Source organism: Drosophila obscura, unplaced genomic scaffold, assembly GCF_018151105.1.
Source record: "Drosophila obscura isolate BZ-5 IFL unplaced genomic scaffold, ASM1815110v1 contig_186, whole genome shotgun sequence".
Taxonomy (NCBI): domain Eukaryota; kingdom Metazoa; phylum Arthropoda; class Insecta; order Diptera; family Drosophilidae; genus Drosophila; species Drosophila obscura.
Window position 1 is genome coordinate 5,623,208 of NW_024542774.1, and position 552,458 is coordinate 6,175,665.

General features: G+C 44.3%; 76 protein-coding genes, 2 long non-coding RNA genes and 2 other non-coding genes across 129 annotated transcripts; 46 read left to right on the plus strand and 34 right to left on the minus strand.

The window, feature by feature from the left end:
- Nucleotides 1–7,184: 7,184 nt before the first annotated feature.
- LOC111079521 (probable cytochrome P450 6a14) lies at nt 7,185–8,866 on the plus strand. The gene is made up of 2 exons (XM_022374727.2): nt 7,185–8,342; nt 8,407–8,866. The coding sequence occupies exons 1-2, from the start codon at nt 7,229–7,231 to the stop codon at nt 8,823–8,825; spliced, it is 1,533 nt and encodes a 510-aa protein (XP_022230419.2). The 5' UTR covers nt 7,185–7,228; the 3' UTR covers nt 8,826–8,866.
- A 76-nt stretch (nt 8,867–8,942) lies between these two features.
- LOC111079523 (probable cytochrome P450 6a13) lies at nt 8,943–10,815 on the plus strand. Its single transcript, XM_022374729.2, has one exon. It carries the CDS (start codon nt 9,062–9,064, stop codon nt 10,541–10,543), a length of 1,482 nt encoding a protein of 493 aa, XP_022230421.2. The 5' UTR covers nt 8,943–9,061; the 3' UTR covers nt 10,544–10,815.
- Nucleotides 10,816–11,165: 350 nt separating this feature from the next.
- On the plus strand, nt 11,166–13,059 carry LOC111079522 (cytochrome P450 6a22). Its single transcript, XM_022374728.2, has 2 exons — nt 11,166–12,355; nt 12,419–13,059. Exons 1-2 carry the CDS (start codon nt 11,290–11,292, stop codon nt 12,847–12,849), a joined length of 1,497 nt encoding a protein of 498 aa, XP_022230420.2. The 5' UTR covers nt 11,166–11,289; the 3' UTR covers nt 12,850–13,059.
- A 429-nt stretch (nt 13,060–13,488) lies between these two features.
- LOC111079519 (probable cytochrome P450 6a23) lies at nt 13,489–15,169 on the plus strand. The gene is made up of 2 exons (XM_022374726.2): nt 13,489–14,602; nt 14,664–15,169. Exons 1-2 carry the CDS (start codon nt 13,522–13,524, stop codon nt 15,083–15,085), a joined length of 1,503 nt encoding a protein of 500 aa, XP_022230418.1. The 5' UTR covers nt 13,489–13,521; the 3' UTR covers nt 15,086–15,169.
- Nucleotides 15,170–15,604: 435 nt separating this feature from the next.
- On the plus strand, nt 15,605–17,717 carry LOC111079518 (probable cytochrome P450 6a20). The gene is given in 3 exon segments (XM_022374725.2): nt 15,605–16,665; nt 16,668–16,694; nt 16,757–17,717. Coding segments are annotated over 3 exon segments (1,488 nt in total). The 5' UTR covers nt 15,605–15,629; the 3' UTR covers nt 17,182–17,717.
- Nucleotides 17,718–18,347: 630 nt separating this feature from the next.
- LOC111079515 (probable cytochrome P450 6a21) lies at nt 18,348–20,175 on the minus strand. The gene is made up of 2 exons (XM_022374722.2): nt 18,959–20,175; nt 18,348–18,895 (listed from the first exon to the last, which is right to left on the minus strand). The coding sequence occupies exons 1-2, from the start codon at nt 20,052–20,054 to the stop codon at nt 18,477–18,479; spliced, it is 1,515 nt and encodes a 504-aa protein (XP_022230414.2). The 5' UTR covers nt 20,055–20,175; the 3' UTR covers nt 18,348–18,476.
- A 274-nt stretch (nt 20,176–20,449) lies between these two features.
- LOC111079513 (cytochrome P450 6a8) lies at nt 20,450–22,130 on the minus strand. The gene is made up of 2 exons (XM_022374723.2): nt 20,987–22,130; nt 20,450–20,920 (listed from the first exon to the last, which is right to left on the minus strand). The coding sequence occupies exons 1-2, from the start codon at nt 22,083–22,085 to the stop codon at nt 20,505–20,507; spliced, it is 1,515 nt and encodes a 504-aa protein (XP_022230415.2). The 5' UTR covers nt 22,086–22,130; the 3' UTR covers nt 20,450–20,504.
- A 1,785-nt stretch (nt 22,131–23,915) lies between these two features.
- On the plus strand, nt 23,916–26,318 carry LOC111079514 (probable cytochrome P450 317a1). The gene has a single exon (XM_022374721.2). It carries the CDS (start codon nt 24,192–24,194, stop codon nt 25,755–25,757), a length of 1,566 nt encoding a protein of 521 aa, XP_022230413.2. The 5' UTR covers nt 23,916–24,191; the 3' UTR covers nt 25,758–26,318.
- LOC111079509 (KN motif and ankyrin repeat domain-containing protein 1) lies at nt 25,942–50,245 on the minus strand. Of its 8 annotated transcripts, none has more exons than XM_041593056.1 (11): nt 40,909–41,024; nt 39,208–39,251; nt 35,333–35,619; nt 34,735–35,239; nt 30,060–30,472; nt 28,592–29,994; nt 27,647–28,108; nt 27,339–27,585; nt 27,061–27,273; nt 26,764–26,964; nt 25,942–26,701 (listed from the first exon to the last, which is right to left on the minus strand). In XM_041593056.1, the coding sequence occupies exons 1-11, from the start codon at nt 41,007–41,009 to the stop codon at nt 26,534–26,536; spliced, it is 4,044 nt and encodes a 1,347-aa protein (XP_041448990.1). In that variant the 5' UTR covers nt 41,010–41,024; the 3' UTR covers nt 25,942–26,533. The 8 variants fall into 8 exon arrangements, with proteins under 8 accessions (XP_041448990.1, XP_022230407.2, XP_041448991.1 ...); XM_041593057.1 differs by lacking the exon at nt 40,909–41,024 and adding an exon at nt 49,988–50,245 and having other exon boundaries at nt 25,943–26,701; XM_022374715.2 differs by lacking the exons at nt 39,208–39,251; nt 40,909–41,024 and adding an exon at nt 36,279–36,424.
- A 3,155-nt stretch (nt 50,246–53,400) lies between these two features.
- On the minus strand, nt 53,401–57,417 carry LOC111078829 (alkyldihydroxyacetonephosphate synthase). Of its 3 annotated transcripts, none has more exons than XM_022373712.2 (6): nt 57,314–57,417; nt 55,598–55,906; nt 55,433–55,519; nt 54,177–55,365; nt 53,994–54,098; nt 53,401–53,926 (listed from the first exon to the last, which is right to left on the minus strand). In XM_022373712.2, exons 2-6 carry the CDS (start codon nt 55,723–55,725, stop codon nt 53,549–53,551), a joined length of 1,887 nt encoding a protein of 628 aa, XP_022229404.2. In that variant the 5' UTR covers nt 55,726–55,906; nt 57,314–57,417; the 3' UTR covers nt 53,401–53,548. The 3 variants fall into 3 exon arrangements, with proteins under 3 accessions (XP_022229404.2, XP_022229405.2, XP_041448859.1); XM_022373713.2 differs by lacking the exon at nt 57,314–57,417 and adding an exon at nt 56,899–57,064; XM_041592925.1 differs by lacking the exon at nt 57,314–57,417 and having other exon boundaries at nt 55,598–56,091.
- Nucleotides 56,320–56,822, plus strand: LOC111078831. Its single transcript, XM_022373715.2, has 2 exons — nt 56,320–56,431; nt 56,505–56,822. The coding sequence occupies exon 2, from the start codon at nt 56,521–56,523 to the stop codon at nt 56,683–56,685; it is 165 nt and encodes a 54-aa protein (XP_022229407.2). The 5' UTR covers nt 56,320–56,431; nt 56,505–56,520; the 3' UTR covers nt 56,686–56,822.
- Nucleotides 57,418–58,612: 1,195 nt separating the features above from the next.
- Nucleotides 58,613–63,789, plus strand: LOC111078828 (protein lap1). The gene is made up of 6 exons (XM_022373711.2): nt 58,613–58,917; nt 59,045–59,255; nt 59,317–59,452; nt 59,516–59,805; nt 59,866–61,665; nt 61,728–63,789. The coding sequence occupies exons 2-6, from the start codon at nt 59,103–59,105 to the stop codon at nt 61,902–61,904; spliced, it is 2,556 nt and encodes an 851-aa protein (XP_022229403.2). The 5' UTR covers nt 58,613–58,917; nt 59,045–59,102; the 3' UTR covers nt 61,905–63,789.
- A 1,011-nt stretch (nt 63,790–64,800) lies between these two features.
- LOC111078830 (fas apoptotic inhibitory molecule 1) lies at nt 64,801–67,119 on the plus strand. Of its 3 annotated transcripts, none has more exons than XM_041592858.1 (5): nt 64,801–65,159; nt 65,359–65,526; nt 65,587–65,652; nt 65,826–66,122; nt 66,202–67,119. In XM_041592858.1, exons 2-5 carry the CDS (start codon nt 65,389–65,391, stop codon nt 66,391–66,393), a joined length of 693 nt encoding a protein of 230 aa, XP_041448792.1. In that variant the 5' UTR covers nt 64,801–65,159; nt 65,359–65,388; the 3' UTR covers nt 66,394–67,119. The 3 variants fall into 3 exon arrangements, with proteins under 3 accessions (XP_041448792.1, XP_041448791.1, XP_022229406.2); XM_041592857.1 differs by having other exon boundaries at nt 64,801–65,135; nt 65,364–65,526; XM_022373714.2 differs by having other exon boundaries at nt 64,801–65,526.
- An 843-nt stretch (nt 67,120–67,962) lies between these two features.
- LOC111078826 (atypical protein kinase C) lies at nt 67,963–84,898 on the minus strand. 11 transcript variants are annotated; one of them, XR_005967707.1, is made up of 11 exons: nt 80,378–80,468; nt 75,200–75,913; nt 73,872–74,874; nt 71,765–71,815; nt 71,621–71,706; nt 70,587–71,543; nt 70,326–70,520; nt 69,714–69,835; nt 68,903–69,029; nt 68,542–68,839; nt 67,963–68,482 (listed from the first exon to the last, which is right to left on the minus strand). XR_005967707.1 is itself a non-coding variant. In XM_022373702.2 (10 exons), exons 2-9 carry the CDS (start codon nt 83,907–83,909, stop codon nt 68,942–68,944), a joined length of 1,824 nt encoding a protein of 607 aa, XP_022229394.2. In that variant the 5' UTR covers nt 83,910–84,022; nt 84,633–84,898; the 3' UTR covers nt 67,963–68,839; nt 68,903–68,941. The 11 variants fall into 11 exon arrangements, 10 of the variants coding, with proteins under 10 accessions (XP_022229394.2, XP_022229393.2, XP_022229391.2 ...); XM_022373702.2 differs by lacking the exons at nt 69,714–69,835; nt 73,872–74,874; nt 75,200–75,913; nt 80,378–80,468 and adding exons at nt 69,147–69,262; nt 83,518–83,638; nt 83,700–84,022; nt 84,633–84,898 and having other exon boundaries at nt 67,963–68,839; XM_022373701.2 differs by lacking the exons at nt 73,872–74,874; nt 75,200–75,913; nt 80,378–80,468 and adding exons at nt 83,518–83,638; nt 83,700–84,022; nt 84,633–84,898 and having other exon boundaries at nt 67,963–68,839.
- A 1,498-nt stretch (nt 84,899–86,396) lies between these two features.
- On the plus strand, nt 86,397–102,245 carry LOC111078816 (caskin-2). Of its 3 annotated transcripts, none has more exons than XM_022373681.2 (6): nt 86,397–86,971; nt 93,949–94,945; nt 98,927–99,160; nt 99,337–99,606; nt 99,706–100,173; nt 100,230–102,245. In XM_022373681.2, exons 2-6 carry the CDS (start codon nt 93,992–93,994, stop codon nt 101,100–101,102), a joined length of 2,799 nt encoding a protein of 932 aa, XP_022229373.2. In that variant the 5' UTR covers nt 86,397–86,971; nt 93,949–93,991; the 3' UTR covers nt 101,103–102,245. The 3 variants fall into 3 exon arrangements, with proteins under 3 accessions (XP_022229373.2, XP_022229375.2, XP_022229374.2); XM_022373682.2 differs by lacking the exon at nt 86,397–86,971 and adding an exon at nt 88,574–88,898; XM_022373683.2 differs by lacking the exon at nt 99,337–99,606.
- A 365-nt stretch (nt 102,246–102,610) lies between these two features.
- LOC111078837 lies at nt 102,611–115,155 on the plus strand. The gene is made up of 4 exons (XM_022373723.2): nt 102,611–103,256; nt 103,912–104,353; nt 111,405–112,278; nt 114,280–115,155. The coding sequence occupies exons 2-4, from the start codon at nt 104,210–104,212 to the stop codon at nt 114,531–114,533; spliced, it is 1,272 nt and encodes a 423-aa protein (XP_022229415.1). The 5' UTR covers nt 102,611–103,256; nt 103,912–104,209; the 3' UTR covers nt 114,534–115,155.
- On the minus strand, nt 107,551–108,169 carry LOC111078842 (neo-calmodulin-like). The gene has a single exon (XM_041593100.1). The coding sequence runs from the start codon at nt 108,029–108,031 to the stop codon at nt 107,585–107,587; it is 447 nt and encodes a 148-aa protein (XP_041449034.1). The 5' UTR covers nt 108,032–108,169; the 3' UTR covers nt 107,551–107,584.
- On the minus strand, nt 108,766–109,443 carry LOC111078841 (calmodulin-A-like). Its single transcript, XM_041593099.1, has one exon. The coding sequence runs from the start codon at nt 109,309–109,311 to the stop codon at nt 108,865–108,867; it is 447 nt and encodes a 148-aa protein (XP_041449033.1). The 5' UTR covers nt 109,312–109,443; the 3' UTR covers nt 108,766–108,864.
- Nucleotides 109,319–110,135, minus strand: LOC111078840 (neo-calmodulin). Its single transcript, XM_022373727.2, has 2 exons — nt 109,572–110,135; nt 109,319–109,487 (listed from the first exon to the last, which is right to left on the minus strand). Exon 1 carries the CDS (start codon nt 110,028–110,030, stop codon nt 109,584–109,586), a length of 447 nt encoding a protein of 148 aa, XP_022229419.1. The 5' UTR covers nt 110,031–110,135; the 3' UTR covers nt 109,319–109,487; nt 109,572–109,583.
- LOC111078839 lies at nt 113,134–114,894 on the minus strand. Its single transcript, XM_022373726.2, has 3 exons — nt 113,969–114,894; nt 113,674–113,910; nt 113,134–113,623 (listed from the first exon to the last, which is right to left on the minus strand). Exons 1-3 carry the CDS (start codon nt 114,128–114,130, stop codon nt 113,225–113,227), a joined length of 798 nt encoding a protein of 265 aa, XP_022229418.1. The 5' UTR covers nt 114,131–114,894; the 3' UTR covers nt 113,134–113,224.
- Nucleotides 115,072–116,799, minus strand: LOC111078838 (protein lifeguard 4). Its single transcript, XM_022373725.2, has 3 exons — nt 116,635–116,799; nt 116,119–116,345; nt 115,072–116,054 (listed from the first exon to the last, which is right to left on the minus strand). Exons 1-3 carry the CDS (start codon nt 116,639–116,641, stop codon nt 115,449–115,451), a joined length of 840 nt encoding a protein of 279 aa, XP_022229417.2. The 5' UTR covers nt 116,642–116,799; the 3' UTR covers nt 115,072–115,448.
- Nucleotides 116,800–116,902: 103 nt separating this feature from the next.
- Nucleotides 116,903–117,392, plus strand: LOC111078825. The gene has a single exon (XM_022373697.2). It carries the CDS (start codon nt 117,053–117,055, stop codon nt 117,353–117,355), a length of 303 nt encoding a protein of 100 aa, XP_022229389.2. The 5' UTR covers nt 116,903–117,052; the 3' UTR covers nt 117,356–117,392.
- A 368-nt stretch (nt 117,393–117,760) lies between these two features.
- Nucleotides 117,761–120,015, plus strand: LOC111078833 (mitochondrial-processing peptidase subunit alpha). Its single transcript, XM_022373718.2, has 6 exons — nt 117,761–117,942; nt 118,055–118,433; nt 118,497–118,913; nt 118,971–119,111; nt 119,167–119,671; nt 119,731–120,015. The coding sequence occupies exons 1-6, from the start codon at nt 117,890–117,892 to the stop codon at nt 119,901–119,903; spliced, it is 1,668 nt and encodes a 555-aa protein (XP_022229410.1). The 5' UTR covers nt 117,761–117,889; the 3' UTR covers nt 119,904–120,015.
- On the minus strand, nt 120,001–124,245 carry LOC111078832 (ribonuclease 3). 2 transcript variants are annotated; one of them, XM_041593274.1, is made up of 3 exons: nt 122,735–124,245; nt 120,349–122,670; nt 120,001–120,288 (listed from the first exon to the last, which is right to left on the minus strand). In XM_041593274.1, exons 1-3 carry the CDS (start codon nt 124,155–124,157, stop codon nt 120,131–120,133), a joined length of 3,903 nt encoding a protein of 1,300 aa, XP_041449208.1. In that variant the 5' UTR covers nt 124,158–124,245; the 3' UTR covers nt 120,001–120,130. The 2 variants fall into 2 exon arrangements, with proteins under 2 accessions (XP_041449208.1, XP_041449207.1); XM_041593273.1 differs by having other exon boundaries at nt 120,001–120,291.
- A 20-nt stretch (nt 124,246–124,265) lies between these two features.
- Nucleotides 124,266–125,635, plus strand: LOC111078835 (ribonuclease H1). Its single transcript, XM_022373721.2, has 5 exons — nt 124,266–124,634; nt 124,695–124,751; nt 124,809–125,044; nt 125,109–125,379; nt 125,435–125,635. The coding sequence occupies exons 1-5, from the start codon at nt 124,308–124,310 to the stop codon at nt 125,531–125,533; spliced, it is 990 nt and encodes a 329-aa protein (XP_022229413.2). The 5' UTR covers nt 124,266–124,307; the 3' UTR covers nt 125,534–125,635.
- A 30-nt stretch (nt 125,636–125,665) lies between these two features.
- LOC111078836 (phosphatidylinositol-glycan biosynthesis class X protein) lies at nt 125,666–127,038 on the plus strand. The gene is made up of 4 exons (XM_022373722.2): nt 125,666–125,817; nt 125,885–126,017; nt 126,079–126,227; nt 126,296–127,038. Exons 1-4 carry the CDS (start codon nt 125,693–125,695, stop codon nt 126,702–126,704), a joined length of 816 nt encoding a protein of 271 aa, XP_022229414.1. The 5' UTR covers nt 125,666–125,692; the 3' UTR covers nt 126,705–127,038.
- On the minus strand, nt 126,951–129,908 carry LOC111078834 (putative inorganic phosphate cotransporter). 2 transcript variants are annotated; one of them, XM_022373720.2, is made up of 3 exons: nt 129,769–129,908; nt 128,011–128,675; nt 126,951–127,933 (listed from the first exon to the last, which is right to left on the minus strand). In XM_022373720.2, exons 1-3 carry the CDS (start codon nt 129,800–129,802, stop codon nt 127,199–127,201), a joined length of 1,434 nt encoding a protein of 477 aa, XP_022229412.2. In that variant the 5' UTR covers nt 129,803–129,908; the 3' UTR covers nt 126,951–127,198. The 2 variants fall into 2 exon arrangements, with proteins under 2 accessions (XP_022229412.2, XP_022229411.2); XM_022373719.2 differs by lacking the exon at nt 129,769–129,908 and adding an exon at nt 128,758–128,882.
- A 1,064-nt stretch (nt 129,909–130,972) lies between these two features.
- LOC111078823 (probable lysine-specific demethylase 4A) lies at nt 130,973–133,420 on the plus strand. 2 transcript variants are annotated; one of them, XM_022373695.2, is made up of 5 exons: nt 130,978–131,421; nt 131,485–131,576; nt 131,644–132,507; nt 132,566–132,769; nt 132,841–133,420. In XM_022373695.2, exons 1-5 carry the CDS (start codon nt 131,266–131,268, stop codon nt 132,854–132,856), a joined length of 1,332 nt encoding a protein of 443 aa, XP_022229387.2. In that variant the 5' UTR covers nt 130,978–131,265; the 3' UTR covers nt 132,857–133,420. The 2 variants fall into 2 exon arrangements, with proteins under 2 accessions (XP_022229386.2, XP_022229387.2); XM_022373694.2 differs by having other exon boundaries at nt 130,973–131,421; nt 132,566–133,420.
- A 308-nt stretch (nt 133,421–133,728) lies between these two features.
- Nucleotides 133,729–135,173, plus strand: LOC111078819 (odorant receptor 43b). The gene is made up of 3 exons (XM_022373690.2): nt 133,729–134,498; nt 134,552–134,909; nt 134,965–135,173. Exons 1-3 carry the CDS (start codon nt 133,729–133,731, stop codon nt 135,058–135,060), a joined length of 1,224 nt encoding a protein of 407 aa, XP_022229382.1. The 3' UTR covers nt 135,061–135,173.
- A 10-nt stretch (nt 135,174–135,183) lies between these two features.
- Nucleotides 135,184–138,974, minus strand: LOC111078818 (cullin homolog 1). The gene is made up of 4 exons (XM_022373689.2): nt 138,854–138,974; nt 137,014–138,121; nt 135,888–136,937; nt 135,184–135,819 (listed from the first exon to the last, which is right to left on the minus strand). Exons 2-4 carry the CDS (start codon nt 137,884–137,886, stop codon nt 135,418–135,420), a joined length of 2,325 nt encoding a protein of 774 aa, XP_022229381.1. The 5' UTR covers nt 137,887–138,121; nt 138,854–138,974; the 3' UTR covers nt 135,184–135,417.
- Nucleotides 138,975–139,650: 676 nt separating this feature from the next.
- Nucleotides 139,651–140,784, plus strand: LOC111078820. Of its 2 annotated transcripts, none has more exons than XM_022373691.2 (3): nt 139,651–140,195; nt 140,277–140,403; nt 140,629–140,784. In XM_022373691.2, the coding sequence occupies exons 1-3, from the start codon at nt 139,753–139,755 to the stop codon at nt 140,641–140,643; spliced, it is 585 nt and encodes a 194-aa protein (XP_022229383.2). In that variant the 5' UTR covers nt 139,651–139,752; the 3' UTR covers nt 140,644–140,784. The 2 variants fall into 2 exon arrangements, 1 of the variants encoding a protein (XP_022229383.2); XR_002608283.2 differs by having other exon boundaries at nt 139,653–140,195; nt 140,277–140,509.
- Nucleotides 140,768–164,743, minus strand: LOC111078817. Of its 4 annotated transcripts, none has more exons than XM_022373685.2 (5): nt 164,645–164,743; nt 163,776–163,877; nt 153,695–154,179; nt 147,768–149,874; nt 140,768–141,355 (listed from the first exon to the last, which is right to left on the minus strand). In XM_022373685.2, exons 3-5 carry the CDS (start codon nt 154,132–154,134, stop codon nt 141,152–141,154), a joined length of 2,751 nt encoding a protein of 916 aa, XP_022229377.2. In that variant the 5' UTR covers nt 154,135–154,179; nt 163,776–163,877; nt 164,645–164,743; the 3' UTR covers nt 140,768–141,151. The 4 variants fall into 4 exon arrangements, with proteins under 4 accessions (XP_022229377.2, XP_022229378.2, XP_022229380.2 ...); XM_022373686.2 differs by having other exon boundaries at nt 164,309–164,736; XM_022373688.2 differs by having other exon boundaries at nt 164,688–164,705.
- LOC111076998 lies at nt 154,133–166,127 on the plus strand. The gene is made up of 6 exons (XM_041593174.1): nt 154,133–154,201; nt 154,286–154,376; nt 162,744–162,762; nt 165,339–165,549; nt 165,604–165,771; nt 165,837–166,127. The coding sequence occupies exons 1-6, from the start codon at nt 154,133–154,135 to the stop codon at nt 165,990–165,992; spliced, it is 714 nt and encodes a 237-aa protein (XP_041449108.1). The 3' UTR covers nt 165,993–166,127.
- A 4,412-nt stretch (nt 166,128–170,539) lies between these two features.
- Nucleotides 170,540–206,966, plus strand: LOC111077022 (diacylglycerol kinase 1). The gene is made up of 22 exons (XM_041593080.1): nt 170,540–171,023; nt 174,429–174,557; nt 185,384–185,467; nt 187,183–187,268; nt 190,933–191,131; nt 191,284–191,478; nt 191,548–191,733; nt 194,196–194,321; nt 194,397–194,521; nt 195,919–196,027; nt 196,294–196,425; nt 196,950–197,161; nt 198,453–198,584; nt 198,786–198,975; nt 199,037–199,123; nt 199,190–199,401; nt 199,838–200,709; nt 200,741–200,885; nt 205,205–205,360; nt 205,485–205,713; nt 205,772–205,953; nt 206,010–206,966. The coding sequence occupies exons 3-22, from the start codon at nt 185,389–185,391 to the stop codon at nt 206,097–206,099; spliced, it is 3,744 nt and encodes a 1,247-aa protein (XP_041449014.1). The 5' UTR covers nt 170,540–171,023; nt 174,429–174,557; nt 185,384–185,388; the 3' UTR covers nt 206,100–206,966.
- A 607-nt stretch (nt 206,967–207,573) lies between these two features.
- Nucleotides 207,574–211,090, minus strand: LOC111077027 (ubiquitin-like-conjugating enzyme ATG10). The gene is made up of 4 exons (XM_022371139.2): nt 210,875–211,090; nt 209,086–209,188; nt 208,871–209,027; nt 207,574–208,818 (listed from the first exon to the last, which is right to left on the minus strand). Exons 1-4 carry the CDS (start codon nt 210,889–210,891, stop codon nt 208,562–208,564), a joined length of 534 nt encoding a protein of 177 aa, XP_022226831.2. The 5' UTR covers nt 210,892–211,090; the 3' UTR covers nt 207,574–208,561.
- Nucleotides 209,297–210,891, minus strand: LOC111077023 (tRNA (adenine(37)-N6)-methyltransferase). 2 transcript variants are annotated; one of them, XM_022371133.2, is made up of 4 exons: nt 210,715–210,890; nt 210,477–210,642; nt 209,943–210,417; nt 209,297–209,885 (listed from the first exon to the last, which is right to left on the minus strand). In XM_022371133.2, exons 1-4 carry the CDS (start codon nt 210,774–210,776, stop codon nt 209,428–209,430), a joined length of 1,161 nt encoding a protein of 386 aa, XP_022226825.2. In that variant the 5' UTR covers nt 210,777–210,890; the 3' UTR covers nt 209,297–209,427. The 2 variants fall into 2 exon arrangements, with proteins under 2 accessions (XP_022226825.2, XP_022226824.2); XM_022371132.2 differs by having other exon boundaries at nt 209,297–210,417; nt 210,715–210,891.
- A 96-nt stretch (nt 211,091–211,186) lies between the features above and the next one.
- LOC111077025 (NF-kappa-B inhibitor-interacting Ras-like protein) lies at nt 211,187–212,368 on the plus strand. Its single transcript, XM_022371136.2, has 2 exons — nt 211,187–211,371; nt 211,523–212,368. The coding sequence occupies exons 1-2, from the start codon at nt 211,258–211,260 to the stop codon at nt 212,036–212,038; spliced, it is 630 nt and encodes a 209-aa protein (XP_022226828.1). The 5' UTR covers nt 211,187–211,257; the 3' UTR covers nt 212,039–212,368.
- Nucleotides 212,369–222,243: 9,875 nt separating this feature from the next.
- LOC111077026 (60S ribosomal protein L11) lies at nt 222,244–223,429 on the plus strand. Its single transcript, XM_022371138.2, has 4 exons — nt 222,244–222,340; nt 222,515–222,646; nt 222,719–223,016; nt 223,234–223,429. Exons 1-4 carry the CDS (start codon nt 222,335–222,337, stop codon nt 223,362–223,364), a joined length of 567 nt encoding a protein of 188 aa, XP_022226830.1. The 5' UTR covers nt 222,244–222,334; the 3' UTR covers nt 223,365–223,429.
- A 102-nt stretch (nt 223,430–223,531) lies between these two features.
- LOC111077024 (ADP-ribosylation factor-like protein 6) lies at nt 223,532–225,006 on the plus strand. Of its 2 annotated transcripts, XM_022371135.2 has the most exons (4): nt 223,532–223,997; nt 224,070–224,201; nt 224,266–224,394; nt 224,461–225,002. In XM_022371135.2, exons 1-4 carry the CDS (start codon nt 223,820–223,822, stop codon nt 224,622–224,624), a joined length of 603 nt encoding a protein of 200 aa, XP_022226827.1. In that variant the 5' UTR covers nt 223,532–223,819; the 3' UTR covers nt 224,625–225,002. The 2 variants fall into 2 exon arrangements, with proteins under 2 accessions (XP_022226827.1, XP_022226826.1); XM_022371134.2 differs by having other exon boundaries at nt 223,532–224,201; nt 224,461–225,006.
- On the minus strand, nt 224,701–225,587 carry LOC111077028 (elongin-C). 2 transcript variants are annotated; one of them, XM_022371140.2, is made up of 3 exons: nt 225,548–225,587; nt 225,269–225,480; nt 224,701–224,994 (listed from the first exon to the last, which is right to left on the minus strand). In XM_022371140.2, the coding sequence occupies exons 2-3, from the start codon at nt 225,478–225,480 to the stop codon at nt 224,853–224,855; spliced, it is 354 nt and encodes a 117-aa protein (XP_022226832.1). In that variant the 5' UTR covers nt 225,548–225,587; the 3' UTR covers nt 224,701–224,852. The 2 variants fall into 2 exon arrangements, with proteins under 2 accessions (XP_022226832.1, XP_022226833.1); XM_022371141.2 differs by lacking the exon at nt 225,548–225,587 and having other exon boundaries at nt 225,269–225,541.
- A 1,010-nt stretch (nt 225,588–226,597) lies between these two features.
- Nucleotides 226,598–230,295, minus strand: LOC111076997 (tubulin beta-1 chain). Its single transcript, XM_022371084.2, has 2 exons — nt 230,140–230,295; nt 226,598–227,991 (listed from the first exon to the last, which is right to left on the minus strand). The coding sequence occupies exons 1-2, from the start codon at nt 230,194–230,196 to the stop codon at nt 226,705–226,707; spliced, it is 1,344 nt and encodes a 447-aa protein (XP_022226776.1). The 5' UTR covers nt 230,197–230,295; the 3' UTR covers nt 226,598–226,704.
- An 847-nt stretch (nt 230,296–231,142) lies between these two features.
- Nucleotides 231,143–231,629, minus strand: LOC111076996. The gene is made up of 2 exons (XR_002608098.2): nt 231,494–231,629; nt 231,143–231,433 (listed from the first exon to the last, which is right to left on the minus strand). It is a non-coding gene; the product is annotated as an uncharacterized LOC111076996 (long non-coding RNA).
- Nucleotides 231,630–233,083: 1,454 nt separating this feature from the next.
- Nucleotides 233,084–234,662, plus strand: LOC111076995 (diacylglycerol O-acyltransferase 2-like). The gene is made up of 6 exons (XM_022371083.2): nt 233,084–233,297; nt 233,354–233,451; nt 233,510–233,641; nt 233,736–234,077; nt 234,143–234,342; nt 234,413–234,662. The coding sequence occupies exons 1-6, from the start codon at nt 233,169–233,171 to the stop codon at nt 234,568–234,570; spliced, it is 1,059 nt and encodes a 352-aa protein (XP_022226775.2). The 5' UTR covers nt 233,084–233,168; the 3' UTR covers nt 234,571–234,662.
- Nucleotides 234,663–236,926: 2,264 nt separating this feature from the next.
- LOC111076994 (protein GDAP2 homolog) lies at nt 236,927–250,831 on the minus strand. The gene is given in 13 exon segments (XM_041592825.1): nt 236,927–237,241; nt 237,310–237,508; nt 237,567–237,706; nt 237,771–237,924; nt 242,264–242,364; nt 242,436–242,563; nt 243,955–244,209; nt 244,260–244,384; nt 244,456–244,588; nt 244,658–244,800; nt 244,870–245,021; nt 245,084–245,160; nt 250,635–250,831. Coding segments are annotated over 12 exon segments (1,644 nt in total). The 5' UTR covers nt 245,153–245,160; nt 250,635–250,831; the 3' UTR covers nt 236,927–237,196.
- Nucleotides 250,832–253,859: 3,028 nt separating this feature from the next.
- LOC111077019 (terminal nucleotidyltransferase 5C) lies at nt 253,860–300,231 on the minus strand. 3 transcript variants are annotated; one of them, XM_022371123.2, is made up of 3 exons: nt 299,895–300,231; nt 295,973–297,540; nt 253,860–256,947 (listed from the first exon to the last, which is right to left on the minus strand). In XM_022371123.2, the coding sequence occupies exons 2-3, from the start codon at nt 296,921–296,923 to the stop codon at nt 255,373–255,375; spliced, it is 2,526 nt and encodes an 841-aa protein (XP_022226815.2). In that variant the 5' UTR covers nt 296,924–297,540; nt 299,895–300,231; the 3' UTR covers nt 253,860–255,372. The 3 variants fall into 3 exon arrangements, with proteins under 3 accessions (XP_022226815.2, XP_022226816.1, XP_022226818.1); XM_022371124.2 differs by lacking the exons at nt 295,973–297,540; nt 299,895–300,231 and adding an exon at nt 274,990–275,929; XM_022371126.2 differs by lacking the exons at nt 295,973–297,540; nt 299,895–300,231 and adding an exon at nt 260,019–260,564.
- A 1,520-nt stretch (nt 300,232–301,751) lies between these two features.
- Nucleotides 301,752–303,588, minus strand: LOC111077001 (kynurenine 3-monooxygenase). Its single transcript, XM_022371092.2, has 4 exons — nt 303,512–303,588; nt 303,277–303,423; nt 302,102–303,148; nt 301,752–302,028 (listed from the first exon to the last, which is right to left on the minus strand). The coding sequence occupies exons 2-4, from the start codon at nt 303,379–303,381 to the stop codon at nt 301,789–301,791; spliced, it is 1,392 nt and encodes a 463-aa protein (XP_022226784.2). The 5' UTR covers nt 303,382–303,423; nt 303,512–303,588; the 3' UTR covers nt 301,752–301,788.
- A 462-nt stretch (nt 303,589–304,050) lies between these two features.
- On the plus strand, nt 304,051–306,782 carry LOC111077002 (calcineurin subunit B type 2). The gene is made up of 4 exons (XM_022371093.2): nt 304,051–304,305; nt 304,458–304,497; nt 305,032–305,330; nt 305,417–306,782. Exons 1-4 carry the CDS (start codon nt 304,303–304,305, stop codon nt 305,585–305,587), a joined length of 513 nt encoding a protein of 170 aa, XP_022226785.1. The 5' UTR covers nt 304,051–304,302; the 3' UTR covers nt 305,588–306,782.
- An 892-nt stretch (nt 306,783–307,674) lies between these two features.
- Nucleotides 307,675–309,493, plus strand: LOC111077007. 3 transcript variants are annotated; one of them, XM_041592906.1, is made up of 5 exons: nt 307,675–307,846; nt 307,907–307,986; nt 308,056–308,191; nt 308,265–308,411; nt 309,439–309,493. In XM_041592906.1, the coding sequence occupies exons 1-4, from the start codon at nt 307,744–307,746 to the stop codon at nt 308,378–308,380; spliced, it is 435 nt and encodes a 144-aa protein (XP_041448840.1). In that variant the 5' UTR covers nt 307,675–307,743; the 3' UTR covers nt 308,381–308,411; nt 309,439–309,493. The 3 variants fall into 3 exon arrangements, with proteins under 3 accessions (XP_041448840.1, XP_041448841.1, XP_022226794.2); XM_041592907.1 differs by having other exon boundaries at nt 308,265–308,403; nt 309,431–309,493; XM_022371102.2 differs by lacking the exon at nt 309,439–309,493 and having other exon boundaries at nt 308,265–308,532.
- Nucleotides 308,708–309,493, plus strand: LOC111077003. The gene is made up of 4 exons (XM_022371095.2): nt 308,708–308,883; nt 308,940–309,019; nt 309,081–309,222; nt 309,292–309,493. Exons 1-4 carry the CDS (start codon nt 308,781–308,783, stop codon nt 309,405–309,407), a joined length of 441 nt encoding a protein of 146 aa, XP_022226787.2. The 5' UTR covers nt 308,708–308,780; the 3' UTR covers nt 309,408–309,493.
- A 275-nt stretch (nt 309,494–309,768) lies between these two features.
- LOC111077006 lies at nt 309,769–310,595 on the plus strand. The gene is made up of 4 exons (XM_022371101.2): nt 309,769–309,941; nt 309,998–310,077; nt 310,139–310,280; nt 310,350–310,595. The coding sequence occupies exons 1-4, from the start codon at nt 309,839–309,841 to the stop codon at nt 310,463–310,465; spliced, it is 441 nt and encodes a 146-aa protein (XP_022226793.2). The 5' UTR covers nt 309,769–309,838; the 3' UTR covers nt 310,466–310,595.
- A 421-nt stretch (nt 310,596–311,016) lies between these two features.
- LOC111077010 (DNA polymerase zeta catalytic subunit) lies at nt 311,017–318,363 on the plus strand. 2 transcript variants are annotated; one of them, XM_022371106.2, is made up of 12 exons: nt 311,017–311,208; nt 311,284–311,513; nt 311,577–311,821; nt 311,886–312,133; nt 312,200–312,653; nt 312,715–312,834; nt 312,893–313,315; nt 313,371–313,449; nt 313,506–313,601; nt 313,666–316,125; nt 316,183–317,277; nt 317,342–318,363. In XM_022371106.2, the coding sequence occupies exons 1-12, from the start codon at nt 311,080–311,082 to the stop codon at nt 317,955–317,957; spliced, it is 6,195 nt and encodes a 2,064-aa protein (XP_022226798.2). In that variant the 5' UTR covers nt 311,017–311,079; the 3' UTR covers nt 317,958–318,363. The 2 variants fall into 2 exon arrangements, with proteins under 2 accessions (XP_022226798.2, XP_022226799.2); XM_022371107.2 differs by lacking the exons at nt 311,017–311,208; nt 311,284–311,513; nt 311,577–311,821; nt 311,886–312,133 and having other exon boundaries at nt 312,530–312,657.
- On the minus strand, nt 318,308–323,467 carry LOC111077011 (protein kintoun). 3 transcript variants are annotated; one of them, XM_022371108.2, is made up of 5 exons: nt 323,333–323,467; nt 320,624–322,073; nt 319,562–320,567; nt 319,362–319,494; nt 318,308–319,138 (listed from the first exon to the last, which is right to left on the minus strand). In XM_022371108.2, the coding sequence occupies exons 2-5, from the start codon at nt 321,840–321,842 to the stop codon at nt 318,938–318,940; spliced, it is 2,559 nt and encodes an 852-aa protein (XP_022226800.2). In that variant the 5' UTR covers nt 321,843–322,073; nt 323,333–323,467; the 3' UTR covers nt 318,308–318,937. The 3 variants fall into 3 exon arrangements, with proteins under 3 accessions (XP_022226800.2, XP_022226802.2, XP_022226801.2); XM_022371110.2 differs by having other exon boundaries at nt 318,308–319,135; nt 323,333–323,466; XM_022371109.2 differs by lacking the exon at nt 323,333–323,467 and adding an exon at nt 322,555–322,629.
- Nucleotides 323,468–323,929: 462 nt separating this feature from the next.
- On the plus strand, nt 323,930–327,338 carry LOC111077014 (activin receptor type-1). Of its 2 annotated transcripts, XM_022371112.2 has the most exons (7): nt 323,930–324,035; nt 324,513–324,630; nt 324,774–324,809; nt 324,914–324,989; nt 325,055–325,713; nt 325,782–326,418; nt 326,475–327,338. In XM_022371112.2, exons 1-7 carry the CDS (start codon nt 323,975–323,977, stop codon nt 326,622–326,624), a joined length of 1,737 nt encoding a protein of 578 aa, XP_022226804.2. In that variant the 5' UTR covers nt 323,930–323,974; the 3' UTR covers nt 326,625–327,338. The 2 variants fall into 2 exon arrangements, with proteins under 2 accessions (XP_022226804.2, XP_022226805.2); XM_022371113.2 differs by lacking the exon at nt 324,774–324,809.
- Nucleotides 327,270–329,467, minus strand: LOC111077013 (tubulin--tyrosine ligase-like protein 12). The gene has a single exon (XM_022371111.2). The coding sequence runs from the start codon at nt 329,199–329,201 to the stop codon at nt 327,321–327,323; it is 1,881 nt and encodes a 626-aa protein (XP_022226803.2). The 5' UTR covers nt 329,202–329,467; the 3' UTR covers nt 327,270–327,320.
- Nucleotides 329,468–329,763: 296 nt separating this feature from the next.
- Nucleotides 329,764–331,796, plus strand: LOC111077015 ((Lyso)-N-acylphosphatidylethanolamine lipase). 3 transcript variants are annotated; one of them, XM_022371116.2, is made up of 2 exons: nt 329,764–329,899; nt 330,426–331,796. In XM_022371116.2, the coding sequence occupies exon 2, from the start codon at nt 330,492–330,494 to the stop codon at nt 331,662–331,664; it is 1,173 nt and encodes a 390-aa protein (XP_022226808.2). In that variant the 5' UTR covers nt 329,764–329,899; nt 330,426–330,491; the 3' UTR covers nt 331,665–331,796. The 3 variants fall into 3 exon arrangements, with proteins under 3 accessions (XP_022226808.2, XP_022226809.2, XP_022226806.2); XM_022371117.2 differs by having other exon boundaries at nt 329,765–329,876; XM_022371114.2 differs by lacking the exon at nt 329,764–329,899 and adding an exon at nt 329,909–330,179.
- Nucleotides 331,797–332,851: 1,055 nt separating this feature from the next.
- LOC111077016 (lysosomal aspartic protease) lies at nt 332,852–334,293 on the minus strand. The gene is made up of 2 exons (XM_022371118.2): nt 333,275–334,293; nt 332,852–333,214 (listed from the first exon to the last, which is right to left on the minus strand). Exons 1-2 carry the CDS (start codon nt 334,178–334,180, stop codon nt 332,954–332,956), a joined length of 1,167 nt encoding a protein of 388 aa, XP_022226810.1. The 5' UTR covers nt 334,181–334,293; the 3' UTR covers nt 332,852–332,953.
- Nucleotides 334,294–337,032: 2,739 nt separating this feature from the next.
- On the minus strand, nt 337,033–343,796 carry LOC111077000 (sodium channel protein Nach). 4 transcript variants are annotated; one of them, XM_041593017.1, is made up of 9 exons: nt 343,188–343,603; nt 339,521–339,718; nt 339,159–339,443; nt 338,838–339,074; nt 338,586–338,768; nt 338,253–338,320; nt 337,765–337,856; nt 337,204–337,309; nt 337,033–337,147 (listed from the first exon to the last, which is right to left on the minus strand). In XM_041593017.1, exons 1-9 carry the CDS (start codon nt 343,589–343,591, stop codon nt 337,038–337,040), a joined length of 1,683 nt encoding a protein of 560 aa, XP_041448951.1. In that variant the 5' UTR covers nt 343,592–343,603; the 3' UTR covers nt 337,033–337,037. The 4 variants fall into 4 exon arrangements, with proteins under 4 accessions (XP_041448951.1, XP_022226781.2, XP_022226780.2 ...); XM_022371089.2 differs by lacking the exons at nt 337,033–337,147; nt 337,204–337,309; nt 337,765–337,856; nt 338,253–338,320 and adding an exon at nt 343,613–343,796 and having other exon boundaries at nt 338,540–338,768; nt 343,188–343,426; XM_022371088.2 differs by lacking the exons at nt 337,033–337,147; nt 337,204–337,309; nt 337,765–337,856; nt 338,253–338,320 and adding an exon at nt 343,613–343,796 and having other exon boundaries at nt 338,540–338,768; nt 343,188–343,429.
- An 891-nt stretch (nt 343,797–344,687) lies between these two features.
- Nucleotides 344,688–345,171, plus strand: LOC111077017 (protein FAM76B). The gene has a single exon (XM_022371119.2). It carries the CDS (start codon nt 344,754–344,756, stop codon nt 345,138–345,140), a length of 387 nt encoding a protein of 128 aa, XP_022226811.1. The 5' UTR covers nt 344,688–344,753; the 3' UTR covers nt 345,141–345,171.
- A 10,434-nt stretch (nt 345,172–355,605) lies between these two features.
- On the minus strand, nt 355,606–356,905 carry LOC111077018 (serine protease inhibitor 42Dd-like). Of its 3 annotated transcripts, none has more exons than XM_022371121.2 (2): nt 356,811–356,905; nt 355,606–356,759 (listed from the first exon to the last, which is right to left on the minus strand). In XM_022371121.2, exons 1-2 carry the CDS (start codon nt 356,830–356,832, stop codon nt 355,675–355,677), a joined length of 1,107 nt encoding a protein of 368 aa, XP_022226813.2. In that variant the 5' UTR covers nt 356,833–356,905; the 3' UTR covers nt 355,606–355,674. The 3 variants fall into 3 exon arrangements, with proteins under 3 accessions (XP_022226813.2, XP_022226814.2, XP_022226812.2); XM_022371122.2 differs by having other exon boundaries at nt 355,606–356,750; nt 356,811–356,873; XM_022371120.2 differs by having other exon boundaries at nt 355,606–356,762; nt 356,811–356,856.
- Nucleotides 356,906–357,955: 1,050 nt separating this feature from the next.
- On the minus strand, nt 357,956–358,862 carry LOC111077009. The gene is made up of 2 exons (XM_022371105.2): nt 358,793–358,862; nt 357,956–358,728 (listed from the first exon to the last, which is right to left on the minus strand). The coding sequence occupies exons 1-2, from the start codon at nt 358,844–358,846 to the stop codon at nt 358,165–358,167; spliced, it is 618 nt and encodes a 205-aa protein (XP_022226797.2). The 5' UTR covers nt 358,847–358,862; the 3' UTR covers nt 357,956–358,164.
- Nucleotides 358,863–364,852: 5,990 nt separating this feature from the next.
- Nucleotides 364,853–455,014, minus strand: LOC111079830 (leucine-rich repeats and immunoglobulin-like domains protein 1). The gene is given in 6 exon segments (XM_022375143.2): nt 364,853–366,885; nt 366,888–367,845; nt 376,295–376,455; nt 380,981–381,971; nt 392,528–392,602; nt 454,367–455,014. Coding segments are annotated over 4 exon segments (2,277 nt in total). The 5' UTR covers nt 381,839–381,971; nt 392,528–392,602; nt 454,367–455,014; the 3' UTR covers nt 364,853–366,585.
- LOC111079831 (serine/threonine-protein phosphatase alpha-3 isoform-like) lies at nt 441,671–442,992 on the plus strand. The gene has a single exon (XM_022375144.2). The coding sequence runs from the start codon at nt 441,778–441,780 to the stop codon at nt 442,843–442,845; it is 1,068 nt and encodes a 355-aa protein (XP_022230836.1). The 5' UTR covers nt 441,671–441,777; the 3' UTR covers nt 442,846–442,992.
- A 6,071-nt stretch (nt 455,015–461,085) lies between the features above and the next one.
- Nucleotides 461,086–463,193, plus strand: LOC111079832. The gene has a single exon (XM_022375145.2). The coding sequence runs from the start codon at nt 461,211–461,213 to the stop codon at nt 463,122–463,124; it is 1,914 nt and encodes a 637-aa protein (XP_022230837.2). The 5' UTR covers nt 461,086–461,210; the 3' UTR covers nt 463,125–463,193.
- Nucleotides 463,194–466,823: 3,630 nt separating this feature from the next.
- LOC111079833 (transmembrane protease serine 6) lies at nt 466,824–468,127 on the minus strand. The gene is made up of 3 exons (XM_022376721.2): nt 468,004–468,127; nt 467,324–467,940; nt 466,824–467,264 (listed from the first exon to the last, which is right to left on the minus strand). Exons 1-3 carry the CDS (start codon nt 468,125–468,127, stop codon nt 466,935–466,937), a joined length of 1,071 nt encoding a protein of 356 aa, XP_022232413.2. The 3' UTR covers nt 466,824–466,934.
- Nucleotides 468,128–470,095: 1,968 nt separating this feature from the next.
- Nucleotides 470,096–470,636, minus strand: LOC111080879. Of its 2 annotated transcripts, none has more exons than XR_002608544.2 (3): nt 470,529–470,636; nt 470,274–470,429; nt 470,096–470,205 (listed from the first exon to the last, which is right to left on the minus strand). It is a non-coding gene; the product is annotated as an uncharacterized LOC111080879 (long non-coding RNA). The 2 variants fall into 2 exon arrangements; XR_005967766.1 differs by having other exon boundaries at nt 470,274–470,467; nt 470,529–470,629.
- An 11,012-nt stretch (nt 470,637–481,648) lies between these two features.
- Trnag-ucc lies at nt 481,649–481,720 on the plus strand. The gene has a single exon. It is a non-coding gene; the product is annotated as a tRNA-Gly (tRNA).
- A 6,202-nt stretch (nt 481,721–487,922) lies between these two features.
- Trnag-ucc lies at nt 487,923–487,994 on the plus strand. Its single transcript has one exon. It is a non-coding gene; the product is annotated as a tRNA-Gly (tRNA).
- A 4,360-nt stretch (nt 487,995–492,354) lies between these two features.
- On the plus strand, nt 492,355–494,599 carry LOC111080884 (L-asparaginase-like protein GA18140). Its single transcript, XM_022376726.2, has one exon. The coding sequence runs from the start codon at nt 492,443–492,445 to the stop codon at nt 493,727–493,729; it is 1,287 nt and encodes a 428-aa protein (XP_022232418.2). The 5' UTR covers nt 492,355–492,442; the 3' UTR covers nt 493,730–494,599.
- A 765-nt stretch (nt 494,600–495,364) lies between these two features.
- On the plus strand, nt 495,365–496,310 carry LOC111080873. Its single transcript, XM_022376717.2, has 3 exons — nt 495,365–495,643; nt 495,703–495,857; nt 495,931–496,310. Exons 1-3 carry the CDS (start codon nt 495,430–495,432, stop codon nt 496,246–496,248), a joined length of 687 nt encoding a protein of 228 aa, XP_022232409.2. The 5' UTR covers nt 495,365–495,429; the 3' UTR covers nt 496,249–496,310.
- A 724-nt stretch (nt 496,311–497,034) lies between these two features.
- On the plus strand, nt 497,035–497,827 carry LOC111080874. Its single transcript, XM_022376718.2, has 3 exons — nt 497,035–497,241; nt 497,302–497,453; nt 497,511–497,827. Exons 1-3 carry the CDS (start codon nt 497,064–497,066, stop codon nt 497,769–497,771), a joined length of 591 nt encoding a protein of 196 aa, XP_022232410.1. The 5' UTR covers nt 497,035–497,063; the 3' UTR covers nt 497,772–497,827.
- Nucleotides 497,828–498,673: 846 nt separating this feature from the next.
- On the plus strand, nt 498,674–499,917 carry LOC111080876 (protein psiD). The gene is made up of 2 exons (XM_022376720.2): nt 498,674–499,051; nt 499,107–499,917. The coding sequence occupies exons 1-2, from the start codon at nt 498,686–498,688 to the stop codon at nt 499,614–499,616; spliced, it is 876 nt and encodes a 291-aa protein (XP_022232412.2). The 5' UTR covers nt 498,674–498,685; the 3' UTR covers nt 499,617–499,917.
- Nucleotides 499,918–501,534: 1,617 nt separating this feature from the next.
- On the plus strand, nt 501,535–512,562 carry LOC111080875 (G surface protein, allelic form 156). The gene is made up of 7 exons (XM_022376719.2): nt 501,535–501,705; nt 503,158–504,170; nt 504,239–505,382; nt 505,463–506,725; nt 506,782–510,585; nt 510,651–510,766; nt 510,825–512,562. The coding sequence occupies exons 1-7, from the start codon at nt 501,636–501,638 to the stop codon at nt 512,397–512,399; spliced, it is 8,985 nt and encodes a 2,994-aa protein (XP_022232411.2). The 5' UTR covers nt 501,535–501,635; the 3' UTR covers nt 512,400–512,562.
- Nucleotides 512,563–514,789: 2,227 nt separating this feature from the next.
- Nucleotides 514,790–515,962, minus strand: LOC111080883 (serine/threonine-protein phosphatase alpha-2 isoform-like). The gene has a single exon (XM_022376725.2). It carries the CDS (start codon nt 515,854–515,856, stop codon nt 514,900–514,902), a length of 957 nt encoding a protein of 318 aa, XP_022232417.2. The 5' UTR covers nt 515,857–515,962; the 3' UTR covers nt 514,790–514,899.
- A 21-nt stretch (nt 515,963–515,983) lies between these two features.
- Nucleotides 515,984–517,123, minus strand: LOC111080880 (serine/threonine-protein phosphatase alpha-2 isoform-like). The gene has a single exon (XM_022376722.2). The coding sequence runs from the start codon at nt 517,058–517,060 to the stop codon at nt 515,993–515,995; it is 1,068 nt and encodes a 355-aa protein (XP_022232414.2). The 5' UTR covers nt 517,061–517,123; the 3' UTR covers nt 515,984–515,992.
- Nucleotides 517,124–517,413: 290 nt separating this feature from the next.
- On the plus strand, nt 517,414–518,583 carry LOC111074493 (serine/threonine-protein phosphatase PP1-like). The gene has a single exon (XM_022367293.2). It carries the CDS (start codon nt 517,539–517,541, stop codon nt 518,496–518,498), a length of 960 nt encoding a protein of 319 aa, XP_022222985.1. The 5' UTR covers nt 517,414–517,538; the 3' UTR covers nt 518,499–518,583.
- Nucleotides 518,541–519,962, plus strand: LOC111074492 (serine/threonine-protein phosphatase PP1-like). Its single transcript, XM_022367292.2, has 2 exons — nt 518,541–519,694; nt 519,813–519,962. Exon 1 carries the CDS (start codon nt 518,644–518,646, stop codon nt 519,691–519,693), a length of 1,050 nt encoding a protein of 349 aa, XP_022222984.2. The 5' UTR covers nt 518,541–518,643; the 3' UTR covers nt 519,694; nt 519,813–519,962.
- An 8,056-nt stretch (nt 519,963–528,018) lies between these two features.
- Nucleotides 528,019–529,934, plus strand: LOC111074491 (trypsin-1). Its single transcript, XM_022367291.2, has 2 exons — nt 528,019–529,213; nt 529,285–529,934. Exons 1-2 carry the CDS (start codon nt 528,392–528,394, stop codon nt 529,600–529,602), a joined length of 1,140 nt encoding a protein of 379 aa, XP_022222983.2. The 5' UTR covers nt 528,019–528,391; the 3' UTR covers nt 529,603–529,934.
- A 123-nt stretch (nt 529,935–530,057) lies between these two features.
- Nucleotides 530,058–531,275, plus strand: LOC111074495 (trypsin-1). Its single transcript, XM_022367294.2, has one exon. It carries the CDS (start codon nt 530,098–530,100, stop codon nt 531,196–531,198), a length of 1,101 nt encoding a protein of 366 aa, XP_022222986.2. The 5' UTR covers nt 530,058–530,097; the 3' UTR covers nt 531,199–531,275.
- Nucleotides 531,276–532,317: 1,042 nt separating this feature from the next.
- On the minus strand, nt 532,318–532,808 carry LOC111074496. Its single transcript, XM_022367295.2, has 2 exons — nt 532,584–532,808; nt 532,318–532,530 (listed from the first exon to the last, which is right to left on the minus strand). The coding sequence occupies exons 1-2, from the start codon at nt 532,707–532,709 to the stop codon at nt 532,405–532,407; spliced, it is 252 nt and encodes an 83-aa protein (XP_022222987.1). The 5' UTR covers nt 532,710–532,808; the 3' UTR covers nt 532,318–532,404.
- A 5,543-nt stretch (nt 532,809–538,351) lies between these two features.
- LOC111074490 (lysyl oxidase homolog 3B) lies at nt 538,352–540,299 on the plus strand. Its single transcript, XM_022367290.2, has 4 exons — nt 538,352–538,606; nt 538,657–539,596; nt 539,675–539,832; nt 539,889–540,299. Exons 1-4 carry the CDS (start codon nt 538,426–538,428, stop codon nt 540,104–540,106), a joined length of 1,497 nt encoding a protein of 498 aa, XP_022222982.2. The 5' UTR covers nt 538,352–538,425; the 3' UTR covers nt 540,107–540,299.
- The last annotated feature ends 12,159 nt before the right edge of the window (nt 540,300–552,458 follow it).

Sequence of the window (552,458 nt, forward strand, 5' to 3'; positions counted from 1 at the left end):
TGTATGCTAATTGAGTTCTGATAAAGGGTACCCACATATATTTTACAACAATTTCGAACAATTCACAGGATGCTCAATGTTTCATGTAACAGTAACCGTAACAAAAATCGAATAACAAGCGTATTTAACGGAATGCAAGCAAATTTTTAACTGAAATCAATTCCGTGGCGGGCACCAGCAAATTGCAATTACAGATGTATGTACGGCATTGGCAACTGGCAAATTGCTCCACCTTAATTACTTAATGGCTTTAAAATAAGCTGAAGCCATGTCAATTTAACTTGTTCCAGTTCCGCTGCCATCCCTGGAACCACAACCGCCCACATTCTGCAGCATTGCGTTCCATTCATAATTGTCTTTTGTAAATAAACCTGACTGCTGGACGATGGTATGGCAGTGGCCCAGTGGCCAGAGCAGTAGCATCGCGAAACGCATGTCGTGAACAGAATTTAATTTTTAATTTACATGTTTCTCCAAGAGAGAAATGCAAAAGTGTATATACGTATACATACATACATATATAACGAACAGAACTGAATGGAACGGAACGATTTAAATATGCACTCGTTTGTATGTGTGAGTTTGTGTGCTTTTGTTGTAATGAAATCGCTTTAAATGTTTATGAAAAATTCATGACGCGTGCAAATGGCGCGAAAACAAGTTACTCCTGTGCCTGCGTCTGTGGGCTGTGGGATTGGATCCCAAGCCCGGACAGGCTTATTGCAGGGAGTGTGAGTGGGTGTGGTAGTGGGAATCCATGCATGGGTGAAAATGATGGCGCCAAGCTTTGCCGGACATGCAGCGTTGCATGCAAAATATGCTACGAAAAGAATTCGGACGGTTGTACTCGTATTGTGTGTGTGTGTATTACTCTACTGGCTGTTGCTGTTGTTTCTGTTTGTGGTTGAACACGTGCAAGCTGCACGACGTGTATCCAATGGGTGACCATGGAGCATGGACGCCTCGGCTCGCACGTGATTGCAAAAGCGATTATATTTGCTGGTTAACTCATTTTACATCAAATTTGTGCAAACAATGGGATCAAAAAAAAAACCAAACAAATAAGTATTTATTTATATCATTATGTACATTATGCACATATGTATATATTTACGTAAATGCATTCAAACTTTGCAGTAACATTGACACAAACATTGCAAAGCTTAAAGCAGGGTCTACACACAGAAGGTGAGGTATTTTCAGGTAGCATAAATATGTACATATGTATTTATTTTGATTGACCTGCTTCTGCATGTTTTTGCATGTGGGAGACTGGGCCCAGCCCAGCCCCATGAGATTGGTTGTGCAATTGGATTATTTAATTTGCATATTAATATTGTCAAAGAGAGCGAGAGAATGTGAACAAACAATGCCAGCTGGAAAGCCATACCTTATGTACATACATATGGCCATATGTACGCCCGCCGCGTGACGTAAAGCGAACTAATATTAAAGGCGACTGGCCCCTCATAGTAGAGTTTGTGCCTTACCCTGCATAAGTACACCTTGGCCATAATCGTTTCGTTCGCTTTTCTACCCATTGCCTACTTATGTGCGAGCGCGTTAAAGCGCGAACAGAAAAGAGAGCAAAGCACCACTCTGACCGGTTCGACAGAGAGAGAGAGAGAGAGAGAGAGAGAGACCGTTGACCGTTGACCGTTTCAATACTAATGAGGCTGTCAAGTATTTTGCATATAAAAAACCAAACTAGGGAAGAAAGCACTTTCAGTTTGGTCGCTTTTTTATGTTAATGGTTAAGCACACGCAGCCAACACAAGCACAGACACACACACACACACCCACACTCACGCAAGCAAGCAAGCACGTGAACGTGTATATATGTATGGCCCACACGAACACACAAGTAAATTAAAACTAGGCTGGTAGCTGGTAGCCGGTGAGAGTCGACAGTGCGGCGCTTGTAGTAGTAGTGCAAGTCAATTTTTCGATAATTTGAAAAGTTTATTTAATACAAAACGTGATTCAATTACACAACTGACCGAAAAATACACACGCACTGGAGATTGCTGGACTCACAGTGTGTGGGGTGTGAGGGGGGGCAGGCAGAGGTCTGATGATGTGGGGTGGTGTTGTGTTGTGTCCGGCTCTACCCTATAATGACCCTTGTCGGTGTCCAGGTCTTGGACCGAAACTAGTTTTCGCTTGTAAAGCGCAGCGTGTGCGCCATTTTTGCTGTTGCTGTCCCCTTGCTTGACCATTATTGTTGTTCTCCCGTTCGTGCCACACAATGGCGCTTTGTTAATGTAACGGAAATGTAGCAGCATCAGCGGTAGCAGTGGGGCTGGGATGGGCAGTGGGGGGATATTCTAAGAGCAGAAATAGGAAACTGACAGCACATGTTGTGAACCGGGTCGCCGCCATTAACAGTTTCGTCTAGCGCTGGTTTTACAGTGTGTTTGTAATATCTGAATCCTGCTGCCGAATATAATTGAAAATTGATATTTAAATAATGGTTTCTCATTCAGCTTTTTGCTCTTGTTTATTCAAATGCATGCAAAGGAAAATATTTCCAATTTTCCAACCTCTTTTTATTCGGATGTGAGCATATCCCTTACATTGAGGGTTGCCATAATTTCTATTCAATTCCAGTAAGATTTAACGTGAATAGTGCACATCCATATCCATTATTAAACTTTCTTTTGAATCAATTATTTCTGTTCACATTTTTTGATTCTAAAATAACATAAATATAAATTTGCCTTCAGAGCATTGCGTATTCGTTAACCCAGAGATATGAGTGCGTATATTGTTCAGTACTTGGTTATTCGTTCCCAAAAGGTTTTATTTGTCAACTTGCCACAAAGCCAATGAATTTTTATGCAAATTGCAGCTGCCTTGCAGTCAACGTCAGCACCAAGCCAAGATGCCGACGCACTCGCAAAACTTTTTTGCCACCACTCACCCCACACTAAGCCACTCAGCCACCCCAGACACTTGAGGCAGTCGCCATAAATCTTTGAGCAGCCGCTACCTACCACCCCACCCAGGAGAAGGTGAGATAGGGGAGTCGCCGTACCCGTCCCCGTCCCTGTCCCCTCATCCTTGTTCACCTTGTTAGCTTTGGCCGATGGGGGACTGGTGGCAAAAATACTCGAGGCAATCAGACGGCATTTGCATAATTTGACAATTGTTTTCAAATTGCAATAACAATTTTAGCTTAATTGTTTTGCACACGGTCGCGACAGTCTCTCGCCGCCCACGTTCCCCCTTCGTCCCGTCTGTCCGCGTCGCTGGGTTAATTTCCATTCATTTGATTAGTGGTCGAAAGTTGCTCCTCTCTGGCACAGTTTTGGGGGAAATGCCACACACAGAAACTTTTTCAATTCAATTGTAAAATAAATATTTTACAAATAATTGCTGGAGCTCTCTCCCTCCCTGTTGCACATCTCCGAATAAAAATATCTGGAAAAGTTTCTATTTTATGCGCCATTTTTTTAATGGCCTCACAATTTGCTGCGTTTAGCAGTGGCATGGCGGCAGGGTTGCAGCGTGGCAGGGTGGCATGGGGTGTAATGGAAACAACGGGGGAAAGGGAACAAGATGAACCGCAGCTGCTGCACAATTAAAATGCATGACTATTGTCAAGGCAAATTGCTCGTGGAGTGGACTACGAGCAGCAGGGACAGCGCAGGAACAATGGCAGAACAATTGAGTCAGGGTGATGGGTGGGGGGGTAAAATGGAACCCGGGGAACTGCTGGTAATGGCCGATGTGATTGAGCCCTACATGTTTATGCAAACTTGTGTTGGGCTTTAAGTTATCCACTCAATACTCAAACTTTTAGCCCAGCACCAGATGCGCTTTCCGAATTTCATTGTTATTTTAGGCGGGTCGAACTGTTGAAAGTTTTCGGGGATACAAGACAGAGCCGCAGATATAGCAGCAGCAAGGATGTCAGTGTGCAATCGGAACAAAAAAAATGATTATGGAATGGGAAAAGTGAGATTTATTTCTACTTCAAATTTATATACAAGATGAGCTATTCCACAAGATATGTAGCATACATTTTGGGGCACTACAACACAAAATCTCCGCTCTCTTTATTCAAAAGGAACTATTACAGTGAGTTCTCATCATAACAAAGTCAAGTGCCTGCACCCTAACCATAATTCGAAAATTTGCATAGCCACATGTCAAAAGCAGCCCAGCCTAGCCACCAGGAACTGAATGGTAGAACACAGTCAAGCAGTCGGTGGCAAGTAATTAAAATGCTGCGAAATTATACATTAGATTTCAAAACTTGGCTACATCCGATTACTAAACAATGGCCACAAACAGCTGCCAGAGCGATGCACCTGAACAAGGGAGCAAACAAAACGAAAACAGAACTGGAACAAGACCAACAACTGGCACTCCGAGAGCAGACAGCAGTGCTAAGGGGTCGCATGGCTGGGCTTGTTTAGCCAAGCCAACCCAGCCATTTCCTGTTGCACATAGAGACGAGTCCATATGCATATTCGAGCCATGATTTTCCATGTGCACTCTAGAGATGAGAAGGCGATGAACCGAGATATGAAATTATTTTCCAAGTAATGTGAAACTCAAGTGGCAAGTGAGTTTGAGGCAAAATTAAATTGTACTGAACTGGCAATTTAAAGTCATTTTTCGTAGGCAATTCAAGGGAAATCCTTTCAATTTACCAATTAATCTGAAACTGCATGCATGAGTGAATGACTGTGTGATTTTTCGAAAACAGATCCTCTTGAGAATCGAACTCGTTGCAGCTGCATTTATTTGGAATCACTTTCTACTGAAAGCTTATAGAAATCCTTCCGCTATCACCGTAGCTGGTTACTACAGTTACTACATATCTGTGCATATATTTACATCTCCCTTTAGATCACGCACTCATCCCTAATCGAGGTTGGCCTTTAATGGAGTTTGCATAAATTTGCGCAGCCCTGGCTGGCTACCGAACGGCTGGTATATTGTTGGATGGCGGCAACAAACACCACCGACACACACCGCAAAATAAGGTTTTTGGGTTAAACTGCAAGTTTTTGTTGACATTTAAATTTGCATGGCAACATTTTGGCTGCAGCCAGGGCTCTCCAGAGTCAGAGCCAGACCGACCACGGCCAGCCTGTCATATTTGATGTGCTCCCAAGCCAGAGGCGGAAGTCCGCTGCCAACTGTCAAGCGGCAGCCACTGCCTGTGTACATATGTGGGCGTGAGTGTGCGTTAACTGGTTTTAAATTTGTTTTAATTAAGGCAGAGCCGCCCATTGCAATGCATTGTTGCAGCTACAACCCCACCCACTCTCACTCTGGTCTTTATAAAATATGCAGTATATTTTTAAGTGCTTGGGCGCGGAAAAATTCCTGATCCTAAAAGTATGCAATACGAAGAGCAAATTGCAATGCCATCCAACTTTTTTTCACCGGTCACTGCTGCTGCTAAACTGGGGAAATGGGGCAAAAACCCTCTGCATTTTCTTTCCTGCCGGGGCCCATCAGCATAAACAGCTGCTTGCCGCTAAGTGTACGAATACCTGGGAAGCGACCACGGAAACGACAAAAACATTGCAAAACATGGAATGGACATGGGCAAATGGACAACTGAATAACTGGCTAACAGCTGGACACCCACTGGTGATGTCGTCAAGGCGACACGGAAATGCCAACGTTAGCTGGCCCCGATGGAATTTTTCTCTACCGCCAGATGCTCCAGACTCTGCTTTCAGCATTTCTGAGACACAAAAGACACCAAGATTGGTAAGTAGCTTAGTGGCTTTTACAAGCACAAAACAGTAAAGTTGTATTTGGCGGTGCTTTAGCACATCTACAGGTAAGGAAAAAAGGTGGCTAGAAGATCGATAAAAACGAGAATAATGAGGGTACTTTCCTCTTAGCCTTAGCAAGCCTTATAGATGCCGATGAGCATCACATCGATGCCACTGATAAGATCGACGAGTGCTGTTCATGATTGTCGAAGAAATATTTGAAATATTTTAATTTTGACTAAAAAATCACCTATCTATCAGCTTCTGCCCTACCCAATTCATCCAATCATACATATTAGTTCTTCAACAGTGTGCCACTGACAGAACTGCATTGAATGATATTACTTTTAGTTGATAACTAGTTAACACATCCACCACTAAAGCTCGCCTCTGCACAAAGTTCCCTATATTTTGTGCTTTGAAAGTTGTCGGAAAGCTTTCCCCATATTTATATGTACATATGTACATATTTGTGTACATGTCAAGCAGTGACGACCTTGTGGGCTGCTCTATTAATGCTGCAGTAGCAACGAGACCAGCTCTTTTCGGCATCCGTTGCATACTTTGGGGCGGGGTAAAACTCTCTGGACATCATTATCATCAGCGCAATATATTTTATTTCTTTATTTGTATAATATAAATATTTAATTGTAACTGAATACTTGTGAAAACTTTTCCCTTCGACACCAAAGAGGAGCTAGTAGGAAAGTTATGTTGTGATTATATTCACTAGACAATATACATAATTTATATTTATAAATATATTTTTATTTCATTTTTTTTTTATTTTTATTTTTATTTATATAATATTTAGTGAGACAAACAGTGAGTAATCATTAGCAGGTTTTACTGTGCTCTGCTACAGCTACATTTTTTCGCAAAGTGTGTTCATTTCGTGTAGACTTTTCTAAAGCATTTTGTGAGTGATCATTTTTCAGATTTATCTCACCTTTTCTCTTTCTCTTTGACCTTGCTCTTGGAAGAAAGTGGCGACCAAAACAAAAACCGATACATAAAAAAAGCACAATACGTATTTATGATGGCGAACTGTGTTTGGAATCGGGAGAGGGAGAATAACTTGTTTTGGGTTATAAGCTTTGTGTTTTGTTGTTTCATTTTATTTTAGAAGAGCAGAGAACGTATTTGGCAAAGAGCAAAAAGCGAAGCACAGAGAGGAAGGTGATTAAAAAAGCTGCCAAACAAATTAAGGAACGCTACGCTTCGCTGATAGATTATCATATTTTTTGGTGGAGTCGGCAATTGATGTTTGCGAACCTATTTCATGAATTTAAAATGGTTTACACGTAGGTGTAAAGATCAAGTATAATCTTTTGTTTAGTCTCTCTTTGGGAATTTCTTTTGTGAGAGCTTTCGCCAACGACATCAACAGGCTGCTAGTGTAATATAATGTTCTCCAGAAACGTACACTCGGCGGCAGACTGGACAGTCTTGTCTACGAGTCGGACAAGTGAAGTTCGATCACGATGCTGTTAACATTTACTTTGCTGGGCGTGGCACTGGCGCTAGCCTACAATTTCTACCGGAATACCTATAGCTACTGGGAAAGAAAAGGAGTGCCAAGTGAACGCCCACTCCCGCTGTTAGGCAACGTGAAAGGAATTGGAACCAAGTACCATTTTCGGGATATTAACCAAAGGATCTACGATAAGTTCAAGGGATGCGCACCTCTTGCGGGAATGTTCACATTCTTTAAGCGGACCGCTCTCATCATTGATCTGGATTTGATCAAGCAAGTGCTGATCAAAGATTTCAATTACTTTCAAGATCGCGGAGTGTTCCATAATGTGCGAGATGATCCGTTGACGGGTCACCTGCTGACCCTGGAGGGCGACGAGTGGCGTTCAATGAGGCAGAAGCTGACGCCTGTTTTCACCTCTGGCAAGATCAAGCATATGTCTGGTGTGGTCGTTGAGGTTGGCCATCGTCTGGCCGAAGCCATGGACAAGGCCGTGAGTGCTGCCGTTGTGGATGATGGCGATGTGGAGATCAAGGATATTTGTGCTAGATTTACGACCGATGTCATTGGCACATGTGCATTTGGACTGGAGTGCCACAGTCTGAGCGATCCCAATGCCGAATTCCGCTCAAAGGGCAGAATGATCTTTGAGAAGCCTCGCCATCCACCAATAGTGCAATTTTTTATCTTTACAAATGCCAAATTGGCCAGAAAATTGCGCATGAAACTGTTACCCGACGATCTATCGGAGTTTTTTATGAATGCGGTAAGAAACACCGTCGACCATCGCATAAAGAACGGCATCAAGCGAAACGATTTTCTCGATGAGTTGATTGAGTTGCGTGCCGAGAACGAAGAGGCCGCCAAGCAAGGCATGGCAATTGATCTGTCCACGGGCCTGACTATCGAGCAGATGGCTGCCCAGGCTTTTGTGTTCTTCGTAGCTGGATTCGAGACATCTTCGAGCACAATGGCCTACTGTTTGTATGAGCTGGCGCTGCAGCCCGATATTCAGCGGCGTGTCCGAGAGGAAATCGAGACTGTTCTCAGGAATATGGAAGATGGCAAGCTAACATACGATGCATTAGCAGAGATGAACTATCTGGACAAAGTCTTAGCAGGTGCATAAATACCATAGCCATACAAGTAATAGCCACAGCTCTAACCAGTATTTATTCCTTACAGAAACACTTCGGAAACATCCCATTATTCCACAACTGATACGAGAGGCAAATCAGAACTATAAAGTCCCCAACACGGACATCACCATTGACAAGGGCACAACCATATTAATACCTGTCCACAATATTCATCACGATCCGGAAATATATCCGGCACCCGATCGTTTCGATCCGAGTCGCTTCGAGGCGGATCAGGTGAAGTCTCGCCATCCGATGGCCTACTTGCCCTTTGGGGACGGACAGCGTAACTGCATAGGACTGCGATTTGGCAAGCTACAGGCTAAGATTGGCCTGGTGTCACTGCTGCGACGCTTCAGGTTCGGCATCTCCAAACGTACCGAAACTCCACTGATTCTAGATACCAAAGCGTTTACTTTAACCACGAAGCATGGAATTCACCTGAAAGTGGAGCGTATCCAATAGCTGATAGCTTTCTAACAAATAAATAAAGCCTTCTGTTTATGATAAATGCGCAGTATTTGAACGCAACCGAGTAGGCGGAGATATACACCACAATACCCAAACAAAACATCTGAGCGATACTATTTTAGCAAGAGAGAACTTATGGAAAGCTTTTCTCACTGCCCACAAAGGCAGTCGCGGTAGTAGGTAGTCTCGGGTTCGAGAGTCAGTTGCATTTCAATCGAGTGGACGGTAGCATGTGGACTCTGTTGACTCTCGTTTTTGTTGCCGGCGCTCTGATTTATGCCCGGCTGCGACGGCACTATGACTACTGGCGTCGCAGAGGCGTGGCTGGGGAGAAGCCAGAACTTTTCCTGGGCAATATGCGTGGCTTTGGCAAGAAGCTGCACTGGACAGACATCAATCGTCGAATCTATCAAAAGTTCCGACAAACCGAACGCTACTGCGGCTACTTCACCTTCCTGAACAAAGCGCTCTTTGTGATGGATCTGGAACTGATAAGGAAAATAACGATAAGTGATTTCAGCAGCTTTGCGGACCGTGGCCTCTTTCACAATGTCAGGGACGATCCGTTGACCGGAAACCTTCTATTTCTGGACGGGCCCGAGTGGCGCTGGCTGCGACAAAACCTGACGCAGGTTTTCACCTCCGGCAAGATGAAGTTTATGTTCCCCACCATGCTGAGCGTGGGCGAAAAGCTCACCCAGGCCTGCCAGCTGCAAGTGGGTGAGATAGAGGCCAAGGACTTGTGCGCCCGCTTCAGTACGGATGTCATTGGTAGCTGTGCCTTTGGCCTGGAGTGCAACAGCCTCAACGATCCCAATTCGGAGTTCCGTCGCATGGGTCGCTCAGTGACAACCAATCCGCTCCACTCGGGCTTGGTGCAGGCCTTCATGTTTGCCCAGCCCAACTTGGCGCGGCTGCTGCGAATGCGACTCTTCCGGCCCGAGGTGAGCGAGTTCTTCCTGGACACAGTCCGCCAGACACTGGCCTACAGGAAGCGCGAGAATGTGCAGCGCAACGATTTGATCCAGCTGCTAATGGAACTGGGTGCAGAGGGGACCAAGGATGGGCTCTCCTTGGAGCAGATTGCCGCTCAAGCCTTGGTGTTCTTTCTGGCCGGCTTCGATACTTCCTCGACAACGATGTCCTTCTGCCTATATGAATTGGCTTTGAACCCCGATGTACAGGACAGATTACGCAGTGAAGTCCTCGAGCTTCTGGGCCGTAACAATCACCAGCTGACGTATGAGTCCATTCAGGAGATGCCGTACCTGGATCAGGTGGTGGCAGAGACGCTACGAAAGTACCCCATACTGCCGCATCTTGTGCGCCAAACAACCAAGGAGTATCGTGTGCCGGACAGCAAACTTACTTTGGAGGCAGGCACGAGAGTGATGATACCAGTGCACAGCATACAGAATGACCCAGAGCTGTATCCACAGCCCGAAAACTTTGACCCCAGTCGCTTCGAGCCGGATCAAGTGAAGGCCCGTCACCCGATGGCCTATTTGCCCTTTGGCGAAGGTCCGCGCAACTGCATTGGGGAGCGCTTCGGCAAAATCCAGGTGAAAATTGGAATTACCTATCTGCTACGCGATTTCAAATTCAGCCCAAACGAGCATACGCAGATCCCATTGAAGTTCTCCAGTCGGACTTTTCTTATAGGCAGCCAAGCAGGCATTCACCTTAAAATGGAAAAACTGGCCACACCCTAACCACTGATAGTGACTGCCAAAAAAAAACACATATACAATGTATATATATATCTACATATAATTATGTGTGTAAGCAGAACACCTAAGACCCGTAATCTGACTGCTAAAAAGCTTCACACACAAAGAGAAGAGAAGCGAAATATGAAATGTGGTGAGCGGAGAGCGGAGAACAAATGTAACTGCACTTTAAACAGTGCACAGTGGCTGTATGCAAAACTTATGGTATTAAAATAATAAAATAATAATCAAAATAAATAAAATAAATAAAAATACAACATAAATACAACACTCTCAAATTAAAAGTCTCCTCATGTCATATAGAAATGCAGAAATTTAGAGTAACCAATCAGCTGTTCTACATAATTTAATTAATTGTTTAGACTTGCGATGCCATGCACACTTTCCATACAGTAGCTAGAAGAGAGTGGGCGCACATCTTCTCTCCTTATCACCCAGTCAGCCAGCGGACGTAAACAATTTTGTCCCCCCTCCCCGTCCCTTTGCATTGCATTTTTCAAGATCAACGATAGGCATACATATTTCAGTGCCGTTTGTTCACCTCTCTTGTCGCCGCTTCTCTCATCACATTCGCTTTTGCATCGCTCAAAGCTCGGAGAACTTTGCCAGAGTTGTTTCCATTCGATTGCAATTGTGCTCGAGGTTAGCTCAGCTCGGTTTTGCTTGTTTACATTGCCAGCGGACATTGCTGCTCCAATCACCATTTGAAAGTGAAACGCTGCTGGAGAATGCTGGATGTGATGGCACTGCTGTTCAGTAGCCTGGCCGTTGGCTTCTGGTATGTGCGCCACAGGCTGAGCTACTGGGCCAGGCGGGCGATCGGGCATGTGAGCCCCAGCTTTCCCATGGGTAACATGGATGGGCTACGCCGGACAAAGCATTTCAAGGACATTGTAACGCCGCTGTACGAACTGTTCAAGGACAGCGGAGCACCCTTTGCCGGCATCTACATGATGCTGCGACCGGTGGTTTTGGTGCTCGATTTGGATCTGGCCAAGGAGGTGTTGATCAGGGACTTTGCGAACTTTGAGGATCGCGGCATGTACCACAATGAGCGGGACGATCCTCTCACCGGGCATCTCTTTCGCATCGATGGACCCAAGTGGCGGCCGCTGCGCCACAAGATGTCGCCCACATTCACCTCGGGCAAGATGAAGCTGATGTTCCCCACCATGTGCGAGGTGGGCGTGGAGTTGGGCGAGGTGTGCGGCGAGCTGGCAGCGAATGCCATGTGCGGCATCCTGGAGATCAGTGATCTGATGGCCAGATACACCTCCGACGTGATTGGCCGCTGTGTGTTCGGACTGGAGTGCAACGGATTGCGTAATCCGGAGGCCGAGTTTGCCGTGATGGGTCGACGGGCCTTCACCGAACGTCGCCACAGCCAGCTGATCGATGGCTTCATCGAAAACTTCCCAGACCTGGCCCGCCTTCTGCGACTGTGCCAGATACATCAGGACATCACCGACTTCTATCTACGCATTGTAAAGGACACCGTGAAGATGAGGGAGGAGCAGGGAATTGTGAGGAACGATTTCATGAATCTCCTCATCGAAATGAAGCGGCGCGGCGAGCTCAGCGTGGAGGAGATGGCTGCCCAGGCCTTCATCTTTTTTGCGGCCGGCTTCGACACCTCGGCCTCGACATTGGGATTCGCCCTCTATGAGTTGGCCCGCCAGCCACAGCTGCAGGACAAGTTAAGGCAGGAAATCAACGCTGCCCTGGAGCTGCATCAGGGCCAATTCACATACGACTCCATGCAGGAGCTGCGCTACATGGAGCTGGTCATAGCAGGTAATGTACTGAGCGTTTGTCTCTGACAGCCGTGTAATATGATCTAATGATCCCCGCCCACAGAGACGCTGCGAAAGTATCCACCATTGCCGCACCTCACGCGCATATCCAAGAACTTTTATGCCGCCAAGGGCAATCGACACTTCTACATTGAGCCCGGACAGATGCTGCTAATACCGGTGTATGGCATTCACCACGATCCAGCCATATACGCAGAGCCGCACAAATTTATACCCGAGCGATTCATGGCCGATCAGCTGGCCCAGCGACCCACCGCTGCCTGGCTGCCCTTCGGCGATGGACCCCGAAACTGCATCGGTATGCGCTTCGGCAAGATGCAGACCAGCATTGCCCTGGTCCATCTACTCAAACGGTTCCACTTCAGTGTTTGTCCACGCACGGTGCCCAAAATTGAGTTTGTCAAATCGAACATACTGCTGTGTCCAGCGAATGGCATCTACTTGAAGGTGCAAGAGATAAGCAGCCTCAAATGATAGCGATAGGCATGCCAATAGTCGTGTAAGAGATACCATACCCTACCCACTGTGTTCACAAGCGAAAATACTATATTTTTTTATCGTACATAAATGCATACATGCATACATACATACAAACATACTACATGCATAGATATACTCAAATATTACCGAATGTCTAATCGAATAAACTTCGTGGCCCTCAAATAATTTCACTATCTGCTGCTACTACGATTAATAGTTAATTGATTCATTTGTGTTTTAGGTGCAAACATTATCAATACGTTTATCGGTGCTAGTATAACTTTATTATCGTTACTAGGCGAATAATTTTGGTATTTCACATTAATTAGTACTGTTTCAGCAGATTATTTAAATTCAAAATTATATATCAAAATATAATATAGACGTTTGATTTGGTTCCACGATTTTAAATAAAACATACCTTGGAGTATGCCGCCATGAGTTGCTTAAATCGAACCAAAGTTATCACTAAGTTATCACTAAGGTGTATTATTTCGACCAGAGTGAGGAGCATTTCAGCATTGTACATATCAGACTCAGACAGTTTTGAGAGTTTACAGTAGTCAGCAATCAAAAGCTTTCTGGAGAGTGAGAGCGAGAGAGAGCTTTTACCCATAAAACGTAGTGGATATGGCGAGCTGGGACCAGTGTCAAACGGAAAGTAAAATGTCGTTGGTGGTGGCGCTAATTGCTATTGTGGTGTCGCTGATTCTGTTCGCGGCCCGACGACGTCATGGCTACTGGCAGCGTCGTGGTATCCCGCACGATGTGCCTCACCCACTGTTCGGTAACATTGCGGACTGGCCAAAGAAGCGGCATATAGCAGTGATCTTCAAGGATTACTATCGGAAGTACAAGAGTGCGAACTACCCGTTTGCTGGGTTCTACTTCTTTTTTACCAGAATGGCTGTGTTAACCGACCTGGATCTGGTGAAGCGTGTGCTCATCAAAGACTTCAATCATTTCGAGAACCGCGGCATATTCTACAATGAGATTGATGATCCCCTCTCGGCGACTGTGTTCAGCATCGAAGGCCAGAAGTGGCGTCATCTGAGGCACAAGCTGACGCCCACATTTACATCGGGCAAAATGAAGCACATGTTCCCCATTGTGGTGCAGGTGGGTGAGGAGATGAACAAAATCTTCAGCAACAGAGTCGGCGATGGAAAGGTTCTGGAAATTGTTGATCTGGTGGCTCGCTACACCGCTGATGTGATAGGAAATTGCGCCTTTGGTCTCAATTGCAATAGTCAGCAGAATCCGGAGGCGGATTTTGTCTCATTTGGCAAGCGAGCCATCACCGAACATCGTTATTGGGGTCTTTTGGATTTCCTTATTTTCGGCTTTCCGAAGCTTTCGCGTAGCCTCCGCCTCAAGTTGAATGTGCAGGAAGTTGAGGACTTCTACACAAAAATTGTGAGAGACACAATCGACTACCGCTTGAAGACCAAGGAAAAGCGTAATGACTTCATGGACAGTCTCATTGAAATGTACAAGAAGGATCAGGAGGGCAACACGGATGAGGGACTTACCTTCAACGAGCTTCTAGCCCAGGCATTCATTTTCTTCGTGGCAGGCTTCGAGACAAGCTCCACAACCATGGGATTTGCTCTCTATGAGCTGGCCCAGAACCAGGACACTCAAAATAAGCTGCGGAAGGAGATCAACGATGTTCTGGCCAAGCACAACAATGAGTTCACCTACGAGGGCGTCAAGGAAATGAAATTCCTAGAGCAGGTGGTAATGGGTAAGTGCTCATGTGAATTACAGTCAGTATCTGCTATATTATATAAATTATTGTCTTCCAGAAACACTTCGGAAGTTCCCGGTTCTTGCACATCTAACGCGACAGGCGAAGTCGGATTTTTCGCCCGAAGATCCCAAAAATTTCATTGCCAAAGGAACTGTTGTCGTCATCCCCGCTCTGGGTATTCACTACGATCCTGATATTTACCCCGAGCCCGAGAAATTCAAGCCAGAGCGCTTCACGGAGGAGGCCATCGCCTCCAGACCCGCCTGCACCTGGCTGCCCTTCGGTGAGGGTCCACGCAACTGCATCGGCCTGCGGTTTGGCATCATGCAAACCTGTGTGGGCTTGGCTTACCTGATCAAGGGGTACAAATTCAGTGTCGCTCCGGAGACACAAATACCCATGAAGTTGGTCGTCAAAAATATTTTACTCTCCGCCGAAAATGGAATCCATCTTAAAGTCGAAAAGGTTTCCAAATAAAGCCTATGGCTGTCAATATTTGTATGAATTTTTATGTTAGGTTTTAACCAGAACTCAGCACCCATAATAAACCTCAAAATACTAGCACGCGCCTTATAACTTGAGTAACCTTTACAGGTGATATGATTAGATTGCAGACTTTGGTCTGATCGGCACCAATCATGGTTAGTTTTTACAGAGTTGATAGCTACATATAAGCCGGGTATAGCCGAGTCGGCTCTGTTTTCTCATATGCATCGACGGGTTCTCTATAATTACATATGTATATGATAGAACAAACAACAGAATACGAAACCTGTTTGCGGCAATTTGTTTACTCATTTGGAGACTCAAACATTTTGGCGAGCGCAAAAGAGAACATGTGAGAGAGCTTTGATGCTTTTAGCTTTTAACGATGACTGTCACTTTATTTGTTTTATTTGATTCCATGCTTCCTTCAGCTGTCGTCTCTTGATTGGATAGAAGAAAGAGCGCCGAGCCGTAGTAAAGAGAGAATTGGCTATAAAATGGAAGGCACATTACGGCATTGTTTAGTTTGTTCGCTATGGCAATCTTAATCGTATTGCTGGTCGGTGTTATTACACTCGCCGTCTGGTGGGTTCATCAAAACTTTTCGTACTGGAAACGTCGCGGCATTCCCCATGATCCGCCCCGTATTCCGACCGGGAATACTGGCGAGCTAATGAAGACAAGGCAAATGTCGGATCTCTTTCGGGAAACCTACTTTAAATACAAGAACAAGACCGATGGACCATTTGTTGGATTTTACCTCTATCTGAAGAAAATTGCGATTGTTACCGACATTGATTTTGTGAAAACCATATTGATCCGCGAGTTTGACAAGTTTCACGATCGGGGAATATTCCATAATGAAAAGGACGATCCCCTGACCAATCATCTGGTGGCCATCGAAGGAAAAAAGTGGCGGCAGCTCCGCCAAAAGATGACGCCCACATTCACCTCGGGCAAGATGAAGAATATGTTCCCCACAGTGCTGGTAGTTGGCGATGAGATGGTTCGGGTGTTCGCTGAGAAAACTCCCCGAGATGGTCCACAGTCCCTGAATGTGGCCGATCTGGTGTCCCGCTTCACCGCAGATGTGATCGGAAGCTGTGCCTTCGGGCTGGAGTGCAACAGTTTGCGGAATCCGAATGCTGAATTTGTCACCATGGGCACGGCTGCACTCAAGGAGCGTCGTTATGGCAAAATAGTGGACCTGTTCCTCTTCGGGGCACCCAAACTGGCGGCTAAACTGCGAATGAAGGCCACTGTCCAGAAAGTTGAGGATTTCTATATGAAAATTGTTGGTGATACTGTCGACTATCGGGTAAAGAATAATGTCAAACGAAACGATTTCATGGACATGCTGATCGCCATGAAGATCCAGTACGATGAGGGTGACAAGCAGAATGGCATCAGTTTTAACGAGCTGGCTGCCCAGGCCTTTATCTTCTTCTTGGCTGGCTTCGAAACCTCCTCGACCGCGATGGGCTTTGCTCTCCATGAACTGGCCGTGAATCAGGACATTCAGGATAAGCTGAGGCAGGAGATCGACACGGTGATGGCGAAATGCAATGGAAAATTACGTATCTGGATAAGGTCATCGATGGTGAGACATAGATCCATTTTAATTGAATTTTTCACAATATTCTCTTTAACTTCAATCCCCAGAAACAATGCGAAAAAATCCCGTTGTGGCTCATTTGATTCGCAGCTGCACTCAGCGGTACGAGCATGCCAATGGAAAGTATTTCATTGAGCCAGGCACTGGCGTTGTTATCCCCACCTGGGGTATTCATCACGATCCCGAGTTCTATCCGCAGCCGGAGAAGTTCATGCCCGAGCGTTTCGACGAGGATCAAGTGCAGCAGCGACCGCCTTGCACTTTCCTGCCCTTCGGAGACGGCCCGCGAAACTGCATCGGCCTACGCTTTGGCCGCATGCAGATCGTGATCGGACTGGCCCTGCTCATTCACAATTTTAAGTTTGAGGTCCACCCCACAGAGACGACAGTGCCGCTTAAGTTCAGGGTCGACGGTATTCTGTTAAGTTCCGAGGGGGGAGTCCATTTAAATGTTAGCAAGGTAACGCGCTAGCATGTTAATATGCAATTTTGGTATCAATATTTACTTAAGCTTTCAAGCAAATAAATATCACTTGAAGTTGTAGCAAATATGCGCTTCAATAGTGGGAATTTCTCCACAAAAACTGATGACTTGTCGAGGGAACAAACACACAAGCGAAAGCCCATAAAAGGCAGTTGCCTCTGTTTCACAACAAGTGAATTAAGTTACATCAGACTTTCCACACATTTTTCGCTTCGTAGACAGCACAATTTAGATTCCGTTATTAATTTAGCTATTTAGAGAGCATTGAGAGAGCAATCTCTCAGAACCTGCTACAAACCGCATACACATGTACATATTTAGATATATATATATCATACTCATACTACTCAGAAGTACGTCGTAATTGAAAAAAATAGTAAATAGTTCTTACAGATTTTTTACTTGAGCTTTATTACTAGAGATTATTAACAATGCGAACACAGACTTAGATTATCATTACCATTAAATGCAATACGCAATCCGCGATATGGTTACTGTTAAATATATAATCTTTAGTGCAAGATGTTTTTCCAAACTGTTTCTAGGGTAAAAGATAAGAAATAGATATTTGAATTCCATTTTATCATTTTCAGCCAATTGTTTCAAGCGAGCATGACGCATGTAACTATAAAAAAACGAGAAGGAACGTGTGAGTCGCTTCTGGGGACGCGACTCTACTTTTATACCCGTACTCAGTCAGTGTATACATTTTTAGAGCTTATGATTTATGTAGAATTTTACAACATTTTACAATTTTTTTGCTACATCTGTTACCTAAATGTACATCTAAAATGTATATTATACATATAAAATGTATATTCTACATCTAAAATGTATATTCTACATCTAACATGTAGATTATACATGTATCAATTAGATTCTACATCTTCTCTAGGCGCTCATCAAGACGGACAGATGGACGGACGGACAGACGGACATGATTATATCGTATATATGCTCTATGGGGTCGGAAACGTTTCCTTCTCTGCGTTGCACACATCCACGTTAACCACAAATACAATATACCCCTTAACTCTTTTTGAGTACGGGTATAAAAATAGTTGGACTTGTGCTTCATGCTTGTTCATGTAGAATTAAATATATATGTCTATATAACGCCCGGACAATGCCCCAATTAACCTCAGACCTTCATATTACGCTCGATCAAGCATGATGTAATATCAAGCAATTTTATATAGATTAACAACATATTAGGATAGATACAAGTTGAGGTACACGTTGTTCAATGTGAGTACGAGAGTTTACATATATGTGTGTACTTGTTAAACACGTTCCACTCGCAGTGAGATGCCAGATTTACTGGCTATCAAGAAGCTTTCCAAATTGTAGGTCATGGGAATAGTCGTTTCGTCGCACACGGCGAATTTGAAATCCTTGAGCAGCATGGCCATGCCAATGCGGGCCTGCATCTGGCCAAAACGCATTCCGATACAGTTGCGGGGACCATCTCCAAAGGGCAGCCACTCCACAGAGTCGCGATTCTTAACGCGCTCCGCCGAAAAGTTATCCGGGTTGAAGGCATCAGGATTGGGATAGAACCTCTCATCGCGATGCATGGGGCCGGCTGGTATCAGAATGGGCATACCCTTCTTGATCACGTACTTTGGATTGTCCGGCACCACATAGTCCTCCAAGCATTCGCGATTCAAGACGGGCAGCACCGTGTACAAGCGAAGGGTTTCTAAAGTAAAGAAAAAGTAAAGTTCGTTAAGAACTTTTATAGATTAGGTTCTTTTGCACTCACCAGATATCACCTGATCGAGGTAGACCAGATCCTTCATGCTCTCGTAGGTCAACTCGCCGTTATACTTCTGTACAACCGCCTGGCACTCCTCTCTCACGCGCTGCTGGATTTCCGGGTGCTGTGCCAATTCGTACAGAGCAAAGCCCATTGTGGTCGACGAGGTCTCAAATCCAGCGGCAAAGAACACAAACGCCTGGGCGGCAATCTCCTCAATCGTGAGGTTAATGTTGTCACCCGACTCGGACTTAATTAATTGATTATTTTTCAGATCGATCAACTGATCCATAAAGTCGTTGCGTCGTATCTGGTTCTGTTCCCTGAACTTCACCGTCTCCCTGACGATGCGCATGAAAAACTTCTCAATGGGTTCTGCTGTCATCTTCAGGTGTAGCTTGCGGGACAGTTCGGGAAAGCTATTCAGGAAGCCAACGCCAAAGGCACCATGACGCTGCTCGGTCAAAGCTCGACGGCCCATCACACGGAACTCGGCTTCCGGATCCTTGAGACTGCTGCAATCGATGCCAAAGGCACATGTGCCTATCACGTCTGTGGTGAATCTGGCCAGCAGTTCCCTGACCTCAACGATGGGTGACTTGTCCACCATCTGACCAAACACGTCCGAGAACTCATGACTCACCCGGATGACAGTGGGAAACATGTACCGCATTTTGCCGGAGGTGAAGGTGGACGACAGCTTGTTCCTCATCGACCGCCACTTGTGGCCATCCAGCAGAAACAGCTGCCCCGACAATGGATCATCCTCGGGATTGTGAAAGAAGCCGCGATCCGTGAACTTGTTGAATTCCTTGATCAATATGAGCTTGGCCAGTGAGGGCTCCAGCACAAAAACAGCAGGCCGCTGGAACCAATAGAATCCGGCAAAGGGTCCGCTCAGCCGGAACTTTTTGTAGTATTGCACCCAGACATCGTTGAACGATCGCTTGGTGCGCAATCCGCCCAGGCTACCCAACAGCAAATGCGGTTCCTCGCACGGAATGCCCAGATTCTGCCAGTAGTGCCTGGTGCGATGCCATAGCAGTAGCAGATATCCAACCAGCGCCACCAGCGCCGCCAGCAGCAGTGTACTCACGCCCATAACGATAGCGAAAAAAAATATATATATATATATACAACGAATATAACTAACTACGTTTGTTTAACTGCCCGTCCGCGGCAAGCAATCAAGTGTGCGAACCTGTTCAGCTTCGGGAACTCACTGAGAGCCGCATTGTTCTCCGCCTGCTTAAAAAGCCCACACGCAAAACACTATTGTGGCCGAAGAATTTCCGGGAATTAAAGCTGATATGAGGGTACGAGAGTACGTTATAAAGATTGTGATAGGGTGTCGCTCTATGCAAGCACAGACGAACGATCGCCCCTACGATTGGCGGGCAGCTTTTAGCTGCTGATTCATACAAGCAGCCCAGTGCAGCGTTAGACAATCCAGCCAGCCCCAACAGAGAGCCCTGTGACAGCTAGATTATGATATTTGTGATGTACTTTGGCATCGTTTTAATGGCTGATGGTTAATACTATTCTTTCGTGGTCACACTGCCTCCACTTTGAGCTGAATGCCGTCCACGGCAAGTACAAAACTTTTGGGATTGTAGACCAAAGGGTCCGCTGTTTTCGGGCAGGTGGAAAATTTGAAATTTCTTATGAGCAACGCCAGGCCAATGAGCGCCTGCATCTTGCCAAAGCGAAGTCCAATGCAGTTGCGGGGACCATCGCCAAATGGAAGCCAGGCCACCGAGGATCGCTTAGCCGATTCCTCGGCGGAGAAACGCTCGGGCTGGAACTCGCTCGGCTCCGGATAGATGTTGGGATCATGGTGTATGGCCGATGACGGTATGATGATCGATTGCCCGGCTTCAATCACGAAATTTGGATGGCCCGGCACAACGAATCGCTTATTAGCCTTGCGATCCAAATGCGGTACAATGGTGTAGAGCCGCAGAGTTTCTGCATCAGAGCAAGGGAAACAAGCGTTAGTGATTGTGCTGTTCAAATTCGTTTTAGTTTACTCACCACAGATAACCTGATTGAGGTACTTGAGATCCTTGGTGGACTCGTAGGTGAACTGCTGGTCGTGCTGCTCCAGCACTTCCTCCAGCTCCGCTCTGACCTTGTCTTGTATATGCGGATGCCTGGCCAGCTCATACAGAGCATAGCCCATGGTGGAGGAGGATGTCTCGAAGCCAGCAATAAAGAATATAAAGGCCTGGGCAAGTATCTCCTCTATGCTCAAACCGCTGACCACATCACCATTGTCCAGTGTAACTTTTTGGTTCTTCATCTCAATGAGCAAATCCATGAAATCATTTCTTCGGATGTTTTCCTTCTCCCGCAGCGCCACGGTCTCATACACAATACGCTTGTAGAAGGCCTGAATGTGCGAGGGCGTTCGCACCAGACCCAGACGCCTCGCCAACTTCGGGTAGCTCTGCATGACGCCGCTCATGAAGGAGCCATGACGTTTGTCCAGGAAGACACGCTTACCAACTGTCAGAAATTCGGCGCTCTCATCGCGCAGACTGTTGCACTTAATGCCGAAGGCACAGGTGCCGATCACGTCCACTGTGAACCGGGACACCAGATCGCGAATTTCCAGAACAGAATTCTGCTTCACCTTCTCATGCATGACGGCGATGAGCTCGTCGGCCACAGACACCAGCGTGGGATACATGAACTTCATTTTGCCAGCGGTGAATGTCGACGATAATTTGTTTCGCAGGACACGCCACTGCGGTCCGTCCAGATTGAAGAGATGAGCGGAGATGGGATCATCCTTTTCGTTGTAGAAAATACCCTTGTCGCTGAAGTTGGAGAAGTCCTTGATCAGGATGTGCTTGGCCAGCTCCAGATCCAAAATGAAAGCCGACGGCTTTTGGAAGAAGTAGAACCCAACAAAGGGCAACTTGCTCTCTTGATATTTGTCGTAGTAATCTCCTATGATCTCGTGCATATGCCGTTTAGTTAATATGCCCTGCAGATTGCCCTGAAACAAATGTGGAGGATCGTGCGGAATACCCCGACGCTTGAAGTACGACAATCTGCGGTAGACATGGTAGGCCACGATCGCCAGCAGTGCCACTGCCACCTGGAACAGTATATAAGTGAGTTCCATGTTGAGAGGGATGAGGTTCTGACCGGACTGATGTTGGCACGGCCAAACGCTCGGCTTATAAATGCTGAGAAAAAAAATACGCTCAGCATGACGGGGTAAAATCTCGACAAGATAGAGACAGTTGAGCTGAGACGGAGAGCGTGATTCTTAATCTCAACGTATTGTTTATCTTTCAAGCTGTAGCAGATGCAAGCAAACATGTATGTGGCTACTATTGACGGGCACTGTACTGTAGGGAAAGCATGTTGAAATGGAAAGTTCTCATATTTACATTGATTTTTCCATTATTAAATATTTAAAATTCATCATGATTATTGGAAGTGCTTTTATTCTATAGTCATACTATAGACATGAAACTGTAGTGAGACACAACCATGAAGACCCCCTCACTTATCAGACATCACGCTATGCCAGTCCAAGTCCAATATGTTCTTCAAAGACTAATAGATAATATAAAAGAAACAACGTGAACAGGGACAAAAGTCTAGATCTTAGTTACAGATGCTTGTTCAAGTTTGACTACTAGGAAGATAATGATACTTAGATTATACCTTAGCGTTATCATACATGTAAGTCCAAAGAGCAATGGTGTCTGTGAAATATACAATCTTTAGTGCCAGACAATTAATGCTTATTGCTGCAAGCAAGCTAGCCAGACTCATGTACTTTGGATGTATGTAAATAGATTTGTAGATTTGTAGTGATTTATATCCCAGGATGGTGTAACATAATCCTGCCTAACCCAACATAACTTTTTGAGAATCAAGCTATAAGGGGCACTTAATTTTTTAATAATATGCTGTCCGCTGTTTGTCGGGCAGTAGTCAAGCTCTACTGTACTATGACGAGCCCTCTCTTTGTCAGCTGTGCCAGGCAAGCCCTTATCGAGTACGGCGTCATATCAGTGCCTGTCAGTTCATCATTACCCACCAGTTCTTGTGTGTCCATCAATGGGACATGATGTTCGGCTGTTGACTCAATACAGAATATTTTGGCAACAACCCTGGCCACGATACCTGTATAGTAGTTTTGTAGTTTCAGTCGCATTTCTGTTTGACAATTGATTAGATTTCAAGTGCGGATATGGGCCGCAACAACAAATAATTAAACCTGTCAGCTTTTTGTTTGTGTGTGCCTGTTTTGTTCGTTTGTTTTTTGGCTTTGTGGGTGAGCTTTTCCTTTGTTAGTATGTATTTTATTTTTTTGTTATGCCATTTAATCGCTAATTGAGCGTAACACTCGTCGAGCAGGAGAAATGCCAAGCAGCGAATATCATTAGTTCTCACATGCAAATTGTTAACGATTATTTGGCACAGTGTAGCCAGGTAAAAATACATACGTAACGAAAAAGGTTTAATAAAATACAGTCGCAAGCTGATAAGAAACCAAAAAGAACTTCCAAGAACGCTCTGAACGATAACAGATTGGGGATCTACCAAGGTGAACTCTAAATCGCCCTGCAATATAAAATTCAATCAAGTAAATAATAGCTTTAAATATTTATAACCTTCAAAAGGTAGTAGAAGCTTACATACAAACCAAATGAATTGGTTTCCCTAGATGTAATATTCCTACCAAATAATAAATATATTTTTCAGACCAGATCAAGACATTTTACATGGCATAAACGAGAATATCATCTCATTGCGCCACCAACATTGAAAATAAAGAAATAATAATGCGAGTATCCATCTCGTATGTCTGGCCTCAGTCAGACGCCCACGAACCGTCTGCGTCAGTCCATAAGCTTCAGTGTAGCGCAGCACTCCAAAAAGCAACAAATTAAAAGCTCCCCACCGGGTCTCGAGAGCGCGTAGAGTATCTATCGTAAATAGTTACTTTTCTCCAACGCACTCAGTCGAACAACGCGATCCGGTAATGAACGTAACGAACGTAAGAACGCTCCGATAAATGCATTAGATCATAGTCGGGGTGACACTACGACTGCCGTGACCGGAAAGAGACGAAAACAAAGAGAGTGTCAGCCCGTGTGCGCGCGAGTGGGTTAGAAAGTGAGTGTGGCAAGGAAGTGGACGGACTCCCAGAAACCAGGGACCTGTACCTGTGATTCACTATACAATACACAAACAGTGGAAAGCGCTCATTATGCAGAATATGTGGATAATTTTTCTGATTATTGGGCTGGTGGTGCTGGGACTAGTGATTCTGTTAATTATGGCAGCGCGTTATCAGCGTGACTATTGGCGCTATCTGAACATTCCCCATGAGAGGCCGAAAAAGTTATGGCCCATCGTTAGGCAAATAGTGACACAGAGTCTCAGTACCGAGGCGATGAAGACGGCTCATTACTCGGCACTCTACACCAAGTTCAAGGGCGGCGGACCGTTCTGCGGCTTCTATGCCCTGCTGCAGCCGCGAGCACTGATCCTCGACCGCGAACTGATCAGGCAGATAATGATCAAGGACTTCTGGAACTTCAATGATCGCGGCATGTACTGCAATCAGAAAACGGATCCACTTTCGGGGGATCTGTACGCGATGCGCGGCCAGAGTTGGAAGGAGATGCGCCAGAAGCTGGACCCTAGTCTCGAGAGCGATCGCATGTCCTGGCTGTATGGCAGTCTGTACGAGGAGGCGGAAAATCTGCTGCTTACCGTCAGCTCTACGCTGATGAAGCAGCCGCACTCCACGCTCCACATACAGAAACTGATGCGGCGGTATGTCCTCTCGGCCCTGGCCAAGTGCGTCTTTGGCCTGGATGCCCAGCAACGGCTGAAGTATTCCCTGGAGGACTTTGAGCAAATGACAGAGATGGCCGTGAGCAGCCACAAGCACGGCTATTTAATGAATCTGATGATGATCAGGTTTCCCAACTTCTGCCGCATTCTGCGTATGCGCCGGACCCCCAAGCAGGCGGAGACCTACTTCCTCACCTTACTCTCGGACATCGTGGAACAGCGCGAAGCCTCTGGCGTCCGCCACCAGGATTACCTGCAGCTGCTGGTGGAGATCAAGGCACTGGAGCTAATCACCCATCAGTATGAGTCGGACAAGGAGCTGAAGACGCATCTGCAGAACGAGCTGGCTGCGCATGCCGTCGTTTTCCTGAAGGCTGGCTACGAGCAAACAGCCAATACCTTGTCCTATATCCTCTACGAGCTAGCACTCCACACACACGTGCAGGCCAGGGTACGGGAAGAGATCAAGAAGGCCATGGAGCGCCATGACAATAACCTGAACTTTGAGTGCGTCCAATCTTTGGCATATCTGGGCCAGGTCATCAACGAGACCCTCAGGATGCATCCCATCACGCCCTACATACTCCGCCGCACCCTCACCGACTACCAGGTGCCCGATCATCCCCAATATATGCTGGTCAAGGAGCTGTTCCTCATCATTCCCACACATGCCATACACCACGATCCTGATATCTATCCAGAGCCCGAGGAATTCAAGCCGGATCGATGGAGCGGCCCCAGGGACTCGCTGCAGGAGCAGGGCACCTGGTTTGGCTTTGGCGTGGGCGCACGCTCCTGCATAGGCATACAGTTTGCCCAGCTGCAGCTGCGTCTGGCTCTGGCCCTGCTGCTCATGGAGTACGAATTTACTCTCAACTCGAGGAAGCCGCTGGTCAGCCTGGAGGATGGCATTGCCCTGCAGCTGACGCCTTTGGGCGTCATTGAGCCGGGCACCGAGGAGAGGGCTGTCTGAGCGAATTAGGTATCTTATTTAGAAAGTACGGACACAGAATTTAAACCATGAACAAAGTATAGAAAGCAATTTAAAACTATTTACTAACTACCAAATATCTAGGCATAGGACTAGAGAGACGGAAACCCCACACACACAAATGGCATTCTTACTTAATTTACTACTACTCGTACGAGCATATTGTTTTAATTATTCATTTATTTATTATCGAAAGAGCAAATACTTTGCTTTTAAATAACTTTGCCGTCTTACATACAATAGAAGTATAGATGTACTTGATTTATTAAAATATTTGTCCATTTGATTCGTAGTTACTCGCAAGTATTTGTTAGTTAAATATCGTTTGTTGCATTGTCGTTTGCTGATATGGTTGGTTGGTGGCTCAGGTGGCTCAGGTGTCTGAGGTGGCCTGTGCAGAATTGAGCTTATTAGCGTAGATAAAAGACATTATTTTAAAAATAGCTGGCCGCTTTCGTTGGTTAATCGAAATTAGAGTTACGGGCTAGAATCCGTTTTAAATGTTAGCACTAAAATTAAATTTAATAATAATAAATAAAACATATTTCAAAGTACACGAAACTAAAGTCTATAATTCTAAGTTAAGTTTCATTTCCGTTTTCCGTTTTCCGTTTTCTGTATTCTGTAAGTTTCGATATGGAATGTGTGTTGCTTTGCCACTTCTACGGTTTGTCCGGGCCGCTCTACGAAAATGCTAATTAAAAGCCTATAAACTAACTTGTTTGTTCGACGAATTTGGCCGCTAATACGAGATGGCTTTACTCCGGGGACTGGCGGCTGTGCAGCGCCAATGAGAGCAGCGAACTCCTGGCAGCCTCACCGCGATTGGGCAGCTTGCTGCGCAGCATTTGCTCGTGAACATAGAGCAGCAGGCCCACATCCCGGTGTCCGGCCTGCCAGGCAATCTTAAAGGCCGTGCTGCCATCCTGTGGAGTAGTTTAAACATTTAAAACCAAATGTATAGCATGACTTGAGATCTTTCGCATACCACATCTTGTATGAGGGAGTCGCATTCTGGACTGGACAGCAAATGCTTGACCACATCCACACGCCCGTGCTCGGCGGCGCACATTAGAGCCGTGCTGCCATCCTCGTCCTGGATATTGATATCTGCTCCGGCTTCCAGCAGCATGGCGACCATGTCGCCATTACCATGCGACACAGCGAGCATCAGCGCGGTCTGGCAGTGCTGCAAGCAAAAGGGGAGGGTATACGGTTAGTAGGGGAACAACGATCAGATGTCTGGATATGTGGTCTCTGGGCGTTTGTGCGGCCCCTTACCTACCTTCTTGGCGCGTATGTTGACATCGGCCATCTTGAACAGTCGCTCCACGACTGTCCGATGGGACGGTTGCTTTAGCTTGGCCAACGATACGAGCATCACGCACGTGTATCCGGCGTTATTCGTTTGGTTTACGTTGCAAACCTTCGAATCCAGCAGAATGGATACCACGTCAAAGTTGCCGTGCGAGACCGCATAATGCATGGCTGTGTTGCCCTACAAAATCGCAATGAAACAGACATTTATTCCTAATTCTTACTTAATTAATGTACAAAACTTACATTGTTGTCGGAGAGATTAACGCAATACTCCAGCAAGGGCACCGACAGCGACTCAAAGTAGTCCAAGTGATCCTCCACCTCATGAGCATCGGCCTTGCCAGTGCTGGAGTTTCGGAACCAATGCTCCTGTATCGTTGTCTTCGCTGACTTGAGGCTCTGCGAGGAGATGGGCTTGGCCCCGAGCCTCTTTAGCAGCGAATCATTGATGACTTTGAGCGCATCCTCCAGGCTCTTGGATATCTCGGTTCTGGAAACGAAATACTTGGATTATCTCAACCGGAAAAGGGGCGCTTTATCCTCCAACTCACTTCTTGCGGGGCTCTGACTCCGCCTGGGCCAGCTGATGGAGCTGCGCCTTTGTGGCCGGTCGCTCGATGACAGTCACCTGGGACTCCTCGCTTTGACTAGATTTTAGCGGTGTGCTGGATTTCTTGCGTGCTCCCTGAGCAATCTGCACATCCAAGGGCGGTGAGGAGTCCCTGGAAATGCTCATCGCTTGCTCCGGCTCCTGCTCCTGCTCCGGCGAGGCCGACTTCGTTGTGCCTGATGTAGTGGCCGAGGAGGACATCAGTGGTGCGGGGGAATTATCGCGTGACCAGCTGATGCTCACGCGCTTCTCCTCGCGCACAATCAGCTCATCGTCACCCACCTGGCTGAGGTCCAATGAAGGGTTCTGCTTGCTGGACGGCTGTCTGATGAAACTTTGCGATTCTTTCGATGAATCTGGCGACTGGAAGCTCGACATAGTCGGTGGCTTCTCCTGCAGCGAGCTGTAATGAAATAATTGCGTTATTAAACAGGTGATAAACAGAGTAGGAGACAGGAAGAGAGAGTGACCCACGTTAGCAGCAATGCTGAGCACCCGCTGACCAGCAGCGGGTAGCACGTGAAACTGCTCAGGCTGGAGAACATTGGCAAAACCATTCACGAAAATCAAAATCCAAAACAAAAACCAAAATAAGCGATAAAAGAAGCGAGGCCACGAAAATGTGCCAAAGCGAAAACTAAAGCCCGACTGAAGGTCATCCTACGGAGATGTTCCCACTACCCGGGTAAGCCCACAATGCGCAAGTCCATTTATTGTTTACATTTGGGTCCATCTCTCACAGAGCACTGCGACATCATTCGGACCCAGCGGGTAGTGAGTGTCTGGGCTAAAAGCCCGCGGTGCCTGTCCGGGCTAAAAGCTCGCAGTGAAACTTTGCCCTAAAAGCTTTTAGCGTGAGTCACAGACAGCAGAAAGGAGAACTCACCTGAGTCGCGCTTTCCGCTCCACCTGGGGACTGGGCGGTTTTGAGGGCGTGGCCAAAGTGTAGGTGTTCTGCCGCTTCAACTGCCTGCGCACCGGACTGGGACTAGTGATGTGTTTGAGTCGAGGTATGCGCGAGTCCGCCGACGTGGAGCGACGCACTGTGCCCGGCTTGGCTGGGCTCAGTGCGGGCGTTGCGGCTGGGCTGACCTTGGAGAAGCCCTTGGCCAGATCTTGTATGGCTTCCTTGCAGGAATCACAGTAGTTGGCCGCACAGGCAATCGAGATGTGTGGCTTGACAATTTCGCCGCAGCCCACATCCCGTTTGCGAATTTCATCCGTGTTGCAGGCGGAGTGGGTGGTGGCGGCAGGTACCTTGATTTGTTCCGGCTTCTGCTGCTCCTGCTCCGTGTTGCAGGCTGTGTGACGTGTTCGAGGGCGTGGCGCAGACTCGGCCACCTGTTCCGTCTTTGTGGCGCTCCTCGAGAGGCGCTGCAGGCCGTCGGTGTCTGTTTGCCGAGTGCTCTGCTCTGCCCCACACTGCACCACCGCGTGCTGCTGCTGCGGCGACACCTGAGCACCGGTGGAGCGAACCGTGGTCATCGCCGTCTGACTCGCAGCACTGTGCACCATGGTAATTGGCGTCTGACAGCCCACTGCCTTTCGAATGATTGTTAGCGATTCGTTCTCGCCGAGGCTGAAGGTGTTGCTGCGTCCCGGCATCTGTGGCGGTGGCTTCGGTTTCTCCGGGGGCACTTCCGGACCGCAGCCCACTGATCGCTTGCTGATGGCACACTTCTCGCAGAGCTCTTGGTCGATGCGGTGCTCGGAGCTGCCCACAGTGCGCACATCTGGCTTGCAACTGGTGAAGTTCTCCCTCGTCGCGGGCTTGGCACTGACTCCCACATTGTACTTGAGCTTCGGCCGCTCCGCTATCGTCTGCATGCCCGATTCGCGCTGCTCCCGCTTCGGCACGTACATCTGTGTGCCCACTGTGATGAGCTTCTTCAGCTGCTTCTGCTGGTGGCTGCTCAGGGCCAGATCGATTTTCTCCTCCAGTTCCGCTTGGGAGTAAATGGCCGCCGCCTGTTGCGTGGCCACGTGACGGGTGCTCAGGGTAGAGCCAACGGCCACATCTCGGGTGGCTGTCACCCGTGTGGCCGCCTGGGTGGACACATCGCGTCGAATGATGCTGGGCGAGGGTGACGCCGAGATCGAGCTGCTGCGCATGCGCGACCCCAGGCTCTCCAGCGAGACGGGACTTATGCGCTGTGGCGTAAACTGCACTGGCGAAGCGTTCTTCAGGCCCGGACTGGGCGGTGATGGTGTCTGTCTTTGTCCCCGCACTAGCTCCTCGTTCTTGCGCAGCAGACGCTGCTTCTCCGAGCGCAGTGAACTGAGTTCCAACTAAGAGAGGGAGTCGGTGATAAGAGTTCATGAATGTGCATCGAGATGCATAGCTAGCTACTCACCTCCATGTCGGGTATGGCTTTGACCTGCTCCTCCAGATCCTTCAGACGCTTCAGGCTCAGGGCCATCTGCTCGCGGATCTGGAACAGAGCCTGGGCATCCGCCGTCGTCTGACCCGTTTCCGAATTCACTGGCGACTGCATGGAGCTGCTCAAGGTCCCATTCTCCTTCTCCCCCTCCTTGGGTGTGGCCAGGAGGTGATGGCGACGTGGTGGGGGCGGCGGTGCACTCCCCGCAGTCTTGGCCGATTCCAGTTGCTCCACTGGCGACTTGGCATTGGCGGCCACCGCGGCCTGCACATAGCTCTCATACTGCAACTCCGCGGGGCTGGGCCGCTGCTGCAGAGGAAGGGTGTTGGAGCGCAGGAAGAGGTGCGGCGTGCTCGTCGGCGATCGATTTCCGGCTATGCAGGAGTCTGTGAGGTGCAAGAAATCGTGGATAAATTTCAGTTGACACTCGATTCAGGCTCTGCTGATTACTTGGTCTGCCATTTGCCCTGGTCAACACGATTTTAATTTGCAAACTTGCCATGAGCGCTGCCCGTTGGCCACTGGACGGAGTTACGCCCACGGCTCGCAAAATAATAATGCAAAAAGCTCATGCTGAAAGCCAAGCCAATCGCTGATAAAAAAAACATTTTGCTCTTCAAATCTAATTTTAATAATTGTGCCAAAGTTCGCATAATTTTCGCACAGACAACACAACAAAGCAAAGACAACGCAACAAAAGCCCAAAGTGACTCGACGAACATTTTTATGGGTTTTGGTGTGAGAGAGAGAGAGAGAGCGAACAAATGCGCCGTGATAAGGAAAGCGAAGCAGGCATTATACAATATTAGTTTGTGTACCCGGTACCCTTAAGCTAGCAGGGTATATTGTGTTCGATCAAGGTTCAATATATCTGTCTGTCTGCATAAGTACCTGAGACTCGGCGGACCTCAGGCAGATCGAGGAAATTAGTAATTTTTTAGAGAAATATAACCATCCATATTCGAGTGATTTAAAAGAGGTATGCTTAGATAGACATCTAGGGTATCTTAAAGTGTTGACTGGCTATGAATTTAATTGCTGCTTATCGCCACAATATCACAGATGCACTTGCTTTTATACAGCCGAGTATTTGCAGAAGAGACAAGGCTGCTATAGCTATACTTATCATCGCTGATTATTTGTAAAGAAGCCAAGAGAAAAGTTCTATGCCCATCTATTTGTATTTCTTATTTTTGTATTCTTTATTTTCGTTACCGGGCCTACCCAATATCGCTCATACGCACTGTGCCCCCGCTGCAACAACAAGTTGTTACTCATCTCGAGCTGTCAGCCTTGCCAAGTATTTTACGTAGCTCTGCCCCTGCCTCCCCCTGCCCACGGCTACTCGTGTTTTTTTTCGCCCACTTTGTTGCTATTACTTAATTTATTTATATGCTGGCTGTGCAGTGAACTTTTAGGCTAAGAGAATTCTATTTTCTGTGCTCGGTGCCAGATTGGCTGAACGACTTTGGTCAAGGCGAAATGGGGTGCAAACTAGAGGAGGTGGGGAGGGCCTACGCGTGACGCTTGGTAGCATTGACCGGGAACATAATTAATCAGTTTTTATGGCCCAACAAATTAGTCTAAATGGAGTCCGAAATGTGAGGAGCTCAACCCTAATGGGCAGCTCTTTCCGCTAATGAACCTACAGTCGCTCCACCAGCTCTTTTCCGATCGGGTCTTTGGTTCCGTTTTGTGTTTGGCGTTCTTGTGGGCCTGCCGCCGGCGTCTCTGTGGCAGGGCATCATCGGCTGTGGCATACATTTTTATTGATTTGCTATTTTTTTTTTAGTTCAGTTTGTTAGCACAACATTTGGCATATGGGCCAAGGCATTAAGCATTGCACTTGCGCTGGCTGTCCGCAAAATATTTTGTTAATTAAAGACTGTTTTTAGTGTTATTTTTAATCTCCGTTGGCGTTAATTAAGGCGCTGTGTTAGAGACAATATTATATTATTTGATTTGCCAGATTCTCGTATCGAGGCAAACGTAGACAGATCAAAGCGAAAAGCTCATCACATGCTATCTGCTGTACTGTGTACAGTGGCGGCCACAAAAGCAGGCGCGGCGCACTCATCCACACTCACTGTGCACTAATTCGTGTTTGATTTTTCTTAGAATCGTTAGCATTATATTGAAAATGGAATACACCATTAAATGTATGCAGTCTTTAACATATACTGGGGAATCTATTAATGTGATTTATGCTTTTCGGTATAATTTATTTCATTATCTTTCGTTTTCGCTGCTTTCGAATTTTAGTAACATTTTTTCATGTATTTCGCATAAATTTTAATTGCACTTCTATCGTATTTTTATAGTGGAACTCGTTTTGTTTAGTTGCTTCGTAACAAGCATTTCAAATAATTTTTGTATTTTATTTCGCGGCTAGACAGACACATTTTTTTATGCTATTCGTTCGAAAGTCGTCGACCAACTGCTGTCAGATTTTTTCGCTCATTCGACCATCGACAAACAAGAGCGACAAAAAAAAAGCATTTAGCAGCAGAGATTTCTGTGTTATTATTTAACACAACTCTTGTGAAAAACTAATGTTATGTCCGTACTAACAACAATATAAAATAGAAACCAATTTGTCGAGAGAGAGAGAGAGAAAAATCACGAGAGCGTGGAGACAGCCCGGCGATAAGGTTCCCGCTCAGCAAATACAAATTAAATAATCAAAATAAAAGGCAGAAAAGGGAAAAAAGCAAGAAAAACATGGGCAACAGTTTGTATTGCTGTTGTTGTTGTTTTTTGTGGCTGATAAGCTAAAAGCACAATTACCAGCACAAGCTGATAATGATTATTGCAGTGACGTGTGGTAATACATAATAGTAGAAACGAAGCTTTGAATACCCTTGAAGTATATTTTGTCCATCATTTAGACTTGGTTGGGCAAGCCATATACCTGCTACTGCAACTGGGCAAAATCAAACTACCTTTTACAAGGGTATCAACAGATACTCACAAAGTTTGTTTATATATATATATGTTTGTTTTTATATATATGTATAGGCAAATAATATTGATTTTTGATTGTCCATTTGCATATCATTTGCATTCAGCGTTTGCCTGGCTTTGCTGCCAATGTGGTCTCTGAGTCAAGGCCATGTAGATCTATGGTCTATTGATTTATGATTAATGTTGAATAAATCATCATCAAACACATACATAATGCATCGCATATGGTTTCTATTGGTATTCAATGGGGGAATATTTCATATCTTATCTGTTTGCAATTAATTATATAGCGAATTTTAAATCTGATTGATTTTCAAAAGCCCAACCAATTGAATTCCCTATAAATAGCCAGCATATATATACACATATACTAATTGTGATTCTAGACCTTTATTTTTATCTTATGATAAATGTCTTCCCGTAGTTTTGGGGTTGGGAATGGCCTCCGATCTCTCAAGGTTGCCAAATGCCGCTGCCGCTTTAGCCTGGCGAATTTTACACGCATTTTCGGCTGTAAGAAATGTTTATTGGCAAACATTAAGACATTTTTGTTGTTGTTTTTGTTATTTTTTGGCCATGTTTTTATTTCAATTTGAAAGCCATTTATTAAAGGCACATACTCCGGCAATTACCAAGGCTCTATGGCCATTTGGCCATTAATCAATGACAACTGTTTGCTCCAGGTCCAGGTCCTCTGGCACAGACATACTCGAACTACGAGTACAACAGCGCAGCAAAATAACTAAAATGCGACAATTTGATTTGTTTATTTGCATTGATTTTTTGTTGGTTGTTTTTGTTTTGTTGCACACTCTATCGCAAATTTATGGCATGAAAAAATACAAGAAAAACGAGACGGAGCGACATTTGCATGCAAATTGAGCGCCAAATGCGCATTTCAAATTGATTTAAGATACGAACGCCTCAAAAATTGCCTTGAAGTTGTTGCCCCATGCGGCACGTTGCAAGCGCCCAGGCCAATTGAGTCTCAAATGCCAAAGATGAAAAGCGACTGTTACTGTTACTGTATCTGTATCTGCATTTGCATCTGAATCTGAATCTGCATATATCTATGTCTGTGGACTGGCTGCAACTGTAACGGCATTTTATGCAATACATTTCTGATTTCAGAGTTACTGTGAGATCTTGTTCATGGAGTCCACGGAAATTGAAATATTCTTTGATCTAATACAGCTGCGGAGGTGACAACTTGGCTGGCAAAAAAATGGGATCAAGTTGTTAAATTTGCTGACATTATTGTGAAATCGATTGGCAGATGTACATACCTATATGGGTGATATTCTTAGAAGATTTATCTGTCAGATTGCTTAGAAAATAACTATCAGTATACAACCGAAACGAAAGAGATCCCTATCATCTTTTCCTGCAAATTAGTTTTTGGCTTTCACTTTTCATTGCACTGTACAGCACTGTCCCTCGCCCCGCCCCAGCAACAGTTGTGCGAAATTTTTCACACTTTCGTGCGTAGAAATGTCACATGTGCCGCAGCAGCAGCAGCAGAGCAGCGCTAATTGCCAAGAAAAGAAAGCAAAAGTATCTGACAGAGCAGATGGAGACCATGATGGTCTATGAATCATCGTCTGAAGTGGCAGTTCAGCAACCAGAAGAGCGAAAAGCTGATAGATTGAGTTCTTTTTGGGGGCTATTTTTGCCGCCCACTCACCTGCCACATCAAAGTACCGATCCCACGTGCTGTTGCCCAGGCGCCGATCGCGGGCCTCCTTCTGGCCATAGCCGTTGCGCGGACTGAGGTTCAGCATCAACTTATTGTTGTTCCGATCCATGGAAAGGGAACCTCCCGCATAGGGGACGCCCGCTTTGCGCCGCTTGACCGATGTCCGTTCGAGAGTGCGCTCAAAATCGCTGCAGACCTCATCGAGGGCGTCGTGGAGGAAGGCCCGCGTCTCCGGCGGACTGATCGCCGGCCGACCGTAGCTCTGATGGCGCTGTTGATAGATCCCCGCGTCACTCTCGACGCCGCCGCGCACGGAGGAGCACGTGGAGGAGGCGGTGCCAAATGGTGATTCGGCTCTCGGCGGGATGCTGCCGTAAGTGAAGCGTGGCACAGACGATGAGCGGGGCCGATAGCACGGCGTTGTGGTATAGGACTGCGACAGACCGGCTCCTACGACTCCGCGTGGCGAATCTGGTTCGCTTTCATGTGCGGCCTGCAAGCGGAACGGGAAAGGTGACAAGTTAATTGAGTGTGAAGCTGGCCAAGATCAAAGCGACATCTGGGCCACCCAGGAGCCGGCACTCACCTCCGCCAGCCGTCCCTGGACACGTGTCTCCGCCTGCCAGTCGCTGCCGAAGAGGCTCTCGAAGCCGAGCATAACCTCCATGGACTTCCGCGAACGACGGCGATCCCTACGCCGCTGTTCCTCCTCGCTGGGCTTGGCCTGGGCGAGCGCCTCGCAGTAGCGCACAAAGTCCAGGTCAATGTGGTAGCCATAGGGACAGCAGTTGCAGCTGCGGACCGATCGGTTCATTCCAGACGACTCCGGGCTGGAGACGGAACTGTTGGTGCTGCCGCCAGGCACTTGACGAGCTGCAGCAAAACATATAGAAGGGGAGGGAGAGAGAGAGATGAGAATCAAAGGCATTCAAGATGTATCCAAATGTCACTATCAAGGTCAAGTCAGCAAAGTCGATGCTCGGTATTTGCCGGCTACATTCGAACAAAAGGTGTATCTGCGTCGCTGGCAGAGCCCCACCTGCCGCTCCGCGCGCCAAACATGTTTCGGGTTTGGTAAGAGGCGCTCTTCTCTTCTCGGAACGCAGTCGTCTCGGCTGTGTATCCGTCAGATAAATGCGCGCCTTATTTATGTTTAATTGCGGCATATAATAACTAATTTTGGTTAATTTAGATAAACCACATTTGGCCAGCTGAATCACTTTTAATGGCCTATGCAGCCCGGAGCACTCTCAGATATAATACATACATACATATGTATCTACTCTGGCACTGATTAAAACAATTTAGTAATCAAGGCAAATAATAATTAAATAATGATTGCATCTAGCACAAGTTGAAGGTAAAATTACATGGTGGAGGTAATTGAGATGCAATCAATCGCTGCGATTTATATGTTTCAGATACGTTGAATGAATCGTTTCACCGCTACATAAGTTTGCCATGATATATTTATAAAATTTTATCTACAAGGTCTTTCCCATTAGGTCTCTCCTCTCCCACTTTTCACTCACTTTCTTGGTCAACAAGCGCCTCCGGCTGTGGTTGAGGCTGCGGGCTTTTAGCCTCATACCAAAGCCATATGAACCCACACCAGAATAGATTCCACAACATGTTAATGGTTACTCGAGTTTGCACTTAAAACATTTGAAATTCTTGCACAGCACAGCGGCTGACCTCCGGATACCGATTCCGATTCCGATCAACCAACGAAAGCGGGCTAAGGAAATATAACAAAAATTCGTACTACTCCCACTGCACGTCCACACCCAACTGGACGTTTAGGTGGTGTCATATTCCCACTCTATTCATCATCATGCAGCAAATTAGACCCGATAAGATACGCGGCCATTTAGCATTGCTTATCAGGTCGGAGAGAGCGCCAACAGTACGAGGTTTTACGGCAGCGCCATCTCTTGGCGAACTACAAATAGTTCCAATCGAATCTCTCTGCCACTTTTCACTTTTCATTCATAAAAACACAAACCAGAGGACGGTGTGGAACGTTAGGCAATGGACGTGGGTGTGTGTGGCTGTGGGTGTGGGCGTGTCTTGTGAAAGTGTGTGCTGTGGCTGCTGCTGCACCACACGACTTAGACGTGTTGGACCACGTTAAGAGGCCGCATATTGATGAGCTTCAGCAGCCGTAATTAGCAGGCAGCTACAGGGCCATGGCCAAAGCTGTTCACCAGCTTAATTGAGGCACTCAAACATCCACATCCACCCACTCAATAACTCAATCAGTGACGCATTTTTGGCATTCGATGGGATTTTGGCCTGGGTGGGCGTGCCGAGAATGCAGTTCGCCTAATGCTTCCATATTCGAGGGGTACTACTACTACCATCGATTTGGCTTAAACATTTGTTTAGCGCAAAGCTTAACTTTCACTTTCCGCGTGTAATTGCAACGGCAAGTCTTTGAACTCAATCCGCAATCATTTAAAGTTAAAGTGAACAACTTTATTTGCACACAATCGCTATCCATGTAAGGGCGCCTACATAAATCGTATTCCGGCACCCGACACACATATAAATTAAGAAATTAGCCCAGCAGTCGCATTACGATCATGCTCAGGCGTAGCACGTAGCCGATGTTGGCTCTACATGCCCCAGTCCCAGTTCCATGCCAGTCGCAGTCTCTGTCCCCGTTCCAATCATCATTATCATGATCGCTCTCATGCGGATCGGTCTGTCTTCTGTAATGACTACATTTTCGCGTAGGCGTGCTGCTGAATGATGCACGGATGCTGTCCGGCATACCAAATGAACTCGACTTGTGAATGAAATTCGTAAAAAGCCCACAAAACCAACAAGCAAAATGTTTCTATCGAAGTAGGAATACACTGCAAAAAAAACTGTTAAAAATGTATTTATTCCCCTACCGTCACTTCCCTCCCACGTGCCTAACTTCCACCGCCAATCTTTGAAACGAATCTTATGTACATTTCCATAAAGTTAAAGATAAAAGTTTCGCAAACATTTTTCCCAAGCAGGCATACCCTTTGGGTCAAAGGGTATGAAAACACCGAAACCAAACTGGTTGTCCGACTGACATGTTTACAATTTGCTCATATGGGGGCTGAGGCTGGGTCTGGGGCTGGGGGCTGAGGTAGGCGGCCGTGTCAATGTAAGTTGCAGTGGCAGGCGCAGCTGCAACAGCTAATGAAGCTAACGGTTCCAGAGTTGCAGCAGCCACACAAATTACCGTAAAGCGCAAAAATTTAATTATGCAAAACACGCGCAACGCTGTTCGATCTAATTGCATGACCGAACCAAAAACATAACCAAAAATATTGTAAAATAAATGAATAATGGCTATATTCATATGTGGAGAGACACAATCAGTACATAGATACTAATTAAAGAGGGCTATACTTATATTAATTATTCTACAATAAGCTCGCAATTTGTTTGTAATTCAATATTTATCAATTAAGACAATAATTTATGTGGCTATGGACTTTATGAACTTTCGTTGCCTAATTACCAAAAGTTTTCCTCTATTACTTCGTTTTATTTTCTTTTCAGACATTAAGTTTTTCGTTTGAATTTCTTTAGAGTGCTCCCCAGACGCGTCGCTGCCGTATGCATTTCTTGATTTTTAATTATCCAATTAATGTTGGCCCCACTCGACTGACTGCCTCCTGTGGCTATTGTAGCGGCACTTTCGGGCTCTTTCCTTTTTTTTTATGATTTCTGAACGTGTCATAAAGTTTCTCGTTGCTGAACTCAGAATCAGGGCTAGCACTTCGTGTGTGGCTAATGAGTGGATTTCGGCGTTCACCAGGTGACATTTACATTTCCCATTTTAATTGCCGCAATTAACGCCAGAGCCGAATGAGCGAGTGAAACATGAGCCTATCATGACGTGCCACGCCCACAGCGTAAGCTGTCACCTCACATCCGCCTGTCATAAATTGGCAAACGAGAAAGAGACCAAAATTATTTGATATCGCGGTAAATATTTCGTTTAAGCCCGAAACCAGTTTGGGTCTTGCCTTCTGGCTTTTGGGGCTTAATTAAAACTCGCATAGTTGAGGCTGCTGCATTGGCAGGAGGATCAATCGATCGATCGGGTGGTGGAGCGTGGGTCTTGCCAAAAGTGATTTCCATAAAGGAGTCGAACAGATATTTTCCTAACCGCGGGCGTGGGTCTGTGAGATGTGGACGCTGGAGAAGTGCGTTGCGGCGCCCAGTTCGAGTGCTGGGCTGCAGTGACAAATTTGCCTTTTCGGCCAAGTTAAGTGTATCGTTAACACTGCATCTGCGACACAGAGCACAATTGTGGGTGTTGGCCTGGCCCGGACTGGCGGCTCTGTGCGGGCGTCACGTTGACCCACATTCGATGTGGTTGTTATTGTTGCCTGTAGAATATCAGCCATGTGGGGGTCTGAGACACGTTTCTAGTTTTATAGCCGGGGCCCACGCCAGGTCTTAACTTACCATTTTCCTCAATGAAGGCGCGTTGACTTCGCAAAACCAGCGACCTGGAAAGACACAAAACGGACAAAAGAAATTCTTGTTAGGAAATTGGCAAATGGAAAAACAAATAGTAATATCTAGAGCCAAAGAAAACGCATACACATGGAATCTATTGAGCTTATAGCTATCCAAACAACCAGCGACGAGTAAAGTCGCTTGCGAAACTCTAGGGAAACGCCCGCTGTTTGCCTTGAGTCCCAGGGCTTTGGCCGAGACAATAGTCGGTATTTCGTTTGGCTATCACATTTAAAAATAATTCAGTGCAGCACAGCACATACACGACACAGAATGTGGCAAATGCACAGAGATACCAGAGATACACGAACAGATATAGACAAAAATACCCGAGTAGATGGATGGACAGGAGCCACACTTGCCGGAGGGAGGAAATTATAATAAAATATATCAAGCTGTCAGCATTTTGAGTTCTTGTTGTCGCCCCCTTTGTTCGGTATTTGGAAACATCTCTTTGGAAATATGCGCGCGCCACAAAATCCACAATAATCTGTTTGCCATGCCATCGGTGCAGAGGAGAGGAACCAACGACGACGACTCCACGGTATGGCCATGCCATCATCCACAGAACTCATTAGTGAACTTTGCTGCTGCTGCTGGCTCATTCTTTCCTGGAAAATGTAACATGCGTGCTGCATTTTTCATTTTTCCACTTTGTTGGAAACGGAAACTGCAATTATTTATAATTTGTTTTGGGTCCACACGGAATGGGGATTCAATCCAAAAATCCGAATGCAATTAGCCAATCCACACAAAAACAGGAGAATGCCAAATGCATTGCCTTTAATTCTCATGTACATAATATTAAATTAATTACCTGTCATGTAGTGCTAATACAAAAATAATACAACTATAAATATATACGGGGGGATATACTCGTGTTCGTATACAATATTGTATATGAAGAATATCGAATGGAAAGCCGTCTTGCAATTTGCTGCCATATTTTTGAGTCATTTTTCATGTTTCCATCTTTTGGCCGATTTGAAAATTTATGTAAAATGAAAATTTATGCGTCAACTGATTTATGCGGCTTGTATGTTGTTGCATGAATGGAAAAGGCCTGACATGGACACACTCCCCCAACTCCAGATCCCCCACACCCCCAAAATGGGGTGCCCTGTTGCATTCATGTGGAACGCGTTGCGGCATCGCGTATTTTTGGATTGCAGACCAAATTAATATGCGTGTTTATGATTATGATACACCCATCTTGTTGGTTTTTGGTTGTAGCATTCCCCTCCCTGGATCTGCTGTGTGCTGCTGTCTAGCCACAATTTGTTGTGACTGTTCCTGGTTGAGCGTGGAGCGTTGTCATAATTAGAAATTATGATAATTGGCTTCGGTTTTGTGGCCAGACAAAGTTGTGGGGTTGGCTGCCAAATAATAAAAGTTCCATCTCTTACATATATACATAGCTCTCGCATTAGTCGCATATATTTAAGCATTGCCTCGTCAACAAGACATAACTCGCACCAAAGATCACACCCTACACACCTCCAAAAGCCAAAACCATAATCGTTAAACCTTTTTCAGACATCGCTACCAAAATTCCCCCGCCCTCCACATACACTGTGTGTGAGTTCCTTCCCTTTTTTGGAGCTCTGCTGATATTAATCTGAGCGGATCAGGCCGCATTATCATTACCTCCAGAAGCGCTTGACTGCTTCCTGCTCGGTGGGCGTCAGGTGTCTTATCTTTTCGGCAAACTCTGACTCATTGTATTGCGGCTGGCTGGAGAGAATCATATCGGCGTAGCGGCGGCCACTGCATACGTAATATACTAATGGTATTTATCGGATGGCTTTCTGGGCTTTCTGGGCTGGCATTTAATTAGCATTTGGCTTCGCGTTTTGCGTTTTTTATGCACCTATTTTTAGCTAATGGAAATTCTATGCCGAAATTAATTAACTTTGAAGGCGACAAAAACGACACACACTCCGAAGAAGTTTGCAAACCGCTGCAACGCACCGCACCGCTTTAGTTCAGTTTAGTTTTTCGGCTGACTCAGAGCTGGTCATTTTTAGTTACTTGTAGTTTTTACAGATTTCTTTTTGTTGTTTTTTGTTTTGTTTCTGTGCGAGTTGGGCGCTCCGCGCTCGAAAATCGCCCGAATCAAACTGAATGCGCCGGGAGGAAAAAAAACTTCACGAGTGTGTTGCCGTTGACGTTGCCGCCTGAACTTTATGCTCTGTAACCGTGCCTGTCCGTGTGTTTGTGTATCACATTGTTGTGTAGGTCTCTCGTTGCATGGGTGTGTATGTGTGTGTTGCCGTATCTTTTGTATTTGTTTTGGTTGTCGACCATAAAAGAGCGGCGCACTGACAATCACAGAACCCCAGCGAACCGATACCCAAAAAGCACAATGCCAAGTGGATTTCAGCTGTTGCTAGACTCAGGCCTGGGGCTAAGCTCGAGCTCGAGTTCGAGTTCGGGCGCGAGAGCTATCGATACGATAATTAATAAATATAAGTAAGTGACTGCTTAGCAGCCAGCCCCCCCGAAACCAGTTCGTCCGAGTATCGTAACGAGTTCGCTACAACACCCAAACAAACCCGATTCCACACATGCCCGATAAGCGAGCCGAACCTACTTGTATCTCTTGTATGGAGGAGGGGTGGCTGGGGCTCAGATTCTGGCAGCGGAAGCATTTGCAATGATTGATGAAGTTCGAAAGGTGTCGCCTCAGTGTCGCCTGCTGCCTGCCCGCCCGCCTGCCTGCCTTCCGGACTGACTCCTCATCTGTTTGATCTTCTAGCGATGGCATCATTATGGTGCACAGAAGCTGGCCGGGAAAACATAACATTGCCATAGCTGAGCAACTGAGAGAGACATCTCTGTGACATGTCAGCCATTAGGCAGGAAATTGTGGATAGAATAATGGTGCGTAATAGCCAGGAAACTACTCGTAGCACAAACTCGTCGCGAATGCCGAAACAAAACCAGTAGTTGATCACTCAACGGGCAGCCCAAGCCCTTGGGCTAGTCGAGAGAAAACATCATTCGTTAGAGAGCCCATCAATATAGCATTAGCTGATAAATTCCATTGAGAGAGAAGCGTGGGCCGTGGAGACCCTCCGGCAAGTAGAAATCTATTGGGTGTGACGCATAAATAATTGCAGCAATTTATTTCGACATTTGAGCAATGAGAGAATCGACTAACGCTTAATTAAAAGCCGTGAAGACCACTGGCTTCATCCGCTGGCTAAAACAGAAAACTTGTTTATGAATTCGTAGATGCGAGTATGAATGGCAACAAAAAAAAAAAACAAAAAAAAAGAGTTCGCCAGAAACCGAAACCGGCTCACTAAACGTTGGTTTGAAAAGCCCCAAAACGAAGACGCCTCTGCCCCTGAGATCCGTGACAGTTTTATAGAACTTCTCGGTCCACTCATAGAGCATGAAATTTTTGTTAGTGATCCGCTCATTACTGACACAAAAACTTAAACTTAAAAACTTATTCATAATTCCATAGAAAAAAAAAAGATAGACGAATCAGCATAAATTACAAAATCAATGCTCAGAGATGCTCAGAGGGAATACTAATTATGAAATAAAAATATCATTTCATGGACTGGCACTCGGAGTTCAATAGACGACCGCCTGATAGGCAGCCAGAGGCAGGCAGCTTGACATCGATTGCCTACCCCATATGGCGGCAATTGTGTAAATAATAATCAGTTGATAATTGTTTTCAACGGAATAAACATTTAATTAAGCTTACAATTTGAATAAACAATTTGATTATAGAATAGGAAAGGCATCATCGGTGCCTCATCATTAGTATGCGTGTGCATATGTATGTGTGTGTATGTGTGTGCGATGCAGCAGTTCATGTAATGATGACAGAACTTTCTTGATGCCTATTCCACTCATTTCTGCTGATCTCTACTCTCTATGCATTTGGCTCTTTTTTATTTCTAGGGTTCATTGATTGCCCTTGCATCTTGAGCACTTGAGAGTATCCACACTTTTCCGCATTAATCTCTTAGCTGCTCGATATTGTGTGTCTGATGAGTGTCGGTAAATAGATGTGAAGTGTCGTACATCAACAGACTTGCATGACACGCAGTTTGACATGCGTTGCAATGACTCTCAACTGCATGAATGTGTATGAGTGCGTGACTTATCTAATCGCTGGATCTGTCAATGTGTGCGAGTGCGTCAGAGTTGTCAGCATGTTCATTCATTTATAAACGTATTCCCCATTTGCTGTTAATACATTTGAGCACTGACATTGTTAACCTGTCTGTCGGTGCTTTTTCTTGTGGGGTTTTTTTCTAGTTTACTTGTTCCAATTGGGTTTACGAGTACCACCACCACTAAGTGGGTGAACAAGAAAGTTCTTTGCCTTTCGGAAGCTCTCCGCATAAAGTATTCTCTCCACTAAATGCTTTAAATCAAATGCTACATGTACCATTTGTTTTCCCCTTGCCAGTTATTTGATATTTTTGTTTCCTTCTGAGCGCGTATCCCTTCAACTTGATTGAGTTCTTTTTTCCCGGCAATGTTTTACCCAGCTGTTTATAAACATAGTAAAAGTGGGAGACGCATGTCTCCATCTTCAACGTATTGTATTTTTTCCCATCTTCTTGTTTTGTTTTTTTTTTTTTTTTGGGTCATTTCAATCAACACCTGTCAACCGGGACGCCGCATCTTGTGCGTTGGCGTTGACTCTCTGTCTAGACAAGAGGTTGCAAGTGGGGTAAAAAACCTCACACGGCTGTTGAAAATCAATTAAAAGAAATTGCTTAGCCAGAAGGCACACGAAACGGTTCTCAGGCATCGAAGGCATCGACACTTTCGCTCCGCGCAAGACGGTAAAAATTGGATATAATTTTTTTTGTTTTTTTTTGCATATCGATAAACGGTCTATGGCGGCCGTAATTTATGAGATTTGGCGCAGTTTATGACAGGCTAACAAATTTTGTTGCAACCGCCCCATGTGGTCGTGGTGCGGCAGGAACAGATACAAGATGCAAGCGCAAGATACAAAACGCCGCCAGGGGCAAGCCATCAAGGCCAGAGATGGAGTTGGAGTTGGAGTCGGAGTCGGAGTCGGGCAGGGGAGATAGAGCTGGACTAGGAGGTTGGTGGCGAGGAAGAGGGAGATATAGCTAGAGATGAAGTCTTACGACTGCCGGGAGCCATGAGCCGCATAATCGAAAACAGAATTGCGGTGAACGCGTGCGCTGAAGCCTGACTCTGACTCTGACGCCGGCAGAAACGTCAAAGTTGTAAATTATGATATAGCATTTTATGGCCACGGATCGGGGCAGTAGACGGGGCTGCCTGTTTTCTGCCTGTAAATATAGTACTTGAGTTAATTGCTAGCGTTTGTAATCGTTAAGAGAAAAGGTGATCGACTTTGACGATCACATCTCCCGGGCCGGGCCCCAGCCAACACCCACCCACATCCACACGACTCAGAGATCATGCCTCACACTATTCACAGCGATCCTAATGCAATTTCAATGTGAGGTTATCGCACGGATCTTGACTGTAAATCAGAGCCAAGTCGCAGTATTGCATCACTACGAAAATATTTCCACACCGGACAGCGCTCGTTAAGCGGGCAGCTATAAATGAAGAGAAAGAGAGACAGAGAGAGAGAGAGACGCAGAGAGAAAGAAAGAGAAGATAGATACATATAAGCGACAAGTCAGTGACAGATTCACAGATTTCGCTTGACATTTGGCTGGCAATAGTGAGTGTTTGTCGCCCCACCCCAGACATCGGGGCGTATACGTCATTTGCATACGACAATCTACAGAACAACTCAAAATGATGACGCTAACGATGCCCCCGATAAATAAACTAGCCCCCGCCTCTTAATTGGCTTAAATATTTTGTTGTACACGAGGACATATGGCTAGCTATTATCTGATATCGGATGAATCAACCTCATTAATTTACTTGGCTTTAACGATGCCGATCATGGGAGATCGCACGGATAGATTCATTTTATTTTTCAATATTTATCATAGTCTGCTGATAAGAAATGTGTAATTAATTAGCTAAAAACCAAATCAAAGCGCAGAGAAAACTATGAAAGGCGAAAATGATTCCCACGAAGAGCATTCAAATATCGGGTATCCGATATCGGTGAGTGTGCCCTAAGGTTAGCTTTGCCACTCCTTCAATTAATAAATATTAACGCTTTTCGCATTGATTTCCCCCTTTAGCGACGGGTTTGACTACCACTTGGAGTGGAGCTGGGCGTATTGGGTTTCATAATTGAATTTCAATTTGAAATGTGTGCGGCGGTGAAAGTACGAGCAACTGGCTATTCGGCCAACCACTTTATGGCCAAATCGTGAGCATATAGACAAAAGTTGAGAATAAGTTTTCAGCCCGGTTCGAACTGCGCATTTGGCCCCTAGTTTGGCGAGCAGGTGGAGGAGTAACGATTCTACGAAAATTATGCAAATATTTGGAGGCCAAAACGGATCAACAACGCAACGCGAAATGGTGACAACATTTTTCAAAACGGCATCGTTAGAAGTTGCCTTTGTTTATATGTGTGTGTGTGTGTGTGTATGTATGTGTGTGTCATATGCAAACGAAGCAGAAATATTGAGAAACTGTAATCCGATAGCCCCGAAAAAATAGCATAGAAAATGCCTGGGTGTTAAAAGACAAGCCATGCTGTTGACAGTCGCAACCCCGTGGGCTGTCCAAGGGATAGATATTAATTTGTGACCACAAATCACAGATCTGTGATCTCCAAGTGTCTCGAGTTGCCGGCAGTCATTAGCCCACTTGACCGCCGACACAATGGGAAAGGAAACCACATCAAACATCATCCACAATGGAAATGAAGTAATTTTTATGTATTTTAACACTTGAAGTCCAGTCCAATTGCCCCTGGAGCCAAATGATTCGCACAAATTTCAGCCTTCGGAGGGGCTTGCTCCATTGAAGTGCCTTCGTTTTGCTGTTGTACAAATTATTGTATAATTGGACAACGGACAGAGACACATAATAGACACAGACTCCGTCAATTGTCTGCCACAGAGCGGAAGCTCTGCGGTGTATTCGCAAGGTTGGCGCTCAGTTGAGAGCTGATTTCATTCATCGCCTCGCCGAAAATACGAAACACACAAAAGGCCACTCGTTGCGGCTTGAATTACTTGCAAATTGCAGGCACACACAAATCTCCGTGACGTTGCCTGCATGCATAACGAGCTTTTGACTTACTTTTTAGTCAAAACAAAACGAGCGATGAATAATTCGATACTGGGGAGAGTCACCCCAAAGCAGCTGCCAGAAGATTCTTTGGCCAACCAATTTAGCAAAGTTTTCCCACAACAAAAATATCAGAATTCAACAAGTGCGGGGCATTGTGTGGAGCCAAAAACAAAACAAAAAAAAAACTGCATTCAGTATTTTGAAGAAAAATCTCAAGGTAAGAGTAAGGTATGGCAACGGGTCGAAAGGAGAATCTCAAATGCTCTTCATCTTTAATTTCGATAAATGAATAAATGATTTGTTCTGAAAGTTTGACCAGCTAAAACCGATGCCTGTAACTCTCATGATCTGCAGTTTCACCTGCCAAACTCCTCTCTCCTATGTAATACCCTCTCAAAAGAGTAGAATCTCAAAAATACTCGTACTGAGACTGCCACAGTTTACGTAGCCAACTGCATAAATCAGAAGGCTCAGAGCTCGGATTACCAAACAAAAACTGCAGACCCAAGACGTTTTCATTTCGGATTCTTTCCTTTTTGTCTTAGTTTTGTATACCCTTGCAGAGGGTATAAAGATTTTAACTAGAAATCTAGAGGTGGATTAAATCTAGAACTCTATGATCTTCTACTTATGTATATCCAACAAAAAGCTTCCTTAGAAACAATGAATCTTTGAGGGTATCTGGCGCTTCGGACCCCTACAGCTAGTCTCTCTTTCTTTTTCCCCCCTTCTTTTGAGGCTCTTTATGACGATGAAACCGGCTGGCATAATAACAGAGAAGACAGAACTTGGTCCCTGCACGACCTGAGACCAGAGACGGCGCAAATAACTTGCAGCGTGACTGGGATAAAATGCCAAGCCACACACAGCTCGAAAAAAAATGTTGAAAAAAAATACCCCAAAAAGCTGGCGAGGCATCTTCTGCAAGACTTCCAGCCAGACTTTGTCGGGCGGCGAAATTCAAACAAATCGCTCAAACAATGCCACAAAAATGAGAAACCAAAAAACACGAAAAAAAACACAACAACAACAACAAAACACAATGAAAATGAGAAACCAATTCTCTTTCGCCTGTGACACGACTCTTGCAACTTTGTGGTCTGACAATTGGTGTTGTTTAGAAAACCCAAAAACCCCACAGCGAGCCGAGATCAGATTAGATCAGATTTCATTTAATTGATTTGGGGAGAACGTGTGTTTGTGCGTCATGGGATACACTCGATTGGGTGGGGTGGGCCATGGGAACGGGGCTGGGCAGGGCTGCAAAACAAACGCTATAAAAACGCATCAAATTTCAGTTACACTGCGTGCGAAAAGTTGTCTTACAAAGGAATGAGGAAAACTGGCATACATGCGAGTACTTTTGGCCGGCAGTGTGCAAGCTGCATTCGGCTTAAAACGCTTTAACCATATTTCGCTGTGCTCGTATCTTTAGTTGTTTGTTTTTGCAGCTACTGTGTAGCCGCTGCCTGGTGTTCATAACTTGGCTAATGAGTGCCACTAAAACAAAGCAAAAACTTGGCCAACTTGTTGCTGCTGTTGCTGTTGTTGCTGCTGCTGTTGTTGCCTCAAATTTGTTAGCATTAAGTTGGTAGCTTTTTTGTGTGTCTATTTAAGCTGGTTATTATGGCCTTTTTGCACTGTCGGACATTTATTGGCTGTCTTGTTGAGTGCGTGTTGTTTTTTCCAACTCGGTTTTATTTGTTTGCTTATTTTATTAACCAAGTTCATGTGTCTGAGGGTCGCCACAACGAGGCGTGGCCAATGGCTTATGAATGGACATCAAGCGGCTGCATTTCCCAACCACTTTAAGCCTATTACGAGCCGCATTCAATCGATCTTAAGCAATGTGCCGCGCTGCAACTGTTGCCCGGCCTACGGATAAAATATACTTGGCCACTTACGAGTATGCCTGGCATCTCAGTCCGTCCGTCCGACACTCCAACGAACACTTGCCGTATCTCAACGACAAATTGCCAAATAGCAAATACGAATGCCCCAAGCGGGAGTCGGAACAACCACAAGCTTTATTCCATGGATCTTAACTTCAAAGGCTGCCGCCGCACAATGGCCAGAAAAATGGAAATGGAAATTGTTGCTGCTGGACAATAAAAGTTTTCCCATTGTTTCCATTGCGCTGGCTGATCGATCTACGGATACAGCGATTATTGTATTATGCCGACCTAATGATGGCCTAAAAAGGTTTCATTAATCCATCAGCAAAATATTTATGGATACCCGATTTTGTAGAATTATTATTCAAAGCTATTAATATATTTATATTTTTATCAGTATTATTAATTACGCAATCGTAATTAATTTTATGTGTGTGTAATTGATTCATAGCTGGAACGTTATTAAAGTATTTTCACAGAATAGAAAACAAAAACATTCCTGGTAGATAGTTAGATCTGAAAGAACCAACCATAACTGTTCTAGGTAACTTCAAGTTCATTTCACAAGAGATTGGAAGTATTCATTAAGTTCGCCTCGAGTCCGTTGAAAGAAAAAAAGACAATCGAAAAGAGATTTTTGGAGGCAGATATCTTTGATAGCCTGGGGGCCAACATGAGCAACTTTAACCCATGGTGACCCACCGTTTATTTGCCTGCAATGGCACGCGAGTTAAATACCCCAGACCCGTGGCATAGTTTGCGTGCTCTTGTCGCTGCCTGATTATTGGTTCTTCGGGGGTCTGCTGAGCGGCTACTTTAAGCAAACATGCAACAACATTTGCTCCCGGACCAATCGCTGAAAACTATCTCTGGGCTACACTCCGCCGCGGCTTATTAAAACGCAATAAGCAGAGTCACAGGAAGCAGCCGGCACACAGATACACACCACCAGACACAGTCAGACACTTCTTGTTTGCACAAGTCAACGGTGGTTTTGACCATAAGTCGCAGTGAGGCCAAACCGCCTTCAAAACTATTCGCGGCATTTGTGTCAAACACGCGACCCAGTCTTCGACTTCGACGTGGACCCGGGGACTGTAAGTGCGACTGCGATTGGGACTGCGTCTTTGTCTGCCGTCTGCAATCTTTGGTCTGCAGTCGTCTTCCCAGTGGCGGGGACACGGTAAACAATTGACGACAGCCACTGTCACCGGCTGTTTGCACCGCCAGTTGCCAGTTGCCTGTTGCCTGTTTTAGTTTTGGCCAGTTTTCCTGACTCTTGCCAAAACGGCAAAATGCACCAAATTGGCAACTGGCTTAGAAAGTCGATGGGGAGGCTGCTACTGTTGCTGTTGCTGCTGCTGCTTTTGTCACAGCCTCCTGCTATGGCAGCAGCCTGAAAGAAAGTCCAGAGGCAGCAGCACTCAGAGGCACTCAGGAAAAGGGGGTGGCTTAACCTATTCAGTGGAGTTTAAGAAGAAAAGCGAAGATTTGAGTGCGAAACCAATCAATTTTGGACACATACAAAAATAATGGAAGCTCCATTTTAAAGCCGAGATAAGAGGAGATTTTGAAAAATCAAACAAATTTCTATCTGATCTAGGAATCATAGCTCTCATAATTATTTTGTGTGTACTCACATTTTGCTTTATTTGTTGCTGTTTCTGTTGCGTCTGCCGTTGATGCTGCGTTGTTGTTTCTACTGTCTCTGGCTCTGCTCCCGTAATGGCTTTTGGCTGCTGCAGTTCTTCCTCCTCTTTGTCTTCCCCTCTGTTGCCGTTGCAGTTTAATTAACAGCTGCAGGGCGCAGGCCTTGCATGCGGCAGCGGCAGCCCCAGCATCATTAGTCTTGTGATGGGCGAAACTTAGACTGCTCGACGTCTTCGACACCTTCTGGCCAAAACGCAGCTTTTTGATAGCTTGGAATTGCACTTTTTTCCAACGTATTGTTGTCGTTATGTTGCTGTTGACGGGAACGTTGCCAGTTGCATGTTAATTAAGCCCGCCTTGACTGCACTTGCCTCTGATTGTTGTTGGTTGCTGCTTCTACTGTTGGGGTTCACTGGCAATTGCGGCTTAATGCCTCATTTATGCTGAACGTGCAGGCTTCTGGCTAACATTTTTTTAACGTCAAGCTGATGAGCAGTTCAAACATCTATTGGATAAATTAAAGGCACGTTTCTATAATCCCTGTCCAGAGTTGTCATGACGCGTACAAGTATGCATAAAAAAAGGTGAATGGAATGAGCAGATTTGATGAATTATCGCCTGACACTGCCCGCTCACGGATGGGTACGAGTATTCTTGGAATTTCTAGAGTTACAAAGCAGTTGGGGGATATATACGAGAATGTACATATATACGAAGGTGTAATATAGCCAATGGTCTTCTCTGAGCATGGGAATTCTGCTGTGTGGAATATTTTAAATACAGCTTTGAAGGCAAGTACTTATGTTCTATCTAAATTGCTAAAATTAGCATTAAAAATTCTTCAATTTACGAATAAAACTCCACCAAAAAAGGGTGACTTCCTCCAAGACATTCCAAGGCCAGGACTAACGCCAAATTTAAAGCCATACCCGAGAAACCCACACAAACCGACAGAACTCATAAACCAAATATCGCAACTGAGAATTTTGCGTTGGCGTTGCAGCCACGAAAACTTAAATTGGTCAAAAGCCAAGCCACAGCGCCAAATGCCTTTTGCCTGATTTTATTATTATTATTATCATACATACGTCGAGTATGTATGCTCTTTTTGAGAACGGTTTATGGTTAGCTGCTCTTATAAAACACTCGAGACGAGAGACCCGATGTGGGTTGATTTTTTTTTAATGCGAAATTGTTTATTTTCTTAATATGACTCCAAAGGCCGGTTCGCTCGAGAGTTCGAGACGCATTAAGGGGCATCTCTGGCTTATGACGGGGTAGCAATTTTTTTTCAGCGAGTCATGGCAGGTGCATTAAAACTGACAAAGTGAATGAGTGACTGTCTGATGGGTTGACTGATGAAAGGCCGCTAGAATGGCTGTCTCTCTCTCTATGTCTGTTTCTTTGGAGATGGACTTTGGTGAAAAGGTTGATCATGTTTCTAATGCACTTTTAATGGATTTATTTGCCATGATTGTTGGTTGTGTTTTTGTTTTGTTTGGTTTTGGTGAGTTGCTTTAGCGTAGACTCGTTTTGGTGGATGCTCACGCACCTGTTTCACTGTTTTTGCGGCTCATTAGGGGCTCAATTACAAGCGACAAAACGTTTTTAATTAACAAAAAACACGAAAACACAAAAACCAGCAGCCGTATAATTTGTTGCATTTTTCCCACAAAAACACAAACACACACACACACACACATAAACACGTACGCACGTTTAGAAACGAATGCAACAGCAGAAACAGTAATAGGAAATCGAAAGCCGCGACACGATGTGGCAGGCAACACGAACGAAGAGCAAATGCAGCACGAATGTGAGAGATTGTGCCACCAAGCTGAAGCTGGCAGGAGAGATCTCTTTCTTTCGGAGTTGCTGCTCAACCACTTACGCTGCACGCTCTCCCGCTCTCTCAGCTTTATTTGTGTTGCCGCAGAAAAGTTCTAATAAAAACTACAATATCTGTGGTGTTGTCACGCGAGTGTTTCGTTTGCTTGCGATGTTGTTACTTGGTCGCCAAAGTTGCGACTGAGCGCCAGGTGCGACTCGGTGCGCTGCCAAGGCAACGGAAAACAAGGCAGCAGCAGCAACAGCAGCAGCGACGGCGACGTCAGCCGAGCGTGGGCAGACGGCTTCAATGGGTTAACTGGGCTTAAATGCTGTTATTGTTATTGTTGTTGGTAAGAGCAAATCAAATAGGGGAACATTTCGTTCTCTTTGGAATTTCTTCATTGCATGCGAAGTGTGTAAATATAAGGTGCGGCATGCCTAGCGACTGCTCTCACGAATTACAATTTTTGTTGTAAAATAATCCTAAATCTGTTATGTTGTTTGTCTTTTCTTTGAGTGTAGCTGTATTTGTGTGTGTGTGCGTCGCATAACAAATACAAGAGCGAGGGAGAGGAGAAATTAATGTGAAACAAGGTCTGGAAAATCTCACCTGTTCTAAATACACCTTGGATGCAACATGATTCTGCTGCCAGAACTGAACTCTCTGTCTCTCTCTCTCTCCACGCAAATGAGCTATGCAGATCTCCCCATCCATTTGCTCTATGGTAGCAGATCCATCAAGCCTCATTCGACTTTGTTTTATTCTCTGAGAACGTGCCAGGATGGCATTTATCTTCTCTCTCTCTCTCTCTTTCTCTCTGTCCTACTCTCTTTTGGCCTCTGCCTTGATTGTGTGTGACTTTAAGGCTGTTTTGGAGGCATAAATCACGGCGGGAAGGACTGCGAATGCGACTTCAACTGCGACGGCGACTGACCCGCGGGTTAATTGCTGACAATTTCCAGGCGGCAGTCCCGTGGCTTAGACGGGACTCCTTTTGCCCAACTTTTGGTTGATTGTAATCTTTATTTATAGTCCTCACATGTATGTGTGTGTTCTGTGTGTGTGTTTGCGTGTCCAAAAGGCGCTTAGGGGGCATGCACATGGACATGGATACCCACTGACCAGGGTAACAAGCCAAGACAGTCGACGACGACGACTCCTCTCCGACCATCAATAAGCAGCTGCCTGCCTGCCTGCCACATTCCCATTAGCCAGATTCCAAGGAGTGGGCCAAGAGAGAGATACAGCATGCTGCTTGTTGCTTGTTGCCTGCTGCCTGCTTTCTGCTGCCTTGTGGCATGCTAACGAAGTTGACAACTTGATGACATTTGATCTCCTGGCGCGGACGCTGCTCCGTCAGCCGCAAATGACTTCGATGAGCAGATGAGAAGACAATGATCGACAATTTGAATTTGGTCTGCAGTTCCAACACGCACACAAGCACACACATGGAGATTGGCCATGTCTGGAACTGGCTTAAGTGAGCCTCTCCTGAGCTCCTGCACTGGGGGAAATGGCAATCTCTTATGAAAAGCGATTTCGTGGTTTCTCTCAGTGCATTTCGATCTACATATATAGTTACAAATATTCCATTTATTTATAAAAACCCATTGAAAACATGAGCCCCTTACAAAAATAACACAAACCACAAAAGCTAATAGGAAATCAGTAATGGGACTTAGAATACACAACTCTACGGACAATCTCTACGGACAATCCTCTAAAGTTTGGCTTTCGGTGGTGCTGCTTCTATCTTCGGTATATCCTCCTGCAGCGGCAGGAGATTGCCCAGAGCAAAGATATTCTTTGGATCTAGATGCCGCTTGGTCGCCGAGTACAGGGAACTGCCCGTCTCGGTGACCGCGTTGCGATACCAATTACTGCGGATCTTGCCCACACCGTGATGGTGGGACAGCGAGCCGCCACAGGAGAGGATCTCATCGCGGGCACTGTGCTCGATGGCCTCGAACAGCTCCACGGGATTGGCCACGTCGATGCAGCGAAAGCCAAAGTAGAAGTAGATGCAGGCACCGGCATCGTAGGTCTGGGTCACCCGACACGATATCGTGTAGAACGTAATGCGACGCTTGTAGCATTCCTGGATGGGAATTAAGAGAATAGTGTGTCTACATAAGAGATATGACTTAGGTATCTTAGGTACTTACCGATACCACACGCTGCTTGACAGATCGACAGAGCAGACTGCAGCGATCCCAAGGCACCGACGTCTCAAATGATTCCGCCACAATGCCCTGATGCAGTCCGAAATCCTAGGCAGGGAACGGGAAACTGTTTTAGTCTTTTGCGAACTAAGATTAAATGGGGGACTGACTGAGACTGAGACTCACCCTGATATAGGCAATCACAAAGGTCAGTATGTAGCCACGTTCGCCATTCTGTCCGCCGGCAGGAAAGCCCTTGAACTTGCCTGCGATCTCGTAAATGATGGACTCCTGCCGCTGCACATCCTTGAGGTCACCCTCGAAGAGCAGTGTGGCGGCACAGATCTCGCTGAGGTCAATGCCCTTCCAGGCGGTGACATAGCGCTGCTTCAGTCCATCCACCAGACTGGCCCACCAGCTCTTCTCCGGCTTGAGGGCCTGGCCGAACATGAACTGTTCGTTGTCCATCAAACGGACGGAGGCGGGCTGGCAGCGACGACGGGCCACCTCACGCATGAAGAGCACTCCCTGCTCGAAGTTGGGAAAGGCGAGGGAGCCGTAACGTTTGACCGCTGGCAGGGGACGCACCTTCAACACCACCTCCGTGATCACGCCCAGCGTTCCCTCCGAGCCGAGGATGACGTGATTAAAGTCCGGCCCGCAGCTCACGCGCGGAGCACTGCACTCACGCTCCAGGGTTCCGGTCGGGGTCACCATGCGCACCCGCACCACGAGATCTTCGATGTTGCCGTAGACGTTCTTCTTCATGCCCGAGGCCCGGGTGGCCACCCAGCCGCCGAGGGTGCTGAACTCGTAGGAGTCGGGCTCGTGACCAACCGTGAGTCCCTGCTCGCGCAGTACACGCTCCAGATCCTGCCCCACAATGCCCGCCTCAAAGCAGACGGTTAGATTTTCCCGGTTGAGCCACAGCAGCCGATTCATCTGGGACGTATCCAACGCACAAATCGTTCGCTTCTCCGCCTGCGGACAGGTGATTGCCCCAGATACACTCGTGCCGCCGCCGTAGGGCACCATCATCACATTGTGCTTGTGGGCCAGCCGCACCAGCTGGACAACATCGTCGTGGCTTCGCGGCCACACCACCACGTCGGGTATGCGTTGAAATTTATTGTGCCACAGGCTGTAGATGTCGTTCAGTGTCTGCCCGTGGCAACGAATCAGTCGGTCGATCCCCTCCAGCGAGTGCTCCACTTTGGTGCTGTCCCGCAGCTCGCACAGAAAGGGCGCATTCTCCACGGGCCTTGGATACGTCTGCGGCAGCTGGGGAAACGGCTTTCTGGGGTCCACAGTAAGCTCGAATTTTTTCTCCACCCATTTGGTAAAGCTCGGCAGTTCGCATCCACCCAAGGGGTATCTATTGGAGGGAGAGAAAAATGCGGTTTAAAATCGAAGGTAGCACACCTTTCCCATGGGATACTCACTTGTCACCACGGAAACAGATGATGCCATCCTGGCCATAGAACTGGGAGTCGTTGTAGCCCCAGCCAAACCACTTCAATGCCTCATGGCTGTTATAGGAAGAAGAAAAAAAAAAAGGAGGATATTAAGTATACACAGTGTCGAAAGCAAGCACTGTACCCACTCACCGCTTTTTGGGTATGACACTATCCACGCGGAGCGACAGGCGCGTGTCCAGGGTGAGGGCGGTTCCTTCGGCCGGCGCCACAGATGATTCCGGCACGTCTGTGGTTACAGTATTCCGTTTGGCTGCCATTATTTGCTTCCCTTTTTAGGTTTATTGCACTAGTCGCAGTTTATTTATAATACTTTCAGACACAAATGGCACAGCCCGTCGGAGTTTTGAAAACACTTTCCGGGAGTCTCAAAATCGATAATTTGTGTTATTTGACGTATGTATGTTGCTTGATGTTGGGAAAAGCGTCGCCTGCTTGCACCTTTGTAAAATTATTTATCTATTATGGATTGTGTGGTTGCTTAATTTGGGGTTCCTTAGCTATCCAAATTAGTTGTACTTTTGCGCTAATAACTAAAATTACTTAAAACGAAATTGCACTAGAAAACTTTGGCGGCCCTTGGGTCTGGGTGCGCACTCTTTGGCTTCGTTTTCACAAATGCAGGGAAATGGACGCATTGAGTTGCTCGGACACGGAAACACAGAGAGAGAGAGATAGGAAGAGCAAAAGTTCCACTGCGCAGGGCGGGAGAGTAGCAGCCACAAAATGAGGGCGGTGGCGGTTGAAATTGAAATTGAAACCGATTCACGAAACGGTTCAAATTCAAAACAAAATCAAAATCAAAAACATAAAGCAAGCCTTGACTTCATATGTTTTGAAGAGGCTTACGCCAACATTTGTAAAAATCAGTTCTTGCCTAAATTTCGAGAGCTACGCATCCAATTTTTTGTGCTATCGGCTTTCGTAGAAAAAAAGTTGCTTTGCATTTTTCAAAATTTAATCAAGGTATAGAAAATATATGGAAATATATTGTGTTACAGCTAAAAAATATAATATGTGAATTATCTTCCGTTTTAAGATCTATCCACTACAGCATGCCGTCCAAGAAGAAGGATACGGGCAAAGCCTCAAAAAAGAGTGCCTCAGAGAAGGCCCCAGCTACCGAGCCGGCAGGAGCAACCTCCACTGCATCAACAGCAGAGCCGGCAACAGTGAAGGCGGCCAAGGGCTCCAAGAAGGGCAAGGGCAAGAAGAAATAATGTTGTTCCAGATATTCAAAATCTTGCAACAAAATCTAAATTAATCGAACACTTTCCAACAAGAAGTCCTCGAAGACGATAATTCCGAGGACTCATTAGAATTACAGTTAACATTCAATAAAACCGTTTCGCTCCCACTCACTGCTCTCTTTTTTTTGTTATTGGGAATGAACCTGCCTGATAAGCGAGAGCGTGATATATGTACATACATACATATGTCTGCCCAAGTGGGGGTGTGTTCGGCCTGGGGGTTGTACTACCCGCTTCCATTTCTCTCTGCCCAGTTGGTGCGTGTGCCAGTGTGGTTCATGGAATAGTTTCTTCAATGAAAATCAGTCCGACAGGTGGTTATAATTATACATAGGTGTCGTCGTACGAGAACTGTGTTAGATATAGTTTCGAGTCTACTTATTTATACAGAATGCCGTGCACTGGTGATAATTGGTTGTGAAAGCCATAACAGATGTTTGTTAATTTTTAATGTAAATCGAACCCAAGTGGGGGATCAACTAAAAGGGCGCATCACCTAGGTAAACTATGGGAAAAACAGCAGTCGACAGAGGGCTCAAATAAAGCAATAAAGCATTATTATAGCAGATATATTTTTAGAAATCTTAGTGGGACGCACTTTACGGTATCATAATCCATTCACAACAAGTTATCCGGCGGAAAGGGAATCAACTGCAGCGTACAGCATTTAAACCGAAACTGAGATCTCCACCTTCGTTTACCGACCCACACCGTCTGGCACAAAGTTTTCTCTTGCAAATAGCTGCCAGTGGTTTATTACGTACTTATTTGCACTATGCTGTATAGTTTAACAATTGTTTGAAGTGTAAATTCGTCAATGCTGACTGACACAAAAAAAAAAAAACACAAAAATGAACAACAAAAGTGGCCGTTATTTGTATAATTTTCACACGACGACACACGAAAACCTGACGACACTGACCGGTCAAAGTATAGGATGGGTTGGGGCATCGAGCAGGGCTTTAATTGGTGGCCGTTCGGGCATTCGCATTAACCCATTTGAACTTTGAAACTTCGAAAACGACTTATTTCCTTGATTGGTTGCAAAGTTTACACACCTTCGTTATCAACAGTGAGCACACGCGCACGTCGCCTGGAAATGGAAAACAAATATTAAATCAGCAAAAACACTGCATTTTTTAAGAAATGTATTTGTTTTTCCTTGTTTTTATTTTGAATCCAAACGGCTACTTTCTGGCGCCATCTGTTTGTCACTTGCTAAACTAAGCCAGTGAATTTATCGATAAGAAAATTATTATCAAATCACTTTGATCATTGGCCATCACTAGCTCCAGTACTTACAACTGCAATTCGAACTATATACTTTAAAGGATGTGTAAAGGACATCGAAATTGAGTTCAAGGTGGAAAGGTACATTTACTCTATTTCATTAATTTATAAAATTCCATTTTAAAGGTATATTAAAATATATAGAGTATCAAAACTGCCATACGCAGGTGATTTCAATTTTTCCTCCGGGGGAATTTCTATCATTTGAGTGAGAATTTTCTATCTTGTTTGGGGTGGGATATTCACAATTAGGGTATGGTGCCCAAACTACCGGGTGACAAGCAAAAAGTAGTAAAATTATGTAAAATCCATATCTACTAATGTTTTATGCTTTATATTTTTCGTTGGGTCCACAAAGTTAGCCAATCTCGTATAATTGTAATTGTAAGTAATGGATCTACAAGGAGTTTTACAAAAATTAATATTTTTAGCGGTTGAACTCGAGATGTTCACATGTTTAAATAAACGCGGGCTAAGTGGGTTAAGTACGTTTTTTTCCTCGGTATATTTTGAAAATGATAAGGTATTTTTCAGTATATTTCTGAGAGTGGGACCAGATAAAAATACCTCCTCCAAATTGTGTGAGAAGTGTGACCAGATACAAAAGATCCAACTTTATAATATATCATTAAATGGTTTAAATAATATCAATATTAATATTAATAATATTAATTAGAATAAGAGTTTATGGGAAACCACAAGCAATACCAAGTGCCTGCACAAGAGCAGCGAAGAGAGGCTTAGGAAGTCTCTTTTGTGTATGCCAGTGTGGGTGTGTGTGCATACATGCTTGTTAGTGTTGGTGGACAGAACAATAACAAGCCAAAAAATAAAAGAGAAGAATGTCAATGGCTTTGGAATGTAATGGAGCAGGACCCACAGTAATGCTCCAACTTCTGCGATGAATCATAGGTGAGCTATGCGGCAAGCCCTCGGCTCGACCCCATTAAGCCAGCCTGCTTTACCGCACCGCACCATATATGCATGCGGTATGTATATGTATATGGCTGACAGTTGAGTGCTCTTCTTTCTTCTGCAGCAACCCGAACCGTGCCTTAATATCGAACGACTAGCAGTATATGTACATATAAATAAAGATGCCGCTCCTGAGCAAATGCTTTCCCTGCTTCAAATTCAAGCACGAGGAGGTGATTGACAAGCTGGACTATAGCAATACACCGCTCACCGACTTCCCCGAGGTCTGGCAGCACGAGCGGACGCTGGAGGAGCTCTACCTGAGCACCACACGGGTAAGTCCGCAGCAGCCCCTTTGTTGGAGTTTCCTGCTAACATCCCCTTTGTCTCCTTCAGCTGCAATCGTTGCCCCCGCAGTTGTTTTACTGCCAGGGCCTACGTGTGCTCCACGTGAACAGCAACAATCTGGAGAGCATACCCCAGGCCATTGGCAGTCTGCGCCAGCTACAGAATTTGGATCTCAATCGGAATCGTGAGTGAGAATAATGACTTTCTATCCCCCTACAGATTCTCATACAGATTTGTTTTCTTTCAGTTATTGTCAATGTGCCCGATGAAATCAAAGCCTGCAAGCATTTAACCCGTCTGGATCTAAGTTGCAACAGCCTACAACGTCTTCCAGATGCAATTACCTCGCTCATATCCCTGCAGGAGCTGCTGTTGAACGAGACCTACCTGGAGTTTCTCCCAGCCAACTTTGGACGGCTGGTCAATTTGAGGATACTCGAGCTGCGTCTCAACAATCTTATTACGCTGCCCAAGTCGATGGTGCGGCTGGTGAATCTACAGCGTCTGGACATTGGTGGCAATGAGTTCACAGAGCTTGTGAGTGATATATCAAGAGCCACATAATTAAGAAATACATAAATTTCAATTAATTTGCAGCCCGAAGTAGTTGGAGAGCTGAAATCTTTGCGAGAGCTGTGGATCGACTTCAATCAAATACGCCGAGTGTCCGCCAACATTGGTAAACTGCGCGAACTGCAGCACTTTGAGGCCAATGGCAATCTTCTGGATACACTGCCCAGCGAGCTGAGCAACTGGCGGAATGTGGAGGTTCTATCCATTTGCTCCAACAACCTGGAAGCATTCCCCTTCAGCGTGGGCATGCTTAAGTCTCTGGTGACTTTTAAGTGCGAGTCGAACGGACTGACAGAGCTTCCCGATAGCATCAGCTACCTGGAGCAGCTGGAGGAGCTGGTCCTCAGCCACAACAAGTTGATCCGCCTGCCCAGCACCATTGGAATGCTGCGAAGCCTGCGGTTTCTCTTCGCCGATGAGAATCAGCTCCGCCAGTTGCCCGACGAGCTTTGCAGCTGCCAGCAGCTGAGTGTGTTGAGTGTGGCCAACAATCAGTTGTCCGCGCTGCCCCACAACATTGGAAACCTGGGCAAGCTGAAGGTCATCAACGTGGTCAACAACTATATCAATGCGCTGCCCGTCTCCATGCTGAACCTAGTGAATCTCACCTCACTGTGGCTAAGCGACAATCAGTCGCAGCCCCTGGTGCCGCTGCAATACTTGGATGCCAGTACAAAGACACAGCTGACCTGCTTCATGCTGCCCCAGGTCACCTTCAAGATGAACAGTATGCAGGCCCAACAGCAGGCCCAAGAGCAGTACGAGTTTGTGTACGCCAATCAGCAGCATCCGCATGCGAGTCCCTCGCGGCGCATCTGCTTTGCCGAGGAGGCCACCATCTTGAGCAATGCCAAAACGCAGCCGGCTCCCAGCTATCCCAACTATGTAGCTGCACCGCCAACACCAACGCCGGACCAGATGGCAGGATCCGTTCGGCTGATGCGGTCACCCACTCCGTATCCCAAGGAGCTGCGCCAAATGGCGAAATACGTTCGGCAAGCCCAGGCAGCAGCGACGTCGGCAAACGCCAACGAAGTGAGGGAGGCCCGCGTGGTGCCCAATGGCCAAGTTCACTGTGATAGCAGCAATGCCGACCAAGATGTTGTGGATCAGGCCACAGCAAGTGCAATATACGGCGTTGCACCAGAGAACGCTCACATCTACGGTGTCTATCAGCAGCCGGCGACGACGCAGCAGCTACCGGTTCCTCCACAAGAGTACTACGGCCTGCCCCTGGTCAACTACGAGGCGCACTATCAGCAGCTGTATGTCGAGGCGAATACCTTACCCACCACACATCTGAACGGTGAGCAGGACTATGAATTGCAGCCCTTGCAGCACCAGGAGCAGCAGCTGCCTCAACATCAGCAGCAGGCCGTGCCGCCATCTCGATTAGAGCCGCCACCCTACCACATAGCTAGAGTATATACCAAGAAAACGCCAGAGGACCTTAATCTGTACGAGTCCATGAGACAGCGCAAGCAACAGCAGCAGCAGCAGTTAGAGCAAACGATCTATCAGGATGCTCTGAATAGCAACTTTAAGACCACGGCGATTGGTGCTCAGGAGGAGGAGTCCATCGAACAGCTGGACTACCAAAACAACGTCAGCACTCTGGAGCAAAGTCCCGAGGATGAGGAAGAAGAGCTAGATGATAGCTTGTCGCAGCACTCGATGAACTCCACGGCCACCAATAACACCTCCAGGGCAAGTCACAAAAAGTCCACCTGGATCTTTGGCGTCCACAAGAATCCTACAGTCAAGCAGGTTACCCTCAAATGGGAGCACAGCATGGGCTTTGACGTTGCCGAGCTGCTCAATCACGTGAGTATTTTTGCTTATCATATTTAAACTTCAAAATGGACACCTAATTGTTTGCTCTTTAGGTGGGCATCTTTGTGAGTGCCATTACGCCCAATACAAACGCCGCTCGCCTGCTGAGCCTCAACGACAAGCTGCTTGAGATAGATGGCTACGACCTGACCAATGCCAATCTAAAGGATGCCAAACGGGTGCTGCTTAACTGTGGCACTGTCATGACCATAATGTTCTCAAGAAAATGATGGACCATTTGTTTCTAAACCCAAACCGATTCCCATCACGAGACCGAAGACTATTTGTGCATTTTTCTACAGCATTTTTCCAATGAGCTATAGCCTATAGCCTATATCGGATCAAACCGCTTGGATTTACCAATAATGTTAGTTGATAAATCGCGTCCTCTTCCGCCCTGGCGATCCATAGATCAGTCATAGAAAACTATTGCCAGCTAACAGAGCCTATGCTTTTCATATTTGATATATACATAGGTGCATCCAAACTGCCATTTTCCATATACCTAGATGAAGTAACTACTCGCTAAATAGATGAACAACCTCATGATATGGATGATATTTGTATTTATAGTCTGTAACATGCGGTACCCATCATATTAATATTTTTATTTTTATGCTTGATTCCGAATGTGTTTCTATTGTATTTCTTACCTTAAATGACTGTATTTGCTTAGACTTATCCAAAATTAATTTGCTTACTCAGTATTCTTTGTACATAGTTATGTAAGCGATCAGCAAAGGCAATATTTAGTTGTGTCGATTATGAATTATAGACATGTAGAACTTCTTCGATCCCATAATGGAAATAATTAGCTTAAATGTATAACGCATTTGTATCTCAAGTTGGGAGGCACTCATTCTGACAGCAAGATGTACTCGTACTCGTATTTATTTAAATAGTGCAATTAGCGTTGGTTATAAGTATAAATATATACGCACACTAACAAGTATATATAGACACGATAATCAGACAAAAAAATACCTACATCTAGCGCCTACTCTACGCCCAGCGTTGTTCAAATTTGTGCCCCAAAATTAAGGATATGTATAGACGAATTACTCGATTACAAAGGATAGTTGCTGTTTATGTTAGTTGTTATGGTGCAGCAATATAAATTCATATATATATATATATATATTTACACATACTTACGCATACTACATATTTATTGTCCAATTGAAGAATGTATCCAATCATTATTTTCCCTGGAAAATTGTTAACGAAACGTATGTAGGAGAGGGAGAGAATTCCTTCTTGTTCTATTCTATTGGCGTTGTGATCAGTATTATGTTCTATTTTAGCTGGTTATTCAAAGTTGAGCACTGCTATATCCATTCACTTTATCTAGTATATAGAACACCACACACACACACCCATACATACATACATACATGCATACAAATCTAGCTAACTTAAGCCAGCGCACACATTTTGCCAATTCAATTTGATTTAAGAGCGTTACAACAAATCACTGAAATACAACTTTCACTTTGTCATTTCGCCATAGTTTTGATTAAATCTTATCGAGCCACCACCAGTAGACAAAAGAGACGGAAAAGACAAAGAGCACAACCAGCTACTCAACAGACGGGCTTAATGATTAATGTCCCTGGGGCTGCCGCTGTCGCTGTCGTTATCGACAGGCAATTATCTATGGAAATTAATTGTCGGCGACATTTGTAGTGTGCCAGCCAGCCGACACCCAGCGAAGCACGCAATGCGGCAGTGGACTCTGGGTGTATGGGGGGTATGGAGACCACAACTCTCCACATGCCCACAACAACATCATCAGCGTCAACGAATTTTGTTTGCGGCGGCACTTTCGGCAAATATATTTGCATAAAAAGTGTACAAACAGCGCTCGGTGTGTAAATTCAACTGGAAAGTAGGCAACGAAAAAGCGCAACCGAATACAGTGTGATCGAGCGGATGAATAAATGAGTGTACATTTAGCATCCGATGCGCATCTTTCAAGGAGAGCATTAAGCAAACCTTATTGAATGGTTCTTTTGTATGCCCCTCTTCATATTTCACCCTGTAAACAATATTTTCCATGGAAGATGCTTGCTATCTAATCTAATCTATTAATAAAGCAAATCTTTATACGAAAAATATTTACCAACCCTTCACCTTCCTATTATTAAATTTATCTAATATATCCTCTTTTTATCCCCGTAAAACTCTGTTAGCACCCACTGTGCATCGAGTCGAAGAAGCCGCGAGCGGGCGTCAGGAAAAAGGATGACTGTGTGCACACATACACATTTCTTTTTTATATAGCACTAATAATAATAATTACACACACACACAGAGAGGCACAGGCACACACGGACACTTTGAGCACTGGTGGGTGTCAGGCCTTGTCCTTGTCAAATGTTTTGTTATCTGTGTGGGTTGGTGTCTGTTTGTGCCCCACCTACAACACTGCGAGCGACTCCAAACGGCGCTTTGTCAGTGACCTTCGCGTGTTGCGACTCTGACGGAGAGATGGCATATATTCTTGTACCCCACTCTAATCCAAGAGGTTCCGATTTGAGCTCGATTTGACGTATGATGTGCTGCCTATTTCTTGTTCGGTTCCTTACCCAATCTGGCCCCAAAATCCATTTATCAATATCGGATCTGATCGATTGAGGCAGCAACTCTTCCTTACATTCTTGTGCAGCTGCTGCTGTTGCCACGGAATGTGGCAGTTCATCCTCCCCTGTCCTGATCCTACCCACCCCATACCATCAGTCATTAGCATTTCCGGCGTGTATTTATGGCCAGAAAATGTTGCGCCATAAACATGAGAACAAAACAAAATGCGACAAATTTGCGACGATTGCCCCCAGCCCAGGGCTGTTATACGGATGGAGGAAGGGCTTGGTGGATATGTATCCCCATGGGCCATATAATTGTCATGTAGAATAAAATATGTACATACATAAGGGTATATTCGCTCAATTGGAGCTTCTCCAAAAACACCGACACCGACACAGGCATGGGCATGGCAATTGCAATGCAAAAACCATTGCATACTTGGCGCAGAGTTTATTTTTATGTGAACAACGACGCAAGTGGGGGGTATTAGGGAGTGGATAAACGCACACACACACACACACCCAGGGCTAGTGGCAACAAATCAACTCTGTTTTGGCGCCATGCGGCGTCGTCTGCTGACTCTCCTGTACTCTCTGCTCTCTGCACTTTTCTTTTGCTTTTCCAGCAGCAGAGGCAGCAAAGGCCGACAAACGCGACCGCCGCGACGCGTCGCGATTCGACTCGACCAAAAGCCAAAAGGCAGGCAGGCGGCCAACTAGTTTTTTCTCAGTTCCTCCTTTTGGTTTATATTGTATGTTGTTTAGTGTGCCATTGGCGCTAACAACGTGCGGTTCGTTCTTGCGGTTATTGTGGCAGTTTGGGGCTTTATTCAAAAGCTAACCAAATCGCGTCTGCTTCGTCGACCACAGAAGAAGGCAAGGAGCGATTGCTGTTGACCCGTAAAGTGAAACCAGCTAGATCTAGATTTTGTCTAGTTCAATTCCGCACTTTGCACCTTAAAGTTCTTTGAACTTTCGAAAGAAACAAAGTACCTAGCGGTTGTATAACCCCTCCATTTTGATTTGTTGCATTTTTAATGCAATATTTACTTGAATTTTAATGGGTACTATTGATTTGTTTACTTGTTCGGCGGCTTAGAGCAGGGGGGCAAAGAGTTGTATCGAGTCAATGTCTTTTCTTTCGCCCACACTGCGCTTGGAAAATCTGTCAACGGAGCCCATCATGACGCAGGATCATGTGCCCGAGGACCAGCGCTACAACAAACTGAATATAGTGGCCCAATGGTGTGTGCCCATCAATGGAAAAGTACTACCCAAAACCACCACAAGTTAAACATATGAATAATAGTATTGTATTTTTCCCTAGATGTACCGCATTGAGCTGGAACATGGCACAACTAGTGGGCGGCGTATGATTTGGGTCAATGGTCGGGTAAGTTTTCCCAACCCACGAGTGGGTTGAAGTATTTGCATAGTGTAAGGCCAAGTAATTACTGTTGTACGCGTATTTGTATCTCGGAAAATGGAATTAAACTTGTTATTTTCATTATTTTTAAGTGGATTACATTTGAAACCCCCACTGTGCACTGCCATAACTCATTGCAGGAGGTCCTGCGACGCGACTGGATGTTTAAGCTTGTCGGTGAGGACACCTTTCACATCGATCAGTCCCGCTGTATTATACGCGTTGATCCGGCACCTGGCTTCAAATACGAGTACTCGCTGTACATCGACGGAAAGTCACATGACCAGTACACAGAGGACGTGGCACGTCAGTACCGGCTGTGGCTTAGCACCTGTCATTCTGCGAGCAGCTCCGAAACACCTTCCCAGGAGTATCGAATAATGCTCAAGCTGGACACGCTGAGTCTCTACGTTAACGATGACCTGCGCCAGGAGGAGGTAAGTAAAACATGTGGCAAAATAAAAGGAGTTCCGCTTAGCTTTCCACATCCCCCATCCACCATCCACCATTTTGCAGTCCGTTTTCGTTCACGGCGGCACGGACACCAAGTTCATGCTGCAGGACACGGAATTCGTGCTACAGGCACGCTCAAGTGGCAATAAACATGATGGCATTGTTCACACTCTGCTGGCCAACGGTGTGCCCGTACCAGAGGCAAAGATTCAAGAGATTATGCAAGAGCCCGTATCCATACTGCAGACTTATTGACCAACGAATCGATATGATACGATAATTTTTTGTGCATTTGTTGTCCCACTGTCAATTGTTAATAAAATTTGAATATTAAAAACAGATTTGTTGCTAAACGAAAGGTATGGGAAAAAAAAGAACCATGAATATACGTGTATACCCTCCATACAAGAGTATTAATCAAGAGAGAAATGTGTGAATGTACAGCTGAAACGATTAAGAATCAAGACCATTTCTGTTTCTTATACAATACTTTATTCGTTTTGTGTTTATATGGATAATTGTTACGCAAATAATGCTTACGTTCTCAATTTCGTTTTGACATTTTGCTAGCATCAATATTGAATGCCAAAAGTGCATCAAGTATGTACGTAAATAAAAGAAAACTAGTCGAAAAGAAAACATCAGTTAAATGAGATACACAAATACATATACTATAAGCGCAATTAAAAAAGATTTAAACCTAAGTCAACTTACTCGTAGAACTTGGTTATTAAACACAACAGTGAAATTAAAGGGATACCTGATGGAAGGGCTCTCTCACTTTTTTAAAAGGGGGTTTGGTTTCGTTAACATTAAAGTGCAATTTGTTAGTGGCTTAGTGTTTGTTGTCGATTTGTTGCATTTGAGTGGATTGCATTGCTTGCTATTATCGATAATTGCTGAATCAAAAACTTGGTTTGATCAATATTATTTGCTTTAGATTGCATTGTATCTGGAAATATAACAATATATGTGTAATATCTTTACTTTTCCATACATTAACAAGTAACATTGAAATTTATTTAATTTCTTGCCATTAAAAACTCAGTTTTTACTCTTGCAACACAATGATATTTGTTTGTTTTGGATACGTATTAATTTGAATAAATTTCTCAATATTTATGTGGTTTATCAAAACATAATATACAATTTTTATTTAATATCTACTAATGTATATATTTAGGCTTAAGTTTTAAAAAACGTACGCAATGATTGACGCAACAGATTGAACAAAAAGTATTTGCATTTGGATTTTGTTTCGCGACAAAATTTTATCGCCACCTAAAAAAATTTTACCTCTTAAGTGGCTCAATAGATTAACAAAAATATACATATGTATATATATGTATACATAGATATTGGTTTTTTGTTGTTGTAAGTACAGTGGAATGCATTGAAAAAACATAAAAGAATTTTTTTAATACCTAACAAAGAAATATTGCCAGTAGACGGATTTTGTTTTGTTTGTTATAAATATAAATAATACAAGGAATACAATAAATAAATATATTTTGTTCGTGTGGTATGAGAATACTACCTGCCACCCCATGGGGTTGGGGTATTAGGGGTGAGTATTCTCTGTGCGGAATCAAAATGTTCTTGTTGCTTTCGGTTAACTATTTCTGTTCACAAGACTCGTACATATTTATGTCGCTTTTAAAAACCATGCTCTGCTCTCTAAGGCTAGACACACACACATTTTACATTAGAGTTATATACTTCTTATACGTTATACATAGATTGATTCATTTGAAGTGTATGCATATCCCTCCTCTCCGCACACTTCCTAGTAAAAATTAACATTGAAATGTCTTTTGTTGCTGTTAAACGTTTAAAAATTAAATTATTTATATGTTTGATGTAGCTTAAAAATGGTTTCTTGGGATACTCTTAGGAGTCTCCTCCACAGGGTTTCTGGCTGAAAAGTCTTGCATTGAGTTATGAAAGTGTTTTTTTTTGTTTTTTTTTTTTGCATAGAGTCGGGTCTGCCTAGGTGCTTAAGTAGTAAAGTAATCGTTTCTCTCATACTTAATGTTGTTTAGTGTGTTAATACTCGCAACTTGTGACTTTCTTTTGCTTTGCTTTGATTTTGCTTTGTTTCATGTATATAATATATAGAGGTTTTTACGAAAAATGGTATCTGCTTTTAAGAAGATTATATAATTTTGGTAGTTGTGCCATTTTCGTTTAATTTGTATTAACTTTAAATTTGTTTTTCTTTTTTTGTTTGTTTGTTTTTTTTTTGTTGCTCTGCTAGTTGTTGTTGCGGTGCTGCTTATTGTTGTTGCATGTTGCTTTATCTAATTCGTTATTTTAATTAGTTCAATGGAAGGCAAAACATGTGCTGCAGTAGACTTTTATTATTATTTGCTTGCATTTGATTATTATGATTGATATTATTACCATTATGATGATGATGTTGTTGCTGTTGCTGTTGCTGCTGCTGTTGCTGCTGTTGTAGTTGCAGCATCTGCTGCTGTTGCTGCTGTGAGTATACTGAATGAGGATGATATTGCTGTTGTTTCTGTTGTTGTATCTGCTGCTGCTGGCGATAATGTTGCTGCTGGCTTAGATTGTTATTGGCATTGACTGGCCCAGCGCCAGAGCCAGTCACAGCCACTGCCCCTCCTGCGCTGTTCAAATGCAGGAGACTCAAATCATCTGCCACAGAATCGTAATCACTGGAGTCTTCGCCATATAGCTACAGGTGGAGTAACATTATTCATTATTCAAATTCAGTAAATGGTTAGTCAATGATACTCACCCTTACATTATACGGATGTAAGTCACACGTTTCGTGGTGTCAGACGCAATCCTCCAAGGACATTAGCAACGGATTCACATACTCAAAGCCCTCGAACTCCGACTGATCAATGTTGTCAATGACATGACTGTGAAATGGATTGAATATATATTACACATTAGATATAATCATCCAAAAGAATGGTGTAATAAGCTAATAAAGTAACCAAAGAGGAGGGGGAGATCTCATATATGTATTAACTTACTCATCATCCGGGGTTAGCTGCACGGCCTCGCCAGTGAACTCGGGCGGGAAGTTGGCCAAGTCGCGATCTGAGTCTAAGCGTGGCTTGAATGGTGGCGTGACCTGTTTGCGCTCAAGCTGCATGGATGGAGGATGGTTCGCATGAGGATAGTAGAAAATCATAATGAATGTTTGTTTGGTAAAACCATGATGAAAAATTCTCAGCCAATTGGCAAAACATAAAATCGAGTTTTTCTCATTCATGTCCGTGTCGTTTGAGCATGATCATGACGATGACAAATAAGATCATTGTATACGGAAAATGTAAACGAGGTCTGTTCGTCTGTTATTAGAAGTAATAGCGGGCAGCGGGCAGCGGGCAGGCGGGGTCGATGGCAGGGACATGGTCTAAATGTGGCTGATTGATTGACGCACAATTACCTGCTGTGTTAGTCTGGATGCTAAAAACGATCTTTCAAGGACAGTATCTCATGCAAAGAACAAACAAAAACTAACAAAAAGAACAAAACGCTGAAGAACTATGTATACCATCTTGTCTTTTTGGGGTTTTTCTCGGGGTTTCACTTACGGATCGTCGGGCGTTAGTTCGGGCGGTTCTCGCGTAAATTGATCATCAAAATTTGTTGTCACATAGGGATCACCAGGATCCAGATTTGGTATATAAGGCGGTTGCACCTCCTTCTGTGCAATCTTCAATAACGCCATTTAATGCGTGTGTAATAAATAAAGAAATGCTTGTACATACAGAGTTATCTATCATCAGTGAACCGAAGATAATACAAAAGAAAAAAGCTCTATAATGATTTCATTCGCGTTTGTTGGCTATCTGCCGATAGCCAGGCTTATCTCAGACTTGATTTGGCCATTGATTCAATGCCAGCTGGAGGTGGAGTCATATATGATCGACTGTGTTACGTTTTACTTGGCCTAGACCTACCGTCCAGGGTCAATCAAGGAGTCTATTATAGTTGGAAATCGTTCATGTGGCAAGGGATTGTGCTACATCAGTTAATCTTGGCATTATTTCGTAATTACTGCCACCATCTGCCTCCAGTACGTCTATATGCTGGTCCTCTAAAAATCTCATTTAACCCATTCCCCTCAGACATTTTATCATCATCATAAACAGTTCCAACAGACACGGCAAGAAAAAGAAAGGAATAAAATTCGTTGGACTTACCAATTCCCAATCCATATTCTTGAAGAACGGATGGCTGACGATATCCATGAAGGCGGACTCCCGATGGCAGCCCAAACGATCAGCGGGATTCTTGTTGAGGAAACCTTTCAGGACTGAGGCGGCCCGAACGCTCAGGGAGCGCGGTATACGAATGGTCTTCTCCAGAATCACTTGGAACAGATAATCCTCCGTGTTCTAAACAATAAACAAACATTTGTCATATTTTTTGTTGCAGTTTAATTTTGTTGCAGAAACACTCACCTGATCGGGATTCTCAGAGGCACCGGCCAAGTCGAAGGGACTGCGTCCGGCTAGCATCTCATAGAGCAAGACGCCCAATGCCCACCAGTCCACGGAGAAGCCGTAGTCCTCGCCTCGTAGGATCTCTGGGGCAATGTAGTTGGGTGTGCCGCAGAACGTGGAGGTTGTGTCGCCCGAGCGAATGCCCTCCTTGCACATGCCGTAGTCGGTAAGCTTGATGTGCCCCTCGTGGTCGAGCAGCACATTGTCCAGCTTCAGATCGCGATAGATGATTCCCTTTTCGTGGAGGAAGTTCAGCGCCAGACTTATCTCCGCCGCATAGAAGCGGGCGTGCTCCTCGGGCAGCCGCCGCTGGCGCTGCATGTGGTACATCAGATCGCCGCCCCGAACGAACTCAATGACAAAGAAGAGACGCGACGGCGTCTGGAAGCACGAATGCAGTCCCACCAAGAACGGGTGGTTGGACGCCGTCTCGAACACATGCTTCTCCGTCTGCACCCAGTCGATATCCTCGTCGTCGGTGACCAGCGCCTTCTTGATCACCTTCATGGCGTAGATGCGACGCGTGCGCCGCAACTCCACCATTAGCACCTTGGCATAGCTTCCACGACCGATAACGCGTATCAGCTCAAAGTCGTTCAGCGAGTACTGGCGCTGGGTGCCCGGCTCCAGGGGATCATCGGGCGGTGGCGGGGCCACGATGTGCGCATGATCGTGCGTCTCGCAGGCATCGGAGCTGCCGCCCATGGCCTCATATGGCAACGGGGGCAATGGCACCGGCATCGGATCGCTGGACTCCTCGGCCCGCTCCTTGACCAATGGCTCTGGCTGGTCGGTGCAGTGCTTCTGCACCAGCTTGTGGCACTTTTTGTGCACCAGCAGCTTGCATTGTATGCACTTGAAACCCTGTCGCCCCAGGCCCCAGATACGATCCTGGCAATAGGCACAGAAAGCACGCTGCAATCGAGTTGGGAAACGAAATACGTTTAGATGGGTATTTTGGGTGGTGCGTCTCTTATGTGGTGGATACTCACGCGATTGAAACGCTTGGCCTGGAAAATGTGTCCGTTGACGCGATACAGCTTACGCCAGCGTCGAGCACCACGTCGATAGATGCTGCCTATGAAGAGAGATTTTCATTTAAAATAATATGATGTGTTTAAGCCAGACAAACTTACGATCTTCGCCATCGCAGGACAATCCCGGCGCTTGAGGAACATTGGGAAATACTGCAAGAATAAAGGAAAAAGTTTGTTTGGTGAGAATTCTGGTGTATAAAGCGGATTGGTCACGTCACTGATTTTTGTTATGGCTGGGGGCATGCTTACGGAAAGCTAGTTTGCCCATTGTGCGGGTTGGTCTTTTATTACCACTCCCTGGGGTGGTCGCTTATCAATTTAATGGGATTTTATTCAGCGATTTTTACTTATAAACGGATTCCGTCCCAGCCACATGTATTGCTGTCTGTCGGTGGCCTGTTAACCAGCCAGCACCCGTTCCACGACTGAGCTACTCAGACAGACAATCCATTTGCCAACCAAGTGCTCCTTATCTCTGCGCTACGCACCATGTGGAGAATACAGACGGCGAGAGAGATACAGATACAGATACAGAATGAGCCATGGAATGGGGGGGAGTATGTGCGATAGATAGGAGTGCTCTCGCACACTTCTCTTGCTCCCGCTCTCTCCATCACTCTCTCCCTTTTCCAAGTAATATTAATTAAGCTTTTCCGGGGGACTTGTCCATCAATTGAGACCACTTGTTCGGCTGTCAGGGATTCTGCTTGTGCTCATCATTCATTCATAATTCAATTAAAGTGTCCCAAGTGTATGCACTGCCCTGGGTTCAATAATTCTGCCTGTCTACAAGGTTATAATAGTGATAGATTCTACATATTGCCCCATGCCTTGCATTGACCTAGAATTAAATATTTCACAAACACTACCATGTACATACATACATACATACATATGTATGTATATGGGTACAAGTGTGGGTTGGGGTGGTCTTATCAATTCTGATATGAACGACAAAATTTGTTTGGTCTCTGTTGTTGTTGTTTTTTTTTTTTTTTTTTTTGCTGTTTTTGCCGGTTACTGTATATTTTTTTTTCATACCTCGCAAATGCCTGGCCCCAGGAGATAACGTGCGAGTAAGCAATGTTTATGACTAGGAGGCCCTGGGGAAATACACATTGGAAAACAGTTAGACGCGATGTGTGGCTAAAAAGGTGCGATATGCAATCATATTACTCATAACGGACTAGAGTTAATCAGCCCGAAGGTCGGAGTCACGAAAGGAAAGGCAGCAAGTACTTTCTTCGATTAAAAGTTACTAAAAAAAAATGCCCAAACTAATTACGTTCCACATACAATCCACATTCTGTGAATGCAAATTTGTCCTATTTTAACTTCTTTAAACATTCTGTACGGTGGGTTTAACACACTTTCAATACTAACACGATGGCCCACCAGTCATAAACGTCGCCGTCTGAGTGCTATATATTTGAGCCGCCTCGCAGAAGCCGCTCCAGATGATCATTGTGGTCGTTCGGTTCGGTTCGGTTCGGGTATGTGTGTGTGTCTGCTCAGTTCGGGGCTGTGGCCGGTTCATAGGTCACTGGAGCCGAGTAAAACACATTGACCAATTGGCTGGCAAAAGAGAGAATTGGGTGATGTTCCAGTTAAAAGATGTTAAGGCGCTTTTGGCACGCGCGGGGCGTCATCACCGCGCGACTTTCAACAGTAAACTGAGCTCCCCACAACGGAACAGAAGGAATGGGCAGCGGCAGAGGCAGAGAGAACCCAAAAGCATAACAAAAGAACAATAAACTCAAGTGCGAAACAAAACAGAATCAGCCTCAAGTGCTCAAGTGGTCGATTGAATTGTCACAAGAACCGAACGCCAGCCAGACCGTCCCTCTAATTGGGAGCAAGTGAGAGCGCAACAAATGGGGGGCTTCCACGATAAGCTCAGGGATGGGGGGAAACTGTATCAAATGATGTAAAACCAGGGCTACTGTTTGTGCCAATAATAAATCGAAATATCCGCACATAAAATAAGCAATCAAGCAATCAGACAATTCAATAAAAAGTATAATACTCTGCATGCAAATTGTGAAAAATTATCATTTGTGTTTTTTTTCAAGAAATTAAAATATTTATTAGCAAACCAAATATTTAGTACTAGATATAACAGAAATAAACTCAAAACTAAAATTATGGTTTAATTTTAATTCGCAGTGTCAAAAACGGAAAACGAAAATTTTCGCGTTCCATTTACCTGTCGCATAGGCCGGCTCGATCTCCTCCTCCGACTGCAGTTGATGCTGCGGGGGCATCTGAGGCGGCATCTGCTGCTGCTGCTGCTGTGGCAGTGCCACGCCCATGGGCACTGTGGGAATGGGCACGGGAATGGGCAGACGCTCATAGTGAATGCACTCGTGATGATATTGCTGATGATGATGGCCGTGGCCGTTGTGTATGGTGCCCAGGACACTGTTGCGCCCTCCCATGCTGCCGCCGGCGATGCTGCCCGATCCACAGCCGTTGAGGCCGCTGCCGGCGCTGCCACTGTGGTGGCCATGATGGTAGTCAATCAGCATGCCCGGCATACCCACGGCGATCGAGGCATTGCCACCGACGACGCCTCCACCGCCGCCACCACTGCTGCCGCCGCCCGAGTCATCGGTGGTTGTGGTGTTCGTATTGTGGCAGCGACTGGAGCACCGTCCCAGGGAGCCGCTGCCCGCACTGTGGTGCCCCAGGCTGCCCATGTGGCCGGGATGGCCCATGACGAGCATTCCTCCCATAATGGAGCCGCCACAGCCCTGACTCGAGTCCGATCCGGAGTCGTGGCCAGCACACACGGCTCCCGCCGATCCCGGCCGACTCAGGCTGCCACGTGGCGGTGTCACCGATGCCGTTGTCTGCATATAGTGGTGCGTGTACGGGTGCGGATGCGGCACATCATAGTCGCCCGTATCGATGTGACCCGCCGACATCATTCCAATGCTGCCAGTGCTTCCTGTTCCGACGCCCACACCCACACCCACACTTACGCCCGCCTGGAGGCAGCCCAACGATCCGTGGGCACTCCCGTGATGGCTGTGGCTGTGGTGACTCCCATGGTGACTTCCATGGTGGCTTCCATGCGCACTGCCGCTGCGACTGTGCAGCGAGACGCCGCGGGTTAGCGTATTGTTGGCCGATTGTATGGAGCTGACCACTGCACCGCGGCACATGATGTCCGACAGCTGATTGGCCTGGATGTCGAAGTACTTGGACTTTGGGAGGGAGAGAGATATGGTAGAAACAGAGATCAGGGAGGGTCAGAGTGGTATAGATTTTGACTCGCTTTGTAGAGCTCTGCTTGAGATTGAAATTGAGCAAGGGGGCATTCCTCCAAATGATTCAGATGAATCTAACGCGACAACTGATTCAACAATGACAAATGAGTGACTGATACTGACTGACTGTAGTAAGTGGTAAGTGGTAACCAATCCCTTTTTTGTTTTATAAACCAGTGGATGGAATTAATCATCAATGACTTATCCCACCCTTCAAGCAGAGCTCTTTGCAAGGGCATATCTTATATCTCTGCTGTAGTACCTGCGGACTATCCAGCTGATCCAACGACTGCCTTCTGGCCGCATAGTCCAGATGTGTCATCAGCTGCTGGGCAGCGGGACAGTTCTTGTTCGAGTGGAGATGCTGCTGCGAGGACGTCAGCAGTGGCGGTGGCGGCGGTGTTATGGAACCGCAGGGGGAACCCGGACACGGACTCGAGCAGCGGGAGCGACACGATGGACTGTAGCAGAGGTTGCCGCTTCCCTGTTGATTGGCTGACGGCGTGCTGGGGCAGGTTTGCGATTGTTGTTGTTGTTGCTGGTGCTGGTGCTGATGCTGATGCGGTTGCGGCTGCTGCTGCTGGGGTATGCATGATGCCGGCAACGGCTGCTGCTGCTGCTGCTCCTCCTCTTCCTCCTGCTGCACTATATTCACGGGCAGCGGGGTGCACTGTGTCAGGCGGCGCGGCGAGCGTCCGCGATCCACAGTCGTGGCAGACCAGTATCCCCAGGCCATCTTCTAATTCCTCTGGTTGATTCCGTGGATAGTCGTATTTCCGACGAATTACGATTTGCTTTCGGTATCCGCTTTAATCGGTTTTCGCACTTGACTTGAAATCACGATTATTTTCCGCACAAATTTGCATAGGCTGGCAGCGGCAGCGTCCTCAAAGGACGTTCGAGTTGGGGGCACGCACACAACAACAAGTCGAAGACGGGGGCATGTAATATGCCTGTGAGGCACATGCACAGTGGCCTGAAAGTGGGCAACAACTTGTTGTGCAAACAAAATCGTAGCTCAATTTGAAAGTTGCTTTTTCTGCACTTGATCCAAATCTAGTTTGGGCCTTGTGCAGAGAAAGTGTCAGAAGTTCTTTCAACTTGAGCTAAAGATTCCATAGCAGACAAAATCAAACACATATGCACATCTCTTTGGGGATGTTACACACTACTCGAGAGGTTTTACACTCGCTAGTAGTCTTTCTTTTGCACTGTATTATTTTTCGCCTCAAATATCCACACTCCCGCTTTGTCCCTCAGGGTCCCACTGTGCCACAAATGGAGCGCATAACAAAATAAACGAAGAACAAGCTTCGGCGGCAGGGGAAGAAGAGGTGGTGCCGGTGCCAAAGCGGAACAAGGTCCCAACTGCAATTACAGTTACATGGCAAAAGCGCCACAGGCCGACTAGAAACTATGCAAACTTTGAAGCCCATCCACCGCACCACCCACCCATCTCCTCGGGGGACCACCCACCCCACCCCTTCCACGCCGATCAACTACCACAAACAGCGTACAGTTTTGTAAAAAATGATTGATTAAAACAAAAGCAACAAAAACTTTGTTTTTTTTTTTTTTTGCAAGGATACCCGACCATGATTGTGCTAAAGGGCGTGGCCGGTGTGTGGGCGTCACATGCAGACGCCGATGCCGCAGAAACCACACCTAAAAAAAAAAATATATAAATTGTGTAATAATGGGCCAAGAGCGAAAGAGAGAGGCTGGGCAAGAGAGAATGCGAGCGGGAAGAAATGCAAGTGAAACAGCTGACAACTCTGTCAAGGCACACACACACACACACACACTGGCCTCCTGGCACAAACTTTTGCAGAGACAGTTGCTGCGACGACAATCACAAACAATTTAACCCAAGTCAAACGAGCGCACAAGTTGCTGCAAATTGACAAAGGCGTGAAAGAGGCAGAAGCAGAAGGAGAAGAGCAAAGGCAGAGCAGCAGCCGAAAGATGGAGAGACCCAGAGAGAGCAGGAGCAAGGTGTATTCGTAGAGGGTGAGGAGTACTGTCAGAACTTGCGCTCCCAATATCGCGCTGTTCAGATTCTTTTGCTGTGTCTCACTCTTCCGCCCTATAAAGTCTGAAACTGACACGAAATGACAAATGCAGTTCGATTATTTGCACTTGTTAAATATACCAAAGTCTTATATTTTGTTTCTAGACAGACGGCGAAAGAGAAGAGAGAGTGGCAAGGAAATCTCTGCCAATGGTTCACCTCGTAATAAATACACCTTGAACAAAAGTACCGCTTTCTCTCTGTCTCTCTCTCTGGGGCGCCTGGTTTCTCTCCCTGTAAGACGCGCGCAGGGAAATTCGCTCAGTCGCCCTCATAAGTATGCAATCCGCTTTACACCCACCAATGCAGTCAAGTGTAAATAGAAAATTTTCTTCAAGTGTATTGGTAGGTCACATCGAAATCGCTTGTCGCTGACGTTGTTGTTTAGACAATTGAAATTAAGTACTCCACTTTCATGCATAATTCGCATCATTAACGAGGGTCCAAAGTGGGTCGAAAGCTGATGCTGTGCACTGGGGAAGGACTAAGCGCTGATGCCAGGACCGATACGAAGGCTGGGACCAAAATCCAAGGGCTGTTTAGGTGGACAGACAGCCGCCACTTGACTCAAGAGCTTTCTCGTGACAAGGCAAGCAGATCCTTTTGTTTGGTCCTCATTTCACATCTCCCTGCTACCCCCCGCCGCCTTCTTCTGGTTTATCTGCTGATGATGCACTCTCGAGGGGCAGGCAAGACCCCAAAGTGATGCATCTCAGAACTTGGCTTACTCTTCTCTCCTTCCAAAGCAATCTGAGTATATATGTATCTATCTCTCACCCTTTCTCCTCCTCATTCGTTTGCTAAATATAAACACTTGGGTCCTGGCCCCGGCCGGCATTGTTTTTCCTGTTATTGGAGCATGAATATTGGTTGCCTGCTTGTTTGCCCAGTAGGGGAAAACATCCCACACAAAACCACCCACCAGAGTTACTCTTCTCCGACCACTACCAGGAGGATGGGAACATCTCCAGAGGCGAAGAGAATTGACTGGGTAGCCCTTAAGATGATAATTATATTATCAGCCAGCTCTCTGATAGATATTTCGAAACGATGGCAATTTAATACAGCAATTCTTTTCATGGGTATCGTATCGAATAATTCAGAAATTATAAAATCATAAAATTTTTATTCGTCTTTCCTAGCCACCCAATAAATATTATTTAATTCTAATCTAATTTTTACATTTTCCATGCAATTTAATTAAACTGCATGTTATTTATGCATATAATTTTATAGTTAATCAAATTTAATTATAGAGCCATATCGACTGCCTTTTAATCCCATTATTTATGATGTTTGTTCTTGGCATTTATATCCCATTTAAATATTCCCAAAACATATTTCAATATCAGGCTTAAATGAACAATAGCAACCAGCAAAGCGCAGCTGCTTACATCACTGAACCAATAAACTTTCATATTTAGCTACACACGCCCCAATATATATGTATGTAGCTCCAACCCATCCGCACGGAAAACCAATGTTTGAAAGCAGTTCATTTCTAGCTCGGCCATGCCGGAATGCCGTGCCATGCAACGATAAACATAAGCAGGCAATGGCCATCTGGAGAGATGCGAAACAATCTCCTGGATGGCAGCTACAAGCCGCGTCGGGCATCAATAGTTAAACATCAATTTGGTTGGGCCGAGTGACGTCAAGAGGCCACGTCCAAGGACTAAGCCGGGCCACCTGCTCCCACTTCGCCTCCTACACAGCTATAAAATTTCAAACCCAACACGGGGGTAGGCTGGAGGATGGGAAATGGTTATACGAAGGAGGATGGATGCTGTGTGGCAGTATAAAGTTTCCACGAAAAATACCGGGCGTTATGGCGTAGGCGAACCAAAGCGACGTCGTGTGCATATTGAATGGAGGACCCTATAAAATTCTCTCCCACTCTCTACTTTTGCATCAAAGTGGACTTCTTGTTTGCTGAACTAACAATAATTTCATTAAGCCCAATGGCATCATTAAAATTTGCCAAACAATCATAATGGGGCGCAGGCCTGGCCAGACCAGACCAGGACAGGCCGTGCCGTACCGGCAAGCCAATTGAATATCCCAAAAGGTTACAGAAACAACAAAAAAAAATGTGGATTCCGAAAACCAATTCAGAGAGAAGTGGAAATTTGCTGATTTAACTTTTTGCGGAGCAAGCTGAACACCTGGTTGCGGGGGTGGCCGCTAAACAAAAGCCTTCAGGGACGAAGGACGAAGCCAAGCGAAACAAGAAAAAGAAACGAAAAAGTTTAAATGGCATTGCGACAGCCTGGCCAACAAAATGTCTTGCCAAAAAGGAAAATTCCATTGCCCTGCAGCTTCTGGCTGACACACCAACACTCTGGTGGTGTACATATGTATATCATTTGTATATGCATGCCTATACTGGCATGATATATCCATTTGTTCGAACAAGTTTCTGGCGATTCTGGTGTGGCACAGAGACATGTTCGGTGGTGCAAGCAACGCTTGATGAAGTGCAAATGCCTGGGGTCAAGTTTAGGGTGGGGATTCTCGCACACACACACACACACTCGTCCAGCCTTATGTGTCGCCTGTCTATGTGTGTGTCTGGTCTGGCACCAAAAGTGTGCTAAAGGAAAATGCGAATGCGAACAAAAACTAAAAACAACATGGAAATCAATGGTTCCATTTTAGAAGGTCCTGTTTCTCTAGATATTAAGCGCTTCTTCTTCGTTTTGGAAACGATTCTAAGTTTACCCATAAAATCGTAGGGCAGGTGGAGTCAGATATCTTTTACCTGAACACTTTGTTTATGGTTTTATGAATTTAAGGAGCGCGGTCCTGCGTAACACACTCCCTTAAAAATTTAAAGAAACTAATTTGATGAATTCCAAAAATGCTTTGGACTTAACGCCTCAATGTATGCTATACTTTTTACGAATTGAAAAACAAAATATCCTGAAATTGTTGCAAGTTATTTCTCGCACTGTAGAATAAATAAAGATGCAAATTTCCAGAAATTCAAGTCATAAATTCATGTTTTCCTTGTCCGATTCCCTGCTCTGAGTTAACACATTCCGAAAGTTTCCACTTCATTAGCAGCTCAAAAATCTACATGAATTTATGTTAATCATTCTCGTTTCAGCCAGCCCTTTTTCCACCGACGCATTCGTTACCAAAAAGGAAATTGTATGGCAACTAATCAGAAATACGACGACTACCACGCCGGCGAAGCCGTCAAAAAATGTTGCCCAGGGGCAATTGATTTTTTTCGTACGATTTTCAGGATTACCAGTGTATGCGAGAAGACAGAGACGGGCTGGGGTGGGTGCGGGTTGGGGGACTTGCAGAAGTTCTTATAATTATATAAAATTATGTTGTTTGGCACTTTTTTTTGTGTGTTACTTTTTCGGCTTCGTCTATGATTTTGTTTCGACTTTACACCGCAAACTCGTTATCCCGTTAATATGTGCACAAATACATGTACATTATTATATATACATACATATATGTACGTATATAGATGTATATATATAATTATATATGTATGTACTGCGGTAACGGGGTGTGTGTGTGTATGTGTGTGTGCGAGACGCGAGGCTAAAAACGATTTGGGGGCCCGGAGTCGGGTTCGATCCGCACGGCACTTCCACACAGGCAAACAGCCAACGCGCGAGTGAATGCCGAAGCAGTCCCGTCCGTTATGCTGGGGATATTTTTCTCGCATCGGCTGAGGACCAAAGTTGCCAGAGAGCAATAGCTAAAGAGAGAGTTCAATGTCAGGTGATGCGGACGGGCTGCTCTCCCGCGCCTGGGCTCCTCCGCTGCGGAGTTGTTTTTTTGCAGGACAAATAAAAGCCGCAGACCGGCGCTTTGGGCATTGCCAGCCAGCTTAAAACACGCCGAGCTGGCAATGCCGGGCCTCAGCATCGGCTCAGCTGTTTTTTGTTACGTTTGGGGAAATGCTCTCTCTCTCTCTCTCTCTTTCTCACACACTTTCTGGCTATCTCCATCACCGTCTCGTGTCTCGCTCTGGTGTAACGGCATCTTGTGTATCGACCGACCTTATGTGCTCCAAAGTTATTTGGACCTGGATAAAGTTTTTCTCTGACTCGACGCGACCCTGTGTGTGTGGTGTGTCTGTGTCCCTGTGTGTGGCTGGGGCAGCGTTGCCATATTGCAGGCGTATAAATTATAACGGTACTTTCTGTTTCTCTGTTCCGTTTTGGGGTGGACAGGAGGGTGGTCCCAGCATTGTTGTTTGGCCGGAGATGAAGCCGGAAGGTAAGCCGGTAACATACAAAAATAACCCCCCACCCCACACACATACACTGGATCCAAAACAAGGGCTTCTAAAACACACACACGCACACGCACAAGCGCACGCTTACATACCAACACTGCCATTTACTAATCAACACTGGCTCAGGGACAGTGTAACCACACCAACAACAGACAACAACAGGCAAGGGCAGCAGGGAGTAGCAGGGGAAGCAGCAAGTCTTGTCGTGTAATGCCTTTACTACACAGGTACAGGTACAGGTACATATGTGTGTGTGTGTGTCGGCCCGTTCTAGTTGTTGTAACGGTAACATAATACCCACACAATACGCACACACACGCACAGGCAGAATGCTTTTAATCCGCTTTTTTCACACGTGGCCACAAAACAAAACAAAAAAACATGCAAAGAAGTCTAACTGCGAAGGCCAAAGCTCCTTATACCCTTACAAGTTGATAGTTTATTGTGATTCCATGGCTCCACTCCACTAACCAACTGACAGAAATGAATTATCTCTAAATAAGTGCAACACTTCCGTTCACCCAAGTTCTTTCTTTGTGTCACTTGGCGACAGAGCGATTTAAGACCTAGGCAGTAGCAATTTTTTCACTGTTTTTCGCCATCCCTTTTTGTCCCCAATATTCGCAATCTTTTTAGTTAACTCCTCTAAATTGTCTCCGAAAGAGAAATCCAATCAAATAACTCGATAACAATAGTGCGATCGTTGCTACCTCATAACGATGGTTATTCCTTGCGTCGGAATACTCTTTGCAAGGGTATAACAATGGGGTCCATAATTTCCTTTTTTTTTTTGAGGAGGAGAGTAGTGCATGCAAATAGCCACAACATATCAGGAAGCCTGGGCGCACCAGCACACAAAAACAATGGCACAAAAAGGAAGCTTCTGCCCATCCTGTGCGACCCTTTCCCAACTTTGTTTAGTGCTGCTGGTAGTTATCATATCTGTCCTGCAGTTAGTTCTCCTTTTTCCGGGTATATGCTCGGAATACGGAATGGCCAAAGGTACGCTGGGATGGGAAACATATGGGTTGGTCGGAGTAATCTGGTGAAGCTGAGTAGTGAACACTCTACAGAAAATGCCACATATCGGGTTAATTTAACTTGGGTAATGAACTTCTTGAGACTTTTTTATAATGTAATTAATATTGTTACTTTAATATTAATTAAATATTATTTTTGAAAAGTATTTAAAGCGTATTTCTTCTGCTACCTATTTTATTAGTTTAGTAATTTTTGTTTTTGTTTTCCAGAAAAGGGTTCCCTCCCTGTTTGTCATTTGCCAAACGAAGACCCTTCTTTTTGTGGCAAACCAAATAAAGAACAAAAACGTTTAACAAAAAGTGAGTTCTCTCATACAATGTGTGTTCTCATATCGTAGTGCAAATTAAAATCCCAAAAAAGAGGAGCCAAAAAACCGAAACCCACACTGAGCAAACAATTTAATTATAATGAATTATAAACGAGGCCGACAAGCCAAGAGCCAACAGAATTTATATGGAAAAATGGAGAAAAACGTTGTATGCTTTAGGCCATGCCACAAGACATGTTCTCTGGCAATTGAGCGTGTGTGACTCTGTGTGTGTGTGTGTGTGTGTGTAAAAGTTAATTAATATTTTATGTTATTAAGTCGCAGAGATGCTTTTGCCTTTCGGCAATGACTGGGTTCAGAGGGGTAGGCTGCATGTGAGCCAGAAAATGCCCAACTTTATTGGATTAATAAAGCCCTCTGTGCCCTCTCTCATCCCGTCTAATCAAGCTTAAATGTTTTTAAGCAGGCTCAAACAGGGCCCTTGATGGTGTTGCTTATTGGCTAATGGATTTATTGCAGTCTACTTTTCGGAGATTATTCAATCAAAATTGAGGGATACAACTTTGGTTTGAATAATTAGCAAAGAAAACTTCCGCCAAATGCAAAAGAGGTCACAGATAGAAGATTACGAATATAAAGACATAACTAGAATGAAAATTGAACAAATTTTCTACTATCTTACGTAAATATATTGAAAGTTTGTATGGTTTTGCGTTGTATAGTATATGTATATATACACATGTACATATAATATGACTCAGTTAAGTGAGTAGTTTTCAAACGATAAGTGAAGTAACCTCATTTGATAAGTATAAGTATACGTACTTGTTCCACATCCAACCACAGTTGACTTTATGGGGACTTACGTACTAAATGTTCATCATGGGAATCTTTTAGATTCTATATCTTACATTAAATGGCTTAAGAACTCACCATGAATGACCAATTGGGAATCGTAGTTCATCTCGTACAATCGTATGGCTTCGTCCAGTTCCATTTTGGTGGATATCGTACATGGATCGTTTTCCTCGTCCACCCACTTGATGGTAAAGGGCTGCAAGAGGGAATTAAACTTTGTTTATGCAGGTATAACAGGGTCAATCTGCAAAACCTACCTGATCTATGGGAAATCGGCATATGTTGCGTATTTCATAGCAGAGCTCCTCGTAGGAGACATTCTTGTTGATGGTCGTGATGATGACCTGGCCATTGTAGGCGGTCTTCACCGTAATGCTGTTGGGAGTGCTGGCCAGCGGATTGGCGCTGTTCAGGCTGCCGGCGCCACTGCTGCCGTCGTTTAAGATTTGCGATGGCATTTTCTGCATTTGCTTTACCGTTCTTTTATAGATTTGTTTTTGCTAAAACACGCACGTACTCACACACACACACCACACACGCGAAAACGCACAAACGAAAACACGAAAAGATAACAGCAAAACTGCAAAAGAACAAGATAAAAGATTAATCAAGATAGCGCCCACATACTACATAAATACTAGTTCACTTCTAATTTGAACTGGCGCCAAAACAGCTGTTGTCAACTTTGACATTTGGAAGGCATTCCACAGGTAGCTATTGTTGCTGCTGTTGCGCAAAATGGAGACAAATCCAAAACAAACCAAAATGAATCATGCCCCAAAGAAGAAGAACAAACGCCCCTCAAAAGCAGGGCAGAAGAAGAGGAAGCAGCAGCAAGCATGATAGAAGGAAAATAAGTTTAGTTGTCTTTTTGTTATGTTTTACTTGGTATCTTTTACTTGGGGTATAATTAATGCCGTGCATTGACTTGCACAAGCTCTCCTTCTCTCTCTCTCTCACACAGTTGGCAACAAATGCCGCAACAAATACCAAAGCGTACGATTAGCAGACAGACAGAGAGAGAGAGGAGAGGTATAGTAGGGGCAGGGAGTGAGAAGGAGAAAGAGTCTCAACAACCTGTTTTTATAAATTTGCATTTTTCAATTGTGCCGCTGTCTATTTACAATTACAAATTGCCCATTTAATACCATTCTTAACTCTAAGCAATTTTCATTAGATCAAATGCTTACACCACACACAGAAAACGCAATTTGTTTAACCAAAAATAAGCGACGAACGAACAAACGCCGCAAAGGAATGACAAATCAAACACAAAACGAAACACGCACACACACCCGAGAACAGAAACGAAAGCCAATTAGAATGTCACACACATTTTAATTGAAGGCACTCGAATGAGTTTAATTTAAAGTCTCTTTGCTGGCTTTGGCATGCAGTTTAATTTGTTTAAATAAATTAAATCTAACATCGCTGGGGAGCGAGGACGGGGACCAACAGTGTGACCGCAAAATATACTGAAATATACCTTCTCATTTTCATAATATACCGTAAATATACTTCAAAATATCCCAAAGGTATTTTTGCATACTATTTAAAACTCACGTTTGCCAGCACTGCGAGAAAATGAACCCATGGTATAACCCTTTTAGGTAGGGTAAGGTTATTTATGTTTCCAGGTAAAATGTTTGTCAGTAAGAAAAAAAGTCTTTAGGACTAAAGTTTATTTATAACAATTAGGTATTCAACGTGCCATTCTCCACAAATAGGTCGTTGATATGTATAAATGTGTAGTTAAGATGTGCAAATTGATTCATTGGTTTAATCGAATATCAAAATTTTTAATATAATTTTCCTCTGTATATTTACGTTCTTTTTGATTAACAGATGGTATATTTTTGAGGTTCCAGTCACACTGAACAGCACCGACAAAACAAATCAAATATTTATTTTTCAATATATTAAGATACTTTTCAAAATGACCGCCAAACTGCATTTATCGTACAAAAATATCGATATTATTCGTTGTCATATCGTGGTGGTTTTTCAAAATTTGCTCTCTTCTCCGAGGTGAAGAGAGAGTTTTCGTTGGTGACATTACCTTCCATACCAATGGTGTAGAATAAAGATTCATTGTTCCATTCCAACGGGTACCCGTATGGAATGTAGAAAATTTCAGCAATGGAAAAAGAATGTCTGAAAACTAGCACGATCCTGAACAAAATGTGAATTAATGCAAAACTATTCTATCTCGTTCTAAAGATATAAAAAATTATTTAGTATTAGGACTGGGAAGAAAAAACACAAAAAATAAGAGGATAAACCAATCTAGGATAAAATCTATTAATATTTCACTGGAACATAATATTCACAAAAGGAAATAAGGTATGGCAAAAGCCCGCAGCAACTACGAATTGCACGAGTCTGGCAGCGCCACACAAACGACGACAACATTTACGTTTTATGCTTTGTTTTTGTTTGAACCTTAATATGTAAATAATCCAATAAAAAGGACTTCTAAAAACTAACCAATCTCTAAAAAAATGTATGTATCTATCGGATAAAATTATTTGTTTACGGGGAGGGCCAACTATCTAGAATTAAGCATAGCTAGAATTGACGAATTTTATCACAGAATATCACGAAATGGCAGCAGGAATATCAACGTTGAATGTTTTGAAAACGAGACACATTCGATACTATGTCGTTTTAGTTTGAACCTTAATTATGTAAAAAAACCATTGAAACCTTTGGAACTTGTCCATTTTGAAAAAATTATTATCCACCTGTATTTGTTTACAAATTTGTCTTCGTATTTAGTAGCTAGCCAATCCAAACATATTGAGAAGCATCAACGTTGAAGTTTCGAAAAAAAATCATGATAGTCGCAAAACCAATAATTTAAAAAATAGCCTGGACTAGCAGTAATTTTATCGATAGGGCTCATCGATATATTGCCATCGATGGTCACACTGCCAACCACTTTTGTTTTTGTTTCTACGCGGAACGGAAGCGAATCCACGCTCCGCTGTGCAATGTTTGAAAAGCGATTGAAATTTGAAAATGCTTAGCACAAAAATTATCTGAAAGCTATTTAAATCACAGCAGTACTGCGTTTAAGTGTAAAGTGATGGACGGGCTCTTCCAAAGCCACGAAAAGTGAAGCCCAAATGGTGGGAAAGAAAATGGCGGAGTAAACAACTACAAAAGCTACAACGTAAGCAGCGCGCAGCTTAAAACCAAAAAGAAGAAACATTTTCGGCTGCTCGAAATTAATCTGGTTTTTATGTTTTACTTTGTGGCGCGCGCGTCGCAGACATAAAATAAAAGACGTCGGACCGTATCAGTGTATGTGCATGTGTGTGTGAGCGCGAGTGTTTGTTTGACCCCCCCTCTCCCTATTTCACCCGGTTTGTGTTTGTAGAAAATGTCATAAAAACGTGAAATTCATTAGGCGACAAACAACAGCAACAACAATTGTTTACATTTTCGCTGCGCCTGTAATTTATGACAAAAAAGAGAGATAATTAAAAGCTGGAAAAGAGTCTACTCTACGTTTGATTTGTTAAAAGTAAGTACTAGTATTTAAAGTCCCATTAACCAAAACTGTGCGTCGGCAACTCTGGCAGTGTTTACGTTTTGAAGCCGGGACACCTCGTCCTGCGCTGCCAGCGTCTGCGTCGACACCGCCATCTGTCATTTCCAGTTTTAGGGGTTGCCAGCTGTTCTCACCGTTTGATTGTGCGGCATCTTCCAGCATCTGCAGGAAATTGGGTTTCCGAAAAGAAAGGGAATAAATAAAACACGAAAACTGCAGCTGCAGCTGGTGTGCGGCTTATGTAATTAATAAACCAACACGTGTCTGCTGGCAGGGGTTGGGGTAGAGCTCTTCAGCGTCATGCTCGAGCGCCGCCGTCGTCTGGCGCGTGACAACTCTGGTTAACAATGGAATCGGGGGAGGAGTAGAACTTGACTGATTTGTAAAGTTTTCATTTAAATTTGCATAATTTATGTTAGTTTTTGAACAAAGCGCAATTAAATGTAAAATGCAGAGAGCGTTTTCGATGTCTTCTAAGCGGTCGTCGGACTTGAAGTCTTTTTTGTATGGCTCAGATTGCGCCATAAAACTCATATAAATCAATAGAAAGCGCAGTCCACTCACACTCACACAGAGACACATACCAGATCCCATAACTCACTTGCCATAATGAAACGAGTGAGAGCGAGAAAAAGCGAGGGATAGGAGGAGAGTCGCGCTCAACATGCAGAGATTTGTGTGGGAATCAAATGACTTGATGTCGTTGTCGCAACGAGCTCCAATGAAGTGTTAGAACTGTTGTTGGGAGAGGGGCAGCGCTAGTAACAGATTAACCAGAGAGAGAGAATACCAGAAAGAGAGCTAGAGAGGGCACTGCGCGCACGTCAAATGAATAAAGTTGCCGCTGGAGCCTTTTTTCAGCTTGAAGCTTAGCATAACTCTCACTCGCTCTGGCTCTCTGGTTATGGTTCTCTCTTTCTCTTATTGGCTTATGCAGCATGAAAAGTGGTTGACGAGCAGTCGGTGTGTGTGTGTTCGGTCCTATGTCTGTGTTTGTGTGTGGAGTTTTGTTTGCCTTTTTGTTGCTTCGTGTGGCACAGTGGGACGGACACATTTCGAAGATAATGGATTGGTAGTACCAACTTCAACTGGCATTTCTTGTCTTGTTAAATTCGCTCAAATTAATAATGGTCTATTCTAGCCTCTCTTCATTATTTGCCTCATTTTGACTCGACTTGTCCCACTGTGCCCACCGAATGAATGCATTTTCACCGTTTCCAATGGCAACCACAAAACCGCTTTGTAGCTCGTACTTTAGGGAATAAAACTCTTTGCTTCCCTTTCCCTTCTTTCTCTCCTTCTTCGCTGATATCTTTCATTCATTTATTAACAAACTAATTTGCCAGGCAACAACAAATTGCCTTGTGGAATTGTTATTGTTTCAATTGCAACAAATTGCCCCGTCAAGCCGCACATGAGAGAGTCCATAGCCGGAGAGGGAGAGAGAGAGAAGTTGCGCACAACCTGGCGCTCTCCCGCTCCGGTGCAACTTCGAGGACTCTAGCTCCAACTTGGCTTTTGGCCTGGCTTTGAATGCTGTTGGAGCCGCGTTTCAATACGCTTTGGCTTGCGGTCGTCGTCGGTCCCGTGCCGTGCCGCCTCCTCGGAACCTAAAATCTAAAAGCCAGCTAAATATTTTCCTGCTGCCTGCCGCTGTTTGATGCTACTGCTTTTTGGCCACACTTCGGTATACGCTCGCAGCTCTCGTTCGCGCGTGTGGTTGTGTATGTGTGTGTGTGTGTACATATACGTTTTCGTGTTGGCGTGAAAGAGATTTTTGCACAGAATTTTCTAGCGGAAAATCAATTGCAATTTAATTGAATTTGATGTTTAATGTGCATTTCCAGTGTCTTTTGTGTTAATCAATAAAAATTTTCAGCAAATTCAGCTTTTAACAATGGTAATTTCCCTGTTTTTTGCACAGTTGTTTTTGCGAACGAGCCCACGCATGTGTATGCATGTATGTATGTGCAATGGCGTAAAAGTGTGTGTGTGCGTAGTAGCCGCATTCGGTTTTTCGGCATAGTAATGGTGAGGAATTAGGGATGGTGAGCGGGGGGCCAAGGCGAGGCAAGTGCTTCAAAAGTCTCTAAAGTTCAATGTAGCTGTAAACGCTCAGCGGCTGCCCTCCATTATTCATTTCTCCTCCACCTACTCCTCCTCCTCCTCTTTCCCCCCCACCTTTCCTTATCTTCTTATGGCACTGCTTCTTCTCCGTCAATGTCTTGTAACTGCTTTTGTCTGCACTCATTGCTCGCCTTACAACTTGTTCGCGTTCCGTTTGCGCCTTCTTTGACCAAAAAAAAAAGAAGGAATTGATGGCCGCTTTTGGCTTGGTGTCTCTCTTTCTTTGGTTATACTCGTATTTCTTTTTCTCTTGTGTACGTGCTGTCAGCCTTATTTGGTCCGTCTCGTCTCTGCTGTCCGGGGACTCGGGACGGGACAGCCGGACAGTCCGACTGTGGGGCTGTGCCATATGCGCAACGCATTCGTTTGTCGTCTTCGTTTGCATTAACCGTTAAACTGCACGTAAGTTATCCGTGCACCCCTCCGCCCGTCCGCCCACACCTTCGACACATCTTCAGCGCTGCATTTTACTCCTACGAGCTTTTTCTTGTGTGTTGCTGTTTCTTTCATGCCCAAACAGACATAGCAGGGTAAGCCAGGGGTATATTTGATATGTGTGGAATCCAGAATGTGATTACTGGGGAAAGAGATGGACGAGCTATTTGAGAGTTCTATTCAAGAAGAAAATATTGCAAAGAGTAATATTTTCAACATTCAGAATGAGCTTCTCTTAAGGAAATATCTCTCCTGGTCGGACACATGGATTACTACCAATTTTTGTACTTCATTTCTTTGACTATATTCGTTAGCAACTAGCGTGGAGGCAGGGCTCTATTAAAAGGTGGCGACGACAAAACAAAAACTAATATTTTTTGAGAGTCCTTCAGAATGCAGAATAGATTATTGCAGGGTATTCTCGGTGCAGGAACTCGTGTTGTTAATGCATTTTGCCTCATATATGTATGTAGCTGTCATGGTACTGTTTTTGCCTGTTCTTGGCGTTTTCTGAAACCTGAAACAAAACGCAGAGACAGAGACAATGCACAGCCGACAACAGCAGCAGCAGCAACGACAACTCCCTTTTACAGGCAAAACAAGTTTGGGCTGCCTCTGGCCATGTATTGTTGCTGTTGTTGTTGCAGTTGCAAGATCAACATCTCTCGAGAGCTATCGACAGACTGTGGCAGCAAGAGGCACAGGGGGGGCACAGCACAGGGACAGAGGAAGGGGGCAAGTAAGCAGCATCATCGACACCATCTTTTGTGCAGTTCTGCTTTTTCTTCGGTTTTTTTTTATTTGACAAAATATTCTACTAAGTACGCTGCCTCTGCTTTCCCACAGACTGGGGCGTGGTAGACACGAAAAAACTTTGTCCATTGCATTTTTGGGACAAAATGAAGAAAATGAAGAGGGAAATATGGGAAACAGAGATAGGGATAGAGAGTGCGAGTGAGAGAAACAAAAGGCTTCAGCATGAACATGTCATATGCAAAGCACCCGCACCAGATGATAACGAAGAAGAGGCACAGAGTCGAACCAGCTTTTGTTGTCGATAATGAAGTGCTGGCCCAAAGGGCGGGGGGAAGTGTGGGGTGTAGGATGAAAGAGCCCTCCTTTATCTAACTGGCTGAATGACACCAGCACCAATACACACTCACATTTGCCCACCCACCCATACACACATGCATGCATGTATCTACACAGACAGTTGAGCACCGTTAATAAACATGAGATTGAGATGCGCCTCATTTGATTCCAGCCTGTGTCCCATCCGGTGGGAGGGAGGGAGGTTGGGTGGTCGTTGACTGGGCAACGAAACCAAGTCGATGATGATATGGTGGGTGCCCCCCTCTGGTGATGGTGATGGTGTGGTAGTGCTGGTGCTGGTGCCGGTCCGCCTCTTGTGATAGATTGGCCGTGTTACCGTTTGCCATTTTATTGCGCTCCATTTGGCCGATTACTCATGCCAGTAAACTTTAACGGTTCTCCCTGATACAATAGATGGGGAAAAAGGGGGAGAATGAGCAACTAAATGGGAAAATTAACGAAGATTAAATACGCTTTCGTCAGCTGTGTGTATAGAAGTTATTTTTAGTGTGCGTGATGTATTGATGAGTGTATGAATATTGCGTTGATGCGTACAATGATATCACTCTCTCGCTGCTTAGTGGTCAATTTGATCGATACACAGTGCGTGGATGTCTAACATATACTCAATTTATGTAAAGTTATGTAGATTAATACTTTGGTGAAATATAAGGTTACGTTTACTCTCTTTAGCTCAGCACTTAGAAGATATAGTATACATATTGTGGACCGCTTTTTTACTCTGCGTCCAGAATAAAATCCATGATATTATAGTAAAAATAATTTTAAATACGACAATAATAGTTTTATGCATATGATCTGCTCAAATGTAAGTGTATACAAATTGCTGTCACTCTGCTCTATCAGTTTATCTATCCCTTTTACAACCTCCCACCGCTCGCTTGCTCTCCTCTATCTCTATCTCGTTCTCTCTAAGTGGAGAGCATTGGCAGCCATAATTATTTTTAGTTGCTCAGCGTTTTTTGCTGCCAACTTCAAAACCGCAACTCCGCTTCATTGTACATTTATCAATACATAAATGTGTATGTATGTATGCACATATTTATGTATGTATGTACATATGGGTGGGAGCGAGTGTGACGACAACGACAATCAATAAATCTTTCAGCCGCTGCCCAATCCTCTACCGCTCCCTTACTCCCTCTCCTCCCCCGTTCTCTTAATATTTCCCTTTCTGTACGAGTATTTATGTATCGTACGTATATATTTATGTATGTATGGATGTATGTACATATTTCCCAACACCCAAAAAGGTCCCAAGCCTCCAATTGCATTTCCAATCAGTTTTTATGCTGCACACAGACAAAATTGTATACCATGTACGATGGGTACATTCGCTAAAGGGAAACTGTCCAAATGGAATCGATTTCGATAGCGACCATTCACTGTAGTATTTGTGAGCAAGTGTTATGCTCATTACAGGATTACTCACCCACCCACAAGAATGGCAATGTGGTGGGGAGCGACAACCCTGCTGTGTGTACAGTGGGCCATGTTCGCAATTAAACTTACAATCCAAACGACACAACAATGGCAACTCATAAAAATGTGGTTACAGGAGGGGGCTAAAGACAACATTTGAAAGAAAAATGCAGGAAAGCCGGCCACATGAAACGGTTCAACAACATCTGGCAGGGGAGTGTGGAACGATTGGTGCGGGCATGGAGTGTGGGTGGTAACAACAGAGACCGCATGCAACCCACATTCGTTGATATACTACCCTACTACGCCAACAACAGCAACAACAAGCACTCCAATGCAAGCGGCACTGCTCTGCTCTGCACTGCCACTGCCACTGCCCCTCTCTCTCTCTCTCCTGTGCGCGCTCTCACTTGCTCTCTTCGCGTGTCCTCGCTGGGGTTTCGGCTTTACTCTGACTGCAGTTTTTTTTTTCGGCACGTCGCATACATAAAAATTCATTAAAAGGCGGTGCCACCGGCTGCGGCGGAGCAGAGGTAAAGCTTGTAAATGAGATTTACTACTGCCACCGTTATTTGTTTTATCCGCTACGTTTTCTGCCTGCATTTCGCCTCCCACACACTCCCACGCAAAAAGAGCGGATTATGACACCTGCTTTTGTGCACTGCTTTCCGTACCAAGCAGGGCCGGGCCGGGCCGGGCCGTTCATCAGGCGGCACTTGATCGAACAGGTGGCTGCTGCTGTTATCGGCTCGGAATGTGTGTGTTGCCAGTGCACTTCTGATTACTTTGTAGTTGTTTCATTGTTTCGCAGGAAATTGCTGCTGCAGGAAGGCTTGTGTGCTGCTGTTGTTTATTATTTCCAAGTACTGGAAGTATTGTGGCTTTATGTCTCGCTCTTGCTGTTAATGACATGCTGAGGAGGAGAGATTGTTCGTGACTTTTTGCCAGATTTTACGGACGGAGGCTGCCCGGACCGTGCCCGTGCATTTTTCAAGTGTATTATGACGTTGCCGACTAGACAAGCAGCTGCCATGTCTGTACCATACCATACCCGCCCTGCCCCAAACCGCAAAGCGCAGTCAACGAACTTTGACACAGCTCGTGCCGGCCGCCTGCCCGAGCCCGAGCCCTTACCCTCGCCATCAGCCTCTCTCTCTCTCTCTCTGTCTCCCTAGGTGCATTTCTCTCTCAGTCTCTCTCTCTCTCTTCATCTTTTCTGCTTATTTCCTCGGCTATGTGTGTGTGTTTGTTTTTGGTGGTATCAAGGGCGTATTAGCTGCTTGCATTAAGAGAGAAGAGATTTTACCGCAAGATAGCAAGCAGTGCAGTGCAGTGCTCTAAGATCCCGAGTCTATTAAGCAGTGTTAGAACAGCTTGCCAAAAGAGAGTGCTGGGAAGAACACCACGTAGAGAGAGAACTCTAAGTTAAATTAACAGTTCTTTAGAATTAATTGGTAAAAATCTGACCTAGACAGGGTACTCTACATTCGAATACCTACTTTGTTGACATTTTTTTGTGAATGAAACTGGTAATACGATGCTGCGGCGTCTGCTACTTTCCCCCCTCGTGGGGCACAGAGTCGATAAATGTGGCGGCGGGGGGACTAGAAACTGGAGACTGCCCCAGTCTCATACGCAGACCCTGCCTCATCCCCATCGCCATCCCGACGAGAGCGGTTTATTGACTTGTGCCGCATCGCGTAAACACAGTGTGAGCCCTATTTTTAGAGATGCTGCCAGCACATCAAAATTTCTATGACCAATTATGCAGATTTCCTCATTTCTGGCACACACATCTGGCGGACACATTTTCTAACTGCAGTCTCCCTCTCTTTCTCTCGCTTTTTCCACAGGAGTCGGACAAAGTACGGCCCCGGGGGCCAGTAGAGGCCCATCATGCATCGTTCCCTCAAGCCGCATGCGTCCACGGCACAAGCTAAGAAGGTTCAACCGCCAACAATTCCTGGGGATCCGCTGCAGCAGCATCAGCAGCAGCATCACCAGCACTACCACCCACTCCAGCAGTTGCCTTCATCGCCCAGTGGAGGCAACCACCAGCCGCTGATACCGCTGTACCGGCTTAGCGGACCACTCCGCCACCACCACCAACAGCAGCAGCAGGCGGACGATGGGATCAGCATGAGTGGCAGCAGCATTGTCTCGTCGCCCTCGCTGGAAGAGGGCGGCTTCAATCTGCCGCGCGAGACGAGCGTGGCCCTGCGTATGAAGGATGAGGCGGGTGGTGCGCCCACAGCGGCCGTGACTCCGGCTCCACCGGCCGCCGGGAAAACCTCCGCCCCGCTGCCCAGCATTGTGCCATGCCCGCCGCCCGTTTTTTGTGCCACGTTGCGAGAACCGCTGACCCACAAGGCGGCGGTCTACTACCACCAGCAGCTAGCTCTGCAGGAGGATCAGGGCATCGATCTGACCCAGTCTCCGGGACGCGACTCGCCCGGCTCCTCGTCGGGATCGGCGGGCTCCGGTTCGCGGCACAGCACCGCCAGCCTGGACTCCGGTCGTGCCTCTTCCTACCTGACGGGAGTCTCCTCGTCGGGCGCCTCCATACGGGCCCCGCTTTCCTCACCCCGTTGCAGCTCCGTCAGCTCCTGCTCCATCGGCAGCGTGGACCGGCAGCGCAACGATGAGCTGATCATCGACTGGCTGATGGAGATGAAGCACGAGGAGTACGCCCAGCTGTTCATTGCCGCCGGCTACGACTTGCCCACGATCGCCCGCATGACCCCGGAGGATCTCACCGCCATTGGTATCAAGAATCCGCACCATCGCGAACGCATCAAGCAGCGCATCGACAAGCTGCAAGTGCTCGACAATCTGCCCCACTTTGTGCCGGTGAGTAGGAGGGAAATACATAAAATACGCCTATCTAATCGTTCGAACCAGTCCCTGGACTCGTGATGCCTGGAGAGAGTACAGAGATTCTCTGAATGTAAGGGGGTGTTGAATCAAGGTGATAGGCAGGGGAAATATGGATGGAATATTATGTCGTTACGTGCTTTAATCATTTGCATAGCAGACAGAGAGAACTGTCCACTGATTTTATCAACAATATCTGAATATAATACGTTCCGGTGTAGCTCTTACCAGTCACCTTGAGGAGAGCCACTGTCTTAGTCATATGATAATTTTTGCCACTATTGGCACTAATTGTGGATAGCTACGCCCTGCCCTGCCATAATCTGGCCTGCACGCCACTCCGCTCCAGACGGGCTCCCCTTCCGCTGATTGCTTGTTTAGTTGCCGGCTTATCTGAAATATTTCATTAAAAAAGCATTTGCAAAAAGCGAAAGAAACTTGTTTCCCACATGCGGTCCACACACCGCACCACTGCGATAAACTGAGGTAGAGACGGAGAGCGAAAAAGAGATGAAAAAGCACCGTCAGCGTTTATTTTTTCGTAGTTTTATTGTTAATGAAAGAATTTCATTTATTATGCGCACATTAATTCACATCAACAATTCATTAAAAACACGGCGAGCGAAGTATATAAATATACAAATTTTCTAATCCGCTCGTGTGGATTTCATTGTGGAATCTGGCGCCCATACCGGGTTGACATTAAGGTGAACTTGAAGTCGCAGCAGGTTGTGGATAATTGTTCGACGGATCGAAGCTGTTCATTAGCCCATAGATCTGACGGATCAAGGTTCCATTCGAGTGGCTACAATAATTGCCCACAAAGCCCATTTCCATTCAAAGCTGAATCTAAGCTAAATGTATGTAGAAATAATATATCTGAATGCCAATGCCAGGGGGTTAACACACTTTCAAGTGCACCAGAGGTGTCCAGATAAAACGATTGTGCATAGAATTGGCATGGCATGATATATCTTGTCGAACTAGGACTTTGGAATCCCATTTTTTTTTTTCCTATTGGAAACATATAGTTCCACACCGAAATAACAGCCACACCACAATAATAGTTGTTCGTACGTGACTTGAGTAGGGGCAAGCCATGGAGTCTTATCAGTATGCATTCCACATAGCACGGCGGGTATCAAGTCTATTTGCAAACCCTAAATGCACATAATATAACCGTGTTAACATCGCTCTTCAATACTAGATCCGAAACAGCTATTAAAACAGATCCAAGGCAATGTTAGGTCTCTCTGAAGAAGGTTGCCATTAATTAACAATGCACTCCACATGGCATCCACATGAGTCTGCCTGAGTTCCACATTAACACGGTGCATTCCAAGCGTGATTAACACCCATCGGCCATAATCTTCAACTTCAACTTCAACTGCATATTGTGTTGCGTTGGGTGTGCAGCCTCGACTGATTCACAGATTTCATCAGATTGCATGCAATGCTGCCCCTGCCCCTGCCCCTGCCCCTGCCCACTTGCTGCTAGTTGCAGCAGCAGCCCACCTGCAACCGCAAAACTGTTACAAATACCATTTATCGCATTTATCGATCCTTTATCCGAGCTCAAACTTGAGCCGCATTCCAGTCGATTCCAACTAATTACTCCTTTCTGCTATGCAATAACCTCCAGCATGGTTTTTCATTATCGCAGCAGTGCCTCCAATCTCTTAGGGGCAAATGATATGCTATGCTGATGCAATTTTCAAATAGAAATGACCTCAGCTTTTGTTTTGTTAACTCGCTGTTCGCTGTGTTTCTTTTATGACCGTTTTTTTGTATTTCAGTTGAAAAATGCTCCATGCCATAATATTTTACTATCCATGTAGAATTTTGCGCTGTTTTTTCTGTTTTGTTGTTTTTCTCGCTCTGGCTCTCTGGCACGGCTGTTTATATAACGCGCCGTGACTGTTTTCGCAAGTTTGCCAAGTTTCTGGTCGAGTTACCAACTGGCGTCGTCGTCTGAGTCTGCGTCTGCGTCCCCTGTTGACGTTGTTGTAGATACTTTATCGCCCCATTCCGATATTCGTTATTTGCTGATCTCGAAGCTCGGTGCTCGGTGCTCTGTGCTCGACTCTCTTTGTCTTTGGGGTGTGGTTGGTTGGGGAGTGAGGTGCGAGTACCTGTACCTGTACTTACATCATCATCCTACAACGACGGCGCACTGGAAATGAAAGTCGTCACTTATTTTTTGCAAAAAGTCACTACTCACAACCCTCGAGATGTGCCTGCTGCCCCTCATTAGCCGACATTCTACCAGCTTCTTCGCTTTCTTTTCACACACACACTTATTTTTATCTGTTGGCGAAAAAGGAAATAAAACGGAATACCTGAGAGAGATATACATAGCAGCGGGAAGGAACAAAGTTATTAAACGGTCGCCCCAATCTCCGTTTTGTTCAGAGAAACAGAAACCGCAATCAACGAACGACCTTGAGGGTCATAGAGGGGCTCTCTCGTTTCTTCTTTGGGGTCTGGGGTACCCGTTATTAGACACTCAAAATGGTATTTAGTTTTCGGCCTGACGTACTCTTTGCCTTAACTTTGCTTCTTTTTTTTCGCCCCGGTACGTACAGTTTGTTGTTGTTGTTGTTGTTGTTGTGGTTGGAAAACCTGTTTTTCGCCTGCGCTAATGATGGCCGACAGTCGGTCGGCTGCTGTTGTTGTTGTTGTTGGTGTTGCTGCTTTCTGGTATTGACGCTGGTGACGCTCCGGTGTTGCTGTGCTGTGCTGCGGGTCTCTCTGTGTGTCTGTTTAGTGTCATACCATATGCTACCTGCTAATGGATTTCGAAGAAGCCCCGCCACTGAACCAACCGAAAAAAAATACCCAAAAACCAAAAACCAAAATTGTAATTTAGATAAATATTTTGTTAAAGTCTTATAAAAATATTTGTTGGGAGATCTTCACTCAATTGGAATGGGGATAGGGGATTTCGATTAGCATATGAATAAACATGCATACATGCATATTTCTGGTAAAGTTTTGGTAGAAACATACATACAATACATAGATAAGTATGTTGCTTTACTATGTGCAGGGTTTTCTATGGTTTCTTTGGGGCTACAGAGAGTAGTACAGTACAGTACACAACTCAACTAAAATTGCTAAATACTCCCATTAAACGTCTTAAGTTCCTTTACATTTCCAAAACTGTTTCCAAACCCTTTCTATTCAAATATCCACAACCAAACGGCGACTCGCAGAATTCTTTCAATGGAAAGTACCCCAGACTCCTACCCTAGACCCCACCACCACGAAATCACACCATACTAGAGCAGCATCACAGAGAAACAAGAAAACATTTAATTAAATCGAAATCAACAGCAATTTAGCCGAAAGACCAAAAGAGCAGAGAGCTTGAAAAAGTTATTAACACATCATAGCGTTCGTGTACATATCGTATATCGTCGTATAAAGCAACAAAAATATCATATGTAGCTTTCCACGCATCAATGTTGATGATTTTCGACTGCTGCATTGGTGCTTCTTGGGGCATGTGTGTGCGTCTCTACGAGTCGCGACCCGTCTCGTCCATTGGAGCTGGCTCTCCTACTCGCTTGGCTACCGTTTAATGACGACAGCAACGAGTTTTGGCTTTTATTCATTTCTTTATGCCTGTGCTTTGACTCGATTTATGTCATATCTTATCAATTACAACTGATTAGAGCTGGAACGGCAACGACGACGCCGACGACGACGACGAACGCGATGGGGAACACATCATGGTAGACACCAGCAAAACACATAACCCATCCAATCCCCGCATCGTATCAGTGGGGTCTGAACTAGTTCATGGACAATTTGTAGCCGGGCTGATCTGTGTTCCCTTTCCTGACATGAATCAAATGTGATTAGCTCTGACAGAGGCGTGCGTTTGATTTGGAAAATTCATAAACCATAATGATTATGACCCTCCCTCCCATCTCCTCCCATTCCCCATTTCAGGGTTCTATCGAGGAATGGCTGCAGCTGTTGCGGCTGGAGGAGTACATACAGCCCCTGTTGGAGCAGAACTACAAGACGGTGCGCGATGTGACCCAAGTGACATGGGAGGATCTCGAGGATATTGGCATCGTCAAGCTGGGCCACCAGAAGAAGATCCTGCTGGCCATCAAGCGGGTCAAGGACATCATTAGCGGCAAATGGAATCCAGGCGGTGCCAATGCATACCAACAGCAGGTGAGACGCGTATACAGTGAATGGAAGGGGGGGCCGGTGTTCCACCTTAAAGGCAGAGCTGTCACGTCCTTTTCAGTATTTAATTTGATTATTGCTTAATTTAATTATTCTTTTATAATTTTACCTAATTTGATTTTCCATTTTGTATGATTTTGCCCTTGGTATCCGACGATCAGGAGTACCAGCGGAAGCCATGGCAATTTAATGTGCCCATACCAAGTACGCCATCCTATGTGCCAACCACTCGCGTCTCCTGGGACGACACGAAAATCTATGCCACCAGCAATGTGCTGAATGCCACTGCCCCTGCGGGCAGCCTGTGCCTGGGGCAGGGGAGCAGCAGTAGCGGCAGCGGCAGCTGCAGCAGCAGCAACAACGGAGATGCCTACTACTGCACGGGCAGCAATCACGAGTGTTGCTCGGGCAACGATGTGGTGCTCATTAAGGTGGGACCGACTGGGGTTTCTTTTGACAAACGCATGGCCTTGACCTTTCGAGTGCAACGTGAAACTAATTCCCCTTCGTCTCCTTCCGTCCTTCTGCAGGTACGTCAGCCACGTGGCAAGAGCCTGGAATCGCTGGAGGACATACACGACAACAGCACCCGCAGCCATTTGACCTTTAGCCATTACACGACCACGGACTACGGCCACTTTGGGCCACCCACAACGGCAGCGGCTGCCGCAGCCATGGCCGCTGCAGCCACGCTCCAGCAGCAGCACCACCATCAGCAACTGTTGCAACAGCAGCAGGCGGCGGCAGCCCGTTTACTGGGGAGCAATGCGGCAGCCATGGCCTGGCGGCGCTCCTACGACGACGGCGACATTACACCCACCAATGATGCCACACGGGAGCTGCTCTACGAGGAAGGTGGTGGCACATTGCCGCGGCAGCAGCGTGGAATCCTGCAGAGAGCCGTGCTGAACACGATGCCACCCTTGGAGCATCATCACTATATGAATGCGGCGGCGGCAGCCGAGTACGGGGCAGCCAGCGGCGGCGAAGGAGGAGCGGTAAGTGGGCATTGGAACATCCCGACCAGATGATTGTTACATGTTGTTTCTTGCAGAACTATCTAAGTGGCAGCCCGTTGAGTGGAAAGAAGATTGCACCAGAGCCGCCCCGACGGCACTGCAGCATACGCAACTCCCGCACGCTGAGCGGAGAGGGAGGTGCAGCCGGCTCAGTCCAACAGCCCCAGCAACAGGCAGTGGGCTCCCAACAGCAGCAGCAGCAGCAGGCGCAACAAATGTTCTACTGGCAGCAACAGCAGGCAGCGGCCGCAGCAGCCGCGGCAGCGGGCAGCCAACAGCCGATCTATGCGAACTATGCCACCATACAGCAGACCACGGCGGAGATACACTGCGAGAAATACCACGACAATAAGTCCACTTCCAGTATCGATTCGATTGACACGATACCGTTTGCCAACGAGAACACGGGCACGATCAAGCAGCGGCAGTTGAACCGGCAAGAGTTGGGACAGGCCAGTGCAGGCGCCACAACCCTTCCCGGCAGCCATCCACCCCACCTGCACTCCTCCAGCTCCAGTTCCAGCTCCTCCTCAACCAACACTATTGCCAACATTGCGCACTCGTTCCACTCGCTCAAATCTTCGAGTTCGCTACACGACGCTACTCTGGCGCGGAGCGAGAGCATGGGCAGCACGGCCAGCGGAGGCAGTGCCCTGCATCTGCGCTCCCCCACCCTGGACGCAGGCGCAGGAGGGGGATCGTCAGCGTCAATGCCAGCGTGCGGCGGCGGTGGCGGCGGCGATGCAATGGCTTCGCCCGAGACAGCTGCCCCAGTGACGAGTGTGCCGCCGAAGGTGTCGGTGAATGTGCTGAACGATATTGGCAACATGCTGGCCAATCTCACGGACGAGCTGGACGCCATGCTCGAGGAGGAGAAGCGTGTGGGCCTCAACATTGACAGTGAATGAGCGGAGCGAATAAATATAATTAGCAGTTTCCTTATGATTCAACACAATCAACACTCCAATCAAACATCAACAAATCGTAGTGTAGCTGAATTTTTGGGTAGAACTTGTGACGTGTTGTGTCCCTTTGATGTGTTTTATGTACTTTAAGTTTAAATTGTTTTACACAATTTTCATTGTTTTTTTTTTTTTATACAAATCTGCGTATGAAGAAGGATCGTACCCCATTGTGGGGCGGGGAATAAGAAAAACTAAAACTTATGGATGAGATATGTATACTTTTGTACTTTCCCCTTTCTATGAATGTTGTTAACAAAAACGAAATAATGGATATATCTAGACGGAACGATGAATCAAGCGCAAAATGCATATATGCAGACCTTGCATAGTTAATATCTAGCGTAAAATATATAAATCGATATATAAATAAATATTTAAACGAAAACATTTATATGGGCAAGTATTTAGTGGTTTTGATACTATATACTGCAGCAAAGGCAACAAATGAACCACAAGGCACACACTTAAACACACACAAATCATAGAAAAGAAAGAACTACTACTACGAAATCCCCTTCAGACAATTACAAATTGCATTTATCAGTCATTTTTTTAAATTTAATTATTGACATAACGAGTATGTTCAATTTTTGTTGAAAACAGCAGCCCGCACAGACATTCTTCTGTTTCGTTATGATTACAACTGAAATCAAACTATATAAAGTGAATGTATAATTAAGTGTTATTCCATACAAAGTAAAAAGATGCATTATATAAAATATAAATCTTATATTAGCGTTATATTAAGCAAAAGAATGAGACAAACCCCAAGCGAAAAGGTTTGGAAGAAGAGCAGAGAAATTGGGGAAGACGAATTGATCTTTATAAATTATGTTTACTGCGGGCATGAGTGCTGAATAGCATTTAGAATTCCAATGAATCGCCTTCTTTTCATCATTATAATTTACTTAAATAAAAATGTTGTAGCAAACAAATCTATCTTTTGAGTTGTATTCTTATACGTTTTCGGTTTTCTATTTTCTGTTAATGGCGCGGAGTGAAAAATTAGTTGTGTGCGCATATCATTAGTAAATGGAAATTGAGTATTCGACTTATAAACGCATATAAAGAAACGTAAACGAAATACAAAAAAAAAAAATACAAATCACAAACATGTAAAGCACATAATGGGCTAAAGAAAAACAAAATATGATGAAAGTCAAGAAATAAAGTAACATTTCATAGTAAACTAATCCAGGAGGTGTCTATTTTTTTTTTAAATGTTTCGGTCCTTTGGCAAGGGAAGCTAACAAAATCGGCTCTAACAAGTGTGGAGATGGATACAGAGCACCACCTGTCGTCGATTTTTGTAGCAACATTTAAAAAAGTTGCGCAACAATCATTAACAAAAAGCGGAAGAGGAAGATCATAATATCGCACAAAAATATCGATACTGTTTTGCAAAGATACATATCGATATGCTGATGTATCAATAGACTCACATCCCTACTCCAGCTGTTCACCGCGTCCGCTGAGTGCTTTCGCGGAAAAAAAGTAATTGCACAAACGACCGAGCCGAGCCGGAAAATAGAATGTCCAACGATACGACGGGCTGTGTAGTTTTAGCTTCAGCGTGTTGATTGATTCCCCTTCAATGGCTGCACTACTGCCACAGATGCGCACACACACGCCCTGTGCATTTTGATGCATTCATATATGTATAACAGTTGATAACGACAACTACAGCAACAGAGCCGCAGGCCAATCGCATCGCGTCCCATCGCGTCGCGTCGTATTGAACCGCATTCAAGTGTTTTGTTATTTAGTCTTTCAACGTGCTTCGAATAATTCATACTTCACAATTTCAAACGCGGAACGAAAGTGAATGTCGGTGAACACACAATAAAATTATGTAAAGACAATAGCAACAACAACTCTCTGCCTTTTTGTGTGCGTAAGTGTGGCATTCGCTTATCAGAGTGTCTGCCCATTTAATGGAAGCTGCGCCGGCAAAATGTGCTACCTGCCGCAATCAGTGCTAAACCTCCTTCACACACAACAGCATCAGCAGCAGCAGAAACGCGACAGACAACGACAGCGGCACATCAAGCAGAAACTTAAAATAGCCGGAGCCCCTTGTTGAGCGCCACTCGAATCGTAAGTTGAGCGCCAGTCAATGCCCATCATTGTCATCGCCCCAATCATCTTCTGCTCATTGAGCCATTGCCCTCACCTTGTGCACATTTTGCTTTGTCTTTGGCTCGACGCCATAAACGCCCACCAGGGGCGGCCGTCACGCATCATATGTACATATCTACGAATGCGATTGAGGGCGTTAACAGATGCAGTGCAATAGATTAGATCAGTGTGACATTTTATTGTTAGCCACAAACAGAATCATTACGCTACAGATATTCCTGACCAACATCAACATCCGAATCGATCGAGGCATCTCATCTGATAGATAAGTGTCTGGTACAGATATCCGTAAATATTCATATTGCAATCTACAAAGTGATGTACTAGTAATTCTGTTTCGTGTTTCTAATTAGTGTACATAAATGATTCCAAGTAGTGGGCATTCTATGGTCGACTATAGTAGCGCAAATATTTACCCAAAAAAAAAGCCGCTGAAATAAAAATTGATTTTTTCAGAAAAACAGATGAAGAAAATGTTAAATTTATTCGCATTCTGTGTACAATTTATGGTACAATCTGCAATCCAAAAGTCTGGGCTAAAGCTATTCGCGGAAACAAATCTGCTTGGCAATGAGTATAATATTTGTTCTTTGCTTTCGTTTTTTATTAACAGGCCCGCAAATAAACTACAGACAATACAGACAACACCCACTACAAGAGAATAAGCTGCTTCAGCGACGATTATGTATAATGAAGGAAACCAATTAGGCAAATATATGCTCAAATAATTGGATAATTCGCCATGCAAAAAGACACCTAGAGGGAGAAATTGAACAGGATTGCCGTGACAATACTCAAATACTACACCGGCCATAGGAAAAAATATCATACTGGAGGCCTCACTTACTTTGAAGCGCATTTTTGCCCGCAAAATTGGCTACAACACGAAATCAAAGTCAATTTTAGCGGCCATGCGCACAAAACACTTGATCCTGATACTAATCGGGGTGATATTCGCAACGATTGTGTTCATCGCCGTTGGGCCAGCCGGCGAGCCGAACGATTCATTCAAGAACATCGTCGTCCAGACGCACCAGCAGTTGAAAGAGTTTCAGGTGAGTCAGGGAACAACCATGGCGGCAATGGGGCTCTAAGTCTGGTGAACAGATAGCAATTGAAGCACGGCACCACACTAGTCCCAAAACTCGCACCAATGGCCCAGATAAGGGTATTAAATAACAATTATATATCTATATCTGACGGCTTTGTTGTTGAAGCTTTCGTCGATAAGCAAACGAGCAAGTCCCCGCCCCCAAGGGGATCCCACTGAAATTTTCGTCCATAATTTGTCTTAATAAATGACGGTTTAGGTTTTCCCACAAATGAGATTTTTTTTTTCCGCAAAATGTGACTCAAGGAACAAATATTTTTCTCTGATTTGGCATGTCTGAAGTTCTGAACGTGTCACATGAGAAATGAAATTGATATTTTACCCCCGCGACCTTTTGAGGATTCACACCTGCCACGCATCATATCAGATGGAACATGGAACGTACTCCAACTTTATATAAAGTGCAGATACTTTAATGTTGATAGAGAAATATTAAAGATAGTTCTGGTAGGGATACTTGGCTGAGATTGGCTGGCAATCATCACTTTTGGCAGGAACACGTTAGATGTTTGCCAACTTTTTGGCAACAGACATGCCCTTGAACTGTGCTCACACATGCCACGATGCCTACACTAAGCTTATTTTCCGCTCAGTTTATGCTTTTAGCCAAATTGAAGCACGTCCTATTGGGTGGGCGGCACTCACAGAGTCACTCCAAGACACGCCACGCGGCCAGTCTGCCAGGCTGTCTGCCAAGTGAGCAAACAACCCAAAAGTCATCAGCATGATGTATGTGGTAGTACGCGTAGTACATCCCACAGAGTGGACCGTTGGTCATTGTGTGAGGTCAGCTACCGCTGGAAGTTATCTCCAGTGTGGGCTCTGCCCAGCCCTTTTTTGTTTGCCTACAGACCCACATATGGAACTCATTTTGGGGCACAAATTCAGGCAACCTGACGGTTCGTTGTTTACCCAATTTTTGTGTTTACATTAATTAAATTGCGGCCACGGCTGCCACAACCAGGCTAGACCCTCTGGAGGCTACCAATGGCAGCGAATTTAAGAGGCGAGTAAGTCATCCTGTGATCCGATATCAGGCAGGTCTCCACATCATTACACAGCAGATTGCACGACTGAATTATGGTGTTTCAAAGCACCGATTTGTGCGGCTGTATTTCGGTTCTTTGCTCGACACGTTCGCGCATAAAAAATAAAATATAATTGGGTCATAAAAAAGAAGAGTCTTTGGCACAAAGTTTACAACATTTTCTGTTATCTCTGGACCCGCCCCGCCCTGCCCCGGCCGGCCCGGCCCGGCCTTGCCCGGAAAATAAGAACGTTTCTGTACGATTTGGGCATTCCGGTATCAGTGCAAACAAAGATAGCGAAAGCATAAATGGATTTTCTGTGGCGCACTGACATGGCATGGATCATCCAACTATCTATGGCATGGCGCAGTTCCCCGCTGTTATAAAAAATGTACGCGAATTCCCTACAACTGCAGTGCAGTCTGAACAAATTATAGCCGACTGATTTTGTAATTTGGATTGGTTTTTGCAGCCGCTTCTTAAACCCGTTCTCGCAGCCGCAATCAACAGAAACAATAAAAGCGACTCGTAGCAACAAGCTGATTGTATTCCACCAGTAGCAATGCACTAAACTGGTTTGCCACAAGTACAGACAGTTTATAACGCTACAGCTTACTTACAGCTATGCGTTCAATTCAATTTTCATTATAATGCGATGTAAGCTACCATACATGACACATGTGACGCATAACGACGGCTTCCATCAATTTCACAAGGGAAGAACAGGGCAGGTGGTGTCAGTGACCAGTGACCAGTGTCTCTAATGCATCAGCTTGATGCCTTCCCTCGATTTGAGTGCTTTGCCACATCCTCTCGGATATGCACAGCAAACGAATTGAAAAGCTAGAATAGGGTATTGCGATCAGATCGATTGCTAAAGAGTTACAGAAGTTGCTGCAGCGTGTAAGAGTTCTTGGTGCTTGCCAGGGTATTCAAAGCTTCGGCTGCCAAGCTGCCATGGCTTGCCATGTTTTTATTGCTGAGCGCTCTACAGCGATGAATGTGATAAATTGTACCTTAGAATTAATTCTACAATTTTCATACGGTTAAGTGCTCGTTGAGTGGGAATACGCCCAGCTGTTCTGCCGCCCGTATATATGTGCATATAAGGTTTATTTAAGTTTACGACCATCGGATAGATACACTACACACTACATATGATAACTAGTATCATAACAAGAGTTTCCCCAATTCGATTATATGCACATACATATATGTATGTATGTATGTATGGATATCCCTCATTCGAGTGCTGACTGAGTGCTTTGCAGCTGATAAGGCGGGGGGGCCTTAAGCCTTTCGCCAAGAGCTGACCGCATTTAAAGACCGTGCACTCAATGCAAAAGCTACCAAAAGACTCTCCAAAGTACTGGAACAGTTGCTACCACTCGGAATGGAGATATTGTACGCGTAATACCGCCCGAAGCAGGTGAGAGAATAGTTTTTAATAACTGTAGAGCCCGACATGACGGCTCTGAGAATTTTATTTTCAGTCAGCATGAAATATTGATATCCCCAGCTATTTATAAGGCTATTGAGGTAATCAAAAATGTAACTTAACAATGAACCTGTATGGCGCCTGTCCTATGGCCCTATCCATGGATAGAACCGACCGCTGGATGAATTATCGAGAATTCTGACAGCCATCATCATCATCAGATCAATGTCAGTCCTCTGCTGTGTTGTCCACCCACTGAAGCACAATTAGACGGCTGGGGGGCTGGCTGGTAGATAATCTATTTAAATTGCACTTGGAAAGGGGTGGGGTGGGGTGGGGCGTAGGTCTCATGGCCTGACCAATGATGGAGACCGGCTGACCCCGTGACATTTGATTAACATGAATAAATTGCAGAGTTGTTGCTGTAATTCGACTAATTTACTTGCACTTCTAGTGGCAGAATGAAATAGTTCTCCCAGAGAGGGGGAAAGGCAGAGGCGGCAGAGTCAGTCGACAGTTGACAGTTGCGTCGCGAATTCACTCGATAGTCTTTAATAATTGAATGGGAAACAAATGAGCCATGTCCCAGCAATCCTTGGGCTCTGCTAAAGCCGGCAAGTCTCCATTTTCAAGGTTGGGTCCCTGTCCCACTGCGGCAGAAGCAAAAGTCAAATATAAAGTGAAACAAAATATGTAATTCGATCAGGGACTAGGATCGATAGGCATGAAGGAACTCATCGTAGCTCAGTTGCCCATCATTATCCAAATCGGCCTCGCGGAACATCTCATCGAACTCCTGATCGGTGAGCTTCTCCCCCAGACTGGCAATAACGTAGCGCATCTCCTGCGCTGATATAAACCCATCGGTATCGCGATCGAACACCTCGAACGCGGCCTTCACAGACTCGTCCTTGTTGAGCACCTGATAGTTCTTGGCCATCATCTGAAGGAACTCGACAAACTCAATTGTACCGCTGTTATCCGCATCGATCTCCTCGATCATGTCGTACAGCTCGGCCTCAGTGGGCGTCTGTCCCAGGGAGCGCAGCACGACGCCCAGTTCCTGGCAGGTGATCGAGCCAGTGTTGTCTCTGTCGTAAACGGAAAAAGCGTCCCGTATCTCCTTGATTTGTTCGGGAGTCAGATTGCCATCCATTCTTATTGTATCTTCATGTATTTTAGATCTAGCAAATGTATAATTCTTTTTTTTGCTGCTGGGAATTTCCCAAAAAAGAAAATTATTTATTTTTGTTTACTCGGATTCACCTTTTGTGTGTTACTGAATGAATGAATGAATAGTTTACTACAATTGGTTTCTAGACATCTTACACATCGATCCAAGGAATGCTGTTTACCAAAAAAAACCAGAGCTAAGGGGAGTCCAACAAGACTTCTTAGTGCTCGGAACCCCACTTCACATATGAAATGGCCTGACCACTGACCACTGGACCTTGTGGCATATGTGAGAATGCTTATGTACAAATATGTAGTATGATGGTGACACATCACCTTCGAGTATTGAACTATGCTCTCCCATTAATGCCCCTAACTGGGGCCAGACAAAGGGGTAAACAGCCAGCCAGCCAGCCAGCCAATGCTTGGTGCTTGGTCAAATATTTAAATTGCCTCGTAATCAGAATGTGGCTCGTTCTTGGCTCTGGTTGTTTACGCTGCTGCTAGGCCCAGTCCTAGTCCAAAGGGGCACTCCCCCAAAAAGGGCCATTAGGCACATGCAACCATTTCGGAGTCACGCGCCCCCAAGCCCCAAAGGAAGGGTGCTCCAGCCTTCTTCACGTGCCGCGTGTGGCCGACTCTCAGGCGCTGACCAGCAAGAATGCCTTAGAAACTTTAAGTGGACCCCAGAAAAACTACAAAAAACAAAAAAAAAGATTTCCTCGGAATGGGGTTGATACTTCCCTTCATGTGATTGTATTTGTTGCTTTGAATTTTGTAGAGTATTTGGGGTTATGTTCTGGGTTATTTTCCTGCTTAGCTCCGCATGGCACTGAGATACTCAGCGTAGCTGATCCTGCCATCGCGATCCTGATCGATTTCGGCCATAATTTCGCGCACCTCCTCGTCCGTCACCTTCTCGCCCAGCATCATCATTGTGGTCTTCAGTTCGAGTGTGGATATATAGCCATTGCCGTCACGATCGAAGATTTTGAAGCCCTGCAGCAGGGACTCCTCACTGCCGATATCCTGCATTCGATGCGACATCATATGCAAAAACTCGGAGAAGTCAATCGTGCCATCCCCATCCAGATCAATCTCGTCAATCAAGTCGTAGAGCTCCGCTTCGGTGGGATTCTGGCCCAGCGAACGCATCACAGTGCCCAGCTCCTTGCAGGTGATGCATCCTTTGTTCTCGCGATCAAACACCTGGAAGGCCTCGCGAATCTCTTCGATCTGATCTGGTGTTAAGTTTGAAGACATTTGAAGATTGGTTGGTTGTTGTGTTTACTGGCTTGCCAAAATGTGTGGTTTATTCTTTGTGTGTGTGTTTTTTTTGTCTTTTACTATGTTTCGTTTTTGTTTGTCGAAGTGTAAATAAGTCTGAATTAATCTTAAACTAAACTTTGTGACAGATATGTCAACGATAGAGCCTCGTCCTGCAAAGCACAACAAAAAGCGGGAATATGAACAGGATGGTGATGAGAGAAAGATAGAGAAAGTACACCCAACCCAGCACTCACATAAAGACGACGCTAGCGGGACGTCATCATGTTGACGAACTCCTCAAAGTCGAGATGGCCATCCTGGTCAATGTCATACTCCCGTATCATCTCCTCTATCTCGTCGTCGGGCAACTTCTCGCCCAGGGCTGTTAGGACCACCTTTAGTTCCGCAGAGGTGATGTAGCCATTGTTCTCCTTGTCGAAGACGCGAAAGGCGTCGCGCAGCTCGTCCTCGTGGTTGGTGTCGTGCATCTTGCGTAGAATCATGCTGCAGAACTCCTCCAGCTCGATGGAGCCGTTGCCATCCGCATCCACCTCATTGATCATAGACTGCAGCTCGTTGTCGGTGGGTGCGCGGCCCAGGGCACGCATTACGATTGCCAATTCTTTGGCGGTGACGGAACCATCTTGCTCTCTGTCCATTATAGCGAAAGCATCCTCGATGCATTTTCGTTCGTCATCCGGTAGATCCTCCATTGTGGCTTCAGCTGCTGCCGCTGTAGTTCGACAAATTACTCTCCCGTGCGGACTAACAATATTCTCGATTGAGTGAGTGGAACGTTTACCCAATGCTCACTTGGTTGTTGCCCCAAACAATTTTGCCATGTTGTTGAAATCGATTCCCCACGATTGCCTCCTTCTTGCGGCGCCACACAGCAAATGGACACAAACAGCGGCAAATGAAATGAAAAATAAAATTCGATTTCGCCAGGGAACATCCCATAACAACGGCCAGGGCGACCGTTTCTAGCCAGTTCCTATAAAATCAATAAACTAGTTATGCAAGGGGTTTTGGGCGGACATGTGGCGAATAACCCCAAGGAATAGCCAAGGGGAGGAGGCTTACGATCATTTTCTATCCTGCTTTTATTTCCATCATTTTGGGCAGGGCAGGTGTGCTTTGAATAAAGGCGTAGGCTTTCGCTCTGTTCAATCAAGGTCCTTGACACGCGGGCCGCCATTGGCGACATAGGCGACAGGCGACAGGTTGTCATGCGATTTGTGCTTGGCGACGACAAGCCTGGCCCGGCCCGGCCTGGCCCTTTGTCAGTTGGCTATTGGCGCGGGTTAATTAAATACCCTGCTCTGCCTATGTACATAAAGTCGAACTGCTGGTGGAAAAGGGTATATACAGCATATATATATATATATATATGTCACATTCGGAAACGCGAAAAAGCCGTTCTCCAGTGAAACATTTGCACCCATTAAAATTACACAAAAATCCAATTAGAATTACTATACCAGATACCAGATAATCAGCATATCCTTGTGTGCAGTTTATTTCCGTGTCTTCTGGGGTATCTTTCTGTACGACTATCGACTGTGGAATTCCTTCTGGGTTTTATTATGCCACAAACCGAACACCTGACACCAGCAAAGCAGCGACGACGGGAATCGCTTTTAAGGGCATTGTGGCACGCTCACCCGTGGCCATAATAGACAAGAATTTGACATCAACACAAAAATTTTCCATTGTGCGGCACACGCGGCCGAGTTTGAGTTATTTGTTTTTTGGGGAGTTTGTGGGCTGGCCGCTCTGAGAGGCCCAATAAAAAGATTTCCCACACTAGTTACCGGCAGTGGCGAATGTGTCCCTTTTATATTGCTCCCATGACGAGGCGGATTCCGTTGCTACTGGCACTACTGCCTCTGTCTCTGTGTCTCTTCCTGCCTCTGTTTCTGTTTGTGGCATTGATTGCACTGCACTGGGGCTTGCACCGTGGGGTAGCAGCCTGAAAGGAGTCCTATACGAACGCTATCTGGGTCAGCACTCTGTCCTTGATTGAAACTTAATTTGCGAGAAGCAATCCCATTTACATAATCTCATTTGCTTTGCGCTTCTTGCAGGAGAATCTGCGCGTGGGGCTGGAGCGGAAGAAGCTCGAAATAGATGCCAAGTATCTGGTGCTGCTCGGTTTCACCACCGCCAAGGATGGCTCGCAACAGCAGATGCAGCAGCAGCAGCAAAAGGAGCTGCAGCAGGACCATCAGCAGCTGCCACAGACAGACCCAGGACCTGCTACCAAGGCGGAGCTGGAGCTTGGCGATCTGCGTCGCCAGCAGGCACAGGAAGCGGGCGCCAACGCTGGGAAGCCGGAGAAGGAGGTGGGGCAGCGCAAGCGGATCACCACGCCGTACAATGGCACCAAGAGCAACTTCACCATTGTCACGTACGTGCAGGAGGGTCAGGCACCATCGGCCATTCTGCTGGCCCAGAACATCGCCGTCAAACTGCCCGGCGAGCACCTGCTCATCTACGACCTGGGCGTGTCGGAGGAGCAACTGAAGGCCCTCAACGCCTACTGCAACATTAGTCGTTGCGCCGTCATCACCTACGACCTGTCCGAGTTCCCCTCGTTCGTCGGCGACCAGCGGACGCACGCCTATCGGCCCATTGTGATAAAGGACGCCCTGCTGCGTGCCCGGTCAGTGCTGTTCGTGGAGAACTACATGCGGATGCGTGGCGGCTACCACGAGCTGCAGGAGCTGCAGAGTCGCGGCATGGTGGCCGGTGTCCTCGGCTGGAGTACGCCCACGGCGGTCTCCTCGCTCACCCATCCCAAGATGTTCGACTTCTTCGAGTCGAATGCCGAGGACTTTATATTCCTCCGGATGGTCGATCTCGATGTGGTCTTCTTCGTGGACAATCTGTTTGTCACCGAGAAGATCCTGCTGCCGTGGCTCAAGTGCTGCCTCACCCAGGAGTGCATCGATCCAATTGGTGAGTGGAATAGACAGCGAAGCGATATGGAAAACTGTCATTAGGGACTGCCGCCTTCACTGCCCTTTCCTTTGCCCCCAACCGATTGGGGGAATCAATCAAAATTACCTTCATATCACATACCCCGCTCCAAACTACAATACCATCCATCCATCCACCAGCCCCCTGGAGGACTAATGACCGCCATTTGCACGACATTTGTGTGATGGCCCTCATATCGGGGTAAATTTGTGTGATTACTTCCACCTGATTTGGGATTTATGGCCAAATGATGACATGTATGTCATTTCTTAGAAAAATTCCGCTGTGTAATTCAGGCAATTCAAACATATTGCCAGCCGTCCGGCCATGCCTTTAACGATATTATGTACAAACATAATGCCATAACCGAGTAAAGATATTCACTAAGGGAGCCCACAAAGTGAATGCATATGCATTCACCCGAAGAAGAGCAGTTCAGAGCACTGGATTGTTTGTTTCCGATTCAGTTTGACGCGTTGTAAATCAATCCGATCGGAAGCCAAGCAAAAGCACTTCTGCGAGAGCATGTACGATACATCGGGAGCTTCGTACACTTCGAATTGGAAACAGTTTTGGGATCCATCATGTGCACATTTCCCCCCACATTGATGACTCGCGTACGAGTCAGAAATTCCCATTTCTTGGTGTTTGTATCGATTTCGAATGAAGTCGCATGGCAGTGGCAGCACAGGTCGGGTTTATCATCCCGTTTGACCCTGAATCTCTTATTTTGCAGATTATTTCTATGGTATTGTTTTTGCTGCTGATTATTTGTTGGTCCAGCGTTTCTTTAATCAGTGGGGGCGTTTCCCAGGAGTTGAAAAATGTCACAGCAACACGGTGGCACTGCTTTATTACGAAATTTTGAATGACGAAATTAATTTAAAAATAACATTTATTTTGGGGACAGCTGGGAGCTGCCAGACTAGCAGACCTCCGTTCTGAAGCATTCCTGTATCCAGCGGAAAGCCTCAACGAACTTGCTTAGGATCAATATCTTCAGCAACCTCCATATGCACCTGGGGAGATCGAAGTGAATGCTACCGGCGGCATAGACATATTCCCCAGCGCCAATCTGGTAGCCATGGCGTCCGCAGAGCATGCAGTGGGTGTCGTAGACCACATACCAGGCCTCGAATGTGCAGGCCATGCTGTAGACTATCTGAAACAGCAGGTTCAGCCTGTAGGCCATCAGGGAAAACATGCCAAAGACAAGAAATATGATGAGAATGCCCCGAGCCTGGGTGAATCTGAAGCGCTCCTGTGCCGAGTACAGCATCAGCGCCAAAAGCTCCGCCATTAGAATGATGGGGTAGGCGTAGATCTGAAAGTAAACCATTTAATCGCTGCCTTGCCACAGTGGTAGCCACTCACCCAATGCGACTTGGCCATGTATATCAGATAGAAGCTGCGGTTCAGCGAGCTAATCGCCGTGCTGAGGAGCAGGACGAGGTAGTTGTAGGGTGCCGGTCGGCGCCAATCGCGCCACACGTAGAGGCACGTGTACAGGAACAGGGTCATCAGATAGAAAAACGAAACCATCGCTCCGGGATAGGGCGGTGGGTAGTCCAACATCACCCTCAGACAGGGCAGGGTGCAGGCCACCTGAAGCTGTAATGGTTATGGGAATGTTGTAATGTTGCAGTTGTTCGGATTCGGCGTGGCCTACGACTAGCAATCCATAGAAGCGGCGCACTAGACGGCGTCTGAGGCAAATGTCTGCTATGTCGAATACGTAGGTCCTCCGGCGGTGTCCTTGTGGGAGAAGCAGCTCGCATTGGATAGCCGTGTCCTGGATGGCTGATTTATCCGCTATTATTGCCGTGTCCATTTTACCATTCGACCAACGAATAATATTTGATATCTGATATTTGGCTAATTGGCACTGTGGTAGATGATAATTCGTTGATAGTTGATAAGCACAGCTTTTTCCAGTTAATCGTTTATCTAATTTGTATGTATCCCGGTATGTGTCCCCAGGTGCCCAATCGAACGGCTGCAAATTCAACAAGAAGCCGCTGTATCGGTACTCTGGCTGCCATGGCTACGATGCATCCGCTTTCAATATTGTCCTGGGTCTGACTTGGCGCTGGGACAACTCAAAGTACTCGCTGCCCAGCGACGATGCCAAGAACATGTTCTACAAGGAGACACTGGAGCAGGCAACCCGAATACTGGAGAGTCGACGACGCAACAGCAGCGAGACATCCGATCATCCGTTCACGGAGGACTGAGCGCAGGCAGGATCAGTGGGATCAGCATTTGATATAACATTTTATACGAGCATCCGCACACAGACACACACGACACACTCAGGAGCCGGTAGATCAAAGCAAGCTTGATGCCAATTTGCAAAAACTTGAAACCGAATAAAAGTCTTTAATCTAGTTTAGCTAGCACGCATGCTATTCTTAGCTTGTCGATGATGGGGTCATCGTGATCTGGAGTGGCGTTTACATGGCAGCTTCTACGCTTGAGATGATGAGATGACGGAGACCAAGATCAGGACCAGATCAAAGCAGCAGACTAATACGTGTAGCTTATCGATACAACCAACCCCTTAGTCAAGCCCTAGTTACTTACTATACTTGTTTAACTTACTCGTTTTTCGCTTCGCGGATCGTTGAACTACCCTGTTTAGTTATTTTCTACCGCGTAAATACCCTGTAAATACATAAGTATATCAAATGGCATACATTTTGTGATTGTATTTTATAGTTACATCCATACCAATAACCATAACTATACACGTACTCGTACACGTACACTCAGATATCCATATATATATATAAATATAATAAAAACTTATTGTAACTATCGTAGGACAGGATGAGCCAAAAACAATTAAGTTTATAAAATATTGAATTACCAATAATGCAAGAATATTATTTCATTTTTGGATACAACATTTTGGCATGTAGTGTGCCACTCGTAGGTGGTACTTGGCACAGAAGCACATTAGTTGGTAGCTCTCCAGAGTTAATTCCGGTATATGGCACTGCTTTTCGCTTTGGCTAACCATCAAATGGTTATGTTAATCATCTTAACAACAAACATACATGCATAAGTAAGTTCCTTGAATTGAGAGCTAAATTGGGAAAAGATCCGCGGCTGCTTTCAAAGTTTTCTCCCTGTAAGTACTCTGTCCCCTAGTTGATCCTCTGAAGAATCCGTAGGATATAAACGAAAATGCGAACCACATCGACGTACAGTGTGAGAGCCGCAAATACGTATTCTTCCGGATTGAACTGGTATTCGTGATGGCCGCCGATGATCTGTTGTGTATCGTAGATGAGGAAAAAGCAGGAAATTATGGCCATTAAAGAGGACACGACTATGTTTCCGCTGAGGCTCGGCACGACCATAACGCTCACGCCAACGACGATAGAAAACATCACAAATGTGACCAGGGCCCCGCCCATGGCAGTGTAATCAACTTTAGTTTGAATGGCGTACACGGAGAGGGCTGTGACCAGCAGCGCTGTTACTCCAATAGCGATAAGCACCAAGTTTTCATCCATCACGCTGGAAACACAACCCAGCATCAGAGACATGGTGACGGTGAAGATGCCAAGACAAACAAGGTTAGTGGGATGAGTGCGTCGGACGCTTTCTATACAGGATATCATGATCAGAACTATGATATTAACGACTGCGGCCACAACGATCACAACGGGATTCACTTGCACAAAGAATTTTGTGGGCTCGTGGTACAAAAAAAGGGCGATAATAGCACAGGTGAAAAGCAATTGTACCTGTAAATTTGTAAACTAACGTTAGTCCCATTATGGATATCTTTTGGCATTGGATAATACTTACCAGCAGAATGGAATAAACCTTACGAATGAAGCCTTTGCGTATGGTCTGGTCATTGAAGAGGACGTTCTTCACCTCACCATAGACTTCCTCATAACCATGGGTAGGTGCTCGTATTATGATTAGTCCAGACTCCAAGGTATCCGCAGCCTCAAACGCCCGAGATGTTGACGGATTTTCAGGCGGCGGCAGGGGAATAGGTGGGTAGCGTTCATGATTATTAAGGGGCACTGGAATTAGCGATTATCAGCAAAAAATTAGATATTCCTATGCAAATGTACAAGCTAGTATGTACATATGTGTGTATGCATACAAAATTCTGGGAATTGCCATCAATGGTTTATCTCTATTTGAAAGCGCTTGTTGCCAATCCTTATTTTGCTTACATATACACAGATCCATACATACATGTACATATATTTATACTCGTTTCTTGGAAATGTATATTCGTTTGCTACGTCGGCAAAATTCTTCCACACATTTGAATATTTCTGACTCCGGACGAAACAGAAAACTTACCGTTCATTGTTGGTTACTAATTATTATTTTTATTAAAAGGAATTCTCTTTATCAATATTATTTAGGAACTTTGTGTCCTGTCTGTGCCCGGCCTTTATGGTACAAAGCAATATTATGGGCGGAGGATGGATGGATTAGCCGGATTCAAAGTTTGTCAGACGGGGGAAAAAAGCTTATTTGGGCAGCCCTGCCAACCCGGTTTAATCAAACAGCATTCAACAGCTGTCTGTACCAACAATAACAAAATACATATATGTACAAGCAACGCAACGCAATAATTCGAGTTTGCTAACATTTTTACTTGGTCCACAGCTTGCAGCGGTCAGGCTTAAACGGGTTCGGTGGTTCTGTCTTGTCTTGTAGCCGAAAAGTAAAAGTCAACAAACAGCTCGCGTGCGTGTGTAATTGATAAATAATAATGAGTGTTATTATGAAACTATTCAAAATATTGGCCGTTTTCTTGTTGGCACGAACGCCTCTGATGAATGCCAAAGCTTATGATCCCAATGATCCTAAGATAGCAGAGTGCTGCCTGCCACCTGAGGGCATGTTCGAGGCTTTCTATCCGCGTGAAGTTGAAGGAGTCCCGAATAGCGCCTCTCGCCCCGCTCATGGTCATGGCAGTTTCTTTAAACATCGCAATCCTGCGCTGGTGGACACGAAAAATGCAGCAGCCTATGGGTATCGTTTCGATGGAAAGCGCCGATTCAATTTCGATTAGATTATTAAGAGAATAAATGAAAAATGGATTTGAAAAATAAATGTTTACATTTTAACGGAAAAACGCTCGGAACTTCGTAGGGGGTTGGCAGCGCTGGTCGTTTGTGCAACTCTAGCCCGTTTAAAATAAAATAGAACGTTATCCCATTGTCGACCAGGGGGGTATTTAATATTTCCACGAAATTTATGTGACTTTAACATATTTCACGAATTACAGGTGAAAGATGTCGGTGGTCATTTTTGTTTTGTAAGTAAAGAGGAGGATGGAGCTACAAAGAGCCTTTACAAATAGTATTATTTTCCGCGGTTTAACAAAGGGTGCTAAACTTTTTAAATAGATGGGTGTTAAGTGGGTTAAGTCTCGTTTGATCGACGGATTTCCCTGGTTTTTTTATGGTCACACTGACTACATTTCTTTTTCCATCGAAGTTTTTTTGTTTCGGTTCCGAAAAAATAGAATATGTTTCTGAATCAAATTCAACTATAAATAAAACAAATTTGTAAATATCGGCTACAACACCAAACCTGCAGCAACATGAACGCGCGTGGCATCGGCATGATGAAAACGCTCAAGCACTCCTGGCGCACGTAAGAACCGTGTGGGATGGTTTTTGGTTGTGGTTTGGGGGGGGGTGTGGGTGTGTGGGTGCATGTCAAACCCGGCTAATGTAATCATGATCATTTCACGATTATTTCGCAGATTTCCACGTCGTTTCGCCACGAAGGTAACGCAAATCGGGAGCGATGAAATAGGCAGTGGTACAGGCATAGGGAAAATCACCGGCGGAGTGCGAGACAACGATGGCCACAACAAGGTTAATACGCCGTCGAGGGAAATCGTTACGCATCTTCCGCCACTAACAGAACCACTGCCCAACATGCCGGAGGCTGTATACGCGGCGCCATTGGCGGAGAGTGCCATCACAAAGGTGACGACCCTTGTTAATGGACTGCGCATTGCCTCGGAGCCGCGCTACGGACAATTCTGTACTGTCGGCCTGGTTATAGATTCGGGCCCACGTTATGAGGTGGCCTACCCCGGCGGTGTGTCGCACTTTCTCGAAAAGCTAGCCTTCAATGTAAGTCTGGTTTGAAATATGTACATATGTCGGATAATCCCTAATTTTCGTTATATTCCAAAGTCCACAGTTAATTTTCCCAACAGAGATGCCATACTGAAAGAGCTGGAGAAGAACGGTGGCATCTGCGACTGTCAGAGCTCGCGCGATACCCTCATCTATGCTGCCAGCATTGACAGCAGGGCCATTGACTCTGTTACGCGTCTCTTGGCGGATGTCACTCTGCGGCCCACGATAAGCGAGCAGGAGGTGAATCAAGCAGCGCGTGCCGTAAACTTTGAGCTAGAGACGCTGGGCATGCGCCCCGAGCAGGAACCGATACTTATGGACATGATACACGCGGCTGCCTACAGGGACAATACTCTGGGCCTGCCAAAGCTCTGCCCGCCAGAGACTCTGGAAAGCATAGATCGGTCTGTTCTAATGAACTACCTGAAGCATCATCACTCTCCCAGCCGCATGGTTATTGCGGGCGTTGGTGTAAGTTGATTTTCTCATTAGTTTTTCTCGTTACATAACGATCGTGGATCGTTGCAGGTGGATCACGATGAATTGGTGGAACACGTTAGGAAGTATTTTGTAGAAGAGGAGGCCATCTGGGAGAACGAGCCAGAGAGCAAAGTAGGACCTAAGCAAGTAGACACATCTATCGCCCAGTACACTGGCGGAATTGTGAAGGTAAGAGTTGCAATAAAATAATTACCCAAGAAAAAACTATTTAAATGATTTCTAGGAGCATTGCGAAATTCCCATTTATGCGGCGGCTGGTCTGCCAGAGCTGGCTCATGTCGTTCTTGGCTTTGAGGGATGCTCCCACCAGGATCCGGACTTTGTGGCTTTATGCGTACTCAACATCATGATGGGCGGCGGGGGCTCCTTCTCTGCCGGCGGTCCTGGCAAGGGCATGTACTCGCGGCTCTACACAAAAGTCCTAAATCGCTACCATTGGATGTACAGTGCCACAGCATACAATCATGCCTATACCGACACCGGCTTGTTCTGCATACACGGCAGTGCGCCGCCGCAGCACTTGAACGACATGGTCGAGGTGATTATCCGTGAAATGTTGAGCATGGCAGCCGAACCGGGCCGCGAGGAGTTGATGCGCTCAAAAATACAGTTGCAATCGATGCTACTGATGAACCTGGAATCACGACCTGTTGTGTTCGAAGACGTTGGGCGTCAGGTGCTCGTGACGGGACATCGTAAGCGGCCAGAGCATTTCATTAAGGAGATCGGTAAGAATATCGGTACCCTGAGAAAGTTAAACTGTCTTCGTAAATGCTATCTTTTACAGAGAAAGTGTCCGCCGCTGATATTCAACGCGTGGCCACACGACTGCTCAGCTCCCCACCATCATTGGCCGCGCGCGGGGACATCACCGGCCTGCCCGAAATGAGCCATGTAACCAACGCCCTTGGCGGTGCTGGACGCTCCGGTCTGGGGCGACGATTGTCCCTCTTCAAATAGCACTGGACCTGAGACTTCCATGAAATGAGAAATCATTTCACATTGTTGGGCTCGTAATTCGAAGAGCATTCATGTTTTGTTTGAATTGGCTATAATATTTACCAAAATTCAATTTGACTTCGTTTCAATTTATTTTATTTTGGCAGAGCTACATTTTAGTTAAAGTACTTTTTGGAAATGCAAGCGACTTTGTAAGAAGTTAAGTACACATTCAGTCGACTTCCCTTCTAAGATAATGGCGAAGAGGACGATGGCGAGGACAGGGATGATGACGCTGACAAGCTCTTTCGCATGCGACGCCGCCGCTTGGGAGTTATTTTGGAGTCGTCGCTGTCGCTGGCACTGCTGCTGTCGCTGTCGACACCACTCCGTGGCAAGCGATGGGCTGCTGTAAATAGGCGATTACCAACTGTTGCAGCAACCGAAAATGATTGTGAGTACTCACCAGTCGGACTCCTGGCAGTGCCATTGTCAAGTTCATCATCCTCCGGTAACTCGTCGCTGGAGATGTTTTCGTGCATGCGATACTGCTTGGGCAAGTGAGATTCGTCCTGCAGGAGCGCCGTGTATTTGGGCTTCTTGGCCCTGTCCTCGTCCTGCTGCTTGTCGGCATCGTTGTCCACCTCGCTGCCCGTCTGCTTCTTAATGCTTTTGGCAATCACCCGCTTCTGGTGATCCAACTGCGGAAAGAGGTCCCGCGAGTTCTCCAAGGCCTGCTTTGCTGCGTTCATCTCGGCCTGCTGAATGGAGGCGCCACTGGAGGTGGCCAAACGCTTTGATCGGAAGTAGACGGCCACCTTGTAGACACGCGTGTTGGTCGGACCGCTGGCCTCGACCACCTTGTAGTAGGGTATGTCCGGCTCCCCGCCATCCATGGTGCGGAGTGTGAGGCAACATTGCTGCAGCTTGGACTTTGGATCGTTCCAGTCCTGATTCATGATAAACAACTGGAGGCGCGGAAACAGGCATACATGGCAAAACTGCTCGCAGAACAGGAGACCCTTGTCGACATAAAGCGAACCCAGAAATGCCTCCAGCAGATCAGCGCGGTCTTTGGTCTTCAGGTCCGCTTTGGGATTAGCGTAGACGGCAAACTTGGTCATGCCCAGGTCATCGCACACCACGGCCTGAGTGCGATTATTCACCAGGGAAGAGCGTAGAAGCGACAAATGACCCTCGTGATGCTCGGGGAAGTGACGGTACAGGTATTCCGAGCTGATCAACTGCAGGACAGTGTCGCCCAAGAACTCTAAGCGCTGATTGGAGCCGAGCGTGAGATGGGTGAAGCCGATAGAGCGGTCGGTGAAGGCGCGGGCCAAAAGGCGGATGTGCTTGAACTTCAGCCCAATCGAGTCCTCGAACCTAGTGAGGTCCTTTAGCACGCGATAGGAGTCAATGCAACGTCGATCGCCCAACGGTTCCTGTTCCTGCAGCGGATGCTCCGGCAGGTTCTTCCAAATGTTCAAAAGTTTTCCCTCCTTCCTGAACAATGCCTCCGTGAAGACTTCGTCAGCCACCTTGATGCCGCCGTCCAGCAAGAGGGCACCCATCAGAGCCTCAAAGCAATTGGCCATGGCATGACGCAGCTCTAGTTCGTGGCACAAATCGGAACCATGGGCATACAGCATAAACTCCTCGAGCTGCAGCTTCTTCGCCAGCAGAGCCAAATGTTGATTCTGCACAATGGCAGCCCGGTAGGTGGCCAGGCCGCCCTCCTCCAGCTCTGGGAACATGAAGAACAAATGAATCGAACTGAGGAATTCGACGACAGCATCGCCCAGGAACTCCAGGCGTTCGTTGTGGGTGATATTTGAAACGGTCTCCTGATCCTTGCCAAAGCGCGACATAATGCTGACCAGGGTGTTGATGCCCCGCTTCCGTGTGTTCATGTAGTGGATCTTGCGGTCCCCGTACTCCGGCTGCCGGATGCCACAGTTGGTGAGCGAGTTGCGAGCATGGTCCGGATTGGTGCCATAGTTCTCCTTGTACGAGGGATGCGTCAGCGCCAGCTGCAGAAGATAGCGATTCTTGAACTGGTAGCCAATGCTCTCCTCGAGCAGATCCAGCGACTTGTGGAAGCGCAAATGACACGTCAGCACGGGTATCAACATGGCATGCTGCACAATGTCGCACATGATGCCAGTACGATAGAAACCCTCCGAGCTGATGGCCACCGTGATGTTGCGCTTCATCCGTCCCTGGGTGCGCATCTCCTGCAGCCGCTGCTCCTTGTCCTCCAGCTTGCGTTTGTCCTTGAACGAGGGCTTTGACATGTTCGCCATTAAATGCCGGAACTTGACGTAATCCCGCCAGGCCTTCTGGTACTCCGGATTGCCCGCATAGCTCAACTGGGGTGGACGTATGCCAAAGTGGACAATGGCCGGATGCGAGATACCCGATTCCTGGTGCACGCACTCGGGCAAGTCCGAGTTGTTCCTGTCCAACTGGTCCACACGCAACGAGCACGGCTTATGGCCCGGCTTGGTCACCAGCATGCCCTTTATAAAGTCTACATAGTTCTGCCATTCGTTCTGACTGATCTGGTTCAAGTGCAGCAACTGCTGCCGCTCCACCAGTTCGGCCGAGTTGTCCAGCAGATACTTCAGTACCTCACACATCGCCAGCACCTCTTTGCCATTGTCGGGCAGGTCACGCACGAACCGGGGCAGGAAATGAAACGCTGGGCAGGACTTAACACCATCAGATCCAGCATTGGGCTCCAGGTTAAAGTCAACCAGCTCCAGCAGCTCGTGGAACAGGTATTTGACTGAGATGCAAGGTGGAGAGAATAGTCAATAAAGATTCTAAAAATATGGCTCATGCATTCTTACAGAAAAGGTCCAACTCGTGAATGGTGAAGTTGTCGGGCATCTTCTCCTCGTCGTACTCAATGGTGTACTCAATGTTGAAGCGAATCACTTTGCAGACCGGCAGATCGGTGAGGCGCACATGGGACAGCAGCGAGAATCCCTCGAAGAGAAACTCGTGCTCATCGTGCTTGATAATAGTTGGCGTCTTGGTCAGAAAGTTTGTGGGCGGCGAAATAGTAATGCGATAATGGAATAGACGGCTGGCATTGTTTGTGGCCTTGTCGCACAACTTGTAGCCGGTCTCTCCGGGATAGATGCCATGCCGGATGCCACTGCGGCGCGACTTTGCAGAGCAGCGACATAGGGGACCGTCGTTCATCTCGCCCGCATCGTTGTGCCAGAGATCGGCATGTACACGCTGCGGATGCTGCACCTTGCGCGACAATTCCTCCATGCAGCAGTCCTGCTCGACCTTGAAGCCGTCTTCGTCCGAGTCGTCATCGGACGACGAGGAGCAGGCCTCGGACTTGTGTTTGTGCTTGCAGATGCGACGTCGCGCCTTCCTCGGTGGCGGCGCATAGGCAGGCAATGTCTTACGCACTCGATCTGCTCGCTTAAGTAGCTCGTCCTCAAAGAGATCGCACAGCTTCTGCAAACGCTTTTTGCTCCTAACTTCGTTCTCGTTATTGGTGCGTTCGTAATATGGCTCCGCTGGCGAGGATCGTACCCAAGACTCGACTGTCGCTGCCGTCTCGTTGAGGGCATTCATTTTCTCAATGTAATCCTCTGGCTTCTCGCAATAGTTGGAGCACCATTGGCGGAGCAAACGATCTCGCTCCGTTTCCACTTTGGGCTTGGCCTTGGATTGCGTCGCTTTCCCATCAGCTGGCTCACATCTTTCTCGATAGCTTCGCGGGGCGTACTCCTCGCCAGGGGCACCTCTTGGAGTGTAATAGGTATGCTGCGATGGGCGCGGTTCCCTCTGCGGGTAGTACGCATGTCGTGGATCATATCGCTTGGAGTAGTTGTATCCCGAGTGGTTGCTGTAGGCTGGATTCACATTATACGAATGGGGTCTTGGGTTAGCCGGGCGAAAGTTTGGCGTGTACGAGTACCGATCCTGATATTTGTAGCCTTCATATGAATACGCGCCTTGGTCGTATTGGGCGTATGGTGGCCCTTGGTACTGATAACCCTCATACCCGTACGCTCCTTGATGGTAGGCATCATAAGTTGGCGCTGCAGAAGCGTTGAAAGAGGCGTCCGGATACCTATAATAAGGTGTGGAGCCCCCCTGAGTATACTCGTTCACCGGGGGCGTAGCATTCTGGCTGTAGTTGTAGGAAGATGTGCTGAGATCCTTCACCCCAGGTGGCGGTGGGTCATCAGCGGGCGGCGGTAGAAGTGGCACTTGCTGCAGTGCTGCAGGCGGAGGCTGATACATTTCCAATCAAGAAATATTTTTTTTCAATCCAATCCACTGTCTGCACAATGCTTGAGGGCACCTGGGCACTCTCGCTGTTTGTTTATGTTGTGCTGGCAGATCTGGCAAGGCCTTGACAAAACTATCGATACTTTCTCCTCCCTAATTAACATGTTTTTACTCCGTTCTTTGCGTATCCAGCGGACAATGGCGTATTATGCTGTTGCGAGTGGGCGAAAGGCGGGAATCTACGACACTTGGGCCCAATGTGAGCAGCAAGTGAAGGGCTTCAAGAATGCAGTCTACAAGAAGTTCAACACACGCCAGGAGGCGGAGCAATTTATCAACATTAAAAGTTCCTATGCACCCCATGAAGTAGCAGTGCCGCTGGGACAAAGGCAGCCTCCGCCAGCAAACTGGGGCACTGTCAAGCAACAGGAGCCTCAATATACAGAAGCATGGCCAGACGAAGATCACGACCTGGTGGAGGACGAGCTGGTAGGCAAAAATAATTATTCGGCTGCGATTGAGGCTTCATGTTCTCTGTTTACCTTCCAGAATGCAGCCATGAATGAAGTGGAGGGAGATCCCAAACCAACCAGCAGTAGTAGTCTGGTAACCACGAAAACTAGTTTGTAATGATGTCCATAATGTACAGGACTCTCTTTTTAGATGTATGGGGCGACAAAAAAACGCAAAGTGGACGCTAGCGACGATCGGCAAAAGAAAGTACCTCGGCATGTGTCCCGAGTTGCGGAAGCAGCTGGTATCAAGCACATCGGCGAATTAGAGTTTGAAATCGACACCGACGGCTATGTCATTGTGTACACAGATGGCTCTTGCATAGGAAATGGTCGCAAAGGAGCATGTGCCGGCTATGGAGTCTATTTTGGCGACAATCACTTGCTGTAAGGAAGTGCGTGCAAACCACTGTCGGAAAGCTATTTAATTGTTTGTTAAATGCACATGTAGAAATGCAGCCAAGCCAGTGAGCGGACGCGTCACAAATAATGTGGGTGAGATACAGGCAGCGATTCATGCTATCAAGACAGCGCTGGATTTGGGCATTGGAAAGCTTTGCATTTACACAGACTCTCAGTTCCTGATCAACTCCATAACCTTGTGGGTGCAAGGCTGGAAGAGAAAGGGCTGGATGTTGGCAAACAATCAGCCGGTGAAGAATGTAGTCGATTTCAAGGAGCTGGATGAACTACTCCAAAAAGGGGACATCAAAGTAAAATGGGTTTGTATTTCGTTTCAACTTATCTTTATTGTTTACTATTGATTGTTTCCGTTAGAACTATGTGGAGGCCCACAAGGGCATTAAAGGCAACGAAATGGCTGATAAATTGGCGCGAGAAGGATCCGCTTTGTACAAAGAACTGAATTTAAAATAATCTTCAATTAGACATTAGTTTTTGAATTCCGCGCTCAAACCAAAGTGTGGAATTCAACCGATATGGCAACCCCGAATAAAATTACAGACAGTGAAAACCCTAGGAGGAATGTTTTTATTTACAAATTTGTTAGAGAATTTTGTGTTTCATTAGCTAAAAATGCTTTCAAATCGTAATTGGAAGAGTGCAATATGTGTGCTTACCCTACTGGCAAGTGCGGCACGCAGCTATCTTCTGCAACAGCCTGTAGTTCATGTGGATATGGAAAAGGCCGGCATGCACAGGTCGGTACAAGAAATCACCTCTGTCTATCTAATAAATATTATGAATTGTATTCTTTGTATAAGTCAGAACACTAACGTACAAAGTGCAGTTCGATTATCCGCTGGCGGGCAAGGATTGTGACTATGTGCTGCTGCAACCGCTGCCAGCGGCCGTTTACATAAGCACCGACGAGCTAGATGATTTGCAGCGACTAAAAAGAGTATGTTCGTATGCAGTTAATTCAAAAGGACTTATAATAGGCTTATTACATTAATTTCTAGCTAAGTGCCGTCTACCCGAATTTTGTGAACATTGAAGAGGCCACTGAGAGGGCCCAGCCGTTCTCTGTATTGTTGCGTGGCGTGCCGAAACTGATGGAAGTTGTAAAGCTTCCAATTCATTTTCGCTATCATTCACCCAGCGATAAGAGGTTTGAGTGTTCTTGACTATTGTCAACCAGACGCGATTGTATATATATTAACCGCATACACCTTACAGATCCACTAGCATTGTAGCTATAGCTACGCCAGAACTCTATCTGAACTGTCCGATCGCCGATAATGAGCTGGTTGACAATGAATTGGTTGCTCGACCCGATAAGCTGTACTGCCTGAATGCGCACAAAAGCAGATTCGATGAAAACATCGTCACGGATAGAGAGCCGACAACCATCCATAATCTGGAGCGTTGCAACTGGAAGCAAATACATGTGGACTATCAGCTGAGGGCGCCTCTGAGAGCCGAAATACCCGTTGGCAATACGAATGCCTATGCTCCCGTTCTGTATGGCACAATTATACTCACCTGGACGATGGCCATTTGGACAATGCTACGCACACTATCATCATCGCGCCGCATCAACCAGCGACTGAACGAGCAACGGCAGCTGCAGCGAAAGGTCAAGTAACATGCAACGAAATCGGTACGATTCCATTCCAATATCGAGACGGTTCTGAACGATGCTGAAAACAGTGGATAATGATAATCAAACGAACGATCCATAAAAGTAACTAGGTTCCTTTAACTCTCGTCAGACGCACAAAGAATTTAGTATTGTAAATATTTATTAGTACGCTCGGAGCAAGCAGAGGCAGACGTTGATAAGACAATTCAAATATTTAAACATATTCCCAGACTTAATACATATGAAACGTGCCACACATCATAAACTTATATTAAGCTTATCACAAATTGACGGCACATTAAGCTTACAATAAAACATAAAATAATTTATTTAATTATACCTAAGCATATTTCAAATATGTATCGCTGATTTGGGACACTCGTGCGCCGAGTTATATATACAGAAGATCTATGTAGATATGTATATTATGGGTAACGTAACTCATAGAGCCATGGTGGTATAAACGAGATTGTGGATGAGGGTCGAGGTATAGCAGATCAGAAGCGATTGTCCTTGTCCGTCGTGGGCGCAATGGTTCTGGAATCGTTTTCAAAGTTGTTGCGCAGGGCTATCGTGCTGGACATGTTCGTTGGCTCGTTCCAGGACTGCACAGTGGCCTTGCCGAATATCACAAACAAGGTGTTGCATACCAAGTAAACTGCTCCGGTGATGAAGAAGACCAAACGCCATTGGCTCGGATCCTCCTCGTCGGTTAGAATGGCCCCCACCACCAATGGAGCAACAATGGATGTCACACCGGCAATTCCATTGGTGACGCCCATCATGGGACCAGCAAAGTTGGGCGACAAATCAATGTGGTTAATGAGGTAACCACAAGAGCAGCCCGCATTGATGCCCACTGCAAGCGTCAGCAGTAAAATGGCCCAGGTCTTCTCGTCGGCGGACATGTAGCCCAGTCCAATCAGGCAGGCCATCGGTCCCCACTGTCCTATCGAGTTGAAGAGCTTGCGAGCAGTTGTAATTGAAATGGTTCCTCGGTTTATGAGGAGATCCGATATGGGACTGACCACCAGGCACAGCACTCCCATGGCAAAGTACGGCAGGGAGGAGAGGAATGCATTCGACTTGACATCTAACTGCAGAACCTTGCTCATATACGTGGGCATCTCGGTAAGCAGCGTGTAGAATCCCCAGGTGAAGCCGCAATGAGCGGCCAAAAGACCGTAAAAGGCTGGCGATTTAAAGATCGAAGTCCAGGGCACTGGAATGGACTGGAGTGGGTGGAGGGGACAACGAAATCAGACTACTGCTTACTCTGGAACAAAATCAAATGGTGTGTGGTACATACCTGACTGCTACTATTGCTGCCTGTGAGGCTCTCGATGTACTCTCGTTCCGTCTTCGTGATTTTGCGTGCTGTGGCTGGCTCGTTGGCAGCCTGCCAGAAGAATAGGAGCGCCCAGGCCATGCTTAGGACACCAGACAAGTAGAACAGGCCGGGCCAGCCCAGGCTCGACTCGAAAATGAATCCACTCGTGACCAGAATAACAGCCGTCCCGAACTGGGCGCCCGAATAGATGCCGGTGGTGAGGAAGCCTCTCTCGGTGCGCGGCACCCATTTGGCCAACAAGGTGTGAACACAGGGGTAGACAGTGCCTTGAACCAGACCGGTGAGGACCCGCAATACGCAGACACTCTCCCAGCCATTGGCCGCCGCCATGGGATGGAAGAACGACAAGACTCCGCCGATGGCGGTAGCTGTGCCCAGAACTATCTTGGCCCCGAAACGTTTGGCTAACAGACCTGATGGCACCTGGGAGACGACATAGCCCCAGAAGAAGCTGCTCAGTATCAGGGACTTATCCGACATGTCCCAGCTGTAGGAGGGGGCCCCGGCAGTGGATTGGGTCATCGGTACGATGGCGGCCGAGATGTCGACGCGCTGAAAGTAATTGATCATCATGCCGACGAACAGGAGGATCGCTTGCCAGTGGCGGGCTCCAAAGCCACTTGCTATCGGTAGAACAAAAGAAAAGAATTGATTAAAATCCTGAAAATGTTCCCTAGTGTTAATTAGCAATGATAATTTTTTTACAGGCTAATGTCTTGAGATTGTTTGGCACCACACGGAGCAGCAGAGGTGTCCTCTCCCCGTTCCCGTTCACTAAGTAGACCATGTTGGAGCGGATCGTCGTCTGGCAAAGTAATCAGCCGATTGCCCCATTATATAAATTGACTGTGGGATTTGTTTGTCAATTGCCTGATTATTTCTAGGACCTTTTTTATTCAATTTACGTTTTATGACCGTTTAACAATGTTCTGATAGTGCGTGCTGATGCCATTAATTAACGACTCCGACTGAATGCTTTGTCTTTTATTATTTTCATTATCATTACCGCATGCAAATGAGGAAAAACAAAACAAAACAAAACCCGTCGCGTTCTCAATGGAAAAGTTGCTGCCGACCCAGCACAGGGGGGGAGTAGTCAAGGGAGGGGGCCGCCCCGAAAAGTGTGAATCAAGTCATAATTCTTAATTGCTCTTAATAGATCTCGAGATTTACTTTTATTCCCCAAAAAGTTGTTTACCCTGCAGATGGGAAGTGACCTTAAGAATAATGTAAATATTTTTATTGTCCCAAACGAAATTATCTTCTGTTGATTTGTATAAAGATATATGTACATATGTACATATAAGATACGGCATGATATGTGCCAGCAAATGTCTGATATGCGATCACGATATGATTTGCAAATACAATCAGACATCCAGGAAAGCAACGACGATAGGATTATAGGGTAGGTCTGGAAAACAGACTGGAAAAGCACCATGTATTATGGGTATAAGAGCGAGTCGATCACTGCAACACTGGGATTATCGACATCAATTCAGTCGGGTTCTCAACCGGCAAACTCGTATCAATAACCTATTAATAGTTGCCTGAGAAAAACAATTCTTAGTTCGGCCACAACGATTGAATACGAGCACACGGAAACACTTCAGATGGTATCTTTCGATCAATACAACAAACATATATGTTTTTATTCTCCATGTTCCTTTATATTCGGTTATTCGCACAAGTGAAACTCTGCTTGGATTTACTCACGCTTTGCCATATCCAAAGAGGTATCGAAACCCATATCTATTTGATTGTCGTATATTAATTACACTCGGGATAACACCTTGATTTAAAATTGGTCGGCCTTCTTGGGCGCAATACGAATAGGCGACGCGACGACGACTGTTTCTGGGTTTGAGTGCACCTTTTGCTTTTATACTGATACCACAAAGAACGGAACCCATTTTTCCTGATTACAGCTGGGCCGGTTTCGAAGTGCCTGCGAATGACTTTACGCAGATTGCTCGTGATTATCTCGACCATAATCATAAAATAACAACAATAAACCTAGACGGGAACAAACTCTCGGCTTTTCTCCAGGCTCAATGCAAATCACATATTGTATGAATTATGATGCCCATTGCTTTTGACACACTTTCACAAAGAAATTTGTATTCATTCGATCAATCTGTATGCTCACGATTCCTTATCGCAGTCAGTTCCTACTGCTGATTCGTTTCGGCTCTTCCAGAATGTTATCTAAGACGAAGGATTATCTCACATCTTCAGTGTTGCTGGGTTGCATTTAAAAGCCCTTTTAATTTCGTTGGCAAAAGTGTAATCTCTTGTTTTGTGCACTTTTCACAGAATTTCGCCGGTTATTTACCCAAGGGATAATTGTTATATGGCACCGACACGATTTGTCGGTACTCTGAATTCCGCGAATTAAGATATAAGATATATCAGGTGGTCATAATTATTATTTGAACGGTGGCTTAAATTTATTTGATATTATCCGAATTGAAAATGATTGAAATTATGTACCATAAAGGACAGATACGGTTTTTTTTATGATCAGATCAGATGCGAATAAAAATATATGAAAACAAATAAACTGTAAAGTTGTTGGGAAAATTTGAATCAAGCGCGCAGGTTCGCGGGCATCCGGGTTGCATTTTGCGAAGAGTGGCCAGACCACACCAGTTTTCGAGCTGCCATTAATGACTTTACACTTTTCGTTGCATTCTCCGTTGCAGTGTCAGTGGCAGTAGTGGCTGCTGCAATCAGTTGAGTTTTATTTATTGCTTAGTGCGATAGATGGACGTTTTTTCAATATGTTTCCTGTTTAGGTCCACACACCTTGCATACATATACTTTTTTTTTATATTTTCTAGAATTTTCAATATTTTCTAGTATTTTACAGTATGTAGCAACTGTGAAGTTACCATGAAAAAACATTTATTTTGTGTAATTCGTTGATAAACTTTTTTGTTAAACAACAATTTTTAAACAATCTAATAATAATGAGTACTTAAAGCTGACCAATCTTGAAGAAAATGTATTAGTTTATCAAATAAAATTAAATAGGCACCGTTGAAGGCTCTAGCTAGCCAGTAATATCAAACCGAATATTAAAATCGAGAAATATGATTTCCGATCATTGACAGAGTGCAAACGTCAAGCTGTTTTGCCTTGCGTTGCCACCCAATTCACTTCTGTGTTTTGCGGCTAAAAAATAATAATTAATAACTAACGCGGCTAAAAATGTCTGCACAGTCTTCATATCTAGATGGGGAACTAAATACAGTTCCTCGCATCATGACCTTTCGTCCCAGCTACGAAGAGTTCAAAAACTTTTCGTCCTACGTTGAGTATATGGAGAGTCGCGGAGCCCACAGGGCTGGCCTGGTAAAAATTCAGGTAAATCGAAAAAAACATGAATGTGGATATGTTTGTTGACAACGTGCTCCTTAACTAATGCAGCCACCGCCAGAGTGGGTCCCCAGGAAGTCGGGGTACGACATTGAGAACATCAACATGACGATTCCTCCACCGATTTCTCAGTTGGTCCAGGGGTAAGGAATTGCGTTTTTCAGTAAATGGATATTATACAGTAAAAACTTTTCTGGACTTGGTTTTTAGAGCACAAGGAGTGTACCAGCAATTCAACGTGCAACAGCGCAAGCAGATGACACTGCGTCAGTTCATGGAGAAGGCCAACTCCGAGCTGCACAGTACACCGCGCCACACCGACTACGACGATCTAGAGCGGAAATATTGGAAGAATGTTACATATGTGTCTCCGCTGTATGCAGCTGATGTCCAGGGCACGCTTAGCGACGACGATCTGGATGTGTGGAACATCGGGAGGCTAGACACCGTACTGAACCTGGTTAACACCGATTATAACATAACCATAGACGGGGTGAATACAGCTTACCTCTACTTCGGCATGTGGAAGAGTTCCTTTGCTTGGCACACAGAAGATATGGATCTGTATTCCATAAACTATCTTCATTTTGGTGCTCCCAAAACATGGTACGCCATCCCACCGGCCTACGGAAGGCGCTTGGAGAAGCTGGCCAATGAATTATTCCCTGAAACCTATCAAGAATGCAATGCGTACCTCCGTCACAAGATGACCATGATAAGTCCCAAAGTTTTGCGCCAGCATAATATACCATACAACAAGATTACCCAAGAGGCGGGTGAAATTATGATAACCTTTCCGTTTGGTTACCATTCTGGCTTCAACCACGGCTTCAATGGTGCAGAGTCGACCAACTTTGCGTCAAAGCGCTGGATAGAGTATGGCAAGCGCGCAAGCATTTGCAGGTGCCGTAGCGATATGGTTAAAATCTCAATGGAGACATTTGTGCGCCACTTTCAGCCGGACCGCTATGATAACTGGTTGGAGGGAAAGGACTTTGGGTATCATCCGGAGGAGCCAGGCAAGTTATGTCCTGCTAATCCGCCAACAATCAATGTGTACGACAAGAAAGGAAGGTAATAAATTGGGATATTCTACTCCTGATAGCTATAATAATTTATTTCAATGTTTAAGTCTGTCTTTGGCCAAGTCCAAGGGCTCTTCGCCGCAGAAGCGAGGCTGTTCCATGGCCACCAACGCAGATACAAATGGAGCAGATGATGGCGACGAGAAGGCTAGCGTAAGCAGCAACAACAGCTTGCGCCTCAAGCAGGCGGTCGTCAAGCTTCGCAAACTGCCACGCGAACTTGTACCTGAACCGCCTTCCGCACCAGAGAGGTATGACTTTAACTCGATTGTCGAGAAAGGTGTTAAGCGCTTGTGGAATAATCTGCCCAATCCAAATCCAGGAGTCAATTTGCTTAACAACGGTGTGGTGAAGAACACAAAGAGAATGCGCTTTCACACAAAGGTCCTCACACTTGAGGACGAGGATTGAACACTGTCGGTTGTTCCCACTGGATCTCCTTGTTAATAACTTTGTGTATAACTGAAACCTATTTTAGGTAGTATTAAATGTATGTTTAGTTAAGTGACGCCATATTTAAAGTAACTTGTATATACATATACAATATGTAGAATATGATATAGCCTTTAATCCAAATGAATTAATAGGCTGAGAAAAACGTGTGTACCGAAGTAGGAGGCTTGAGTATATGTCTGTAAATATTTTTAACGTCTGTTGTCGGCCAAAGAAGTCTCAAGTTATAAATGTTTAATTCGGGATCTGTAACAGATTTTATTTGTTTAAATTATTCCCAAGTCACCAAGTTTGGTTCCCATCGAAAGAATCGTTTGCAAAATTGCAAATAATATATTAAATTCTATTGCACGTAACGCCCAAAAAAAAAATACAACAAAAATGTAAATATACATAAATAATAAATCATATCTAAGGCGAAGAAGCCGCTCATAAGATACCCCTTAAAATATCAAATAATGTTTATTTTATTGGGTATATCGGTTGAAATTATATTTTGTCCTGGGGACAGCAATATGATGATAGTTATCCTCCTTGTCGGTGATGCATCGCACACTTTAAATAATATTATGACAGCTTAGGAATCCTCCATATGTGCGCAAATACTTGTAAAATATTTCGGGCAACGCCCCAGCAGTAGTTGTATAACCATTAATTAAAAGTTGCGACGGAGGAAACGCAATATGGTCAACAATTGGCAGGCTATAAAGGGCTCGCGGTACTCTTGGTGATCCAGAAACAGCTAAAACATTGAAAAATGTTCTTCAAATTTGTTAACCCGGCTCCGTTGTCGGAGCCAATCGGGACGAGGGACTCTAATATTTACTTGCTCAAAACACTTCATATTTCTGGCTTAGATTTTTACAACGATTTTGGAATTGGTCGCAAGATTTGGCGGGTGATCTCCTTCAGCTACAACATTCTTTACCTGCCGCTTAGCTTTCCGATTAACTACAAGATACACTTTTCCCAGTTTCCACCCGATCTGCTGCTGCAGTCGCTTCAACTATGCCTAAACACCTGGTGCTTTTCGATCAAGTTCTTCACCCTGGCCATCTTTACGGAACGCTTGGAAATGGCAAACAAATGCTTCGATGAGTTGGACGTGTACTGTGTCACCCCGGAGGAGAAGCGCAAGGTCCGCGTTGCAGTGGCCACCATCAACAAACTGTACCTGATCTTTGGGATTGTCTACTTTCTCTACGCAACCTCCACTCTTATGGATGGACTTTTCCACGACCGCGTACCGTATAACACCTATTATCCGTTCATTGACTGGCGTCTCGACAGACGCCAATTGTACATACAGAGTTTTGTCGAGTACTTCACTGTGGGCTACGCCATATTCGTGGCTACAGCCACGGACTCGTACCCCGTGATCTACATAGCAGCTTTGCGAACTCACATTCTGTTGCTGAAGGAACGCATCGTTCGCCTGGGCGAGGCCAACAACGAGGGGAGTGCTGATCCAGATAGCATCTTCAAATCGCTGGTCGAGTGCATCAAGGCTCACAGGACGATGCTGAAGTAAGTCTCCTCTGGGGTTTTAAAGTAGGATCAATGTAACATTTCTCCTTAAGCTTCTGCGACACCATTCGACCCATCATCTCGGGCACAATATTTGCCCAGTTCATCATCTGCGGCTCCATTCTGGGCGTCGTCATGATAAACATGGTGCTATTCGCTGATCAATCGACCCGCTTTGGAATCGTTACCTACGTAATGGCTGTGCTTCTGCAGACCTTTCCGCTCTGTTTCTACTGCAACGCCATTGTGGACGACTGCAATGAACTGGCCGATGCCCTGTTCCACTCGGCGTGGTGGATGCAGGACAGGCGCTACCGAAGCACGGCCCTTCAGTTTCTACAAAAGCTGCAGCAGCCCATAACGTTCTCGGCCATGAACATATTCACAATCAATCTGGCCACCAACATCAATGTGAGTAAATGCGCGTCGACTGCGGGAAGATAACTGAACTGTGGTTCTTTTGCAGGTGGCCAAGTTTGCGTTCACAGTGTACGCTATAGCGAGCGGAATGAACCTGGACCAGAGGCTGCAGCAGCAGGACTCTGATGTTGCCTCTCCGTGAGCCACCGAGCATTCAGCACAAAGGTAAACACTGGTTTGCATCGAAGTATTATAATTAATGAATGAAAATATGAATACATCGAACTATGAGTAACGTAAACGTAAATTAAAACAAAACGATATGTTTAAGAAAGGAAAACGCCATCAGGAAGCCCGTTGATCAGACACACTAGCCGCACATCCAAGTCGATTCGATGGAGTATTTTTCATCTCGCTAGTAGTTCGATTATTTAGGCGGCAGTTTATTTGGGTGTTCATTAGGGTGGGAGGGATCGGAGCGGGTACTACAGCGATAATTATATATTTTTTTATGATTGACGTTGATGAAACAGCGTACAGTTTTAAATTTAAAATAACCTTAGGCAAGATAACTATATGTGTCTTTGTGTCCCTCCATGCGCTCCAGATACTCCTTCTCAATCAGAATGTCGATGCATTTCTTAATGACGGGCACGTTGGGCTTGAAGCGCGCCGACAGCTGATTGATCACCTCCGAGATTAGATTAGTGTGATTGAGGCGCTTGCGCATCTTCATAATCCGAACAATAGCAGCCTGTATCAACAGCTTACGGTCCTCCTCAATGTGTTTATGTACAGTCTCCTGCTCCACTTTAAGCTCAGTCTTCAGCGGTTGATTGATGTTAATGCGCCGCTTCTTGTTCTTGTAGTCCAGGAACAGCTCCACAGACGACTCGGTTGTCAATGAGTTCTCATTGTCGCTGGACGTCAAAACCTTTGCCTTGAGCAGTATTTGCAGAACCTGAGTGTGGAGCCATCAAATGCATTTGGTTGGTTATATTCCTCAGTATTATATAGTTATACGTTTACCTGTATCAAGCTTTCCAGCTGTGTCTGTGTGTTTTCCAGCAGCTGTTGGACTGTAAAGCTGAGCTGGTCGTTGAACTGTAAGAGCACCGACATTTGAAAGGTACTGGCTTGCAGGGTGTACACTGTCGACGTGTTGTTCCGATTCACGTTCATGATTAGCTCTCCCTTGCACATTTGATACAGCCAGTTCAGCTTGCGGCCGGAATGACGGGCCGCATAGAACTCGTTGAACTGACGAACGGAGCGCTCCAGCTCTGACGGCAGCAGGAAGTTGTTGTTTAGCTGGAATGGCCACGAGCCAGAGGAGAGGACCTCAATGCCGAAATCAATTTCGGACAAAACATTATTTGTGAGCTGGTGCTCCTTGAAATATGTGTTGAGGTCCTTGGATACGCCAATGTCCTGGAACATGCGCTGAAGCTTGACCGTGTACTCATAGCCACAGGTCTGCTTCAGCTTCGAGATCATCATGGCCTCGGCATCGTCGGATGCTGATGTGTGGTTTACCAAACGCTTTGCGAGCATTTTAGAATAGTATTTCTGGAAGACGTCCTTATCCTCTATGTACTTAAATACGACCATCACCTGGTTCAGGTTGTCTTCGAGCTCCTTATCCTCGGGATTCTTGGAGGATTTCTTAAGCAAAAGATCGCAGTACTTGGCAAGCAGCTCGGGCGATTTGCTGGCGCTGTTCGCAGCCGTTACCACGTTCGAATTGATAAACTTGCCGCATGCCTTGTCCAATGCGGCCACAAATCCGTTGTCATTGTTAAATGCCGTCAGCACGAGGGCATTATATTTTTTATGTACATCTAGTATGGTTTGGACATATGTCTTGGGATCGTTTGCCGCATCGGTGGTGCAACACTTAACAATGGCTTCGGTGCCCTGATGCAGTATGTGCTGCTCGAGGATAGTCTTCAAATCCGTCAGGTTTTTCGGTGAAAGAGCAACCAAAGAGTACATGCGCTTAAGATCTTCATTTCGATCTGCATTCAACAGATTTTGGAACTCGGCGTGGAGTATTTTAAGATGCTTCTCAATGAGAACCTGGGAGAACAGTGACACAAGGGGATATTATTTAGTAAATTCAATCAAAAGGAAAAAACGACTGCGGCAGTCATACCTGCTCGCATGTTGACTTAAGAGTCTCTGCTGTGGTCTCGTGCAGGTACGAAAGGCCGTTCTTCGAGTTCTGGCCACGGACGCGTTGTTTCTCCTCCTCCAGGCGATTCTCAACGTGCTTGAGATATTCAGTCACCGTGTTGGTTGATAGGAACGCATCCGACTCTTTCTCGTAGAAAGCGGCTGTGTCGGCTATGAATTTGCTCTCAAAGTTATCCTTGTAGACGGAGAGCTTCTGTTGATCCGAGTCGGAGTCGTCCTCATTAAAGCTTAATTCCACATAGGACTCGATCACATCGCGCACCAGCGAACGGTTGATCAGCTTGCCCTGGCGCTCCTCTTCAATGGACTTGAGGACGGCCTTGGTGACGGGCTCGTTCAGCACCAGAAACAGGTGTCCCTTCCAGGCGACCAGAGCCAGACGGTAGATCTTGTAGATACCCTTCTGGCCCTCCTCGCACTCGCGCTTCACCCAGTTGCGGTTCAAGTAGTTGCAGATGCCATCCAATACAACACTGGAGAACTGATACGAGTTCCACTGCTTGGTGTAGCGCGACAGAAGCACTTCCTCGCCGCTAATTGCCCTGAACTTGGTCAGCAGCTCGCTCAGATAGGTCTTGAGGAACTGCTCCAGCCGATCGTAGAGCTTTTTGCCCACCAGCTGGGCTCCGCCAGTCTTTCCATTGCTGCGGCCGCTTGGAGCTGCGTTCACACTGGTGCAGTAGTCATAGACGTGTGTGTAAAAGCGCATGTACTGGATGCGGGTCAGCGACTTTTCCTGCTCAAAGACCTGGCGTATGCCTTCGACCAGCTCACTCCAGATGTCATCCAGATTGACTGGCTTCTGTGTGGTCTGTGCGCCCGAACGATTCATTGCTGTGGCAGGTGGCAAGTGCTCTTTTTGTGGAGACTGCCGCTGTTGCTCTTGCGGCTTTGGAGGATTTTCTCTGGCTGCTGTTGTTGTAGAGGACGCGGACGACGACAACGACAACAGCGGGGGCGAGGGATTGCTATCCTGATGGCGTCGTTTGGCGGCTCTCGTCCTCGGTGCTTTGGTCGGAATTTTGACAAATTGGGTGATCGTAATTTAGAGATTCAAGAAATTTGATCTGAAAGGAAACAAAACGAACATGTACTGTAGTAGACCTCGCTCCACCATGCAAGCCACGTAAATAAATCAAACCGAAGGTCGACCGTTTTGATCCAATGTCACATTCATAAAGCCACAAAAAAATGTAGCCAAAAGAGAGACTTGGCGTGTATGTACGTTCAAGTGTATTTGTGCGTGCGTGCGTTTGTGCATGTGTTGCCCCCGCATACATTATGCTCAAGGTGTAATCCGACACAAAGAAAAGCATTCCCTGAAAAGCATACACGGCCGACCTTGAGTCACGTCGCGGTAGAGTATCTACTATCGGATAAACAAGTGGGCGGCGAACACGACTCTGCCTATTGCAATAGGGTAGCGTTCACGTTCACGCGTCTTAAAATTCAGTAAACTTCCTGGTTAAAAACACTCGCACACATATATGTAAGTACATGACCACCTCACACACACTGATACAAAGCAAACCAATGCACATAACCAATATTGGCATTTAACGAACAATGCACCCAAAAAACAAAAAAAACAAGCACTGAAACCACCAACAAGTCTTGTAGAACCTAATAGTAACTGTAATTTTGAGTAGAAAGACTCGGGCATTGCCCGTTTTTCGTTTTCTTTTTGTGACGTCGTGATTTCCCTTAGAGCACACACTTTTTCACTTGTTCGCCATTTTCGCATTTCACAATACGGTTTGCGCTAGACCCCAAAAGCACCAATTGGTGGACATATTTACCTGTCGCCAGATATCAAGTAATTCTAAGTAAAACTAAATTATTTGTACACTTAATATTCCAAATATACGGATTTCAGCTAAAAAGCAAGTTTTTTTTTTGTTTCCTGAACTACTAGAGGTGTCAAACCAAAGAGGGCACTATCGATAGTATCGATAGCCTCTACATCAATGGTTTTGAGACTATCATGTTAGTATCGAGCTACAGTCGTTGCGCTTTTGATATGTTTGGATTGGCTGCTATAAAATACGAAGACAAATTTGTAAACATTTGTAATTTTTACAATGGACAAGATCCTAAAAGGTTTCAATGGTTTTTTTTAAATAATTATTTGTTTTTTCAAAAGATTCAAAACTATCGATTGCTCAACGTTTGACAGCTCTAGTTTCTGAAGGACAGACAGACCCACAAGATTTATCAATAAAATATACCGCCTGACCCACAGAAATATACCCAAATATACCATGCCAATATCAAAATAAGCCGTAAATACATGACGGCACGACATACGTTGTATCCGTTTGTATCCGTTAGTTTACTAGCTAGTTGGCCCCTCAGCCTAAACAAATAATTTTATCCGATAGATACATAATTTTTCTATAAGATTGGCTAGTCTTCCGAAGTCCTTTTTATTGAATTGTATACATAAATAGGTTCAAAGAACCGAACAATTCTGGTATTTTTTGTGCGCTGAATTGAGTTTGGCGGTAATTTTAAAATTGCTTTGATAAACCTATATATACCTACCATTAATATACCTTGAGCTGCCAGATCGGGAGGTATTTTTTTTTGTGTGTGTCTGGTAGCACTGACAAGTTACAGCAAAGCAAATCAAAACATCAGAAATTTTAAAACGTCATAGTTGCTTGTATATTGGATATAATAAGTAAAATAAGAACAAATGTACTTCCGTGGATCTTCCATCGCGGTCACAGCCATCTGGCTGTTTGTGCTGGCGTTGGAGCAACAGCAGAGTGACGCAGCAGTGTCGGCAGCATCCACGAATGGCACAAAGGCCATTGAAATATCAGAGCTTAGTGCACCGGCTGCAATCCAGGAAGCGGTAAAGTCGGATGATCGTAAAACCGTTAAGAAGGCTTTATCCATAGATGCAGTGCCCAATCGAAAGGATAGCGATGTCGTCATTGCTGAAAAGCCTGCGCTAGCGTTAAAGGAACAAGCCCAGGAGTCAGCATCGCCACCCTCCAGTCTGCCTGTAGAGGATGTTCGCATCGAGCACTCTAGCATGGGCAATGAAGTGGACTTTCCGGGACAAGCCGTCGTCTACGTTCTGGTGGCAATAACAAGTTCCGCCATTTTGCTGCTTGTCTTGCGTGTCTATCGGTAAGTAGTGAGACTGTGAGAAAAGAGGGCTTATCAGCGCATATGATAGTATTAAACTGAACTCAAATCTTCCCTATATAGAATGCGATTAACACGGGCAGAGCGCAAATATGGGGTGCAAGGCGACAGGGCCAATCAGGAGCTAACACCGCTGCCCATGGCCATCGAGGACGTCAACAGCGACGAGGAGGACCACACCGTGTTCGAGGTCAATCGCCAGAATATACGCATATTATGAAACAGCTAACACAACAGCACGCCAAAGAGATATTTGGTCGCCACACCATTCTCAACACTTCTCAGCAACTTGCCTGGTTAGCTGGTCTCCGTAACTATCTAATCCTTGTAGAATTACGTCTTAACCGCTATCTAACTATGCGAATTGCCTGATTCCCTACTTGGTAACTGAGTTCTGTGTTACTTTCTCCCACAGTTGGTTCCCGTTTAACGAATCAAAAGAAAACAAAACCATTTGTGATAACTTTAACGATATATGAATATGTCTGTAAGAATATATTGTTGAAGGCATGCCAATCTCGGTCTACGGATGCTTTCACAATAAATGTTATATTAAATGTACTGCACAAAGATCGGTTGTGGTATTCTGTTTATTCTCGATGCTCTCATAAGACTTGTGGACGTAGAATTAGACTTAAAACTTTAACGAATTCTATAAGCTTAATGGTAAATTTGACAAACGCTAGGTTGGGATAGTACATTAACACATACACGCAGTTGACAGCTCTGTTTACTTACAGAAAGAAATGCACTCGCGGCTTAAACAACTAAGATCACATAAATAATTTATTAACAATACTGCGGCTGTCCTGGCCAGACGAGGAAGGAAGCTTATTACTAACATTAAATTTGAGTTTCGCTAACATTTGTTACATTTGTTTTTGTTTTTTGTTGGCACTGTAATTAGTTCGTTTACAATATACATATGTACATCATCTTTAGATCATGCTACCGAACATGCGTTTGCCGCGGGTCAACACCAAGCTGACTACCATAACGGTCAAAAAAAAGAAGACCAGACTTAAAAATGTGGTGATGAAGCGACATCTTTGGCGGAATTTCTTCTCCTTTTCCATTTTCAATCGCAGTTGCTCAGCGCGCGGCAGATCGAGCGTAAAGTCCGATTCGGGTCGTGAGGATGGCTGTAAATACAAAAGAAATATGTTTTTGGTGATGATTTGGTAGAGTTATATTAAAGTAGATCTGGCCGTGGCACTCTCTGCCCTTTGACGTTCCCGTTGCCTTTTCCGCATTCCTCGCATCCTCTGCTTTTTTTTTCTCATTTAATTATGTAAAAAATTAGTTTTGCTTGTAATTAAGATCATTAATTTTTGACGTTATGAACGTTTCGGGTTTTGGTATATGTATATTTATGTAAATCGTCGACCATCACCATCATCGGGCCCTGAATGATTGTTTTGACATTGATCATGATCATATTCGTTGACTGCATTGGATCCTACACTTATGTATGTATGTACATATGTGCGTATGTAAATTGGAATGGGGGCTCATCTGATTTATTTTTGTGATTTTTCAGGTCATTGGATAAGTATGGCCGCAAAACGCTTAGCCATAAATCATGGCATAAGCATCTCCGCTCGCAAATATTTGCAGTGGAACAAGGCGTGGTCCCCCCAAGCCAACACATAGAGTAGTCGTACAACAAAAAGGGCTTCAACGCACAAAACTCTGACCCACTGAGGTTTTTGTTTTCTTCGCATCTCCATTTTCTCGCTCCCTCTCTGTATTGCCGCCGTCTTGCATCTTACTTTTAGCGACACAACCTTGAAATCTTTTCAGTATCAGCAAAACAAAAAGAGCAAAGCACTGATGAAACACAGCGTTAACAGTTTTTGTTGCTGGCGTCGTTTTTGTTTCTCTTTGCTGATTCTCGCTAAACACGTTAAAAGTTACGAAACACTTTTGGAAATTTCACTTAGTCAGGTGCAATCATAATTGGTGGAGGAGGGGAATGAGAATCCGGTATCCTTTTCTGCGGCACATGGCGACTTCCACTGTGAAGTGTATAGCAGGATAAAAGCCCGCAAGATGTGCGTCACTTGTAGGAGTTTCTGGCATTAAGAAACTTCCGGAGGATTTTCCACTGTATGTACTGTAAAAGTTACATCAGAAGTTTCCATGGGCAGGCATGGGTTTTCATGCAGCATCCTGCATTTACATACCAAATATATTCATACAGCAGTACATTTACACCTTGGTTTTGAGCCGCATATCGAATTCCAAAGATATTCCGCCTCTGAGTGAAAGCTGCGCATACGCAATGCGGTCATTAAAAGGGCATTCAAGTGTAATTTTGTGTGTGTTTAAAGTGCTTTCGACACTAACACCATTCACACTCAGGGCCTGCCTCTGTGTGTGTGTGTGTGTGTATGTAATTGAGCCGTAGCTTGCCTGCAAAATCTTTGCAAACTTTTTTTTTTCTGTGTGTTGTTTGCATTTGATTGTGATTGCGACTGGTTTTTTTGTGCTTCACTACACGACTGCATTGTTTTCGGTTTCGGGTGATCATTTCTTTTTCGAGCGAACACACACACACACACATACACACAACACACACGGCAGGCGGTTGGAAAGGAGAAATTTAAATGAAACAACTTTGCGGTAAATTTGGTTGCCTTCCGGCTTCTTTGCTCTCCCTTTTGATGCTTGTCTGAGGTTAGTGATGCTGTTCAAAGTCGTTTTGTTGCTGATACACACACACACACACTCCCCCACACATACACAGGTATTGTTACCGCTGCTGTTTATCGGGCAAAGTACTTTGAAAAGGCACAGACGTAATCGGTAAACAAGAGGGGCAGACATGCTGCGAAGACCGAAGCATTTAATACCCTTGCTATTCCATCGTTCCCATGGCAGCTGAAGTTTGGTTTAATGATTTGCAAAGAATGGTAATTGAAGATTTTAAAAAATCAAAAAGACAAGAGAGACAGTGGACTGACGGCAACTAGAGCCATTGCCTACATAATTCGTTCCCTGTAAATACATATATGTATGCTCAAAATCATAATATCCCCGTACCATTATAGACGCTGATGAAGTGTCGGTGGATGTTACCGCATTCCAACATTTGCATCTCTCTCCCTCTCTCTCTCTCTCTCACTCTTTCTGTTGCTCTGTGTGCGTGTTCGTGTGTAACGGCTTTATGAAGTGCAATTGTTACGAAGAAGAAAAAGTGATGAAGAAGGAGAAGAGTGGGGGGAGAAGGTTGGATTTGGATTTGGATGAATGAATGAATGAATATTGAATAAATTGATGGCTTTTTACACCCGCCCCATACCAAAACACAGTTGAAGCTAATTTGCAAATGATGCCAGACGCACACACACACACACGCGGATGCACACGCAATAAATAATAAATTAAATAATAAAATAAATAAAAAATGCCAAACTCAAAATTCGCTTAACATATGCAAAGCGATGAGAAATCTTACGCTGATGGCTACTAGGTGTAAATTCCCGCTTAGCCCGGCCTTGAAATTTGGGGCCGCCCCATGTTTGGGGCCAAGATTTTGGGTGTGCGCTAATTTCGAAAAGAAAATTCATCGTTTAATGTGCCGCACACGTTTTTCACTGACATTGAAAACGCCCGTCTTGCCCCGACCAACTCATTTCGCCCATTTGCTGTCTCTGGCTGTGGCTCTGTGGCTCTGTCTCTGGCTGGAAGTTGGCCAAGTTTCATGCTGTGCTACCAACGCGACGCGATAGAGATAGAGTACATCAGGTTTGACAAATTACTCCGAGAGAAAACTGCATTTTGACACGTCCGCAAACAGATCGCCCCTGCACTCTGTCTTTCAATGAGGGTGATTGTGGGGGAATCCATATTACTTCTCACGTTTCTACCATGAAGAGATCTTCGATGCCGATGCTATAATTAGCTATCTGGTGTTATCAACTCTGAAAGACACTACAAATAATATTTCTGTCACTTTTTCCAGCATTCCCCAAGAATACTTATGGGATCTTGCACTAGAAATACTCAACAGATGAATCACGAATTGTCTCTCCCTATAAATCCCAATTCACAGGGATTGTTTTCCAGAAAGAATAGATCACTAACTCCATTTGATTTCCACAGATCACAATTGTATTTTTTAGCATTTCAGTGTTATTGTTTGGGTATTAATAATATTCACTGTATATCATTCTATCATGAAAAAGGAGTTTCCTCTTCCAGAGCCTGCTCACCATCTTTGAGCCAATGTCTCACTGATCCACGCTTTATGCTGCTAGCAGCGAACCGAACTGAACTGATCTGATCGAATCGGAGATCCATCCCCAGGTGAATGTCTCCATAGTGGGTATTTCTGTACGGGTTTTGTTTTGTTTCCCCCACTTAGCAGATCTACGCTAACTCGGCTTAAGTGTGGCAATACGTCCACGAGACGGGATTTAATTCAATTTGTTTTTATGCAGAGCATGAGCGGAACATTTATGCAATTGCAAATGAATTTTCTTCTGCCATTCTGCTTTGGAGTGCATTGGAAAAGCGTTGCAGTGGATAGTGGATGCCTGGTAGATAGTTGTCCGCCAGTTGAGTCACTCCACAGGGGCTGTGGCTGCGGCTGCTGTTGCTGCTGTAACTATTGTTTGGGGCGTGGCAGAATTGCAAAATTCCAGTGGCTGCCTAATTATCTCAGACATTTGTGGCAGTCACTTCGACTAATGTCTGCCTTTTCTCAATGGTTGAACACGGCGTATGAGTAATGGGAGGAAATTTGATCACATAATTGGAGCTGCCACAGCTACAGCTTCAGCTTCCGTGGAAGTAATGCCCTGCCGGGGCCATGATAGCCCCCACTTACGTTTATATAAGCATCGGCACCCCGTGGCTGCCAATGAAAAAGTCAGCTCGAATTTCTGGCCAAAAGGCTGCCCGTGGACAAATGCAAATGGCAATCGGAGCAAGGCGTCGCACCCGGCCAAAGAAGGTTGACAAAATCCATGACCAAACGTTTTGGCCTGCTCTTGAGACCAGCGACAGGCTGCGTTCGCAGCCTGCAACAAATGGAAATTGCCATAACCCAGTTTGGGACAGCCTGCCGCCCACCGGCCAGGGGCTGTGCAGCAACAGCAGCAGCAACAGCAGCAGCAGCAAATGCGATGCCGATGGCGATTGCAACACTTTGTGGCAGGCACTTCTATGCTCGCATAAACGCGTGCAGCGTCCACTTTGGGACGCAGTCGCCTTACATTTTGCTCTGGTTTGTTTTCGGTTTTCGTTTTTCGCTTTGCAGTTTCATTTTCATTTTGGCATTCATGGCTGTAAACTTGTTTTCGTTTTCGCTGCCGGCCATTTGCCGTGGGACGAGTTTCGAGCTGCCACCCCAGGGAGGCAGGGAGAGAGTGTCCGCAAGTGGAGGGGCAGCTGCTTCTGTTTGCGAAAAGCTCGTTTCGGCATCTTCCTTCCCTGCTCCATTAAGTCAAGCAAACGTCCTTAAAGGTCACCGGAGTTGTAGGGCAACTGTGCGACTGGCACCGGTTTCAAGTTTGGGCCTGGCTATGATGATGCGATACGTGGCTGCTGCCGCGGCCGCGGCCGCTGCCTCTTGCAACTTGTTGCATGCCTTTTTCTGGTTATCGCGGACACAATCGATGGCCAATTAAGTGGCCAGTCAGTTGGCAAGATGCGGCCGCTTAACGGAATTTAAAGGTTAACTGGTACAGTGGTCGAGTCGCTTAACTGTTTGATTCGCACTATGGCCCAATAATACGAGTAATATGGCTCCAAGTTCAAATCGGCCGTGCGCTGCCTGCACTCACATTATAGATCGGATCGATCAGTGAATGCAAAAACGCTGTTAAGGTGAATAAACCCTAGTTGAGTGATCGATTCGCCCCCCAGCCCTGCCCCGAGCGGCCAAGCTATTGAAAGTGAAAACTCATTTGGATTCGCGTCGCGCATTTCGCGTTTCGAGTGCGTTTGAATGGCGCACAAAAGCTGAACTGGCCAGAGATTCATTCGATTCACGGCTACGGATATTGCATCATTCACTTGGCCGTAGAACGGAAACCAAAATTGGTAGCGGTATTTTCGAGGTCTGTGTATTGACTTGACTATAAGAAACTTTAGTTTCTTCTCTCGATTTTTCCCTAAGCCTGCATGAATATTATGGCTAAGTGAAGGAACCTATTGGGATCGCTTTTTTATTTACAGTGTACAAGACTTGGCATTAAACAAAGCTAGATCTTTGCTTTCAATTTTCATTCAGCTTTGACTGAGCATCATCGAGATTTACGACTTAATCGGGCATTAACTGAAGAGCCATAGAATCAGAAGCAAGGCAACAGCTTAGCTTCGAGTGGTGCATCCAACATTAGATGTAATTATGGAGCTATCAGAACAGCCAGAACCCCCCCCCCCACCCCCCCCCTCCACTCGCTCTGTGGAACAGTAGCCTCCGTGGCACGCAACACAATTAATCATATTGCCATATGGAAGGGGGCACCCGACTATGGTGATCTTATCGCGCATGTCGCCTGCCGCATAATAAAGCCCCCAGTGACTGCCTGTGCTGGTGATGAGTATGCGAGTGGCGTCAATGCTGCGACATCCGCCGGGGGCCGCTTGCTTGATGTTCTTGTTGCCTGGCACTGCCACCGGCTAGTGCGGGGGTGTTGAGAGCTCGAGACGCTCACGAAGCACTACCAAAATGGCTCGGATCGCGGCCAAGGATGAGGTTGAACAACTGTTTGCACGAACGGCGGCAGCCGGGGCTCCCAGCTGAATTGCACTTGGCTCAGAATTGGAATCGGAATCGGTATAGGAATTGGGGGCTTAATGAGCAACGCATCTTGGCTCATGCAAATCGCTGGTCGATCGGCTATGAATTATTGTGATAGTTTGTCCAATTTTCATGGGGCTGGCCGACCTTGCGTTGCAGCTCCGCTTGGCTGCAATTAGTTAGGGCATTAATCATACGCCCTGTTGGCCGACCAGCTCATAATTATCTCTGCAATCCAGTCGGTCGGGGCGTCGGTCGGGTGATCTACATTTGCCTATTATTTCGAAACGCACTTGACCCAAGTCGACTCTAATGATATATATACGTGTCTGCATGATGAAGAAATGGAAACAAAACTCATTCAGCGAAAGGCATAGAGAGAGATACCCAAACATTTGCTATAGAAAGAAGTATATCAGAAGTATTCCGTCTCCTTATGAATTATTCAGTGAACCGAAGTTGGAAACAAATTCCATTTCAATAAAATTCAAATTAAATTCTTATTAATTATTTCACACGATTCGGAGTGGAGTGCATTTTTCGTGGAATTGTAATGAGATCTCATGATCAAATAAATATTGATTGGGGCAACTGCAGATGTAGCTGTTAGATCTGTACTTAATTGCTGCAACCTTCAGTTCAAAGTGTTTTTGTTTCTTTTGAATGAAATTTGCTATGAAATATTCGTGGAACTTTGATTAGATCGCTGATTAGATCTCTCTCTCTACTCTTTAAGCATTAGTTAGTGGACTCCCACTAAAATATTCGTGGGAAATTCTTGGATGGAGTGAGATACTCACGTAGGACAGCGTGGGCTGGGGACTGCTGATGACTAGTTCGCTGCCGCTCCGCTGTTTGCCGAGCAGCGACTGATGCAGGCGGTTGGTGCCATAGTACATCTCCCAGATGCTCGGCTTCTTGCGGTGCCACTCGGCGAAACTGTCCCGCTCGCCCTTGCCGGCGCCAGAGCCACCTCCCAGGGCCTCCTCCTGACTGGCACCTCTGCTGGAGCCGGCTCCGGATAGGATGGGCTTATGGAAGGTCAGATTGCGCTGCATCTGGGTAACCACCATGGTGCCTGGCAGCGACGGGGGATGCAGGGCCTCCAGCTCCAGCTGCGGCGTCGAGGCGGGCGTGGGCGTGGCACTGCGAGAGAGGGATGCGGTCTCGATGTAGCACTCGGCTGCGGGGAAGATCTCGGTGATGGACTTTCGCTTCATTTTGAAGTTGGGGTCGCTGGCACAGCGGATGGTCATGATCTGCTCGCGGACGCTGAGCGGCCGGCCGCTGGTCGAGAGCAGGACCCCGTCGTGCACGGCCTCGTAGGTGTTCAGGTGCAGCAGGTCCGCGCAGCTGCGCCTCCGCTCCAGGGCGTTCTGTAGGCGGACGACGTGCTGCTGCCGGCCCAGGCCGCTGCACAGCTGGCGCAGATCCTGCTCGCTGTGCTGGTTCATGCGCTGCAGGTAGGACTCCAGCTCCTGCTTCAGCGTGTGGATCATGCCCTCCAGCTCCTTGGGTATGTCCGGCGGGGGTGTGCGGGTGGGTGCAGGCGTGGCCGTGGGCGAGGGCGTGGCCCGGGACAGGAGGCGTATCTTGTCGCGAACGTCTTCGAGGAGTTCACGGGTGCTCTGGAAATGGAGCTGATCCTCGTAGCGCTTCACAAACCGCTCCTCGATGGCGGGGGCGTGGCCAGCCGCTGCCTCGCTCTCCACGCGGTACGCGTCCTCCGGGCAGGAGTTGATGTATTTGGCACACTTGTAGTTGTTCTCCTCCAGCTGCTCGTCGCTGAGGAAGCTCGGATTGTCGATTCCCCTACCCGACTTGGTCTTGGCCTTGGATTGGGATTGGGACTGCGACTGGGGCTTCGGATCGAGCAGAAAGGCATCCAGATCGATGTCCAGCAGAGAGTCGTCCACCAGTTGCTGCTGCTGCTGCTCCATGATGGTCGGCAGCTGGTTGTAGACCCTCAGCTTTTCGCTAATGTCCATTGGGAGTGGTGGCAGAGCCAGGGGTGGGGCATCGGTCGCCTGCATGAAGGACACAATCTGCTCCTGGGCGAACAGGCGGGGAAAGGTCTTCAGGTGGCGATCCAGGTTCTCGATGCTCGTCTCCAGGATACGCAACTTATCGCTATACTGCGGCAGCATATGCTCCAGCGTGTGTCCCTCCTCCTCCGTCGCCTCCAGGTCGTTGACTCCGTTGCCTGAATGAAACTCTTCGATGGCAGCTCCGGTGGCTGCATCTTGCATGTCCAAGCGCTGACTCTCCACTGTGGACAGCTTATCCAATGCTGCAGTGGCAGCAGCAGCAACTGGTGGCAGTGGCAGTGACAATGGGGCTGCTGCTGTTTCTTTGGCGGCCACTTTCCTCGGCAGCTGGAGCTGCGGCCGCAGCCGCTGCCTGGCGGCCACAGACTTGATCTTCTCCTGCTCCTCTCCGGCGGCGTCTAGGATGTCTATGACCGGTTCGCAATAGATGTGCTCGTCCAGCGAGTAAGTGGAGCACACATTGGAGCTGTAATAACCGGATGAGCCGCTTTTGTCCGTCGAATAATGTGAGCCACCGCCGCCTCCTCCTCCTCCGGCTCCGACTCCACTCCCAACAGCTGTGGCTGGTGCTTTGGCTGCTGTGGATTTTGCAGATGTCGCTGATGTTGCCCCCGCTGCAGCTGCTGCTGCAGAGGCTGGGAGTCCAGAGGCCGTGGAATGCGTGCTGCTGACATTGGAGGCAATCGAGCACTTCTTGCTACGCTCCACTCCCGCCGCGGACACTGCCATGTCATGGGACTTGTCGTGGCCGATTCCTTTTCCCATTCCATGGGCCATTCCGCTGCCATTCCCATTCCCACTCCCATTCCCAATCCCATTCTTCGAGAGCGTCGTCAATGGCATTGAAGTTGTCGCCGCACTGCAAAGAGTGACAGAGAGAGAGAGAGAGAGACAGGAAAACAAAATCAGTAAAAATGCTTCAATGAAAGGGAAAACTCGCGTTGGAAAGTGGTTTCGCTCGCTGTTGGTTTTTCGCAATTGGAGTTTTGTTTACGTTTTGTCAAAGCTGCCAAACAGAAAGCGAAAACTGGTTAACTAGGTTAGTGGCTCTGCCTAAGTTTTCCATTTTCTGGCAGTTTTTCAGCTGTCGCTTTTGGTTTTGGGGCCATGCAAATGACGAGTGGCAGATCGCAAGAGGGAAGAGAACGAAAATCTACCATAAAAATACCCTAGAATAATCAGCGAAGAGTTTGTTTAAGCCCGATAAGAAGTAACTGATGAAAATCCACATATACTGGGTTAAATTTAAAGAGAATCAGAGCGTGTATATCCTATAAGATAAGATATCCTAGAGATCCCATATTGACAGTTTCGACTTGATACAGTCAGACTATATTTTGAAATGTTTCTGGAAAATCTCTAGAAAGGACCAAGGAACCCCTAGAGTTTCATTGGCCAGAGATCTACCGAAAACTCGGGAGATATCGCAGGCAGTCGCTGCAAGTTCTACCCGCTCTACCCAGCAACAGCAGCGCGACACACAGCACCGAAAAACAAACATTTGCCATTAAATTTAGAAATTCCACATACTAATTCGATTTCAATTCAAATAAACTCGTTCTAAACAGGATTTCGGCTTCAGTTACTGTTGCAAATCGCATTCGCATTCGCGTTCGCTCTTTTTTTTCTGCCTAACTGTAAACTTACTGCTTCGAACTACTTCTCGGATTGTTCAAGAGTTTCTTCTGAAACATATATGTCTGTGTGAGTGTGTGTCTAAGTTTTTGAACAAACTTTTCGGTGCACCACGAAATGCGGCTGATGACGTGGTGGAACCGCGACAGGAGTAGTGGAAAAACAGAGAAAAATGCAGCGAGAATAAGCGGAAACTCGAACTGAATGGCGCGACTGGAAAGGAACTTATTTGGTTGGGTCTGTATACATATACAGATGGAAAACAGACACATTGCAGAGATATGAAATGCGTAGAAAAACTAATTCACTGAGAGCTTAACATCATCTTCCTTGGATCAATTCTAGTCTTGAAAGACCTTTAAATGTTAATAGATTTAATAGCTCTGTACTCTATATAGTTTATTCCTGATACTGATCGCACTGCATTTGCATTTTTTCTTGGGGCATTTGCATATGCTCGAATGGTGGCCTGGCGCCAGTGGCAATGCTTTAATAACTCACTTACGATCGCTAACAAGCCCCCAGTATCGGTTCTGCACACATACACACATACATTGTGCGATCGGCACTAGGTCAGTGGCTGGCTTTTGGCCATGCTCAAGCGTTGCGTAATAACGGTTTTTGGTTTTGGCCGTGTTGCCGTGCCGCTGCTGGTTATTGGTGTTTGTTCTTGAATGGTTTTGGTCTCGGTGCGTTACGCACCCAAAACACTGATAGGTTTCGTCGGTCAGTTGCTCTTTTTTGGGTTTTCTTTATACATTCGTCTGATATTTGGTTGCATGTTAACCGATGCGTTGCAAATTTGCAGGCAACAGCAGCAGCAGCAGCAGCAGAAGGCGGCAGGCAGGCGCAAGGTTAGCCTTAACTTGGGTTCCATCGAATCGGGCCCGGCAAGAGCATGAAATATTTTGCAATCTTTGGATACTACGGGTAGTATATGTTTATTTTGTTTGTTCGAACTGTGTTAATTAAAATGTTCAGCCTCGTTTGCATGCACGGAACCCACTGGACGGACAGACAGACAGACAGACAGACAGACATACGGAGCAGCCGTTAGTAAATAATTTTGTGTGGCCGCTAATTGTTGTTGACTTGTTGCCAAGACAAATTACACTTGCCTCAAGTTTGGGGCCCGACCTGGCTTTAATGCAGTGCCCGAATCTACCCACCAATCCATCCAACAACTTCTTACACGAGTATATCGCATATATATATCTGGTTATCAATTGCACATCAATCAAAGCAATTTAATCGCTGATTGGTTGAGATGGATGTTTGCTATGCGAGTGGATGGATGAATGGTTGGATTGAATTGGATGGATTGGCTAAACGCTGACCTTGGCATAGCTAGTGCTGGTGTTGGTGCTGGTGCTGGTGTTAGGGCCATAAACTACAGATATAATTATGGCCTAGACGGTCTGCGGCTCAAATATTGAATACAAATTAGCGACGATCAGTGTAGCCACAATTGATGGCTAACTATGATCTAACTGCAGCGATGATGGCCGATCGGACAATGGAATCGCATTTGGAGAAGGTCAGATTGGAGGAGCTACTGTGCGAAACTCGTGCCGTGCCTCTCCCTAGGCCTGTGGCCTGCCTTCATACTACGTGAGTTGTTGATCAAAATAGTTATAGCACCACCAACGTGGCCTGCCTGTCAATTGGCTTCTCGGCTCGAATTTTGGATTGGGAAAGGGCTCAGAGAGTGACGAATTTGGGTTAAACCCCGAAGCATATCGGCCAGCATATAATTGCATTGAACTTGGTGGAAACACTCTTGGCATTTGCTTGGCTCTTTTCTTGACTTGCTGGACTACGAGCATCTTATCATGATTACCATATTCTGAGACAGCCACTGACCGAAATGGCCACAAGCCAACCAGTTGCAAATGCGAATATCTGCCAATTAATGGAAATTGCTGTCAGTGCGCGGCACGACTCTAGACATCGATGCCTGCACAGATTTCTATATATTGTGGGTATGACTGTACATATAAGCTCAAGTATTTATTGTATATTTTTGAGAGATATTTCAAACCCAAACTGGCTTCAAGCGCTGACCTTCAGCGAATCGAAGATCTTGAGCCGGTGGCTTCTTTAGTTTCAATTAATAAACGTAATTGTTGCAGCTGTCTGCAGTTGTTGCCCACGCTGTGGCGATACTGCTGCTGATGCGGCTGACCGCCAACAAGTGGCAGCTCCTCCAAAAACAACAAAAACCACATGCATACTGCTGCAGAGAGAGAAAAGAGGTGAAGGCTGACAACAGGCGCCAAAAACCGCATTGCTCGATGCTGCTGCAGTTGCAGCAGCAGCAGCAGCAACCACTTGAACTTCAGACATAATTTACATAGCTGCTGCTGGTGCTGCCGCTGCTGCCTGCCTCTGCGGCAACTGCTGGTTGCCTCATTTGTCCGAGAACCATCTCTGGCAATCATAATCCCCATTTAGGACCACACTCTGCCGCTGATTGTAATCGCCGCCTTAATGCCCTGCTAATTGCCGTGGAAAAACATCATTACAAAATATCTGTGGCTGCTGCTTGTGCTGCTGTTGCAGCTTCATTGCACTTCAGTGAAGTGTTGCTTGAAGTCCGAGCTGTTGCATGCACAACAAATACGATTTGGGATACGCTCTTGACGGGTCTTGGCTTTTCTCTGGGCATCTCCGTCCCTCCTCACAAGGTTGTTGTCGGAATGCTGAAGGTCGCTGCATTATGCAGCATATTTGGGGCTAATTGAGCATACACAGAGATAAATTATGGACTGAGCTGTTCTTGAGGAGAACCAATTCAAAAAAGGAAAAATTATGAAACTTGAGCAGTTCTAGAGAAGTTCTTGAAAGATCAAAATGAAAAAGGAGATATAAAGAGGCGAAAGAACGGATGCTGCCGTGAGTAATTATAAGCGGCTAAAATATTTCTTTGTTTGGTGGTTTCAGGCTGGGAAACCAGACAGTTTTCTTTGCGTGTACATAATCCTATTACTCCAGTATTTATTCTTGTCTTTTGCAGCTAATATTTTCTTTTCCCCAGTACTCACCTCTGGTACTTGAGCATGGCGCGCGGCAGGAGAAAATTCTCGTTGCTAGCGGATGCCACTAATCCGGCGGCAACTCCGCCAGAAGCTGCAGTCGTTCCCTCGGCTACTGCTCCAGCTGCTCCTGCGACTGTCGCTGCAGCGCCGGGCCGTCCAAAGAATGCCCCCAGGCGGTGCAGATAGGCAAACTTGGTTGCTCCAAGGGGATCATGTGGCACCGAGTAGCGGCCGCTGCTGCTGCTGCTTCTGCTCCTACTCCTGCCAGCCGTCTCGCCATCGTCCTCGTCGTAGGGCAGCACCTCGATTGCATCAAAGTCGTAGGAGTTGAAGTATGCCTGCTCCCGGGTGCGCTTCACCTGGGCCGCCTCCGTCACATGGTCGGCGGATATGTCTGTGGGGGCCTTCTTGCTAGCCGTCGCCCCCGAACTCTTGCAGATGGGCATGGCTGTAGCTGTGGCTGTGGCTGCCTCTCAGAGTCCCAGCCCTGGCTGCAACAGAAATGGGAGTAAAGTAAGCAAACGAATTCAATTATCATTCATGTACGTTCCGTCCACCAGCTTACACAATTTTATGTTTATGACTTTTTACTATTAGCGACTCGAATGCATCCGCTCGGCACTACCAAAGCTGGAACTGGAGCTGGAGCTGAGGGTGGGCCTGGGACTGAGACTGAAACTGGTTTCCTGTTGGCACAGAATCCATTTGATTTTGTTGCCTTTTGGATGGATGAAAAAGTGTTTTTGCCCGACTCATGACTATGCATTAATTAGTCGAAAAGGGTTTTCGCAATTGCATAATTTTCCAGCGTAGTGCAAGGCAGATGGCCAGAGTCCCGGGGGGAGTGCCGGGTCTCGTCTAATAATAATTTATGAGGCAACATTTCCAAATGCCAACAAATGCTGGTCCCATCCCACCATCCCAGTGAATAGCCAACGGATTTCGCACTCTCTCCCAGAGTTTCGCACAGAAAGTCTGGGCGCTGGGACTGGATGGTCGGTGGGGTCGTTATGTCCATGATAGATCGATGAGTGTTGTTGGACTTAAACCAGACACAGCGCCGACAGCTTCATCATCCCCGGGGGTTGGGGGATGGGGGTGGAGGTGGGCAAGGGGACTACTGGTACTGCGACTGGGACTCTACTCTAGTGTTAGCTCATCGGCGTGCATAATGTTCCGCGTTATCGCCAAATAGCGCCAAAGTGCAGGCTGCAGATTGGAGTGGGATTGCAGTTGTTGGAGTGGCAATCATCTGTTTTCATGCCACTCACGGATATCAGTTAATGGAGAAAATAATACATGGCTCAGACTCCCACGAGTAATCCCTGGAACCTCCTCTTCCAGTAGAAGTACGAGCTATGTATATTCCATTAGACTGTCTGAAATAATCCACCTGCACTTGCATAAGTTTCCCCAGCTCTGAGTTGTTTACCCCATCATCCCTTCATATTGTATAGGCAATTCCCTGAGGTCAGTTCGCTTTTTAAACTGGCATTTTCTTGCACAACATATCTGAGGAGTTTTCTCTTCAGCTCTGCGGTTAGCGGTCCCACAAATGAGGCGCCTCATTTGATGGATTTCTGTGGCAGCTGCAGCCTTAATCATACTCATAATACGTAGTAATGTCGGATTATTCGCTGATCGTGTTACCATATGCTGCTGCTGGCTGCTGTTGGCTGCTGATGACATGCCAGGCCAGGCCGTGCCGTGCACATGTGTGCCATGGTCAAACCGACAAACGAGCGTTGAGTTTTTCTAGTTCTGTTGGCCACAGTGACAACTTTAAGCTATATTTGTCGTCTTCTGTCTTCTGTCCTCTGTCGTCTGTCAGAGAGAAACGGAGAAGCAAGGCAGTGAAGAATTGCAGTGTAAAACCATTAATGACAGTTGGCAAACATCAAACGCTCAGATGGTTTCCGTTGCCGTTGCCACCAACCGGCAGGCAGCATGAAAGGTCTGCTGATTGCAGCCACAGACACAGAATATCAAATTGGAGCATTCCATCATCAAGTCGGATTGGTGGGAGGCGGGGGGACAAGTGCGATGACTGCCACACAAACAATGATCCATCTCTCGTACGTACAGCAATCAAAATACGAGCACGAGCAATGTCGTTGTTGAGGCCACAGATTCGATTTCCCTTTCATCGTATTTCAGATGATACCATGATAATAAATGCAAATGCTGCATACATTTGCACAAAGAATAGATTTAGATATGTATATGGAAGCTACAGAGGTGCTGATGCTGAATGCTGTTGACTGGAAATCGATGGCCGGCAGCTGGCCAAAAACAATTGAGTGCTCGAGTGGCCCGCAGCACTTGAGTTATGGAAATACGAATAAAAATACGAGTATATTGTAGACAATGCGGACTGGTAGACTCGGAGACTCGGAGACGTGAGGGTTTTATTTATAGTTTCAGCTCTTCAATCAGAATGCCTGCGGTGGCTTTTGATATTTTAATGAGTCAATTGCCTGGCACTAAATGCTGAAGACGAATTGGGATCAGAATTGGAATTTGAATCGGAATCGGAATGGGAATCGCAAGGGGACTCCGAATCTGAATCTGGTGCTGGTGTCTGAATTTATATGCCGCTCTTGGCGCGTTGCCATGTGCCAGGTCTGCCTTGACGGATTTGCCATGAATACATCATCGCCGATGGCCGGACAAAAGACTCGAGCGACAAACGCGGATTGCCCAAGGCGGGGCCCAGCAGATCCGAAAAGAAATCTTCATAAATGAAGCAGCGCAGCGGCAGCCGAGCAGCAACCGCAGAAATCGCGAATCTGCATTGTTTTCAAGCCGCATGGCGAAATCACGTTTGCCAACGACAGCATGATGCTAATTTACACTGCCCTACGCTGCCACACTACCACACAAAAAAACACCAGTGTCGGAGGCGGGCGACGCCTCCGCCCGACATGCGGCATGCGGCAACTTCAAACTGCATTTGCCGTGTGCCACGTAAGTGGAAAACAACAGGCAGAAGGCTGAAAATATGGCCCTAACACAATGACTTGGCCAAAATGTGGCTGCAGCTGCATCTTTAAGCCGCAAGTTTAGCGGAAAATAAGCGAGGATGCCCCCCGCCCCACCGAAGCTTTGAATACCCTTTGGCGAATGACTTCGAATCAGCCTGATGTTTGGGGAAATTTTCTCACTGAAAAGTGCAGTGAAGAGATTCCGCGTTCTCCGCCTTTCTGTCAGTATACTCTCAGGCAGGGTATAAACCGCACAAAATCTCAAGCAGTGAGGGAAGAAAAAATGAAAATAAAGCCACAATACTTTTTCTTACTGTTCAGGCTGTCTTTCAATCGATTGCCCAACAAAACAGTCTCTGGATATCTGAGTGATCTACTCCAAGAAGACGAGCCCCAGCCTCTTGGAAAACCTGAACAAAGAGCCTACTTAGTGTACATCCAAAATCCTAGAGTAGTTTAAGTAGCTCTGACTTGTGGAAAAGGTCATGTCATAGAGGCCACAAGTCGAGATGTTGATGCAATAGTTGAGTTCCTCTCGCTTTTAGAGTGGCATCCCCACACCCTAGTTATAGTTTTTTAACGCGTTTTTCCCTTAACTCTTCATTAAATGAGAGGTTGTGAAGTGTTTGGGCCCTCCATGGCCAGGGGATGGTTGCTTTTGGAGAGTTTACGGCTCGTTGCACCCATGCTACCTGCCACAAATCCATTCCATTGAGGCTGCTGCCCCTCGTCTGTGGTGGTCGCTGTCGCAAAGTCTCTAATTAGTTGGTAGTCACTCTCAAAGAGTCATTTTGCAACAAAGATTACGACGGGTTGGCGCAAATTAATGCAATTAATGCCTGCTCTGGCCGCTGCACTGAGCTCCACTAAAGTCACGTCATAATTGCAATTCAGGGCAGTGAAAAAACGCACTGGGCTAATGCTAATTGCAGACGCATTACCCTGTACCTACGTGGGCTATCTAATTAAGGTCTTTGCCGCTCGCGGCCTTGTATACGTAGAAAGCATTCAACTGGAACTAAAATCAGTGCAAAAAGGGAGACTTTGTTGGTATAATTTCCAATTTGTTGAGAGCAAATCACGTTAGCTGTCTTTTGAAGAGGGAGGGAGGAGCTTTCTGGTCATACCTGTCCGAGCATGGATGTTTAATTTTTCTTTTTTACAGTTGTTAATTGCATCGAAAGGTTCTTCTTCTCGCGGAGAGTGGCTTTGCTTATAGAACATCTACATATCTCTTATGCAACGGCACGTGCTGATTGATAAATAATTCCACCACCCTCCCCAGCCATTCAACGAATCTCCACAGCAGCCGAGTGCTGCGAGTACTATTAAATTGTGATTTAGCCAAGTGTGAGCCATCAAATGAATGCGCATAAATTAGGTAACCAGTGAGCAGGAGGGCAGCAGGTGAGCATGAGCGAGGCGAGCAGTCCAGCTCCCTCCGCCACACTCCTCACTGTCCAGCTCGAATAAGTTGTAAAATTTAACGAGCATAATTAAGTGCAGGCCACAGGAGGTGGGGGGTAGGTGGGAGGCGTTACCTACTCTTTTGGCCAATAAATCACAGCTGGCGAGCACTGGCGAGTGGCGGTCGAAGCAGTCAGAGATTATGTAAATGGCCCAAAGGCATGGAACATTGGAGCACACAGTCCACTGTCTGTGGATATTTCTTGGCACAGCTCTGGGAAGTGAACTCTGCTTATTAGAATGGGTTCTTTCCTGTTGACAATAGATAACGCTGAGAGCTGTAAATTTATGCTAAGCCGAACTCTGACCTTGAGCCCCAGAGACAACACTTGAGTTTTGCTCTTCTTCTGTGCATTCCCTCATTGATTACAGTAATCAGCCATTGGCTGTTTGCTGTTTGCTGTTTTTTGTTTGTTTGTTCGTTTGTTTGATTATTCGGAGGAGAACGTTAGATTTCGATTAACCTTGTCTGGCTCTTGCCACATTGAACATCAGCGACCGTCAAGCGGCGAGACGCTCTAAAATACGTCGAGTAACAAGCAGAAGCGCTCTGGCTCCAAAAATAGAATGGAATGGAATGGTCAGGGCATTGAGCAGTTGCCCAAGAAACAAACAAATATCCACACAGAGATACAACATACATATATACATATGAGAGTGCCTGATGTGTGTGTGCGGTGTAATTACGGATGCATATGAAGAGGAACTCCGCTTTTTCGAGTGCTCCACTGCCAGCTTTAGCTCCAGTTGAAGCCTTAGTTAATCCCGCCATGCGGTGCAGTCGAGCGGCAAACACTTGACTTACCCACTCCCGCCCCACCCACTCTCGCTCTCGCTCTCATACTCCCACTAAGCCACACATCCATCCATTCACTCACACTTTTTCACATTTCCCCCCTTTTGGCCGCAGTTTTCCTCTGCACTTTTGCTTTGACTTATTTAAAGCAGAGCTATAGTTAATCTGTTGGTTTTCTTTCCTGCCTGCTGCCGTTTTTTTCAGCTTTTCCAATTTCACAACTTTCGCTCTCTTCAAGCGACTATCTGCCGAGAGCTTTTCTCTTGCATCCAAAATTATTTCAGCTTAAATTGTCAATCCATATGCATATTTGAGGATGAAAATAAAAAAAAAAACTGTAGCGAAAAAGTATTTATTTCGCATTTTTTCGAGTATTTTTAGAAGGCTCTTCTATGCGATTTCTGTCTTTATGATTGCTATTAAATGCTATGGTTATGGATTCCTCTCCACAAAAATTACATGCTTCCGCTCCTTGTTTACTAAATATAACATTTCTATCGCAACGATCGCAAATACCTAACTTTCGCTCTCTTCGAGCTCTCTTTTCTCTCGTCATCTTTCTGGTACACTTTTTTTTTAGTTTAAATTAAAAAGTATCTGCTTAAAATGTTATAAGGCCAAAGAAGGATAGTAAGTACTCAGACAAAGATGAGTACTTTATTCTAAAATGAGAAACATTTACAGCTTTATCCTTATTCGCCCGTTCGTTGCTGTGGAAAAAATGAATTTCTGAGGAACATTGAGGACGTGTAGTGGCAGCTTAAACTAGTTTTTCCTCTAGGTTTTCCCTCCAAGTGCCATTGAAACGGATGTTCAGCAGCCCAAATTCGTCCCGAGATGAATGTTGCCTGTTGAGGCGACTTTGCGGCATGTGTACTCTGATAAATTCATACGAGTATGCTTCCACATGTACATGCCACACATGCCGCCCACGCCACTTGACACATGGCAATTGTAATGCGAAGGGGAAGGGGTAGAGGTGAGGATTGTGGCAAGTGTGCAAACAGAACGAACAAAACTGCCAAAACATGTTGAGACCTCATCTCCGTGCACAAAAGCTCAAACCAGACATGCAATCATGGCTAGGGGCTTAAAGAACTTGGGGCTGTTAAGCCCCAAGTATAACAGATTAGTTCCCATCGTTTCTTGATAGCTTCTTGATATTACAATTTGAAATTAATCATAATTTCTTGGTCTTAAGTTGTCTTGCTTTGGGAGCGAAGACTTAGCTGAGTGTCTCCCAAAACGTATGGTCTAGTATCTGTTCGTTCGTTTTCGTTCCCTCTTTGTATTAGCTATGTGAACTTTCTAGTAAACTGTTACAACTGAAGACTAACTTACATTAAAACTTGTCAATGTCTTGGATACTTGTGGATACTTTACATATTTATTAGGTCTAAAATGCTTTTATCTTCACCCCAACTATTACAATACCCTCTGGAACGTGCTTCCCATAAATCTGTTGGCATTGTCCATCGCTGAATCAAAGAAGCTGCTGACGCTGCCGCTGCTACTGCTTTTGAAGGCAAAACAAAAACGCTTGAAGATGTGCCAGTGCCAGCACTATCCATTTGAATACACTCATATGCATAATCCCATTCGTGCTCGCATCCATCTCTCGTCAGCAGTCAAGGTCAATGATGGTTCGTGGCAGACTGACCGTTTGACATTTTGACACAAATAAGCTGTCAAAACGGAATCACAGCAGAGCCAGAGCCAGAGGTAGAGGTAGTGGCAGTCAGTGGCAGAGAGAAACAGCGGCAGCAACAAGTGTGGCAGCAACAAGTGCAATTCGTTGACTCTGAACTTGAAATGTTGTGCAAGGCAATCCATCGGTGTGTGGTGGGGGCGGTGGCGGTGAGGCCGGACATCCGTGACTTTTTGGGAGGGGGGGGCAAGCGAGAAATTACATATTAAATGCAGACAATGGAAATCGGGAAACCCGAATATTGGACAAGAGAAAATCAGTCGGCTGCCAATTAGTGTTGCATTTGTTCCGCCTGCATGTTGATGCGGCGCCCCCCCCACACAAGTGTAAATCTTGCAACAATTAACAGCAAAGCAAATGCCTCAAAATATGCATTTTCATTTTCATTTACATTTCCATTGGCATTTGCATGATTTACTTTTGCAGTTCGTGTATTCGTATTCATTCGTTGGGCTTGTGGCATTAACATGTGCTCGAAAACGGGTTTATGGCACTTGGCCAGAAAGCGCCATTATGATGGAAATTAGACCCATAATCGTAATAGTGGGTTTTGGGTTCAAGTCTGTCCGCTGTTCGTTGTTCGTCCATTGTGCGGCGTCGTGGTCCAAATTGAAACAATTAAGACAATTTAAATCAATTGAAATCTGATATGTATATCGATGTCACCGGATGCCATGAACTTGAAAAATTACCATTTAATTTGCCAACTCAATGCGTTTGTTTTTTTTTTTCTCTTTCTCTTATGCGAGTATTATTAATACGATTTTAATAGCTCCCCGTCTGGGTTGTGCGAGTGTTTGGTTTCAATTCTGGCATTTTTTTTTCTTAATTGGTTGAAAGCTCGATAAAAGTAAAAGGAAAAAAAAACACTAATAAATTAGGCCTGGCGCATATCTGTCCTGCTCCGCTAAATTCTTTATAAATTTGTACAATCTCCAAAGAGGCAAGAGAGTCGCAGATTACACATTTAAATACATGATCAGACATGATATAAACGCGATCATTAACAGTATCATCAGATACATCAGACCCGTACTTGGGCTGATATATTTGCCGGATTTAAGGCATTAATTGGCTGGAGACAAGAATCCGCACGGATACTTATTTATCTTATTTTTTTTTTGGACTTAAAATATTTCTTTCATGTTTGAATTTTGTTGGGAAACATGTTTTGGAACCAGGTTCTATCCATGCTTATCACTCCTGACTCTGACTGGTTTATCACTCTGTTGTGGCCAAGTGTGTGCTTTATTAATATACAAAATTGGCTTGCTGGCAATTCCGGTTCGTCGAACCTTTCACTTATGGATGCTCTGCGAATTCCACAAACTGTTAAATAATCTTGACATCGTGACGAAGATGAGTTCGAGTCTAGATCTAATCAATTGTCTACAGCTGTCTATAAATGTTCTCCCACACCAGCAACAGTAGCAGCTGCAGCAGCAATAGTCAAGTGGTGTCCATGGTACCCGACAATTGGTCAACTCATGGCACATCTCATTTATCTGTGGTTTCCATTGAGCAATAAAACACTTTAACCGCATCATGAAATGGAAATGTTTATTTGCCTACTGTTAATAATGTGTGATGGTCGGTTTTGAATAAAATATTAATTACAGATTTTCAAACAGAGAAAGAGCGGAGGTGGCGGATGGGTTGGGTGTCTGTATCTGTGCATTGTCAATGACCGCATTTGTATATTAATTATTTGAGTTTGTTGCCTCATTAATTTGGCCAAAGTAACACCCACCCACAACTGTTGCCTGTTTGCTGTAAGCCATCTGGTTTTTCTCTCTCTCTCTCTCTCTCTATTGGTCGCTCTCTCTATCTTCGTCTCTCTTTTCTATTTATAGATGCTTATAATTGCCAGAGATGCGCATTGTGTCGTAATATTCATGCATCCAACATGAAATGCGATGATTGATTGTCAGCCATCGTTTGGAGGAGGTTCAGCCGTATATGGAACAGATGGAAAACCATTTAAAAAACAGCCAAACAAATTTCCAACCAAAGTTGTAAATGGTGCATCTGTTACCCACCCTCTACACTCTACGAGTATATGCAAGATGTATCTATAAATAGCTGCAAGAATAAGATGAGACAGCGCAGCTGTATTTACGTATGTATTTAGCATTATTTGTTAATATTTACTTTTCAGGTTTCGCTAAAGAGACAGACTTGTTAGGGGCTTTCGATGACGCTAAACCGAACAATTAATTCAGAAAACTTAGTGGGAGGGCAGGCCGAAGAATAAACCTGGTCTAACAGAACCATGTGATGAATCAATTTACAGCCAATTTGGTTTTGAGCTAATGAATTACTGCCACCTGACGTGCCACTACCAATTGGGTTAGATGTCTCTTCAGAGAGATCCCCAATTTGGTGGCTGGCCGGCAGAATTTGCTTGAATATTTGGTGTGACAGGAATTTCTATTTGTGATTAGGCGAAAACCCGAAACAAACCAGACCAACATACAAATTAAAGGCTTCACGAAATTAAGTCATCATTTGAATGTTTGGGTTTCCTGTGAAAAATGAAATCTACGAGCACGTAATTCAGACCAATTTAATTTCAATTAAATTGCCATTGAAATTGTGGAAATTGTTGTATATGTATTTTGTTTGTTGAAATGCTTTGCAATTAAGAAATTAAAGTGGTTTGGCGCCCTAAAAATTGAGACTTCGTAGAGCTGATGCGTCTGTGAAGGTATCTCTGTGTATTAACATGGATGCTGTACCCTAGAAAAGTAAAGCCTATGCAGATTCGTAGGGTATTCTAGAGCTGCGGTTAAGTCGCACTCAGTTGGTCTTCTCTCCATTTACGGGTGCCATTAAAGGCCAGGACAATATAAAATTGGTTGGTGATTTCGGTCTGTGTCTGGTTCTGTGTCTCTGCTCTGTATTTTCTGTTCTATGTTCTATTTGCTGGTAATCCTTATCTAATTTATGCAAATTCCGTATCGGTTTAATGACACAATGGACGCCGTGGGGCGCACGATTTGCGGCGACTAATTCGTTTGATTGTAATTAGTTGTAATTGGTTTATGTTAATTGCTTTGCGTCCGTTCGACCGTCCCTCCGTTCATACATATATATGTACATATGTATGTATGTACATTAAATACAACTTACCTCGCCCGAGCACTTTAAACTGTGACACAAGTTGATTCCTTTCCCGATGATATTGTTTCTGCTGGCGTTGCATAAATGTTTGGCGGCTTTGCACATAAAAAGCTAACAATCAGAGAGACAGAAATTGGTAAGCAACAATTGCATTAGTACTTGGGTTTTTAATTGCCAAATACACAGAGAGAAACGCACACACACACACACACACATATGTACCACACTGGACGGACACTCGGAGAAAACTTGAATGCAAAACAAGCGGCGGCGGCGGCGACAACTTGTTCGAAAAAAGTCAAATGGTCAAGCAGCCGCTGCCGTCGATTGGAGTTGATTAAAAAATTGTGTAAAATACCGCCAGACGACGTGTCGTCGCGCCAGGCCCCGGACAAAAGTTAGTTTAAAGTTGTTTAATTTCTGTCTCTTCTTCGGAAGCGTTTTGTTTTATCATCTCTGGCCTTTTTTTGGGAGGGTAAAATAAAACCAAAAACCCACTCCAGACAAAATAAAACGAAAATGAAACGAAACGAAAAGCTCACAAATACAATATTGCAGCAGAAGATGAGCAAAGCGCACGCCAAAAAGCAAACTTATGCAATTTCTTTTTGTTTATGTATTTTCAATTTCTGCTTCTGCACTTCTCCCTCTCCGCCTTTTTTCGCTTCTCTCTTTCTTCGTGCGGCTCGGCTCTCACACAATCTTTCTGGCTTCGCCTTTTGTTATTGCTATTTAATGCACTTTTTATTCACACACACACAACATGGCAGTTTTGCAGCTCTGGAGATCTGCACGAAATCGTGTCAGAATTTCATTTGGGTTGCTCTGTTATTCCTATATTATCTCCCAATGTCCCAATGTGGGACCGAGCGAACCACCTTCTTATAGCGACGATGCGCGGCTGCGTGGAACACCACATACAAAAAGCACAAGCGACAGCCGACCGACAACCAACGACGTGAACGAGTTAAAAGAAACTGGCAACGCTAGCTGGCTGCCAGCGCAAAGACAAGACTCGGCGGAGTCGGTCACTTGGTTGATGTTTATTCGCCGCTGCTGCTGCTGTTGCTGCTGCTGTTGCTGCTGATCTTACGATATACCCTAATCGTATCAATGGGTGGCGTCACTTTTCAGAAAAGTTTGCCAAGCGGGAAGCAAAAAAATATAATTTTACAAAAAAAAAAAAGGATATTAATGTTACATGTTTGATTGTACTTCAGTAAAAACATATTGATGATAAAATAACACTTGATCTTCCATTCACAATTTTCTTTTAGCTCTGATAAAGATAAATTAGTTTGATGATAGTGTAGAGTGTTAATGGACCATGAAATGAAAAGGGCTAAAAGGTATTACGGGTAGTTCTTTATGCAAAGCTTATATCCAGAGTTGACACTTGACCAATAGACCTCAACTAAATGCTGCAATTAAATTTTAATATGAGGAAATGGTTTTGTTGAATCTGCATGCTGTGGTATACTCTCAATTAGTTCGCGTACCTCATTGTTGAATGTGCGTGATGTGGTCTACATACAATATTTTCGTGTACCTAATGGTCATATTTTGTTGCAGAGGTAAGGGATACCAATTGTCAACTATTTATACTAACAATTACAACACCTGGAAGAACGCTTGTCGAGTGGAGTTCACCAACATAAAGTGCAATTCTACGGATTTGGATTTCTCTGATTTTGAATATTGCTATCTAAAGTCTGTAAACCGAAGCTACAAATACGCATCGCTGAAAGTCAAACTATTTCAAATTCCCATTACCAAGGTCTCGGTGCGTATGTAAAATGAAGCTCGGAGAATTTGTTTGTCAATTTCGAAATTTCAGATGCGTTTCGGACTGTACAAACGATTCAGTGGATACAGGCCATTCCTTTACAATTTTACTGTGGATTGCTGCAAATTTAAAAAAAATAAAAAATCGCTACCCATCGTAAGATTTTTTCATGATATTATTAACGAGTATTCCAACATGAATCACTCATGTCCCTACAATGTGAGTGAACAGTTAATGCTTTCATTTTGAATATAAGTATTTCATAACATTATTCTTATATGTAGCATGATATAGTTCTGGAAAAGCTTACCATCGCGCATGTAAATGACCGATTTGTGAATGTTCTACAGTTTCCCGAGGGCGATTACATGTTCGAGATGCACTGGTTGGTCTACGACATCAATCGTGCAGTGGTCGAATTATATTTTACTTTTTCTTGAATGGTCTAAGGATATTCCTGTCAAATTTCCCGGATAAATTATTGTATTTACACCAAACCGTTGATCAAAAGACCACGACTAAATGCACAATTACTTAAATCTTACATGCACTTTATATATATTATTTGTAGCATACTTTAAATGAAAAAAACTATCGAACCTTTTTCAAATTCTAATAAAATCATTTGTCAAATATGTCGGTAATGTATGTAGGTCAGGGCTAAGTACTCCCTATGATGTCGGAGATAAAAACAAATTCCATTTTTACTTAAATCTTACATGCACTTTATATATTTTATTTGTAGCATACTTTTTGGCTGGATGTGTGGAAAAACTAGAATATATGTTCATATGAATGTATGTATGTGCAAATATTAAATGCATACTACATTTTTTTTGTAATGCATGTATATTAATGTAAAATTGAATATTTAATATACATTGTACATACTATATGCACAAGAAATTGTTTGCAGATAGTCCTACCCAATTATTTTCCTGATCAAATCTAGGCTGATCTAAAGGTGTCGTACCTTTTTTCCATGAGCATCACTGGCCACTTGGTATTGATTCCCAGCCAAAGGACATGTTTTTGTACTTTTGGAAGAATTTTGGCAACCGTTAGCCCTTAGATCGACCTTGAATTATTTAACGCACACAGACTGTGAAAATTATAAAAAGTGGTCTATCAAGCCAGAGCCATGCCCCTCAGTCATTGACGTCACACAATTATGGCTTGGTTGGGGGGGGGAATACGCAGAGAGTAGCTGCACCATTCGCCCAGTATCCAACATTAAAGCGAGCGTAATGGCGCGTAAAACAATAGCACAAAAAATGGGCAAACATTAAGGTTTCATCTCCTTCTCCGGTTATTTTTAATGAAGATTATTGAAAAAACCACTGCAGCTGTCGTCAATGGGCGGATGGTGCTGCACGGGCTTATGATTCAATTAGGCTGCCGCCCCAACCATCGAAATTGTCTTTGGTGGCGGTGGCGGTGACGGTGATCCTAGCAGCCCTAGACCTAGACCCTGCACCTCTACAGGATTTCGCTGGGAGTGTTGCTCGTCTTATGTCATCCTGGTCTGCGCAAGGCTTCCTTTCATGCTACAACAAAGAGTAGGAGGGAGGGTGTGGCGTGGCGTGCGGCGTGCAACAAACACTTCAAGTGAAATCCTATTTATTTGCCAATTTTACATTCGAGTGCACAGTCGTGTCGTGTCGGGTCGGGTTGGTGACGTCAGCACAAGGGCTAGGCGCCACAGCAGTAGCCAAAAACTATTCACCCATTCCACCCTCACACACACAAACACAGAGTAGCTGCAGAAAAAACGCATAATTTCATTACCAAAGCTCGAGGTTTGTTTTCAATGATGTCATATGGTCGCTGCTCTGGCCGGAAGTCCGGCGAGTCCTGGCCAACGCAGGCGCACTTCCGCCTAATCTTTCCATCTCTCTTTGCCTTGGTTTGTGACGTCATGGTTCTCTTAGCAGACTGTCCTCTCTTTAGTGTGTGCTTGTGTGTGTCTCTATTCGGGTGTTGGTGTGAGTCCAGCAGCTGTTGTTATGGACATCGTCGTCTTTGCCTGTTAATTTTGGCTGCCTGCTGCCCCACTATGAACGCTTATCTTATCCCTAAAGCCGCGTGGCTTGGCTGACAGGACATTGATGTGGCAGGACATTAACCTCAAGGCACCCTGATTGAAATATTAAATTACGGAGCAGCAGCGCTTTCATTTTTGATAACATTTTCCAGTAATTTGTTGGGATGGATACTCGTGTGTTTGTGTTTGATTTTGCCCAAAGGCTGTACGCACACACACGCACAAATACGAATGTAATGTAATGCAAACAGTGTGCAAATTTTCTTTGTCAATACTTGTAGGCCATTTGCTGCGCACCCCCTTTTAAGCCATTAGTGCAGAGGCACAACGAAAGCCAAACAAACAAATTCGAGTCAAACAAGCACTTCATGCGCCCCGCTGTTCTGCTATTCCGGTATGCCGCTCTTCCGCTCAATCCTCAAGCTGAAACTCGATTGACATTGACGCAAACGTAAAATAAATCAAAACACAAAAGTATTCTTGTAAAAACATGAAAAAGTTTCCTTCTGCATGGGGGGAAGTTGGCGAAAGTCAAAGGGAGAGGCAACGAAAAGCCGATGGCTGCATAACAAATTTATGGCCGGAAGTGATTTTCGCTGAAATCCAATCAATAAAAAATTATGCTACTGCTAAAAATAAAAGCAAAACCAGAGCAGACCCACGGCCGAGCCAAAACAGACGGAGGAATAGCAGTAGAGCCGGGTTTCGGATGAGTTGAGATCCAATTTCTGGCCCAGCGGGAAGATGGCGGCTGCCTAAAGTAGGAAACGATAAAATGGCAACGACTCCTGCATGGCTGTTGCTGTGTTAGTGTGCGTTTGCGTGTGCAAGTGTCTGTGAGTGTGTTTGTAGATTCACAGTGTGAATATCTCCATGGTAGAAGAGAGAAAGAGAGAGAGGGAAGGGTGAAAAGAGGCTCGGGCTGAAGTGGCAATCTGCTGTAAAGCGCTGAAAAATTGCCGCAAATTTAAGGCGTAGTATGGGAATGGGGAGTAGAAGTAACAGAGTGTATATGTAAGTACATAAAACAAGAGAGAACACCATAGCTGATAATCCGACTACAAAATACCCGCTTCCAAAATTTAACAATAGAAAATAGAAAAAGTTAAATTTTAATCTCAAAGGCTAGCAATAATGCCAAAGAAAAGTTCGATGGCAATGTTTGCAACAGCATTAAGTACTTATAAAATACAGAATATTTATGTATTAGTTATTTCCATTATGATTAAGTATGTATAATGGTGCAACTCTTTATAAAATTTACTTAAATGTACATATATATGAATGTACGTATGTATGTATGTATGAGCTCGAACATACTTTCATGCGCTGCTAATATACACGGCAGTATACGAGTACTGGGTATAAAAGCGCTATGGTTGTTCTGCCTTAATCTATGCTCCCCTCATGCCCCTCTCGACCTCCTTCACAGAGCCATACATTTTAATGCTGGAAAATGTTTGAAATAAATGAATACTAAGGAGGAGCTTCCTTCTATAGGTGCGTACTTCGATTAAATGTAAATTCGATTAGTGATTTTTGATAAAGTCAAGATGGTAACCAGAGCTTTGAACAAACGTTTTTTATTTGATGTTGTCTTATTTTAATATAATCCGTCAGTTGACGAAACGCTAAAAAAAAACACTGAATATACATTTCTGATGAAATTAATTTTAAGCGAAACACACAGAAAAATATAATCTACAGGGAGTTTATTTTATATTCCCAGATTTCCTTAAATTGCCGTGGGTTGCGTCGTCCATACTAGATAATCGGCTTCGCAGCATCATTATAAACTAATATTCATAGTGGCAATAGTTAAAAAAAAAAGTAAAACTCTTTAAAGCCACAGTAAAGAACATAGCTGAATGCGTAGAAAGTTGTTCTGCAAATATTTATTAATATTAAATTTCAGAGCAGAGCTGAGCCATAACCCGGTTGGAGTTCAAGTTATGCGCCATTTGAGATAAATCAACAGAAAGCTAAATGCAAACGCGCGCAACACCAACACCAACACAAATAAAAGAACAAATATATATACAAAGTTACAAAAAACAATAGGAAAAGCAGCAGTAAAATGAACAGCAACAAAAAGTAACAATGCGAATCTAGAAAAAGGGATATCATCGCTGACCGGGGAATTTGATACCCTCGCGGATGCATGCTTCCTATTAAAGCTACAGTAAAATTCTATCTGGTGTCGCGAAGATATTTGTACTGACTATTTTACTTCCAAATCGACAGATGGACAACTAACGGTTGATAGGCTATGGATACATCAACTCGATTTTCATGTTATAAATGCAAGAGGGTGACCCTCTGCGTGAAGGGTATAACAATAACAAAGACAATCAGCAAGAACAAGCAGCGGCAATGGCAATGGCAGCGGCAGCGGCCGACAAAGGTAGAACCCATTCCCAAAGCAAAAAGCGTTTCTGAGAGCAATGTGAAAATAAACATAGAGCGGAAAGTGGGAAAGAAGCGGGAGGACAAAAGTTCAAGACGAAATCTGGAAAAGCACAAACTGTTTATTGGCTAATTTATGGCCACAACTCACACAAAGAAACCCAAACACACACAGTGACAGAATTTAACACGTGCAATTTGACCAAAATGGGAATTCAAGTCCGATGCCTCCTCAGTGACGTCATTAGCAGCCGGAGCTGGTGATAAGAAAACTGCAGTCCATTTCAATGCAAGACAGCCCACAGACAGCATCCACAAAGAGAGTCACAGCTATCTACGCAGCTGGGGCAGCGAAAGAGAGCGAGTGGGAGACAGCAAAAGCAACCTGATAATGGTGGGACGCCTGCTCTCCCGCACACCCAAAACGAAATCCACAAAGTAAAAGAGAGCCAAAGTGAGCATAAAGCGAGAGCGAGACCTCGGCTGACTATAAAAGCAGCCGCGGTGGCGTCCACACGCTCGGTTCGTAAGTGGAACTGCCGGCGAAAGCAACCCAGAGAAAGCTCCCGCCCCAAAAAGCCTCATTTCTCCCCCGAGCCAACAACAAAAACACACCAACAAAAGAGTTAATAAAACAATAATAATACACAAGAAACATATATATTTTTGTAGTAAATGTAGAAATGTAAAAAAAAACAGAGAAAATGAAATGTAACAAATGTAATAAAAAGTGCGCGAGTGCTTGATAAAGAACAACTGATTTAAATGTTTAAAAGTAATGCCATAAATTACAGGCCAGAAATTAGTTCAAACAAAATCTGTTAAACATTTGCCATGTGCCATAAATTGGCGTAAATAAATTGCTCTTACACGAAAGGAACTGCGCAGCAAAATATGCTAGAAAAACGTATGAAAAGAGCTACAGTAGCAGCCATAAGTGTAAGCAGCATGCTGCAATAATAATTTAAATAAAAACACCAATAACAGCGGCAGCAACAAGAGGAAAAGCCAACAGCCAGAGGTAAGAAAATTAACCCCCAGACAGAGGGGGAGGACCCCGAATATGTAAATTTTGTGCCGTAGCAATACCCCACACGTATCCCCATTTCTTCAGACTGTGAACAGCCAAAAGAGCATTAAGCAACAGAGTAAACATTGGGCCAGAAAAGCCATTGGAAAAGCCAGGAAAATTATGACATAAAGTACAGCACAACAGAGGAAAAGCAAAACAGAAATGAGTGGTGGGGGGGAATGGGGGAAATTTCAATAAATATTCAGGGGCCGCGGCAAGCCATTTTATTAACCTGGCCAGTGCATTCCGTTAAGCAGAAAATAAATTTCCACAGTCCCATGCAGATCTCTGTGGTCCGAGTGCGGCGAAATTTTCAACAATTTTCTGAAAAACACAGACAGCCGACAGTCAGTCCGCCGGATAGTCAGTCAATCAGTCGGAAAGACAGCAACAGATTCGTGTGCCGCCAAATATTTGATTTGATGTTGCTGTTCATTTTCGATGGCCAGCGGGAAAAACTGCTTTCCAATTAAACGCCTTTCGTGGAAATTCCGATTGCGTCTTTGGGCTTTGTCCATCCCAAATCACCAGCACCCGTTCCGTCCCGGCCAGATGCCCATTCCCAGTAAATTTATGATGCTTGCTCCCCTGTCGGGATTATATTCGTTTTCTATACGCCTTAAATCGTTTTAGATGTGTTTATTTCCCATAGTGAACAGTTTCATTGGGCTAATTATTCACATTTTTTGATGGGAAGATGGATGGAAATCTGCCCAAAAATATATTTCCATGGTGATCTGTTCGTTGGGGTGTGTCCATCCCGGGGGAAGGCGCGTGGTGTAGTCAATTCATATTAAAAGTGTCAAGCATCCGAACGCCTGGTAACGGTCGGGCGCGGGAGGGTTGCGGAAGGAGGGAATTGGACCCGACAGTGCCGGGCGGCGGCGGTGCCGTCCGCTTTGCGCTGTCAATTATCCCCCCGTGGCACCCCCCCATTGCCACCTGCCACCCCCCTTGGCACCCAACGCACCCATAACCACCGGCATTAAAAGGTAAAAGCAAAAAAAGAAATGCAGACTCGACGGCGTATTCATTGTGATGGAAATATAAAAAAAAAGCTACCGCCATGGTATGCTGGATTTTAAAGTTTGCCTTTGGTTAATGGGCACTTTTCCATGGGAAATCAAGTTATATTGTTACCTTTAGGTTCCTTAAAGATCACAGCATACATATGTCAGGTAATGGTTTGTTTACGTTCACATTTGCCCACCACTACACTCAGCAAAATCTCAGCTTAGCATTTGCCGAGTTTTCATAATATTCTTTCGGTTTCGGTGAACTTTTCCACGAAAAATTAAATATTTAAGACTCAATGGTATATACAGAGGTTGAGTTTCTTTTAACCTTTCCTTGGAAAATCAAATTAAATTGACGTAAATCTCAGCTAAATTTGCAGACACCATCACGTATGCTTGATATTCATGAAACATTAAAAGTTGTCTTTCGGTTAGAGACCACTACAAATTTGTACTCTCGTGGCAAATCCAATTACATTCCACAAAATCTCCAGCTATACATTCAGTTTTCCCCCCCTTTGGGGCACTTTGCTAGTGCGGCTGCTGCTACTGATTTTGATGTGTTTATCTGAATCGCTGTTCGTTGTCGGTCTAATTTGCGATAAACTGACACAAGATTGCAGCTACTTTATTCAAATTATGTGATAAGCCGCAGCGCAGCCCGCTAAGCAAACAAAGCGGCAACGAAAATAGCCGCACGAAGAGCTCGACGGAAAAAATGTGACACAGATCCCAAGAATCCGAATCCCAAATATCCAAAAAGGCAGAACAGAACCTTCACTGTATTGGAAAGAGGGTGCGTGCGAGTTTGTGTTCGTGGCACGCAAATCAGTAAGTGAGGCAAGAACTTTGCCCAGGGGCGTGGCATTGTATCGTGCTTTGCTTTGCTTTGCCTGCGGTGTGGAAAGATATGCGAAAATGTCACAAAAAACCCTCCAATAAACAAGAAAAATCAAGAAAACGCCACTGCCTGTGTCGTTTTCGTTCCCTGTAAATTTCATTCATGTCAGTTTTTTGTTTGCCGTGTGTTGATTAGAGGAGCGCCGTCTGATAATTTGCATTGCTCAGAGCGGCCACAGATAGAGATGGGTAGAGAGTGGGACTATGTACGAGTACTAACGAGCATTTAATGGGAGTGACTTATCTGCTGCTCGTGGTGGAAGTGTATGTGAATGTGGAGGGTTCCACCATCGATCAATATTTATGTTTCAGCAAAAGCATGTTTCGCAGCTCAACTACACGCTTCTCCCTCCCCACCCGAATTGGAGCCACCCAATGTGCTGCAAATGAACATCTTGTTTAATTTAATAAAAAGTTCGCTTTGTTGGGGGAATCGGAAACCCAAACTGAATTCAATTTAAGACTTTAAAAGACAAGCAACTTAAGTTATTATTTCTACAAACTTGTATTTATGCACACATATGTGTAGGTACATGCATATGTATGTATGTATGTGTATAGTTTGAGGACAGTTTTTCCCATGCTAAAACATATGTTCTCCAAGGGTGGCCAAGCGCCAAAAGTTGATCCTCCAACTACGGTACATAGTAATGTACGTGCTGACTGGAAAGATGTACACTGAAATAAAAGTGGGACAAATATATTTGATCTGAGAGGCGTAAAGGCATACAATTTATAATTATTACCCATGAATCGAGAATTAAAGTTTCACTCTGAAATGTTTCTAAAACTGAGGACTCCATTCTATGGGAAAGACTCTTATTGTTTATTTTTCCTGCAAACCTTGCACCCCATTTTTCCAAGTGCCCGTTCATATTTTACCTATTCACAATGCACAATGCGGTTGATATTGTTTCCCTTTGCCGGAGAAAAAGTTTTCCTTTCCCGTTGTGAAAGTCACTCCATGACAGTGTGAAATGCGATGAGGTGGAAGCTGTACAAAGAACCAGATATTAAGATAAATATATTGGACAAATGGGGAATCAGGACTAACAGAAATGAAATCGTAACAATGCAAGGAGATGGCTTAAATTATTGTGTATGTTTTCTAGCCTTTTACCTCATGTAAACCAATTGTGTTAATCCATTCGTTTTCAAAATTAAACTCATTGCTCACCTCAATTTTAAGCCTCATTTCATAAGTGGCTTACCTCTAATTCCAGCAGCAAAAGTCAAGAGTTTGAAGAACAATATTTACGGGCTTTTGTTTGCTGCACAAGCAGATAGAGCACAATATTTGGCCAGCCCCAAGAAGGTCGGAGCATTATCTTATGAGTACATACATATGTACATGAATATGTACGCGTATTTGCTAAGCAGATTTCCCCACGACTTCCGTTCAAAGTGAATGAGTTTCTCCGCTTTAATCTCTTTGCAGAATGCACTAGACCCGGTCGACGAGTGGACCCTGCTGATCCCCCCAACTGACTCGGAGGAGCTCCTCTTCTGCTCCTCTGGCTTCTATCCTTCCTCTACCACGGAGCCCCGCAGAAGAAGCAACCGAAAGGTATGTAAACAAACTCGTACTCGTAAAAATAGCCAAATAATTTTTCTGGTTCTTTTGGGGAATATATTCGGGGCTCATCACGGCAGTGTAAACAGTCCCCCAGTCTGTCTGGGACGGGCCTAACCCGCTCGAACCCCAGTGCCTGTTTGCCGCGGGCCCCCAAAAGGTTACGCACAGCACATAAATTATTTTCTGTACAACAGAACACTGAACACTGAATGCTGAATGTTGAATGTTGAATAAATACGAGTGTGGGGCTTGTTTGCGCTGTCGTAAAACGTAAGGCTCTCAGGAATATGTCGTCTAAATAATTTAATTCAATTTTGTTGCCACTTCTATCAACTATCAGCATAATGATGAATGTTGTGTCTGCACTGAGAAAAACTTGTTCAATTCCGAGTACATATGTGCCACTGGGAATCCTTTAAAAGAAGCAACAACTTATGGTATTTTTTTTGTGTATTAATTACTTTATATTATAGGGAAACTCTGAACCGTTCGCGTTGTTCATTATTGGGTCGGATTTGTATTAATTCTCAAGCCAGTTTTCGAAACACTTTTCGGTGTGGTCAACTTTTCTCTGAGTGCATGTGTTTGGCTACTTTTACGGCACATAAAACACTAATAGGAAAGCCATCACAAAAATGGCGATAAAAGTTGCACAAATTATGGTCGTAAAACAATTTATCAAATTTTTGTGACATTTACTGCCCAATACATGCACACACACACACACACACACACACACACACACACACACACATGTGTCAATCATTGTATGGACATGCTCATTAGGCGTGCCCTGGGGCGTGGCAGCCCATACCCACCCACCCACACACACACAGAAGCATACAATTTGTAGTGCAATAATTATCTCACTGTTGGCATATTGAAAAACGTAAATAGAAATGACACGGACACACAGAAGGAGCTGACCTGTATTGGTGACGCCATTTTGTGTGAGTGCGTGAGTGTTTGTGTGTGTGTGAGTGTCAGCGTGGCAAAAGTGTCTATTATTTGCTGTCCGCTTTTCAGAGCACCGGCCCGTCCCCCCACCTTGTTAATGAGATGCAAATAAGGCTCATGTGCGAAAACGATTTGACCGCCTTGGCATTTGCTTTTCGCCATTTGCCATTTGGCCATTTGGCCATTGGGACATTTGCATATGTCCGGATAGGATGCGGATATGCGTGTGTACATATATACGAATAAGGACTCGGCAAAGGGACCTTTGGCATATCTTTGCATTACGAACACAACAACCACGACATCGACATCAGAAACGACAACGACAACGACGCTCGCAAAGTGACGGGAACATGTGATAATGGCGCCTGACAGCCAAAAAGCAGGGAACGAGCCGGGTGCGAATGGAGCGAATGGTTGTCCTTTGTGTGTGGCAATAACATTCACATATCTGCATCGTTTCTATCGGTTCTTGCACTGACAAAAAAATTAGCCAATACGTATAGACACTGAGAAAGAAGAAAAAGAGTCAGATTCCAAATTCTCAGTTGAAGATTTTTCGTTGAAGATTTTTCGTTCAAGATTTTTAGAGTAGATTCAAAAATGTTTAACTGCACCACGTTACTTTTTATCAGTGTATCCTACGACGTATCATACTGGGGGCAGATTCATAAAGAATCGATTCTCAATATAATATGAACGCTCGACTGAGATTACGTCTGATTATGTTCGGGATATCTTTGTTAATGCTATTATATAAAAGAACAATGTTACAGGCTTTTAGGTGCCCCTTTAATATTCTATTGAAATCGTAAACATTCACTGTATTGGATCCTGTGGCCAGGTACCGAGCAGTCAATTCTTTGCTTCCCAGAATAAATGCCGATTCATCTACACACATAAGTATATTCGCTGTACATACATGCCCCAATGGACGTACCATCGTATACATATGGCCTGTCGGTTGTGTGTCAAATGTGCCAGTCAAGGTTTACTCCCCTCTTCCCTCTTTCTGGTTTCGGTTTGGATTCGGTTCTATCTCTGACGGCGCGTGGCACTCCAATTAGGCGACAAAATACCTTCAATATTTTGTCATTTCTTTGATTTATTTGATTTTCGAGTGCTGTCGAAATATGTTACATATGTACATGCATACATATGTCTCTGCCATTCATTCATTCATTTCCCTCTCATATGACCCAAAATGAAAAGCAAGTGAGAAATATACTTGCATTCTTTTGGGCGTTGCCAATGATGATGATGATACGGGTGTGTGGTGCAATGTGCAGTCTTTAAGGGTATTTTATTGGCGCGTATGTATGAATGATGATCCGAGAGTTTTTCCAGGCTTCCAAAAATATTGAGGTGAAGAACCATCAATTGTTCATTTATTCCACTCGGCCTCCCGCCTGCCCAAAAGCAAATACAAAAACCCGCCGTTGAATGTCAATAAACTGAACCACTACCCAAACATTACTCACATTTACACCACACACTCACACTCACACCAAACCACTCACTCGTATATTCTCAGCACTCATTCACATACTCCCATACATACATATGTACATACATACAGGAGACAAATCGACGTCAACGTCAGCGGCGACGTAACATTTCAATGGCCATTTTCGTTGCGGTCGAAACTGGCTCTGACGTCAGAGAGCGACCAGACCCCGTACCGAACCCCAAACCGGGGGTGATGAGTGCTATACACTCCACACCCGGTTACGAGATACTTGTGCCACACAGATTTATACGCCTTTTCTGTGAGTATATCTCTCTCTCTGTGTGCGTCTGTAATTTGGGGCAGCCAAAAAGCTTTTGCTATTTCAATTTGTTAGTTGTAGTCGTCGTAGCTGCAGGCCACAGCCCAAATCCAAACCCAAACACAAACACGAATCCTAATCGATAGGAAATGATTCTATATCACAGTGTCTGGCGACGGATGTTGAGAGCAGCTCAAGTCATGCCTTAAGAAACCGCTTTAAGGAGAATAATACAACTACTCTTTAGTTTCCCCGCAATGAAATTAATCAAATATTTGGCATTCGAAAGGAGGAACATCCGTGGAGGAAGGCGGAAACATGTGGACATGACAGCCACTGAGGAAATCGTAACAGAAACAAAGCCAAACAAATCTTGAAGAAATCTTTCTAATTGTGGCAATTCAATCAAGTTGCCTGCCTCCGATTGGCGATGCGCCTTCCTTCCCTGCCCCAACACTTCCACCTTCAGGCTGCATGGGGCTTCGAGCTACGGTGGCAGTGCCGGTCTGGCAGGTGTTGCCAATGTCTAAGGTTAGCCATAAGATCATTTTGTATTTTTATATGCGCCGAAAGATGCGGACGCCTCTCCGTGGCCCATCCATCTGTCTGTCCGTTCGTCCAACCCAACTATTTGTTTGTTTGTCCGTCTGCCTATTTTTATATTCGTGGGCCTCCAGCATACGGCATACGGCATATGCGTACCCGGCCACGCTTTCTGTTTATTGAAGACAAAACCGTTTTTATTGTTTTAAAAATTATTTTCGGCACCCCATGAACATGAACATGAAGATGGAACCCACCCACCTCCCCGTGCATACTCCTAGGAAGTGGGGGCAGTCGTCATCAATTTCAATTTGAAAGCTGTCTGCCGTCGATCAAAGTGAAAAGTCAAATGGCGAACGGCGAAAGGAGGGGCAGAAATCTCTAAAGAAAACCCAAGCGGAAATATATTTTCGCACAGGGCCTCTATCAAAAACAGATGAAGCACCAGTTCCAGAATGGATCGCTCAGGAGGAGGGTTACAGTTCCCGACCTGGGTTACGTGGTCCACGTTTATGGTTATGGGCCTGGGCCGACATTGCAGGGGACTTTTCCACAAAGGCGAGCTACGCTTTTCCTTTGGCCCGTGGCATCGCTGTTGAGTGAGGACTTTGTAGCGAGGTTTATTTTTGGAATAAAAGCGTTTTGCAAGCATTAATTACGCATTCATGGCACGTTCTCGGCGCGGTCTGAGCGTAAATCAAATTAAAAGTTCGCCCCATGGCCTGCACCATGTTCCTGTCCGCACTTCTCTCCGATTCCCAATCCCCCTCCTCCTCCTCCTCCTGAACCATACGTAACAAAGCAAGTTCAACTGTTTAGTCGCCCAATTAACAACAATTAAATCCAGCAAAAAAAAATTCAGAAGAGAAAGAAACTGTCTGAATCAGTTGCTGGTGCTCCCGCTCTGGATATCCCCGTTTGAAGTGGGGCCAAGTGAAAAACCATTTCTCATGGCCAGCCCCATGGAAAGCCGAAAGCAAACAAAAGCAAATTGAGCGAAACGTTTGCCCCCACTCAAGGCCATCCACTTTCAGAGGTACACATGTATGTGTCTCTGTTATGGGCTGCAACTGGGTATCTCTTCGAGAAGGGTATCCAGCGAGGGGAACTCACTTTCATTCTGCGAACACTCCAGTAAACGCATCCACTCCAGTGCCATTTTCTGTTAATTCAAAATCTGATCTTCAATCCACGGTAGCGAGTGGGTTGTTAGATTTTCCTGAACAATCTCCTTAACTGTTCGCCAAGGGTAAACAGTCTTTCATCATTGGAGTGGGCAATCATATACGTTTCAGTTTTTACTCTAAGCTCCATTATTTCTATTTCCGTGACTGCCATTTTCCGACAATTGAATGTTTGTATCTTTGGAGAGAGGGTCCCAAGCTTGTAGCGGAATCCACGCGCAAATCTCATTTGTATTTAATTTGGAAATTTTTCTATTTTTCCATTTGGAAGCGATTGGCCGTCATAGAGTGTGCACTTGATCCTCGTAAAGACAGGACGTGACATTACATGCCAGGCTCACAAAAGAGTTGGGACCTCGCACAGGGCGCCGGATTCCGAGGATGGGTGCAAACTGCATGGCGTCGGATGCAGACAATAAATTTGATTCAATTGCTGTCAAGTGGACGGCAGGAGGCTGTCGGAGACGGCAAGTGAAAGCAATGCGTTGGGGTCCTTTCTTGTTCAAAAATAGTTGTCATGTTCCTTTGTCAGAGCTCCCAGTTGCCGTCGCCGTCGCCATCGCTGTCGCGGTCGCCATTGCCATTTCCATCATGTCTTTATGTGTCTTCGAGTCCGTGTCGCCCCCACCGTTTGCGGCAGCTGATTGTGCATGACCACTATTTGATAAAGGAGCTCTATACACACTCGTACAGCTCCAGCGCTTGCTAAAGAACTGAAGCGAAATAACAATGACAGAGAGCTTTTCCACGCTCTGGTCTCCGTCTTTGTGCCATGTCACTTTCCCACTCCTGTTCTTTCTCTCGCTTTTCCTTTTGGAACTGACAGGCGGAAGTGGGCCGCACAAAGCGAGAAGCGATAGGAGCAGAGGCGACGCTTAAGAAGCGTTTCCTGTGCGGGAGGAGGCCTCGTCGCCAGTTCTGTCAAAGTGAGGGAAAATACAATTGCATTTTATTCCGGTCGGTGCCACGCCCACACCGAGTCGATGCACACTTTTAATTGCTCCGGGGCTGTGTCCAGTTGTGTCCTGTCTCGGTGCCTGTTGTGACATTTGCTGCCATGGTCATCGACGACGATGTGGGCGTGGGTGTGGGCGTGCTAAGCTGACACTTTATGACAGAGTTTAAGCCGTAGCTTACCACAGGCTGTCTCCCATGTCCATGCCCATGCCCAAGCCCAGGGCCATATGCAACGTGCAACATGCCCTAAACCCCCCGTTGGGCTGTAACCACATTTCATGCCCCCAAAAATGGAAGTTGCACTCTAGTACGACTTGTATCCTTAAGAGTAGAGTTTCATAACCACTGTAAGCGTTTTCATACACAAAATTTATTTGAATTAATCTGAAATTTTATTCTTGATTACACAATAGGTCATTCATTTTTTATATTGGATATGTATTTGAATATTGGTAATGTTTTTTGCAAAGTAGTCTCGGATTAGGTGGTTAGGCGGCTGGTAGCCATAGGATAATGCGAGCATTTAATTGAAGAATTACAAGTCTTGATTAAATATATTAAACTACTTTTGAATTCAATTAATTGATTATTTCTTCATATTTTTATATTGTAATTTGATATGTTTGCGATTATATATCCATGCAAAGTCCAGATTATATGTTCAATTGATACAACGGGAAATTGCATTAAGTTTTATTTGATCATCTTTAAGTTGCTCGAGCCGGTATGTAACTTTGCCTTATGACGAACTCGGAAGCAGTCACCCAAAATGGCCAGAAATCACGTTGGGAAACGGCATCATATACATAAGAAGGAACTCCAAGCTTAAAGTTGACATGCCCAAAATGTGAACGATTGGAATAGCGCCTGGTCAGTTTCTTGCAATAAAAATCCTTCGGCGACATATTCAGCTTGTAGGAGACATATTTCAGCAACGCCTTCTCATTTGTAGAAGCTGAGAATCTACCGACATGGAGATATTTTCTTGTGTCCACTGTTAATGTAGATGGCCCGACAATAGGCGTTTGAAAAGTTTCCAATTCCATGCCCCCAGAGGCAGCTCCTCCAGCAGCAGTCCCCCGAGCACCGAAGACCAACTTAATCTCATTGCACAGACTTTCAAAACAAAGAATTTTCTCGTAAAGCTCGTACATTTTCGAAGGAAAATTAACACAATCATCGCACTGCCAATTTACGTTTGGAATCTCCGTTAATAGCTTAACGTCGTTGGGTAGCAAGCCGACGCAAGCCACATGAAATGCCCGCCGGCACACAGAAGCGCAGCGAAAAGCGCCTCCGTTCTGGAGCTGGGCTGCGAATACTCCCAAAGAACATTTGATGCAAAGATTATGGGACATCGCGTTAGATGGAGAACGTCCGAAAGGCTTGAGAGCTGTAGAATGACTGATAGCTGGACACTTAGTGCAGTGCAAATATATCCTGAAAATCGAATCCTGTTTATGAAAAATATCCCTGGTTGCCTACCGCGTCTTTTTAATAAGCATTGTACTGGAAACCTATGGACAAGACTGCTTTTTCTTGTTCAGCAATTCGTTCCAGGCATACAGTAGTGCGTCGCCATAGCAACTGCTCCCGGGTCCTGGAAGTGTACCAGTGTACTCTCACATTTGAAAAGCAATAATGCCAAAGGAAAGCATTCCTTTTGACACTCGGACTTCTACTCCAATTCCTACTCTTTGTCGCTTGTACATTTCTTATTTTCATTGAAGACAAACACTGTATGTATGTATGTACATATATATGCACATTTCCATTTACAGATGTTGATTCAGCGGGATGAATCACAAAGGGACGAGCGCACCCGATTCGCTTATTGGCATTTATGCATGGATTCTGATTTTCAGTTTGCCAAACAAAACTGCGGGATGACAAAAACTTTGTTAATAAAAGCCGGATTCGACGTGAACTTTTTTCGTTTATCGATATGCATATGTACATATTTACATACATTTTTTTTCTCGCACAATACTCGTATCCCCGTATCCCCTCCATGAACATACAGAAACTGAACTGAAAAGGCAATTGAGCTGGCTCTGCAGACAAATAATTTATTTATGCGCCTTCTGTGTCCTTTTTGACAGCAATTGATTTGCAATCATTCATACAATTCCTCTCGCAAAGCTCTTCAATCATTTATATTTAAAAAGAGCATACTTCGAGGGGGAATTTCATTGTTAAATATTGGTAATACTTACTTGCAATATTTGGCCAAATGAAGTGTTAATAATTATAAGAGGCCTCCAACAGGCCCTCAGAGAAATGAATGTTCCATTGATCCATTCTGATAAGCGAAAATCATTCACTGAGTAAACAAATTTCAGTTTACCTTTGATTAATATTCATGGAATTCAGTGGCAATATTTTCCCGATTAATATGCATACAAACTCGTAATCGTACTTTGCGGATATGAATGGATGGTCTGCTGCATATGGGACACTACATGAAATCATAAATCATGTTTTAACAACTAATTACAATTCAAGGGGGGTTTTGAAAAACAAAAATTCGTTATTGATGTGCTGGGATAAAATGATTTTCTTTTTTTTTTTGTTGGTCAGCCATCAGTGAGCGGTAGAAGGGAGAGGGCCCATTAAACAGGGGAAACCACAAGGCCAAAGGCCATAAAAAATCACAATATGCTGCTGTTTTATTTGATTTACTTTTATTATTGCTATGCCACAGAGACAAGGGAGCATCCCTCCTCAAGTATAATCATTTGGCGAGCAAATTTTAAGCATAAAAAGAAAGGAAAATGGCTCTGCGTTGGACATTTATGTGCTAGATTTTATGGCCATTTTGTTTCGGCTAAAACAATGAGAGCAGCAAACCATATAAATGTATATTCGTATATATTCAATCTCATAAAAGGACAAACTGAATCGGAGCTGGATCTGATGCCCATTGTATGCGATTTACATGGCCCGAAGTGAGAGGAGAGCAGCGGTCGCATAATCTAATAATATTTTATGTGGTGAGCATAAAAATCACAGCACGCCACTTGAGAGTCCGTTGAACTTGGTCCCTGTTGGAAGGACTCTCCTTCATTCTCCCTAAGTAGCCAACGATGGATGGATGGATGAAAGGAAAGAAAGAAAAGAAAAGGAAAGAACATATCCATTGACCAACAAAGACGGACCAAAAATCCATGGCAATTTATTGAAGTTCTCTTGTCCGTTGTCCAAGGACCATTAAGAGCAGAAAGCGAGTCACATCCAAGGGAGATTTTATGATGATGACTTCAAAAAAAAACGCACACATCCATTGCCCCATGCTTCGCCATTAACAAGGAAATTAACATTCAGATTGCGCATACGCCATGTAAGCTGTGTGCACTCTTGAATTTGTGTACCCTGTATGTATGTTTGTACATAAGTACCTATGAGACAGGAAGACTATTAGAAATAGAACAGATTGAGGAGAGTCTTCTCTCCTTTAAAGAGGATTGTTTCCGAGAGATTCCATGTAACAGGTATCTTTTAGTCGAGATATATACTCAATCCTTATTTCATTCGTACGTACATACATATGTAGAATGTATATCCATTGGTATTTTCATTTATATTTTTTCATTTGCATTTTCATTAGTTTATTATCCAAGCATTGTAAAAACTTTTAGCGTGCTCCAGGCATAAATGCCAAATGAGTTGTGAATAATGGCATCGGGCGGGCGCAGGGAATGCCTCGGAGTGGAATGGGGATGATGCTGGGGTGGCAACTATTGTGTATTGCTTCCTGCTTAAGTATCTGTTAACAGTTCTATTCGAAGATTCAAACTATTTCTGCAATGAGCGGGAAATCGCTCGTGAATTATGACTTTTCTGGGGGGCATGTGCAGAAATTTTCCGCTTGGAGCATGGAGCATGGCATGGACATGAAACTGTGAAGCATTGAGTGGATAAAATGATAAGCTAGTCCAATCAGTTGATTATAGCAATCTAAATATAAAAGCAATAGCATCAGACAAAAGCTTTGCACAAAGATTCCATGTGAAATGAATAAATAAAAACGTTAAATGGCAAGAGAGTAAAAATAAACGCTCCGCAAATTGGGCAGGCCAAAAAAACAAAAGCAAAAGCCAACAAATACACATACATATGTATTTATATACGAATGTACATATTGTACATCTGCATATATCAAATACGATTCCCGTCAGTTCCACCTCTGTTATTTCTGTCCATCACTTTGCTCTTATATTATTCCTATTCCTGTATCCATGCCCTATACCTCTACCTCTACCTCTAGATATTCCCTACACCCATACGTATATAAGTATGTGTGTATGGATGACCTATAGCCATACCTATACCTGTTTTTCTATTCCTAAGTGTTCATGTGTGGGCGTTTGATTGTCCTATATGTGGATTTGCTTTCAGCCAGCTACAAAATCCCATCAAATGGTGGACGACAAGCGACATTCGCCAATTTTGTGCCGTCACAATTATGACAGAGCTGGTGGATGGGTGTGTGAAATGACGGGAGGGGCATAGAATATCGTTCGGCAGATCAAGCCAAAACATGATAATTGCTCTGCTAATCATGACGAAGCTCCCGAAGCTCCCCGGATGATGATAATGAAGATAATGATGGGGCAAATAGTGACGTGTCATGTGTGGCAAATGACACACCCCCACACAGGGAGAGAGAGAGAGAGAGATAGGCAGATAGACAAACAAACATCTGGCAGAACTGCGAGAAAACTAAAATTGTCCAATGGACATTTCAGATTCCATGTAGTCGGCACAGTGGGCCAATATCATCTCATTTGTGAAACAATGAAAAGAGGGTACCCGGTATTCCCGGTATCACACTTTTACACTTTTGAAGATAATCCATCCAATGATAATTATTAATATAGATTTTTAGATCGATTTAATACACTGTGCCATGCTCTTTGGGGCATTGGTTAAACATCAAATGGCTCTCGGCGACAAGGCCACTATGTTGTGGCTAAAACTAACAATCCGTGGATGCTGCCAGGCCAAGTGAAAGTGTGGAAAGAGCGTTGTGGAGCTGTGGTTGGTAGCGAATGGCCGGAAAGGCGGGATGGGGGGCTGTGGGAAGATAACATTTTTCAGCAATTTGGTTTTCAACGCACACAAAATGTATTGATTCCACCCGATTCCCACAGGCACGTCCGCAGCCAAAGCGAGCGACGTGACCGCACAGATACACACACACACACACAAACACAGTCATTCGGAGTCGTGTGAGAGCTCTAGTGTATGATTTAAGCGAGTGTGTATGAATATATAGTTTTGAATGTAAATGCAAATGCGAAATGCAAATGCAATAAATAATGCGTGTGCTCTGGCTGATTGCCGGCACATTTTATGATGGAAATTACAATTTGTCACCACTTGTTATTTATTCGCATACTTTCAGGCAACATGAATATTGGCGTGGCACCAACGAGATGGGATAAACTGTCGCCGCGCGAGTTTCTGCAGCTGCAGGAGTTAGCCTCATGTAAGTGCCGGCAGCCAATCAATTGGCCATTGCCACCATGACCATCCCACCCCCCATATGCCCGACCCCGACTCCGACACAATGCCAATTAAAATGCATTTCCTTCCGGCGAAACGTCCCCTCATCAGTGCACATCTCGATAGCTTTGACCCGTTTTTAATTGGAAGCCATAAGCCATTCCCTACAACATTTAATTTATTTCGCCGCTGGCAAACAGCAGATTACAATACATACAATTGCCTTGATTGCATGACAATTTTTTTTGTTGCATTGACTTTTAACTGATAGGCGTACAAATTAGTTTTACTTTATGTTTTCTCACCATTTAGCATTCATTTATTTAGTTAATTTCTTTAATTAAACAATCATTACAATTTGCCGAAGCAGATTTAAAACTCAGGAAACAAAATATTAAGCTATCCTTGATTGAATTAACAACAATTTAATGCGAAAATTGAACAAAGATTACTTACCTTGAGCACCTATTCGAAAAGAGTGCAAAGTAGTCTTAAATGGTTTTATACCTGTGTGTAAGCATAGTGCAGGAAAAAAGGAAGCCACACTGTGTTCTTATGCTTGCTGCATATATCATTCCTACTCATTCATGTATGTTTTCTGAAGCACATATGTACCTACCCACTCTCATTCGCATCCCACTTTCAGTTCACTGAGTTATGGCTGGCACTGTTTGATGCCCGCCCGAAAGGACTGCATCAGAGCTGTTTGACATGGCAAAGTAGTTTACCTCTGGGGGATCCGCTTCCCTGCGCTGTCCGTCTGGGGGAATTAAACGAAATGGCAAATGCGAGCGTTGAGCTTATAGATTATAGAATGTTACACAAAGAACACACGGACAGTGGGGGGGGGGTGGGTGGGGTTCTGGGAAATGCATTGCATTGTTTGTGCATGTGCTGTTTACTTGCGTTCTTGGAACGGCAATCTCTTAGTAGTAGTAGTCCTGGCGCACAGTAATCCCTGCCCGCTGCAGGAAGCTCCGCCAGACCACTGACAGTAATAAGCATCTTGGAAAAACCCATTTCAAGGAAAAACCGAAGTGGATGCCACGTGCAAGTGCGAGTGGGCGTTGCCAGCGTTAACAGCGCGTACCGCTGGGTATAGCTGCAGGTGCACATTGGTGTGCGGTTCAAGGAATGAGGCAGATGGTGGCCATCAAAAGTGTCAGCAGCAGCTGGTGTTGCTGGGAGGCAGGTATCAGGCAGCTGGCAGCTGGCAGCTGGGAGGCCGGTGAGTGTAGTTCTCCGGTGTAGACACATTTTGCGGCTATCCGCAACACAACTCCCTCATTAAGTTAATAAAACCCTGAGTGCAACATTTGGGCCACCCCGTGGCTGCGGCTTCTCAGGCAACTCAAACGCATTCAGCCACCAGACCACATGTACACCCACTCTAACATGCATACAGCAACACGCCTCCTACACCCACCTTGTTTTCCATTAGTTAATTATACTTGCCACGCGCTACATTCCCATCACCTCTGTCCCGCCATTGGAAAGCCACCCAGCCACCCCACTTAAGACGTCGATTCCACTGGCGCCAGTTGACCAATTGACGAGAGTCTATATGGCCATGGAATATTTCACTTGCCACTCGCTCAGTTTCAGTTGCAGTTGCACTTGGGCGGGGACTGCGACTGAGACTGGAACTTTGCATAATCCTTGGCTTACACAATTTTCTCTTGTTTGTTTCTCTTGCAGATTCCACACGCAAGCTGCAGGATGTGCTGCGAGAGTTTTGCTCGCCCAGTGGGCCCTCGGGCACGCCCAAGTGCATACCAGATGGGGTAAGTGGCGTACCCCAAAACTGAAATTAATTCAACACCGATGAGGTGCGCATACCCATTCTCAAGGCAGCACAAGTCAGGGATTTAGCTCGGGCTACATAATAATCCCCAACCTGAGAAGCTACTCCAATGGCCCACATACGGAGAATATGGAGACCGGAGACACACGCACAGAGAGACGGAAAGACAGACGGACAGACTGACAAGGAGCACATCGAATTGAGTGTCGGGTGTGGAGAGGATTTGGGCTTGGGGATGGTTCGACAGGGACACGGGCCAAGGTAGGGGCTGACAGAGTGAAAGATTGAAAGTAAATCTCCTCATACGTACAATAAATCACAGACTTTTCAAGTTTACGGCTGAATGCCGACTGGAAATTGAATCCCAACTGAGCTGGACTTCAGCTCCTACCTGCACCAGGACCACCAGTGACTGACTGACTACTCAGAAGCATTTGTACATACATACTAAATTAATTTGAAAATGCATGCAAGTCCATCAATTTGCAGAGGGTTTCTGGGAAGAGCAGCCTGAGTAGGAGGAGACGTAAAGACAGACATCCTCGATTTCCATTGTAGTTTTGTCTGGGAACGAGAATGGCCAGATATCCGATACCCTTATGATACTCAAGACTATAAAAAGAGCTGCAGCTTCAACAGGGCACCAACTTGACTGGGTTACTGCAACCCTTTTTCAAAATTCAATTTGGAATCTTCAGGAAGGCCCCTGGGGTACTTCATACTTGCGATATTCGCATTCAGTGGAAGAGGAAACACTTTTTACTTATTCAATAGCTTTAAATAAGCTACCGAATCTGATTTGTTCCATTTAAAAAAACATATGCAAACTCGAACGGCAATTGAAATCACAAATTCGGGGTATTTTAGCTGCGCTATCTCCTCTGGTATATCGTTGTTTTTGTTTTCTCATTCCGAAGCGTAACGAATTGGAAAAAGTATAATTAAGTTTTCATCTCCCTAAAGCTCCCATCCGATCCACATCGAATGCTGTCATTGAAGCGGAAGGAATAGTTTTGCTTGGCAGTCCCGTTGAATTCACTTCACATTGCTGGTGCTGCTGCAGCTGTACATGTACTCTCATCGCTCACTGTATGTTCTTTCGCCCTCTGCTCTTGCCATGAATTTCTGTAAATATTTCAGCGAATGAAATGAATTGAGCTGTCAGTACGGTACAGGAAAAGCAGCTCACGAGTATGTGTCCCAGTATTTTTTCGCCCTCAACTTTGGGCTTAGGTCAACGTCGGTGTCGCGTCTCTGGTATTGGGTATCGAAGGGCGGGGTTGGCCTTCAATTAAGTTAATTAAGAGTACTTTCTCAGGTTGGAGCGATTGCTCTTGCACTCTGTCATTAGTTCCTTTGCTATAAGAATGCTTTCTATAAAAATGTAACTTAATACTTCGAATGGGGGAACTTGTTTCCGTCTCTGCGTCCCATGGGGCGTATACATCATTTATGCTGGAAAGTGTGCAATGCATAATGAATGCAGAGCACAGATTAGATTCCCTGCCCGCCCCCATCCACTGGTGTTGAGTGTGCCAAATGGCCTGAACATCCGAACATCTCCCATGTAGTACATGTGCCCGTGTGTGCGTATGTGCGATTAGGGAATGTAATGAATATCACGCATTCGCACCGAACGCCCCAAAATGGTCTTGAATATTTATTCATTAGGCCACGCGCTCACGCATAGCGACGCACAATCGCATCCATGGAGATAGCAGCGATGGGAATAGAGCGGGAGCGAACGAGAGAGAGTAAGACAAAGACAAAGACAGAGAGAGAGTGATAGAGAGGAATACAGTGTAAAGGGCGTGAGAGAAAGGGAGCCCTGTTCGCTGGCTAAATAAATTTTGCTAACGCAATTCGCGCCATTATTATAGTGCTTGTATGTGAGAGTGTTGTAATTTATGTGTATCTGTGTGTGTGTGTGTGTGTCGCTACGAACATACGTACATATGTACATATTGTAGTATGCCGATGTAACTTCACTCGGGCATGTCGTTCCTATTTGCGCTCGACTGCTTTAAGCAGTTTGCTGTTGGACGTATTGTGGCTATTGCCATAGCAGCTAGTGCTGCTCCTGCTGTATGCCACCACCGACATGAGTGTAAATTTCCATTTTCTTGTATTTTGTCTCATTATCGCCACGCAGCGCAGCAGCAGGACAACAGAGTGCTGGAGTAAACCAAAACCTCGACTCACATTTGTTTTCAGTGTTGCCTCTCTCATCCGTCGTTGATGTTATTTTATATTTCTTAATTTAAAACGATGCAAACACGAAGCCGTAGCTGGATAAATTTGCTGTATAGCTACTACTACTGCTGCTCTTGCTGCTGCTATTCCCTAACCTGATTATAGTATTACGCAATTAATTCCCCTGTCTGTGGGTCTTCTCATGATTAGCTGTTATCCCCGGAACAGACTGTAAACTGTAAAATCCGGCAAGCGTCTTTGTGCGTGTGCAAGCTGCTAATGAAACGTCTATCAATGTCAGTGCCAGTCTTCGTCTATCAATGTCATCCCTATGTCCAAGCCCATTCCAATGGCATTGTTGATTCCAGCATCGCGCCGATGCTGTCAATGTATTGACATTACACGTGGTGTTGACACGTAATTTTCCCCGATCCCCACATTTGGCCAGGTTCCGTTCTGCATTCATAAAAAATTGCCCCATGCCCAGAGTCTGGGGACTGGAACTGGAGACTGTCCCACCCTTCGCCGGATGGCAAATAAAGGAGAGGCGACAGATCCTTTGGGGACATTCGTCGGCACGTACGGCCGCAACAGACGGACGGAGCTCGGATTTATGGGAACTTTTCTTTTTCAGTGTGTATGAGTGCGTGCCGGACAAATGTACATAAAATGCTTGCCGAAGAATTATGAATTCCAAGTGCATAAATTGGGACATTTTTTTACACGTTGTAGGGAAATTATTACTGTTCAAATTAAAGATTATTATGGGCATCAAAGGAAAGATAATAGAGTGGTAACTGGCATCAAATTTCAATCTTTTCTGAAGAAAAATCTGCTAAATGACCGAGAAGATCCTCCCCGTGAATCAGTCAGAAAGGGAATATTAATCATACGCTCCGTTACCAGCAACAGCCTTGCGCTCCTGCGGCTCCTACCACTCCTTCTCTTGACAATAAAACAAGATGAGAAATGGAAGGCTTTCATTGGAGCCAACTGCAAAGTGTTCCTCGCCTTAACAACGTCAACATATTATGTTGCATAAGCAGCCCCGCCTTCGCCACTGCCTCCTCCCTATCCCTGAGACTCACACCAACAATCACTCCCACACATTTTCAACCCGATACCGCTCGTAAAAGTTGGCTAAAAGAAGATGCTGGCAAACATTTTCCAGGGAGTAAGGAAGAGCGATGAAGAACTATCCCTGACTGGAGGGTTTTGCACACACTTTAGCTTGTCACTTGTGAATGGCTTGGCGAAGATATACACACATATACGAGCTTAACGTTGCTGTTGTTGGTGAAGAGTGGGTGGGGAAAACTCCCATAAAAAATCGAAAAATCGTGTACTATAATGGCTTATTAAAGCTGCCAAAACAAAGCAGAGAGAGGGACTTAGCAGGAATCGCCATAAATCATTGGATGAGCCAAACTTATTTTTCAACTCTTTCGCAGGACATTGATTTCGATGGGTTCCGGCGCTTCCTGGACGCATTCCTCGACTGCGAGGCACCGCTGGACCTGGCCAAGCATTTGTTTGTTTCCTTCCTCAAACCGACTGTCACCCAGGCCCAGCTGCATGGGAAGGCCCTCAATCAAATGGCCGCCATCAGCAGTACGGCTGCCTGTGCACCCGTCACGTCCCACACGAAGGGTAAGAGATTCTTCCCCGCATCCGCATTCACATCCGCATCCACATCCATTCCCATTACCATCTTCAGTCTCATGTGTGTCTGTGAATAATTGCGCAACATTTCTCTCGGCTTCCCATTCTTCCCGTCTCTGGCATATCCTGGTCGTAATTAGGCTCCATTCCGAACATCAATAGCATTGCGGAGCTGATGCCGCAGTGCAGCGGTGGACCAGGCGGGAGTGGAGGTGGTGGTGGAGGCGAAGTCCAGACCCAGGCACGCATCAGCTTCGTGGATAAAATTCACGGCATCACGGACAAATTACAGCACTCACTGGGCGGACATCTCTCGCACGATCCCAGCAAGACGGGTGAGTAGGGCCTGGCCTTCGGGCGACTACGATGTGAGTGACTCTCCATTGTGTTGACTCGTCCAACAGGCAGCGTTCATCCGATGCTTACGGTGACGCCCAGCCCCTTGGCCAGCGGTCCCAGCATGTTCCAGGCGAGCAATCCGTCCCGCCGCTCCGTGGACTCGAGTCCCTCGCACTCCCAGACGAACCACTCGCAAATGTCGCGCAATTCCTCGAAGAAGAGCAGCAATTCAGTTAATTGCAAAATTGATAGTGAGTATTAATTAGGTTTCTCCCCTCCCGAATGCCGCTCCTTTTGTCCTCCGAAATTTTGATTACCATGTGCAGGCGGGCGATGTGAGTCGCTTTCCAATTAGGACGCTCATTGTGCAATCAGCATGTGATGTGTGGATGCAATGGCAGCGACACTTTGCCGCTTGATTGCTTGAATTAAAGTGCAGAAGCATTGGTCAGGCACTGACTGTAGTCACGTTGCTATACGTTTGCCTAGTTATCTTTTTCGCGAACTTGCTAATTAGGCGACCGAGGGAGGGACCCTAAGAGCAGACATCCGCGCGAAAGGAAGCCAGCGCGCGGACTTTTCGCTAATTCAGGAGTTCATAAATTATGGAGAAGGGAGCAGCGAGCAGAGAGCAAGAGAACTTGGCGGAAGTCAGACCCTCATCCGGTTTCAGCTTCAACCCAATACAATGAAGCCAAGGAACTTCTCTTGTCTCAGGGATCGTGTCGTAAATCAACGCCCAATTAGAAACATTTTTGCATTTCACAAACTGGCGCTGTAGCTGGCGCGACTCGTAAAATTCGAAGCGCGGGCCTGCGTTAAATTAACATTTATTGCGAGACACTCGCACCCACACTACCCCTCCAGCACACACTCAAACAACGAACACACACAAAGACAGAGCGCGGGCTCTTTGGGCGCAATTGCGGCTTGAAAGTATGCAGCGGAATTTTTCGTTTTTCGTTTTTCATTTGGCATTTTGTAACCTTGCCGCAGAGGGGTATTATAATTTTAACTAAGAGCTTGCAAGCAAGAATATCCAGTGCCATTAAGTGCTATACGCTGTATATAAATAAGTTAATCTCATTATTACTATCTGAATACTACATATACGAGTATTTGGATACACAAACTACTGGCAGAGTTCATTAGAATCAGAGGACTATATCATATAGCTGCCATAGAAACTCTATATCTTTAAGGGTATCATAGACTTCGGTCTTCAGAGTCAGGCCTCTCCTCACTTGTTCAGTACGGTGTCTGGCCTCGTTTTGTTTCCCTTTTTGCTTTCATTCATTTCACTTCGTTTGAAATGTGCACAAGAATGATTAATGAACGTAAATTTTATTTTTTTTTGCCTCTCTTTTTTTTTTCTTTTTGCCTTCCTTTTTATTTTTGTCCTTTTGTCGCTGTTGGCCAACAGTTTCACGCATTTTTCCAGGCATTTTGGCTGGCATTGTACGGGCCGAAAATTGGGTTTGGGGCAGAAGGCAAAAGGCAAACGCCAGCCCAAATAAGTGGAGCAGCGGCAGGAATTTCCTATTAGCATTATATATTAAGTACAACATGGGCTTCACTTCGCCGCTCTGTCTGTATGTCTGTATGTGTGTATGTGGGTCAGCCTAAAGCGCTAATTGGATTAGTTTTGCTTAGCTTTTTGTCTGTCAGTGTGTTCGTTCTCGTGTCTGTGTGCGGGGGAATTAAATTTATTAGTTCGAATGTATCCCGGCAAATAAGTTGACATTAGCCCTCGTTCTGGCCAAGAGAAATTCTCATCTCGGGTCACATTTAGTTATTAATATCAAAGACAAATATTAACATTGTTGCTGTATATGTATGTGGATCCCAATATTTTAATTTATTGCCAGCAAACGTTTCGCCATTAAGCAAACATAATTAGCTAAAGATACTCGTCGTATTCCCTTATTCGCACTCGGATCTGCTTGGGTGTTTGTCTAGCTTATGAGGAATTATGGAGAATTTCTTCGTCTTTCTGCCTTCCTCCATTAGCATTATCATATATATTACAACATCAACAGCAGCAGCAGCAGCACACACTCTCACAAATAGCCTGTCAAAATCATAAAAGATGGAAGCCATTCATTTACAGACTCAAACAAAGACAAAGATAGAGAGAGAGGGAGAGGGAGAGATGGAGAGTCGGAACTTCCTGCCTTACAGAGTTTCCAAGTAATTTCCCTTTGATTTTCATACATTTTGAAATTGTAAAGTCTTTAATTTTATAACAACAAAATCGATATTGAACTTTGATTAGAAAAAGAGTAAATTCGCGATAATGATGATTGAGAAACAAAGTTCAGAGCTTCGAAAGTATTTGGGGCATGAGATGGGAAAACTTTTTGGAGACCAGGCTCAAAATATTAGGGAGAAACTTTCCGCATTATATTGCAAAACAAATTGAAACACTGGCATCTGCTCGCAAATTTTATTAAGAGCTGGGCTGGCCTTTGCCATTACTATTCCCATTATTGTTATTCCTCTGGTCAAGTGCTGGCAATTAACATTTAGCATAATGAGGTCCGGCATCAGCTTATTGTCAGCTGTCAATTGCACAAGGGACGGGACGAGACTGGACAGTACACTACAGGACAGGACAGGCACTTCATCACTCAGTGTTTAATGAATGCACTTTGCACACACTTTTGCCGCACACTGTATGCGACACTCATTCGATTCTCCCCTACTTTTGCAGCGGACATTAAGCTCTTGGCGCGCAAACTTTCCCATTTTGATCCACTGACCCTTAAGGTTGCGCTCAAGGATGTCGTCTGCTATTTATCACTGCTCGAAGCTGGACGGCCGGAGGACAAGCTGGAATGTGAGTGAGACCTTGGACACTGCCCTTCGAACTGATACTCATTTATTCATTGCGTTGCATGGCATTTCATTTCAGTCATGTTCCGGCTGTACGATACGGACAGCAACGGCGTCCTGGACACCGCCGAAATGGACGCCATTGTCAATCAGATGATGGCAGTAGCCGAATACCTCGGCTGGGATGTCAGCGAGCTGCGGCCGGTAAGTTGACTCTCATTTCCCAGACGTATTTCGATTCCCAGTCATCCGATTCACCACCATTCCGGTTCAGTTTCCGCACTGGAGCGCCTTTTAAATCCGCTTTACATTAAAAATGCATTACCTGCAGACAACTGCAATCAATGCAGTGCAAAATCCACTTACACGAACATAGACCACACCGCTCCTTGCTCGATCCTATCCACCAATGCGATAAGCTCTTTTGTGGTCACGATTTACAAAACCCACTGCTCAATGGCCGCCCAATCCATTCCAATAAAACTTTTTCAATTACTTACCAACATATTCAGCTGCAACAGAACCGAAACAGAAGCAACAAACCCCTTGAAATTAATTTCGTTTTATTGTTGGACAGTCAACTTTGTGTTGCTCCGACTCGGTTTCCATTTCAACCGCAAATTTGTGGTGCTGCCACAACTGACAGCACACATAGGCGACTTAATAGTTTTCCACCAACAACGGCAAAGGGAACACGCTCTAAGCCGGCAAAGCCAGGAAACACAGCAAGAATATACGAAGAAAAAAAAATGAAAGGGAGAACTGCGACCGCAAATAAAGTCAAAGCGCCACAAAACTCAATTAACAAACTACCCCTGGCTATGGCCGAATGATTCCAGCACAATTCCCATTCCCATTCCCTATCCACTTTCCACTTGCTGTTTCTTGCCGTTCCTTTGGGTGCTCGTACTCGTGGCCCCGTGGCCCCGTTGAAGTTCCAGTCTCGTTTCCATCATGACTTCACGACTGGGCTGCCGACGCATACTTTAAATTCTAAGCAGACACAGAAAATATTTTAATCAAAATATTTTTGCCTGCGTCCGGCTGAAAGGAAAGTCGGGTTGAGCAAGTCGAGCAAGTTGAGCCCTTTTCCCATTTCCCCATAATAGGAGGGACTTTCCTTCGTCTGGGCCACAAAATAATCAAAGCACTTAATGAGTTGCATAATTCTGAAATTCATTTCCGGGCTGAATATGAAATTCCCCAAGAAACAGCAAATGGACTCGGAGGTGGAATACCATTCTGTGTAAAAGTCGGCCAACCTTCATCGCCCCTTCCCACCCCTACCCGGAATCTTAAATGGTAAAAGGCTAGGAAATCGATCTGACAATGCTCTTCCGTACGAGTATATGTACATTTGTATGTACGAGTATGTGCATTAGGCGATGAAGATAAGAAATTTGATGGCGGATCCTTTTTTTGTAAATGTACTCGTATTTTATTTTGCTTGGAAGAGTATACTCCAAACAGAATGTTTTCTTTCCTTCTCTCCCACTTGAAATCTTTTATATTTTACTTACAAATTAGCTTCTTTAGCATAGCTTCTCTCTCCACTTTACGAGTCACTGCAATCCGGAACATCCTCTTGTCTCTACTTACAGATACTGCAAGATATGATGGTTGAAATTGACTACGACGCCGATGGCACAGTGTCCCTGGATGAGTGGCAGCGCGGTGGCATGACAACCATTCCACTCCTCGTGCTCTTAGGTGGGTAATCTGCCAGTTGCTACTCCCAAGTGTCATCCTCCTCCTCCCTCCTCCTCCTCCTGTGATCCTGTGACTGGTTGGCTGCTGCTACTGCTGCCGTAATAATCAAGTCATTTGCAGAGCTACCAGCCCAACGAAAACGAAAAAAAAACGAGAAGATAAAAACCATCATCTGCCACTCGTGCCTCCTACTGCGTTGCTACACAACGCCCATGCAAAGTGACAACATTTCACCTCTCTCTCTCTGTGTCTCCATCCCGATGTAGGTGTCGACAGCACCACACTCAAGGAGGATGGCATCCACGTGTGGCGCTTGAAGCACTTCAGCAAGCCGGCTTACTGCAACCTGTGCCTCAACATGCTGGTGGGCCTGGGAAAGAAGGGTCTCTGCTGTGTGTGTAAGTATCCCTCCCTCTCACCACCCCACCCCTCCTACACCGCGCCTGTTCTGCATCTGCCAGCAGGAAATTGTCTACTCCAGTGCAGTGCAAAATCTCCATCGACAACATACCTGGGTTGGTTCCATCTGATAGCTTGTTCATTTCAAATGGCACTCGGCCATTTAAAGTTCAGCGACGGGTTTGCATACATTTGATTCAGCCTGGTCCTCCGACTGACCCTGACAGTCCGCGACTGTCCGATGGTCTGAGAGCTGCCGCAAGTCATTGTAGCAAAAACTTTTGAATTGCTGCGGATAAATGCTTCAGATAAGCAGACAGCTATCTTCATGGTAACTTAGAAGAAAGCCCGCGTATTGGTAGCAGAATCCTGCAACATCAGGATTCACATATCGAACAGCCGGGACCTTAGTTCTGATATGAAAATGCTGGTGTCCACGGTCTCCCGTGGACTGCCAGAAATTGTATTTACTCATAGCTACTTATTGCCGTTGATGGAATTTATAACCTCTCTCTATCCACAGTGTGCAAGTACACGGTCCACGAGCGATGCGTGCAGCATGCCCCAGCTTCCTGCATCAACACATATGTGAAGTCAAAAAAGCCTAAGTGCGGCGGAGACCTGCTGCACCACTGGGTGGAGGGCAACTGCTACGGACGCTGCTCTAAGTGCCGCAAGCGAATTAAGGCCTACCACGGCATCACGGGCCTCACCTGCCGCTGGTGCCACATGATGGTGAGTATGGTGCCACGTAGATTGAGTTTGCTTTCAGCTGCCCTTTGACTTTGGTGCACACGATAGAGATATTGCATTCAGAGTGCGTGCTAATCGGATTTGTGTGGGTCAGAACAAGAGTAAATCAGAGCTAAAGCGAGTTACCGTACCCTGAACACGAGAGTGCCTGCATTGTTTTGGGATTCCGGGATTGTAAAAACTAGAAATTCCACTTATTTCGATCAACAAGGCAGCCTTTGCCACAGCACTCTGTCTTTCTTTATGGGAGCTGTGATTCCAGCCAGAAGGAGACATACACACACGCAGACTGCAGACCGCATCCAGACCCGGAACCACATCCAGAGAGTCACACACACACACATGAGCTGCTAGCTTCGTTATGGCTGGCAAATTGTCACGTATCGGGCAAATTGTTCTACTGCCTCTGCTGCATGCCACACTTTTGCCATACGCTCTATGGGAGCGGTGTTCTGCCAACTATATTTTGTGTCATTGACAACTACAGCGGAGAAAATGCAGAATTTGTTGGTTGCACAGCGACGGAAGCAGGACAAGCAAGAACAGCAACCCAAACGAATGCCGAAAAACTTCCTCCTCAGATGCTGCTGCTGCATCTGCAAATTCGTCGTAAGCCAAACAGTTGCCAAACCTTTTGACAGTCAATATCCAAGAATGTTATAGGGATTCAGGAGTAGAGATAGTACGTGTGATGGGCTTAAAGACTTCAGAAGTTTGTCTACAATTTAGTGCAAGCGAGTGAGATGAGTCCAAGGCATTCGTTGGACTAAATTTTGTGGAGGAAGTTTCAATGGAAATTCCACATCCATCGTCTGTATGGATGATTTGATTGTATGTAAATGAATAACTCGAATTAATTCATTTGAAAAGGGCAGCCAATGGTCCAGCAACTAAAAGGCAACTCCCAAATTGCTGCCAGAAAATTGGCATTTAAATGGAAATCCGCGCTAAATCTCATTCGAGGCGAAATTAACCATTTTTTTTCGTTGGTTCGCGCTAACAAACTTTTAATTGCATTCATTAGGGGGGAAAATGAACACTTAAGAGCAGCCACACTCCACGCCATTCTGCTCGGAAAAGCCCTTGGCCAGCAATGAAGTGAAAATTGAATTAGAGCTTACCATTTCTGGCCGCGACAGTCTCCCCTGCTAGGCTCTGGATTTTTTCGCCATTTTCAGGCTTTTTTGCACTTTGGCTAATTTGATTTTTGTCCATCCACTCTGACACCTTGGTCTCTCTCTCTCTCTCTCTTCTCTCATTCTCTCAACGGCAGCTCCACAACCGCTGCGCCTCGTCGGTGAAGAAGGAATGCACGCTGGGGGAGAACGCGGAGCTGGTTGTACCCCCCACGGCCATCTGTCCGGCCGTCCTTGATCGTCAGCGCTCGGTCAATCAAGCGCACAAGGTAAGCTGATTGATTACCCCATTAGAAATCATACAGAGAAATTGGCTGTCGCTGAAATCCCAAAAATTGGCTAATAATAATCCATAAAACATTAAAATTTGCATTCCCCCATTAAAATTGCACAAATTTATTGGAACTGCTGCTTCGACCCTTGTCCCCTTTACTGCCTTCTGTTGCTTGTTAAATTGCGATCGTAACCAGAAATCCCAACTGCATCATCACCAGGCCACGCATTTCCAAATAACGCCGCCGGACGAGCTGAGCTGCCCTCTTCTGGTGTTCGTCAATCCCAAGAGCGGCGGTCGCCAGGGGGATCGCATCTTGCGGAAGTTCCAGTACATGCTCAATCCCCGCCAGGTGTACGACCTGTCCAAGGGGGGACCCAAAGAGGGTGCGTATCCGGTCGGAAGTGATCCATCTGATGCTGATTTTTCGCCATTTCTCGTTGCCAGGCCTCACGCTCTTCAAGGATCTGCCCAACTTCAAGGTGATCTGCTGCGGCGGCGATGGCACCGTTGGCTGGGTGCTCGAGGCCATGGGTGAGTAGTGGTGGATACATCTGGGTCCGTCTTGCATGGTTATATATGGGCCCCAATCTCCTACAGATTCCATTGAACTGGCCACTCAACCCGCCATCGGCGTCATTCCGTTGGGAACGGGCAACGATTTGGCCCGCTGCCTACGCTGGGGCGGTGGCTACGAGGGCGAGAACATCCCCAAGCTGATGGAGAAGATCAAGCGTGCCTCCACCGTGATGCTGGATCGCTGGAGCATCGAGGTGACCAACACACCGGCAACGGATGAGCTCCGACCCAAGGTAAGCTAAGGTCTACCATCCACATCCAGAGGAAGTGCTCCTTCCGCAGGAGCATGGTTGTAAATCGATCTGCGAATTCCCAGAAGTATGCCCCCCTCATATACCGCACATGTGGCAGACGGCAGAGAATCCAATTATCAACCACAAAGCGCTTACCACGCACACCTAACCGCAAGAATTCGATTGGGTTTGCAATCCCCAAAGCGATTACGCAAACTAATTTCGTCCTGATTAAAGGGTGTGGAGTGGGCGTGGAGTGGGCGTGAACCTGGTACTGGTCCTGTCCCTGGTCAAATGCTGATGCTGGCAGCCCTAAACATGTTTTGTGAGCGGTGGGGGTGGGCAGGGGGACCATTTGGGTGCTGGGGCAATGGGATGTTACGTGATATGGTCTGCCGATTGCTAACTGAAGTTTCCACCATCCGATTTCCCGCAGGTGACGCTGCACTCCAACATGCAGAAGGTGATTGAGCTGTCGCAAAGTGTTGTGGTTGACAAATCGCTGATCGAACGCTTTGAGGAGATTCAGGAGACTCAGCGCCAGAGCAGCAGCAGCAGCGACATCGCTGGCAAGCAGCCAACGGCGGCCACATCTGCCACATCGATTATGATGGCAACAGCGACCGAGTTCCGGCTGGAGGAGGAGGAGCAGAAGTACCTTCAGCAGGAGCAGGAGCAGGATGCAGGTGGAGACAGCACCACAACCACAACGAAAACGACAACCACCAAGAGCATTTCAATGTCCACGTTCGAATCGAAGCGCATGAGGACAACATTGAGGGGCACGCTGAGCAGCAGGAGCAGCAGCAGCAACACCAGCAGCGGTGGAAATACACAGCCACAGCCATCGATGGAAGGGGAGGAGTCGGATGCTGAAAGGGATGCGAATAGAGATGGAGATGGAGAGGTGAGGCCTGGGGCTGGAGATGAAGCGGAAACCCTGCAAATACCATCCAGAAGGACAGATGAAACAGAAAAGCAATCACTCGAGACGTTGCTGTTGCAACACAAGCAGCAACAACAGAAGCAGCAGCACCAGCACCAGCACCAGCAGCATCAGCAGCAGCTGCAGCAACCACTTCAACAGGAATTCGCAGCGGATGCTGGAGAGGAAGTTGCAACAGCAGCACCATCGTTTGGGAATAATCAAAGCGATAATAACAGTCAGCGCAATAAGCAAAACAACATCCTTAAACAGCAAATTACATTGTCATTGGATTTGTCCGACCATGACGACAACAACGAAGAGGAGGAGGACGGGGACGGGGACGATGTGCAGCAGAAGCCGCTATCGAGCAACAGCAACAGGCAATGGCAATAGCAATGCCAAAGTGCCCAGCACACCACAAACACCCATCACACCCATCACACCAACAACACCGAACGCCCCATGCAGCATGCCACAGAAGCCCATCAAAGTTCAGTCGGACAAGGACTGCACAGTGCCGTATAATATTATCAACAATTATTTCTCCGTCGGCGTGGTAAGTTCCATTTTGCGTTTGAATGAATTGCACTCCCAGTCGGGGGACATATGAGAGCTGCGAGTCCGATATCCAGCTTTGAATTATGCCTACGTACATGCGTGGACAATGTCGCTGTCATCTGTCTCTGTTAGTGTCAGCTCTATTTGGGTCACATTTCAGATGCTTCGCCAAGCGCTTCCATTCACATTTTCCGTTCACATGTTCCATTTTGCGGCAGATTAGATTAGAGGGCTGTCCATTAAAGTGTCAATTATTGTGCAACTAGGACCATAGTTACAACTCTCTAACTAAAAGCACAAGAATCATGTTTCGAAGCAGAAAATGTGGAAGAAAACATAGGCTTGGCAATCCCTTCATGTTTGTCAATGAGGTGTTGAAATAATTTGTGGAGATTTGAGCATTAAACACCTTCTGAATGGGCTAGCAAAGGTCTCAAACATCACGGTCCTTGCAATAAGATTAACAGAAAATCTACAGACGGCTCGCGGAACGCAAAAGAGGGAACATACGACTCGGCGCTGCTCAATAATTCATATAAATTGACTTAATCATTTATTCAGCATTCTGGCCAAGAGACCGCATATTTCCGGCTTACCCGGGGCGACCGTTCCGTTCCATCGGGTGGGTGTGGGTGGTATGGGAGTGGTAGTGGTAGTGGTACAGGGAAAATTGTGAAATCAAACCGCAGACCTAAAAGGCAACAAAATGAAACCATAAAGAAAAGGCAAGCTCTTTGGCATGTAAATTTCCTGGGAATACGCTTCAGTTCCATTCATACCCAAAAAACGAACCAGAAACGAACGAAAGGAAAATCAACTCAAACAATGGCGTTTCAATAAAGCGTACGCAAAGAGGGGATGGGGATGGGAATGGGGCTATGGCTAGAAGGCGGCACAGGGTGCGAATGAATTGAACAAGGCTGAATAACGATTACCATATACCCCAGAGCGACAGAGTTAGAGCTATGCCCGGCGATTAGTCAAGGAGAGTGTGCCAGTACCACATTGCAACACATTTTGCATGCAAAGTGGCCAGGTGCCGGTGCAATTTTAGTTGCCAGGCCCAGAGGCAGGTGGCAGCTACAGATACGGATTCTCGTACGAACAGAGACCCAGATAAGAACAGTCAGAGGCAGAGTCAGAGACAGAGACAGAAACAGAACGGAGGCAGGGAGTAGAGTCAGTAGCAGAGCCAGCAGCATCAGCGTATGCAAACGAGGTGGCAAGAGTTAAGCACACAATCATCAGCTGCGCATTTGCATCATTGATGCATCGCTGTGTTCGATTGCCAGTTGCCCTGATATCGGAGTGAGCAGAGGTGGAGGCAGATGCGGACCCGGACCCGGATGAGGTGCAATTTGTGCTGTTTGCTTGCTCCATGGCATGATTCATTTGGCTAGCTTTGCCAATTGAAAATTCCGACTCCCAAAAGGATGCTTAGCTATATTCCGATATTAGATTTTCCTTTCCTATTACAGTGGCTCCCCAAATGACGGAAAACGTTTAAATTAATAGGTAGCCAAGCTGCGACCTGGTCACAGCCGGACGAAACTTGTCTCATTATAATTTCCAGCAAGTGTTAAATTAGTGACTGCCCAAGTCAACGGCAGGCACCGCAAAGTCGGGAAAAAGTAACAGACTGTGCCCCAGGGACAAACATGCCCGCCCTTCCGCTCTTCCGCACGCCCACACGCACACACACTCGCAGATATACTCCGGGAAGGCAATAAATAGAAATGAGAGGAAAGAAAAGAAAAAAGGATAAAAGTTTGCAAAGTTTCACATCAGGGGCAGGTCTTTGAATAATTTAGTATGATACGAGAAATGAAAGGGCAGGAATAGGAGCAGGAAAGAGCATTCCACAAAATCAGAGATACTCGCCTGCAGTTCGTTTATCAGGGGAGGATTTAAGGCGGCCATAAAGCAGCGTTAAGTGACAAATTTAGAGCCAGAGAAGCCTGTCCGCAAAACGACGGCAAAAATGAAATGAAATGAACGGCAAATAAGGCGGAAATGTGTGTACAAATCGGCCAAGACGTGGTCCCGCCTGTGTACCCGTATTTGGCGAGTGTGTAAATACGTTCAATCCCCATATGGTTCGGTGGGTTCTGTCTGTTCTGTGTGTGTGTGTGTGTATGTGTATGCTCAGTAAGGTCACACCATTTGTCAAGTGGCGGCTAAGGCTGAAATCCTTTTTGTGCAAACATTTTGCGCTCCCTTGCGCAACTGAAATCAGCCTAATGCTCCCCCACAATTGCGTGCCTTGTCCTGTCCTGTCCTGTCCTGTGCTATCCTGTCCTGACTGTCTCCGGGCTGTGCCGTGCCATGTCGTGAAGATCCCACAAAATCCGCACCAAAAACCGAAATAAAAACCCCATCAAAGTGTGGGTGTTAGTTTATTTATGACTTGATGTGCGTCTGTTTAAACAGTAGGCGTCTACAGCAAACTGTCGGCAATGATGTTATTGCTGGTGCTGTAGTGCCTGTTGGGATCTCACTTGTCAGACCCGACCAGATAGTCAGCCCGCTCCCATCACGAAATCCATTTAACACTTATGTATCTGTGCGGGTACATGTGTCTGTCTCGTCTAGGAGGAGTGTTGTGTGCCCCACACAAGTGGCCAAAGTCGCACAGGGAGAGCTTCCTTGGGGGAGTGGAATCCCTCCCATACATCATCCTCTTACTTCCTGCCATGGGGTAATACAGAATGAAAAGTATTTCACGCTGACTCTTTGGTTTAACGTCAAACAATTGACGTTGAGCGCAGACTTGTGCGTTGAGTTGATGATAAAAGCGGGCAAAAGAACGTGGAAGGATGGTGTGGAATGGGAACGAAATGAAGCTGACAGCGCTGCAGAAGCCTCCTGGAACAGTCCCCAAGGCAGGCAGAATGCAGAATACAACACAGCATATGTAATGGCTGTGACTTTGACTTGAGCCCGAGTTTTATGTCTCCCGGTTAGAGATAACGGGCTTGATGTGCATTTTATGGGGCACTATGCTCACCTCCCTGTATATCTTTTAAGTAGCGGCGCCATCCCAAGGCTTTGGGGGGATTTTAGGGCCCCTGCCTTAGCTGCAAGATATTCCAGTTTGAGTTTACAAATTATTTCATTATCACACGCCACCCCGCCCCACCACGCCCTCGAACTCAGCTCACTTAGAGCCAATCAAAATTTGTGCCAAACTTTGCCGAAGGCGACCCCCAAATGCAAACAAGCTGTCATTGCCTGCCCGTTGCGTCCACCCCACCCGCCTTCTCCTCTTGCCTTGGCTCTTGCCTGACTAATAGGTATAGTGCGGTCGAGGCATGCTAATAAGCTGGGGCTGTCACTAAATTAGTTTACCACCCTGGCCGTGCATGAAGCGGAAAGTGACAGTTTTGGAGGGAGGGGGGTGGCTGTGCAAGCTAATTAAAAAGTTTTCGTCGATTTTTCAGTTTGCAGCGTGTCCGGACAGGCAGACGCGTGCCCGCTCATGTTGACAATTTAATTTGCACTGGAGCGGTAATAAATCTTATTTGCTGTGAAAGCAACAGACCATAATTGAAAGCCAGGCTCCACCAAGGCCCTGAACAGAGAGCCCTGTGTACTCGTACTTTGACATGAATAAAAAATGGGCCTACCGAAGGTGCAACGTGACGTATGCGTAACCGGGCGTAAGTCGGACACGCAACGGAATATATGCAATTAAAATGCTGAAACCCTTTTTGGATGCTGTCCGATAAGAGGCAGACCTGCATCTCCATGAAGCTCCCGTTTGCAGCATGCCACCTGCTGTTGCGTAAAGTAAACATCCACCTTTTGCACCCCTTCACGTGGCTCAGCATGAAGTACGCTCGTACACGCTCTGCTGTCGCTAGTGATGCCTTGAGCAAACTTACCTTCAACCATCTCTGTTCGAACTTTAAGCTTCTCAAATACATATATATTCGATTTGTGAAGCCTGATCCGGCCCTTTTATATCTATCCCTTTTCCCATAAATGTTTTGCTTTTCTACGGGAGAAATTATTAGCATTTTTCTTGTCAGCTTGTTTCCTTGAGCTGAAATTCGCCAGATTCCTTAGCGGAAATTTCTAATACCTAGAGGAAGATGCATCGACGTACATTTTGCTACTATTTTGGGGAGGAAATATTTATATTTTATTGAATAGATGGCCCCTGCACTTGGTTGTCGTTGAAGATGCGTCCATCTAATTGGTTCTGCGGGAAAGATTGCGAACTTTGCCTATGCAATCGCAGAACGTGACCATGAATATCGATTCGATGCTGACCTTTTGGCTGAGCCCATTCCAATGCTGATTGTATTTCCACAGGATGCCGCCATCTGCGTCAAGTTTCATTTGGAGCGGGAGAAGAATCCGCACAAATTCAACAGCCGGATGAAGAACAAACTTTGGTACTTCGAATATGCAACGTCCGAGACGTTTGCAGCATCCTGCAAGAATCTCCACGAGAGCATCGAGATTGTGGTGAGTGGCGGGGAGCATTGGCAGGGGATATCTGAAGGGTTGTTCGATTGAATTTTCCTCCTTCTGAATTATAAATGGATTACCAGTGAAAAGGAAGCGCTCAACATTCACTCAATATTTACAGTGTGACGGTGTGGCCTTGGACCTTGCCAACGGCCCCCACCTGCAGGGAGTGGCCCTGCTCAATATCCCCTACACCCATGGTGGCTCCAACCTATGGGGCGAGCACCTGTCCCAGAAGCGGATGCGCAAGAGCGCCGGTCCCTTTGGCAAAAGCAAGAAGCTCAAGTCCAGCGACAAAGAGTTCTCTGCCACCAGCTTCAACTCCGTGGATCTCTCGGTGGCTATTCAGGGTGAGTGGGCATATTCGATACCATTGTTTCGAGCATCTCTAGCGCGTGTCTACTGCAGATATCGGTGATCGCCTGATCGAAGTGATCGGCCTGGAGAACTGCCTGCATATGGGCCAGGTGCGGACGGGTCTGCGCGCCTCCGGTCGCCGTCTGGCGCAGTGCAGTGAGGTCATAATCAAGACGAAAAAGACCTTTCCTATGCAGATCGACGGCGAGCCCTGGATGCAGATGCCCTGCACGGTAAGAGCGGACGTTGAACCCAGATCCCAATGATATTGATCTTTCTTTCCTCGTAGATCAAGGTGACCCACAAGAACCAGGTGCCCATGCTGATGGCCCCCAGATCGGAGAAAGGACGCGGCTTCTTCAATATGCTGTGCAGCTGATTCAGGCGCAGCGCATCGACCGACTTTATGGGCCGACAGGCCACCGAGTCAGCCGATGAGCTGGATGACGATGAATTTCGGATCGTTACTAGGAGCACCACCGTCCATAACATAGCCTAGCATACATAGCTTTAGCCCCCAGATAGCAACGGCTCGTCTCGATGAGGTTTACTTGAATTTTGTTTCATTCTATATACAGATAGATGTGCTTATGATGTATTGTATTTATATGTCGAGTGAGTTGCAGAGCTTTACAACTAGTCTTAGTGTAGCCAAATATACAAAACGAGTCGAATCCATTCCACTCCGATGGGATCCGTGTAAATACCAGACGGGGATCGGAAGAGCCCCCAACCCCAAAACCCCAATATACATAAATACGCGTCAGTGTTAACCATGTGAAGGCTTTAGATGTATAATGCATACACATGCTTTACATACATACATATACTATACATATACATATTTATTACACCATATTTTAAGACCACTTTAAAAAACGATTACGAAAACTTGTCCAATAACGCAACTGAAATGAGACCAACAACCAACAACAAAACAGAACAAAACAAAACAAAACAAACTGCAAGTAGAACAAAGAGAAACAGCAAGAAGCAGCAGTGTAGTGCGAATTTTAAGCCTAGACTAGGCAGATACATATATCGTATACCTAGACTTAAGTAATTTATTCCGTCATCATTAGAGGACTGCCCCTGCAGAGGGTGGGTGTTGGATCGGATTACGATCCGCAAAATGAAACATATCATGATCTGTCGCGTATTTCCGCATCCACCACTGTGGGGCAAATTTCTGAATTTTACTTTATCTTGTTTTACTGTATATAGAACTATATTAAAGAAATGTAATTTGATATACAAATATCAATTAAATGGTGAAGCTTTAAATGAATTTTTATATAAGAGTATATATATCGAGATGAGAACAAAGAACAGACGAGATATAATACTTCATATAATCATATATACTACATGTGCTAATGCTAAATACAATACTCTTAGATAAGTCAGAAATAGGCCAACAACATCCACAATTGTATCCCAATAAATTCAGAACAGAAAACATTCCAAGTATGCATAGTTATCGCAGAAATATACGAATATACACATGTACTCGTAGTAAATGAATATAGAAGCACCTCAGTAAATATTGCAAGCCCAGATTAGATTCTGAAAATTTTAAGTTGTAAAAATATTTGATGCGGCACGAAATAGATATAGATATTCTATATTCCATAGATTAAGGTGCTGGGGATCAATTTAAGGCACTCGGCGAGAGAGGATCAGCAGTCCAATAGGCCCTAAAAAAGTATGTAACATATATGTAAATAATTTTGAGAACTATATCTAATATTTATATTTTATTTTTTTTTCAACTAGCTAAATGCTGATACCGTGAGGAGAATTGTATAGCGTTGACAGCGGTAACTCTTCCACTCGAAAGGTTTTGATGCGATGCCCTTGATCACTCCTCTCTCTCCCGAAACATGCCTGTCCACAGCTTCCAACTGTCTTCGAATCTTTTGTTGCAAGTGCCGCACTAAACAGACCCGCAATCAGTCAATAGCAGTTATACTCTTATCAATGTATGTATGTGTACGTGTACGTGTATTGCATGTATTTCGTTGGATTACAAGTGCAGAAACAAAGTAAATATATGCATATAAATCTATTTAATTTTGCAAAAAAAACATTTTCAATGCGATGCCCTCGCGCCCATGGAGCCGAAGTCGCGTCGAAAGACGTGGCCTCTCGTGCTTTGGCGTTGAGGATCAGCAAATGCCACACAGTAGCCAGTTAACATTAATTATAAATGAAAAACCTAACATTAGGGAACCGAAGCATAGCCTCTCCACAGCGAGTATGGTCTAGCTTGTGTACAGTACAATTAGACCTAAGGATATATACATACATACACATATACATACCTATCTATGCTTAGCTCTAGATATACATACAGATCGAAATGATCGAAAATATGCAACATTTATCTGATATTACGAATGAAAATAACCGAATGGACAAGTGGAACTTGTTAACTACATAGTACGCTACATATTATCTTTGTTCCGTTTTGCAGTGCTTGATTTAAGCTTGACAAATGTAGATGTATCAGTGCAACATACATACATATGTATATGTACAACTTTAACCCGAGATATAGTTAGTTGTTCCCCCCTATTTACTTTACAATTTGGATGTTCACTTGTGCCAAGTTCTAGTAGGGAAGCGGCACTGGAATGCCCTCTAATATATGTAGCATATTCAATGAAAAGGTCAAACCGTATAAAATGTAGCGAATCGAATGTAAAACTGTAACATAGAGGTCCCCTCTCCCCAAAAGCATCTTAATATCCACATATGTATACTCCTGTAATCAATGTTTAAAACAACCACAAATAAATACGAATTATCCACACATGTATGTAGTTCCGGGCATTCTTTTCATTTGTTCAGTCCATAGGCATTCGCCAGTAGCAGCTGCACGTGCGGTCCGTAGAGGCTGATGAAGGTGAGCACACGGTTGGCACTCGGCTGTCCAAACTGATCGAGCACTTGCGCTGTGCGACACGGATGCAGGGCCATGAACGGACGAGACAGCACAGGATGGTCCGCTTGGGTGAGCATCTGATAGAGATCTTTGGAAGCCGTCTCTGGCATAAAGACACGCCAAGTGGCCTCCAAGTCCAGAAGACTTCCGTCTGGAATTAGATCTTGAAGTGGATACATCATTTGATTATTTGATCATAATACCTGATCGATGTGCCTGGAAGAATAGCATGGGCACTTGGTACGACACACTATAGACTATGTGATACTCCACATTGATGAGACTCAAATCCCCATCTTTGGACTCTTTACATTTAATCTTGTGGCTGTACTTGAGGAACGTGTTGGGCTCACTGGCGTCCTAAAAGGGAGATCATTTTTAATATTTAATGATACAATAATGTGAGATTTCGAAATACCTTCTCATGTAGGACCCAGCCATCACCCAACTGCTCGGACATTTTGAGAAACTCTTGGGCCTGGCTCAAGAAGTCCTTCCAGGACATTTCGCTCATTTTTGTGCTGAAAGAAAGTTATTTTTAATTATGCATAATACTCAAAAGTACAGTGGACTGCCTCCGCCCTTAATGAATAATATTAAAAAGCAAATGTTTTTTCTTCAGAAACAAGCAGCATAAATATATTTTAGAATGTCTTGAGTCCTACAGCAAAATCGAAACGTCAAAGCTCCTAAACACGGAATACTTAAGCTAAACACATATCTCCTGCCCTGCAAAGCCATCCGAGAAAACAACTATAAATTAAGCACTGCGCTGATCGCCGTCCAGTGCGACCACTTGCACATTCTCATTGCGTCGAACCTGCACAACAGTCACCGTGGCGGCCTTGTCATCGAACTTGCACGTCACGGTGACCTCACTTAGCTGGAAAGTGAAGATCTGAGAGCCGTATTTTGTGCGCAGGTACACTGAACGCGGATCCGCCTCCAAGATTTCCACGATGCACTGTTTTTCGACCTGCAACTCTTTTAGCTGGGCCTCGGCGTTCTCGTTAAAACAAACGCTCAGCCGATGGCTGGCCACCACCCAGTTGGGGACGCGTACGGCGCTCGGTGGTGGCAAAATCGCATCGGCGCTGATGTTGTTGACCGCATATCCGGCGGCACCGTATAGCTCCAGATCGGACTCCTCTCCGTCGGGCTCCTGACGGGAGTCGTAAAAGTCCAGGCTGGTTTCATTCGGACCAGCAGAGGCTCGACCTGCCACGAGGCCAAAATCTTTGATTGACTGTACAGGTTCGCATGCGCCACACATACCTGAGTCGGTGCTCAAGGCTGGCGCATCGTAGTATGGAATGTACGGTTTGATGTCCAGCACAGGTGTTCCATCCACCATGTCCGTACCAAAGAAACTGATGGTAGCATTTTCAATTTTCTCAATTTCCACCAACGACAGGCCGATGGGACACGGCCGATGGGGCGAGCGGGTGGAGAAAACTCCAACTCGTTCCCCGCATAGTCGCGGGGGTGCCACTTTGGCCTTTGGATGGGCATTGTTCCGATGGAAGTGGTAAATCAGCCACAGGTGTGAGAAGTCAGACAGTCCCTCCAGCGAGTGCTCCGGGTTGGTAAAGACTCCATCGTTTAGCTGTATAAGGCTACGTAGGCGGCTGCCCACAATCGATTGCCTCGGCACGGCGCGCTTCTCCGGAAAGGCTGTTCGTATTATGCCAATCGGACGAAAGTGAGCAGACTCCTCGTTGCTGTTGCTGGTGCCACTGCCATTCACGTCCTACGGTTTAGCATTGGTTTAAATTGTGTGTGTATTATGTGTTTGATGGTCAGACGCACCTGACCCTGAAGCCCGGGCGCCGCCTCCGCCTTGTCATTGGCAGTGACGTCCTTGGCCTTGGCATTCTGCTTGCTCGAACAGCCTTCGCATCGAAAGTCCTCTAGCAGGCGGGTTATTGTTTCGATGTCCTTGCGCTGCACATGCTGTAGATTCCGCACTTGCTGCCTGCGTATTCAAGTTAATCAATCGCTGATAAACTCGATTTTTAACAACAAGAATAGGAAGACTTGCACGCACCTCAAATTGTTAATCTCATTCCGCGCAATCGTTAATTGATTTTTCAAGTCATCCTCATGCATGGTTTCTCGCTCTGCAGGGCCGACTGCCCCAACAACTCACGTTTAAAATACAAATTCGCAAATACAGCGAATTGAGGCTGCAATAAATATTTATTTACCTTTGTACAATGTACATCCAATTAGGTGTATCGATATTACTGATGGTACGATGAACGCGACTTTACTATACACAAAAGTATTCGTGATTTATGTCAGGGCTGCAGCACAGTTTCAAATCAAACGTACACAATGGTACAAAACTAAATAAACGCTTCCATTGTTAAAGCAGATCCAATGTTTCAAGGATTGCATTGCTCATTATAATTATCATCATAAAATACAGTCACACTCGGCTACTATATTGATATTTTCGAAATCAAACGCCGATAGCTTCCGAAAAACTATCACCTTCAAATATATTGTCAACAAAACAATACATATCGATATTTGATATAAACAAGACGACGACAACAATCCAAAAAGAAAAAACTAAAAAAAAGAAATGCTCAATGCGAAAATTGGTAAAGTGGGCAAAGTGTTGGTATGTGGCATGAAAGGCGTGGGGAAGACGACAGTAATTGAGCAGTTGGTTTATGGCAACCTGAATCCGGACACAGTGAGTAAACAAAACAAGATTTATCACAGCCTAAGTGGGGCAGCATACAAACCATTTACGGCTGCCACACCCCCTACCACGCTAAATACCTAAACCACATACATATTTACATTCGAAGGCGTTCATTTAAGCATAATTTTGTTCGCTTCAGGAACTCCATCCTACCATTGAGGACATCTATGTTGCCAGTGTCGACACTGGTCGTGGAGGCGCTCGGGAGACGCTACGCATCTACGACACGGCTGGACTGCAGGGCGAGCAGGCGGCCCAATTGCCTCGGCACTACTTACAATTCCCTGACGCATTCGTATTGGTCTATGACCCCATCGATCCACGAAGCCTAGATATGCTGGCGGACATTAAGACAGACATTGACAAGCATAAGGAAAAGAAGGAAATCCCCGTCATTGTACTGGCCAATGTGCGGGCCCGGGGTAAAAGGGACACGACACCAGCAATGCCCAATCCCGTCGAAAAGATTATGGACCGGGCAAACATCTGGTGCCAGCGGGAGCGGATCAAGCACTACACAGTCAATGGTATGGAGCGTCCTTCACTGTACGAGCCATTCACATCTCTGTGTGCTCGTCTTCATCCAGCACAGACGAAGAGCACGTTCCCGCAACTGCGCCAGGTCATGCAGAATCGACAAAAGAGCGAGGCGTAGCCGTAGCCTTCGACTATACATTTTTAGCCTAAAGCCGCGAAGTACTACGTTTTGGGTATGGGGGTATTATTTATGTGTTATTATGCATTGTATTTATTATGGTACTTTTGTGTGGGCCAAAGCCCGGCTGAGATTTACTAATATTTATGTTTGTGAGTGTCCAATTAAATATTTAGTATTTATTGCAAAGATTCCAAGTAGGAATTTACTTCTGTTAATCCTCCAAACTGGCTAGTATGAAATAGCTGGTTTGTATGAAACTCCCAGTTGGCTGATGTGAAATTGTGACATAACCTTCACTTTAGAAAGGAAACAATGAAATCAGCAGAAGTTCGCTGTTTTTTTTTTTTTTAATTATTCCTCTTTTCTTGTTTCTTTTTGTATTTTGTTGCTCTCTTTTTTCGATCTAATTTCTCTCATTTTCTGCCTCCACTTTCCAACGCTCAAATGGCAGAAAACCGTTAAATTCAAATCTGAGATACCAGAAGATACCACAACAGAAATCAGCAGAAGGTCGCTGGTTTTTTTAATTTCTGGTCTTTTCTTGTTTCTCTTTGTATTTCGTTGCTCTCTTTTTTCGATCTAATTTCTCTCATTTTCTGCCTCCACTTTCCACCGCTCAAATGGCAGAAAACCGTTAAATTCAAATCTGAGATACCAAGCGAACAGATATCAGCAGAAGGTCGCTGGTTTTTTTAATTTCTCGTTTTTTCTTGGTTCTCTTTGTATTTCGTTGCTCTCTCCTTTCGCTACAATTTTTCTAATTTTCTGCCTCCACTTTCCACCGCTCAAATGGCAGAAAGCCGTTAAATTCAAATCTGAGATACCAGGCACACAGAAATCAGCAGAAGGTCGCTGGTTTTTTTAAATTCTCCTTTTTCTTGTTTCTCTTTGTATTTCATTGCTCTCTCCTTTCGCTACAATTTTTCTCATTTTCTGCCTCCACTTTCCACCGCTCAAATGGCAGAAAACCGTTAAATTCAAATCTGAGATACCAGGCGCACAGAAATCAGCAGAAGGTCGCTGTTTTTTTAATTTCTCGTTTTTTCTTGGTTCTCTTTTATTTCGTTGCTCTCTTTTTTCGATCTAATTTCTCTCATTTTCTGCCTCCACTTTCCAACGCTCAAATGGCAGAAAACCGTTAAATTCAAATCTGAGATACCAGGCGCACAGAAATCAGCAGAAGGTCGCTGGTTTTTTTAAATTCTCGTTTTTCTTGTTTCTCTTTGTATTTCATTGCTCTCTCTTTTCGCTCTAATTTTTCTCATTTTCTGCCTCCACTTTCCACCGCTCAAATGGCAGAAAACCGTTAAATTCAAATCTGAGATACCAGGCGTACAGAAATCAGCAGAAGGTCGCTGCTTTTTTTAAATTCTCGTTTTTTCTTGTTTCTCTTTGTTTCTCGTTGCTCTCTCTTTTCGCTACAATTTTTCTCATTTTCTGCCTCCACTTTCCACCGCTCAAATGGCAGAAAACCGTTAAATTCAAATCTGAGATACCAGGCGTACAGAAATCAGCAGAAGGTCGCTGCTTTTTTTAAATTCTCGTTTTTTCTTGTTTCTCTTTGTATTTCATTGCTCTCTCCTTTCGCTCTAATTTTTCTAATTTTCTGCCTCCACTTTCCACCGCTCAAATGGCAGAAAACCGTTAAATTCAAATCTGAGATACCAGGCGCACAGAAATCAGCAGAAGGTCGCTGGTTTTTTTTAAATTCTCGTTTTTCTTGTTTCTCTTTGTATTTCATTGCTCTCTCCTTTCGCTCTAATTTTTCTCATTTTCTGCCTCCACTTTCCACCGCTCAAATGACAGAAAACCGTTAAATTCAAATCTGAGATACCAGGCGCACAGAAATCAGCAGAAGGTCGCTGCTTTTTTTAAATTCTCGTTTTTTCTTGTTTCTCTTTGTATTTCATTGCTCTCTCCTTTCGCTCTAATTTTTCTAATTTTCTGCCTCCACTTTCCACCGCTCAAATGGCAGAAAACCGTTGAATTCAAATCTGAGATACCAGGCGCACAGAAATCAGCAGAAGGTCGCTGCTTTTTTTAAATTCTCGTTTTTTCTTGTTTCTCTTTGTTTCTCGTTGCTCTCTCTTTTCGCTACAATTTTTCTCATTTTCTGCCTCCACTTTCCACCGCTCAAATGGCAGAAAACCGTTAAATTCAAATCTGAGATACCAGGCGTACAGAAATCAGCAGAAGGTCGCTGCTTTTTTTAAATTCTCGTTTTTTCTTGTTTCTCTTTGTATTTCATTGCTCTCTCCTTTCGCTCTAATTTTTCTAATTTTCTGCCTCCACTTTCCACCGCTCAAATGGCAGAAAACCGTTAAATTCAAATCTGAGATACCAGGCGCACAGAAATCAGCAGAAGGTCGCTGGTTTTTTTAAATTCTCGTTTTTCTTGTTTCTCTTTGTATTTCATTGCTCTCTCCTTTCGCTCTAATTTTTCTCATTTTCTGCCTCCACTTTCCACCGCTCAAATGACAGAAAACCGTTAAATTCAAATCTGAGATACCAGGCGCACAGAAATCAGCAGAAGGTCGCTGCTTTTTTTAAATTCTCGTTTTTTCTTGTTTCTCTTTGTATTTCATTGCTCTCTCCTTTCGCTCTAATTTTTCTAATTTTCTGCCTCCACTTTCCACCGCTCAAATGGCAGAAAACCGTTGAATTCAAATCTGAGATACCAGGCGCACAGAAATCAGCAGAAGGTCGCTGGTTTTTTTAAATTCTCGTTTTTTCTTGTTTCTCTTTGTATTTCATTGCTCTCTCCTTTCGCTCTAATTTTTCTAATTTTCTGCCTCCACTTTCCACCGCTCAAATGGCAGAAAACCGTTAAATTCAAATCTGAGATACCAGGCGCACAGAAATCAGCAGAAGGTCGCTGGTTTTTTTAAATTCTCGTTTTTTCTTGTTTCTCTTTGTTTCTCGTTGCTCTCTCTTTTCGCTACAATTTTTCTCATTTTCTGCCTCCACTTTCCACCGCTCAAATGGCAGAAAACCGTTAAATTCAAATCTGAGATACCAGGCGCACAGAAACCAGCAGAAGGTCGCTTCTTTTTTTAATTCTCATTTTTTCTTGTTTCTCTTTGTTTCTCGTTGCTCTCTCTTTTCGCTCTAATTTTTCTCATTTTCTGCCTCCACTTTCCACCCCTCAAATGGCAGAAAACCGTTAAATTCAAATCTGAGATACCAGGCGCACAGAAATCAGCAGAAGGTCGCTGCTTTTTTTAAATTCTCGTTTTTTCTTGGTTCTCTTTGTATTTCGTTGCTATCATTTTTCGATCTAATTGCTCTCATTTTCTGCCTCCACTTTCCACCGCTCAAATGGCAGAAAACCGTTAAATTCAAATCTGAGATACCAGGCCACACAGAAATTAGCAGAAGGTCGCTGGTTTTTTTAATTTCTCGTTTTTTCTTGTTTCTCTTTGTTTTCGTTGCTCTCTTTTTTCGATCTAATTTTCTCATTTTCTGCCTCCACTTTCCACCGCTCAAATGGCAGAAACCGGTAAATTCAAATCTGAGATACCAGGCGAACAGAAATCAGCAGAAGGTCGCTGGTTTTTTTAATTTCTCGTTTTTTCTTGGTTCTCTTTGTATTTCGTTGCTCTCTCCTTTCGCTACAATTTTTCTAATTTTCTGCCTCCACTTTCCCGCTCAAATGGCAGAAAGCCGTTAAATTCAAATCTGAGATCCAGGCACACAGAAATCGCAGAAGGTCGCTGGTTTTTATCTTGTCTCTTTGTATTTCATTGCTCTCCCTTTCGCTACAATTTTTCTCATTTTCTGCCTCCACTTTCCACCGCTCAAATGGCAGAAAACCGTTAAATTCAAATCTGAGATACCAGGCGCACAGAAATCAGCAGAAGGTCGCTGTTTTATTCTCGTTTTCTTGTTTCTCTTTTTTTTCGCCCCCTAATTTCCATTTTCTGCCTCCACTTCCAACGCTCAAATGGCGAAAACCGTTAATCAAATTCAGGCGCACAGAAATCGCAGAAGGTCGCTGTTTTTATCTCCGTTCTCTTTCTTCCTCCCGCCATTTTCTTCCCCCCTTTCCACCGCTAAATGGCGAAAACCGTTCAAATCGATCCAGGCGCACAGAAATCAGCAGAAGGTCGCTGCTTTTTTTGAATTCTCGTTTATTCTTGTTTCTCTTTGTTTCTCGTTGCTCTCTCTTTTCGCTACAATTTTTCTCATTTTCTGCCTCCACTTTCCACCGCTCAAATGGCAGAAAACCGTTAAATTCAAATCTGAGATACCAGGCGCACAGAAATCAGCAGAAGGTCGCTGCTTTTTTTAAATTCTCTTTTTTCTTGTTTCTCTTTCTATTTCATTGCTCTCTCCGTTCGCTCTAATTTTTCTCATTTTCTGCCTCCACTTTCCACCGCTCAAATGGCAGAAAACCGTTAAATTCAAATCTGAGATACCAGGCGCACAGAAATCAGCAGAAGGTCGCTGGTTTTTTTAAATTCTCGTTTTTCTTGTTTCTCTTTGTATTTCATTGCTCTCTCCTTTCGCTCTAATTTTTCTCATTTTCTGCCTCCACTTTCCACCGCTCAAATGACAGGAAAACCGTTAAATTCAAATCTGAGATACCAGGCGCACAGAAATCAGCAGAAGGTCGCTGCTTTTTTTAAATTCTCGTTTTTTTCTTGTTTTCTTTGTATTTCATTGCTCTCTCCTTTCGCTCTAATTTTTCTAATTTTCTGCCTCCACTTTCCCCCAGTGGGTCCCCGCGCCCCCCCCCCCCCCGCTAAGAGAAACCGTAAATTCAAATGGAGACCAGGCGACATCAGCAGAAGGTCGCTGCTTTTTTTAAATTCTCTTCGCTTTCTTCCCTCGCTCTAATTTTCAATTTCCCCCCACCCGAACCCAAAGGGTCGCTGGGACCCGTTTTCTGTCCTTGTATTTCATTGCTCTCCTTCGATTTAATTAGGTTTTCTGCCCATTCAGCGTTGGAAAGTGGAGGCAGAAAATGAGAAAAATTAGACGAAAGAAAGAGCAACGAAATACAAAGAGAAACAAGAAAAACGAGATAAAAAAAAGTGACCTTTTGTTTTCGTTCTGGTATCTCAGATTTGAATTTAACGGTTTTCTGCCATTTGAGCGGTGGAAAGTGGAGGCTGAAAATTAGAAAAATTAGAGCGAAAGAGAGAGAAGAAAACAAAGAGAAACAAAAAAAACGAGAAATTAAAAAAAACAGCGACCTTCTGCCGATTTCTGCGCCCTGGTAATTCAGATTTGAGTTTCCGCCATTGAGCGGTGGAAGGTGGAGGCTGAAAATGAGAGAAATTAGGAAAAGAGAGAGGAACGAAAACAAAGAGAACAAGAAAAACGAGAATTTAAAAAAAGCAGCGACCTTCTGCTCTTTTGTGCGCCTGTCCACAATGTCGGTTTCTGCCATAGGTGGAAAGTGGAGGCAGAAAATGAGAAAAATTAGAGCGAAAAAAGAGGCAACGAGAAACAAAGAGAAACAAGAAAAAACGAGAAATTAAAAAAACCAGCGACCTTCTGCTGATTTCTGTGCCCTGGTTCTCAGATTTGAATTTAGTTTTCTCATTGGCGGTGGAAAGTGGAGGCGGAAATGAGAAAAATAGCGAAAAGAGAGAGCAACGAGAAACAAGAGAAGAAAAAAAAGAAAAAAAAGAGCGCCTCTCTGTTTCTGTGCCTGGGATCTCAGATTTGAATTTAACGGTTTTCTGCCATTTGAGCGGTGGAAAGTGGAGGCAGAAAATGAGAAAAATTGTAGCGAAAAGAGAGAGCAACGAGAAACAAAGAGAAGCAAGAAAAAACGAAAAAAAGCAGCGACCTTCTGCTGGTTTCTGTGTGCCTGGTATCTCAGATTTGAATTTAACGGTTTTCTGCCATTTGAGCGGTGGAAAGTGGAGGCAGAAAATGAGAAAAATTAGAGCGAAAAGAGAGAGCAACGAGAAACAAAGAGAAACAAGAAAAAACGAGAAATTAAAAAAAACCAGCGACCTTCTGCTGATTTCTGTGCGCCTGGTATCTCAGATTTGAATTTAACGGTTTTCTGCCATTTGAGCGGTGGAAAGTGGAGGCTGAAAATGAGAGAAATTAGATCGAAAAAAGAGAGCAACGAAATACAAAGAGAACCAAGAAAAAACGAGAATTTAAAAAAAGCAGCGACCTTCTGCTGATTTCTGTGCGCCTGGTATCTCAGATTTGAATTTAACGGTTTTCTGCCATTTGAGCGGTGGAAAGTGGAGGCAGAAAATGAGAAAAATTAGAGCGAAAAGAGAGAGCAACGAGAAACAAAGAGAAACAAAAAAAAACGAGAAGCAAAAAAAAGCAGCGACCTTCTGCTGGTTTCTGTGTGCCTGGTATCTCAGATTTGAATTTAACGGTTTTCTGCCATTTGAGCGGTGGAAAGTGGAGGCAGAAAATGAGAAAAATTAGAGCGAAAAGAGAGAGCAACGAGAAACAAAGAGAAACAAGAAAAAACGAGAAATTAAAAAAAGCGACCTTCTGCTGGTTGGCCTGGATCTCAGATTTGAATTTAACGGTTTTCTGCCATTTGAGCGGTGGAAAGTGGAGGCAGAAAATGAGAAAAATTTTAGCGAAAAGAGAGAGAACGAGAAACAAAGAGAACAAGAAAAAACGAAAAAAAGCAGCGACCTTCTGCTGTTTCTGTGTGCCTGGTATCTCAGATTTGAATTTAACGGTTTTCTGCCATTTGAGCGGTGGAAAATAGGCAGAAGAGAAAAAGAAAGAGAAAGAGCAAGAAAAAACAAGAATTTAAAAAAAGCAGCGACCTTCTGCTGTCTGTGCGCCTGGTATCTCAGATTTGAATTTAACGGTTTTCTGCCATTTGAGCGGTGGAAAGTGGAGGCAAAAATTTTCAACGAAATACAAAGAGAAACAAGAAAAAACGAGAATTTAAAAAAACCAGCGACCTTCTGCTGATTTCTGTTCGCCTGGTATCTCAGATTTGAATTTAACGGTTTTCTGCCATTTGAGCGGTGGAAAGTGGAGGCTGAAAATGAGAAAAATTGTAGCGAAAAGAGAGAACAACGAGAAACAAAGATAAACAAGAAAAAACGAGAATTAAAAAAAAGCAGCGACCTTCTGCTGATTTCTGTGCGCCTGGTATCTCAGATTTGAATTTAACGGTTTTCTGCAATTTGAGCGGTGGAAAGTGGAGGCAGAAAATGAGAAAAATAGATCGAAAAAAGAGAGCAACGAGTATACAAAGAGAAACAAGAAAAAACGAGAAATTAAAAAAACCAGCGACCTTCTGCTGATTTCTGTGCGCCTGGTATCTCAGATTTGAATTTAACGGTTTTCTGCCATTTGAGCGGTGGAAAGTGGAGGCAGAAAATGAGAAAAATTAGAGCGAAAAGAGAGAGCAACGAGAAACAAAGAGAAACAAGAAAAAACGAGAAATTAAAAAAAGCAGCGACCTTCTGCTGGTTTCTGTGTGCCTGGTATCTCAGATTTGAATTTAACGGTTTTCTGCCATTTGAGCGGTGGAAAGTGGAGGCAGAAAATGAGAAAAATTGTAGCGAAAAGAGAGAGCAACGAGAAACAAAGAGAAGCAAGAAAAAACAAGAATTTAAAAAAAGCAGCGACCTTCTGCTGGTTTCTGTGTGCCTGGTATCTCAGATTTGAATTTAACGGTTTTCTGCCATTTGAGCGGTGGAAAGTGGAGGCAGAAAATGAGAAAAATTGTAGCGAAAAGAGAGAGCAACGAGAAACAAAGAGAAGCAAGAAAAAACAAGAATTTAAAAAAAGCAGCGACCTTCTGCTGGTTTCTGTGTGCCTGGTATCTCAGATTTGAATTTAACGGTTTTCTGCCATTTGAGCGGTGGAAAATAGCGAAAAGAGAGAGCAACGAGAAACAAAGAGAAGCAAGAAAAAACAAGAATTTAAAAAAAGCAGCGACCTTCTGCTGATTTCTGTGCGCCTGGTATCTCAGATTTGAATTTAACGGTTTTCTGCCATTTGAGCGGTGGAAAGTGGAGGCAGAAAATGAGAAAAATTGTAGCGAAAAGAGAGAGCAACAAGAAACAAAGAGAAACAAGAAAAAACAAGAATTTAAAAAAAGCAGCGACCTTCTGCTGATTTCTGTGCGCATGGTATCTCAGATTTGAATTTAACGGTTTTCTGCCATTTGAGCGGTGGAAAGTGGAGGCAGAAAATGAGAGAAATTATATCGAAAAAAGAGAGCAACGAAATACAAAGAGAACCAAGAAAAAACGAGAAATTAAAAAAACCAGCGACCTTCTGCTGATTTCTGTTCGCCTGGTATCTCAGATTTGAATTTAACGGTTTTCTGCCATTTGAGCGGTGGAAAGTGGAGGCAGAAAATGAGAGAAATTAGATCGAAAAAAGAGAGCAACGACATACAAAGAGAACCAAGAAAAAACGAGAAATTAAAAAAACCAGCGACCTTCAGCTGATTTCTGTTCGCCTGGTATCTCAGATTTGAATTTAACGGTTTTCTGCCATTTGAGCGGTGGAAAGTGGAGGCAGAAAATGAGAGAAATTATATCGAAAAAAGAGAGCAACGAAATACAAAGAGAACCAAGAAAAAACGAGAAATTAAAAAAACCAGCGACCTTCTGCTGATTTCTGTTCGCCTGGTATCTCAGATTTTAATTTAACGGTTTTCTGCCATTTGAGCGGTGGAAAGTGGAGGCAGAAAATGAGAGAAATTATATCGAAAAAAGAGAGCAACGACATACAAAGAGAACCAAGAAAAAACGAGAAATTAAAAAAACCAGCGACCTTCAGCTGATTTCTGTTCGCCTGGTATCTCAGATTTGAATTTAACGGTTTTCTGCCATTTGAGCGGTGGAAAGTGGAGGCAGAAAATGAGAGAAGTTAGATCGAAAAAAGAGAGCAACGAAATACAAAGAGAACCAAGAAAAAACGAGAAATTAAAAAAACTAGCAACCTTCTGCTAATTTCTGTTCGCCTGGTATCTCAGATTAAAAATTATAACGAAATTTTGCAGCTTGCGGGTACCAATAATTGGTATCAGAACCGGTATAAATGTATATATGTATATATAATAGGTAAAAAACATGTCAATCTAGGATAAAATCATAAACAATGTTTCAATGGAGCTTGGAACTAAACATTTAACATCAATTAAAAGAAATAAGGTATAAAAAAGCCCATACGCATAGAATAAACTTATTCGTTAACGGCTAAAAGCGCGAACTAGCTATTAATATTAAACTGAATATAAAAATCATGGAATACGAATTCAATTAATAAAATAGAACGTTATCCCATTGTTGACCAGAGGGGTATTTAATATTTCCATGAAATTTATGTAACTTTAACATATTATACGAATTACAGGTGAAAGATGTCGGTGGTCATTTTTGTTTTGTAAGTAAAGAGGAGGATGGAGCTACAAGGAGCCTTTACAAACATTATTATTTTCAGCGGTTTAACAAAGGGTGCTCAACTTTTCAAATATAGGGGTGTTAAGTGGGTTAAGTCTCGTTTGATCGCCGGACTGCTCTGGATTTTTATTGTATGCTATTTAAATGGTATTTCTCGAAACTGAAATCGTATTTAATGGAATTTATTTTTATGGCCGGATGGTATTTTTTATCGTCACGGTCACTCTGACCGTAGCCGTAAGCATGACAGAACAAAACAAATTTAACATTATTGATAGGAAATTGGGTATACAAAGCGCCATACTCAAATAAGTCGTTGATATGTCAAATATGTAGTTACCAAGTAGAAAAGGGACATTTTTGTTTACCTTCTTTGTTTAAACCTTATTATATAGGTAATCCAATAAAAGGAAGTCCCTAGTATCAAAAAATCTTTTAGAGAATGTATTCATCATGCCGATAAAAGTATACGCTTTGAGTCCAGAGTCTTAACTAGCTTGTTATATTAAATCGAAAATCAAAATTGAGGAATATGATTTCTCCCGGTACGGTTTCGGTATATTTTCAAAATGGTATGGTATATTTCGGTATATTTCTAGGTGTCAGACGGTATATCTTATCGATAGGTCCAGATGACACTGAACCGTAACATCTCACGAATCTGATTCGGTCGACGAATATATATATGAAAATGTATCCATTTCCACCAATTGCACATTATTGCAGAACTAATTTAAACAATTATCAAATCCGCAAATTAGCGCCAAAGTCAACGAATCGTTCGAATTTTAAACAAATTTTGGGGAAAAGACATCGATAGTGTCCAACTTTCTTATCGATTGTTATATCGATGGTTTTGCAGCTCTGTATTGTCTCTAGATCACACTGAACCGTAACTTCCTTCCTTTCTTTCCGATACACCATAATGGCGGTAGGTTTATACAAATTTTTGGTGGAATGTAAATTGCCCCGCATCGGCCAATATTTGACTATATTTGTGAAAAGTATAACTGTTAAAACTATGTGGACGTCTGCGATATGCCACCCGAAGCTATATTTAATGCGGTTATGGCTCCCAAGTAACAGAATTCAATGATTGTTTCAGGCCGTTGCTAAGAAGGAACCTAAAATTAAGCGCGACCCGGCGAAGAACCCGATGCGGGACTTGCACATCAGGAAGCTGTGCTTGAACATCTGTGTTGGTGAATCCGGTGATAGGCTGACCCGTGCCGCTAAGGTAACTATTGTTTTGTGCACACAAGACTGTTGTTGTCTGTTCAAATAAACTAAAAGCTGTCTTCAAACATAGGTGCTGGAGCAGCTGACTGGCCAGCAGCCAGTGTTCTCCAAGGCCCGCTACACAGTTCGTTCCTTTGGCATTCGTCGTAATGAGAAGATCGCTGTCCACTGCACGGTGCGCGGTGCCAAGGCTGAAGAGATTTTGGAGCGTGGTCTGAAAGTGCGCGAGTACGAGCTGAGACGCGACAACTTCTCCTCCACCGGCAACTTCGGTTTCGGCATTCAGGAACACATCGATCTGGGCATCAAGTACGATCCCTCTATCGGTATCTACGGTCTGGACTTCTACGTCGTCCTGGGCCGTCCAGGTAAGCAAAAGAAAGGCCTCGCCATCAGGCGAATGTGCACTTAATTAGGTATCTCTGACAGACTAGGCATTGATACTCAGTAAATGTGCGCAAAGAAACGAAGATGTGCTTAAAGGGATTTGCCCAAATGCAAATCCACACGGTACAATTTCCACATTAACTGAATTTATCCAAAACCTTGTTGGCATATTACTTAATTTTTGTCTTTTCGTTTCAGGCTACAATGTGAACCACAGGAAGCGCAAGTCCGGCACTGTGGGCTTCCCTCACCGCCTGACAAAGGAGGATGCCATGAAATGGTTCCAGCAGAAATACGATGGCATTATTCTGAACAGCAAGAAACAGTAGAAGCTCTAATCGTAACAATGTTTTTTTAAGATGAATTCTACAATAAACCTTGGATTCTGTCAAAACGTTATTAATTTTTTATATAAATTATGATTCAGATCGAGGTTAGGAAATAGCCTACAAAGAAATAGCTTGATAATCTGCAAGTACATACTGTAATAAAGCAGTGTTAAATCTGCCCCGTTTGTGGGTTGGGTGTGGGTAAGAGCGAGGGCGAGTTGGCCAAAGTCAGGCAGGAGGTGAACTTGAAATAGCTTTGGCCGTAGGGGCCAACACGGTAGTAGTAGCAGCAGGTGATAAAGTTGAAGGCAACCGAGACTTTCAATAAATCGATGCCTTCAAACTGAGGATATAGTTGCCATGGCAATTCAAAGTCCTTTGCGGGGCCAAACATGTCAAAACCATTGCAGTGAAGCTTATAAACAATTGCGGCGGATGCCAGTAAATCAGAAAAAATGGGAATGTTGCACAATTTGGCCGATTTGATAAAGATCAAAAAGGACAAAATGACTATTCTAGTCCTGGGCCTGAACAACAGTGGCAAGTCCACGATAATCAATCACTTCAAGAAACCTGGTGACCAGTCGTCCATTATGGTGCCCACAGTGGGCTTTATGGTGGAGCAGTTTTATAGTAAGTTTCTTGTTCCAGTGCGATGGCATATCCAAGGTGTTTCATCCATCAATATATTTTATTCTTGCACAGGCATGGCAGGAGTTAGCATAAAGGCTATCGATATGTCGGGTGCCACACGCTACAGAAACCTTTGGGAGCATCAGTTCAAGAACTGCCAGGGAATAATATACGTCATTGATTCCAGCGATCGCATGAGATTCGGTAGCAGACCATGAGAAACAATGTGATTCCCCCTCCAGTTGCTCAGCTATCCTTTCAATTTCAGTTGTGGTCAAAGATGAGTTGGACCTAGTGTTACAGCATCCCCATTTGTGCAATCGAATTGTGCCCATTCTCTTTTATGGCAACAAATCGGACGCAGAGGATTCCCTATCCAGCGTCAAAATAGCAGCAGGTGCTCCCAGCAGTTCTACTTATAACATTGTGTGTCAGTAGATAAATAACTATTATTAAATTTTAGCACTTAGTTTGGAGAATATCAAGGAGAAACCCTGGCACATCTGCTCCAGCAATGCCATATCCGGCGAGGGCCTCGGCGAAGGTGTCCAGTGGCTGGTCCAGCAAATGCGTTTCGCTATGCTAAGCAACAAAGACGCCAAAGCCAAGTCCAAGCACTCCAAATGACTCTCGGGCCGTGAAAAGTTAAACTCAAGTTCTTGAGTTAAATAAAATCATTATTTTTAAACAAACATTATTGTCGTTTAGGAAATTAACAGAATTTTATTTTTTTCTCGCCTACAGAGACAATCATCTTGATTCGTTACAAATTAACACAGGCAAAAATTAGGCTTCTTTCAAGTTTGCTTTCTCCTTGTTAAATTGATAATAAAGTATATAAAGTTAACCAATAATTTAGCAGTCTAGGAAGTTAGCCGCCATCAAAAGTTCTAATGCGATCTCTGGTGCAATTGGAAACTCGGGTATTTCAGTGGAACTATTGGTGTAGCGTACTTTGTAAGTGAAGTACATGCAGACCTTTTGTAAGACGTGCGACCTGCAAATAAACAACATGAATATCAGCACAGCCGGTGGTTAATCAGCACACATTTTAATTTCATAGATCAACTATTGATTGCCGGATGTATTTTCTTCAATTCTGGTGTGTGTTTCAGCACTTATGTACATACATACAATGCATGCATGTTTATAAGTACTTATGTGTGTATGTATTGTGCAAAATCGCGGCCGGTCAATAGGTCAGAGTTATACGGCCTAAGATAGCGCCCAGTTGCTAGCGGGAACGGAACTGCATTTTAGATTGAACTTACGGAATCTCCCGAAAGTGCACTTCATTAGCCTCGTTCTCGGCAAATTGTCCTGGGCCGGATAACATCGCCTTGATGGTTCCAGAGGTGAGAGCGTGTTCCCGTTTTACAATAAATTCATGGCCGTCCGAGGAAATTAGTTTGACATACATGGCGTCCGGCCCCTCGCATCCGCCATAGATTTTGTCGCTGCGCTGCTCATCCATTGCTATCATCTTTGGGGGAACAGGATTCGGTAAAAAGCATTCGCAAAATTCTACTTATTTATTTTTTTTATCTTACTTGTCAAATAGAGGTGTCAAACAATCGAGGGCACTATGGATAGTATCGATATTTTACTGCTAGCCTATCGACGGTTTTGCGACTATCATGATAGTATCGAGCTACAGTCGTTGCGCTTTTGATGTGTTTGGATTGTCTGCTATAAGATACGAAGACACATTTGTAAACAAATCATCGACAGGTGGCATCTAATTTTTACAATGGACAAGTTCCTGAAAGGTTTCAATGGTTTTTTAATAATTATTTGTTTTTTCAAAACATTCAAAACTATCGATGACTCAACTATCAATCGTTTGACAGCTCTAGTTTCTGAAGGACAGACAGACCCACAAGATTTATCAATAAAATATACCGCCTGACCCACAGAAATATTCCCAAATATAGAAGGTATATTGTTAAAAATATATCGTAATATACCGAGGAAAAAACGAACTTAGCCCACTTAAGCCCCCTCTATTTAAACTGTTGAACACATCGACTTTACTGTTTGTGAATTTTATTCTTCTTGTAGATCCATCCTTTCTCTTCACCTTAATAAAAACAATATATCTTTCAGCTGATGATGACTTATATATTTTTTCTTTCACTGTTCAGTAGCCCTGGAATCAATAGTGCTGGAATGTGACGAAATTTTGCTAAAAATATTTGTGACGTCACTACTTCACGAATGTAAATATTTTCCTAAATCAATATATCTGATGGTGCACAAAATGCAGGATGGCCAGAAACGAATCATCTTCTATCCGATTCGTGAATAATGGGCATTGTCTGGGTATAACTTCACAACATAATGATAATGTTGGGGCAGGTTGGAATATGCTAATGGATATTGATTAATTACCAAATCAATGACCGGCAGGGTTCTCAGCACGCCCCTACTATTCCAAATCTATACATATGCATGTAGTCTAGTCAAAAGTACCATCCTGCTACCATTCGTCAAGCTTCGTCTTTTCTGGAGCTTAACGCAACCAGACCATATTCACCCACTGACTACGATGTGATATGATGATTCAATATCCAAAAAAATATTGACAATACAAATTATACTTGTGAACAAAATGGATCTGACTTTATTGATTACGTTGTTAAAAGAAACATTTTACAACTGAACTTTTGTCCTGGTTTTATTTTTCGCAAAACTTCGAATTGGGGAGTTAGTTCTCATCGACCTCAGCCTCTTGCTCTTCCTCAAATTCGGCATCCTCATCGGCAGTGGCTTCCTGGTACTGCTGGTACTCAGAGACCAGATCGTTCATGTTGCTCTCGGCCTCAGTGAACTCCATCTCGTCCATGCCCTCGCCGGTGTACCAATGCAAGAAAGCCTTGCGACGGAACATAGCAGTGAATTGTTCGGAGATGCGCTTGAAGAGCTCCTGGATGGCGGTGGAGTTGCCAATGAAGGTAGCAGACATTTTCAGGCCACGGGGTGGGATGTCGCACACGGCAGTCTTCACGTTGTTGGGGATCCATTCGACGAAGTAGGAGCTGTTCTTGTTCTGGATGTTCAGCATCTGCTCGTCAACCTCCTTCATGGACATGCGGCCACGGAAGATGGCAGCAACAGTCAGGTAGCGACCATGACGAGGATCGCAGGCAGCCATCATGTTCTTGGCATCGAACATCTGTTGGGTCAGCTCAGGCACGGTGAGGGCGCGGTACTGCTGGGAGCCGCGGGATGTGAGTGGGGCGAATCCGGGCATGAAGAAGTGGAGACGGGGGAATGGAACCATGTTCACGGCGAGTTTACGGAGATCAGCATTCAGTTGGCCGGGGAAACGGAGGCAGGTGGTAACGCCGGACATGGTCAACGAAACCAGATGGTTCAAGTCGCCGTATGTGGGGGTCGTCAGTTTGAGGGTGCGGAAGCAGATGTCATAGAGAGCCTCGTTGTCGATGCAGTAGGTCTCGTCTGTGTTCTCGACCAGCTGGTGCACGGACAGAGTGGCGTTGTAGGGCTCCACAACGGTGTCCGACACCTTGGGCGAGGGCACAACCGAGTATGTGTTCATGATTCTGTCGGGGTATTCCTCGCGGATCTTTGAAATCAGCAGGGTACCCATGCCGGAGCCGGTGCCGCCGCCAAGGGAGTGTGTGAGCTGGAAGCCTTGCAGGCAGTCGCAGGATTCAGCCTCCTTGCGCACGACATCGAGCACGGAATCGACCAGCTCAGCGCCCTCTGTGTAATGACCCTTGGCCCAGTTGTTGCCGGCGCCAGACTGTCCGAAAACGAAGTTGTCGGGCCTGAAGATCTGGCCGAAGGGGCCGGACCGAACAGAGTCCATGGTGCCGGGCTCCAAGTCGACAAGGACGGCGCGGGGCACGTATTTGCCTCCGGACGCCTCATTGTAGTACACGTTGATGCGTTCCAGCTGCAAGTCGCTGTCGCCGTGGTAGGCACCAGTGGCATCAATGCCATGCTCGTCGGAGATAATTTCCCAGAACTATTCAGAAAAGAAACCAAAGAAAATTCATAATTAACAATTTAGTTCATCAAATTTATGAGTATTTGATTGATGGTCTGGTCTGACTGATCATGGGGACATTCGAGATATCTGCGCTAAATTCAATGTACAATGTGTATGTATATGCCTGTGTACCTATGTATGGGCCGAGCTCTGATTAACATATCTCAGGCGATGCCATTTTTGGTGCGTTGCTTGGCTCATGAGACTCCGCCGACACAGAAACCGGCGTCAACTACGATAACGTCATCTGGCGTGGGCCCAGCTCGGAGCGCAGCTGTCGTGTCTGGCATTGGACTCTGCAATTGTCAGTGTGGGCTGGCGGCGGAAATATCAGCCCCGCCCAGTATTCTCCGTTTCCCTGACACCACACGCACCATTCAGGGCGACCTCAGGTTTGGCTTGGCTTTCCTTCGGCCCCCTCTTCCTCCTCGTCATACATTTCCCCAGAGCGCTTACATCACCATCGCGGGGGCAACCACAAACACACACACACAACCCACGCACACATTTAGGCCAGACGGTGAGCGGCAATGGCGTTGGCGGGTGGTTGAGGTTAAGCTGCAACTCTGGCTCAGCGTACCGACGACCATATGGCGCATAAATCGACTATTTTCAGGGCATTGCGTCACCGCGAATGACAAAAAAAGTTTTTTTTCGTTGTTTATGTCGAGTAAACAAATAAAATAATTAACTAAAATAAGTCGATAGAAAGGCGAGGACAAGATGTACATGCATACAAACATACACCGAAAACTGCGTGGTCGACAGTCACAAAATATGTACGAGTGTGTTTGCGTGGTAGCTTTTCTACATACACGTACATACATATAGCGTTCTCCGACCCTCTTTAAGCCGCGTCCGTGATACACACACACATACAGCCTTACATTTAGCACAACAATTGTTATGTTGCAGCTGCCAGAAGTTTCAGGCTTTTCAGGGGTTGTTTTCACGACATGGCTATTGATTTTCCCGGAAAGGACTCGAAGCAGACGATGACACAGCGGATTCGTCGTCAATTTTCGTCGTTCCAGTCCTTTTCGCACGCATGTGCAGCACCGCCCTTGTTTCTATGCATTGGTGTGTGTGTGTGTGTGCAAAAGAAAATATGGAGAGATGGAAGGAGAGACCAAGAGAGTTCGCGAAGTATGCGGCAAATTCCTCTATATGGTCACCCCCATTTTCGCCGCCTCTGCAACTGAACAATTTCTCGCTCATAAAAATAAACCAAAGTTGCATTTCTGCCTCTCCACACAAGCAAATGCAGATTTTCCCCTTACAAACACTAATACAGATGAAGGAAGGTGCAAACTGTGTTTGTATGGACATGCACCATCATGAAATAAAAAATAGAAAATGTTTTCATGGAAGATAAGATAGAAGTCAAGCCGCTCCAAGAGTGCAAAAATAGCGATTTTTATGAGCATACAAATGTATGTACACACAACACACATAGCCTGATCGATAGAATGAGTGAGTACATACTTGTACACAAAAATATGTATAGTTCTCTCTTATACGACCGGTCACCGACAACCGGTTCAGCCATCTTAGGTTAAAATGACGTCATGTTTTCTCTTTAGAAGCATAACGACAAAAACCGGCAGCTAAACTCGTAGAAAATGTATACATACATACATATCATATATGAGCTGTGTGTATATGAAATGAAACCCTTCACCATCTGTGAGCCCGAGAGTTGCTTTCACATTCAAGAGGAAAATTGAGAAAGTATTTGTTGGAGTGAAAATGACTCATGCATAGTTTTGTGTATGTGCAGATGAATGTAACTGCAGACACACCCAAAACTATAATTCCAGACATATAAAAGACAGGATTTCAAAAATATTGGGCGTGTCAGAGTTTTTTAGAGGCACACACACAGATCAACGGGAAATCGCAAGCGGGGAGCAGACGGACACAGATGCCGGTACACACGATACATTTTCATGTATACATAATTCTATGTTTGTGTGTGTGTGGTTATAGGCAAATGCCGGCGGCGGCCTCAATAATTTTTGCCACATGGGCATCAGTGCAAAAAATGACGCCATTTTGGCAACTGTACTTAATTGGCCCATCTTCTAAGATCTATTTGCCCACATTCTGTGGCAGTTAACATACCTTGGCTCCGATCTGGTTGCCGCACTGACCAGCTTGGATGTGTACGATTTCCCTCATATTGTATTTGTATAGATTTTTGAACTTTTAACTTAAATTATCTTCTGCTTAGAGCCTTGTCGAGCACGGAAAACACTTCACACGGCGACGAAAAAATTGTGAGGAGCTCAAAAAGTGCACTGATATTTATACTGGTGTTGGTGGTTCATGAACGAACACAAAAATGGATTCACCAGCTATGCTATTTTAGTCTTTTTATGGCTAAATCTAGCCTTTTTAAAAGAGGAATTTCTTATACATTTTCCAAATGCTTGTTCTACAACAATTATACATTTTTTTAAAATAGATTTAGCTTTTTCAAGCTTTAAATTTATTTTGCATCTCGTTTGTATTTTATAGCTGCAGCAATCACCTTTAATTTTTAGCTTATTTATTTTCGGCTTTAGCAATTTTTTTCGCATCTCACTTGACTCTGAAATTCTGGCGGAATGAACGAACTGAACAAGTTCTACTTAACCCACTTTAGCCACCTTTAAAAAAAGTCCACTAAAACATGTGGGCAGCTTGAGGTAAAACGCGGGAAATACTACTGCTGCTAAATTGTCTTTGTAGATTCATCCGTTCTCCTTCCCTACAAACAACATTTCCACGAAATCTTTCCTCTGATTTGTGCTAAAAGTTCTTTACGTTTCATAATTTTCGTGCGAAAATCTAAATACCCACTGGTTGACAATGGGTTAAGCGTTCTCTCGCCATGAACGGAAATCATATTTCTCAATTTTAATATTCGGTATAACTAAACTACCTAGATGGGGCTCTCAGCACTTCACATATAATTTTATCAGATAGATGAATCAATTTTCTACAAGACTGGCTAACTTTGATGACTCTTCTTATTTGACGATTTTTAAAAAGAGCTGAAACAAAAATGGCCAAAGCATAAAACATCAGTGTTTTCGGAATCGTCAGTGTTGCTTGTCAGTCTTTTTGTTTAACCACATCCACATAGTGAGAATATCTAATATTTATTGGGTATTTTGTTACAAACAAACAAATTTAATATCCTGATTTCGCATGGCATAGCTCCCCGCACCTATTTTATTCGTACGAGAGAATCGGCATCAATGCGAGAAATGGCTGAAGTGTTGCCTCTCCAAATCTTTAAATTATGATAAGTTACTGTAGATTAGACAGTGGCGAGCAATGACCATCCCATATAGGCCACGAAGTACCATTTGATGGGATACAGCTGTGGCCAAAAATACATTATGACTATAAAATTGCACGCAGTGCAAACCTAATGGTCAGAAGAAGATACAGTAAGGAGACAAAGATTGCATCATTTTGAAATACTCACTCCGAAATGCATTGTAGGATTGTGTGTTCAAATATAATAATTATTTGTTTTAACATTTATACGTATTTGAATTTAACATATTTATGTAGGTGTGACACTTTTGACACATGAGATGTGTAATTTTCTGTTAAGTGGGTGGATGCCGTTTACTTTTAAATGGAATTTCAAGAAATACGTTACTTAAATACGTAACTACAATATCGATACAATGAAAGTATCGATGCCCCGATATCAAAAACTCACTCTCGCATAAGCTCGCCGCCATAAAACCATAAGACATTTAAGTAGAAAAGAGGCGCGAAGTTCAAGTGTTCGGATTGAATTGGACGGCATATTTAAGCGGTTTTAAAAATTAAAATTATCGTGTCGGTAATTTGTTTTGTTAACAACGATCTGTAATTGTAATTGAAATATTTTTAAATATAATTAAATTATTCACCAAATAAGCTATTCATTAATGTATGCAATGGATCTCTTCACCTACATTATTAAAGGTTAAGGTTCACGATGCCCGTGCATGCAATTAAATAGGGGTAGACAATAAATACATTATAATTACTTTATATATAATACCCTACCTTAAACGCGTCGCGCTTGGTCAGTTTGAAATTGTTCGCCAGGCCAGCGACATCGGTGCTATGCGATAACGTTCTCGGGACGGGGTCAATAAGCAAAGCGTTGAGCACTGCCTCTAACTTGTGAGAATATTTCACTCTAAACATGAGTGATACTGAATATCCAAATGCACATATTTCAAGTGGTACATTTCCATACGTTTGCCATTGTTGTTGACTAATAGTGATTAGAGGTTGGAGAACCAGTTTCAATTGACACAACGTCTATGCGTGCTTACGTCAATTACAATAGTTTTTTCCATCGGAGACAATGTAACAGCTGCTGGCTGCATGAATCAGCACATGCCCAGCCGAGGAGGCAGTTGCCTGATAAGACCGTCACAAATCCGTAGCCCAGTGAGACTGCACGAAATTAAACAGAACGTCTTATCAAGGAACCAACATTGTAGCTACGCATAATTCGAGGAATGTCTGTTGCGAACCAGAGCCCGAAAGTTTTAGTCTTAAAGGTCGCGAGTGAGAAGCGATAGAGATGACTACGGGCATGCCAACAGTTTTTTTGTAATCGCATATAGACCTATATTTCAAGCCTAGAAATATGATTTGCCATGCGCCGATTAAAAGTCAACCGCTATCGTGGTTCCCAATCAAAATATACAGCCAGTCCAGGGAAATAACTATTAACTGGTTGGCTAATGAAACAATAATTCGACTATAATTTGTCCACATAAATCGTTGTGAAGTGGGTCGCGGGAATCAGGGTATCCTAGTGTTATCGCTAAATCTTACTGCAATATCTGATGGTCTGTCAAGTGCGTCGACACTTGGGCAATTATCAATACTTATTTGTATCTCACTAAAGTGAGGTTTTTAACTGTTGAGAACATTATAGGATTGCCCCAACAACCCGCCCTCCGCACGAGTAGACGTATGCGGCTCGCTTCGTTGATAAGGATAAGTTAAGTATCAGCATTGTATATTGAAATTCATTTGTCATTATTTCGCTGTCATTTAGTTGCTGGAGAGCCGCCGAAAGAGTCGCTAGTACCCGGTACTTTTCAATTAGATCACTGGAGTGCTTGTATTAGACAATAGATAACATGAAAATCGAGTGGGCTCCCCTACGCGTTCCACTGGCGCGACGTGTCCAGACCCTGGTCACAGCGGTTCTCACGCTCACATTCTTCACGCTGCCCCTCTTAGCCTGCCTAATTGTTGCAGTTCTGATGGTAAAGTAAGGACATCAACAATTAGTCAGCTTGTTTCATTGGGTCATCATTCGCAGTTTTATGGCGGCCTCATACTCCGCACCTTGATGCTCATCTATTTTGTTTACATGTATGTGGATCACAAGAGAACCTACTCTATCTTGGAAGGCAATGGGTAAGTCTATAACTACAATTTAATGTGGAGATAATTATTGAAAACCTCCCCCCCCTAGCTGGCTATTAAACCGCTCTAATCGCCTGTATCGGAACTATCGAGACTACTTTCCCGTGGAGCTGGTGAAGACAGCCGAGCTGCCACCAAACAGAAACTACATCTTGGCCAGCTTTCCGCATGGCATACTCGGGTAAATGCCAACAGATAGCCAATCTTATCGGGCCACTTAAGTGAAGAAACCTAATACTGAATAAATATTGCATTTAAAACGATCCCTGAAATAGAACTGGAACTTGCGTCAACATGGGACTGGACATCAGCAAATGGCTGGAGTTGTTTCCCCAGATCCGGCCCAAGGTAGCTACCTTGGATCAACATTTCCGAACACCTCTTCTCCGAGAAATTGTGCGCTGGTGGGGAATGGTTTCGGTGTCCAAAGAGTCCCTCGTCCGATTGCTAACCAAATCGAATGATCCGAAGCATGCGGACAATCGCGATGGCTTCACATCCAATGCGGTGGCCATACTTGTGGGTGGAGCCCAAGAGGCCATGGACTCGCATCCAGGGAAATATATTCTGACCCTGAAGAACCGCAAGGGATTCGTCAAAATGGCCATTCGAACGGGGTAAGTTAAGCCTGGACATGAGTTGCTTAAATAAGTAAGTAAATAACCTCCCCTCCTCCATCCAGTTCACCTATTGTGCCCACGTTTTCCTTTGGAGAGGTGGATATATTCAGTCAGGTGGCCAATCCGCCGGACTCCCTGCTCCGTCGCGTGCAGTCTGTGGTGAAGAAACTGACGGGGATATCCCCGCTTATTCCGATGGGTCGTGGCATCTTCAACTATTCCATTGGTATCCTGCCCCAACGCCGTCGTATCGTCCAAGTTGGTGAGTCTCAACGCAATCCATGAGAAATTATCTCTACTGAATATCTCTACTGAATATATTGTTTCCCCAGTTGGTTTCCCCATTGATGTGGTAAAGAGTGATCAGCCGGATGCCGCCTATGTGGAAAAAGTGCACGGACAAGTGGTAGAGCAACTCGAGAGGATGTTCGAACTGTATAAGAAGAAATATATACCGAACGCAAAGAATAGTAAACTGGTTATACAGTAAATGCCTCAGATATTCTTTGGCCAAAAGTGATCTTCAGTGTATAAGAGTTTTTAAGCACAAACACAACACACACACACACACACACACACACACACACACAAACAAAATCAAGTTAAGGGATCATTATTAATGAAAGCATAAGTTTTGTTGTTTATTTTTTTTTTGCTTTTATTAATTATTACCAATTAAATGTGTTACCTCGTACATCTTATATATACAAAAAAAGAACAAGGAGCTGGATTGTAATTTTGTAATTCGTATTTGGAAAAGCTTAACTTAATTGCGCATTTTGTGCCACGATGCCATATTCTGATCATTCTTTAATTCAATTATCATCTTCCTTCCATCATCCGCCTTGTATATGCATTTACAACTATAAGGAATTTGATTTTGGTAAGATTAAGTGCTACGCTAGGAAAGATTCAATCGCAGAATTTTATTAAGGTACAATTTAACTTAGCAACATTTATCCAATTTCTTGCTAGTTTTCTTATTGGTTTTGTTTTTTTAATAATTTTTTTTGTAACTCTAAAGCCATGGCAATATTTGAAATTTGACGGAATATATAGAGATTGCAATTGGGACACTAGTTTTAAGTACTTGCAGTTGGTTTAATTTTGTTCAATGTACTCGTTGACTTACAAATATTCAAATATTTCGAAAAGTATTTGCTTATATATTGTTTGTATGTATGTATGTATACTCTTTGAGAAAGGAACACTTGGCATAACTTGGGTTTTTTTATGTCGTTTGGGATTCTCTTGTTGAGCTGAATAGGAGGCGAGGCCGTAGATCCCAACGATCTCCTAAGCTCATTTCAAGCGTAACTTTTGAGTAGACTGTACTTTTAGCTAATTGAATAAGTATTTACCGTAACACTCTGATGATTGTTAAAATCTGAATTCTGCTTTCACTATCGCATTCCGATTAATTGCTGTCGATACAAAATACATCTGTATTTGGCATAATTGTATATATGTATGTATGTATGTTTTTTATGTTGATGATCCTTGACGGTGATACATATACATATAAGAACATTTTCAAAAACTATGTGTCTACTTGGTTTATCGTTTTACAAGAGGTACTAGCCAGGCTGCTGCTGCTGCTGCCAATGTGCTGCGGTTCCAGTAAAGCGCATTGCATTGCATTGCATTAGGCCTTCATCAAAAGTACCTTGTCTTGGTTTACTTTGGTGTTTTGGTTTCTTTAAATCAATCCCTGAGTGCATTTTGCTTTGCATGTACATAATTGCTATAATAATCAACTGTTGTGTGTTTTTTGGCTGTGGATCTACATAGTATGTATCTGCTAGTACTCGTAGATGTATCTCTGGCGGCATTTGCTTATCACTTGAGTCTGCTCAAATCGATTATTGTGTGTGTCTGTGTGTGCGTGTTTTGTTGTCAGATTGCTGCCAGCGAGAGCGAGTGCCATAATTGATTCGACAATGTAATTACAATACGTATATCTATATAAATATAATACTATATTTATGCATACATACATATACTTGGTTGTATATGGCGACGGCGTGCTCTTGGCTTGCAATTGGGAGTTGGGTACTTTCTTTTGAGCGCAAACGGTGCTTGGAAGATAAAGAGGGGACGTGTGTGTATTCCGCCTAAACATAATTCATATCAAAGTTGAACAATTAACATTAACTATTCGTTAGGTTCTTTATTGGTGTTTCGATTCCTGGGCGGAAGGGGCCGCCCCACGGTGAGTGAGCTCTAGTAAGTATTGTATCTACAAAAGGTATGCGTTCCGTGTGTTGCTTCCTCCCCTTTGGTTTATACATACGACAGTATATGTATATGTAATTTGTTAATCGTTAGTTTTGTGTATATTTAGTATATTTATTTATGTATAAATACAATTGAATTTATAGTACGTATGTATTGTATGTATGTATGTATGTGTATATATCGGGGGATCAAACTGCATACGCGTTAGGCTCTAGTATTAATAATACAATTTGTAATTGCAAAGATAACTAACAATACAATATATATATAATATCTATATTCCATTCCGAATTCCGAAGTACAAGTAATCATTTTTTTTTTTTATATATGTTGTGTATATATGCCCGTCATCTAATCAAATTTAATTTTGTTCAGCACTGCTAACATTTTTTTTGGTTTCTTTTGGTATCATCGTCATCCTAATCCACATCCTCCCACTAATCCTCATCCTACTAATAGTTCAACGAGTGTATGCTTATGTCCTTCGCCTGCTGTCAATCAATAAATCTTCTGAATCAACTAATTAACTAATTTCCATGCCTTTCATAAGAATGTTTTACATAATTCTCGCTTTTGGGGGATTTGGGACTTACATATCTGAATGTAGATTTATCATTTAGCTAATTGGTTGGGGGCATGCGTGGGAGGGCGGCTGTTTGCCCTTCCACAAACGTATGCTACACAATGCTCAACAAAACTTGCGTCAGATCAATCGGTAAACAACAACATCGATAGTTATGCGCAAGTAAACAATTATTACTTATCAAGAAAACAAAATACGTTCTATAAAATCTATAAAAACTTCACATGTGTGGGTGTATATATATGTATATGCTATGGCGGCTGCGCTGTCTTTAGACAGCCACAATGGCCGCCATCTACGAGGCAGTCGGCACGGGATTGAAGTAATGCAGGCCATTGGTCTGTAATTAAAAGAAATTATCCACATTAGAATCAAGCAATTCTTGGCCCACAGTCCCATCTGTCTTACCGCCATGTCGTATTCGGTTATGTAGGCGGGTATTTCCAGCTGATCCTTTGTGATGGCCGAGTACAGATGCTCGACTCCAGGCAGCGAGTGTACTTTGGCCTTAATGGCGGGCGCCATGAAAGTGGTGAACCACCAGGTCATCATTTTGGTCCAGAAAGTCGGATGCACTATGTAGAAGGCCTTCAGGTTCTTCTTGTACCTGGAAGGAAGAGTGATCAGAGATTGTTTCGAAATCTGTCAGGATAATGGGGGCTTACTTGTAGGGCAACACACTGTAGACCTCGCGCAGCCAGTGCAGCGATGGATAGTTATTCGTGGAGGTCAGTGTGTGGAAGTAGGAAATAACATAGTCTCCTTTAACGATGGGATCCAGTAGCTTTATCAGATACAGCAGTGCCTGCAAACAAACAGAGTTTACTTAACACTGATTCAACAGTGATTCGTGCAACGGATTGCCCTACCTTTTCCAGGTCAATGTTATGGGCGGGGAACCACTTGCCACAGAACACAATCACAGGGCGACCCAAGCGATCTACACCGCTCTGATACAGACAGCCAATGCCCGAGACCTCCGTCAAGTCCTCGACTTGAGCGCGACGCAGAAGACGTTCGTATCTGAAGATAATACAGATAATACAATTATTAATCAACGATACACATGGGAAAATGCATAAAGCAATCACAAAGGATAAACATTCACCTCTTGGTGAGTAAAAGCCCACAATAGCTGAAACACGATCGATTAGAGAATGGATTACGCGCATGACTAACTCTATTCATTCAGTATATACATACTTCTTCATACATATGTACATACTCATATCTTTTGTGTACTTTTCTTGGGAAAGCGCGAGGAGTAGCTAAGCCCATAGATACGAGTGAGTATGCCCCAGCAATTATGTGAAATCACTTGACTACAGACCATGGATAGAAGGCTAAGGGGGTGTCGCGCGACCGATTATTATGCCGGCACGCAATTCCAGGCCATATACGAGAAAATAATGACGGCTGTCGCTAGTGCCTGACATGACAGTCTGTCTGTCTATCCGTCAAGAGCAGAAGCAGCTGTATTTCGCATTGGGCCACTATTTGAAATTCATTTCGCAAAAGCGCTAAAATCCATGTTTATCTGTTGGGGCTCTGACCCAGGGAGGAATTATAAATTTGAAATGCGTGCTGAGTGTGTGTGTGCTTTGACTTAGCTTCTGTTGGGTAAATATTTGTCAGATAAAAATTCCAAATTATATCAAAAGAGCGAATGATAGAGAGGGGTAGGGTAGGGTAGGGTGGTGAGTGAGTGAGGGTGAGAAAAATAGTTCTAATTTGAACAGCAATTGGATTGGCAATGTAATGCTCTAAGTATGTGCTATATGAGTCACATATGAATTGGTCATTGGTCAGGTAATCGATGCACATGCCTATATTTACACATCTGAACATGTTCGAGAGCTGTCGGGGTGTGCGAAATTGTGTTAGAGTAATTAACAACTTTCGACTGACACACGCCCAATTAAAACGTCGGATTTTTGACTAATTCCAGGCGAGAGATCCGACTCGTGCCGCAGTGAACTCCGGTAGCCAGCAACTGATAAGCCGCAATACGAAGCAGAGCAGTAAACGACTGCAGAGGAAGCACCTAGATAAAGATCAAGATAATTCCTGGCCAACAAAAACACCCAAATGTGACGCATTGTGACGCAGTCTTAGCCCAACACAATCGCCATCTCAGTCGCAGTGTTTGCCCAGCTACTGATACAGATGCGGATGCACGAGTAGTGGGTTCAGATGGGGTTGGGGTTGTGGTTGTGGCTGGGGTTGGCTAGTGCCCCACGAATATGGTTATCGTGTGAAAAGCACAATGAATATTAAGCCAAAATGCTAATCCATTGAATAAATCTCACAGCTTAACAAGCTTGCAGGAACGCAGGGAACGCAAGGTACTAATGTTATTATTAGATCACATTTCCTGCAATCACGGATTGCATGTTATTGTTCACTGGCACGTACTCGCAGGCAAGGCCGAGTGAGAGAGAGAGGTATCTTCGCCTGTTTGTTTATTAATAATGTAGCGGGTGGGGCCAAGGCCAGGAAGGAAAAATAGTGGAAATGCATCTCGAACTGAACGACATTAATATAAATGATTCCAGATATAGAACTGAGAATGGGGTGTTCTTTTTGTTCTGACGTCATAACTAGGATATAAAAGAACCCACGTCTTTTCAATTGTGAAAGAACTCGTTACAGTGATTGACCGCCCACTGTTACCTTTCCTCCGGCGACTCCATGAGCTCATCGGGCAGCACATCGTTCATGTCGCCCGTCGTCTCCTGCATGGGACTCGAGCCCAAGTCAATAGACGTCATGCCTTCCAGCATTGTCATAGTTTACAGTTATAAGTGGTTGTTGGTGTGGGTGTTATTGTCGGTGGGTGGCACTAGTTCGCGTGTCTCCTCCTTTCGCCTTTCGCTATTCGCCTTTCTCTTCTCGCACAATTACGGTTTATCGATTTTAAGTCAAAATAGAAAATTCCGTTTTACGGGCTGGCCGATCTGATCTGATTTCCTTTGCTCTCTTATTGTCGTTTCCTTTTCAACACAATTTCGTATTCAATTGACGCAGTATATTGTCTGATGCTTTGTAGTTATAAGAGTGTATAAATAGTTTAAGAAGTCTCGAATAAACTATGTGTATGTGTGGGCAGCTTGTTGGCCAGACTTTTGGTTGGTTAACGGAAGCGGTGCGTGAAAAATTCAAAACTAATAAACGGTTTTTGCTTTTGCAATGCGATTCGCGATTCGGATCACAGTAAAATTATTGAATTTATTTTTAGTTTATATAAAAACTGGCGCCGACGGTGGCAACACTTTGAGTATTTCAATTCACGAGTGTTCGCTGTGAGTGGCGCCTTTCGACTGAGCGATGGAGCGGCGTGCTGCGCTGCTCTTGAATGCTTTTTTCGCCCCCCATCATTCGCATCTATATTATGTACCCCACCAGCGGGTCAGTGGAGAGCAGCGCGCAGCAGGCAAAGCAGAGCACATGGCACAAGGTGTATTTGAACAGGTTGTCTAGCCACTCTCTCTTCTTATTCTATCAGCCTGCTTCTCAATTTCCATTGTGTACATTGTGTCGCGAAAGAGAGTGGTCTGTGGGAATTTCTTACCTCAAAATGTATATACCTTGACAGCATGAAAGCACAGCTCTCTCTCTCTTTCTTCGACTCTTGCTCTCACACACTCCCACTCTTTGAGCGTGCGCCCTATCGCCGTCTGTTCAATGACATCAGTTACAACAAACAGCAACAACAAAAATCGGCGGCACCAGGCAATGGCCCAAGGACATGCTAACCGCTTTATTTGCGCTAATGTCAGTCACTCCAAAAGAAAACGTCCAAAAAATGAAATCAGTCCAAATGTTTGCATTCGTCAGTGGCAGCTAAATGCGCAAAAAGCTACGAAAACGAAACAGAAACAGAAATGGCAAAGGTTCTATTTCGGTGCTTCCTGTCTTCTAGTGCCTTCCTTCTGTCTTTCGCCCACGCAGTGTGTAACAGTTCCATCAAGGAGAAATGAAATGCGAAAACATTACTGTAAACATCAACATCAACATCACTGGCACTGACACTGACTCATGCACGTGTGTTTGTGGGGGAGACTCTAATTAAAGCTGATGGAGAGAAGATGAAGCTGCGCGAGGTGCATTCCCCTCGCACGCACACGAAGCAGCTCGTTCAGGAAGCGGCGGCGCCAGCTTGTCTCCCTCCCGTTCCTTCTCCCGTGTCATCCGCACTGAAAACCGCTTGAATAAATTACGTTACATGAGGAGATGTTCGATTAAACGTCTACAAAATGTGCGCGACGGTTGTGCGGTTTCATTCAATGAACTGCAACGGTTCGATATTCTCTTATATGTATGCATGGCATGGTATGCATGTACCTGTGTTATGTATGCGCACAGGTTGTGCATGTACAACCTGATCTGATCCGGTTACGTGTGGATTCCCAGTTCCATTCCCACTGAAGCATGCCCACTTGTCATATTAATTAGGGAATTGACAATATTTGGCGAAAATGTGCATCAAATGAATGCGATGTAAAATCAAAAGGGACATTTATTATTTGATGAGCGTGGAAGGGTGAGCAAAACTGACAAATAGCATCGTACTCATTACTCATTTTAATTAGGCACTCTCCATAGAAAAAGTTACCCCCAACCCATTATCTATCTTTTAAAATGGCCTTTTTTTTGGCCTGGCTTTGTCACAGTAATTATCTATCTCATGATTCCATTGTAAATATTCATAAATATTTAGCTGAAAGCTTCACTTTTGTGACTTGAACAGCAAAAACAAATATTTTTAGCTGGCATTAAAATTAGATTTGTTTTCGGGCCGGGTGAAGGAGATGTCATGCAAGCAGTGACGCCGCAATGGTCACTTGTACGTCACAGCTGTCGTCACAAGTGGAATACCAGGCACTTGGCATTCTCCGATTACTGTTGAGCAGGACCATTGGCACTACTGACACTCAACTCTACTCCTCTCCGCTTCCCGCACACTCCAATTCAATTCAATTTCCACTTGCCCGCCCGGTGGCGACTTGCGTGCCAATGCTCTGTAAAATTTCGAGAAGCGGCAGCGGAATCGGAATCGGAATTTCCATAAGGAGCACGCGGAGGTGGCTCGTTTGTTAGACGCTTAAGATATTTCCGGCATGCTTTTGTAATAAATATTCGCTGAGCCAAGAGTTCCACTACAATGTGTTAATGGGGGGAATGGGAGGGTGCCAAGTCGGGGGCTGCGTGTCTTGCTGTTAGTTTTATGAACTGCAGATGTCCCCCGCGTACTACTTGTCAGGTGTAAGGTACGCCCCAGAACGAGTGACGCAATGCGTAACACGATATGGGCGGGACAGGAGAATAGTGCTGTGCTGCATCTGTGCTGCGGCTCACTCACCTCTCCTGGTGCTCGATCCCCTCGACGCCCTCCGAGATGACATTCTCATAGACACCGGCTCGCGGACGATCACTGAGCAGATGCTGTCTGTCCAGATCGCACTGTGGGCAGAGGGAATGTGTGTGTCTCATAAGTAATCCGATAAGCTTCCGAAAATCCAATCAAAACTCACCTGAAGCTGGGTCTGAAGTCCACTGCTGTAGGAGTTCGGACTGAGGCCGTTCATGTCCTTGGCTCCGTACTCCAGATCCGAACTGTTGCCCTCCATATCGTGTGGACTAACGTCGGACTCGTCGTCGGCTGCAATATGCAGAGAGAGATTAAGTTGATTATATAGATTCTGAATGTATTTCCATGGTCACTCTGCGGGTATTCCATTACATGAGAACTCAAACGAATTGTTTATCATTTTGGGTCTGCTTTTATCTAATTACAGCTAAAAAATTATTATCAGCCGAACTTCAGCGATGCGGAATTTGAGTTGAACTGAAAGCCTTCTCTGGCACGGCTTTTTCTCGACTGCGCTGTCGGAGCGCGCGAGCAGATGAGCGAACGGCAAACAAAAACTGGATGCTGTCTGCCTGCCTGCCTTTGCTCTCTCTCCCCTTGCGATAACCCGATAAGGCGGCTGCGTACTGCTCCCCCGGTGTTGACATGATTTAGGCTTGGTATCCCGCAAAGATTGGAGCGACTGCCACTCGTCGCCGCTGTCCTGATAAGTGGTTCTTCAAGGTAAATTAACAAACTTTTGTTGACAAACTAACGTAATGCAAATTCAAACAAGTTTTCTAGTTACACTTTACAAGAATCATTTACGAGCGGTAGCCAAAATAAATTTTGTGAAATTTCAAGGTTGATCAGAGTTAAAGAGTTATAGTAACAGATAAATTAGGTTTATCCACATTGGCTACAAATTCCAAAAATTTCCCAAAATGGTTTTCCCACAAGAAAGTATCATTATATTTATAAATATGCCCGTTATATCGTATTCCCATCACCCGATAATGCTCGATTTCACTATTTTCTAAAGATTTCTGCTCTTCCGATCAGTCATGTATATTTACATGTCAGATACACGCAAGTTACGCCATGTAGCATGTAAGTTACACAGCCTGAAAGTATGTATCTTTAACATTTCACACAAATCATACGTAGCAATCAGCCTGCTGTCGGCCAGCACGAAGCGCAGCAGCGACTGCGAATATAAATCTTTGAAATTGGAAATTTCTTGCTCACTTTAAATGGATTTTTCTACTCGATTCGGTAACTGAAACACTGAAAAAATAGTTCTATGCTACGAACGGTTGATGGAACAATCTTATTTAGTGGCCAAATAATTGGATATTTAACGACTTGGACTGGACAATTGAATGCAACTGCCACCAGTGACCCGCACACGACCGACTTTGCAACGTAACTGAAGCCATAGAAGCCAGTTAGTCAGTCAACATAGCTGGCGAGCAGCGTTTGCATATAATTGTGTTGTGTTTCGTCTACTTTCTGCTGTTTTTTTTTTGACTGTAATCTTATCGACAGCCCCACAATACAACAGGGCCGAAATGGAATCATCACCGAGCCCCGACAATCTTCAGTCTCTGGCAGATAAGCACAGGCTTTATCATCTTCGACAGTGGATAGCCCGACGAGATACGAGTATCAATGACGACAAACAGATATTAGGAGATACTCACTTTGGCGGTGACGCATGTGGACACTGTGCTGGGGATTGCGAATGATGCGGATCTGGCGGTCAGGATCGGGGTGCTGCGGCTCGCCGAATTCACCGCCGATGTCCTTGGGCAGTTGCCAAAGGGCGCTGCGCTCCTCCAGCTGATCGCGGGGGAAGTAGAGCGGGGCCAGCACCTCGTAGGTACCGCGTTCGTTGCTGTTCACACATAATATCACAACCTGAAGGGTGCACTTGTCCAGGTAACGTCGGATGGTGCCTGTGGGTGATGAGATCTCATTAGCAAACTCTCAAACTGTGCCAGATTACGTTCCACTACTCACGCAGGTGCAATGTGTGCGGCCACGTCCGCTGGAAAGCTCTTCTGGTGGACACTGATGTTGCACAGGGCGATTGTGTGCAGGTTCAGCTCCTTGGCCTTACACAGAACGTTTCTACAGATAGAAGGGCAGAACAGGCATTAGAGGGAGAGAGCGCCAAAAGGTAACAAATGGGATCATCTTACCTGTAGCAACAATGCAGCATATTCTCGGCGGCCGTCTTAAACTTTTCCCTGTATGTAGGCGCCACTGTATGCAGCACATACTTGGCTGGCAGATTGTATCCACGCGTGATGCGCACATCACCAGTGCGGCATTCTGAAAGGGGAGGGAATCAGAGATGAAGTTATAGAGGGGGAATAGGTGTATCTATAGCCCTGACTTCACCTTTAACATTTGTGCTCAACTCGTCCCTCAGCTGATTGCCAGCGACGGCGAGTATGCGCTCCGATATGATATTGCTTTCAGTCAGAGTTTCATCGCTGGTGTTTGTGATGGCGTCCACATCCAGTGTGGTCATGTCGCCATCCCTACGAAGCATCAAACGAAACAGACATTAATCCCATTGGTAGAGGGACGGCTATTGCACTTTCACTTACCAGATCACCAGGCGATTATTGACATCTTTGGACAGGGGAAAGGGACTGCGATTGTGCCGGGGTCCGCCCAGCGTCGAGTAGTCCGTGATTGGCAGCCGAGTGTCTGTTTTCTGTGAGCCTCCCCAGGTGGCCAAGTTGTCCAACTTGATAAGCTAAAAGGAGAGGAATCGGTATGAGCATCGATTGTGCTTTTAGTTCCAGCCACTTTACTCACACATGAACTGGAGCTGGAGCTAGATTCGAATGCTTTGAAGTCCACATTTGAGTTCGTGTCGAGACGCATTGCTCTCTCTGAAAGGGGGGTAAAATGAGAAATGAGAATGAATATCAGTTTAAATCTATTTTTGTCCATCTGCTGATCGGTGTGTAATTCTGGCAAAGTTCAGTAAGCACCAAAAAAAACCTGTTCGAATGTCTCAGTTTGTGGTTCTTTCGTTTCTCTTTTTGGTCACTTCCATTTTGGCTAATCAATTTGTTAACGATAAAGTCAACTCTTTGTCCGGCCAAAGCCAGTTCCTGCCTGTGGAATCTAGTGTGTGTGTGTATTTGCCGCTCCTCGGGTGAGTCACGTCTGATAGCCGCTCCGCGTCCATTAAGTGGCTCGGTCTGGATGAGCAGTGAATGAATTGTATAAATATGTTCTTTCTTATTGTCATCGTTAGATGTCATCACGTAGTCGGAAGATCTTAATTCGCGAGTAAACACCACAAACAGTGTCTAAAATTATTCCGCCGGAGAGAAACGCCAAAATGCCATTGTGTAGCCAGTGTTTGTTAGATGTTATTCGTTCTCACAGCTCACATACTAAAAAAAGGGCTGCCTGCAGCAGTGTTTCCTTCTATTCCCCACCACAGCCTCTCCAGCCATTGGTCCCACCTGCTTCATGTGCGTCACTAGCCGAGAGCAGTGAAAGGTGAAAACCAAACTCAGCAACCAGAGATGTTGTGCAAAGTGCAAACTGCTGGACTGCAGCTGCGCTCTTAATTGCCATATCGGATGCTGGGTCTGTGGGCGTGTAGCATCGCCTACCTTTGCCCTTTTTGGCCAGGCAAACACCAACAGAGGACCCACGAGGACCCACAGAGGTGGCCAAAAGTGAAACCAACTGCAGAGGCGTGGTGCATGTGCATGGGCAACCAAACATCCTTTCAATCCACTCCCATATGCACAAGAGGGGGACATGACATTCTATAGAGAGTGGCTGGGTGGGAACGGTGGAATGGCAGGTGTCAGTGCCAGTCATTGTTACGGATTTGTGTCGAGTGGCTCTGTGTGATAAGAGGAGGTGTCGTGCCTCGCACAGGGCACAAAAACAATGAAAAACTTTCCACATCCCAAACTGAGGCTGTTCGCACTTGTTTAAACATTAAAGATTTCAAGGGAATGCCCGATATTCGCAGATATGAACACGATGGATGGATGGATTACAACGTGAGTAAGTGGGCCAAGTGATGACAGTTGATCAGAGAAAATCCCTGGAGTAGACGTAATCATGTATCGGATAATGCTTGAAAAATATAATTGAATAATCGAATATGAGCAAATGCATAATTATATATATTAAATTGTGGGTGCAGCAAGTGGCGTGGAAACAATGTGTAATCAGCGTAAGCATCACCCAAGTCTAAATATAGTATTTCCCGAACAACGGGTCTACATACACACACGCGCTATATCTTGAGGTCTTTGTGGGTTCGGATTGATCAAACACTTGTAATCTACGAGATTGGAAGTACTGTGGTAGGGGATCATTTAAATGGAATTTAAATTATTATCGCTAAGTGTAAATACATAGTAGTAAATAACGTTCCCCTAGTAGTGACTCCCCTTGAGGAGGCTTACGTGATCGGTTGCTGACATTCATTCATTTAATAGGCATTGCAAGTGGGGGCGGCACACAGACACAGGTATAGGTACATGTACAGGCACCCTGTATACGGGTCCAACAGGTCTAACCGGCAATCAAAATTGACAAATACTGTCCAGATTGTTTACGTAGCCGTTAACTACGCTGCGAGCAGCTGTTGATAATGATGATGATATGGTTGTTGTGCCTGGAACCAAACGAGAGGCAAATGACGCCTTCACTGGGTTGGACTGGTTTGATTAGCGCGCATACCACAGTCACAGTCACAGTGCCCCACGCTCCGTGCTCTCTCTCTCCCACTGGTTTATCAGGAAGCAGCACACAAACAAGCTAAAAGTTGCCCTTTGCTGCTGCAATGAGATTCCAGTTAAGCTGCAGCTTGTGGCTGCTGTGGTGGCAAGCCGAGGACGAGTACGGTAACCGGGACCACGCTTGACTTCCTGCCTCCCTGACCGATAACTTGATTCGCAGTTACTTCTTTGATTGCATTCAATGTGAGCAATCACAGCGGGACCTGCCACTGCCACTGCCAGTGCCAGTGCCACCACCCCACCTCCCTTCGTCACTGGACTGTGGCTCTGGCTGGAGTCCAAAGGGTGGCATGTGTTTCCTTGGCTCTGATTCGTCTTTCCAGTTGGCGTGCCCGAGTCAATTACATTTGCTCAACTGTGCTGCATGACATGATTGCTGACTTACTCCTTCCCCCTCCCACCATACTGCCCATCACTCCCAAGAGAGAGAGAGAGAGAGGAAGAGAAAGATAAGTAGATTTTGAAACTGTTGGAAAAAGTTGCAGGCGGAAGTCAAGTCAAGTGTAAATGTCGATGCAGGGGAATGAAAATCGCTGCAAATGTGCAACAAATTGTGGCAAACAAATAAATATTGGATAGGGATGGATCGAACAATATGAATGTTCATTATGCTGAAGTATGACTATCAAAGAGATCAATTTTAGGAGACCCATTAAATGATACAGCTTTTGCGAGAGTATTCCCCTGTCGATCATGATCTGTATATGTATTCATCGTGCTCTCTACCCTTGCTCCCTTCGACCCGTTCCGTTCCGTTCTTATTTGGGAAAGAAAAGCTGGCACAAACTTTGTTTACGCTACACGCTCAATCCGCCAAACTGTTGCATAATAAATGCGAAATTGTCGCCCACATGCCAAGGCCCGAGCCGAGCCGAGCCGACCTGTTCTGGCTGGATATGTTCCAAAATAACAACGAGAACAGACAATAACAAAAAAAACTTTGCTTTTGTTGCCGTCGTGGGGCATGTTAAACTACAGCAGAGGGGCAGGACTGGGACAGGGACTGTGGCAGTAACGGCACCCGTAGCAGTGGCAGTGGAAGTGACAACAATCCAATGGGGCTGCGCTTGGCACGAACCGAAACGGAGCAAGAGACTCTGACAAATTAAGTATACGCCATGTATGGGCAGGTTGTTGGCATTGTCATTGTCCTTTGCTTTCTGTGATCTCCGGCCCCGGGACAAACCCAGAGCCAAGTCGTATACTAGCAGCGCAGTAGTACCAGCCGGGAAGCGGTCCGCCAACGATTTGTGTATCTTTGAAATTCAGCAACGGAAAGTCAGCGCCAGCCAAATATTTGTTGTTTATATTTATTTCGGATGCGTCATAGGCGGGGCATGGCCTCGACGAGGCCCATGTTTGGCTTTGTAATGCTCTTCGCAGCGCGTTCCAATCATTAGCCCAAGCGATTCTCAAGCCCAACAACAGCGGGGCAGAGACAAAAAACCTGACGTCACCTGAGTGGCGTTGTTCTAGCAGATAGTCGTACTCTAACGACTGCAATACTTGCTCGCACTGAAACCAATTTGAGATTCATTTCCCTAGCCATTGTTAACATTAAATTGCTGCAATTTTCTAGGCATTATCTCCCACTAAATTGTGTCAAATTGTCGACAGGCAAATGTTAATTATAATTTGGTAAAGTACCCCTAAGCACCCACCGGGCGAGTGCATTTATATAATGTCACTGCCGAAGCATTAAATGAATGTGGTACGAATAAACCAGTAACTTTCTGCTCTGCTTGGCCAACTCCAATGACCCCAATAAACTGCCTGACTGCCTGCCTGCCTGCCTGTACGATAGATCCGTTATTACTCGGAATTGTTGGGGAAATTACAATTCTATTAAGGAAATGCCACACACTCGTATTCTATGCACAGGCCAATGCTAAAACGTTTCTCATAATGAATAACAGTTGGTAGGGGAAAGACCAAAGGGGCACAGTGGGACAGATACATATGTGCAAATTTTCGTGTTTATTACGGATACAAAAGTATTCTTTGCTGTACCACCTAACCGTCAGAGTGTGTTGAATGGCTCGACGACTTTTTCCACCTTCACAGTAGATCTGGCAAGAGCACAACTGTTACCAGCTTATGATATTTATCGTAATGGTAATCGAATAAATAATTATTCAAAGTGTTAATCACCAATTCCAACTAAATATTCATGCAAACCCTGGCATTATAATTGCGCACCGTCCACTATCGTTTTGGACCACTGTAATTGCGTTGGTCTGCAAGCAATTTCAAAACAATTTGATAATTGAGCTACAGAGTTTCAGAGCCGGAACAGGTGGAAGGACATGTGTGGGGGGCTACGGCTGATTGGCTGTGGCTGCAATTAACCGTCAGACCTGTGGGGATTGGATTTACCGTCTCCTTGCCACAGCTGCAGTTTTGTATCGAAGGTGAATCTGAGCTAACCGGATTGATGGCTGCAAGGCATGGGTCAGTCCAAAGGTCAGGCAATCGTTGGCTGAATGATGGCAGGGAGGGTGGGATTGGGGGGGTGTGTGTGTGGTTTACTGCAGTCATATTTGATATTCAGAACAGAGAATTCCAAGGAAAACTCACGGGCTTAGAGAAGGCTAAAAACCAGCTGAATCAAGGCTGGGGAGGGTATGGTTATGGTTCGGTTCGATTCTGAGCTGGGGTTTGTTCATTCAAATGGTTTGCCACTCGCTTATTTATGTATTTGCGTATAAATTTCTAATGCATTCGATGCCCATGATGCAGCACGTACACATGGTATTGTCAGCGGGGCGGGGACAGGGGCACAGAAAGGGGTATCTACACTTTTCCTCGTAACCGGAGTTCGTAAATAAACCTGCCACCACTGAAAAGACATGGCGGAAAATGTCTGCTTGGGGAGTTCAGAGACAACTCACTAATCAACCGAAATCATAAATAATTAGTACTGCTCTGCCTGCCCAGCCCCCGAGCTTTCCCTGCTGTTGCTGTTTCTCGCTCTGGTGGCACAACTGGAAGTTGCACAAGCCCCGCTCTTGAAGGTTATTGTATCTTTTTTTTCCCCTCTTTCGGCTACGGATACCCTCCGCATCCATGGAATTGAGAGTGTGTGCGCGTGGCTGTGTCTGTGTGTGCGCGGGGGTTTGTGTATTTATATAGTAAACCCCCTTTTCCGCCAACGCATTTTGCCCATTTCGAATAAGAATCAAAATACTGAGGGCATTGTATAATCCGGCTAGTACCTTTGTATAACTTCTCAAGAATCGAAAGGTGGCCTGTAGTACCGTTGTTGGCCTCGTTTTCAAAAATGCACACACAACTTTTTCTAAATGAAAACACCGTAAGTAATGCACACACACACACGCTTCCATACACACATGGACACCCACTTACTCGCGTGTGTAAACGGGTGAGCTGACACAGGGGGTGGCGGGGAGTAAGAGATAAAAGAAAACGCGGTAGTTGGTGGTAGGCGCGGCGGTGCTTCAGGTAACTCTGTCTGTATGTAACTCTGTATGTATGCACAAGTAACGCTGAGTGTGTGTCTGTGACGCTGTGTAAGTGTGTGTGTCTCTGTGAGTATTTGCAGTCAAAACGGATTTACATTTACGCACTCTTTTTGTTGATCAATGAATAAAACTCGAGCTCCAATAGCAGATACGGGGCACTCAGAACACTCTTTTATTGCTTTGTTGCGTTACGTTTGCCGTGTTTTTTATTTTCTCTTTCACTTTTGCCACACCACTCTATCCACTTCGTGCACTTCGCGTAGTCTGTGTTTGCAAGTTTCTGGGCTCCAACGGGGATAATTTCGAGCCCCCACAACACAATTTATAGTGTAACCGCAGATTAAACTTTCAAATATACCCATCTGTACCTCAGAAATATACCGTAATATACCAACAAATTCATTAAATATACCATAAAATATGAGAGAGTGAACGAACTTAACTCACTTAGCCCACCCTTAAAAAACTGTATAACTTGAGTTAAATCGCAAACAATAATACTATTTATAAATTCTTCATGTTAAATCTCTATGCTCTACATTGTAGATCCATCCAAAACAAATGGCAAGGATATCATTTACCTGAACTGGTCGGCAATGGGTTAATCGTTCTCTGTCCATACTCGGAAATCATATTCCTCGATTTTGATATTCGTTGTAATTTTTCTAGCTAGTTAGGACTCTCATCTCTTAACATATTATTTTATCCGATATATGAATCAGTTTCCTATTTGATTGTCTATTTGAAAGAACTCCCTTTTTTATTATTATTCACAAAATAAGGTTCAAACAGAAAAGGTCAAAAATAGATGCACAGAACGTAAGTGTTTTCAGAATGTTACGTCATTTGAACACTTGTTGCTTGTCAAGCGGAAGTATGGACATTTGTATACCCTATTTCCTTTAATTAATGCTACAATTCTGTTTATCAAGCTGCTTGATTAATTATGACATTAATAATGACTTCGTTGCATTCCAACGTTTTTACTATTTAGTTATATTATCTATTGGCAAAGCTTATCTTTTTCTCTTATTAATTTATCGGTACGGCAGTGCTGTGTTATTGACGTATGTATCTGACACAAGCTTGCTGCCATGAAACTCTAAAAATCTCGAACGCGCGAAGCTGCCGCGCTCAATTTGAATTTGAATACTATAAATGCATATATTCTGCGCATAAATTATAGTACAATAATCTATACTATGACTTGTGCACTTTAAGTCCGGCTGCTTAAATATTTTCAAAAAACACCCATTTGGCTGTCGCTGTCTCCACCCATAGACTCCGCATAGACTCGCTATCTATTTTCGGAGTGTTAAGTATCTTTCGAGGCACGCGAAAAACTCTTTTGGCCATAAACAACTTAATCAAAATGCATAAATCATCAATGATACAAGATATAAGCACAAAAAGACGCTGCCGCATAGCATTCGATATCATTCCCCTGCGGCTTTGTGTGTTTGTCATATTTTCCACTTATCAAAAACTCCATAGACTGGTGCGGGTCGTAACACGGAGACTGGACGATGCTACGACATTATACAATTACTTGAAATAAAATCCAAAAAAAAAAAAAACACATGCGAATTAAATTGTAAAACGAACGTGAAGCCAGCAGCACAGGCGAAAGCGAAACAGCTGGAGATGAAGATGCAGCTAAAGTCGAGGTTGAGGCTGGGTCTGAGTCCGAGTCCCTGACTGTGCCTGTGTGTCCACTCTCATAATCTGCAGCTGTTTGCCGCCATGAAATTGGAAAGGAGGAAACAGTCGGCTTGCCCGATGGAATGGCCAACTGGTTATAGATGTGATGTGGCCACTATACGCTTGGAGCCTTCTACGATGGCGCCTCCCCATCCCCATACAGATCCCCATTCCCATTCCAAACCCTGGATTAAGAAATGCCTGAATAGATTTATATTTTTTGTTTTTTTTTGCTTATTTTTTTTGTGGTAATTTTCGCGGTTTTTATACTTTTTAGGTATTTTTGATTGTTTTTATTGAAATTCCTTAGATCGCAAGAAGCGCACAGAAGTAATATGTATGGTAATTGTTGTATATTGTATAGATATAGATACATTATTATTATCATTTATATATTTAATGTAATATGTAAGTAATATATATATATATATTGTGTGTATGTGTGGTGTGTGAGTGTTTTGGGGGGGTGGTGTGTGTAGGTTGGTATAATAATTAGATATACGTAATTAAGTATATATTATATACAAATCTCAATGGATTGATTTGCTTGAATTTACAATTATATCTGGTCTCTGTATCTGGATCTTTATCTGTATTGTAGATGTATAAATGTAAGATTACGCGCTAGAGATATTTCAAAAATGTCCACTTCTCTACAGGCTTATCCAACTAACATATATCTAAATAATATATATGTGTATATATCTATATATTGTATGGTATTGTATGGTATTTTATGTAAAGACACAATCCGCCCAGCCCAGGCAGCATTAGCTATGGGACCCGAAATAAAAAAAAAATAATAAAACTTTTTCATTTGCAGCTGACAAATTTGTCATAATTTTCCTGTTGCATATTCTTTTTTTTGTTGTGTTTTTTTGGTTTAGTTTTTGCATTCAGTTTAAGTTTTAGTTTCAGTTATTCTTGCTTTAAAGTTTGCACTAAGTAAAATGTCTTGCAGGCTGTTCGCTGGTAAAGGAGACGACGATGCAGTCCCCTCCGATGCAGCTCGAACAGCATGCAAATTGGAATACGTTGGCTTTGGACCTTGTCGAATATGCATATAGATAATCCGGATATATACACATACATACAGCGTACATCGTACATTATGTCACAATGTCTAAACTAAAGTTAATACATAAATTCAAAACACAAGTTCAGGGTTAACATTATACAAAAAGTGCGTAAGTGGTAGCAATTCTCAGAGTTATCGAAGAATGCACACAGAGAGGAAACATCGTAATCGTCATCGAATCCGAACAATCGAGCATACTCGAATATCGATTCATATTGTTTTGTGGACCATTTGTTGTCTTTCATTTGTTGTGGATATAAATATACACAATTACATATATAGATAAACATATGTATGCTTGCTTCTACATATTTTAGTCATATGATTTATATGGTTTGCAATTGCAAAAGAAAACAATACACATAGATCAGAAAGTTTGTTGTTTTTAGCATTCAAAAGATATAAATAGTTGCCTATTGACAGCATATTTTTTTGTGTATATATTTTATATATGTATGTATGAATATCAGTTAATCATTCATAAATTATCACCCATCTGAAATTAACCGCTTCTCTCATAGCATACTTCAATCAATCAATCAATCACTCAACTCACTCACATATGCTGCTGCTGCTGCCTGACACACACTGCAAAAAATATACTACAAAATATGACATTCTTTCCAGACATTCTATATTTCTTTTCTCATTCTCATCTGTTTAGAGATTTTCTTTTTGTTGATTTACGTTTGATTTTTGATTACAGTATTGGTTATTGATTAATTTTTGTGAATTGAATTTCATTGAGCAAATTCTTTTGATGCTGATGAGCATCCGTCTGTTAAATACATCATCTCCTTCTCTTATATCTCATCCCAGTCATCATTCTCATCATTATCATTATCATTCTCCCTTTCTGAAATCGACAGTTCAATTTGACTAATATTTACATATTATCTCATCACTTGTTTCATCATATCATCGTTGTTTTGCCTGCACTTGGACCTTTTGCTTGGAATTTCTACTGGACTGGAACCGACGACACTCCTCCTGCACTCCTCCTGCACTTGTCATACAAAAAGTCATTCAATTTAATCGTACAAATAACAGGCTATATATATTTATATGTACTTTATGTCTGTAAGTGTTTGTCTATTCAAAATTTATGGGCGTGTGGGGGAGGGGCATGATGTGGGCCGTACATAGAAATTCCAATTCAAATTCGGGTTTTTCTATTGTTTTATTCAAAAAAAAAAAAGAGGAATAAGTAAAGAAAATGAATGAAAGCGGGAAATAAGGAAAACAAAATAGTTACGAAATTTCTCTATATAGATCCAAACATATTTTTTTGTGTTTTTTTTTACGATATTATAGCCTTTTTTTTGTTGTTTTTTTTTTTAATAGTTTTTTTTGTGGCCCTGATTAACATCTAACAGCGGCTAGACTTCAGTCTGAAAAAGGATAATTTTTTGTTTTGTGGTGAGTGTGAATAAGAAGGGAACAGTGGGTAGTACAGATATAGATATAAGGGCACAGAGATGAAGGAAAACCGGTTGCCCTGCACCTTCGCTTAGAAAAATGCTCTAGATCGTGCTCCTAGTCCTGATGTTCGGTTACATTCAGATAGGTGTTCTCGCCAAGCAGCAGCATACTGGGCGGCGATCCATCGTGGGGATAGAAGAAGGCAAACTGTCCGCTGTAGGTGCCCGTCTCCTTGCTATCCTCCCGGCTGTAGACGGGTACACCTACAATCTGCTCCGTGGTGACTACCAATATGCCTGTCATTCCGCCTCCTCCTACTGCTTCTGTTGTTGCTGCTGCTGTTGTATCCTGCGACTCGTTGATGGGCTTATCCATCCCTGTCATGGTTGTGGTTGGTGTCTTCAGGCATCCCTCTTTATCTATAGTTGAGTTGTTCCCCTTGCTGTTGTTAGTCGGGATCTGGATCTGGATGCTTGGTGGGAGCGGGGACGATGGAGATGGGGTTGGTAATGGTGCTTTAGGTATTAGTTTAGTTTCAGCCAAGAGCGATGTTGTTGTTGTTGTTGATCCCGATGCATTCTCTGACCAATGATGCTTTTGTTGCTGCTTCTGGTGCTGGTGTTGTTGGGTTTGCTGCCCCAATCACGTGCTCAGCCAGGTGGAGTTGCACGTGCAAATGGTGCTGGGAATCACAGGTGCATAGTAGACGCCGTTGGCATAGATGAGGCCCGGATGGATGGTCTGGATGGTCTGTGGGCCTGCTGCCGCGGACTGATCGCTGCTGCTTGTGCAGCAGACCGTGGGCGGGGCCGCCTGCTGCACGTATATGGTCTGTCCCTGTGCCGACTGCGGCGACTGTGAGACCAGGGTGAGCGTTGTGCCCTGCTGCGCCGCTTGTGTCTGTTGCTGCTGCTGCTGCGCAGAGTCCAGGAACTGTTGCTGCCGCTGTTGGTGCTGCTGGTACTGCTCCTGGGCCTGCTGTTGCTGCTTCTCCTGCTTGTTGTAGAGAACCTGGGCGGCCAGCGACTGGATGAGGTGCAGCGTCTGTCGCCGCTCGTGGCTCATCAGGCAGACCGTCGACATCTCGACCACCTCGCGTAAATGCATCAGGTACTGATACTGGAGGGGCTCCTCGTCGACGCCCCAGAAGTGATTGCGCAAGTAGGCCTCCAGCTTTGTGGTCTGCGTGTTGATGTCCGGGAAATCGATGAAGAAGCGCGAGCACATGTACCGCTCCAATGTCTTGATCAGCTGCGAGTCGACGGCCTTGTAGTTGCGCACCAAAAGGTTGCAGTATTTGAGCAGGCCGCCGCCGCGGATCTCCTCTGGCTGGCGCGTTGAGATCAGTTTCTTCTGCAAGTGGTAGAGCGCCTCCTGGAAGTCTCCATACACGGACTCGCCCACCACCGTCGGGTAGAAGTTCTCGGAGATGGGAAGGGCGGCACAGTCGTAGAACAGGAGCAGCGAGTCGAGCACGATCTGGAACGAGTCCACGGAGAACTCGAACTGGCGCCGCATCGAATCGACGAACTTCAGCTCCACATTTTTGTGGCCCGGCGAGTTGCCCAGCGAGATGAGGGACCAGCGGTCGCCGTCATTGTTGTTGTTAACCTTGACCATCTTGCCGACATAGGCCTCCTTGAGGGAGCACGTGTAGATGCGCCGCTTGCAGACGCCCTCGGGCATCAGGTCGAGCAGTGTGTTGAGCACAGCCACCTTCACCCGGTCGAAGATGCGCGGCGTACTCAGCTCGATGGCAAATATCAGGTCCAGGTCATTGTATGGCTGATCCTCGCTGGCTAAAACATGACTAGCTGCCCCACCGTTCAGGCGGATGTCCTTAACTAAGACTCCGGCACCGCCGGCGTTCACCTCCGCCTCCAGCTTGCGACGCACCAGGTTGACCAGGTCCTTGAGCGTCACCTCCAGAGTGGGAAAGTTGCCGCGTCCATGTATGGCCACCTTCTCGTCCATCACGTCGTGCAGCTTGCTCACCTGCTCGAACGAGAGGACGGCCAGGCGCTGTGTTCCCCCGGTGTCCACGCTCTCCAGCGACCCATGATCCGAGGTCGAGGCTATCGAAGAGCCCGAGCTGGGCGACGGAGGCGGTGTCTCGGTGCCGCCATCTGAGTGGAATCCATCGTCAATCTGGTAGACGTCCATTCTGTTGCTGCGCTGCTGATGATATACCTGTTCGGCTCCGTCTAGTGTCCCGCACTGCAAACGAAAGATAAATAAACGCACGAGAATGTCAGTTACAGAACGAAAAAGAAAAAAAATCTTGCATGGCCTATATCAAATATTGCATAAACTCGTATTCTAGATTGTATATTCAATATTCTATTTTATATTTGCTTTCGATTGACGCCTTAAACTCAAAGCCAAATTTAGTATTAGGAGACGAATCTGCCTATAGTTTAGGTTCAGTTCGATTTGTGTCTGGTATTTTGTTTAAGAGCAGAGCAAGTCCTGGAAAAAACTCTGAACTAAACTCATGCTTGAGTGTGTCCTAAAGGCTTTCTGGAGTTTTCCAATGGAAATCATTTTGTGAATTCTTTTGGTCGAGTCGATCATTTGTTGTTTTCGCTCTTCGCTGAGGTAAAGCTTTTGTCTATCAACTACCGTTGCTTAGAAGCTCTCTCATACATAAATATACATACATACGTATACAGTTTGCATATATTTATCCCTCTATAAATGGTCTGCTTCTTTCATTATCATTATCATCATCATCATCATCCCATTGCCGATGACTATTTTATTTTTATTATTTTTTTGTCACTGCTGTTTTATTTCTTTATTTTTTGTTTTCTGCCATTTTATATATGTATGTACATTATCTAGCCAATGCCAAATGTGCCGCCTGGGGGCTTCTTTTAATTAATTAATTTGCTTTAAATTTGTTAAATTCGTTTTCAGTGTCGTTGTTGTTTTGTTTGTGCGCTGGCTGCTCTCTGTCATGTGTGTGTGTATGCATGAGTGCAGCCTACGCGCTGCGCTAAACATTAAATTCTGTTCTATTTATTGCTTATTTTAATCGAAAAAAAAACAACAACAATAATTTTTTGTTTTTGGCTCTGCACGTATCGGTTCGGATCAGATCGACTCGAAAGTTCCGCGTTGTTATCGTGACAGAATATCGAAGAGCAGCGGCAGAATGATGGGATTGGAGCAGAGTCGAGAGGGAGGGTATTCATTCCTAATGCCTCTTTCCCCCATTATCCACTTCTATAATTTTCGCCTTCTGTTTTTGTGCTACTGTTATACATACGTATGTATGTGTGACTGTGTGTGTGTGTTTGTGGGGCTATTATATCGTTTAGCTCTATCTCTTGTATAAGTTTTATCTGCTTTAGGTTCTTTCTTTCTGTATTTTTTTTTATCATTTTGTTTGTGCCGTTCACTGTAAAAATTAAATTTTCTATCATAACTGGCTTCCGACCCGACCGTGTACTCGTATATATACTATACACTAAACACACACATTCAGCAGGGGAGGGATGGAGCAGTTAGAGGCAGCGGGTGAAAACGGGTTGAGGTTGAGGCAGGCAGACCAATGAGGCACTTGGACCAGAGTGCCATAATACAATTCAAATAGATTCTTTGCGTCGTCCTATCGCATGATTCACAGTCTAAATAACTTAGTTAAACCCGGACCGGACCTGGTGTGCGGTGTGCGGTGTGTGGTGCGCGGTGTGCGTCGTAGCTCGACCCGGCCGGACGATTTGCACAAATCGCATGCAAATTTATTTGCAAAAAGCTTTTGTACAGCAAAATATCATTCACAGGCAAACGGAGAACAAAACAGCAGCAAAGCTCAGACTTGAAGCCACGATCCAAGACCGCACCACCACTGCGACAACGACAACGACTGCGACTACGACTGCGACTACGGGTGCCATTAATTTGTGCTTAGTTTGCGTGTGAATTTAGTAATGTAACCAACTAAAATTGTCTTTCTGGGTCCGGGTTCGGTTCAGTACAGTGTGGGTGTGGTGTGGAGTGGGTGGGAGGTGTTCGTTCTGCTCGCTTTGCATCTCCATATGAGAACTGCCGCGTGGCTGGGTTCACATTCGGGGCACCCGCTGATGGGTCGAGTTGAGAGCATTATTATTCACTCAGTTCCAGTTAACTCTTTAGGTTCTTTCGTATTTGTTTTTATTATACGGGGTATTTGTAGAGAGCAAGGGTATGCTGTATTTGAGAAGGTCAATGTATGTACATACATATGTACGCTCATATGTATGTACATATTTATGTCTGTACAGATATTTAGCAGAAGGATAATTTACACATTTTCCATTTCAATTTGGGACATATGTACATACATAAGCACATACATATGTATGTAAATCTATTTATTCTCTATGAACAAGAAATACATACATACATCCGAGTAGCGGGTGGGTATCTGCTAGTCGGAATGGAATATCGATCTATACTTTGATTGTTTTTGTTTGTTTTGTACTTTTCTTTGGCAATTATTTATTTATTAATTGCTATTGACGTCGTCGCCACACAACACAAATTGAGCCTGTCGTGTATTTATTGTAATTGTCTACTGCATATTTTCATGAAGCAATAAAAAAAGGCTTGCAAAGAATTTGCCCTTGAAGGGTTTTTCCAGTTGATTTTGCCCTACCTGTGGACTTACTTTCTCTTTAATCTGATAATTCGCTTGAGATTGAATTAACACTATTTTTCGGCCATCAAATTGTTTAAACAAATTTCGGAAATTGTTGTTTATTGCTTTGCCAGTCACTTTCTTTGGGATTTTTTCAATCATGAATGTTGTGGTCTCTTTGTACTAGAACTATGTATCTATCGTTTAAATATACATAACTGAATACAAGTTACAGAAGGAGGAGGGCTAACCACAAATTAATTATCTCTGTGATTTACTATCATAACTGTATTTGTGTTGGCCGCAACTGTTGGCCAAAAACCTCAACAGCAACATGCAAACAGGTGCAACACGTACATATGAATGTATGTATGTATGTATGTATATATCTGTGTACGGGCTGCGGTAGCTGTGTGTCTAGTTGGCCTAGACGGGCGGGGAGGGCGGTGAGGGACTGGTCTCAAATAAAAGTGAAAATCGTTGTTTTTCTTCCATTTATCTTTATCTTTCTCCCCTCCTGCCTCATTTGAAAGAAAGTCTCTGCAAACTCCACTCGAAGTCTACTCAAAGCTTCAATACACTCACAGATCTTCTTACAAGTAATACACATGTTTTGGGGGCTATATTTTCAAGTGTGTGTGTGTGTTTTTTTTTTTCTACGTACCGACAGTGCAGAAAAATGTAACGCAAAAACGAATTTGGATTCCGTGTGGATTCTGTTTTAGCACAGTAACAGCATCGGCATCGGCCTAACCATTGAGGAGGAGAACAGGCGCTTGGCGGCGGAAAAGTGCTGACAAAGGCGACCGGGGGGTAGGGTGAAACGGGTGCCCGATTGGCGCCTACAAAACGCGACTACGTCTTCTCCTCGGACTAACGGTATCTGTGTAGCCCTACGTACAACGAACGTATGGATGCGATGACAGCGGGCTGCCTTTGGTACGGTCTGCCTCGACTTTGGATGTCAATTTTGTTTCGCAAATCGTTTATTTCGGAATCACAATTGGAAATAGTCGTCGTTCACTTCTTCACTTCACTTTTGGCACACTACACACTCTTTGTACACTGTTTATTTCATTCGAATATTTGACTTTTTGGTATCTCTTTCGCTCTACTCGTATATGGTATATCTCTCTTTTCTATGAATATTTCTTGATTGGGGCGCCGCACTCTAGCCGAGAGGCGTCCGTTGGGTTGCGCGTTCGAAATGGAATAAAATAATAAAATGAATTGACGACTCTGCTCGGCCATGGCTCTGTCGCTGTGGCTGGTCGCTGCCGCTGCCGCTGCGGTCTGCTTAGAATATTCGCGAGTGAGTGGTTCGGTTCGGGCTTGGCTCCCCACCACTCTCCCCACAACCAAATGATAAAAGCTTTTCTGACGTCACAGTGGCGCAGCTGCTCTTGAGCCGAGTGGGATTGTGTTTGAGTGAGTTTCGTGCATTGGGGCTTTTTTAGAAGGGCACAGAAAACACACACAAACATGCACCACACTCTGTTGGGTTAGTCGGTCGATGTCGATCGAACTGGTCTCTCTCCCACCGCTCCCACCTCACTCTCTCTCTCTCTCTCTCTCTCTCTTTATCCACTTCTTGATACTTGCATTGCAATGCAATGCGGGTGCTGCTCTGCTCGAGCTCAGCTGATAAAGCGATCAAACGGGTCGGTCGGTCGGTCGGTGCGTCTCTGTCTCTCTCTCTCTCTCTCTTTCTGGGTGTCTGTAAATGCGTGTGCCTAGAAGAGTGGTGTGCCTGTGTTAGTTAGTGTAAGCTGCATTAATGCCATTTGTGTGTTGCATTTTTGCAGGCCGTTCGTTTTCGATTTCATTATTTTGTATGCACCTCGCACTTCACTTGCTGTGGCTGTGGCTGGTGCTCTGTCTGGCTGCTACTGCTTTATGCACTGACAGAAAAAGGTTACATTGTGTGTTCAAAATTTTGAAGCTAGTCATGGGGAAAATGTCTATTTTTAGGATCGGCTCTTTTGTTTCTAGCCAAACGATCTGTTGCGTTATCTCATTTGTTTTTCCCTTTTATTACTTCTATTTTCTTCGACACTAATTACAAGTTCCAAAGTGGCACTGCAATGCAGACGGGAACAACAAAACGAAATAAAACAAAACCAAAAAAATACGAAACATATGTACATATGTCTTCTGATAAGAGCCGAAGAAATATGTACAAATTTTGAGGAGGTGATGGAAAGGGAGGGAGAAGGAGCGGCCGATAAGAAGCGGACTTCCCCTCTCTCTCTCTTTTTCCCATAGATTTTGATGCTAATTAGGAGAAGCCGGGGCACAACGACACAACGAAAGCCAAAAATAAATAAAAATTATGTAAATTATTATCGGTAGCAACTACACGAACAACAAAAGCATAGCACCAATAATCTCTTCCTCTACTATACATATGTATGTATTTACATTGTATATACACATAAGTACATATGCATGTGTATATATGTATACTGTTATACTGTTTGGGGTACTATGTGTTATACTTGTTTCGACCGCTTCGGATGGGATTCCGTTGGCCTTTATATTCGGAGCCCCAACAATATCAATAATAATGAGATGAACAAGAATGCGATGCCATTATACATATATACACAGAGACAGAGACAGCAGCCAGACGTACAGACACATGATTATTATAATTTTGCTTCATTAGCTTTACCGTTATTTCGGTGCACAGCAGAATAACGGTTCGTTCAAATGCTACAATTTAGCCAAATATTTAACGAAACATTTTGCAACAGTTTTTGTGTTTTCTGGTTTTCTGTTTTTTGAATTGCTTGGCTGTTTTGATTGCTTGATTAATGTTTATTTGCGCATGATGGATGCCAAAAAAGAAACCCAACAGCAGCAGCAGCAGCAGCGGCAGCAGCGGCAGCAGCAGAAATACAACTCTCGGGTAACATTGAGGCAAGAGCGTTAATGTATCTTGCAGATACCAAAACCATCTTGCACTGCATTACTACGGCTGGCAGCAGCAGGCAGCCGCCCCACCGTACGAGAAATATAATACAAAACAGCGGTGGAGGAGCGACCGAGCGGTGTATCGCTCAGCTCTGAGGTCGAAGTCGGGCCAAGCTTGTTGCCATTATTACTGCTATTGTTTGGGTGGGGGGAGGGGGACCTGTTGCCGTTGCTGTATCTGTCTGTTGTGTGTTAGTTGTATCAGTATCTGTAGCTGTAGCTGTAGCTGATGTGTCTTGGCTGGCTCCGCTTCGCTGTTTGACTGTTTGGCAAGACACAGACTCATTCAGGGCGACCCTGACCCAATAAGCCGTGTCCATTGCAAATGTATCTGTATCTAGCCAAGTTTCTGTGGCCAAGCGCACACGGTGCAGCTAGTCAGACCAAACGAGAAACGAGAAGGAAGGAGCCAGAGAGAGAGACTTCAGTTCCGCAAAGGTCGAAACGAAAGTGTGATATCTGGAATTCTTGGGCAGACCCCACCCTCCTGCTCCAACCCTACTACTACTACTATATGCAAATGCAAATCGCGGCTAATTGTTATGCCGATCATCCAGCAACCTCAAACCCCAAACCCCAAACCCCGAACCGGTTCGACCGACATTTCAAATACGCATTCAATTCCATATACCATTCGATTCGATGGCCAGACACAGAGACCGACGAAATCAGATTCAGATTTACTTGCGTTTTTTTTTTGGCATAACTTCACATACAATACGAGAGGTACCGGTACCTCGTAGCACTTCCAAGCAGACACTGAAAGCGAAAGTTCCGCCACACCCAAGAATCAAAGTAAAACTAAGCCAACAGGTGTTTTGAATAACCCATAAAACTGTACCCTATACAGAGAGAGTTCAGTTCAGAGTTCAGTTGGAAGCGATTGTTCCCATGGAAATGCAAAGAATATTCCTTCTATGTAAGGTCTTCAAAAAAGATTTTTTAGATATTTTATCGGTTCTTTCAAAGCAGATGCCACAATATTAGTGCACAAATATGCATGTAGGTGATAATTATCTTTGTATTAATAGTGAAAACAGCTGATTCGTATATACTCGTAGATGATATTTCAACCGGAAATTGAATTTCTTTTAGTTTTTACTTTTCTTCTTCTCCTATTGCTTCTCTCTTTCTTTTCTGGTTTTGGCGTCTCGTGCCTTTGGCTTTCGGTTTTGCTGCTTTTGATGGCTGGCTCTCTACTTTCGGGGGGAGGGGAATCGGGCTTTAATTGTTACTTTTTGTGTGTCAAAATTAAAGCCAAAGGAAAACGTGACAAAGAAAGATTCAGTTATATTCAGTCTTTCAATTAATTTTGTTTTTGGTTTCCACAACTGAATTTTCAATGAACCCCCACCCCCTACCCACTCTATTGTGGGTTATGCAACCTTTTGGGTCGATTTGTGGCTCGTGTTTTAATCAAATGATGGGCAAAAACGATTCTGGTTTAAATAATTTAATTAACACAAAAGTAAATTGCCGATTGTCTGTCTGATTGTCCGCTGATTGCATTGCAACAAAATTATAAATTAAGCAATTTAATTAAAGTTCATTAAAAAGCCAAATGAAAATAGAAAGTTCACCTCTCAAAAATAAAAAATAAAAATAAGTGAAAAAATTGCCTGTGATTAGGCTTAATGGATACAGCATTAAGGGGCAGGTGGTGGGTATTCCATTGGATACCTAAAACCATTTCAGCTGTCAACTCAAACAGATTCTGATCAAACAGAATACGGATACAATGTACTCCACCAGACAAACACACACACACACACTCACACAGCGAAATGGTCTTTGGCTTTTGGCATTTGTGCAAATATTATTCTGAACAATAAATAACAAATATTGTGTTTGGATCATTGCTTTTCTTTCGATGTCATAATACCCAATAGTACCCACTAATTGCTACTTTACCGCTCGAGAAATGGCTGAAGTAAGGGAAAAACATTTACCTGCAATGGAAAACAGAGACAAACAAATATCTTAGCATCAATTATCCATATCAGATGTTTTATAAATATTCAAATTAATTGAATTATTTAATATTTGATTTGAATAAATTCAAGCATAAATCATTATTAAATATTGCATCTGATTAAAATTTTGATTAAACCTTTAATTTACGATAAACAGCCGTGTGTTGAATTTATTTTTGACCAAGAAGATAATTGCTGTCTTGGGCTGCTGATTATACCAAGTTAAAGTGATTGTTAAATCGCTGCCTAGTACCCTATTAAATTTAAATGAGATTTCAAACTATTATTTGTTTATTTGTAAACTCTTGCAGATGTCATTTACGATCCTATAAACTATACATTGGTATCTATATTCTTGCGAAAGATAAACAACAATTAAATCTGGTCAGATCCTTAAAACCGAAAGGTATTTCAGCGCCTAAAAATAAGGCTGTGGTCTTCAGTCTTATCTAATAAAATCATCCGAAAATGGTCTTACCAACTTACAGTATTGTTTTGATTGACATAAATAAATTTAACAAATTAAAAGTGCATTTTAGATGGCTTTGTATTCGATAAACCTACAGACTTAAATCGCTCAAATGCGATTCGTTTGATACTTAGTTTTTCCACTGTTATTGCAGCTTCATTCCAGTTGAATTTAATTTGATTTCGCGTATCAACTGATTTCAATTAAGCGATTTTTTAATCCCAGGTACCCACTAGATAAACAAACTTTCAATTGCTGTGTTTTTTCCTCTCTCTTTCTCTATCTCTCTGTTTTTGTTTTTGGATTCGATTCTTCTTCAGTGTCTTTTTTGTGGCTTTTGGAAATGGCGTATTGCTGTTGTGTCTAGTTATAGTTTTTGTTGTTGTTCTTGTTGTTTTTGTATACCATTCTGGTGTGGGTTTTGTGTGTTTTACTAGCACGGGGAGTGTTGTTCTTTCGTCGATGTCGTTCATTGTTTTGTGGCGTGACTTTTCAGAATCATGCAACTTGTAATTACAGCAATGTGACGATGAGTATCTACTCGAACTACGTATCTATATGATAGACTGTAATGATGTTTCGGCATGCGGATTCAGAAAATCAGTCAGGGAGTTGGGGGCTTGGGCATGGGCTGGGGCTCCAGCATGTGTGTGTGTGTGTGTGTGTTTCTGCCTACCACTCGTGTTTCTATCAGTTAATGGCAATTTGACTCGGAATCAATTAAAATCGCTTACAGCAACAAAAAAAACAAACTTCGAGATACACTTTCGAGGCGGCGGCATGCGTTCGCCCCGAATGCGGCAGACCTTGAAGCCAGCCCCCACATTCCCCGCAAAACATTTCAAAAGGCAGAACGATACCAAAAACGAAGGAAAAAAAAACAAGCTCAAAAATTTCGTTACCAACAAAGTTTGTAATTAAAATTGATAAATGATTTTGTGCCAAACACAGAAACGGCACTTCAGCGACTATCAAATACTCGTAGAGGGACTTCCTAGAAAGCCTCAGATGCGATACATATATATGAATATGAATTTATGTAGTGCGAGTATCTATGGGATTGCCGGTGATGCATTCTAATCGATTTAAGCAAATCATTCTACTCAAAAATGTAAGCAGGGGGCTGAAAATAGGCAAATACGTGGATGCATTTCAGGGGAGAGGCTCTAGAATCCACAGAAAATCTACAGCACTGGAAGGTAGCAGGCTCTCCAAGATCTCCCCGATTCCATTCAAGAGGATCAAATTTTAGTTTAAAATTCAAAGATGCAAACGAAGATTTTACTATGATAATCCAATTTGCAATGGTTTTGTGGGGTCATTTCCGCGCTTTTCCCTATTTTGTTGCTAAAATAAATATCAAAAAGCAATCGTTGCAAAATACAATTCGTAATACGAGTATTCTCGCCATAATATCCGTTGCTGCTCTGGCTCTATTTTGTGGCGAACGTTTCTTTGACTTCCGCTGTGCGGCAGTGAAAGCCAAAAGGCAATCTCCTCAATATACAATTGCAAGAATTATTTCCGCTGGCAGAATGATAAATACTTACGGAATATAGATATACAAACAAAAAGTTGACAAAACAAAGTGGAACACTTGCTGCCAGGTAAACATAAAATATTCGACAGATATATTTTCATATGTATGTTTGTACATAGATAATATATTTATCTACACAAAAAACAGTTGTATAAACAGTCGGCTTGGCTCGGCTCGGCTCGGTGAATGTTGTGCCAGATTCAGTTTGTGGATTAGCCAAGTGTTTCTTTAGCAACGAAAGAGCACGAATAAAAAGTCATTCGAAAGATGTTTATTTTGTTGCTTTTTTTTTTGTGTTCACTCTTTGATAAAGAGATGCGCACACCCACAAAACTTGAGAAAACATTCATGAAATATGCATCCAACTGTTGTGGGTCGATGGGGGGGTGTGGCTGTTGCTGTGGCTCTGATTGAGCTACCTGATTGATTCAACAGATGACTAAGTCGCCTGGAAATTATGGCTTGGCCCCAGATCAAGTTGTTGATTCATTGTTTTGTCAGCAATTAACTCATCTCGCTGATGGGTTTTATGCTTCCGTTGAGTGTCTGGCTCTGCCATAAGTGCTCGAAATTTGGGCCATCTTTAAATGCATTCAAGTACTTAATAATTTAATACAATTTTGTTGTTGTTGTATTTGTTGAAATGTTGATTATTTCCCCTCCCTTTCCCTTTCCTTTTCTTTTCCCATAGCCAGCAAAAGTCGCCGAGGGTTTATTGGCCCCGAAAGAGATGTATATAAAAATAATATTAAAATTGTCATAAGATGGCGGAGAAGAGACTAACCGAGACACTCGGCAACAGCTGAAATTAAAATAAAATAAAATTGCTTACACAAACACAAAAGTTCAAAAAATTATTGCTTATTACATCGGTACGAGTCGGCGGTCTATATATATACTCGTTTAATGCCATTAAAACATATGTAGGTATATATATATATATATAAACGGGCTTATCATCAATCAACCAACGCTCTCTGCCGTTCAGATGATGTTTCGAGATGAGGTCCGCCTGCACGTGCAGGTCGAATCGGTTAATGGCCCCCCCCCCCACAACACACAAATCACACGATCATGCACCAACTATAATCATCTATAATCTTTAATCTACAATCTATTGAATATAAGTTTCATTCATTCAGGCAATGCAATGGATAGTGAACTGAAACTAATCTGTAAATTGGATCTAAAACTGTAAATCAGCAGTCGGCAAGCTTTTTCAACTTGGGAGCAGTTCAACAACCACAGAAAACCCTTGTCAGCGAACCTTTATTCTATCTTATTCAATGTGCCTTGGTAGCAAGGCCGTGCCGTGCCGTGTCCACCGTTATAGACTCTAACTGCCATGCCAGATCGTGGCCTGGTGCATGACTCTTTTTTTATTTGAATTTGAAATTATAGCACAATTTTGCGTAATTTCACTTTCTTTCGATGCGGGACAAACAGACTACGAACAGAGCTACGTGTTTACAATTTTAAATATTATTGTGAACAGAAAAGAGTACAAATCGTTATGCAATCTGATTTCTTTGACTTATAGATTACGTCATTCAAATACTCCTATCTAAGGCGATCTAAGACCGATCTGCGGCGTTGATGGTTTAAGTATGCTCTAAACCGAAATCGAAATCTTATTCTGGCTGGCCCCCACGTATTTGGCATTCAGATGCCATCCACTAACACACAGACACAACACACACTTGAATCTGCCAATCTGCTGAAGAGCCACATTGTACATTGAGGTAGCTGTTGAAACGCTGTTGACTGGCGATGGAGGAGGATTGGCCGGCCACCCCTGCCACCGATTTCGGTGAGCATTCAAGTGCGAGCTGCGTAATCTGCTGCTTATTAGACATGAGCCGATGCCTTCGGCGCTTCAGTTTGCTCAGAGCTCCACACTCGAGTGGAGCTGACACACACACACACACACACTCCACAAACCACACCGCACCACATCGCAGTAATCATGGCATAAAAATAGAAATCCGATTTCAATTATAGTTCTCTCTCGACGCCCGCTTGGGGTTCCATCTATCATATGTCCATACAAATACTCGTACGATGTGATGTATCTGTAACTATAAGATACACAGTTACGCTTCGATAAACATTTCGATCCCTAGGAATGCCCCATCATCTTGGCCTAATATACTTCTACTATCTCGAAAGGTTAGTCGTTGGAAGGCAGTGGCAGAGTTCGTGCCACATTTTGGGGGCTGCTTCGTCTTGGCGCGGACGGAGCTTGTTTTTATTTTTACGATTCGTTTTGTCTGCTTTTCAGTGTTTTGCTTTTGTGCTGCGTTTTGTTGCGTTGCGCTTTAGTTGGTCTCTGTGTCAGTGGAGCTCTGAAATGCCACCTTGCCGCACTGCCTTGCCACAGCATTCACCAAGCATTCGCCCCATGCCATGCCACGTACATATCTGTGGCAATGTGGCAAACATTCGGCTGCAGCTTCAGGCAATGCTTCGTTGCACGACGACGACGACGACGACGGCGACGGATTGGTTTCAACTTTTCAAATAAAAAGTGAAAGGAGTTTTCAAACAATTCGTATACTTATTATTATTATTATTAAATTAAAGAAAAAATCTTAATTTAATCTGACATTTGCTTAAGGGAAACTTCCTCTTCCAGTGAAAGGAAAACTATGGATTATGAATTCAGTGGATAATCCATAGAATAACTTGTTCTTTCATCAAAGGATTAAACAAATTCATTCAGCGTTTACTGGTAATTTCATGTGGCTTCTTGGCAGCAGTAGGCCACAGCCACAGCTTTGCTAATGGGGAAAATGACTGGAAAACACTGCTTTTCACTTAGGAAAAAAAAACAGCAGAAACAAAAGGCAAAAGCAAGAGCAAACCGAGAGCCCAACCCAACCCAAACAAGCCACAAACCGCTGGCTGCTGCTGCTTGCCACTGCCACTTGGCTGCTGTTGCTGCTGTTGCTGTTGTGGCAATTGTTTTTGTATGTTTGAGTTTGTTTCTCTCCGCTTTTGTGGGTTGTGTTGTGTTGTGTTGTACAATGCACCCGAGAGTCATGCACATGCACATGCCAAAGCATTGCGCCACCGCCTGCACCACCACCAGAAACAACAGAAACAACAGTAACTAAAGCAACCACCACAGCGAAGCACCTGAGAGGCGAGACGGCTCTGTGTCTTTCTGTCTGTGTCTGCGACTCCGATTGAGGCAACTGAAACCGAAACTGCATTCGAGAGATCCAACAGATGAATTGTGAGATCTCTTGCGATCTCTTGGCTAACTTTAAAATATGCAAACTAACTAAGAAAAACTCACTCACACAGAAAAGGCATGCAAAAAATGCTGAGGTAGAGAAAAGTCCATATATGTACATATGTGTGGAAAGTAAGCAGAGAAGAAAAAAAAACGAGATTACAAAAGTCAAAGAACTTTGTGTAAAAGGGCAACGGAATACGCGACTATCAAACTGGAATCGAAAATGGAATCATTTGCTTAACATCGGCCATCGGATAATCAGAACTTGAAAATGTTTCAATTTGTTACTAAATCAAAGAGTACAGGAAACTCCTGGATGCTGGACAATTCTGCAATTGATTCAACTAGACCTTTCATTCAGCCATTAATGTTTCTTTTTCTTTTTCATATTCATTTTGTTTGTGAAAGCCTCAACCGAAAGCACCACCACAACAGATTAAAAATCATCTTCATTTTGTGTGTGTGTGCGTGTGTGACTGGAGGGGAACTTCTATGCGCAACTGCCGCAACAACACCTGCAACAAAGTATCCACAACTCTGTGTCTCTGTTTTGTGGCCGTTTAAAGCGGGAAAGTGAAATCTTTTCTCGCATTTCCATTTCCATTACAACAAACGCGCTTTTCTTTGATTTTCTGACGTTTTGGCGCTTCTTCTGGCTGACTGTTTTTTTTTTGGTCACTGAACTTTTGTCTTCGTGTGGAATGTTGATGGGCAAAAGAAACAATCGATACTCACGCGATAGCCAGTCGATGGCGATAGCAAGAGCGATTATCGATACCGATTTGGATGGAGTGGAGGCTTACCTGAAAGGAGAAAGACAAAAATAACATAAAAGGTAAATAAAAGAAAAGAATTCGGAAGAATTTATTACGTATACGACACGAAAAACGTGTAGAAAAATGTATTTTAAAATATTCAGAAAATACCCGAGGAGAAATATCAGCGTCGCCGGCGCCTGGCAACCGCAGTAAAAAAAGAAAGAATAAAATAAATAAATAGAAAGAAAGAGGAACACCAAAAAATGAGATCTAGATCGAGAGCAACACTTGAATGAGCTTCAGCCAAGGCAGAAATTTTCTTTCAATTAATTAATTTTGTTTTCGTAAACAGTGATACCTAACAAAGGCGTACACAATGTGAGAGAGAGACTGAATGGGGGGCTGTCTTTCCTTTGAGCTGCCACTGTCCTCTGTAGAAATTGTCGCATTCTTTCGGATCCGATCTGGGACAGGCAGCATTTGTGCTCTACATATTGTATCTGTATATCTGTCTGTATCTGCTGTATCCCCATTTAGTTTATTTAGTATTTTAGATATTTTTGTATTTTAGGTTTTTAAGTGCTATTTAAACAGCTGAAAGTTGTGTTGTGTTCCCCATTGTCTCTTAAGCAAACAGTGGGACAAAAGCGAGGAATATCTTTTTTAAAATAGCTGAAAAACTTTGGGGATGGGAATGGTTATTATGGCACTTATTTATGGCCCATCTGGAAACCGAAATAGCGCCAACAGGTAGATAGCAGCCGGCAACCCCGACTTGCCACCCAACATCACGCACACGTACACACACACACACACAGATACTTTTGTATCTGCTGCTAGTGACTGTGTGTGTGTTGGACCTGGGCTTAATTCAATTAGCTGCCGCCTCTGTCCTTAACTTGAACGTATCCATTTTTAATTAGAACTACACAGATACACAAGCAGCAATAATCAAAGTCAAAGATACATATGTATCTGTATGTAAATGCATATGTATACATATGTAAACACACACATACATATGTATCTTCAAGCTTGTTCAGTTTTAGTTTTGTTTTTGTTTTTTTTTTTTGTGCATTAAATAAATGCCGATAGGCCGACGGACAATGAACGAACGCAGTGGCCGACCTTCGCCGTGTGCGGCATACAACGTCGTTGTGCGCTGAAGGTTGACAATCAATAACAACAACAACAACAGCAGCAGCAACAATAGCAACAGCCACTGCAACATTAACTAGAGCACAGCACAACAAACAACACACAAAACTTATCAAACTTGATTGCATTTCAAAGGGTTTTTTTTTCTTTGGCTGTGGAGTTACTTTTGGGGTTCGTAAGGTTGTGATGGGAGATAGTAGAGGCGCTCATGAATAATGCAGAATATGCTAAAATTCGAGACGGCAAATACACGAGTGGCAGTGCCCCTCCAGAGCAATAGTTGATATGCAAATGCAAAGTAACCCAAATATATGTGCATACGATGTAGGGGCCAGCAGGAATGAGGTTGGTGTGTAGAGTCAGGAAGATCCATTTGCAGATGATCCGATGGGAAGATGGATCCAATGCAAATACAGCATTTTTGTACAGAAAACAGATGGCTGATAGATACTCGTACTGTTTCAATAATGTAGAGCGACAAAAGTTGTAAAGATAAAACGGTTGAAAAACAAAACAAAAGGTAGAAGAAAACTTTGTTTAACTAAAATATATAAATAAACAAAATAGAATTGATATTGATCTAGATATAGATATATTTCATAAAGTCAGTTAACGACAGATGTCAATTAAATGTACGAGTACGATATACAAATGCATTGCACAACTGCCCCACTGGAGGAGGCTCAAAGTGAGTGTTGCGGCTGCCCCTTAGCAGCGCAATTAAAGGAGAATTATTCAACACGCAATTTCCATGTATCTGTTTCTGTATCTGCTTTATCTGCATTTGTATCTGCAGCATCTGTACACTTTGTATGTGTCTGGTGTCCAACCATCATTAGGCCGAAACGATTTCGTTTTTTTTTTTTTTTTTTTTTTTTTTTTTTTTTTGCTATTATCTCGGTTATTTACAAGTCACGAAGTTGGGCCACGCAAGCTGCAATTAGTCTTGAGGCAAGAGAGCCAGAGACCTGCTTCGCACTCAAGATGTGTCCATAGTATGTTCCTCTCTGATCCTAAGACAATTTTATAGATACAGCCAAAGATATAAATCATACGCCTCCGCTCAGACAAAATATAGAAGAACAAAAAAAAAGAAGCCAAAAAATGGTTTTGAAATTGCATAATTACATGTCAGATCTGGGCATAGGATAGAGATACATAGATTCAACTCCTAATCAGCTTAGGTTACCGAACCTCTCTGCGTGGCACGTTCTTCATGGCTCCAGCCCCGCCCTGGGGCCATTAATACTCGTACCTCAAGATATATAAACACATTTCACGGGTCTGCGTCTACCCTGGGGAATTATTATTATGTATGCGGACAGTATTCTGTGGACAGCCCAGCCTGCCCACGGTTGAATGGGGTCATAAGCCAGCAGCAAACATCATGGCAGAGATACAGATACATCAGGCTCAGGTAGATTCGGGGACCGACTGGGTACTGGCGACTGGCGACTGGCGACTGGGACTGTGGCTTGGCTAATTTAAAGTCAGGTTATTAACCTTTCACAGAGCACGAAGACCGACCGACCGCGTGGTCAAATATGTGCCAAAGACAGAGTCCACACGACCCACTGGGACATTTGCATGTGCGCACAACATTTTGCAGATATATACATATATGTATACAGATATATTTGCCGCGTAACAAGTGCAGCCAGCGGCAGTGGATCGATGGGCTTAGTGGTAGAATTTCTTCACGAGTTTGTGTGGCATGTGGACTAGTAGAATGTGGAAAGCAGACAACTACGAGTAAACAAGGCAAACAAACAAATGGGCAAACTGTTTAAACAATTTCCAATGAGGTGAGAGCGCACAAGTTCTAAGCCATACAAAAGACAACTGTCTTTCAAAGTATCTCATTATCTCTGTATCTGTATCTTTCACTTTATTTATATTTATATTTATGTATGCTTTATTGCCTGTCCGTCTATGTTTGCAATATTTCTTGCATCGGTATCCGAAACTTTGGATGAAAAATTTAAATTCCAATTGAGGTTGAGACAACGTGAACAAACTACAAACAGGCAAACAGACAAACGTTGCGCCAAGTGTTATATATAATGTAATGTAATTAGTGGGGGTTTTGGGCCTGCTTCAGTTGTTCCCTCTCATTTGTTGTATGCAACGTCAATTGTGAGGCCTACAGCCTACCCTTACACGTGACCAGACAGGGCGCCCCAGACTGACGAAGACACAAGTCGAGAGGTTTCACTGCCTGAAAAAACTACTGAAACAACTGACGTAGGTTCGCATTCGCACCTGAACCCGGATATGTACCTCTGCCGTAGCTTGAAAGATACAGACAGATACACTGACACACTGTCTATTGTGTGTGTGTGTGTGTGTAGACATTATGTATTTGAAATCGATTTTGAATTTCAATTTCAGTTTTGAATTCCAATTCCAATTTAAAATTCCAAGCCAAAACCAAAGCAACAATATGCATTGCATTCATTTGAATGTCGTACGCGAACTTTAGTTTTTGTTTTTTATTTGTTTTTTATTTTTTTACAATGGAAAAAACAACTATCTGAACAAGAAACAACAACTAAACTTACAAGAGCACACGTATGCACACATATGTATGTACACACGCAACGCAGTTTTTGTTCGAGGTGTTTTGTAAATGATTTTTTATACGAGTATTATACGTAAATTAATAAAAAATTATGAATTGAAAATTATATATTGTATGGAGTTCTTGAAATTACAATAATCATAAGGTTGGTTTTATACCTAATATTTGTTTTGGCAAATTATTCATGGGCAAAGGTTCGCAAAAGAGACTTTGGCTTACCCAGAGATGTCTATAAATTTGTTAAAAAGAAGCGAAACAAATGACGTATTTCAACGAATTTATTTATTGATTATTCTTTGGAAATGTATTCTATTGTTGCGTTCTATTCATGAGGTAGAGTTACTAGCTAAAGACGAGCTGCTTCTTTGATCCCTAGAGTATTTAGATTCAAATTGAAGTCTCCAAAGTAAAAACTGCCATTAATTGAATAAATTTTCAACGCAAAAAGCTCTCCAAATTCAGTTCAGATCCACCAGATAGTGTGAAATATCTAACGACTGGTCTTTACAATATATCTTAATCGTCGTATCGTTCTCCGATTCTCAACATCTGTAGATTCTTCGTTTCTTTTTCTCCTCCCTCCACCCTTCTTTGTGAAATTCAATACAACAGCAGCAATACAATCAATGCAAATTCTTCGAACCTAATGATCCACAACCGAAATACAACAATAAAACAGTTGAGAGACTCTGTCGAATGCCATAAACGCATTTAAAGATACATAAAAAAAGATACTTTAACGCAATTTTGCCATTGATAGATACAGCGTCAAAGAGGCAGAGAGGGAGAGAGAGAGAGAGGGGGGGAGAACGATATACGAGATACCGATGTATATTTGCGCATTACATTTTTGCAGCATATTGCCATATGCTGGAGCGGGGAAAGGATGAAACGGATAAAACGGATGAGTGGGCATATGGGTGTGGTCTTGACATTTACCTTAGCATTGTTCGTTTTCAGCCAATTTTCCGGTTTCATAAGAATGCTGGATGGATGCGGATGCGACAGGATATGCAGAAGAAGAACCACAAACTCAACAACAACAACAACAGGTACTCGTAGCAACGGCAATCAAATGCTAACTCTCGACAGGAGCAGCACACTCTTCAGATGTCCCGGATTCGAGTGGTTGGAGAGTACCTTCGAGTACAGTACGGTACGAGACACGCAATTAATTCTCCACCTTTTTTGTGGTTGTTGTTGTTGTGGACTGCACTTCTGTTTCTTTCGCTTGACTTCTTTCAATTGCACTTTTTGCACACTGATAGAGCACCGTTAGAACGATACGCACACATACACACGCGCACAAAAAATGCACACTCTGGTTTCTATATTATTTTTGCTGTTGTTTCTTTGCACACAATGACAGACACTTGTTCTCTTCTGTTGGAGAATCTCTTGAGAATCCACACACGTTCCTGTCCTAGAACGGCGCCAACATATGGTGGTTCAACGGTATCGCCGCCTGGGGTGTAGCCTGCCAAACATATGTTGCGTGTCCCACTTGACAGGCAGGCAGGCAAGAGTGAGTGCAAAGAGCGAGAGTGGGGTGGCGTGGGAGAGAGTGGAGATTAACCGCTAGTTAGACGAGAAGCCTGTCGTCAGCCTGTTGCCAGAATGTTCCTTTTGAGCGAGCTACTTTCGGATGTGTCTGTGTCGTCTCCTGTTTTGGGTTTTTCCCTTTCGCTTTTTATTTTGTGGCAAACACTTTGGGGTTTTCTGCTCTGTTTTGGCTCTGGATTTCTTTTCGAGAATGACTTCGGTATGGCTTTGCTTCTAAGGTTTTGCTTTAAATTTATTTTAATTTATGTACTATATATCTTTCTGTATGATGTGTGTGTGCCTCTTGACTCTGACTTTCGCACGCGGTCACTCTCTTTGAATGACTGAATTCAACGGCATTTGGCGCTGGCATGAAACTTGACTACGCGGCCATTCCCCAATTGAGTGGCGAAAAGCTTCGGGGGCCCCACAAAAGCTTCACACAACACGCTCGCTCATTTGAGTGAAACTAAAATGATACGAAACTGCACGGCGCTGCTGTTGCTGCCGCCGCTGCTGCTTCTGCTGGCTCTGCTCGTTGTTCGTTTGCTCGGTTTGCTTACTGATCCCATTCGAAAGTTTAATTATATTTACCCCACCGACACTAGTTGCTATGCTGTGTTGTTGTTGCCTCTGCCTCTGCCGCCGCCGCCGCTGCCACTGCCACTGGCTCTTGTCGAAACCGGCAAGGCAGCAGCAAAGCAACAGCAGAGCAGCAGGCAGCAGCCAGCAAGCTTCGATCAGAAGACAATAACAACAAACAAACCAACGACACAATTACGTCAGAAGCTTGTACAGACGGAGAATGAGAGTGAGAGAGCGGGCAAAGCTTTTGCGGCACTTAACAATTTCGGTTTATTTGCATTCAAATTTCGACCCAAAGAAAATTAATTAAATATAAAATTATCTAAAAATATTCACATTTTGCATTGTTTGTGCGTTGAGTGTTGATCGACGCAGTGCATTTTCTCTTGCGAAAGCCCAGCCAAAAGCAAAAACTGTTTCAAAAGCTTCAGGCCAGATCTGTGAGTGTTTGTTGCGTCTCTACAAACCATTTAAATGTTTTGTATGGTATGTTTTCTGTCTTTGTTTGGTAAATTATTCAACTTGATTTTTGTCTAAGTTTTATTTTTAGACACAATCAGTTTATTTTTGTTTCAATTTTCGTTATTTATTTTGCTCTTCATAAAGTTGCTGCCATTTTGGCAATTACTTGAGATTATTTATACGATTTGTGGGCTTCAAATTAGAAGAAGAGATCGATGGAATCCATTTAAGGGAAGCAGAACAATTTCAATTATATTTGAATGAAAGTCACACATGTCTGCTCCACAATGAGTATTAATTGTTTTCTTTTTAATTACACAGCATAATATTAAGTATACGTAGTGTATACAATAGGAGTATATCGAAGGTTGGAATGAATGAATAGAGTATAAAATATTATTTATATATTATTAAATTTATGTTGCATATACATATATGTATGTATGTATTTATGTACTTATGAAAACAGATAATAATCTTTTATTGAATTTTATATATTAAACATTCCTAATTGTTACTGTTGCTGCTGTTGATGCCCCTCCTGCTATCAGCTATAAATGCAGCAACGGGGGAGAAGTGTAGATCGAGGGGAGTATTCTTCATAGAGAATGAGAGAGAAAGCGAGGAGGACTTATGAGATTATCGAGCTTCAGTGGGCATGTCCCCTTGACAACGTTAACAAATTATTGCTTGTTTCTGCTGCTGCTGCTGTTGCTGCTGGCAGTGCTAAGTGCAATTAGTTGCCGATGAGGTGAGAGACGCGATCCGACACGTGGCACAGAGGCGAGCATAGTTCTACCCTCAGCAGGTTCATTGTTATCTCAAACAAATGCATTTCCCGTTGTGTGTGCACCTTTTCAGTGGGTAATAAAACATTTTCACAGCAGTGGGGCAACAGCATTTGCCACATTAGATCGAAGCTACTTGGAAAAAATCACTGTATCATCTATAAAACATTTGTACTCTGCAATACAGCCAAATTTTATATAAACTGAATCCAAAGAACCAATCTCCAAGGGTATTTAAAAGTCCACAAGATGAACTTTCTTTCATTCTTGTTTTCTGAGTGATTCGTTCGTTTGTTTGTTCATATAAAAATAGTTTCGACTTAAAGGCTTAAAGACACAGAAACCGAAACGAAAGAACAAAACAAACAAATACAAGAAATATGTACATGTATATGTAGTTTGGTTTCTTCTATAGATGGGGCAAAACGATCGAATTCGTGGGCCAGACATGTGACTTGTGCGGCCAATAATTAATTTTTAAATTACGTTCTAAACTAAAATTCCAAGCTTGAAGGTACCAAACAACAACGAAAACAACAACAACAGAAACAGCAAGAATAGCGGCAAACAAAAACAACGTTGTCTGCAGAAAAGACCTTGCTTTCGATTTTTAAAATGTGTTTACTCCACTCACAGTGGCACACACACCACACACACTCACACACACCCATGAGTACACTCGCGCTCACACACTCAGATTGTGAGTCGCAAAACAAGAAACGTTCAAATTGCTACTTTATTCACTCAAACCCGACTATGAATAACAAAATCGCAAAATAAAAAAAGAAGAAACAACAACAAAAACAGTAAAAATAAAAAAATTAATATTGGGAAAAAAGAAGCAAATAAATTACCACCAAAAAAAAAAAGTCTGAAGCTTTTGATAGGAACCAACAACAACAAAAAAACATTTATACTATACTGTAAATTATATAAATGTTGGTATGCCTCTCTCCTTTATATCGTCTGCTTTGGCGTTGCCCCCTGTCATTTTATTATCTTTTTTTTTGCATGTATGTAGTATGAAATGGTTTTTCTCCCTTTAAACTCCTAAAACTGTCGAATCTTCTTATTTCTTTTTAATTAACGGCTCTTTCGCTCTGCAAATATGTATGTACTTCTCTCCTGCTTATTCCTTGGATATTGAATTGAAAAAACTCTCTCCCTTCATATCTTCCCTCTGTCTTCATACTTTCCTCTATGCTTCATCTTTACCCTTCACACCTCCAACTAGTCAGCGTGATCTCTCTCCTTTCATATGTAGCTGCTTCTAGGCTGCGTCTTCTCTCTCCATACCTACTCCTATTAAGTAATCTTCAACTCTCTCGATATCCACCCACGAAAACCAACTCCTACTGCTTCTTGGACTCCTTCAAGCATTGCAGGCAGGCTTCGACTAACAACAACCGAAATCAAAAAGCAACCCACAAAAAAAAAGCAACACAAAAGGAGCAACAACAACCACACACGTTCTTATTGGAACTTGTAGGACGACTATTTTTGTTTTTGCTTTTGCGACTGTTGTAGGGGGTGCCTGGGCCTTCGGTCGGACGTTACGGTCTGGTCTGGTATGGCCTGGTCCGTCGTTGCTACCAAAATGTTTTGCTTTACTTTTAATCTGTGTTTGTGTTTGTGTGCGTGTCTCTGTCTGTCTGTACGTGTCTGCCAGCTAAATAGATAATATATATGTGTAGATAGATGGCAACAAAAACAAAATAATTCACCTTTCAAGACTGGTTTAGTTATTCGCTTCTGTCGAGCAGCAAACAGTTCCACGCTCTCGCTCCTTTAGTATCTCTATTGCTCTCTTTGTCTTTGCTGCACCGCACCGCACAGTGCCAATGCAATCAAATATGTGTCTCTGTCTGCGTCTGTACGTGTGTGTGTATATCTTGGCCATATTGGGTGTTGGCCAGCAGCTGTTGTGGCCGTTCTTTAGTCGATATTATAGTTAGTTGTTGTTGGCCATAGAAAAAATGTCGTTTGATTAAAGGCGACTGCCAGATAGAGAGAGAGGAGGAGAGAGAGAGAGCGACAGAGAGAGAAAGAGAGACTAAGAGAATGCAAAGTAAATTGGCCAAGATCTGTTCAAGCCTCTGCTGAGGGGACAGACAACCCACAACCTATGGCCAAGATCTGGTCAAGCCTCTGCTGAGGGGACAGACAACCCACAGTGATCGGCCCCAGGGAGATATTCTCCTGAGCAATGTGTGGGGCAACTTTTTCTGTATCCTTTTTCTAAGTGAACATCAGATAGTCACAGTAGATTGTGGGATTATGAAATGAATGACCTCTAAGATCAGTAAGTACTGCAAGACATGTAGATTCCTTTCCCTGGGCATTCCATTGCCCATATCATATTCTAGACCACAATCCTCAACCTTATCTGCGATTGTTAACAATTTTTGCCTTGCAGTTCATTATTTAACAGTTAATTGCATTCGCTTTTTATGCAAGAATTTCAAATTGCAAAAGGCCCAAGCCACAGCCAACAGCAGACAGCCAACAGCCAACAGCACCAGCACACAGCAAACAAACAAAAAGTGAAAGTCAAACAGCAGTCGGGGGCCGCATTACGTATACGCAGTGTGGATCAATGTGGCTGTATCGGGCTGAGCAGAGAAGAGCAGCTGGCTGTCCGCCTGACGGAGATCACTTGATCACAGATTGAAGGGGAAGTAAGCGGCGGAGCGGAGGCTTGTTGCCTCCAGCCTGCATCCTGTCTGTATTCCAGACACGTTCTTGCACCGTCCCCATGGAGGTGGCGGCGTGGACACAGATTTACGATCTCCTCACCCCACACGCCTACGCAGAAACGACCTTAATTCTGGCTGTTTCTTTGATAGTCTCTCTGTCCGTGTCCGCTTGTTTGTGTGGCACGTCAAGAAACGGCTCCAAGGGCAGTACCAGACGCCGCCGCTGCAGCAGCAGCAGCAGTGCAACGCATGCACTCAACACACATAAATTGCAAAACAGTAAAGACTCGTGTACAACGAACACAACCCAAAGAAAAAGGGGTTACCCTTAAGAGTTTTACACATAAATAATGAATGTGGGTGGAAGTCGATAGCCCGTAGAAAATGCTCGCAACTTTGGATTGTCCGTCCATGTATGGCACAAGGAAAGATTGGCGGGGCCAGTCGATTCAAGATCCTGCTCTATAACAGCCAAGTATTGAAGAGCTTGCAATCGAGACTTCACTGTGCACAACGCTCACTTTGCAGACGCAGACACATTAGAATGGCTTTCAGTTGGAACTGGTTGCAGCAGCTGCTCCACCACCGTACACCACTGCATCACTGCTCGACTCTGGTGTCCTAAAAGCCGCTGCAGCCCCAGCCTCAAGTAACCCACAACGCCTCCATGGATGCAATAGCAGCAGCAGCCTTCGCTAACGAACTAACGCTAACAAGCCAACGATTTTAAAAACAAAATACCACAGAAACTAAATAGTAAAATTAAAATAATAAATAATAAAATAAATAAAATTTCCTTTGTATTTCTCTTTTGGGTATTATGAGAGTGCTGTCTGGATAGTGTTTCTTGGGTATTCCATGGGTCGAGACACTTGACTCTTGTGTTCTTTCTTGCTTCATTTTAAGCCTCCTTTTTGGTTAGAAATTGAAAGTTGGCTGTCGAGTCTGGGTCTGCAGAGGTCTTGTGCGGAACGAAGCGTACAAAAAACACTTTGGCACCCTTCTGTGGTGGAACCTAGCAACAACAACAAGAACAGCAACAAAATGGATATCCTGTCGCCTTGGTGGCGCCGCATGGAAGAGGGACGCAGACAAAAGCAATCTGCCAGCTGCAAATCACAGGCCCCAAACAATTTCCTCTCTCCCACTCACTCCACGCGGTACTTCTCCTTTCTTCTCTTGCTCTCAGCCCGAAAATCCCCACTCAAAAAATGTGTTTTTGTGGGTGTCAAGTGCAAAATACTCGTAAATTGCTGATAAGCATTTACAGGTTTTATCATGACGACACACACACACATCCAAACACACGGATAGATTCAAGGGCAAAGGTCCTTCCAGCTGAAGCTCAATCTGTTGCTGCTGTTGCTGCTGCTCCCGTTCCCTTGTGCCTTTTGGGGCTCGTTTCGTATTTGCGTTATACTCGACTGAGTGACTCGACTTATTTGCAATTTACTTTGGGCTAAAAATAGAACCAGCATTTACTTAAGCGTGGGCAGCCCATCTAAAATAGTCAGCATAAAGTAGAAAGAGAAGAGGAGCAAAGAAATGGACGACGCAAAGTGATACGACACAGAGCAAAGCAGAGCAGAGCAAAGCAAAGGGAATCTCCCCTATGCAATTATCATCGCTTGAGCAGGAACGACAGATGAATACTCTTATTTAATATTGAAGCAATTCCAGAAACTAGCTTCCTGCAGAATTGCCTTTAAAAAAGTAATTATAAACCAGAGTTCTCACCCCCTAATCGTGAATCCAATTTCCACAGCTAAATAACACTACTCAACAAAATGGAACTTTTTGTTTAGGCTGTGAACCAAAATGACCTTTTCTGATAGATTTCGGGATTTAAAAATTTTGTAGTACTTTTTTTTTATAGTTAATTTTGTTTTTTAAGAAAAAATACAGCAAAAAAAGGATGAAATTTGAATTGGAAATCTTAATTTCCTCCAGGCGTTAAGCTGCAGATACAAAGTGTCTGGGTCCGATTTATAGCTGCATTTGTCAGCTTTTCAGAACTGCAACCATTTCTATGCAACCAGATATAAGATACTTAAGTTATGTGAAAAATTGAAGCACTACCTCTGAAAAAAAAACATTAAAAAAATACCAGATTTTAAAAAATTCTTAAAAAAAAAATAAACCATAAAAAAAACCATAATTTGTTAAAAAAATTTAAACCCATAAATTTATAAGAAAAATTAATTTTGGGCCACAGCCTAATTGTCGTGTTAACTAGTGTAATCGAAAAAGTTATCTCCTTTCCATTTTCAACTTTCACCTTCATTTAGACGCCCACTCGGCCAAAACTTTTCACCTTCAGTCTCAATCAGCTCGAAGGATAAACACTCTCGAGCAGGAAAAGCCAAGGGAAATTGCGCTGAAGGATATGCCCTAAAGAGGCGGGGGAAATTGAGCAGCACGCAAAAACATACCGCATACCGCCCTCGTCCATAGTCAGTCAGGGCAATTCGCAACAGATCCCCTGCCAACCGCAACGCACCGCACAACACCGAATGACGCCAACGACAAATAGAGTAAGTAATGAAAAATCGATGAGCCGGGCCTCAGCTGTCGTCCATACGGGAAACAAAAGGCCATTACATGGAGAAAGAGAGGGAGAGAGTGAGGGGGATTGCGAGTGAGGAGTCCCTAGTCAACAGGAGGTTGGCAGCCGACAGGCGCCCATTGGCTCTTGTGGTTCGCCATGGAGAATGGGTTGCATGTTGGACACCCGATGGCTGGTGGCGCCTGCTGCCCCAGCATGAACAGGAGCCAGGACAGGCGGGGGCGTGGCCATTGGTCGTGTTTGGCGCGCCCATGTGGCGGCGTCGGCATCGGCATCAGCAACGGTATCGGCAGTGGCAGTGGGCGTGGGACGTGGGGCGTGCGCATAACCAACAATACTAGTACAACATTCAATTAAGTGCAATTTAACCTTAACTAGTGCATTACGTAAGTTCTGTCAGGATTGGATTGGAACTGGAATCGGCAGAAGGGGCTGGCCTGGCCATATAATTATTTATCGTGGAGGTTGCTGCCCCAAAGCGGAATATGAGTCCTGATGTAACCAGTGCCTATAAATTGTATGAATGAATGAAAGAAGGATTTATTATTTAAAGTTCGTTGGTTCCCCATGTAGGTCCCCACGTAGGATTTAACTCTTTCTAGTAGGTTCTGGTTAATTTTAGTAGATGCTTTCCTGATGATGGAAAAGTTCTTAAGGCTGCCAAATAAATTAATGATAATTAAAATCACGGAGTGAGAAACTTTCAAACTTGAAACTGGTTTCGATTGCAACCTTTGGAGTGGTTTTTCCAACGAAACAATTTATCTAGAATTTATATAGCAAAGTATATCTTGCATATCTGTTGTTGTTTCTTGGTGCTTATGGATAATCCCCTGCCTTATGTTATACACCATAAGTCAACTGAAGTGATGTGCAAACAGAATCCTAGTGTGAGGTTTATCTCATAGTACATCCGGTTAGAAACCCAATTTAACCCACAACCTCTCCCTCTCTCTGACGCCCACACAGCCCACACGCAGGCAGAAGGCTGTTATCTGTAATGCAGCCCACAAACATATGCGAATTATTTGAAAGCGGGTCGTTTTGGCTGCTTTGACTGTCATTGTCGCGCATTAGAATGGCCAAAAATTACCAAAATGTGAAATGCACTTCTTTATGTGACATTTATCTCATGGAACATGCGTTGGAAAATCCACATTTCACCCACGCTCCATTTCCCTCCAATTGAACGCCCACACACGTAGGCATGGAGGCAGGCTGCTGCAGGGGTGGTGCGGGTGGGGGCTGCTATCTATAATATGGCCACGAACATACGCGAATTACGAGCATTTGTAATCAGGTTATTTGCCGCTGTGTGTAAGTTCCTTGATGCATGCCCACGCCCACAGGCAGCTTAGCTTATTCCGCTACACCCACGCTACAATATTACGCATGCTGACGTCATATTGAATGGCCAAAATTTAAAAGCTCCTACACCCCCCTATCCTATTCCAGAGCAGACACAAACTGCGTCATTCATTCATGGGGTCCCTGCGCTTTGTCGTAGGTTGGGCACGGCACACACCGGCTGCTACAGTCGAGAGAGAGAGAGAGCAAGGAAGAGACAGAGAACTTTAGGGGGTGGGTGTAATGAGGCGAAACCTTTTCATTTCATTCATAAAATGTTCGTCGAGTGGGTGTTAAAAGAGTGACAGAGAGCGATAGCGGGGTACAGCCTTTAGATAGCTGTTGCTGCAAACTGCCAGAGTCGAGTCCTTCGTTGACCTTCGCCAGTGCGCAGGCGTTGAGTGAAACGCGCCGCTATTGAGAGCTTTGAGACTCTGAGTGAAAGCTGATACCTGATTTTGACCTTTGTGCAGCCTGCAGCCTGCGGCCTTCCCTTCTTCCACGCCCATTTCATTTGCCTCCCTACCGAACTAACAAAACAAAAACTTTGTAAGCCGGCTGAGCTGCAGTGCAAGCATATGGCCAGAATTACACTCGAGCCGACCCTCGAGCAGATTGTGGAATTGTCAACGCCATCAAGTGATCAAATTATGAGCCGTGCGAAGAGCAGCTGCTGAAAAGAGGATTTGATTTGATTGGATCGGAATGGAATGGAATGAAGTGGAGTGGTGGCATGGCCAGGAGGCAGGGGGTTGGGGCTGGCGCACATTTAGCTTATTCCGATTTCAAGGTTGGATTCGAAATGTCAAAATTGCAGAGGCGACGTCTTCAAATCAAGTTTGCACTTGGCTCCGGATCGAAACAAGTTATACCCGCAGAGAGCATGAGCATTAGAGCACAATAATACTAATGATGTGCATGATAATCGCAAAACATGATGAAGATAACAACGATAATGATAATGATAATGATGATGATGATAATGGGGATAGGCGTAGGGGTAGGGGTAGCTGTTTGGGGAACAGCGGGCAAAACCTTTTTGGATTCCACAACGAAAAACCCGTATTATAATTTTATTGTGTAATGAATCCAACAAATGTTTGGAGCAGAAATCCAACTACAGCCGACTATAGAATTACCCTATGACTACAATATACATACATATGCGGAGTTCTTTAGCAATCACTAAAGAAGAAGGCAGTTTTTATGGCACTTTTATAATGAGATCAACAGGAATATTTATTTTATGGCTCAATTTCAACCGCTTTCAAAAATACAAACAAATATTTGATTGCGTTTATATTGTTTGTTCTCTGCTATTTCAACTAATCAGTATACACAGGTTTTATTTTTGATGAAAGAAGCGCAAAAGTCAAGCCGAAATAAAGAACCTGTAGCTGTATCCATTTATTTTTTCAATATTAATTAATTACTTTAATAGAAAGAAAAATATTGTAGAACATTATGATCGATCTTCTGCAAGGGTATACAATGACAAATGTGTGTGTCTCTCTTTCTCTCGATATCTGTCTCTATCTGTCTTCGATTCTCGCATATACACGTGTGTGTGTGTACATATGCATATTCAATGCAATACAGATAAGAAAGCAACACACAAACAAAATGAAACAGCAATTCAAATACAATGTACCGTTGTGCCGCTGCTTTATTGAACAGCAGCAGGCATGAGCAGCGGCAGCGGCTGCGGCAGCACACGAAATAATTGAAAGTCAAAATTGAAAGCTTTTTGGGTGGGTTGAGGGTGAGGTTAGGTTAGGTCTGCCTGCTAATTTGTGGAACTTCTTACGTATGGAGACAGAGAAGAGAGAGAGAGAGAGAGAGGTATAAGAGGCAACTTCAGTTACAAATGCAACGGGAGATCGGAGACTCAAAAATGCAGTTTAGCTCAGCTTTTCAGCTTTGTTTCTTTATCTTTATTTTGCGTTTTATATATGTATATATATACATACATATATTTTTGAGACTATATATGTACAGATGCATGCATATAGACAAAAGTGAATGTCCACCGAAAAGTCCTTGAAACCTGAAACCGATCTTTCCAGTTTGGCGAACAGAGACACTGTGAACCGCACTGCTGTTGCTGCTGCTGCTGCTGTTGCTGCTGACTCTGGCTGTTACTGCAGCAGGTCTTTCAGCCACTTGCTTTGCTTTCAGCATCGGCCATAGACCAGTCGGTCCAAGCTCTGCCAGTCTCAAGTCTCAATCTGAATTGGTGGTAATCCTTCATCATTCACCTGATCGGACATGGAGAGAGGGCCACTTACTTGGCCAACAAATATTTGGGTTGCGCCGAATGGGTGCGGTTCGAGTGCAGATAAATCAAAAGTACAATAAAACAAACAAGAAACAGCAGACAGATACCCAAACACATAGATACCCTTCTAGATGGATCATTTATACATATGATATGGTATTCCTATAGAGTAGACTCTATGCTATACTCTATATATTTGTATGTATACTCTATAGAGTTGAAAACAATGTTAATACATTCATATGTAGGTGGTAAAAGGCTAATTGGTTATTCGATTAACCGATAACTGCAAAACGGCCATTGAAGCGGATGTCCGTAAAGTGTGGCAAAACCCTGACAAAAAGGTTTAAAAAATTGCATGCACATATGTACATATATAAATTTAATGGATTTCCAGTAGAACCGAAATACACACACACACGGCAGGACCCCTCCCCTTGGACCAGCCGTGCTATAAGCCCCGTAATGCGATTACATAACTGTTGCGAGCAAAGCAAAAAAAAACAATTAAGCGGCGGCCACAGCATCCACAATCGCAGTTGGGTCTCTCCCTCCTTCCCCTCTATCAGTTTATTGTGTGTTTATATGTATGTATGTATATGTGTGTGAGCGTTACAGATAAATCAAAGCACCAACAAAATTGACCAAAACCGAAAGCTTAAAACTGAAAATGAAACAGAAAACAAGTATGGAAAGCTGTAGTAGATCTTGCGACTATTCGATACCCTAATTGGAGTAGCGATGGGCGGGCTTTTTGTTGTATTTTGGTAGCAGGAGCATTCTAACAACAGCAACAAGATTTAAAAAAAAACCCTATTTCAGTACAATTTTTGTACAATTCTCGGAAATTTTCTTTTGCCGCTATTGCTGTCGTCATTTGGGAAAGACGAGATGGAAGCAGTTGGGAGCAAGGGGACTATAGAAGCAAGACTCCCTTAAGGTTTGCTGTATACTTATGTAATACCTATAGATCATGTTTATGTCTTTAATATCAATGAATGTCGGCTGTAAATACCTAAAAACTTTGGATACTTTAGCGGGTCTCTCTAGCTCTTTCTGTGGTCCCCAAACTTGCAGAGTTCCTAATAACTGAAAAGGATAGAAATACGTATACCCTCCTTTTGCTCAACGGTGTAGGAGGTATAATGAAACTAAAACTGAAGCTGAAGCTGAGGCTGAGGCTGAAACTGACGCTGACTGTGACGCTGAAGCTGGGGCGCAGTCGTAGTAGCCACCTGCATGGAATTGACATTGAAGGTTGTTGTTCTTGTTGTTGATTGTGGCCTGGCAAAGACCAAGAGACCAGGCCAAACCTACAAATGTTTGTTGCTGTTATGCGTTCATTCCATATTGTTGTTGTTTCGCCTTTCATTTCTTGCAATTGGCGTTTTAATTTGCCTGCTTAGCCACATCAACCAGCTACAAAAAAAAAATAAACAGCAACAACATGGCTCACAATGAATATGCATGCCAAAGAAAATCATATAAAGCTTATACAATAAGATTAAAAACTATATACATATACACTCCATGTACGGACAACAGACAACCCCGTCCCGCCTCAATTAAAATGATCCGTTTAAGTTTAAGTTTCAATTTTGACATCAACTGAAACCACTTATTAAATGGAATCGGATCGGGTGCTAAGCAATCGGTTTAATGAAAACAAAAACAAAACAAAAAAACTTAGAAAGGAATCTTGGCTGGGTCTTGTTTTAAATGAATATCAAATATTTAAATTAAAGCTAAAAGATAACGACACAGAACAGCTTCCATTTTCAAGGTAATCTAATTTCAAAACGTTAACAACTAATGAAACTCAAAGAAATCACACACAAAACGAACTTTCTGTAATTCATAGGTGAATAAAACATAGGCAGGCCACTAGGCAGGCACAAAAGATCTTTCCAAATAACTTAAGAAACTTTATTTAACAAATCATACAAAAATAAATAAAAATGTTACTATGCATTGTTGAATTGATAATTACAATTAACGATTGATCGGAAATGAGGATACATAATAATATTAGTTAAATATATTCTGTAAATACTTCATATAAAATAAAATATTTATAAAATTTGTTCGATTTCCACCGATATGCGAATACAAAATACAATTATAAAGAGCCTCCAAATTCCAACGTCAAGCAAATGCGAAATGTGTAATTAATTCGCGCTTTAATTGCTTCGACAGCAAACTCCAGCAAACTGGTATAAGGTCTCCCCGCACCCGCACCATACAAACTACCTCTCCACATCAAGTGTGGAAACCCTTCAAAAACAGATACAAAAGTGTTTGGCTCTTCTTAAGTTTTATTTAACGAGTGATTTTGCGCATTAACAGCGAAATAAAGTTAACGAATAGCCGTAAGGCAACAAAAAAATATTTGAAATAAATAAGTTCATAATACATACATTTGTATATAAACAGTACATAAATAAATCAAACAACACACATAAATATGTATTCGTATGGGCTTTGGGCATTCCAGCACCTGTTGAATAAAAGCTCATTTTTTAACAAAAATTCCAAGAAATCATCCAATGAAAAAAAAAACTAAAAACCAAATCTGCATACGCAAAACGGTTTCTTGCACTATGCTCTCACAAAAACATATGTATGTATGGGTGTGTGTGTGTGTGTGTGTGTGTAATGTACAGTTTTGTCTGTCTGAGAACGACCTTGCCCAAAGGCAATCTTCAGGCCACACAAAACAAGACTGTGGCAATAAAAGAATTAGCAGCTGAAGCGATGCTTCAAGCGTAACTGAAAAATTGGCAGCAACATAAAAAAAATGATCTCTTATGTATTATTTTTCTGCGTTTCTTCTTTTATAACAATAGCGGAACAATAAACGATTGAGAGTAAAGTGGATTAGGAGTCATAAATAGATTTCAACAGAATACTCTTATAACGTCCGTCTCATCAAAACACATCCGCATACCATACGCTCCCAATCGACACAGTTAAAACTTCATAATTTTATAATTAATATGAAAGAGGGAAGAAAATGTTAGTTTTGATTTCAATGCTAATGGTGGTAGTAGTCAGGGTAGAATAGCCGCACTGCACGTGACGCTGACTCACTCGAGACACACAGTTCGGAACACAGATCACAGCTGGAATATTCAATTGTTAGCATGACAACTGACGAGCGATTCCGAGTAATTATAAATCCGATATTACATGAATTGCAGTTGTACTGCCAGAGATATTCCATTACAGATTCCGAGTGTAAGTTGATCGAAATAAACGTTCTGCCACAACAACTTTTTGCATTGCAAATAATTATAGAAATGATCATTGGCATCTGTTTTCACGTTGTATCCTGTAATTGCATCCGCGGGAGTTGAAAGCTTCGGCTTGATGTCGCAATGTCGGGCGATAATTCCATAGAAAATCTAAGATGACAATTGAACTTTCGTTTTCAATTTTAAAGTGAGTTTAGCGGTAGCAGTATCTCGTATTGGTCACTATCTGTTACACTTTTAGATCCATTTTTGTTTTGATTTCGTTTTCGTTTGATTTCGTATACCACAATTTTAGCAAAACGCAATTTATTTTGCCCTGCCATAATTATAGGAAAATTGGCTTAAATTATCCCTCTTTTTTTTGCTATTTTGGTTCCCCCTCCCATCCGTTTTGGCTGCGGCTTTTTTGTGCAAGTCAGAGAGTGAAGCGTAAACAACAAACAACATTTTACGAAAATCCCATCAAACGCGATTCAACCCACTTATTATTGTTGAAATATTTCATCTAACCTTACTACAAATTTTGTTGTTGTTGACAGCAACAAAAGAACCAAAAATAAGGCCAAAAAAGAAAAAACCGCGAAGACAGTCCACCAAAAATGTTGATAATTACCGGAAGTCACTTTGTCACGCACAGACACACACACACACACACACACGCATATACTTGCATTCACATAAAGTGATATATAGTAGATAGTCGATACTTTGTATTTTTTTTTTATCAGAGAGCAATTTGGTAACACATTAGAATCTATTTTCAGGGTGTACAAATTCCAGGAAATACTTCAGTACTTACAAAAGTATTTGTGCTTATCAGCAGCCCAGGAACAACTTTTTCATTGGAAAGTGCGAAACGTGTTAGACAAGAAAATACAATCCATCAATAGTAACGGAATTCCGCCACTGTAGGGATATGGGTTTTGGGGAACTTCCCCCAAAAAATATTTTCAGTACATTTTTGATTCAAAGAAAACGTTCAAATGAGCTTTGATATGCTTAAAATGGGCTTTTGTTTCATTTGCACACACTCCCTCGCAGTACGACCAGACCCAACAGAAGCGCTGATTTAAATGTCAGCGAATCCGGCGATCCGGCTGTAAAGCAAGCGTTAGTCAAGCATAAATGTTAAATGTCTTTTAAATACCAAATTGAGGAGGCCACCGACCACCGACATACACATCACACAAACACAGAGAGATAGATAGAGAGAGAGAGAGAGAGAGAGAGAGGGATGGAGGGAGGGACAATTGCAATACACGAAAGAAACAAAAAAAGAATGAGACAATCGTATGCTTTAAACAAAATATGAATTCTTTTTGCCTAACAAGAAGCAACAACAAATGTGGCCTTCTCGCAACAACAACACGAGACACGAGGCAACAACAAATACCAGAGAAAAAAATCAACAACAAAAATACCGATTGCAAGTCAAACGCAGAGATTAGGCGAAACTGCAAAACAAAAACAACCAAAATTTGAAAGGTGCACGCGAATGTGCATTGCAAAGCATTTTGTTGCATTTGCCACAAAGGAATGCAAGTGGCAACGTCTAACAAGTATAAGTCAAAAATCAATTGGTAATGGTGTACCCATACCGAAAAGCCTAAGGGAACCCACAGCAGTAGTGTGGAGATATAAAAATTGATTGAAACTCAAGCTTCAAGAGAATCTACAGCAGCCTTGAAATTTAGCGAATAGAACAACCTACAAAAGTAGAGAGTGCAACAGATAAAAAAAGTAGCAAAATGCTTCCTTTGATTAACTATGATGACATATGAAATTAAAGTGCGCAGCAAAGATATAAATAGTTGGATCATAAATGTCAGACAGCCACATATTTCACTTTTTCTAGAATAAATTTAACAATATTGGCCTGGGGCTATATATAGTAGATAATATATTCTATGAAGTACCTTCTGGGCTGACTGTTATGAAATGAAGTGTGAATTCCCTAGATAATGGTAAGCCATTACCAAAGCACTTGGAGAACCACTTCCCTAAGCTGTATCTCTTCCAGCGAGCGCAGTGAGTTCAATCAACTGCAATGCGATTACACTGCAATTGTTTTACAACTCTGGATTCTGCTTTGGTTTACAATTTAAACGTTTTTGTTTTCGATTCGAGCAATACGAGTTGTAGTACTGACAGATCAGCTGGCTTTCCATTGCTTCTACTTTGGACTACGTCTCTCAATATTTTCTACTAAATCGTTTAAGTACTCTTAGCTCCCTCTCTCTGCCTCTTTGTTTGTTTGTTATCAGAAATCACTTCAATCTCAAATCTACAAAGTGCCTTAAAAATAAATACAATTTATTTGATTGGAATGCCCCTGCGTCTACGTCTACGTCTGCGTCTGTGGTCGGCTGTTTGCTGTTGCTGGCTTCTTATCAACAACAACAAAATTGAACTTGTATTTTCTACAGTTCTCGCCAGTACTCCTCACCTCTCTTTCTATCTCTATGTGTACCACCACTCTCTTTACCATATTGTTATCGCAATCGCCACAGAGGCAAAAAGCAACAACTAAATATATATATTTTGTACATGTGGGAGACCGCAAACATTTACAAAGTTCCTTTGCTTTCTTCACCTCTTATCGGGGGGGCTGTGCGAGAGCTCAGAATTTTGATGGTTTTGTTTTTGCTTTAATTTTATTTAATTTATTATTATTCGTGTGATTTATGTATACAGAAGTATAGTGAAAGATCGCTGGACGGACACAGGCTTGTTTCAAAGATAATTCGCACACTTTGTCGCCAACGAGAGTGTTCACTATAGCTATTGTTTCCCAAACGTGTGAGGGTTTTATTTCAATTAAAAGGCGCCTCATGTCAGTTCCAAACATAGAGACTTTGTTCCTGTTGCTCCCCTGCTGCCCCTGTTGCTGTTGCCTTGACAATATATGATTGCCAGAGAGTGTGGTAGACGACAGTCAAGTATTTGGTGTCTTCCTTTCCTCAAATTGAAGGCCCCTTTGTCTGAACTAATTAGTGCATGTAACACACAAAGGTAATCCACAGGAGTATGAAGGACATGCACTCGTGAATATATACTTAAAGGAAAGGGAAAGCAAATAGCTTTTCCGAATTCAATCACCAGCTTAATGCAATTTTGTCTGTAATTTTCGTATATAGACACATCGATTAGCGTAAATTTTATTCAATAAGTAGGGTGATGTGATCAGCTGTTTCAGCTTAAATTTATTTATAAGCTAAGACTGGAAGCACAAAGAATGATTAAATATGTGTTTTTGGGTTTATTTGATTAAAAATAAAATTTGAATCTAACGAAGCGCTCGCATTCGCTTCGTAAAATTAAAGTCCCAAGCGTCTCTCTGCCAGAGAGTAAGCAAGAGATTATTTTATAGAATAAAATCTTTACTTTTCTTTTAATAATTTCGGTTTTTTTTTGAGTAAGATTTACAGCGTTTCTTAATATAAGACAGAGCTGAGCCACTTTTTAAACTGTATTTTCTACATGATTAAAAGTTTTAAGATGTGGCTTTCGTTGCCTAGTTTTAGGCTTGGCTCAGAAACCTTTCGGCCGCATTTACGGTTGCCATTCTCTAGGCGCAAGACTATTTGTCTAAGCACTTGTGGCATGTTTTTGCTCTTTTTATGGACTGATAAATCTGAAATTTGAATAGTCATTAAAACTTTCTAGTCATGTTCCTGCGGGGGCTTTTTTTGTGGCCTGCAAATTTATTATATTTTGCACACTTTCTGTCGGCTCCGTTACCGATAAGCACACGTGACAGAAGCCCCCTTAAACTCCTCTTCTTATCCGAATCGCATTATCTTGGCACTTCTCCTACTCCTCTGGTACACTTGACAATTGATTTATTTTTATTTCATTTTTAATTTTTCTCTAGTTCTGCCACTGATTTCCATAATCAAAGAATTCCGCACACAGTTGCAGTTTCTTTCACTTCTTCTGTCAGCGAAAATACTCGTTGAAATTCGAATATACATTTTCCTACTACGCAGTTAACCGCAGTTTGAAATTGGACAAAAGTTTGGCCCACAAACACAGAGCAGCTGTGGCAATTTCAAAAGAACAATATGCAATTTGGCATACATACATATGATATGTACATATAATAAAACAATAAAACATATAATAATTAGGAGAAGGTAGAGGAGAGGGGGATTCTAAGATATGTATGTATGTGTGTATGTATTTACCCATTCATATAATCCCACAAGAAAATAAACTCGTGCAAAAGTCTACTTTCTAAGTAAGGGAAGGAGTGGAGTTAGATCAGGTGTTTTCCTGCCTGCCCTGTGTTCGCAATGCAAACGGTTCTATTGTCAACCGTTTCACCTGTCCATATTGATATGCATTCAGTTTGCATTGTTCTTTTTGACGTAAGCGAAAGAGTATTGAACATACGAGCATTACCATATATTTTATACGATGAGTATACAAGTATTTGTTTGCTCATTTATAATTATATTTATACTCGTATGAATCGCAGCCACTGATAAGTAGAAATCTTTTCTAAATGTTAATCGTTTCTAGAAAATCCCCTGTACCCCAGGGCACTATAATTTTAATACATATATTTGAAATACAGCTATCGTCATCTAAACAAATTGATTAAAAACATTCCAGAATTTATTCTATTATTTAATAAGAAATGTACAGCGGATATTAGTTCATATATCTACTGTTTTTTTTTTTAATTTTTTTTTTCGATAGATAAATTAACCGATAAAATAAATTATCTATTTTCTGATATTTTTGAGAATACTTTAGAAAAACGAAAGGATAGTTTCTAAGCTTTCTAATAGTTTCTCGAAATACTTTATTAATCGTCGTGTTTGTCGAGCTCTAATTCCGAATTTAGCTAAAAAATCCCGAATCTTCAAGTGTTCTACTGTTCCATGAGGTACTGTACCCCTCAAGAGATATGGGAATATGCATATAGTATTTGCCGAAACATGGCTTTGTTGATGACCACCCGCTCCACTATCTTATCAAAATTGGCTCGTTTCCGTTCGCCAGAGTGTTGGCCACGTGTGGAGCGAGATTTGTTTCCAAGCGAACAGATTTCACGGATGTCATGCGAGACCTCAGGCCACTGTGCCAGCAACAGCAGCAGCAGAAACAGTACAATTTCATGTGGTGAGAATCTTTCATGCAACAAAACAGCAGGAGAGAGAGAGAGAGAGAGAGTGAGAGAGTGCGAGCGAACGATGTGGCAGTCTTATGATTCATTTAAAAATGTGTGTTGGGATTGTTTTTCAAAACATTTCAATGTTTTCGTTTTAGTATTTGTTGTTCTTTTTTGAAGGCCAACAAAAGCAATGCTAAGGCTAAACAAATTTAGTGGAAACAGTTGTTCAATCATTGCCCAAAACGAAGGTAATTATTGGCCAACAAGTAGTTTCGGTAATGCAAGATGTTGTGCCCGGCTGAGATGGAGGGTTTTATTTGCCGTTTTTAGGCAGGGATTCCAGCCACAGAAGTCAGTGGAGTTTGAAGCCCCCAAAACAAGTTTCACTTTTTATATCGATATATCGATGTGACTTGTTTTTTTTTTTGCTTAAGACAAAACCATTTTTTTTCGTGTCTACATCTTTTAGAACTAGTTTTGGCAACTAACTAAGTGGCACATGCTAATCAAACCACTTTCGGTTGCTATTTTATATATTTTTCCACAATCGAATCAAAGACGAAGCTGCGAATTTGCATAAATACTTTTGATTAAAACTTCTGGGCCGAGTTTTTGGTGTCGTTTGTTTCCTTTTGTGATTGCGTAGAGGGCACAGAGGGGAGTTATACACATTATATCTGCATATTAAAAGTGACGCAGAGACTGAAAACGAGACCCTATTTCCGTATATTAGCATCGCATTTATCTCGTCTCTCGATTGCACGCCAAAAATTCACATCAAAGATGACAAATTCCCCCTGTCAGGACAGGGCGTATACGTAATATTCACACATGCCAGTGCATAGCCGTAAATAACAAATAATTTGCAACAACAACTGGGAATAAGAGATAAGAAATTGGAAATAGCAATCATTCAAGGAGGAGCAAATCTTTGAGATTGTTTCGAGTTTCTGGAAGAACTTCAACTTCATTCTGCTTTCTACGACTCTGAAAATGAAATCAGCTTATCGAAAATAAATAGATGACTAAAAAAACTACCTCCCTCTGCGCCCCTGTGCCTCACCCACTCTCTTTTCCTTTTTCCTTATCAGCCGTTCTTGTTTGTGCCATTAATTATAACTGCTTCTCGCGGTAGCTGGCGGCGCACGGCTGATTAGAAAGAACTTCTCGAATATGACAAAAGAACTAATGGAAAGTTCTCAACTTTAAAGACAAAACTCTATTGACCCTGAACCAGATCTCAGGCGAAGAACTATAGTAAGGCAAAGACCTGGAAACTCACCTGCATTATGGGATACGCGAGTCGTCCTTTGCCGAAACGTTCGATGAGCGTCAGCTTGGTGGAACTGGCCATGACTCCGGCAATGTTTGAGGATGAGAGGACGGGTCGAGGCGGTGGTACAATGGGGACAAAGTCGCGATTCCTTTCAGCAAATGTGCGATCAAATGAGTTTCGTCGATCGCTATGTGATCGTCTGTAGGTTGTATGATTTCCGGATCCATTCGATCCCCGTCCCGAGGAATTCTGATAGGAACCGTAGCCTGAGCTGTTGTACTGTGAGACGCCCATATAGGATTTAGATTTGCGGTACTGCTTGGCCGAGTAGACCATCGGCTCGGGAAAGCTCAGTTCGCTGTGATTGCTCGCGGTCTCCGAATTGGATGTGGTCGAGGCCGACGAGGAGGCAATGGTGGCGGTGGAGGCGGCAGAGGTGGTGGTGGAGGTGGAGGCGGTCGTTAGGGGGGTGATCATCGATGGTTTCGAGCACTTGGCACAGGGCACGGCCAGAGCGGCGGTAAGAAGATCGGCGGGATTCACTTTGGTCACCCCATTTGCGGTTGTTGCAGATGTGACCAGAATGTTGCTACTTTTGCTGTTGCTATTGTTGCTGTTGCTGTTGCTGTGGTTGTAGCTTCTGTAGTTGCTGGTGTCGCGTGGCAGCGACTGCAGGAAGATCTGTTGCCTCTGGGGTTTGCCCTTTTTGTTGCTTCTCTGCTGTTGCTGTTGCTGCTGCTGCGGCTGCTGTTGTCCCTTGTTGTTGCCAGGATTCTTTTTGCTGTTATTGTTGTTGCTCTTGACATTTGGATTTTTGCTTTTGTTGCTGTTGATTTGTGTCGTCTGATTGTTGCTGTTGGTGCCAGCCGCCGGCAGCACCATGGTCTCTGGCTGCCTTTCCTTATCCTTGTCCGCCTTCTGCTGCCCCACTACCTTCCCATTGGATTTGTTGACCATTTTCTGGTAGTTCTACCAAATAACCGTTGCACTACTGCCGATGTTGGTTATATATCGTATTGATTGTATATTTATTGTTAGTTAACTTCTTCCGTATTGCCAACTGGTTGTATGGTTCGTCGGGTTCCGTGCGCAATTGGCTTTGGTTTTGGGTTCTGGCTTCGTTTTTGTTTTTGTTTAACCGTTGCTCAGTCGCTTCTGCTGGTGCTCTTTCTCGCGCTCTTTTGCTCTCCCACACTATCTCTCCCACTCATTAGCGTTCGCTCTCGCTCTCGTTTTCGTTTTGCTTGTAGAGCTTTTCTGTTTGTGTTTAGTTTTTTGCCACGTTTGTTGTTGGCGCCCGCAGCGATTTGATTTAATTTTTGTTTTCTGTTCGGTTCTTTCCTTGCTTTTGCCTCCTTCTTATTTTTATACTAAATGAGCTTTTTTTGTACCTTTTGAAATGTTTTTAATCACGAAATTCATTAATGTGTTATTGCTGTTGTTTTGCTTTCTTTGCACACTGGCACACAAACACACTCCACTCGCGGACACAAACACTGTACACCTTTTGTTCAACTGCGTCTTCCTTTTGGTAAAGCTGTTCTTATTGTTGTTGTTGCTGCTGCTACCCCTTTCTATGGCATTTATTTACCGCAACGGAGACAACAGAGATGAGATGCCACACACATGTAAAATGAAAAGAAACGAGAGGAAACAGAATTAGTTATTTGTTATTTTTGTAAGAAAATTTGCTTTCATTTTGTCAAAAATATGAACACGTCTTTAAACGCCGCGCTCTTCCTCCCTTTCGATCACTATCTATCCGTCGTTCGCTCTCTCTCGCTCTGAAAGCCCTTAATCGATGTATGCAAATTTACGAAGAGAGAGCTGTTTCGATGCGTGCAGAAAGACCTCACCTTAAATTGATCCACCTTGATCTTTGCTTAGTTTTTATCACTTTTCGTTTTGCACTTTGTGTTGTTGCTATTTTTTCTTTCTATTTCTCCTCTGTGGTGCGTTCAAAGAAACTGCAAAAAATAGTACCGTTTTCAAACGCGCAATTTACGTTACTTTTTTTTGCGTTTACCCAAATACAACAAGAACATTATAGCAACATATTTACATATACATTATATATGTACATACATACATACATATGTGTGGGTAAATGCTTGCCGTTTGGCGGGCGCTTTTCTCTCTCCTTCGTCTCTCTTTGCACAATACGATGATGTAAGTTTTTGTATAGGAATGTTTTTATTATTTTTTACACTTTTTTTCCATCTTATCCTACATATTGATGTACATATATATATATACATATTCGAATGTGTGTGTATTGTGTGTGCGAACATGCCGTAAAATGCCTTCGTTAATTTGTTCATTAGTCTCTTTTTTTATTATATCACACGATTTAGTACATTTGAGAATAAATACGTAAAACAAGTTAGGGAGAACCTCAAGTAATTTAAAATTCAGAAACATTCCATTTATGTATGCATGTATTTTGTTGGGGCAAGTTTTTTTTCAGGATTCCCTGGATACTACAATTCTTTTGAAATCCTTTAAAGGGTATAACAGAAATCTTTGTTATGAATTTACTGTGTTTCTCTGAAAACTATTTTTCTGGAACGGAAGATAAATTTTCGAAATATTTTTTAACTGAAAAATATTAGCAGAAACTGTTGAACGATGCACTCTTCCTTTGAAGGAACGTTTTAAAAGCTAATTACTGTTCCAAATTTGTCAAATAGTAACCGATCTTGAACCGCATATGATAGATGTTAGAGTCAGTCCCCGCTAATGATCCTAATGAGCAAGTCTATTAGTTTGGCCCAAGATAGACTGATGACTGACATAATGGAACAATAGAATATGTGACACTTTAAAGAGCAACTGCGCCTAGGATCGATGAAAAGGAAGCTGATGAAATCTGGCACGAAATCTGTTGTGCCAAGGAATAAAGTATTTGAAGGTGTTGCTATCTGCAATATTCCCCATAAACCCGACCGTAAACAAAAACCGGAAATGCCAAATGCCAAAGCTAAATGACCGTGTGAGTGGGAAAGAGTGAGAGGGAGGGAGGTACATCTGCGTGTAGACCTTATCCGCATTTCTGGTTTTGCTTTTCATTTAGACAAGCAACCCATACGACACCCAAAACACGAGACGATGCGCCAGATCACCAGATTGCAAAACAGTCACGTATCCATATAAATACATATGTATGTGTGTATGTAAATGCATATATAGGTCCCACCGAAAATACTACGTATGATCTATCATTTCGAACCTAATTTACCTGTAAAATTCGGACAGATCGTTCTGGGTGGTCATTCTCAGAAATCCACGCAATTTGCACTGGATGGGCTACACTCACGTAGGGGGTGGATGGGCACAGAAGAAGCGAACGAAACCAATCAGTGCAATCATGGCCGTCTATGGCGTCCATTTAGCTTTAAAATGTGTATGTATGTGTATGCATATATCTGTAGTGTCTATTTTGTATATAGACGAAACGATTTGATCACACACAGGCGAAACAACTTCTATTAAAAGTAAAACAGCCAAACTGATCGACATGAAATGATTGGGGGTGGGGGGGATCATTTGAATCAGATATCGAATACTATCGAGTGGCAGTGGATGGATGGTAGTGATCCCAAACAAAAACAAAATGACATAGCGATGGCGATAATGATTAATTGGTGCCACCAATTTTGTATCTACTATGCATACTTTTTTTTTATTTTATTTTTTTTTGTGGAAAATTACGTGAACGTAAGTAAACCAAGCCGAAACGTAAACGTTTGCTACAAAGCTACTGAAAAGTAAATCCCCCAATCACTTTGTGCCGATTCTTTGCTTCCTCTCTCTGATTACCGTTGCAGTCTCGCACACACACACACCCAAGCACACAGAGTACAGAGAGAAAACTCCAGAAACTTTTGATTTTGACTTTGAATTTCAATTTCACTTTTTTTTGTGTTACCTTTTTTACGCCTCGCTATATTTTTTGCTGCTGATTATTTCATATGGTTTGGCGGAGACCACGCGTTTTTTTTGGTTACCCCGATCGCTTGTCGAAAGCTTCGAGAACGTTACGGTCGGCCGGATTAGATCGGATAGCGGGCGGCGCGTGGAAAGGGCAAGGGCGCGATACTCGATAATGCCTGCACTGGCACACAATCACATACACCTGTTCTATGGCCACAAACGAGTTACAGTTGCAAATGCCTTTTCAATTAACGGTTGCACAATGCTGTGGAAGATTTTGTCCGCTGGTCGGGGGATCGCTGGGCACAATCGGTCTAGTCTACTTGAAGAGCAACGAACATGTGACGGGCAAGGCAACAAACGGCGCTGGCACGCTGGCTGGGTAGAGACCAGTTGGCGTTGGTGGCGTTCTAGAGAGAGAGAGCGAATCGGAAATTAGCAACCAAAAATTGAGTCGGAAATGAGAAGCGAAGCAAACGGTGCGGTGCTGCTCTCTTCCTCTCGCGAAAGCTTCATGAGCAACTGAATGTATTGGCGGCTTTGGGTAGTAGGTCAAGAGAGATGGGATTTGCTGGCTTATTGCCGGCCATTGTTCGATTGGGTTTTCACTTTTCAAGCCCCCTTTCTATCGAATCTATCATTTGTCGGTTGCCCTTTGGCGCTCCAACAGGTCCAAGAGGTACAAAGATAGAGAGAGCAAGATGAAGATTGCTGTAATGAAATACCGGCCGGCGTTGCTTGGCGTGCGATTGAGAAAGCACCGACCTTGTTCCTCTCGGGCAGCGTGATAGAGGGAGACGGCGATGCGGAGGAAACAAACGACATGCTAATTTATTGGGAGATTGCTCGCTCTCTCTCACTGCCACTGTGTCACTCTCAAAAGCTTACAGCGGCGGATTAATTATGACCATGTATGAGTATGATGATTTATGAGCACCAGCGAAGAGGGCGTCCCATGCATGCCCGTCCATCCTTTAAGCGGACACACTCTTTGCAGATGCACCGATCACGTGACGAAGGCTGCACCGATGGGCCACAAATAGCCGTTAGAACGGGAATAGCAGCAGAAATACCGAATCACATTGTCGGGTCGTATTTTTGGCCTGTCGCCGCTTCAACAACAAGCAACCAACCAACAAAACAAAACCACAAAAATATCTATAAGTAGATAGTCCCAAATGCGATGCGTAGTAGCCGTGGCCACGCGGCCAAATAGAAATTTCAATTATTTTCCCAACGCACACACAAATATTTACCACCCGTCTTAAGATTTGTGTAAATAAATAAATATAAATATGTGTGTTAAGTTTAGTACTAAGTAGTCGATTAAATAAAGCATTTTATCATACTCTAACGCATACTTTAAGGTTTTAGGGATCTGAAAACGGTTTCCTTCGAATTCTGATAAACGGTTTCCTTTGAATTCTGATAACGTTTCAGATTAAATTCCTTTTAGGAAAGTATGGATTATCCCGAGATATTACTCATACAAATGGAGTGATAAAGAAGGGAATGAATGAATAGCAAGACAATCTGTCCATATCCTGACGTTTGTAAGTCGGCACAATATGGATATATAGCTTCTTGTTCGTATAGACAATTAAACCAAAACTACTTCTAATCATTTATATAGTTTCAATATTTAATTTTAATAAGGTTTAACATCGAATTATTAGACTTGGAACTGTAACTGACGGTGATGGTAAAGAACCGAGAGAATATTTTCCTTTGAAACCGGTTGGGAAATCTAATCGATGCAAACGCAGATTGTATGTATGTATGTATTTGAAGCAGCTTCTTTTCGAATGTTCTCGGAGCATACTTATGAGGGTAAATATAAATATAAAATATGAACAAAATCAATTGTTTTATTGCATTATTGTCCAAGGTCAAAGAAAACGCTGTACAAGGAACGCAGAGCCAGCCAGGATAGCGGCAAGGAAGGTGCCGCCAAAAATGCGCTTTAGCAACTGATCCTGCCACTTGCGATTGGCAATGCACTGACTATACGGCATGCTCGAGAAGGAGACACTGTTGTAGAGTGGAATCCAGCCAGGGAACAGTCGGAACAGCAGTGTGTCCAGCCACTTTCGGCAGCGGAATGACCAGCGCTTGGTGAGATCTCGCATCTGCGAGCGGAACAAATGGAAGAGCTTGTACATATGTATACCCACTAAACGTCAAGAAAAGCATTTAACCCACCTCCACATAGTTGTACATCGCCAGATCGCAAATGGCAAAGGCATCATTCCAGCGTTTCTCGGTGAACTGGGCCAGGGCCTCGTCCAGCGGCAGCTGCTGCCCCAAAATGGAGGTCAGCAAGGTGACATCTTCCATGCCGGCGTTCATTCCCTGGCCGTAGTACGGCACCATTGCATGGGCCGCGTCGCCGAGGATCAGGGCTTTGTCTTCATAATGATACGGCTTGCACTTGATGGACACCAGGTGCTGGGGCCGCATCTTGAAGAAGTCCTTGATTAGCTGCTCCTCGCCAATCAGAGGTAGAGCGTCCCTGTAGTGCTGCCTGAAGAAGGCCAACAGCTGCTCCCGGCTCTGGATGCTGGCGAAGATCTTGAACGGCATCGACAGTGTCACTGTGAACGACTTGTCCTGGTTTGGCAGGGCAATCATCATGAAAGAGTTGCGCGGCCAGATGTGCAGATAGTTGGGCGGCATCTGGAACTCTCCCGCCTTAGCGGGGATGCACAGCTCTAGGTAGCCAGTTTCGATGTACTCCTGCGAGTAGTTGAAGCCCGGCAGCTTGACCAGCTGCTGCCGCACGCTGCTAAAGGCTCCGTCGCAACCAACAATGAGATCCGCTGTGGCCGAGACAACCTCCTCGCGATGCGGCTGCTTGAACTCCATGACGCCCTCGTTGATGTTGGCTTTGGTTAACTTGTGCTCGAAGTGGCACCGAATGTTCGGTAGCTTGTCGCAGGCGTTGAGTAGCACCTCGTTGAGCTGCTTACGACCCACGGAGTAGAGGCACTGCTGGGTGCACGGGTCGTACAACACCACACTGGTCCGCCCGGTCACATCGTGAAGCATTCGTCCCCGCATGGGTATGGCGGTGGCCACGACCTGCTCCTCTAGGCCCACAGCAGCCAGGGCCTTGCGTCCCCGTTGGGAGAGGGCCAGATTAATGCTGCGTCCTTGCACGAGAGCAGCGCTCCGAATGTCCTCGCGATACTCGTACAAGTCCACGTGGCTGCCCATCCGGGCAAAGTTTAGGGCCGCCAAAGAACCCACCTGCCGAAAATGATAGCCTGATAAGAGAGTTTGCTCTCCAAAACTGGGATTATGATGAGGTCTGACACTGATAAGTGGCCCCATCTACAGCATCTAGATATCATATCTTGGGTACATATCACACTTACCAGACCCGCCCCGACAATGGCCACTCTCCGCCGCTGTCGCTCCCCCTCGACCACCGCCCCGCGGCCGTTAACCTCTGTGCAGATGATGCCGGTGCCTTGTGCCATGACTTCTTCTCGTGACGGGACTGTTCGCTAGGGCTGCCGCCTCTGGAATGAAATGGAAACCAGCAAAGTGGGTGGGAAGATGGTTAGTCTAACGATTATGCTGGATAAATACACAGTAAATGTTATCTACATTTCTCCCACTAGTGCTTCCAAGAGAAGCCTAGCAACTGTTTGACCGCAAAAGCCATTCAAAATCTGATGACTTGGGCTTAGCATAATTTCAAACAAGTTCGCGGAAATCAAATATTTATATGTAAAAATACAAGACGGGTGAGATGGAGTAAACATCTGATATATGTCATATAAATCATGATATTAGAGCTATAAGAAATTTTCAATTTTCAAACTGGCGGCTCTGAAACACCCAAAGTTGATTTCAAGTTAGGATAGCTTTGCGATACATCGATAGGCGAAAGGCCCGCGTTGCAAATGTTTCGGGCTTTTAACATATTTTATAAGCAATTGAATAAAATATGTCAATAAAATTATCCAATCTTGTAGGGAATTGAATTTTCAATCGGATAAAATTATGTGTTCAGGCCTGAGAGTCCGAGCTAGACAGTAATATTAAACCGAAAATCAAAATCGAGATATATCAGCATATTCACGGTATGTTCTGAAAATAAGAAGGTATATTTCGGTATGTTTCTGAGGGTCGAACGGTATTTTTTTTTCGATAAATCCGCCATCACACGAGTCGTGTTGCGTTGCAAATAATAGAAAAAATTGAATATTCAACAACAGAACCATAATACTGCGCCAAATAAACCACACGAGAATGTGCAGGCAACTTCAAGGCATTGAATTATAATAGAAAACAGCGAAATAATAGCGGACCAAGTGAAAGCAGAGCAGTGCAAAATCTCAAAATTAGTTGTACTATAGATAGCATAGCACCAATCCACAAAAGGCAAAACCAAAATGGTAATAAAAACGGCCAACCAACCGAAATACATGTTCAAGAGCAAGTGTCTCCCCACCATCCCACTTTCGGCTGCAATAAATTTGTGAATTTTAGTGCGCTCTTTCCCAAACCAAATGGATTTCTGTAATAATCTCCACAATTTTATTCGCAGGGAAACGAAACATCACTGCCCATGGAAATGTGTTCCAATTGTAAGTACGATTTTTCAGTCAATGTCATTTGAACGGAATGGCAGCTGTTTACGAATATGCAAATAACAGCACATACGTACATACATACATATGATGGTATGACTGTATATATATGGACTACTTATGTGGAATGCAAACGAAACGTGGAACAACGTAGCTGAATTTACAATAGGAATCCAGCAAAAGTCTGCGTAGCCTTCGATGTGTCCTGAGAGAGGCTGTCTCATAGATCCATCTCTTCATGATTTTGTTTTTACATGTCCACAAAGAATCTCTTTTTTTAGATTGTTGGTTAATTTTGTAATCATTTCTGTATAAAGAAATCATAATGGATCGTCTATAAGCGTCCCTACTTGTTGTTCTTGTTTTTGTCACACTTTGTTTCATCTCTGATGATGGGCAGACAGACAATCTGCATCTAAAAATAACACTGTTCAGATGTTGAATTATGTGCATTCTTCGTGCCCATGCAGTGGATGCACCTTGGAGATTATCACCTCTGACCATAACTTTTAATGTCCTTCTTTTTGCCAGTCGATGCCGATGAGATTCGACGTTTGGGCAAACGTTTCCGCAAACTGGATCTGGACAATTCGGGAGCATTGAGTGTGGATGAGTTCATGTCGCTGCCGGAGCTGCAACAGAATCCGCTGGTGCAGCGCGTGATTGACATATTCGATGCTGATGGCAACGGGGAGGTGGACTTTAAGGAGTTCATCCAGGGCGTCTCACAGTTCAGCGTTAAGGGTGATAAACTGTCGAAGCTGCGCTTCGCCTTCCGCATCTACGACATGGACAACGATGGATACATTTCGAATGGTGAACTTTTTCAGGCAAGCAATTACCGATATCTACATTAAAAAAACCAAACGAGAGCAAGACAAATGTGTAATTTAATCTTAATATTGTAATTTTGCAGGTTTTAAAAATGATGGTGGGCAACAATCTGAAGGACACGCAACTGCAACAGATCGTGGACAAGACAATCGGTTTCGCGGACAAGGATGACGATGGCAAGATCTCGTTCGACGAGTTCTGCTCGGTGGTTGGAAACACGGACATACACAAGAAGATGGTTGTTGACGTTTAATAGGCTTACTGAGAATCATTATTTTTATATGCAGTTTTATTTATTCTTTTTTACATGCATATATGCATTCTTTTTTTCACAATTACTCCCATGATAATGTCATTTTTGTTGTTGATCAGCGATCAGGGATTCGCATTGTTATAAAGCTGTTAATGAGCCAGTTCAGTAAGTCAGTCGGTAAATCGAATCAATCAATCAATCAGTCAGTCGAGCAAGCAGTTACTCTTAAGTTGAAAAGTGAAAGTGAAATAATGCGCCTCCTACTTACTTCTTTAATGTATACATCTATATACATACATACATATACATGCATATATATAGTCATAATTTATTATACAAATATACACTTAATGAACTTAAAAATCCTCAACAAATCAAAACTAAAACTTAAACCAATTACACAAACAAACTCCATTCAAAGTGAAGGCAAATAAAGCAAGCAAGCAAGCAAGGTTCAACCCATCTAAAGGATCTTTCCAATCGGTAAAGAGAGATAGAGAGGTTCGTGCGCCTCGCCAACTCGTCGTTTTTCCGGCTTTCCACACACGCACACACACAGACACAGCTGAGCCGCCGCCTGAGCCCGGCCATGTGTCATAGTTTATGTTAATTATTTCTAATTCTCCTGTGATTTTGCCAAAAAAAATTGAAAAATGAAAAAAATTATAAAAAGAGCTCGTAAGAGCAGAGCAGTGCAGAACAAGAGCATGCGAGGGGGAGGGGAGTGTGCGTACTCCTCTATCGACTTAGCTTAGTCTTATTTACACATTGTGTACTTTTTATATATTTATACATACCTACTTGTACTAATCGAATGTTATAATCTACGTATTTTTTATATCTCTTGACTAACTTGAAAAGAAGGCAACAATGTTCTTAACTTCTTAATCCCAAACAACCCCCAAGCCCAACCTAATCAAGCCTAACTTTACTCAAATCAATCGGATATTACGAATTACGGCTGCTCGAAATTAACTTAACGAAATGAAATGAAATTAAATATGCTAAAGTTTATTGAGTATCAAGAGTTAACTGATGATCGAATAATTATACATACATACATCAATACATATGAAAGCAATGCCATGCAATGCGATGCGATGCGATATTGCATTACAATTTTATACTTAAAAGTAACACTAGTTAAAAAAAAAATCAAAACGAATAAAATGCATGTTACAAATTTTACAATTAACAAACTTTTTGCACCATTCGCCACCAATCGATTTGTTAGCTAATCAATTCCATTGCATTATTCAACAATAATCAAATCTATATTAAACCTAAACCTAATCCTAAATCCATTGTAAGGTCAAACCAAAGAGCCGAAACATTTTTATAAGCCTGCCGCCATTGCCCGCCTGCTGAAGGGAAGATGAGGACAATGGGGTCGGCTTGCTGGCTTAATGACGCTGAAGCAATAAGAAGAAAAACTTTCAATAAAAATTATTTATACACCAATTCATCAAGGCCGCGGGTTTTTCATTGAAATATAAGTTACGCCTTGTTCAACTTTCGAACAACATCGAACTCTTGTTACAGTACTTGTGAAATAGTCTTCATAAGCTGAGCCTGGAAATATGTGGAAACGGGACGCAAAAATCGGAACTATCCTTTCAGGAGTATTATCAGAAAATTGTGCTTGTGGTCAGTTATTTTAGTCTAAGCCTTAGCTTAGCTTAGACTCTAAGCGGTCATTGTGTTTCCACAAAGGTAGGAGGGTACTCAAACAACGGCCATTAAATTTTATATTTTTATGTGTTGGTATAATTATCTACGTATAGCAAAACTACAAGTACTACAAGGAAATGTGAGGAAGCGCATACAAATGAGTCGGAAATATAGGATCCAGAATGCCTCCTTCCACCTCTATATATTAAATGCACAATCTCCAAAACCTTGTAATGCAATAAAATCAAAAATTTGGCCATACAATATGCGGGTTCTCTTTGTCATCCAGGGAGTATATCTATATAAATGTACATACATATATACATATGTATGTTATATACATACATATAAGAGAGGTAGGTAGCTGTCTGATAAGATAATGGAGAAAAAGCTCTCCTTGTCGAAATATCACATTCACATTTATTTGTGAAATAGTCTTTCTGCCAGAAGGTAGTAGGAACAAGAAAGAAAACTAAAATCAAAAAATGTTTCGACTGGACAGCAAAAACGGCATTATCCTCACAGGAGTGCTGTCGGTGGTCTTTGCAATTATCTATTTGGTTATAGCGGAGGCTAATTTCAGGTATTGTATGTATTAAAATCGAATCGAATTCAACCGAGCTATCTCATATCAAATACACTTTGCAGATGGATCGTTTGATCTGGGTACACATGTATCGGCTCTACAAATACTGGCAAGCATATGCCTAGTAATTGGTGCCATTAAGGTACGTAAAAGTATGCCTACAGCTGCAGGCTTTACTTGATAATCTCCCTGTGTGTTTTTCTAAATGAAGGAAAAGTATATGCTCTTCGTGCCATGGATGATAACCTGTGTATTCTTCTTGTACCTCATGGTTTACCTGGGGATTGTGTTGATGGCCCATGATGACTGGTTGATCTTTGTTCCGGCCATGGTGGTGCCATTTACAGGTATGCGGTCATCGCAGGAACACCTGCTACGGATTTCAATTCAATCGTCTATATATCCCCCTGTTAATTGCAGCCTATCTAGGTTATGCCCTGTTTTCGGTTCAAAAGGCATTGGAAAGAATGAGAAAGGATAGTCCGCCATCGTACACAAATATTGATGGAAAGAAGGATTTTATTAGCCACATATAATGCCCATAAGAATATTTTTCTACATATGTACATATCAATCTATCTGTACACAGATCTTTTTAACTTTTTGCCCTTGCTGAGACGATTGTAGTTTTACTTAGAAAATTCTATCTTAACTGCAATTTTGTTCATACATACATATGTAATGCAATGTACCATTGTAATGCAATAAAATAGAAATATTGGCCATACAAAATGCGGTTTCTCTATCTCTTTGTATCTATATGTACATGTAATACATATGTAGTTTATATTTAAGAGAGAGAGTGAGTGCCGTTCCAGGCATTTGATAAGATAATGGAGAAAAAGCTCCCCTTGTCAAAATATTTCACATTTATTTGTGAAATTGTCGTTCAACAATAAGAGTTGCCCACGCAAGAAAGAAAACTAAAATCAAAAAATGTTTCAATTGGACAGCAAAAACGGCATTATCCTCACAGGAGTGCTGTCGGTGGCCTTTGCAATTGTCTACTTGGTTCTAGCGGATGACTATTTCTGGCGATGTATTAAAATCGAATCGAATTCAACAGAGTTATCTCATATCAAATACACTTTGCAGATGGATCGTACGAGCTGGGTCTACATGCATCGGCTCTGCAAATAATGGGAAGCATATGCCTAGTAATTGGTGCCATAAATGTACGTAAAAGTTTTTCTTCTCTTCCATTGATAATAATTCTGGGTGTTTTTCGTAATGAAGGAAAAGTATAAGCTTTTCGTACCATGGATGATAACCTGTGGATTCTTCTTGTACCTCATGGTGTACCTGGGTGTTGTGTTGATAATCAATTATGTTGATCTCTCTTTGCTCTTTGTTCCGGCCATGGTGGTGCCATTTACAGGTATGCGGTCATCGCAGGAGCACCTCCTACTGATTTCAGTTCAATAATATATCCGCCTGTTAATTGCAGCCTATCTAAGTTATGCACTGCTCTCGGTTAAAAGGGCGTTCGAAAGAATGAGGAAGGATAGTCCGCCATCGTACACAAATATTGATGGAAAGAAGGATTTTATTAGCCACATATAATGCCCATAAGAATATTTTTCTACATATGTACATATCAATCGAAAATATTAATCTAATCGGCAGCGCTGAACGCTGAGCAAACTGAACTCTATCTGTACACAGATCTTTTTTACTTTTTGCCCTTGCTGAGACGATTGTAGTTTTACTTAGAAAATTCTATCTTAACTGCAATTTTATTCATACATACATATGTAATGCAATAAAATAGAAATATTGGCCATACAAAATGCGGTTTCTCTATCTCTTTGTATCTATATGTACATGTAATACATATGTATGTTATATTTAAGAGAGGGAGTGAGTGCCGTTCCAGGCATTTGATAAGATAATGGAGAAAAAGCTCCCCTTGTCAAAATATTTCACATTTATTTGTGAAATTGTCGTTCAACAATAAGAGTTGCCCACGCAAGAAAGAAAACTAAAATCAAAAAATGTTTCAATTGGACAGCAAAAACGGCATTATCCTCACAGGAGTGCTGTCGGTGGCCTTTGCAATTGTCTACTTGGTTCTAGCGGATGACTATTTCTGGCGATGTATTAAAATCGAATCGAATTCAACCGAGCTATCTCATATCAAATACACTTTGCAGATGGATCGTACGAGCTGGGTCTACATGCATCGGCTCTGCAAATAATGGGAAGCATATGCCTAGTAATTGGTGCCATAAATGTACGTAAAAGTTTTTCTTCTCTTCCATTGATAATAATTCTGGGTGTTTTTCGTAATGAAGGAAAAGTATAAGCTTTTCGTACCATGGATGATAACCTGTGGATTCTTCTTGTACCTCATGGTGTACCTGGGTGTTGTGTTGATAATCAATTATGTTGATGATCAGTGGCTCTTTGTTCCGGCCATGGTGGTGCCATTTACAGGTATGCGGTCATCGCAGGAGCACCTCCTACTGATTTCAGTTCAATAATATATCCGCCTGTTAATTGCAGCCTATCTAAGTTATGCACTGCTCTCGGTTAAAAGGGCGTTCGAAAGAATGAGGAAGGATAGTCCGCCATCGTACAAAAATCTTGATGGAAAGAAGGATTTTCTTAGCCCCATATAATGCCTATATACAGAAGAATATGTTTTTATATGTATATATGTATATGTATCTTTACCCATAGATCAGTCCCAATCATTGTAATATTCCACGAAGATAAGATACCACAAATAAACACAAATGGCTGCTGTTAGTATTTTGGCAAATGCTATTTGCTCGTGTGTAGATTTGAAAATGTTTAGAAAATACGATTAAGAGTGAGGTTTTGTATGGACACTGGGATAGACCGACAAAAACACTTGTTTAAAATATTAACACATCTTTTAACAACATAGCACCATTGCAGAAGCTGTTAACATAAGCTTGGATCAAAAAAGCTACCGCATTTCAGCGGTTCTTTTAACATTTTAACAGTTTTTTTTTTAGTTGATTCTCTGTAAAGCCGTTCCGCAACATGGTCACCAAATGATCAACACTCTGAAACCCTGGTGGCTTCACATGTTTAAGGGGGGGTTAGGTGGGCTAAGCTCATTATTAATTTTTGGTATTTTAGTATATTTAATACATTTTTGGTATATAACGGTATATTTCTGAGGGTCGGACTTTTTATCGTATAATTTCACAACAAACAAAAGCCGGGCTATTATTTCTTGACTCCTTATTTTATCCTCGCGACAATGACAGCAGCACCTGGAATCGACGGAGTGTACTCCATTCGCTTGGTCATAGCGGACTTTTATATGGAGAAGCCGCAGTTTGGACAGGATCCCTGCTACTCGGAATTGCGCGGGAAGGAAATCAAACGAGTCGGTTTTCCTTAACTTGATTGTATTCCTTATATTATGATTCCTTCTAATTGCTACTGAATTGTTTGTAAACAGGTGCCGATCATTCGCATATTCGGGGCTAATTCCAGTGGACAGAAAACCTGCATGCATGTGCACGGCGTGTTCCCCTATTTCTACATACCGTACGATAAGAAGGACTTCGAATCCTTGGAACGGGGCATCCTACAGATTGCCATGCACCTGGACAAGGCACTCAATATATCACTGGGGCAGGGCAGCGCCAATGCTCAGCATGTGTTCAAGATCCAGTTGGTCAAGGGCATGTGAGTGAGGCGGATCGGTTCATCCATTCATGAAACAAATCTTACTCATGTCTTACTTTTCAGACCGTTCTATGGCTACCATCGTGTGGAGCATCAGTTTCTCAAAATATACATGTTCAATCCACGCTTCGTGCGACGCGCCGCCAACCTTCTCCAGAGCGGGGCCATACTCAGCAAGAACTTCAATCCACACGAGTCCCATGTGCCCTACATACTACAGTTCATGATCGACTACAATCTGTATGGAATGAGCTATCTGCATGTACCATTGGAGGTGCTCAAGTTCCGTCGTAGCCATGAGGATGAAGGCAAGCTAGTGCTAGCCAGACTGTTTTCGTAGGCCCTTTAGCCAAGGTCTTATGCATTTTTCAGTGATTCCCTATCCAAATGTGAAGCCCGAACAGCTGCTGGAGATTTGCAGCGTTAAGAAGATGGCCTGCAGCTCCTTGGAAGTGGACGTCAGTTCGAACTTTATACTGAATCGCTTTCAACTAGTCGCCAAGGGCAAGGGCAGTCATACAAATCCCGGCATTGAGGCTATCTGGAATGACGAGAATATCCGGCGCCAAAAGCTGGCCCAAAGCTACGCTGCAGCCGCCGATGAGCAGAAAGTCAATGCGGTAGGATCTTGGTTACTGCTCCTCGTTAATGTATGAAAATGATTTAGCTGGCATGTGCTGCTTTAGATTCCAGTCCTGCAATTGCCGCCCACGCAGCCACGACAGCATGTGGAAGTCGCCGAGAGTGATGTTTTCTACCGCACGGCTCTCGAGAGCAAACTGCTTACCCTGGAGCAGTCGACGCTCTCCGACCAAACACTGTCGGATCAGACGCATCTCGGCAATGCCACCATACAGACCACTTTGCCGCCCAGCAGCAAGGAGCAGCGACGCACATTCAACCTGCAAAAACTGATGGCCAATGCTGTTTATCCCGAGGAATGCTCCCAGGATCAGCAGCAGCTGCTGGTCAACGCATCGTTTATCCAGAATCATATAGCGAGCAGCAGCAATATCAGCCTTTCTGGCGCTTTCTTTGCAGAAAAGGACGAGTCAGCCAACATGGATGAAACGCTGGTGGATGAGGAACTCGTCTTGAGCCTGACCCAGCCCCATGGAGCTGTGCCACACGATGCCACCTGTAGGTAAACCAGAAACTATCAATCTCTAATCAAGCATTGATTTCCATACCTCTGCTTCAGTGAGGGAAGAGGACCTGGAACTGCTTGACGTCCTGCAACAGCTGGAGGAGCAGAGTGCGAATGAATCGCGCATTGATTTGGACAGTTCGTTGGCGCCCCTGTCGCAGCAACACAAACACTGTAAGTGCGCCAATTGGTCACTGTCACAGAATAGCTTCATTTGATTCTTTTCCTTTAGTTGAACTAACTCCAGAGCTGTTGGACAAGGAGACGGCCGCAGCTGCTGTCGGTCCCCACTTGGCATCCGATGAAGACTGTGATTCTGAGGAGGAAACGAACCCAGGGAGCAGGCATGACTTCTCCACCGCCCTGGACGATATCGATGAGCTGTTGCTCAAGCTAACTCAAAGTCAACCTGCATCGAAAGGACAGGGGGAGCTAGATCCCACACCAAAGCTGCCGCAGATCGATGGCTCGGATGATCACCAGCGCACACCGAAAAAGTTGAGGGGCAAGGCGAATGCGAACGGGAGTCCTCCCAAGACACCCACGACACCTAAAAGAGACAGCCTGTTGAGGTCTCCGCGCACACCCAAATCCAGTGCCGCCAAGAAATATGCCCCGCTGCCTCTCACCATCGGCAGCAGAAGCTCCACGAAGAGTGAGTACAGCTAGGTAGATGGTATGTGCCTCTAATTGCCCCACATATATTGCAGAAAGTGATGTGGAAGCGACAGGGACAGCCATGAACCCTCGACTTAGTCTGCAGCTCGACCAACAACCAGGCACACAAGGGTATGCCAACTGCCAGATACTTTTGGACAGACTGTTCCTCATGCTTTCTCTTTTAGTGCTGAGCTGTCGCTGGGCAAGAAGCTGGCCATGACGGAGCTGCGCCGCAAAAGTGTCGAGGAGTCGTCAAACAGTTTCGTCCTGTTGCAGAACGAGTAGGGAAACAAGTTGCCTTCTTCCCATTGAGCAGTCAATTAAGAATTCCGTTTTACTTGTTAGCTCCACTCCACGGCGCAGTACCAGGAGACTCAGCCGCAATCTGGACAAGACTCACCTCATCTGCTCCTTGACACCGCGAGTGAAAATTCCCAGGCTCACGGATCTGTTCGAAACAGCTGTCGATGCTGAGGAGGTGCAGAAAATGCCACGTCGTAGTGCGCGTCATCAGGCTGAAAAGGAGAGTCCTTTGGGACCAGAGGCCAGTAAGGGGAGATCCCAAAAGTCGAAGAAAGTCCAAGCTGAATCCTGTAAAGATTTAGTTACGCCCAGTCGGATAATACGTAAAAGTATTCGAAAAGAAATCGAATCTGAAGAAGCCCAAAATGTGAATCTCCAGCAAGGCAAGGAGGCGGAGTCTGTTCCTGAAGAAATGCCAGAACAAGAAGCGAAACCCAGCGAGGCGACCACCCTACCAGTTAGCGATGATGAGGCGATCGAATCCGATACTGAAGGCGACCAAATGTTCACCAAACTACGAAAGACACCGAATCTGAGGCGTCTGCGAAGGAGTTTCCGTTCGGAGGTTTTGACCAAACAGCACCAGGCGACGCCAACCACAGGGACTCCTCCTCCTGCCGAACCAGTCGAGGGCCAGACCACTCCACAGCTGAGTCCCATGAGCAACGAGAGCCACACACCGGAGCTAATGAAGAGCTTCTATGAGCACTCACTGATCGTGAACAGTCCGTCGGTATTTAGTGATCTCATAGACAGTCCCCAGCCTTCTCCTGCTCTTGCACCTGCCACGCCAAAGGCTGATGATGCCTTCGTCATTGCTCCCTTGGAGCTGCCACCCACCTACGATGAAGTGGTACGCGGCTGCCGTAAGCTGGACATACCCGAACACGAGTTCCAGCAGCCCTTCTACAGCAATCCGGCCGATGTGAGCAAGGTAACCGAGGTGGGATTCCTGGTCCTCCACATTCCCGGCAATAAGCTCAACGACTGTGATCCCTTCCAAAGCGTCCTGGGCAACGACAAGGGCTTGGCTGCCTGGCGTCGTCAGCAGCTCATTGCCATCGGCGGACCGGCCATGCTGCAGCGTCATCGAGGCGAGCAGCGCATCCGGGAGTACTTCAGTAGTGGCCAGACGATTGCCATTCAGCCGGCACAAAGTGCGCCCAGTCGTCAGGAGGCCAAGATCTGGCTGAAGGCCAGGGAGCTGCTGCGGCAGCGGGAAGAGCCAGAGAGAGGCAACGATGTCGACAGTCCGATCAAGGTGAAGCGCCAGAAGATCACCATGATGCTGCAGAACGATGGAGGCGACGCTGACAGCGAGGAGGATGTTGATTGTAGCCTCAGCCTCACACCAATTTCCCAGGCAAACGCAAAAGCAACGCCCATAAGCAGTAAGGGCCAGAAGGCCTCGCGTTCCACACGCCGAACCAAACTCAACTTTAAGGCATCCTTGGACGAAACAGGGGAGCCCCAGCAGGTCGCTGGAGGCAGCAGTCAGAGCAGCGACCAGAGCAGCGTGTCAAGCAGTGCCGCACAGGCGGAACTGGATCGTACCTGCTTCCTGCGGCAGCTGGACGGTCCCCACCAGGAGGGGCACCACGAGCTCAGCTTCGGCTTGAGCCATGCCACGCTGGACAACACGTTTGGCTTCAAGGTGAATCTGGAGAACCTGCAACAAGCCAAGGCGGACATTGAGTGCAACTATTTGACCATAATGACGCTGGAGGTGTTTGTGCTGACGCGCGGGGAGCTGCAACCCGATCCGATGCACGACGAGATCCGCTGCCTGTTCTATGCCATCGAGCACAGCCTGCCGGATGCGGATGCGGAGGGTTCGCTGCCCAGCAAGTCCTGTGGCTACATTATGGTTAACCATGCCCAGGATCTGCTCAGCGAGGGACTGATACACGGCCTGGACAAGGACATTGATGTTCAGGTGGTATCCAATGAGGCAGAGGCCATGGAGGCTCTGTTGGCACTGTGCGCCCGCTGGGACGCCGACATCTATGCCGGCTACGAGATCGAGATGGCCTCCTGGGGCTATGTGATCGATCGGGCAAAGCATCTGTGCTTCAACATAGCCCCCCTGCTGTCGCGCGTGCCCACGCAGAAGGTGCGCGACTTTGTCGACGAGGATCGGGAGCAGTTCACCGACCTGGATGTGGAGATGAAGCTCTGCGGCCGCATACTGCTAGACGTGTGGCGACTGATGCGCTCCGAGATTGCCCTCACCTCGTACACCTTCGAGAACGTAATGTACCACATCCTGCACAAGCGCTGTCCCTGGCACAGCCCCAAGACGCTCACCGAGTGGTTCGCCTCGCCCTGCACCCGCTGGATCGTGCTGGAGTACCATCTGGAGCGTGTCAGAGGTACTCTGGCGCTGCTCGATCAGTTGGATCTGCTGGGACGCACCAGCGAAATGGCCAAGCTCATTGGCATCCAGTTCTACGAGGTTCTGTCGCGAGGATCCCAGTTTCGGGTCGAGAGCATGATGCTCAGGTGAGTCAACGCCGAGTTTAGTGTTCTTTGGTAATCTTCCAATCGCCTTTTTTTCAGAATTGCCAAGCCCAAGAACGTGGTGCCGCTCTCGCCCAGCGTCCAGCAGCGGGCGCACATGCGGGCGCCCGAGTATCTGGCGCTGATCCTGGAGCCGCAGTCCCGCTTCTACGCTGATCCGCTGATTGTGCTCGACTTTCAGAGTCTCTACCCCAGCATGATTATTGCCTACAACTATTGCTTCTCCACCTGCCTGGGCCGGGTGGAGCATCTAGGTGGCAGCTCGCCCTTCGAGTTTGGCGCCTCCCAGCTACGCGTGTCCCGCCATATGCTGCAGAAACTGCTGGAGCACGATCTGGTCACGGTGTCGCCTTGCGGCGTGGTGTTTGTGAAGCGTGAGGTGAGGGAGGGCATCCTGCCGCGCATGCTAACCGAGATCCTGGACACACGCCTGATGGTCAAGCAGTCGATGAAGCTTCACAAGGATAACTCTGCCCTCCAGCGGATTCTGCACTCCCGTCAGCTGGGTCTGAAGCTGATGGCCAATGTAACCTACGGCTACACGGCGGCCAACTTTAGCGGCCGCATGCCGGCCGTGGAGGTGGGCGACTCAGTCGTTTCCAAGGGCCGCGAGACTCTGGAGCGGGCCATTAAGCTGGTGGAGGGCAACGAGGAGTGGAAGGTGCGCGTTGTGTACGGCGACACGGATTCGATGTTTGTCCTGGTGCCAGGCCGCAATCGGGCAGAGGCATTCCGGATAGGCGAGGAGATAGCCCATGCCGTCACCGAGATGAGTCCCCAGCCAGTGAAGCTGAAGCTGGAGAAGGTCTACCAGCCCTGCCTGCTCCAGACCAAGAAGCGCTATGTCGGCTACATGTACGAGACGGCCGATCAGGCGCAGCCCGTCTACGAGGCCAAGGGCATTGAGACGGTGCGTAGAGATGGCTGTCCGGCAGTGGCCAAGATGCTGGAGAAGGTGCTCCGCCTGCTCTTCGAGACGGCGGACGTTAGCCAGGTGAAGCAGTACGTCTGCCGGCAGTTCACCAAACTGCTCTCCGGACGGGCCAACCTGCAGGACCTCATCTTTGCCAAAGAGTTCCGCGGACTCAATGGCTACAAGCCCACGGCCTGTGTGCCCGCCCTGCAGCTAACGCGGTGAGTAGAAGCTGCTGCTTTTATTCCTACATGAAACAATCTCCTCAACAAATCCCTTAAACAGAAAGTGGATGCAGAAGGATCCCAGGCGCATACCGCGACGCGGCGAGCGCGTACCCTTCATCATTATCAACGGGCCGCCGGGCGTGCAGCTCATCAGACTTGTGCGTAGTCCCCATGAAATTCTGGCCAACGAGGGACACAAGATCAATGCCATCTATTACATCACTAAGGCCATTATTCCGCCCCTGAACCGCTGCCTGCTGCTGGTGGGAGCCGATGTCAACGATTGGTTCACCAGCCTGCCGCGCAAGCTCCTCATGATGCCCGCCCTGGCCACGGCCAATGAGTTGGCCAGCGGTCGGGGCGCCAAGTCCACCATCTCCCAGTATTTCTCCACCACCAGCTGTGTGATCGATTGCGGCCGCCAGACCAAGGCCGGCATTTGTCCCGAATGCCTGAGGAACGCCACCAAATGCGTTGTCACGCTGTCCGACAAGGTGGCTCGCCTGGAGCGTGGCTACCAGCTGACGCAGCAGATCTGCCAGTCCTGCTGCGGGCGTGCGGGCAACCTACAGTGCGACTCCCTCGACTGCCCCGTGCGCTATGTGCTGGAGGTAAAGCGACGCGATGTCCAGCAGATTGGACACATTCGCAGGCTGCTCGAGGAGAATTTCTGAGAAATTTATATGTCGTCGTGTTTTATTATTAATTGTCGGAATTTCACGGATTTTATCAGACATTTCATCAAAGCCACGCAATTATCGGGTTGCTTGTACATATATTTGATGGTGTGGTTTACCTTTCACTGGCTCTCTTTCTTGTTCGCCTGTGAGGATATAACTGTCGCTACTACGATCATTTCTCAGCGAGTCTCAAACAACAGGGGCACAGCAATAGAATAGAGATTTCCTATTCTAACGAATAACGAACCTACACAGAAAGCAGCCAGCTCACAATTTCGTAGTCAGTTCTTCATGCACATTTAATTGACCAAAATACACTGAGAATAATCTTACGATCCGTCACATACATGTATATTCGTATATTTTGTAACTTTTTGCACGCATAAAAAAGTTAAAATTACATTAATTCTTTTTTAGCCAGTTTTCCTACACATTTAAAATGGCTTAGACACTACTTGTGGGGGGTCTTGTTGCTCTTGTGTGTGTTTATAATACTAGAGGAATTTGTTAACTATTGATATTTAAGCATAATTTTATGATTGTTTTGTTGTGTGTTCTGTTCTTGAATGAATGTTGAAATAGTATGTATGTATTTAATGTGATTAAATAATGCCTCAATCTGCTGCAGAAATCAAAGAAAGATAATTTTTTAAACGAGTTCACTCCATCGTTCCTTCTAGGCCATGAATATGTGCATGTAATAGGTATAATAAATGTTAATAATTATTCAACTGTGTGTGTTTCACTTTTGATTATGATTTAATGCTACAATTAAACAATTTCATTTCAATAGTTAACCAAATTTATAACAATTTGTGTATGATTTAAGGTATTTTCGTTATTTTTGGATTTCTGATTTTGAGCAGTTTGGGCAGAAGCATCCAACAAATTACAATAATAAATATTAAATTGAAAATAAAATATTTTCTGTATCTTAAGAACTACAAAAAAATACGCCTCTTTCGTCTCTTTCTTTACATCTCATCATCGTCTTCATCATCCATTTCAAACATCATGGAATCATTCTTGGCATCAGCATCGACTTCCTCCTGGCGAGTGCGATAGGATTTTGAGTTGCTGTCGTTGCGGTGGGTGGCAGCTGCAGATCCAGTCAGATCCAGTCCGCTATCGTGCAGTTTGTTGCTACCGTTGCATGATGATGGTTCCCCTTGCTGCTGGTTAACAAAAAAAAGAAAGACAATAATTAGTTTGGGCAGATGAAATTGGAGTGAGAAATCCGTTTGAACTTTGGATCCATTTAAATCCACAAATCGAGTTGAATAAATATTTGGCGTCTGGACAAACAACGACATTTCGCTGATGGACACTAATTGAATTAACAGCCGTAACAAGCTCTAATTAACGAGATCGGATCAGTCCAATCTGCGTTGATCTTACCTTGAGGGCAGTGCCACGGGTCTCCTCGTAATCAGCCGAATCGCCCTCGCTGAGGCGACGCTGCTCGGCACGCAATTTGCAATTGCGACGCTTCTGGTTCTTCTTGCGCTGACCGAGAATGCTGGAGTCGTGTCTGTGGAAAAAAACACACATAAATTATTGCAAATTATTATACATAGTTGTTTATTGTTAGAACTCACCTGAACACTTGCTTCATGATTTGGTCATTAAATCTAACAGTCTTCTTGCAGCTCTCCGATAGGCCAGCCTCGGCCTGATCCTCCTCGGGAATGCCACTGAAGGATTGCGAGAACAGAGAGCCCGAGGCATCCACAGAACACGAGTGGGAGGAGAAGCCACAATCATCGATGGAGGAACAGCTGTCCGACATTGAAGGCCTCGGACCGTAGCGACTGAACCGCTTGAGAATACCCCTATTGGCATTCCCGCTGCCAATGGTGCTATCGTTGCACTCAGAGTAGCTGCGCTGCTTGCGCTGCGGCATAATGGGTGTGGTGGCATCCTTCTTGCCACCAAGCGGATCGTTCTGCTGGACGAGCATGTCCTCACATGCGGACTCCGAGTAGGAGCGCTGCTTCTTGTTTCGCTTGCGTTGTTTTTTGCTTGGCTTTTTATGCTGCTGCTGCTCCTCATCCTCCTCCGTGGTGTTGATGCCCTGTGGTGGGCGTACGGTGATCACCACGGCATCATCCGTGCGCATTATCTGAATGTCCATGGGAGGATTGGGCTCGCACTCATTATTTTGATCGGTCTTTGGCTTGTAGTGCCCATAGACCTGATACTCTTTGAGATCGTTGGCATGCAGACCGGCCAGATAGCTCGGTGGGGCCTCGCTCTCGGCACCCAGGAACAGCTTCATTATCACATTGTTGTCCCAGGCCTCCGCTTCGATGCTTTCGATACAGTGATCCTCCACGTACTCCTCCATATCCGGGGACGGCAGCTCCATGTAGAAGCCATAGTGTGTGGGATAGTAACCACTGCCGATGGTGGCAAACTTCAAGGATACGCTCCGCTGCGTCTTCAATGTCACGATGGAATCCGGCTGGACGTGGGGCACGTCCAAAACAAAGGCCATGGCATTGTCCAGCACATTGCAGACGAATTTGGGCAGTTGATAATGCACGGAATCGTTTAAGAACGCACTCTGTGCCAGGGCAGGCGGATCAGGGGCCGTGGCGGTTGCTGTGAATGATTGGAGATGAGATTGGGGATGAGAGCTGCTCGAGCGTTTAACCTACCTATTTCGAGGGTATCCGGCATGTCCCCATCGGCCCCTTCATCCTCCTCCACGGGGGACTCACTGTTGGAATGCAGCTCCACTCCGCTGTCCTCGCGGCTGAGGTAGCGCAGAGTGTCGTGCATCTGGCGCTGCTGGTTAACACTCTTGCGCACCACGGGCAGGGTTATGCTGAGGCGACGCTTATCCGTATCGAAACGGGCATTGCCAGCCTTGTCGTCAACAGTAAAGGGCAGATCCACCTTGAGACGATACTTGGCCCCCAGTCGTTCGCTCAACAGGTAGACGGACTTGGCGGTGACATCCAGCTGGCAGTCGGCAGTGGATCGGAGCAGGGGCAGCTCAATCTCCACGACAAGGGAGCGCGGCATAGTCACATGCAGCTTGGCATCGAGCTCATCGGTGTACTCGGACAGGTCCACGTCGTGGCTCTGCATGATGGAATACTTGGGCACAGTGAACTCTGGCACAGGTGTCGTCTTGGTTTTCATGGGTAGAATTTTGGGCTCTGAATTGGAGGCGGGTGGCTTCGTGGGGTACATATGCTCGAGGGGATGCGGTTCCTGCTCCTCCGGTGTGGGATCGGTGGCCAGCTTGCGTATCACAGTTGGTCGGGCTATGCCCTTGTAGTCCAGCTTGGGATACTTCAGATTGGCACGGTCTAGGGCGACCTCGTACTCGCGCTCCACTGCGTCCAGCGCTGTGTCGATCAAAGCTTTTCGAAACTGCGAGTCGCGAGTGGCCAGATGCAGGGCATCCGGATGGAAGACCACATCAAAGACCTTGCAGTGGTTGTTCTTTGCATCGCAATCGTCCCGTCCCGCCGTCTGCGCCATGGGTATGGACCAGCTTAGGCCACGACTTCCCGTCTCCGGATTCGTGTCCGCCACGCTGTTGGGCCGGGCGACCTCCGGCGAACTGGCAATGTTGATGAAGCATTTCAACTCACCGTCAATGGACGTCTTCACGACAAATCCCGGCTTGGGGTGTACGAATTTAACATCAACGCCCCGCTCCTTTTCCAGCTGGGTGATCTCCTGTTCGTAGATCTTGCGGTTCTCCGGGTCCTGAATCTCCTCGACATATTCGAAGAACAGTTTGCGGAACTCCTCCTTGCTGAGCGCCTCGCGAATGGCCTCGAACTCGTCCTTGGTTATGTCGGCACGCTCTTCATTATGGCGCTTTGAGTGTTTATTACGTGAGCCGGCGGCAGTCGCCATAGCGCTCTGGTCTGACAATCACTACACAACGGCTCTCTTGGATCTATGATCGCTCCCTTCTCACTTGCACTTGATTATTTTTTACACAAATATTAATTTCTGGGGATTTTATAAAATTTGATTTTGGGGGTGGGGCTGTATTTTTTAGGATATAGTATTACTTAAAACACTTGAACACTTTGTTTTTCCGTTGAAAATGCGTTTAAAAGAGCGTCAAGTCAAGCTGTGCTTCTGGAAAGAGAATACGGGGAACGAAATCAATTAAGAACGGCTGATGCAATGCCAGTGGAAGTGTTGGAAGGCAGTGCAAACTTTCCATAGTGATAACGGAAACTAGCGGTACATATGTATGTATTTCAGGCTTTTAAGATTTTCACCTACAATTGTCCTAGGTCTTAACTTGCCCCCCTTTTAAGAAAATTAAATCTCACCCATATAAATATAGGTATCACGAAATTCTAATCAGCAGCTAAAGTTAATCATAGAAATTTTAATTTAATGACGCAGTAAGGTCGTTTGCCAAAATTTGCCGGCCCTACTGTGTATTGGTAACTTTTACAGTAGTGGTAGTGGTAGTCGGCGGCGAAACGCAGAATCGAATTATGTAAGCAGCGTGCTGGTCCACGCGTATTTTATTTGCTAAGCAATAAATAAACAAACTGCGTAGTTTCAATTCTTAAATCCCTCTCCCTCTGCACCCCTACTCGCTCACTTGTGTTTGTGTTTATTACGGTGCTTGCGCGGCGAGCGAGAATTTAGGAATGAGACGTGAGCTACACGAAATGCCGGCTGTTGGGGTCGGTCGGCACAGAGAGAATATCAGCGTGGAGGAGCTGCGCAGAGAGGGGCTCTGCTCTTGATAAGCGAAAAAACCACTTGCCCCCAATTGTTTGTATTTGCCTTTGCTGTTAGCGAGGTTCTTTATGTATCCCATATACATAGTGTGATTTGTTGCGCAGCCATACTAAAAATGCACCCACACCCGTAGATACGTACATATATGTACCAATGATAATAATGTAACATGTATCCATATACAAACACGAGTCTGGAAGGGAGCTAAGGAAATTGGAGAATCTTCTCACATACACAATTACACATGTTCGTGTGTATCTTTCCTGCCCCCGAGGAAACCTAGGAAAATTATAACAGTTACGTGACCAAACACATGTTCGGAGTGGAGTGGGGAGAAATGAAAACTCTGTTTGATCGATAAACAGTAAAACTAATTGATTTTCTCTAATGTGAAACCGGTCGGACTAAACTTGATATTGAAGGAGCGCCTATACTGGTCGGCGAAGAAATCATATGTATGTAAACAGCCATCGACAGTCCTGAATATATGTACATACATATCCCTACAAACATATGTAGGTTCCAGGCCTTCCCATGTATTGAATGTGCAACAACAAATCTGCATCGACCATTGCAGGCCTACTTTAGAGTCTTTCTCAAATTGGACAACATCTTGAATAGGAAACAGAACTTACCTCACAATTAATTCAATCTGTGTTTAGTTTATCAAAATTAAACTCAATTTTGCTACGTTCAAATCACTTTTTTTAATAGTTTGTCTGACGTTCTAGAAACTATTTCGTTTCGGCTGGACCCGGCTCACGTGGTGTGTGTGTGTGTTTCCCATGGAAAATTGGGATATTTTTGAATGCAGTATTTATTTGGTATTCTGTTTTGGCGCTAAAAAATCCCTGTTTGGTATATTTGGCCAACGGAATTTCTGGTAGATTTGGTATATTTTGAATCAAATAATAAAACTAAATTATTGGTGAGTCGGTATGAAATGATCAGAAAATTGCCAGTTTCCAATGCATCATATTCTCGGAGGTAAATTTAATCAAAACCAGCATTGGTCACACCACCCAAAAAACGGAATGAAGCAACAATGAGTCTTCATACGTAAGATACATGCGGATCACACCAGAAAAAGCGATCTCTTCACCTCGAAAAGGTATATATATATGGTATATACCATTATATACCAGGAAGTTGTTCAAAAATACCAGTTTATACCATGATAAAATAAAATACTGTTTGCTCAATTTTGGCATCAAAAAATCTTTACCATGGAACCTTGAGATCCTTTGGTCACACCACCCCAAAAACGGAATGGAGCAATGGAGTCCAATTTATTTTTAATTTTTCTATTGTCGGTTTTGATATGCAAAAATGCACGAGGTACGTTGAATTCGGTCTCGCGTATTAGCTGGATGTATCAGCTATCAGGAGCATATCACAGACCGCCCATACGGGCGTTTCAGCAGCTCCTACAAAGTGTTTGAAAAAGTGCCTACGGCTATGGCTATTGTGTGTTTTTGGACAGCCCTGATTTGTTTTCATATGCTACTGTTCCGACCGATTGTGCTGCGTATATGTCTAAGCGGGAGCTGAAAATATGTTGGTTGCATTCAAATGAGCGAAAACTTAACATACTCTGCCTGGGAAATGGCATTATATAAACGGGATTGTATGCTTTCGTGGGCGTACGAAGCATAAAAGTGCATTTTCTTAATGATTTACTCGCGCACACACCCGCACGAACTCACACAGATGCGCCGTGCGTATACAGAACTTTGTGTGTGGTGTGTGTACGCGAAAGAGAGAGATAGAGAGAATGTTTCCGTGTATGTGTAACGTCTTCCTGTTGTCTTGCAGCTGAAATCAGTGAGCGCCTGCTGGAAGAGAATCAGGAAATAGACATGGAACTGCCCGCTCATATGAATGGAAAGGAGTTTCCAGCCGTGCCACAGAACTCGGTGCAAACGCATCCCAGGTGACTTTCATAAACAAATACATATTTAATTAAGATTGGCATTCATTGGTTATTATATTCATCATTGGCATCCCGGCTAGAAATTCCTATTGCTAATCCATTTTAATCTAATCCCATTTCTCACGCTGCTTGTCTCTGAATAGGAGACACATTAAGAGTAAGCGACGCATGAAAAGAAGGTAAAATCCACGCTTGAGGGATTATCTGTAGCTTGAAATCATACTCGCAATATTTTTTTACCTACTTTTTCGCACTTCGTTAATTACCATTTGTCTATAAACAGATACAAGTGCTACTCGTGCGATCCGCCATGTCTCGATCCCTTAGAGCTGTCACACACATGCCAGAATGCCATTCAGGTGAGAGCTGTTATTGAAGCCACGAGTCCATGCCATTGACGACGGTCTTTTTATATTTTCTTCAGTGCTGGAAGTCGCGCACACGGGATGCCGATGGCCAGGAGAACGTGAGGCGGGGCTGCACAACCTCACCGGAACAATTGCCCCTGATCTGCAACCAGAATTCTCTGAACAAGCTTAACGGACCGACCAAGCGGAACGCTGCCAAGTATAACGTTGCCTGCTGCACCGGGGACTTCTGCAACAGCGGAGATTTCCCTGAGCTGCCGCCGATCGTCAGCGGCGATGTGACAGTCATAACAGCGGACACCAGCAACATCAGCAAGATGTCCGCCGCCATTCTGGGACCCTTTCTGGTCATAACATTGTTGGGCGCTGTGGCCATTTATTATATACGGCGGAGCCACCGCAAGCGGTTGGCTGCCTCGCGCACCAAGCAGGATCCCGAGTCGTATTTGGTAAATGATGAGCTGTTGCGCGCCACCAGCGCCGGGGACAGCACCCTGCGTGAATACCTGCAGCATTCGGTGACGTCCGGATCGGGCAGTGGGCTGCCCTTGCTGGTGCAGCGCACCCTGGCCAAGCAGGTGACCCTAATCGAGTGCATCGGGCGGGGAAAATACGGCGAGGTGTGGCGCGGTCATTGGCATGGCGAGAGCATAGCAGTCAAAATATTCTTCAGTCGTGACGAGGAGTCCTGGAAGCGGGAAACGGAAATCTACAGGTGAGAACAGGCCACTTGGTGCTAGAATTTTCAAGTAATAGCTAATCGCTGGTCTTGCTTTCTTGCAGCACTGTTTTGCTGCGCCACGAGAACATACTCGGCTTCATTGGCTCCGATATGACGTCGCGGAACTCATGCACCCAGCTCTGGCTGATGACACACTATTACCCGCTGGGATCGCTGTTCGATCACCTGAACCGCAATGCCCTAAGTCACAACGATATGATTTGGATCTGCCTGTCGATAGCCAACGGCTTGGTGCACCTACACACAGAAATCTTCGGCACTGAGGGAAAGCCAGCCATGGCCCACAGAGACCTGAAGTCCAAGAACATATTGGTCACTTCGAATGGGACCTGTGTGATTGCCGACTTTGGCCTGGCTGTCACCCACTCGCATGTCACGGGACAGCTGGACTTTGGCCACAATCCGAAGGTCGGCACAAAGCGCTATATGGCACCCGAGGTTCTGGATGAGAGCATCGACATGGAGTGCTTTGAGGCCTTGCGCCGAACGGATATTTACGCCTTTGGTTTGGTCCTGTGGGAGGTTTGTCGCCGCACCATTTCGTGCGGCATTGCTGAGGAATACAAAGTGCCCTTCTATGATGTGGTGCCCATGGATCCCAGCTTTGAGGATATGCGCAAAGTGGTCTGCACTGACAACTACAGACCCTCCATTCCCAATCGCTGGAGCTCAGATCCTGTATGTTAATCTTTCCAATTGTCTGAATTAAAAGTCTAATCCGTTTTGTTTTGCAGCTGCTGGCCGGCATGTCCAAGCTAATGAAGGAGTGCTGGCACCAGAATCCAAATGTTCGTCTGCCAGCCCTGCGCATCAAAAAGACTATACATAAGCTAGCTTCCGCAGATGAGAAGATACGCTTGGACTTTGACGAGGCCTGCGTTTAGCTCTGGTCTGGTTGTAGTCGATAGTTAGTTGTCTAAGCGATACATTAGTTGCATTCACTTAGATGTTAGCGGACTAGTGTAAGATTCATTCATTTCATTGAGGTTTTCCCCTTTGCATTTTCACACACTATTAGCTGGTAATTGTATTATTCAGAGTTAAGCCAAGACGAATGAACGAAGAATGGATTTCATTTCTTATGCTCTTCTACGAATGAACCTTCTTGGTACGCATTGGAACGTATTTATTTCATTTTTGATTTCCCTTTGACTTCTTGGGTGCCTTATAAATTGCCTTACAATTGTATATTCATGGGAATAACTTTTACAACATTTACTACATCGTTCATCAAGTGCCATTTGCAATTGAGAATTGTAAAACATTTTAGCATTAAGCCCCTCTCACTCTTTGAACTTCACACAGACAGAGGCAGAGACAGACTTTGTTCACACTTGAATTTGTCCTACCTTATCCAAGCTATGATAGACCATAAGTTATATAGACACACCACCCACTGACTACTGACTTGCTGTCTGTCCTAGATTACGCCCTAAGCATAAGCATAACCATAACCATATTTAGTTATCATCCCGATCCAACGCATAGAAGCATACACCTATTTGTATATTGTACAAAATGCAAATTAATTAAGTTTTTGTATAGTTTAAATGAAATGAAATACACGTATAAGCGATATATTAGTTGAGTGGCGTCAACAGTCTAAAGATCTCGTCATTGTTCTCGTCCAGGAAAAGCAACTTGAAAATGTCATTGAAGAAGTTTGGATAGTAGTCGCAGGCTCGCTTGCAGTCGGGTGTCCAATTGATTTCCAACAGCTGCGGCTGCATGACTTTCTTCTCCTCGTCCAACCATCGCAGCATGATGTCGGCGGCATAGAGTGCCCGGGACTGGCGGCAGGGAGCCAGTCCGCAGGGTGGTGGCTCCTGGCAAGCACACTGCAAAACCTCCAGCAGCATATCACAGATTTGCTGCTCGATGGCCGTCCAATCATTGCCGGGATACTGCTCCTGCCAGAGAGCCAGGAAGTCATCGCATTTGACATGATGCAATTCCGCCTCGTCTTGGTAGTTCATCACCGTGTAGTGCTTCTCGTAGTCGTCGAAGTGGTCCAGCGAGAAGGGATGATTGGCAAAGCGCAAGAAGAACTTCCGATGAACATAGGCCTCCAGCGGCTGAACGCTCTTCAGCAGTATCACATACCGAATATCGAACTTCACCCGACAATCCAGCTCTGTGCGACGAAACAGAACGGGTCTCTCGATGTACTTCTGGGCAATCTTGGGGCCAGTGGTGGGCAGACGCACAATTTGCTTTATATTGTCGGTTATGTAAGTGTCCAGACCGCGAGCCAGGTTCCAGGGCTTGATGATCCAATGGTTGTCCAGACCTTTGACTGCCCTCGACTGGTAATAAGCGACAAATTCAGTCAGCTCTGTCGACAGATTGTAGGTGGTGGGCAGCCAGGCGGGATATGTCTCCAGGCTGACTCCATCGTGATGCTCTTTGGCTGCCCGACGACCCACAATGCTGAGCAAATCTTTGATGGTAATCACGTATTCAAAGGGAAACTGATTGACAAACTTGCTGGGCGTCTGCTCGGAGAATTCCTCAAATGCTTTGAAGTGACGGGTCAGCCACAACACATCGGCTTCGTCTTCATCGTTGACCAAGACGAACTTTTCATCTGTCAAATGCTGCCGGACCACTTCGTATTCGGCATAAACCTTTAACGAGTCGCAACGATTCGGTGCTGGCAAGGGATTGGTGTTTCTCTTCGGATACGTTTCTGGTATGTGTCCGCTGGTAAAGTAGTCAGCACTGGGCTCCACCTGCAAGAAGCTCTCGCCAGTTAGATTGTCGTCGCGCCAGGGCAACAGCAGGGCAGCTCTTTGTGGCGCATCCTTGGCCACATACTCGATCACATCGCGCGTCAATAGATCATTTTGCTCGCAATCTTTGATTGGAAACATAATACTATACGTGGTGTGGGTATCTAGGTAGAGCAATGGCACAATGCGGAAATTCGGATCATCTGAGTGGTTCACGGCCGATCCTATTTCGTCCATCACATACCAAATGGGTATGCGTTCCTCATCGGAGTTATCCCCCTGGAGAATGGAATAAGCATGACAGTACCTCCACAGACGTTTTAGTATCTTGTCAACGCGTTGCTCGTGCTCCAGGTCCACGCCGGTCATGGCAGACAATCGATCTGCCAGTGGGGGGTTCTGCTCCAGTGTCTGGCGGGCGTTGTTCAGCCGAAAGGTCCAACAATGGTCTATCAAGTAGACGGCAAGGGGATCGCTGGCTTTAATTCCCTGTTCACGGGCCACTCCCAAGGCGAATACTGGGTTGGTGCTCTCGTCATCGTCGGCCGGCTCTTCGTCCACATCCTCATCGTAGTCAATCAACATCAGTTGCAGAGCCTCGCCGGCATCAAAGGTTTCTGTGGTCAACTTCCGATAGAGCGCTGGCCAAAGGTGCACTGGCACAGACAAAGAGTCCAATTGGGACTTGTGGAGAGCCACAAATTCATTGTATTTATTAATGCCATCCATGCCGCCGCGTGCGATTAGATATGAATGTGAATCAGAGTCCCGTTTAGAGTGACCGTAGTATAAGGGTTTCTGCTTCTTCCTCACAACTCTTCTGGAAAAAGGTTATCCTTCCAGTTGTTGATCCATATGGCTAAGTTTGGTCTACGCGGTTTTGTGATAACCAGTTTTTTAAATCGATCGGATTCGATCGACAAAAGGCAGTTATGTTATCAAAATTTGTTGTTATTCGGCTACAGGCGAGCATGTTCACGGTTACCAGCACTGGTATGCTGTTGTGTCACCGGAGCCGCATTTGTTGTTTATTTGCTGCCACCTGCCATATAAATCATATATTTTTTGTACATGCATATTTTAAATTTATTTTCCAGTAAATATCCTCCATGGCGGCAAAAAAAGTAATTGTAAATGTATGTTCCGATAAACTGTGTTTAAATGCAGTGCTGGCAAACGATGGCTTAAACAGCTGACAATCTTCCAGCTGGTTGTGTGACCAGAGCTGCAATTGTTTTTGGTTTTTTGTTTTGTTAATGTCGCCCCTGCCCCTACAAGCACTGAATCACAACAAATCTATTTCACCATTATAATTGATAAGAACCCATTAGACCGAGGCATTACAGTCCAGCCAAACAGAAGTTCAAAGTCATCACAACTCGACAAACAGCTGGCGAGGAAAGGGTACAACTAGATTTTACTTTCATGTCAGTACATTTAAATTTCTGAGCTCTAGGCGGTAGCACACATAAAACACGCATATGGTGGAGGAGTGATATTAATTTTCAGTATTTGTGCGCATTTGCTTCGCTTTGTCCCTTTCTAAATTTGTGCAATTTCCCCCGCGCTGACGCAACAAACTTAAGAGTGACTAAAATCTAAATTAAGAGCAGAATGAGCGAGCTGACATTGGGAAGTGATGCCAACATCGCCAAAAATGCTACATCCACAGTCGCGCAGAGATTTAATTCGGGAATGGATCTAGAGGTAAGGAGCAGCGAATGCGGAAACCAAACAAAACAGGAAAATCCATGAGCTTGGGTATCGATTTCGGTCCAACTGCGCAATTGACTCTCGTTAGTTAAGTAATTCGTCTAACGCGTGGCCTGTGCTGGGGGGATGGACTAGACAGGGGGCTAGGCCAGCGCTCAGTTAGCATGACATTTATATTTATGTACATAAATTGCTGTTCGATTCGCCAACATTTAAATGTGATTTTTGTTTCTCTTTCAGGATCCGAAAAACAACGGTTTTTGGCTATGGAAATGGATATTTAACTGGACATCCAGCTCACCGATCATGTTGCGCACCGTCGAAAAGAAGATTCTCTCGTATCTGAAGCTGCCGTATCGTGGATTTTTCGTGGACATTGGCCCGGCTGTGGGCGATGCCGACAAGATATGGACAATAAGCATGAACACAGAGTCCAAGGAGGTGCCGTTGGTCCTGTTGCATGGCTTAGGTGCGGGCATAGCCCTATGGGTGATGAACCTGGATGCCTTTGCCAAAGGACGACCAGTTTATGCCATGGACATCCTCGGCTTTGGCCGCAGCTCTCGGCCCCTCTTCGCCAAGGATGCACTGGTGTGTGAGAAGCAGTTCGTCAAATCTGTCGAGGAGTGGCGACGCGAGATGAACATCAACGACATGATCCTGCTGGGCCACTCGATGGGTGGCTTCATAGCCTCCAGCTACGCCTTGAGCTATCCAGAGCGCGTCAAGCATCTGGTGCTGGCCGACCCATGGGGATTCCCCGAGAAGCCCACAGACCCCAACAACACCAAACAGATTCCCCTGTGGGTCAGGGCCATAGCCAGAGTGCTGACCCCGTTGAATCCGCTGTGGGCCCTGCGCGCAGCTGGACCCTTTGGCCAGTGGGTGGTGCAGAAGACGCGACCAGACATAATGCGCAAGTTCCAAACCACAATAGAGGAGGACATCAACCTGCTGCCCCAGTACATACATCAGTGCAACGCCCAGAATCCCAGCGGGGAGTCGGCCTTCCACACCATGATGCAGTCCTTTGGCTGGGCCAAGCATCCGATGATCAACCGCATCAAGGACGTGCGCAGCGACATACCCATCACATTTATATACGGATCCCGCTCCTGGATCGACTCCTCCTCGGGCGAGAAGATCAAGTCCCAGCGGGGCAACAAAATGGTGGACATCAAGATCGTAACTGGCGCCGGCCACCATGTGTACGCGGACAAGCCGGACGTATTCAACCGCTATGTGAACGAAACCTGTGATATGTACAAGGTGCCAGATAGCAACCTAATCACCCCGCTCCAGCTAATCCGTGAGTCGACAGAGTCTGACGAGGAGCGTGAGCCAAGCCTGAGCACCGCCAAGACCGTTGAGATCCAACCCGAAATAGTGACCGTCGCCTCCAGTGAGGATTTGGCGGCGCCAACGGACGCCACAACGACGTCCGATGACGATCTGGCGACCAATGTCAAGTCGAAATAACAAGTTCAAGTCCCAGAAGCACGCTACCCTGTATCTACTAGTTTAGTGTCTTTGCCTAGTATTAAACGGTCACCTAACGCCCTATCTATCCAAATTCTATTTTTATTGTCTAATAAACTCATTGTTTACAAATCCACTACATAATGGCACTATGTCCGAGTGTAAGTATCTGTACAGAGTTCTCGGCGTTGGCCCATTCGTGCTTCGTGCTGATTCAGTCAAGGGTACAAAGTACGCTCCATGGGCACTATGACCGCACATGAGAACTTTCATTGACGATTCCAAAGCGATATAAACGTATTTATATATGTACATATTAAGAGGTTCGCCAAAAAGCTCTCTATGGAGTTTTATGCTGAATGTTGGACGTCAGAGTTAAGCCTAATCCGGAAGAGCAGAGCTCACACGCGTCAATTGTTTTCAGATCGTGCTATAGGTCTATAGGCTATCTCGTAGCCCAGGCAAAAGCCTATCTGATAACAAACTAGAAATATGTAGGTGAAACAGGAGCGGATCTATCTACGTGAAGCAAATGGCAAACATTTAAAATTAAATTTAGCTGAGGCTTAAAGAGAGAAATTCCATATTAAATGTCCCTTTCAGTTGGTATGTATTAATTATACAGAAATAAAGATCTGCCAGTTGAAAATGTGAACAGCTCTGGAGGTTTCATAGCAGCCAGCTTAATCGTTTCATAGCAGTCAACTTTCGACCAAAATTATTCAAGTCATTTCTGTATATCATGGTTATTTAATACTGGGCGATTATAGAACTGATTGATATTGAAGTTGACTCAGTCTGCACCTCGATGGCAAGAAGATACTGAAAAATGTATGGACGAGTGTTGGTACTGCTGAGTCCCAGTAAATTTCTTATCAGCCTAAGCTTTCTACATCCCATTATGCATACATGTAAACGAATATATATTATATAGATTTAATTAATAGTCAGCGGATCGTGATGCGCTGTGCCAACCTCCGTAATTTTCATGACAAATGCAATTAAAAAAATCAACCACAGAAAAATCGTATATATGTACATTGTACAATGTACATACATAATATATTAAACCATTCTCAAGCCTTATCAAATCACAACAAAGGGAAAAAAAGTTGTGCTGATAATATTGCAAAAAGTTGATCGCCTGTCGCGACAATAACAACTCCGGAGCAAACAAAGAAATGGTATACATAAGGTAATATTTATTTCACGATTTCAATCGAGGAAAAGTCCCAATTGAGGGCGCTATAAAGTACACTTTAGTGTTGGAGTATAATGTATTTAATTGTTCACTTAGCATCTGCAAAGCCCACACGGTCATTGCCCATGTCAAACTCGGTGTAGTATTTGCCAATGAAGACATCACCCAGAATCCAGAGCGGTCCATTTGGTGGGGGGATGTCAATGCCCATGAAACCAGACAGACAAATGGTTTTGCCCATTTGGGCCACACGGAGAATATAGTCCTTGCCCTCCAGCTCAAAGGTTTTGCCACCCAGCACGAACTTGATGACCGGCAGTTTGGGGATCAAGTCGCAGGAAACGATATACTAGAAGCAAAATACAGACTAGAATACATTTCCGTTGGGCACTTCAAGTTGAAAGCTTACCTCGCCACCAATAATGGGGGTGCCACCAATCTTCTGATTGATCGAGGTCGCCTCAGCCATGGGAGCGGCGATGAGAGAGGTGCCAGTGTCGGCAATTACTTGGCAGCCACCTTTGCACAGCTCCAGATCGCCAATGGCGGCCGAGTCCATTTTGATTTGCCAGTAGGCCTTGCGGGTGACGGGCAAGTAGGTGAAGTCTCCGGTGTAGTGCTTGGGATCGGAGCCACCGAAAATGATTTCACCACCCTCAGGGCTAGCCGGATCTCGATTCAAGTAGAAGGAGAACACAGGCGACGAGATCAGGCCCTGTTCGTACATTTTGTAGAATGGAGGCTTGACTCCATCCACAGAGATGGAGCTGTAGCCGAGTCCGAGAATGCCGTCGAACTTGGCAGCGACAAACACCAGACCGGGCTCGCTCAGTGCCTCAGCAAATGTCTGACCCTTGATGTCCAGGCCACCCATCGATAGTGTGTCGGTGGATAGGTAGCCGGAAAGACTGCCCGAGCCGTACTGGATGGCAAAGGTGGTTCCGTTCTTGGCGTAGGTCGACGACTTACTGGCATCATATTTGTTGTGCATCAGGCAGGCAATGTTGGTCAGATGGCACTTCTTGGACGGCACCCACAGATTCGATGAGCCGGTGTCGAAGACCACCCTGAAGCTTTGCGGCGGAGATCCGATCGATATGGGTCCGTAGTATTGGGCATCCATGTAGTTGGACAGGGGTTCGGGCACATCGCCTCCTCCATATCTAATGCGCAATTGTTTCAGCTCTGTACCAACATCGGCGAAATGTCTGCGGGCCGACTGGAATCTATTTAGCGGCACTCGCAGCAAACGCGAGTTGGAATCGGCCACGGCCAAGGCCAGGCAAGTGGCCAGCAGCAGTAGAACCTTCTGCATTTCGGCTGCTACGAATAGAAATATGAAATTGGTTTTTTAAGCTGCACACCTCCACCGGCACTGCAATAAAAACCGTTTTGTGCAGTTAATTAAATTTTGCGGGGCAATGATTCAGCATTGAAAACAGGCTAAAATTGCCCTAAAGCGTATTATCACAATATACTACAAATTTGATGAAATATACCAAAAAATGTATTAAATATACCATTAATATACCATACAAATACCATCACCTGGCACCAGATCTAGCTTTCTGGCTTCCTAGAATCTCTTGTGTGTACCAATTAATGGTATGGATCATTAAGTTTATTTTATTTTGTACCACTTTGTATGTTTAAGTATTATTTTTCGTATTTTATATGCTGGATGGTGCTAGTGGGAGTAGGTCATTTTACATATGAAAAACCGTTACCCCGAGATGTGTCCAGTGTGCGTAGGCTATAAGCGGTATTAAAATACCAGATCTGAGTGCTGATGACTGCCAGAAATTGCGACAGATGTCGCCATCACTGGCATGTAAAGAGCGGGAAAAATCGCAAAAAAGTGAGAAAAACGTTTAAAAATAGTAAAATACATTGTACAGATGTTATTTATTGATATTAGCAAGCGAATATATTAATATGAAATATTAAAACTGGACTATGAGATTGTAGGAGAATGTGCGTCGGCTCTCCAATGGTCGTGTGTCCGCGATGCTCTCACCAAACACACCTGTGGCACATAGCTTCCTAAAAAGATCGCGAAAGTGCAACTTGCACGCAATAGTCCGATTTAATAAAAAGGTGATAAATAGCATATAATAAAAAGATTGTACAGGTAATATATTATCCGTTTATTGATATTAACGTACGAATACACTAAAATACTGCTCTAATGTTACCGAACAATGAAGGTTCGGCGCGTGCACATAGCCGGCTCCCCAATGGCCGCATCCTTTTTCTTTTGCAACAATGAACTTTTCTACAATACATTTCAATAATTCCGAAATTTATGCGATAAAATAATCGCTGCAACCCCTTTGGGGTCTCTTTCAACATCAAAGTCCTTTGCCTCGCACCCACGTGCCTTCAATGCACGGGACAGCGTGCCCTCGCAGTCCCTTTTATTCCTACATAATTGCAACATGTGTGGGTGAGGGGGCGTTTGCAGACAATTCTCACGTGGATTGAAGCCACCATCTCGTCTGCCCTGCTATTGAAAAGGTGCAAAGATTACACTTCTGGAAGCTGTCCATTCCTTTGAGGTTTTATTGTGTGGTATGGTTGTGGTTTTGCATAAAAAAAATATGAGAAGCCATTGAAATCAACATTGTGTTTTGCGTGGCGGGGGTGAGGTACGCATACATATGTACATGTGTGTACATATGTATGTATTAAACTCTCTACATGTACATTCCTCTCACTGACTCCTCTGTTGGACTTGCTTTGCAGATTCTAGAGTCTATCTCACTATCACTCTCCTTTTTCTTCTGCTTCCCCCCGTTACAATTCTGCTACACAGAGCCGGCCACTGACCCAGTTATTTTACCAATTCTAACTTATTTCTCCACTCATTTATTGATGACATGACAATAAGAAAAATAGTACAAACAATAGGAAGAGCAGGAGGAATTTATTCATTTGTTGGCAGTTACAGTTCATCCGGTTGTGGAAACTGTAAATGTTCGGATGTATGCGTAGGTGTGTGTGTGTAACAAGCAAAATTCAAGCAAAGACAAGAAAGGGGGTCGAATAGTTTGATACTCTTACAGACCGATTGTGGTTAACTAACCAGACAAAAGGCCAGACTGATATGTACGTGTTAATACAAATTGATATCGACTGAAGCATATAAATATTTATAAATATATGCATACCTTACAGAGTACATAGTTAGAAACATTTGGTGAAAATAGTACAACTCTTTCCAAGGGTATAATAAGCAAAATATGTGAGATGATCAGCCATACAGCTAATGAGTGAAGAGTTCAACTATACTTGCGAGCAGTTGGAAAGGAAAAAGTGAGAACAGCGAGTAGTCGATCAGAAAATAAATACAGTAAGCGAGGAAAATAGAGCGGGTGAGCAGAATAGACATATTTCCACACAAATAAACAATTGCTGAAGCAAAATAACGCTACAAATTATTTGGCATAAACGAACAGCAAATATTAAACGCACACAAACACACACGCAGATGTATTTGTACATAGGAGCACAAGACAAGAGTTCATTTCAATGCAGAAAAGGAGGAGAGAGACAGACACACGACCCTAATAGAAATCGACAAGGTTGGCAAAAATACAAAAGCCAACAACGGGGCGAAGGCAATTTGTCGTCGTAAGATGTCTGTCTGACTGAATGACTGAGCGACTTCACCCGCTTCCCCACTCTGGACCCCTCCCCGACACATCCTTGCTAAAGTAAACGATTCATTGAAATGCCAGCGACGATGCACGAGATGGACAAATTGAAGGTTCATCTATGTAGTTCTCGAGCAGAGGGAGCGGTCGAATGGTATGATTTTTGCCAACTTTGCAACAATTTTATTTTATTATTGATTAGAGGCGCGTCTGTGTTTATGTTTGGCCAATAAATAGTTGGGAGTGATTTTAGGACGTCAGCGGCACATAACCTCACATGTGGGGGGCAGGCAGATCATTTGTTTATTGCCCAACGATCAGCAATCGATACTAACCCTGACATATCATCCCTATATAGATGTACACACGTTTGAAGTAGCCTATAAAAAAGTGGATTCGTCAAAGGATGACTATAATTTAATTTTATTTGCAAGTCCGTGTAAAGGTGAGTTAAAAGTTTTATTATATTTCTGGTGAGTGATTAAACAAAAATTAATTCGTGTATTTTTTATTCATTTAATTGAAGAACATGCGCCGCACAAATCGGGCTGTGAAGTAATATATGATCTCGGTGAAGCTCAAAGCGCTGCAGCCCAGAAAGAAACCCACCAGGCCGCCAATATAAACTGGGAAAGAAAAAGTGCGAAAAGTGAGTCGTTCTCCTAGAGTCCGATATACTCACCCAGCACATCTGCAAAGGAGAAGAGTACATCGCGGCGGAGCTGCATTTTGGGATAATCGATTATGCCCCACTGTAGATTAGCGCCCAAAAACCAGACACGCGAGCGCTATCCACAACAGGACCAAAGTGAATGGAATATAAAGTGTGTGAAAGAGAAAAAAGATAGTATCAGTATTAAGCGTAATAAGAAGCAGAACAAAAACAACAACAAAAACAACATCATCAACATAATAAGGCAAGTAAGCAAAAATTATTATTAAATGTACGAAACTTTCGCTGCACAGAGCGCGAAAAAAGTTGGAAAAAACTTTTTGCTTCGAATCGCGCTGCTCCTTCCATGAAGACCCTGAAATACAATAATTGCATATTTCAAGGCGTCCCGGTTCCGTGCAACTTTTGTGCTTATTATTTTTTATAGCCCGGACTACAATTTTGTGATGTTTGTTTAAGGCGAAGAGAATGCTCCCAAAAATATTCTGTAATTTTTCCACTTGAAATGCGGTATGGCGGGGGGCTTAACGACCGCTCGATGGCGCTTCAGCAGGAGGAAAATCTACTTACATGGGACTGCACAAAGAAGTTGGAGTCGTCACAGTTGGCCAAACAATTGCAGTTGATTTTGTATTTATCCGATTTCAATGAGATTATCTCGCCTGGAGGGTAAAGTTAAATGAAAAAAAAATCATTCCTTATGATTGCTGCTCTACAACTACTTTCTCATATAAAATATTTTGTATAAACAGTCAATAGATCAAAGTATCCAACAGATTAAGTATCCACCAGTCTCCTACTTTTGTTTATTCAATATTCAAATTTCTAATGATGCCCAAGTCATGTCTATGTCCAAGATGTTGACTCCCGCCTATGAATGTCATCCCATGCCCTTGAAGCAACAGGCTGTGCTACCCCAACCTTTGCCTTTATAAAATTATGGTCACGTTCTAGGAAATTTCTGTAAAATATTTTTTCCATCGAAAAATTTAAATCGAATTTCCCGGGCAGGTTAAATATTTGCATGTACCAAGGGGTTGGAGTTAAAAATTACTCACGTTTAATTCTGACCAAACAGCCGATGCCCTCCAGGCCGCAAACAGGGAGTCGGCGTCCATTCCGGACTGACGGAAGACGGGACACGGTACAAGGAAGAGATGGAGTGGAGAAAATGTGTGAGTGAGAGACAGATACATAATCGGTGGGGTGGGGTGGGGATGACGAGAAGTTTCAACTTAAACTACGAGAATTTAAGCATTTTATGACCAAATTTGGCGCCATAAAACGAGTAGCAGCATTAATGCCGCATCGTCCGGCACATAAAAGTTAACTTTAATGGAGACAATTAAGTGGGGCAACTACTATGTGGATGAGAAGGCTGGATGGATGAATGGGTGAATGGAATATGATTATGCTCACGGCGGTTCCTGTAAAAGTGGGGAATGCAACCGCAGGCACGCAGAGCGAAGAACATGCGACATTCGGAGAGGCAGAGACCAAAGCTATAGATGGGCACCGACTGCATGTCCTCGGCCTCATAGTTAAAGCGACAGCTCCTCTGTTTGGTGGTGAAACTGTCCCACAAAGATTCAGGGATTAAAGAGTTCTCTAGGGAGAGAGAGAGAGAAAATTGCATAGCTCACGCTCTGGCCTCCTCATTCGTATAGATTTCCAGGGCAATCAACTCTACGGTGGTGTAGTCGCTCTCTGGGAATGTGTAGCGCTGCTTGGATATGCTGGGCACATCCCCAGCTCCATGGAAGTAGACATCGTAGGCCGTCGATAGGTTGATAATCTGAGCGTAGATTTCACCATCCAACGGATGCACTGTCACACGATCCCCATGGTCCAAGATACTCCAATCATTTGAGCGCCAATAGCTGCAAAGAATGCGAATGGATATGGCATGCACAAAGTCATAAAATCATATCCGGATATGTCCCAGCGCCCCATCCGCCACTCACTCAAAGGAATTGTAACGGGCGACCAACGAGTTGACGGCATGGCAAATGCCAAACTCCGTTTGGGTCTCATAGATGAACATTTTGACGGCGGCGCCGCTGCTGATTTCCGGCTCGAAGGCCCATTTCAATTCATAAAGCAAATCCAAGTACTTTTCACCCGAAATCCCGAACGACTTGTTCAGTGGCAGCGTCTCCAAGTTGTCGTATGTGAGGCTCGCAAGTTTCACAATAAAATCACGGAAATCCTCTTGATCCTCCTCGGTCTCAAAGTCCTCCCCATGGGAGCTGTGTCCCATCAGAGAGAGAGAAAAAAAAGCGATTGCCGACGGTTTTAAGGTTGTAAGATTTAGGGATTCACTTACATTATATACTCCTCCACTTTGAGCTCATCGATACGCTTGTGGGGGCACACGGTCAGCGAGGGGAAGCTCGTGTTCCACACCAACTTGTTCCGATCCATGGATATGACCATCGGGGAGGTTTGGAAGCGCTGCCATGTCCGCTTGCTCAAGGAGATGATGCTAAACAGGGCCACACAGATGAATGCGAACCAGATCATTCTGCAACAAGAGGAGAATCAAACTATGGATATCATTGGATAGCGCTTGCCTTTTGCTGAATATTTCGTAGTAGAGGGAATCGCTTAGCATCGCAAAAGGGAGTCACAGAGACAGAGTCTGCCGTTTATTTCTATGAAATGTTTGTGGAATTTTATGCAAGCGGAAAAGTATTCTGTAGGATTTCCTACCGAATGTAGCAGCAGTCAAAACTGATGTATGGCAATCATTGGAATAATTCGCACTGCTGTTGGGTGTGTGCACTCGCCCAAAGGACATAAAAATCTATTGCGTGTAAACTTTTCTGTGAGCATTATGCGGGAATATTCGCGTCAAAAGAATTATGGCCAAATGCGAAGCAGGCCCGGAGCAGGAGTCAATGAACGCGTCAATGCTTTTCCAACCCTTTTTCTTTGCCATTTTGAGCACTGTGAACTGAGACACAAGTCGCCAAAAATCCTTGGAGAATTTCCCATTTCTGGCGTATGACATCGTCCACAATGACAGTTTGATGCCAGCAATGGCTCATAAAGCTTTCAAAAGCGCAGACACACTGTCATTCCTGGCTTGGCTTTTAATTTTCCAAACATTTTTGTTTTTTTTTTTGTTTTGTTATATTATTTTGTATGTGGTTTTTTTTTTCGTAAGGTCTTTGCGTCTCTGTGACAGTTGAGTTGCTGTACTTTGTCTAACACCACAAAATTCCTTTTGGACATCATATATGACAGACGCATTGTCGTATCCCTCCCACTTCCCCACTGACATTTTCCTCCACTGTCTGTCTGGTGTGTGCAATTTATTTGCTTTGTTTCATCATCTCGCCACTCATATGCATGAAATTTGTGCGTGAATGAGGCCCAGTGATGCATATTTGATGCCGTAATACTCGTTTTGTGAGGACGTAGAGAACGGGGAATCCATCTGCATGCGGCATGGCATTCAGGAAGGGTTGTTTTGCGGCATTGACTGTGAGTATTCGGATTTTAGAATTCATGCGTACGCCTTAGCGGAGTTATGCGAATCAGAAATTTCTAAACTTGGATTTTTGTTGTTGCTGTGGGATATCATATGTCGAGAATGCGGCAAGCGAGATTCCTCAATGAATTCCCCAAAAGCAAACAGAAACTGCGAATTTTCTATAATTTGTGATGTTTGAATATTTTCATAAAAGTTTTTATGAGTTTGAATCAAAAAGATCTGCTTTTAATTGGGAGAGAGACAGGTGCTTGCTCAGTCCTTAAACGAAGATCCTTCGTAGAATCAAAGAGAAGCATGACTAAAAAGACCTACTAAGGCTGGGCAGCATTGATGATGCTGAAATGGTAGTTTAAATCTGCCAAATTCTTCCATTCTTATCTACTTTTTTTCCATTCATTGATGGCTTTACTGCACCTTTTTTTTCTCTGAAATAAATCGCTTGAGTTTCGACAGAGTTCGGTCTGAAACTCGACTGCTCGATGCTGCTGCTCTCCCATAGACACGACGACCCTAATCCTGTGCGTGTTTTGCATTTGCATTTGGAGTTTTTGGATCCGGATTATGCACCTCCTGCCACCCCAGGCACAGCCACAGCTACAGCCACCTGTCCTGACGGAAAAGCCCTCATATAAGGTAGTTGCCATATCAACGCTTGTGAAATTGAGGTTATCACATGTCAGCGACACAGACTCTTTCCCTCAGGTTTATGCATTTCCACTTGTCTTCTTTTTTTATTTTTTTGCTTTTCAGTTTGTTTTCTGTGTGGGTTATTTTCATCAGATATACCTCGTATATTTTTGTGGGAAATCTGGTAGTTTGCCAAGCAAAGTGCAGGGTGGGCTTAAGCCCTGGGTTGGGAGTCGTGTATAATCCAGAAATTTGTGCGTCACAAGCTGATTTTTTGTCATGGCAAAGCATATTTCACCACTGTTTTATTTTTGTACGGCCGGAAATAAATAAATACAAATTCCGGTTGGGGTATAAATTCACAGGAAAAATTTTGCCCTCACAAATCATTGGCATGATAGTTGGAGTGAGAAAAAAGCGTGTTAATTAAAGCTTAGCTTCTGCGTGACCTCCTCCTCTTCTTGAATTTCACCTTTGCAGCTCCCCTTTTTGGGGGTTGGCTGCACCTGTCAGTGGTGTTTGGGGGAGGGCTATCATGTCCAAAAAACTAACAATAATTGTAATTGAACTGAATTTAGATGGAACAAAGTGGAGATTAAACTGTAAGAAACAGTGTAGACTCCCACAGAATCGCTTGCGCTTAAATGCAATATTTCAGATAATTCGTAATTATTTTCCCCTCGAAATTATTTCGCTTATGTGAAAATTTTAAAGTAATCTTTCTGTTTTTTTGAATATAAAAAAAATACTTATAGGTGGAATATTTATAGGAGGAAATTCACCTCTCAAGTTGTTCTTTAATTTCTTTCAGTGGACGCTTGGCCTGGCTGTTATCCACTAATTAGCCCTCAGCCTGCTGTTCTGACAGATTTCCCACCTCCGTTACTCTCTGCTCCACTCCGCTCTCTGCATCCGGGCTGCCCTTCCGTTCTGCCACTTGCGAGTGTGTTGCCAATTTAAGCCTTGCCACCGGACGAGGGCCTGGACCAGGACCAAGACCAACACTCCCTCACTCTCTCTCTCTCTCTCTGGTTGTGTGTAATCCTGTTTGTCATGTCATGTCAGTTTTTAAGGATTTATTGCACCGCACAAAAATACAAATTCCTCCCCCCCGAACCACACACTCACAAAACGGAAGATGTGTAGAAAAATATAGCAGACATTTCCATGGAGAGAGAGAGCGCGGCACAGGACCTTGACACGCACTTCTCTTAGCCCCGCTCCTCCTCCTGTTTGTGGGGAGTTCTGTTCTGCGGCAGATCGAAATCTTCAACCCGCACGTGGCCCTGCCTTTGGGGGCGGGGAAGTTCCCTTATAAGTCCTCGACTTATAGTTTTGTGTCGCTTTAGTTTTCCACTTTATGGACGGTAAGGGATATGAAAGGGGTTAGCGGTAAACCAGAACTAAAATAATCCCGTGGCAAAGTTCTACTTGCGGTTTGTGGCCGCGTTTTTGGGTCCGTAATGAGGCTTAACTGTAATTTCACTTGTAAATTAATTGAGTGGAAATGTTAGCCAAATATTTGATTAGTAAGTTAAGGGTTGAATGAGAAGGGTGGGATGGTGGGCGGACAGGGGATGCTATCTGGAACAGTTCTGAAGCTCTAAACTGGAATTTTACTTTAAGAAACCTCCTCGCTGTCTTTCGCACCTCCTGCATCACCAGCTTTAAAAATCTTTCGCTGTTTGTCGTCTCCAAAGATATAACTATATTACACATTCAACTCACCAAAGGATCCTCCCATTGAATATTGGATGGGCCATGGAATGAAATTTTTTTGCCCATTTTCATTCATGCATTCAATTGTGCAAACGAGCTGCCCATTGAGAAACCTAATTCTCCCTAAAATCATAGTAACTGGACTCACCGTTCGACGAAATTCAAACCGAGTTTGGCCAAATAGATGAAGCCATGTATGGAGGAGCCCTGCAGGAACTCGATTATGAATGAATGCACTTTGGCCCCCAATTTTGAGCCCTGATTTTCGTCCGGGCTTTGCTCTGGGACTTGCTCCCGCTCCTCTGGACCCTCCTTTGATGTCCTGGTCAAGGGTGGCGGCGGCTGCCACAGTGGTGGTCGTCGAATGCAGCGAATGCTGCGCTGTCGCTGCTGATTAATGGCAACGTGGTCGTCATTAGCATTTGGAATAGTTTTTGTCCCTCCAATAGCGTCCTGCTCTCTGGCCGTGCAATTGGTGGCCGGATTATGCTGATGTCTTTCAGCGGTGCCGGGGAATAGGAGCAGACCAGGTCCCAGCCTGCCCTTGGGCATGTCTGTACCTGGTTCCTGTACCTTTGCCTGCTGCTGTGGCTGCAATGAAGCCGTCGAAGATGTCTGCATCGAGTCGAATGTGGATGTGGATTCATATTTGCCATCCCAGCTTTCTGAGCTGTTGCTCCCCATCATCGATGTGGCCCCTGGCGATGGCGAACTGTCTGCTATTTGGTTTCGCATGTCTTTTGTCAGCGCTGCAAAATTTAATTTTAGGTAGGGAATGAGTTTAAGTGTTGGAAAAGGGCTTACATTTCGAGAGATTATAGAAATAAAAGGGAAACTCTTGGTTGTAGAATGCATAAGAACATTTATTAATTGATTATTAATTTCGATTAACCTGAAAGAAAGTGCATGCTGAACCTCAATTATTCCCAGTCAAAGGGGGGGCGAAACGGCCTATATGGCGAAACAGCCACTTTCCAACACTGCTTATATGGCCAGCGAAGAGGCCCAGCCGGCGTGACCATTGCGACATGGTTAAGCCCTGATTTTTCGCATCGCGGTTCAATTCTCAGGTCTCGTTGCCGCCTCGTGCATCAGTTTGCTGTTCATTAAATATAAATGTGTCGCTTTAAATATGTTTTTGCGGTGCGGCAGCAGGCGCCAGGGACAACCAGGACAACAATAAATCATTATTGGAGTTTTTAATGCGCTGTAAATTATGCCCAATGTCCGATGCTCCAGTCGAGTAAATCCATTGAGTGACACACACAGGACATGGCGGCAGCGGCAGCAGTAGCGCAAGCAGAATGCAATCAGTGCTTGAAAGGGAGCCTGATGACCCAGGGACTATAATGTGCCTGGCACTACTACATATGTATGTAGATGAATCCCTCATCATCGTCATCATTCAGGCATTCAGTATTCACAATTGTCGACTGACTATAACTTTGTTAAAGGCTGAAGAGCTTTCGATTAAATGGTAATTGGATGTGTTCTCAGACAGAGATGATTTTTATTTGTATAACTGTATTTATAACCCACCGCCAACCGATGCTTTGAGTAAAGAAACTTTACCCGAAATAGGGTTGCCCAACTAATTTTTAAGGGTTGCATCGACAGGGCTGCCACTTAAATGTCATTGCCTGACAATTTTACGTTGAAATTATATTGATTCTCTATTTGGTCTGCATTCTGATTAGTTTTTTTTAAAGCAGAAATGGATCCCTTCGTTTTAACTCTCATCGATAATGATAATCTACCCGACGACCGGTGGTATCTGTGCACCAAATGCTTTCAACGCTTCCTGTGGGTCGATCTCTCGCCGCGGCAGCTTTGTTGCCGTCGCTGCCGCCTTCCAGAAAAGAATTGCGCCATCTGTGACAAATCATTCGAGCCATCGAATCGGGAGCAGATGTACTGCAAGCGCTGCGACTACTTTCTGATGCAGCACGCTGCCGTCAAGCCACCACCGATTCCAAAGAAAAGCGAATTGCCGCAGACACAAGAGGAGCAGTCGACACGGCGTGTCGCCTCGGTCACTGAGCGTTGGAGGGAAATCCAGTGTGCGGCAGGTCTTTTGGATGATGTCAATTTGAGTGATTGAATAAACCCCATGTTCTCGATGGGGACTGATCCCGGAATCTGCATTTTGTTTGTTTGGTGGGGTATGGCGATCGGGGTGCCGCAGGCAGAGGCACATCAAAGGCTTGCCTCGGAGAGTGTCCAACTGCGTCCTTAAACAGGATTAAAATTTCATTTAAATTTGCATTTAAATGAGCGGCCCTCGGGAAACCACTCCCCCCCCCGTCCCCGTCCCGTCATGCAGTAAACGGTCTGGGTCGCTATAGTCGGCTCTGGAATCCACTCCATTCCCAAAGTAGTTGCCGTGTGGGTTTCCCGGGGTCCAGGACAAAGGTCCAGACGCGAACTTGCTTCAGTTGCAGACGCCCAGACATACGTCCGCCCACCGCCCGGTGCACATGGGTAACATTAAAAGCTTTCCTTTTTTTGCATTTTACAGCATTTTCCCAGCAGTTGATTACCTTTGGCAGTTGATGCGAGTATGCACTCGAAACACGGTAGGGGGTAGAGAGCGGTGCAGATTGAGTGGATCGAGTAGCAGTGGCTAGTGGCTTAAGCTTGCAAGTCTGTTGTTGCTACTGCTACTGGCATTTAATGGATATTGCTTAAAATGTAATATTTTACAATTAAATGAAGGTATTTGGCCGCCTCTTGCTGGTCGCCGCCAGATTTCCCTGCTGGCGACCTCATTTCGACGAAAGTCCATGGCAATCCTTTGCCACGGATATGCTTATACTTTCTGCCTTTTTTGTGTTAATTAATATTCGAAAAAGAAGAACGCCCAAAGGCAATTTTAATTGGCCTTCACTTTGTGGGCCAAACGAATTGTTATTGCAGGAAAGGCAGAGTTGAAAAAGCTGTCTGGAGGGCATTGAAATGCATTTAACCCACAATTCAACAGATAAAGAAGAGAGAGAAGAAGTGTGGATACAGAATAACGCAATCGTGCATTTATTGATAAGTATCGATTGTATAGGAACAGTTTAGAAGTAATAGAAGAGAAGATGGAAGATGGAAGGCAAGCAACCAAAGCTGAAAATGGTCATGAGCAAAGTCGTATGTGGGAGTATCATTATGTTCAGGAAAAGTAATTAAAAAATAAATCGAATTGATCGATTAAATATGAGCAAACAGATTGAAAGTTAAAAAAGGGATCAATAGCACAAATAATAGTTATTTTGAATTATATGCAAGATCATTAATTTATTTCCGCTCCCTAGTCGATATTGTCACGTTCATCTATCGATAATTGAATGGAGCAACCGCACGTACTCACCACAGACCAGCCACAATACACCCACCCAATCAATTCATTCATAAACGAAACCATTGATTGTTCTCCGACGTAAAACATGCATGAACAAACATTTGCCTGTCTACTACGAGTTTTCCTGCTGGTTTTCCCCTGATTCACTCGTTGAAATAACAAATTTTCCAATTTATTTCTTGATTTATTTTCACGCCAATTTCTTGGCTTTCGTGTCCGCCTTTGCCTTTGCTTTTGCCTCAGATTCCGATTTCGATTCCGCCTTTGCCTCTGCCACTCTTTTGCTTGACATTTGTTTATTTATTTGGTTTCATGTTTTGTCTTTTGCCATTCCTCTTCATTGTTTTGTGCAACTTCGTTCTAGTCCCCGATGCTGCGGCAGCTTCTTCGTTCTCCTATATAGCGGCAGCCACTTTGCCCCTGCGTTGGCTGGTTGCGTGAAATCACGAATGAACGAATGACTGCCCCGGCAAACGCCATGAATATTCATGGGGCATGCCACCAGACTAACAACACGAACACAACAGCAACAATAACAGCATATAGCTAACTCGGCTTGCATTTCCGCTGAATGCGGCAACAATTTGCAGAACCATTTTGCCGTCCACCAGCAGCCGTTTCTCCAGATACCCTAACCCATCGAAAGGCACAATAAATGTACCATGGAATTGATCTAGGAAAGCCTATCGATATGGATATGGATAAATTAATAATTCTAGGGGAAAAAAAGCTGAAATATCTACGAATTTTCCATAAAATTTAAAAATTTTCTCCCTCTGTCGCAAGCGTATCTTCGCTTCGTTCTGCTTTGCTCTACTTCCATAAGGATGTTGGCTTGGGTCTTGTCTGGGATTCTGCACCCAGATGTTTCTTGCAACAAGATGCTGCTGCAAATGGTTTGGGTTTACGTTCTGTTGTTGTTGTGGCAACAGCAGTAGGAGAGGTTAGTGTTATTTGCGCTATTCACAGAGCAGTGGCCCTCTTGGGAGCTGGAGGAATGGATGGATGATTCCTGCTGGATGGGCGGTTGTCACCAGCAGCCAATATTTTGCGGTTGCAAGTGCAACAGATCCTTTTGTGGCGCCGCACAAAACTAGGCAATGACTGTCTCCCATCGAACAGGAAATTTAATTAAATGCACTACGAAAATGTTGTGGACCACTGAATTACCGTTTACTGCTGACTGCTAACTGTTTAGTGACCGCTAACGAACTGTAACCAGTCGACGGCCTGCACTTGACTTTTGTTCCACCGATTTACCGCCCCTGAGAAACTTGGCAGCTGCTCGCCGGGCGCTGGATTTTCGGTCTCGATTTGGTCACTCCTTCTACTGGCACTGATTGCCCTTTTTGGGCAATTTTTGGCTTGGCATTTGGGCCTGGCCAGCACGACACGTAACTCGCAATCGGAATCTGACTCTGGCTCTGATTTTGATTCCTGATTGCTGACGATGCTGGCTCTCAGATTGTATTGATTTCTTCCGTTTTGGGGGGTACGCTAATTACTCGATGCAAAGAGTAGGGTGGTGGGGATGGAGCTGTTGTGGTCGGGATAACATTTCGGGACTCGATGGTAGTGACAAATGTCCGGATTTAACGGCTGCGTTGAGGGCACATGTCATAAGCCCATGTGGGGTCGGTGGCTACGTTAAAGAGGAACTTCTACTATAGAAATGAATTCACATGAATGGGGGAACTTCTTTACAAATTCCAGAGGTTTACAAAGTCCAAAAAGAAAGGAAATATATCAGCAGTGAAGAGCAGAAATTAGTCTATGAAATAAGTAGGAAATTGGGATATTCAATGTTCTAAAAGTGTTATACACTATAACTTTTAATTAATTTAGGTGTTAACTGTTGTAACTTTTATATATTGAAACTGTTATACTTTGAAACTGTTATACTCTGAAACTGTTACACAATGTAACTGTAATACTTGGAAACACGTATGCACAGCATTTAATATATATGTATAATTTTCCCTAGACATCACAGCCCGTTCTCTTACACTTTCCCTTCCCCTGGTGATAATCCAATCAATTTAATAACGCTAAATTAATCATATCCCAGCATTCAGCGAAGTCTTCCCCACTCTCCCATAATTTTGTGCTGCACAAAGGAAAATCCCACCCACTCGACAGCGCCCACAGTAACAACATTTGGGTTCGATAATGGGGCAAACAAACTGACTACTGCTAGACACTCGCCGCCTCCGACCTCCGACCTCCTGCCTTGATTTTGCATTCAAGTTGGGGCTTTTCCATGTACTTTCCATAGCAGAAATCCGAAAAGAAAGGGCACTGCAGCTGTATAAATTTAACATTTGTTTCCTTTCAATTTAACAATGTGTACTTTTGGTATTGTTTTGCTTTTTAGCGTGTAAAAAAAAAAGTGGACGGAATTCTATCCATGGGGGCGGAAACTCTTGTTAGCCATTTGCCCTGCTTTTCATTCGGTCTTCTCTTGGCCATTTCTCTCTTTTCATTCGCCTGATTTCGCAATATTTATGATTAGCAATTTATTATTCATCATTTTTCGAGTGGGCAAACAAGACCGGAGACGAAAGTGCAGGATAAGAGAAAGAGAGAGAGATGAGAGCGCCACCACCCACGCTACCCACTGATGGGATCTAATAATTCTTGTTCCGGTGAAAAGTTGGGATATATCGAGGGTGTGGGTCTGGGGATTTTGCCCCAACATTAACTTGCACTTAATTTGATTAACAAAAGCCGATGTTTACATGCGCCGAATGCGCCTGGAAATCTATCATAGCCTTCATGAATGGGCATCGTGAGGGATTTGCCTCCAGCAGGGAGTGTCGGAAAATCCTTGCAAGTACATAAGTTGTGCCTGTGGGCATACATGGAGCTTTATTTGTGGGTTCCATGGTGCTTCATCACGGGAGAGAGAATAGATGAATGAAGATTCGATAATTTTAGGGGATTACCGAGTAGAAAAAATGGCTGCAGATTGAAGATTAAATTCCACTTTTGGGAGTTGAAATGTAATGAGAGGAGAGAAGTTGTGTGCACTGCCATGAGGTGAGGTTAGAGAACGGTGACATCTTGAGTCATAGATTCGTGAATATCCATTTATCATTCTCCCTTTCATTTAGTTTCAACACCTTCTGCACTCTCTCTCTCTCTCTCTCTGTCTTTCTCTGTCACTTTCTTCCACTCGAAACACTTTTTCCGTCGCGAAACTTTTGCCAAAAGAATCTTCACTTTCAGCGAAATTCAAGGAAAGTGCCAAAAACTGTCAAATGCAAATGTCATGCGGAATAAGGAAATGAATAATACCAGTATGAAACTGACTGTAAAACTGTCGAAGGTGCAGACAAAAGGCAGCAGCAGAAGGCGGAGAAAGAGACAGCTAGAGGAAGAGACGACAGCAGGAGAAGAAGAAGCAGAGGCAGAGACAGAGACAGAATGGGCTGAGAGAAAAAAGGTGTGTGTGTGTGTGTGGAGTGTGGTGTGGGAGCTGGGACAAATCGCAGCACATGTTGGCATTAGCTTCAAATTACGCACAAGTGCAACAACTTTTTCGGAAAAAAAAAAGGACACTCAAAAGGACTCTAGCCAGTGAAGGACACCCTCCGGAACACAAGGGGAGGTCCAGTCCGAACAGAGGCAACATTTTATTGATGTTAATTTAATGCAGAATATATACATGCAAAAACGAAAAAAAAAAACCAATGGCGACGGCGACGGCTATGTCGGTGTCGGGTGTCTCGGCCCTGCAACGGAAATAAGAAATGAAACGGAGGCAACAGCGAAATAAAAGATTTGCATATAAACAGTTATTCACACACACACACATCAGATGTATAGACATTTGCATAACAGACGGAGATGTAGACGACGTAGACCCGGGGCCCAAAAACTGTCATTGCCAAGGTTTTTACATCCGCTTGCCGCAATCATTGTTGCAACAATGAGGGGCAAGAACACACACTCGAGCACAGTATGAAAGAATGAGAGAGAGCGAGAGAGTGGGATACACAGGGGCGTGGCAGAACAATTCAATAATATTTATAGCTGGTGGAATGTCCGCGGCAACATATGCAAGTGGATATTGCTCTATTTTCAAGTGTGGATTCCATTATAATATGGTTGTAAGTAGCGGGGAATGGTAGGCAGGCAGGCAGTCAGGCAGGCAGGCAGGGATTCGTATGCAAATAAGGTTGGCTGTCCTTTGTCCCATCGGTTGACACTTTGTGTCTAGCAATTTATTGGCATGTGCGAGGAGCCAGAAAAAGCCGAATATAAAGATATTTTGGCAGACAGCCATCCAGAAGCCCATCCACACACATCGCCAAACATTTAAATGTAATTGCAAATATTTAAATATTGAAACATTCCAATTTATAGCCATTGCCCTTGCCATCGGTAATCGAATGGTGATTGGTTATTTCGGAGTGCGTTTCGGATTCATGGGCTCTCATGCAAGGCTCTTAAAAGGCTGGGCCTCCCTTTAATGGCTGCTAAAAAGGCGTTAATTATTTAGCCACATAAATCAGTGGGGGCAACAAATGGATAATTAAATGATGTCAAAAAACAAATAGAAAAACCAGCAATGACATTAAAAGAGGAAATCCGAAATGTGGTTCAGTTTTACCCTTGGAAAACACATCAATCGGTTAGGTTTAGTCTTAAAAGTACAGACATATACATTGAAAGTATCTAGTATCAAAATTACGTTCTATAATGCCTGAAGGATACATAGACCTGCATGTGGATGAGACCACAATCGGCACCACAGTGGGATGGGTGTACTCATCGACGGAATACTATCGTCGTGAGAGCTCCTTGCTGGCCATCTGGGTGGCTCTTGGTATTGCCGTTTTCGTGTTAGTCTTCTGTTTGTGCCTCCTCCTGTTCGTATATCTCGGATGGGGCTGGTGGTGTTGTGCCGATCGTGATGACTGGAACTAAACCCTCTTCTACGATGACAGGCAGCAGCAATTGATTGAAGATTGGCATCAAAATTGATTGTAATAGTGAACGCTAAAAGCATTGCAAGATGCTACAATTTGGAGAGAAAATTGAATATCTGTGGACAGTAAATTAAATTCCGGAGAACTCTCAACATCTAAATTTCCATGGCACATTTTTGTATTTTTGGGGAATAAATGTTCAAGAATTTTCAGTGAGAAAACAAGCTTAAAGGGGCTCGGTCATTTAGAAGGTTCTCTCAATATTGATTCTGCTTTCTGAAGGATGTATTCCTATAGGGCATGAGGCGAAGTATTGTTGGATCTTGTCTGGTCATACTTCTGGGCAAACAAATAAAAATGGTCATGCAATATTAATATTTATGCACAAATATCGAAGCCGAACAAACAATAAACTAGGGGAGGCATCCGTACATGGGAAATGGTCGGATGTGTGGATGGGGGGCAGGGGCGTTGGAGGAGTGCTATATCTAAGTGAAATGCTAAAAGATTGATGACTTTTGGCGCTGGGGCTTGCTCTCATTCTCTCTTTCTCTTTGCCACGTTTATCAGAATTTATGGGAAATCGAGGGCAAGGCAAATGCTGCGCTGCGTATACGCAATGTGTATTTATATTTATGTTTTATGAATCAATGCGAATAGCGAAAGCCAGAGAGAGGAGTCCTGGAGGCAGTAAGAGCAGCACCAGGAGAAAAATGAAACGCGTATAAAAGATGTGCCCACTAAAACAAAAGGATAACAATAACTTGCCACCCAGGATGCGTGAGGATGCGTGACGATGCGTACGACGCAAGGAGAAGCAAATGGCAAGTAGAAGGTCCATTGGGTCGGATTATGAGTGAGAGATTTTTGGGTGTGTGTAAATGGAGGCGGGTAGCGGCCTCCGCATAGAACTCATAAAAATTGCATGAAATTGAGGGAAGAAATTTCAGCCCCATATGTGTGTTTAAGGGAGGGATAATCCATGGGTTCAGTGCCGGACTTTAGGCCCCCATTCCTTGTTCGCTTTATTTGTTTGGCTTTTATGCCAAAAATTATACTATTACAATCAAGTTTACGAGTGCAATTCTTGCCTACTGGTAGCCACTGTATCCGCCACCCTCCTCCATTCCGTTCGTTGAGTGGCAATGAATGCGATGATGGAACATGATCATTGTTCCTTTGGAGGATGCTCCTCTTTTCGTTGATGATGATGATTGGTTGGGGATATACATAAACTAGAGGGAAATATTTAATGTGGGGTAGAGGTATGATATGGAATAGAGGGAGGATAAAGGCGATGAGGTTTCTAGTTTTCTAAGAAAGAACTTCCTAGAGAAAGTTGCCCCCAACTGTTTCTATCTGCTGCAAGGACTTCTTTAAATGTAGAATCCCAAGGATGTGTTCTCTCCACACAAGCAGCCAAAGGCAGACACATAAATTCCACCAAGACATTCAATATATCTTTTTTCTTTTCCTTAGTTTTTTTCTGCATCGCTTTTTGGTTGGTTTTCCCTTTTTTATTGTTTTTGTGATTTTTGTCTGGAAATGTTTTTTATTTGTTTGGTTTACAAATTTGACAACATTTAACGCTCATTGAGCGCATTCCTTGGAAGTATCCTAGGGGGAAATATTATTTATTTTTATTTATTTAAAGATAAATAGATGATGCAGATGCAATGTAAAAAGTCTTTTGCTTAGATTTTTATCGATAAGCTATAGATAAAGATTTATGCGGCATTTTATTGGCAGAGATTGCCCGTCCATGCCACACAAAATTGTATCCAGGACATCCTACTCTGGAGCATCCTGTCGTTGTGGCCTACGCAACAAGCGGCTCATCCTTTGGCACCGCTTACTTGTTTGCCCACAATCCATCCATCCTGCAGCCAGGCTCACGCCATAACCTAATGTGCATGTTGACTTTGTGCATCCGCGCATTTGCTGCCACGCATTTACCACTCCAATTGCCGCTCCGGAGAAGCAGTGCAACAGCAACAGCAGGAGTAACCGCAACAACAACGGCAACATCGACAGGATGCAGGCAGAAGTACGAGGGTGCGGGCGGGTATGGCAACTCTGGAGCAGGCGAGGCTTAAATTGCCAGAGCAAAAAGGGTTGCCACCAACAACAGCGAAACGTGCATTTTATTTTCTCCCGTTTTTTTTGTTTTCTGTTTTTTTTTTTTTGTATGGAAAACATCGACAGGCAGCTCTTTTGACCTCCCACTGCCTTTCACCTTCCACTTTTTCAGCTGCCTGCCCACTCTTCCACCTTTGCCCTTTTCCATTTTTGCCTGCATCAGAGGGGAGTCTCCCCCCTGCTTGGTGGAACAAAACTTTGCACTTTGACATGCAGCCACGTGTGTGCGATGATGCCGTAAAGTGCATGAGCAGAAGGTGTGCATGTGTAGGTGTATATGAATGAATGTTGTGTGTGTGTTTGTGTGTGTAAGTGAGTTTTTTTTTGAGTGTGCGAAGTGAATTGAATGAGCATTCAGTGTTGCCTTCACTGGGGAGGGGAATTGGCTGACAAACATGTTTGATAGCTGACAATTGTCAATCAATAATGGAACATGATTGGTCTAAGAAAGGAATTCTCAGGGAAGTAATCCCCGCCACTGAGTTACGGATGGGGAAAGATATATGAAATTGGGTATTTAGCATTCTGGGGAGATTAAGAAAGAGCATTTGTTGAAATGAATATGATTGAAATACAATTAAAATGGAATTAAATGAAATTTATTAACAATTTGTTTTGTTAACATGGAATTCCATGAATAATTCAAAGAAAAGTACCCTTTAGAAATGAATTATTGTAAAATAAATATTAATTTATCGTAGTCGCGGTTCCCTTCCATTTAACGTACTTACCAGTTGATTGTTTGCCTCCGCGTACGCCCTCTGTGGAGTAATCAGGGCACAAAATACAGTCATTATACTTGAAACCATCCTGTACCACGTTTTGGCACAGTAAACACCCCCAAATAATGCACCCCCACGTGCGCACACTTGAAAAAGGGAATCTTTCTACTCGCATGAATATTTTAAAACTCGCAACGCATTCAAATTATGATAATGATGAGGAAAGGTGAGTGTTTTTTTCTTTTTTGCTCGCATATATGCGTTGAACGAGTGGTTGAATGAGTGTGTGAATATGCAGGGGGCAGTGGGGTGGTTGAATCCTTATGTGTGGGAGTGGATATGGAGCGCTAACGAGCGCAGGTACAGTCTGCTGCTAGCGACCCAGTGAGAGACAGGTCCCCAGATCCCCGCTCGAGGGTCGACCAACGTTCGCCCCGCCACCGACCACTTCAGGAGCATCGCTTACGTTAATGCATTTCATTAATTTTTATACAATTCGAATGGGGATTATGTGTGTGTGTGTGTGTGTGTGTGTGTGGGTGTTTAATGAGCACTTTTGTTGAAGGATTCCGAATGCGCAGGGAGGATCGTTAGAAGTCACTTGATGTGGCAGCAGCATCACCACCCAACCTCAATCGCCTCCCATGAAAGAGTTGCGAGTGCACTCTTGACTTTGAGCGACTTAATTTTAAGCATTCAAGTGGGCATTCAGTTTTCCTGGAACGGACACAATGCTCACTGAATGAGGCAAGAGAAAATAAGGGAAAAATAAAGATTTTTCGGTAGAAATTAATGCCGAAATGTACCCTAAAATAAATTTTGGAATTCTCTTAAAATGCTCTTCCTTTTCTTTTAAACTTTTGACAACTTTTTTATTTGAAATTAAACCGAAAAATAACTTAAACTTTGCCTTTCAACGGAGGCCCAAAGCGGCCATTTTCCCGTGAATTTGTTGATTATTCTGTGTGATGTTTCTACTGGTCGATGGTGAACCCCTTTTTGAAGTAGATCGAAATAGTCGAATGATATTTTGAAGGTTGCCCCAAGTTTCAGACAACTAAAAACATTCCGTAAACCCGACATACAACTCTAAAATTCTATCAATTCTAACAAATTCCAAAATTACTTGCACATAAAATTGGGCCAAGATGTCGGCGGCTGGGAATAATTATGAGCAAGTTATTGCCACGGTGACAGGTAACCTTGTGGAGGCGACTACAAAGAGACATGGCACTGGTAGCATGAGCATTATGGGCATTATGTTCATAGTCATGGCTTCCATATGTTTCCTGCTTGTGTGCATCGTTTGCCTGCCAGCCCTTTGCCTTTATGGCTGTCTCGGCTCCTTGTGCATGGGCTGTGCCGAATGTGGCGAATGTTGCGGCGACTTTGGAGATGGCGACGATGAATGAACATAATGGAACATAAAGGTTCCAAAGCGATTTATTATCATTCTGTTAAATAAAAAGCTATTTTTTATGATGCCCTGGGCTTCTATACGGGTGCCACCACATGTCCCATGAAATAGATATGATTTGCATCCTTGATCGCAAAGATGAACGGATGATTGGCCCAGAATTTGTGGGGTTGCCTGTCCATTTGCTGGTTAACCATCATCAGAGGAGAATATCCGCGGCCCGATTCACTCACCTCAATGGAGCTAAAATGCATAATGGTGCCAATTTTATGGTTTTTATCGCGACTGGCGATAATTTTGTTGAGAACGGGTGCATGGAATATGGTCTTTACGCCCAGGGGTCGCAGTATCGTCTCCAGGGGCAGTCGTGTCTCCACTTGGAACTTCGGTAGCTGCAAATGGACAAACTCTTTGGTGAGGTTCTCTGTGAGCGGCACGAGATCGACATTTCGTATGAGGCTACTGAGGCTGGCCAGACTCTGACCGCGATGGCGGGGCAGAATGATGACCATGGAGAGTTCGCCCTGGTAGGGCAACTCTACGACGTGGGCGTCCATAGAATCGATGCTGCCATAGCGCAGGACATCGTATGTCTCCAGGGTGTCGACCAGCAGCTCTGTGCCATTCAAGGTATAGAAGGGAAGGCGCTTCGTATACTTGGTCTTGGCCCATTGGCCATGGAAGTACGCGGCATTCGCAATGGCCATTTTGGTGTCCTTGTCCAGGAGGCCTGGATGTATGAACTGCTGGATCTTGTTGTCCGTCAGGATGCGCACAAAGGAGTTTATCTCTTCGCTCGCGACATGGGGATCACTGAAATCTACCGTCTTGGCCGGCTTGCCCATGCGATCGTCGTAGATGGCCTCCTGGTAGGCGGGCATCAGCTGGATATTCCGGTCCACATACAAACGATTCACCATCTTGATGACATCCGTGGCCAGATCGCCGTGTCGCATCGTATCCAGCACCTGTGTCAGCTCCGGGCAGTCCCTCATCCCAAAGAAGACCAGACCCAGGGCCATATTTGTGGTGGCTGGCGACAGAACAATGTTCCTATGATGGTTCCCATGGGATGCCTGGCTATACAGCTGACTGGCAAAGTGATTCGAGTGTATGGGTCCCGCCAGGAGCAGGAAAATCCCCAAAAGGGTCGCTGTAGAAGCTACTACTGTTGATTATATATTTTCGAAGAAGATTCCCCCCCAAAACTCACCAAAATTCAGTGGAAAATTCATGTTTATCAAACGAGAAGTTTGTGCTGTAACTGGAGCAAAGATTCGTGCCAAAATGTGTGATAAATGTAAAGCCAATTATCGATAGTTCCAGTTGATAATCAGATTATACACAGTGCTTGTTCCGCATCCCAGCACCACCGCACCTACGAGTACATGCTCTTGTATCCAGTGCAGAAATTTCTGGGAATTTTTTGCAGCTGCTACACAAAGAAAAAAGAGAGAGACAGAGATAGAGACACAAAATATTCGTACACTCGAAAGTTCAAGTCGTAAATGCACTCAGCACTTTGTCAGCTTTCAGACAGGAAATGCAGTTGCAATTTTTCTTTTATCCTTTTGCTTGCCTTAGACGCCACTTCCCTCTCTCCACCTGCAAGAAAATTCCTACTATTCCCAGCAGTCTGCATTTCTCCCGTCCCCCCCCACACACACAAAAAATGCATCAGTTTTAGTTTCAGTTTTAGTTCTCACATGACTACAAGTCTTAGCATGTCCTCTCATGTCTGTTTGTCTTTCTATCTCTCTCTACCTACCTTTCTCTCTCTCTCTTTATTTCTCCCTCTCTGGTTTTCTATCTCTCTCTTTGAGTTTGTTGTTTTGTTTTGTTATCTCAATTTTTGTGCAACGCTTCCATATTCAGTTTCATAATTTTTATCCAAGTTTTCCCATCTCTTTTTTTTTTTTGGACGTGTAGGAGAAGGCATGACAAAGTTTTCATTGCCACCGTCATCATACACGTACGGGCTGCAACACACACACAAAAAAAAGTTTCCCTACTGTCGAGTGCATTAAGGAGCGCGGAGTGTCAACAGAAATTGCATTTGGGAGATGCCCTTTTTAAGAGTATTGAGGGGTGGCGGGGGCCTTGGGTGGGTAAAACCTAAAGGACTTGTGTTTCGTTAGACTTATTGAAATATGATCTGTGTGCCATGGGGAAGAGAGTTTCCAATAGAAGAGAAGTTAAACTCGATAAACCAGTCTAGTTTACATTAAATCTAAGAAAATCGAGAACAAAGAGAGCCAGTAGGAACTCTATATCTCTAGTTACTCTGTTGCCAAGGGAAGGAGCCTTGTGAGTCTTAACCCTTCAATAAAGATCGTTTATCTGCTATCTTTTGCATAAACTTATCAAAATCTTTATTAGAAATATCTGCACACGCCGCTGTCGCAGATGTTTGAGCATGATATAGAGCACTGCTTACATACGATTATACATGATTATATGTTGTACAATAAACATATACATTTCCTTATCAGTAGATAAAATACGAAATAATTTATGGCAGTCCCTCGCCCGTAACCCCTATAACCTACCCAACGTCACATCAAACGCTAATCTCTGAACTTTCCCAACCACTGGATGAATTCCCGCAGCTTCTCGAGTCGTCGGGTGCCGCCGCGTGCCAGGGTACGCTTCCAGCGTCGCTCTATAGCCACGCGATCCTCATTGTCCAGGGTGTCCAGGTGCTTGTGCAGCTTTTTGTTGAGGAATTTCTGCAGCTGGTTCGTCCGCTGTTGGACGGTGCGCTTCCAGCGATCGAAGCCGTTGCGCTGCAGGCACAGGGCAATCAGCTGCGTTTCGATGGTAGACGATCGCAGGGGATCACCGGTGGTGTCCGAGTCGAGGTAGTCCCCCACAACGTCGTAGAAGCTGTTGAGCTTCTCCTGCGTTCGGTTGCCGCTCACCGCCGTGAAGGCATCGAAGCTGTCCAGGTAGCCCATCAGAATGGTGTTCTGTGAGTCCAGGACGAGCAGATCCTCGACCACATTGTCCACCAGTTCCGTGGCCTGGGCGATGATCTGATTGCTGATGGAGGAGAGGGTGCGATCGGTCTGGACGAACAATCGATGGCGATTCAGGTCGCCAGAGCAGCGTATCGCTGGGGTTACTACCAGCTGCAGTGGAGTACAAAAATTATTAGCCAAAGATCATCGGGAGCACAGATTCTATTCTACTTACAAAACACAGAAGGAACACACCCAAAATGTAGGAATCCTGTCTGCTCTTGATCATCTTGCGCGCCCGACGATTGCGAATCTACTGAACGTGAGAGAGAGTGAGAGCTTGCCATAAAAGCAGAGTCGGAAGCAGAGCCAACTTGAAGATAGATAGTCTTATCTCTACGGAGTTTCCATTTTGGATTGGGCCCCTCGTCTGCGTGAATCAATAAATGTATATACATATGTACATATGTATATACCCCTCCTTATGTATGTCTATATAAAGATGACACATGAGGCTGCCATTTCAATGACGTTTCTTGGGTGAAGAACCCTCAGATAAGAGATAAGAGCATTGCCGTGGCTTTAAATCCATGAATGGACACTTGCCTGTGAGGGGGGGCTCTACAAAGATAGAGAACCCATTCTTCTGCTGCCCCAATCTCGGAAAAAGAAACCACCAAGCCAAGCAGTATGGGGTGGGGAACCCTCCCGGGCATCAAAAGCAATCGCCCATCAAATGCCAAGAGGGAAATGTGTGGACCTCGCAGTTGCCCTCGCAACTAATCTGAAACGCTTAGGAGATGAAGGATGACGAACGGAACCATCAGGAAGAGCGCTCGCGAACAAGAGAGAAAAGAAAAACTATTCATTGCGTATACGCCGCTTTATCCGGCTGGAAATAATAATAGGGAAATAAAAGTCCACTTAGTCAGCAGTCGGGATGTAGCAGGAGCAGAGGACTACAGCTGGTCGGTCGGTCATTCATTCCGACTGTGCTTAGACCCTCGGGACAATTGTAGGATATATGTATGTATGTGAGTGTCTCTGTGTGTGGGTGTGTGTGTGATAAATGTCAGAAATGGGTCAGTGGCATACGATGATGACGACTGCAAACCAGAAAATAAAAATTGCCGATTGGCCCGTATCAGAGTTTTATAGTGAATTTCCCCACGCAACTCCCCCTACTACCCTTTTGGGGACTCTGTAAATGGAGCTTTTGAGTGGCCTCCCCCCACCCACGCAAATCTCCAAAGCGCGCTGCAATTTCAACTTTTGATAAGCGAAGTTTAGTGGCGTTTTGGAGAGGGAACCAACACAGAAAAAACGAAACGAAATCCCTGCCTCCCTACCATACGACAATGTTTATTGGCATAGTTTTTGTTTGCCAGAGTTGTGGCGATTTTCAGGGATTTTCATCACATATTGCAGTTTTTTATGCTGAGCTTTTTCCATGGCAACTTTTGAGAGCGGAATTCCGACGGGGCAATGGCTTAATTAGCGATTCATATGTGAGGATTGCGAAGGACAGGAAAATGCTTTCGAGATGCCATTTCAAAAAGATTTTGCGCACATAATCAAAACCCCAACGACTGCGAAACGATTACGTCCATGGGGATAAAGGGGTAGAAAGAAATCGTTGCCTTTAACAGATTCCTGGCCCCAGGATTCCTGTACGAGTGGTATATGTATATAGAGCATGTATATGGCAAAACAATAACCAAACTCTGCCCGGGGGGACCCACGAATGAAGCCTCGGCCCAAGACACAAGTGCTATAAATTGCCAGAACAACGCCTGCTGTTCTGTTCTGCTGTATTCTGCTGCCGCCTCCACTATATATCGTCCTATACCCGAGTATCCTTCCCGTTGCATGCAAATTTCAATAACGCCGCCATCCCTTCTGACACTCTCTTTGGCGGCAACCCTTCCGTCGTTCCATCGTACTTGCCTTCCCTTTTTTTGAGGCAAACTCTGACACTGAATATCAAATATGATTCGGAGCCGGAGCCAAAAATTATTTGCATACTTTTGGGGATGCTTGCCACCGAAACAACACGCAAAGCGAAACAAAAAAAAAAAAAAACGAAACCCAACAAAAAAAAATTAAAACATTCTCTTTTGAGAATCGAAGCATTAAATACTCTATGAATGAAAGAACTTTTAAATTTGCATTCAGAAGAATTTTCAACACAGAAATTATTCAATTTTTAGCTTGAGAGTAATTCCATTCTGGTGATTCTGATTTTCTATAAAGAAAGAACCTGACAAATATATTTTTACTGAGAGAAATGCTATAATTATGTCCTCAGCTATAACTGTTCCAAGACTAAAGCTATAGTCGCGATGTTTAACTCCCAAAAAGGTTAAAGTATATCGAAACCCACAGGAACTGCAAGCAGACTCGCACATGTGGCGCGCTTTTGGTTATAGCAGGGATAGGGGGGGAATAAAAAATCCAGAATACCTAAAACCCGAACGGCAAAGGATACCTCTAACTCTATTCCTTTAGAGAGCCAAAAAAAAAAAGTAAAGAGCGAAGCTTTACATGCTTTTCAGGAGGGTGTAAACAGCAGCAGAAGCAGCAGCAGCAGCAGAAAACCCTTTTTCACCGAAACGAGTTATTTATTGCATTTGCAAATTTTACACAACATTTTGCAGTTACCTCAACATAACTCCTCCTCCTCCCTTGCCAGAAGGTGTATCTGAAGTTTATCGCGGTAGAAATTGATTCAGTTTATATACGTATTTACAGGGGCGTTTTCAGCGCAAGTTCAATGAAGCCAAAAGGTGTGTCTTCCGCGCTCCTTCCTCCTCGGCATTCTGCTGCTGCAACAGACAAAATTGATGTGCAAATATTTTCATAAATTTATATGCCAAAGGCTTCAGGGTGTCATGTTGGAAAACACGAACCAATTTACCAATGAAACTCACTCTCGCACTCACTTTGAGAGTTTTCCCAGATATACATATACATATTTGATTTTTGAGTTGGCAATAAAACAATTTGTTTTTTTTTTTTTGCAATTTTTCAGTGGGAGTGTAAAGTGATTGCGTTCATTCTTGAGGTGGGTTGTAAAATAAAAAACAATTTGGTAACGTTTTCGATGATTGGGCGGTGATTGGTAAGGTCTTAAAAAAATATCTCCAAATACAACAATCCTAAAGGAAAATAGATATATATTATTCCATTGTGAGATACATCCTTTATCTTTAATTTCAACTGATTTTGAGCTCCCATCCTCAAGTTCAAAACCAAAACCACAACTAATTCGTGTGTCCTTCCGTGAGCCACTTATCTGCAGTTATCCTTCTGTTATTCCGTGACTTATGGGGCGTGTCCTGCCAAATAAAAGAAGACCATGGAAGTGGGGGTTGGTCCTGCCACATAAAAGAAGACCAATAAAAAGTGTGGCCAAGATAAGCAAAGTGGCGCAAAAAAAAAAAAAAAAAAACCCAGGAAAAAAAAGACAAAAGGTAAATAGCTGGAAAACAAAACGACAAAGAAAAGCTCTGGCTATGATTTAAGTTTCTTTTTCTACCGTTATCCAAATTGATCAAGATATATAAGCTATATGTCTGGGTTTTGCATGGTGAAGCGGCTAACCGTAACCATAACCTGGTTAAGTGCAGCACCGGCTACCGGCTGTCAAGATAACTTCCCGTACCCCTGGTAAAATGCTAAGTTTCGGATACACTTTAAGCCCTTAATATGTTTAACTTTTGTTTAAGTTAACGGCTCCTCTCTATCCGTTATCCTTTATCCCTTTGGCTGGCTGTAAGATGAATGCGTTTGCTTATCGGCTGAGGAGTGCTGGTCCAGTGGCCAGTGACGCTTCTGGTTTCTGGCTTTCGTTACCCTGTCAAACGGTGTTTTAGTGGCGGACAAGGCTGTGGGTGTGGTTAGGGCAACATCTACGGGGGAGGGGATATGGGATACTGTTGTCTGTCCGATTACATTTTTCCTCTTAACCCAGGCCACTCTCTCTTTAGCCTGCAGGGTGTTGGTCTGTGTCCGCTGTCTGCTGTCCTTTACCCCTCTGGCCATGTGGATATCTTTCAGCTTGACAGCATCTTAGCTAATATAATGCCCAATTTTCTGTGGTTTATGGCTTACGGACAGTCCGTCCAATGCCTGGATGGTTGGTCCATCTAAACAGGGAGTCCAACCGCTGCCGCCGCCGCCGCCACCTCACTCTCACTCTTGGGTTTGTTAAGCTTTCTACGGGAGTTTTCTATCTTGAAGCTTCAAATCCATTGAAAGGTCGTTATTTAAATTGATATAAATGATATGTCCTTGCGTTTTGTTTGGTCTTTGGCTGAAGTTTTCCTTTACTTTACTTTGCGTTGCTTTGCTTTGACAGCAGAACTCCATGGCTACATATAGACGTATGTATGTATGGGATACATGGTAATGTAAGTGAATTTTAAATCGCCATCAAGGCTAAGTGACTTTGATTTATCATAAAACACACACACACACAAGCGTACACGCTGTGTCTGTGTCTTCTGTGTGTCTTTACCATTATTTGAACAATTTGTGGACACAGCTGTTTGGACCCGCATATATGTATGTACATATGTACATACGTCTTCTGAAGCAAAGGCAAACAATTAGCCGTGGATATGTGGCCGGGGTTCTGCATCTTCTTCTACTCTACGTCTATTAAAGATATTTCTGCCACTTGGCCATCTTTTATTTGGCAGTTTGCGCATCTTTTAACAAATTGCAAGACATTAAGTTTTTATGTGCCAGCATATATATCTCTCGGCCATCCGTATCTGTATCTATTTAACGGCCATCCATAACAGAATTTTATTTGGTTTTCGTGGCAATTAAAATGCTGCAGAAATCGTTATTCAGATGGTGGGTGGGGGTGGGGGATGGGGGATGGATATTCCGCATTGGGGTGAATGTATATACATACATACATATACTCGTATGTAGCTGCATTTAATGGTCGGCCACTTGTGCACCCTTAGATTTCGTCAAGCAATTTCCTGCACTTTATGACTTATTGCTACTCCTTGTACTTGCATGATTACTTACGCGCTCGGATCAACATTTTCTCGAGCTAATTAAATGTACACCAGAGTGGATTCGGGATTTTTTTTTATGTGAAAATATTAATTGCTGGCCGTCATTCACACGGCTAACACCCAGCCCTCAGAGACTGGGACTCAGGTGTTCCTGGTATTCCACTCTGCCTCATGGCTCCACAACAAATGCCACACAATTATTCAAACCCACCCACCCCACACACACACACACACATATAAATGTATATTCTGTAGATTGAAAGGGGAGGGGGAGATTTGTGGCACATCTGAGCCGCGACGCGTCGCATTCAGAGTTGAACAACTCAATGAGTGGCACACGGGCAGCAGCGGTAGAGCCAGAGACCCAGTTTTCCAGGAAACTGAGCTTTCAGGCATATTAATTATTTAGAAAGCATTCAGATTTATTTGCTTAATTCGTCAGTCTTTCTCTTACTCTCCCACTCATTGTTAGAGAGGGGCAAGAAAGTACATGGATATCTACCTGATAACCTACACCCATTCGACACTTAAGTTCCACGTTCATCGGAGCTTTGATTCTATTATTTACATATAACTTTTATAGCAAAAAACGGTCGGCAATGTAAGTTTTATAGCCAAATAACTTACTCTTTTCCTGCTGTTAATTGTTTCAACTCTCACTTGTCGATGTGTAAATGTTTTTAGCTGTGACATGTGAGTAGTCACAGCACTAGAACTTACCATGTTGTCCAGCCTTTATTTGAATTCTGTTCTTGCAACCATTCACCGACAATTGACAAACTGGCAAATATTTTACTTACTTTGGTTCACTTCTCCCATCTAAAAATGACTTCCTTACGCTCCTCTGCACCTTCTCCTTTTTGTGTGTGTGTGCCTTTTGTCCTGCTGTAGGCGTTTCGGGTTACTTATGGAGTGGATGTTGAATGTTGTATGGGCGGGAATGAGAAGGTTGTGTGCAGAGCACTTGTTTCGGCACTAGATTTATGCCATTTCTTGTGCGGACACTCCCCAGTGCATGGGGGCATATACGAGTATTTTATTTGTTTTACATGGATTTGTGCCGTAGATTTGTCGTATTTTCTGCTACAAAATGGAGAGGATAAACCGAAAAAGGAGAGCTAAACCAGAAAAAGCATTGGGAGTGAGTTCAGGGTTAGAGAAGGAAGCGAGAGTTAATTTTGGTCAAAATTCTTGATTTATTGTCGCATGGTTTCTCTGTCCCCATTATTTTTTTTTGAGTCGAGTAAAATTCATGGTAATTTTTCATTTCATTTTTATTTGCATCATCATTTTCTTCAGTCTTCGTATAAGAAATAACATTTTTTTTCTGTTTGTTGCTGTTTGTTGTTGTGGGTGTGTCTATTATTTAATTAAATATTTTTGCATATACTCGTATATTTATATGTATAGTATTTAATGTTAGGCTCCAGTTTCCCCTCCCCGTTCTGTTCACACAGTGATTTTTAGTTTATATTTATGTATATTCCATTTTATTTCCGAAAATGCATTTTGGAGTGCATTTAGCTTGTGTCTGCATATATGCCTTTTGATTCTGCCTATTTGGTATATGTATATACTATTTTATTTGATAGATATTTATATTTATTTATACATTTGCTTTTCCCCCCATTTTTGTGTGTGTGTGTGTGTGTGTTTTTATGCAAATTTTGTACGGAATTTGCCGTCTACATATTTGCTATTTAATTAAATTATTATATGCAAAAAACATCAAACGAATGATGGTTTTGATTTGAACAAAAAATATATATTGACAATTTATTGGCAATTTATTGCTGCTTTTTTCTTTTGGGAAAACATCCATAAATTATTTACAATAATATGTGGTGGTATCTGGGGGATCTGAGGGTATCTGGTAGTGGTAGATATTTACAAATTCTTTCAACTTTGAGTTCTGTCTCACTTAGATTACATTTATTCTTTATAGTTATACAGAAAATACATCTAGAATTATCATAATTTATTTATTTTTATGCTTTATGTATTTGTATATTGTCACTTTAGATGTTTCTTTTTGTTGCTGAAGGAAAGTGTTGGGAAAGACACATGGGGAGAGAGAGAGAGAGGGCGAGAGCCGATCTGGCAAATTGGTTTCATTATCAGTTAGTTCTAGAATGGACAGGACTGGACTATTTGGTCCCCATTTGGGTTATTTTCAATGCCACACCGAGATGTTATTTATATCTATGCTCTTTCATTCAGATCCATGCATCCTCTCATGCATCTATTCCCTCAGAGTGGTACAGTTGTGTTTGTTTTTCCTTATTTCCTTATTTCAGCAGAATATTTATCGCTTTCTATAATTTTAAGGTATTATTCCTCAAAATATATTTTAGTTTTAAATCTGCCGACCGTGGGGCGCTGCTGGCACAACTGTAACTGCAGAATAACCTTCTTCAGCTTGTTCATTTACCATTTTACATCTATATATCATTATATATATATGTATATGTTTAAATTCACTTTTAGGGATTTATCCAGCTTATCCACTAAAATGCTATCTAGAGTATGCGAATGCTAAATGCCATTAACTATGAGAGAGGGTTAGCTAGAGAGATAGAGAGCTGAATTGTGTGTGTGAGATTTGAATGGTATTCGTATTCCTTAGTATTCCTTAGTACGAGTATTCCTTATAGCTTATCGATTAGTATGTATATCTTGTATCTTTTTAGTCGTTTGAGTACTCGTATTCATAGACATATCTTATCCCTTGTTTCATTTGACGCTTGTTAAACTTTGTTGCCTTTTTTTTTTTTTGAGAAATTCGAACCGAACCTTAAACAAACCATAACCTCACATTCCCTGTTTCAATGGCATCATCATCATCATCATCATAGGATCCTAGTGATCCACCCTCATTTCAGAACTGGCTCTGCACATAGCTCCTGTAGTTGTTGTTGGTGAGATTGTGGCCCACCATTTCCATTTCCATACCCATTTCCATGCCCGTCTCGACCTGGCCACCACGTCCACGTCATACGTAGACGACATGCGGCTTCCCAGACGATGCCACAGCTGGTGGCACAGGAGATCCGCCAGCTGATGATTTGGACAGAGACGCCGCTTGCTTGAGCTTGCTCATGGTCTGAGTATCGGGATACTCATAGTGATCGAAGCGCTCGTACAGATGCTCCGGCTCGTCATCCGCCTCCTTGACGGGCAGCTCCCAGGGCTTCAGGGCCCTGTACTCGTTGGCAATTGTCTGGGCTGCCAGGTAGCGCTCCAGCTCTAGTTTGTCCAGCTGCGGCAGCGTCGCCTGCTGATATTCATGACCAACCCCATGCCCCCGGCGTTGTGTGCCTGTAGGGGCATCGCCTGGTGGTAGTGATGGTGCGCCTGCAGCGTCTGGGCATTGTGTGGATAATTCATGGCCATGCCCATGCCGCCGTTGCTGCCGCCCAGGGTCATGCTCATGCCCATGCCCATGCCGAGTCCGTTGCCACCCAGCGGCTGGTGGCCCTGCAGGATGCGGTCATGGACATTGATGATGCTCTTGCTGGTGCGCATGGGTCCGCGCTCGTGCAGCAGCTTCCTGCGGCGCTTTACGAAGCGCAGATAGTAGAGGACGCTCACACCGATCATTGCCACCAGGAGGCACGTGATGACGGCACACACCACCGTCACAATGTGGGCGGGGCAGGTGATCTCGCCCTCGCTCATGGACAGCAGCTGACGTCGCGTGCGCACCGTGTCCCGCCAGATGTCGCAGCCGATCTGCTGCCGGTCCATCCGCAGATACCCAGAGTTGCGGTTCGATGACGACGCGGAGGAGGTGGCCAGCTCGTAAGCACTCGGTTCGGTGGTGTGCAGCGCATTGGCAATGTGCTGTTCGGCTATGTAGGCGGCCAAAACGGCCACTCCATCCTCTGCCACGGCCGCAGTGGTGGCATCATCCGCCTCCTGCTCCCCCCCATCGTTGTCCTCCTTGGCCAAGGCGGCCACAGCACCGCCCGCAGCATGCTCTAGCGGTGGATCGATGCCCTCAAAGTTACCGGTAACAAGACGCCAGAGCCACAGCAGCGAGCAGTTGCACTGCAGCGGATTGTCCCCCAAATAGAGCTTCTGCAGCTGATCCACCGGAAACTGGGCGGAGAACAGCGTCTGCAGGCTGTTGCTCTGCATGTAGACCTCCAGAATGTTGGGATTACCCTGGAACAGGCGCATCGGTATGTCGCTCAGCTGCGGATTGTAGTTCAGGTGGAGCGTCTGTAGGTGGGTGTTGTCCACAAAGGCTCTGCAGGTGATACGAAACGGAGAATTGGGGCATTAATTAGAGAATGTTTTCTAAGCCCTCCAAGGGAATATTTGTCTAGTTATTCTACCAGGGTCTTTGGTGGGGGGGAATTAATTATGCATTCAACGTTTAAGCTTAAAACTACAGACACACACAAAGACACACACACACATATATATATATAAATATACTCGGAACAGCATCAGCTCTGCCCTTGTTGCACACATGACAACGTCAGCTTTCGACTTACGAGCTAAGCGACATGGATTTATTTAGCCAGCGTCTATGTATTTTCAACTTAATAAAAAGAAGCAGCAGCATAAGAGAGGAGCGAGCAGCATGCCACATCCAACATCCCAAGGAGCCCAAGAATGAATGAAAGGGCATAAAAAACGAATACGAAGACGAAGACGAAGGCAGGAGAAAAGTCTGCAGTTTTCTCCATGTTATTCGGAGCTCCATAGAGCGTTGTCGTAAATCCCTGCCAAGTTAAGTCAACGCGCTAAGTCGCTGACTTGGGGGGCACAACGAGCAGGAGGGGATGCATGTAGATGTGTGTGTGTGTGTGTGTGTATGTGCAGAGTACAGTGCATTACCACACGACTCGCACTCTTCCATCCCAATCGCAGCCATCGCTTCAGACAGTCTCAGATGTGGAAAGAAATAAGTGCAACGTGGCGTATGAGCAATACTGTGAGGCAAAAAGGATCGGGTCGGGTCGGACGGCGACTCTGACTTCATCCGCTGCTGACACAAAGCGAATTTGTCGCTCTTAAGCGTTCCCTGCTCTACAGGCAACATTTCATTTCAATACTCGAGAGTTGCATTCCATGTTAAATGAACGCATTTATTCCCAGAACCAAGAATCCAGAATCCAGAACCCAGAGCCCAGAGCCAGTTGCTAAAGGATACCCAGAAAGGCAGGGGACGCCTTGCATTGATTTGATAAGTGGCTGCATTTTGTGGAACCCCTTTGGAAATGTCTCCTCCCCACCCAGCAAAGCGCAAAGGGCAGGCATTCAGTCGAGCGAATCTTGTGATGAATTTGAATTGAAATGGCAACGAGAGCTGGAGTCAGCTTCATGCATGAAAACTGTTTGTCATTCATTAGGTTGAATGATGAGGAAGGGAACGGTGGACTTTTCGGTGCGGGACTAACTCCCAGAAGTAATTTTGTGCAATTCATTTGTGTAACAAATAGAACGAAAGAGCTTTCAGTAGAAAGAAGTTTTCTCGAAGACTCAAAGGAGCGCTTTTTTCTCTCAAATGAATGCTATTTATATTTTAATCATTCTAAAAACCAAAAGTAGAGTTTAAATTTATATTTTTACTATTTTATACGATCCTTAAGGTGGATTCTTGTCTGTATTGCTAGCTTAACACGAGGCACACACATGATTCACCGACTACTTAACTCGAACACCCTTCATTTTCCACCTCTATTCCTTCTAGTTTTCCACCTTTCGAACATTCAATTTCATGGCAAGTTTAACATTTATCCTAAATACGGGAAAAACTTCAATTGCAGGCCACAAACAAACACACACAATAAAAGAACCGTAAAGAAAACTTTCTATTACCGCAAAAAAAGCACACAAAAGTCGTGTCTGCATGCGACACACGAGTGTGTGAGTATATCCCAAAACAATTTAGCGGTTAAGCCGAACCGAACCAAAAAAAGCCAAAAAAATAAATTCAATTATTTGTGCAAATATTATGCAAATATCCTTGGTGCAGAGGAGAGAGGCAAAAATCAACAGAAAAACGTGACACTGAAGGCAGCACCACGGGAATGGATTCCTCCAGACACCTCGAAGAAAAAGTTTTTTTTTTGTGGTGGTGGTGGTGGGAGGCAAACGCTCTACAGGTTGATTTACCTACCCCATGGACCTGTTGTTGGGTGGCGGCTATTCGTTTGCTTTAAAATGCAACTGCCTGACAAAAGCACGTGACAAGGCAAACAAACAGGCAACAGAGGTAGGCGGTCGGGGTTGCATTTTGGGTACCAACCTTTTTGCTGTTTTTGGGCTGTGCTTTCAGCCATCATTCAGACTTCATTTAGCATGTTTCATGTTTCTGACTCGCGTTTTTGGGCTCTGCCTACTTTTGTGTACCCTTTTGCAGCGTGTATAATGACAATGAAGGAGAGAAAGCACCGAACCTTCCTGTTAGAGTATTTCCCAGGATATCGGCAGTCTGATGGTTCCCTTCCCTTTTTTTGTTTTCGCTTCTATTTTATTCTTTTTGATTCTTTTGTATTTTCTTTTTAACTCCCTTTTTTGTTTTCATTTGCCAACGTCAAACGTGCGGAAACGGAAATGGCTGTCATGTGTGTGTGTGTGTGAGGCATAAATGTTTGCCTGATTCGGTATCGTTCTTTTTTAGTTTGGCTGGTTTTTTTGGCCTGCTCGATGGAGGGGGGCTACTCATATGCAAATTGTTCACTCCCCCCCTTTGCTTATTCCACCGACTCTGTGGGTGAATCTGAATTGGAATTGCTCGAAATCCGATTGAAATGTTTGCTGTCCGTATGCACTCTCTCTTCTGTTGGGTGGCAGAGTCACGATTTTGCAGGACTCCAGAAACCATCAGAGTTCACTCACATCATCAACAAGATGGTTGGATGGATGGATGGATGGATGGATAGATGGATGGTTGTGCTGTCTGAATGTCTGGCTGCTTGGACAGTCAATCAGTCAGACTGTCAAACAGTTTGTCAGTCGCTATTTGATATAGTTTTGAATGCCAGTCAATCCTGTCTGAATCCTCGCAGTCTCCTACCTCCCATCCTCCGCTATAAACCGCTGCTCGTCTCTTCCTCTATACTGCGCTCTCTATTCATTTTATTGACATTTTAACCACAACAAAATATGATGGGATATCCTCTATGCGGATGGGTTAACTGATTCCCAGTCTCCACTCAGCTCTGATTTGATGGGATTTACCTCTTAAACTGGGCTGTAGAACTAGGCTTTACTTCTGAAATAAAGTCTGGTGCTGGAATTGAGTTGAATTCCTCTGGGTCCGGGCTGGGTGTTTAAGCTCTACAATGGACTCTGGTGCCGGAGTTCAATGTGCTCCTGGCCTAATACTCAACCTCTGGAGGACCGGAACTCCGGAACTCTCCATGTCGGATTGGCCGGCAATCGACAAATTATCAAGTGTTGTGGCCTCTACAATTTGTTAATGATATTTTAAACGTTTTAAAATTACGCATACGCCCCATTAAACCATTCATTTTACAACTATACGGTAGTCGGGTGGGCGTTACCACGAGACCTACGACTAGGAGAATGCATAGAAATGTACGTAAGTTTTCCTGGCGAGCCATTTCCCTTTCGCCCATTTAATTTCACATAATTATAGATTAAACATGGACAAATAACAACAGAGGAGGCAATAGGGAAATATGGCAAATGTTATGAAAGGAAAGATCATGGAAAATCGATTGAAAATTGCATGAGAAATACTTGAAGAAAATTATAGCTTTTCAATGGAATTAGTACAACGTTTTTCCTTCCGTTAAAACTACGGAAAATGGGATTTTATTTCAATTGTAAATTTAATAATTTAAAAACTTTTTGTACTGCTCTTTCAAGTGTATCTCTGGCTGTTAATGCTGGCAATTTTCTTGCTTATTTTTTTGTACGATTTAACCATTTTTTATTTGTAGCTAATTATGTTGACATAAACACAACTACAAATTATGTATGGCGTGGCGAGCTAATTATATATACATACGTACATATGACATCCTTTCTGTCACATAACCAGGATAGTATAATGGCTCTTGGCCCCTCGCATTCAATGGCTGCGGGAGAGTACACAGCCATTGAATGCCGGCTGAGACTCTCCACGGAGTCAATGACTGCCATTCACAGGAGGGAGACCAGTGCAAAGTTTTTCGCCATTGTGTGTGTTTTTTTTTCTGCTCTAATTAAATGAAAATGTTGACAAGAAAGTGTGTCTGCTTAATGAGACAACAAAAGCGTTGCTGGAGTTTTAATAAACAACAGTTTAATTCACATTAAACAAAGAGCCCAGAGTCAAAAGGTTAGAAGACCTTAGGAGCCCATCAAACCCTGTGGAACCCTTTCTTGGCATTATTTGTGCTTATTTTTCAGCTGCAATGCAGAATATTCCAAGCGAGAATATGCGAGGTGCCTTGGAAAAATAACAAAAGAAGCGTAATGTTCGGATGAAAAACCGTTGGATACCCTTACAGCTGAATAATTTCCATAGTACTACTCTATGATTCCGATTTGGATTATTTATAGCCTGAAGCCACATTTGTGAGCTTAAATGGATTTGGTTTTTTTTCCTTTTAAATTATACCTATTTCTATGGCACTCATCGAGTTGTGACTTTATAAGGTTTCTTTCGCTGCATTTCAATCCCTTCTACAAAAGGGTATAAACAATGCAGGCAGCACGAAACAAAATATAAATAAACGTAAGCAGGAAGAAATTACGGAAACAGGAAAACATAAACAAGTTGGCCCTGGCTCTGGCCCTGTCCCCCCTTCTCATCAACAACAGTGTCGACTGTTGCCATATTTTTCCATAAATTATGAGCTGGGAAATATTTCAAGCAGAGCAGCAGCAGGAGCAGGAATACATGACTTTGGGGAAGGGAAGGAAGGGTCCTGCCTGAGTGGTGGAGTAGCCATTAGGCGTATTTACCAGAAGGAGCTACGCAACAGGCACTGCTGCATGGTGCAGGTCTTAATCTGTCTATTTATGCATATGCATGTATACAGAGTCCACCTTCCTGCAATGCACTTGAATTTGCCTAGAAGTAAGACCCTGGGTAGGTGGGAGACGTACCTCGTAGGAGGTAGTAGTAGAGTTAATGAGAGTGGAATTTAAGTAAAGCCGTACCTTGAGGCAGCAGCCACTGCAGCAGGAGCAGCAAAGAATCCAAGGATAAGCCAAAGCCGTGGTGGAATTATATGAATGGTGGGACCCTGTTGCCTCCTAATTAGGTCTCGCGTTATATTTCTTTTCATTCTCATTTAAGTGAATCCTTGAGATGAATGTAAATTACCAGAGCAATGGTACAGGGGCTTACCTTTTCCTTGAACGGCTTACTGGCATGATGTGTGGATTGACGTGGGAAAAAAAACTGCATAAACTGGCTTGAGTTCATACTAGTCCAATCATCATGTTGTTTTTCTTCAAATATAAACCCTTCAAACACTTCATATTCCACCCATTACCGGAGCACACACACACACACAGTCCATTAGGCATGAATTCAATTCTCAATTGTCGCATTCAACTCTCATTCAGTGCCGGAACGCGCCATGGCTCCAGCCTTTCGCCTCTCGCCTCCCGCCTCCACGCTGTTGTGGGATCTCTGGGCTCCATTATAATTCAGGGCCAAGTCAACCCCAAAAAGCAGCCACAAAACAAATGATGTCACACATGCCTCACTTTCGCTCTCTGTCTCTCTGCCTCTCTCCAGTTGTGTCCTTCCGTTGTGCATAAATTTTCAAACAATTAGTTTCAATTTTGTAAATCCGCAACCAAATAAACCGGGCAACACCTACACGTACCACATGTGAGGAAGGATCGGTGGTACAGGCAGAGGTCGGAGCCATGGCCCATGCGTTGGCCATGGGGGAATCCTTTTGCCGGAATGACTTTCCGCCATTAAGTCATGTTCACTTGATATTCCCTTTGATATGACACCTCCTTTTTCACTCCAAAAATCGGAATAATACCATATCCATGGGCTCCCTGTTCCCTTCGCTGTTGCGGTGAAGGGTTGTTTGTTTACCACACCCACAGGGTGGTTGGTGGGGGCGAGTGGCAGATGACAACGTGCTGCTGCCTAATGAATTTTGCAATGGACTCGCGCTGATTGTTTAGGTGTAAGGATTTCATAATGAGCAGCCACTGGTGGCAGGAGCACATGTGTGTGTCTGAGGGAAATTTATCCTTGCGCCCCATAAACGTATGACTATCAACGTGTCCTCATCGCGCGTACATGCGAGTACCCTTCGCTTCTACTCCTCGTACTCCTCCTCCTTTTTCTCCTCTTGGAACCCACTGAAACCATTCCACCTTTCAGATTTCCATTAACGCATTTGCATAAATATTTACATGTCTCTCTCTTTGGGGGTTCTTCTTGCTGTCTCCCTCTCCCTCGAACTCTCTGTCTGTTGGTGGGGGGGTTCTTCTCCCTCTCTAAATCTCAACTTTAAAGTGTTTTGCTATTTCCGTTAAAGGGGATGATACGGGGTGAGTAATGGGAGGGGAGAGTATGGACCTTGTGTTCGTAACAAGGTAACAATTTGTTTGGCAACCCCTTTTATTTTTCCATACTTTCAGTTTTAGTACCCTCTAAAGAGACTATTTAAAGGAATTCAAATGAAAGAAATACTTTAGCATGTAGCCATTTTCCAGGGTACCTTATGTCTTGAATATCAAAGCTAAATGGTGTCCATTTTGTTGTGTTGCTTTTGGCAAATGAATTTCCCATCAAGTGCTGCCATGAACTTCTCCATTTTGTCGCAGTCAGACCATAAAGTTTTCCCCCACAAATGGAAAAGATAAAAATATGTACAAATATATTTCCTGCTAAAAAACAGATTTTCCTGCAGGAAAGTTGTGCATTAAAGCGCTGGCATTTGTTCTCGATATAATGCTGTATTACTTCCCACTACAAACTACAAAAAGCTGCATTATTTGTAGCCATAAAGTTACGTATTTTGAAACACCCAAAAATATGCAATAAAATTGTGAACAGGAATATCTCTTTATGAAATTTCTCTTCCAGAGGGTACAAATTCGAAATTGCCACCCAAAATTAGCATAAAGCGGAAAAATCCAACAGATTTGAGTTCCATTTAGACAATTTCGTTGGAGGACAAAAATACACAGAATTTAGTTTGCAAATCACTCAAAACAGAAATGCAGGCTCATGTGCGCGTGTGTGTGTGTGCAGTATCTGTGTGTCCTTACATATGTAAATGACTGCCTAGATTGAGCAACAATTTCAACAGTCTGGCGGCAACAATGTGGAGCAAGGATGAGCATGGGACGCAAAAGTTTACACAATTCTGAGACAGAGACCAAACAAAAGCCAAACAAAAGGCAAAAGCAATTACAAAGGCAGGGTAACAGAGAGGGTTGTTGGTTGTTTAATGTGTGGGTGTGCAGATACAAGCAGTGTATTTTTGTGTGTGTGTGTGTGTGTGTGTCTGGGATTTGCTTTAGACAAACTTGTTCCAAGAAAATCAAACGAAATTTTCAAATTAAAATGATTTAAATGGCATACGAATATAGACGGCACTTTCTTGTCTCTCTCTGTCTCTTTCTCTCTGTTTTATACACTCGTGCTTTCCCTTTCCCTCATGTGTCATGTAAGCCATGTTAATGTCATTGTAAAGCGGCATGTCGCACAGTAGGCGTGGCAGTCTCGATGCTGCCTGCCTCTGCCAGTGCCACTGTTGTTCGTGCTGGTGCTGGCTGATTGACATGCCACAAGAAGGGCCACAAGAAGGTGGAGGTGTGAAGGAATCGTTGAATGATTTGATATGAAAATTGCCTGGAATTATTGAATTAACATATGCTCGAATGGAGTTCAAGCATTTTCCCCCAACAGCCACCCAACTCTACTCCCCCCCGCTCTGACGTGTCTGGCTGCTGTGTGTGCTGGCTGTCTGCTGTGTGTGCTGTGTGTGGTGGCATCTTATTACCAAAAGCGTATTAGCCATGATTGATTGCATTCAGCTATAATGACTTGTTGTTGTCCTTGTTCTGCATCTGAGGCAAGTTCTCAGTGTGTATGTGTGGTGTGTGTGTGGGGGGTGTGGAGGTCACGTTCATGTGTGTGAAAGTGAATTTCCACTCCCTGATTAGACCCTCAATTCTAAAGAGTATTTTACCGAGCAATTTCCAATTGCTTTGAATTGAAGTTTGCTGAAATTTTGCACACATTTGTGGCTACTATAAGCTTTAATGATTAACAAGTCGTTTGCGAGGAACAATAAGGCTTTAGAAATCCAATTGAATAATGATGAACAGCATGAATATGCCATTTATTTTGAGTAAATCGATCAACATAAGAGCTGCTTAAAATTAAAATTAAATTTTAATTTCGCCTTTTATTATTTCGTGTTTGAGTGCTTAAAGGCTTACGGATTGTATTAGGCAAACTTAATCCTTTTGCATGTCCGAATCACCTGCTGTTCCTTTTTAAACTGAGTTTTCCATGCCCCCAAAAAACATCTTAAATTTGTAATGCAACCCCCAAAACAATCGCAAGTGTTGAACAAACGCTCTTCTAAACTTTTTTTCGCTGGTCTTGTTTATGGCTACTCTGGACGAAAACAAATAGTTTCATTTTCCGCTGACCCACTTTCAATTGTGTTGTTCTATGGTCGGTCCTATTGACTCTTTTTAAGAGCCCTGGTCAGGGTAAACTTTTTTGTAGAACTTACCTCGAATCGATGCGCTGCAAATAGTCGAGGCGGCTCAAGTGCAATTCGCGTAAATGAAACAGGTTGAGGAATGCAACGGCGGGCAGTTGGGCAAAGCGATTGCCTCCCAGGTTCAAATAGGTGAGATTCGAAAGTTTCGCCAGCTGCTGGGTGGGCACCATCTGCAATGAAAAATAAAAAATAGAGATAGAGAACAGAGCGAGTGTTTTATTTAGAGAGCATTTAAACAAAACAAAACAAAAAAGAGTTCAAAAATGAAAAGGAAACTTCTTCGTTTTGGAGAAGGGTCCATCAAATATTAATGCCGGCCACTCCGCTCTAAAAACGTTTTGTGGTTCTGCACTTTACAGATGGTTTAGAGTCCATCCAAAAAACAAGAGAGCAAAGAGTACAGTAACAACGAAAAGCAAGAGAGGAGAGTGCTTGATTGAAGAGCTGAAATATTTGATACCCTTAAGCTGTTGAATGATTTGATGTAATAGTAATTGAAACACAAGGTTCTACAGCTCGTTGGGTAATATTTTCAAACATTTTGTTCTATGGAAACTGTTTCATATCGACATAATTTTGTAATGGTTATTTCTTAAATACACCAGGCATAAAAAAACTTACAAAACCTACAAACACTCGTAATACCCTTCGCCAGGGTATAACAAGCAGACAATCAATACGAAAGCGTTGCTTAAGCGACTGCAGCGGAAACGGAAACGTACGTCATGTACTTACCCCCAGCCACCATATTTGCCAGATTGCGGACCCTCCCCCAGCCCGCTTACCAATCACTCGCTGTTTTCCGTTTTTTTCTTTTTGACCAACAAATTCGTCTCGCGTTTTTTTTTTAGGGCAGGCAATAAAATCAATCTTGCAACGAATTTGTTACAACAACTAAGACAGCTTCGAGTGTGGCATGCATAAAAGAAAAGGTTCCCCTCTGGTGGAGCGGAAGGGGTGCAAAAGCTTTTGGCTGTAATTTTGGCCAACCGAGTTGGGTTCAACCTTTCCTCTGCTTGCTGCCCTCAGCTCCACCCCTATCACTCTCCCTATCCCTCTCTCTTTCTCTCTCTGTTGGCGTGTCGGAAGCTACGTGCCCGGCGTCCGGACACGAATACACTACGCGATAACGTAATGAACATCATGGGGAAGGGGAATAACACAGAGACGGTCGAGTCGGGAAGCAGAGTTGGGGCAAAGAGTGCTGCCCCAAAAGTGTGTGCGTGTGTGTGTGGCAAATGAATTCAAATGCTGCGTTGGCCAACAAAGGTCTCTCATAAGGCAATGAAAATGGTTGAAAATTAAAAGGCATTACCCATACGCGATGTAGGCCAAGCGGGGCAATTGTTTAACCAAATGGCAACACATTTTTCCCTGCACCCCCACAATTTCCCTTCATTTTCACTTTCCCTTTTCCTTTCATACTCTTTCTCTCTTTTTCCCTATGTTGATGTTTGTGCTGCACTCAAAGGAAAAGCGACGACTAATTAAAAGCCTTTTGCCCCTTGTCCGTTTTTTTCGTTTTCCCCCTATTTTCCTCTACTGAAGGCAGCGCACCGTGAAAAAAAACTTATGGGTGGGTGGCGGTTGGGGCAGTAAGTAGAAGAGTTCAGGGAGGCACCCACAAGTCCAAGTGCCACCGACGAAAGTGAAAATTATATTGACTTTGATTTTTCGCATTAATTTCCATTTTTATGGCCAACCCTCAATTTTCTCTCTCTGCTTTCGGAATGGCTGAATTACGAGAAAACAAACGAAAGAAAGAGTGTGAAAAATGTGAAAATTAAAGCTAATTGCTGGGAAATAAATATCTTTAAAGAGATTTCTGAATGGAAATGAATGAAATCTATTGAATGAGTGAAAATTTACTCGTGTTTAAAGGGAATAAATCACATATATCGTTCAAGGAAGTTTCCTATGCTAGAAAAAGGTAATCCTCAGGCACTATTCGTTGATTAAACACTGTACCAGTTGCAATCCTACTCTTCATCCATTTGATGGACATCAATGCCACATGGCAAAAATCTCAGCAGCTCTAAGAGAATCCTGCAACAAATATATGTAATAAATTTACCAGTAAAATGATTTTGCTGTTGTGCAACGATACGCAAAATTAATGCAACAACATGAAACATAAAACTATAGTCAAAAAAAAAAGAGGTAGGTATATAAACTGCAAGTAAATAAATAACTAATATGCAGATGCACAGTAAAAACAGTAAATTGCTTTCTATAAAAACTTTCCTTTCCCCGCATATGAATTTTGCAACAACTACTATTCGTATTTTAGCAATTATTTTTGATCCAAAAGTTGAGTGCCCTAATGTCTACATTTATACATATGCATGTATGTATGTACATATATGCATTTGTGCACTTTGATGGAAATTTAAAGCATACGCATATTACACTCTCTAGCCCTGCCACTCCCATGTGGAGAGTAAATATTTGTGTTGAATTATGGAAAATGCAAAATTGTGCATAAATAATGTTGCAGCAATTGTTTGAAGCATGTGTTCAACGAAAACTCAACGAAATAATCAGTCAATTGTGCGAATTAGTTACTTTTGATATTTATTCAGAGTTTTTCCTACTCTCTAAAATGTAAAATCGAGTTGAATTAAACGGGGTGTATGCAATAAAGTTGATTGCTTGATGATTTTATTGGGAATATCAACAGAGAAAAGGTTGTAACGATTTATAATCGATAGAAATCATTGAATAAATGTTTCCCACTACGATTTCCGTTACGGTGTCATTATTGTAAGCCCAATTTAAACCCATTGTTAATTGGTTAAATATAAACTAATGTATCGATAGAAAAATAAAGGAAACATATAATTTTTGATGAAAATACCTTCGATTGAAGTTGCTGTAAATTCAAGCCAGCACTTCATAAATCATATTCATGCCTCCCGCATGCCTCCCGTTTGCCCTGTGTGTGGTTGCAGACGCAGACATAATGCCATTGCAGCATAGGTATCGTGTTGCCGCCCAGAATCCCTGAATCCCTTGCCACGTTGGCCAGAAGAAAACTATGCAGATGCAGACAACAATTTCATGCACTAGCCGCATGCCAACGGAACTTCAGAGGAGGTGTAGCAGAAGGAGCTCACTGAAGTAGAGGGTGGGAGAGTGGGTAGTGGGTAACCATGTGCATAATAAAACAACAATCTGTCCAATAGGAAAAAGAATGCTATTTGAGAATACCGAAACGGGTTTGCCAAAGAGCTCTAACCGGAGTATCCAGCAGAGGAGTCCTCTTTTCCTCAAGGATATGGAGATGGGGGCCGGCCGTGGGCAGGGCATAACCATACCATCTTTCAGCTACAAAATGCCAAAAGGTATTTTAAGTAGTTTCGAACTGATTCCGAGCGCCATAAATTCCAGCTACGTTGACTACGCGCGGCTGCTCCTGGTTACTGGTCCTGTTTCTGCTGTTGCACCTGCTTAGGATCCAGACAGTAAGCAGCAGGACTACACACAGGACTACACTCCTACGACCACTCCTATCCCCTTCTAACGACCATAACTAGGATACTCACGTCAGTGAAGAGAGGGGCAGAGGATATGGCCAGGGATTGCATCCATCAGTTTGCAAAAACAGGACATGAACGTGAACGAGGCTGTTGTTGCTGCTGCTGCTGTTGCTACGCTGTTGCAACTACATCCTGGCCGTATACACAGTCTGTGATTGCGCAAAACGACGCATTTCTTGCCAGTCTACGTTCCCCTTTACCATCTCTCCGTCTGTCTCTGCTGGACATTTCATGGCATTTCGTCTTTGAGCAAAGGATTTACAAAACTCAACTGCAAATCCTAGAAAGTCCAGCCCGGTAACCTAATATGGCCCTAATGATTTGGTTTGTGCCAACTTTAAGACGAATGCCACGCCAGAAAATCCGCCTTGGGTTTTCAATGAGCTTTGACTTTGATTAAGTGCGGGTATGGGATCAAAATTTTATTGGTAACACGTTCAGTGGTCTTTAATTTGAGCCTAGAATTAGAAACCAGCTTCAGCTGGCCTTTTAAGGAGCTGCCATCAGCCAAACGAATTAAGGTTTTCTTTGAAATTTCCTTTTGATTTATGTGAACTTCTTAAAGGCAGAACTTTTCAGATGGTTTTCCAGCTCATATAGAAAATTGTCTGCCTGTTAGATTGATTGAAGCAGCTTTAAGTTTGCCCCGTGGCAAGGATATACATGCATAACTCTTGCAGAGACACAGCTAGAAGGAGGAGAAAGGCAGCTTCAAAGAAGAGGCAACATTTAACAGAAAATCCGGAGGCCGAGGGCCTAAGCAAAGAAGAGGCATGGAGCAGAAATGAGGCCCGGCACTGGCACCGTGCTGGACATGTTTGCATGCATAAATAGCAGGAAAGGACATGGCTATAGGGCCAGAAAGGACTCTCTGCGAAAGGGTGTGTGTGTGTGTGTGTATGGGCAGGCAACAACAAGTTATGGTTATTAATTGTGCGTATGCAAAATGCAGCAAAACCCCACGAAGGGCAAACTTAAGCGAAAGAGGAGGAGGATTTCCCCATACCCCACATTAAATCCGCTTTGGCAAAGTGTTGGTCACAGGATTTGGTCCTGACAGAGTGTCTAAATTTATGAGGCAAGCGATAGAACTGCCTCATCCCCCGCCCACAGCGTTTGTGGCATGTTTTGTGTGGCATGTATAAAGTTCACTCACCGTGAGATTATTATCGGCCAGATCCAAATGCTTGAGCGAGATGAGTCCCTCGAAGGCGCTCGCATCCAGCTCGCTCATCACATTCCCCCTGAGACTGAGGGCCAGCAGCTCCTTCAGCCCTTCAAAGCTGTCATTGCGCACAAACTCCACCAGATTGTCGGACATGTCCAGGCTCTTGAGGGCATGCAGATGCCACAGATTGCTGGCCGGCACATCAAGCAGGCGATTGTTGCGAAACACAAGCACCTCCAGCGTGGACATGCCCTTGAAGCAGTTATCCTCGAGACTCACAATATTATTGTTGGTGAGATCCAGCTCCACCAGAGACGCCAGATCGCTGAGGGCTGTCGGATGCACCGTCTCGATGCGGTTGTAGCTGAGGTCGAGCAACAGCAGATTGGTCAATCCCTTGAAGGCGTGCTTGTGCAGGGAGCTCACAAGATTGCTGCTGAGGTTAAGCGTTCGCAGCTCCGATTGGTATTCAAAATTCTTGGAGCCCAGCGTCTCGATTATGTTCTGCGATAGATCGAGTATCTCCAGCTTCATGTAGAACGGCAGCGAGAACTCAAGGTTGCGTATCCGATTCAGCGTCAGATTGATATACTTTGTCTCGGGATTCAGCTGGATGGGCACATCCTCGAGGGCGGCATCCACGCACAAGGCCCTGCTATTGGCCTCACCGCCCAAACACTGGCATTTGGAGGGGCAGAAGGCCCGTATGGGTTGTGGCAGGACCAGCACTACAACAAGTAGCAGCCCAAGCGGCCCAGGAATTCCACTCAGCCAGGGTCTACTCCTTCGTGTTGCTGTGGTTGCTGCGGTTGCTGTTGCTGCGGTGGTTTGTGTGTGGCCAGCCATTTTGTGTGCGGCTGCTATCAGATGCTGCTGCTGCTGCTTCCGGTTCGTGGGTTCAATAATTATTTGCTGTCCTGTGTGCGGCGAGTGCGGAGTTACCACCAATTATTGCACATCTTGGCTACTTAGGGGGTTTCTGCAATGAAAGGGAAACGCACAAAGGGCGCTGTGGTTAGTGACTTTAATTATACTGCAATTTTCAAACTCTTAAAAACTTTCATACTCTTCTCTCTAACACACACAATAGTTTTTGCATTCTCTTGAAAATTAACGTATATTTTAATGAAGATACTCCGGTGTGCTCCAGCGGGATATTATCTAGATATTTAACAGACTCGACAACCGACAACCGCTCGCACTTTTCACACCTTTTTTTTCGGGTCTTCATTGTTGAATTTGGTAAAAAAAACTTTTGCGGCAAATAAAGGCTGGCAAGGAGAGGCGTAGAGGTAGAGGTAGAGACATTGGCCTCGCCGCTACGACATTGCCAAGATTTATGTGCATAAGTTGGTGGCTAATATTTCATAAAAGTCGAGACGCAGACAGAGCCAGAAAACTGAGAAGAGAACTAAAGAGAGAGTGAGAGAGTGTGCGAGAATTGGAGCCTGTCGAGAAGTGTAGAGAGAACTGGAGCCACAGAAGGAAAAGCGAGAATGTCGGTTCAGTTTAGGTCGGGATAACTTCTTCGTTTTCTTCTTTTTCTTTTTTTTTATTTGGATTTTGTATGCTGACAACTTTGCATTTTGAAAGTTGCTGAGTTGCCAGCCAGTCGGCGGTGCGCAGCGGACCGGAGTCGAGGGGTGGCATCTAGGCCCAGTCTGCTGCATTTTATGGTTTATAAGTTTTGCATAATGCAGTCCATCCAGACCGCCTAATAGTTATGGCCATGATGAGCTCTGTCCGCAGTGCCCACCCAATAGAAGTTGAAGGCAGAGGCTTTCTCGAATAGAATTTAAAATGCATATTCATGAAGCCAAAAAAAAACCGAAGCCTATTCCAAAAATTTGAATGCAAATAAGGGAAAATTCTCCTGCACACAGTTTTTTGAACTTTTGACTCGCATTTGGATTTACTTGAATCACTTAAATATGTATTTAGCCAGAGGTAAATACTCAATTAAGTAATTAACTGATTACTTGTGGAGTTTGGCATGTGGCATGTGGCATGGGGCATGGGTTTGTGTGTGTCTGCACCATTCAATTCTGTTTGTCTCTTCGGTGGCTGTTGGACTACTGATTTGCATACAAAAGCACACAAACAATGGGGGTGCCACAAGAAGTCCCCTAATCTACCCTCGATTGCTGCCCCGCCTCTCTTCAAACATGCCTTTGTGTGTGTGTGTGTCTGTGGCCACTGAACAATGGCCTTAACTAGCTGTAAAACAAATAATAAAGAGCAAAACGCTAACTTTAGAGGTTTCATAATGTCAACAAAAGTTGAAAGCTCACACAGAGAAAGGCACTCCATCGCTACCATCTCTCTCTCTCCTGCTGTACCCCTCTCTTTCATTCAGGTTGTGATTGTGGTTCAAATTTTACGTTTGAATAAAATTGTTAAAAAAAAGGATCCTCCCTCGCTCTTGCTTTTTCTCTCTGCCCCTTTGCTGCTTCTCTTTTGGCAAAGTAGAAAAAAAAAGTGAAAATTGTGAAAAATTCACTCCGGTGTGAATTATTAAGTTTCACAAGGCAGTTCTCTCTCTCTCTCTTTGATACCCTTTTATGCCACGGGAATATAGAGATTTTGATTAAGATACAGTTGGTCCCTCTATTTTCTCTCATTTCTTAAGCCATCATCGATAGATCAATGACCTTGGATCGGAATATATTATATTTTATTGTTCGATCCATCTTCAAGGGTATCCGCAAAGAGTTTTATGCTTTATTTTTGCACCCACTAAAGGATATATGGCTCTGTATGTGTGTGTTTGTGTTTGTTTGTGCAAAAGGCAAAAGGAAAGTTTTTAATAAACTTTCGCACGGAAAGCAAACTCAACTTTGGTTCGTTTTTTGCACCCCCAGCCCACCGACAGCCGCTGCCGCGTCTTCCACCAAATTGTTTGTCGGCTGTGACCGAAACGGTAGAGAGAGGCCTATAAGTGGAACGGCGCGGGGAGGGGGTGGTGCGGGTTGTGGAACATACACACTCACACACACACACACAAATATGATTTCATTGTGGCAAATATTTTGAAAGCAAACTTGCAACCCAAAGAGTGGTGAGTGGCTGGTGGGTGGGGAGTGCAGATTGAAGCCAGTTGATTGTTGGGCCATGGGGTGGGATGTAGTGTGGTTCTAGGTCTGGGCGGTCCTATGCCAAAGGCCAACAAGTTAAAAGTTGTTGCTTGCACTTTTGGATGCTCTCTTTCACTCATAAAGAGGTGGTGTGTAGTGTGGGGAGTGGGAGTGGCTGCGCTTAATGGGTTAATTCAATGAAAGCAAAACTTTAAATGGCATCAAAAGAGGTGATGTGGGTAGGATCGGTGATTGGTAGCACTATCAAAGACAGAATTATTGAAGAGTGTCATTTATCGACCCTTAAATAGAGCTTTGAGCTTGGACTTTGGCCTTTTCATAGATCAGAATAAATTTGACAGAAGTTTTCATGGCTGTAAGAATCTCAATATCTTCAACTTTCTCACAATATCTCTTGATATTCCCCACAAGATCTATCTTCGTCTAGCTTCATCTTGCTCAAGTTCTTAAGAAAATCTTTAATAAGATTACAGCTTTAAGCCTATTTTAATATTGGATTTCTTTGGAACTTCCTCATTTCATTTGGGCATATTTCGCTCCTATTTCCTGCTTCCTCTTCGTGCTTTTCTCTCCCTTGCCATCATATTCATTCGCTTTATGACTGAAGCTAAACCAAAAAATCCAATCAACATACACACACATACATACACACCCAGATTCCCCCCAGACAGCAGCATCAGGTCTCCCACTGCCATGGTCTCTGGGCTCCTCCTTCCACTTCAGTTTTTATAAGCTTCATTTAATTATATTGACATTGTTTGAGCTTTTCTTTTTTGCTTTCTCCTTGCAGGTAAGTCCCCAGACTTCTGATTTTTGTTCTACGTGGAATAGCAAGAGCAAAATCAAGCTCAAGGAGTGTGACACCCGAAACGAGTGCGAGTCCTTATCCCACGTTCCTCATTTGAAGTTAAATGCCATAAAAATGGAAAAATAATGTCAGACGAAGAGACGGGAGAGACAGAAGAGTGGCGGGGAGAGGAGCAACAAATGCTGATAATAGAAAAGAGCACGAGGGGATATCTCTATGGAAAAGGACCTTCCCCTCCAGTGCCACGCATAAAGTTTCCACATAAATTTTCTCCGGAAAAAGCGAACCGTTGAGCATGCCATTGACTTTAAAGGCCACAAATGGGGGGGAAAGTCGTGGCGAGGTCAGGGTTCAGCATCAGCAGCAGCAGCAGCAATCCCCCCCCAGTCTTGTCCCATGCCCAAGTCAAGTCAAGCAATCAAAGGTGAAAAACTTTTGTGAACTATGCGAAGAGCACACAAAGTCAATATTAATATTCACTTAGTCGAGGAGTGGCTGCAGGGGGGGCTAGTGTAACACTCTGACTGACAATGGCCAGAACGAGGGAACCAGAGCCAGAAGCAGAACCAGAACCAGACATAGCGCTACAACTGTGGAAAAACCAGGCAGGAAAAACGGCAGGCAAATGCCAAGCAAATTGAAAATGCGACGAAAAACGTGAGATGCCGTCTCGCACTTGGGTCCCTCCCCCTCCTCCTCCTCCTCCCGCTTTGCCCACCATCCACTTCTTGAGCAACGTGCCCGAGTGCGTTTATTTTTATCAAGATTAGCATTTGCTCCTCATCACGGCATGGTCTGGGGCATGGTCTGTGGATCTGGGGTCTGTTATTGGATAGGCAAACACAATACAAAACGAAGCAAAAACGAAGAAAAAAAAGAAGAAAAAAAACTGCACAGGAGAACAGAGAGAATTCCCAGAGTTTGCACGCACAAATTGTCTCCTCGCTTGGGATGGGTAAGGGGGCAGAGCTGCCTTCAAAGATGAATTGTTTTTGTCACCACAGTGCAGTGGCATTGGCAGCTCCCAACCCCTCTCCTTTCCCTTTTTGGCAGCAACTTTTCAACGTTTGCAATGGATTTTGCCCAAAACCCCTTCATAGACTTTGTCTGCGTGGCGTGATTTGTCGACATCCATAATTAATGCAATTGTTTTTCGTTTGGCAGTTCCAAAATATTTGTTCTTGCAGGGTGTATCTTGATTTTGACCCAAAGCTAGAGATGCATCCTCAGTCTGTCTGTCCCTTAGAGTAGCTATAAATTCAGTCCCTATTCCCTATCTAGTTTTGTAGGACACTCAGTTTGTGCCATTACTTTTGTGGTAGTTTGTCGTGAGACTGTCAGCTTCTAGTTCAGAGTTTTTTATAGCAATAAAAGTTGCTTGAACACACACTGAATCTACATTTATCTAATGGAATGCATTCAATTGCCAAGGGATAATCCATAGAAAGCCCAGAAAAACTCTTAGAAAAAAAAACACTTCCACAACTCTATTCAGAAATTAATTCTTAAGCCCTTAAATTTAATACAATAAGCGCCCTTTAAGCCCAGTTCTCAGCAAAAACTCCACTCATTAAAAGAAAACAACCCCAACTCCAATCCCGAGTGAAAACTCTGCAAATAAAGTGCAGAACCCAAAAATTGTGGGCTGGGAAAATGAAAAACTTTGCGCACATGTGTTTCAGACTTTACGCTGGCCAGGAATTTTTATTTAATTTATATATGTATATATATATTTTTTTTTTGGCCAACACTTTGCTTGATTTGCCACAGAAAAAGAAGACGAGTGGCAGAGAGGAAAATGGCTTAATAACCAAGAACCGCGAGGCATGGGGCATGTGGCACATTCCCACAGAAAGAGAGAGAGAGAGACAGAGAGAGGAGCACACAGACTCCTCGCAATTGCAGACGCCGTGGCAGACGCCAGACGAGACGCCATGCGGCAAAATAAAAACCAAAATATAACAACAACAAAAAAGAGCCCAACACAAGTGAGGTATTTAAAAAAAAAAAATATATATATATATATGGTATTTTAATACCCTTTAATGGCAGAGGGTATTATGGTTTTGGGTTAGATATTTGCCACAAAACAATCAAATGCTTTTTGGGAAAGGATAAACGATAGGGAAATTATTGTCTCTGCGAGCCATTCCAGATATCTGCCATATTCGAAAATAGACACCCCCGAAACAGTCTGTATATGGTACAGAACGTACAGCTGTTGGAAATCAAGTATTTTTGCGAGGAATATTTCAGTTAAAAATTCAACTAAAAGTGAAATCATATCTCATCTCTATAAACAAATCAGATGCAAACAGTCCAATTTAAAAGATATATCAACAATAGAGACCACCATAAACTAGTAACTTTCTTACATATAAACTTCTAAATGGATTCGTTTGCTGTGACTGCTTTTCTCTGCCAGAGTATCGTGAGATTCGGTCTGCGAAACTAGCCTTCATGCTAGCCGTTTATACATACAAATAAATACATATGAACATATACATATATATTATATCCAATCAAAGCTGTGCCTGTCTCTGCGTATATATCATTTCGTGGAGTGTTTCGCCAAGTGTTTTGCCATAGAAGTAAAGGAAATAATGCGACAATTGCATTAAGTCCACAAATGTCAGAGAAGGCGAGGAGGGTTGGGCAGGAGAGATACATCTAGTAAAGAACGAGGGGACGCAGCGGACTAGCAAATGAAATATTTTATCTTTATATGCAGTTTCCCCGTTTATATTGTTCATCCTCCTTTACTTTACTTCCCTTTTTTTTTTTTTTTTGGCGAGTCTCGCGCTGCGGTGCACTAAATGTTTCAAATGGTTTAGAGATCCCTAACTCGTTTTTATTGTGCCCCATGTTATGGCTAAAATAAAGTGGTGGAAAAGGGAGAGACTAGAACATTACAGAAGGAGAGAGAGACAGTCAGAGAAAGAGAATCAGAGAGTTTTTTTAAGAGAGTGTGTGCGTGTGTGTGTGTGAACTTCCGCTTAAGCTTCAGATGATATAGAAGATGTTGAAACCCTTTAAACTTAAGCACTTTATGGTTGGCAAAATACTTTAAAACAGGGAGGGGAGGAAATGGAATGAGCAGGGAAAAACCCAAACCTGAAAATGTTATAAAATTCCAAAGAAAAGACAAGAAATGCGAGAGGAGGGCTACCCCTAAGGCAATGTAACTTTAAAGTTTAAACCTTAACAGGAACTTAGAATATACAAATTTAACGTGGAAAATAAATGATGATACGATTTAAAGGCCCACAACAAAAATTTAAAAATGCCCCCAAATAGATTCAAACGCGTTCAATATTCAATATAAATTACTAATTAATTATAATAAATATTTGTACCTTAAAATTTAAATGGATTTTAGTCCTCTTAACTCCACATATTAGTTGGAAAATTGCTGATACGTCCCGTTGGTCATATGTAACCACCAAAAATCGATATATTTCATGGCAGTTCCCACAAAAATACATATAGAAACAGAGTCCAACGCACTTTTGGCGCTATGTCTGCTGCCTGAGCAAAAGTTCCACAACAAAAAAAAGGCCAGGAAATAAATGAGCCAAGCGGGCAGGCAGTCGGAATAAAAGAATTTTGGGCCAGTGGCACAATAATTTGGCACGCAAACCTTTTTTTCCCAGCCCCACACCCCAAGAGAGGGTAGTGTTAGGGGGGTACATGCATAAAAAATGAAGTGAAATACGTTTTTGGGTACCAGAGAAGGAGACAAAAAGAGCCAGAGCCCCGACCATAGAACATTAAAAAATTGCCAAAAAGTCAACTCCTGAAAGGCACTAGAGGGACTCCACACACACACACCCAAAAGGGTAGCCTGGAGTAGGGGTAGAATCTAGATTTGGGGCAGGTCCTCTGCTCTGTCTTCCTCTCAATCTCTCTTTCTCTATTTCTCTCTTATGCTGCGGTCATAGTTTGCTTTGCGGATAAACATATAACAATTAGAGAGACCCGATTCCCTGCTCTATTTCTCTTTGTCTCGTTGCTTTGTTTTGTTGGATTGTCCACTTGGGAAATGTTTCGGGGAGGATAGTGTTATTAGGGGAGGTCATACCGCACATATGAGATTCACACACACACACAAGACTGCGAACTGGGCCCCTGGTCCCCTGTTAAATATTTGAGTAGATTTCATATTTAATTCACTTTAAGGGCAGTGGAGTTTTTTTTTATTTTGTCAGTACTCTGTTTTAAGACTACTATGCAAATGAGCTCCGGAAAATTTGGGTCAAAGTTTAGGATGTGGGTGTGTCTGCCTGTGTGAATATTTATGGGGCTCCACCATATGAATGCCCGCCCCAAGGCTCCTGATAATGTGGTGGGGCCTGGGACTACCTCAAATGGGGAAAATGTGGCACCTAATGTAGCAGAAAATTAAATTTTTAAAGGGAAAAGACATCACAGAATACACCGATTGAAAGTGAAATTGCTACTAACGAAATATTGAAATCTTTCACAACTTTTCAGTTTTCTCAACCCTCCTAATGTTCTTGTCACACAACCATAAATTCCGAATATATCAAAAGGGTTATAAGGGGCCGGGGCACCCATTCCATCCGTTTTCGTATGCAAAATATGTTGTAAAAATTTAACAGTCAGCAAACATAAATTAATTTAACAAATGAACAGAACTAAACAAACGCAGAGAAAAACGACACGAAAGAATCCCAGGAATTTAACCTGAGAACATAAATTTTATTTTCCTCCCCGCTTCACTACTCTGCCTTTTCAGTGGAGGAAACACCAAAGAACCCCAACCTCTTTTCCCTTCTCAGCTGGGTGAGGGGGAGGGAAACAAATGTTCATTAATATGCGAGACACATTTGAAGCAGAGCAGAGATGGTGCGGAAGGGGAGGGGCCGGAAAATAACAAAGAAAATGGAAAAGAAAACGAAAAGCATTTTGGGGGACATGGAATTTTAGAAAATTTATTAATTGGCAGCTAAATAAGCTGCAGGCATTAACATGTTCATAATTTTTATTGGCCAAAAGAAAAAGGGAGAAGAAAAGTTGGGGAAGGAATGAGTGGGGAAGGGGGTTTGTTTGGCAATAGAAACGACAACAAAATATGTCGAAATCTTTGGAAAAACAAAGGAAAATCAAAGGGGGATAGAGGTCAGAGAATATATGAAACCCAAAGAAAAGATAGCTGCGGGGTTCGAAGAATTGGATACCCTTGAAGATGAATCATTTCATATGACAGCTAGATGATATAGTGCTTCGAATTTTTGGAATAAAGTTTCTCCCACAAATACTTCTTTTAAAAACGTTTGCTCCTCTGATCTGAGAGGTTTTGGGCTATATATTCAGAAAATTCTTCCAAAAAAAACGGAGCAGACGGACAAGGTCAAGTATTCATATATCTGATATCTGAAATTTAAGCAAATTAATAAATTACCAAATATAATGGCATATATATACGTAATATTTCCAACGCCAATCCCCAGCAGAAGCCAACGACGGACAGACATCGCTTATTGCCAGCTGTTGAGCGCCATTTCGTTTAAGTGCTTCTCACTTTACAGAGAGGGTGAGAGAGAGGGCCAGATCCAGAGGCAGCAGCTGGTAACGCCCACACATTGTTGAAGCAGGGGCGGAATCAAAGAGGAGGAGAAAACGAGCTGAAATTCATGGCCTTTTAATTGCAGTTGGCAGCGCAAAAGGAAAGGGATAGAGAGAGAGAGAGAGAAAAGGCAGAAGTCAATGAAGCATTTTTGGGTTTGTCCATCGATTCGCTCCCTCTTTCTGTCTCATTTCCTTTCTCTCTTACATACACACACGTATACATATATATAATATATATATAAAAAATATATATATAGACACAATTGTTAATTGAATGAAGGCCAACTTGAAAAATGGGCTTGACTTTACCGACGACAACCTGTTGAATCTGCTGCCGCTTGAGTGATTTATGGTTAAGAACTGTGACTCGAATAAAACGGTATTCAGGCCAAAAAAAGAAGAGCCAACAGGAGCGACAATTTACTTTCAATTAAATATCAGAGTTTGCTAATATATTTACATATATAGACCAAATTTAAAGGCAACTTGCAATAGATGGACTGATTTTAACTTTGAAGTTGCTTCTAGAGCCTTATTTTTATATTTATTTGATTAATATGCACTCCTGGCAGCAGCCATAAAAATTACCCATGCACAGCAAAAAAGGGAAAACCTTTTCGGGGTAAAAATAAATCAAAAACAAAATCAATGAAATTCAATGAAGTGGCCGTACTCCGCCACACACAGGCAGCCTCCACACGAAAAATTGCTTTACCAATTTATTTATAACCGAAAAAAGGAAAAGAGGGAACCTCAAAGAGGTTTCCCGTAGGGTGTGCGTAGGGGATGTAGGTTACGTATGTACATACATATATGTGGGGGAATTCCTATAATTGAATTATATTTACGCATGAAATTTATTTATTCATGATTCCTGCATGTGTGTGATCCTGAGAAAAAAGGAAGCTCATGCTGGAGAGCACGTACGTGTAATTTAAATTCATTTAGTAGTACAAAGGAAGCCAGGGTTGCCAGGGCAATGTAAATGATTTCAGAATAATGCTAATGGGAAAGAACAAAACACAACCAGAAAGCAAAACAACATTTCCTAGAGTTATTTTTAGTAGAAAATTCCAATGAAAACATAAATCCGATTATGTGCCGGAGTTTACTGCTAAAAGCAAACACAGAGCTACCACCTGATGGAAATACCTAGAGTTCTTCCGCTTTAGGTGATAATGGAATAGGGATTTTCCCTAATATTTCACATAAATTAAATCCGGATGTGGAAGTAAAAAAAAACAGAGTTGTTAGCTAATGGTAGAATTTGGAGAAAGGTTTGTTTCCATTTTAGAGATGACATTGAAGTACGCATTCCCCGTTTCCCTTTTATCCCCTCACAACTCTACGTTTTTCATCAGTGTGTCCTGGCTTTGACATGGACTTAATTACATTTTTGCGCTTTGCCCAAAAGTTTCGCCTAAGAACTTGAGAGGGGGGTAAGAACTGGGGGCGGTACAGGCTGGTAGAGACTCTGAGAGGAGACTTAGAGAAAAGGAGGCAACAAACTGTTGACTGCTTGCTGCCTGCTTTTGGGGCTCGCCCCAAAGCGGCTTAGCAGATTCCACATTGTTGGTGTTTGGACTTTAAAATTTCTCTCTTATTCTCTCTCTCGCCTCTCTCTCTCTCTCTCTCTCTCTCTCTCTCTGACCCATTTCCCTATTTACCTTAAGCTACCTGTCTCTCTTACGTCGTCTCTCTTTGCACTTTTCAAATTTCTCCTACTCAGATTTAGCAGTTTTACGGAAATGGAAAGAGCTTTTGGCCAATGCATTGGCAGAGGAGAGAGAGAGCTCTTCGCTTGAGCATTTCCGTCTTGCATTAAAGTCCATTCCCCCCCCATTCCCATTCCTGGCCAGGAAATTTGATAGAAACTTCTTTAAATCTGCCCACAGACAGACCTGCCACAGGAAAAACTCTCTAACAGGTGGAAGGAGGCAACAAATTGGTTTTATGTGGCATTTCCGCAGAGAGAACTCCAGTTAATGAAGAGGTGTTGGAGCAGCAATGCTGCGGGGGAGTTGTGTAATTGGAGCTCACCTTCCTGGATGGGAGTTCTGAGAAGTGTCCTGTCCTCCAGTGGGATGTCTGCTTGATGCCAATTATATCATAGCTCTGAAAAGAAAAAAGAAACTGGGTCAGTAAATGTATTGGTGTGTGTGTGTGTGTGTGAATGTGCGTGAATGTGGTGCATGGAGCTTAGACTTGTCTACGATTGAGTGATGCACATCCCGGAGCTTGAGTGTCCCGGAGCTTGAGTGTATGGCGTAGCTGCCACTCATTCCACACCCAAATAAGTCTTTAATTGTGAGCCAACGATAAACGATAACTTTATCGATTGTTCGCTGAAGCATGACGTCTGTCTGTCGCACTATCCTCACCCCTCAGCAGCCAGCAACCAATTTGCTAGCAACTTTTGGCCTGTCAACAAAGTTTTCATCACTGTCAGCGGGTCTAACAACTCAACTACATTCGTCCAGGGGGTGGCGGGGTGTGGAGGCTAGGAGTTGCATGTGCAACATGCTGTTGCTCACACTGAAAGAATGCACGCATGGATAAGCACAGACAGCACAGGGCTGCAAAGACATGAAGTTCGCGTACAGAGTGAACAGGAAAAATTACTTCTTGGAGCAGCCCTGTAGCACTGTAGCTGTGGAACTAGCTCTTTCTCGTAGTTTTGTTTCTGTTGCCACAAAACTCTTGCCATTGGAAGTAAAATTTTTGAATGCACCATGCACGATGTTATACCACACAACAGCAAAACAGGACAAAAACCAGGACACGCACTAATCGGCACATCAAACTGTCAGGCGACTTGTTATAGATTTCGTTGAGTAGTGTACACTACACACTTTTTGCTGCAGCTAGTAGGAGCCGGATGCCAGGCCATGCTACACCGTTGGCAAAGCCAGTTTGCTTGGCTGTCAGTTGGGTTTCCGTTTTGGAAAATGTTTGCAAATTTGTATACGGAAAGTGTGGAGTTTGGTTGGCGAGGGGGTGGGTGGAAAAACTCTATGCAACATTAATGAGCAGCATATTCTCTTGCTTTCCCCTCTGTGTGTTTGCTGCCAAATCAGAGGCAACGTAGCGTATGCTTGATCTTGTTACACGCGCAGCTAAATGTCAATTTATTTGCCACACTCCAAGGCACTAAGCCGACGTCGTCTCAGTCTCGGTCTCAGTTTCCTCAACCTTCATCAGTTCTTCGCATCAACGCGTGCCAGCCACATGCCTGCTTCGCTCTTCTGTCTTGTCTGTTTGTCTGCCTGTTTGTCTGTTTGTCTGTTTGTCGTGTCTGTCTGATGAGATGTAATCGATGAGCAGCACTAGTGCTGGTGCTGGCGGCCTGACTGAAGGACTCACAGCTGAATGCCCCCCGCCTGGCTTCCTCTCTCTCTATCTGGGCAATTTGATTAAAACTCAACGTTGGAAATCGAATTATGCTTAAAATTGATGCGCTTGAGGGAAGCTTGTTAATGATTTTAATCATCATTTATTCTAATTACATAAATAATTACATACGTATATTTTAAGGCTGTGGCTTTGCCATTGAAAGAGTTTTAGTATGGAAAATGACAGTCACATTAATATATTTTAATTGGATTTACATATCAGACAAATATGTGGAATCATATTGATCAATAAAACTGCAATGCAATGTCATATCTAATTGCATGATTAAAGGCATACTTGCAGTCAAAGCAGAGCTTTGCCATTGACAGATAACTAATAACTAAATGCATCTGACTGGTTTAATGAGAGTTAAAAGCACTCTTAAAACAGATGGCTTTATATTCGCATCTTTAAATAATGACAAAACAATCAATAAGACACCTGAAATGCATTCCATGTATCTTTATGTGTTGTATTTTCGCCTGAAATCTGGAAAAATATTCAAAGAAAAATGTCAATCAAACAGAAATCAACTTTTCCATTTCCATACCGTAACAATTCTCCTTTTTAAAGCCCCGCCCAATAAATTTTTTACATTCTTAGCCCACCTGCCACCATCGTCTGGCCCCCATTGTCTGCAGCAGTTCAGGTGCATTTTACACCCTGTTTATGGTGCGGCGGAAGCGGACCACCACCACCATCATCCCATCACAATGAAAAGGACAACCACAAAAGCCAAGATGAGAGAAATCCGAGAAAATTGAAAACGAAAGTTGTAAGGCAAACAGCTGAGGGACGGACGAGCAGAGAGGGTAGAGCGAAGGTTAAAATGGAAAGCCGTAAGCGAGAAATATTATTTTTATGTAACCTTTTTTTTTCCATTCTTAATATATACTTCCAAGCAGACCAATGTCTGCTGCGGGTGAAAAGAGCTCTGCTGCTGGTCACAGCTGATGGAGAAGCCAACGAGAGAGTGAGGGAGAACCAGAGTCAATAATGCCGATAGACGGCAAATAAAAATGTTCCTTGGGGGGATGGGCGATGAGCAGCCGCCTGTAGCACGTTTTTCGATTTCATTGCTTTGTGGTTATTGTTTCGGGGGGCCGGGCTCAGACAAAGGGCTTCTGCGACAGGGTCGAAAGCAGTAGCCAAAGTCAGAGCCAGACCCGAACCTCAACAGACCACGAAATGAATGCCAAAAACAGCCACGCAGCAAAAATATTGATACCAGAGCAGGGGTAGACGTAACCAGGACCCACTACAGAAAGGGAGAGCGTTAACTCCTTTTTTTTCGGTTCAGATACGTGTATAAAAGTTGGAGAACTTCCCCTAGCTATTAATAAAATACCAATGATGGCTTAAACCCGGCAAATCCTTTTCCTTTACCATTTACCTCTGTCTGTCTCTGCTTTGCTGCTGTCTCCATTCTCACCTCGGTTTTAGTCCATTCTTCTGTCTCCATTTTCTGCATTCTTCGTGTCTCCATTCTCACCTCCTATTTAGTCCATTCTTCTGTCTCCTTTTCTGGCTATTATGCTTTTCTAGCAATTTCGCGCCACGATTTGGCTTTCACTTTGACTTTGGCATTGGCTTTTGTTCCCATTTCAATGCCAGACACGGTCCGAGCCCAACGGAGTTGTTTCAGTTGTACCAGGTTTTCAATTCGTGAAAATGGTTGGTTGGGAAAGCGGAAACGGAAATCGCTGGACAACTAACAAGCAGCAGTCGTCGCGACTGACAAGAGAATGGCGGCCTCCATTTCCCTCCTTCTCCCACAAAATCAAAGCTCTCCTCTAAAGCCAGCAGACAAATAAATGTTGGCTCATTCCCCTCTCTCCGATTCCCTGTTGCTCTGCCTGTGATTGTTTGATGTCTCGTCTGCATTGTCTCTCCATGGGTTTTGTTTTTTTTTTTTGTCTGGAATTCAGCGACCAATTGGCAATTATTTTAGACAAATAATTGCCCAAACCCAAGAAATTGTTTGGGGAACGCCATGCAGGTCCCAGAGCCAGTTAACTTTTTCTTTTATATTTGTCTCTCCAAAAAGTTCTCTTTTTCCCCCATCTCTGTCGCTGTCTCACCCACTCATTTCTCCAGACATATTCAAACTAATTGAACGCGCCGTGGAGGAGCTCTGGCAAGTAAATCAGAATCCCCTGTGCTGTGCGCCTTGATGGCTGGGACGGGGGGCCACATGAACATGAGCCACTGTTTCGCACTCTTCAGCTAAGTATTTGGTTACCGAGTGGCAGGAATCTGACGGGGGAGTACTACTGCTCGTACAGTGAGTACACTCGTAAGTGCTTGTTATGACAGAAGCCCCGCTTAAAGCAAATGCAAACAACGGTTCAATGTTGCGGCTAACTGGTTCGAGAAGGTCTCGGGCGGGCGCTCCGGTTCGAGGTCTGTCATATGAGACACTTGAGAAAGAATTTGCTGCTGTTGCTGTTGCTCCTACCGATGGGAAACTTTCAACTTGTGGCGTGGGCGGTCGTACGTACGCACAGAAGGCAATCTTCTCGTTATTTCAGCTTCGTTTGCGGGTCATTTGGTACGGATTTCCTACGGATTGTTGAGTCAAAGCTGATGCTAAGCGGATTTTAAATGCTTCTCAACTGGCTCTGTGCATTGTCCTTGATTTACACGCAGTTATGGAATGCCTAATTGGCTCTCGTTGAAGGATGCGATTTGGGTCATGTGGATGGACAGGTTAAACGGAAGAGTTAAGGGCTTATTGAAGGCCATTTTCAGTGCTTGCACTATGAAAGCAGAAGGTGCATGCAGAGCGAGGCTAAAAGAGATTTTGAAAGAGCATTATGATGCGTTTAACAGAGCCGGAACTTCCGTTTCTGAACTTCCGTGCTTTGAACTAAAGAAAGTGTCAAGTATGTGTACCATATCCATAAATAATGTACATACAGTCTTCACTTTCCGTAACAATCTAACTGCTGTGGCAGACATTTCTCACACCCAGTGGACGCTAAAAGGTTTTCTTGTTGCCTTTAAAGATACATACATATATTGTGCAAAGATATATTCAATCTGAAGACAGAAGCAACCTGAAGAGCGTAGGAATGGATAGATGAATGCTGACAGTTGATTGAACATCTTTTTTTTTTGCCTTGTGGAATGACAAAAACGCCCCACGGGTGACATTTCTCAAAACACTTTACGACTGCAGCCAGCCAGCCAGCCAGCCAGCCAGTCAGTCCGTCAGTCAGTCAGGCAGGCACCTTTTGGCCATCATTTGGTGGATGTTTAAGGTGTTGCAGCCTTGATTTACGAGGGAGTTTTTCAGAGGATACCATTTGCATAGAGCGCCTGGACCCTGTACCCTGTACCCTGGACCCACGGAAGTAGGAAGCCAACGGCCAATCATTAAAACGTCGGCATGATGAGTTCTCTCTCGCGCTTATGGTCCTGAGGCTATACTCGCGGTTTTAAATTACCATTTTAATGTTGCCCACTGCCGCTGATTGATGTGGCATGATGCTGATGCTGATGCCGATGTTGCTGATGTTCCTGTGGCATGGGGGAGGGGCTGGCGCAGGAGTCCCATCAGTGCGGCAACAGCAGCAGCAGCAACAGCAGTCAAAAATGTAAATGCTTTTCATCCGAATGAAGAGTTTTTTCTCCTAACAAGCTTTTGGCATTTTGTCTACCGTTTTTCGTTTAAAAGTCATAAAAACAGAGGAAAAAGATTTCCTTTTAATGCTGACCATTAAAGTGAGGTGAACTTTTGGGTTCAGCCTTCCCCAAACTCTCGGCACACTCTCTGCTCCTCCTGCTCCTCCTCCCTGCTCTGGCTCTCCTTTCTGTCACTGTCTCTCACCTATTAACAGATACTTTGAGACACTTCATTAGGCCCTGCTGCTGCCATTGCCACTGTTGCTGGTGCTGCTGCTGTTGCTTCTCTTGAGATGATTTGAGTTATGGCGGGACGCCCACACAGCGCTCTCCCTGCTCTGTCGGAGAGCCGTGTCTCGTCTCCCCGCTGATTGAGCACAAGTGCCTCGCTGACTGACAGACTGACACTTTGGGCTTTTAAATGCTCTTCCCGGACAGGAATCCACTTATTTTTGGATTGGCTTTTAAGCAGCTTCTGAAAGATGCAGTCGTGGGTCACCCATCCCCCCATTCCCATTCCTTTCCCCTGGTCTCTCTCTCTCACTATCTTGCCCCGCGGCGCTTTGCTAATGAGCTGTTAAAGCAAGACAGAAATTACGATTTTTCCATGGGAAACTGAAAGAAAAGAAACTTCTTCCTGAAAGGTCTCTCTCTCTCACTCTGTGCATATCTCTGGAGTGCTATATATAGTAGTTTCATTAGCAACAGTCAATGGGGCATCGTAAATGCAATTTTCTGATTGAATTTCAAGTTTATGGGAACTGCTCTACTCGTATAGTAATTAGTGCTATTGAGACAGGTTTATTTTATTTTTTTGAGGAATAATTAGAAGTTTACAGGCAGAGAATCGTTAAAATAGAATCTAAATTAGCTCTTCTTTGCATGCATATCTTCTCCACTTTTTCTTTAAATTTTTATTGCAAGAATTTTATCCATAAAACATACAGTTTCAGTAAAGAATTTGACTTGTTCTAATCTTTGATCTAACAAATCTTTCCAGATATCATCCGAACCAGCACTAATACACGCTGGTTCGTGGATCTTTAGTTAAATGTAACTGATATATATTCTTCGACACTGTACAAGAAGACTCTATAAAATACGAATACGTCGAAATCTAATTTGATACGAATTTAATGAAAAGTAATTCAGGTATGTCAAATTCTATAGTTTGTTTCTTTCTTTAAAATTTCTTCCTTAAATGCTGAACACACAAAAATTTCAAAAGAAAATGTAACTTATCGACCTTTTTCTGCCTTGACAATACTTGCCCCAACTTTACACCCTTCCATCTCCCATCCACACTCTATATGTATATTAGGGGAGAGACACATCACCCATGTGTCACCTTAAGGGGGAATTTATTTTCCAACTCAAATGCTACCCGCCCTCGGGCTGACGCCGACAAAAACAAGCATAAAACGTGTCTCCTCTCATTTCACTCGAAAAAAGAAGAAATATTCTTTAATGGCGCCAAATACTTGTAAGCTAAGATGTGCCACCAGATGTAGGGGTGTATGTGTGTGGCAAGGTGCAGAAGTTGACACCAAAAGTGAAGTGAGAGTCCCCGGCAACAAATGCATTTCCTGTGGGGCATGGAGGTGGAGCCCTGCTGCCTTCCGAAAGTGTCGCTACGTTTCTGCTTCCGTTTCGATTTCATGTTTTGTTGCGTAGGTGTGAAGTGAAATTTTGCCTTTTGGCGAAAATACTACACCCCAGATACCCCTGTATCTTCCCTGTACAGCACCCCCTGCCACTGCCACTGTCTTCTTGCATATATGGAAAATAGCACGATGCTCCTCAGAGAAGGGTCGCCTGCCACGTCTTTTCATATTTCTCTGGGCGTTGACATGATTGCTTATAAATGCAATTTTGTATATCATATCAATCTCGAGTCAAGTGGAATACATAGAGGGGGAATATACGAGATGAAACTGCCACCAGTTGAGGTTATTGCTGCTGATGATTATTATTGCAAACAGATTTTGTTTCTGCTAAGTGAATGCACTTTTTGAATGTCACACAAGACCGGGGGGTGAGCCCTGCGGAGATATGTATCTCTATTGCATAAATATTTGTTTTTGCCCCCTCTGGGGACTTAAGATGGAAAATACTTAGTATGTGCTCTTAAAGTGTTTTTGAAGGCATTTTTATAAATATATATCTAAGAATATAAGTAGAAGTTTTTACGTTTTATAAGCATCTCATTTCCTTAATCCCATTTGGTATTCTTTAAGGATACTGCCGTGCTCCTTACTTTCCTGCAAAAGCTTTAAGTTCTTAGGGAAGATTTTCACCATTTTCGCAGCATAAAAATGCTAATGACCCACATAAGTCATTAACTTGGGGCCCCGATAAACGTTAAACAAACGAAGGCAAAGAATTTTCACATTCGGCAAAGAAAGTTCCACCAGGAAAGAGAGGAGAGAGGAAAGAAAGAAATAGAGAGGTAGGGAGTAGAATGCTTGGCAGCATCATAACTTTTTCTTCAGAGCCAAGCGCAGGGCAACAGGACATCATCATCATCATCATCAGCCAGCAGACAAACGCCTCCACATCCTGTATCCACGCCCATTCAACACCCATTTTATGCCCTCTCTCTCTGTGGGTGGGACGTCTGTCAGCTGCTCATCAAATTGCGTGCCGCCTGCAGGAAATTAAATAATTTTGTGTAATGAAAAAAAAAAAACACAGACACACCAAAATACCAGTAAGAGTGCTTGAATAGAGTAATCGACTGTGAGATACTCTGTAAATGGGTTCTGGCAAAAATTAGTTGCAGGTTGTTGGCTTCATCTAATATTAAATGAGCCAAAATGGAGTTCCGAAACTTCTCAATTATGCTCTCCACAGGTTTTTTCTTTCTTTCTTGAAGCTGTCTGCTTTCTGCACGAATAGTAGGAATACCCTTTTAGTACAGGGTATCAAGCGTGAGCGAACAAGCAGCGGAAGCATTAATGTTAATGCATTTTTTTTGGCTCCTCCATAAAAAAAAGAGCGCAAAAACAAAAGCAAACACTTAAAATGATTGTTATCTTCTTTTGGTGGCTGGCGAAAAAAATGCGCCCTGAGGGTGTGTCCGATGTATGTCAATATATGTATGTATAAAGATCCTTTGGGCAGGGGCCACGCCCGGCAACAAAACGCACATAAAACAAAACAAAGCAACAAAAATTATAGCATAAATCGTCTCCGCTCTTCGTTCATTGCAAATGTGCGCACATTTTCCAATTGAAATGCCAAACACGGAAAAGCGAAAATTTCACTCGCCATTTTTCCTACCTGATGTGGTGGCACTTACAAATACAATACATACAAGGAGAAGTATTCATGCCACCAATGCGAGAGGTGGCAAGTGCAGAGGCCGCGTCACATATTTGATTTACGAGTATGTGCGCCACAATTTAACACATGCTCTCTCTCTCTCTCTTCTCTATGCCTCTCTCGTTGTTATTGTTTTGTTGCACGGCTATGTTTTATAGCGTGAATTAACAAATATGCAAAAAGCGTTTGGGATTTATTCGAAAACAAACGTTGAATGGGCTTCGCGATGCAAAGTACCATATACATATGTATATGTACACAGTGTGGAGTTGTTCAGAGATATAGAATGGTTCCTCCTGCATGACAAAACTGTGTGCAATGAGCGGTACAACGAGTGTTTGAATAAAGAGTTGCTGGAAAGCCACTTTAAACATCAATAAAAATCTCTTAATGTTTCCTATAATCACTTTTTCAATAATTTCCCCTTCTACCACCTACAGGCAATATTTTTTCTTAATATTCTCACATTTTTGTTGTTGTGCTTGTCACTGACGTTTTATTGCCGGTGCAACATTCACGGGGCAAATTATTTTTGACAGCAGGCGCACCCAAATAATTTAACGCTGGATCATGCGGAGCACAGCCACAACCTCCTGCTACCATTAAATAGGAGGTTAGCCAACGAGCATTTGACCATTTTGTGGGGGGGGCACAAACACGCACACACAGATACTCGCATACATGAGCCGCCAACACACGGACGTAAATTATGGCCCCAAATGATTTGAAAATAGCAGCTGTAATTTGTTTGCCAACACACAGACACGCACGGTGTAGCTGAAGGAGTAGAGTCCTGGCAGGTCCACCCCCATCTTTCACTCCTAAAAAAGGCGCGCGCAACATATGCGAACATTTTCCGTGCACTCCAAAAGAGACCGAGAGAGAGAGAGAGATACTTTGGGGAGGGATGAGGCCACTGGGACTGCATTATGATGATGGTTGAATGGGGGGGGGCGAGTTGGGTCTGCTGCTAGAGCGACAATTAGACAAAAGCTGGGGACACACTCAGACACAGAGCGCAGTCCTCTGTTGGACTCAATTCCATGTCATTGTCAGGCGGACAGGGCAGGAGACAGCAGACAGGACTAAAGGTTGGAGCTGGAGGTTCTGTTGGAGCTTTTGTTTGGGGGTTTTATTATTTTGAAATTAAAATTCTCCACTCGAAATCCCACCCCCCCGAACAACTACATTGTGCGCTGCACATGTGCATCCCCTGTTACATTTTTTAGGGGTTCGCCAGCAAATGTGCACGTACACAGAATTCTTTTAATTGATTAAATGTGAAAAAAGCAATGATACTGGGGAGTCTGATGCCTGCGAGCTCTACGCATAATATAGTAAAATTAATAAAATGGAATGAAAGCGCCATGGAAAAAGTCATGAGTTGAAAAAGGGTTTATGGCATCAAAGGAAATGGAATACGATTAATGTCAAATGCATATAAAAATTACATGTTTTATCGCTTTGCATTTTACTTAAATATTTTAAATTAAATTAAAACAAAAACGTTTAAGTTTCCAATGGTCTTAATTAACAACTTTTAAACAAACGAAAATGTATGGAAATGTTTGTGCTTCGTTCAAACATTTCACCATAAACAAGCTAAGCTTCCGTTTGTGATGTAATCAGAACACAAATAAATCCAAAAACAGCCTCAATAAATCAGGGGATATCATGTTACATCATTATCGACTACCCCCCACAAACTGTACAAAAATGTTTTCTCAATTCACCCCCAAAAAAATGTGTATCAAATCAAATGGCAATTCATTCAAATTGACAAATATCAACAGACATAAAACAAATGGTGCTAAAAGTATACCAAAAAAATATGTGCACACATAGAGGGCTGAGTTCTAATAAATATGTAGCCATACAGACGAAATGATTTTGTTTCTTCATTTTTGTTGTTTATATAGGTTTATACGAGTATTATTGGAGTGCATTTCAGTCGCTCGTAATTGTCTCATTTCTGTATCTGATCTATGTCCATGTTTATGTACGTATGTCTGTACCAGCTTTGCAATGGTCTCTCAGAAATTTCTTTGATCGCGATGCAAATCTCAGGCCTCGCGCTTATCAAATACTGACCCTTGTGTGAAACATAACGGAAGGGGAAGGGGGTTATTAAATTTGCTGAGTAGTTTCGGTATTTATTTTAATCTTCTTGACTATATAAAGCTCAGAGTCGCTTCTACGAGTATACATACATAGGTACCTTTTTTGTTCGTGTTTCACAAGGTGCCGTAAAAAGTTTTGCGTTTCGCTAGTTTACACGAAAATTAATCGCATTAGTTTGGGTTGACTGATTCGAAAATTGTGGTGCCCCCCACGAAATGTTGCAGAGATTGTGGCGCAGAGTGGTACAGCGTCGCTAATTTGCTTGCCAATTGTGGGTGCGTCGTGTTGTGGGTTGACCTGTCTGCGGCTTAAAGTTTTAAGCTAAACTTTCGACTACTTTTGATTGAACTTAATTAAGTTTTAAGCGGGTTTAAGCCCCAATCAGGAACTTTAATGGCAGTTGAGGTGTAGCGGTCTAGGAAGAAATATACTTATTTTAAGTTTTGAAGAACACTGCGAAGAACCGCAGGAGAGCCTGATTATAATATAGGCTCATTGAATATTCTAGGAACCATTTTCATAATCTGATTATAGGACAAAATTGTATAAGTCCTCAGCAATCTACTCCACTAAATATGGGTTATACGTTATAATTTCAGGTTATTTTCTATTGATTTCACAACAAATAATCCCCGTAAATAATTGCCACCACTTTTCGTAATCAATAACTCTGCCACATCATCGACTCTTTGCTGTCTATGGTTCAATATTTACAACCTTTAAACAATGTCCGTTGCCCTGCCTAGCCCTGCCCCATTCCTCAATTCAAGGATATCCTCTCTCAAGGCAGCCATGAAAGCCAGCTATTTTATAGCTACTACAAAATGTACATAATTTCTTTGACAAAATATCTTAAAAGAGGCCTAAGCCAACTTTTAACAACTCTATAAAGGGAAAAGCAGCAACAAACAATTTGGGAGACGACTAGGAAACACCCTTTAATGCGAATTTGTAGAGGAAAATGCAAATGGATACCAGAAGATTTCAACTTAACCATCTCAAATAGCGAAATATACCCTATGTCTTGCGCCAAAACAGAAAATCTGTCTTGAAATGTTGACAAGAAACATTTCTGAGAATTGACTGCCGCCACAGTTCACATCATGAAATATTTAAGACATTCTTTGTCGCACATGGAGGCGGTGCGGCCCAATCGTGTGTAAAGTTTCAACATTATTCCAGGACTTTGGCCCCAAAAGTAGGAAAATGTCAGCAGTCCCAGTCCCTATTTTCGTTGTCCATTCGAATATTTAAAACGCTTGTGGTGGAACACCAAACTCTCCCTCTCTCTCGCTATCTCTATCTAACTATAGATATTTTGGGTTTATTCCGGGTTTATTGGTCAGTTTTGGGCGTTGTTTTCGTTGTTGGACTGTGGGTTTTATTGCCAGCAGTGTGTTTTGTTCATTCCAACAAGCCTAAAGTCGGTCCGGGTCTGCGGCTACCATTAAATCCTCAAAAAACAACAACAATATATACAGACATATATATGTATCCACTGACATAGAAGGACACACTGACCAGAACCAGGTCCTTTTGCTCCTGTCAATGCGCCTCATAAATTGTGTATGAAATTCTGACCAGTTAATGGATTTAAATTTTCATGTGTGTGTTTGTTTGTTTGTTTTTGCTCTGCGGGGAAAACTAACACACAAATTTCACCATCAGATGCGGTTGCCGGTTGCCGGCTGCGGTTTCTCTTTTACACTTCAGTTAAATGCTTCTCATTTTTCGTCCACCTAAAATGTTATTTAGTTTTCTATTCTGTGTGTGTGTGTGGGTTTTTTTTTATTTAATTCCCCAAAAATATATTTTTGCAAAATTTCTTGACTGGCAGACACTACCGAGTTCAGTCGAGTATGTGGTTTGGTTCCATTTTTGATGATTTTGACACAAATGTAATAGAACATTTTTGGTAGCATCTGAAGAAAAACCACAGGCGAAGAAAAGCTCTTAAGTCTGTCAGAAAAATGGATTTAAAGTTGTTAAATTTGATTATTAAAACCATAAGTGCCTTGGGCAGAATTTGTCTGTAGTACCAGAATATGGAAAAATATAAAAGGTTTTTACTTTGAATTAGTTTCACTTTGCTTGAAGATTAGTTAAGTGCATGTTTCCCTTATGTTCCTTGCTGCAGTTTTGGCTGTATATAAAGTTCCAGTTAGGAAGCAGCTTTACATCTGCGCACAGTCCATCTTTTGTTGAATTTCATTCTCATTTTGCATTCAGTTTGCATTTTTGCAATTGGAAACTCCTTCAAGTGCCACATGAATTAGCAACTCAAATGATAGCTCGAAAAGGTCATCTTTGAATCTAAATGCCGACCAATCAAAAACTAATCAATATGACTGAATAAAATGCCAGTTGTAACTCCCATATACAAAACGACATGCGAGTACTCGTACGAATGGATGCAGTAAAGTTCGGACAACGATTTGAATAAATTCAGACGCAAATAAATCGAAACGCAAGGTAAACCAAACCCTCTCAAACTGCGAATCAATGGGAAACCCCATAGTTCAAAACATTTTGTGGGTAAATGCAAATTTATTGCAAGCGTACAGGCCGTGGAAGGAAGGAAGGAGGGGGGATACGGTGGCAGGGCAGAGGTATGCAAAAAAAAAAAACCAAGAAGAAATATTTGCGTACGCCAAATCGGAATCGGAATCGAACTGTGAATACGAATGTGAGTACAAAAAAAAAAAAAACGGAAAGAAAAAAAAGAGTCTCTCTCTCTTTGGTCCGGTTTCATGCATGCAGCAGTAAAATATGCTAAAAGTAAATCCAAGTTGAATTAATGGACAGCAATCTTTGGATAAATCTTATGCATTTTCAAATGCACACGAGGGGCATAGATGGGGGTGGCTGTATATATATATATATATATATATATGTGTGTGTGTGGAGCATTTGCATAACCGCAGACGCTAACCAGCAACCAGAGGGAACTCAACGACTCAACGACTCGACTCTGGCCACAATTTATGCAAATTCAATTGCAACAACTTTAGTCGTCGCCACTTTTTTAACGTATACCCTTCTTAGCGTACAGGCTGTGCTCCAATTGCGATTAGATATGGGTAAGCCACTGAAAATGGCATCTTGTGGATGCATTCATATGTATTTTATCTAGATTTGTTCCTCCTATCACGATGAAACTCTTCAAATTAGAAAGATATTTTTAGATATATTTTGTTATCGAAAGGAAATGTTAAACATTCCTATGAAATGTTTTCAAAGCTTTGCAGTGAATGTTTACATTTATCAACATAATCGACTCTTCAACAATTCGAAGCGGATACATCCAAAGCTGCTGACGACTAAAGACCCCCTTTAAAATACTCTTTAATATATGTTTCCACAACTGCAAGGGTATCTAGGTGCCGCCACATTTCTTAAGAGATTTTCTGAATATTTTTCCTTTTTCATTTTTTGCGTTTCTTTTTTTTCTAATTTTGTTTTTTGGTAAGTTTGTGGAGGCCAATAGATAGAGGATTTGGATTGCTATCCCATACATCCCTCGCTGGGGACCTATTTTACCGCTACTGAGGATAGTTTTCTTCGTGGACCAATTGTGTGCCCCGATTATGTGTGTCAATAGATGGCAGCGAACCTGTGGGCAGTTTTTTATTTGTTTGATTTTTCCTTTTGCCCTTCGTCGCAGAATGAATCTGCGAGTATTTCTTGTTTGATTTTTTTTGTTTGTTTGTTAAAGTTGAAACCATTTTTCGACAGCTTACACTGATTACACTTCAATGCCAATCTCGACGTCTGCCGGAGTTTAATCCCCACTTCCACATCCACACTCCGACACTCGACACTCAAGTGTCGCCTGTTGCTCAACATTCAATTGGCTTCAGAGTAACAAGAGCACGAGGAGAGTGGAGTAGTGTCTAGGGAGTGAGAGGAGGCTGCAGACAACACAAATCAACACCTACACAACACTGAAAATCTCTGGTTGCCAGCGAGAGAGGAGTGGAGTGGAGTGGAGTGGTGGGGCGGCATTATGTCTCCATATGCGCGAGAGGTCTGTGGATAATAATCACAACTAATGCGACAACCGCCTTACGTTACTTAACTTTGATGTTGCTCTTGCTGCTGCTGCTGCTGCCTTTTCATGGTTTGTGAAGTTGGGCGTGCACATAGAGGGCTTACTGTACAGAATGGAGGGTACCAATAGATTGGATGGAAAAGAATGTAGCCTGGAGCTAATGAATGAAAATCTAGACTTTCCTTGGAAGACATTTTTGGTGAGAGCTGGTGAGAAAAATTAACACTAAAAAAGAGGATTGCCATTGAGAAATTTTGTTGTAGGTAAGGTAAGTCTAGAAAAAAGGTTAGACCAAAACCAAGATGAGAATTATTTGTATTTGGAATCATTAATAAAATTTTCTGTGCACTGAATTTATAATGGAACTCATCAGAAATAACAGCCAAAGGCGCTTGCTTACAGAAAACTCATGGATCAGACAATTTAATGAAAAAACTTTAAAACACGAAGTAACTGCTTTCGCTTTTCTTCAACTGCAAACGGTTTTTGTTGCTCGTCGTTTCCTTCACTTTCGTTGACATTTTGAAAGCGCCTCCGCATCGACAACTTCATTGCTGTTTTTCTCTAGTAGCTGCTGCTGCTGTTGCTGTTGCTCTGTTGCTCCTTTTGGGGCAAATAGTTGGCAAAGAGGCAGACAGGCAGACATACAGACACCATCATCATCTTCCTGCCTCCGCCTCATGCCACATGCAGCAATCTTACACATGATTGGCTTCTCCAGGGAGCGGGAGTCGGTGTCGGAGTGTTGTTCAGAGTAAAGAGCTGAGTGAAACGAAAGAACTTCGCCTTCTACTTGGACGAGCAACATGATTATTTCTTGTTTATTGTTATTTTACGCTACTTTGTGACTTTTCCCACCCCACCATACCACCACACAGCCCTCTCTCTTCATTCTGTCGGCCTCTTCAGATTGCTCTTTGCGGGGAAATAGTTCTTAAAGTAGTAATACCCGGAGTTTTTAGTGAAAACTAAAGAGAATATTGGGCAAAAGGAAGTGTATACAGCAGGATCTTTTATTTCATGTGTTAGCCACAATTTTCAAAATATGCAACGCTCTTGTTGTAGATGATGATATATCCACACTTTATCTAGTATCTAGTCTAGTATTCATCATTATTGTAGCAATATTGAAGCCAGAATTAACTTATATAGTTTTCACAAAATCAATTTAATTTCTCATCTTCGGATGGATCCAATTAATTAATGCCGATTAATGGGCATCTTTTTGTCGAGCTGTCGCTTAATTCTCTCCTACTTATTTTCTTGAGAATTTGACTGTTTGACTGTGCCTCCTTATCGGAGAGACACTTTGCCTCCTTGGGTGGCATTTTAAAGTTGACTTTTGTGTCGCTCGAGCTTTACGTCCGCTACTGTTGCAGCAGAGGTTGAGGTCTGTCTTATCATTTGCCTCACTCGGGGGCAGACACATTTAATTTTCTCAAACATCATAAATCGATTAACAAACCTTGCTGCTGCCGCCGCTGCTGTTGTTTGGATCATTAACAGTAACAGCAAAACAGTGAGAGGCAAAAGTTTCAGACAACCAGACGACCGACCCATTAGACCCTTTTCAATGTCAGGGGTGACCACTGGATGGAGGGTGGCTGCGGCACGGCAGATAGATTTGAGGAGCAGCCAGAGGCGCTAATTTGACTGCGGCCTTTCTTCCTCCGCACGCGGCTCCTCTCCCCTGACTGCTACTCAATCATTTAGCCACAACAAAAAACAAGCAAAAAAGAAGCCAGTTTCACTCCGACTGCACTCAATAGGCAGCTTTTTGACGAAGAGAAAAGGAGTTCAAGTCGTTTTCGTTTCTACAACTCCGATAGAGCTGAAGGGGCGGATAGAGCTGAAGTGAGGTAGAGACAAGGAGACTGCTGTCATATCTGACATTTGGAGCTAATGCATTTGAATACTCGTAGATATCCAGTCATTCAGTCAGTCATTCAGACTGTGGCTGGGGACGTGCCCCTTGGGGGCATTTGGCGCGAGTAATAAATAGTTAAAGTTTCAGTTTTTGGCACAAAAGGCGTTGCTTTTGCGGTTGATTTGGTTTCGTTTCCCCGTTCTTACGCCGCCGCCTCTCTCAATCTATCTGTCTATCGTAGTTGGTTGGTTTTTGCAGTGGAAATTGTCTTTCTCCCGAGGCGGCGGTGGTGGTGGTTTGCTTTTCCTTGTGGATTTTGTTGTGTGGCAAACATTAATCTGTGCATCATTAAGACGACTTGAGAGCCAACAGTTTGTCTAAGTTGGCCAGCAGACAGCAGAGCAGACATTTGATAGAGGCGTGTGAAGCGAGATGAGGCGGTTTTTGTGTGGGCTTCAACCCAGCGGCTGATTGTCTGGTTAATCTCTGGTTAATGGAATTCTTTTCTCGAGAAGATATACGAGTGACAGGATGGGCACTACTATATCGCAGTACGATATGCAGGCAGAGAAAATGGTTCTGTTTTACGGAAATTTTCTTAAAAATCAGTTTATTGATCGATGTTACGTGTAATCGATGAACTATTCTTTTCTATATTTTGATTTATAGATTTTAGGACTTTAATTTAAATTTAAATAAAATGCCATAGTTTGCCTAGCAGTTTAAGGCATGAACCACAACCCAATTAATGATAGTTTGTGCAACCAGAAACCTGTTGAAGTTTGTAATTTATCCCAGCCCCAAATCGAGGGAATTCATACCCTCATTAACTGTTACACTAATTACGGATTTCCATATCCATAACCATTATTTGCTCAAATTACTTTGCATTTCTGCCTCAAATCGCCCATCCCCGACTTCGGCCACAAACTGATTTATGGCCACAATCGAATGCCAATCGGATTGTGCTCACATCATAATGTGTGGCTGTCACAACACCTATGAGCCACGCCCCTGCTCACACGCTCTATGCATAAACACACACACACACATACATATGTATGTGGCTGGAAAATGCAATCTTGTAGCATAATTTATGCAAATTACTTGAAAAAAAACTATTCAAAACTCACTTCAAAATCAACGCATTCGTAATGTCTATTTACCAGTTAGATAACTTTGTGAAACAGCCACATACCTGCAACGAAAGAGAGAGCGGGAAAGATGATAAGAAAATGAGTTATATACCAATTAATCTGAGCCTAATTTCAGTCATAATTTGCATGCCATCCAGTGTAGAGATGTTCGTGTATGTGTGTTATATGGCAGTGTATATTTCGTAGTAGTATTAATGATAGATGGAGGCCCATGAGTGATGCAGTTGGTTCAACGCTGCATGATATTTTCCAACGAAATGGAAACGTGTACAAAACACCCTGAAACATGGGCATGTGGGTGGACCACCAACCGCGAAACGCGTTACCATAAGTTTTACACATGCCCCCAAAAATCCGAATCTCATTTGCATTACAAAAGTCGGCCAAAAAAAAATGAGGGTGGGCGGGGCTACAGACTCACCCTAAAAATGGGCGTGTTAATTATCCACTAATGTCGTTCCGAACTTTGACATGGATCTATTTTATGATGTTACATGCGTTACGTACATGATGTGTCTCTGGCTTGTGCTCTGTCCAGCTTCAAAATCAAAATTAATGATCTGCTGTTGAGCCCCCAAACTGTGGCTAATTGATTTGTCTTTTTTTTTTTACTTTACTTGGTTAATGGTTGACTCGTTTGAGTACTTTGGCGTTGCATAAGACACAATATTTGGGTTAATGGAAAGTGAAGAAGGCAGGAAGGAGAACACAAGAATTGGAGCATGGTATGTAAAATGAAAGAGGCATTGAATATGAAATGAAACAGAAAAAGGTAGGAAAAGATCTTAAGCTTTTGTTGTCGAATAGATCTTTATAGCTATTACCCAGATTTTTAAAGGAGTTTTTAAGGCATAGAAAATAGAGTTAATGATTCGTATTTGCCAATATTTGAAGACGTAAATGTTAGTTTAATAAGGGGCTAAGAAACAGCCCCAACGAGCTTTCTTCACAAATTGCTACCCCTTAAAGTTTCCATTGATTTTGGGTAGTTTAGTTTCCTCTGCTGCCACTGCTCCAACCCAAAAAAAAAAACCACTTTAAAACCGCGTTAAGGTTTTCAATTTCTAGCGAACCCAATGAGGGCCATTCCCGAAATGACTTTATCCAAACACTTGGACTGACTCCCTTCAATGACTCCACCGGAGAGAGATCCCCCCTTGCAGGTCTGTTCAAATGCCACTTGGGTCATGTTTATGAGTTGCTTTTAAATTTTACAACTTAAATAGAAGCAGTTAGCCCTAAGATTGACCAGCATGTGTCCACGGGATCTTCGGTTTCAGTTTCGAAGCAGATAATGACTCCGCGCCCCCGCCAGCCATGCGGCAGGGGAGAGGGTACGAGGAAGTTTCCAGCTCCATGGATGGATGCTGGTGATATAATCAGAGACACACGCCGCCACAAACCAACAACAACAACAATACTAACAATAACAACAATAAGAAGAGGGCCGCCTGAAAACGGGGAATCGGAAAGGGAAAGGGAATGGGAATGCCTGGAAGCGAAGTTAACTTTTTCTCATTACACTTTGATGGGTTTCGCTTGATGGCAAATGGCACTGGCGAATGGCGAATGGCGAATGGGAACGGGAATGGGAATGGGAATGGCCAAGCGACCGACCAGGGTTCTTCGACAAGGTTCGTTCGTAATCTACGCTTATTTTCATTGCCAATTTTAGTTGCGCCCCAAGCGAAGCCATCGCACATTTCCGTTGACTTTTGTCTTTGACCCTCTTTGGAGCTCTCTGCCCCACCCATGCTCTCTGCACACTGATGACACCAAATTCACACTTACTAAACGTAACCCCGGGACAAGTTGCTTCCCTTTCGCATCTCTTGAGATTCCTCGCTGTTTGTGTACCTCTCTGATTACAAGGCGAGGCCTCACCTTGCCACGCATCTTTCCGCTGCTCGTGGCACTTGCTAATCTCAATCTTTGCCCCCAAGTGGAAGTTGCGAGGGTGTGGGGGGATAACTTTGCTCTAAGGGAATGAGAACGTAACTTTGAGGGAAAGGGAACTTAACTTTGAGGGAGGTGGAAGGAGCAGGAGGAAGTCACATCCCACACGTAGTCCCTTGTGGAACTATCTTAATCTGTAGTTAGTCGCTTTTTTATGTTCTCTCTCTCACACTCCCCCACATCCCCCACACTCGTTCAGCTGGCATTTTATTAGTAATTTTCCAAGCGATTAATTTTATTTAAAGCATATTAGAAAAATTACAACGATTATAAGGCAATTAAAGGACATTCTGTGGTTGAAATGAGAAAAGGAACAGGGAAATTCTGGAGTGAAATTCCCACTAGCTTAAGAATATCCAAGAAAAGTTTTTGCATGCATCCGTCGTTTGCTGTTCAAATATCAATGTATCAAGCTCTAATCGTCGATAAGTGGAATTCCTGTATGATTACCAGCCATAGTAATCCCATAAGTAGCTATAAGATTCCTCCTTCAATATGCATCATTATGCAACCATCTGTTTTCATTGCTCCATCATTTATCGATTACCCAATCGATAGCTATATAAATTCCCCTAAATAACCATTAAAGACAAAGAGACAACTTGGAGAAGTCATTGCCATGAACAGCTTTTCAACAAATGAGGGTTACGTACGAGGGGGTCATCCCCCCTGCTGATACCACTCCACACTCTGCTTGACCCCAAGCGTGCAGCAGCATTCCATGTACAATTTTCCCTATACCAAATGTGGCACTTTAAGTGGACAACAAGCAGGCAACGAATTGTGGCAGCAGCAGCAGCGGCAGCAGCAGCAGCAGCAACGTTGCAACAGCAACACTACGAAACAATTGCAATTGGTTGCGAAAGGTTCAACGCACAGCTGCATTGCGACCGAAAACCAAAAAACGAAACAAAAGAAACACATTAGAAGTAGAGCCAAAGCCAGTGGCAGGGCCAAGAGTAGAGCCGATCCGAGCCAGAGGGCCATGAGCCGGAGAGTAAAGAGCCCCAGAAGCCGTCAGTGTCAGCACGCGGGTTCATGGCCAAAAGGAAAACAATTTTGCACGCCGAATGAACGAAAATTGCAGACAGTCGGGTGGATGGCGGGAAACGGGAACCGAAAGGAAACCAGCTCGAAAAATCTATTATTGAAATCTATAAAAGAAGCAGCAGCAGGGACCGGGACCGGGGCCGAGACCGAGACCAAGACCAGACCCCAGACCTGATCCGATTCGACCAGGCCAGAAGCAGCAGAACCAGCAGCAGCAGCAGCACGAGGAGTAGAGTGAGGAGTAGGAGTCACCATTGACCATTGACCATCTCTGCTTGATTCCTGGCTAAAGGAAGGTTTGTTTAAGAGTTTCTATATACATTTTTAATATGGCCAAATGGAGGGGAAATCCCCCTTGCTCTCTCTCTCTCTCCCTCTCCGCTCTCTCTCTTGGCTCTGTTGTCTGGCTAACTAACTTGGCCCATAGACGGGGTCGATATGGGCAGATTGGGAAGCGATAAGACCAACAACTATTAAGTAGCAAATGCTGTTTTTTGGCCAATGGCGAAGAGAGAGAGCAGCAGGGGTTGGGGCCAGAGGTAAAGTTCAGGGCGTTGTCAGTTGACTGATGCATTGGTAATAGCAGCAGCAGCAGCAACAACAACAACAAAAAAAGGCGAAACCAGGAAAGGCACGAGCATGGAAAAATGGAAGAGAAATTGAAGCAGCAAATGTAGTGATGGGTCGAGAATATAGAAATAGATTGAAGGAGTTGGTGGAAGGTACTCCACACTCCTTAGAAAATAACTTGAAAGTCTGATAAAGGCGGCAAGAAGTTCCATTAAAGCAAATACAGAAACACAGAACGAAACATATAAAGGCGAAGCAAAAGAAATGGCAATAGACGGACACTCAAAATGCGAACTGAAGACATCTCTTCAAGAGGATTTCGCTTCTTTTATTTTTATTTTTTGTACTGCAGTGAACAGCCACTGCAGCAGCGAATGGCGAGCAGCAACAGCAGAGACCCCGAAGAAGGAAATTGATGATGTGGATGAATGAACATTGGGCAAAGTGATTAAGATTACGTTAGAATGATAACGCAGATAGAACTACGACTCTCTCAAATATATACACAATAAATTGCAGTGCGCTGAAGCAATGAGGGGAAAAAATACTAAAGAAAATGAGGGGGAAAAGGCAATGAAATTGCATTAAAAAAGAGATGGGAAAGACTCCATGAGGGGGAGCAGGTTAGGCTGGACATGCCTCAGCGAGCAGACTTTGATGTATATTTTTTGGAGAGAACTTCATTAATAAGAGTAGCTTGAAAAGGATTAAATATTTAAATAAATTAAAGCAAAAGGACACTCGTAATGCAGAATCTATTTTTATGTTACGCTGATTTACATGTGAAAGATAACCAAATGAGTTCACAAAAAGCCATATCACGCCCCTCCTTACACACAACACACACACACACACACACAATCGGCATAGAAATCTCATATTACCCCAAAAGAGTTAACAGAGGGAGAGGAAGCCAAGAATCCAAGGCAACACACTTGCCAAACAAAGGCGAATGGAGAAGAAGAATTCAGCATAAAAAGCCAAGTGAATGAATTGAACGACTGAAAGACTGACTGACTGACTGACTGAGTGACTGACACAACCGACAGAAGCGACTTTTGACTTTGAATCTCTGTGCCTTTTCGAGCGCATTTTATGCACTTTTAGTTAACATAAACTCTGTGGCTCCATGCATATATTTCTATACGTATATATTTAACACTTGACTGCCCCGACTGACACCTAACAAGAGAGCCAGTCCCACAGCCCTGTCCTTGTGCCCCATCGGTGCTGCTGCTGCTGCTGCTGCTCCCTCCCCTCTTGCATCCAGAAGCCATTGTATTGCCCTGCCACTCTGACAGGCAATCAACACAAATCGATCAAATCAACAGGCAGCAGCAGCAACGGCAACAGCAGCAGCAGCAGCAGACAGGGAGCAGGAGCCACAGACCTCTTTTGTGGTTGCAGCCAATTTAGGAAGAGGTCTTTCTGAGATCTACCGATCGCTGCGGCTGAGTGACAAACAGACAGCCAGGGGACAGCAGACAGAAGACAGAGACAGAGTCAGATATATAGACAGGGACCATGAGAGCCATCGACATGACCAGGCCATGGGCTTGCAGATCAAATAAATCAGCGTAAATTGCATGTGAAATTAATGCAAAAGCAACGATCGCTTCAGTGACTCTCTTTGCCTCTCTCCCTCTGGCACTCTTTTTGCATTCGATTTCGCACTCTTCCTCGCTCTCAGTCCCCTCCTTCGCACTCATTTACCAAGTGCATTTAATGATCTCCAAGTCAGGAATTGCCTTGGGCTCATATCATTCAACGATATATGTACGCTGTTAATTTATTGCCAGTCGCATCACCAAAAACAAAAATAAAAACCAAAAAAAATTACCATTTTAATTTACATTTCATGAAGAAATTTGGCCAAATTTTAATTACATTTTTTTGTATACTTCCTTAAAGAAATTTTATGGAATTTTTGTGGTGGAAAAGTTACGAAACAGGAAAAGGTACAATATTTTTAACTAGCGGTAAATACAGAAAGCCCTTGAAATCGTTTCAACAGAAATAAATATAAAAAAATTCTTCAAATTTTTATTTCAATTTAAAATTAAATTTCTTAAAAAAATATGGACTTTAATTTCCTTTTTAAGCGAAACCATAACCACAGGCATTTCTTTGCTCTTTCCCCATTCCGTTTTTGCCTCTTCTTGCTGAAATTCTTCAATTTTCGTTGAACAAAAATAATTATTTCGCGCCAAGCTTTTTTTTTTTCCTGGGGGCCGCTGATGAATGTTGCGTGCAACATGTTGCATGCACTGGCGTACAGTTTCTGGCCTGCCCTGCCCTGCCCCACCGCTCTTAATTTATTGTCTGCCGGCAAACGAGAAATGTTAATAAACATGTTTATTATGCGTTCAGTGACAAAAAGGCAACACAGACAGCAGCAAACCAGCAGAAGATTCCTTTTATTCCATCTACGAAAAATAAAATTCCTTTTTTCCATAATTTAATATGAAATTTTTGTGTCCTTTTTGGTGGTTGTGGGAGTGGGGGGCTTTGCAGGCAACAGCAGACACAGGGAGCACCAGAGACAGCGAGCATATTCCCCAAGAATCGCGAGTTTTAAACGTTTGTGCGTTTATTTCATTGGAATTTTGATGAAATTTATATGCGTACGTGCTCAAAATTAGCCAGACCAGATCAATCCTTTGGTACGGAACGACGAGACCGAGACCGAGCCCAATACCCTTCTCCGCTCTGTACTACCCTCGGTTTTGGCCAGTTTTTACGTGCGTTACAAATGCGCCTGCTTAAATTAGACTTTAAATTGGCTAAAAATGCGGCGTAGCAAAAATGTGAATTGTATTGGGATGCGGGAGGAGGCGCACAAACAGGAGAGGCGCGAGCCCCACAAGAGATGACCATCTTTGGCGGTATATATTCCTTCTCCTCCTACTCCTGCTTTTCCCTATCTCACGGACTCCGCGGATCGATCGTTCAATGGCTCATTGACTTTTTGGTATGCGCCAAAGTTTTTCCCTCCTTCATTTGAGGCTGCGGCTGCTGCTGCCTCACGTAGTAGCCACAACGCGTCGTTTCTTGGATTGTTGCGACTTCGGTTTCGGTTTCGCTTCGGTTTGGCTTTGGCTTTGGTTTTGGTTTTGAGAGTGGGATTTGGTTGTAAGTATGTCTGTGGTTCTGGCTCTTCTGGTTGCCGCCTCCTCTGCCGCCTGTCACGGCATTTAGCGCACAGTTTCCGAAGCTAGAAACTGATTTATGTGGTTATGTGCTGTGGTTTGTTGCCTCTTTCTTCACTCTGACTCTGACTTTCTTGACCAACTCATAAAGATGGTCAGCCGTTAGCAAAAAATTTGTAAATAGTTTTGGTCATTGCAGGATAATGAATTGAAGATGGGAGAACACCAAAAGCAAACGCATTGACTGACGATTGACTTTATAATGGAGTTTGGCTGGATCGCAGCGTGGAATCCGAGTTTTGGCGGAGGGGGAAGAAGTCTTCTTAGAGAGCACCGGAAAGATGTGGTATTTTAGGGCACAGAAATCACTATGAAGCAACACGGAGGGGAAGGCAGCTCTGTATCTTACATTGTATTTCCTTTCATTTTTTAAAGAAACTTTTCTCAACGAGGTCTTTAATCAAACCCTCAGGCAAGTAGCGTAGCATTGAAAGACAGTTGGGGCTTTTAGGCAGTAAATAAAGAGAAAGCTTTACTAAAGGGACGCTCCCTTTTTTTCCTGTATTTAAGTCCAGAATTTTGCAATTTTAAGTAAGGGCATGTGAGCTGCACAGTAGCATGCAAAGACATGTGATTCTGCTTTAAAATGTGTTTAACTCTCATTTAGTTTTCTCCTACACCCAAGAGCATGTACAGCCAGACTAAGTTCATCTCTTTGTACACCCCATTGCATCTCTCTGTCTCCCTTACATACCATTTCTGAATTTCTCCCTCTGTCTCTGTCTGTCTATAGTACACTCCTGTTTGTCTGTTAGTTTTTAATTTATGAGTGGAAATTTATTTAAATTAGGAACTCATTAGTTGTCCCGCTGTCGACGTTGTCTGGCAGCAGACTCTGGGCACCGTCTGCAGGGTCTGGTCTACCTTTTGTCCACGAAAAGAGGGGACCGCGCAGGGGGTTTTTGCCCATATAAGAGGGACCAAAGGTAGAGCTTCTGTTTCCTGTTTATTGCTGTTTGGTGAGTGCCACCGTTTCAGTCCTCGCGGACTTTATTACATTGTAAAGTTCTTCTTGTTTCTTTATTTATTATTATTTTTTTTGGCAAATTGAGTAAGCGACGCGACGACATGACTTCAATTGAGTCATGTCCTGGCATAAATTCCACGAGGATAGGGTACAATTTATAAAGATTCTTGGAAGAACCCAATCAAACATGTCATAAATAAAATTATGTAGAAGAAATACCTAAACAAACACTTGCCAAAAGGCCTGGAAAAACCTTTGAACACTGATAGAGTAGAAAAAACCTGAAAGAAAACCTCTCACCCAAACCCCCACCCGCCCTTGAGAAGCGACATGCAGAGTCAGGAAAACCCTTGTAAAGCGAAAAAGAAAGTGGAAAATGCTCAATGTTCGAGGGGGAGTATTGTACACAAAAAAAAAAAAACGTTGCATGATAAATTAGCAGGAGTTGGATAAAGTGCCCCAAAAAATACTAATTTTCAATTCAAATGCAAACAAAATAATGGAATAAAAGTGAAAAAGGCACCAGAGGGGACAGCGGCGAGAGAGAGAGATAGAGAGAGAGAGCGCCCCATACAGGACACTGCAGGACACAGGAAAAAGGCAAACAAACAAAAAACCCAAAAAGGAAACCCAAAAACAAAATAAAACAAAAAGAAAAGAAATGGAATGAACGAGGAAAAGTTTTTACAAACCGCAAAATTGTGGCGGTTGGAAAAGAATTTCCTACTCCCGCACCCCCAAAACCGAAAAAGAAGGCAGAAATTTGTTTCCCTCTGTGTCAAGGATACGATACTCCATGGAGGAGGTCCTGCGGTCCGTCCGGCTTTCGACTTGAGTGTTTGCGATGGCCATAAAAAATTAAGCGCCATTTCAATTGTTTGCCCACCGTCTCTAGTTGTTGTACAACATGAAATTTAACATAAATATTTGTTGGCTTTAGTTTTTGCCCCCTTTTTTTTCCACCCAGTAATCCATCTACCACCAAGCCAACACCCCGTTGCGGTGTTGCGCGATGGTGGGCCAAAAAAAGTAATTTGTAGGCCACCTTTTCGTTATCGTTGGTTGAATGTTGGCTTGCAGCGAATGAGGGGAAAGTTGAAAGGTTGTAATATAATCATTACGATTTGGCGGAAAAGCTTTCAGGCCACTATAAAAGGTAGAAACAAATCGTAAGCGTTTTTCCGTATTTTAGGAATCTCAACTTGAAAATTGTTTCAACCACAACACAACAGCTGCCTTTAAATTTCAAATTATCCATTTAAAATTCGTACAATTTTGACTTTTCCTTTATACCTTAAGGCGTGCCGAGGAGTTCCTCCTCAACATCGATTTGCCTACAAATGGGACTTCATCAGCCAAGTGGGCGTGTCCCTTGGTGCTTGGTGTGTTGCCTACTTTGCATTTCAAATGCGCCGTCGTCTTGTCGTTTGTCTCGTCTACATCGTTGTCGTTGTCTCTTCACAGCCTTCCAGCCTTCCCTGCTCCTGCTTCCTGCTCCATCTTCGGATGCGTCCCACCAGCTTGGAGGCTGCTGCTGCTGCTTCTGTGTTTCGTCGTCAAATTGTGCGGCATCTTTTCAAATTGTTTAGCTATTTTCGGTGCCCGAGTTTGTGGTGTGGTGGCACGCGGCGAGAGACAACGAGCCATTTGCGTTACTGCGACGCATAGGCAGAGGATAGACATCTGTGGGGTTGCCGGTAGTTGTCTGTCGGTCGAGACGCCGCCACAAATTGCGTGCGCTGCACGTGACCGAAGCAAGACCAAGACGGTATGGGGAGGGACTTTCTGCCTGGAAAGTATTGCCATGGCAAAGACAAATCTCTCTCTGGCTTTGTTGGTACTACATATATACATATGTGTGTTAGCCCACTTATTAAGCCTCATTTATTGTAATATATGGTAATAATAATTTTATTAGATAAATTACCTGCAGGCAGTGGAGACGCCTGACAAATTTTTGTCATGTGTTGGTAACAGCTGCTGCTGCTGCTGTGGTTGTCGTCTCTCTTGTCTTAAGAGGTGGTTTATTTTGTTTGTTTTGGGTATGCCAATGATATACATATCCATATGGCATTACTTTAGGAAAGATTAAGATTCAGGGAGAGCGAGAGATATCACAGAGAATTTTGGGCATAGAAGGCTCTGAAGATATACAAAGTAAAGTGGGAATTAAGAGGTCTTTCTTCTCGCAAAACATTTTGCTTAAAATTATGCCCTAGAGCTACCCGAATCTCTTTGAGCTAATTTAAGGAGAAAATCACCCATTCAATTCACAGCAATTCGAACTCATTCTTCAGCTCTAATCATCCATCACCCAATTTGGAATTACTTAACCTAACCATACTCTCCCCCATTCAGCAGTGGCAGCAGTAGCAGCAGCAGTGGAAAATTAGGCAGACAATGGTCCAAAACAAATCGAAATGGAAGTAACAAAAAAAAAAAGTGGCTTTAACAAGTCGGAATGGAAGTGGCCCAAAACAAGTCGAAATGGAAGTCAAACGCGGAGCCAAAGTAGAGCTACCAGCTACAGCAGCATACCAAAATTGGTAAAGAAAGGAGCCAAAGTTAAATGCTAAAACACACAATTATATGTACATACATACATACGTATATACGATTCTAGGCAGGTCACATATGTATGTAGAGTACGGCGAGCATGTTCCATGGGATTAACATCAAAGGCTGCCTTTGACGGCGGTAAAATGCGCGCTCAAGCAGGAAAGTAAGCTACCAAACGAGAAGCCGAAGGGGAGCTCCTTCCTGGGTAGCTCCTTCCACACGAACACAACACACACACACAACAAAAAAAAAGTGAACGAATTAATGCAACGAGGCAGAAGCAATACATGTGGAGGAAACAAAAAAAACCCCCACAAGAAGGAGAATGGAAGCCCCATAATGAGAGGCAAAGTCTGGTCAGAATAGTTAAGGCTACCTCTGCTACCTGCAATCTAAACAATAGTTATGCCCCCTGCTCTACCCTGCTCTGCTCCTTCTCCTGCTCTGCTCTTTCTCCTGCTCTGCTCTTCTCCTGCTCTCAGTGAATGCGATAATTCTGTGCAGATTAGTTTTTGGGGTCAATAACAGGCCGCCTTTAAAAGGCAATCAATAAATTATTATGGTTTATTAATAGACAGATGATAAAGCCTCCCACAGACTACAGTTCTGGAGGCGAAAGAGTAGGGAAATGTGAAAGGATTATGGGATTATGGATTATTGTACTATGCTGTGAATGGTGTATGTGGGAATTTAATGATTGAAATATACGAGAAATATAGTATTAGGTTTTATTATTTTCGTACTAATTGGATATAATCTGTTGATTAACTCATTCTGTGGTTTTTTCGTTCTTTATTCATTCCCTATTTAATCGATTCATAATCAGTCCTGTGTAAACTGCCTTGGGCGGACAACTGAGAGGAGAGAATTCTAAGGAACGAACACCCAAGGTGAATGGGAAGCGCTTCTTCTAGAGATTTTTCATTGGAATTAAGCTGTATTCATAAACGAGTAGAAGATTCAAACAGTTGGACCCCAATTGATCCAACGATCCCACATAAAAATAAGAGACGCACAACCCCAAGCTCTGAAACACATAGAGACAAGAGACAGAGCCAGAGAGAAACACCCACAGAAGGCGATTTGCCATCGCTGATTAGGAGATTTGTTAATGCGCTTTTAATACACGGAGACCGCACAGACTCCAGATACCAGACCCTTCCTGCTCTCCGCCTTCTGTTGCTGCCGTCATCATCATTATCGGTAAATCAGCAAACTACTGGAGCTGAAGCTGCCCCGCACCGTGGAACGCCTGGATACGATGGAGCTGCTGCTGCTGCTGCATAAACGAAACCCGCCGACGACAATACAATTAATTATAAAAATTCGCTACAATTTATTTGCGTTGTCGTTTTTATTTATGAACGAACGAACGAACGAACGAAGGAAGGAAGGAGTCTAACACCCCCTAGCTCTCTATGCCCCTTGATCCATCACAGTCTCTCAGTCTATGGCTGCTGCAGCCACTCCACTCCACTGCACTCCTTCTGTCGCTCTGCAGTTTTTATCCCCAGCACTTTAGCCTAATTATGTTCGATTGTTTCCATTGTTCACGCACCTTCCGCTCGCTTTCGATCGCAATCAGCGCAGTGAGTCAGAGAGGGATAGAATAGGGAGAGGAGAAACTGTTGGTGAGAGGGAGAGGGATCGGGAGAGCCCAGACGATCAACGATTTGGCATTGTTGTTGTCCCTCCCTTCTCGTGTGCTCCACAACACGTTGTCTACCGATGTCGTTTTGGGTGTGTGTGTTTCTGTAAGTTTTTTATTTTTTTTTTGGGTCTGCTTTTAGTTTTCTTTTGTCGCTTGTTTGGCGTCGGCATTCGGCATCAGCCGACAACGGCAACGGCGTCGGCGTGTGTTTTAAATTATATGCTTTTAAAAAACGTTTAAGGATTAATTGGATTATATCGTTTTTTTTTGTTGTTTGTTCCTTCACTTTCGTTCCCATTTTAATGTATTTTGAATGTATTTTATTTGGATACCAAACCATGGAACGAAAGGGTATTGGTATTGGGGAATTTAAAGGCAGTTAATGGTGCAACATGTTGTACGACTTTTTGGGATCCCAAAGATAAGAGATTGAAAGATCAATTTATATCTAAAAGGGTTTCGATTTTTTAATGTTCTACATGATTTATAAGATCCTTGAAGATTATATTAAAGCTGAAAAGAGCGACGCATTGAAGTGGATATATAAAGAGTTCTTTCAAATATTTTCAAATATAAAGAAGAAATCAAATATCCCTTTTTTCAGTTTCAATTGACAATATCAAAACAGTCCCAGGAGATCCCTTCGTAATGATTCTCTCTATGCCTTCTAACGAGCCACCAAATATCTTCCACCAAGACATTCATTTGAACCTGAAAAAAAAAAACATTTCCATCTGGGGGAAACAAAAGCCTTTTCCAAAGTTTATTTACGATCCCATTTTGTGGCACTCTTGATAGGGATCTATGGTAGGGTTTTATGCAAACATAACTCAGGCCAAACCACAGAGCATAGCAGAAAGAACTGTAAAAATCAATTACAAACCCAAACAGACGCTTACCATAAATAATAAGCCACAAACCGAAAAGGGGCTCACAGTCTGCCTCCCGATAGAAATCTTTACGAGCCAACAAACTATTTTGTGGTCCACAGTCCACACAATCAAACAAAGTAGCCCAACGGACGGACACAAGCGTCTCTGAGAACTAGACAGACAGACAGAGAGAGAGAGAGAGAGAGATAGATGGAGAGTGATGGATTTTGGGAGGGAACCTGGTAGAACCCGCACAATTTTTGATTGCATTTTGATCGACAGCAACAACAAAAAATAAGGCTAACGATGCGCTTGTGTCTGGTTTTTTTTTTTTTTTTTTGTTCGTGGCTTATGAAATCATAAGCAAAAGAAAATACTCAACACACACAGATCCGGTCCATAGCCATAACCAAACCCCGAAATTCATACCGTAAAACCAAAACCAAAACCGAAACCGAAAAGCGTAACCAAAGCTCAACAAAGATGAAATTCATAAAGCCGAAACCGAATCCGCAGCTCAATCTTGATGCTGGAGCTGAATCTTAAGCACAAATCGTTGGGAGAGGTTTTTGAAGCCGTGACGGGGGTGTAGGCCTAATCAGATAAAGCCAACTCTGCATAAGCCACAACAACTAAAGCTTCTACAGTGGATACTCCAAGGGAAGTACCGAATGTGATTGAAAAATAAGAACTTCTTTGCAATTGGCACACAAAGTAAAGGTTTTCGAGCCATTTTTCATTGATTTTGAATCCTGTTTTAATATGAACAACACTTTCCCCCAAACGAATATCCACTGTAAAACTTTAAATGAAAAAAAAAGAGCAGAATCGATGCAATGCATTGAGCTGCTTTTGCCATTCGGCCTTAGCTGAAGCCTTTATCTGTCTACCTGTTGGCCTGGCCAGCAGGCAAAAGAGAGAGAAAACTACGACGAGTATCTGGCCGCAGAAGAGCCGCAGCCTAACCAAGTGATTTGTGCGCATATTTCATCTCCTTCGCCGCTCTTCTTATTTTGCCTGCCCCGCCGCTCCAAAACTTGAATGCATTTCTATGGAAAAAGTCCAAGCCGGGGGACCAAGCGATTCGTTTCATTTCATTTTGAATTTGATACGCATTTGGACTTCCAGACTCAGACTCTTCGATTCACTTTATTTTCTCTGATTTGAATTTGCATTTATATTAAGTTTTTGGGCAGGAGAAAGAGGCTATAGTGGATAGGAGGCGTGCTTTGATTGATTTGATTATAGATATAAGGAAGCATGTTTGCCCAGCTATGAATCAATAGAGTGAATAATTATGGAGAATAGTTGTGTGTTATCTATGGGAATTGTTAGAAATAATTCGAAATAATAGATATATTCATGCCAAAATGCACTTTTAATATCATCAAAAACCAATAGAAATCATACAAATACCCGTATATCCCAATCAACGAAGAACCATCTACTTATGGCATTTAATAGTAGCCCCAATCAAGAGCCTCCGCCTTAAAATTATCGTCTAGAAAGTTCCCATAGCGAAATCTCAATCAAAGATGCAGCACAACTCCTTCGAATCAACTCCAAACTGAATGGCGGGCTTATCAATGATGAAGGCAACAGAGCTCAAATTTAAAGGAGTTTTTGCCACGGCTCATCATCATTAATGCATAATATTTATTTCCATATATACGAGGGGAAAGAGAGTGTGAGGCTTACTCGGTATATGATTTCTTTGATTATCATTTCGGGAAATCTGCCGAGGCTCTGGGCTGGCTGGCACTCTGTACGTGCTATAATTTTTCATGCCTCATGTGTGCGCGCGTCTTTGCGATGATCCTCATCAGACGTCAGACGGCTTGAAATTGGCATTGTAATCGACACATCTTGTAGAGAAGAAGGAAGCAAAGCGAAGCTCCAAGCCAACTCCAACTCAGAAATCATCCTCAAACATGCAGCCCACGGGTTCCAGTCTGACGCTCTCTTTCTTATAGACACAAATACACGTAAACATATACATATCTGTATATGTATATATGTATATCTGCAGTGCCTTATCAAAGTTTAATAATCTGACATTTGGTGTTTAAATGAGTCGTTGGCTGGGGATTGGGAATTGGAGAGTGCTCTCCTCTTCAATGGGATGGCATTTAATATGCCGCTTAATGCTGTTGATCTGACTGCGCTTTGACACATTTGTAGGCTGTGTGGTGTGCAGGCGAGTGACAGACAGACAGACAGACAGACGGAAGGATGGACACATTTGTAGGCTGTGCGAGTGACAGACAGATCGATGCTGGAGTGTCAATCAGAATTGAGCAAAAGGCAATTTATGGATTCAATATGGGGACAGATTATTTCCAGTTTTACGGACAGATCCAACAAGAAACACACAAGCCGAGTTCATTGTGCAGGAAATCAAGATAATTTCCAAAGTTACTTCCACTTGTGACCCATTTTAAAGCACTTTAGCCATCAGAAACTCAAACGAAGAATCAATATTTTCGGAATGGAAGTTCCTTCGGGCACATTCATTTCCTCAGTTTTTTCATTGCTTGCAGCTGACAAATGGTTCCTTCCATCACTCTCCAGTCACTCCATGAAGTTGTAAAATATGCAAATGAATTCATATTACTTATACACCAAGGCCCACCTTCCTACCTACCAACCTACCTACCTTCAGAAATACATACAAAAAATCCAGCTCAAAATAATCAAAACGAAGCCTATAATTTGTTTTAACAAGTGAAACGCCCCGAGTTTCATAATTTACCCTGAACGCGGCACATATCGAAATGGATCCCCCCCTTGGCCAGCCAGCCAGCCAGCCAGAGCGACAAGCGCCACACGAAAATCACGAATGAGAATCGAAAAGTAGGGGAAAAATTTGCATTTATGTTTCCTTAACTTGCGGGTCTTTGAAGTATATCCATTTAACCAGAAATCAGACAAAGCCACGAACACTAAGCTAAGCGGTGGTGATACGCTTGTCTACAGACTTTGATCTCAATGACCACACAAAGGACACGGAATTTGGCCCATGAAGGACACAGAACATGGCCTCTGATTGACCACAATGATAGAGCCCAATCGTGTTGGGTGCAGGCGTGGGGTCCTGGCCCAAATGTGTCGACTGTGTTGAGGATATCATGTCGCAAACTGTGTCATAGTGAGGAAGTCACAAGACAGTCAAATGGTTGAAAAGTCCGGATAGTTGTGGGCGTCTTACCATTGTGTGGGCGTTCCAGGTCTGTGTAATTATCAACGATGGAATTATTAAGGGGTGTACTTGCTGAGGGTAAATAACAAGGAATACACAACAAAAATGTGCTGGTCCTGAACGAGTTATATAAATGAAGGCACTCATATTATTTAAAGCCCTTAAACTTAACCAAAAAAATAAGAAAATTTCCGAACAGATTCGGAGATATTTCCAAATCACTCCGAAATGTCTTCCCTTAACTCCTAATAGAATTTAAAAAGTACTTTAAACCATTAAAGCCTATACAAAACTATTCCGAAGAACAGTAAAATGTTTCCGAAACAACATTGAAACAACCACAACTTTGAAAACAATCGAAGGGGGGCAAAATAAAACACGTTAACTTCCGTTAACTGACCTGCGAATTCAATAGAGAAATCACGAACAAAGGGAAATGCATTACCATTGTTCGGATATACCTCTATACCACCCACCCACCACCTTACCATTACTACAATCAACCCACACCACACCCCACCCCACACCATACCGTCTTTCTCTTCGTGCCAACTTATCAAAATGGCAACCATAAAACTTCAAAAGCTTCTCGGCTCAACTCGAATTGGGCCTGGCCCCGAAACATGCAAATTTGTGCGATGTATCGAATAAAAGGCCTCAGCTGTTGAACGGAGCAGCGCCCCCCTGCCCCACCAGTCACTCCTCTCTCCACAGAAGGTTTTTCCCACTGCCACTTTTTTTTAATTTTTCTGCAGGGAAACAGAAGGGAAGAGAGAGGACAATGGAAAGGCGAAACCGCACCTAAACACATTTGGCAATTAAGCCAAAGCCTGGAAAGGGAAATGGGAACAGGAATAGAAGCAGAATCAGCAGCAGCAGCAGCAGGAACAAAAGCACGAATGAGAGCACGAGATGAAGGAGGAATGGGAGCAGGAATGGTACCAGGAGTGCGGCCGGGACATTGAACAGGCTGCCTGGATGGCGCAACCACACGACAGGGCTCAGACACATGAGCGGGAACGTTTGATAAATGGCAGAAGAGACCCCCAAATGCAAGGGGCGCCCGGGCACACTGTAACTGAGCCTGAACCAGAGACGACTTCTCATCCCCCTCCCCATCACCCTCCGCGTCCTTTTTGGCCAGGCCAAGAGCTGAAAAAAGCAGCAGCACAAGCCGAACGATGTTTAGAGAAGACTCGAAATGGGCGGCAGATAAAAATGTAGCCGAGGAAATCGCACAGGAGGAACACAGCATGGCCTTCCACCCATCCACCCACCCACTGATTTCTTCCTGTTTCATGTTCGAACATGTTTAATGGCGTTATTTATGCGGGCTCTAAGGGAGATGGAGTGGGCTTGGGTGGATGGGGGTGTTGAGACCGTGTAATTTGTTGAATTTGGGAGGAAAATAGCGAGAGTAAAGGGAATTATGTGGCACTTGAACCTGAAAATTATTTACTCCTGGCCATAAAGAAAGAGAGAGAGAGAAAACGGACAGGCTAAAAGACGGCAAAAATACAGATGTGAGCAGGAGGAGCTAACGATGGGATCTAAACTCCGAGAAAAAAAAAAAGAAACTATTTAACACGCGCTCCAGACATTTGTGTTTCATGTTGCACTCCCTCTATCACAGCTTTGTTTTGGGTGGACTACTTTTATCCTCCATGTATTGCATCTGTGAAGTTTTTTCATTACAATGTCTGATGGCCGCAAGCGAGGGAGATAGCTTTAAAGTGAGAGAGAAGAGGAGCAGGGTTCAAGTGACGCCTTTGCGTGCCATTTAAATGAAGCTATTTTCTGCTTTTTTGTTACGGTTTTTATTTTTGCTCCTTTTGGTTGTTTTCTGGTTAGATGATACCCTGCAGAAGAGGCACTCAGAGATAGAGTGTACAATGAGTCATGGGTCCCTCAGAGTTCTTTTTTTTTTCTATTTGTTCTGTCTGCTGTGTCTGGTGTTTCATTTGAAATTGTTCTAACTTTTTTTTTTTTTTTTTTTGCATCCAACTTTCCCCACATTTTCATAGTTTCTATGGCAATTTTGTGTGGAGTTTGTTTTTTTTTATTTGTGTTATATTGGAATTAAAATGGAAACATTCTCGTAAAGATATGTGCATACATGAAATGCATATTCATATAAGCATACAATGCGCAACTAATTGATTTGTCGTGTTTTTTTATATCTTCTGTTCTGGAACCCAAAGAGCAAGTTCAAAGCCACAGAACACAGGAACACGAACAGGAATAGGGACAGGAATAAGCTGTTAGCTGAAATTGTTGCATATGAAGGTGCATAGAAAACCAAATGGGAAGTGAGACTAAAGCGGAGATTTGAAATACCCTTTTGTCAAAACTTTTATACGAAATCAGAAATATATTTTGTATACTAAGGAATAGGGGAAGCATAGAAACAGAAAATGGAGAATACGAAAATCTTCCTGGTAGGAGAGCAATGATGGCCAAACGTCTAGACAAAATCTCGTATTATATCTTCTTCCAATGGTATTTTTAAAAGGGATACCAAAAACCCATAACAAAAATGCAAACAAAGGCAAAAAATGAAGAATATGGCAAAAATAAACAATAAATAAGGCAAAATCAAGTGAGGAACGAGCAAGAGCGAGCTGTGTACGTGATAAACGCGACAATTCCGTGATATAAGCAAATTAATTGACAATTGCAAAAAAAAAACCGGAATGAAAGAGGGAGTGCAATGGAGAAGTTAGAGTGGTAGATAAAGGTGAAACTACTGGAAAAGGGAGACAGTGATGGCACACAAATCGTACAGCAGAAAATGGCCATAATAAATGATTAAATAAGCGTAATTATCACCTTGCCACTGTACAGGAATCTTCTCTCCCACACACTATCTGTACTTATTCCCTGCTCTTTTTCTGCCCTTTTCTCCATTTGCTTTAGGAGCATTAAAACAAATTTTATTACTTTAATTACTTTATTTACATTTCGCCAAATGGTAGACAGGAAGCAGAGTCAGAGTCCTGTGACACGACACGACATAACAAAAAAAAAAAAGTTGCGGAAGTCAACCAAAGGGCAGGGACAAAAGAACCAAAGGGAACGAAAATTACACCAGTTTCATGGGCACGTTGAATGGAGAGTGGGTGGAATTCCCTCCCCATGAAAGTGTAGAAAATTTCCCCAGTGAGTGTGTGTGTGTGTGTGTGTGTGTGTGCGGGTATTTATGTGTGTGAATGTGTGAGAGAGCTGGCTGATGAGCAGCGACATGCAAAGCACCAGAGATGGAGAGAGAAGTCACATGCACAGCACACCAGTGTTTGCCCGTCGAGAGGGGGGAGAGTAATGTGCCGTTGTAACGGTACATTAACGTAGTCATAATTTAATTAAAGCTTCACTGTACGTGTGCATGAACGTTGGCGAGAAGGAATGGAAGGAGAAGCAAACATCATTGAAAGCTTTTGTGGCGGCTAATGAGAGAAGCCAAAAGACAGAGCCAGCCAATATGACCATGGAGAATTATTATCATCGGATCCTGGGTGTTCAAAGAAGAGAAAGAAGAAGAACAAACAACAGGTTGTGGTATGTGGGAAAAAGCACTGGAAAAGGAATCATAAGTAAAAACCATTCTGTTGTTTTTATCCTTACATGACAATTGATTCACATATTACAGGCGCTAAATACAACTCCACCCTATATTGGATATATATTATAAACTTTATATTTTCCCATCACTTTCATTTTCATTCTTTCTTCATTAATCTGTAACCAACAGAATTGAATCCAGCTTTTGCTAAGGGTTTTCCATAAATATTAGATGTTCTATGTTCTAGGCCAATGCCATTTTAAACCCGCCCCACTCTTATCCTTCCGCATCCTTAGTTTTCATGGGAAAAACTATCGCCCACCCATTCCACACGTTTTTCCATGAATATGAAGTTTCAATTTTCAATAAAGAGAACCTACATTTTATGCATATCCTTTTTGAGGCATGAGTGCCTTTCAATCTTCGATAAATTTCAATTAAGGTACATTTTTTGTTGAAAAATATTATAACGTAGGGGCCAACTAGGGACTTTTGTTTTCTGAACATTTGCGGAAATCCGCAAAACTCTTTTACGCACATCTAATGTTGATGAGGTAGCCAGGAAAAAAAAGGTAGGCAGAGGGTGGCAGAGTCTGAGACTGAGGCAGTGGCCACTATAAATTAGTGCCACACCCATCTAGCAAACGCGTTTTAAATGCGCTCTTAAAGACCATTAACATAACCCATGGATACGATGCGAGTAGCATCTGCCATTCCATCCATTTGATGCGATTTTGATGACCCAAAATAGGTGGCAGCAGCAGCAGCAACAGCAAAATTTTCTTTTCTTTTTTCAACCAAATTAAGTTGGCTTTTTCTTCACGGCATTTGGCGTTTGATGTTTTATTGATGATTTGGATAATTAGGAAAGAGAAAGAGGTGTAAGAAAGATGAGTTTGCCTCTAGAGAGCTATGCAAAATGATTATATGTACAATCATTAGTTGTTATCTTTAATATCAATCTCTTTAAGGAATTCCCATAGAAATTATATTTTAAATAGATGTAGCAAAAGATACATACAATTATTAAGTTGATTATTCGTTGGCCCCTCCAAACCAAACACTTTAGTTAAGGTCAAATATTTTGCAAAACGAATGTTAAAGGCGAGGTAAATGGCCTGGAAATATTTGAAATAAGCATCAAAATGCGAATTATGAATCGACACATCGAAGGGCAGACCACAAAGGAAATGTATTTCATAATTGGAAATCTTTTTGACATTTAATTGTGTGAAATTTTCAATTAAAATTCAGAAAATAATTCGAAAGTTTTTCCCCTACCCATTTGTATTTTGCATAATTTATGGCAATTTCGAATCCTTTCGCAGGGAGCAACTAAGCCAAGTTCTGCCTCGGGTTTTTTGATGTGCCATTGTTTGTATGCATAAATATTTTGGCTACATGCAACATTTTCCATCCCCTTCATCTGTTTGTGGCAACCATTTTCAATTAACAATTATTTTATGGCATGGGCTTGTGGGGGCTTGTGCTTTTGGGTAGGGGGCAGGGATTTCGAGACTGATTTTGACATCATCCAAATTGAAATGTAATTGTTTTTGCCCTGACCCCTCCGCGTTTCACGTGCGCCTCTGGCTTTGTGCCTGGCTGTTAATGATGCAGCCACAAAATGCCGTTTGCATATGCTGCCACTCCCATGTGAGAGATCGGGGAGAGTGCAGGCGCCCACACACATACACACACACACACGAACCTTCAAAGGCGCATTTAAAATCGGAAACTTATTTGAAAATTGCATGGCAATGAATTGGAAATTGGAAAAGGCCCACCACCCCTGCACACAGGGCATGCATTCGATATTGATTGCTGGCTGGGTTGCTATTTTTGTTGCTATTCGTTTCTGTGGTTTTTGGCAAATCATTGAAATCCGCTATTTGTTTGGCCTTTACTCACGTTTCAAATGGGTATGAATTCTCATTCCTTGGCCAACAGAAGCATCCAAAAATGGGGCTTACCTGAAATGAGTGAGAGAGAGGGGGTAAAGATATTAATGGCTAAGGATTATAAATCAATGATGGATTCATCCAGAGAGAGTACGTAAATGGATGAATAGATGGTTGAAAATATAAAATGGATGGACAGCTTAAGCATGGATTGCTTTGTTTTGTATTAAATATTTTCCACTAATTATTCATTGATTAAAAGTCGAAAACTAATCGAATTGGAAATTATTCTAACCTCAACGCTAACCTTTCTTCATTGCTGGTTATTGAAACCACTTTGAGCAGCTGTAAAACTCGTGACTAACTTTCATAAATTTAAAAAAACTCTAAACTTCCTTACTCACTGGGCACCCACATACTCGTATGCTGTCATAAATCAACTTGAAGCAAACACACACCCATGAAACACCACATAAGTGACCAACACTTGATTCAACAACAAAAAAACACACACACCCACCCCTAATACGATTATTCGTATGTCGGGGTCACCATCTGTTCCGTGTCGAAGGGCACCCTTAAACATGAAGCACGCTTTCCACATGCTCATATGACGGACAAAAATGCATTTAATTATCGCACCTAATTTCAATTAAAGTCAAAATTTATAAATAACCTTAATTTGTAATATATTTTCCGGTCTTTTTTTTCCAGTAATGTGCAAATAACTCAACGAAAGTGGCTCAAAACCTCGAAACGCTCCCTCGTTTTTCGGAAGGAGCTACAAAAATAATGCTTCCAGGTGAGTGCACATTATTCATTACCAGACCCACACACCCTCTTGTACACCCCCCAAGAGGCATCCGTCTAGGCGTGGTACTAACGATTACATACATACTCGTATATGACGGGAAAAGCATAAGGATAACCCCTAGACACACACTCCATCTCTCTTGCCCTTTTTTTTAAGTATTATTAATTATCTTCCATGTTTGTTGTGTGCCGCAGGATACACTCGTTCTATCTCCACATCTGACTTTCCCTCTTTGGGGTTTGGTCGTTTGATATATGTAAATCTCATTTGAATTCATATTGTCTATTTCAAAATGTTGAAATTTTTTCCATTTTAATGTGGTATATCTTTAAAGGTTCAGTGCCTAAATTATTTGGGCAATTCTTTAGTTACACATATGCTTTTAAAAGACGTTGATTGATGATGAACATGATTCTAATGGAGTAAGGGAAGGGAGTACAATGAAGCATAAGCTATCTATGTCATGATATAGCATTCTCACTGCCAGCGAACTTGAATCAAATCCGATTCACTCTCAAGTTGTACTTTCAGCCACCTCAAAAACCTCGCTGGTGCTGCCTTCCCCCTTGGTTCCTTTTTTAACACGCCCAACAATAAAATATGACAGCAAACCGCCAGAAGGCAATGAAAATCTTGAACTTTCAAATGGGGAAATGGAAACAGCATCAGCGACAAAGTCGTGTCCAGAGTGAGATAACCCCAAGGCAAGGAAAATTAGAGAAAAACCTCAAGAAGCAAAGCCATAGATTGTAAAGAAACTACGAACGTAACGAAGGAAAGAAAGAAAGAAAGGTTTTGTCTCGGGGACAAGTTGCAGCCAGCAGAGAGCTAGGCGCAATGTGACTGCGATTTACTGGTTCAATTAGCTCTCGGAGAGGCTGATGGTCTGATGGTTTGACTCTGGCTGTTGCCTTGCCCCTGCTGCCCCATTGCCACAGGGCTATGGTGGATATACCGATTTTCAAAAGCGAATCGGGCACATAATTTGCAAAATTTATGCATGCAACCGAATGCCAACTGGAAATCTTTGGGGGCCACAACGATTGCCGCCGCAGCAGCCATAATTTGGCTTCTTTATTGCACGTCTGGGCTGCTCGCTCAACGCTCACCGAATGCTACCATAAATTTTGATATCCAATGGTCACAATTAACTAACATTCTGTATATATCGATGGCACGATCCTCCTCTTTCTTGTGTTGTGACATCTCTTAAGTGGATCGGCCACAACTTTGTGGTCTTTCAATTTATGGGATCTTGTTTAAAGAGCCCCTGACCCCCAATACCAATACCATCATCATTATCATTCTATCGGACTTGTGTTTTAGTCGCTAATTTATGCAATGAGCTTTCCAATCACTTGCTGACGCATTTGTATATCCCCATAGAGATTGCGTGAGGGTCGCCTTGTGACCAGATGATAATGTCTTCATTATATGCATGAATATCAGAAGTGCTTTGGGTAAAACTTTTGGAATGGGATGTGCAGAACGAAATGATAGTTTGTTAAGTGTTTCTTTGTTACGTTTGGGACTAAAAGGGTCTTTAGAAACCTGCAGGGAATGCAGGGAAAATCTTTACAGATCTTCCAAGACTTCTCTTTGCCGTACTTCAAAGCTAAGCAACCTTCAATGTGTAAATAAATCCCTTCAACACCTGAACATGTCGCTGAACAATATTGAACATTGAACCATGATATGTTCATCTCTTCATTACATTTAATTAGCTATGCAAACGGTTGTCCAGTTCTACTGCCTTCACGATATGTCACACGCAATAAATTATGCAATTTCGGATGCCAAAAAAAGTGAAGATAAAGTCGTTGCGTGCCATTGCTCAATCATCATCATCAACATCAACAGACAAGAGCAGCATCCAGTGATTGCGAGGAGCGGGGGACTTACTTTATGCAGAAGTAAAGAAAAAGATGAGAGGGGGCATCTTGGGGATGATGATGATGATGGGAACTTTTATGCCCACTTTTGCATGGTAAATGCCCACTGACATGTGAGTGTGTATGTCTGTCTCTCTGCTCTTTGTGTTTGTGTTTGTGTGTCTTGCCTTATAAATAAGTAAATACTTTAGTTTGTGCACAAAAGTTGACTTTTTATGTTGATTATAATGCTGATGAACCTGAAATTATCACATGTTGTTTGATGGACTGCAAACACGCACAATGCTTGTGTCTCTTCCTCTATACATATATATTTTATGTATATATTTATATAGTTCATTTCAAGTCAAGTGTGTGGAGTCTGTCTGTGTCTGTCTTGCTATCACCATCTCAGTCTGTCTCTCTGTTGAGTTGATAATCTCCCTGACACTTTGATGAAATGCTCTCCCACTCTCTCTCTCTCTATTCTGTTGGAGGGGGCCGCTCTTTATTTATGCTGGCATTGATAAATCGTCACAAGTGACAAACAACAAAAGTACTGCCCTTTTGCCCTGCTTCTCCACCCGCTAGATGTCGCCACAATGCCACACCACAGTGTGACGGTGTGGAGTTATCAATGTTTGTAGGCTTCGTTTGTTGTTCCAGTGTTCGTGCCACTTGCTCTACATACTCGGACATTGATTAATTTCGTAGTTAATTTGTCAGCATTAATCAGTATTAACTTAAATGGACATCAACACGTCTCCTCGTCCCTTGCTTAGAAAATGATGCTGCCTCTTCTACTTTTCTTTACTGTTTTTTCTCCGTATTTTTTTGTTGTTTTGTTATGTATTAATTACATCTTACTCATTGCCTGAGATCAAGTTCTTTTTTGTGAGGGATTATTGGAGCGTGTAAGACTCAATTAATTGTTCGGATTTGTGTAGATAATCAACTAATTAGTTGGAAGTTGAGCACAGGTCGAAGGTGGAGTATTTGAAGCTTAATGCTTCGAGCAGGGCCTAGAGTTACAGTCAATTCTTGAGGATTTGGTTGGATATCCTATGTAGATCTTCTTTCGGGCTTTAAGTTAACTCCTAGCTCACAGTTAGAGGGCGTCAATTCACTTTCCCTTCGCCTCATGACTGTGTGTACAGTCATGCCAAAGGCCCTACGAAATGCAAACACTTGACAGCCCTATGGTATCCAGGGTTGCTCCATTTCCACTGTTTGCCTGCAGTGTGTGTGTGTGTGTGTGTGCGGAATGTCTGTGCGTGATTCTTTGACGTTGCACAAAATGTTTGCCAATGCTCAACTTTAGTGAGCGAGCGAGGGGAAAAGCGGAGTAGATGGCAAAGGGGAACGGTTAAGACCTAAACACTGCAAACATTAGCAGCGATGGGGCGGCAGCAGAGTTTTAAACTTCTGCCCCTTGGTATCGCACCTGACGCGGCGTTGCCCTGCACTCAGGCGTGAGTAATAGTCCTACAAACACAGTACCCAACCCAAACCAACCCAACCCATTCCAACGGTTACTGTACTGCAAATGCGGCGAACTAATGCAACGCGGCGAATTCAAGTGGCCGAGCTGTACATAACGGTAAACATGCTAAGCGGTTTTTGTGCCTGCCTTTCAACTCGCTCCCTCCCAAAAAGAAGAAGGTGGGAAAAGAAGGAAGGAAAGAAGGAGGTGGGCCACCTCCACCAACTGGGCAACAAAAGTCAACCGTAAAAGTGTTTGCGCAAACCCAAAAAGTAAGGAAAAGATTGAGAAAAATGAGAAGGAGTTGTGGAAGACAAGGCTGAAAATGCAAACACTTGAAGAAGCCCCCACTTTGGGACTATCTCTATCCCTATACCTATTCCTGTTTTGTGGTTGGATCCCACAAGCCCACTATCCTTTAACCTCTTTTAACCCCTGCTTCGTTCACTTCCCCTTGCAGTCCTTGCTCCTGCCTATTTCGCTATTTGCCCAATTGACGGCTACTTGACATTTGGCGCTGCTGCTGCAGTGCCTGCCGCCCCGCCCACCACTCGCTGTCCTGAGCTTTTGTTTTCTCTCGCTGCCTGTTTGCACACTCCGCAAAAGAGAGCAGAAAAGAGTGGGGAAAAAGGAGAGCGGACGCAACCAAATGGAGCAGTGTAAACACAGGCTTCCTCCTGCCTCCAGTCCCAGGGCCTGTGAAAATATTATTTTAGCGTGTGAAAAGTGTAAAGTGCTGCTGCTATAATGTTTAAAAAATAAGTACGAGGTTTGCCACCCATTCATGCACACTCTTGGACGTTCTAACCCCCCCAAACCACAACCTTAGGGGAGGGAGACGTGTTGAGATGACTTCTAAAGCACCACCCACCCCCCACTAGCCACTGGAGACGTGTTGAGTTTCCTTCGACTCGAGAGCATGGCTCTCCTTCAAATGTTATTCCCCATTTTGTTTGATTTAAGCTGATCAAGTGTTGCACTTGCTTTTATGGTTAACATTTCTGCCACTGCCACTACCACTACCACTGGCTTCTGCTCCTGCCTTCTCTCTTAGTTCTTAGTTCTCATCCTTCTGTTTCTATTGTTTGCACTTCAATTGTGTTAAGTGCAGGCGGCAGCTCTGGTGCTCCGCCACACTGTTTGATGGGATCAACCACGGAAATAAAAGGAAAGCAACTTTTGGAAAGCTCGGGAAATATTTTTTAAGTTAAGAAATGAAAGAATAATGTTTTCTTTGCCAGACTTTTAAGTGGTCAGTGTTTGTGCATATGTATGTATGGAATGTATAAGAGAACTATCCTTTCCTATGAGTCCTTTCTACTAAATCTGTTATGTCCATGCGCATCTTTACAGCGAATTCCCTCAGACAATTTTTGGTATAGCGCTGCATAGGAATTAACTCTATTCTATCCTTTCATATGCATTCAACAGATGTTCACTTTACTTCCTCATTCATTCCGAAAAAATTTGATTTGGGGTTGACGTTTTCCCATTCTACCCATTCTACTCTTCCTCTTACCCCGTGCATCGTGTGAACTTTTAGTAGTAGCCAGTGTGTGGATTTTACGATCAATTTCCGCTGTGGAACAAGCCTATAAAATATAGAGTTCCCCCCCATCCATAAAACTGAAGAAATAGGAGTCCCGTGTAGGCAGCCACTAAATATGGAACATTAAAAACCATAAATATTAAAACATTAAAAATATCCATAAAAAAAGAACACAACAACAAAAAACAGAGAACCACACAAAGCCATAGGAAAATTACAATGAAAATGCAGTTGTGAGGGGGAAATTAATTTCACAAGCAATAGGCAAAACAGCTGGAAATCAATGAAAAGCAATATGGAAAAGTCTAAACAAAAGGAACGACTTCCAATACGAAGAAAAGCCCACCCACCGTCAGTGGACAGAGGGGAACGGAACCACACACACACACACAATTAGTCAGAAGAGAGTGATGTTGGTGGGGAGAATGAGCAGAGGTGTCTAGGTAGGGGCGTCAAGTAAAATCCATTTCCAATGCCTTATCGGAAAATGCATTTCCATTTACAAGAAGTTTTTCACTCTCCTCTCTGTCCGCGGCAGTGTATTAAAATCAATGAATAAATAAACAAAAATCAAAAACCGAAAATCCCAACTGCCTCTCGCTATCACTTTCTCTCTGTCTCTCTCTCGCGGTGTGTCTCGCTTTTTGACAGCGGCGGTTGCTTTTGTTTCTGAGCAGATCCCCCTGTCTGGAGTTGATTTATATTTACTTTGGATCGGGGGGGCCGCATTGTGTGAACGGCGACAGCTATAAAAGCTTTGGCGGCACACGTCTGTCCGTCCGTATGTCTGTCCGCCCAGCAGGTCGCCACTCTCCTCCGTAACACTGCGGTGGAAGCTGTTTCTTTCTCTGGTTCCTCTGTCTGATCCATGTCCCACTGGCACATGTTCGGGGTGGGTCTCAATATACCTGAATTTTCCCTATTCCGGATAAGTGTCCGGGAATCTGATGTTTGCACTTTGCTTTTTTTCTATACCTTTGATCATCTTACACTCTCAGCCAATGTATCCTTAGTTCAGTTTCTACCATTATCCATCTCTAGGAGTTTCTTTATTCCATACTTCATTTTAGATCGCATCAAAGCACGGGTTCATTCAGTTTCTCTTATGCATCTTTAATTATTAAATCCTCTCCATCTACATATGTACACATGTATCTCTACCCCTTTTAAGAACATTCATAGCCACATTCATTGCTTAATTAGCAAACATTTTTTGGGGTCGCGTTCCATAAATGAACATAATTGAAAATGTCAACAGTTGTCCCTTTCGGCTTACGCATAATTACAGCACCAACATATGCTTTCCCCCGTTTGGATGTCATGTTCGTCACTTCACTTCATAAAAGTGTTAATTAGTCGAAGCCCGCAAAAATTGCATCCATCTATTCCAAATGCATTTCATGACAAATGTCAAATGTCAAAAATCGAAATTACTAAATTATGAAATGACATCCCCTACATATCGTAATCTACCCGGCCCTATCCACCCACCCATCTATCCGTATTCGATGTTAATTAAGTTTTTGGATTGTATACAGATGTTTCTAATGTTTTGTGTCGATGTTATCGCATGGCGGATGTGTAGGGGTGTGGTGGAGTAGAATCAAATTGCCAGAGAAATTCTATATTTATGTCCAGATTTTTTGTGTCAATAAATGTTTAATTGATTTCCCGTTTGACAGATGATATTTTGGTCAAAGACTCTTGATTGATGGATGGCCTGTTATGATGGCTATGGGGAGATTGTATTAATTTGGATTATGAAGCTAAGAAGAAGAAATAACAATTAAAATGTCAACAGAAAGAGGGAGAAGGTATAGTTCTATGAAACTAAAGGAGTTTGTTAAGTATTCCCCATATTGTACTGACAAAAATTTAAAGAGTCAGTAATGAAGCGAAGATTGCGTGGGGAAGCTCAGCTAAAATAAGAAATGAAAAATTATAATTCGTATCATTTTGATCACTCAGAATATTCAAGAATATTCAGAAGTACTGTATTTCTAACATTTCCCTGCCATTTCCTGGCATTTCCCAACACGTAGAACCCATCAAACATCAAAAACTTCAAAAAGCCAAACAAAACAAAAGAAGAAAATTAATAACCAAAGCTAAAAGGCAAAAAGTCATCATGTGCTACGCCCATTTAAATACAAACAATTGTGGAACTATAATCATACATCAGCAGTACGGAACATCCCCCACGAAACCACCCACTTGCTCTCTCAGCCCCACCACTTCGCGGACGTCAATCTCTGCCCGAATGAGAGAGCACTTGTCATTGAAAACATTTGTTAAAATTCCCATGGGACCACGAAGAAGAGAGAGAAGACAGCGAAAATAGCCAAATATGACATTGGGGGGTGGGTAGTGAGGGAGAGCGGTGGTCAGCATCAGCAGGGGGCATATCCCTCATCTGCAATAGTCATTCATACTCTCTCACTCATTCGCATACAAAAACAAATAAAAACCCATTAAGCAAAAACCAACAACAGCAAAAACCACGGGAGGGGTTAATATCGTAGTTCGAAGAGGGGGGAGCACAGAGAATGCAAGAAAGTAGCGGCAAGCAATTAACAACTACAACGACAAACAAAACGAGGGAGAGGGAGATGGAGAGTGAAGAGGCTTTGGCTACTGCTGAGTCGATGTGTGCGGGCAGCCACAACACGAAAGATAAGAGCCAGCCACAAGCAATGAGGAAGAGGGAGATCAGTGCGCAAGCAAAGAAGAGGGATAGAGGGATAGTGCAGCAGTGATCGAGCGGGGTGGCAGAGTATGGAGTGAGAAAGTGCATTAGATAAGCAAAACTCAGCTGGAAGCCGATCCGACCGAGAAATCGAGTTGAGTCCCAGCTGTGTTTGCTCTCGTGCAGCCACTCTCTCTCTCTCTCTCTCTCCCTCTCTCTCGCCTAAAACAGAAGCAGTAGCAGCGCAGCTATAAATAAACATCCATCCCCCCCATAGCCCCTTTCCATGTCGTTCACTCTGTCCAGAGCAGAGTGCAGTTAATAATTCGTGTGAAATATTTGCTTACTTGCACACACACACACACACGATAAGAAGAAAGAAGAGAGAGAAATAAAATCAAAGTTGCGGGCGTCGGCTGATGAGGAGAAGTGCAGATTAAAGAATAACAAAAGTCAGTAGCGGGTGTCTGGCGGGGTGGTCTCTGGGGTGCGTGGAAATATCATACAGATGTGGGCAATGTCGGAAATGTTTCCTGTCAACTTGTTGGAATCAGAGTTGGGGCTTAGTCCCTCTCTCGCCCTCTCTCGGTACGCCTCTGGCGGTGCTATCGGTACTAATCACACGACTTGCAGCAGTTGTCGCCCATTTCCATGACCATTCCCGCTCCCATTCCAACGCATACCCATGCCCACGCTCTCCGCCCTCATTACCATACCCATCATTCACTGTGGGTCTCGTCTCTTGGTTACCCAGGGGTTTGTTGCATTCGCAGAATCTCAGTCCGTCACATGCTCGTAAAATCAACAAAATGCAGGGTGATGTTGTGACACTTGCTGTGACAACAACAGTACAATGACAACAACGAACCCAAATAACAACAACAACAACACTCAGAGTTGCATTTAGCAAAATGTTTAATGAGTGACAGAGCGACAGAATGACTGACAGACAAAGCTGTGGAGAAAGAGAGAGAGAGAGGGGGAGAGAGAACGGCTGAGAGAAATTTTGCATCCACGGTCGGTTTTTGGGCTTAAGAAGCATCCATGGACTGGCGGAGGGGACGGTGACTGCAGCTCTGAGAGGGTGGTGAGGGCCACCCACAACTTCCACGCTCCCTCCCGCTGCTGTCAAAACCAAAAACTGGAGTTGCCTTTGTATTTTTACGGGATATATGTATGCACAGTATGTACAGACATGTTCCTGGCCAGAGGGGGAAGGCTTTAGAAAGGTTTAGGACGAGGAGACAGGGCGGCTTTAGAAAGGGGTTTTTTGGCGTGAAGAAGCTTTAGGCGACGAGTGAGTGAGAGAGAGAAAGAGAGAGTGGTTAAGGGGAGTTGTTCTGTGCTGCTTCTGATGATGATGTTGATGATGATGCCGTGGGGCAAAGTGTCCATTATGTTGATTTGAAAAATAAAAGCAACGGATTTGATGGCTTCCCCCAAAGATGCAGGGGCGAGGTGGTGACTGCAAACGAGGTGGGGGGGTTCACACAGAAAGGGGGTGTGGTGTAATGAGTAAAATATAGTTGATTGTAAGACAGTTATCAGTTATGTACATGGTGACACTTCTTGTGGTTGCTGTGGAGCCTCTGCCGTTGTTTTATTTAGAAAAGATTTTATTTTAGAAGAGATTTGTCAAAGGAACTCGTAAGAGATTGGGGGACGGTGGGAGTATAATGAAATATTTAGCTTAAAGCGGAACTTTTCATTCAACAATTGCTCATTGACTCTTTTGTCAGAAAAGCTAAAAAGAAAAATAATTAAATAATAATAATCCACAACCAAACACCAGGACACGGACATAAAAAGCGAAGGTACCCTCCACATCGCCCACCCGCCGAATTCGACTTTGAAATGTACGAACCCTTGAACGTCAAAGCCACGCCAGAATCCGCACTGATCAGGGCGAATCGGAGGTCTGGCCACAGCAGTCCATTGGGCCATGGAACCGTGGGTACCGCGCACAATCCGTTCATACCGTCTAGACGTTCCTCTTATCAACGGAACGGAATGGAGCAACTGGACCAGCTCATAGCGAAGCTCACGCAGATGGCGGATAGTGCGGGCGGTGTCCAGCTGTCGGCCATGGACCTCGAGGCCCTGTGTCTGAGAGCCCGCGGAGTGCTGCTCCAGGAGCCGGCGCTGCTGGAGATCCAAGCACCCGTGAACGTCCTGGGTGACATTCACGGACAGTATGGTAACCTGCTGAAGTACTTGGCGGCTGGTGGATATCCGCCAGAGGGACGATACCTGTTGCTGGGCGACTACGTGGACCGCGGCAGGAACTCGATCGAGACGCTCACACTGTTGCTGGCCCTGAAGGTGCGCTACCCGAGTCACTTCTTCCTCCTCCGAGGCAACCACGAGTCCGCCAGCATAAACCGCGTATACGGCTTCTTCGATGAGTGCAAGCGACGCTTCACGGTCAAGATGTGGCGCACCTTCGTCGACTGCTACAACTGTCTGCCCATCGCGGCGGTGATCGAGAAAAGCATATTCTGCTGCCATGGCGGCCTCAGTCCCGACCTCTTCAGCCTCGACCAGATCCGCACCATAGTGCGCCCCTGCGAAATCCCCGAGTCGGGTATGCTGTGCGACCTGCTCTGGTCCGATCCGGACTTTGCCAACTACGGTTGGCATCCGAACGAGCGCGGTGTGAGCCACACCTTCGGCGCAGATGTGGTGACCGCCTTTATGCTGCGCTTCCACTTGACCCTCATTTGTCGCGGCCATCAGGTCGTCGAGGATGGCTACGAGTTCTTTGCCAAGCGGCAGCTGATAACCATCTTCTCGGCCCCAAACTACTGCGGGGAGTTTGACAATGCGGGGGCCATGATGTCAATCGATAAGGATCTGCTATGCACATTTCGCATCCAAAAGCCGATACCCATCCGACGAATGATTTTTCCCGTGGATAAATAATTCTCCTTAACACATTTCGAAGAATTTGTTATTCGAAGGGAGTTACGTTACGGTTGAAATTGGGCAAATAGACCACATGATGAATCAGTGAATGTAAAAAGAGATGTCTTATATAAATAAAACTCTTTAATTTGACCACAATCACAATTATACAATTAGTTATATAATTAATGAAAATATTCGAAGCTCAAATAAATGCAGAAAAAAAAAACACTTTAAAAGTGTGAGAATATAATATATGCATTTTAATTTGATAAATTACAATCGTTAATTTCAATCTAGGAAAGCCATAAAGGCAAATTAAATTACGTCCAAGTTGGCAAAGAAATTTTAGCCCAGAATCGCTCTCACAACAAACCCCTCTGCCGCACAACCAAATGGTAATGACAGGGGAAACAAAAGTAAAACAAAAAAAAAACCCAGCTAAAATAATTACTAAAATGCATTACAGCACGCACACTCTTGCACATTGGAGAGAGTGAAAGATAGGGTCAAAGACAATAAGAGAGAACGAGAGAGAGACATGCAAATTGGATAGCAAAAAAAAAGTATAAATTAAATGACACTGCAATTTGCAGAGGGAATAAATTAATGGCAATCCATTTCGGTAAATTGGAATGATGCAAAATGGCCATTAATGCTAATTTATGTGGCAAGTAGTGTGGCGTGGTTCAGCAATGAAGGGGGGCTATATGATGGTGGCGAGCCCCCATAGATAAAGTCAAGGACCTTGAACTGTAAAATAAGAGTGACAGAGTGGAAGGGAACCTCAGGTAGGGATTTAAGCCCCTCCATCAAAGTGAGGGATTTTCACCGATGTTATTTACTGAGGTGCTCAAAAAGTAGCCACTTCCTCTTTATTTTATAATCATACCATGCTGCGGCTACATTCTTAAACAATATTTCTTTTAAAAAATGTCTTTAAAAAATCCAATTTAATAATCTATGCAAAAAGCTGGCGAAACTTTTGCCATAAAGTTGCCCAAAAGTTTGACTCTGCCACAAGACATGACGACAACAAGGCGGAGAGTTATCCACGCCTTCAGGAGTGTTGACTAATGGCAACACACACAGGCACAAAGTTACACACACACACACATATGTATGTACATGTATCTAAAGGATATCATTGTCCAGGCAGTGTCCCTGGATAACAGCAAAAACAAACCAGAATAAACATATGTGTGGCTGAAAGGAGACCAGAGACCGGCATTAACCCCACAATGGGCGCATACATTTTGCAGCAGCATGTCCTGTCCGAAAAGGAGTACAGGAAGCATACAGGACGAGGGCAGATGCATAGAGATAGATAGAGAAGCGAAGCGAAGACAGGGACAAGCATAAGCTGCAATATCCACAAAACTAATCTGAAGTCAGACAGGGACAGAGACAGAGAGAGAGAGCTATAGAGATAGATGGAGACAGAGTGAGGAAGAGAGACAAGGATTTACATATTAAGCCATTTTTAATTTACGACTTGCCAAAAAGCTCCAAGTCGAAGACTTTCCCTTTCGTCCATCTCCCCCTCTTGCAGCATTCTGTCACCAAAAAGTCCAACCCCTACCCCAACACCAACACCCTTCCTCCTGCCTCATCGCCTGACTAAACAGTAGATAACAAACTTAAGAGAGTGAGGAGGAGAGTGGGGATGGTGATGAGTAGGAGGAGAGAGTTGCGAAGACAGAGACGAACATAGATGGATGATAAAGGCACCACAGTCACAGGCAAAAAAGGATAACGCCATGTCCTGGAAATGTATCCTTACGCTAAAGCCACATAACGGCAACCATTCCCACCCACACTCACCCACTTTCACCCCCTCACACACACACCCACACACACGCACAGCAAAAGAGAGGGAGGGGCAGCGCAACAATGACGGTAATAAAATAAAAGTAAATCCATGCTTTGGTTTTTTTTCTTTTCCACTCCTTTTTGCCGCTCTCATCCGCTCTTGCTCCCCTCCTTCATTCCCTTCTCCTGGTCCCTGCTACCTCCACTCTTCGTTGTTGTGGCACTGGCATCTGTCAAACTTTGACATTGACGTACTCTGTGACGCAACTTGTTTAGGGGTTTAGAGATGTTTTCCATGTCGAGAGTTCTTCATGCTCCTCCGGTACTGTTTTCAAGCATGGCAGTGAAGGATGGAGGCAAGTGAAATGGAAAGTAGAACGCAAAAAACAATCTTCAGTGATGCATTCTATAGGCATTGCTGCACTTCTGATATGACTGACATTTTCAAAGCTTACATTACACAAAAAAGGATTTAAAATTTCAATGAATTTGTGTTAGAAGTTCAAAGAAAGGGGGGGACTGTGGCACGGTTTTGATGCAAAAATAATTGATTTGCTTCGAAAAAAGTTCGGGAATGACCGAAAAACTTTACTTAAAGCTATAATTATAATCTCAGATTCTCTCTCTCGTATAAGAAATACACCAATTTCCTTGGGGTCTCTTTTTGCCAGATATAATCCCAACAGGAAAAGCTAATAAAAAAAACCCTATAAAGGATATTTCCCTTAGGGCTATTCTACTTTTATAGAGCTCTCCCCCAACGAATGGGAAACTTTCATTTTCAGAGTTTTTTAGCAACTTTTCCAGCTTACTGGTGGGACAACAGGTGCAAATGAAACCCTTCGAAGGGGAGGTGGTTTCGGACTATAGAAGAGCCATCCATCAATCATGGGGGCTTCAAAAGCCAAATAACCAACCCAAGCATATGCTTGAGCTAGTTACAGTATACCAGAAAACCCACCCTTTGCCCACAAAAGAAAAGCAAGCCCAATCCGTAGCCCAAAAATAAAAAAAAACATCTTCTAACAAGCGGAAGGAAATGTCGGGATGCCAGATGCCTGATGATGACGATGATGATGATGACAATGTTCTTGGTTTCGGTTCTTTAAAGTTTTTCATGGCGGATTGGCATTCAATGGGGATGGGTCGGTGTGGGTGTCAGTCAATGTCTTTTGCGGTTTTGTCACTCAAATACACAAAAACCGCTTTGTTTGCCCCGAAGCGAAGTGAAAGGAAAAGGAAATCCCTCCCTATCCGGGTGCCGCTTCTATTGTATCTCTGGGTGTGAAAAGATTTTCAGTTGATTTGACTCGATAAATGTATCTTCCTCCTTGTTCATCCTTGATTATAAGGCTTTCTCACTCAATGCCCTTGTACACGCGAGCCTTGTTATCCCTTCGAAAAGTTCACTCACCTGCAAAAAATTAAAAGGCAAAACGGAGACAGGGTTAGCCAAAAGAGTTATGTTTGCTAATTAAAAGATTACAAAAGAGTAAACATTTTGGGCATAACCCTTTTCAAAATTACCAACTAGCTCTGACATCTAATTAAGCGAAAAAACCAGCTAAAAAATCAACCACAATCGACCCCTAAATGAGAGCGAAAAAACACAAGCAACATCTCTATTAAAAATATGGCCCAACCGAATGATTTATAACATTTTTTTCCAGTCAGTGAGAAGGCAGAAAAATATATAATGGTAGAACGGGGCAAGGACATTAGCCTGGTCACCTTTTTGTTGTTCCTTTAAAAAAATACATTTTTTGTTTGTACAGAATAAGCGGGCGCCTTTGGCATGTTATGAAAAATGATGAGTAGGCAATTGGTTAGGTGGCTGGCAGGAGTATTTATATAGGATACGGCTGCCAGATGATGATGAGTCGTCTGTATTATGTTGCAGAAGAGATGGGGAACAGATGGGCAAACGGTATTTGGTAGTGCGTGGGAAAGTTATATGAAAGAGTTCCAAGGAATTATTGAGGCAGGGAAAACCAATTTGGTAAAATTTTAAATGCCTTTAGAATATAACATTTTATTTTACTTTTAATTCAATAAAAGTGTTTCCTGGCCGTTGGAAATTTCAAATCGTAATCCCTAATGCAGTTAGGTAAGTAAACGTGACGCTTTCTTGCAAAGTTCTTTAATGTGCATTCATTTTTCTGCGATGTACTGCCTATGGGAAGGCTGCAGTCGCGCTGCATTCACTCTCAGCTTTTCGTTTTTATACTGCTAAAGTAATTGACCCTTTTTCAGAATTTCCAACCATAACTGCTGAACTTATTTTCAGCAACCAAAGCAAACACAATGCTGTTCATTTGAATAGATATCAATTATGGGAATGCATAATTTCTGATCAAAGGAAACCCCTTTAAATTACTAACAATTAATCAAAACAAAAAAAGAAGCCTAATTCAGTTATCAAAATATATACCACAACAACAAAAAAGTGACAAACACTCGAGTAACTTTCACCGCTGTCATACGAACAGCTGCCTGGCAACCCACAAAATATCATGATTAATCAGCAACAAAAACAAATGAGATGAGGAAAATGAAGAAAAGCCACAAGCGGGCTCTATAGCAGGAAAAGCGAATGAAAGAACAAACAATGTTGCAGTTATGGCTCAATAAGCCAACAAAAGGCGAGCCTCTTTTAGACCCGACTTCGACCTCGTGCCTCGAGCCGATGATAAAGCATTTTTTCAGCTTCTTTTCGAACGAAAAGCCGCAAACAACAACAAGAATGGACTTGCATGATAAAGAGCAAACAAAAAAAAAAAAATATAATGCTAACCACAATGAAAATTGAAAAACATTTATTAGATGATGGGTCACAGGGGGGAAGGTGGTATGCGAGTGGAATGGGTTGCACACGCACATGCTAATACAAATGAGCACAGAATGCTGCAATACCCTTTTTACAGAAACAAATATTTTCTTTTTCTTTGATTTAGTGATTAAATCTAGATATGTATTTATAATTTAAATATATAATTATTTTGTTCAGAAATAATAACGGTCTAAGGAATTCTATCTTATATAGCTAACTAATCTTCCCGAAGCCATGATACCCTCTGCTGGGGTACAATGAGGCGTCTGAGCCAGGTCTAAACCCAGGCCGCCTCGATTACATAAGTCTGAGGGTTAAGTCAGCGGCAGGAGTGGTTACAGGGGCAGAGGAACAGACGGCTGAGGCTACTGGCCGGGGGTATTATTTATGAGGGTTAATAATCGAATCGAACGATGGTTCAGACAAGATAAAGTCCACGGGACTCTCGTACTCGTCCCTCTCATGCTTTCCAACTCCAACTGCCATCCCCCCCGCTCTGTCGCTCATCCGCCAGCGTTGTGTGCGTTATCTTGACTCAGCAGAAATCATTTTTCTTCTCGCTCTGCCACTCTTATGCCCCTCTCTTACACTGTCTTTTTATGCAAGCGAATGCGGGTGCCGACTTTCAATGCAGCTCCTCTCTCTCTCTCTTACTCCCACTCCCTCTCCGTGTCACTCATTCTCATTCTTGTCATTTGGCAGCTATTTCTTTCGCTCTTTATGTCTCTTCTTATTTTTTATAATTTATTGATTATGTAAAATATTCACAAATTTCATCTATTTATGGGGATTCTTCTCTATTTTTTTTTTGTTGAGTTGCGTGGGTGCCAAATTAATAAATTATGAAAATGTAATCAATCATGAAATGCGCTTTTGTGTGTGGATATAACTTGGGGAATACATACTATACATAGATCACCCACGTTGACGGGAGATTTATGTATGGGCAAAAATGTTTGGAGACAAACGTGTAAATTAATGATGAAGGTTTCTGGGAAGGGAGTGGAATGGGAATTGATCGCCAATCTAGTAGCATAGACGAATGGTAAGGAATTGCTTATCTGTATGATGGAGTCCTATCTCTCCTCTTAGACTCGCTCGAAATCTTTCTTTGCCAATATCAATTCAATATAAAATCCCAAAAATCAATCCCACATTCAAATTTCGCTTAACTCACAATAATTTTTAACATTCAGTTTATGGCCAACTCGAAAGTTCAGCTGGCCCAAAGCAAATGGCCTACAAAAAAGCCAGAATCGAAAGAAAAGCAAAACGGCAGCTGGTCAATTACAAAAGAATTACCCGCCGCTGCCGCCGCTAGAGTTTTTTTGCATTACCATTTCCTTGGAGTTTTGTCAATTGCAATAAAAATAATCAACATGCATCGCCGGGTCTCTGGACTGTTGTTTGCCTCCAGTCAGAGGCGAAGTCGAAGTCAGAGATGGAGTTGGAGTTGGGGATTTACGACCCGCATGGGCAACACGTTCAGCGCTGAATAAACTGCAAAATGCAACTGCATTTCGTTGCCATTAACATAATAATGCTGCTGCGGCTGGCTGGGTTAACCTCCTGTGTCTTTTGCCCCCTCCACCCGTCCCGAACGGCTCTCCTTCTCCATGTCCATTTCCATCTCCATCTCTCCGTTTATTTGCATTGCACAATTTGAAGCCAAAGTAAATAATCAACTCGCACTAATCTCAAGCCAAACTGCATTTAGCAAAATGTTTTCTCTCCGTCTGCGTCTCCGTCTCCGTTTGAGCCATTTGGTCAGTCCATTTTGTGGTTACAGCCAGAAGAAACGAACAAGAATGCAAACCGAACATACAGATACACTAGCAGATATCTCTAATTATCTCTAATTTGAATGAAAATTTTCAGCAATATGCGGGGAAATATGAAAGTACAGCCGTTGCAGTTAAATTGGATTGTCAAATATAAAATCTTCTATTGATGCCAGCTCCTAAAAACAAATGCCTTATATTCTGGCAAAAAGCTTATCCGCCATTATTATACGAATGCCCATATCCCTCTTCAAGGGTGTACCACAACAAAACCAAGGAAACCAGCACTTTGTGGACTTTGCTTTATCATAATTCAACGCACTTTGGACTCCAGTTTTCGCATTTGGTTTCGGTTTCGGTTAGTTTGGTTAAAGTACTCTGTCTCTCTTTCTCTCTCTCTCTTTCTCTGTGTCCAGTAGCGCCGCACTCTGGATAGATCACAACACTCTAGGTAGGACTGCTGCTTGGACGTGAGCTGTATGCAAATTGCATAATCATCGCTTGATGGGTTGGCAGCAGTATGGTTTGGGGCATACGAGCAGTAGAGAATGAGTGCCTGATTGCTGAGTAGAGTAGAGGCTCTCTTCTCGTATCATAAAAATGCAGTTAACTTTGATGGAAGGTTCTCAGTTTCTTTGAATCTGCAAAAGGCAACACTCTGACGGGTCTGTGGAATGGGCGTTGAATAGATCATTTTGATGGTTAAAGGAAATAACAGATTGTTTCTAGGGATTGGCAATGTTTCGATGGATAAAATAATGAGAAAAAAATCATTTGGCAAATGTCTATTTAAATTAATGTGAAAATCAAATGGAATAAAACAAACAAAATACCGTCGAGTTTCGAATTTGGCTTTGATCCTATCATGTCCCTACGCTCATACGAAATTCCACTCCAACATAAAATCTTTTTCATAAATCGAAATAAAAATGCAGTTTTATAATACCAAAAATCTGTACAAATCTCCAACCATAACTCAATCATACGCTCAGATCTGTTCAATTTCCGGGGAAAACTTCACATCAGCAACCTTGTCGAAGCATCATCTTGTTATTTATCTCTTATTCGGGATCTGTAACCCAAGACTCTTCACGGTTCCAACTCGGTTCCAAAACTCCAAACTCAATTATGCAAATTAAAGAAACTCTAAACAAATTTGTTCGCCTGTCGTCATCTTTTCGAGTGTCGTCCGTTGTTTAATGATTTCATATTGGTCAACTCGGTCCATAACTTTGGGTGGTGTATAAAATATCTAAAGAGATGGGCCACATGTCATGCAATGCCATGGCATGCTTTGGGTTGCGATGCTTTATCTACAAGATATAAATTAGTCAGGCGACAGGTGTGGGCATCTGTGAAGCTTGTTGGGCAACAGAAGACAGAATGTTGGGTAGGGGAAAAAAACTTGATAGTTTTTCCCAGCATGAGAAGGAGAAGCGAGCAGTGTGTGTGTGTGGGGTGTGGGGAGAACAAATTTGTTTTAGTTTTTAATGCACAATGACAGACAGGCCAAGATGGACAGACAGACAACCAAAACCTGATGATGAGGATGATGATAGCATTCCCCAACCACCATTTTGTTGTGTGTTTCGTTGATAAGTCACGTCTCTCATGTCGTCGCATATTTGTCACAGAGTTGAACCTAATTGGAGTGGGTGCAGATACGCGCCAAACACCAGATACACATATACTCGTACATTTACATTCGTACATTCGGACATTAGTTTGGCCAATTAAATTCGACTTGAACTTATTTAAAACTATTATCCGAGCACCAAGCTCAAAGCGAAACCGCAGCGCAACGAACGAACATGCCCATAATCAGTTCAAACAAATCAACTTTCCCAAACGGACCAAACGAAACCGCCGAAACCACCGCCATTCCATGCAAACCACCAAAATGCAACCACTTGGCCAGGGCATTACCATAGCTAAATATCCACCGCAAATGCATGAAAATCATGGACATAGAGAAGGGGTGAAGTGAGGAGTGGAGGGTTGGGGCTCTCTGGAGATGCAGGTGTGTGTAATGTGGTGGAATTATTCACATCAGAAACTGCTGGACTGCTGGATCTCTCATTGGAATGGCTCGAAAGGGGCTTGGCCCCAGTCTAAGCGCAGATGTTTTTGGGGTCCAGCCAGCCAAACAAATATTGATGGGGGGTTATATTCGATTGAAACTGGCTAATTTTTAACATTAAAAGAAGACTTTGTACTGAAGAGACTGGCGCTCTTCCCTGTTCTCTAACGGTTCAACAAAATGTTATGGGAAATTGCTTGCGAAACGTAGGCTTTCTTATTTTTAGTCCGCAAATCAAACGCTTCGAAAGGTGTTTGGAAAATTAAATATATCAGAAATCAAGCTGAACGCCATGGACTACAGTTGCTGTATTTGCCAGCACGTCTGTCAAATTTTTACTCGTAAATATATTTTTGGGTAAAACCCTCTCATACCCATATGACTCTTCAAAGATCTCTAAGACAAAAGACACAGCTGTGGTGCCCACATTTCCCGGAAAGTGCTACGACAATTCTCTCACACCTTTGACACTTTTCTTTAGCGCCCATCCCAAAACGGAAGTGCTTTGGGGGCAAACAGTACTTGCACAACCTTACTTAACTCCATTTACTAATGCAGTTCACATCTCATTCACACTACGTGGGGATCCCCCCACTCCCCTCCCCTATAAGAGAGGTTGAGTCAGCTGTGTGCGATCCAAGCACTTGGACAAACATTGCACCACAGACACCGCCCCGAAGGCGTCTAAATATAAAAGACAAAAGGCGGTACAGAGAGAGAGAGAGCTGGAATATGAGAAGGCGAAAGAGTAAGAGAGGAGGCAGTGTGCCCTGCTGCTCGGACGGACACGCTCTTCGGAGATCGCTCGGATGAGTGTCTAATGCGTAACGTGTGACAGTCGCCTGTCATCCAGGGGTGTCTCCCTCTCTCTCTCTCTCTCTCTGTCGACTCTCTGTTGTTGGCTCTCTTTCTAGCTTACACTCTCACTTGACATGTTTGGTCGCCTGTCACTTGTGTTCGTTGCTGTACTTCTTAACCCCTGGCTGTCATGGAAATGCGTAGGTGGAAATGGATGCACTGCACATGCACATGCACATGTGAGCTAATCTCTAAGTGGAAATCTTTCTTCTACTTTTTTCCCCCTCCTGTTTGCTGTTGAAAATATTAAAAAGCAATTTCAATTCCTTTGGCATTGTTTAGGTTTTTAATTAACCTCGCTTCTGCTCCCCCTCTGGCTCGGGTCGACTGGTTCTCCCTGTACTCTCATCTCCATCTCTTACATTTATCCGCTCTGTTCTCTGCTCTGGCCCCCCACTTGAGTGTCCACTTGAGGTAAACTCTTGCTCAGCGAGATAGCAGTAGAAGAAAATTTCCTCCTCCTCCACCTCCCTCTCATCTGCTTTCGCTTTATTTTTAAATATTTGCTGTAGTTTTTCCCAACAGAACTTGACACACGTACAGTCACTAATTACTCTATACTTGAACTAGATTTTTTTTCCCCTGCCACTGGAGGAGAGCAGATCCGAGCGCAGCGCTAAGGAATGCGCTATCTCTGTCTGTCTTTTTGTTGCTTGAGCTTGGAGGATGGATGACAGCTTTGGGTTGAGAGCAAGACCTTGCCTTAGATTTCAATTGGAATGCAATGAAAGGACATTAAGAAGAAGCCGAACTTAGAGTTAATTAGAGAGCGCACAAATAACTACAGAGAGTGGAAATACAATGAAAATCAGTAGAAAGAAAGCAGGTGAAAGGTAAAGGTAATGAAAAGAACTAATAAATGCCATTTGAGAAAGGAATTTCAATTAACTACAAGATTGAATGGATCAGAAATTCCCATAAAATAATGCCAACTCCACTTAATAAAATTGACAAGAAATATTGTAAAGCATTTTCATTTTGAGCTCTATTCAATTTGAAAGACTGTGTTCATACACTTTTCCATTACCTAATTATCTTCAACATTATTAACCATTTTCCTTACTCGATCATCATCATGTTTACGTCTTACATGCGGCCCTTCCCTTCGTTTGATTGTTTAAACAATTGCCTTGGTGGGCCCCACTTCAAACTGTTTCAATATTGTAGTTTTCGATTTGAGTTCCACTTTAAATAGACACACGCTCCCCCCACAAGAAACACGAAAGAAAAAAACAGAAAACAAACAGAACCAACAGCACAACATCGAGAATTACTGTTAACAAACGGCCACAGCAACAATAACAACAACAAAAGACGAAAGGCTGTGACGCGTCAATATTTGTACATGCATTGCATTTTCACGCCGAATAATTAGACAACGAAATAACACCAGAAACAATCAACAATCAGGCCCACAACAAAACCACCGAAGCCGCCGCCGCCGCCAACTTCAATTAAAATTCAATGCAGCCAACATTCTGTGGAACAACAACAAAAAACCATCGAATGCAATAGCCAACAACAGTTTGAACATTTCAAAGCAAACTACAACAAAAACTCTATAATTAGATGCCAAAATACCTTTATAGTAAATTTATGCTAATTGCGATTTGAGGGTTGGGTTTGTGTCATAGTAGAACGTTACCCGAAAGCGATTGAACTTTGGAGACCTGCCTGGCATTATCAAAATGCATCTGCTGTGACCCATTTGAAATTGACCATAAAGATGAGGAAGTGCCAGGGGGGCGGGGAAGCAAAGGGAAAAGGCTGTCAAACAGTTTGACACCTTAAATGGTTTCAAAGAACTGAACATTTTTCGTTGCACTAAAATTATAATTAATAGTTTGAAGAGGTACACAAAGATGGTAGTGCTTGAGGTTGCCGCCACTTACAAGAAATAGCCAAAAAATATTTAGAAATAAATTGGAAGATAATATCGTGTCAAGAAAGAACAAAATGTACCTGATATCTATCCATGAACATTCATTTAAGCAACATCCTATGCTTATAGACATTCCTTACCCCACGGTTGTATGCAAATTCTTTGTGATAACATCAATTAATTAGTTTGCTGCGTAAATACCCAACATACCTCATTCGAATTGCAACCCCTTCAACCAAATCAATTCCACGATAGACCCCCCCGCCCAATGCCAAAGAATGTAACCCCACACTCACCTTTTTCGAGCCAAATAATTGCAATAAATATGAGTGCATATATCGTGCTGCTGCCTTGAAGTGCTGTTACAAGTACCTCTCTAAATATATTCTCAAGAGTTTCAATTAATCCTTCATTATGATTTTAGTCGATTTCAGTTGATTGGACTTTTGTGTGTGCGTGTGATTGATCAAAATTAATTGAAAATTCCTTGAATTTACAAGCTGACACACGCACAGTAATATTGGGGTGGGTGGGCAGATGTCCCACACTACGGCCTTCACTTATTGAATTCGTTAGCACTTTGGTCACACTTTTCGCACTGCTTTTCCCCCAGATTTCAATGGAAATGGAGGAATTCCTTGGGCCATAAACGGATAGACGACAGTCGTAACGGTTATCAATCAATGAAATTAGAGGGCCCGTAACGGAATTACACACACTCGCGAACACAGCATACGGTTGTTGGGATTATTTCGTGGTCCTAGCAATGCTTTTCGTTTATGCTTTCCTCTGGCAATGCTTCTCTGTTTTAATATTTATTTTATTTGAGTTTCCAAACACTTTCTTAATATGTTTTATTCGATAAATTTTACTCCTTGTAAAGGCCTTTACATTGGGAACTTTTACGTAAATTCTCTCACCCAAATGCAGCGGAAAACGCGAGCTTTGGGAGTACCGCACGCTACGAGAGTATCTTTGAAACTGTCGGATGCGGACTCTGCTCAACGATCCAATGCCCCATGCCCCACGGTACCAGGTTATAGATAGGTTTACTGTATAAAAACACCCTGCGATATACCCGATGCCACATGCGAGTGCGTGCTCGGTTTTCGCTTCGGCTTCGCTTGCCGTCGGTTTATAGCGTTGTCTGGACTCTCGTGCGAGTTGTTGCAAATATCGCATGCGAGAAGCACTGTTGTATTGTATGAGGGAGAGAGAGAGCGCGTTGTTGTACGCGATATTTCTCTTGAGAGAAGGGAGCGAGCGCGTCAAAAGCCGGTTCCTAGTGTGTGGGAATTTTCATATAACTATGGGAATTTTCACTCTTTTGTTGGCAATGTTAATTTAAAATATATAATTTTTTAGCCAAAAACCGAATTACAAGCATTATTATGCGATTTTTCTTAATATTTTTCCATGTTTTTTTTTGTACTAAATACAATTTAAATTTGATTTACTTGCCGTCTACTTATTTCCTTAAGACTTGCTATAAATTTCATTCGTCTAGCGTCGTCTTTATAGCAACTCTCTCTCTCTCTGCGTATTTAGCTCTTATTCTGTTTTGGTGCTCGCTCTCGTCAACAGCTGTTTTTTGTTTATTTCGAATAAATCCACTGACGCTGTGTATGCATCTGTGTGTGCGTCTGATAAGCACGTGTATTTTTTCCCATACTAAAGAGAGTTTTATGCGGCCACAGGTAGCGGTAATGTAAATGTTAAATGAACTGAATGTTAACATACAAGTTAGCAGGACCAGAGCTCTCAGGAGAGTTTTGAAGCTGATTTCCCCCGCTTGTCGAGTGACATATTTAAAGTTTTCCGTTTCATTTCCTTTTTCCACCTGAGATATGATTTTGGCAACGAACCAACTAATTGGCAGAGCATCCAATTAGCTCGAAAAGAAATTCCCGTACATATGCATGTCCAATACCCTAAATATATAGGGTATATTGTATTCGGGTAGAAGGAAAGCTACACTTGATCAGTATCAATATCCAGGAGCATCTAGATCTTTGCATCGAATGAAGAGATTATAATCATCAGAGAAAAAATTTCATTTAACACGTGTAAAGGGTATCTTTCTGTTGTATCTTTTCCTTTTTTTTTTCTGATTAGTGTGCTGCCACGCCCCGTTGACCAAATCAAATGGCACACAGAATTGCTGAAATCTGCGGCGCAATCAATTAAAAATATTTCAAAATTCATACAAAATATTCTCGTCATAGGAGGCGCCACTAACAAAAATATTAAAAACTTTATGCGGGTACTACGGTGGTGGGGGGAGTGTCTGTTTCTCCTCTCTGGAAAAATCAGCAAATGTGTCACCAAAAATGAACGAGCAAAAAAACTGCACGGGAATTCTGCTTGATGTAGAAAGAAACGCATTAATTTGGCTCGTTATGATTATTGCCACGCCACGCCATGCCACGCCCCTCTGTGTCTCTGCCTCGCTGCCGCAGACCCAGACCCAGACCCAGACGCAACCCATGCCCCTAGACCCAACCTCCCCCACCACAACCCATGTGCCCATTCCACTCGCTGCCTGATCTGCTGACTGGAGGAGAACCAGTGGAAGCCATGGGTCCAAGTGGAGCATATGGAAATGCCTTGAGTAATATGTCTGGAGTGTTGTGCACAAACCAAACTCTGACCCCGCAACCGTCTGTCGTTCCCTGTAGTATGTGCTCCCCTTTCCCCCAAGCTCTTCAGAGCCCCCATTCCCCCACTCTGCTGAATGAAGAGGCCACCGCCAAAGGCGCACGTTAAGCGAATCGTGCACACGCCCCATGACGATGATTAATTACCTTTTTGGATGCCTTCTGCCTTGTTGTTGCTGTTGTTTTTGGATGTATCTTTGTATCTGGTATCTTGTGCACATTTCACTTATGCACGCCTCACGCTTTGGTGGATCACTGGAGAGTCAGAGGGGAGTGTGCAAAGGGGCTGTGACTAGGGAACCCGCTTTAGGGGGTTCGTTTCCCGCTGATGAAGTTGTATTATTTATCGTAAAATGATTTCTGTTTTCGCACTTTTTGTCCCGTTGATTCTTGTTCGTATTTTTTCGTATTCTTCTGCTGGAAGAAAGTGGCACAATAAAAGTGGAGAATATTTGGAAGACTGGATGATTGCATTATCTATCTTATCCAATAATTTTATCTACCTTTTCTGGAACCATATCTTCCACATTAATTCCATTCCCAATGATCTATACGGAATTGGTTAGCGCTCCATAACTTCATGAAATTCTTTGGGACTCTTCAACACAAACCTTATCAATAATTTACAATTTATAACTATTGGCAGTTTACTTAAGGACACAAAAATATTCCCTACTGCTTGAAAATTCACTGAGACACATATGTACATATATATGTATGTACATATATCAAGTGTCCTAATCGAGGACTACTCGAACAAATCGATAGAGGAATAGGGCAACCCCCTCGCACATACTCTCCTAGATGGTTCGGAACGGTAAAATGTGGATTGGGGAGGAGAGGACTACATTTCACAGAAATTTGAAACCGCGCAAACAGTCAATGAACCAAAACAGAAAGAAAACAAAAGGGGCCACCACAGCGATAGAAGGGAGAAAGGAAACAAAAAAAGAAAAAAAAAATATACTAAAACAAAAAGTAGAAAGAAACGAAAGGGAAAGAAAAATATAAAAATGTACAACAATTTGACATCTGTTTCAACAAAATTCGTGGCCCAAGGAAGGAGTTTCCCCATTCCAACAATCCACATTTGGTGGCACCGAAAGGAGTAAGCCAAAGGAGGATGTCACGTAGATTGACTTGTTCAACAAAGCAGACAAAAGGAACTCTTAACTTCTAAACAGAACGAAAAGACTTCGCCCAAGTAGAGAGCAGAGAACCAACCAACCAGCGACTCCTCAAAAGTTACTTCAAAATTCGTCTGACAAATGCCAAGGGTTAATGATTTCTTTTTTTTTACCCCAAATGTTCTGTTCGGTTCCATGCTATTGGAAATGGAGTTGGAGTTGTGTTAATTATCATCTCCCTCTCCCCCACGAGAGAACGGGAGTTTTAACGCTTCATTAGAGAAAAAAAACAAAGACCAGAAAGACCAGGCGACACGCTCAGACCTGATTGAAGAACAGCCGCAGACGAGAAGGGTGAAAGCGATACACAACAGAGCGAGCGGTCTGTCGTGGAGTGAGTGAAGTTTTAAACACATTTAGTGAAAAATTTGTAGTGAAAGAAAATATCAAATTACCAAATACGGGAGTTGCGCCTGGCAGTGTTTAGGGGCATGGATATTCTAGAGCAAAAGGGATTGAAAGAGAACATGAATTAGGCATTCAATTAGTCAGAATTTGAACATGGGTTCCAGAGCTAGGAAAGATAGGAGAGCCTTTAAAGCCAAGTCTTAAATTTTAAAGAATTGTTTGTAGGAAATTCAACGATTACGATTCCAGCTGAATATCGGTCAACATATTCCATTCCCATATTTTTCATTTCTCTTTGGTTGTTCCCAGAAATCCTTTCATTAATTAAGTGTATTGTTTAAACTCTTTTGAAATAATTACTATATTTCAGCAGAAGATCTCAAAGGAAAGATCATTAATATATATTTTATGCATGCAACCAACAAATTTGAGTAATGATTTTTCAACATGCCCTGGCAGTCGAATGCTTAGTCGCATGATACATATACATAATATATATAGCCCACTAATTGTCAGAGCACAGCTATGCTGCCCTTAATATGCACTTACAAAATTATGAGAAATTATTCATTTATATTAATTTACTCGGTGAAGAAAAAAAGATAACGCACAGACAGCAGCAGCAGCCCCAAGGTTCGGTTTGGCATGTGGAAAATGATTGATGGATGGATGGATGGGATCTCTCCAGAACGAGCATTGTCTGCCCATGAGTCATACGCGTAAGAGAAGCTTATAAATACGCGAGCATGTACAGTATAACACATTCAAGAGTGACTCATAATAATCGAAAATCCGAAATCAAAATCGAAATTGGAATCAGTATTGGGGTCGTAAAAATTACAATTGACAGGAAGAAGTCAGACAAGACAGACACACAGCTGGCTGAAGGACGGGTGTGGGGGTATTCATGTTCTTCTTCTTTTTAGTTTTATTGCTTTGAAAACAATATTCTGTCTCAAAGGGAATCAACCGCTAGGGTAGCGCCACATAAACCATAAAAAAAATGCATAATCTACGACCACTTGACACGCATTAAACCGAAACAACAACCACAAAAAGTGCCGACATCGGCGGCGGCGGTGGAATCTAAACAATTTCTTTTTTAATGATCCATATTTTGAATGTATCAAAACGATCTTGCCAAAGCAGCTGTCATAGGCCCCCGTCCAGTCGATCATCGGTTATCATTTGTCCAGATAACACGCACAGGAGCAGGCCCGGCTCCAAAAGCCTCTTTCGATTCAAATACAAAAAAAAAAACATAACAAGTGAAACTGAAACCGAAACCGAAACTCGACGAAAACTGGCTGGGGCTTCCGTCACACGACTCACTTAAATCATAAAACAACAAAAACAAACATAAAATTGTAAAAAGTTTGTTTCACCCAAAAAAAGTCAAAGAAAAAAGACAGGGTCATGTTTCGACTAAGGGATACCCGTTGATCAGATTTACTTATGACTAAAAAATGTACCCATTTACGGCAAGAGCAGAACCTGGTCGTTCGTGGCATATGTACATATTCCTCTTCTACATAAAACTCAAATACAGTAAACCTACATGTAAACACATGTACTCCATAAAAAACAGAGGTAACCGTGTGACAAGTAGAGCCTGAAACATTGTCAAAATCACGCGCCTGATGGAACACTTTTTTCCCCCAGCTGTGTGTGCTGGACTTGTAAATTTATTCGTCATATTCCATTCATTCGGCATTTCTCACATGTTCTACGTGTTTCAGTGCGTTCTTCTCTATCATTCGTATCATATAATGGATATTATCAACTTTTTCATGAACCTTGAACCAATGCAAGGCATTGCAGCAACAATAGAAAGAAAGAGTATTCATTTCATTCACATGTTCATTTTTTATTTCATGCTACTCTTTGGCGAAACATGAAATTATTGGGTACAATTTCCTGCTAGTCAGTGTTTTTTCCCCGTTTTTTTTGAATCTCCATCTCCTACGAAAGAAAAAAATTGGACATTTCGGGACATGCACGTGGAGCATGAAGCCCCACGTCCGTCCGTCCGTCCGTCCATCCCATCCGTTCAACCCGTTTCCATCATCAACATTCAGTCCTGTCGTTGGTGCACACAATGGACGCCTCATGATTAAAGGATGTTTATTAAATATTCATGTAAATGTCAATTTAAAGCTACTGTTATGGGCCTCTCTCTCTCTATACCCCCCGTTTACTACTCTCTTCCCTTGGATATCGCCCACTATATCTGCCCTTACCCCACCGTACCCCTTTGATTGGACAGACCAGTGGAGTGTCAATGTTGGCGGGGTTTTTTTCTTGTTGTATTATTATTGATATAGCGCGTGGATTCCACAATTGAAAGGTTTCCCTTTGCCCCTTCTCCTCTTTGAACTCTGCCGCCCTTGGTGCGTGACAGAGGAGTAGAGTAGTAGGTGTGGTGAGGGGTCGACAGGAAGGAGGGTTGAATATTGGGGGGTATGAGGGGTTGTGGAACTGGAATAAATAACAATAGATTTATTGCAAACAATACATGAAATGCATTCAAATGGAATGAAATGTGAGTTTTGTTTGGTATTTGATTTTTCTTTTGTGTCTTTGGAAATTTGCATTTATTTAAGCGCCCCCCACCCACTTCCCCTCCCCAATGATCTATAAGGTTAAAGTTTAGTTCTATGAAACTTAATGACTAATAAATACCATGATTAATTCTCCAACACTAAAAAAGAAAATAAAATACCAGAAACCTTTTGCAACACTGATGCTTTCATTTTGAAAAGTATGGCAGCCCCTTTTTCTACTTTCGTTTTACTTTCTTCGAGAAGACAGGCAACCCTCCTCCTTTCCTTTCATTTGACGTGTCACTCGACGAAATTAATTTTTTTTCCTGCTAAAAAGAAATTAAATTCAAATCGAAAAAAGGGAAACAAAACGTTTGAGTAAATTGTGTGAATAGAACAAACAGAATGTCTCGTTATAAATCTACTCTACAATCCGAAGATCCCGATGAAATTGGAGGACGTCCTTCTGACGCTGCAACAACCACATTCAATATGGACGATTGGCGGAAGATATTTCATGAGGAGCCATCCCCCATCGGGATCGTTCCCGAGGAACGTGTCCACATCGAGCATGACCTGCAGACATTTATGGAGACGCTCGATGCTGCAGATGGTGCGGATACTTTTGACGACGTCCAGGAGCTGCAGGTTCTTATCAAGACTGAAACGATTGACGATGATGGGGAAAAAGCCATTGGAAGCAGCAAGATGAAAAAGAAGTCGAAAAAGAAGGCAGCTGGACAGCTGCACCAGAAGAAGCCAGCAGGAACGCTGCAGCAAAAGCCAAAAGTGAAGAAACGGATTCTACGCCGTCGACTCGAGGAATTCTCGTTTGTGCAAAAACTTTATCTGGCCACCAACAGTCCCAGCATTGACTTTGTCAACTGGTCGAAGAGGGGCAAGCATCTGATTGTGCAATATATGGCGCTGCAGGAACATTTGACCGGCCCTCGTTCCATTTTCCGTTGTCGCAGTGTCCTCCAGTTCGCGGAGGAGCTCTCGCACCATGGCTTTATGCGTGTGCTCGACTACGACTTGAAGGATCCGGCCAAGGGCACCATAGTTCTGGTCTTTCAGCACCCCAACTTTGTGATGGGCATGCCGCAAAAGCTCCGTCAGATAAGCAACCTTAACATTCAAGAGGATCAGGAGAATGAGCTGCTGCAGAAGCAAAATGGCAAGGACATCTGCGCCGCCTTTCACTCGTACCTCTCGCCCCTGCAGGCGGCACGCTGCCGCCTACACACGGAGCTGAGCTACCATTTCGACATGGCGCTGCTCCAGGAATACGCCAATGCGTCCAACAAGCCGGTGGCCAAGCGAGCCGGTCGTCCCGCACAAATCGTGGAGACAACCGTGGAGCAACAGCTCGTGGGCAAGACGGACAAATTTGTGAATCCGTACGAATCGGTGGCCAAGATACTCACGAAGCAGGTGCCCTCGTATGCCGGCTACTATGGCAACGTGGCGCTACCGAAGCTGCAGGACTTCTTTCAGGAGTACATGCCCCGCTATGGCATCAAGATCAGCGGCTACAAGCAGATCGTGATTGATGGCCACAACAAGTCGAGCGACTTCAATCAGAATCTACCGATTGGCATCGACTACTCCGACGAGGAGAACGATGATCCAGCCAAGAAGGAGACCTTTGATCTGGAGCAGGTTATGCAGCAGCTGTGCGGCGAAGATGGCGAAGGCATCGCCAGCAACACCCCCAACAGCAGCAGTACAAGCAGCAGCACATTCAAGCCCAAGGAAAAACCAAATCCGAAGCCGAACAAGTCCAAGCAAAAATCAAAGCCAACCTCGAAATTGACCGCGCTCCTGGAGTCCAGCTCCACCTCCAGTTCCAGTTCTAGTGATGACGATGATGAGCTGGATGAAGATTCCGCCGCGCTGGAGATAGTGCTGAATGAGAACAACGGCACCTACAAGTTTATAAAGAAAACTAAAGCACAAGAGAAGCTTTCCAAGGTGACTGCAGAGCAGAAAGGGTCAAAGAAACGCCAGAATGCAGATGATCAGGAAAAGGGAAAGGAACCCTTGACCAAGAAGTCAAAGAAGCTGCAAACAGCAGACGAGCTCGTGGTCATGCCCGACGATAATGAAGAAACTTTGGAGGAAACAGTGCAGAAGAATTTGAAGCCTTTCCTTCAGAATGGGGGGGACGAGGAGGACGGGCTCATGGATTTCGCTGGCGATGACGACGATGAGGAGTACATCGACCAGAAGGTGCTGCGCCGCACAGCCACACTATCGGCGGCCAAACGCCGCAGCTACGATTTGCGCAAAGCCAAGCTTAGCTCCAAAAATAAATAATAAATAAAATAGAAACAAATAATAAAATAAAATAATAGTAAAATAAAACTGGCTTTCAAAGCTAACAAAAATGAATCAGGAATAAAAAAATTAAATTAAATATTGAATCACTTACGAAAAAACTCGTTCATTCTACTAGTAGGGATATATGAGTTTCTTCAACTTTCCCTCATCCAAACTCTTTACAATAGTTGTAAAATATCTACATAAGTTCTCGACCAGCCTCTCAGCTGTTATCTATTCTCTTCTAACCACACAACACCTCTCACCGTCTCTGTGGTCATCAGCATATGGCAGACCATTATCCATTATTTGAAATATTTCTTTAGGGGGGCCATAACTTTGGGCATATGGTCAGAGAAGGCACAAGCACAAGCAGGCAATTAAAGCCGCTTATCGACTTTTGATCTCTCACGCCCTCAGTGCCCCATTACGAGGGGCCAATCAAAAGTGTAATATCATCTGGAAATATCTTACCAATTCGAAACGAAACAAGCACAGCACAGCACCCACTCTCGGACACCGAATAGGGAGAGGGAGAGGGAGACTAAAGGCAAAGCCAATACCCAGACAGGGGCACAATCAGTCGGATGTTTACAAGTTTTATGAGCCACCAAATAACAAGATGAACAACAGGCGGCAGAAGCAGGCAACATGCAACAGGCCAGCCAACCAGCCAGACAGAAGAGGCAACCGAAAAACCGAAGCCCCAACGAGACCCAGAGGCCAATCGAGAGTTGATTTCAAAGGGATTTCGTTTAGAGATTCGCAACAAGAATTATTCCTTTTTTTTTTTTTTTTTTATTTTTTTTTTTGCACTTATCACAGCGTGAGGCGAGACACGATTTTTATCGTCTTTAATTTGCTTTTTATTTGATATCATATTTCAGGGACAGAGGCAGTATGTAGTATGTATGTACCTCCAAGAACTTCAAGAGCGTTGAAAACAAAAGGCAGGAGGCACAAGCACTCCCTCTGCTGGCTCCCATCTGTGGCTGTATTTTCGGTTGGAGTAGAACCTTGACTCAAGACGTCATAATGCCATAAAAATGTCACATACTTTTAATAACTTTATGACAGCTACAAAATCATAAACAAAATGCTCTGACAGCATCAGCACACACGCCACACACTGGAGTGGAGAGGAGAGTATGGAGCAGCGTGTATGCTGCTTGCTGCGGTTGAGATCTTTTGGGAGTCATCATAATGAGATGTGTCATGTTTTGCCTTCTGAGAAATGTGTTTCTTGCTCTGCTCTCCGTTTCGTTTGTTTTTGGGCCGATTCGAGTAGGCGGCAGGCGGCAGGAGGACTGAGATGGCCCCGACCCCCAAAGAGCCTCAATTATGAACATGACAGGTCGATTATTAAATTTCATGTTCAAATTATGTCCTTTTAGGGGAATCTGAACTTGGGACGACATCGATTTTGGGTACCTACTAGGGTAGAAGGAATAGAGTGAGGTGAGTCAGAGATGTGCAGAATTATAGTTAATAAGTTGATGGGTTTGTGTTGGCATTAATCTATAGAGCTTTTTCATTGCCTTTCTGAGAAGTGTCGCAATGGATTTGGACTATTTTGGGGGTTTTTTTTGGGGGGTGCTGAAACCCTTCCCCCCCCCCCCCAGTATATATTTTTGATTTTTTATTTTGCCTTTCTGGGAGAAGTGTAAATGGATTTGGACTATTTTCACAGATTTTCTTTTTGGGCAGGGGGGGGAATGCTGAAATGTGAATCACATAGCTAACCAAATTTGGTTTCCTAGCTCTTTTGTGGCCAACATCAAGTAATAAAAAAGAGCTGTAAGACAGGGAATACTTTCCTGCATTAGTTTTCATGAGTTTCATTCCTGTAACTCTTTCGTCTCTCACGCACACATTCCAACTCTTTACCTTTATTATCTTTCACTCACCTCACATGAACACACACACACACAACACACACTTGGCCAAAAAGCCCGCAATCGGAGCTTTAGTTTCAACGCATAAATTCGCTTTGCCACAGAAATTATGGAACCAGAAATAAAGTCGAGACTTTTGCTGCATTATAATGAAGCCGCCAAATGCAAGACTGCGGGGATTGGTGGGCAAGAGAAGGAGACTGGAGAGCGGAGAGTTATTAAATGCCAAGTTATTTGTCGTTTAGCTGGAAATCCATGCAGGTCGGCGGCAGTACTTAAGCTTCGTTTTTTTTTTCTTTTCTTTTGGTTTGCTTTGGTTTTTCGTTTCGGTTTTGGTTTCTTGTGTTTTTGGAGACTTCTTTATGACTTTGAGTAGGAAATCTTTACGAGTTTCTCGGGTGAGACAAATTTATTGGCAAAGTATAAATGGTTTCTTTACTGTTCATTTCTGTCCGTTTCCCTTTTTATTTTCCCACTTTTTGTATACCCCCGTCCCATATTTTGTTTTGGCTTTAATATGAAGTCGTAAAAAGATTTTTAATGATGCATAGCGTTTGTAAAACTATTTACATATGCATCTACATATGTATGAATGTATGTAGGTATGCTTTATGGAGGCAAACTCCACTCAAACTCCAACAGCAAAGCCAAAAGACGTGGGGCGTGCTTTTCTTCAAGGTTTGGCAATTTGTCTTTTGATGGGAAAAATCTTACAGGCAAATGGAGTGTGTAGTTTTTTGGGGAGAGAGTGCCAGGGCAGAGAGAGAGAGAGAGGCACATTAATAGATAGAATTTTAATGGTCAAGAGACCAGTTTTACGTTTTTTGTAGTGCCGTTGGAGCAGCTTGTCTTTGCTGATTGGAAATAACTTTGATCTGACAGTGATTTCCGATGGAAAAACTGATGGGTAAATAAAAGAAAATGTGGCCTGGAGCTTGGAATATAATTCTAGAAGGAAAGGTGTGAGAGAGCTTTAACTCTTGGAAGAGGAACTGCATACCAGCGAGGGGTAATAGGTACGTTCATCCTTACAACATAAAACATGATGTGCGAATCTCATAAAAAGAGGCAATTAACACTCGAAATAGTTGTCCCTACAACAGTTTTCACCTGTGTTAACTATTTTGATACTGTTCCCAATGATCTGCGCAACTTTTCTAACCATCCAATGAACATTTGCATGGATCTTTTAGTATATAAATCATAATCCCTAACTTCTCTTTCAAATAAAAAGAAAATTCATTTCGGTAACTCTCGATTACCAGCAAATCGAAACTCAATTTGCCATTTCCCCCTGAGTAAATAATTTGTTGCGCATTTGTTAAAAACTTTATGCCTTATCTTTATGCTTATGCTTATGCTTTTGGCCAAATTTCAACTTTCTATAAACGCTTTGCTCTACAGCAGTACAGCAGATATGTATGTATATGGAACTGTGGCAAAATATTCCGAGCAATTTATTGTTCGAGTGGAGAAGTTGCTCCTATGAGTTTGGCGCGTGTCCTTGGGCTTTCCTTCTGTTTTTTTTTTTTTTTTTGTATTTTGTTGGGATGTGGGGAGTAGATTTTCTGGGAAGGTAGAGGAATTTTATGATTGCACAAATGCAAAATGCATAACAATCACAATTGCACAAAATATTTCGCCAGCAAATTGGGATTTATGTGTATGAGATATGGCCTCGTTCCTTGCGAAAACTTTTACCCCTAGAGGAGGAGGAGGAGGAGGAACAGAAGGAGGAGAAGCCTCTGCGTCCACCTTTCGAGAGTAGTAACCTAGTTTCAAATTGCTTTTTTATTTGCCCAATAGCTTTGGGGAATGCCACTCCAGATATGGTTATGGATATGGATGTTTCCTCCAAGTACTTTGTGCAACATTTGCCAAACTTTTGATGCTGCCACAACAGTTAGTACTGTTAGTAATACTCCTCGGTATAGGGTGTACAGTGACAGGCCCCGGGAGTGTTCGCACTTAGCCAGCGTAGATACTGACCGACTCTGGTGTAGACGCCGGGTGTATTGGGTCGGGCACAGCCCACGCCCCAGGACACGATACCCGCTAGCTGATACTGGCCCGGCATCTGGGCGAAGGTCACCTGAAGGGGTCCGCCGCTATCGCCGCCGCAGGCATCCTTCCCGCCCTCGTCCAGCTGTCCGGCACAGAGCATATTGTCCGTGATCTGTCCGGGTTTGTACGCAGTGGCGTTGCGGCAATCGCTTTGTGGGATTACAAGTACATCCACCTCCTAAAAAAAAGGCGGCTCAAAATCAATGAGAGTCTGTTGGTTCCCTCCCTTTATGTTACCTGCAACGTTTCACTGGCAAATCCTGCCTCTGTCTGTGCCCCCCAACCCGTGACAATGGCCAGCTCGTGATCAAAGCTGTGGCCCTTGAGGGGTAGGCAAATGGGTCTCAGGTGTAGGCCCACCACATCCACGGGTTCATTGAGACGCAGCAGGGCGATATCATGGTCGAAAGTGCGCGAATTGTACAGCTCATGGACCCTGACCTGCGAGACAGATCTCTGAACCAGAAGATCCACGTTCGGATGACTGCGATTGTGTTCGAGTAAGCGCAGGGAGAGCAGCTCCACGGGCACTCCCTCCACACAATGGGCTGCTGTTAGCACGTACAGATCATTGATCAGGGATCCCGCACAGTAGAAGCGTTCATGGATCAGCACGACGGCCATCCATGGATACTGATGGATCCGCGTCTCCTGTCCCCCCACGATCTTATGGAGTGTGTTGATCAGGCCACAGCGACACGTGCCGCATTCTCTTTCGATGGGAAAGTTGGCTACTGAGCTGGTGAAAGTGCTGCTACTCGTAGTAGGGATGGTGGTTCTGCTCGTTGTGGTTCTGCTAGTTGTAGTCGTTACGGTGGTGGTGGTGGTGGCGGCAAAAATATCCCGATAAGCCACTCGAAAAAGTTACCCTGCTTTGGCAGGATGTGCCCTGCCTCCCGCGCAATCGTCCAGCCCACAAAGCAGCAGAAGATGATCCACTGTAGCTGCATCTTGCTTGGACTTGTGGCAACTAAACTCTCGGCCTCGAGTGATGATCCGTTTTAAGCAGAAATCCCACATATACTCGTCGTATATGCACATATGCCCCCACCTCCAATCTAATCTCGTTTTACACAGGCCTCTCCTTGTTCGGGCAACTTTTCTATTTGCCAAACACATTTTCCATGCTGTTGCACAAATGAATTCATGAAATGTTTGCCATCAAAGTGTAAAGGCCCCCCAGGCAGAGCCCCAACGTTAGAGTGGGTGGTGTGTGTGTGTGTGTGTGTGTGTGCGAAAGTAGGGGGAATATTTTTGGTGGGCTGGTGGTTGCCATTTTCATGAATCGGTAATTGATGGAATACAAGTAAAACAATTTAATGAGCTAACGAGTTTAAATTAATTTGAAAACTGAATTAAAGGGGATTTATACGGAAGGAAATTTTCGATTTTATGCCTCTTTGATCTGCATAGTGTTTTTCCTTTCCTTTATTACACATTCTTTCGTTTCCACATTTGCCTTCTTCCTTTGCCTTCTTTTTGCCCAAAGAACTCTCTCTAATTGACTTTATCAACTATTTAACGAAATATTATGCAAATCAAAGGCCCCAATAAGCTGCCCAATCAAGAGAGTTGACTTGACACTCAGCCAAATATGCCATCGCCTGCCTGCTCATAGTCTCTGCCCCAAACTGCTGCCAGGCATGTCATCTGCCTCTGTGGTGTAAGCTGGCACAATAATAATGTGTAATAGGCTTAGGCCTGAAATATTGACGCTTAGTGACCGCTTAGTGGAATGCCAAGATGACTAAGTAACATCATCTCTGTGGAAAACTCTTGTCGCCTTGCAGCCTCTGGAAAATTCTGTCCACCATTCTGTTACAAGTAATTAGAAGAGAGTGAGAGATTTGGGAGTGGGAGAGCTGGAGAGCTTGAGGGGCTCTGAAAATTAGTGAAAGCATTTTTATAACAATTTCCCCGTGTGTATGTATGTGTGTGTGTGTGTGTAAGCCGCTTACGAGGGAAGCATTTTCCGGGGAGTGGGTGCAAGGGCGATTCGACTTTGACTAATTGAATTTTTTTTTGGGGTATATCCATTCGAGCAGAACTGTACAGTGAATAAACCCCCTTAGCCCCCCTTTCCACCCTTTTCGCCTTCGTTAGCACACGACTTCAATGTCCATTGCCACGCCCACATTTGGACATAAGTTTCATGCTTCAACGCCCAAATCGTAGCATTTCCTCAGTTCCATTTTATGGACTCCAGAACAAAACTTGATGAGCGCTCTCAAAGCGAGGGATGCAGTTGCAGTGTTGCAGTGTGCTGGGGCATGGTAGTAGCGGCCCAGTAAATTGTCCAATTATAAAACTGCGTAGGCCAGGTAGCAGCCATTCGGAGCGGCCCAACCAGTAGCCAAGAGTCGTCGCGGAGAGCAACTTGAGGGAACTCTCCATGTTCCCTGTCACTCTTGATATTCTCCTCCGCTTAATTGATATTTATGGAAATGGGATTTCTGTCCGGGAAAAGTGGAGCATGTGGGGAGATTTACAAGCCACAACATTGAACTTCATTCGGCGACGGCTCATTAGAGAGTGGGGCAGAGACAAACACAAGAGAAAGAGAGACTGGGCTGGATTGTGGACTGCATTCAAAGTTTTGTCAAGAAGTGAAACAAAAAGCAAATTGCGAAAAGCCTGAAAAAATAATCCACTGACCCACAGCTGCAGGCAGAAGCCGGGAACCCCTGGAACTGGAGCTGCAACTGGAGAAGCTTTTGTCTAAGAAATATCGCTTAATTGTGGCCAAAGCAATAAACATGTCCAAAGTGGGGCAAAAGTTTTGGTTATCCACAAGTTTTGTTTTGCTGTTTTGTGGCATGTGCTGCAGCAGCCACAAAAGAAAACCAATTAAAATGCTTCAGAATAAAGAAATCGTACATTCGAGGATGAACAAAGAACTGGACTGGGCCCTGGACTTTCTAGTGGATAGAAGACTTACAAATCGAGTGAGAAACTTGCAATTTCCTTAGACAATATTTAAAGATAAAAATAGTATAATTTATAATCATTTCATTGTTTATTTTCCTCTTGCTTAATATATATTATTTTATAGAATGTATCTTTATCTTCTGCGAATGTTTTGCCCCGCTGCGTAGGTTGCCACGCCCGAAAATATGTGTCTGGGTGTTGGGTAGGGGGGAAATACAAATATTTATGCATATATAAAATATCTTGACTTGCAGCATACCCAAAGCCACTACTTAGTTGTTCGACATGAGCTCTTGGCTGCTATCCTGACAGCATCGGGCTTTAAAATACAACTTACAAAACACCAGGCAAACATTCCGTCAGCGTAGAGAGATGGGGTGGGGAGGGGATTGGGGATGCTGATGGAGATGGAGAGCTGTGGAGAGACAGAGGCAACCGCAGCATTTGCAACAACTTTTAATTAAAAGCAACATTTTCACAGGCCACGGAACAAGCTTATTAACAGTTACGTTACCCAGAGAGTCCGTTCCTTCTATACTCTTTGTCCCCCCAAACTAAATCCCCGCTTCGGCGGAGCAACAAAAAAAAAAAAAACAACTGTCAATTGATAAACAAGTCAACTGTCACTTAGGCCCAACATTGATAGCGACAACGACGACGACGACTACGAGGAGGTGGAGCACGAGGACGAGGACGAGGACGTATCGTTAATCAGCCAAAGTGTCCGCAGAGGAGTCCAATCGAATCCTGCTGCGCCTCCACCCAGTGCCAGTGCCAGTGCCCAGCTTCAACTCCATCTGCCGCCCCAGTGCCGACTGCAAACTCCATCTCTACCGCCCCAGATCCCAACTGCAACTCCACTTGTTGCTGGCGGCTGATGGCGATAAGCCACGACACATGTCACAAGATTTTTTTTTTATTTTCAGCCGTTTTTCTGTTTTATTTTTACTGCTCGGATTTCTCATTTTATATGTTTTATTTCTTATTTTAATCAAAAGTGGAAATTAAACGCGGCTAATGAAGATTTTAATTGCGTGCAACATCGAAATGGAATTGCATGTGGGTTTTGTGGTTTCGCTCTCTGTCTGGCTCACATTATTTCTACATAGTACAGACATATGTGCATATATCTATATGTATATATTCATGCACTCGTACAACATTTATATATAGACTGCATGCTGCTTAGGATTTACATGATCAGCGTTTGTAGCAACACGCAATCGATGGTTCGATGGTTAGCTGGTTAGAGGCAAGGGAACAACTTTAACCAGGCTCCTTTCTGGCAAATAATCCACTTTTGTTTAAGCCGCTTATGACAGGTACACAGGGACAGTGGGCATAAGACATCGGTCCAGGCACAGTGGGCATCAGTCAGAGATTAGCTAAAAGAGAAGGGAAAATGCAGTGGGAACATTTTCTATGCTTCTGGCAAACGAAACGAAACTGAGAAGAGATATTGGTTTGGCATTTTCGTCAATTTGGGGGACTTTGGCTGGTATTATGGGGAATTAAAGCTACATAAAATATGACTACGAGACTAGGGAATACCCTATTATCTTTTTGTACCTAGCTTTATCTGTAAGTTAAACGTTCTCGCACCTCTCTAGCCCTTCCATGGTAACCATCAATTCTCATATACCCCTTCTGCATATAGACAGAAGTCCATGGCTATCATCAAACAGTTAAAGAGCAATTGATTGCTCAGACAATAGAGGCACGGACACACAAAATCCTTTGTCATTCAACCAATTTACATAGAGCAGCACGTCGCTCCACCTACACTTCCTGCTCCAAGCCCAAAACAAAAGAAAGATAGAAAGAAAAAAAAAACGAAAACGAATGAAAATGTGAAAAATGTCACGCTTCATTTGCTTTAGCAGTTCAAACGGACACCTGGCCAAAGCCAAACCAGAAAAAAAAAAGAGAAATGGAAATGGAAAAAAAAGAGGAGAGAGAGGAAAAGAGTCTACTACATGGCCCACAAATTCCATGAAAGACATGAAAAACAAATTGAATCGGACAGATCGATTAGGCATACAAATGCGCAATTAGAAGTGGAAAAGTGTACCATTTTTTTCTATCTATATCATCTCTCTATATGGATATATGTATACGAATAGATACTCAAGTGTCCGCTGTAGTACTATGTGGTTGAGTGGCTGCTACCCTTTGCCCAATTAGCCGTCACAAATGATTGTATAGATGACAGGAATCGGAAAAGGAACCGGAACAGGAACGTATACAGGAAGTGGATAGAACTAACGAGGCATATAAATATAAGGAAAGAGTGAGATAGAGCATGGCTAACTCTATTCCACTCCTCTTAGTGGCGGTATACATCTCGCCAATTGAATTCAATTTTGTGTGCCTTTTTTCGGGTTGTAATTTAAGCGCCATTCGGTTAACCAATGTCTGCCGCTGGCCACAAATTTCAATAATTACCGACAGTTTTGAATTATCCAATAAACAGTGGAATGAATGGATGGTGTGTGATGGCGAGTGGGACTGCCCCCGAAAAGTAGTTTAAGCAGGCATTTAATTATTATTTATGATTGTTTAGCGCAGTTGTACTCAAATTGATTTATGCGGTTTTATCGTGTCTGGTCAAGTTTATTAATTTGTTAAAGCCGGCAGCGATTTGACAGCGAGCAACACCCCAAAACACAGCACTCGATTGGCCTGCGGAGCCTCCCACATGCGCAGCCATGTACGATTCGATGCATGCATATACATACGTACACATTGATGTACATATGTGGGCCTCTGTCATGTCGCCTGCCCATAACAATTACATATTAATTAATAACAATTTTCTTTCTGGCACTTTCATGGTGGCGGAGGCGTCGGGTGTTGAGGCATGTTTAAATTATAATTAACATACGCTTATACGATTGCTGCCGAGATGAATAATCATGGGAGGTTTTTCTTACGGCAAGTGTCGAGAAATGAAATCGAAGGATGTGCGACGGAAGTGGTGGAAGTTTAAGGTCTCTACCCATTTCTTTAAAAGATTTCCCCTTTAAAATAATGGATTCCCAATAGTAATGACTTCAACTTAAATGATATAAGCCTACAAATCAAAACAGAATATTCTTCTAGTTCCAAACGAAACGGTTACAAACCGGTTATTGCATTGGAATTTGCCTTTCCACTCGTTCGATTCGATTGAAAGTCCCGCTCATCTTAATTTGGGTTAATTTAGCTTGCCCCAGCTCCGAAAATGGCAAACATTTCCTGCTTTCTATCTGCTTTCTCACATGTGCCCACTCTACCACCCCAACCCCTCGCTCTCACTCTTATCCAACGACAATGCAAAGGCTGAAAAAGCAAACTCAATGAGTGAGCAACGCCTGCGTGAAAAATGCAAATCAATTCAATTAAAAAAGAACAAGAGCAACAAGCGACAACAGCAACAACAAAGTGCAACAATGGCCAGGACGTAGAGGCACATGCCTCAATGCCACAGCCGCAAGGTAAAGAAACAACGATCTTCCCAGTGATGCATGGAAAAGAAAAGAAAACCTCCACAAAGGAAACAACACGCTCCATAAAGATCCCAGACAACCACCATCACATCTCCCTCCCTCTCTCTTTCTCTTTCACTACGTATACTCGTACAACACATGCCACAAAAGTGTTGCAGTTACAAGAATTTTAATCAAGCGTTTAACACTAAACGCGCCACAAGTTGCAGCAACGTGAGGCGAGACAGAGACGACGGTTGTGCGGCTGCGCAGACGCATAAACAATTTTCAAATTGTTGTTGCTGTTGCTGTGGCTGTGGCTGTTGTGTCTGCCCCAAAGCCTTTATTGGCATTGTGTTGCTGCCACAGCGACCGTTGTTGTTGCGTTGTGTTGCAGTGTTGCATAAATTAACTTGCCGCTTGTCTAGGCCCGGCAGCAACATCAACCTCTGTGCCCCGTCTCCTGGCTGAGGCATGCCTGCGTGCCCAGCTTTGGTGGATTGGGGTCTCGGATTGGGATTTTCTTTTTTCATTTCGGACAAATTTAAATTTGCATGACAGACGCACATTGATCATACTCGCATTGGTGAAGTTTGGTCGGGGAGGGGGGCATATGAGGGGATATATGGGAGTACATTCAACAAACGGATCTCCAACTGTGCGAAATGTTGTCTCGTAGACTCATTCCCAGTTGCACATTCGCCAAATGGTTTGAGAGTAAAATTTATATTAAAATTAAAATTTATATTTCTCTATTAAATTCTTTATAATATCCAACCATTACGAATATCGGAGTCGTAGTCACAGTCCATTAAATTTTTAAGCGAAATTTAAATGGAGAACCAGCCTGTTTCTTTCGGTTTCAATGCGGTTTTTCTATTCAATTAACCAAACATGCGGCGCACTCAAAATGACATTTGCTTTTGTGGCAAGCACAATGTTTGTGCTTTGCTTTGGTACAAAAATGTAGGACAACTGGCGGTTCAAGTATCCGAGAGAAGAAAATGCGTGAAACTCCCATAAAAAATCAGTCAATAAATCACAACAAATTAACATAAATCTTGTTCTGTCGTCGCAAGGCTTTTTAGCTATGGATTGGGGATTGGGGATTTGTGGAGTTGAGGCAGCCCAACCTCCTCCCCCTTGGATATGGCTGCCACTCACTGGTGATGCTTCTGTTGCTGCTGCTGCTGCTGCTGCTGCTGCTGCTGATACTCCTCCTGATGTTGTTGATGATGATGTCGATCGTAAATCGTGAAAATTTTGACAAATACACAAAAGCTTCCACACACTCAAATGGGGCAATAAAAAATTAAAAAGTAAATATATTGAAGCGACGGCTGCCATCGTCAGGCCACAAAACTGAAGGAAAAACGAAATTTTTATTGCATCTTTAGCAGCAGCAAAAACGGAACACAAGCTACGGGGATAAACGTCTACGCTTCTTTACAACGAATTGGGAATACCCTTAGGTAGTTTGAGGCTTAAAAAAAAATTATAAAATCTAATGGAAATATCTGTTTGTACTTTGATTTTTAAATACCCAATTAAAAAATGGCTTGAATTGGATTTAAAAAGATTCAAACTCTCGTAATCATCTTTCATTATTTGCACGCTTCATTTTTACGCACATTCATGGTATCCCAAATCTACAGGGTATCCTATTTGTGGCTGTACCAGCATCGAAATTCTAACAAAACAGATGCACAAATTCTCCGCGTCGCGCCGCAGACAACACACATACCCGTGGCTGACACAAATGGCACACAAAATGTATCTTTTAAAACGCAAAATGAGACCCATAAATGTGTGTGGCAGACAACAACAATGTGGAATAGAAGGAGGCGACCAAAGTGGAGTGTGGAGTGCAGCCAGCCCCAAAGGGAGGAGACCACCGCGCACATGTCTGCAAAGTGTTAATGTGAATTTATGATGCATTACGCGCCATCTCCACTGAAGAGAGAGAGAGAGAGAGAGCGAGAGAGAGATCTATCCTCCCGCTCCTCATCGTCTGGCTGAGTGCAGTTGGGGGATTATTCTGCGTCTTGGCTTCTATCTAGACAATTTTTCTAGTAGCGTAATGAAAAACAGATTTGGGCAAGTTTTTACGATTTTTCGGTAGTTTTAATGTAGGAAATTTGAAATGAAAAAGTCTTGGATTATGGAAGAGAGGGAGAGAGAGAGAGTGCCAAGAGATGAAAGAGTTTCAATATACAATTAAGAACTTGATGGGCTGTTGGAAAAAGGTATTTGTATGATAATTCTGGAATGCATTAGCCAGCGAAACTTTGTACTAATTAACTTGAAGTAAGATTCAGCTCCAAGAGAGCAGAGGGAGTAGGCTTGGATGGATTGTGAACTATAGATGGTTTACTAGAGATTGTATTGCAGAAATTACATATGTAGACAGTTGGGATTGCAACAGACTAAAGATAGAAAAAATATCAAATATATTGACATCCTATCCCCTAGTTTTTCAACATTTCCACACAGCTGACACCCCCATTTGACTTTATCACGCCCATTTGCCTAATTGAAACCAGAAATTGTTAACCCCAATTCATCGCGGTTTCCAGAACAGAACCCCTCCTTTTTGCTCTCACCTGAAACCCATTACAGAGTGCATTAAATTATCGGCCCAGGCCTAACAAATGCCTCTAATAAACTTTCAATTAAGCGAAGAATTTCCCAAAAATACCAAAATACTCTACCAAAAATAGGGGACCGTTTGCGGGTGTGTGCGCTGCGTGTCTGAGAGTGTGAAACGCCCATAAAACTGCATAAGGAAGGGGTGCGGTGCGGTGCGGTGTGTCGGTCATTTTTGAAGTCACAGCGAAAAACAATTTGCTCCAGTTGTTTGTTCCACAATTGTGGGCGGCTGCAAGGGGCGGACGGGCGTTGACAGCTGCTATGGCATACATACATATATAGTGGGCTCGTATATCGTACTATTTGTGGTATAATTTATGCATTTCCACAAGTTTAGACAACCATCTCAATACGATCACTCCTCTCTCTCTCTCTTTCTCTGTCTGTTTTGTTTTGTTTTGTTTGTGGAGGAGTAGGTGGAGTGAAGAAAACGCAATGAGCATGACAAATTTTTGTGTGCGGTGCGATGCGCCTCCTTTTGAAGTTCGTTCCTCTCTTTCTAGATGTAGTGCGAAACTCCCCATCAAGTCTTTCTACCTTTTTAGATGGATCTCTGCCAGCTCCCCCTTCCCGTACCCAGTTCATGTTCCGTTGTGCGGCAGCTCGTAAATAAAATCGTAAATTGCCATTTTGTTTTATTGTCGTCCAGTCCCCCCACAGTCCCCAACAGACAGTTTTTATTTTTATTGAGCTCGTTTTGTTGGTTACTTGGATGCCATGGCCTCCAGCGCCTAAAGATTTTGGTGTAGCTTGGATGCTTGGATGCAAAAGCCATTGACTAGTCGTCGTCGTCGTCATCGTCTTGGTCGCCACGACATGTCGTTAATGAGCCATAAAGGTGTGTGTGTGTGTGTCGACCAGGAAGGGACCCGAGCCGCCCGAGGCCCTTCAAGAGGTTGAGGTGGGAAATGGAATAATCGCCATTGAAAGTGTTTCTCGATTTGCTCTTGTGGGGGGCTTTATGATCGAAGAAGTTCCTTATTTTGATCTGCCAGTTGATTTATGTATGTTGGGGAGTTTCGAGTAATTTGTTCTTAGAAATATTTACGGGATTCCTGGGCTTAGAAACTGTTTGGGAAGTGATTAAACTTGGAAATTGTGGCGACACTTGCATTAATAAAAACCTTTATTATATTTACTTAAGAACATGCTCTATGAATAACTCTAAACTTTCATCTCGCTTTGCTTTAAAATCTTTTGTAATCAATACGTTCCACAAACATGTTCCCATGCCACTCCCTCATTATCCACTGATGATGTGTTAATGCAAATTCTCATTCTTCCAGTTGAAATCTATGATACATGAAGTCTACCTCTGATGCTTTATACAGAATTACAAATTGCACACAGACACAGACAGAGAGAGAGAGAATGATAAAGGGTTATGGAATGGGGGTAAGTGGGGGTACAAGTGCCTCAGTTAATGATTAATGTAAGTCGCGTACAAAAGTCGGAGATGACGATGTCGATGGGACTGTGGCGGGGCTTTTCCTTCTTGGAACCGAAGCACAATGGCTATTGGCCCAATGGGCAATGTCATTGCCTGGCAGAAGGCACCCTGGCCTGGCTCTGCCTGCCAGCCCGACGGACTGACTGACTGACTGACAGTAAATAATCTATCAATAATTGAAGTCGCCTCTTTTGCCTGGCATTGGCATTGCCATTGGCATCATACCCAGTCCAGTCCACTGAGAGCACGAGGCTCGTGCTCTTGGCGAATGGATGGATGAAATGGAATGGAGTGGGGCACGCAATGGAACCTCGGACCACACTTGATGACGTTAAAGGATTTCGTTTCCACTCGCTTCAGCCTGCCTGCCCCCCACATCATCGTCTCCTGATTATTCTCTTTATGGGAGCCTCGACGCCAATGTCGCTGATAGGCTGCCTGCCCGCTAGGCACATCGCTTTCATGGTTGACTGAGTTTGCGCTCGATTCGATTATTTATGTCATTTGCTTTGACATTTATCATTCCACGATTTCACGATTTTTTTTCTCCCTTTTCGCGCTGTGGTTCTTGGTGTGCCCTTTAATTGTTGTATTTTTGGGGTATATGTGCATGACAGGTGGAAGCAAGGTTCACAATCACTCCAAAAGATAATATTTGCTTATAATTCACAAATTCAAAGATGCTCAGATCTATCTACTGAATATATATTTCAAATCGAATTCGATTAGAGGGTATCTTATAGTTCTAATGTCGATTTGAGCATTCTTACTTGATTTCTTTCTAGTTCCTTTGTCAAGGTTTAGGGTAGATGACGACGTTGTCCGATAGCCACTCTCTTACCATCTCCTGCGTTTTGGCTATTTATGGCCGCGCTACTTAACATAAATTTTATTGCTTTTGCTTGTGCCTTTGCTTGTTGGCTCATTTGGGGGCTAGGCCGGGCTCTTGGCCAGGCTTACTCACCGAGACGACAACGATGATGCCTATGGATGATGCCAGGATGCGATGCTTTCTGCTGCTCCTCCTCCTTCTCCTTCTCCAGCTGCTGCTGCTGATGCGGCTGCTGCGGCGGCTGTCTATGAATTGATGAGGATTCATTTATTGTATGATTAGTTGGCTCGGTCTGCTTTTATGGATTGCGGTGCGGTGCGTTGCGCTGTTCCTTTTCCATTTGCACTGCTTTTTTTATTGGACATTTTAATGGAACGCAGTCACCAGACGACGCATTAGCTTGTTATTTCTCCTCGAACGGGTTAGGGTCTCACTTAAATGAAATTATTATTCACCGCTTGCTGTGGTGTACCTGTGCCTGTACCTGTACCTGCTGCACCTTCTCGTGCCTGTAGTTAATTGAAAATTATTTTGCAAACCCGGCAAATTTCAGCCACAGGCCTTGGGACCAGGTCCATGAATCCATGAATCATGCATTCACAAGATGATGCGGAAGGTGAACGAGGAGGAGGAGGAGCGTCGACAATCCTCAGAATCAGGTCAGAAGTGGGCCCCAAACTCAGATGTCAATCACTGAAATTGCAGTTTGCATCGATTTACCCAGAAATGATTGATAAATGAGCCTTTCTTGCCCCACAGGTTCACACAATTCACAATGCATGATGAAGACAAAACTAATGGCTTTGATTTTAGCCCTACACCATCTACAATATTCCATTAAATCCCTAACCATCCCTTGAGCTTACCACTCAGCACACAATTTCCGAAAGTTGCCAAGTCAGAGAGCAAAGCTGGGACTGGGGCTGGCGCTGGCACTGGCAACAATTAAGTGGCGGCTCTCAGTCCCCCCCTGTCAAATGCAAATGTGACTCCCCACATGCTGAACTCGACTCCAGCTCCGGCTTCAGCTCCGGCTCGGGCTTCTTCTCATCATGAAACTCCTTCATCAGCCTCGAATGTGGTTTGGGCCACGAAACCTGCCGAGTCACAAATCGATGCGTAATTAATTGGCTTGAGCAAGTTTCGCATGCCGCATGCAATTAAAAATTCATATTCAAGTTCAATGTCTGGAAACTTAGACGCAACCTCTCTCCTCTTTCTAAGTTGCTTTCAACAGAACGCCACATGTGGTGGCACAGCGCACAATTTTCGCTTATACTCGTCGTACGCAGTACATACCATACACATAAGCATCCTTTGGATCTTGGGACTTGTTTTGACCATTCCTTGGTCCATGGTCCATGCCGCATGCCGCATGCCTTACTTAGTTGCTGTGTGTGGGCTCCTCAAGATTGGCGGCGGCGGCTGGTCACGGAGGAGGAGAAGGGTTCTCCGTTTGTCCACAGGGGGCGGCGGCGGACTGGGGCTGGGGGCTGGGGCATCTTGAAAATATATGGTCCGTTGATTACCGCTTGCTGTGATTTTTGATTATGCAGTTTCCGTTTCGTTTTTACTGGTTTTTTCTTTCGCTTATTCATTCATCCCATCCTCCTCCTTTTTGCATATGTAATTTTGTGGGCAAAAGGCATTTCAAGGTATATTAAACTTCGGTCTCTGCGAAGTCCATAATTAGTCTGTTGGCAAATAAACTTGCTATAACCGTTTAATAGCCGTTTCAGATATTCAACTCAAATAATACAATTATTTAATGGTATAAATAGTTTCATAACAGATTCAAAACAGATCTCCATATCGCATCGAATCTATTCGTTAACGCAGTACACAACCCACCAAAGATTAGTCCCAAAATAAATAATGATTAACTCAATTATCTACCGATATCCGAAACACATTTTCTTTCTTTAATAATCCGCCATGACTACACAAAAACTCTTTTACGTAAAAGCTGAACCATGTCGGGCGATTAACCCCAAATAATGGACTCAATTAACCAAAGTAGACGTCTCAATAGGTAACCCCACAAAAGTGTGGACCCCAAATAAACCAAAAGAAATGAAAAATCGGAATAAATAAATTATAAAAGTGAGAGAGAAACTCTTTTGAGAGCAACAGGTACCGAACAGGGCCGAAGCTTTTTGTTCCAGCTTCAAAGTTTGGTGCCAGCTCCGACAATGACATCATTTGGCAGCCCAGTGTCAACCTCATTGTTCTGGCCAAGACTGGCCCGGCCGACCCCAGCAGAGTCCCGGAGTCCCATCAATTATGTGTGTGTGCCAGCCATGTGAAATGGTCGAAAAAGGTAGCAAAAATAAAATGGGCATTCATTTGATAGATTTTGATGTATTGCCAGCAATTTGTTAGGGCTCGAAGAATACTCTCTCGGATGCGGGAAATTACCGACACGCTGTGAGCGGATCATACAAATTAATTAAATACAGAGAGCGATCGGCTCACAAAAACTTTAGGGAGTCCATGTCAAAGATCAAAACTAAACACGATTCGGTTGTTTAGGCCTCAAACTGCCGCTTGGGTTTCCTTCTCGCTTTACGGCTCATTTGTGTTCGGTTCGCTTGTTGGTAAATCAAACATCTGAAAATGGTGTGTAATAAATAAGTTTGGCTCGTGGACCGCCTGTGGATACCTCTACTACTTCTGCTTCTCTAGCCTTTTGTGTGGTGCCTGGTCCGAGTGTGGGTGGGTTATTTGACCCACACCAGGCCGTGTCTTTGCATAGAAAAGCTTTTTGAATATGAATGGGCCTCGCACTGGGGTGACCAATTGAAAGCGTTCAAACATTTGTCACGGGCTGGGCATGTTTTGGGTGACCTTCTTATAGCCATAGGTGGGAGCTATTATATGCAACTCCTACTGATTCTTTTCCATGGGTTTTTGTATAATTTTTTTTGATAGAGAGATTTTAGTTGGCAAATAATACTAAATATATTCTGTTCATTGTCTTATTATTTTCCCTATGAATTCTCATTCCATTCCAAGTCGAATTGGTTCTGGATTGCTCCATAGTGTAGCTTCGCCTCGAACCACCGACCCAATTTGATAAGCGAGAAGCCAGAGATTTCCGACATTTCGTTCGTATGTCTCAAGCGTGGCTAATGTGCCGTTTGATCTATTTATAGAATGGGTTTAGTTTCAGTCCGATTCCAACGTTCCATAGTCGCACAGATCATAGGGGTAGAAATTCTGCGATCTTTCAAGTGGCGTCGGTGGTGTAATGGTCAGCATAGTTGCCTTCCAAGCAGTTGATCCGGGTTCGATTCCCGGCCGACGCACACGTACATTTTTTGTACAATTATTTTTAATATTTTTCTCTTTGTTTTATGCACTATTTTATAGAAGCATATTGTTTTCTATAATGTCATTTGCACTATAGTCCAGTGTTTTAGTGCAACATCTGTTTCATATCGATTTAAAGCTCTCAATTAAATTTCAATTATTAAAACTGCTCCCTCCCCTACCACATGTGTTCCACCCCCCTCCCACTTTTGTTAGGTTTGTCATTAAATATTTGCAATGGAAAATTTCATTATGCTGACTTTGCACAATCCCTCAAGGAGTAAATATTTAAGCCAATAATTTAGTTCTGGCATTTAAGATGGAATTTGTTCACCCAGGACCAAGGTCAATGCAGGGCAGGGTGAGGACTAATTAGTATTCCATTATCATACCAGCAAAGCGTTTTGTTTGCACTAAATTCTCTAAAACAGATTTCGTGGTGTGGTTTACAGCCACAGGGAAATGTTTGCAGGCTCCCAGATTACTCTTCCACATGCTTTTGGGTATTAATCCGATCACAACGAATACAAACATTTTCGCTTGGCTGTGCAGCCGACACAGGCTAAACATGTCTCGTCTTTCCCTCGGCTCCCATTGTGTCTCACCCGCCGCAAGTTCATTTGCTATTCATTTCGTTGCTGCCCCTCTCCCTCTCTCTGTCTTGACTTATGCGTATTACTGCAAATATCAATTAATGCACAGAACGTGCGTGAAATATTCAAGCTGATCTTTCTCTCCCACTCCACTCTTCTTCCACGTCTCACCACGGTATTGGGGGTCCTGCACTGGACCCACACTGACCTTGGATTATAATCAAGCAGCAGCCACATGCAGAGTGGGGCCGGAGATAAGAGCTCGCAGACGGTTAACATAATTGATTTGCTGCTCGATTTATGTGTCTGCCAGAGCGGAGACCACTCCAAGGTAAGGTGCTCACTGTGTGTGGTGGTGTGTGGGAGGGTGGTGGGGAGAGGGGAAAGGGTCAAAGTCATGCACGCACACAATCGAAACGATTTGCAGCTGCCCTCAGAGTGCCCTCAAATATTGTTCATTGTTCCATGAGCTTTCTTATACCCTTTGCCCATGGAGTATTATGATTTTGGGCAAAAGTTTGTCCCGCCGCCGCATAGATTGGAGCATTAAATACCCAACAAGTAGTGTAGTTACCCTTCGGTAATGTGTGTATATTCTAGAGATATGAAACCTCTTTTCGGACAGCATTTAAACAAATAAATTTGTTCTTTGTCTTCTGTTTCTCAATCCAAAATATTAAATATCAATGACTCAGAGAGGGTATGAGAAGCTTCAGCACCCAAAGCTAGATTTTCCTTCCTCTTCCAGTAGTTTCCATGGATGCAACAATCAAGTAGAATGTGGAATAGTGTGGAACACAATTACTACTGGGTATACATATGTGTAAAGCATGCTTCCCTGCATCTGTAATTACTTTGAGCACTATTGGGCAACTAGCAAGCAGAGAGAGCCACAGCTGCTCGTACGAGAAGCGGGTGTGCCATTAAATTTTGGTCAACCCAAAACCAGAACACTTCCCAGCCACGCCCTGCCTTTGCCACAGACTGAGTAATTTGCATTGCTGTCCTTAATTTGATTTAAGTTGTGACCAGCCAAATTGGTAAATGAAGAACCCGTCAACGTAACCTCATTTCACTTGTTAATTTCTCTCTCAATTTTGTATCTCTATTTTTCAAAGATGCAGTAACGGCTTAGTTCGCATTGCGACTACACGATACCCGCTACTTGGAATACATTTAATTTTAAATATTTAGTTTGAAAGTGTTTCAAAGAGCGAAGATAGACGGGACGGATATACAGCTAGAATAATATAGTATAGTATAATATATATAATCCACTAATGCTGATCGTAAACATATATATTTTGGGGTTCGGAAAGGGTTCTGCTGAGTGAAAACGAATGTCATATACCCTTTGCTATGAACGACCTACCCGGCAATAATAATATTTGGCTTGGGTCTCTCAGCTGTATTTTACGCTTTTGGCATTTCAATGGCTGTCACGCCCACACACACACACACAAACCCATATACTCTCATTTGGATGCCAGCTCCCCAGCAGCACGTTTCATTTTGTTTATTTGGGACTCCCATCGGTTGAGTTCGATTCGTTTTTTGGTCCATTCGAATTCGCATATTTATAGCAGTTACTGTCTGGCTGTGTATTATGATGACCATTACTGTTGTATTGCTATTGCTGCTCACTGTTTCAGCTTTTTCATGCAGCTGCGGATGCTGTTTCTGTTTCTGTTTGTGTTTGTGTTTGCTCTGCGGCATCTTCACAGCTGAGTGATTGCGGCCCAATATTTGTCTTTGTCCACCGTAGTGCCACTGGCCCCTCGCAGTGTTCTGCGGTATCCTGCGGGGCAGGACAGTGCTGCGGAGGACGAACAAAGCGAATCGAGACTATTTGTAATTGTAATTTTTGGCACATACGCATAAATGAGTTTTCCACGAAAAGGGGTTTTTAAATGAAATTCCCATTTATATTTGAAAAGCCACAGGAAGGTCATCAGTGTGGACGGAAAACTCGATGGCAAATAAATACAAATAAATGTTATTTTATTGGGCTGACACTGTCCACTGGTTCATCATTGGCAGTGCTGATAATGCCACAACCTATCCATTTCATTCGATTCAAGCGACACTATCCGAAAAGCCAAATCGAACGACATTATCTGTGCATACATATTTATCGCTGCGCTAACCCAATTAGCAGCTCAATCTGCCTTGGACCCCACATGCAGCAGCATCGGATGCCATCTTTGTCAATCTTGTGGAATGATTTTCATATCCATTTAGCATTCGAGATTGCAGTTGGCAGCTGTACGGAGTATCTGCCTCTTGCCATCTCCATCTCCAGCCCAATCTCGGTCTCGGGTCTCGCCCCGTATTAATGTCTCTGTTCCATTTGCCGGCCAACGAGCTGTGTGGAGTTTAATTAAAAAGGATCTCGGCCCCGCCAGCCTCCCAGCCACGCATATCAATTACGAAGACGATTAAGCCAAACAAACTGCCAACTGATTGCCAATGCATGCCGATGCCAGAGCCAGAGCCAGAACCAGAGCCAAACTTGGCCAAGATTGGGCTCTCATCTCGGTGGCGTGTCATCGTTAGAAAAATGGCCAGAACCAAGCGATGCGGCGGGCATCCGAAGAGGCGGTGTGGACCGCGTTACGCACACGAATTGTCAACTGGTTAAAGGGGAAACTGGTTAAGAAAATTGCAACCTTGATTGCATCTGACCAGCCGCAGCACGCACACACCACACCACACCACACCAGCATCGCATCGAGTAATGGGATGGGGGGAACGGACTGCCGTGGCTGTGGCCAGGCACTGCTACCAACAGAGCCTTAATTTGGCTTAAATGGCTAACCAAATTGCATGGCCACCTCAACACTATGCAAATGCTTTTTGCTCTCCCCCCTCTAACCACCCCACACCCCTGCCCACTCTCTGTGCGGAGTGGCCTGCGTGTAATAATTTTCCAATTTCATGCAATTTAATTTCCGTTGTCATGCGAAAAGGAAAATATTTTACGTTATTTGGGCTCAAAGCATGGCGATTTTCTTTTTCCGACTGGTCACAGCCGACGACCACGACGATGGCCAAGTTAATTGCATTCTGTTGTTCTTGTTGTTGTATACTGTAATTCTATAGTTAAACCGTTAGCCAAAGGAAGCATTAGCATTTCACTTACAAATAATGGATCCAGTCATTGGGTTGGGAGTGGTAATTGCTGCCCAGAAATGGAAGGTTGCTAAGGGGTAAAAGACTTCTATTGAAATCTGAAGAAATAGGTAAAAACTAATACCTACCGATCTGCCAGGAAAAATAGTGAATAAAAATCTGGTCCCATATTCTATTGCTGCGTAGAAGCGCCACCTCCATTGGTACTTCTCAAACATATTGTCGAACAATACCCAGACACGATCCGCGAACAAGTTGCAACAAGCCTTGGCAAGCCTTCCCCATTCCTTCATTCCCATTCACCGGCCATAAAGTGCACAATTCATGGCTCCGCGGCGGCGACAACAGCGGACAACGGACAAGCAACATGCAACTCCGTTCTCACCTTGATCCCAATCAACCTTTGGTGACACTGGCGGCGGCATCCACATCCACATCCTCATGCAACATGCCCGCCACATAGCGTAAAGTTTTCGCTCTTTTGTGCCGCCTTTTTTTCAGCTTCTTCATGGCCAACTAATTAGCCAGGCCCAGAGCCCAAGGCAAGCGCTACGATCTTGTCGCACGATGGTGCAACAGCTGCAACACACACACAGACACACACATAAATGCAGATACTCGTACACACTGAGCGACAAATTTGCTGAAAATTGCTCATGTGGTGCACATTCTAATTCTATTAGCCCAAGCACCGCAAGGCAATTATGAGACACAGTGGATGCCGTTACTGGTTGTCCGTTGCCTTTAATTTGCGCACGCACACTGGGAGGCAGGAGGCAGCAGCAGCGCTCCACCAGTCGGCCATCAGCCAAAGCGGTCAGTTTGAAATATTTTTTTATTTACTGTGCAAAAGACCTCCCCCCATTCTAGCCCACAGACCGCAGTAAAAGTTTAGCTTACGCGCATATAAATAAATGAAAAATGAGGAGAAACAGTGGAAATAAGTAGAAGTGGCCAATTTGATACCTCTTCTTCAAGAATATCTATGAAAAAATCAATAATGTTTATGATAATGGCAATCTTCCTTGGGTCAAACTTCGAACAGCTCGGCAGTAATTGATTACATGTCAACACCCAAAATTATGCCACAGAATTTACTGCTACAAGAGCATTTCCTATAGCCCTATATACCCCTAACCACAAAATTACTAAAAAAAATAAATATAAAATTACAATGCAAAAATCTGCAAGCTGAAATTATAGTGCTGAAACTTCCATAATATAAATATGTGTGGATAAATAAAAAAACAACAACAATATATTTTTACATACTTGCATAATAAATTTCAGAGCATTTTTTAATTAAAATTTTTGATTAAGCCAGCAAACCAACAATGGAAGTTTTATACAGAAATTAATTCTGAATGCAGAATTTTTCGCTTTGTGAAGAAAAAGTTTAACAAACTATTTGCAAATCAACTATCATTAGAGGCTCTCCCCCACTCACACACGACCTTCGGGCACATATCCACATTACATGATAATTAAATGAGAGTGAAGTGTTTTCGAGGAACTCTAAGGTATAAACACTCTTCCAGTAAGAGGAATTGTATTTGATTGCATTTCCTCTTTGCTGCCCAGATGGATTATACTTTGCTCTTGGATAGAGCATCATAGGACTAGTTTACTTTCAGAGCAAATGTCTGGCACTGACTCGTTCCACTCGGGGGCGGGCATTCCCAAATGGTGAGCGTACATCTGCTGTGGAAGAAGAGTGAGGGAGAGATATATGTATGTTTGTAAGTACTATGTACTAGCGCTGAAATGCAAATGATTATGATATTTGCCGACTGGCAAAAACTTTTTTAATAAGTTTGTCAAAAGCAAAGTCTGGCAGAGGCCTCGCGCCAAACTTGTCTGTTCCACCAGCTCCTTCTTCCGCGCTCGAGACATTTGGCATTTGAGCTGTTGAGCAAGTTTTAGCTGCAGGCAGTCATGGCTCGACAGACACCCATTGACCTTTGACACCTACGCAACACCTACTCGGGTAGCCACTAAGCATATAGAGGTTTTCGCCAGTCACCAGTGGAAAAGGCAAACAAATTTAACCAATTACTCTTAAAGCAAATAAGCAATCAACATAAATATCATTTTATTTATCTTGCGGCTGCTCATAAATTCAGCACATTTCTGCAATTTATAAGCGGAAGCATGTGCCCGACTCCGATCCCAACTCTATCTCTTACCTCAAAGTTCAACTGCAAAGCAAATTGGCTTAGCCATGATTTTCACTAAATTATTTATTATCGTTCGATTGATAATCATGAATGATTCATATTTGTTGATTTATAGCCCTTAAAATGTCTGGCAATTGCACAAATTATAGTTTATACAGTAATTATTATACCTATGACGACAGCCCTTTTCCTTACCACTCTCTCTCTCTCTCGCTCACCCTCGCTGCAGCAGCGCTCTTGCGTCGCTCTGATATCAGCTGCTTGATATGGGGTACATTTCCGTTGGACGGCAAGAGGCGTCGGTGGTGTAATGGTCAGCATAGTTGCCTTCCAAGCAGTTGATCCGGGTTCGATTCCCGGCCGACGCACACGTAAATTTTTTTATTTTTTTTTTTATTTTCTTAATTTTTTATTTTCTTTATTTTTTTGGTCTATATTTTATTTCATCAAGCCATTTTCTATTTTCAGCATGGACTTACTTTCCTGTGTTATTATTGGTGAGTAAAGTTTTTATAGATTTTTATTATATATCTGATTGCTACATTTTAGCTGTGTTATTTGGAAATAATTAAATAAGATAATCTATCGATATAATCTTGTAACATTCTGCATCAAATAAATTAAACCCGAAAGGGGTTCTCGGTACACCTAAATCCGTATAAGGATGACCCACCATTCCCATAATCTATACAACATTTGACTGTCACCACTCCCTCATAAGCGTTTATAATTTTTCCAAATGCGTTTTATAAGAAATGAAAAATAGACAAAAAAAGAAACCAACTGTTCTTCTTTTTTATTCGCCTTCATTTCCGTTTCGGTTTGATGTTTTGCATTTGAAATGTGATTGAGCGGCCAAATCAAAAGCTGAGCCAAAACACAAATTATCCATTAGACGGAATGTCCATTCCCTGTCATCATCATCCTCACAATGTACAGTTTGGTTATTATCAATTCAAGGCGATTAAACGTTTATCGATTGACACGACATGGCTGGTGGTCCCCCCCCACCAACCGCTTCCCAGTCGTTGTCCCATTTCCACTCCACAAACCCCTCAGTAGCATTCCCATCGCTGCTGTCAATGCTGTCAACATAATTAACGGCAAATGTCTGGGCCTGACTGGCAGCCCCAGCCCCACAGTCTCAGGGCCCCATGACAAGAAGTTATGCGATGGATGACGATGGCCATAGCATTCCCGATTATAATCTCTTCGCTCCCGTTGTAATTTCCACGCATAATTACACGAAATATGTAAATGAGCGAAGGCGTCGCCCCATCATTGACTTTGACTTTGGATTTCCTCAGAGTCAGAGTTTCCTCTCCATATTGCCACCTCAGTTTGAGCAGTCTTGGGCGGTCTTGGCGGTTATTGTTTGGTTATTTATATGAAAGGTGATTACGCGCAATTAATGCATCAATGCAATGATGGGGAATATTGAATATATTGAATACTTACGAGTATGCTGTACATGCCACACGGGATAATTGCGGGCCATAAATTGCAAAGTCAGAGATGAGAGATGCCAAAGCTAAATTCAATGACTTGGCGCTGGCTAATGCTCCGGGGGGCTGCTGGCAAGTGAGCTTCATCGTCTAGTCGATGTCATTGGCTGCAGACATTCTCCAGACATCGCATCCGACCAACCCAGGCAACCCGGCCAGCCCGGCCAGTCCGGCTAGCCCGCCCTGTGGCCATATCTCATTGTCATAACGGACAGTGCTGACAGTAAATAATCCATCAATAATTGCATCCACCACTTGCCTGTGCCAGCTCTGTCCCTGACTGCCCCTGTCCCTGTCCCTGCCCCTGCCCCTGTCAATTTCGAGTTTTTCCAGTTGCCTGCCCGGGGGCTTTCCACTCTTGGCCATGGCCAATGCTTTATGTCAATTGTGTTGACATTAATCATGGCAGTTTTGATTGTTGGATGTCGCTGCTCTGCTTCAAATTGCCCACCCAAGGCACTGACAACTAGCAAAATCCCATACCAACTCTGTATCCGCTCCGCTCCGCTCTGTATCGCTTTGGGTGTCCATTGAAACTGGTCTGGCCTTTGGGGGGATCTCTGATGATTAACCAAGTTGTCTATTTCCAAAGATTATGGCAGGGGATGGGGATGGGTGGGTTCCAGCTGGAATGTTGCTCTAGTTGGATTGGCTTGCCAGTTTTCTTAAATTTTAATTGAATTTTAGATTCCAGTCGGTTAATAATTTACAGACATACTTCCGAAGCGCTGATATTTTAAGTAGAGCCCACAAGCCTTTCACTTTCTCTTCTCTGAAAGTGCCAACTGTGCCTGCCGTACAGCCTTCACCCACTTCTCGCGACATTTCTATGTCAGCCACAATCTTTGAGTCTGCTGCTCCGCCTGAACCCTGACCCAAATGCGCGGCACACACAAGACCACACCTGGATCCCCAACCCCAACCCCAATCCCTACCCCAACCCCTACTGCTGCTACCCTCCCTTGAGGGCACGTCTGCTGGGGGCTCTTCAGTGGCAAAATAAGCCTGATGGCTGGCTGCTCTGGCGGCTACAAACACTTTTACGCCTGGACGCAACCACGAGCACCACTTTGTGTCGAGCGGTTTCGAGGGGCACAAGGCAAAAGGTAAGCGCGGCAGCAGTTGGCCGGGATGCAAGCTTTGGAATGGGTTGAGTTGTGTAGCAAAAAGTGAATAAAACGCCAAAGCACAGACCGCATAGCAAGCCAAGCAAAGGCGCCACCAAAGGAAAACGGAAAATGACGCAAAATGGCCCCCAAAGCAAATCCACTTTTGCAGTCAAAAGTTCTTCACATGATTATTGTTGTTGTTGTTGCTGTTAGATGTTGCCTTTGCCTTTGCCAAAATGCCACCATTAGTTGACCTGAAAAGAGGTGCGGAACACACTCAAGCCGAGCTCTTACTCTGTTTTTCACTCTTCCTTAGTGGCTGCCACAGACACTTGAATATTTTGAGTTAAACCAGTGCATCTAATATTCAAATTACTTAAACGCAACTGAAAGGGTCTCAAGGTTGAAGCAGTACATCTCTTCCAGCGTCTATTTCGATCAATTTGTTCGAATGATAATTCGTTCCATGGTCAACTTGCATTCTAATTTTACATTCGACCTAGTTCTCTTCATAATTACTTTCCCCTCTCCCATTGCCGACACATTGACAGCATCTAACCGCATTTCGCAGTCCTTCACAATGACCACAATTTGCAATTGCAGCTTCAAAACTCAATCCAAATAGCAAACGTCATCCAGTAACAAACCAGCTTCAACGCCAACAAACGCAACAGCCAATAAACTGTCAATTACTTGAGCTATTTTCAATCAACACGGCAAACGAGGCCCACAAGCATATACCAGCACCAGCACCAGCACCAGCACCAGCACCAGCACTAGGCACTAGGCACTGATGGACTGACACGCATCGAACGAATTAAAAATCTCAAACGCACAATAAACGTAATTACAAGCGTGAAGAGAAGAGGCCTCATACAGTTGACTGGATAGAGAAATAGATAGAGGGACACAGGCACAGAAACCACAGGCCGACACAAAAACGTGGGTGGGCTGGGCAAAAGGAAATCGAAAGACTGAGCGCAAAAGGATTTATGAAACTACGAAACCCCCACAACAACCACAACTGGGAATGGAGCTGGTGCTGGTGCTGGGGCCTTCATCAATCAATCAATATTCAATGCATATGGCCAGCATGATTGAAGCCAATTGTGAGAAAATAGCATTTTTGATAAGTGGATGGGGGAGGAAACAGGCGGTGGGCCAGCAGAGATGGGGAGCCAGCTGGGGAGATGGCACCCCTGGGACACAAATCTAACGGTAGGCAAAATTTCCAATCAGCATTCAATTATTGACACCAAAAACTATGAAGAGTAGATACAGTGCGCCACGTAACTATATGGCGGATGCATATGGCGAAATTGTAAATTTTTATTTGATAACTAAACTAAAATAACATTAAAAGATAAAATAACGCGTTGTGATATTTGCGATTATTCGTAAACCGATTCTTAGTGCAACCAACACAACGAACTTATAGTGCTGAAACGCACCTTTGCCGAGATTTGTACACTGTAGTCAGTCGCTGGGAATGGGTCGAGTGGGTGGACCAATTGGCAATTTTCCACACCATTCTCCCTCTCTCTCTCTTTCTCTCTCTGCGGTTTGCAAATAAAAGTGTTGTTTCCATCAGATATGTCTACATATGTACATATATTTATGTACACAAACTCCACCCCACACAGATACGCACGCAGATAGAAAGACAAAAGTTCAATGCATAACAAATACTTGTATCTTATGAGTTTGTCTGTGACATTTCGAGTATCCACCGCTGTCCTACCCGCTGACAATGCCTGAATATGATAAATACTTGCAAATTGTTTATTTCTCTGTGACAAATAAATCAAGTGGGGCAGATATACGCACGAAATGTATCCGAGGAGGTGTAAAATCCATGTCTGACTTATTCATGAATCTTAATTGGTCTTTGGTGAGTTGTGTTGACGCTTGTTCTTGCTTGCGTACTACTCGTACTGATTTCGTATTGATTTGCCTTTAATTTGAAAAGTTTGCAACTTCTTGGGGAAGTTTCTGCCTTCGTGGAACAGTTTCCAGTTTGTTTGGTTCATTGGGGATTACTAATCGAATCGAGAATCAGAGCTGTTAAAAGGATTGCCAGCCCTCCTCTTGGTTTCAGTCATGAGTTACTTCTGTTGCGCTCAGCTTCTGATTATTTTGCTGTTGCTGCTGCTGCTGCACGAATCGCAGCACTCGATCCCATTGAAACGCTTTCTGCCGCTGATGATCAGCACTGGGAACTACACGGATGCGAATCGCGAGGCATGGCTCGTGCTCCGGACGGGCTCCCAACAGACGCGCCAGTCTGTGATCCAAGGCTGTATGTACTGCCAGGATTCGGACAACTGTGGCCGCCTACTCAGCGGTGCATCCGCGCCCGACACCTCTGGCGGGATCACCCTGGAAGCGGCCCTCATTGATGGCACCGACATGCGTTACGGTGCTGTGGCCGGATTGGCCGGCATACGCAATGCTATCGGAGTGGCGCACGATGTCCTGAGGTACACGAACCACTCCCTGTTGGTGGGTGAGGCTGCTGCCAGCTTTGCCGAGGCCATGGGGCACAAGAAAGAGAATATCTCCACTTTGAACACCAAAGAGCTTTTGCTCGCCTGGCGACTGGCTAATTGTCAGCCCAATTTCTGGCGGAATGTGCGGCCGCTGGCCAATGCCAGTTGCGGTGCGTTCTCGCCGCTGCCCCAGGAGCAGCACCAGCGTGAGCTGCGTCAGGAGTATCCCATCGAGCAGGGCCATTACGATCAGGTGGGTTTCCTGGCCCTGGACATTAAAGGCTACATCCATGCGGCCAGCCTCTCGAGCGGTGCACGCTTCCGCATCCCCGGCCGTGTGGGCGACGCTGCTGTGCCCGGAGCCGGCATCTATGCCGACAACAAAGTGGGCGGCGCCCTGGCCACCGGAGATGGCGATGTCCTGATGCGCTTTTTGCCCGCCCTGCTGGCCGTCGAGGCACTCCGTGCCGGACAGTCGCCGGCCAAGGCTGCCGAGGGGGTGATGCGACGCCTGCTCAGGCACCACACGGAATTCAATGGCGGCCTGGTGGTGGTCAGCCGATGGGGCATCTACTCGGCCGTCTGTGCCGGACTGGATGAGTTCCAGTTTGTGGTTAGCGGTGATGGGAGTAGCAGGCACATGCCTCGAGTGGAGAGAATCAAATGCTTGGATCGCAATGAAATTGTAGTGGGAGGACCCAGGGGAAAATTCTACTTGACTCCCAAGAAGTTAGTGATGGCAGGGAGGAGGGAGGATGTCGCGGCGCAACGAGTGGAGAAAGTAAATCTTAAGGAAGAGATCGATTCCAAAGAGTTTGCAGAGGAATACATTGAAGATGAGGATATGGAAATAGAGATGAATGAGGAGACAGCGCAGGTGGTGCAGGAGGGGAAGGCAAAAGGGGAATCCATCTTAGATGGATCTTCTGGACATCTGTTGCTCCATCAGCTTGGTCTTGCCCCTCCCTTTACACTCCGTTTTCCTTTTCTATACCTTTGAGTGGATTCATCCACCCCCCACCACCATCCCATTGTACTGTCTGTCCCATCTGTCCCACACTCATTTTCATTTGTGTCATTTGTTCTTCCCTAGTAGAACTTTTTGTCCCAGCCCACCTTCGCCCTCTGCAGCTCACAATTTTTACAAAGATTTCAGTTTTTCCAGTTTTACGTTTACGTTTTCGTTTCTGCTCCTTTCGCTTTCCTTTACGCATTCGTATCCCCCCAATTCATCTGCTTTGCATATTTCTTTGTTATTTTTCCGTATTATTTTCCCTTCTTTTTTCCATTTTGGGGGTTTAGTGTCCGCCCCCCATCCCCGTCCCCGTCCCTGCTTTTGCGATTGTGTAACGTAATCCCCTCGTGTTGGTTTCCTTGGAAAATCTGCTCTAAATGTATGCAAATAAGTACAGTTGTGCTTTAATTTGTGCGCGAGTCCAACAAAGTTTTTGCCTGGTTTGACCTTACCATTTAAAGTTTCTCCGGAAAAACTTTTCAATTGCGGCATGCAAAACCAAAAGAAAATCTTATATAATTGAATGTGGTTTGCCCGTCAGCTAAACTATTCTGCCGCTTATACTCCGCATGAGGCAACTTTATCAACAGAACATGTACCATAACCATGTACAATCTGTGTACACTGTACGTGGAAGTAACGTTCGTCAGAGCTTATGTAGAGGTGCACTTCAACCAATTAAAAGCACAAATGTCTTACTCAGCCATATCTATCACACGCCACGATTATAGTTTTTTTTCTGTGTGTCATAAAAATTGATTACAACAACTCACACACACACCGATCCGCGACCATAAGTCAAAGATAACCCAATGCCAAATAAAATACCCATTGGCCGGCGATGGGCAATCGAAAGACATTTTTCATTTTAGTTAAGGAATCGTCAAAAAAATTGACGATAATAAAAAAACACAAAAGAACGTGGAAAAATTTAATATTTATTAAAATCAAAACAAATGTTTATAAATCATATTTAATTCAATGAAATCGTTGGGCAGTCATGCGTATTAGTCATGGTCATCCAGTTATCATCCAGTTAACCGTTTGCTCCATTTTTTTTCCATGCCTCAAAGACAGATAAGATTTCTAACAATCCCAGCTGCGAATCCACTTTAATGGTCATGCAAACAAACACAAAGCGTTTCGTTATACTTGAAATCAGTACTAATCTAAGGAAACATCTTGAAATTGTATGCCCTAGAACCATACAATTATACCAGGTAATTGTGTACACCCCCAGGGTATACTGTATTCGTTTCAAAAAATAATTCGGAGAGCAGGATTTTTGTCCGTCTTTTTTTCCTCCTAGATCTTTGGTACTCGAAGAGCTTTGGGAACATAATTGGTAGGGAAAATTTACAGGACCCAATTGTAGCCACTAATCCGTTTTGTTTTGGAGCTGACCTTTATGTACCACCCATATTGAGAGTGTTTTTCCGTGGTTGCGGTAACCTTTAGTCGAAATATATCAACCATACAGTTCTTAGCTTTTTCGTTATCAATGGCTGTGTGGGGGAATATGATTGAGTGGATTGGCTGGGGGGGTGGGCAGGGAACACGGTCTCAAGTGGCGCAAAATAATTGTGAATTTTCGTGTAGTATTTTCAAAATCCAATTGCAGTTCAGTATCAGTTCTTTTCGGTTTAGCAAAGCAGCTGGTTGTTCCACTATCCCATAAGAAAAATATGCTGCCATTTTGGTCTGGATTGATTGCCTGTCTGTTGGCGCTTCTGGTCGCTCCTCAGGCCCTTGCCTGGGAGTCGCCAGAGCTGCAGAATGCGGCAGAGCCGCCTCAGTGCTACAGCTGCGAGGGCATCAACTGTCTGAGGACAACCAAACAGAATGTGACCATCGGCTGCGTCGATCGACTGGACATTTGTGTGACCATCTACGAGAACTGTGAGTTTTGGTGGGCAGAGTCCCTAGCCATTCAAGGCCTAAAATCATTTCTTCAATAGTTGCTGTCAGCCAGAGAGGCTGTCTGTCGCAGATTTCCCTGGCAGGCCAGGCCAAGTGCCAGGCTAAGAGTCCGGAGTGCCACAAATGTAACGGCGAACTGTGCAACAATCAGGGACGCAGCGACTTCCAGTGCATTCAATGCAGCGGATCTGATGTGGGTTTCACCTTGAATACCTTGCTCTACTCTACAATGCTCTACTGATATACTCTCTCTGCACCTCCTCTAGTCAGAGACCTGCAACGAAGGTGGCACCACCACATTGAAGGCATCGCAGTGCGGCCTTCCGACTTCCATCAATTCCTACTGCTATGTCAAGATCGTGGGCGAACACCTTCAGCGCGGCTGTGCCCTGTCCCTGAAGGAGCAGAAGAGTTGCCTGGAGAGCAAAGATTGCTCGCTCTGCCTGCCCGATAACTCTGGCGACTCCGTGGCCTGCAACACTTTCAACTTGTCCTACGCCAGATCGAGTGCAGCACAAGGTCAAAAGGTAATAGGCCTGAGCTTGGCTCTCTTTAGCCTGCTGGCCCTTCTCTTGCTCAAGTAGTAATTTGCCATCTTTTGTGAGAGAATCAAATCCAAATAAATGAGAATTAATCAATCGCCCCCAACCAATGAATGTGTTTCCTTTTTTCTATTTGACCAAAGACTCGATTAGTCTGTCAGTTGAGTAGCATGTGATTGTGGGGAATGGAATCGTAGGGAGTTCTGTGGAGAGCTCTCAAACAAAAAATAAACCGCTCTATATACAGTGATGGTCAATCGAATAGCAACGCTTCGTTAGCACTTTTGATTGTGTTTATTCAGGTATTTTTCCAAGGAATCTCACTAACTCATAAAAAAGGATATAAATACGGAGATACAGCTGTAGACTATACTTATCCTCTATAAGGCTCGAAAGTATATACTGGCTACTAATAGAGTTGGTAGAAGGAGCTTGTATATGCTCTAGGATTAAACAATTGCCCTGCCCAATTCTAAGGTCTTCTCTTGTCGGCAGACAGGGCACGACTAGTTCCACAGCTGTCTAACATTGATTATCGATCCTTCGCAATCGCTTAAATCATTTCCAATTCTTTGAATCCGACAATCTGGAGGCCCGCGATAGTGTGACTATATCATGTGTTGTGCCTATGCCACTGTCCCGTGCTGTCGGCTCTTCACACAGCACACTCGAGTGCTTGGCCATTTACACACATTTGCACACTCGCAGAGTGGGGAGTGGGAAGTGTAGAGTGCGGTGTGCGGAGTGCGCAGTGGGGAGGAGACCGCACTTGAGTGCCCTCCAGTTGGCCATTTGGAGTGGCTGGCGGTATAAAAGCCGAGCACATTGGCCAATTGCTCGACATTTGAGGCAACAGAATGAAAGACACAGCAATCCTGATTACGCTGGCGGTTTTCTGCCTGGCGGCAAACGCGGCAGGCAACACCATACTCACCTGCCACAGCTGCGAGGGCGCCGAGTGCCAGCGCAGCTCGCTTCATAAGGAGCAGGCATGCGTGGATTCCCTGGACTACTGTGTGACCGTCTTCGATGAAGGTGAGTGGCAAAAGCCAATGGGAGCACAAGATAATCCCCTGAACCCATCGACTTTTACAGCCGAGGTCCTGTTCAAGGGCTGTTCTCTGGAGATCCCCAACGCATTGCGTGCGCGCAGCAACGATCCCCACTCCTCCCACAAGTGCAACACCAATCGCTGCAACACTGTGGGCTCGGCTAAGTATGCCTGCATCCAGTGCGACTCCAGCAAGGTAAACATAGGGCATAACGTGTCTCTATACATTCTTTAATCTCTGCTCTCTGCAAAGGACTCCAATTGTGCTGAGAATGCCGCCACACTGCAGGCCGCTCGCTGTGCCGCTCCCACCGCCCCCAACTCGTACTGCTATGTGAAGTCATCGGGCAGCACGACCCAGCGTGGCTGTGCCACCACGGAGACCGACCAGCAGAGCTGCCTGGGGGATGCCAACTGCCTTCTGTGCTCCCCGGGTGACATCCGCAACTGCAATGCCGTCAATATTTCCGGAGCTTCGACCATTGGCAATCGTTTCACTCGCTTTCTCAGATAATTTCTTGATTAAATACGAACGTTTAAGATAAAATAAATGTACATTGGCTGTGCAAATTAAAGACATTTTAAGCTTGGGATAAATTTAAATAAAGAACATAAATCGGTTAGCCAAGCCAAGCAAGCAAATGACGTTGATTCGTGCATACGAAACGATTAAAGGAATGCAAATTAATTGGCATAAAAAATATCTCTTACAACAGACAATTATTTAAGCTCGATCGATGATGGCATAGAAACAGGGGAGGCAAAACATTTTATAGCCATTGAAAATGTTTTAGTTTCGAATCGCGAATAGAAAAGGGAATATGAAGGATTACCGACTAGTTTTGGCAAGACTGATAGATGATAAACGAATATTTTTATTCATTAATTTACTTGTAGGAAAAGTACTGTTGATCAAATGTCGTTAAATATATGCTGGTAGTTATCTATCTTAATGGAAAATGGCAGAGTTGTAATCTATTCGATTGTGCATTCCCTTGTAAAAGTCACCCGTGACATTCTCCAATGCCCTTTGTGGTCATTTCCACGTCATCTGTCTGCAATTAACCTTCAATTAGAGTTGCGCCTGAAGACCTATTCTATCCATTGCATTTAATCTAAAGAACTTAGATAACGGGCTAATAGCATGGCAAAAAATTCCATTACCATTGTTAACTTGTTTATTTGCTCGTGACTTAGGAACTACTTATACTTATACTCATGCCTAATCGAGGAACTGCCCTCTCGAGTGTCGGGTGGGGGGTGCTTAGGCAACCCCGCGAAGACAACAGGCTTGTTTTTGCAAATCTGAAGAGATGTCACCGGGCTGTAGATTGTGGGCTGTTTTTGCCCACTTGAGCAGAAACAACATAAGACTCTCGAATTGCCAGAATTTATATAAAGCGATGGACGGTAGTGAAGCGTCTTCCAATGCCTGATTCGCCTTCTGCAATGTCAAACCGAAAGTGTTCTGTTCTCGTTGGACTTCTGGTTGGGCTGCTCCTGGCGAGCAGCTCAGCGTTGGCGCTGGAGAAATGTGTTTACTGTCGCGGCATCAACTGCCAGAGAAGCAGCTACCAGGCGGAGGAGCAGTGCTCCGATCGACTGGACGCCTGTGCGAGCGTCTTTGAGGGTGGCATAGTCCAGGCCCAGGGCTGTCTGGAGGGTCTCGAGGATAGCTGGAGGGAACAGTGTGTGGGCCCCTCGAAGGGAGTCGATTGTGAAATCTGTGCGTCCGACAAGTGCAACACTCTGGCATCTGAGAGAGCCGCCTGTCTTCAGTGTGCGGAGAGTGAGGTGAAGTTTTGAATAGTGCAAAGGTTGATCAATTTATATTAATAATGTCCTACAGGATGAGCAATGTGTAGATGCCCCTCAGGTGCTTACACCCCAACGCTGTCCCATCGCGCGAACCGGTAGAAGTTTTTGCTTTTCGAAATTGGTCGATGAGCGCCTGGAACGGGGCTGTTCTTTAAGCCTTTCGGATCAGCTGGATTGCCTGTCCAATGGCAGCTGCCAGCTGTGCGATCCTCGCGAGCGACCACATTGCAACGATGAAATAATCGACTTTGAGTCAGCTCCGGCCACCACAACAGAATCTACTTCCACAACGAGTACACCAACAACACAATCCACAGCAACGCCAAGCACCGCTTCACCACAGACAACGCCAAGCACCGCTTCGCCACAGACAACACCAAGCACACAAGAACCAACAACAACTTCGCCAGAGGCCACAAGCGCAACACCCACAGCACCACCAACGACAGCAAAACCCAATTCTGCTTACAGTTTGCACTCCTCCACCATAGTCATGATCATAGTCCCATTGGCTGTATTTGTTTACACCCTTCATAAATAATACCAAAATTCGTTTATGCTTTTAGCTTTAATTCCCACGGCCTTCTCCTTAACCTAATCTACTTATTGTATTGTTAAACTAATTTTTATGGCATCCAATAAATTGTGTCCGCAATCTAAACAGAAATTGGGCATGGCTTGTATATGACTTTATAGAGCCAACTACCCAAAGTTCGTTGTTGGCTGTTCGTTTGTGTAATATTTGGAATCTATTTTGGTTTAAGATTACCCCCAAAGTTATGACGTTAAATCTGTTATTCAATTCGATAGGGAAAATATATTATTATGGTACTACATACTTATATAACATAATCTGATAATTAATTGTGAAATTGTTCAATTAGATCATCCAGAAATCAAAACCGATTTAATTTATTTTCACTTGTTCTTAACACGAATTTCAAGTTATCTTAGATTATGAAAGATTATCAAATTGATTGGGAAATTCCCAAATTTCACATTTTTATACCCGACCGGGGGGTTAGGTGGTAAAGTGGGTGGACGCGGGGAACGCCCCCAAGAACGCGCCTAGCCGGCGAATAGCAATGTCTGTCTCCGTCTGCCGCGCCCGCTGCGTGGCGCCCAGACGGCGGGCAACCAAGGTCCAGCATGTGTACCCCGCACGGCCCCCCCCCCCCCCCCCCACAAAGGACGAACGGCGGCCAAGTCGTCCCATCGGGGCCTCCCAGCGCCGATTGAATCAGTCGGTTGCCGATGGAACAGTGCCACCCCCCCCCCGCGCACGCAACGCAACTCACCCCCCCCCGCGCCGCGTTCGGCGGGGCCCCCAGCGGGGGTAGCTAAATGACTGTCCTACTGTTGTGTAGTCTTGTATTGTAGTGGTCCTGTAGCAAAAATGTAAAATGTACTAATCTAAAACTATGTATCGCTGGTCGGGTTGTGGTCGTGTCCCCAACGACCACACGCCCTCGTTTGATTTCAGTCCTTGGTAACCGCCAAATCATTGGTGGATTAATCTATGTTTCAATGCCATAAGGGTATTCACGAAATTGGTTTTAATTTAGATTTTATATTATTATTATATATTATTATTATATATTATTATTATATATTATTATATTATATTATTTTATATTTATATGTAATCTGGATATGGTTCAGAGCTTTAAATACACTTGAATCGCGACACAAGTCGATAAGTCAACGAGTGCATTCAACATACATACATATATATTATTAAATTAATTAATTCCCTTCACAAAGAATCGCCGTCGCTTTTCAACAGATGACTGAACATATTTTAAAATTAATAGGCCTTTAAAGATTATGAAAGATTTCCAGGAAACCTATATCTGGGGTTTTCCATTCCACGCCAAAAAGATTTATGACTCAATAGTACATATGTAGCTCTGGGAAAGAGCCATCTGTGAGATGCATGGAACTATCGGTATCAAACCCGATTGGAGTGCTCCTCTTTGGCTGATACGCGTAGTGCTCCAGAAGTGCATTCAATTGATACGTAACTACGGACAAAATGGACTGCAGTTTGCACAGCATTTAGTTGGAGAGCAGAACAGTTTGCCGGAGCTCTTGGGCTAAGCCCGTCTAATCAGCAAATATACCTAAAAATGTGTACATGGGCCATGTCCATTGAGAGCCTTATCGAACGTGTTCTAGACTCGCATTTCGTTCGATTATGATGGGCTTATCGGTGCAGTTGTTTTTGCTTTTTTTATGTTAATTCCCCCCTCTCACACTCGGCTATAAATAATCGGGTAAGGGGGGGGACTGCGAAATCGCTTTATCGGCCATAGAGCTATAGCAACAGAAAACCCCCATATAATCGGTGTGGCCAATAATATACAGCAATAATCAAAAAGCGGCGATAGGACGGTCCGATCGATCGATCGTTGGCGCTTTTCACTTGTCGTTGCGGAATCTATAAAAGGCCTCGCCGCGACCAGCACGAAATTAGTTGCCCGAATCCATTTTTGTTGGTAATACGCGAGTGCCCACGGTCAAGAAAAGGGTTTTGAAAAAAAAATCCCTCGAATCGATCATGAAAGTAATCGCTGCAGGAGCAGCCTTGCTGCTTCTTGTACTAAGTGCAAATCAATCAATTGCCAATGGTAGGTGTGCGACAGCCCCCCCCTTAAGGGATAAAGGATAAACCAAAAGTGAAAGTGAAATGACAGTGCCCCAGTGTGTCTCCAAAGATGAATAAAAGAAACGGGATAAACCCTACAATAACTGCATCATTTATGGATTAACGAGAGACCGACGAATCATCAGTGTCCTAAAGTCCTAACTAAAGTGTCCAAAATGTTCGCCCCATCTTATCTGTGTTGTTCCCCCACTAAAGCAGAAACTAAAAGGAACCGCCACTGACATTTATGCGTCATGTGCTCTATATGGCTCTATTAAGGCTTTATCTTTGCAATAAAGTAAACTAATTCACGATGACATACATGACATATGTATGTCCAATTTTGATAAGATGTGGGGAAAAGCTTTCGCATGTATTCCAGCCCTTTCATTTCCTCATTAGAGGATAGCTGCCATATCGGTTTTGTTGTAGCACTCGGAGCTTCGAGTGCTCTTGATTTAAATGGATTAAGTGGATTTTGTGAACGATTAAAATTGCCGTGGACTTTGAACAGAAATTTCTACGAGTATACATAAATCTTGAAGTGTGCGAACTTTTTAATGTGCGATAATGTGGCTCACAGCTCTTGAAAATATCTCATACCAAACACAACTTTAAAGGGTTCGTTGAAGGCGCTTCAAATAAATTCCCCTTTTATATGAGAATTTAAAATGAAATTTCAACGTAACTTTATAGCTAGAAGAATTAATTTTTCACTTCACTTGTTACTGGAATCACTGCCAAAAAATTATACTCCGAATAAGCTTGGGCTATATGCAGCTTTAATTTCCTGTAAATTTCCCAATTTAAAAGCAACTTTTTACTAGTATTTCCAACATGATTAGAGAACGGCAAACGGTATATTGGAATTTCCCATGCTATGCGTTGACGTCAGCAAATTTAGTTGAGTCTGAAAGCTCTTAAAGCACTCATTGGTTATGTTCTATTTGCTGCGTGGAGTTATTTTCACTAAGAAGTTACATAATGCATAAAGTAATTCCTTACTAATGTAGAGGGAAACCGAAATTTCACATTTTCACTTTTCCACACACCAATTTGGACGACATTCGACTGCTTACTTGCATCTAAATACGAGTGCCATATAGATTGTGAGACGATCGCCATTCAATTGACATTTTATGGGCCTCCAAAGGCAATTACTAATTTATTGTGGCGATAAGGAAGCCAGCCACGCTCGTGCCGGAGCAGATCGTGGCGCTGTCGCTACGGCAGCGGCAACATCCCATATACTCGTACCCATAAATATCCAACTAATTCGATGGCCGAAAGGGCCATAAACACTGCGAATACGTAACAAGCCGCGTGCTGATAACATTTTTGGCATTTATGTGCATTGATTTTCGCTGGAATTTGATTAGTTTGGGGCCAGCCTAAAGCCTTGCATCTGAAAGTTTTAACCAAGGTAATTTTGCAGATCCCTTTGTCCACAATTGGCATTCGGGCCCCATAAACTGCTACGAATGCGACAGCCTGGCGGAATGCTCCGCCAGCTCTGGCACACTGCGCAAGTGCCTCGACAACGATGCCCAGAGCTGTGTGGCCATCTTCGACAGCGACGGCGCTGTGGTGCAGCGCGGCTGCAGCGACAACCTGGTGACGAGTTGCTCGGCGGATCAGGACAAGTGCTACCAGTGCCGCTCCAGTGGCTGCAACAGCCTCCAGACCGACTCGGAGCTGGTCGATTGCGTGTACTGTGACGCCCAGAGCGACGATAACTGCGTCTTTGACATTGAGCTAGTGAAGAATCGGCGACGATGCAACCAGCAGTGCATCACGGCGCTGTATCCGACCACCAGCGATGCCAAGGCGCCCCTGGAGCTCGTGCGCACCTGCCTGGACGATCTGGACTACGATGATCGCGAGGCCTGTGCCGAGGGAGCCTTTCCGAATTGTGTTGCCTGCACGGGAGCCAGCTGCAACCAGGTGGAGCTGGGCGTCCGAGGCAGCTGTAACACCTGCCGCGGCGACTGCTCCAATCCCCAGCCCCAGACCTGCCGCGCCGTTCCCGCCGACGATGACGTGGAGCACTGCTTCATCGAGTTTGACGAGAGTGGGACGCGCACGGCCCAGGGCTGCCTCACCCAGTTCAATGTCAGCGATGTGCAGCTGCTGGAGGAGAGCAAACGCCTCTGGTACTGCTCCGGGGCGGACAACTGCAATGTGGCCACCGCCCTGCCCACGCCCCAGAGCTGCAAACTCTGCAGTTCACACACTGATGCCGACTGTGCCGTCGATCCGGACCAGGTAGAGTCCGAGGTGGAGTGCGAGAATGCGGTGAACACGGACTGCTACGCCAGGATTCTGGATAACGGACACACGGAACGCGGCTGCCTGGCGAGTCTCGAGGGGGAGGAGTATCTGGATTGCCTGCGCGAGGGCAACACCACGCAGTGCGCCAAGTGCTCCGGAGAGAACTGCAACCTCAAGGTGAATATAGCAAGTCCTGCTCTTGCTTGGGAATATCTCTCTAACCGCGTTATGCCTGTCCCTAACAGCTGCAGCCCACCGAGCGCCTGAGCTGTCAGACCTGCGACTCCAGCAAGGACGCCGAATGCGAGGCCTTGCCAGCCTCCGCTGCCCTCTGCCTGCTGCACACCGACAGCCAGCAGTGCGTGACCAGCCTGGATCCGGCGGGTAACACCCAGCGCGGCTGCAGTGCCTCGCTCGAGTGCGACTCGAAGAAGCCGCAGAAGTGCCAGCTCTGCTCTGGCCCTGATTGCAACAAGGTCAATCTAAAGCGTCTGGAAGACGGCGATCCGGGACCCTGGCAGCAGGAGCTGCCGCTCAGCTGCCAGACCTGCCTGGACACCGCTGCGTGTGCGGCCAGCACCATCGAGGAGGTATCCTGCGCCACCGAGGCGGAGTACTGCATGACCATCTTCGATGCGACGGGTGTGGTCAGCGCTCGGGGCTGCAGCCAGGTGCTGGAGGAGTCCTTCAGTGTGTACTGCGATGCCAATGGCGGCAGCTGCCACAACTGCAACTCCAATGGCTGCAACAAGGCCAGATCCCTGGACAGCTACAGAGAGTGCATCTACTGCGATGCCGAGAACGCCGACTGTGCCCGCAATCCAGCGGCCGTTGTGGCCAGACGCAGCTGCAATGGTCAGTGCATGACTGCCCTGAGAGCCCGCTCCAGCCAGAACACCATCTACGACACTGTGCGCGGCTGCCTGGACGACAAGGACGAGGCCGATCAGCAGCGATGCATCAACGGCGAGGACAGTGACTGTGTGGCATGCGACACAGCCGACTGCAACGTGGCGCAGCTAGTTGAGGAATCGCTCAGCTGCTACCAGTGTGTCTCCAGCGATGACTGTGCCGATCCCAGTGCCACGCAGTGCAGTCAATACGATCCCGAGGAGCAGTGCTACATCCTGTTCGACCAGGATAATGGCGACATCACATCCATGGGCTGTGTGTCCGACCAGGAGGAGACATTCGTAGACGACAACTTCTACTCGCTGCTTTTATGCAACGAGACCAACTGCAACTTCTTCGACAATCTGCCCACGGCCACCAGGTGCTTGTCGTGCGACTCCTCGGAGGATGCCAACTGCGCCGTGGATCCCAGCAAGGTCACACAGATCGGCACCTGCGGCGTCCTGCCCTACACCAGCTGCATGAAGCGTGTGACAAGTGAGTGAGCCAGCCAGTCCAGTTCAGTTCAGAGCTCTGAGAAATTAAAGCATTTCCCTTTGCCCCGCCCTTCCTTCTAGATGGCATCACACAACGCGGCTGTGTGAGCAGCCTGCCACGCCAGCAGCTGACCGCCTGTCTGGCGGGCAACGGCACCTGCGAAGTCTGCGAGGGCGATCTCTGCAACACGGCCATCTATCCCGCCGATCGTCGCCAGTGCCAGCGCTGCGACTCTGTCACGGATCCCAGCTGCTCGTCCGCTCCGAATGCGGCCAGCGTCTGTCCCTTCTATCTGGTGGATGAGGGCTGCAGCGCCAAGCTGGTGAACGGGGAGACCTATCGCGGCTGCCAGCGGGAGTTCACTTGCGATGACTCGGACAAGCAGCACTGTCGCCTCTGCGCCGGCAAGGACAACTGCAACGTGGTGGATCTGGAGAGCTCCTACATTGGCTATCCCGGCAAATGGGCCACGCCGCCCGTCAACTGCTACACCTGCAACGGCACCGAGTGCCAGGGCACCAGCCTGGGTTCGCTGAAGAAGTGCGTCGACAATGTCGCCCAGAACTGTGACACGGTCTTCGACAGTGCGGGTCTGGTGGTGCATCGCGGCTGCACGGATGAGCTGTACGCGGACGCGGACCTCACCCAGTACTGCGACGAGCAGCCCGGCCGGTGCAAGTTCTGCAAGTCGACGGCCTGCAACGATGCCAGGCAGCTGGACAGCTACGTGGACTGTCTCCTGTGCGATGGCGCCGATCAGGCGGAGTGCGTACGCAATGTGAGCGACGTGACGAGGAGCATCTCCTGCCAGGGCAGCTGCTTCACCGGCCTCTATCCGCGCAGCTCGGAGGCCAATGCCATACTCGATCTGGCCCGCGGCTGTCTGGACGATCTGGAGTACGACGATCGCTTGGCCTGCACCGGCGGCACCCTGGACCACTGTGTGGCCTGCTCGGGCGCCAATTGCAACAATCCCGATGTGCCCGCCGATCGCCTCAGCTGCAATTTCTGTGTGGGATCCGACTGTGCGGACACCGTCAGTCAGCAGTGCCTCGGCTACCGGGCCGCCGATCAGTGCTACATTCATGTGGGCGACCTCAGCATCGAGAATATGGGCTGTGCCTCAGATCTGGAGGACGCATTCCTGCTGGCCAATCGCCGCGATCTGTTGCTGTGCTCCGGCGACAACTGCAACACCAAGGACAAGCTCAATACCGTCGGTGTGTCCTGCAACATTTGCAACTCCACCGGCGACGCTGGCTGTGTGGCTGGTGATGCACCCGTAGCGGCGGCTGTCTGTCAGCATTACATCAATCCGGAATGTTACAGCCACATCAACGAAGGTAATTGAGGCAATCCCTCTGGTTGAACATCCCGTTAAACTCTGTTGTATCCCCAGATGGCGTCCTGAACCGCGGCTGCCTGATGGACACGGATGACGAGCTCTTTGACGAGTGCTCCAGCGGCAACAGCAGCAGCTGCCAGATCTGCGGCACCAACGACTGCAACTCGGTGGTGTATCCCACGGACTGGCTGCAGTGCCTGCGCTGCGACTCCAGCAGCGATGCCAACTGTGCCACGGCACCCGCCGGCTACGGCAGCTACTGTCGCACCTACGACAAGGACGACGCCTGCGTCACCAGTCTGGCCAAGGGTCGCACGCGACGCGGCTGCCAGTCGGAGATCAGATGCGAGGAGAGTCAGGCGGGCAGCTGTCGCATCTGCGCCGAGGCGAACTGCAACGATGTGGACCTGCAGGCCGGATATGTGGGCGAGCCCGGCAAGTGGCAGGATCTGCCACTGAGCTGCCACGTGTGCAACGATACCGCCAGCTGTGCTGCGGTGGGCGCGGCGCCCACCCAGTGCCAGGGCAACAACAAGCAGACCTGCGCCACAGTGTTCAATGCGCAGGGTCAGGTGGCGGCCAGGGGATGCAGCGACTCGGTGCTGTCCGCCAATGCGGACTACTGCGATCTGAACCGGGACAGCTGTCCGCAGTGCAAGTCGGACGGTTGCAACAACGCCCTCAGTCTGGACTCCTACGTGGACTGCTACTTCTGCGACGCGGATGAGGACTCCTCCTGCGCCTGGGAGACGCCCACGAGCACCAGGAAGTGCCAGGGTCAGTGCATGACCGGCCTGTATCCGCGCAGCTCCGCCGCCGACTCGGCTCTGCTGCCGATCCGCGGCTGTCTGGACGATCTCAACGAAGCGGAGCGCACCACCTGCGCCGCGGGCAGCCACGACAATTGCAAGTCCTGTGCGGGAGCCCGCTGCAACGGCGGCGACATCATCGCAAACCCCCAGGAGTGCTACATCTGCGGCGACTCCTACTGCGAGGATCCGATCACGACCAAGTGCCTGGCCTACCGGCCCGACGATCAATGCTACCTCGCCTTCAACTCGGGCGACGTGGTGGCCATGGGCTGTGCCAGCGACTTCGAGACGCAGGTCATCCAGGAGCTGGTGGCCCAGAAGCTCATGTTCCTGTGCTCCGGCAGCAACTGCAACTTCTACGACATCATTCCCGATCCGAACAGCTGTCTGCAGTGCAACTCCCTGGTGGACCCGCGCTGCGCCACCAATCCCAACCAGCTGCTGAACACGACCATGTGCGCCGACCAGCCCTACACGGAGTGCGTCACCCACATCGATTCCCAGGGCACAACCGTCCGCGGCTGCCTCTCCAGCCTCGGCAGCGATGACTTCTACGGCTGCCTCACCGGCACCCACGGCGGACTCTGCGCCACCTGCACCGGCACCAACTGCAACGGGCTGTCTGTCTTCCCCGCGGATCGTCGCAGCTGCTATCAGTGCGACTCCGCCAGCGATCCCAGCTGCGCCTCGTCTCCAGGCAGCAGCAGCAGCAGCACCGTGTGCCCCGTCTATGCGGATGGGGATACCTGCGTGACGGCCCTGCGCGATGGCGTCACACACAGGGGCTGTTCGTCCAGTGTGAGCTGCACGGATCCCAGTGACTCGCGCACGTGCCGCATCTGCAGCGGCGCCAACGGATGCAACACCATCGACTTGGAGCTGATCAATCAGGATGGCTTCCCCGGCACCTGGCAGGAGGTGCCCATCAGCTGTCTGGCCTGCTCCGGCGCCACAGAGTGCGCCGCCACCTCTGGCGGCAGCCTCGAGACCTGCACCAGCTACGACAACTGTGTGACGGTGTTCGACGCCAGCGGAGCCGTGACCGAGCGTGGATGCTCCGAGAAGGTATTCGAGGCATCCACCTACTGCGAGGAGCAGCCCGCCAAGTGTCCCCGCTGCAACTCCAACGGCTGCAACGTGGCCAGCAGCCAGGACTCGTATGTCGAGTGCCTGGTCTGTGACTCCAGCCAGAATTCCACGTGCCTGGCGGCGCCCGCCTCCATCGGCAGGACGCGCCAGTGCCACGAGAGCTGTGTGTCCGCCTTCCTGCCTCTGTTTGGCGAGACGACGGATCCCAGCTACGCTCTGGTGCGCAACTGCTACGACGATCTGGAGAAGGAGGACCGCGACGCATGCAAGACCGGCAACAAACAATTCTGCGCCACCTGCGATGGGGAGAAGTGCAACACGGAGGATCTGGTGGCCTCGCGGCAGAGCTGCCTGGTCTGCCAGGGCGACGGTTGTCAGGAGCCGCAGTCCGCCACCTGCGCCAACTACAGGGAGAACGACCAGTGCTACATCCAGTTCGATGAGCAGCGCTCCATCATCGCCCTCGGCTGCCTGAGCGAGTTCAGCCACGCGGATATCTACCAGCTGCAGCGCGCCAAGCGGCTGCTCACGTGCAGCGAGGAGGACTGCAACAGCATTGAGTCTCTGCCGGAGGCCCACACCTGTGCTCTCTGCAGCTCCCGCACGGACGCCAGCTGTGCCATTGCGCCCGGCAGCGTGACCAGTGCCACCAGCTGCGAGCTGGCGGGTCTGCCCGAGTGCTACTCGCGTGTCCTGGCCGACGGCAGCACCGAGCGTGGCTGCCTGTCCAGCCTGGAGGAGGATGAGTTCCTTTCCTGTTACAACGGCACCTCCGCCAGCTGCAGCTCGTGCCAGGGTGACGCATGCAACACGGCGGTGTATCCCGCCGATCGCCGCTCCTGCCACGTGTGCAACTCGGAAACTGACGCCAACTGCGCCTCGGCGCCGAGCAGTCTAACCGTGTGCTACCTGTACGAGGCGGAGGATCAGTGTGTGACCAATCTGCGCAACGGCGTGACCTACAGGGCCTGCTCCACCTCGCTCAGTTGCGAGGCGGACTCCAAGTCGTGCGTCTACTGCGATGGTGATGGCTGCAATCAGGTGGATCTGGCCGCCAAGGCCGACGACAACCATGGCAAGTGGCAGGATCTGCCGCTGAGCTGTCTGAGCTGCGAGGAAGCCGCCTGCCAGCAGGCGACCATTCCGAGTGTCAAGTGCCAGGGCAACAACGAGCAGGACTGCCTCACGGTCTTTGGAGCCGACGGCGTGGTCACCCAACGCGGCTGCCACGACGCGGTCGAAGCGAATGCCAGCGTCGCCACCTACTGTGCCGCCAGCGCGGCCAGCTGCCCCTCTTGCAAGTCCAACAACTGCAACAATGCCACCGCTCTGAGCCAGTACCAGACCTGCATCTACTGCGACTCCTTCAAGGATGCCAGCTGCCTGTGGGAGCCGCTCAGTGCGGGCCACAGGACGCGCCAGTGCCAGGGCGGCTGCATGAGTGCCCTGTACGGCAGCTCTGACTCCGGACTCGACCTCATCCGCACCTGTTTGGATGACAAGGAAGAGACCGATCGGCTGAGCTGCTCGGCGGGCGGGGATTCCGCCTGTGCCGCCTGCAGCGAAGACTCGTGCAATGTGCAGACCCTGCCGGAGGATCGCCTCAGCTGCTACACCTGCACCGGCGACGACTGCGAGGATCCCTCGCCCAAGCTGTGCGCCATCTACAAGTCCAATGACAGCTGCTTCCTGTGGATGGACGAGGACAACAGCATCCAGCAGCTGGGCTGTCTGAGCTCTTTCCGCAACCAAGATCTGGAAAGTGTCATCAAGACCAAGCGCATTGCCGTCTGCGAGGGCGCCAACTGCAATGCCCCCCAGCTGCCGGTGCCCGTGCAATGTGCCGTATGCGACTCTCGCGAGGATCCCACCTGTGCCACCAATGCCCAGGCCATCGGCAGCTTTGACACCTGCAGCCAGCTGCCCCACACGGGCTGTGCCACACGCCTGCTAAGTGGCAAGTATAAGCCGCATATGAATTCAGTTTTAATGCTAATCTTTGTTCTCCTCCTCCTCTGGCAGATGGTTCCACCTCCAGAGGATGTCTGTACGATCTGTCGCAGTCTGACTTTGCCGCTTGTCTGCTGGGCAGCGATGCCAACTGTTCTGTCTGCTCAACGGATGGCTGCAACCGAGAAGTAGCCCGAATACCCGGATAAATCCCGGCAGAAAGTACTAATCATTCGGATGTTTCAGGTGTTCCCGGCCGATCGTCAAGTGTGCTACACATGCACCTCTGAGGACGATTCCTACTGCGAGTCGAACCCCACCTACGCCTTGGCCTGTGCCTGGGTCAGCGATGCGGAGACGTGCAAGACCTCCCTGACCAACGGAAATGTGACCACACGCGGCTGCAGCAGCAGCAGCAGCATCAGCGGCCTCGACTGTGATCTGAGCGACTTCCGCAACTGCCGCAGCTGTGTGGGCAGCGAGTGCAATGCCATCGATCTGGCCAATCGGCAGGATGATGGCCAGCATGGCTACTACCAGGAGCTGCCGCTCAAGTGTCACACGTGCGCGGGCGAGCACTGCATCAGTTCGCTGGGACCGGCTGTCACCTGTAACCTGAACATCGAGCAGGACTGCAAGACCGTATTCGAGGCGGATGGAGTGACCGTCCGTCGACGCGGCTGCTCGGATGATGTGGACGACTACGAGGATCGCTACTGTCGCCACAATCCCGAACTGTGCCCCATCTGCAAGTCCAACGAGTGCAACGATGCCTGGAACACCGACGAGTTTGTCAGCTGCGTTTACTGCAACTCGGAGACGAATGCGACATGCATCACGGATCCCACGGAGAGCGACTTGGCAAGACGACAGTGCAAGGGCCAGTGCCTGGTGGCACTGCATGGCGAGCACCTCATCCGCAGTTGTCTGGACGACAAGGAGCTCTACGATCGTGTTGACTGCAGCAGCGATGAGAGCGGCACCAACTGTGCCGTCTGCGCGGCGGAAAGCTGCAACACCTTCGCCTATCCCGCGGATCGGCTCAGTTGCCACATCTGCGTGGACGCCGCCTGCACGAGCAGCCGCGCCGAGTTCTGTGTGCCCTACGTCACGAAGGACTACTGCTTTGCCAAGTACAACGCCGGGGCCGTGGAGCTGATGGGCTGCGCCAGCAGCCAGAACAGCACCAGCCTCGAGGAGTGGCAGGAGGCCAACCAGCTGTGGACCTGCACCGGCAAGGAGTGCAACGATCTGAACCGCCTGCCCGAGGACGATGAGTGCGTGTCCTGCGACTCCAGCAAGACGTTGGCGTGTGCCCAAGATCCGGAAGCTGTGAACACCACCCTCACGTGCCACGCGCCCAACTCGAAGTGCGTCGCCCGTCTGGAGAACGGACACACGATCAGAGGCTGCCAGAGCGCTCTGAGCAACACCGAGGGCGCCGCCTGTGAGGCCAACGGCAGCTGCTCCGTCTGCTCCGGCAACAAGTGCAACACTGGGATCTTCCCCGCCAGCCGTCGCCGCTGCCACATCTGCAACTCTGCCGCACAATTGGACTGCTCCGTGGATCCCAATTACCTGGCCGTTTGTCCCATCTACGACGCCGCCGATAGCTGTGTCTCGGCCAAGGACTTTGATGGCTATCTCATCCGCGGATGTGCCAGTGAAGTCCAGTGCGTGATCACCAACGATGACTATTGCGAGGTCTGCCAGACGGATGGCTGCAACACGGCCAATCTGCCCGGCGCAGCGGGCCATCTCTCGGGCATGGGTCTGGGTCTGACCCTCATCTTTGTGTGGGCCATCAGCATGCTGCGATAGCCTGCCATTCCCCGAGAGATGTGATCGCCCTGCTGCATGTACATTTAGTTAGCTTTATAGACTAGAATATGCTTACATAATTAGATTGCTATGCCCCAGCCCCCGCGCACAGATCTTCGATCGATCGATCAACAAACCGATTTGTAAATAAACCAAACGAAAATTTTAAACAATAAAAGTGAGCGAATGTGTTGGCTCATAAAAAGTTCAAACTATACTGCGTATAGGGATCAATTTATTTGGTTACACTCTCGCCTAGGGATATTTTATTTAAGCAGAACGGATTGGGGCATCTTTAGATCTGCGTTTAAGAGTATCTTAATTATTTTGGGGTTTGTTCTGGCATTCTTACACTCATCTCTAGCCGTCTGGCTGCATTTTTTCCCATGTCTGCACTCCGTTCCTGTGTTTTGGTTGCCTTAACGCCTGTCTAGTTTCGAACTCTTTAGAGCTACAGACAGACAGATGGCCTCTCCCCCACCTACCACCTACCAGCTACCAGCTTTGCCAACGTTTTTCCACGTCAATTTTTCGCTCGAATAAAGTTAAAAAGTGAAATTGCCTGCTCGCTCCTCAAACTCCCATCGCAAAATCCCAGAAACAATGGCACGCAAAAACTAAACAAAAAAACACACACAAAAAGAAAAAGTTTCCAAGAAATTGCAAAAGGCAGCCATTGGAAATAAAATGCAAATGCAAAATGCGTTCCTTTGGCTTGGCCTTTCTTCGGTGCGTAGTTTAAAGCAAATTGAAATTTGCTAAGTTGCCCAAATACAAAATGAATCCAGCAAGGAGTAGTCGTGGCTCCCACACTCCCACTCCCACTTATTCGGGCAGATTTGTCCGTTTGGCTAATCGCCTGCCGTACAGTTTTGTCATTTGAAATTGCCATCAAGATTAGGTCTCCCTCGCTCACCACAAACTCCATCCATCGGTTGGACTCGGACTCCATCGGTTGATGGCGAAGACTGAAACAACTTTCTGTGGCCCGAAAGACTTGTCGCAAGGCAATTTGATTTGGTTTTAATTGCTGGCATTTGGCCGGTCACTCTGTACGGAGCGGGTCTTTGCCAGTGCCAGCGATAAACAATTGCGTTTTAGATTTATGGCCAGCAATTAAATGGCTGACAACGATTTAATGGCAAATTACACAATACCAAGCCACGCATGATGTGTGGGCGGCGGAGCTGTAAGAAACGAGGCTCGGGCTCGCATGGGCATCTCAAATGTAATGGGAAATAAATGAACTTATTGGGAGCGCTCTGCCAGCAATTGATTGAGTGATTGAGTGCTCAGAGCATAGATCAGATTTAAAGCGGACAGCAAGAGCCAACAATGACTGCTTGGGGATGATACTGCTGTATATCCCAATCTCTGATTAGATGGCGTGTAGGCTACAGATCAGTATATTTTTTTCCATTTCTACCATTCAATTACCATTCGCCCTGATTTTTATATAAACTAGAACAAAGACTATATTGGTCCTTCGCATCGTAACATTTAAATTACTTTTATTTTAAACATATATACGGGATATCATATACATACATATATCAGCTTTAGTTTGGATAGATTTATTTTTCTGCCAACAATTTATTTATTTGATTATTTTGATAGTGCAAAATGTTTTTACTGCTGCCTTAAAACGATTCCCACATTTTGATACGAGGCATCGAACCATTTTACACCTTCAATGTTTTGAAATTCACCTCTGGCCCTCTCATTGATAACTTTACTGCATCTGCCTCTGCCTCTGCTGCTGCTGCTGCTGCTGTTGTTGTTTCAGTTGATATCTCCATGCAGCTGTCACAACAAATTGTCTGTTAACCCAACCGCCTGCCCGTTGACCAATTTATTTAGCTGCATTTATCACGTCGCCTAGCAGCGCAGCCGGTCCTTTGCCTCACCCCACCGCCCCACCGCCCCTCCGCCCCACACATCCGCAACTCTTGTTGCTGACAGCGACAGCCACATTTAAAATCTATTAGTTCGCCAACTGCCGACTGGCAACTGCCAACTGCTGACTGGATTGGAGTGCATTGGATTGGTTGGGTCTTGCAACCAGCTACCAGCACCAACGACAACTGCACCACAAAGCCGTTTCTGGGGCCTGTTTCTGGTTTTCGGGCCTGTCGCTGGCCGAGCGAACCAAAAATTTAATAAACCATTCCGGGGAGCGAGCTACTCGTGCGCTGTAAATTTTGTGCTACAAAATAAATTATTTTCGGGGTTTTGTCATTTGATTAAAATGTTTGAGTGCCAGACCAATGAGAAATTAATTGCAATATCACAGTGTGCGGGCGCGGTTCTCGAGGGGGTTAACCCTCAATCTTCGTCTGTGCCAAGCTGTCGAATCAGCCACAAATAACACAAATACACTTGTACAAAAGTATTTTTAACAACCAATTTGTATACAACACGGTTCAAAACGACACAACAGCACAACACAGCATGCCACAATATTCGATATCCGAGTGCCTTTAGTTGTGAGTTCATCCGTTCATCCCTTTGAATGAACCTTACGCATGCCGGCCTTCTTGGAGGGCTTGAGGACATAGAAGGAGCACATTAGCGTCTCATCGACAGACATCATGGCGCCGGCATTATCGAACTCCCCGCAGTAGTTGGGCGCCGAGAAGATGGTGATTAGCTGCCGCTTGGCAAAGAACTCGTAGCCATCCTCGACCACCTGATGGGCCCGACAGATCAGATCGAATTTGTGGCGATGCACAAACTTGCCAACAATATCGGCGCCAAAGGTGACACTGACACCGCGATCGTTGTCGCTCCAGCCCATGATCTTGGGATCCGGATCGGACCACAGCAGATCACAGAGCAGCCCCTTGTCGGGCACATCGCAGGGCCGGCTGAGCTGCGAGACCTGGTTCATGTTGAGCAGATCGGGACTGAGGCCGCCGTGGCAGCAGAATATCTTCTCGTCCACGATCGCCGCCACTGGCATGCAGTTGTAGCAGTCGACGAAGGTGCGCCACAGCTTGATCGTGTAGCGGCGCTTGCACTCGTCGAAGAAGCCGTAGATGCGATTGATGCCGGCGCTCTCATGGTTGCCACGCAGCAGGAAGAAGTTCTCCGGGAACTTGATCTTGTAGGCCAGCAGCAGACAGAGCGTTTCGATGGACTGCTTGCCGCGATCCACGTAGTCGCCGAGAAACAGATAGTTGGAGGACGGCGGATAGCCGCCGTAGTCGAACAGACGCAGCAGGTCCGTGAACTGGCCGTGAATGTCGCCGCAGATCTTCACGGGGGCGGACAGCTCCAGCAGCATGGGCTGCGAGAGGAAGACATCCCGCGATCGCAGGCAGATGCCCCGAATATCGGACTCCGACAGATTGAGCTGCTTAATGCGTCGCACATCGATTATCCGCAGTATCAGCTGATCAATGTTGCCCACATCCGCCGCAGCCACAGCCGGAGCCGTTCCGGCTGACGCTGACATTTCCTGTTGCTCTGCTATGGCGTCGATCAAGCGCACAACTTAAAGTTAATTTTGCTGCTCTAGAAATCGAACGGTTTTCGGATGGAAACATTTAATATGACAATCCCATCGAAGCCTGCCTCGGCCTGAGACAAAGTCACCTGATGGCCGAGGCAATCACAGTCTTTATTTGAACCTTGCGACCCGAACCGGGCCGCTGCACATCGAACGAGATCATCAGATCCTTGTCCACCCCCATCGAGGCACCCGCATTGTCGTACTGGCCACAGTAGTTGGGCGCCGAGAAGACGGTGACCAGCTGGCGCTTTGCGAAAAACTCATAGCCATCCTCGACCACCTGATGGGCTCGACAGATCAGATCGAAGTCGTACTTCTGCAGGAACTTCTCGAGCACATCCCGGCCAAAGAGATAGCTCACACCCCGATCACTCGGCGACCAGCCGAAGCCGTACCGATCCGGGTCGCTCCACAGCAGATCGCAGAGCAGACCCTGGTCGGGCACATCGCAGGGCCGTGGTATGGCCTTGATGTTGCTCAGGTCCTTTAGCTGTGGGCTCAGGCCGCCGTGGCAGCAGAAGATTCGCTTGGCGATAATAGCCGCAACGGGCATGCAGTTGTAGCAGTCGACGAAGCTCTTCCACAGCTTGACCGTAAAGCGTCGCTTGCACTCGTCGAAGAAGCCGTACACGCGATTCACCGCTGGCGACTCGTGGTTGCCGCGCAGCAGGAACACATTCTCGGGATACTTGACCCGCAGTGCCAGCAGCAGGGTGATCGTCTCGATCGAGTTCTGGCCCCGGTCCACATAGTCCCCGAGAAACAGATAGTTGACCCCAGGCGGATAGCCGATGTGATCGAAGATGCGCAGCAGGTCCACAAATTGTCCGTGAATGTCGCCCACAATACGCACCGGTGCATCGACAGTCAGGAGCATTGGCTGGTCCAGGAACATCTCGCGTGCCATGCTGGTTAGCTTGTAGAGCTCATCCTCGAGCATATTGACGCGTCCCTGCTTATTTTTACGGAAATTCTTGAGTCTGTAGATCAGATCGGTCAGATTCAGCCCGTCTCCTTCGGATGCTGAGCTTCGCACCTGGCTGGGCTGCGACTGTATGGTGGCTCTCTTTTCGCTCTGCACCACCATCGGTGGCAGTCCCGAGAAGCTGATTTTGGCACTGGGCCATGCGTTAGTGCCATTCGGCATTTGGTGGCCCAATCAGATGTGTACTTTGTGTGAGTGAAAACGAACAGTCTCTCAAAAAATTGACTATTTATTTGAAGGCAAACAGCAGACAACAATTTGACAGTTGGAGGTGAAGCAATTGTGCGAAGATCCGGTGCATGCAGGTTGCAGATGCAGATGACACAACACACCAGTAAATAATAACAATAACAGATTCATTTGATAGAACGATCAATCGCAGGGGAAATAAACGACTGCTACACATCTTGGAGTCTCTGCTCAGTCGCTTTTTGCCCTGCTGTAAAATAGTTTTCCAATATCCGGGACAGCTAAGAAAATATCATGTATGTGACGAAACCATTGTCAATTGAGGGTAACCATGTGACATACGTTTATGTTTTGTTATATTTTAATGAACTGACACTGTAGACACTGTCCACGCCCCATTGAGAACAAGGAACAAAAGCAATCCTGGATCGAGGGGAGCACACTGGTGCCCATGGAACGATCAGTGCTGCACAAGAAGCTGGACGACATGATTACTGCGCTGGTGAACTGGAAGTCTGACAAACGGCTGTCGATACCGGAGCCGGATATGGTGGCCATGCTGAATGTGGCCCGCCAGGTGCTGCTGTCGGAGCCCATGCTGCTGTCGGTGCAGCCGCCCGTCAATGTTCTTGGGGACATACACGGCCAGTTTCGGGATCTTTTGCGCTACTTTGAGACATCGGGGCATCCGCCGAGCAAGCGTTACCTGCTGCTGGGCGATTACGTGGACCGGGGCCAGCACTCGGTGGAGACCCTGACCCTCCTGCTGGCCTACAAGGTGCGCTATCCGACCAGCGTTCACCTGCTGCGCGGCAACCACGAGTCGGCCAGCATCAATCACTACTATGGCTTCTACGACGAGTGCAAGCGCCGCTTCACAGTGCGTCTGTGGAAGAACTTTGTCGACTGCTACAACTGCCTGCCTGTGGCGGCTGTGATTGACTCGAAGATATTTTGCTGCCACGGCGGACTGAGTCCGTCGCTGCACGAGCTGACCGACATATACCAGCTGGAGCGGCCGGTGGAGATCAAACAGAATGGGCTGCTGTGCGACCTGCTCTGGGCCGATCCGGACCCCACCGTCACAACCTGGGCAAAGAACTCGCGTGGCGTGAGCTTCACCTTTGGCGTGGAGCAGGTGGAGGCGTTTCTCACACGATTCAACTTTGATCTGGTCTGCCGTGCCCATCAGGTGGTCGAGGATGGGTACGAGTTCTTTGCCAAGCGGCAGCTCATCACCGTCTTCTCGGCGGTTAACTACTGCGGCGAGTACGACAATGCGGGGGCCATGATGTGCGTCGATCCCGATCTCAACATCACGCTGGTGGTGATGAAGCCCAAGAAGCACGAGCCAGATCAAAGGAAGAAACCCATGGTGGAGGGGGCACCGCCGACCATGTTAACGGGCTGACTGACACCAAGTTCTCTCTTTGTTACACTTCAATCTCTGGATTGTACTCCGATACTTCAATATATATACCTACAAATACCTTCGACACACCTGTACCTGTGGTGAGCCTTTGAGCCTGTGAGCCTGTGAGTCTGTCATACTCAGTATGAGCTTATATTTCTATAAGCCCAATCTCGAGGATATGATACGAGTACTCTTGTTGGGCAGAATGCAGGCGGGTCGGCTGATTAGCCAAAGGGACATAGAGAGCGTCTGCCTGATGGGCCGCAGTGTCTTCCTGCGAGAGGAGATGTGCCTGCGGCTGGATGCGCCCCTGTGCATTGTGGGCGATCTGCACGGCCAGTTCGAGGATCTGCTGCGTATCCTGAACAACTCTGGCCATCCGCCGCTGCAGCGCTACCTCTTCCTCGGCGACTACGTGGACCGCGGCCACAGTTCCGTGGAGACCATCACGCTGCTGCTCTGCTACAAGCTCCGCTACCCGGACAACGTGTACATGCTGCGCGGCAACCACGAGAGCGCGGTGCTCAACCGGGTCTACGGCTTCTTCGACGAGTGCAAGCGCCGCTACACGACCAAGCTGTGGAAGACCTTCGTCGACTGCTACAACTGCATGCCAGTGGCGGCGATCGTCTCGGGGCGGATCTTCTGCTGCCACGGCGGCCTGAGTCCCTGCCTCCGCTCGATAGAGCAGATCAACATGCTGCCACGGCCCACGGAAATACCAAACCAGGGCCTGCTCTGCGACCTGCTGTGGTCCGATCCGCATCTGACGTCCTATGGCTGGAAGTACAACAAGCGGGGCGTGAGTGTGTCCTTTGGAAGGGACATGGTCGAGCGGTTTCTCATCCGCAACGACTTCGATCTGATCTGTCGGGCCCATCAGGTGGTCGAGGATGGCTATGAGTTCTTTGCCAAGCGCCAGCTGGTCACCATCTTCTCGGCGTCCAACTATTGTGGGGTTTTCGAAAATTCCGGCGCCACCATGATGGTCGCGGAAAATCTGGCCATCACATTCGACATCTATCCGCCAAAAAACAGGAAAAGGCCCTCGCCACAGGTGCGAACCACTAAATCGATTCAGCTGGGTCCTCGCGAGAGTGGAAATGTCTTTAAAGCAGCCATGAACCGGATTAAAACTAGCATTAAACCCTCTGCCGGCAACCCTACAGTGAATATTAATATCGATATTTAAGGTATCTGGAAGTGCTTGAACAACAGCAACATCAACATTATTAAGGAATAAATGCATACCGTTTACATTTAAAGTTTCAACTCGGTACTCAAAGGTATTCTTTCCCCTTTTTTTTCCAGGGAAATTGATGTAATTTCCGCATCAGTTTGCATCTTTCCCACTCAGCCAACTGTCACATCAATTTGCTCTACAGCCTCGACAGAAGATGGGCAACATTGCAAAATTGCAACACATGTGGCATGGACCGGGGACAGTGCCCTCGTCGTCATCAGCATCGGCAGTATCTGTCTAAGGTGCGTACGTGTCTTTTTTCCTTTAGTTATTCTGATGTATTTATATACACAAATGTACATATTTGTATATGTATGCTGGACTCGCATCGTGTCCAAAGGAAATTAAATTAACTCAAGCAGCAAATTTAATTTAATTTTAGCCAGCAAACTGAACAAAAGCAAAACTTTGAGAAACTGATGCAGTAAATGTTTTTAAAAGGGCAAATTATGAGAGTACTTTTAAGTGCTTTATGTTGATAACGGTTAAAAGGTTCAACGTTGGGTAGAGATGTCTCATATACGAGTTTCAATTGGGAGAAACATTTATGTTTGCTCAATCAAATAATTCAACCAAATACGGGGTACCTTCAAAATAAAAACAAACATCTGGCATTCGACTAAGCCCCCCGACAATCGAATTTGTTCAGCCACAGGACATACAAAACATTGGGATAGCGATACAGATATATACTTTTTATAGAGCCGCGGCATTATTTAAATTGAATTTTTTACAAAATCAAGTTGATTGTTTTACAAACAGGGGGAGGGGGAGGGGAAATTTATATTCTATGTTGGTCTCTGGGCTTAAGCGATATTTATTTATGGCCTCCAACTTGTTTGCTGGCCCTACGCCCTGGATCCTAGCCCACTGTCTGTATATGAAGCTTATTTTTTATTTTATTTGTTCATAGAAACAATTGCACAATTGATTTGCATGCACACAAATTTGTTACAGGGATTTAAGCCGAATGATTTATGGTTACGTGCATTTGATAATATTTTTACTCGCTTTTTTTTGCGTAGAACCAAACTTAATTGGAGGACGAAGAACGCGAGAAATACTTTTAATTTAGCTATATATAAGCTAATCTATATAATAGGATTGCTATAGCAGCATCTTGCATTAATTGTATCTACTCTTTTATACATATCTATTATATCTATCTTTATTTCCGCTCTATTAATGCATACGCAGCGCTAGCCCGGAAATGCAACCAATTTACATTGCAGTTGGCAAACGTTTAACTATTTTTGGCGCATAGCGACTACTTGGCACCATTTGGTCAGCCCCAAAAGAGATATAAAACCTAACAAAAACGAGCAACGTTGGGGAGATACTCAGGGTCGAAGCATTGGCTACCCTGGAATAGCGTTTCTTGTGAATTTATAGCAACATGGATCAGTCTTTTATGAATTCAGACAGCTAGCTAAATAACTAGCAAAGTAAACTGAAAAACGAATACGAAAATTAATTACATTTTTTTACTGACACTGATACAAGTACTATTGGTATCTGATAGTGCCGATTATGCCTTCAAAATGTGTGTGAAACTTTAAAAATATATACAAATAAATTAAGCAATCACATGCTGTAAAAACGGACAGAACGCAATGCGGAGAGGAATTTTGTGTGGCGCCAATAGGGTTGCCAGGCGCCACAATGACGGCCCTGGCCCTGTCCAAAGGGGGCAACAACCCTGTCGCTTCATGGTTTTCTATTAAATTCATTTCTTTGGCCACGCTTTATATATATTTTTTTTTTGGCGAGAGATAGATAAATGTAAATAGGAAATGGAATGCATGACTTGCTCCAAAGAAAATGTCTCAATTTTTTCTGGTGACTGACCCAAAACCGGTCAGTGCGAAAAACGTTTGAAAAATGGTCTGGAAGGGGTGCGGAAAAGTGTGTTAGTTGGACAGGCGGCCCAAGGGAGCGGAGCTTAGAGGTGGTTGAATGCCCTGACAGAGGGTTAAGGGGAACTTCTCAAAGTTTTGATTTAAAATTTAAGATCTTTCAGAAAGTCACGTAATCCGTTCCAGACGGAATGGGCCACTTGCGCGAATGCTACACCTGGGCCTTAGGACATGTAATGCATTTGGATTGCCGCTTAATTAACCCTCACGTGCCGCTGACTCCTTGCAGCTATGGTGTCAGGTGTGGCAAATATTTGGCATGTGGCGCCTCTCGCTCTCTGCATTGCACTGGACTGCACTTAATTAGCATTTGTGCTACATATATTAATCTCTTCTACAACTTAATGCAATGCAAAACACGCGCCAGGCACTGCCCCCAGTCCTAATTTATGTTTGGTAAATGATAAAGTAAATGGCAAACGATTACATGGGGTCATATGTTTAGATTTTACCACGTCTAAACTGCCGAGGGCGGCTCTAAGTCACTCTAAACGACTTGAACTATCTACTAACTATATTTTTGGGGTAAGGCGACGATTTATTGAACTCGCAGACTTATCAGCCCGAACAGAACAGAACGGAAACAAAGTAGAACAACCCTCTGACTCTCTGACTAAGTCAGTTGGTCAATGGAGCCAGCCACCCCCCAGATCCCCAAGGATGTTCAGAGTAAACGATGCTGACACTGACACAGATAGCAGGTCCTTTCCGGGGGGTGGGACTGTGTTGACTGGTGCCAATTTTCTGTTGATTACAACACTCCCACACCACCCACCTATCGCCCCGCCCCCCCATCCAGTGGCTTGACAAGGGTCAAGTGAAAGTTTTACGAGCAACTAAAGCTAAACTGTTGCCCACACCCACCACCCACCCCCCTTCCCGAATGCACCCATCTTCAGTCTCTGCCATCTATTTATTTTTAAGTTTAATTTGTTTTCCCGTCGCCAAAGGGAAAAGCATGAACAGAGAAAACACCTCCAAGTGGGTCGGACACAGCAGATTTATCTAATGCAAACTTCAAGCAAACAAAAAAAAATAGGTGTGAAACGGTAGGTAACGAAAGCGAATCGAAGTACCCTGACAGCGCCTGAGGGTGACAGAACTGGTTTAGAAATGGATCTTGTCCAGGGGGTTTGCTCTTCTTTGTTTAAGGGAGACACCACAGTTTGGACCGTAAAATTAAGGGTTCTTGGTTCGTGTTCTACCCAATATTTTATAACATTTTTGTGTTCCAAAACTTACATGTGTTTCACTCCTAACTAGAACCTTCAGTGAACCTTCAAAAACTTAAATCAATTCATCCGACTCATCCAATCACAACCACCGCAAATTCCTTTTTCGAAGTGCAACAACTTTGGTGAGAGATATTTCATATCTTTCCAAAAATGTTACTCCACAAAACCGCCAAAGCTCTGTACTAAATCTTCCACACAACGTACCACAACGTACAGAGAGGGTGAGTGTGTAGCAACTGCTCTTCCGTCAAGGATTTTGGCCATGCTGCCAAAATCATACATCAATTTGGGGACATTCGTCAGTGCCAGGCCACAAATGTGACATGGACCAGAGGCAGAGTTCCATGCCATGCCACCAGGGTGAGCCAGACAGGAGAGGGGGGGCTGCGGCGGCAGAGGTAAGCGTACGAATACATGGCTGCAACATTGTCAAAACAATTAATCATTGATGAAGAAAATGCGCACGGAACCAGCAAATTCCCAACCGAATACCAGTGCACACATCTGGATGCTGATGGACCAAATTCCATTGCAGAATCAGGCGGCATATATTCGTCATTGTATACAATGGACAAGACCACAAATTAGATACATTTTGGCATGATTATTTCAATTAGTATGTGGACAAATGAGTAGCAGTATCAATGGAGCCACAGACATCGCCACAGGAGCTTTGGAAATTTTCAATCGAGAGGAAATCAAATCTAAACAAATGTTGCAGTCAGGCCAATAATATTCTTGTTAATTAGGCCAGAATGCTAATATTTTACCCACATTTGATAAGCTACTCAAAATTATATTTATTCTAATAATGCTCTTCAAATTATTAACAAACTTCTGCGGCTGACATGAGACAATTCCAATTGTCTTTCCATTTCAGTTTTGACAAATCGGAATTGTCATTTAAGCTAATTAGAATATTTCCCCCCATATAACACATCGATGAACCCATACTGGTTAGCATTAATGGCCCGGCTTTAATGGCCATTTTATTATTCAATTTTTGCGTTATTTAAATATGTCAACAAACAAGATTTTTATGGCACCAATTTATTTATATTTCTTTTCCATTATGTGTAATATTGGGTCAGTTTTGTTGCCTTCTTTACGATGCCATTCCCATCGAATTAACGAGTCGTTAGGGGAGCATAAAATATGCAAACGATAGAGAGGAATGAGGGCAAGTTCCCATCCAAAATCTGAATCACCTGCCTCTACCATTGAAAATTGATTTTTGTTATCAAGATGCGTGTCAATTGGAGTCTGGGAATGGGAATGAGAATGCGGGTTACAAGAGCATTAAAAAATGCCTTTCAATGTTCACATTTCCATACACATTTCCATCCACATTTCCTCTTCTGTTTTCAAGTGCTTCTACCTCAACTCTCGTTGGAACCTTTATGTTTGTTCTTCAGGTTGTTCAAGCAAAACACTTAAAGTGCCTAAGCGTGTAACTCGCTGCCTCTGTTGCCCTGCCCATAATCATTTTGAGCAAGTTAGTAAAGTCTGGTGGCTAATTGGTTTCATTGGACATTGAAGTGCCTGGTATAAAAACCGAAATTTATTTTCTGATGATCAATTTCATCCTATAGCTAGCTGTGTGCTGTCCCTGTCGCTGGCTCTGGCTTCGCATTAGCCCTGTAATTAATCCATTATATGCCATGTAGCGAGAGACTTGCGTGAGGCGCTTCCATTGCATGCCACTCGAGAATCGCATGCAAATTATTGCAAGTATGTTGAGCATGCCCAAAAAATCATTTACATTTTTTCACCGACTCTTTTTTTTTAGCAGCTCTTGCAACAAGTACAAGTCATAATCGGTATGTGTAAGAAAATAAAAACTGAAATCGCGTGCTGGTGTTGAAAGTACTACCAACAGTAGGTTGCAACTTGAAACTTTGCAAGACGACGACGGCTACGGCGACGACGATGGGGATGATGATGATGACTGTTGCATGTTGGGCAAAGTTTTTAGCATCGACAATTTTTCTTCGTTTTGACCTTCGATGGAGTTGCGCTTTTAATGCATTTTCCAGAGTTCTGTGCTTTTCTCTGTTCCCTGTCAAAGGTGCGGAAATTCTTGATCAAAACGGAACCAGACATTCGTGTCTGTGGTATCACCTTAGCCACCTCTTCTTCTTCGCCCATTCACGGGACAGACAAAAGTTCTTTTTGGTTTCGCTTTTTGCCCACGAATCCTTTTCGGGTTAACCAGCTGCAAACGAAACTTTGTAGTCTGAATGGAGGTGGGCAGTCCATTCGAAATGAAAAGCAAATGGAACGCGCAAATGGAATTACTAATTAAATTTTCAACTCCCAATGAACAGGAGCTGTTTCAGGAGCCACGGCCCTGTGATAGTTTGGCTCCAGCCAGCTAACTGCCGGTTTAATTAACTTGGCAGATAAAATTTTATGGCAAGTCGTAGCACTACGGATAGCAAAACATAATCTATTCGCTGCTATGGCCCATGGTGTCTGAATGTTTGAATGGTTGAATGGTCCTCATTCCCATAATGGGGTTGTCTATGCAAATATGTTGCAATATCGCCCCTATTCGCCTCAATGGCTTTTGTCATTTATTGCACGGGTATTCTGGTGGCTGGAGGTCCAGTCTCTTGAATATTTCCATTCCTCTGCAACACCTTTCCACTCTGTGTGCACATAAATCAAAAGTGAACTTTTTTACACGCACCCAACTGTCTGTTCAAAAATTTTCCATTTACATGCGCAGCGCCATGTTCTGGTGGAAAGTAGAGGTCACGTCGTGTCGTGTCCGACCCTCTACCATTTCGTACATAATTGTTTTTTTGTGGTTTACCCCGCTGCGAGTTGATCCTTAAAGCTACAAAATTAACTCAAAAACTCGGTTTTAAAACGGGAATTTTATTTGTATCTCTATTTTGCACCATATCTGAATCTGTTTCAAGGAACTATTCTGAACATGAAAGTTGGGGAGAGGGAGGGTATCTGGTTCTGCAAGGGTTTCTCTCTGCGCTCAATCAGAAGGCGGTGGTCCCTGATGGTTCCTCTGGCAGATGCCATTCGGGCACTTGCCCTTCATGCAAATGCCATTGGAGCAGATGCATCCGTCTTGGCCGCCAGGGCAGGGGCACGTCCCAGACTTCGCAGCTGCATCCAGAGTCTCCAGCCTGGAGTTGCTGCCACAGGATGGGATTTGGTCGGAGTTACCCTTCGAGTTGGACGACTCCATGGTTACTGTGGACAGTATTCCACGGTTAAATTCGATTTGGTAATGCGCAAATCCAAATCCAAATAGTTACCCAATGAAATTTCGTTTTTTCAGCTACCAAATATGTATATTTTTTTTGTTAAGTGAGAAAACAAATTAATGTGTTTCCCACCCAGTTTTAGATCTGTAGTGCCCGATGTTTGTCTGGGGAATGAGCTCTGTACTTTACTCAGACTGTGACAATGGATTCCAAAGCCTACTGGAGAGCCGATTACCGATCTGAATACACATATTTATCACTTATCAACCCTTTTTGCGCTCTGCTATTTTGATGGACCTGCCTGTGGTAATTGGCCGAGCATGAGGCATGTTTAATGAGCGCTTAGTAGTTGGCAACATCTAATGTGCATATTACAATGCCAATTAACATATTTTGCCATCGTGTTTAACAAAGGCAACGACCCAGGTTGTGTCCAGTGTGCAGTGTCCAGTGTCCAGTGCAGAGCTCCAATCAGTCGCAGGCAAAACTTTGTTGGTGGTCACGTTGCCACAGAACAGACCCAGACCCCGGCTGGGCCTTGCATAATTGCGTCGCCAAGTGCAGGCTGGCAGGCAGGTAGGTCTGGGTCTGCGGTGTCTGCTTTTGCCTCTACCTCATCGCACATCCCCGTAAATAACCCAACGCCACACACACACACTCTGGTCCACTCCCATTTAAATGTACGAGAGGAGTGTTCATGTAGTGGGGTTTTGTTTTTTTTTTCGCTTCGGTTTTGTCTAGTCCCCGGCATTATGCAAATGGCACTTTGTTTTAACTGCGTACACTGCGGTCGGGCATGGGCCGCCTGGCTATGATGAGTGCCGGTGCCCGTTGCCCGATGACCAGTCCTCGAGCTGACATTAGTTCGTCATCATCATCAACTCCATCTCCAACTTCCATTTCCAACTGCAGCTCCTCTCCTCTCTTGATGCATCTGCCTACAGCATTACGCGAACAATTAATATGCCAAGTGTTATGTGTGCGCATACTAATGACTCTCCACGGTCCACGCTTCATGCTCCATGCTCCTTGAAGAGATTGCCCATCCAGACTGCACTCCTGCACTCTGTTCGCTCTGGAGTCCAGCCACTCATCCATCAATTGCTGTTCATCTGTGGAGCGCAGGCGCAGCAGCAGCAGCGGAAGCATCACGAGTGGCGGCGCCGCCGCCTCCACAGCCTCGCATGTGTGGGGGCTACGGCTACTTAGGGCCATGACCAATATGACTCATGACGTGACCGGACACGTGCGGATACCATGTCGGTTGCATCGTTAATCTCCCCACACAACTGCCCGCTAAGGAAAGTCTTCCCAGACAGGTTCATGTCTTTGCAGGGCGTGCACTTTTATGGCGATTGCAGTTTTGCTCTTGCCTTCCAGTCTCAACAGAACTGGGAGTGTATAAAAATATACAAAATAATATTCTAAAATAGAAAGAAATTATTGCGCTAACTGAGTCTGAAGCACCTGAAGAATGAGTATATCACCCTGTATTTTGTACGTACGGGTATGCCACAATCGATGAGTCGTTGAATCGTTGAATCTGCTACGCAAACCACGTAAATGGTGTAAATGCCTCGTTTTGTGCCTCGGCTGTGTTGACTGTGTTGTCGGTCGACACACTAAGGAAAAGCAGCAACAAACGATAACCCAATAAAACAAACAACGTAGAATAGCCCCAATAATGTAAATCAAAAGAAAGTAAAACTACGATGCGTCGATCGGATCACACACACAAGCACAAACAAAAATTAATTTCAATAAATTTTAAAGCGGCAAATAAAAACTTTCGCTACTTCAGTGGCGCAAAAAATAAAACAAAATCCAAAAGTAGAGTTTTGTGGCGAGTGGCTGAGAGTGGCTGAGAGTCTGGTGGTTGGTGCTGGTCAAGCGGCTGCCCCGAGGCGCCCACGCATGCGCAGAATACAAATGCAAATCCACATGGAACGGAGAGTGTCTCCATCTCTCTTTCTCTGTCTCTGTCTCCGTCTCCGTCTCGGTGTCTGTCCCGTTGTCTGGTTGAGTGTGCGAGAGTGGCCAAGCCGATCGACTGAGCTTTGTGCGGATTGGCAAAGTGGACGTGCCACCGGCCAGAACCACTTTTGTTGCTCGGCCATGGGAATTTGGGTGAAATGGGGCTGGCTGGCTTTCAAATATCGTTTCGGCCTGTTCAGTTCGCCACTAGCCACGGCAGTCGGTGGTGTCGCTCTGGAGAAAGCAAAGCAAAGCCACAGCCACAGCCGCAAAAAAAAAGAGTTCCAGTGAAATGAGTAGAGCTTCGATTGGACTAGTGATCTGCCTGGTGCTGGGCCTTGGCCTGGCCCAAACCTTTGCCGCGGAGCAGCCAACTCCAGCCCGTCCGCAAGCCACACCGGTGTCGCCCCTGCTAAAGCAGTCCCAGAACACCTTCATCCAATGGGTTCTCTCGCTGCTGCCCCAACGTCCGGGCAGTTCTGATGGCGAAAACGCCACGCTGGCCACCCTGAGTAGCAGCTCCACGAAGCCAGAGCCGGCGAGCAGCAGCACCACCACCTCGACGACGCCAGCGCCCTCCTCCAGCAGCACCACTACCACCAGGCGAGCCACGACCCAGGCGCCGCCCACTCTGAGTCCGCCACGCAACTGCACGGACTGTGTCTGCGGGATAGCCAACATCCAGAAGCGGATTGTCGGTGGCCAGGAGACGGAGGTGCACCAGTACCCCTGGGTGGCGATGCTCCTCTACGGCGGTCGCTTCTACTGCGCCGCCTCGCTGCTGAACGACCAGTTCCTGCTCACTGCCTCCCACTGTGTGTACGGTTTCCGGCGGGAGCGGATCAGCGTGCGTCTGCTGGACCACAACCGCAAGATGTCCCACACGCAGAAGATCGACCGGAATGTGGCGGAGGTGATCACGCATCCCAAGTACAATGCCCGCAACTACGACAACGACATAGCCATCATAAAGCTGGACGAGCCCGTGCAGTTCAATGAGGTGCTGCATCCCGTGTGCATGCCCACGCCGGGCAGAAGCTTCAAGGGGGAGACGGGCATCGTCACTGGCTGGGGCGCCCTCAAGGTTGGCGGCCCCACCTCGGACACACTGCAGGTGAGAGCATGATTGCCGATCGGCGACTGACTTCCCCTGACACTAAAATCTGCATCTTTGATGCCCTCTAGGAGGTACAGGTGCCCATCCTGTCACAGGACGCGTGCCGCAAGAGTCGCTATGGGAACAAAATAACGGATAATATGCTGTGCGGCGGCTACGACGAGGGTGGCAAGGATTCCTGCCAGGGCGACAGCGGCGGCCCGCTGCACATTGTGGCCAGCGGCACGCGAGAGCATCAGATCGCCGGTGTTGTCTCTTGGGGCGAGGGCTGTGCCAAGTCCGGTTATCCTGGTGTCTATGCCCGCGTGAATCGCTACGGCACCTGGATCAAGAATCTCACCAAACAGGCTTGCCTCTGCCAGCAGGAGACCAAGAAGATCAAGTAGTTCTGTGTGGGTTCAGTAGTCGCTGCCCTCAAATACTCTGGCCGGCGAGGCTGGGCACAGTAGAGAGCCATTTGCAGTTGCTGTCGATCGAAAGATGGGTTTTCCTCAGGCAAAAACCCATTGTTTCTTTTGCAACACAAAACAAAACTTATATCCAACGAAAGAACAGCTTTTTGGCAAAGAAAAAAGCTTAAGACTTTCTTGAGATATTCATTCATTGAGATCCCCCCGCCAGATACCAGGTTCCACCTTCTCTGCCAGAGTATTCCGGCTTCGGCTCTGTCGAAGATCACATTCTCAAGCTGTTTTATATTTATTGATTAAAAGAAAATTCGCTACATAGAAATCTCTCTCTCGGTGAGGCATTCACCTTTTCCTGGAGCCGGTTCTACTGGTTCTTCGGCCGGTTCTGCATAGTTCTTGGTTCTAGTTTCTGACCGTGGCCAGGATGCTTTCGGTTAGTTGCCAACTGCCAGTTGGCCAGAAAAGTTCGCCATGAGATACATTTGTCTGCTGTTCATCGTTGTGGTGGCTCTGGGAGATGTGGGCTTGGCCACGCCCCGGCTGCGTATACCCGCAGAGCCAGCCAAGATTCTCGAGTCGCTGAGCAATATCAGGCAGAACAGCTTCCTCGACTGGATCACCTCGATCCTGGGGCCGGAGTACTCCGACTCCAGTGAGCCGGCCAAGCGGGAGTGTGCGGCCTGCGCCTGCGGCAACATCAACACGCGCCACCGCATCGTCGGCGGCCAGGAGACGGAGGTGCACGAGTATCCCTGGATGGCGATGCTGATGTGGTTCGGCAGCTTCTACTGTGGCGCATCGCTGGTGAACGATCAGTACGCCGTTACCGCGGCCCACTGCGTCAACGGGTTCTACCATCGTCTGATCACGGTCCGCCTGCTGGAGCACAATCGCATGAACAGCAATGTGAAGATCGTGGACAGGCGGGTGGCGCGCGTGCTCATCCATCCCGGCTACAGCACCCGCACCTTCGACAGCGACATTGCCCTGATTCGCTTCAGCGAGCCGGTGCGCCTGGGCATCGACATGCATCCCGTCTGCCTGCCCATGGCCAGCGAGAGCTATGCCGGCCAGACGGCCGTCGTCACCGGCTGGGGGGCCCTCAGCGAGGGCGGACCCATCTCGGACACCCTGCAGGAGGTGGAGGTGCCCATACTGACGCAGCAGGAGTGCCGGAACAGCAACTACGGCGACAAGATCACCGACAACATGATCTGTGCTGGGTTGGTCGATCAGGGCGGCAAAGACTCGTGCCAGGGCGACAGCGGTGGACCCATGCATGTCCTTGGCGAAGGACAAGCCTATCAACTGGCGGGCGTTGTGTCCTGGGGCGAGGGCTGTGCCAAGCCCAATTCCCCGGGCGTTTACACTCGAGTGAGCAACTTCAACGAATGGATCGAGTCGAATACCCGCGATGCCTGTGCCTGCTCCCACACTGAGAACCAGGAGCCAGCCGAACCAGTCTCCTCCACCAGCACCACCGAGCAGGCGGTGCCAGAATCGGGGAACACCACACCGGTGGGCCAACCCAGCGAAGGTCCTGAAGTTGAGGAAGCTAATAAATTGATCTAAGTTTGCACATTTTCCACATATGCATATGCCTAACAGGCAGTAATACGAGTAATAAAGGCAATTTGCCCTCTTTAGAATATGATTGAATTATAATTTCCACTTGGATGTTTCCATCGAGTTCCACGTAGATACCCAAAACAATTATTCACACACAGAATACATTGCCGAAAACGAAATGCTGAATGCATTCGATTCTTTGGCTTTCTTCAGCGTTTGTGGTAATTGGTTCGCTTAATCCTCGCACCCTTCGACTCGACTCACTTCAGTGGAGCCTCTGGTTAGTGGTTCCAGTTATTGCTTGTTAGCTCCACTCTCGCTTCAATTTCCGCCTGTAATCTGCTGGTTTTCGAGTCTACCCTCGAGGCATTCCACAATTTTTGCTTCACGAAATTGCCACTAAATCAAAAACGAAAAAAAAAAAATACCCACACTCCCATGGGCCCGACAACCGCTGCAGACAGACACCTACACTCGGATCGGAGCAGTTCGGAACAGTGCGTGCCGGTCCCATCGGTCCTGTCCTACCCAACATTGATAAACAACTAAAGAATAGAATAAGCAGCTGAAAAAAGGTGCGAAAACTTTAAAGGCGAACAAATTAAAACCGCTTTCGCAGATGCCCTATGAAAAAAGAGCACAGCACCAAGAAGGCGGCCTCGATTATCTAGACGCCGACTTCCATTCCACATGAGACCTATGTAAGTATATACCCATATATCTTGTAATCTTGTATACAATTCACAGAGGTCCGAGTTGCCGGACAAACTGCTGCCCAGCATTACCACACCCTTTTTTGTTGAGGGTATAGCAAAGGCACCAAAAATTATGTTCATCCTCGAGCGCATTGGAAATGTGCGGCCAAATTGGCTTTTGTGGTAAAAACATTTTGTTGTACCGACTTTTTCACTTCCTCTTCCTCCTCTAGCCAGGCGCAAATTTGCTGCAATTGAGCGAAGTTTTGTTTTGTTTTATTTGATTTTTGTTTTTTTTTTTTTGCACTTTTGCCGAGACCGCCGCAGGTTAGAAAAGTTTATTGGGGCGTAAAATTGTTTGATTGAATATTAGTGCTGCGGCTTCGCTTTCGATGCGCAATCGAGGATTTTATAGAGGTGAACAAAATTTTAAAAAAATGTTAACAATAATTTATTGATACTTCGACATTGATCAGAAGACGGAAATGACAGAGGGCAAATGACTGAACGATGCTTAGGCTAGACCAGTCACACGCAGAGTTTTGGCCACCGTATTGACAAAACCCAATATGCAGAGCAAAGCATACACCAGAATTTTCTCAACAAAAAGCAACCCAAATTGCACGATATACGCTGCTGGCTGAGGAATCCTTAGAGTAAGAGTACAAAATGGAGGAGAATGCAAATTCTTACCTGGAGAAACACCATGATCACACTGATAGCACGCTCGGCCAGACTCACGCTGAGGCTCAGACATGTTATCAGCCCCATTATGGTGATCAGGGTCAGGGCTTCCACCAGTCGCACTGCAACGGCCATAATTTCCAAGAGACTTTGGTTCGCAATTTAAAATATATCTATATTATTTTTTTTGAAAATTCTACGTTTTGTTTTCAAGTGAATTATCTTGAATGAACATATACGATGACGGAAAAGTCTAGAGATCATTGGATGGGAAAAATTTGAGAGATTTATATAATAGCAGCAGAAAAGCAAAGCATCAAATAATGTGCAACTCATCGAGCGGAATGCTTTCCAGAATTTTAAAAGTAAAGCTCTTGTATCAACTCAATCATCATGAGAGATTCTTTTGTGCTCGCCCGAGTATTGAGTGCTGTGTAGTGTAGTGTAATGAAGTGGGAGTCGATTAAAATAGCTGTAAATGTATGAAATGTGCTTGAGCTCTAGAGCTCATTTAGAATTCATTCAAATATATTCCCGCCATATGTAGACAGTTTGTATATGCTACCGGCTATGGGCAAATCCAACTCATTTTGTTATGATGCGCTCCCATTTGGATATCTCTTTTGTTGCAGCTTTGTCATTATAGTTTTTCAATCCTTTTAGCTCTATATATTTTTTGTTCCCACACGCGACATTTTCCAATTACGCTATGCAAATGCAATTTGTCTGGACTGCGTGCAATTTAGGTTCCGTTCCCTGCACCGCCTTTCCCTTCTATTGGATTGGTGATGGCTGTTGTCTGTGCCGCCATAGATTGCTCTGAATTATGGCACTAAATGGCTAGACATGTGACATAATTCATTTAGTCTGCACAGGAACAAATTCCATGATATGGAACATGTGTCTCTCCCCCATGTCTCTTTTCTCTTTCAAACCCATCGAGGCATTGTTCACTGGATTTATTTATTATTTTGCTATAGTATATTATGATATGGCAAATTCAATTAGCAGCCCACAGACTGGTAGAACTCGGTCAAACAAAAAAAATTAATTGATTCCATGGGCCAAACAATATTGTACTCATATATTGTATTTTGACTCTCCTGCTAGATAAAGATATTTTTCTATTTTCTTTTGATTTTTCATGCTTGCTTTGGGCTTGCTCGGGCTTTGACTTCATGAAACTGCCAAAATAAATATTTGCACACACTGTCTGGCAAGACAGGCAGACAGTAGCATAAGCAAAATCTTTTTGTCGCAAACCCCCCACAGAGAGCTGTCTCTAGCCCTGGGGCATGCCCCGGCCTAAGTCAGGGGTAACGGCCAAAGCCGAAATTAACTTAAAATGAAATAAAATTCAAAAAATAAAATACAATGTATTTAGCTGTAGCTACTTCTTACAAGGGCTGACTAAAAATGTATGACTGGCAATATTTACAGAGACTTCATTTTTGGATATTTATTGTTATGTGAGGAGTGTGAATGTGAATGCGGAAGATGTATTGGTATTTCCTGTAAATACACAAACTCGCTCACATTCTTTCAAACCATCGTGAATTTCGAATAAAAATCATTCCATCATGCCTGGAAAAATCTGTATCAGGCGATGCAAGAGAAATGAATGAAGCAAACAAAAATTGAAGACCGGAAAAGCCACCTGTTATCCATACACAGTACGAGTCTGTCCGGTACATATTTACAGTAATGCTGAGTGCATGGCATGCCCCGAATGCCATTGAATTGCGATAAACTGTCGTCAGCTTGCCAGGAAGTTCAATCGCATCTGAACGCTTCAGTAAATCAGAAATAAGAATACTAACCAGCATTTGGGGTGGTACTTTTTAAAGACTGCTGGTCAACAGATGTCATGGCTCTTTAATGTCTGTATGTATATGTATATCTATATCTATTTCACCTAATTTTCCACATTACTACGCTTCTTTATGTGTTTAAACTTTAAGGTTACTAGACTGCAATAATTTCTAATTCGGCAATTGAAATGTTCTTCTTTCAACAGGCGAAAGCTCATTATAATTCCAAACGAGAAACGGACCAACCATTTTCTTTCCCATGTCCCTCCCCATGGAGAGACTGGTGTGTCCCTGTCTCTCTGTGGGGCTTATTCCTTTGATTTCATTATTATTTTTATTGCTTCGTCGTACTTTTGACTGTCCGACTGACTGAATTTCGTACCATCAGTCCGGTCCGGTTCGGTCCACAGCAAAAGGCGCATTTTAATTTTATTACCCTCTGAACCAATTCCATTGAAATTCGCATAAAAAAAGGGTATTAAAGGCAGGGCATTCACTGATTGTGAACTTTTTTCTATGGTTTGTTTTGCTTCTACTCTGTGGGCAGTAAATTGTTTTCTTTTTTTTTTGTTTTGGCACATTTTCATGGCAGATCCACAGATACACGCCCCACTTGCCACATTTTTATAGAACTTTTGTTTTATTTCTCTTTTTGCATTCTTCGCCTTCTTATTAAGAATTAATAATCTTTTTGTTTTTTTTACCCATAAGCTAGCTACAAATTTGGCATTTTGTATTTTTTTATGATTTCTTTTCGCAGATGGGAGGCCTGGCCCGCTCGTGAATCATGGTTATGCCGGCTATAATTTAGTTTTAATAGCATTTTCTGTGACATTTATGCTGTCAGCGCGTCATCCAATTTTATTAATGTCCAAATGAGCTTCGCCAAATACTCGTACTTATGATAGGACTGTATGATATCATTATGAAGAGATTTAATGCCATCGCTTGTCTTTTCTTGTCTTTGCGCGCTTAATAAAGTTATGGGCTTCTGTTTACAAAGGAGGGTACAAGAGTGAGTAGCTTTTGAGAGAACTTGGGGCTTTTAAAGTACTAGTAAATGTACTTTAATTATTGTTTATTTTGTTGCTTTATATATTCTGATTCAGTATACATATCAAATTATACCAGCGTGATATCCTATCCAGCTCAAATCCAAATTGCAATGTAAATCTGTCCTGAAGACATGCATAGCCTAGGGCTCAGTTACCATTATTATTATCCCCCTTCCACAGTTCTGATCTGTTGAGCCCTGTTCTCGCTCTGTTAATGGCCCTGCTTACCCATTGTGTTCCAAGTCGTTTGGACCATGTTAACACTCAGTTAATGGGTTCGCCCGCCCTTCCACTGCTGCAAGCATTCTCTTGCATTTTCCATTCGCAGCGCCCAGTGACCGGACGACGCGTCGTTTTAATGAGGCAGCCACAAGGCAGAACGCCTGAACGGCTGAGCGCGAACCTAATCATCTCGGGCTCACTTAAGTAATAAAGCAATTTACCGCCTTTCAATATCCTTTAACCACTTTTTATCTTTTCATCCGTTCTTGGGCTCTTGCCTCTCGGTGCCCCCCGCCCCGTCATGGGGATCCCTTGAGGGTGGGCAACTCCCACACAAATTATTTTCCCGCTGGTTTCCACTTTGTCCTCTTTTTGTGCCACTTTTCTTTCGTTTTATTGTTGGTCCAAAGAGGAGGCTGCTGCTGCTGTCGCCGTTTTTCCGACTTAGCCAGCAGCACACGTTGCCATTTTTATGTCTTAGGAGGAGGCACAGCAGGAGCGGGAGTGGATCTGAAGGAGCAGCAGTGCAGGGAGTGGATCTGGAGGAGCCGCCGCACAGGGAGTGGATGCAGAGGAGCAGCAGTGCAGGGAGTGGATCTAGAGGAGCAGATTGGTTCGTCGCCTGTGGCGTTGCCAGACCAGTTTGATTTTAGTGCTCGGATTGCCATGGCAAAGCCAAAGAGCAGACATTGTCCTGCTTCTGGGTTGCTCTTCCTACTGCTCCTCCTGATGCTGCTTCTGGTGTGTAATGATTTTATTACACGATTTTCTATCGAATTTTATTACCTTTGTGCATGACGTTGCGCCAGGATTGCGGCATGTCCTTGCTGCCACTGCCCTTAGCCCTTGCGGCCATCCAAATGGAATTTACGCACTCATAAAATTGTTTCCCCCACCCTTTTGTGACTTGTGTGGGAATATTTCCGGTCAAACGTTAGAGTCCTCTCCATTTCTTCCCTTTCCGTTCCCATAATTCAATATCATAAAACGTTTATCCAATTAATATCTCCGGCTAATATTTATGATCCGTTCGTGCGGGCATTCGTATGGATATTTACATACATATTATGTATGATGTGTGTGTATGTGTTGGGTTATAGTACGTATATATTGATGGGCATTTATTATAATATAGTTCTGGATATTCATGGATTTGTGTGGAATATTCCTAACTGCTGTCGGAAATAAGTTTTTAAGGAACATTTAAATGAGTGCTGTGGCACTCGTTGCCCATTTACTGTACATGCCACACTTTTGCTCTGCATGACAACGAACTGTCATTTATTTGTCAGAGGTACATGATTCGACAATTGTTGCGTTCTATGATCTACATTGATCTTGAAAATCTATCCAGCAAATGTATGGAAATCACGCTTCAATGGATTTCAGTTCTCTATCTCTCATTCTACGAGCATCTGAAAGCTGTGTGCTTCCTCTTTATCTATCTCTCTCTCTGCCTCAGGGCTGACCTAAACGAGTTAGATTTCCAATTACGATTGGGGCTGCTGGCACTTTTGCTAATGAGGCACCCACACTGCCACTGACACAGCACCCAGCCCCCAGCCCCCAGCCCCCAGCCCCCCCTCCCCGACATGCAACGATCCGCACCAAAACGGAATAAACCTCATTACAGCTTGGCGTGGCTTCGCTTTTATTGTACCTACATACATATGTACATCTCGCAGTTTTCCATGTGTGTGTTTTTCCGCTTGTTGTTTGCTGTTGTTTCAGTGTCAAGTTCATGTTGGCCAAGCTGCATGCAATGTTTCAAATGGCCGCATGCCAAAACTAATGGACTTCACCCCCGCCCCCTGGACACTACCGCCGGATTCCGATGGATGGTTGGATGATGACGATACGATGACTTTGCCATTCCAAACACAACACACAACAGATTCATATGTGGGTCGTGTTCAGTCACTAAATTATAGCGTCGACTTCCATATTTTCATTTTCATTTTCATTCGCATTTTTGGATTAGGAATTTCGCAATGCAATGGTTTTATGGCGGGGAAGGTCTGGGCGGAGGTTAAGGGTTCACTCCAAAGCCCTCATTAAATGTTGGTAATGTCTGTGAGAAATATATATTAAAATGCTTTATTGTTTGTTTTATGAGACATGGGCTTCTGCTTCCTTTTCGTATTTGTTTATGGAGCAATATTTGCAAGGCCGTAGGCAAAAATCCACGCAGAGAAATTGTTGGGTACCGTTTTAATGAATGAAAAATTAATCAGAAAAATATATAAACCAGAAAAAGGTATTTCTGCTTCTGAAAATATTTCTTCATATTTTCTTATCCGTCTCTATAAACTTTCTGTCAGTGTGCCGTGATTCGGTGCCGTTTGTAGTCCGCCCCGTTGAAAGATCCAACAAAGAGTGCAGCAATGTCAGAGTTGCCTCAAAATGTTGTCTGAAAAAGTCATTAAGTGACATGCATACTCTACTCGTATGTGCTACGTGCGGAAAATAGATTCCGATTCCGATTCAGCTTTGGTTTTGGTTTTGGATTTGGATCGCGTCTCGATCTGCGCCCTCGTCTGTTGCTGACGTCAGATGAGCGAGCTTCTGAACCGTATCTCTAGCTACCTAGCAACCCACCTACCTACCTACCTATCTATGTATCTTTGTATCTATGGAGCTGGCAAGTTCATAGTTAAATGATTCTGTTTGCCGCTCAAAAATGTTCAAGCCGCGTTCAGTTCTCGAGCGAACGTTGAGGCGGTTGAATGTGCGCAAGGATCGCAGCTTGGTTTCAGCTTCAACATGGGTCCTAGAGTCTTGTGCGTGACTATACTTTGGTGTCAACTGGCTGCGGGCATAGTGCAGCATCGTTCCTTGGAGGATGCACGCCTGGAGCGGCAGAGGCTGGTGCACAAGTACATCAAAGCGCTCAACAAGGAGGAGGGAGCCATCCGATTGGTCGGCGGCGACAACGAATACGAAGGTGAGCGCAGATCAGCAGAGGATCCGCATGGACTGACGCTCGTCTTTCAGGCAACATTGAGGTGCTGCACAATGGCAAGTGGGGCGCCATCTGCGACGATGAGTGGGATGCCACCGAGGGACATATCGTGTGCCGGCAGCTGGGATTTCCCGGTATGCGGCGATACACGCACAGCGGCTACTTCGGCCCTGCCCGTCGTCGCTTCTGGATGGACAATCTCTTCTGTGAGGGCCACGAGCAGGAGCTGGTCGAGTGCCACTTCGAGGGATGGGGCGAGAACGACTGCGAGCCGGGCGAGGCAGCGGGAGTGGTATGCAATCCCCCGGCAGATGCACCGATACCCGAGCCCCTCCTCAGGGATGAGGATATACCCAAGTTCCCCATTCACTCGCGCTCCCGCTTGTACGTTCAGCTGCGTGGCGGTAGAGAGCGGTACGAGGGCCGCGTGGAGGTGCGACTGGATGGCGGACGCTGGGGCAGCATCTGCGCCGATGGCTGGTCCCTGCTCGAGGCAAATGTCGTTTGCCGCCAGCTGGGGCTCGGCTACGCACGTGACGCCTTCCAGACCGACTATTTTGGGGGCGCCAACGTCTCTCGGCCCGTCCTCAGTGGCAGCGAGTGCTACGGCAACGAAACGGAGCTGGCCGACTGCCTGCACCACGATCCGATCCGCGGGATCGTAAGCTGCCACGGCAGCAGGCAGCATGTGGCGGCTGTGATCTGTGACTACTCCTCGCCCGATCTGGTGATTGACTACCTGGAGATTGAGCAGACGGCCCATCTGGAGGATCGACCCATGCTGCTGATGCAGTGCGCCATGGAGGAAAACTGCGTGGCCAGCGAAGCCTATCAGATACAGCGCGACGATCCCCACTGGCGTTATCGCACAAGGCGGCTCCTGAAGTTCACGGCGGCCGCCATCAATGCGGGCAATGCGGACTTCCGCCCCTTCAAGGAGAAGAGTCAGTGGGAGTGGCACATGTGCCACATGTGAGTAGATAGCTCCGCTTTGGCATCTCCGTGGCACCTCAAGAGCACTTTCCCTTCCCTCCGCTCCTCTCTTTGCAGGCACTTTCACAGCATGGAAGTGTTTGCCACCTTTGACATCTTCGATTTGAGCGGTCGTAAGGTGGCGCAGGGACACAAGGCCTCCTTCTGTCTGGAGGACAGCAGCTGTCTGCCTGGAGTCGCCAAGAAATACAATTGCGCCAACTATGGAGATCAGGGTGAGCGGAAAGCCACTAATCCACCAAGGTTGACCATCTACAGCGTATTTTTTAAGGCATCTCCATCAACTGCTCTGATGTGTATCTGTATAATCTGGACTGCCAATGGGTGGACGTTACGGACCTGAGTCCTGGCTCCTACATCCTTAAAATAGCCATCAATCCGGAGTTCAAGGTGTCGGAGATGAGCTTCGACAATAACGCTGCCATCTGCGATCTGATTTACACGGAAAACTATGCGAGAGTTCAGAACTGCCAGCTGGCGAGACCCTAAAAGGGGCCCAGGGAAATTGGGAAATCGGTAAATCACAGATGAACTGCAACCAAATCAAATTGTGCCAAATATTACTATTAACCAAAGGGGAGGTTGTACATCTACACTCTACATATTACGAGTATCTATATCTTAATCTATATCTCTATCCGAAATTAAAAGTGCACATTTCTAAGGTCTTTCGCTTGAGCTTGAAAATCAGCGGCGTGTGAATATGTCGCAGGCATTGAGACATTGAGATCTTCAAAGTCAGCGAACCATTCATCAAGTGTCAATCGTCGAGTCTGCCGCCGAGCTAAGCTATCAGTGTCGCCTCGGGGCGTTGTAAGGGCGTTGAAGTGGAACTAAAAGTGAGACAAGTGAAGGAACTTCTGATTGACAAAATAGAAGTAGGTATGGTTAAGACTTAAGACAAATACTTAAGGTATCAGTGAAACGGCTTAGGAAGGTTATATCTAACCGTTAAAGGAATTCTACATCTTCGAAGATAAATTTTAATTTATCTCAGTCAGCATTTTGTTATTGATTGCTCCGCTCGTAGTCAAAACAGACTCTGGCAAGCGACTTACCCAACTCATCAATAAGTAGGATAGAAATACACCGAACCCGACTCTCCGTCCCAAATTTAACCCCTTTTCGTGCCCTACTTAAGCCACCAAACGAAATGAGTCAAAAATGTAAATAGAATTCCATCGAGAACTTAGTTGCAAAAGCAAACCCAAAGATTGGACTTGGAAGACGCTCCCTAAGACGCTTGTTCTGATTGATTGATTGCGGGCAGAAGGAAGCTCTTAACTTTGTACATTGAATAACCCCAAAAATGCAATTAACATAAGCGGTTTAGCGTGGTCGGTCCCAGCATAGAAATGGCACTGGGGTTGCTGTTGAGTTGATGGCAAAACAAAAAGCTTTTAATTTGTATTTCGTTTAGAGATTAACAAATCAATCAAAGTACGAAAGCAGGCGCCTGCAACCTCAACGTTCCCTCAAAGAGGTGTTGGACTGGAACTGGCAACTGGGCAATAACTTTTAGCCTTCACTGTAGCCAGAGAACGCACTCAACTATCAGAAAATCAGTCAAAGTCCAAAGGAAATAAATGATAACTGGAGATGGATGTGGTTGAGGAAGGGGAAGTGGAAGTGCAAGTGGATGTGGAAGTAGAAGTGAGAGAAAGCAGTCAAGTGTTGAAGCGTCCATTGGGTTATCAGACACGTGCATAGACACACACACTGGACCTCACCCCCATGGGTCAGTGGATGGTGCAAAGGGAGGGGACAAACGAGCATATAAATAATTGAAATGTTGGTGCTGCCATACGACCCCCAAGTCTCTCTCTCTACTCTGGCTCTATCTCTCTGGAGACTTATCTTTTCGCAAAATTGCAGCACTTTTGGTGTGGGTGGATGGGACGATGGCTTTGGGTGTTCTGCTGTTGCAGATGACCCTTAGTCCATGGCATTAAGCAATCAAACGTTTGATTTTCATTTATCGTGTAATCAAGCGTAAAAATAGCTTCGTGACCAAAGTGACTCATCATCATCATCGTCATCATCCTTCGTCCTTTTGCTACTCTGCTGTGATGTGTGAGTACGTGTGACCGTGTGTGTTTGTGTGTATAGGAGGTCCCACTATCCACTTTCATGTGTGTGGATGACATTACGACCATTTGATTGCTTCACATGCCCCATCCATCATCCAGCTTTGGCCAGTGCTGCGAAAAATCACTTTGATAAGAAGATTTACCAAGGGAAACTTCAATTTTAGCAATGATTTCATTGGTATAGCGGATGTCAGGGATTCCTGTGTATTTTAAAGTGCCACCACATCCCCCGCATTACCTCATTCATTTGATCGGAAATCATTTTTACTCTCTGCAGCAGGAGACCTCAAATTAATTGTAATTAAAAATTTAAATGAATAAACATTTTAAATTATGCAATTTGCATTTCATATTAATTAAAACAAATGTTTGCCTCGTTGCGCCTCTGCCGAACAAACGAAAGCAACGCCGCAACATTCCCCCCACCCCCCACAAATGAGTCAACAATCTACCCAACTCTCTCCCAGCCTCGACCTCTCTCTCTCTCTCTCTATCTCTCTATCTCTGTGCAGCTATCAACATTTCTTTCTCATTGTAGCGTTCTGCCTTGCATTGCGGAAATAATAACAAGCAAAAATATGCGCAAAATTTTCCGCAATGATGTTTTTGTTTTGGTCTCTCAAAGGTGGTTTGTCAGAAGGAAATTAATAAACATATATTGCCAACAATTGCACTGGAAAGAGGTTGCTTAAGGCTGTTGAACTTATGCCAACTAATCGGCTTATAGCCAATTAGGAGCATTTTTTAATATCTGACAAACAACCATGTTTATTGAAAGTTTCCAATTAACCTAAAAGAGCTGCATGAAATTTTCTGTAAATTAAACAGAAAATACAAAACTTTTGTCTCAAAATTTACAATATTATATTATATATTGCCAAAACTTTGCAACTCTCCAACTCAGTGCACAAAATTAAAACATATTTACGCACATTTAAAAATGACTTTAAACAGTGACATAAAACTAAATATATAAAATAGAATGTGGAAAAAGAACAAAGCTTAGTAAGTGCAGGATACTACATATTACTGCATATTGGAGCATGTGTCTTCCTTAAACGCTGCACTTTGGCCAACAACAATATCATTTGTCGTCAATTGTGGCTGTCGCTGGCCCCGAGAGTCCGAGCTTCCATCGATTCTCGATTGTTGTCCAGGAGTTGCACATACAAACATACAAATGTGTGTCACTGTGTCCAATCCCCGACCGCCACTATCCTCGTCCTCCCGTACACAACAATTGGTATGTCGTTTTAGTGAAATTGCAGAAAATTGTTTTCCGTTTCGTTTCGTTTCATTTGATTTTCAGTTCGCTTCTTTCATTGGAAATGTGCTTTTAAAATTTATTGCAGTCACAAGCACAAAATTAACTGCATATGGTACTGGTACTGGTACTGGTATGTTGCACACAGCAGGAGTAGTGCAGCCAGTGGGGCACACAGGCGAAGGCAGAGAGAGAGTGTGTCACAGGGGGGAGGTGCTGACAATTGAAATAACAATTTGCTCGAAATGAATTGACTTTCGGCTCGGGCAGAATTTTCATTGCACCAACATTCTGTAAACATTTTCCAGCCTCAGACGGAACGGAGCTGGGGAAACCCCACTTTCTCCATGTGATGTGTGCAATTTTCAGCAAGTGAAAGTAAAGCAATTTTGCGGTGACAGCATCATTTGTATCTGTGTAAACTTTAAGTTCCACAAATGACTCTTCATCAGGCGTTATCCCCGGCAGTGGCCCGTCATTAGCATCTAATTCGTATGTCATTCTGACATTCGCTTATCAAATCCTTCATCAGAAGGATGGGGGAAAGACTTTCCGCCTCTGATTCCTGGCCGTGGGGCATGTTTCCTGCCATGACTCTTGATTACACAGCAGCACCCAAGATATCCGACTCGCTTGACATATTTCACACCAGCCACCCACCCACATACGTTGACTTATCCCAAAGATGGTCGACATTCGCATACCCAGAAATGGATTTATGAGAATATTTGATCCCACGTCGTATCTGCGGAGACCCATCAACCAAGAGAAGTCCCGTGGATCTGTACCGTTTGTGTCACATATTTTTATGCCCATGGATGGCGAAAGTAATCCCATATCCAATATACCTTTGTCCTCTTCAAATGCGGGATATTAAAATTCACAAAAATTTGAAATGCTGGAACCACAAGAGAGGGAGGTGAGTCACAATCGCAGTCGCATACGCAGTCACCTTTCACAGATCCCTACCCGCCTCCCACTCCCCTCCCACCAAGGCAAACAACACCGCAGGGAACCTTTATACATACATATATAGAAAAATCAACAGCTAGAGAAACGAAAGAAAAAAAGCTGAGACTAGAAAGAGAAAGGGCATTCATACGCACATGTGACGGAAGACGGAAGATAAACACGAGAAGAAACATTCTAAAATCAACAACAAAAAATTGGCTGAGCTTTTGAGCAGGGGAGGGAATGGGAAAGAAAAATGTTTCATGCTGGCGACATTTAAGCGCGGCAGAGAGAAGGCGATAAGAATGCAAATGAAACGACAGCAGAGCAGTCCGCACGGGCAGCGACAGCGCCGTCAGCAGATGCAAAGAGAGTTGAAGAAGAGAGTAAGTGCGAGAGCGAGAGCGAGAGCAGACAGCAGAAAAACCCAGAGTAGGCAGCAGAGGCAGGGCAAAGATAGCACAAGGTATATTTTAATGGGGTGGAACATTTCCGTTGTTCGAGACTTTCAATTTCATTTCATTGCAAAACTAAGATTATTTTGTCTTTTTTTTCCAGTTTGTGTGGTGACACGAATAAAGCAACAGATAGATAGAGTGGCCAAGTAATTTTGTGACCCGAAAATAGGGAGTGACTTACCCTTTCTTTGCAACACCTTGATTGTAGCCGCAGGCATTAAAAGCACAGCAACCAGGAGAACAGCTGCCATATGAGTGTAAGCAATCTTAATTGCAGTTCAAAGAGACAGCGAACAAAGGAAAAAAAAACAACATGAGAAGAAAGAACATCGAAAAACGGAAATTGAGATATAAAAAGGCAAATAAGAAATGATAGCGATTCCACCGGAGGCACACTTTATGGCACTGTGCAAAGCATGTCCGAAAGAGATTAAAGGTAAGCAAAAAATTAGAAAATGAGTGGAATAGATTCGCAAAGGAAGTGTCAGCCTACACTGTTAAGTAAACCTCCTGTATGGGCTTTAAACTCTAATCTCTAACCTCACCCGCAAACCCGCATAAGAAAGCCATCAAAAGTCAACCGCTAAAACGGATAGCAGATACAAATCCATCCGCATACAAGTTACGCCCGCTTAAGATACAATTTTCGCATTGTTAGAGATACACGACAAAACCAACAGTCTACCAACAATAACAAAAAATCAACTGGGAAAACCCTTAAAAATGCGGGTAGAATGTGACCAAAATGTTAAAAAAGGGGCCACACGAAAACCAGGGAACTGAAAGGGACTGAAAAAGAGAGTTAAACAAATGAAATGACAAACTCTCTTTCTTACCACACCACACCACACCCGCTCCCCGGCCATCCACTCTGCGGGAAGCTCGCCGTTCCGTTGACAAAAAGTTTTTAACACGCATACGCCGCGTTGCCGTCGACGCCAACTTTGCGGCATTTCGTTGCATACTTTTTGGCGTTCTGGCAGTGCGGTTCTGCAGAGGAGGAGTACTGCCACCAGAGGTGGTGCCTCCTTGGTTCCCTCCTTGTTATTTTTGCGCTCTTATGAATTATTCGAATTTTATGCGACAAATCACCTGTGAAATATAAATTCCTAGCAAACGTTGCCGTCTCCGTAGCCTACACCCTGGGGACTCTGTGGAAAGAGAATGGTGTTCCAAAGCTGAGCACGTGCCGGGTGGCAAGTGCCACGTTACACCGTTAATCGTTCGTTAATCTGTCGTAAAATTTTCCGTTCGTTCGCCAAAGACAGCAGCCAGCAGGTTAAGTGGATGTAACTGACAATTGCCTTGCGACTCTCGAAACTTTTTAATCGAAAAAAGATGTGACCCCGCCATCCTGAAACAGCGCAGATATTCCGATTTTCCCAAATCTCGCTTTTACCGGGAAACCCACCCACGTTGTTTTGTAATTAAGTGTAGGGCGTGCTGTGCTGTGCTGTTCCTTGAATGACACTTGAAATGGGGGGGAGTTCGGTATACGGAGAGGAGCTCAGGCACTCTTTAAATAAAAGCAAATGTGCTTAAGGCAAGAGGCAATATCTGTAAATGGATACAGATAGCAGCAAATCTTTTGCCATGAGATATTATATTTATTGAAATTCCTATAGCCTTCAGCTGCCTTTGTGTTTCTCTGTCGACTGTCAAAGGCTTTCTCCCCCCAACAACAAAAACAAAATTTGTTGTATGTAACTTGAAGACAAAACGTTCTGATGCAACACCTTTAGCAGGGGCTTATGCAGACGGCACAGACAATTGTACAAGCTCAACATTTGTCACACGCACAAAACATTTAGGCATCAGCATGGAAATTAACAAAGAAACATCAGCATTTATCCGTAGTCCATTGCAGCAAGCCTATACTTCTGGCATCACTCCGTCATGTGGCATGTGTGGATGTAGTTGTCGTCGTTTTAAGCAACTCAAAATACACAAAAGGCAATGTGGAGACAGCAAGTGGCAGCCCCTGGTGAGGAGGAGGAGGCGGCAGTCTCCCAGACTCCCATCAAATGCAACTTGAACGGGAAAAATGTTCAACTGTCTCGTCATCATCCTAGCGAGCAGCCCGCTCGTCGTACGTTATTCCATTTGAATTCTGATTGTCTGTGAACGCCCCCCGCATACACTCGTACACCTAGGAACTGTGCACAAAGTATGTCTGCGTCCATGTCTATAGCTCTGACTTCTTTCCAAGCTGTCACATTTGATACGCCCCTGAGCTGTGTGATGGTGATGGGGGGAACGAAACAAGACCAAGACCAAGACGAAGGCACTCTGCTGATGTTCATGGTGAAGGCGATGCTGGCGATGCTGATGGCAACTACGAGTAAGAGAAGTAATTTCTTTGGTCTCTTGTCAGCAATGTCTTTGTTGAAAGCACTGTGAATTCATTGGGAAATTCAATTTGGGACCCAGTTTAGTAACATCTTTTAATGTATATAGAATTTTGTTCAATCTTTATGAGTTAAATCATATGAAATTTAATAACTCATGTGAATATTCATAATTAATATCTTCAGTTCTTTTAGATGCAGTTCTCAACTCTTTGAGTATTCAAGACTTTCGCTAAAATGCTCTCAGTGTATGCCGCTTCCCAAAAACACGGAAAAGAATTAATTTTCAGTTGAATACAAAACGCAAACATAATTAAAGTTGCCACATGACCATTTTGCTATTAAAGTACTCGTATCTCAGACGTATCTCTTCTTTCTCCTGCATCTGCATCTGCATTTGTATGAATGTTGCAGCGCTTTTTCCTGGTACCGTATGTGTCTGTATGTCTGTCTGTGTGTGTTTGTCTGTGCCAGTACGAAAATAAAACCAAATTTGTCACATCGCCCAGACAGGAGTGGAGTGTGGGGGTCACGATGTGGCAAGGCCCATAGCCATACCCATACCCATACCCATACCTCTCAGCCAGATCGTCATAATTCGCAACTAATGAAACACGCGAGACTTCATTGCCTATCCCCCCCACCATCCTGCCGCTCACCCGACCGGTTGCCTTCTTCTGTCTTTGACATTTATGGCCGACAAACAGAACTTTTATGGCGTTGAAATTAGTGAAGAATTGTGGATTGTGGCTTTGTGGCAAGTTTGTCTGCTGCACACTACTCCATGCGACTACCGTTGTGGCTGTGGCTGTGGCGGTAACGGAAAGGGGGAGGGAGGGCATTGAGGGCCTATTGAGTCATAAAACGGGGCTTGATTGGAACGCGACGTGGGCGAGACGAGTGTAGGATAAGTGCAGCTAATTTGAGATATACCCCGATGTCGTATCCTTCTGTAGTTTATCTGGCGGACTGTTTTAATGGCCAACTAATTGCGGGCATCTGTGGGTAGCATAGCAGACATCCTCCTCTGACGTCGAGGTCACACAATCCCCACACCATGTCACACCATGCCACACAAAAGTGTGGCCAATTTTGGCACTTAATTATGGACAACCCCTCCCGCTACCTCATCCCGAATAACCTATGCGGATCCCTGCCTCATTCCCTGAATGTCTGGCCAAACAATAAGCGTAAATAAACTTGCAATATCGTATATGAAATAATTTCTAGCCAGCGGCTAACCGTCGGCGTCTGCTTTAAAATGCATTTTCAATTTGTTTCAAAAGGCCCACCACACAAGGGGCAAGGACTGAAGAGAGCAGTGAGCATGGAGCAGGGTTCAGGGTGGACCTCAGATGGCTAGTCCCGAACGACAGTCCTTTGTAAACTAATTTGCTTGGAAAAATGGCAAACTCGTGGATACTCGTACAATATATTTTTGGGGTGGCAGTGGAAACCCATCTCATATCGAAAAAATAACGCTTTGAGGCCTCTTTGCATAACAAATACACGGACACCAGCTCGAACACTGACTGCAAAATGTATGCAAACAATGTAAAAAATTCAAAAAAACAAAAAGGAACACAAAGAATTGGGAAGGGGAGCGTAGCAAACAAATGGGGGGAATGAACGCCAACAGCTTCAAACAGGGAGCCGCAGCAATCAACAAGCAAACAACGTGGGGAAAAAATGGCAAATGGAAAATGGAAAATGAAAAACAATTGCTCATTGTCTGAGCAATTATACACGCATTGCTGCAGCCCCAAATAAAGGGACTTCGCCCGTCCACCAGAATGGAACTTGAAAAGGATATTGCACACACAAAAAGAGACAGACACAGAAACAGAAGCAGAAGCAGACGCGACTTCCTTCCTTCCTTTTGCGGCACATATGTGGATCATCTGAAAGAGGATACTACTCATACTACTATATATGGAACAAATGGGAGTTGTAATCGTAATGAAAAAGAAACGAAATGCAAAAATGTCGGGCTACTGGCGAAGATGAATATATAATTTATTGATCAACCTTATTGGGAAAGCATCTGTGAAAAACTGAAGAGGTTCGAATTCCAAATGTTGTTCTATATCTCATAAATCAGTATCGAACAATTTAAATGTGAGATTTAATTGGCCTAAGCCTCTAATACCAAAAAACATCTTGTATTTCGCTAGCCCGAAATAGTCTCAGCGCTAGATTAACCGAAATACCACCACCCCCACCGTTCCGTACTCCATTGTTTTTATTCAAGAAAATATCTACATTGTCTTTAGCTATCCTTAGCCCCATATAACATTAAAAACCAAATAAAAAGAACAAAACACAATTCGAAGTCAAAAAGGAAGCATAAATGTTTACCAGAAAGCAATCTGAATATAAAAATTAACATTTCTTTGTCAATTTCTGGCCATTTCCCCCGTTTGTACTCTCATAACTGGGCCAACAATTTTTACTGACTCATTAAAATGTGGCAGTCAATTTGACAGAGAGATTCCCATAGGGGATGGGGTGGTATCAGGGGCAGCCATTGACAAAGGGAATAAAAAGTATTATGGGCGCTAAACTCATTTATAATTATAATGGACCTTTTACGAACGCTTTTTTTCTCTTTTGGCAACCACTTTTTTCGTCGCTCTCTTCCGGAGAACGGGGCCAACATCATAAAAGACAAATGAGCCGCAGCCAAAAAGCAGCCCAAAAAACAAAGGCAGCAGGCGACAAGAGAAGAGAAGAGAAAAGGGGATGCTAGGATAGGAGGAAGCACTCTCATTGTCTCCATTTTGGTCAAGCAAGATAGCCTCTGGGAGGCACCAAATCAGTTTGTATTGTATTCCTTTTCAAGGCATCTAATATTTTATGTATTTTTTGCAATGCAATGACCAGGAAATAGGGAGAGGAGGAGAAGAAAAGAGGAGAGCAAAACCGAAGCGAAGGAAATGGCTACTTTTCTAAGCTTTTAATAATATCCTTTTTATGTCCACTAAATGAAGGATATAAAGTCAACACTTTGTACAATAAGGCGACCATCCATCCAAGTGGGGGGGCTTGCCACCAAAGGCTTTGGACATTTTCAACGCCTGCCACCCACTGCACTGGCATCTTTGCCACATTTTTTTTTTTGTTGCCTCTCAGCCGCTGGCATAAAAACTTTGGACATCGGACATCGGCCATCAGACATCGTCTTGGTCCAGCCGGGAAGATTGCTTCTTAGTCGCCTCTTTCTTTGGCCAAGTTTTTGTTCCGCCGTAGTTTGCATAAGTTTGCGCCTGCCAGGCGCTTCCGGTTAATGCGGTCGACACAACAGCAGCGCCCCACTGTAAGAGTGTGCCGCCCCACTGTAGCACCCACAGACGAACAAACAAATAAGGAAATCAGGAAATGGATCAGGCCAAAGCCAAAGTAGACATTTATATGGGCAAATCTTTGTGTGATTTCCGCTTCACTGGCGAAAGCTTTCTGGCGCCAAAGGGAGCGGTGGCGCTATCATCCCCATCTCCATTCCCATTCCCAGGCCCCCACTTAATGTGTCCATCAATCTTTCGCTTAGCCTGGACTTTAACTTGTTATTTGGCTACTTTAAGACCTCGTGGCCAAAGCCAAAGCCAAATAAAATCAATCAATTGAAAGTAACAACAGAAATGGATTCAATAAAGTGAAGAGCTTTCGATTTCCTCTATCCTTTTTGGGGTTAGGGCTGCTGCCAGGAGAGATCGATGGGCACATGAGTCAGTGTCTTTAGATAGCCGTAAAGCTAAAGAGCGAACCCTGGGAATTTCTGAAGAAAAACGTCCAAATATATTTGTAATTGTATGTGAAAAAAATATAGAAAAAGTTAATTCCCGAAAATCCGATAAAGTGCAATCGAAGGGAACCTGAATGAACAATGTATAAGTTGTACATTAATCCATTAACCTGTTACTAAACTACGTAATAATTATATAATTTCAATTAAAATTTGATTTGAAGATTGATAAATCGAAACTCTAACTCAGAACTTGTACTACCCATCACAACTTGCTTAACATTTCTACTTTCAATCTCTTTCTCCGATGAACCTGCTTGATTTCACTTGAATCATCTCCAATCACTCTTAATTCTCTCTCTTTCTTTTGCGTACTTTTCAGAAGATCCAGCGTAGCAACAGCCAACAGCCACAAGAGGGAACAAAATTTCAATAAGCAATTAGATGGCAATTACTTGCAACAACTTTGACTCGACTTTTGTTGAAGGGCGAAAGCAATTACTTGAAATTTATATGTGACTGCGGTGGCGACTCCTGAAGGGCCACTCCACTGGCTCCAACAGTTTGAGCCCCAACTCTGGCGGAACCACTCGAATCACATAATTGAAACGCTCAAGAGAACTCGATTGGCGACTGACTGGCATTGAGTGGGGGATGGATGCTCGGATGGATGCCTGGATGAATGGACAAGTTGGTAGCAAGAACAACAACATTGTGTTACATATAAAGTTTTTGCCAGAGGATTTGGTTACTGCGTGTGTACACGAGTAAGTATGAGGGGGTGGAAAAACTAATTGAGTTACATATTTTGGTGCTGACATGCGGTGGGCAGGAGCAGGACAGCAGGGCAGGAGAAGGAGCAGAAGCAGAAGCAGAAACAGAAGCAGAGCTGGAGGATAGTTCTGGGAAAGTTTCTTTTTGTCCGGGTTTGGTGGCACAAACCAAAACTTTACATTGTTTAATTTCGACAAATGTGGGGGAGGAACACTAGAAAGCGATTGCAACCCCAGAGACACTAATCTTTTGTTTGCCGCTCGCCGCTCGCCGCCGCCTCTTCTCTACTTCCCGAATCTACTCCCAAGTACTTTGGCTGTTCCTTAACATGGCATAATCTTTGCTTGTTTCGGAAAAACTTTCATTTGCACTACATACACATACACATACACATACACATAGACATATCCCTGTTCCATAACGTTGGCCTCCTGCTCCTTTCTCTCGCTTCTTTTCTCTCATCCGGCGGCGCCATCTTTAAGTTTCATTAGCAACGAGTGTGGGGAAGACTGTGTTCTGCAGTCATCGCTCCACTTTGCTTTATTTCTTTTTGCTTTTTGCCAAACTGAAAGTTATAAGTTTTTGTAATTGAGCTGCGAGAGGGAGAGAGGAGACCCTTGGCGTATGCGTAATATATGATGACATTACATTATCATTTGTCAGGCAACAAAAAACTTATGAGAAGAACATAACTTCTGAGGGCACGGAGTAGAGATAAATGCTACTCCCTACTACTGCTTTAATTATTCCACTTTAATTACATAGCGAGATTTCTAATTGGATATTACAACGGGTCTTAAATACAGTGTGATGGTCGTACAAACGTTATTTCATTATATTTTTAGGGTTTGGACATGGACAAAATACCTGAGTACTACCACTGAATAAGTAATGCTTGACCTCTTGATTAAATTGACATACAAAATTAAACAACTTCTAACCTCAAGAAACATCTTAGTCCTTTCAAACTATATCTGAAATTCCGCAATTTTATTGTTTGCGTTTTAAATTTGCATGATTTTTACGTCCCCACTCCTTTTATTCTTAATTAAAAAATCAAAAACCCCAAGCTCTGCGGCAAACAAAGTCAAAGCCAGAGGAGCAGCCTAGGAGAATGTATCAAACATCGTTCTGCACATCTTTATTGCCATGTTCATTTGGTTGGGAGTCGTCTCGGCGGCGGAATTGTCTCCTGTCTCATTAGTATGCAACAT

Bases quoted from the DNA above. Each gene is read 5' to 3' on its own strand.
- LOC111079521 (XM_022374727.2), top strand. From the start codon at position 7,229: ATGCTGTTAACATTTACTTTGCTGGGCGTGGCACTGGCGCTAGCCTAC. The intron at 8,343-8,406 runs GTGCATAAATAC...TATTCCTTACAG, and splicing joins TCTGGACAAAGTCTTAGCAG to AAACACTTCGGAAACATCCC.
- LOC111079523 (XM_022374729.2), top strand. From the start codon at position 9,062: ATGTGGACTCTGTTGACTCTCGTTTTTGTTGCCGGCGCTCTGATTTAT.
- LOC111079522 (XM_022374728.2), top strand. From the start codon at position 11,290: ATGCTGGATGTGATGGCACTGCTGTTCAGTAGCCTGGCCGTTGGCTTC. The intron at 12,356-12,418 runs GTAATGTACTGA...CCCCGCCCACAG, and splicing joins CATGGAGCTGGTCATAGCAG to AGACGCTGCGAAAGTATCCA.
- LOC111079519 (XM_022374726.2), top strand. From the start codon at position 13,522: ATGTCGTTGGTGGTGGCGCTAATTGCTATTGTGGTGTCGCTGATTCTG. The intron at 14,603-14,663 runs GTAAGTGCTCAT...ATTGTCTTCCAG, and splicing joins CCTAGAGCAGGTGGTAATGG to AAACACTTCGGAAGTTCCCG.
- LOC111079515 (XM_022374722.2), bottom strand. From the start codon at position 20,054: ATGGGCGTGAGTACACTGCTGCTGGCGGCGCTGGTGGCGCTGGTTGGA. The intron at 18,896-18,958 runs GTGAGTGCAAAA...TCTTTACTTTAG, and splicing joins CCTCGATCAGGTGATATCTG to AAACCCTTCGCTTGTACACG.
- LOC111079513 (XM_022374723.2), bottom strand. From the start codon at position 22,085: ATGGAACTCACTTATATACTGTTCCAGGTGGCAGTGGCACTGCTGGCG. The intron at 20,921-20,986 runs GTGAGTAAACTA...GCTCTGATGCAG, and splicing joins CCTCAATCAGGTTATCTGTG to AAACTCTGCGGCTCTACACC.
- LOC111079514 (XM_022374721.2), top strand. From the start codon at position 24,192: ATGCAGAATATGTGGATAATTTTTCTGATTATTGGGCTGGTGGTGCTG.
- LOC111079509 (XM_041593056.1), bottom strand. From the start codon at position 41,009: ATGATTCTCTCCAGCCAGCCGCAATACAATGAGTCAGAGTTTGCCGAA. The intron at 35,240-35,332 runs GTGAGTGCCGGC...TTCCGCTTGCAG, and splicing joins TCCAGGGACGGCTGGCGGAG to GCCGCACATGAAAGCGAACC. The intron at 27,586-27,646 runs GTGAGTTGGAGG...TTTCGTTTCCAG, and splicing joins GAGTCAGAGCCCCGCAAGAA to AACCGAGATATCCAAGAGCC.
- LOC111078829 (XM_022373712.2), bottom strand. From the start codon at position 55,725: ATGGCAGCCAAACGGAATACTGTAACCACAGACGTGCCGGAATCATCT. The intron at 55,366-55,432 runs GTGAGTATCCCA...TCCCTCCAATAG, and splicing joins ATCTGTTTCCGTGGTGACAA to ATACCCCTTGGGTGGATGCG. The intron at 54,099-54,176 runs GTGAGTCTCAGT...TTCCCTGCCTAG, and splicing joins TTGTGATTGCCTATATCAGG to GATTTCGGACTGCATCAGGG.
- LOC111078831 (XM_022373715.2), top strand. From the start codon at position 56,521: ATGCCGTCCAAGAAGAAGGATACGGGCAAAGCCTCAAAAAAGAGTGCC.
- LOC111078828 (XM_022373711.2), top strand. From the start codon at position 59,103: ATGCCGCTCCTGAGCAAATGCTTTCCCTGCTTCAAATTCAAGCACGAG. The intron at 59,806-59,865 runs GTGAGTGATATA...ATTAATTTGCAG, and splicing joins GCAATGAGTTCACAGAGCTT to CCCGAAGTAGTTGGAGAGCT. The intron at 61,666-61,727 runs GTGAGTATTTTT...TTTGCTCTTTAG, and splicing joins TTGCCGAGCTGCTCAATCAC to GTGGGCATCTTTGTGAGTGC.
- LOC111078830 (XM_022373714.2), top strand. From the start codon at position 65,389: ATGTCTTTTCTTTCGCCCACACTGCGCTTGGAAAATCTGTCAACGGAG. The intron at 65,653-65,825 runs GTAAGTTTTCCC...AACTCATTGCAG, and splicing joins TGATTTGGGTCAATGGTCGG to GAGGTCCTGCGACGCGACTG. The intron at 66,123-66,201 runs GTAAGTAAAACA...ACCATTTTGCAG, and splicing joins ATGACCTGCGCCAGGAGGAG to TCCGTTTTCGTTCACGGCGG.
- LOC111078826 (XM_022373699.2), bottom strand. From the start codon at position 75,673: ATGGCCTGGGGATACTGGTCTGCCACGACTGTGGATCGCGGACGCTCG. The intron at 71,816-73,871 runs GTAAATGGAACG...TTATTCTTGCAG, and splicing joins CGAGCCGGCCTATGCGACAG to TATTTCCCAATGTTCCTCAA. The intron at 71,544-71,620 runs GTGAGTATCCAC...ACTCGATTGCAG, and splicing joins AGGCCAAGCGTTTCAATCGC to CGTGCTTTCTGTGCCTATTG.
- LOC111078816 (XM_022373681.2), top strand. From the start codon at position 93,992: ATGCATCGTTCCCTCAAGCCGCATGCGTCCACGGCACAAGCTAAGAAG. The intron at 99,161-99,336 runs GTGAGACGCGTA...TCCGACGATCAG, and splicing joins CCAATGCATACCAACAGCAG to GAGTACCAGCGGAAGCCATG. The intron at 99,607-99,705 runs GTGGGACCGACT...GTCCTTCTGCAG, and splicing joins ACGATGTGGTGCTCATTAAG to GTACGTCAGCCACGTGGCAA.
- LOC111078837 (XM_022373723.2), top strand. From the start codon at position 104,210: ATGCGCACAAAACACTTGATCCTGATACTAATCGGGGTGATATTCGCA. The intron at 104,354-111,404 runs GTGAGTCAGGGA...CGCTTCTTGCAG, and splicing joins AGCAGTTGAAAGAGTTTCAG to GAGAATCTGCGCGTGGGGCT. The intron at 112,279-114,279 runs GTGAGTGGAATA...ATGTGTCCCCAG, and splicing joins GGAGTGCATCGATCCAATTG to GTGCCCAATCGAACGGCTGC.
- LOC111078842 (XM_041593100.1), bottom strand. From the start codon at position 108,031: ATGGATGGCAATCTGACTCCCGAACAAATCAAGGAGATACGGGACGCT.
- LOC111078841 (XM_041593099.1), bottom strand. From the start codon at position 109,311: ATGTCTTCAAACTTAACACCAGATCAGATCGAAGAGATTCGCGAGGCC.
- LOC111078840 (XM_022373727.2), bottom strand. From the start codon at position 110,030: ATGGAGGATCTACCGGATGACGAACGAAAATGCATCGAGGATGCTTTC.
- LOC111078839 (XM_022373726.2), bottom strand. From the start codon at position 114,130: ATGGACACGGCAATAATAGCGGATAAATCAGCCATCCAGGACACGGCT. The intron at 113,911-113,968 runs GTAGGCCACGCC...TAACCATTACAG, and splicing joins GCTTCTATGGATTGCTAGTC to CTTCAGGTGGCCTGCACCCT. The intron at 113,624-113,673 runs GTGAGTGGCTAC...GTTTACTTTCAG, and splicing joins ACATGGCCAAGTCGCATTGG to ATCTACGCCTACCCCATCAT.
- LOC111078838 (XM_022373725.2), bottom strand. The intron at 116,055-116,118 runs GTAAGTATTATC...ACAAATTTACAG, and splicing joins AGGTTTATTCCATTCTGCTG to GTACAATTGCTTTTCACCTG.
- LOC111078825 (XM_022373697.2), top strand. From the start codon at position 117,053: ATGAGTGTTATTATGAAACTATTCAAAATATTGGCCGTTTTCTTGTTG.
- LOC111078833 (XM_022373718.2), top strand. From the start codon at position 117,890: ATGAACGCGCGTGGCATCGGCATGATGAAAACGCTCAAGCACTCCTGG. The intron at 118,914-118,970 runs GTAAGTTGATTT...GGATCGTTGCAG, and splicing joins TGGTTATTGCGGGCGTTGGT to GTGGATCACGATGAATTGGT. The intron at 119,672-119,730 runs GTAAGAATATCG...TATCTTTTACAG, and splicing joins GCATTTCATTAAGGAGATCG to AGAAAGTGTCCGCCGCTGAT.
- LOC111078832 (XM_041593273.1), bottom strand. From the start codon at position 124,157: ATGTATCAGCCTCCGCCTGCAGCACTGCAGCAAGTGCCACTTCTACCG. The intron at 122,671-122,734 runs GTAAGAATGCAT...CTTGCATCTCAG, and splicing joins TCACGAGTTGGACCTTTTCT to TCAAATACCTGTTCCACGAG. The intron at 120,292-120,348 runs GTGAGTACTCAC...GCCTATTTACAG, and splicing joins CACTGCCAGGAGTCCGACTG to CAGCCCATCGCTTGCCACGG.
- LOC111078835 (XM_022373721.2), top strand. From the start codon at position 124,308: ATGTTTTTACTCCGTTCTTTGCGTATCCAGCGGACAATGGCGTATTAT. The intron at 125,045-125,108 runs GTAAGGAAGTGC...ATGCACATGTAG, and splicing joins TTTGGCGACAATCACTTGCT to AAATGCAGCCAAGCCAGTGA. The intron at 125,380-125,434 runs GTTTGTATTTCG...TGTTTCCGTTAG, and splicing joins GGGACATCAAAGTAAAATGG to AACTATGTGGAGGCCCACAA.
- LOC111078836 (XM_022373722.2), top strand. From the start codon at position 125,693: ATGCTTTCAAATCGTAATTGGAAGAGTGCAATATGTGTGCTTACCCTA. The intron at 125,818-125,884 runs GTCGGTACAAGA...TGTATAAGTCAG, and splicing joins GAAAAGGCCGGCATGCACAG to AACACTAACGTACAAAGTGC. The intron at 126,018-126,078 runs GTATGTTCGTAT...ATTAATTTCTAG, and splicing joins ATTTGCAGCGACTAAAAAGA to CTAAGTGCCGTCTACCCGAA.
- LOC111078834 (XM_022373719.2), bottom strand. From the start codon at position 128,839: ATGGTCTACTTAGTGAACGGGAACGGGGAGAGGACACCTCTGCTGCTC. The intron at 128,676-128,757 runs GTAAAAAAATTA...TTCTACCGATAG, and splicing joins CAATCTCAAGACATTAGCCT to CAAGTGGCTTTGGAGCCCGC. The intron at 127,934-128,010 runs GTATGTACCACA...CACCCACTCCAG, and splicing joins GCAGCAATAGTAGCAGTCAG to TCCATTCCAGTGCCCTGGAC.
- LOC111078823 (XM_022373694.2), top strand. From the start codon at position 131,266: ATGTCTGCACAGTCTTCATATCTAGATGGGGAACTAAATACAGTTCCT. The intron at 131,422-131,484 runs GTAAATCGAAAA...TAACTAATGCAG, and splicing joins CTGGCCTGGTAAAAATTCAG to CCACCGCCAGAGTGGGTCCC. The intron at 132,508-132,565 runs GTAATAAATTGG...TCAATGTTTAAG, and splicing joins GTGTACGACAAGAAAGGAAG to TCTGTCTTTGGCCAAGTCCA.
- LOC111078819 (XM_022373690.2), top strand. From the start codon at position 133,729: ATGTTCTTCAAATTTGTTAACCCGGCTCCGTTGTCGGAGCCAATCGGG. The intron at 134,499-134,551 runs GTAAGTCTCCTC...TTTCTCCTTAAG, and splicing joins GCTCACAGGACGATGCTGAA to CTTCTGCGACACCATTCGAC. The intron at 134,910-134,964 runs GTGAGTAAATGC...GTTCTTTTGCAG, and splicing joins ATCTGGCCACCAACATCAAT to GTGGCCAAGTTTGCGTTCAC.
- LOC111078818 (XM_022373689.2), bottom strand. From the start codon at position 137,886: ATGAATCGTTCGGGCGCACAGACCACACAGAAGCCAGTCAATCTGGAT. The intron at 136,938-137,013 runs GTATGACTGCCG...CTGTTCTCCCAG, and splicing joins TTAAGTCAACATGCGAGCAG to GTTCTCATTGAGAAGCATCT. The intron at 135,820-135,887 runs GTAAACGTATAA...CTCCACACTCAG, and splicing joins AGCTGGAAAGCTTGATACAG to GTTCTGCAAATACTGCTCAA.
- LOC111078820 (XM_022373691.2), top strand. From the start codon at position 139,753: ATGTACTTCCGTGGATCTTCCATCGCGGTCACAGCCATCTGGCTGTTT. The intron at 140,196-140,276 runs GTAAGTAGTGAG...TTCCCTATATAG, and splicing joins CTTGTCTTGCGTGTCTATCG to AATGCGATTAACACGGGCAG.
- LOC111076998 (XM_041593174.1), top strand. From the start codon at position 154,133: ATGGCTGTAGCTGTGGCTGTGGCTGCCTCTCAGAGTCCCAGCCCTGGC. The intron at 154,202-154,285 runs GTAAGCAAACGA...TTTTACTATTAG, and splicing joins GCAACAGAAATGGGAGTAAA to CGACTCGAATGCATCCGCTC. The intron at 165,550-165,603 runs GTGCGTATGTAA...TCGAAATTTCAG, and splicing joins TTCCCATTACCAAGGTCTCG to ATGCGTTTCGGACTGTACAA.
- LOC111078817 (XM_022373685.2), bottom strand. From the start codon at position 154,134: ATGCCCATCTGCAAGAGTTCGGGGGCGACGGCTAGCAAGAAGGCCCCC. The intron at 149,875-153,694 runs GTGAGTACTGGG...CACTCTTTGCAG, and splicing joins GCCATGCTCAAGTACCAGAG to TGCGGCGACAACTTCAATGC. The intron at 141,356-147,767 runs GTGAGTATCTCA...TTGTATTTACAG, and splicing joins CCCAGCCCACGCTGTCCTAC to CCATCCTCACGACCCGAATC.
- LOC111077022 (XM_041593080.1), top strand. From the start codon at position 185,389: ATGAATATTGGCGTGGCACCAACGAGATGGGATAAACTGTCGCCGCGC. The intron at 200,710-200,740 runs GCAATGGCAATA...CAAAGTGCCCAG, and splicing joins CTATCGAGCAACAGCAACAG to CACACCACAAACACCCATCA. The intron at 205,714-205,771 runs GTGAGTGGGCAT...TGTCTACTGCAG, and splicing joins TCTCTCGGTGGCTATTCAGG to ATATCGGTGATCGCCTGATC.
- LOC111077023 (XM_022371132.2), bottom strand. From the start codon at position 210,776: ATGCATGAGGATGACTTGAAAAATCAATTAACGATTGCGCGGAATGAG. The intron at 210,643-210,714 runs GTGCGTGCAAGT...TTGAATACGCAG, and splicing joins AATGAGATTAACAATTTGAG to GCAGCAAGTGCGGAATCTAC. The intron at 210,418-210,476 runs GTGCGTCTGACC...GCTAAACCGTAG, and splicing joins CGCCCGGGCTTCAGGGTCAG to GACGTGAATGGCAGTGGCAC.
- LOC111077027 (XM_022371139.2), bottom strand. The intron at 209,028-209,085 runs GTATTTCGAAAT...TCTCCCTTTTAG, and splicing joins GCTGGGTCCTACATGAGAAG to GACGCCAGTGAGCCCAACAC. The intron at 208,819-208,870 runs GTATTATGATCA...ATCTAATTCCAG, and splicing joins CTTCCAGGCACATCGATCAG to ACGGAAGTCTTCTGGACTTG.
- LOC111077025 (XM_022371136.2), top strand. From the start codon at position 211,258: ATGCTCAATGCGAAAATTGGTAAAGTGGGCAAAGTGTTGGTATGTGGC. The intron at 211,372-211,522 runs GTGAGTAAACAA...TGTTCGCTTCAG, and splicing joins GCAACCTGAATCCGGACACA to GAACTCCATCCTACCATTGA.
- LOC111077026 (XM_022371138.2), top strand. The intron at 222,647-222,718 runs GTAACTATTGTT...CTTCAAACATAG, and splicing joins GGCTGACCCGTGCCGCTAAG to GTGCTGGAGCAGCTGACTGG. The intron at 223,017-223,233 runs GTAAGCAAAAGA...TTTTCGTTTCAG, and splicing joins CGTCGTCCTGGGCCGTCCAG to GCTACAATGTGAACCACAGG.
- LOC111077024 (XM_022371134.2), top strand. From the start codon at position 223,820: ATGGGAATGTTGCACAATTTGGCCGATTTGATAAAGATCAAAAAGGAC. The intron at 224,202-224,265 runs GTAGCAGACCAT...TTTCAATTTCAG, and splicing joins CAGCGATCGCATGAGATTCG to TTGTGGTCAAAGATGAGTTG. The intron at 224,395-224,460 runs GTGCTCCCAGCA...ATTAAATTTTAG, and splicing joins CAGCGTCAAAATAGCAGCAG to CACTTAGTTTGGAGAATATC.
- LOC111077028 (XM_022371140.2), bottom strand. From the start codon at position 225,480: ATGATAGCAATGGATGAGCAGCGCAGCGACAAAATCTATGGCGGATGC. The intron at 224,995-225,268 runs GTAAGTTCAATC...GTTTATTTGCAG, and splicing joins GTGCACTTTCGGGAGATTCC to GTCGCACGTCTTACAAAAGG.
- LOC111076997 (XM_022371084.2), bottom strand. From the start codon at position 230,196: ATGAGGGAAATCGTACACATCCAAGCTGGTCAGTGCGGCAACCAGATC. The intron at 227,992-230,139 runs GTATGTTAACTG...TTTTCTGAATAG, and splicing joins GCAACCAGATCGGAGCCAAG to TTCTGGGAAATTATCTCCGA.
- LOC111076995 (XM_022371083.2), top strand. From the start codon at position 233,169: ATGAAAATCGAGTGGGCTCCCCTACGCGTTCCACTGGCGCGACGTGTC. The intron at 233,298-233,353 runs GTAAAGTAAGGA...CATCATTCGCAG, and splicing joins TAATTGTTGCAGTTCTGATG to TTTTATGGCGGCCTCATACT. The intron at 234,343-234,412 runs GTGAGTCTCAAC...TTGTTTCCCCAG, and splicing joins CCGTCGTATCGTCCAAGTTG to TTGGTTTCCCCATTGATGTG.
- LOC111077019 (XM_022371123.2), bottom strand. From the start codon at position 296,923: ATGGTCAACAAATCCAATGGGAAGGTAGTGGGGCAGCAGAAGGCGGAC. The intron at 256,948-295,972 runs GTGAGTTTCCAG...TTTCGTTTGCAG, and splicing joins TCGCGTATCCCATAATGCAG to TGCGGGACACTAGACGGAGC.
- LOC111077001 (XM_022371092.2), bottom strand. From the start codon at position 303,381: ATGGCACAAGGCACCGGCATCATCTGCACAGAGGTTAACGGCCGCGGG. The intron at 303,149-303,276 runs GTAAGTGTGATA...CATTTTCGGCAG, and splicing joins CCATTGTCGGGGCGGGTCTG to GTGGGTTCTTTGGCGGCCCT. The intron at 302,029-302,101 runs GTGGGTTAAATG...TTCCGCTCGCAG, and splicing joins CGATGTACAACTATGTGGAG to ATGCGAGATCTCACCAAGCG.
- LOC111077002 (XM_022371093.2), top strand. The intron at 304,498-305,031 runs GTAAGTACGATT...TCTTTTTGCCAG, and splicing joins CATGGAAATGTGTTCCAATT to TCGATGCCGATGAGATTCGA. The intron at 305,331-305,416 runs GCAAGCAATTAC...GTAATTTTGCAG, and splicing joins CGAATGGTGAACTTTTTCAG to GTTTTAAAAATGATGGTGGG.
- LOC111077007 (XM_041592906.1), top strand. From the start codon at position 307,744: ATGTTTCGACTGGACAGCAAAAACGGCATTATCCTCACAGGAGTGCTG. The intron at 307,847-307,906 runs GTATGTATTAAA...TACACTTTGCAG, and splicing joins GGAGGCTAATTTCAGGTATT to ATGGATCGTTTGATCTGGGT. The intron at 308,192-308,264 runs GTATGCGGTCAT...TGTTAATTGCAG, and splicing joins CATGGTGGTGCCATTTACAG to CCTATCTAGGTTATGCCCTG.
- LOC111077003 (XM_022371095.2), top strand. From the start codon at position 308,781: ATGTTTCAATTGGACAGCAAAAACGGCATTATCCTCACAGGAGTGCTG. The intron at 308,884-308,939 runs GTATTAAAATCG...TACACTTTGCAG, and splicing joins GGATGACTATTTCTGGCGAT to ATGGATCGTACGAGCTGGGT. The intron at 309,020-309,080 runs GTACGTAAAAGT...TTCGTAATGAAG, and splicing joins TAGTAATTGGTGCCATAAAT to GAAAAGTATAAGCTTTTCGT.
- LOC111077006 (XM_022371101.2), top strand. From the start codon at position 309,839: ATGTTTCAATTGGACAGCAAAAACGGCATTATCCTCACAGGAGTGCTG. The intron at 309,942-309,997 runs GTATTAAAATCG...TACACTTTGCAG, and splicing joins GGATGACTATTTCTGGCGAT to ATGGATCGTACGAGCTGGGT. The intron at 310,281-310,349 runs GTATGCGGTCAT...TGTTAATTGCAG, and splicing joins CATGGTGGTGCCATTTACAG to CCTATCTAAGTTATGCACTG.
- LOC111077010 (XM_022371106.2), top strand. From the start codon at position 311,080: ATGACAGCAGCACCTGGAATCGACGGAGTGTACTCCATTCGCTTGGTC. The intron at 311,822-311,885 runs GCAAGCTAGTGC...TGCATTTTTCAG, and splicing joins TCGTAGCCATGAGGATGAAG to TGATTCCCTATCCAAATGTG. The intron at 317,278-317,341 runs GTGAGTAGAAGC...TCCCTTAAACAG, and splicing joins CCCGCCCTGCAGCTAACGCG to AAAGTGGATGCAGAAGGATC.
- LOC111077011 (XM_022371108.2), bottom strand. From the start codon at position 321,842: ATGGCGACTGCCGCCGGCTCACGTAATAAACACTCAAAGCGCCATAAT. The intron at 320,568-320,623 runs GTAGGTTAAACG...AATCATTCACAG, and splicing joins GCCGGATACCCTCGAAATAG to CAACCGCCACGGCCCCTGAT. The intron at 319,139-319,361 runs GTAAGATCAACG...TTTGTTAACCAG, and splicing joins CCCGTGGCACTGCCCTCAAG to CAGCAAGGGGAACCATCATC.
- LOC111077014 (XM_022371112.2), top strand. From the start codon at position 323,975: ATGGAGTCCAATTTATTTTTAATTTTTCTATTGTCGGTTTTGATATGC. The intron at 324,036-324,512 runs GTACGTTGAATT...GTTGTCTTGCAG, and splicing joins GATATGCAAAAATGCACGAG to CTGAAATCAGTGAGCGCCTG. The intron at 324,631-324,773 runs GTGACTTTCATA...GTCTCTGAATAG, and splicing joins TCGGTGCAAACGCATCCCAG to GAGACACATTAAGAGTAAGC.
- LOC111077013 (XM_022371111.2), bottom strand. From the start codon at position 329,201: ATGGATGGCATTAATAAATACAATGAATTTGTGGCTCTCCACAAGTCC.
- LOC111077015 (XM_022371114.2), top strand. From the start codon at position 330,087: ATGAGCGAGCTGACATTGGGAAGTGATGCCAACATCGCCAAAAATGCT. The intron at 330,180-330,425 runs GTAAGGAGCAGC...TTTCTCTTTCAG, and splicing joins ATTCGGGAATGGATCTAGAG to GATCCGAAAAACAACGGTTT.
- LOC111077016 (XM_022371118.2), bottom strand. From the start codon at position 334,180: ATGCAGAAGGTTCTACTGCTGCTGGCCACTTGCCTGGCCTTGGCCGTG. The intron at 333,215-333,274 runs GTAAGCTTTCAA...TTTTGCTTCTAG, and splicing joins CCCCCATTATTGGTGGCGAG to TATATCGTTTCCTGCGACTT.
- LOC111077000 (XM_041593017.1), bottom strand. From the start codon at position 343,591: ATGCCCAAGGGCAGGCTGGGACCTGGTCTGCTCCTATTCCCCGGCACC. The intron at 338,769-338,837 runs GTGAGCTATGCA...TTTGTGGGACAG, and splicing joins ACGAATGAGGAGGCCAGAGC to TTTCACCACCAAACAGAGGA. The intron at 337,857-338,252 runs GTGAGTAATTTT...TTTACCCTCCAG, and splicing joins CTGTTTGGTCAGAATTAAAC to GCGAGATAATCTCATTGAAA.
- LOC111077017 (XM_022371119.2), top strand. From the start codon at position 344,754: ATGGATCCCTTCGTTTTAACTCTCATCGATAATGATAATCTACCCGAC.
- LOC111077018 (XM_022371120.2), bottom strand. From the start codon at position 356,832: ATGAATTTTCCACTGAATTTTG. The intron at 356,763-356,810 runs GTGAGTTTTGGG...AATCAACAGTAG, and splicing joins GAATTTTCCACTGAATTTTG to TAGCTTCTACAGCGACCCTT.
- LOC111077009 (XM_022371105.2), bottom strand. From the start codon at position 358,846: ATGATCAAGAGCAGACAGGATTCCTACATTTTGGGTGTGTTCCTTCTG. The intron at 358,729-358,792 runs GTAAGTAGAATA...ACTCCACTGCAG, and splicing joins GTGTGTTCCTTCTGTGTTTT to CTGGTAGTAACCCCAGCGAT.
- LOC111079831 (XM_022375144.2), top strand. From the start codon at position 441,778: ATGTACGAACCCTTGAACGTCAAAGCCACGCCAGAATCCGCACTGATC.
- LOC111079832 (XM_022375145.2), top strand. From the start codon at position 461,211: ATGTCTCGTTATAAATCTACTCTACAATCCGAAGATCCCGATGAAATT.
- LOC111079833 (XM_022376721.2), bottom strand. From the start codon at position 468,127: ATGTGCATATACGACGAGTATATGTGGGATTTCTGCTTAAAACGGATC. The intron at 467,941-468,003 runs GTGGGCTGGACG...AACTTTTTCGAG, and splicing joins GGATCATCTTCTGCTGCTTT to TGGCTTATCGGGATATTTTT. The intron at 467,265-467,323 runs GTAACATAAAGG...CCTTTTTTTTAG, and splicing joins TTGCCAGTGAAACGTTGCAG to GAGGTGGATGTACTTGTAAT.
- LOC111080884 (XM_022376726.2), top strand. From the start codon at position 492,443: ATGATCAGCACTGGGAACTACACGGATGCGAATCGCGAGGCATGGCTC.
- LOC111080873 (XM_022376717.2), top strand. From the start codon at position 495,430: ATGCTGCCATTTTGGTCTGGATTGATTGCCTGTCTGTTGGCGCTTCTG. The intron at 495,644-495,702 runs GTGAGTTTTGGT...TTTCTTCAATAG, and splicing joins TGTGACCATCTACGAGAACT to TTGCTGTCAGCCAGAGAGGC. The intron at 495,858-495,930 runs GTGGGTTTCACC...CACCTCCTCTAG, and splicing joins TTCAATGCAGCGGATCTGAT to TCAGAGACCTGCAACGAAGG.
- LOC111080874 (XM_022376718.2), top strand. From the start codon at position 497,064: ATGAAAGACACAGCAATCCTGATTACGCTGGCGGTTTTCTGCCTGGCG. The intron at 497,242-497,301 runs GTGAGTGGCAAA...CGACTTTTACAG, and splicing joins TGTGACCGTCTTCGATGAAG to CCGAGGTCCTGTTCAAGGGC. The intron at 497,454-497,510 runs GTAAACATAGGG...CTCTCTGCAAAG, and splicing joins TCCAGTGCGACTCCAGCAAG to GACTCCAATTGTGCTGAGAA.
- LOC111080876 (XM_022376720.2), top strand. From the start codon at position 498,686: ATGCCTGATTCGCCTTCTGCAATGTCAAACCGAAAGTGTTCTGTTCTC. The intron at 499,052-499,106 runs GTGAAGTTTTGA...AATGTCCTACAG, and splicing joins TTCAGTGTGCGGAGAGTGAG to GATGAGCAATGTGTAGATGC.
- LOC111080875 (XM_022376719.2), top strand. From the start codon at position 501,636: ATGAAAGTAATCGCTGCAGGAGCAGCCTTGCTGCTTCTTGTACTAAGT. The intron at 501,706-503,157 runs GTAGGTGTGCGA...GTAATTTTGCAG, and splicing joins AAATCAATCAATTGCCAATG to ATCCCTTTGTCCACAATTGG. The intron at 504,171-504,238 runs GTGAATATAGCA...TGTCCCTAACAG, and splicing joins GAGAGAACTGCAACCTCAAG to CTGCAGCCCACCGAGCGCCT.
- LOC111080883 (XM_022376725.2), bottom strand. From the start codon at position 515,856: ATGTCAGCGTCAGCCGGAACGGCTCCGGCTGTGGCTGCGGCGGATGTG.
- LOC111080880 (XM_022376722.2), bottom strand. From the start codon at position 517,060: ATGCCGAATGGCACTAACGCATGGCCCAGTGCCAAAATCAGCTTCTCG.
- LOC111074493 (XM_022367293.2), top strand. From the start codon at position 517,539: ATGGAACGATCAGTGCTGCACAAGAAGCTGGACGACATGATTACTGCG.
- LOC111074492 (XM_022367292.2), top strand. From the start codon at position 518,644: ATGAGCTTATATTTCTATAAGCCCAATCTCGAGGATATGATACGAGTA.
- LOC111074491 (XM_022367291.2), top strand. From the start codon at position 528,392: ATGAGTAGAGCTTCGATTGGACTAGTGATCTGCCTGGTGCTGGGCCTT. The intron at 529,214-529,284 runs GTGAGAGCATGA...GATGCCCTCTAG, and splicing joins CCACCTCGGACACACTGCAG to GAGGTACAGGTGCCCATCCT.
- LOC111074495 (XM_022367294.2), top strand. From the start codon at position 530,098: ATGAGATACATTTGTCTGCTGTTCATCGTTGTGGTGGCTCTGGGAGAT.
- LOC111074496 (XM_022367295.2), bottom strand. From the start codon at position 532,709: ATGGCCGTTGCAGTGCGACTGGTGGAAGCCCTGACCCTGATCACCATA. The intron at 532,531-532,583 runs GTAAGAATTTGC...AGGATTCCTCAG, and splicing joins TGATCATGGTGTTTCTCCAG to CCAGCAGCGTATATCGTGCA.
- LOC111074490 (XM_022367290.2), top strand. From the start codon at position 538,426: ATGGGTCCTAGAGTCTTGTGCGTGACTATACTTTGGTGTCAACTGGCT. The intron at 538,607-538,656 runs GTGAGCGCAGAT...CTCGTCTTTCAG, and splicing joins CGGCGACAACGAATACGAAG to GCAACATTGAGGTGCTGCAC. The intron at 539,833-539,888 runs GTGAGCGGAAAG...GTATTTTTTAAG, and splicing joins CGCCAACTATGGAGATCAGG to GCATCTCCATCAACTGCTCT.